Source organism: Ovis aries, chromosome 13 (genome assembly GCF_016772045.2).
Source record: "Ovis aries strain OAR_USU_Benz2616 breed Rambouillet chromosome 13, ARS-UI_Ramb_v3.0, whole genome shotgun sequence".
NCBI lineage: Eukaryota > Metazoa > Chordata > Mammalia > Artiodactyla > Bovidae > Ovis > Ovis aries.
The window spans coordinates 60,887,955-61,453,054 of record NC_056066.1 but is presented as its reverse complement, the minus strand read 5'-3'; the positions used below and the strand labels follow the sequence as shown (position 1 = coordinate 61,453,054).

The 565,100-nt window shown below is 46.8% G+C and overlaps 16 protein-coding genes and 3 long non-coding RNA genes across 102 annotated transcripts; 8 read left to right on the top strand and 11 right to left on the bottom strand.

Moving 5' to 3' along the window:
- Positions 1-2,998: 2,998 nt before the first annotated feature.
- KIF3B (kinesin family member 3B) lies at positions 2,999-61,776 on the bottom strand. 12 transcript variants are annotated; one of them, XR_009596097.1, is made up of 11 exons: positions 41,443-41,532; positions 40,102-40,225; positions 19,758-21,214; positions 15,448-15,549; positions 15,113-15,235; positions 14,889-15,007; positions 9,956-10,069; positions 9,195-9,300; positions 6,952-7,130; positions 6,062-6,387; positions 2,999-4,817 (listed from the first exon to the last, which is right to left on the bottom strand). XR_009596097.1 is itself a non-coding variant. In XM_042230016.1 (11 exons), exons 4-11 carry the CDS (start codon positions 21,147-21,149, stop codon positions 6,294-6,296), a joined length of 2,229 nt encoding a protein of 742 aa, XP_042085950.1. In that variant the 5' UTR covers positions 21,150-21,214; positions 38,580-38,641; positions 40,102-40,225; positions 41,443-41,532; the 3' UTR covers positions 2,999-6,293. The 12 variants fall into 12 exon arrangements, 7 of the variants coding, with proteins under 7 accessions (XP_042085950.1, XP_042085948.1, XP_012044421.1 ...); XR_009596098.1 differs by having other exon boundaries at positions 40,102-40,211; XM_042230016.1 differs by adding an exon at positions 38,580-38,641 and having other exon boundaries at positions 2,999-6,387.
- Positions 61,777-68,055: 6,279 nt separating this feature from the next.
- On the bottom strand, positions 68,056-92,449 carry POFUT1 (protein O-fucosyltransferase 1). 3 transcript variants are annotated; one of them, XM_004014475.5, is made up of 7 exons: positions 92,285-92,449; positions 90,369-90,490; positions 85,784-85,966; positions 84,526-84,638; positions 77,108-77,300; positions 75,464-75,706; positions 68,056-72,074 (listed from the first exon to the last, which is right to left on the bottom strand). In XM_004014475.5, exons 1-7 carry the CDS (start codon positions 92,415-92,417, stop codon positions 71,886-71,888), a joined length of 1,176 nt encoding a protein of 391 aa, XP_004014524.1. In that variant the 5' UTR covers positions 92,418-92,449; the 3' UTR covers positions 68,056-71,885. The 3 variants fall into 3 exon arrangements, with proteins under 3 accessions (XP_004014524.1, XP_060253671.1, XP_060253672.1); XM_060397688.1 differs by lacking the exon at positions 68,056-72,074 and adding an exon at positions 74,898-75,151; XM_060397689.1 differs by lacking the exons at positions 68,056-72,074; positions 75,464-75,706; positions 77,108-77,300 and adding an exon at positions 80,711-80,864.
- Positions 92,450-92,617: 168 nt separating this feature from the next.
- Positions 92,618-106,862, top strand: PLAGL2 (PLAG1 like zinc finger 2). Of its 4 annotated transcripts, XR_006055677.1 has the most exons (4): positions 92,618-92,718; positions 97,933-98,305; positions 101,650-103,799; positions 106,233-106,862. XR_006055677.1 is itself a non-coding variant. In XM_004014474.5 (3 exons), exons 2-3 carry the CDS (start codon positions 98,046-98,048, stop codon positions 102,878-102,880), a joined length of 1,491 nt encoding a protein of 496 aa, XP_004014523.1. In that variant the 5' UTR covers positions 92,618-92,718; positions 97,933-98,045; the 3' UTR covers positions 102,881-106,862. The 4 variants fall into 4 exon arrangements, 3 of the variants coding, with proteins under 3 accessions (XP_004014523.1, XP_042085936.1, XP_060253670.1); XM_004014474.5 differs by having other exon boundaries at positions 101,650-106,862; XM_060397687.1 differs by lacking the exon at positions 92,618-92,718 and adding an exon at positions 93,200-93,835 and having other exon boundaries at positions 101,650-106,862.
- Positions 106,863-111,447: 4,585 nt separating this feature from the next.
- TM9SF4 (transmembrane 9 superfamily member 4) lies at positions 111,448-164,485 on the bottom strand. Of its 5 annotated transcripts, none has more exons than XM_042230000.2 (18): positions 145,229-164,485; positions 144,126-144,239; positions 139,038-139,137; positions 133,993-134,161; positions 133,764-133,893; positions 132,432-132,555; positions 131,032-131,150; positions 130,817-130,928; positions 129,522-129,592; positions 124,726-124,858; positions 124,047-124,128; positions 123,880-123,955; positions 121,025-121,108; positions 119,050-119,225; positions 118,515-118,578; positions 117,206-117,325; positions 116,366-116,455; positions 111,448-113,404 (listed from the first exon to the last, which is right to left on the bottom strand). In XM_042230000.2, the coding sequence occupies exons 1-18, from the start codon at positions 145,232-145,234 to the stop codon at positions 113,255-113,257; spliced, it is 1,920 nt and encodes a 639-aa protein (XP_042085934.1). In that variant the 5' UTR covers positions 145,235-164,485; the 3' UTR covers positions 111,448-113,254. The 5 variants fall into 5 exon arrangements, with proteins under 5 accessions (XP_042085934.1, XP_042085932.1, XP_042085933.1 ...); XM_042229998.2 differs by having other exon boundaries at positions 162,528-164,485; XM_042229999.1 differs by having other exon boundaries at positions 162,715-164,485.
- A 13,531-nt stretch (positions 164,486-178,016) lies between these two features.
- On the bottom strand, positions 178,017-223,471 carry HCK (HCK proto-oncogene, Src family tyrosine kinase). Its single transcript, XM_012189025.3, has 13 exons — positions 223,223-223,471; positions 205,990-206,107; positions 202,996-203,038; positions 202,491-202,590; positions 201,635-201,733; positions 197,574-197,677; positions 193,914-194,063; positions 193,418-193,570; positions 191,721-191,900; positions 190,808-190,884; positions 185,361-185,514; positions 183,329-183,460; positions 178,017-180,032 (listed from the first exon to the last, which is right to left on the bottom strand). Exons 2-13 carry the CDS (start codon positions 206,104-206,106, stop codon positions 179,830-179,832), a joined length of 1,512 nt encoding a protein of 503 aa, XP_012044415.1. The 5' UTR covers position 206,107; positions 223,223-223,471; the 3' UTR covers positions 178,017-179,829.
- A 17,971-nt stretch (positions 223,472-241,442) lies between these two features.
- Positions 241,443-259,186, bottom strand: CCM2L (CCM2 like scaffold protein). Of its 2 annotated transcripts, none has more exons than XM_027977060.2 (10): positions 259,102-259,186; positions 256,541-256,708; positions 254,255-254,338; positions 253,979-254,162; positions 252,718-253,178; positions 250,152-250,287; positions 247,667-247,730; positions 245,159-245,288; positions 244,533-244,671; positions 241,443-243,425 (listed from the first exon to the last, which is right to left on the bottom strand). In XM_027977060.2, exons 1-10 carry the CDS (start codon positions 259,129-259,131, stop codon positions 243,115-243,117), a joined length of 1,707 nt encoding a protein of 568 aa, XP_027832861.2. In that variant the 5' UTR covers positions 259,132-259,186; the 3' UTR covers positions 241,443-243,114. The 2 variants fall into 2 exon arrangements, with proteins under 2 accessions (XP_027832861.2, XP_060253002.1); XM_060397019.1 differs by having other exon boundaries at positions 253,979-254,159.
- Positions 259,187-266,159: 6,973 nt separating this feature from the next.
- Positions 266,160-297,349, bottom strand: XKR7 (XK related 7). Its single transcript, XM_027976445.3, has 3 exons — positions 296,763-297,349; positions 274,700-274,902; positions 266,160-273,214 (listed from the first exon to the last, which is right to left on the bottom strand). Exons 1-3 carry the CDS (start codon positions 297,344-297,346, stop codon positions 272,259-272,261), a joined length of 1,743 nt encoding a protein of 580 aa, XP_027832246.1. The 5' UTR covers positions 297,347-297,349; the 3' UTR covers positions 266,160-272,258.
- A 15,828-nt stretch (positions 297,350-313,177) lies between these two features.
- PDRG1 (p53 and DNA damage regulated 1) lies at positions 313,178-320,532 on the top strand. Of its 2 annotated transcripts, XM_004014473.5 has the most exons (5): positions 313,178-313,360; positions 314,865-314,940; positions 316,000-316,074; positions 318,222-318,302; positions 318,892-320,532. In XM_004014473.5, exons 1-5 carry the CDS (start codon positions 313,274-313,276, stop codon positions 318,972-318,974), a joined length of 402 nt encoding a protein of 133 aa, XP_004014522.1. In that variant the 5' UTR covers positions 313,178-313,273; the 3' UTR covers positions 318,975-320,532. The 2 variants fall into 2 exon arrangements, with proteins under 2 accessions (XP_004014522.1, XP_060253001.1); XM_060397018.1 differs by having other exon boundaries at positions 318,222-320,532.
- TTLL9 (tubulin tyrosine ligase like 9) lies at positions 320,171-378,359 on the bottom strand. 2 transcript variants are annotated; one of them, XM_042229987.2, is made up of 15 exons: positions 377,981-378,359; positions 365,796-365,839; positions 356,846-356,938; positions 352,076-352,187; positions 351,207-351,392; positions 343,212-343,280; positions 342,481-342,555; positions 341,244-341,334; positions 340,157-340,197; positions 339,232-339,319; positions 330,483-330,541; positions 329,523-329,719; positions 327,510-327,623; positions 326,200-326,324; positions 320,171-321,873 (listed from the first exon to the last, which is right to left on the bottom strand). In XM_042229987.2, the coding sequence occupies exons 1-15, from the start codon at positions 378,173-378,175 to the stop codon at positions 321,797-321,799; spliced, it is 1,566 nt and encodes a 521-aa protein (XP_042085921.1). In that variant the 5' UTR covers positions 378,176-378,359; the 3' UTR covers positions 320,171-321,796. The 2 variants fall into 2 exon arrangements, with proteins under 2 accessions (XP_042085921.1, XP_004014521.1); XM_004014472.6 differs by lacking the exon at positions 377,981-378,359 and adding an exon at positions 369,705-369,784.
- LOC101103002 (large ribosomal subunit protein eL33-like) lies at positions 370,376-370,808 on the top strand. Its single transcript, XM_042229991.2, has one exon. The coding sequence runs from the start codon at positions 370,391-370,393 to the stop codon at positions 370,766-370,768; it is 378 nt and encodes a 125-aa protein (XP_042085925.1). The 5' UTR covers positions 370,376-370,390; the 3' UTR covers positions 370,769-370,808.
- Positions 377,692-386,483, top strand: DUSP15 (dual specificity phosphatase 15). 2 transcript variants are annotated; one of them, XM_027977058.2, is made up of 7 exons: positions 377,692-377,913; positions 378,602-378,635; positions 380,241-380,323; positions 382,456-382,505; positions 383,491-383,565; positions 384,651-384,822; positions 385,837-386,483. In XM_027977058.2, exons 1-7 carry the CDS (start codon positions 377,893-377,895, stop codon positions 386,107-386,109), a joined length of 708 nt encoding a protein of 235 aa, XP_027832859.1. In that variant the 5' UTR covers positions 377,692-377,892; the 3' UTR covers positions 386,110-386,483. The 2 variants fall into 2 exon arrangements, with proteins under 2 accessions (XP_027832859.1, XP_060253000.1); XM_060397017.1 differs by lacking the exon at positions 378,602-378,635 and having other exon boundaries at positions 377,766-377,913.
- A 1,523-nt stretch (positions 386,484-388,006) lies between these two features.
- LOC106991530 (uncharacterized) lies at positions 388,007-389,670 on the bottom strand. The gene is made up of 3 exons (XR_001435534.3): positions 389,605-389,670; positions 389,120-389,462; positions 388,007-388,264 (listed from the first exon to the last, which is right to left on the bottom strand). It is a non-coding gene; the product is annotated as an uncharacterized LOC106991530 (long non-coding RNA).
- A 70-nt stretch (positions 389,671-389,740) lies between these two features.
- On the top strand, positions 389,741-403,596 carry LOC106991529 (interferon regulatory factor 4-like). Of its 4 annotated transcripts, XM_027977055.2 has the most exons (8): positions 389,741-390,094; positions 395,733-395,922; positions 396,218-396,318; positions 397,151-397,247; positions 397,366-397,431; positions 398,329-398,700; positions 399,164-399,282; positions 399,516-403,596. In XM_027977055.2, the coding sequence occupies exons 1-8, from the start codon at positions 389,864-389,866 to the stop codon at positions 399,624-399,626; spliced, it is 1,287 nt and encodes a 428-aa protein (XP_027832856.1). In that variant the 5' UTR covers positions 389,741-389,863; the 3' UTR covers positions 399,627-403,596. The 4 variants fall into 4 exon arrangements, with proteins under 4 accessions (XP_027832856.1, XP_042085922.1, XP_042085924.1 ...); XM_042229988.1 differs by having other exon boundaries at positions 399,164-403,596; XM_060397016.1 differs by lacking the exon at positions 395,733-395,922 and having other exon boundaries at positions 389,955-390,094; positions 399,164-403,596.
- On the top strand, positions 402,282-403,596 carry FOXS1 (forkhead box S1). Its single transcript, XM_015099819.3, has one exon. The coding sequence runs from the start codon at positions 402,343-402,345 to the stop codon at positions 403,333-403,335; it is 993 nt and encodes a 330-aa protein (XP_014955305.3). The 5' UTR covers positions 402,282-402,342; the 3' UTR covers positions 403,336-403,596.
- A 2,074-nt stretch (positions 403,597-405,670) lies between these two features.
- On the top strand, positions 405,671-422,649 carry LOC121816196 (uncharacterized). Its single transcript, XR_006055675.2, has 2 exons — positions 405,671-406,036; positions 419,056-422,649. It is a non-coding gene; the product is annotated as an uncharacterized LOC121816196 (long non-coding RNA).
- Positions 412,532-440,266, bottom strand: MYLK2 (myosin light chain kinase 2). Of its 3 annotated transcripts, none has more exons than XM_042229986.2 (14): positions 433,310-440,266; positions 427,445-427,988; positions 426,662-426,761; positions 425,673-426,174; positions 424,126-424,424; positions 422,245-422,350; positions 421,583-421,676; positions 419,419-419,528; positions 419,181-419,322; positions 415,869-415,939; positions 415,638-415,766; positions 415,140-415,292; positions 414,861-414,993; positions 412,532-413,491 (listed from the first exon to the last, which is right to left on the bottom strand). In XM_042229986.2, the coding sequence occupies exons 3-14, from the start codon at positions 426,711-426,713 to the stop codon at positions 413,411-413,413; spliced, it is 1,872 nt and encodes a 623-aa protein (XP_042085920.1). In that variant the 5' UTR covers positions 426,714-426,761; positions 427,445-427,988; positions 433,310-440,266; the 3' UTR covers positions 412,532-413,410. The 3 variants fall into 3 exon arrangements, with proteins under 3 accessions (XP_042085920.1, XP_060253669.1, XP_027832855.2); XM_060397686.1 differs by having other exon boundaries at positions 439,234-440,266; XM_027977054.2 differs by lacking the exons at positions 427,445-427,988; positions 433,310-440,266 and adding an exon at positions 426,859-426,931.
- Positions 439,485-497,346, bottom strand: TPX2 (TPX2 microtubule nucleation factor). Of its 50 annotated transcripts, none has more exons than XM_060397671.1 (20): positions 497,050-497,346; positions 496,712-496,857; positions 494,149-494,262; positions 485,412-485,485; positions 484,327-484,504; positions 477,759-477,878; positions 470,052-470,178; positions 465,036-465,164; positions 463,899-464,027; positions 461,999-462,120; positions 460,855-461,006; positions 459,286-459,457; positions 457,045-457,183; positions 456,175-456,391; positions 450,023-450,118; positions 448,216-448,392; positions 447,463-447,609; positions 445,561-445,672; positions 444,498-444,664; positions 439,485-442,555 (listed from the first exon to the last, which is right to left on the bottom strand). In XM_060397671.1, exons 5-20 carry the CDS (start codon positions 484,430-484,432, stop codon positions 442,445-442,447), a joined length of 2,223 nt encoding a protein of 740 aa, XP_060253654.1. In that variant the 5' UTR covers positions 484,433-484,504; positions 485,412-485,485; positions 494,149-494,262; positions 496,712-496,857; positions 497,050-497,346; the 3' UTR covers positions 439,485-442,444. The 50 variants fall into 50 exon arrangements, with proteins under 50 accessions (XP_060253654.1, XP_060253635.1, XP_060253651.1 ...); XM_060397652.1 differs by lacking the exon at positions 485,412-485,485 and adding an exon at positions 485,068-485,209 and having other exon boundaries at positions 444,498-444,685; XM_060397668.1 differs by lacking the exon at positions 485,412-485,485 and adding an exon at positions 485,068-485,209.
- A 13,998-nt stretch (positions 497,347-511,344) lies between these two features.
- BCL2L1 (BCL2 like 1) lies at positions 511,345-564,174 on the top strand. Of its 6 annotated transcripts, none has more exons than XM_027976356.2 (3): positions 511,345-511,444; positions 512,978-513,653; positions 562,485-564,174. In XM_027976356.2, the coding sequence occupies exons 2-3, from the start codon at positions 513,090-513,092 to the stop codon at positions 562,620-562,622; spliced, it is 702 nt and encodes a 233-aa protein (XP_027832157.1). In that variant the 5' UTR covers positions 511,345-511,444; positions 512,978-513,089; the 3' UTR covers positions 562,623-564,174.
- LOC132657568 (uncharacterized) lies at positions 543,234-556,130 on the bottom strand. The gene is made up of 2 exons (XR_009595962.1): positions 556,019-556,130; positions 543,234-547,891 (listed from the first exon to the last, which is right to left on the bottom strand). It is a non-coding gene; the product is annotated as an uncharacterized LOC132657568 (long non-coding RNA).
- Positions 564,175-565,100: the final 926 nt, after the last annotated feature.

Sequence of the window (565,100 nt, the reverse complement as noted above, 5' to 3'; positions counted from 1 at the left end):
CATCCCCAGTCAGCTCGCCTAACTGAAGCACTGGGGGATGGTTAACCACAGACTGCTGACAGAAACAGAGGATGAAACAGGAGCAGCTGTGAGAGCTACGGTTACATCCTTGATAAACGCCATTGACAACCCTGTTGGCAGATGTGACCACCGCATGGTCCTCGGAGACCAGATTCTCAGGGTAAACTTCAGTCCGATGGCAACTCTAGTGCAAGAGGGCCTGCCAAAATCACGCGCCCTGAGACAGACTGTCAGCGTGAAGTTCAAAACAGTTTCCAAGGTCAACTGTTCTTAGTCACAGTACTTCTGACAATGAAATGCATGGGTTTTTTTCTTCCCTCCACCCAATAAGTATCTGATTCTCCAGACACCAAATGGGTGTCCTGCAAATCCATTTTCAATACTGTCACTAACTCCCAGTATCTAAGGACTTGGTCCCACAAGACTGCCCCCCCCCCAACCCCGTTTCAGAGGCTAGTCCAGTGTTCCAGGTTGCCACTTGGACCTCTGACCAACCAGCTGTAACTGCCCAGGGTTTCCACAATCCTTTCCTCAGGTTAAATAATTACTAGAATGAATGGCTCACAGAAACTCAGGAACGCACTTTATACTATTACCATTTTACTGATGCGACTCAGGAACATCCAAATGGAAGAATTGCATAGTGCCAGGTCAGGGGAGGGCCATGGAGCCTCCTGGCCCTCTTTAGGCACGCCGTCCTTCCAGCACTTTCGTGAGTTCACCAGCCTGGAAGTGCTCCAAACCCTCATCGTTCAGGTGCTTTTATGGATGGGTTCCATTAGGCCAGCAGGAATGACTGAATCATTGACTATCGGTGATTAACTCAATCTCCAGTTCCTCTCCCCTACCCGGAGGTCAGGAAGGGTGCTGAAAGTTCCAACGCTAATCACATGATCGGTTCCTCTGGCAACCAGCCTCCACCCCTAAGCTATCCATAGGTCACTTTGTTAGCCTAAGCTCTGGTGTGGCTAAAAGGGGCTTCTGAGAAACACCAGAAGTTACTCTTGTAATTACGGAAATTTCAGGGGTTGCAGAAGTTTTGGGGGGACAAAGACCAACTACATACTTCTCACTCTGTCACACGAGGTTTGAGTAGTTTCTTGATTTTTTTTTTTTCCTTAAAACAATCCAGAAGATGAGAAGACAACCTGGTGAGTCAGCAGGAATTTCCAAGTTGCCCAGCAACCCTGCCCTGGACCTCCCCTGATAGGTTAGCCCCTGACCACCCAGAGCTCTGTCACTTTCAAGAACACACTCATAATTCTTCAGATCACACTTTGAACCCTTGCTTTCCGGCTAATGAGTTTTGATTTTATTCTAAAATAGTTAACCATGTAGGCTAGGCTAACCTATGATTTTTAACTCTTTTGGGAAAGAAAGGGGACCATAGGGACGTTACATGTAGTTTGAGGGCATCTTCTGAAGAGTTAAGGATCATCTGCCCAATCACATAAGCCACTGTCCTCTCTGTTCTTTCCATTTCTCGCTGGTGTACCTATTTCTAAAGCCCTATACTATAATCTTTTTTACAGAAGCTCTGCATGCTTCCCCCTAGTGAGGGTAGAAAAGGACTGCAGATAGCTTCCCATGAAATCCTAGTTCTCTGTTACATGAGGCTTTCACAGGTGCTGTTCCCTCTCTGAACAAATTTCTTTCTTTATTCCTGTTCCGGTAACTCTTTGTCCTCTGGATCTCACTTTACGCCATTTCTTCAGAAAGCCCTTCCCTTCTTTACTCACCCAATCCAAATCAGGCTGCTATGACTCTCTTATAATAGCATGTCATGACATTTGTCATGACTGGGTATTACACATTCAGGTGCTTTTGGTTAGCATTTACATGCAAGCACAAGCTGTGTGTGGGCAGGGGCTATGTTGCTCACATCTCTGTATCCAGTTCCTGGAACAGCATGGCACAGAGGAGATACTCAACATGTGTTTGTTAAGTGATTAGCCGCTTTTCTATAGAGGCCTAGGGGTTTCTGAACATAATACACCCAGTACTAGCTTCTAGTTTCTTAGGATACAAATTGCTCATGGTGTCTTCTGAACCCAGGGCCAGTCATAGCAATAACCAAATAATTTTATTATTGAGTGGTGGCGGGGGTGGGGTGGGGGCTTTGGGGGTACGAGGGAGTCGCACCACACAGTTTGTATGATCTTACTTCCCCAACTAGGGATTGAACTCAGGCCCTCAGCAGTGAAAGTGCAGAGTCCTAACCACTGGACCACAGGGAACGCCCAATAACCACATTTGAAAATGTCTGCTTTCATCCATATACTTGTGTACTTGTTGCTTTAAATGCAATGCTAATCCCTACAGTGGCCCTTCCAGGTGTGACTAGGACCCTGTTTTACAGACAAGCCCCACCCCTCCACACACACACACACACCAAGGTTTAGAGAGAAAAACTAAAATCCTCATAGTTGCACAGCTAGTAAGCATAGGCACAAGCAGGATTCAAGCCGAGCTCAGAGTCCAGGGTCCGAGCTCCTTCTATTGAGTCTCCACTCCTCACACAAGGTACATGACCCTTCCTCCATCCTAGGGGCTGGGACACTCCAGCAGGCCTGAGCACATAAGAAACCATAAGACCAACAATGAGTCGCTCATTTCTGGTAATTTTTTCTTGATAGTAAATAACATGAAATATTTTTGTGTTAAAAAATGTATATTCTAAAGTATATAATAAATGTAAGGAAACATTAAAAAACAAAACACAAGAAATTAAAAGTAATTTCATGTCTGACTTAGGAACTTCCATGGAAAACCACAAAGAGCATTCGTTTGTCACTCTTTCATTTCATGTCCCTTCACCTTGCTGCTATATTTTTTAAATGCCAACATTCCAACTCAGTCTTCATGTTCCACTCCCACCCCCCTTCCACTGGAAAGATTCAAATGTTTAAAAGAAATTGGCAGTGTGTCAGCCACCAGCATGTCATTCTCAGAAGCATCAGTCATTTATGAGGACACCTTTTTGGAGGTACAATAAATCTGATTTTTATTACACATCTTAGTTTAGAGTCACTTTTACATTCCTAGACAAAGAGATGATACAAATAAATATTGACTATAAAACTCAGAGCCCCAAGTATTGGCATATTCTTTGTCTAAAGGTAGCCAAAGAGAAGGTCAAGATCAATAGTAACTCCAAGGAGCCATAAAGCCCACTGCCTCCTGCCTGCCCCAGGATCACTCCTTTCATAAATAACCTCAGAAGCATTTCATTCAAGAAGCGAGGGCAGGGAGGAGGGGGGTCAGATTTCCAAACAGTACAAGACACAGCCTTGCACGATAGACAATAGCCAGGCCTGCTGTTCTTACCCAGGTCCTTCTGAGCATTCTGATTATGGCTTTTAGAGTGTATTAACAGCCCCATTTTTGTCCACTGATGGTGCTGAGATGGCCCAAGGTGGTGTTCGCACCGAGCCTTGACCTCCAGTGGGAAAAGTGAGGCTGGACTGATATCCCACGTTGGCAGGGAATGGACACTTCTCACAAACTTGGCAATGATTCTACATTCAGCGAAGGGGCACTTACAAGAGTCACACAGGAGAAGTAGAGTGAGGCCCATGCCGGAGCTGAGCAACTCTCTTGACGCCCGTGGTCGTGGAGATGTGGGTGGTGCCATTCAAGCAGCATGCAGGCATTCAACGGGGAGCCATCCAGCGTTAGGGTGGAGTCTTAAGAAAGTGCTTCATGCCTATGATTTGTGGCCATGAGTTCTGAATCCAGGGGCCTGGGAGACATGGGATTTGAAATCTGAAACCAGATACATTCCTGCAGGCAGTTGCACGTTTGTCTCAAACTCCTTCTCTCAGATGAGCTTATTAGATCCTGGGACCTTGCTGCCAGATTTCATTAGGTGCTGCTGACATGAAGGTGCTCAGAGGGCTTGAAACATTCTAGCATGACAACAGACAATAAAAACCTGGTCCCTCAGAGCCCAAAGCAGCAGCTTCCTGGTGGCAGCAGGACACTCTACTCTATTCGAATATTCATCGGATCCATTTGAGAGAAGAAAAGCACCGGAGACTCAACCTCCAGCCAGGAGTTCTTCGACTTCATTTCACAGACCACCAGATGAACACAGCTGAGTACAAGGCAGGCCTGTTTTCATGACCCTGCCTGTCAACTTGGCTTCTTCTGCCTTCTTAGAAAAGTTCCATGGTCATTCAACCACCCATGGTCAGAATAGTCACCTTGAGACATCAGTATTCAGCTACAGGGTTATCTGCAATTTTTAATTCTCAGACTTCCTAGATGGAAATGTTCAGCCTACAGAATTCAGATCAGCTTCAAGGAAATGCAGTGCCAAAAGACAGGTGTAACCAGCAGGTCACCATCTTAGGCTACCCACCCCATCATTTGGTTCCTGTTCAAACAGGGACATTCTTAGTAAATAATAAAGAACAGAGTTTGATCCCGAGAAAGATGAGGGATGCTTCCATTATGCTCCACGAATTGCTGAAAAGGGCCCTGGGTTCAGAAAGAATGGTTACTAAACAGGAGATAAGCTGGTAGACGACAGATCTCCATTTGCAGGATGCTAAGACATTGCACTCGGTACCTCCTCTTTCCCATGGGTTCTGATCCAGAAATGTGCCCTGGGAACTGAGCAGCTGAGTTAAAACATAACTCAAGGCCCACTGAGTCGCCACCTTCCCGAGGCACGGTGCCAGCAAAGTGCGCCGGTGTGGCCGACTAGGGACACATATTGTCCCCTCAGGCTTGGCTCGTGGACTCAGACCCCCACGTGGGAGCTTCCAGCCTGGATTAGTCATTCAGCGGGCCTTTAATACAGACAAAGGCAACAACTGCACGTTAGTGTATTTCTAAAGTCGGGCAAGTTCTTGGTCTCTCTCTCTCTTACAGACACACACGACACATTCAAAGAACACAGGCACCACTGTGCTTGCACACCCACACACACTTATGAGCTTCTCATGGGGGGAAATGAGTAACATCCACCTAGTGACCAACATAAAGCCAAATTCTGAGTTTCAATAATACAGAGAACTAAAACTTACAAACCAAACCAGTACATGTAAACGGGAACTCCTAACTCCTCTGAACTATTCCATCGCACGGCCATGCCTTGCTACTGCCCCGGGCTCTGCCTGGGGGGAGCCCCAGTTCTAGGATTAGGTGAGTTTTCTGCTGGAGGCAGGCAGGATTCCTCTGCCGCACCAGCTGTGACGTCTTCCTTTGCCACTGCACCAAGCCTCACGACTCCATCTGGCACCCACCTCGTCACCCCAGAGCTCTCTATGCAAGGATGGAACAAAACAGGGGATGCAGAAGTGCTTCTCTGTGTCTCGTGCCCCCAGCTCTGGTCCCATCAGAGAAGGCAGAGACAGCCTCCCTTTTCCCAAAATACAGGCCCACTGTAGAGCATGCTCCGGAGGCAGAGGATGGCCCCAGGCAGGTTCGCTCAGGGAATGTGCATGGGAATAGATGGTGACCAATAAAGGACAAAGTGACACGGCGTATGGACATGGCATCAGCATACAGATTCGCGTCTTGGATAAGATGGTCATGGTTTTGAGGTTCTAAAGAAGCTGTTTCCCTAAACTCTCCAAGGAGGCAGAGGAAGTGTTATTTCTATTGCTTCTGACATAGAATCCTTCTGGAGCAGAAGTTGGCAGCTTCCTTAGAAAATATCTGCTCCTTCAGCAGATCCCCAAAGCAGATCCACTTCTTACTGAGGTGCATGGACCGTGCCCCTCAGAGGCTTAGCTCCAAATGAGATTTCTCATTTTCTACCTATAAGAACGAGCACCTGCTCAAGTTCTACGACTTTCGCTTTTCAGACCCTTTGCCACTTTATCCTGAGGCTCCAAAGAGCTGGTCTGCTGAGGTGACTCCTGATTTTGCCCTATTGTTCAACAAGAAGGGAGCCCAGTATAAAGAACAGGCTAGAAAAGTAGAGGGGAGAGGATGGGACAGCAAGAAAAAGGAGAGGAGGTGGCAAGGGAGAAGGGAAGCAAGGTCACCGGTCACTCTCTTGCTTTCCACTCTGGCTATCACACTTTACCTTATCCAGGCAGTTCTGAGATGCTAATTAAAGGACAAGTCCCAGAGGAGCTGAGTGCCGTCTTACGACCAGCCTGTTCAACCAGATTAAGTTGGTTCATCGGCAAAGAGGCCATTGCTTCTCCCCAGGGGAATGGTTCTGAGTTTGGGGTCAAGTCCTCTCTGCAGGTTTTTGCTTGTCTCTTCTCCCAGAAGGCAAGGCTGTTTGTAACCTGGGAGAGGGGGAAGTGGCTTTACTTTGGAACTAGCCCCCGAGGCTGTGGATAAAGCTGAGATGCGGGGGTTCCTGAGGAAGAGGAGGAGCCCGACTTCCTTCCACTTTTAGGCCTGCAAGAGTCAAGCACATACGTCCATTACACATCCCATTGCTCTCTCTGATGCAGATAAGCCTCCCTTCCCATCAGTGCCATTATGTCTCAGAGTGGCCTTGCCTCATGGACTTTCAATTGTAAAACCACCAGAGACTGGCACAGCGTGACCCTCTCGGATAGTCGACATGACCCGACAATGGACGGATGACACCTCAGGGAGGGACTCTTGATTCTCAGCAATTGTTCTTCCATTAAAATTATATCTTGACTGTCTTCTCCAAATTGGTAAGAAGGAAAAAAAAAAAAACTAAGTATGCAGGTAAAATTCCTACCATTTTTGGCTTTGTACTCAGTCATTTTCCTTAAACTTCTAATCCAGAATGTAATAAGACAGGATTTCTAATTGAGCACCAAATTAAGTGGCTGGTTATTTAAATTGAGGCTCAGAGCCTGGGCTGTGGATGCAGACAGACCGAGGTTAACTCGGGCTTTGCCACTTAGTTCTATGATAAACAAGCACATTTGCTACCCTCTCCCCTCATCTGTCCTTGTTCAAACATAGGTCCCCAAAGCCACTCACCTGGCCTTGGTTTTCTTATGTGCAGTGCTTTCAAAGGATGATGCATCCACCTGTATCTCATCTTCATCCTGTAGAGCTGCATCCAATGCGGCCTGGACCTTGGGGGCGATGGCGGGGCCCTCGTAGTCTCTGGTGGTCCGACTGGGCATGTCCAGCTCCAGCAGCATGATGTTTTCTGCCTACAGAAACAGAGCCAAGACAGCTAGGATGGCGTCCAATCAGACAAAAGGAGTTCTAACAATCTAAACCCAAGAACAGAACCTCAGATTGCTTGCTACTCAAAGCCTACCAACGGTCTGTCTAGAAAAAGTGATGTAGTTTTATAACTTTTTTCCTGGTGCCATTTCAGGTGACTTTTATTTACTTTCTATGCTTTTCTCTATTTTCCTTTAAAAAAAAAAAGTGTGTATTGTACCCTAAGGGGAATAATCAAGAGAAAATAATAAAGTACAACCCATTTACTGTAGACAGTATAAAAATATAAAAAAGATATGCAGAAGAAAATTGTAGTCATCAAAAATCTCCATACCTACAGCAGCTCTGATGAATTTTCTGGCTGTAGAGGGAAGGAGGCAGGTATGGTGCATATATGTGGAGTGTGTGCAGGGGGCAGTGTACGTGCTTATTATCAGATTTTGAAAATCAGAGCAGGCTCTGCCTCATAACTGGCCTTGTAGAGAGATTCCCTCATTCGATCTCTGTGGTGGGCCTCTTCCTAGCCCCCAAACACCAAGCCGAGGGTGATGAGGGAAGAACACCCATGGCTCCACATCTTCCCCTCTAGCTCCTCCCAGTCGGTGGAGTTCAAGCCCCAAGGCCCTGGCCGGGGCATGAGGGAAACCAGCTGGGAGGAGGTTACGGGAGAGAATGGAGTGGCTCCGCTGATCAATTTTATATATTGAGATACTGCAATACATGTCTCTCAATGGGGCAGGTCTGTTGCTAAAAATCATCTGAGCGCCACTGCTTGAAATTCTATCTCTGGATCAAGGTAAGCCCCCTGGAAACCCATGTATTTGATTTGTTGGCTTTAAAATCATGTTTTTAGGCTGAAGACATGAAATAAACTGACAAGATATGCATCCTCTGAAACTGCTAGAAAAATGCTTCTGAGAACTCTGACACATCCCTCATCTTCCACGACATAAAGCCACATCTGATAATCTCTTTTTTGCTTTTGTTTTCCTTATTCAGAATAACTCAGTGCCAGGAAGAATGGTGCTTGAAGAGTTAACTAGTCCTAATCTGCCTTGCTCTGGCCGCCAAGGGAGACTCAAAAACATCTTAAAATTTTAAGTGACAAGCTTTCATCTTAAAAGTAATTCAGAGAACTCCCTGGTAGTTCAGTGGTTAGGACTTGGTGCTTTCACTGCTGTGGTCCAGGTGCAAACCCTGGTTGGGAAAACTAAGATCCCATAAGCCATGCAGTGCAGTCTAAATAAATAAATATATTAGAGGTTCCCCATGGATAGTTATAAAAAAATACAGATAAGCAAAATGAAGAAAATTTTAAATGAATGTGCTTTCATTAACCAGCAATTACCAGTTCATATTTTGATCTACTTTGCACCCAACTTTTAAATTCATATATACGCTTTCAGGACCAATTGTTCTATAGCTGAATAATACCTGCATCTCCTGGCTCATCCACTTACCAGCTACCTGAACTTTTAAGCCACAGGACTGACCACACAGAGTGAGTGGGAGGGCTCAGTCACATAGAGCAGCAAAGCGCTGAGTACAGGGCCTGCTGCATGATTAGTGCTTATAAACAGAAGCCTGTATGGTGTTTCTACTGTAAAATATACTTGGGTCATTAACTAGTTATCAATTATGTCACTTCAATTAACTACATGGCTCACACATATTCTGTTAAATGGAAGGACCACAAGTTCTTTCACGAACCTCCATCTCCCGTCATTAGATGTCTTTCTTTCCCGTCACCCCACAAGGCCATTCTGAAACTCACTATTAATGTGTACTGGCCACATGGACTACAGTATGTTTGTACTCTTTCCTTCCCTAGCCCTAATTTGCTAAATCTCATTCTCTTTTACCTTGTTATTTATGATTCATTAATCATACGTATTATTTGTTATAACTGTTATTAATGTAGCTGTCCTCAGGTCCCTTTTAAAAGTGTCAGGATACAAATTATGACTGTGCAGACGGGTCAAAGGGTTTACATAAATTTAAACTCCTCCAGGACAGAGAGGAGAGAAACACGAGTACAATCTTCTCACCCTGTATCGAACGTCTGGACGAACCATCATGGACATTCTTGCGTGCTGGCTCAACGGTCTCCTGTATCCCACAGCTGAGACTGGCCTTTTCATCATCTGCTGGTTCCTGGAAATGGACTGTGCGCTCAAGACCCAGGCCAGAGTGTGTCCCACAGTCCCAGGATTGGGACTGTGGAACTAGCACTCAGAAAATTCTGAGCCTCCTTTAGGTAGAACCCGAAATGGGAAACTCCCTGGACTGAGGGCTGACATGTAAATGGGGCGGGAGCTGCTGATATTTTCTGCTTGAATTGCTTTCTGATTCACATGTGAGCATCATGCATCTTTCAAGCTGGAGGGGCTCTGAGTCATCATCCAGTTCTTAGATAGCAGGCGTGAAGCTGAGCAGCACCTCCCCGCTCCCACATCCTTGGCAGACTTCTCTCATCTTTCCAGCAGGACCCAGACAGAGACTGAGAATCCTCCACACAGTCAGACTGACAGATAAGATAACACCTGTGTACTGCCCCTCCCTTGGCCTGGCACACTTCACTGGACAGGGGAAGCTGAAGAGCAGGAACTTGGGAAAGGCCATTAGTTCACTATGATAATGTTTCCCAATTCGTTTACCTCATGAACTTACAGCAGCCACAAAGTCACAGCTGCAATTGGTTCCAAGTTCAAAGGAATCAGACTGCATTTTACCATTCTCCTCTGGGCAAGTCCAGCTTATCAACATTCTACCCCACCCCATTCCCACATTACAATCAACAGTGACTTACTCTAGTCTGGTTATAGGATGTAATTTCCAATGATCTTCCTCTTCATCAAAGAAGGATCTATTCATAATTTTACTTTTTTCTTCCAGGGGAATGAAGTTTTCTATAATAAGATGCCTGTAAGAGCACAAATACACAGGCGAATAGATGGACAAAGAACAAGAATGGGGTGCTGGCTATCTGGTCCCACATGAAGCAAGTAATAGGTAAGGGCCAAGTCACTCAACCAACATCTACTGAGCAGGTACAATGGGACTACCATCATACTAGGAGCTGGGGTACAGACAGGAACGACACTGGCCCCTGCCTGAGACAGAGGAATACTCGTAGGTATGCTGACAGGTCTATCGTAGGAATGGAGAAGACAACGGCACCCGACTCCAGTACTCTTGCCTGGAAAATCCCACGGAGGGAGGAGCCTGGTAGGCTACAGTCCATAGGGTTGCTAATAGTTGAACACGACTAAGCGGCTTCACTTTCACTTTTCACTTTCATGCATTGGAGAAGGACATGGCAACCCACTCCACTGTTCTTGCCTGGAGAATCCCAGGGATGGGGAAGCCTGGTGGGCTGCCATCTATGGGGTCGCACAGAGTCAAATAAGACTAAAGCAACTTAGCAGCAGCTACTGTAGGAATATGGAAAGGTCACTTATCCCCAAGCAGTAGCAGCTTGAGGAGGTGGAAGGATTAAAGAGGAAGGGAGGGACTTCCCTGGTGGTCCAATGGCTAAGACTCCACACTTCCAATGCGAGGGGCCTGGATTTGATGTCGGGGAACTAAGATCCCACAGTTTTTGAAGCAAATAAACAAATAATTTTTAAAAATAAAGAGGAAGGCAATGCCTGGGCTATGCTGCAGTGAACTTGTGCTAAGTACTTGAGGGAGGGCCACTGGTACTGCTAAACCTGCTCCTTAATTTCCAAAATGCAGAAAACAGATTACAATTTCAAATGCCTTCCTCCAGTCCTATGGACTGTTGCCCAAGGTGGAAAACTCCACATTCTAATCACCAGAACAAAGAGGAGAACAAGATGCATTTCAGTCCCTTAGATCCCTGCAAATGAAGACCATTCCTGAGAAGAGTCTCTGCCTCAGAAGCACCTAGGGAACGCGGCAGACAATGAAACTGGAACCCGCTGAGCTGTGTCTCTCCATGGTGATGACTATTTCCTGCCCCTCTCTGAGTACACTCCTTCCAGACCTCAGGACAGAACAATGCCAACAGGGTGTGAACGACAGAGACACACAAAACAAACACCACAGAGGTCGAGGGGACTATGAGAAACAGGCTGGCTTGCTGTTTATTCAGTAGATATGAAGAAGAGACAGAACAATGCAAATTACTTCCTTAAAAAAACAATTTGAAGAGATGACATTTTCTCTTTATTTGACTATTTAAGAAATGATTTTTCATATATTTGGGGTCCTTTTTTTGGTGATTTTAAAGATCTTATTTATACATTAGAAAATGTGAGACTTCCCTGGTGGTGAAGTGGTTAACGCTCTGACCTCCCAAGGCAGGAGGTACAGGTTCGATCACTGGTCAGGGAACTAAGAACCTACATTCTATGCAGGGTGAAAAAAACTTTTTTTTAAAGAAAAGAAAATGTGAGAAATACAATTTCAATACTCAGAAATAGATATTCTGACATATTTTGTTCTGACCTTTTTTCTAGGTGTACATGCCTAGCAAGAGGACTAACACATGTATTTAACTTTAAGGACTCCGTCCCAAATTTACAACTTAATCATTGAAAGAATCTCTTTGAAAGTTCTTTTTCAAAAAAAATGTATTTATTTTTGGCTGCACTGAGTCTCTGTTGCTGCAGTTGTGTTTAGTTGCGAAGTTGTATCTGACTCTTTGCGACCCCACAGACTGTAGCCCACCAGGCTCCTCTGTCCACAGGGTTTCCCAGGCAAGAATACTGGAGTGGACTGCCATTTCCTTCTCAAAGAAAAGTTCCTCTTTAAAGAAAACTTTGAGCAAATGAAGTGGAAGAACTGATATTAAAAAAATTTTTTTAATTTGCAAAACCCCTAATGAAATAATGGTTACACAAAGATCATTGTTGGCTGAAACCATTAGCTCAATGGTTCTCAAGCCAGGCTGCACGTCAATATCACTTACAATATCTTAGTCAGACCTCGTGAGAGATCAGTGATTCTCAAAGTGTGCTCAAAAACCAGCAGAAACAACAGCTGGTACTTGTGAATGCAAATGCTCAGGCCCCACCCCAGATGTGCTGAATCAGATTCTCTGGATGTGGGGCCCAGCAATCCACGTTTAACAAGCCCTTCAGGTGAACTGGTACCTGCTGAAAGTTTAAGGACCACTGCCTAGATGAGTGAAATCAGAACCTCTTGGGTAGGACCCAAGTGTCACTATTTTTAAAAACTCCTCCAATGATTTAGGTGTGTAATCAAGGTTGAGAACCAGTCCTTCAGAGTTCACCTTCAGTTAAAGGAAAGTAAAGAAGATAGAGACGCAAGCTAAATGACACCATGAAGAAGAAGCAGACTGACAAATCCAGAATGTGGTATATTTCTCTAGGCTAACTGCCCCAGCCTTTTCAACAATACAACTATGAAAAAAAGTTTCTAAAAAGGAAAGGGGTTGCTCCAGATTAAAATAAGCATAATAGACATAATAACTAAATGCAATATATAGTCCTTATGTAGATCTTAATACAAATAAACCAAGAAAGTCCAAATATGGGTAGGGTATGGGAGAATACTAAGAAACAATGTTAATTTTGTTAGGTGAAAATATATCATTACATCCACAAAAATCAATTTTAATTCTGACACAGTAGCTTCAGAATAAACATTCTGAAAATAAAATTAAGAAAACAATTCCTCATATGATAGCATCAAAAAAATAAAATACTTAGGTATAAATTTAACAAAAGAAGTGCAAAGACTATGCAATGAAAAATACAAACATTTATGACAGAAATTAAACAAGATTCAAATAAATGGAAAAACATCCCATGTTCATGGATCAGCATACTTAATACTGTTAAGATAACAATACTCTCCAAATTGATCTATACAGTCAACACAATTCCGATCAAAATCTCAACTGTTTTTCTTTTTCAGAAATTGAGAAGCTGATCTTAAAGTTTTTATATGGAAATGCACGAGACCCTGAATAGCCAAAAGAATCTTGAAAAAGAACAAAACATTGGAGCACTCACATTTTCTCATTTCAAAACTTACTACAAAGCTACAGTAAATAAGACGGTTGATACTGGCATAATGACAGACATATAGTTCAACAGAATAGTACCGAAGGTAGAGAAATAAACCTTACAATTACGGTCAACTGACTTTCAACAAGGATGCAAAGACAAAAAGGGAAGACACTTTCAACAAAAGGTGCTGGGGCAACTGAATATCCACATGCAAAAGAATGCATTTGGAACCATACTTCAGACCATGTAAGAAATTAAATGGATCATAGACTAAATGTAAGACCTAAATCTGTAAGACTCTTGGATAACCTAAGAGAACTAAAAATGTTAAGTCCACAATTAAACTTGGACACAAATGTTCATAGCAGCATTATTAACTATAGCTGAAAAGCAGAAACAACCCAAATGTCCATTAACTGATGAATGGATAAATAAAATGTGGAATATTCATATAATATGGGTCAGCTCTACAAAAAGAAGTGCTAACATCCTGCAACATGGATAACTCCTGAAGACATGTTAATCGAAAGAAACCAGTCACAAAGACCACATCCTATATAATTCCGTGTATACGAAAGGCCCAGAATAGGTTAATTTACAGAGTCAGAAAGTAGATCAGTTACTTATAAGGCTGGGGGAGGAGATAATAAGGAGTGACTGACAACCGGCACACGTTTTCTTTGGGTGAGGGCACCCACAAATGTTCTAAAATTAGACTGTAGTGTTGACTTTACAGCCAAGTAAACATATGCATATATATTTAAATGACTTGTGGGGGAGTTCCCTGGTCACCTAATGGTTAGGATTCCTGGCTTTCATTGCTGTGGCCCAGGTTCAATCCTTGGTGAGGGAACAGATTCCCCAAGCTGTGCAGCCACAGTAAAAAAACTGACTTGTATCTTGCATACTTTAAATAAGTGAATTGTACGGTATGTGAATTATATCTCAATAAAGATTTTCTAAAAAAAAAAAAACAACACTGTGGTACATATGTAAGTATGTAGGAATGAGGTAACATGATGTAAGATTTGCTTTCAAGTATTTTTATGAGGATAAAGATCTGTGCTTTCACTGAAGGGGGCATGGGTTCAATCCCTGGTGGGAGAGATAAGATTCTGCAGGCTACATGGTAGAGCCCACCCCCCTAAAAAACCAAAAGCAACCAAACTATGAAAGATGGAGGACAAAAGACTGTTCATCAGAGCATCTTGGGCTTTCCTGGTAGCTCAGCAGTAAAAAATCCACCTGCAATGCAGGAGACTTGGGTTCGATCCCTGGGTCAGGAAGATCCCCTGGAGAAAAAAATGGCAACCCACTCCAGTATTCCTGCCTTCCTGCCTGGGAAATCCCACGGACAGAGGAGCCTGGCAGGCTATAGTCCATGGGATCACAACAGTCAGACATGACTTAGCGATTAAACCACCATCACTGCTGGGCAATGGATATTTGGGTGTTCCTTATACCATTCAGAAAATTCTAATTAATAAAAGATTCCCTTTCATCAATAGATAATGGCTTCAGTAAGGCAGAATGAGAGGAACTTGGAGATCATACGGTGAAGATACTCAGTTAACAGATGGGATGCAGAGACAGAAAATAACTTTCTTAGGAATAAACAGAAGACAGACAAGGCGGCGAGAGATGGAGAGAAGTAAGCAGGGGCCCTGTCTTCTGAGGGGTTTGCTACTTAACAAACAACACAGCAAGCGGCTGGGGTGCCCCGGAAGGCCCAGGACTTACTTGAGTTTCAGCTCCCTGGTGAGCTCATTCTGGGTCTGCTCCAGCTCCTGCCGCTCCTTGATGTGCTCTTCTTGGAGGTCATGGATCTCTGCCTTGACTGCCTGAAGCTTAGAGAACAGCTGGAAACAACAGGAGAGGCGGCTGAGCCGGGCAGCCCTCTGGACAACAGAGTTCACTCTGCCCCACACCTCAAGGAGCCTCTGCCTGCCTCATTCCTTTCCTACCTTTTTGAGTTTCTTGGTCTTGATGTCCACCTCTTGCTGCAATGAGCTGTATGTCTCCTTCAGTTCCAAGGTCTCCTCGTCTCGGCTTTCCATCTGCTGCTGGATTTCTCTTTCTCGACGTTTCTGAGCAATGTCACAAAACTGATCAGTGTGCCTACAGACAACATCTATTCAAGAATATGGGGCTGGGTGCTCTAGATCAGTCTCCCACCAGGAAGGGGCTGACACATGTCCTTCTCATCACCTTTGAAGAGTCTAACAGAAAAGATATTGGCTCTGTAGCACTGACGCACCCCGCCCAACTCCATTCTCTCCCAAAGGGAGTGACAAGTTACCTGTTCTGCAATTTCCTGCCGTTTCTGCTCCAGGATTTTCTGCTGTTCATTTGTATGATCTACTATATTTTTTCCTCCAACAAGCAGCTTACTCTCCATAGCCTTTGTGAGAAAAGAGCAGAATCCAGGTCGTGAGTGGTCTCGCTCGGAACATAGCTCCTCACAGGGAAGCCTGTGAAAGACAAAGAGCTCCGGACCGAGCCAAAGCAGGTAAATTCTTAGGGAAAATATACTGTGCTCAGCTGGGCCTGTCTCATCACTGGGGTGGAGCTTTGGCGGCTTCACTAGGGCTTTATAATGGAAATACTGAAGACACAGCTTCCCTAGACATACATAAATTTCAGCTTTATATTTTAAAGAAAATTTTTGGTTTGTTTGTATGAAGTATTGACCTCAGTTAGAACCTATTAAGCACCTTCTACATGCTAGGTACTGAGGATGCCACTGTGAATATGAGTCAAAAGCTGAGAGTCCACAGAGGGCCACAAGCAGCAGGTTCTTATCAGATGGAACCAGATCTTATCATGAGGAAAGGACAGAGTAATACAGGCAGAGGCACACGGGAAGGAGGGAATTCAGGCTCTTCCCAAAGGCAGTCAGAGAAAAAGCTTCCTGTCTCAAGGGACAGCTACAAAAGTGCTAAAGTAAAAATAGGAAACAGCTAAGGAAAAAAAAAATTGTTTTCAGAGGGTAGGGTAGAGAGTGGTGATACATGAAGTTGGCAAAGCAATCGGGGGTAGTTCAAAAACCTCCAAGCCTTGTATGGGAGACTACGCTTGACCCTGAGAACTGCAGGAACCACTGACGTGTCCTTTGAGCACTAGGATACATAACCAGATCTGTGTTTTAGAAACAAAACTCCCCTGCACAGGAAGAAAAACTGGAAAAGGGCGGGCTGGGTGGAGTGAGAGCAGACAGGAGGCTGTTTTAAGGTTTCAGGCCTGAGCTGGGGCAGGAGAGGTTGGGAGAGCAAAGTGGATGGGTCCGAGAGAGGCAGGATTCAGAGACCGCGGGAGAGAGAGTGGCAGCTGGCAATGATAACTCCTAGGAAGGAGTCTGGCTAGACTGAGGAAAGGCAGGCCGAAGCAGGCTCTGCGTGGCCCTGGGCATCTCCGTGGAAATACCCAGCAGGCAGAGGCTATCAGCTGGGACGTTAGGAGACAGCTTTGGGCTAACCATGCAGACTGAAAACCTTCAGCATTTAGATGAGGGCTGAAGCCAGGGGAATGATTTGCACCTGAGAAGCACGGGCTCCAGAAACTCCACAACCTTGCTTTAAAGAAACTTCTACCCCTGCTGCCATGCTTCTGCCCCTGCGACTTTCCTCTTTTTTCAAAACGAAAAGGCTGGACTGATTAGTAATCACCACCCTCAACACACTCCCTTCCAGCTCTAAAATTCTTTCGTCTTATGACTGTGTATCATCCAGGGATTGAGAAAGACAGATGTCATGTCATTCTCCCACAGATGAAACATGTAAGAGGTCCAGGGACCTTGAGCTGATGCTGAGTCTGGCCATACTCAGCTTCTGAGAGTTGCCCGACTACCCCAGGTTGTTTAGAGTCTAGGTGCTCCCGGGCTTGAATAAAAGCCGTGATCTTTAAAAACACCACATGCAGATCAAACACAAGCATACCCAGTTACACAGTGCAGGAGTCAGGAAGGGTCAAGCGACATAACAGAACCCCAGAGTAAGCCCCTCCCCAGAACACAGTTACTTCCTAAGTGTGTTGTATGTGACTCCATTTTCACACCAGGTCTTGAGAGTCCTACAAAGGATCCCTACCTCTGAAGTCAAACAGGACCCAGCTCTGTGAAAGGGCTACAGATATGATGCCACAGATAAAGTACAGCTTCACGTGGGGGGGGAAGGGGAGGCAGGAAAGAGATCACTTTGGCATTTTTTTTTTAATTAATAAACATAGACACGTTTTAGAGTAGAAATCAAAGTCTGCATAAACACAAGACAGAACCCAATGCTTCAAAGGAATTCTGACGGGTTGTCAAGCAGTGGTCATCCTCCGTTTTCCACAGCCAGTGCTGTGTTCTCCTCTGCCAGGAAAGCCCTTTGGCGGCCCAGAGTCCAGGCACCCGAGGGAATTGGTGCCAGAAAGAACAGGCAACACACAGGCGCCTCCACACTCTAGAATTCTACTCAGCCACTGGTACACAGGGCCTGGCTGCAAGGGAGCACCCAGGGGGTGATCTTGCCTAATCAGGCACCCTGCACAGAAAAACCACAAGCAGACACCATTGTTTATCTACCAGACAGACAAAAATTCAAGCCTGCTAATCACAAGTGTTGGTAAGGATGGGGAACAACCAGGACTCACACCCCGCTGGTAGAAGCATCAACACACATGACCACGTGAGAAAGCTACATGTTGTTGTCTGGTGAAGTTGAAGCTATACACACCCGAAGACCTGATGGTGTCAAGCAAGAAACTCACCCACACAAGTTCTCCTCGAGTCAAGGACAGGAAATCAGGGCAAGAAAACTAAAACAACCCACTCTATCAGGAGAATGGAATGCCATGGAAATCTCAGAGCAGTATGAATGAATCCCAGTTCCAGGCATCAAAATGGGTAAATTTCATCAACATGACATTTAGCAAATAAAAGTAGATCACAGCAGTGGGATTCAATTGATACGAAAGTTAAAAATTATGTGAAACTAAAAAGATCTTTATGCAGAGTACATCATGAGAAACGCTGGGCTGGAAGAAGCACAAGCTGGAATCAAGATTGCTGGGAGAAATATCAATAACCTCAGATATGCAGATGACACCACCCTTATGGCAGAAAGTGAAGAGGAACTAAAAAGCCTCTTGATGAAAGTAAAAGAGGAGAGTGAAAAAGTTGGCTTAAAGCTCAACATTCAGAAAACGAAGATCATGGCATCTGGTCCCATCACTTTATGGCAAAGAGATGGGGAAACAGTGGAAACAGTGTCAGACTTTATTTTGGGGGGGGGCTCCAAAATCACTGCAGATGACTGCAGCCATGAAATTAAAAGACGCTTACTCCTTGGAAGGAAAGTTATGACCAACCTAGACAGCATATTCAAAAGCAGAAACATTACTTTCCCAACAAAGGTCTGTCTAGTCAAGGCTCTGGTTTTTCTAGTAGTCAAGTATAGATGTGAGAGTTGGACTGTGAAGAAAGCTGAGCGCTGAAGAATTGATGCTTCTGAACTGTGGTTCTGGAGAAGACTCTTGAGAGTCCCTTGGACTGCAAGGAGATCCAACCAGTCCATCCTAAAGGAGATCAGCCCTGGGATTTCTTTGGAAGGACTGATGCTGAAGCTGAAACTCCAATACTTTGGCCACCTCATGCAAAGAGTTGACTCACTGGAAAAGACTCTGATGCTGGGAAGGATTGGGGGCAGGAGGAGAAGGGGACGATAGAGGATGAGATGGCTGGATGGCATCACTGACTCAATGGACGTGAGTTTGAGTGAACTCCAGGAGTTGGTGATGGACAGGGAGGCCTGGCATGCTGCAATTCATGGGGTCACAAAGAGTCAGATACAACTGAGCGACTGAACTGAACTGAATTGAACAGGTGGCTTAGTGGGTAAAGAATCTGCCTGCAATTCAGGAGATGTGGGTTCAGTCTCTGGGTCAGGAAGATCCCCTGTAGGAAGGCACAGCAACCCACTCCAGTATTCTTGCCTGGAGAATCCCATGGACAGAGGAGCCGGGTGGGCTACAGTCCATAGGGTAACACAGAGTCGGACATGACTGAAGCGACTGAGCATGCACAAAATGATCCCTTATGTAGAGACATATATACACATTTGGGTAAACTATAAAGAAAAGCAAAGAAAGAATAAACACCAAATCCAAGGTAACGGTCACCTCTGGGGAGGTAGGGGCACAAAGAGCTTGTAAAGATACAGATGCTACTCTGTTTCTTATACTGGGGGAGGAAGAGGGATACATGGATATTACTGTTAAAGATTCTCCAGGCAAGAATACTGGAATGGGTTGCCATGCCCTCCTCCAGGGGATCTTCCCAACCCAGGGATTGAACCCAAGTCTCCTGCTTTGCAGGTGGATTCTTTACCGTCTGAGCCACCAGGTAAACCCATGAATACTAGAGTGGGTAGCCTATTCCTTCTCTAGGGGATCTACCTGACTCAGGAATCAAACGGGGGTCTCCTATATTGCAGGCGGATTCCTCACCAGCTGAGCTACTAGGGAAGCCCTTGGGCACTGAATATCAACATCATTCCTCATATCATTTTTTTTTGATAAAACAAAAAAATTAGAACAAAAACAGCACGGCCCTAAGGCAGGGAACAGTACCTTGATTTTGGCCCCGAGCACCTCAGCAGCATCCTTCTCCCGCCGCAGATCCTCCATCTTTTTCTCCTTCTCCTTCAGCAGCCTCTTCTTTTCCTCTGCAACCAAGCTGTGGTCCTCAACAATGGCCCGCTTCTCGATCTCCAGTTTCTCTTGCTGTTCCCGCCAATAATCATCCTTGTCATCCCCTTCCTCCTCCCCCTCTTCTCCCTCCTCCTCCTCCTCTTCCCCACCCCCAACCCCCCTCCGCTTCTCTCGCCTCTTCCTTCTGCCAATGGACCGTTTCTCTAACTGGGCCTTGAGCCGAGCGATCTCTTCCTGGAATTCTCGAAGAAGGGCGTCCTTGGGGTCCTCGTTGACCCTCGGCTTGTTCTTGATGTTTTTGGCTCGGTTGGCATACCTTAGAGTGGTTAGGGTCTCCTCTACGTTGTACGAGGCGGGCCCCACGTTGGCCACCATCACAGTTTTAGCATTGCCACCAAGAGAATCCTGCAGGAGCCTGGTAAGCTTGGAGTCCCGGTAGGGAATATGAGTGCTTTTCCCATCTACCAGGGCAGAAATGACATTACCCAAGGCCGAAAGGGACAGGTTGATCTTGGTTGCCTCCTTCAATCTTTCCCCTTGCGCACCAGTCTTGGCCTGCCGTTCACTGCCAGCAAGATCTACAAGGTTCAGTTTCCCTACCCGGATGTGGTTTTCACCGTCGAGGCCCACCTCACTGCATTCGATGGTGATGACGAAAATTGCATGTGAACGGGAACTGTGCTCATTCATGTTGGTGGCCCCAACAGAACGGTTCTGGTTCCCCACGTTCATCACATGCTCTATTTCCTTCACACTCTTGGTAACGAAGGAAGACAAGTCTTTCACGTACACCCCGGTGTCAGGCCTCTCTTTGAGCTCGAGCCTTTTGGTCTGATCCTTGGAGAGGAGGTCTCGGATCTCCTCCTGGTAGATCTCCAAGTAAGAAGCCCTGACCAAGTACTGTTGATTCTGGGATCGAGAGATATGGGTGAAGATGTGATCAAACGAGTTAGGGATGACCCCTCTTTTTTCAGGGTCGCCCCGGACACCTTCCATCGTGTAGGTTTTCCCAGTACCCGTCTGTCCATAGGCAAAAATTGTCCCATTGAAACCCTGAAGGACAGAGTCCACCAGCGGTCTGAAGGTCTCATCATAGAGTTCAAACTGTTTCGCATTCCAGTCGTAGACAGCATCAAAAGTGAAGGTCTTGGGCATTTCATGGGCCACTCCCTTGGGGTTCTTGACAGACACCTGCCCTAGCTTCACGTCCACATCCACCACCTTGTCATATGAAGCAGCCTTTTCCTTGCCATTCATGGGCCTACAGCGAACCACCACCCGGACTGATTCTGAGCTTTTCAGCTTTGACATGATGACCTCTGACCACGTCACTCTTAAGGGCTATGAATCCAAAAATATCTTAGGATGCTAGGGTCCTATGGGAGGGGAAAAAAAAAAAAAAAAGTAAGCACAGACAGTACAGTTGTCACTGGGGGCTGATTACACACCCAGGTCACCTCCATCTAGCCAACCTTCTGACAGCCATACTTAATAACTACTACAAATGGCTATTTCCTCATGGGATCTTAACCAGTTGCAGAGAGAAAAATAAAAACCCTACTCGACCAACTAGCTTGTCCACTCTTCAATGTATATTTTATCCTATACTACAGGTTGAGGTGGCTGGAAGCTTTATAAAAGCCCAAATAACCTTATATGCTATGGAACTACCACAACCTCTGCATAGAGCCATTTGGAGCTATCTATCTAAATTTAAAATGCAAAGCCCCTTTGATCTAGCAGTGGTATTTCGAAGAATTGATCCTACAGATAGAAGGATATCCGTTGTGGCATCATCTGTGGTAGCAATAGATTGCGGACAACCCCAATTCCCATCAAGAGGGGGCTGATGAAATAAATTTAATATATGCAGTGGAATCTTGTGCAGTTGCTAAAAAGAATGTGCTAATTTAAACATAATCCTAAACCAAGATATGCTGCTAAGTGAAAAACCCTGGACGAGGAACAGTGTCTATAGCACAGTTTACATATGCATGCTACAATATTAGAAGCATACACGTAAAAGCGGTAATGGTGGCAACCTTGGGAGGGGAACTATGGGCCAGAGGACACTCAGAGATCTAGAGAAAGAAAAAAGCACTTTCACTATACACTCATTAGTACTGTTTGAATTTCCCATCTTGTACTAATAACACTTTTCCATTCTAAAATCAACTATGGCTTGTGCAAAATGTGTTCTAATAAACAAGGATGTGGGGTAATGCATCACATAGAAAGCACTTATCCAGTCAATAAATCTAAATTTGAATACAAATAAGAAAATAGATGTTAAGAAATTTTTAAGTAAAAACAAAAAAGAACTTCATTTGGTGCTAAAAAACTCATGGAGCAGAAGAACGGATGATTAAATGGGTTCTTTGGGAAGGGGTAGGGAGCAAGCAAATTAGAGCAAAGAGATACATATGATGTTAAATTCCCCAAAACCTCAAACCAAGGGTTTTTAAAAAAACAGATAATTCTGACTTCCCTGGTGGCGCAATGGGTAAGAATCTGCCTGCCAATGCAGGGGACACGGGTTTGATCTCTGGTCTGGGAAGATTCCACATGCCACAGAGCAACAAAGCCCATATGCCCCAACTACTGAGCCCACACCCTAGGGCCCAAGAGCCGCAACTGCTGAGCCCTGCGCGCTGCAGCTACCGAAATCCCTGTGCCTAGAGCCTGTGCTCCCCAACAAGAGATGCCACCATCACGAGAAGCCTGCGCTCGCAGCAAGTGGAGAAGGCCCTCGCAGCAACAAAGACCCAGCACAGCCAAAAATAAGCAAACAAATAAAATAATTTTTAAAACAAAAATTATTTTTAAATATATATTTTTTAAATTAAAAACAAACAGGTAATTCACATGATTCTTGATTCAAAAGGTCCTTTGCTGACAGGTCCCTCTCCCTTACCTGTTCTCCAGCCAAGTATTATTAGATTTTTTTAATCTTCCTGAATAAGTTTATGCATAGCAAGCTCTATGTATTAATGCACACTACCCTCTCCTTTTTTACACAAGCATAGTATGTAATACACAATCCGCAGTGTCCTGCAGTTTGATTTTTTTTACTTAACAATCTATCTTGGAGTTTGTTCGCCTCAGTAAATGCAGAGCTGCCCTGTTCTTTACGACAGCAGTAAAACATCCCTCTGTATGAAGGCATCGTAATTTATTTAACCACTACCCTAGCACTTAAGCTGTTTCTGATATTTTACTATAAAAACCTAGGACCACATCCTTTCATGTATGGGAAAAAAAAATCTATCTGGATCACAGGATATATGCATTTATAATTTTGATAGATACGTAGAACACAAATTACAGTACTCATTGAGTTGTGAGACTGACCTATTCCTTGCCAACAAAAGGCAGAAAAATGTGAAGCCGTAATGAGTCACTCTAGGAATATATGCTGCCAATTAATAAATAGAGTTGTTATGTTCCTTCATTGATCTTTCATAAAAAATTGTTCTGTTGGTAAGTAAGCATGTGGAAACATGAGAAGTTACTTTTCATAATTCTTCTAATTGTTACATGTAATAAAATAATGTTCTCTAAGAATGAAGAACCACAAGACCTCTTAGCCTCCCTGCATCAGTGTTTTTGTAAGATCTGTAAAACACGGGTAATTCTCCTTCATTATGGATGATTGTCAGACAAACAGTTACTTATAAAGGTGGAAATACTTTCTGAACTAAAATAGTCAGATTAAAACTAACTAATACAGGGACTTCCCTGGCAGTCCCGAGCATAAGACTCAGCACTTCCATTGCAGGGAGTACAGGTTCAATCCTTGGTGGGGAACTTTTGCTCACATGCCACAGCATGGCCGAAAAAGAAAAAAAAAAAAAAAGCAACAACAGTTGCATCCAAAACCCTTGTCAGAGGGGCATTCTGAAGATTACTGGTGGTGACGGTGGTGGTTTAGTCATTAAGTCGTGTCTGACTCTGTGACCCCATGGACTGTGGCCCACCAGGCTCTTCTGTCCATGAGATTTTCCAGGCAAGAAAACTGCCATTTCCTTCTTCTGGGGATCCTCCCAACCCAGGGATTGAACCCATGTCTCCAGCATTGCAGGCAGTCTCCAACATTGCAGGTGGCTTCCTTATTGCTGAGCCACCAGGGAAGCCTAATTTTATGCATTAAATATCACTAGACTAATATTTTCTCCTGTTCAATTTGTAGTCATCATCCTTAAAAAAAAAAAAAATCAGTTCGAATTTAGATCCAAATACCTAATCAATGTTCAGCTGCAGTGGTTTGCAATAGTCGCTAAGTTGTGTCCGACTCTTGCGACCCCATAGACAGCAGCCTGCCGTGCTCTTCTGTCCATGGGATTCTCCAGGCAAGAATACTGCAGTGGGCTGCCATTTCCTTCTCCAGGGAATGTTCAGTTAAAAGTAAATATCAAGTCATTTAAAGAAAACTATGTAAAAGGCAGCCTTTCATTCATCACCTTCTAGAAGCTACTAGAATTTCACCGGATGCTTTGAATCAGATATCAGAATGGCCAGGTTGCTACGTCTCCTTTTCTTTTCCAGGGGAATGGCCCCCAAGCTACAGCCATGGCTGATCCCTTGACTGTCTCTCCCTCCACTTCAACAGAGGCCTAAAAGCTCTCTAGGTGCCAAGCCCAAACCCCAGGCCCCAGAGCCTCCTTTGGGGAGGCCTCTGCTGTAGCACATGGGATGGTTAGACAAGAGCTGAGACTCCAAGGAATAAGAAACAGAAGAGGGGGATGGGGAACAGGTCACTGGAGAAGACCGATTCTTCTGCATTTCATACCTGGGGAGAGGTTTTACCTATGAAAACGTGACCCCAAGCCTCTCTAATAAAACTAAAAAGCCTGCAGCAGGCTTTCATGCAGAGATGTTGATGTTCAGCTGCTTCTGTTACAGCCCTGCATATTTTTGAGTTCTCTAAAACAATAAAAACAAAGGAATGATAATGACCCACAGTAACCTTAAAAAGCTTTTAAAAAGAAGGAATTTCCAAAGTCTGAGTCCACTTAATTAAATCTCCCTGACTTGGAATACAGAACATCATTTCTTTTCTGAACTCACTGAGCTTGGCTGAACTAGTCATGTACTACTGACATATTACTTCAGGAAGATGGACTAATTTAATTTCCTGCCACCAGGGCTTAAAATCTTGCTGTGGGTCCTCCTCAAAGGAGAGGGTTTTCTTGGAAGGATGCCCTGATAGTCTTTATTACCTTCCTCCTCCTTCTTCTGGTCTGTCTAATTACAGTGATAAATCTTTAAAGGAACTCACAGCATTGCCAGGAAAGGAGAAACCACAGGTCAGCAGCTCAGCGTCTTCACCCCGAACACCTCCTCTGCTTGAACCTGTCATCCCATTGTTAACAGCCACCATCAGAATGGCTACTACACTCGAAAAACTGAGTCTTTGTCCAGCTTCATCTCTTTTGTCCACTGAGGAAATCAGTCGCACATTTCTCAGGGCAACCACTCTCTCCCAGAATCTTTCGTGTTTGGATTCACGCCCTCTCACCTGTGCTGTCAAGGAGTCCACAACAAATTCTAGAACTAGGGGTAGATTTGGATGATCATAACTATTGGCTTCCTATAGAGATTCTAGAACACAGGGCACAAACTGGTCACATTCTACCTGAAGCCATTTTTACTTGGCCCAACCATTGTTTAAAAAAAAAATAACAAAACCACCCCCCCCCCAGCAATTCTACCTCTATATCTGTATATGCCTTGGTGAAAAACCTTTGCACATACGCACAAGGAAACACAGAAAAGGATGCTTCCTGCAGCACTGCTACAATAGTAGAAAACTGGAAACAACCTAATCATCCATTTATAGAGGAACTGAAAAATAAAAGATCGTACATTCATGCTACAGATATTATACTATTCAGTATTTAAAAGGAATAAATTGGAGCAGGAGTCAGCAAACGACAGCCCACAGGCCAAATCCAGCCCACAGCCAGTTTTTGTAAATAAAGTTTTATTGGAACACAGCCATATCCCTTTGCTTACATACTATCTATGGCTGCATTAGCTACAAAATAGGAGAGCTGAGTAGCTGTAGCAGAGACAGTATGGCCCACAAAACCTAAAATCCTGATCTGTCATAGAAAAAGTCTGTCAATTCTGAATTAGTTACATATATCTACATTAATAAATAAACAGGTTGAGACTTTCCTCATGGTCCAGTAACTAAAACTCTGTGCTCCCAACACTGGGGACCCAGGTTTGACCCCTAGTCAGGAAACTAGATCCTACATGTTGTAACTATAAAGATTTCACATGCCAACTAAGACCTGGTGCAGCCAAATAAATATTTAAAAAAAAAAAAAGAAAGAAAGAAAACAAACAGGCTGAGTGAAAAAGCAAGCTGCAGAATGACAATTATGACTAAAAAATTAGAAAACAATAGGTTCATGGATTTGCATTTATATATATGTAAGTATCCCCAAAAATGGAATAGAAGGATATACAATAATTTATGACAGTGCCTGCTAAAACTGGACAGAGTGAAATGTAGAGAATGGAACAAAAAAATGTAAAGGATTTTTTAATTTATCTGTAATACTTTATCATTTCTCTTAAAAACAAATAGAAGCAGGTTATGAGGCTTGAAGCAAATAAGAGAAAACATTAACAATTGTCACTTCTGCTTCCTACATTATTCTCTGACGGTTTAAGATTTCTGAAAAAAAAAAAAAAAAAAAAACTAAAACAAACAAAAAACCAATAGCAACTTCACATTAAAATAGACAGGATTTCTGCTTCTCTGGAAGAATGGGAATATCCTGATGGCCCCTGGCCCAGGCCCCAAGCACCAGCAATAGGAGCTGAATGACAGCTCAGCCACCCAATGATGGGCCCAGCCACCCAATCCTCCCCAACCCACACTTCCTACTGTCTCACTCCCAGCATGCTTTGCTCATTTACACTTCCTGCCTGGCTCCTGTAGGCATCTCTGTCTATGACTAAATTTATGTATGCACGCTCAGTCATGTCCGACTCTTTGTGACCCAGTGGACTGTAGCCCACCAGGCTCCTCTGTCCATGGAATTTTCCAGGCAAGAATACTTGAGCAGGTTGCCATTTCCTACTTCAGGGCATCTTCCTGAACCAGGAATCAAACCCGTGTCCTTTGTATTTCCTGTGCCTCCTGCAGTGGTAGGTGGATTCTTTACCACTGTGACACCTGGGAAGCCCTTGTCATGCTGGTCCATCTTTTTAAATGACACTTACCAAGGCTCTGTAATGACATGGAATATGCTTAGCATAAATGAAAAAGCAGTTTACAAAATTACATACAAGCGATCACAATTGTGTAAAAATAAGACACACATCAAAACAGCAGTAGTGGTCCACCCTGTGAGATGGGACTGCATATAGGAGATTTTCCCTGCTCCCTCAACCGTTCTATATTTTCCAAATTTTCTCTAACAAGCATGTGGTATCTTTAAGTGGGAAAAAAATAAAGGTCTGGCAATTCACTGGGCAATTCACTGTTCCTTGCAGGAACAGCCCTGCAAGGAGGGGTACCCCGTGGGTACATAGTGCATACCAATACACCTTTAATGGATGCATTTCAACGCAGTGTTCTCTAAGCTCAGATCAGGTAAACACCTGCCAACTGCCTGGCCTGGAGTTCAAGGACTCAGAGTGCCTGAAAGGCAACCCAAGCCACAGATCACAGAGCCCAGCAGAAAAGCACCACAACACTCAGACAAGAAGATAAAAGTGACGCCCTATTAACCAGCCCAAACCAAGTCCATGTGCAGCTTTCTCTCAGGGGAAGCAGCTGTTTCTACTCTGTATCCACCTCATCACCATCAACACGACTCTTTCGCAACTGCTGTTAATTGTTCTGAAGGATCAGGACTCCTTGTTTGCCAATCCCTGAACCAACATCAAGAGAGCAAGCTCAACTCTGGGTCTCTGGTTCCCATGACAGCCAGTTAACAAAATGGGAATTACACAATTTTCAAAACAAGATTATTCATCTCCAATTGAAAAAATAACATCCCTGCCTGGAGAACTTTTAAAAGGACATGGAATCTGTTTTGAGAGAATAGTTCTATATCTGCTTCTATGTACATAAAATACATCTGGAGGAATATGCAAGAGCCAGATAACAACACTGGTTGCCTGTAAAGAGCTGGGTAGCTAAAAGCCAAGAGCCGAAGGGAGGCTTTACAGTGTATATCCTTTTATACCTCTTGAATCATGTAAATATATTACCCAGTCTTAAAATCAAATTAGGGGAGGAAAAAAGATTGAAAATTTTTGTGAAATTAACTAAACTATATCCAGATATTAAAACTCATTTTCCTTTCATCTATCCACTTTCACTGACCACCACGAATATAACGGAATAGAATGTTTTAACTAATGAACAAGGGCCCTACGACTAAAGCTACTTGTTCCCACTTCACGGGGAAGTGTCATAAAAGAGCTTCTATGAGGTCTACAGCCATGGAGTCTTTAACATTCTAATGTCAATGTTACGTGTCATGTAGCCTCAGCCATAAAAGGCATTCAGAACAAAGACATCAAAATAACAGACTAATAATATATATTCTGTTATTACAGGCACTGTTCATAAACATAAGGGAATCTTTTTTTGTAAGCCAGTTGAGTGCTCTGTCTAAACACTTTCAAACTATCTCTTATAGTAATATAAGAGGCACAGCATTTCAAACCAGCACAAATTATTTAAGGGCATTTGAGCAATCAATATCAAAAAACTGAAGGGATTTCCATGACAGTCCAATGGTTAAGATCCCACACATCCACTGCAGGGGGCATGGATTCAAACCCTGGTTGGGGAACTAAGATCCTGCATGTCACACATGCTAAAAAAAAAAAAATATATATATATATATATATATATATATAAACATTGAAATGCAATACTTGAAATGTAATACTCCCTTAAAACAGCAACTCCATTTCTTGCTACTATTTTAAGGCCATCAGTGAATAACTGAATAAATGTGCAAGATGTACATACACCTTTATGTTTATCTCAACTGCATCTCTGACCACTTAAACACTCATTGATAAGGAACTGGTTAGATTATGACATATCTCTACAATGGGAAATTATGCAATCATTAAGAATGGTAATAAACCTCTAGCTACTGACACAAGGGAAGATGTTCATGACATCTTGTTGGGAGGGAAAAAGCAGGCTACCCAACAGGACAGTTACTATGATGCAATTTATGTCTACATGTGTGTGCACAAGTGCAGAGACAGATGTGAAGGAAACTGCAAAGACAAGACATATCATTCAAGCATAAACTTGAACATTCAGGTCAGGATTTGAAATTCTGCTCTGCCACTCAGCTATAACATCTTGAGAAAGTTACACTGTCATAGTTTCTTCTATAAAATGGAATTAAGTAACAACACCTACCATAAAGAACTGTTATAAGGACTAAGTAAGCTAATAAATGTTAAATGCTCAGTCTAGTCCAAGATGCATAATAAACCCTCAAGAAAGGCAAATAATATTGATCTCTGGGAGTGAGCTTGCAAATTACTGTTTTTGCTTTCTTTGGCCTTTGTGATAAGTATGTATATTTTGTTTCTTACAATCAAGCAGGGAGATGGCAATAAAAATATTTTTTCTTTGGGGGAAAAAGGTCTAGTACCTTGGTTTCAGCTTATGTGTCTTAAGATGACAGACTACTTATCTGGAAAGAAACCTGGAAAGGTCACAGACAAGAAACATGATTACATAAATGCCTGCCCCGAATTCAAATTGCCGCCATGAGCTCCGTCATTTGATGACCCCAACAGGCAAACAAAGAAAGCACTTATCTAGCAGGGAAAAGAGGCAAAGAAACCGAAACATTCATAAAAAATATATTCAAGTCTAGGGGACACTAATTCAGAATCAATGTGGGTCTGGGGCTTCCTTGTATTCAATAGTTACGACTCATAAGCACTTAATGTATATACCTCTTCTAATCCTCAGAATCACCTTTTGAGGAATAGGTATTAGCCTTATTTTAAAAACAAGGATGGGAGGCTCAGAGAAATTTATTGGCTCAAGGTCACAGCAATTAAATGGTACAATCAGGATTTAAAACCAGGTTTGTCTTACTGAAAAACTCTAAACTTACTAAACATATACACATGCGTATACATGTGTATCAATATATGCAGAGATTAAAACAATTCAAGCTGTATATACAGTGAACAAATAAATCTTCCTCCTACCCTTGGGGAGATACTTGAAGCACATGCAAACATTAATATATGATATATTCATGCTTAATATATCTTAACTAATATAAATACTGCTTCCCCACTTTTAAAATTGAGGTGTAAGTAGGTATATATCATTCTTTATCTTATAGATCTTGGAGAAACCTCCCATTCTTCCAACCCTCACTCCTGTCCCTACCTTTTAAGTAGCTGCTTAGATACCACAGTACAGTTGCCTGATAATGTATTTGATCAGTTCCCCACTGAGGGAAACTCCAAGAGTTTTTGGTCTTTGCAAAAGGTTTTGGTTAGTGCAAACAATGCTGCAGTGAATGTCCTGAACACTGGGCTTCCCAGGTGGCTCAATGGTAAAGAATCTGCCTGCCAGTGAAGGAGATGCAAGAGATCTAAAAGATCCCCTGAAGGAGGAAAAGAATACTCCAGTATTCTTGCCTGGAAAATTCCATGGACAGAGGAGACCTGTGGGCTACATTCCATAGCGTTGCAGAGTCAGACATGACTAAGCATACAACGCGAATGAATATACCTTTAACTATATGTGGAGGTTCTTAGTAGAAGTTACTGCTAGAGGTTTAAAGGCTATGCATGTCCTTCTGACAGAGGGCACGGTCTTACCCACTCTCCTGGCTACACCATTTATCCTCTCACCCACAGGGCGCCCACCGTCCACACGACCCTGACATTCAGGGCTAATGCTCTGAACTACCACTAAGCTATGAAGCTGGAAGAGCCTGCCTGCCAGGAACTTCTTGTTCCAAGTACTGATCCAGCAAAGAAATGAAACAGTCTCTCTGCTTAAAATTTATACTGTGATGTCAGATACTTAATCAACCAAATACAACATTTGGTCCTTGAGTAGGACCCTTTTCTGGATCTTGATTTGAACAAGCTGATTATTAAAAATATATGAGACCATCAAGAAACTTCGAACCCTGATGTTAAGGAACTATCGTTACTTTTTAGGTATAAAAACGGTATTTTTTAAAGAAGGTTCTTACTCTTAAGAGATACACACAAAAGCATTTTCAGATAAAAGTGACATGCTATCTGGAATCAAAATAATCAGGGGTGAGGTCAGTGGGGTGGATAAAAGGTCACAGGTGAACCAGAACTACCATGTGCTGATAACTGCTGGAGCTGGGTAATGGGTTCATGGTTCATTCCACTATTCGATTTTTATGTATGCTTCAGAGTTTCCAAAATGGAAGAAAAAACAGATTGCCTTCTGACCAATGGCACTTTTTTTTTTAACTTTTAAGAAAATTTTAATTGTGGTTAAAAAAAAAAAACCCACCTTATTATAAAATGTACCCTCGCAACCAGTCTTAAGTGTACAGTTCAGTAATGACATTCACAGTGTTGTGTAACAGATCTCTAGAACTTTTTCATCCTGCCAAACTGAAACTCTATACTATCAAATAGCAACTCCCCACCTCCCTGTCTCCCAAGCCCCTGGAAACCACCATTCAGCCTCATGGTTCATCTGTATTGTAGCATGTGACAAGATCTCTGTCTTTTATAAGGCTAAATACATCCCATTGTAGCATATACCATATTTCCTTTATCCACTGATATGGCCATGGACATGCGGGCTACTTGCACCTCTTGGCTATTGTCAATAATGTTGTAGTGATGATAAGTGTACACAATGACTTGTCCTTTTAATCAGCCAGCCAGGCAGCTGGGCAAAGAGTCACAACAAATTCTGTATTTGAAGGAGGGAGGTGGCCTGGAATAACAAAAAAGAGGTTCAGACACACCAGGGATTGAAACCCAGTTCAACCATTCCCAGCTCTGGGACTCCATGCAAGTTCCCTCACCCCTCTGAGCCTATTTCCTCCTCTGCAAAATGGGACTATCATGAATGCCTGGCTACTTGGGGTTGTGTGAGGATCAGAGAAGGACAAGCATGACGATGCCTGGCCTACAGGAGGTGCCTCTGCCCTGACCCAATTTATGGGAGTGAAAAACCTTGGAGATTGGAGAGAGAAGCAACATGGCAGACTGAGATAAGCAGCAGCAAAGTAAGCAAAAACCAGGGCGACCTGGCTCCAAAGTTCATGGCCTTTTTTCCGCACCAGCATGTCCTAAATGTCAGTCATCTGACTTCACAGTTTTTGCCATATCCATACACTACCTGTACTATTACTGAGTTAAGGTTTTGCATTAAATCTACTTTTAACACACATTTCTTTTTATAAGAAACTTTCTATCACTACCATAAATGGAAAACCAGTATCACTTGTAAATGGAAGGTAACTGAAAATAAATATAAGGGCACACAATAGTGTTACTAAATTCAAACTAAATAACTATAGCTTATCTAAGGCCCCAGAACTGATCTCCCTTGGTTAGAAAGGGAACTCAGCACATGTTAAGGAAGACTGGAACCAAATACTCTTCTTGACATAGTCAGAAGAGCCAAAAGAGTTTCAGAAGGAATAACTCTCACAGTGTCAACTCAACAGAATTGAGGATGTTGTATCGGAGTGTCACCTAAAATCCTCCCCCATCCCACCTCGTTTAACTTCTAGAATCTAATGCCATCTAAATCCTCAAAATCAGAGTCCCATTACCAACATCTCTAGTGATTCTCGTGTGTACATTCATGTTAGAGAAGCTGCACACACACGCTACCTTTAGAGTAAACAGTTTCCAAAGCTGATCAAACAGAATATCCCATAAATCACAGGGTGTTTCAGTAATATAATGAATTGGCTACATTTTAAAAATTCCTCTCTGGAAGTCCATCACAAATATCATGGTTCACTGCCTGATTCCATAAAGACATGCTTGCTCTCACAGCTCATCCACTGCACAAAACTGGTAACGTACATACAGTATTTCTGGTTAATGTCACCAGCCAATAGTCTATTCAGAGAATGAAGGGTTTAAATGTTAAAGTCTCATGTTCTGAGTCCTATTCACAAGGAATACTGTACCAAAAAGAAAAACAGGGACTTCACTATAGTCCAGTGGCTAAGACTCCATGCTCTCAATGCAGGGGGCCCAGGTTCAATCTCTGGTCAGGAAACTAGATCCCACATGCCACAACTAAGAATTCCGCATCCTACAACGAAGATCGGAGATCTGTGAACTGCAACTAAGACCTGGTACAGTCAAATAATTAAATAAAAGAAGAAAGAAAAACAGATTAAGGAGACAGCAAAGAAGGCTGACAAAAGTTATTAAAAGATATCTTATGGTATGTGAATTATATCTCATGACGATTTTTTTTTAAAGATATTTTTAGAGGGTCCTAATAAAATTTTAAGAAGGAAAAGGTACAGTTTTCCTTTTGAACTACATAAAGTTCTAACTTTCCCTAAACTAATTTATTTAGAATTGTTCTCTTATGAGGCTGGCAGAGAAGCAAAGATGCTCACCACAGCACTATATGTGATTATTAAAAGCCAGAAACATCATCAGCGCCCACTGCTAGGGAAAGTTTACTAGTTCATAATTACTAAACATGAAAATACGGAAAAATGGTTACGAAATGTTAAATGAACATCTCCAAATGCAAAACTGGAAATACACTTTGAGAGCAACTATCTGAAAAGACATCTGCAAGTGGACCAGTAAGCTGAAACTGAATCAGAATACCTTTTTTAAAGGTAATCTCTCCCCACTAAACTATTAATGGCTGCCTTTTCAACTTTGTTTAGACACTATCTTGTTGAAAACATTATTTAGGAGGCTGCCTTTACATTTTTTTTTTTTTCAACAAGGAAAGGATCCAGTTTAAAGAAATCACGAGGGGACTTCCCTGGGGGTCCAGTGGTTAATTAAGACTTTGCCTTCCACTGCAGGGGGTACGGGTTCAATCCCTGGTCCGGGAAATAAGTTCCCATATGCCTCCAGGTCAAAGAACCAAAACATAAAATTCAGAAACAATACTGTAACAAGTTCAATAAAAACTTTAAAAAAAAATTATCCTCGTTAAAAAAAAAAAACAACTTGGCCTTCCCTGGTGGTACAGTGGATGAGAATTCGCCTGCCAATGCAGAGGACATGGGTTCGATCCCCGGTCCGGGAAGATTCCACGTGACATACAGCAACTATGAAAGCCCGCTGCCTAGAGCCTGTGCTCTGCAACAAGAGACGCCAGCACCGTGAGAAGCCTGAGCGCCGCAGCTAGAGAGGAGCCTCCGCTCTCAACGAGAGGAAGCTTGTGAGCAGCACAGAAAACCCGCCGCAACCAAAACATTGTTTTAGTTTTAAAAACATCATCAGAAACATAAATACAAGTTTATGCAAAGATAATCTTTAAGATGTCCACTGTAGCATTACTCATAGAATTAAGTACTGAAACCAGCCTAAATGACAATGATTAGGGAAATAGGTAAGAACTGCATATCCATGAGATAAAACACATTTAGGAATGCATTTTCCTTTGGACAGTAAGATGATTTAACAGTAGTCATTTCTGGGTGAATCTTAGTTAATCTTTTTAGGATTTTCCTCACTTTTCCTCAGTGGAAATTATTTTTATAGTCAGGGGGGAGAAATATTTTTTTTAAATGCTGACAAAATTGAAGAAATAAGGAGGGAAAAGCACCATGTATTTCTTGGGCTAGAATCTGTCCTGCTATTGCAGACCTTGCAAAACCAGTAACTATTTCCACCAAGAACTATCTTCTTGCGGTTATCTTAAGTAACTCAAGCTGACGTTTTATCTTATCTGCATGGAATCTTTTATGATTTACTAGCTAGACTTTTTTGCTTAGGTTATTGAAATGTGTTATAAAGTAATGCTTACTACAGTCCCCTATGCAGCTGGAGACAGTACTATGAGATTTAGCCTCTGTTTAATTTATATCACACACGAAAGCCTCAAAGCAAGTCCTTCCAGAAACCAGTGCTGAAGGGGATGTTAAGGACCCCACGGTGGGTAACAGCATGTCCAGTCTCAGCTCCGAAGAATCTATTACAATTTCTATTTCACTTGGACCCACTTCCATTTATATACTATGTTCAAATATGACAAAATGCAACTGCTGCAAATATCTTGCCAAAAATTATAAAAATAAAACCACACCCACCACAATTATCACTGATGCTCTCTAATGCAAACTATGACTTAAATAAACCAGCATGCTAAAGATAGATGTGCCTGTGTGTGAAGAGCTCTCCGTCTGCTATCAGTGCGACAAAGTGAGGAGACACAGTGTGCCACCAAGATTAACTGAGCCTTAACCAAGAACATCCCAAGCAGCAATGCAGATGTCTGTGCTGATAAGATGAGCTGATGGTAAGGATCTCTGACTGCCAAGACAGAGCTCTCAAAGCCCCACCCTGGAAGGCCTGGGAGAAAGCATTGCATCAAGTCACCAAGGAAAAGGAAAAGATTACCCAACTCAAAGCTGTCTTTCAGGCAGTGCTGGAAGAGCCTTGAAAGACGATCCCATGTCCATTTTGACTATACAGATCCTGAGGGCCAAAGACGCTGAGTTACTTGCCTTGGGTAACACAGCAAATGGCAGAATTGTGCTGATAATTCGTCTCCACCCAGATCCCACTGCCTTTTCACACCAGAATTTCCTGTGATGGTACAGGCTTTGATCAAGAACTCTTTCTAAGATTGCGGAGATAAGGGCATATTGGAAGGAAAATCCCACCCAGCAGACAGGGAGAGCTGAGGCTCAACAAAGGGAATCTTTTGCAATTAGTCCTCGCTGGTGGCACAGGACTTTAGCCAGCTTCTCCTCATTGGTACTGATGTTATCACCAGAATCAAGAAGCAGTTCAGGCCTGAATGACTCAAAATACAAGCTCACAGTGCCTACCCGCTTCATGTTTCAGGCCTGAGTTAGAGCTAAGAAGAGGGAGAGGTGGCCTATCTCACTAATCAGGTTATCTGTCTGATGCCTGTCAGTCAAGTAATTGACACTCAGAATTATATTCAAACACCAAGGGTTTTTCCCCTGATTTCTTCAGTCATTCTATGAAGTCACTTTTCCTTCATCAGCACTTGAAGTTAGTCACCCGGGTACAAAAGGGAAAGAAAGGCCTTTGACGAGACGTCAGGGAGGTGCTGCCCATCTGAAAAACAGATGAACAAGGAGGGGCTGGAAGGGCAGTGGACCTGGAGTCAGCAGGCCTGAGTAAGTTATCTGACTTTCTGTGCCTCTACTTTCCTCTTCTGGGAAATGGGATTCATCACAGTACTCAGTTACCAGGCTGCTGTGAGGACTAAACGAGACAAGGCGTGTAAAGAAAGGACAGCATTTGGATCAATAAATGTGAGCTATTCCTGTTACAGGCATACCTTGGAGATACTGCAGATTTGGCTCTGGACAACTATAATAAAGCAAATCTTGGAATAAAGCAGTTCACACAAAGTTTTTGGTACCCCAGAGTATATAAAAGTTATGTTTACACTATACTGTTGTCTATTAAGTGTGCAAGAGTATTATGTCTAACAAAACAATGTAATTGTTTAATTAAAATGCAACTGTTAATTTAAAAATACTTTATCGCCCCCAAAAATGTTAACTATCACCTGACAACGCAGGGTTGCCACAAACCTTCCAATTGTAAAAAATGCAGTATCTGTGAAGCACAATAAAACAAGGGAAGCCTGTACTTTTATCATCATTACGTTTGGTTAAGTCCTAGTTTTGTGACTTATTACTGAAGAGATGCATCACCAGCTTTAATGTACCCAGAAAACACCCTGGGGGCACATCTTGGTAAAATGCAGACAGGTTGACTATATCTAGACATAAACTCTACATTTCTAATAAGCTCTCAGGGCACATGGGTGCCTTGATCATACAGAACAGCCTTGGACCAACAAGGACCTACCTAGCCCTGCACCTATCAAGTATCTAATATTATTGACCAAAATGAATGCCCTCTCAATGCTTCGTCTGTAAACTAGGTAAAATACATGTGCCACACGGTCTCAACTAACTAAACATCAGTACACAAGAATGTGGAGGAAAGAGCATTCTAAACTGAAAACAAAGCTAGACAAGCGGAGGTGGTAAATTATTAGTCTTACTATTCACAGTGCTGAATCTACAACATTGTGAAGTCTAAATTTACCGAGGCAGTTATTAGCATAAATGAAAAGAAGGCTCAAATTCCCTTGCTCAGAAGAGATACTCCATTCAAGGATGCTCTAGGAATTCTAGCAGAACACAACAGCTTCTCAAGGGATTCCCAAATCAAAAGCTCTGAAACTTTAGAAATGTCATTCGATGGCCAAGAAAGAACCACTTTGGCAGGCAGACTGTGGCCATTTGAGGCACTGAACTTCACAAGTGATTCCATTCTGTCTCCCAGAGTTGGCCAGCCTTCCCCCAGGAACCTTCATCAGCAAAGATCTTGAGTTAGGACAGCAAAGCCAACAGCAATGAAACAGATGGGCACTGCTCTGGCACAGCCCGCACCTGCCACTCCACAAGCTGGCAAAGAGCCAGACTTCAAGAAAAGTAGGGCTTCTGATGTCCTGGAGGAGGCTTCAAACAGACACACCTGGCTGTCTATCCTGTAGGATCTCTTCCCCAGAGGCTCTAAGTGGGATGTTTATACCTTGTGCCTCTCCTCCAAGGGTTCACAGGAACCAGAGCTAATTCTTCCACACAGGGCACCTTACCAAAAAGCTGTCTTATCATTTTCAAGGCAGATGGCACCACCAACATCTACCTAATTGATCAGGCCAAAAACCCAGGAATCATCTATGATTCCTTGCCCTCAACCACCATCCCGCTGGTTTCACCTCCACGACACATCCCCAATCCATCCTCTTATACCATGTCTACTGCCAACACCCTAGAAAGCCACCATCACCTCTCACTTGGCCTCTGAACGACTGTGCAGGCTGCCATTCTTATACCTCTTAAAATTCACTGGCCACAGAGGCCAAAGTGAGTTTTAAAATACACAAAACAGATCATATCACTTCCTTCTTAAAGCCTTCAATGCTTTCCCATTGCTTCTGGAATAAAAGCCTACCTCCGTGCTCTGGGCTACAGGCCCTGCACGACCTGAAGCCTCACCCCCACCCATCCCCAACATGTCCACTTGCTCCGGCCACTCTGAGTCTTCTTTTGGTTCCCAGAATTTACCAACCTTATTCCCACCTCAGAGGCTTTACCCCTGCTCTTCTGCCATTTTCAAATGGCTGGCCACAAATCTCAGCAAAAATGTCATCATCTTAGAGTAACCTTCTTGGACCACCCAGTTTAAGTGGCAGCACCCCCATGGAGAAGTTACTCTCTACGACACACTGTTTTACTGTTTTCAGAGTACCTATTTCCATTCATTTACCGGTTTCTTCTGCTGCTGCTGCCATTAGAATGGAAGCTGCATGAGAGCAAGGACCTCACCTACCTCTCTACCGTAATCACAGCTCCAGGCTAGAACTGCACCGGACACACACCACGTGTCCAGCAAGTGAATGAAACTAAGCCAGTAGGGCGAGAGCACTGAACTTGGAGTCAGAAGGCCTGGAGGTCAACGTGAAATGGGCCACCTACTAGCAGCCTGGCTTCTTACCTCAAGTCCCTCGACTGTAAAATGGGAATCTCAATCTGCACCCTCCTGTCCTCACAGGGCTACTGAAAGACCAAATGAGTGGAGACACGTTTAGGCATTCTTATAAACCATTAGGCACCATAAAGAGGGCACTGTATTATAAACCAGCACAACAGAAGGTTCTTTCTCAGAGACCCATAAATCAGTGGATAAAGGGCGTAGAGGGCAAGCCAAGACTTCTAGCCCAGGCACCCAACAGAAACCTAAGGACACAAGAGATGTGAATCCACACCTTTACACCAAGGAGGGGAAGACACAAGACACGAACTCACTTAAAGACATCAAATTCAATTCAAATGCTAGCGATATGCAAATTAAGCTCCGAGGTCCTTGAAGAATGTGGAGTTGGGGCTGTTCTCCACATGCCCCACATGCTTGGCAAATAGGGATTTGGTAAACAGTTACTGAACTGGGAGTTGGATAACCAGACCTGGCATCTGACCATCAGCTTTCGTTTTTCTTTGCAATCCATTCTGACATGGGATTACAGGTTCCTGGGGTAACCCTGTAACAGTGACATTTATACCATACTATGACAGCTACTGTTTCATGAATTCAGTGACCTTGTGAAGTTGACAAGACCTAGTATCATCAGCATATGCTTTAATTTATTCATTCACTAACCATCATTAGAATATAAAGCATCAGTTCAGTTCAGTTTTAATTCAGGTTATTTAGGCAGCTGCTGCTGCTGCTGTTGCTAAGTCACTTCAGTCATGTCCGACTCTGTGCAACCCCATAGATGGCAGCCCACCAGGCTCCCCCGTCCCTGGGATTCTCCAGGCAAGAATACTGGAGTGGGTTGCCATTTCCTTCTCCAATGCATGAAAGTGAAAAGTGAAAGTGAAGTCACTCAGTCGTGTCTGACTCTTAGTGACCCCATGGACTGCAGCCTACCAGGCTCCTCCATCCATGGGATTTTCCAGGCAAGAGTACTGGAGTGGGGTGCCATTGCCTTCTCCTTAACATAGCCTAAATAACGATAGCTAATGTTTACCAAAATTGCCAGGCACTTCACATGCATTAGGCATAATAAATCTTCACAACAGCCATGGGTGGTAGATACTATTATTACCCTACTTTTCCAGATGCTGAAACTGTAGCACAAAGAGGTAAAGCAAATTACTCAGTGGTACACAACTTAGAAGCAGCAGAGCCAAGATTTGAAGCCAGGCAGCTTCATTCCATGCTTTTAAACCACTAGCATGCCATCAGAATTGCACAATAGCACTAAAAGGACCCATTAGCTTACTCCTCTCATTTTACAGAGGAGGGGTCAGGAGGACAGAGAAACCCCTTTAAACATTTCAACTCTGTTCTGAAGTTCACGCTTTGGATGGTATCTATTTAACTGAAGCTTTATGTAAGATCTTGTTTCCTTGTCAGTGGAAGAAAAGCCTCTAGCCACAGCAGTCAGAAGGAACAAAAGAACCACTGAAATATCAGAGATATCAGGGTACGGAGAAGAAAATACAGGATTTACCTGGAAGTGTGTCCAGCTCCATCACTTAATAGGTATAAAATTCTTAGGCAAGTCATTCACTTTTCTTAGCCTCAGTTTCCTCATCTTCGAAATGGAGATGACATCACCACCTACCTGGCAAAGTCTATGTGAAGATTAAATGAGATAATATACCTGAAAAGTGCTTCTTAATCATATATAGCTGACCCCAGTATTTGTGGGGAATTGGTTGCAGGAGCCCCGGTGGAAACCAAAATCCATGGATGCTCAAGTTCTTTATACATAAAGGTGAAGTACATAACTTTGTTTAAAAAAAAATCGCATCCACACAGTTCAAATCTGTGTTGTTTAAGGGTCAGTCACACTTGGAAATAGCTATTACTGTTTCAAGAACTTCTCAAAAGACAGAAACATAACTCTTTGTCTTCTGGAAGAGTCAACAAGACCTAAATAAAAAAATAAAACCATAACCTCAACTATCAACAAGGACTTGACCCTAGGGTTTCCCCCACCAGGACTATTTTGCAGAAATCCACACCACCTCCCTTGCTCTTAGCAGAATGAAGAAGTAAAACCGAGGAGGGATGTCAACAAGGGAGGAACATCACTGGTGCACTACACACCTAAACCCTACCTGTCTCAAAGTCAGCCCCTCCAGGAAGCCTTAGCCAAACCACCCCACATGCCTCCTAACAGCTTGCTGAGCACTTACTACGTGCCAAGCTACTTGACATACCCATCTTACTGGATTCTCACTGCAGTTCATTAATGCATTTTACAGATAAGAAAAGAAGGCTCAGAGATTAATTTGCCCAAACCAACACCATTACTAAGTGGAGATGCAGAGTCTCAAATCCAGACACTCGGACTTCAAGTTGGACTCTTGGCCCTTCTCCTCCCCACTGAGGGAACTTCCAGCATACACGGCTCAATATCTTAAACACTCCGAGCAGCAAGTGTTAGGACCCCACTGGGCAAACAGGTCAACTGAGACCAAGAGGGAAAGGGACTTGCCCAAGGTCACACAGTGAGCCAGGGGCAGCGCCAAGATTTGGACCCCAAGCTTTCGCTTCCCCACCTCCCTTACCGCTTCCCCTCTCCCTCCCGCTTCTCCCCAGAGCTCCGTCTCTGACTTCCACCCCTCGCGGCCGGGTCTGGGGTCGGGCCGCACTCCCGCTTGGGGGAGAAGGGGACGAGGCCGTCCGGACTGCCTGAAGATGCCCAGGAGGCAGGGCAGAAGATGCTCCCGCTGCCGGAGCTGCAAAGCCTGTCGGTGGTGCCGCCGCGGGCCTCCAGGGGAAGATACCATGCGGCGGAAAGACCGGCCCTGCCCAGCGGCCCTGCGGCTCCACCCCGACTCACCTGCAGCCCAAGCTGAAAGCGGGCGGCTGCGGGGGCGGCGGCGAGCCGTGGGCTTGGCCGTTGGCTCAGCCGTTCCCCGCTGCCCCGGATGGGGAGAGAACGAGGCCGCTCACTTCCTTAGCAACCGGCTCGGCGACCTACTTCCTTAACAACCAGTGTCAATTTCAATAACTTTATTGAGACACGAATGACGGTCATTGACAGTCAGGCACGGCAGGGAGAGGCCGGGCCCGGCCAGGTACTGGCCCTTAGTAGGTACCCAAGACCCTTCGGTCCTTTCACCCATCTAAGGGGGTGTGAGACGAGCGATACACGGTCTGACTCCGCCTGCTAGTATCTCGTGCCTCAGTTTCTCCATCTGTAAAATGTAACGCACTGGCTTTGTTGTGTCCTTTGGCTTTTTCTAAAGTGCTTTCATGTCTCAAACTCCCATTTAGAGTCCAACAGACCACTAAATCGAAAATTCAGCAATCATTGCTGTCCCTTCTTTCTCCTTCACATGCCCCTCCCACCCCATTAAGTCAGTCACCATGTCTCTTATTTAGAGTGTGTATGTGCGTGCGTTAGGCGCTCAGTCGTGTCCGACTCTGCGACCCCGTGGACTTGTAGCCAGCCAGGCTCCTCTGCCCGTTGAATTCTCCAGGCAGTTCTCCAGGCAAACTCTGGAGTGGGGTTGCCATTCCCTTCTCCAGGGGATCTTCCTGACCCAGGGATCAAATCTGGGTCTCCTGCATTGCATGCAGATTCTTTACCGTCTGAACCAGTACCTCTCAAATATTTCTCCTATCCATCACATCAGGCCAGGCGTTGTCCTCATCTCTAGCCTGCCTGACATAGTTAAGCTCTACTTCTACTCCTGTGTCCAGCCCTGACCTCCCAATCTATTTTCCACAAGGTGGCCAAAGTGATCATTTTAAAACATAAAGCAGATTGGGTCACATTATGCTCAATACCATTTAATGGACTTCCATTTCTTTCAAAATCAAGGCCAAAGCGTTTACTACTTTCTACAGAATCAGTAAAACTCCCTTCTAGCCACATTCACCTCTAAGGCCAGGTTCCATACCCCCTCCCCTAGGAACTCGACCTGCTGTTACCCACTGCCACATGCTGTTATATCTGCCATGCTTAGTAGGTGCTCAACAAGTATGTGAGGTCCATACATGCTTAGTCATGTCCAACTCTTTGCCACCCCATGGACTGTGGTCTTCCAGGCCCCTCTGCTCATGGAATTTTCCAGACAAGAATACTGGAGAAGGTTGCCATTGCCTACTCCAGGGTATCTTTCCTGACCCAGGGATCAAACCCTTGTCTCAAATGTCTCCTGCATTGGCAAACGGATTCTTTACCACTAGTGCCACTGGGAAGCTCTGAATACCTGGAATGTTCTTCCCCACCCTACAGCATACCTTTGTCTAACATGGCAAATATTGCTACTTGCTCCTCTCACATTATTTTCTGGCTCCTAAACACACAATTAGACAACATTTCCCAGCCTTCCCTGTGGTTCAGACCAAGTTCTGGCCAAATGAATATGATGTGTGCCATTCTCAGGCCTAACCCGTAAAAACCTCTCATATAATTGTTCATACTTCCTCAGCTTTAAGGTGAAGGGCTTTAAAGGACTTGAAAGTGAAGGACTTCAAGGCTCTAGGAAATGGCTGAGTTGCAGAATAGGAAGAATCTGGATCAATGAGACACTTCTTAGTAGACAGCTGTCCAAACTAGACAAAAAAATAAACTTATGCTAGATTCTGCTACTGAGGCAAGGGGAATTTTTGTTACAGCAGTTAGCTGGCCCCAACTAAGATACCTGACTCTGAATCATCCTTTGGGTCCTTACTTACTTCCCTTCACATGTTAACCTACTCTCCGTGCCTACCCAGCATTATTCAATATAGTTAAGTCCATGAATCATGTTTACCCTATAATAACTACAAACACTGTTTCTACTGAACCCAATAATGTGGGTTTATGTTTTATTTCTTCCACACTTTTTCATTTGTTTCCTTTGCAGCTATTGCTATTTTTTCTATATGTCTTAAACTTCTTTAGAAATTGTGTCTTGACCTTCTATTAGAAATTGTGTTTAATGGACTGAGCTAATTTTCTCATTGTTTTTCTCTTTCATTCCTCTTTTTCGGCTTTTTTTGTTCTACTCTCTGGGAGATTTCCTCAACTTTAGCATCCATTTCTTTTAAGAAAGGATTCTGGGCTCACCTTTCAGTTATCAATATTCCTCTCTGCAGACGTTAGATCGTAACTTCCTCCTCCTGTTTAAGTCAGTACTTCTCCTCTGTCTCTGTCTGCCGTAAGTCTGCCAAAATTTCTGGACCACTGTTGTCTGCCTCCTCTTCTATTCACATTGTGGGCTGATACATTTTTTATTTCTTACTGTCATATAAGCAGGAGTCAAGGAGAAAAAAAATCAATCAATACTAGATGTCTATATTTATAATTTTTAAAAAAACAGGTACATAAGGAGTATAAATAGCTAGTTCAGAGAAAGGGTATAGAAAACATGGCTTTCAAACCTAGAAAGATGCTCTGCTCACTCATATTAAAGGAAATGAAAATTAAAATAACATTGAGATTGTTTTTCACTTATCAGAAAGAAAAAAAACTTTGATAAGGGCCTGTTGATGACAGCCTGATCTTGCTTCTGTCCTTAGCAAGCTATATAAAACTGTGTAGAAAAACAGGATTAGTAATAATAGTACTAAAGTGTAGGGTGATCATCTCATCCTTGTTTACACAGAACTTTTCCTGTTTGCTATCAGTCACAAGTCCCATCTCCCAGGGAATTCCCTGGCAGTCCAATGGTTAGGATTCTGAGCTTTCGCTGCCAAGGAGGTTGGTTCAATCCCTGGTCAGTGAACTTAGATCCCATAAACCACACAGCATGGGGGGAAAAGTCCCATCTCCCAAGAAAGCTCTCAGTATGGTGGGGTACTATTTTGATATATTACTTATTATGTTTCCATTTGCTTTCACACTGTGACCCCCTTTCCACCCAACTTAGACTTTGAGACAATTATTGCTCAAAAAAGAGTTGCTTCAGGAGAAAAATAGGGAAAGGATGTTCTGAATTCTAAAGTCCTGGAGAGAGGACTCACGGCATGGAAGAAAGTCAGAGCAGGGCTCCCAAGCTTCCAGTTCTGGAGACTTGCTAAGTTTGAGGAAGAAAAAAAAGGGTGACAATGCAACAGCAAGAAAAGAGGCCAGTGGGGCCGGGATGAGTGGGTCCTGATATGGAGATATCATGTGGACCCAAGCAGAGAGCCCTCCGCTCCAGCCCCCCTGCAGAGCAAACTCCAGCCTAGAAATGATCTGGTCTAATTCCAGTGAACGCCACTGTGTCAGTTCATTTTAAGCAATAGTAATCAACTCTGGCTGATGATAAGCAGAAACACAATTCATTAAATAAGAAGTTCAAGGACTTCCCTCGTAGTCCAGTAGCCAACACCCTGCACTCCCCAAGCAGGAGGCACAGGTTCAATCCCTGGTCAGGGAACTAGATCCCACATGCCACAGCTATGAGTTCACATGTCACAGCTAAAACCCAGAACAAACAAATAAATAAAAATAATTAAAAAAAAAAAAAACAAGAGAAGTTCAAAACTCATCAGGAAACTTCTAGAAGTGAACAGGAATGACAAGACCAGGTCATGTGACACCTTATACTATGGAGTCGTCTGGTGAGGACATTGGGTACCAACTTTCACCACAGATATCTGGCCATGGGCACTACCTCAACATCATTCTCACCTACCCTCCACATGAGGTTTGCTGGCAGTCTCAGCTTCTTTGTAACCCAAGCTCTGATTGGTTGAGTCTGACTCACATGCCCATCTCATACTTGCAGTGGAAACTATAAAGGCAAATACCTGGCTTTTGGCTTCTATGGTGGGAGAAGACTGCCTTCATTTACAAAATGAGAATTCCTTGAATATAAGAAAGGGATTCTGTTGTTCAGTTTCTCAGTTGTGTCTGACTCTTTGCAACCCCGTGGACTGCCGCACACCAGGCTTCCCTGTCCTTCACCATCTCCCAGAGTTTGCTCAAACTCATGTCCATTGAGTCAGTGATGCCATCCAACCATCTCATCCTCTGTTGCCCCCTTCTCCTTCCGTTCTTAAGCAAGAAAAAATCCGATTATAATCAGACATCTTATCAAAGATCTCCATCAGTCCTCCTCCTCACTGTCACTCAGTGAAGACACCTCTCCCCAGCAGCCTCCATGCACCCAGTAGCCACCTAGCTGGAACGAAGCTCAGTGTGTCGTGAAACTGCTCAGTCCCCATCTGACTTGTCTTGTGAAGACATCTCATTTTAATGGCCAGGAGCATCATGAATCCCCTGTGCCAGAGGAGGGCACTGGGTAGCTAGGGGTTGGGGGTATGAGGACACAGATCCGTGGGCACCTGTCCAGGGTGGAAATGAGTGTAGTCAGATTGCAGTCTCTTCCCAAACCAGGAGAAAAACAAAACACAGCCCAGAAACCCATGGATAATTTTATTTTGCTCTCACCCAGGGAAGATAACTTCTGAAAGACTCCATACAGGGTTGACAAATGGCAGATGGCTGGCTCCCCTTGCAAGAGTAAAAATCACCAAAGTTCCTTTCTTTTCTTGACATTCTACAGCAGTGCTATCCAACAGACCTATATTTGATGGTGTCCAATACAGCCACCAGCCATGTATGGCTATTGAGTGAGATGTGGCCGGTACTACTGAGGAATTGAATTTTATTTATTCAACTTGAATTAAATTAAGTTTATATGGCCAGGAGTGGGTAGTGGCTACCGTATTGGATAGCACAACTCTGGGATATGGAAAATGACAAGCATGACTGTGGGGTCCAAATGGCCTTGGGTTTGAATCCCAGTTCTACCTCCACCAGATAGCCGAGTGTCCCAGTATGTCACATTATCTCTCTGGCACTCAGTTTCCTCATCTGAAAAATGGGGCTATTAATGCCACTGCTCAGGTTTATTGTGAGGATAATGGACATACAGAACGGAACAGTGCTCGACACTTAGTAGGTGCTCCAAAAAATGGTGACTCTCTTTCCCTCCTTTATTGAGTGAGGGTCATGGCTTCCTCCCGGAGAAGGCAATGGCACCCCACTCCAGTACTCTTGCCTGGAAATTCCCATGGACGGAGGAGCCTGGTAGGCTACAGTCCACGGGGTCGCTAAGAGTCAGACGCGACTGAGTGACTTCACTTTCACTTTTCACTTTCATGCACTGGAGAAAGAAATGGCAACCCACTCCAGTATTCTTGCCTGGAGAATCCCAGGGACGGGGGAGTCTGGCGGGCTGCCGTCTATGGGGTCGCACAGAGTCGGACACGACTGAAGTGACTTAGCAGCAGCAGCAGCAGCAGCAGCATGGCTTCCTCCAGGCAAACAATAGTTGCAGTGTAAGGAGTCCTACCAGTTACAGAGTTAAGTCTTCTTGGAAATTTCATACCAATTGGGGAAGAGGGTTAGAAAGGGATTGTGTAAAAAGAAGGAGAAGGTAAGTGAAATAAGTCAGGCAGAAAAAGATAAATACCATATAACCTTACTTCTGTGTGGATTCTACAACCAATAAGCAACAAAACAAAAACCAAGCTCATGGATATAGAAAACAGATTGGTGGTTGCCTGAGGCAGGGGGTGAGGGTTGGTGAAGTAGGGGAAGGGGGTTAAAAGGTCCAAATTTCCAATTATAAAGTGAATGCAATGATGATGTATAGCACGGTGGCTAGAGTTAGTAGTTCTGTATCGCACATTTGAAAGAAGCTAGGAGCCTGGATCAGAGAAGGCAATGGCAGCCCACTCCAGTACTCTTGCCTGGAAGATCCCATGGATGGAGGAGCCTGGTGGGCTGCAGTCCATGGGGTTGCTAAGAGTCGGACATGACTGAGCGACTTCACTTTCACTTTTCACTTTCATGCATTGGAGAAGGAAACGGCAACCCACTCCAGTGTTCTTGCCTGGAGAATCCCAGGGATGGGGGAGCCTGGTGGGCTGCTGTCTATGGGGTCGCAAAGAGTCGGGCACGACTGAAGTGACTTAGCAGTTAGCAGCAGCAGGAGACTGGATCTGGAAAGTTCTCATCACAAGAAAAAAATTGTTGTGACTGTGTGTGGTGACAGATGTTAACTGGGCTTACCGTGGTGATCATTTTGCAATACATATATATAAATATGGGATCGTCACACTGCACACTTGAAATTAACATAATGTTATGTCAATGGGAAAAAAAGAGTGCAAAGGGAATGGTCTATGAGAATGAGAAGAGATGGCATCCCAGCGCCCCTTTCAGGAAGAAACAAGATGCTGGGTTTGGACGGAGGCCAAGCGCCTGAGACATACTTGATGGTCCTCGTTTGGCTGAGCGCCCAGGCTCAGTATGGATGAGACGCTGGGATCTGAAAGAGGCTCTAAGGGCTGGGAATCAAGCTAATGTCTTCTAAATTCACATCTTGATGTTTTCTGAAGAAAGCCAGACAGAAGTTTGCCAGTAATGCTTCCTCCTCAGGCACTTAACTGGCTGTATGACCTTGGGCAAGTTTGTTCACCTTCTGGACCTTCTTTCTCTACACGCCTCCTGCAAGGTTGCTGTGAGAATTCACCCAGAGCATGGGAGGGAAACTGCTTTTCCAACTATCAGTCACCATAAACGGTAGAAGATGCAGAAAAACTGATGATGTTTAAAATCTCAGAGCCAGAAGGTCATTGTGGAAGCCTGATGACAGAATCAGAACTAGAATCGATGTCCCATGACAGGGTCTTGTCTTGTTTCTCATCCTCTGGCACAACACAGGCATTTAAAAGCAAATATTATCTCCACTCACCTTTAAATGAGCAGATTTTAACGCATAATACTTGGCGTTGGCAGGAATGAAGAGAACTTTCACCCCACTGCAGATGGGATGAAATTGGCACAAATTGTAAGGCAAATTAACAAGATGACTAAGAACCATTTGAGTCAGCCCATACCACTTCTAGGAATCAATTACAAGAAAATAATGGAAGATGCTCCTAAAGATTTAGACACCAGCATGTTAATCCCAGCTTCATTTACACTTATTATGTCCAATGTTCACTTCACTTCACTCACTTATTATGCCAACATCAGGGGAATGGATAGATAAACTAAGTTATTGATATGTCAGTAACAGGGAATGTAAAGTTGCCATTGAAAATATTTTTTGAAGAGCATCAAATGATACGTAGGAATGCTCCAGAAAATATAATGAGGGGGAGAGTAGGATATGTCTATCCATCAGGAAAGCTTTTAATGTCCCATGGTGGTCATCAAGAAACAGCCTCTTCGGCAATCAACAGAATGAAAAAGAAAACCTCCAGAAAATAGTTGCAAGTCATATGACTGATAAGGGGTTAATGTTCAGAACATGTAAAGAATCCCTACAACTCGACAATAAAAAACAAATGAGTCAATTAAAAACTAGGCAAAGGCTTGACATTTCCTCAAAAAAGGTATACAAATGATCACCAGACACGTGAAAAGATGCTCAAAAGATGCTTAAAATCAATCATTCAGTTCAGTTCAGTTCTGTTCAGTTCTGTTCAGTTCTGTTCAGTTCAGTTGCTCAGTCATGTCCGATTCTTTGCAACCCCATGAATCGCAGCACGCCAGGACTCCCTGTCCATCACCAACTCCTGGAGTTCACTCAGACTCACGTCCATCGAGTCAGTGATGCCATCCAGCCATCTCATCCTCTGTCGTCCCCTTCTCCTCCTGCCCCCAATCCCTCCCAGCATCAGGGTCTTTTCCAATGAGTCAGCTCTTTGCATGAGGTGGCCAAAGTATTAGAGTTTCAGCTTCAACATCAGTCCTTCCAAAGAAATCCCAGGACTGATCTCCTTTAGGATGGACTGGTTGGATCTCCTTGCAGTCCAAGGGACTCTCAAGAGTCTTCTCCAACACCACAGTTCAAAAGCATTAATTCTTCGGCGCTCAGCCTTCTTCACATCCATACATGACCACTGGAAAAACCATAGTCTTGACTAGACGGACCTTAGTCAGCAAAGTAATGTCTCTGCTTTTGAATATGCTATCTAGGTTGGTCATAACTTTTCTTCCAAGGAGTAAGCGTCTTTTAATTTCATGACTGCAATCACCATCTGCAGTGATTTTGGAGCCCCCCAAAATAAAGTCTGACACTGTTTCCACTGTTTCCCCACCTATTTCCCATGAAGTGATAGGGCCAGATGCCATGATCTTCGTTTTCTGAATGTTGAGCTTTAAGCCAACTTTTTCACTCTCCTCTTTCACTTTCATCAAGAGGCTTTTTAGATCCTCTTCACTTTCTGCCATAAGGGTGGTGTCATCTGCATATCTGAGGTTATTGATATTTCTCCCAGCAATCTTGATTCCAGCTTGTGCTTCTTCTAGTGAAATACAAATCAAATCGTAAATTAAGAGCTATAACAAGTGTCGGAGAAGACGTAGAGAAATTGGATCCTTATGCTGTGTTGGTGGAAATGTAAAATGGTGCAGCTGCTGTGGAACTCAGCATTGATTTCCTCAAAAAACTAAAAATAGAATTAACATACACTCCAGCAATTTCACTTCTAGATATTCACCCAAAAGAACTGAAAGCAGGATCCCAAAGAAGTATTTGTACACTCCATGTTCTTGGCAGCATTGTTCATGATAGCTAAAAGGTAGAAGCAACCCAGGTGTCTATGGATGGATGAATGGATAAATAAAATGGAGTATAAACGTACAATGGAATACTATTCAGAATTTAGGAAGAATTTAGGAAGGAAATTCTGATACGTGCTATAACATGGATGAAGCTTGAGGACATTATGCTAAGTGAAGTCAGTCACAAAAAGATAAGTACTATATGATTTCACTTACATGAGGTACATGCTGCTGCTGCTGCTGCTGCTAAGTCGCTTCAGTTGTGTCCGACTCTGTGGGACCCCATAGACAGCAGCCCACCAGGCTCCTCTCTCCCTGGGATTCTCCAGGCAAGGATACTGGAATGGGTTGCCATTTCGTTCTCCAATGCATGCACACATGCTAAGTCACCTCAGTCGTGTCCAACTCTGTGCGACCCCATGGACAGCAGCCCACCAGGATCCTCTGTCCATGGAATTCTCCAGGCAAGAATAGTGGAGTGGGTTGCCATTTCCTTCTCCCACATGAGGTACATAAAGTAGTCTAAAACCACAGAATGGTGGTTGTCAGGGGCTGGTGGGGGGATGGGGGTTGTTGTTTAATGGGCACAGAGTTTCATTTTCCAAAGATGAAGCATCCTGGAGACTGGCTGCGCAGTGACCAGAATGTACTTAACACTGAACTGGATACTTAAAATGGCTAAGACGGTACATGTGTGTGTTAATCGCTCAATCGTGTCGGACTTTGTGCTTGCCAGGCTTCTCCATCCATAGAATTCTCCAGGCAAGAGTACTGGAATGGATTGCCATTTCCTTCTCCAGGGGATCTTCCCAACCCAGGGATCGAACCCAGGTCTTCCACACTGCAGGCAGATTCTTTACTGTCTGAGCTAGCAGGAAATAATAATAAGAGGGCAAATATTATGTATATTTAAACCACAAGTTTTTTAAAAAAAGAAAAGTGGCTTTTAGCTCTTTTCATCCTATTCTACCTCCATACCACACAGGTTATTTTCTTGTCCTTGAACTTGTCACTTTGTGGCAAGGTGGCAGCTCCAGGCATCAGATGCTCACAGCAGCATCTTAGGTGGGAAGACGCAGGGACAGAGGCTTCATCCCAATGATGCTGTCTTTCCATCCATGCAAAGTGAGGCAGCAAACTCACCACTCATGTTTCCTGGCCAGAAGTGGGCCATATGCACACCTCTAGCGATGTTCGGTGTCCATGCTGTCCAATATTGAAGCCACAGTCATATATGTTAAATATTATTTCATTTTAATTAGTTGAATTTTAAAAGCCACATATGGGCAATGGTAACCAAATTGGACAGTGCAACAGTACAATCTATTAATAGAGAGAGGATAAGATGAACATGAGTGGCCTGCATCAGTCATGAGTCCTTTCCCTGGACAGGCTGAATTCTCTAAAATTAAGGCAACTCCATTACCACCTAAAAACAAAATTGAGGGACTTCCCTGGTTGTCCAGTGGCTTAGACTCTGCACTTGTAATGCAGGGTGTCCAGGTTCAATCCCTGGTCAGGGAACTAGATCCCTCATGCTGCAACTAAGATCTGGTGCAGTCAAAATAAAAATAAACAAATAAATATTAAAATTTCTGAAGTTCTGTGAACAAGAAAGAAGGGTGTGTGTGCTGAGTAGATTACCAACAATCTCTGCTACAGGTAAGCTACTGTATCTGACCACACATTTGGTTTAAGAAGAAAGATGTGCATGTCTGTGTGTGTGTGTGTGTGTGCGCACGTGCATGCGTGCAGAAAAAACTGGAGGTATATCCATCAAATATTTACAATGGTCATTACCTTTGGGTATTGGCATTATAGTTTATTCTTATTTTCTTCTTAACACTTTTTGTATTTTCTTAATTTTATGTAGTAAGCAGAACTATATTTATTGTGAATAATAAGTAGCTACCATTACACACTTAGAATGGCCAACATCCAGAAAAGTGACAACACCAAATGCTGGTGAAAACGTGAAGCAGTGGGAGCTTTCATTCACTGCTGGTGGGAAAGCAGAATGGGGCTTCCCGGGTGGTCAACGTTAAAGAATCTGCTTGCCAGTGCAGGAGAGGCAGGTTCAATCCCTGGATCAGGAAGGTCGCCTGGAGGAGGAATTGGCAACTCACTCCAGTATTCTTGCCTGGAAAATCTTAGGAGACTAGTGGGCAACAGTCCATAGGGTCGCAGAGAGTCTGACACGACTGAGTATGCACGCTTATGTTTACAGGAATGCAAAATGAATGGTACAGCCACTTTAGAAGACAGTTTGGCAGTTTTGGTTGTTTTTTTTACAAAACTAAACATACTTTTAACATACAATCCAGCAAGTATGCTCCTTGGTATTTATCCAAAGGAGGCAAAAAAACTGTCCACACAAAAACCCACATACAGATATTTATAGCATCTTTATTAATAATTACTAAACTCAGAAGCCACACTGAAGATGTCATTCAGTAGGTGAATGGATAAATAAACTGGAATATCCAGATAATAGAATATTATTATTCATTGCTAAAAGAAGTGAGCTATCAAGCCATGAAAAGCCATGAAAAAACTTAAATGTGTACTACTAGGGGAAAGAAGTCAATCTGAAAAGGCTACACAATGTATGATTGCAACTATGTGACATTCTGAAAAAGTGTTCAGTTCAGTTCAGTTCAGTCACTCAGTCGTGTCCGACTCTTTGCGACCCCATTAATCGCAGCACGCCAGGCCTCCCTGTCCATCACCAACTCCCGGAGTTCACTCAGACTCACGTCCATTGAGTCGGTAATGCCATCCAGCCATCTCATCCTCTGTCATCCTCTTCTCCTCCTGCCCTCAATCCTTTCCAGCATCAGAGTCTTTTCCAATGAGTCAACTCTTTGCATGAGGTGGCCAAAGTATTGCAGTTTCAGCTTTAGCACCATTCCTTCCAAAGAACACCCAGGGATGATCTCCTTTAGAATTGTCTGGTTGAAAAAGTGTGGAGACAGTTAAAAGATCAATGGCTGCCAGAGGTTAGCGGAGAGGGATGAAAATGTAGAGCATGGAGTATTTTTAAAGCAGTGAAAATAACTCTACATGATACTATAATGCTGGATATATGTCATTATGGAGTTGCCAGGTGGCACTAGTGGTAAAGAACCCACTTGTCAATGCAGAAGATGTAAGAGACTTGGGTCTGATCCCTGGGTCAGGAGGATCCCCTGGACAAGGGAAATCCCAAGGACAGAGGATCCTGGCTGGCTACCATCCATAGGCTCGCAAAGAGTTGGACACAACTGAAGTGATTTAGCATGCAAACACACATATGTCATTATAGATTGTTCAAAACCATAGAATGTACAAAAGCGAATACTACCATAAACTATGGACTTTCAGTGATAATGATGGGTCAAAGTAGGTTCATCAGTTGTAACAAAAGCACCACTCTGATGAAGGATGGTGATAATGGGGGCAGTTCAGTTATGCATGTGGGGGACAGGAGACAACTTTGCTGTGAACCTAGAATCCGGCTCTAAAAAAAACACTTAAAAAATGAACGAACTAAGTATCAGTTGCGGTTTTGATGAAGGATATCATTGGCAAACCACCATTCTGATTCTGGTGATTACAATTCCTGGGGTGACCACTACCTATAGGGTGATGAAGGTCCATCATTTCCCTTTCCTGTCCCTGAGCAGCAAGGACATCTCTGATGCCTTGGAAACAGCAAAACTCAGGCTCTGCACAAAGATAGCATCCAACATAGCAATGGCCAACCCATCAGAAAACACTTACTGAAGCGACCGTGGGCAGGGCATCACTTTAGGAACAACAGGACACCTAAGGATGACTAAGACATAGCATTTCACTAAGCTGGGACTGTAGAAGCATGGGGAATCTTGGCTCTACCAATTCTGTGTGACCTTGAATAAGTTGCTTTCCTTCTCTGAGCTTCAGTTTCTTCTCCTACAACCTGGGTGTGACTCCTGCTGGATGACCTCACATAATTCCTATGGGAGAGTTACTAATGAAATGCTATAGTATGGGACTTTCCTTGTGGTCCAGTGGCTAAGACTCTGACTCCCAATGCAGGGACCTGGGTTCAATCCCTGGTCAGGAAAGTAGATCCTGCATGCCACACCTAAAGATCCCGCATGCCACAACAAAGATCGCAGATCCTGCGTGCTGCAGCTAAGACCTGGTGCAGCCAAATAAATTAATTATTTTTATTTTAAAACAGAAACACTGAAGTGAGATGCTCCATTACTTAATGGCTTACAGGAGATGCAGGTAAGGGGGAGTCTCCAGGTTTGGAGGCAGACAGATCTGGGTTTGGGTCTCAGCCCTGCCACTGACGGCTGTGAGGCCTTGGACAAGATGCTTGATTGCTCAAAGCCACTGAGTGAGGAACACAGGCGCAAGGAGCATGGTGTGATATCAAAGCCCATGAACTGAGAATTCAGACCCGGATGCAAGACCCAACTCTGGCATTTATCAGCTACATGTGTTCTTCTGGCTATTTCCAAGGAGAATCAGAAGTAAAGAAATTCAAAGGCACACTCCTGACCAGTAGGAAAGTGGGATCGGGGGTAAAAAGATAGGAAGCACTTGGGTTAAGAACGGAGACAGATAATCCACAGGTACAAGGGTACAAGGCTGAGGGTAAGAAGACCAAGGGGAAGCCCACGGGAGAGCGGAAAGGATATTTATGGAGCATTTACAGTAAGTCAAGTATTCAATCCTTACAATCACCTATTCTGAAGGCACTTTTATCATCCTCACCTTATAGGTGGGAAAACTGGCCAAGGTTATGTTTTTGTCCCATGAACCCAGAGCCCACACTCTTTCCTCTCCCTACAGTCAGGTGGCCCTAGCTCATCATCCCTGTACTTCTCTCAAGTTTTCTGCAAATACTGGATGTGTCTCCAGACTAAAAAATAGCCTATTTTTCCCCTCCCCTGAGGCTTCCAGACTTGTGGAGAACAGACACAAACTCATAGTGATTTGAGATGAAGCCTGGGGAGGCCCACTCAGCCCATTACTGCCTGCAAAGTGATGAGGCTCGGTTACTCAGTCCCTACCCCTGCAGATCTGCCTGGCCTGTCTCTGACTCTCCAGAGGCTCCCCTTCTCTCAGGGACAGAGCTTGGGGGCTCTGACAATCTCACTGTTGGCCATATTTCCCACATTTCTCTGGCCTGTCCCCATGAGCCCACAGGCCTCTCTGTGCCTTTTTTGCAGAGGTCCTTCCCCCCTGGAATTCCCTCTCCCCTGGATCCCTCTTTCTTCGCATACATGACAGACCTCTCTTCATCACCCCTCACCCACCCCCATTCCACTCCAAAATAGGATCCTGCAAGCTTCCTCTTTCAGCTCAGTTTTGTCTCAGTCTTGCACAAAGGGAAACGTTATATGTGCTGGCACCTAAGAGGAGAATGTGAACTGTACTTCTAACAATTAAAACCAAGTAAGTAAGTAAGTGCTAGTCATTCAGTTGTGTCCAATTCTTTGAGACCCATGGACTGTAGCCCACCGGGCTCTTCTGTCCATTGACTTCTCTAGGCAAGAATACTGGAGTGGGTAGCCACTGTCTTCTGCAGGGGATCTTCCCAATCCAGGAATCGAACCTGGGTCTCCTGTATTGCAGGCAGATTCTTTACCATACGTGCTGACACTTAAGAAGAGGAAAAGGTGAACTGCACTTCTAACAATTAAAACCAAAGTCCCCCTTTAAAGGGCCTCCTAGGTGGCGCTAGTGGTAAAGAACCCGCCTACCAATGCAGGAGGCATAAGAGATAGCAGGTTTGATTCCTGGGTCAGGAAGATCCTCTGGAGGAGGGAATGGCAGCCAACTCCAATATTCCTGCCTGGAGGATCCCATGAAAGAGGAAACTGGTGGGCTACAGTCCACAGTGTAGCAAAGAGTCAGACACAACTGAAGCAACTTAGCATGCACACACACCTCCTTTAAAACCTTGGAACATACCTTAACCATCCTTATCAAAAATTACCTTCACAGGCAGAGCTAGGAACAGTTTATAGAAGCCCAAGAGAGGCCTTCATAACAATTTATTTATTTATTGCATTTATTTAGCTCTGCGTATTCATTTTAAAATATTTGTTTCTATTTTTTGTTTATCCCTAGGTTGGGAAGATCCCCTGGAGAGAAGGGAAAGGTTACCCACTCCAGTGTTCTGGCCTGGAGAATTCCATGGACTGTATAGTCCATGGGGTTGCAAAGAGTCGGACACCACTGAGTGACTTTCACTTACTTACTATAAATTATTTATTTATTTATTTGGTGTTTCCTTATGCCGGGCACTGTTGTAAATACTTTACAGCCTATCTTTTCCCATATCTACATCTTTAGGAGGTAGAAACTATTATGATCTCCATTTCACAGATGAGAACTAAGATTTCAAATCGTTACCCAGTAAGAGGCAGAGTCAGAGTGAGTCTGTTCTAATCCAGTTTCAAAGCCCATGACTTTGGTGTCTCTGGGCCCACAAACTGGTGGACTGGGGAAGCACCTGACTACAGTTGTGTTTTATCTGGTCTGCTACATATTTTAAAAACAGAGAGGGCTTCCCTGGTGGCTCAGTGGCAAAGAGTCCGCCTGGCAATACAGGCGACATGGATTGGATCCTTGATCTGGGAAGATCCCACGTGCTGTGGAGCCACTAAGGTCGTGCGCCTCAGTTACTGAACCTGTGCTCTAGAGCCGTGAAGCCACAGCTGCTGAGCCCATGTGCCGCCACTACTGAAGCCCACATGCCCTCTGCCCACATGCAGAGTCCATGCTCTGCAACAAGGGAGGCCACTGCAACGAGAAGCCCGCACACCACATCTAGGGAGTGGCCCTGCTTTCCGCAACTGCAAAGTCTTCACAGCAGTGAAGACTTTTATTTTATTTGTACAAATAAAAATTTAGAAAACTAGAGAATCAATTGCTAACATTTAAAAACTAGCAGATTTCTCCTATCAATTGGAATTTTCAGCTTCTCTTGAAATATCCAAGGAATTCCCTGGTGGTCCAGTGGTTAGGACTCTCTCTCACGGCCAAGGCCCTGGGTTCCATCCCTGGTCCGGGAACTAACATCCCACAAGTCATGAGGCTTGTGGCCAAAAAAAAAAAAAAAGATTCCTAAGACTCGGCCACACTGTCTGGGTTCCCACATGGCAATAATAGGCTGGGGGCAGTACCAACAGCCCCTGTTAAACAGAATGTGTGCATTCCACTTTGCCATTGGCTCCCTGGTCCCTTGCAGACCTACCTCATTTTTAGAAAACTTTCTTTGGCTGTGCCGCATGACACGTGGGATCTTAGTTCCCCGACCAGGGATCGAACCTGTACCCTCTGTACTGGAAGCACAGAGTCTTACCCACTGTATTGCCAGGGAAATCCCATTCATTTTCTTCGACTTCCTGGCCTTTGGAAGCATGTGAGTTTGTGGCTCCTGAGTCTACAGTTTCTGATAGTTGTAGTTTCCTTGCAATGTAGTGAGTTCCCCATCACTGGAGGCGTGCACACTAACGTTTAGTGCAGGTGCTGGAAAGAGATTGCAAGAGCTGACTGGGATCAGATAGCATATATAATCCTTTCCAGCCCTGCAATGCCAAATATTTACTTAAGACTACAGCATGTATTGTCAAGAACTAACTTCCCCTCTGATCTCAACTTACTGTTTCAACCTTTCCTTCCCTTTACCTTGGTTTCTTGATCTATTTATATATTTTAATCATATGATTATGTTGTATGAATTCTGGTAAGCTTCCTCAAATCCTTTTTGGAACAAGGCATGGGGAACAAATAAATCCAGACATAAATATTTGCATAAAGGGCTTGGTTCCAGATACTGAAAAGGAAAAAAAGAACTATAAGTTGTAACAGCCAAGGTATCTTAGTTTCCCTGAGATGCTTGGGCTCAAAAAGATATAGGACCTAAGAGTCTGGGATGTAGCAGCTGAATGAGCATGAGGCTAGGTGGTCTCAATTGATTGTCTCAGGAAATGAAGACTCAATGCTTTATACCCATTCTTTATTTAAAATAGATTTTAAAATTATAAAACTAATTATGGCAGTTTTTTAAAAAATCGCTTCAGATTCCTTAACATTTCTCCCATGGAGAGGGAGAATCTATGTTTTCTTTCCTTGAATCTGAGTGGGCTCGTGGCTGATTTAACAAATATGCTGTGCTTAGTCGCTCAGTCATGTCTGACTCTTTGCAATCCCATGGACTGTAGCCCACCAGGCCCCTCTGTCCATGGGATTATCCAGGAAAGAATACTGGACTGGGTTGCCATTCCCTTCTCCAGGGGATCTTCCCCACCCAGAGATCGAACCCAGGTTTCCCATGTTGCAGGCGGATTCTTCACCATCTGAGCTACCAGGGAAGAAAGATGGTACAGATGATCTTATTTGAAAAGCAGAAATAGAGACACAGACACAGAGAACAACAGTATGGACACCAAGAGGGGAAAGTGGGGAGGGATGTATTGGGAAATCGGGACTGACATATGTTCACTACCATGCATAAAATGGTAACTGACGAGAACCTACTGTACAGCTCAGGGAACTCTACTCAGTACTCTGTAGTGACTATACGGGAAGGGAATCTGAAAAAGAGGGGATATACGTATATGGATGGCTGATTCACTTTGCTGTATAGTAGAAACTAACGCAACATTGTAAAGCAACTATACTCCAATAGAAATTGATTAAAAAAAAAAAAAGTAGCCTCATGGAAATACCTACATGGGGAATAACTAAAGCCTCCTGCCACCAGTCAGTGAGGAACTGAGGCCTCCTTTCTGCAGCCATGTGAATGCCCCATCTTGGAAGGAGACTCTCCAGCCTTGATCAGGCCTTCAGACAACTACAGCTAAGGATGATTTCTTGACTATAACTTCATGAGCCAGAACCACTCAGTTAAGCTGATGCCAGATTCCTGTCTCTTAGAAATTGGGTGAGGTGATAAATGCTTATTGTTTTCACCTGCTGAGTTTCAGGGTTCATTCATTCACACAAACAGATAACTAGTACCCAAGGTTCAAAATTTTTAAACATACGAAAGAAGATATAGCAAAAGCTCTTTGTCACTCCTATCTCTAAACACCTGGTCCCCCATCCTCTCACACCTCCCCCAGCTAACTTACAGAAAGCCTTGGGAAATGTTAGGTTTATTATCTGGGATACAGAAGCAGATACCCTTGGCTCCTCTTATAGATTATCTGACTGAAGATAGACTGCAGCAATATGGCATTCCCCTTCCAAGCTATAAAGCCATGCCCTTCTTTCTGCACAGGAACTGAGCCTTTTCAGCCCTGATGCCACCTTTCCCTGCCATAGCCTCGATCTCCCACGAGCATCCCCACATCCTGTCCAAGTGTGAGGGTGGGGGATTCCCCTCCTTGCACACCAGTGGAAAACATTGGTATGAAAGACATACGTCTTTTTCTTTGACCCACAGAAATCAGAAATCAAACCACACACCTCCCAACACACAGTCCCAGCCTGGTCCCCAGCCTTCTCTCCAAGGTGTCCAATCTTTATCCTGCCCCAGCCTTATATCCTCACCCCAGACTTCCCAGTCTGCTCTTCTGACCTCCCAAGACACTGCTCGTGCCAATCCTTCTTCCCCAAATGCTCTGCTCCCAACCTACCCTTTTGAAAACAGCCACCTCTCTCTCTCTGTGAAGCTTCCCCAGATATCCTCACATGCCTCCTTGCTTCCAATCTGGCCCCCATCCGTCCATTGTCCATTTGACAGCCGGGAGACTGATGCAAAACCTGAAGTGGTCCTTCCACTTCTGGCAAGATGGAGAAACAGTCTCCACCCTGCCTCTGCTGCTGAATGCAGCTCCACACGTTGGACAGGGACAACAAGCAGCTCTTGAGAGTTTAGAGAAGTCAGCAGTAGAAGGCAGATCGCGGAAGAGAGCAATTCAAGGATCACCAATCCGGCAGTGAGTTTACATGTTTTTTTTCAACTGAAGTGTATGTACTTTTTTAAATTTTATTTTTATTTATTTGGCTGTGCCAGGTCTTAGTTATGACATGTAAGATCTAGTTCCCTGACCAGGGTTCGAACCCAGGTCCCCTGCATTAGGAGCTCCAAGAGTCAGCAACTGGACCACCAGGGAAGCCCCCACGTGTTTTGTTTTTTCCCTCTGGTATTCCTTGTGCTGTCTCAATGCACTCAGAAGGACCAGGATGAGGGCTCAGGGAGATCCTTATTTTTATCCTTTCCGCCGTTCTTGTGTGTCCTCCTCCCCAGGCCATCCGTGGTGGCACAGGTGGTGGCAGGTGCCTCCGGGAGCCTCAAACAATGAGGAAGGAAAACTTCCTCTCTAACTGGAGGAGCTGTGGTCCAGAGTGGGGTGAACCACTACTGATTTGTCCCCTACTTGAGCGCAGTCATGGGAAATGAGTGTCAGAGTCGGGTAAATAAAGCCCCAGGGAGCCAGAAAGTCCCAGGGGGAGAGCAGGGAGGTGGGAGTTTGGAATAGTGACCCCATAAAGTTAACTGTAAACTTCTGGTCTCACCCACTAGCTGTACATGAGTGGATCTCACTTAAACAGCTCCGCACAGACTTTGAGAACTGAATCACGAGCGAGGCTGCTTGAGACCCAAGTTCTGAAAGCCCATAAGTGGCCCACACATAGAGCAGATGCACACGGCACCAAAGAGAGTTTGAAAACAGGACTGACATCGGAACCAAAACCCACAGAAGGCAGGAGCTGAACCCACTTTGCCAGTTGCCTGCTAAGACATAACTATCGATATTCTCCATGCGATTTAAGTGAGATTAAAGGCTATTAACATAGGACAGGGAGGCCTGGTGTGCTGCGATTCATGAGGTCGCAAAGAGTCAGACATGACTGAGCAACTGAACTGAACTGAACATAATAATCAAAACGTCCAGGACAAACTACCTGCAATACAAAGAAGTAGAAAATGTCTACTAGCATGGGAAAGTCGATGAAAAGATGCCGACAGCAAGACGCTGGAATGATCTAAAGACCTTTAAGCAGCTGTTACAAAAATACCCCAAGGAGAAAATGGGGAGTTAATGTTTAATGGGTATGGAGTTTTAATTCAGAAAGAAGAAAAAGTTCTGGTGATGGGTGAGTGGTGACAGTTATACAACAATGCAAGTATACATAATGCCCTGAACTGTATAGTTAAACTTGGTTAAAGTGGTAAATCTAATGTATGCTATACCACAATTTAAAAAAATATTCCATGGAGTAAGGATAAAGATTTTAGCTTTCTTTAACTTTTCATAATAGAATATCTCAAATGGAAATTTTAGAAGTGGAACATACAATAACTGATATTAAAAACTCAATGGAGGGCTTACCTGGTGATCCAGTGGTTAAGAATCCACCTGCCAATGCAGGGAACATGGGTTTGATCCCTAGTCTGGGAGGATCCCACATGCTGCGGAGCAACTAAGTTCGTGAGCCACAGTTTTTGAGCCTGTGCTCTAAAGCTGCTGTTGCTGCTGCTAAGTTGCTTCAGTCATGTCCGACTCTGTGTGACCCCATAGATGGCAGCCCACCAGGCTCCCCCGTCCCTGGGATTCTCCAGGCAAGAACACTGGAGTGGGTTGCCATTTCCTTCTCCAATGCGTGAAAGTGAAAAGTGAAAGTAAAAGTGAATTCGCTCAGTCGTGTTCACCTCAGCGACCCCACGGCTCTAAAGCTAGGGAGCTGCAACTACTGAGCCCTTAAGCTGCAACTACTGAGGCCTGCCAGCCTAGTGCCTGAGCTCCACAGCAAGAGAAGTCAGAGTAGCCAACACTCTATGCAACTATAGAAAGCCCACATGCAGAAATAAAGACCAACCACAGCCAAAAATAAAATTAGTTAATTGAATCAATCTTTTTTTAAAAAAAGCTCAGTGGATAGGCTAAACAGTAGAATGGAGATAGCACAATCTGTGAACTTGAGGACAGATCAATAGAAATTACGTAATCTGAACAACAGAAAAAAATAAGCATGGTCCATGAGACCTGTGGTGCAGTATCAAAAGGTCAGCATAGCGGAAGGATGGGAGAAGGAGTACGGTGCAGGAATGTTTACAGCACTTCATTTATAATCCACTCCCCAACTGGAAATCACCCTTCCTCGGATAAATCAGTAAAGAAACTGTGGTATATCCTCACAAAGCTCAGCAATGCAAAGCAACGAGCTATTTGATGCAAATAGGCTTCCCGGCTGGTTCAGTGATAAAGAATCTGCCTGCTAACGCAGGAGACACAGGTTCAGTCCTTGGGATGGGAAGACCCCCAAGAGAAGGAAATGGCAACCCACTCCAATATTTTTGCCTGGGAAATTCCACAGACAGAGGACCCTAGCTGACCATGGTCTACAGGGTTGCAAGAGAGTTGGACATGGCTTATTAACTAAACAACAACCTGTAATCCTAGATGACTCTCAGGGACATTATTGTGGGCGAAAGAAGCCAGTTTCAGAGGTTGTACTGCATGACGGCATTTGTGACATTCTCAAAGTCAAAACAATGGCGATAGATCAGTGGTTACCGCAGGTTAAGAGTGGGGAGAGTATCTCACTACAAACGGAAACTGGAGGGCTTTTTGAGAGGTGATGGAACTGTTCTGTATCCTGTTTGTGGTGGTGGTTACGCAAATGTGCACGTGTTAAAATTCATAGAACTATAAACCAAAAAAAAAAAAATTTTTACCATATGTTAATTAAAACAAAACCAAAACCTTGTGGTAGTCAGTCTCAAGGTGGCCTACGGAGATCCTCACCTCCTTGTATTTATGGCCTGTGCAGTCTCATGGAATAGGGTTGGCCCATGGACCAATAAAAATGGTAGAGGGGACAGTGAATGAGTTCTGAAGCTAAGTCATAAAAGATGCTGCAGCTTCTGTCTAGGCCTCTTGAATCATTCTCTCTGAGGAAAGCAAGCCACAATGCTGTGAAGACAGCCAAGCCAGCCTGTGGAGAGGAGCTGAGCCACCAACAGCCAACCCCAACTTGCCAGTCATGGGAGTGGGTCATATAAGAGATGGACCCTCCGACCACAGGCAAGCCTTCAGGCGAATGCAGCCCTGACCAATATCTTCTTGCAACCTTACAAGAGATCAGAATTGAACTGCTCAGCCAAGTTGCTCCCAAATTGTTGACCCACAAAGAAACTGAGAGAGAATATATGATTACTGATGCTTGAAAAGACTATATTTTGGGTTACTTGTTACATTGTTGTTCAGTAGCTCAGTTGTGTCTGACTCTTTGCAATTCCATGGACTGTAGCACGCCAAGCTTCCCTGTTCTTTACCATCTCCTGGAGCTTGCTTAAACTCATGACCATTGAATTGGTGATGCCATCCAACCATCTCATCCTCTGGCGTCCCCTTCTCCTCCTGCCCTCAGTCTTTCCTAGCATCAGGGTCTTTTCCAGTGAGTCAGCTCTTCACATCAGGTGGCCAAACAATTCAAGTTTCAGCATCAGTCCTTCCAATGAATATTCAGGATTGATTTTGTAGGATTGACTGGTTTGATCTCCTTGTAGTACAAGGGACTCTCAAGAGTCTTCTCTAACACCACAGTTCAAATGCAGCAATTCTTTGATGCTGAGCCTTCTTTATGGTCCAACTCTCACATTCGTACACGACTCCTGGAAAAACCACAGCTTTGATGAGACAGACTTTTGCTGGCAAAGTGATGTCTCTGCTTTTTAATATGCTGTCTAGGTTTGTCATAGTTTTTCTTCCAAGGAGCACGCGTCTTTTAATTTCATGGCTGCAGTCACCATCCACAATAGGTAATGACAGTCCTGAGATATAGGTCAGATCATGTCTCTCCCCTGCTCAAGACCTCCCAGTGGCTTCTCACATCACTGACGTAAAAGCCAGAGATGAGGCCCACTCAGGTCTGGCCTGTGCCCTCCTCATACCTCACCTACTTCTCCTTCCTGTCCCTCAAACATGCCGGGCTAGCTTCCACTCCAGGACTTCTGTACTTGCTATTCTTTCTACCCGAAATGCCCTTCCCAAGTATGCATACACTCACTCACCCCCTGCAGGTCTCACTCAAATGTCACCTGGACACAAAGGTCTTCTCTGACCACCCCAGCCACCTTCCTTCCCTCTACCCTAGTTCATTCTCCTTCATGGTTTTCACGACCTCCTCACACTTTATGTATGCATTTTTTTTCTTATCTGTTTCTCCCCCATTACAAAGCAAGCTCCGTGAGAGGAAGGACTCAATTTATAATGGTTCAGTGGTTTAATTTGTATTCCCATTTTACAGATGAGAACACTGAGTCCCAGTGATTACACACTAGATTAATATTAAAGACAGTCTGTGCACCCAAGCCTTGGGACACCAAACCTAGTGCCTTTTCTAAAGAATCAACCAATCCAAAGTCCTCATTTTCTAGTTCAATAGGAGACAAGAGTTCAGAGAGGGCTGGGAGGACTTCCCTGGTAGTCCAGTGGCTAAGATTCCATGCTTCCAATGCAGGGGGCCTGAGTTCCTCATGCAAGGAACTAGATCCCACATGCTGCAACTAAGAGTTTACATGCTGCACCTCAAGATTCCATGTGCCTCAACTAAGACCTGGCATGGCCAAATATATATATATATACACACACATATATACATATATATATATATATATATATATTTTTTTTTTTTTAAGAGAGAGGGCCGGGGATTTTCCTGTCACTAAGAGACAGTTCACTGTACCCTCCCCTTGTATACCACTGACCTAATATGGGCAGGAGTGGGGTCTCTCCCATTGGCCCATCTCCCCAGTTGGCTGAGAGCTCAGCTCTTGTTCATTCACCAGCAATGGTTGGGAGAAGATGGTCTCCCAGTGAGCTAACACAGCACTGAAACACAAAGGACAGAAGTCAAGAAAGTTTCCAGCAGGGGGTGCCTGGTGAGGCTTCTGGAGCCCCAGTAAAGTTTAACCCCCATATCTGGAGCCCTTGCAATAGTTCCAAAACATATTCGTGCCCTTTAGCATCTCTCTGGCAGCCACATGTCAGCTGCTGGTTCAGAAACCAAGCCTTAGAAAGATAGTTTTGCAATCTTGTGAAATAATACCATTATCATCAAGCATCGACGATGTGCCAGGTTCTCTGGTAACAGCCGTTCTTTACATTCTCACAATGACCCTATAAATTAGGATGAAATTATATCGCGTATGGGCTCAACAAATTAGGGCAGAAATAATAAATTTTGCCTTTATACTTTGGGACTTGACTTTAAAGGAAGCTGAGACTCAACTGAAGACATTATTTCCATTTGACAGATGTAAACACTGAGTCTCAGTTAGGCCAATAACTTGAATGAGTCACACAGCAGTTAGTGGCTGAGTTGGGGTTCAAACCCAAATCTCCTGGACTGTGTAGAGTCATCGTAATATACCACCAGGACAGAAATCAAAGTGTCTGGACCCAAGATAAGTGGCTTCTCCCTAAGCCACATCAAAAACCAATGAAGCCAGACAGTGTAGGGAACAGGCACCATGCCAGGGAGGATGAATTGGCACAAGCTTTTTGGAGGGCAATGTGGTCATGCCAATCAAAATGACAAATGTGCACTCTCTTTTGACCTGTCAATGCCACTCTAGAAACACATGTGGGAAATGGCACCTGTTCCATGGTTTACATTGCGGCCTCGTTTGTGATGCCTCAAAAAGGTTAAATGCCTCTTCCCCTGAGAGCTCCATTGGTCCTATGCTGAGGGTCTTCAGGGCTTCGTATAAAGATAAGGCTGAGGGACTTCCCAGGTGGTCCAGTGGCTAAGACTCCTTGCTCCCAGCGCAGGGGGCCTGGGTTCAATCCCAGGTCAGGCAACCAGATTCCACATGCCACAACTAGGAGTCCACGTCACAGCTAAAGATCCTGAATGCCTCAGCTAAGACCCGACACAGCCAAATGAATAAAGAGAGAAAGAATTTTTTTTTTTTTAAATGAAGCTGGCTGTTCATGTACCATTAGCTACAATGGTGCTATTAGATTTTTTTTTTAAAGGTAAAGTGAGTGAGGGTTTCCTAACCTTGATCTTCATAATTCACAACACATCATTTACTTAATATTTTTCTCTAAATCAAATCATTTTTTGTAACCTAAGTAAGTTACTTATAAGGAAATGTTAAATCACATCTGTAATTGAAAACATACAAATGCAAAGTATCCCCAAAATAAATATACTCAAAGCAAAACAGGGTTACTAAATTCTGGCTAGCTAATGTCTGACTCCCAGTCTGCCCTGTTAGCAGGATGGATTAGCAGGTGGTAGAGTAGTTAACAACTGGCACTAAACTGAGACTTTCTCTTTGACATTGTTAACAGGACTGAGAAATTGCTGAAAAGAATCCTTTCCTTCTGCTAGTGCCCTGGACCTCCTAAACGATCTTATATTCTGTTAACAGAGGGGAAATAGCCCCACTCTGCAGAGGATGAATGTGCGACGTTTTTTTTTTAGAGGTGGATCTTCAAAGAGGGATGGGGTGTCCTCCTAGGCTTCCCTCTTCCCACTGGGGTGGGCTGAGTCACCGCGTGCAGGGAAGGAGGGAGTTTATAGGAAATGCCTTTTGTTCCTTCCCTTCCTGCTCTTTACCTGGTTGGGCTTGGCGTCCTGGGCTGATGATCCATAAAGGATTAGCTGTAAAAACAAAACAAACCTGCTTTTCCTTAAATAATGTTATTTCAAGGCAAAGGTCCCAACCTTGAAATAAATAGGGTTTCAAGTAAGAATCTGAATTAATTCTGACAACATAATCCAGAGAGCAAGATTTGCCTTCAGGTTTTTTTCTGTTAACCCCACGAAGGACAAAGAGAAAACTGAGGAAAAGGATCTTTACTTCCGAGCCAGGGAAGGATTATTGTTTATTATCATCATTAAGCTTCTTTGAAGTGAACAGAACATGGAAATGAAAGCTCAGCTTTCTTTTACCCTCTATCCCATTTCTCCTTCCTGTCCATTCTCCTCCATGCTTTTGGAGGGTCTGTGATGTATCAGGACAGCATTTCCCAGCTTCGGTTCCTTTGAACACAAGTTTCTCCATTTCTGCCTAGTCCACAACCCTCTCTACCGGTAGTTACTTTATTTTCAAAAAGTGTAACTCTCATTGTTTTGCTTACGTAAGTTTGGCTCCATCCTAAAACAATGAACCTAAAACAATGAACTCTGTTAAATCAAGGACTGTATATAATATTTCCCCCAGTGCAAAATAAAGAGAAAAAAGTCAATGTTACAACACAAACTGAGCATGACGGGGTCCTCTCAGAGCCACACCACTGACTATGCTTGGTGGAATTTTCAAGGCATGCCAAGCCTTAGGGAAGGGAGGGCCCTCCGTAAGTGCTTGCTGGCTGGCTGACCACAGTGCATCACCCCCACGACCTTCTGACCAGTGGTGTTCGTTTTAGCTCCTAGAGAGCTTGTTAAAAAATCCCTGGGCTGCATCTACAGAGATTCTGATTCAGCAGGTCCAGAGCGGGGCCTAGGCGTCTATAGTTCAAACAAGTTGCCCCAGGGGATGTCGACACCAGACGTCCAAGGAATACAATTTAAGTAAGTCTTGGGCTACTGGGCATCAAAATCACTTGAAGGTGCATCTTAAGATGCAGATTCCTGGGCACTACACACCAGACATTCTGATTCCTCAGGCCTAGGTGGGTCCCTGGAATCTGCCATATTAACCAGCTCTCTCCAAGGATCCTCCGGAGACCACCATTAGCATCTGGAACTCAGAGGTGAGTGACCCACATCAGGTCACTCTGCAAGTCAGGGAGAACTTCTTCTCCTTGTTGCTTGGGCCACAGACCTCAGAGCATTCTAGACTTCCTCTTCCCTCCTAATTCCACTGCAGTGTGTCAACAAACCCTGCTGGCTCTTCCTTCAAAACATATTTCAGATTTTCTTCAAAAGTCTCCAGTATGTGGACTTGGGAATGAGACAGTAAATGAAACAAAACTGGTGAAATGCTGAGGCTTGTTGAAACTGAAAGTTCACTTTATTACAATATTTATGTATATTTGAATTTTTTCCAAAAGGCAGCTTTATTTTCTTAATTTTATTTTTTGGCCACATCATGTAGCTTACAGGATTTTAGTTCCCCAATCAGAGATTGAACCCCAGGTCTTCATCAGTGAGACAGTAGAGTCTTAACTAATGGACTGCCAGGGAATTCCCAAAAAGTAGCTTTTAAGTCTTGATCTAACAAATCCACTTCTAGGAATTTATCTTAATAAAAACGTGAGATAACAGAAAAAAAAAAACAACTTACAAATAAAAATATTTTCCAAATAATAATAGTAAAAAACTGGTACTAAGTTCTCATAATAAAACAACAATAAACTATGAGACATAATAAACTATGGGACACCCAGTGGAATTTTCTATTGTTAAAAACACTTATTCAGACCATGTACCAATATGGAAAACATGATATACTATTAAGTAAAAAAAACCAAACAAGACATTAAATTGTATATACTGCATGATTAAAACTATGTTAAGATTTACATTTTTTAAAAAAACGTTGACACTTTAAAGTCATTTTATACATCCAGAGTCTGACCAGTTTCCACCACAATCAATGCCATGACCTCTGCCTGAGCCCAGTTGCTTCTCTTGCGGGCATCCCTGTGACACCTCTATCTCGGTCTCCCTGCTTCTACTCTTCCTCCTTCCCATCTCCTCTCCACATGGCAGCCTACGAAAAGGTAAATCAGACCATGACTCTCCTTAGTTCAGACCCCACAAGGCTTCCCACATGTGTCCAAATAAAAGCCAAGGCTTGATCTTAACTAGGCTGTAGGACGGGTCATGTCACCTGTTCTCATCTACTCTGTTCCCTGCCTCACGTCTGCCACTCCAGTCACATTGACCTTGCTAGTTTTCATTCCAGCTTCAGGACCTTTGCACTTGCTGTTGCGCTGCCTCCAAAACGCTGAACGAGCATGGCCCCCTCCACAGCAGCTCTTTAGAGAGGCGTTCCCCGAGCTCATCTAAACCAGCACTGCTCCCCCTCTGCACCCACCATGCCTTTTTAGTTTTCTTATAGCACTTCACACCTCCCACAATACTTCTGCTTATTATGCCTTCTATTTATTAGAATGCAAATTCCTTGAGAATAAAGAATTTATGTCTGATCCTCTGCTAAATCCCTAGTACCCAGCACAGAGCCTGGCAACTGGTCAATAAACACCTGTTGAATGAAAGCATGTTGAATTAAGTAACCACCCAAGAAAACTCTAAGTTTCATGCGGGCTTTCTCTTTCCTGGGGGATCCTCCCTCTCTGAAAGCTCCTGGCAGTGGCAGACGCATGGCTGGAGCCCACTGGGGACAAAAGGAGGCTGACCATTTCTCCATTCAAGGTCTCCACGGTGCACACACAGAGTAAATCAGGTCTTGTGAACTGGAGGAGCAGAGCAGGTTGGCTAACAGCATTGGCCTTTGGAGATAAAATCTGGGCTGACCACTACCGGTTGTGTGGCCCTGAGGAAACTGAGAATTTTCCAAGTGTTAATCCTGCCTTGTGCAGAGAGTAAGTTTCTACTTCCCAGGGCTAAGGTAGAGGTTAAACCAGGGAACATCCATAAAACACTTAGCAAGCAGTGGCCGGTAGAGAGGAGGCATGTGACCAGAGGCAGTCACACTAACCAACAGTCACGTATGGGCCTTTGTCTCCTTCAAGTTTACAATGGGCCCTTATACTCCCTTTATCTGACTGGGGCCATTCAACAACCCCATCGTCGGTTTTATCACCATTTTATAGGTGGGGAAACTGGGTCAAAGGAATAAAGTGCTTGCCTACAAAACACACCGAATCGGACTACAGCTCCAGCGCCCTCACCTCCAGAAACACGAGCTATTATGACTGCCGGTGCTCATCAAGAGGATTTGGGCAGCTTATTTGAACCCCAGACTCTCAAGTGTGTGCAGCAAATGACATCAGTCAGAGAGCCACACCTTACCAACCGCCCAATGGAGGCAGGGGCTCGCTCCCATGTCCCTCAGTGAGGCTCATGAACAAGTTTGAGCAGATAAACTATCTCTGAATCCACCCCAGGATTTAAAATATTTTCCCCAGAGGGGAAATACAAATGCCCTTTCTGTATTAAGAGTTTGATGGCAGCTCTAAGCAGCAAATGCCATCTTTGCTGTTTGAGATCCTTGTCGCCCTTCAGCCTCTGATCCAGTATGCCCTGAAAAAAAGGCGTCTCTTCCCAAAGGCTACCCACAGGACACAGCTGTGGAGTTCTGGGACTGGCTTTCATCAGAGTCTCCCCCACTTTCCCAGGATTGAAGGCCAAGGGAGGTCACATGGCGGGGAAGTAATCGGCAGGTAACAGACATGAATTTTAGAACCAGCCAAGAGAACTGTAAGCTTCAGGTGGGTTTTCTGTTTCTTGCGGGATTCTCCCTCCCTGAAGGGTCCTGGCAGTGGCAAACCCATGAGTAGAGCCCAGTGGGGACAAAAGGTGGCTGACCATTTCTCCATCTGAGGCCTCCATGGCACATACACAGAGTAAACCGGGTCTTGTGAACTGGAGGAGTAGAGCAGGCTGGCTATCAGCACTGGCCCTTTGGAGGTCAAATCTGGATTGACCACTGCTGGCTGTGTGACCCTGAGGAAACTGAGAATTTCCTCAAGACCAAAAAATCACAGAGTCTCGGGGGGTCATGGATTTTTACCACTACAGCATTTGAGAGACAAAGAAACTCACAACCGTAACACCTTAGGTCTCATGGGCTTGACTGAGACTTCATTGGATGGGATGGAGCAGACAACCCCAGGAATGCAATGCGATGGCTCCTGGGTACTGAGGATCTTCCATCTGGTCAGGGGCTTAGTGACCACTCCCCTGTGAGGATACAGTCAGAAGGCTCCTGCTACAGGAGGAAGACTGGGAGGACAGGCCTGGAACCACTTTAATGACAAAGTTCTACAACCAGGCCCTTTGGAACAGGAGATAATAGAGACCTCAAAAGGATCCTACCAGGCCAGCAAGCCCAGGCCCTGGTGATGTGTTATGAGACCCTGATGGTGCCATGTTTGGGGCAAGCCATCAACCGCCAAGAGACTCTGAGAGCAATACCACGACAGCCTGGCTTGATGGAGGGTGCTCCCTGCTGGGAACGAGCTGTGTGAGCAGCACTTGGCCGTCTGCAGCGAACTGACAGCACTGTGGTCGATAACTTCTTTGTGCATAGTGTTTATGACGGAGAAGACTGTGCCCCAAACCCTGGAAATGGCCTAGGAAGTGGGGGCTGACAGTGGCTCAGGCCAGGCAGTGGGGATAAGCCTGAGGGCCACTTTGGGCGGTCATGTGGAAAAGCAGTCAATACACCCACCCACCCCTAGCCTTATCCACATTCTGTTAAGGTCACTTTAGGTGCCTACGTTAATGAACTTCACTGATTTTTTTTTAAGATAAGGGATAATTCTAGGGGAGTCATGATCTTGTATCAAAAGTATAAAAATCTCTTTTTCTATATATAAAATCTCTCTGAAGAGAATTGAGCATCTCAGCCTCCTCAGAGCAGGGCAGACCAAAAGACAGAGCTTGGATTACTTTGCTGGTGTGAGAAATTCCCAGGAGAAGCAATAGGGAGCATATGAGAAAGGGAGATGTCTGGCCACTAGCAGCTTGGAAGTCCTGTGTCCTGGGAGATTGACTGTCTTCCTCTTCCAGGAAGTTCCTGGTACTTTTCTCTGGTCTCTGATCCTTGGGGAATCAACGGTGGGAGCACCTCTGGCTGCCAGGCCTGGCTGGAGGGAACAGCTCAGACTGGTGGTGTGCTCCAGCTAGGATCAGAACTCATCCCGCAGCTGAGGGGGCCTGTCCATGCCAAAGAAGGAGGATGGTCTCCCATGGAGGTCCCGCTCCCGCTTTACGAAGGCAGTGAATGAGGAGACACAGTTGCCAATAAAGTGGTCAGCTTGGCCGAGGATGTACAGGTCGATCTGGGCCACCTCAGGCTTCAGACTCACCACCTTCACCTGCAGGAGGAAGGGCAGGGCGTTTTAGCCAGGGTTCAGGACAAAGCGGCCGGATCCGCCAAGGCCTGCAGCCACCCCTCACCTTTCTCCGTGCTGAAGTCACAGACATAGAAGGAGGCACACAAAGCGTTAACACGCAGGGTTGGGGTGCCTGAGAGAAGTGCTGCCTAGCAGATGGTGACCCTAACCCTCAGCTCCACACACACACCACTCATTCACACTCTGTCTTTGCTCATTGGTGTCTTCTGCCAGGAATGCCTATCCCCATCCAGCGCAGTCCTGACCATACTCTCAAGGCTCAGTTCAAGGTCTGACTTTTGCATAAAGCCCTCGCCTCAGGGTCTTGGCTTCTCCAACCAAACCACAATCTGACCAAAGAACACCCCACCCAACTGGTTCTGCTGCCTGGATGCCTCTGAGACTGAAGTCCTGTCCAATCTATCCCTGAGATATTCCTCAAAGGTGAACCTTTCTCCTGATGGACTACCACTCCCCGGCTGGTCACCATAATCTTTCTTTCTACTGGTCTGCTTACCAAAGGAAAAGTGAAAGTGAAAGCTGCTCGGTCATGTCCAACTCTTCGGGATCTCATGAACTATACAGTCCACGGAATTCTCCAGGCCAGAAGACTAGAGTGGGTAGCCTTTCCCTTCTCTTGGGGATCTTCCCAACCCAGGAATCAAACCCAGGTCTCCTGCATTGCAGGCGGATTCTTTACCAGCTGAGCCACAAGGGAAGGCCCTGGAGTGGGTAGCCTATCCCTTCTCCAGCGAATCTTCCTGACACAGGAATCGAACCAGGGTCTCATGCATTGCAGGTAGATTCTTTACCAAGTGAGCTTTCAGGGAAGCCCAGATATCATAGGAAAGCAGCCAAAAAACACTTTCACAGATTTCCCTACTCCCTTATTCCTCCCTCCCTCTATCCCCAGCTGAGCACCCTTAACTCAGGACTGCGATGGATGGGGATAGGCATTCCTGGCAGAAGACACCAATGAGCAAAGACAGAGTGTGAATGAGTGGTGTGTGTGCGCCCTACTGCTCTGCAGATAAAGACTACAGATCTTGAATGTGGCCAAAGGCCTGCTCAGCTGCCTTTCCACCTTGAGCTCCAGCCACTTCACACCAGGCTCCCTTCTACCTCAGGATCTTTACACATGCTCCTCCCCCTGTTGGGGGTGCTTGTCTCTTTGTCTGGTTAACTCCTATTTAACTCTCATTCTGCAGCTCAAGTCTCATCTCCTTAGGGAAGCCCTCCTTGGCCCCCTCAGTCTAGTCCAGGCTCCTCTGCCCTGCACTTGCACAGAACCACGTTCCCTCACTTTGTGGCACACATCTCCTTCATGTGTAGCTTTCACTCAGCGATTCTCTGGTTAACGCCCATTTCCTGTACCTGGCTGGGGCTGTGTTGGTTTGCTGGTCACTTCTGACAGGGGTCTGTCTCAATATGCATCTGGGGACTGGACAAGTGAGTGAATGAGCCCCCATACCCAAGCCTGGCCCTCTCCTGTGGGATACCTTATAATTCTCTGCAAGTCTCTTTTCCTGAGTTTAGACTGTGAGCCCTGGAGGGCAGCACCACATCTTATTTATCAGTATCCTCGGCTCAGCACTGGCCCAGCTTAACGGATGAGCAAGGATTAGTTCAGGAGAGAGGGTAGGCCAAGTCCGTGAAAGGAGGTGAGGAGTGGAGAAGGGCAAGAACAGTGGCACAGGAACAGGAAATAGAAATGGCAAGAGGCTCAAGGTGTAGCAAGTATACCAACTCTAAAAACTCAGAAAAAACTCCCTGGGACTCTCCGAGTCCTTCCATTTAGTACAGAGGTAGGGGGTGTGGGCAGAGCTGGGGCTGAAAGTGCTTTGCTGTCACACAGAGATTTCTGATGTAACAAAAATCATCATCTTGCTATTCAGATGGTAGCAGAAAAATAATACCAGCTTAATCATGGCCAAAATCCCCTGAACAATTCCACCCACGCCCTGAAACTTAACCGCTCTGTGTCATGCCCACTAAAATTAGCCCTGAGACCTCCTGGGTAAATTCTATCCTTTTTTGGGACTTTGGTTTCCTCAGTTTTAAAATGCAGAGGTTGGGTCGGAGGTGCTCCAAGGTCTCCGGCTCTGATATTCTTCTATAAAGTGGGTGGGTGGGGACCAGAATGCTGTGACTTGGCACTTCCTCTACAAGGCACTTCCTCAACAAGCCAGTAAAAGAGGGAAAGGGAGCCCCTCGACATACAGCCAAGGGCGCCCGCTGTTAGAAAGCGGGTGTCTGTCTTTCAAGGTCTGCACAAGCATTCAGGGGCTTTATGCACTCCAAAGTCTTACTGAATGTTCACTATTAACTCCACCGTTTTACCAATACATAACTACTCATTACCTGTTCTTCACTTACACAGTACCAAGCGCATTCTACTATTTACTCATATGTCAAACCCCTACTATTCACCCCTTCCTTAAGCATTTATGAAACACAAAGAGCCTTTCCTGTATTCATCAACCACCTACTTCTACTATCGATGACAGCTAACTTTATCGACAACTTATTTTGTACCGGACCAGTTTTAGCTTCTTCTTATTTGATCTTCAAAATTACCCCACGGGATAGAACTACTCTCAGTCCCATTTTACTGATGAGGAAACAGAAGCACAGAGAGGTGAAGTAACTTGTGCAAGGCTGCACAGGGAGGAGAGCCCAAGACCCTACGCTCCACAGTCCATGCTCTTCATCCCTCTGTGGCATTGGACCGCCCCCACCCGCTCTGTCCCCCAGGGCCCACTCAATATCCTTAATCACCAAACATTTACCAAGAGCCTACCATGTGTCAGGCACTGTCCTAGCCACTGGTGAGGGCAAGGCGGGGTCTCAGCCCTGCTGCTACTGCTAAGTCGCTTCAGTCATGTCCAACTCTGTGCGACCCCATAGACGGCAGCCCACCAGGCTCCCCCATCCCTGGGATTCTCTAGGCAAGAATACTGGAGTGGGTTGCCGTTTCCTTCTCCTTCTCCTGGAGGAGGTCAAAGTATCAGGCTAGACCCCGAAGAACCCTGGATCCTGCCTTCAAGGAGCCACAGCTTCTGGGAAGAAAAAAGACATGTTTCTTCATGAGTCTCACAGCCTAGGTGTCTCGGGAGGAGATGTGATTAAGTGCTGTGAAAGCTCCCCATAGGGATCCAGCAGCATCAGGAGTGGAGGGAAGCCTGCAGAGCCCCGGCGGAGGCGTCTGAGCTGGGGTTTAAAGAAGGGCAGGAACTAGAGAACAGGATGTTCAAGCAAAAGCCTGGCGGTGGGAGAACATGAAGCGTGAGGTGGGAGTGGAGGGAGCACCTTGGCACTGCCTTTGATTCCCTTCCAGCTGCTCTCCCTCCAGGCCCACACCCCATGTGTACCTTCCCTTTGAAGAGCTGCTGGATCTCGGGCAGGTAACTCTCAGAGTCGGTGGCGATGTAGACCGATTGGGCGTTCAGCGCTGTCACCCAGAGCTTCAGAGCGCGCCTGATTTCCTTCAGGTCAGGGAGGCACATGGTCATGGTGAGCGGGGCGGCGGTGTGGCGGCTGTAGCCCACACATTGTGGGGAGGCCATGAAGTGGGCACCAGCAGTTCCATCTTTCAGCATGGCACACGCGTTTTTCTGTGGGGCAGGTGGGGACAGAGCTATAGACAGCCACTGCCCACAACCCCAGAAGAGCGAGCCCAGGAAAGGGAAAAAGGCAGGTGATACACGAGTGCAACTTTTTCTTTTTTCTAAACCACTGAGGAAAAGGGAAATGCATCAGCAGTTAACAGTGCTAAGGGGATATTGGCTTTTCACAATTTTTTTTTCTTGGTCTTACTGCATTATCTGGGACTTCCAGCAGAATTCTGAACTGTGCTGGTGATAATGGGCAACCTCATCTGATTTCTGACTTCAGTGGGAACACTTCTGATAACCCCAAGAAGTGCACGTTTGCTGTGGGTTTCGGAGAGATAGCCTTTATCAAGCTAAGGTGGGCCCCTTGTATTCCCTGTTGGTTAAGAGTTGTTTTTCTTCTTTTTTTAAAATCATAAATGAATGCTGACTTTTTATCAAGCACTTTCTTGGCATCCACTGAGATGACTATATGATTTTTCTTCTTTGGGCGTTAATATAATAAATTTCACTGCATCACTGGGATAAATTTTACTTGTTTCTGTTCTTGTTCTTTAATATGCTACCGGATTTTACTTGGTAATATTTCACTTAGGATCTGGGCATATACATTCACTAGTGAGAATGGACTCTATTTTCCTGAGTTGAGCTTTTAATGAGTTTGGTATTGGCATTATGCTAGATTGAAAAAAAAAAAAAAAAAAAGCAGCTTATATTTTCTTATGTCCTAGGGGAGTATAGGTCCTGGCTCCTTTACTTCGTGGAGGGGCAGGAAGAGGGTCGTGTGGATGTGACTGCTTCCTCAAATGACACTGAATGAATTTTGATCTAATTTCCACACTTTTGAGTATTTTTCAAGTTTCCGTTAATGAGTATTTCTCACACACAGATATATACATATCTTCTTACGTAAACTAAGGAGATCGTCTGTAGTGCTCCTGTTATTTTCACAGGGAGGATAACCTGATGAGGTTTCTGCACATTTAAGCAGCTGCTGAATTTGGAAGATGATATCTTCTTTTCTTGGGAGCCCCACCCAACCTCCAGAGCTTGTTTTTCAACAAGGAGTCTACTGGCTAACCACTGAGCTGGGGCAGAAGACTGTGGGCTCTCTCTGGCTTGCTGCCTGACTCAGAGTCTAGCTTGATACCTCAGTTTATCCATTTGTGAAATGAGGAAAAAACGGCAACTGTTAAAAATGAGAACTACCAAGCAAGCACTCTGAAGCCACATTTCGGACGTGTCCATGGTGGGACTGTGGGGCTCAGCCCCATCAGCTTGGCCGAGTGAGGTCTCTTTGCCCTGGCTGGGACTTGGTGCAATGAGTTTAGCGTTCAGTGTCACAGACATGGGTCCTGCTCATGGATACGTCCAACCCAGCCATGAAAGGAAGGGGGAAGTTACCCAGTCGGAGCCAATGCGCAGGTGAATGCCCACGTAGGGCCGGATGAGGTGGGCGCGGATCTGGGCCTCCCCTGTCCTCACCATCTCCTCTGACCACACCATGTACTTCTGGAGTGGCCTGTGCTCCTCCAGGACAGGGAACTGGGCAGGGGCACCAGGCAGGGCAAGCACTGGATGTTCCTCTGGAGAAAATCTAGGCAGGAGACAAAATGAGAAGTCAGACAGACGATGCACAGAGAGTCTGGCTGCCACCCCCACGGGAAAAAGGATGGCATTGCACCATGTCCCAGAGACCCTGCGGAGGGGCCCCTGTAACATGCAAGAAGCACGAGAGGTTGTGAAACACCAACGGGCTGATAAGAGACCTTGGCAGCGGCAACAGCCACAATATGCAATACTGTCCCGCCACGAGGAATTTACAACCTTCTTTGCTTGTTTAACAATTAAAAATTTACAGTAGAGCATTCCAGCCCTTTGTATGTCATGCTGGCTTCCAATCTGTGGTGCGGTAATTCACTCCAGGGTGGGGTGTCTAGACTGAGTCTCTGCCCTTTTACTCACATGGTGGGATTAGGAAGTGCAGCTGCTAACAGGTCACACTCCCAGGGAGCATGTACAGTGGATGAGATCATTCACTCAACACTTAACGCATATCTACTGATTGCCTACTACATGCTGAGGCCCAGAGGAGAGTAACACAGGCGTGATCCCTGCTTTCATGAGAGCACCAGAGGCATGAAGACGCCTCCATCATTCCCTGCCAAAGGCTCTCCTTTCCCCTTGTTCACAGTGTACCTTGTAATTATTTCACCCATCTTTTCTGCTGGACTCAGGCTTCTGAAGGCAGTATCTCTGTGTGCCCAGAACAGTGTCTAGATACACAGAAGAGCTCAGTAAAGATTTGTTGATTGAATGAGTGAAGAGCAAACCTGTGTTCTCTCATTAGCTAAGGCCAGACTATATTCCAGCAACACAAGATGCCCCACTGTTCCATAAACTTTCAAAGTACTTTCAAACTCCAGATCTCTGCAGACTTTTTCCCTTCCACCTGGTATGCCTTCCCTCTGCCAGTCAAAATCCTTTCCCTAAAATTATGAAATAGGTACAGGCACTCTGGAAAACAGTCTGGCAGTTTAAAAAAAAAAAAAAACAAACAAACTAGACAAGCAATTACCATATGACCTATGTTTGGGCATTTATCCCAGAGACATGGAAGCCTCTACTGACACATGAACTAGTTTGTGAATGTTCACAGCAGCTTTACTCATAATAGTCAAAAACTGGAGACAACTCAGACGTCGTCAACAAGTGACTTGCTGAACAAACTGCAGAACAAACCCACACCCCAGAACACACTGCTGCAATAAGAAGGAGCCAGCTACTGACAGAGGGGACAGCTTGGATGGGTCTCAAGGGAATCCCGAGTGGAAAAAAGTCAATCTTAAAAGGTCACACACTGAATCATTCTATTATATAATATCTGTGAAATGACAAAGTAGAGAAAAAAGAAATGGACATGGGATCAGTGGTCATCAGGGACTAGGCTGTTTGTGCATGTATGTGTGTGTGCGCGCGCACGTGTGTGTGTGTGTGTGTGTGTGTGTGTGTGTGTGTGTGTGTGTAGGTGGTTTATAAACTGGCCACACAAGGACCTCTGTGATGTTAGAACTGTTTGGTATCTTGACTGCGGTAATGGATATATGAACATACACACGTGATAAAATTGAATAAAACTAAATATACACACACAGAGAAGTGAGTTCAAGTAAAACTGGGGAAATCTGAATAAAATGGATGGATTGTACCAATGTCAACATCCTGGTTGTGATACTGTGCTACAGTTTCGCAAAATGTTACCACTGGGGAGAACCGGGTAAACAGCAATTGGGATTTCTCTGTATTATTAATATTTCTTACAAGTGCACGTGAACCTACAATTACCTGAGTAAAAATTTTAGTGAAAAACTACTAAATATTTCAGAGCATGCAGGAAAAGAGAAAATAATTTAACGGTCCACATACCTGTGACCCAAATTAGCAAATATTAATACTTCACTTTGTTTCAGATTTTTAAAAATACACACCTAAATAAAAGCTCTATCCTGTGGTCTCTTTCCCTCTTCCTCCTCTTTCCAGATACTGTGGCTTTATGAATGGTTGCACTTTCACTATTTGTATAAAAAGGTATCATCCTGTGTGCTCTTTACACAGTGCAACGGTGAAAGTGTGCACTATAGAGCCAGACGACCTTGTTCTAATGTTGGCTATGTCACTAACTTGGGCAGGTGACTAAAACCATTCTGTGCCTCAGTTTTCTTATCTGTATAACAGAGCTGATAACAGTTCCCACTTCAGAGGGCTGTTGAGAAGATCAAACGGATTAATACAAGCAAAGCGTTTAGAACAGTGCTTGGCATGTAGAAAGCTCTCACAAAATTCTGACTCTCACCATATCCATCACTGTCATCATACAGCATGTAATCTATTACAACTTTTAAAAAATTTAACTCTCTGTTTTAGAGATTTGGCCATGTTGATGGTGTGGATCATGGGATTACGTTAATGTCTCCTAAAGTTTTCCATCTGCATGAAGAAATCAGTTTATCTATCCAGTCCCCTCCTGCTGGTCAGTGAGGCCGTTTCCATCTTTCCCCATGCAAAAGAGCTGCGACGGACAGGCCGCTCTTTATTCACACCTGACCAAGCACCACAGATACCTCTAAACTTCTGAGACCAGCTGCCACACCCAGGCCTCAGCTCCTAGGAGTGGGCTCCAGCCCACTTCTCCTTTGCTGCTTCCTACACAATGATGTGCTCAGTAACCACATTCCCCGTCCCCTGACATGAGGCTAGACCCCGAGTACTTTTGTTCACGGTGAAGGCCACACACACGAGTGCAAGCCCTGTGCCAAGGAAGCAATGAGCAAGTGTTCATCAACAGCCTGGCTCTAACACTTGTCTTGTCAGAGTTTAATTTTATATGTACATACATGGGACAGGCAGTGTTCCAGGTACTTTGTGTACATTAACTCATTTGAGTCTCTTAAGAGCCCCCATGAGGCAAGTACTGCCATTATTCTCACTTCACAGATAAGGAAACTGAGACACAGAACGGTTAAGCAGCATGCCCATGGTCACACAGCTACGAAGTGGCAGAACAGGGATTTGAATCCAGGCAGAATCCTCCAGAACCTTTGTTTTTAACTATTGTACCTCACTCCCAGCTCCCCCATCCAGTCAATAAGTTCCTCAAAAGGTGAATCTGTGGCTTATTCTTCTGATTCCCAGTCTCAGTGTAGGCCTTAACACATAGTAGGTACAATGAATATACTTAGAATGAATTAATGAGCCAGGGATCTCACCAGATAGACCAGATCAGGTAGTCAGGGGTTAAAAGAAGTGAACAGTAACTGAGTACCTACTATGGGCCAGGCCCTTAAGTGACTTTCAGAAGCCACCTTAAAGGACTTCATATGAAAAAGTTGTGACTTCCTAGGGGGCTGGAACGTTAGGATAAAACCAGGACCTCTGCCCTCCTTGACCTCCTGGAAAGAATCTGCTGCTGACCCTTGGTGAATTCCAAGTCTGGAATATGTGCCCCCGTTACCTGGATCTGGATCAGCTCACACAGCCGTCCTGGTTGGATCTGGATGCGACATCCTTACTGATATGATAAGCACCGAGAAGCCAAACTGATGCACTCCTTTGCTCCCAATGAGGAGACTGGTGTTTGGAGTGAAAGTGGGGAGTGAGGGTCCTGTTTGGAAAGAAAGCTTGACTAGCTCCATCTGTTCACATCCCTGGCTGGTGACCCTAAGTCAGGCCCTGAGCCTGGTAGCTGTCCAGCTGAATAAGGCACACTTTCCTACTACGGGGAGCAGTGAGACTGTGGGGTGTTTTACCATTACACTGACTCTACTGAGACCCCCCCTACCAAGCTGGGGTTTCTCCATGCACAGCACCCACGTGTGTGCCCAACAGATACCAGTGAATGGACATTATGCAGGGTACAGAGGATGAGGGCACATGAACGAGGCAGAGTCTAGCTCTTGGTTGTGGCATGAAAAACTGCCTTTCTCTGCAGCTCTTCATGACTGGCTTCTCATCCTTAAGGCTTCAGCCCTGCCAACTGTATGTCACCTGTTTATATCCACTCAGGGAAGGCTGCTGCCAGGGAGAACGATAAGCCACATGCTCAAATACCTGTTGCCTTCATGCCAAGAGAATGGTTCAGCCTGATGAGTCACAGCCTTCCAACAATGAAAGTACAATAAATAAATGTCTGTTGAATTAAACCTCCATCAGGGTATTCATAGATTCAGAACCAGCAGAGATGGAAAGATCCTCAGTGGGGAAGAAATAACCCTTATTCTCTTCTTCTAGAACCCAACTTTCAAGCTGGACACACAGAAGCCCAAAATACATTTCTCAGTACTTCTTGGGGCTAGGTATGGGTTGCACATCTAAGTACTGGCCAATGAGCTGGTGTAAGCAAGCTGTAAGGAAGGCTCCTTAGAAAAGTAAGGAGGGGCCCTTCTTCTGCCCCTTTTGTACCTCCAGCTGCCTGGGGTTTCATCAGTTATCTTGACCCATGAGGTGACACTAAGGATAAAAGCTGGTAATGGGACAGCTAAGCAGAGATGGGAGCCTAATTTCTAGACCCAAGGGAGCCTCCATGCAGCCCTGGGCTGCAGTCCTTTTTTACATAAGAAAATAATAAACTTTTGTCTTGCTAGTCTGCTGTTATTTGGGGGTTTCTCTTACAGGTACCTAATTTAAACCTGGTACACCCAGACCCGTGACCACCAAAACTTTTAGCTGATATACAAGAGGGTTACTGATTGGTAGTGGGAGAGGGGAACTGAACAGCTCTAACTTGCCGCCCCCCCCCCCCCCGCCATGGCACTACAAGCACTTCTCCACAACTCTAAAATTCAAAGAACAGTTTGAAAACGACTCATCTTAGAACTTTTCTGGTGGTGGAGCGGCTAGGACTGTGCTTCCAATGCAAGGGGCCCAGGTTCAATCCCTGGCCAGGGAACTAGATCCCTCATGCTGCAACTAAAGATCCCACATATGCATGCACACATGCTCAGTCATGTCTGACTCTGTGTGACCCCACGGACTGCAGTCCACCAGGTTCCTCCATCCATGGGGATTCTCCAGGCAAGAATACTGGAGTGGGTGCCACTTTCTCCAGGGGATCTTCCCAACCCAGGGATCGAACCGGAGTCTCCTGCAGTACACGTGGATTCTTTACCACTGAGCCTCCAGGGAAGCCCATAAAGATCCTGCATGCTGCAACTAAAACCCAGTGCAGCCAAATACATGAATATATTTTAAAAAACTAAAAACAAACAAAAAAACAAATGTCATCTTATTGTTTTAAAAAGAAAGAAAATGATCCATCTTGCTCAATCCCTTCATTTTATAGATTGAGCACTGTGGCCTAAGAAGGGAAGCAACCTGCAGTTATCCAGTGAACAGGGAAGCATCTGACTTGCCAGTGCTGTTTCCCCGACACCCACACTCCTGCAATGAAAGGACAACTTCCGACAGCAAGAAAGTACACCTAAAAAGTTGGCTCAAAGGCAAAAGCTTACCCAAGCCCTTACATAATTCCTACAACTCAACGAACTCAAACAAGACCATGGGGCGGCCAGGAACAAGTCTTTCAGCAATTCTGTCCTACCGATGCATCCATGTAGCACTGTCCCTTCTCCAACCAGGATTGTGTGCTTTTTTTTGGCTTTTTGGAATTTGTTTTTAGAACTGGTGTCCTTTTCCCCCCTACCCCCCCACCCCCAGCATTTTAGAAGCAAATCTCCATCCTCTGAGGATAGTGCGCCTTCTGGCAATAGCTCTGAGTTCATTCAGAGCTGAATGGGGAGGATCAAGCAGGTAATTAAATGGAAACCAACAATTTCCTATGCAGGATCAACTATGAAGGGCCTAAGACTCTGCCATGATTGTCTCCTTAGTAGCTCATGAATTAGCTCTTAACACAAGTCCCGAATAGGAACTGGGAGCTGTTTAAGGCACAGCTCTTCTCTCCACAGTGATGAAGAATGTGTGCTCTGGAGTCAGGCGGCCTGGGTTCAAATCACAGCTCTGTCACTTCAAGCTCAGGCAAGTGATTTCACTTTTCTCTGCCTCAGTTTCCTTACCTGTGCAGCAGAGATGACAATAACACTGTGTCACAGACCTGTGAATGTATTAAATGAGCTATTATCTTGGAAGACTCAGGTAGAGAAGACTTAGTACAGCAACTGGCACACAGTAGGTACTAGATAAATATTAGTTTTTATTAACTATGAAAGCCTTACACATAGACCCCAGCTGCCCACTCAACAGCTGCATTACTTTGGGCAAGTTGTTTAAATAACCTCACCGATCTCAGTTTCCTCACCAGTCAAATGGAAATTGATCATAATACCCACTTCATGAAATTTCTCAAAGGCTTAATTAAAATAAAGCATGTGAATAACAGTAACAGGTAACACGGACTGGTCCTCTACTACGTGTCATGTGATTTATACACTAGGAGGCAGATACCATAGTACTCCTTCCATTAAACCAAGGAGGAAGCTCAGGTCAGACAGTCTGACCGGCTCACTCAGGGTTATCTGAGAAAGAAAAGGGCTGCCTGAGAGCTCAGGGCTGTCTAAGGGTAAATCAGTCTTCCTTTGCCTTGCTGGGACCACGCAAGAATTCATAAGCCCCTCATGGCTCCTAACCCAGGTCTGATGTCCAAGCCCCTGCTCTTTCTGGCCCTGCTACAGCATCAGCGGCAACAGCACTATGTCAGTGTCATCATTTTATCTAGACTGCAGGCAGCTGAAGGCTGAGACTGGGTCTTCCTCATTTTTATGTATCACCTCTGGCCTTTGAGCACTAAGTCTCATACGTGACAGACGCTCTATAAATATTTCACAGACTGTGCCTATGCCCTGCTAACCTATTTTTTTTTAAATAGGGTTTACTGGAATGCAATTAATAAAGCACATCCAATTATTATCAGGATGACATCATTTCTCAGTCTGCACCTGAAGCTGTTCTTCTCTAGAAGAGGCTTCTAATTTTCACCTTGTGAAGAGGAAGGTAACAGGGGAGTGATTCTCACGCCTCAAGGAGGAAATTGAGATGCATGTGACTGCACAATATTCTTTTTATGACATCCTTTATCGGCTGATAAACTCTTGCTCAACCTCGTGGCAGGTCAACGTCCCACCGTGTCAGGCGTTGAGATGGGAACAGATCACATAGGATCCCAAGTTCAAGAGACAGAACAGCCGCACCTTTGGTCTCATACATCAGGGTGCAGGGTGTGGCAGAGGGAAGAGGACCAGGAAAGTGCTGAATGCCCATGGGCCCCCCACTCCTCCCCTAACCCCAGCAACAATGCCCCCTCCATGTACCTCTGGATCCACTGGTCTTTGTAGGAGGCGCTGAAGGAAATGCCTGCAAAAAGCTCGGACTTGTTGAAACTCACATGAAACTGATCCCAAAATGGGCCAAAGGGGTTTCCTTCCTGGAGAAAGAGAGTGGCCAAACACTTACTAGGCAGGAAAGAAAGCCAGGTGGGACTGGGGCCAAGGAACTGTGGATGGGGAAACCCTGCACTATCTGACTCGGTCTGAAATACTCTCACAGGATGGGCAAGTAGGAATGTCACTTCATAATTCCTGGGCTGGGGGCTGAGGAGGGTGGCTTGGCCTCCAGGCTGGTTTTCAGCAGGAAATGTTCACCACAGTATCTGAAGGAGTCTTTCCTGCTCACATGCCATATCCTGCCAATCCTGCAGCACTGGTGGAGATCTGGGGAGGGAGCTACCTTGGATTTGGGACCACGGACTAAGAGCTCCAAGAGACTTTCAAGATCAGCTCTTATTTTCAAGATGGAAACCAGGGTCCAGACAAGGTAAGACACTGGCTCAAGCTCACAGAGCAAGTGAGGGCAATATTGGGACTGAAAGCAAGATATCCTTTCTCAAATTTCACGACTTCTTCACCTACCCTCCCCAGACTTTAGCACAAACACTGAAAGACATACTGGGGGTTGTCTTACTCCCAAAGTGCCAGAAATTTCAAACTTCTGATAAATATGACAGCCTCGCATTTACCTGCTGAGAGGCAAGAAAGTATACAAGTTAGGAGGGTGGAAAATGGAGTCATATTACCACAACTTATTTGCTATATGATTTGGGGCAAAATATTGAACCTCTCTTTGCTGTACTCAGTGTCCTCTCTATAAAATGAGGATAATAATAGTACTTTCCTCATGAAACAGTTGAAGGACTAAGTGGGATAATATGTGAAAAGCTCTTAACATGGTACCTAGCATGTTATAAGTGCTATGTGAGTACTAGTTATCATTACTGATGTGGTACTTTTCAGTTTACAAGCATTCTTACTCCTGGCCCTCATGATACTTTGTGAGCAAGACACAACAGGGACTGGCGTCTTTATTTTGTAGGTAGAAATAAAGGCTCAGAGGAAGCAAACTCCTCTGCCCAAAGTGACACTGTTGACAAATGCGAGAAATGGGGCTTAAATCTCCATCTTTCCACGCCAGGCTCCTCTGGTGCCTTCCCCCACATATTGCTATCTTGCAGTGTCTCAGGGCCTAGAGGACCTGGAACAGGCAGAAAGGGCCCCCCTGACCCACAGGACCCACCTTCATGGGGCATGTCTTCTTATCAGGACTTCGCTGGGCTGCCACCTCAAAGCAGTATGCCACCCGCTTCTCAGGGGGCCAGTGGGTGGGTGCCAGCTTCCCCATGAAGTCCTCCAGGCTGATGACGCGATGGTAGGCCTGGAGGGGTTCCAGCTTGAAGTACTTCTGGTAGGGCACATGGACCTACAGGAAAAGTGGGGGAAAGCAGGGGTTGGAGAGTCCTCCCTCAGTATCCTAGTGGCTGCTTCAGAGACATCCATTAAAACCATATACTCTAGGACTTCCCTGGTGGTGCAGTGGATAAGAACCCGCCTGCCAGTGCAGGGGATATGGGTTCAATCCCTGGTCCAGGAAGATTCCACAGGCCACAGAGCAACTAAGCCCTGTGTACCACTACTGAGCCCACACTCTAGAGCCCGTGAGCCTCAACTACTGAACCATGTGCACTGCAGGGCCCTAGAACCGCAACTACTGAGCTATGCGCCACAACTAATGAAGCCCTCACACCCTAGAGCTGCACACCACAGCTACTGAGCCTGTGTACTGCAATTATGGAGGCCTGTGCACCTAGAGGCCGTGCTCCGCATCAAGAGAAGCACCACAATGAGTAGCCCTGTGCACCGTAACTAAGAGTAGCCCATGCTCACCACAACTAGAGAAAGCCCACACACAGCGACAAAGACCCAGTGAACCAAAAAATGAATAAGAAAATGTTTAATTAAAAAAAAAAAAACAACAAATCCATGCACTCTATGACCCAGAGATCTTAGACTGCACGTCAGTGACAAACTTTTGACAAAAGACACCAAGCTTAGAACAGAAGCTGGGAGAAAACATCTGTAAATTAAAGGACAAATAGTAATGGACCTCATGTTCAAAAATGCCTGCTGATTTGTAAGAAAGAAGATAAATGACACAAAAGAAAACATGGGCAGGAAAGGATAGGAGTGAGCAGCTCACAGCAAAGAGAACCCAAATAGCCAATACACTCAAAAGATGTGCAGGCTCACCAGAATTAGGAAAAAGAAAATGACAACAAGACACCATTTCTTACCCAAGAGACCAACAAAAGTTTAAAAGCTTAACTCTGGGCTTCTCTGGTGGTCCAATGGTTAAGAGTCCACCTGTCAATGCAAGGGACATGGGTTTGATCCCTGTTCCAGGAAGATCCGACATGCTGCGAACCAACTAAGCCTGTGTGCCACAACTACTGAGCCGGTGCTCTAGAGCCTGGGAGCCACAGCTAATGGGCCCGCGTGGCGCAAATACTGAAGCTCTCACACCCTAGAGCCATGCTCTGCAACAAGAGAAGCCACTGCGATGAGATGCCTGCGCACCACATCCAAGAGTAGCCCCTACTCGCTGCACGCAGCAATGAAGACACAGCACAGCCAAAAATACATAAAATAAATATTTTTTAAAAGCTTAACTCTATTGGAAAATATATAGCTGACAGTAGAGGCATACATTTTATAGCCACTACTTTGGAGTATAACCTCTTATAGCATCTATTAAAAATAGAATTTTAAATGCACCCTCTATCTCTAGGTATTTGCCTTAGACAAATTCTTGCCCTTTGTAGCAGGAGAGGGATAAAGGATGCTCAGTTTCATAATGGAAGCAGTACTGGAAAGAACTTGGAAGTTCTACCAAAAGACACTAAGAAAAAAATAATAAGAAAAAGGAAAAAAAAGATACTTAAGTCCATGATAGTGGTTGCCTTGGAGCGTGGGGGAGGGACTAGGAGTAGCCTAGAACCAAGACAGACTTTATCTTTTAACAACTTTATCTGTAACCTTTTGTTTCTTTTCTTAACAACAAAAAAAGATGAAGCAAATACAAGAAAATGTTAATGATTATCACTGCTAATGGTGAGTACATGGCTGGTGATTATATTAATCTCTGCATTTTTCGAGACTTAAGAAAATTTCTTGGAACACTATGAAATACAATTTAGACTTTATCCCATAGGTCAGAGTTTCCAAGCATGTTCCACTAGTTCAGGTGGGTAAAGGGTTCTGCAATAAAAAGGCTCCAGAAATAAACAGGCCTGAGAAATGCTAGGTTAAGCAGGTTTCTTTATGACAGGACTTCTCAGGGCCTTTAATATGCTAACGTGCATTTTGAATCTCCAAATCTGGGGGGAATGAAGAACTGAGAACATAATTTCCCAAACTGACTTAACCACTGCACTGGTTCTACATAAGCCATTGGTGTCCCAATAAGCAGACTCTTGAGAACCTTACTTATTAGCAATGAGGTTGCGCAAAGGATTTTAAGCAGAAATAATATGAGATCTGCTTTCCTGAAAGATCTCTCTGGTGACAGAAGAGAGAATGTCCTGATGGTAAGATTAGAGGAGGGACGGAAAGATTAGGAGGCTACTGCAATGGTCCTTTTATTTGTTCAAGTATTCATTCAACATGAGTTGGAGAAGGGGGCAACAGAGGATGAGATGGTCGGATAGCATCACTGACTCAATGGGCATGAGTTTGAGCAAACTCTGGGAGATAGTGAAGGACAGGGAAGCTTGGTGTGCTGCAGTCCAGGGGGTCGCAAAGAGTCGCACACAACTTGGCGACAAAACAATAACAACAACAATTCATTCAACATGTATTTTTGTTGTTTTGTTTCAACATATATGCCTGAGCATCTCTCGTAACTCTGAGAGATGGGGAAGCATGGACAGGTCAGAAAACGTAAAGAAAGGTGAAGTGCACAGTAAAGGGAAGCATTTAGGATGATGTCTAGGTTCCTGGCTTGGTATCCAGGTGAGTGGAGGTGACATAAACTAAGGCTGGAAATACAGGCAGGAACACAGGTTTGAGGGGAAGGTGCTGGCTCTGTGGGTCATCCAAGCAGACTCAAGGGCTGAGGAGTTTGAAACACTGGGTCTGTGGTCAGAGAGTCAGGGCCACAGATAAATTTGGAAGGAACATGGAGAATAATGAAAGCTGCAAGAGTCAACAGAATCTTAGAACAAAGCAAATAATGGTAATAAAAGCAACTAATATTTATTGAGTGCTGGATTAGCGCCAGGTGCTATACTCATCATGTTTCATGGACTTGACCACCTAACTGTGAATGGTAGGAATACAGCCATCCCTAGTTTACTTATGAAGAAACCCAGGCGGACAGAATCTAGATAACTCATCTGAGGTCACACAGCTAACAAGCAAACAGAAACAGGAGACACACCAACATTTAAACAGTGGGTGGGGAAAAAGGAGCCCTTGCTGGAGCACAAAGAGGAAAATGCAGACAGGTCGGGCTAGAGCAGGAACAGGCTGTGTCTTGGAAGCCAGGGGAGTAAGGAAGTTCAAGGAGACAGGCTCATGGGGCCAGGTGCCACCGGAAGGTCAGATGAGATAGAGATCGAGAAATGACCCTGGGTTTGGCAATTCTGAGGTCTCTAGTGACCTTCTGTGAGAACAGTCCCATTGGGGAAGGAAAGTCTAACTAGAGTAGGTTGAGTAACCTGCAGAAAGCAAGAAGAGACTCTGAAAGACTCCTAGCTGAGAAGAGAAGGCAAGTGAACCAGAAGGAGATGAATGGGCCATGTCTGAACTGTAACAGTAAGTGCAAAAAGTCAGAGCATCAACTGTGCCCAGTTACTGAGGACTCTCTATGTCATAAGCACTTTACATTGATCGGCTCAGCTGATTCTAAGAGGGACGGATACCACCATCACTAACTCACTGAGGGAAGGAGCAAGAATCATTTCCAGCCTATTTTAAAGATGAGAAAACTGAGGCACAAGGAAGTCAAGTACCCTGACCAGGCACACAGCTAGTACATGGCCAACTCAGGCTGTGACCTCATTACTCTGGCTTTTATCCTCTTTTAAAAATCTCTCTAAAAATGGCATGCACAATAAAAAATAAAAACTATGCAGAGAAAAGGCTGTAAGAAAGAAATATGGGTGTTTTGCATATAACCTTTTGAAGTTTATTAAGAACTTTCAAAGTCAATTCACTAAATATTAACTCAGTTCTCACTACCAGACCCCTGGAGTTAAAATGTGAACAAAAACAGACATCAGGCCAGTGGAAGTCATAAAGAATATGCAAGAAATTAAGACAATGCTGGACTTCTCATTCTAAGGGACCCGGTGATGAGGTGGGAGCCAGACTCCTCTAGTTTGTGACCTTGGACATGTTATTAACTAACTTGTGCCTCGTTTCTCCCTCATAACTGATAATAGCACCCATCACCTGTGACCAATGGGTGGGACCAGACAAGGCTGGAAATGGAGTCTGGAGCGTCTAGTCACAGGCTCTGGAGTCACACAGACATGGGCTTGAATTCCAGTTCTTGTGTGGATGTGGTAAGATACCTAGCCTCTCTAAACCTGTTTCTTAATCGAAATGTGATGAGAGGAAAAGAACTAATCCTCATGCAGTGCTCGGAAAGCAGGTGCTGAACAAATATTAGTGAGTTAGCCAGGGAGGACAGTTGTGGATGGTGGATAGGGCAAACTCAGGGGGATGGGAGATAAACCCTATAGAAGGACTTGGGGTCAAGCAGAAGTGAGCATGACTAGGGAAAGGTAGACATGGGCAAACAGCAGGCAGGAGGTACTCACATTGGTGAAAGGAGGCTTGTGATGCTGGTACTCAATCCAAGGAGGTACTGCCAGGGTGCGGTTCAACAGCTTTGCAAATGCCAGGGAGCCCAAGAAATGATCAGCCTGGTTCCCAAAGCGCCCTGGATGGTATATTGCAGGTGAAGTGAGGACTGGGACGTTGAGGGCTTAGGGTATGCAAGATTCAGAAAGGGAGCCAGGGATGGGGAGGACCAGGATACCAAGGAGAGCCAGGGGAGCTAGCAGCATGGGACCAACTCTAGACTCCTGGGTCTGATGGTCAAGGCCCTTCAGGCCCTGCCTCTTCTGCCTCAGTCATTCCAGGTTGGTGCTGTTTCCCAAACATGCTCTGCACTTCCCATCCCCACCCCCGCATCTTCGCTCTTGCTGTTCCATCAGCCAGGGGTGCCCTTCTATTTCCTCCCCTCTGTACACAAAGCGGTAACTCCAATGCCTCACTCACTGGGATCCTTTCACGACCCCTCTGCCATATTAAGTCCCCATCCTCCGTCTTCCACCTTGGATAAGCTACTTGTGGTTCTTCGACTCTTCCTAGAATGTCCTTTCCCATTTCCTGGCCTTTGGCCCTTTCCTCAGCCTGTAAGTGCCTCAGGGACAAGGGCCCTATCTGATTGTTTCTGTCTTCCCCAGCATGGCATCCATTCATTCATTCCACAAAGAATGTTGAGAGGTCACAGTGTGTCAGTATCTCTGCTAGGTGCTGAGACACAGGAGTGAGCAAGAAGGTCAAGGTCTCTGCCTTCAAGGCATTCACAGTCTAGGTAGGGTGACAGTGAAGTGAAGTTGCTCAGTCGTGTCTGACTCTTTGGGACCCCATGGACTGCAGCCTACCAGGCTCCTCCGTCCGTGGAATTTTCCAGGCAAGAGTACTGGAGTGGGTTGCCATTTCCTTCTCCAGGGGATCTTCCGGACCCAGGGAACGAACCTGGGTCTTCCGCATTGAGGGCAGACGCTTTACCGTCTGAGCCGCCAGGGAAGGCAGGGTGACAGTAAAGATAAATATGTGTGGTGATGGAGGAAATGATGAGATTATTTGGGTTGAGGTCACTGAAGTCCTTTCTGGCGACACTTACAAGCTGTGGCCTGAGGATGGGAAGATGTTGATCTGGCACAGAGGCAAGAGGAGGGTGATCCCAGCTAGGGAATTGTGCAGGCTGCAGGATTGAGCTTGTGTAAGGAACAGAAAGGGATAACTGTGCCTGCAACTGGAACGTCTCCGGAGAAGGGTGTGGTGGAGATGATGCACAGAGGGACAGACCATCATGGTTAGGAGACTGGAGGGTTTTAGGAATGAGTGACTTTAAAATGACACTCCACTACCCCCATTTAAACTGCACCCCTCTGACAGATTTTAGATTCTCTCTTACTCTGCTCTATTTTAATTTTCCCATAGCACTTACTCTCCTTTAAGATATGCGATTACTTACTCTTTATGCCTATCTTTTATGGTCTGTTTTTCTCAACTAAATAAAGGCTCTACAAGAGCATAGAGCTTTCCGACTTATCACCGTATCCCTAGAGCAGAGAACAGGGCTGGGCACCCAGTAGGTGCCTTATAAACATGTGGTGAATGAATCGCCCAGAGCCAGCATTGGGTCAGTGACATCAAGTCCTACCCCACTAACTCCATTTACTGGACTCGGAGCTGGCTCAGGCTTTGTGCATGACACGTCGTAACCTCTCCCGGCCTCGGTTTTCTCATCTGCCAAAGGGAAGGCTGGTCAGAGAAGCCCCTGTGTCTTTGCCACAGGGGCAGAAAGTCGAGGAGCAGGCCCTGTCCGGCGCTGGAGTCCATTCCCGGGCCTGTCAAGGCGTCTCTGGGAGCCTCAGAGGAGTGGCTTCTCCTTTCCGGGCCTCGGTTTCCCCACTTGGACAGAAGGCTCGGGAGGCCTTACCCATGCATGGGCAGTAGAGCAGGTAACCGGCCGGATCCCAGGAGCCCACGGGCAGCCCCAGGAGCGGCAGAAGCAGCAGCAGGAGAGACACACGCGGCGGCAAGAGCGACCGTGCCCACGCGGCGGCGCCCATAGCGGCTCCAGAGCCAGAGCGCGCCGCGGCGCGGAGGCTGGGAGAGAAGGAAGAGCGCGAGCGTCCGCCCCGCTCCCGGCGATCCCCGCGTGCCGCCCGCGCGCCGCCCCGGCCGCTCTAGCCTGCGGGCGGGAGAGACCATAGAGATTCCGCGGCACCGCCCCCTCCACGGCCCCAGCACCCGCTCGCGCGGCTCCCACAATGCACCGCACAATGGCCCGACCGCCGCCACTACCGGGGCCTGAGCGGGCCTGGCGGAGCCCGAGCGCGGCCCGGCCCGCAGCGCGGGGCTCGGAGCGCGGTGAGTCCCGGCGATGACCCCGGGGGACAGCGGGGAGCGGGGCGGGAGGCCGTCTCGCTACGCCCGCGCGCCGGGCACCCGGAGCGGCAGCGCCCCTCATCGTGGGCCCGTCAGCGCGGTCGCCCACACCCCCGACCCGAGGCCCCCTCTACGCCAGCCCGGCCCAGATAGGCCCCGGGGTGACCAGAACTCTCCTCGGACCCGTTACCTGGGTCTTGGGGACTCGAAGAAACCCTCTGGCCCAATCCCTACCGAGACCGGAGACTCAGCCCTGGAGGTCCCGTACTCCCGACCCCCGCCCCACCCCCCTCCCGCCCAGGCTCCCTGGAGACCCAGATAACGCGCAGCTGACCTTACCAGGGACCCGGGTCTGGGGGACGCAGATAAGCTGCACCTGCTCCCTCCCCTCAGACACGCCTACCCGGACCCACATAACCCCCTTTACTGCTCCATATAGTCCGCTCTTCCCCCTCTATTTCCCAGAACCACATAACCCCTTTTGAGGCTTCCCTCAAATATTTGGTTCTGGGGAACCCGATGAGCTCTACCCATAGTTTCCTCCTCGGCGATCCTATTCCCAACCTCCAGACAGCTTCCACTCGGTACCATTTTGAGACTCTTGAAATTCAGGGAATTCGCCTTTTATCTTAGCCCCTTTAACCCTCCAGCCGCTGTACACCATCCCTAGCCCGTCTCTCTTTCTTTGCGGTGGGTGTGGTGGGGGTCTCTTTGGGATTCAGATAAGTCGCCCCTCCCTCCCTCCCATTCCTGAGACCTCCTCCAGTCTTCTCCCTGAATTTCTGTCCCTTGTCTGGCAGCCGTCCACCCGCAGCCCTTCCAGCCCCTGGGCGTTTCACACCCCCTCCTCCCCGCCACGAAGTATGGTGGTCTAGAAACTGCTCAGGAGCCAAGCTGTCCCCTGCAAATCCTGTCCCAGGCTATGGCCCCGTCTCGGTGGGGAAAATGGACCTGCAAGGTGCAAGATAAGGGGATATTGGATGTGGGGAGTTGGTACTTTAACCTATAAGTTCCTATCTCCTGGCTTGTGTGTTTTCCCACCTGTCTGCCTGGGACTCGGAAAGAGCCTAGCCTGGGGTTTCTAACCCAGCCCCCCAAGGTAAGGATTGGGGTGGGGTTTCCTCTTGGTGAAAACAGGGCTGTTGTGAGTTGCAGCCATTTGCTCAAGACCTCCTTAGGAGTGAGAGTCATGGGGAATCAGACGGAATCGGGAATCAAAAGGACTCCAAAGAGGGTCCATGTACACTGATAGAACTAGCAGCCCGGGAGTAAATCCAACCCCTGTTAATCCTGTTTGATGTCTCTTGGAATGATGCAAGCCATTGAGACTCTCCAGCCTCCCTGTAATTTAATTCTCTCACCACTGGGGAGTGTGTGTGTGTGTGTGTGTGTGTGTGTGTGTGTGTGTGTGTGTGTGTGTGGCGGGGAGGGGGGGTTGCGAGGCAGCTATACCCATTCCCCCCTTTCCTTCTCACCCTTCTCCAGCCAGTCAGTATATCTTTCCTTGCCCAGGTCAAGACTTTTTTTTTTTTTTTTTAATCTCTATTTATAATTTCCCAGTTGCTATTTTGGGTTCTGCTTAGGGGAAGATTCTGTCCACCCCAAGGAAAGTTCCTGGGTGTGTTTCCTCCTCGGCAGGTGTTGAATTGAGTTCTTCAGATCCCCAAGTAGCTCTTGGGCAGGAGGGATAAAAGCTATTTTAGGGTAGTCACTGAAGTGGAGCTGTTAATCCTCTGCGGGTCTCTAGTTAAGAACACTTAGAGATTAACCCTTTCCTTGCTGCAGGGGGGCTATTTCTTAACAGTTTGGGGGAAGATTTGGGAGATTTCAACTCTGGTGAAGGTGGGAACAGGCAACTCAATACAAAAGCAAAGATAATCTCTGCCTTTTGTTGAGTACTTAGTGGAAGCCAAGCCGAATGCTGAGCCCTTTGCATACCTGACTAAAATAATCCTTAAAACAAGCCTGTGAGGTAAGTATTTTTAGTTTTATAGATGAGGAAACAGGCTAATAATGGAGAAAGAACGCAGTTTCTATAGAGATGATGTAACACCATAAAAACTATAGTTTCATCAGAAGGGCAGCAGACATCATGGCACACAGCAGAGGACAGATAGATGAGGGAGTAATCTGCCTCCTTTAAAGGCTTCCAAGAGGGCCATAGAGAATTTTTAACTACAGAGCCTTAATAATAGAGATTCCTAAACTGAAGGAACTCAGGCCCAGGATATGGTGCTGGAGAAAGATTGGAGGGGATTGGCTCCGGGGGATGTGCTGAGAGTCAATTGTAGGGGAAAAGAGGAAGGCTGCATTCTGAGGAGGTGTTGGGAAGGGAAGGAAACTCGCTCTGAGGCCTGAGAAGTCACATTAAGGGAGGAAAAGAACGTACTACTCAGGCCCTGTGCCGAAAAGGAGACACAATTTAGATCTCAGAGACTGCATTGTTTGTATTCACACGTATTATGTCAAATGTTTCAAGAGTGTTGTTTCACTGAATCTTCCATGAGAATATTGGTAGGTAAGGAGAACTAATCTCTCTTTCAGAAATTGAGGAAACTGAGGTTCAGAGAAACTAACCTACCCGTGGTTTCACAGTCAGTAAGTGGCAGCTCTTCTGATAGTAAGTCCAAGGTTCTTTCCACAATACCTCCCTCTTGATATCAGGCGCCAGAGGAATCTTAGGATGAAAATATACCGAGTTATACCAGTAACTGGGAGGGATTGATTGTGTTTGTTTTATGGGAACAGGTTCTGTCAGCTTCTACAGTTGTTAAGGTTAGAGTGTGAGACCAGAAGAACAGCTTTGAAAGAGAAGCGGGATTTTTTTTTCCCACAGTTTTGTGGAGAAGAAATCCGAAGAAATAGGCCTTCAAATAATGTGGGAGAGGCCCAGGAATCTTCCTGGATGAGAGGAGTTTGCAGACAAAGGACAGAGGGAGAAAAACTAGATTTCCTAAAGGATTCCTAAGGTAACACTAAAGCCAAAGCCCCAGTACGTGCAGATCAGGGCAAGCACATGGCTGCTGCCTGCCGCCTTTGCTTCTATCAATGCAACCTCGTGAGCTCTTCTTAGCCACCACCAGCCTCTTTCCTAGAAGCCCATTACTCACTCTTTCAGTAGCAGCATACTACACTGCTGTGTCTTGTTTGTGCTTGTTCAGGAGAACAGATGAGGTGGATGTGTGGGAGGTGGGGGACGTACTGTTCTCTTTCTGAGTTTGTGCGGAATTTCCAGGGCTAGGCTTCCCTCTCACGTCAGCCAAGTGATGCGACTTGCTTCCTTCCCTCTGGCTGCCATTCCCAGCTTTCCAGAGGCGGAGGTGCGTGATTTCACGTGGGGGGGTGGGGGCCAGAATTTGACTTTGAAGATGGGGGAAGTTCCTTCCAAACTAGATATTCAAATTCATGCTCGCTCTCTACCCAATTCCAAGCTGCCTAGTAATCACTGGTATTATAAACAGGTAATTCCACCCTTTGGAAGAAGGGAGGACTTAAACAATAAAAGCCAGACGTCAGAGGCCTTTGAGGTTTATCGTGAAGTAGGCAAATATGCCATGATTCGAAGGCTCAAGTGGGACTAGTTCTTAGTGTTAGCATGTGAGTCATGCAAAATGCAGCCACCTTTGTGCAGATCTTTCTAGCACATCTCCACTCGTGATGGGGAAATTGTTTATCATATTACATTGCAGTGTTTCTTCAATAAGAGGAATGGTTCCTGAACAGGACATAGCTCATGTTAATGATGAGCAAAGCTCTCTCGGGCATGAACCCGCTGATCCCATCATCTCGTTCACGGCCAGCCTGTTGGTTGAATGGTCACTGTAAGCAGCAGGTGCTAATGAGCTGAGCAAGCATTCTTTGGCCCACAGCTAGTTTGTGCAGTTGGAGCCCTCCCCAGATTCTCGTGGACAATCCCCACATACCCGCTTTGCTCCCTTTACATGGAAAAGCCTCATGACCAAATTTTGGCATGAGCTCTTCAAAGGAAATTCCCCTGTTGTAGCAAGTTACATTGAGGTTGGTAACCTGTTTGTGTGATGAGCTTGTGAGTGTGAATGTGGGTCTGCTGTGCCCCCTTTGAGAATTAATGCCCTTTCTCTCTTCCTCTGAGTTGATGTCAGTAAAGAACTTGTGTCACCTTACCTATGCTCACCTGCTCCCCCACAACCCAGTAGAAAGACTTCAAGATATTGGCTCCCCCTTTGGAACTCAGTTTAAACCAGAACTGCCTGAGCATGTTAGCCTGTAAGAATCCACTTGCATTCAGTGACTTATGTACTCATCTAAAAGAAAGTTAAAAGTCCTTTTCTAGATGCTAGGTTTATGGAGATGAAAAAGATGATCTGAGCTCTCAAAGTATCTGAGTTTGGTGGTGGAGTCTGAGTTCTAATGCAAGTATGTTACCTGTTCACAATGGAGACATGCATGTGTTCTGTGAGGGTCTGTAGGAGGGGCAGCTCAGCACCTTGATTATTGGATGGGCTTTGCTAAAGAAGTGTGGTTTGGGCGCTGAGGCCAAGAGACCCAGAGTAGTGGTTGGGATGGGAGGATGGCAGGATGGGACCAGCACTGGTTTAGTGGAAATGCTGAGTCTGCTGTTGCCTCTTCAGATGAACCTCTTGATGTTGATGCACTGCTGAGAAACACATCTGGCACAGAGGCTGACTCTCCAGGGTGTAAATTTCCTAAGTAAAGGCTTCTTTCTTTTCTGATGCCTTTTGGGCATTTTATTGCTCCTTAGCACCTCCACGAGGAGGAGAATTATAGAAAGTGAGGAGGAGGCAGGGTGAGGAGGAGGAGGAGGCGCTGCTGTCTAAATTTAGTGGAAAGGATGTAAAAGCGAAGTGGGAAGGGAAAGCGAGTTTAGGGCTTTTACTTCCTCTGATTATCCTGTTTTCTATTAGCCTAGGTGGTACTAGTAATAATAGTTACCATGTAGCACTTACTAGGTGCCCAGCCTTCTGCTGAATGCTTTATATTTATTATCTCATTTAACCCTCAAAAGGTCCTTATGATGTGGGAGATTAGTAAGCCCATGTTGTAAATGAGGAAACAGCTCAGAAAAGTAAGTCATTGGCTGAAAGTCACATGGCTTCAAAGTGGAAGGGCTGGGATGGAACTGGGGCTCTGCCTGCCTCCAGAGCCCGTGTTTTCATGGTATCGGGCTCCCTAACACCAGGTGTTCTGATGTTTCAGGTGAAGAGATTGTTTTCTGAAGGCTGCGTTGGAGGCTGTGACAGAGCACAGAGCCCTGTGGAGCTGATGGGGAGGCTTTCTCAATAACATGGCCCTTCGCCATTAGCCTTGCCATGACCACATTTTTCACCAGCGTCCCCCCCTGGATTCAAGATGCAAAGCAGGAGGAGGAAGTGGGCTGGAAACTAGTGCCCAGGCCTCGGGGCCGGGAGGCGGAGAATCAAGTGAAGTGCCAATGTGAAATCTCGGGGACACCCTTCTCAAATGGGGAGAAGCTGAGGCCTCACAGCCTCCCCCATCCAGAGCAGAGACCGTATAGCTGCCCTCAGCTGCACTGTGGCAAGGCTTTTGCCTCCAAGTACAAGCTGTATAGGTAGGTGACACTCCCATACTTCTTCCTGCCCTGAGGTTCCCAGGGAGAAAGCCAGAGAGACTCCACTGAGTGTGGGACTTTATCTGTGGCAGAAGAGTAGAGGTTAATTTGTCCCATAAGTGTATCCTATATGTCAACCATTTGAGGTCACTCACTGAAAAATAATGGTGGTATTTTTTATTCAGACACTAGACTCTGATGGGTACAATATCAGATAGCGATGAACAGACTAGATTGAGTTTTGTTTTGTTTTTTTCTTTCAATACAGGTTTACCTCATTTTATTGCACTTCACAGATACTGCTTTTTTTTTTTTTTTTTTTTTTTACAAATTGAAGTTTTGTGGCAACTTTCAGTCAAGAAAGTTGGCCCAGTTTTCCAACTTTCCAAAAGCATTTGCTCACTTCATGTCTCTGTGAAGAATTTTGATAATTCTCACAGTATTTCAAATCTTCCACCATCAAAAAGATTACAGCTTGCTGAAGGCTCAGGTGATGACTAGCACTTTTTAGCAATAAGGTATTTTTTTTCTTTTTTTTTTTTAATAATTGTTTTAAAAGGTGATATGGACTGTTGTTTTAAAGTCTTTATTGAATTTATTACAACATTGCCTCTGCTCTTTTATGGTTTGGTTTTTTGGCTGAGAGGCTCACGGATTCCTAGCTCAATCAAGTCTGCACCCTCTGCATTCGAAGGTGAAGCCCTAACCACTGGACCACCAGGGAAGTCCCCAGAAAAGTATTTTTAATTAAATATATACATTTTTTTTTTAGACATGATGCTATTGCACACTTAATAGGCCACAGTATAGCATAAACATAACTTTTATATGCACTAGGAAACCAAAAAATTCATGTGACTCCTATTACTGTGACTTTTGCTTTATTGCAATGGGCTGGCACCAAACCTGCGATATCTCCAAGGTGTGCCTGTGCTTCTTTCCCTACCTGTGTCAGGTAGTGGTGAGAATATTAGCCCTAAATTAGGCATCAGCCTTAGAAGTTTAGAGAGAAAAGGAGACCCTCTGGTCCAATCTGTAAATTGTAAAGTGCAGGCTCAGAGTGGAGAAGGTAACTTACCCAAGGTCGTATTGCTCACATGATCACTTATGACTCTGTAGAGTCCTCTGGGTTAGAAGATTTCCTGAAACTTGTAAGCACAAGAACCCCTATCTAAAGTGAAATGGAATGTGAAAGCCCTGGTGTAAAGCAGATATGACAGAGCAGCTTTGAGGGGAGCAGGGCCTACTCAGAAGTAGTTTTGATTTTATCCTTGCATTTCCATCAGAGGACCGTGAGCGTGCCCTTTGCCAGTGATGCAGACTGCCTGCTGCACAGCCATTCATCCCTCGACCATGAGCTCTTGTCACATACCAGGCACAGTGTTCAGTGACAGGGACAGACACTTCCTATCAGTGAGCCAGACAGATATAGGGGGAGGGGTTGCTGACCCTCCTCGAGTTTACTGTCTTAATAGCAGGGACAGACAGCACGCGAGTAAATACGTGAACGAGATGACCACAGAACGCCTCTAGTTCCTTGTCTGGAAAACAGTTGATAGGAAGGAACTAAAACAGGTAACAGGGTTGTGTGTGACCAGGATTGCCCTCATGACAGTTCTGTGGTCCTCAGCTGTGTGCTCCTGTGTCTTAGGTGGATATCAGTTGGGGGTATCCTTGTAGACTTTCCTAGTGGCGGTCTGAGTGTCAGTGGGAGGCTCTAGGAAAGGTCCTGGGCCAGGAGACAGGAGCCTTGACTCCACCCGGAGTCGTCATACAATTTTAGGCAAATTACTAAACCTCATTGGGCCTTTGTTTTCTCACCTTCAAAATGAGGGAAATAGACTGTGGATCACTCACCATCTTCCTCTCATGTTACCATGCCACTTATGTCACAGGAGATTAATAGTAACCTTTATAGGTGTCAGCACTCAAAACAACATGAGGATAATGGGTATGACTGATACCTTCCAGGTAGAAAGAATCACTGGGCGCTGTGCTAGAGACAGCAGTGGCATATCTAAGTGAATCCAGGTCTCGAGAAGGTCTGGGTTTAAGTGCATTTTAAACCCAGAAAATTGTCTGCCACTTACTGACTGGTGGGTGGGGCTGTCCTGTGCATCAGCTTCTTATGTAGAACACAGGGTTAATGACACAGCTCACATGGGGCTTGTAAAACGATGGGACCTCAAAGTCTTGCTGAGCTGATTCCAAATACCATGGAGCTCTGGATTGTAGTTCCTGGATCAGCTCTGGTTTCCAGCCAGATAGGAGCAGAAGCAGGTAAACCAAGGGGCACTGAGGTCCCATATCACAAACACATCTTCTGAAACATTTAAATGCTTTATGTGGCAAACAATTTAAATGGTACAAATGGACATGCAGTGAAAAGTAAATTGTCACACTTGAAGCCACTGTTCTCCTCAGAGGCAACCATTGGGTCAGTTCTTTGTGTATCCCTCTTGAGACATTCAAACATGTATTCCCTTCCTTTTTTATTTTCACAGGGGATTGTGTTAGGTACACCATACTGAACTTCCTTTTTTGACTTGGCTCGCTGTTTCTTGGGAGATTGTTCCAGATCAGGAAGTTTAGATATATTTCATTTTCCCTTTATTGTGTCATTTAAATTTTTATAAATACACTTTTTGTTGCAAAGGAAATACATTCACATAATTCAAAATTCAAAAGGTATACAATGAAAATTCTTCATCACACCCAGAAAAGCTGCCCTTTCTTCTCCCCATGGGTAGCCAATGTTAGTTTCTTGTGTATCCTTTCAGAAATATTTTAAGCTCATATGAGCAAACGTGCATAAATTTTCTCTCTTTTCCAATGCATGGTACCATTCCATAGGCACTGTTCTGTCTCATAGCTTTTTCCCACTTTATCTAGGAGCTTGTTACCTGTTGTATATATAAAGCCGTCATTATATTTAAAAGTTAAGGTGGGAATTCGCTGTTGTTCCAGTGGTTAGGACTTCACGCTTTCACTGCTGTGGGGCTGGGTTCCATCCCTGGTCAGGGAACTAAGATCCCACAAGCTGCACAGCCAAAAAAAAGTTGAGTCATTTTTATGGACTTGATTACTTATTTAGCCAGTTCCCTACTGATGGACATTTAGATTGTTCCTGATATTTTTGCTACTGAATTCAGTGCTGCAGAGAATAGCAGCACATGTGGTTTTGCAGGTGGTAGAGGATAGAAGCTAGTTGGCATGGCATCCATTCCATCGCATGCGTCTACCACAGTTTTTGTGTCTAGTTGCCTGTTAGTGCACAACTCCGTTGTCTAGCCAGCCATTATGATCTCCTTTCTTTCTCCTCTGTCTTTCATCCCTGTCTGCAGGCACATGGCCACCCACTCAGCCCAGAAACCCCACCAGTGCATGTATTGCGATAAGATGTTTCACCGCAAGGATCATCTGCGGAACCACCTGCAGACCCATGACCCCAACAAGGAGGCCCTCCACTGTTCTGAGTGTGGTAAGAATTACAATACGAAGCTGGGCTACCGGCGCCACCTGGCCATGCATGCCGCCAGCAGTGGTGACCTTAGCTGCAAGGTGTGCCTGCAGACCTTCGAGAGTACCCAGGCCCTGCTGGAGCACCTGAAGGCCCACTCACGCCGGGTAGCAGGTGGTGCCAAGGAAAAGAAGCACCCCTGTGACCACTGTGACCGGCGGTTCTATACTCGTAAGGATGTGCGGCGGCACCTGGTGGTCCACACAGGCCGGAAGGACTTCCTGTGCCAGTACTGTGCCCAGCGATTCGGCCGCAAAGACCACCTGACACGTCATGTCAAGAAGAGCCACTCACAAGAGCTGCTCAAGATCAAGACAGAGCCAGTGGATGTGTTAGGCCTAATCAGCTGCAGCTCCACAGTCAATGTGAAGGAAGAGCTGAGTCCTGTGCTGTGCATGGCCTCTCGGGACGTGATGGGGGCCAAGGCCTTCCCTGGCATGTTGCCCATGGGCATGTATGGTGCCCACATCCCTACCATGCCCAGTGCGGGCATGCCACACTCCCTGGTGCACAACACGCTGCCCATGGGCATGAGCTACCCTCTGGAATCCTCACCTATCTCTTCCCCAGCTCAGCTTCCTCCAAAATACCAGCTTGGATCTACCTCATACTTGCCCGACAAATTGCCCAAAGTGGAGGTGGATAGTTTTCTGGGGGAGGTTCCTGGAAGCCTGTCTCTCTCATCCGCTGAACCCCAGCCCACCTCACCTCAGCCGGCAGCAGCTGCGGCCCTCCTAGATGAAGCACTGCTCACCAAGAGCCCCGCCAACCTCTCTGAGGCTCTCTGCGCTGCTAATGTGGACTTCTCCCACTTACTGGGCTTTCTTCCTCTCAACCTGCCCCCATGTAACCCACCTGGGGCCACAGGAGGCCTGGTCATGGGCTACTCCCAGGCTGAGGCTCAGCCCTTGCTCACCACTTTGCAAGCTCAGCCTCAAGATTCCCCAGGAGCTGGGGGACCGCTGAACTTTGGGCCACTGCACTCTTTGCCACCTGTCTTCACCTCTGGCCTGAGCACCACAACCCTGCCTCGTTTCCACCAGGCATTCCAGTAGCCACAAGGAGGCCCTCAGCTCAGTCCTGGCTCTGTCAGGGAGCCTCAGTACCTATCCCATCTGCATCCCCCATGAAGGCAGCTGAGCTTTCAGAGCTGGGTTCAAAAAAACAATTCCAGTATCTGTATGGAGCACTTGGTTTGGGGGCTTAAGCTCCAGGATTAGTTCCAGGAGGAATCTTGAGCCCCAACCCCATGAAAAGATATCATACAATAGGACTTCAGGTATTTTTACTTTTTTTTTTTTTTTTTTAATCTGAATCGGGAGCCACACCTAGCCTTCTCCCTCTCCAAAGCATCGGAACCTCTTTCTCTCTGAAGAAGGGAGAGGTCTCTTGAAGACACAGAGGGTTTTACTTCGGATGACCTCGAGAGAAGTAGTCCAAGAAGCCCGTCTTCTGGTCCCAGCCTGCAGACCCCACAGCAGTTGGTCAGGCACTCCTGCAGAGGGTCCATTGCCTGCTTCCAGTCAATAGGCAGGAGGGAAGGCCTCTGCCTGTTGTTCCCCATTACCTCCATCCCTCCTGTCCTAACACCTCCATTTTCAGTCAGTGTTTTCCAGGAACGGTACCGTTTACACAGTCGCTTCAGACACACCATTTCACCTCCCTTGCTGAGCTGTTAGCCTTAGAATGATTGCAGTGAACATTGTTTACACACCGTGAATCCATTCCCACCAGTCCATTCCAGTTGGCACCAGCCAGAACCACTTGGTACCTGGTGTTAACTGGAGCCCTGTTTACAAGGCGGAGTCGGGTCCCGACTTCTCTTCATTTGAGGTCACATTTTTCCCCTGTGGGGAAATAAACTGACTTTGGACTGCTTCAGTCTCTGCCACCTTCCATGACTGTGTCTGTTCTTGCCTTCCTTGGGAGAGTCCACAGGAGACAGGCAAGAAGATTGGAGCAGCTTTCTCACAGGTCTGCAATTCTGTTTTTCTTCAAGTACATCGTGACCCCCTCATCCTCCTTTTGAACTGGAGAGAGGGGAAGAAATGAAAGGCATGCCCACTTCCACTCCCCCTGCCCCCACCCCATTCCTTAATCCCTACCCTGAATATCATGAGTTACTGGTCTTGGAAGGAGGGATTCGGGTTCTAGGCTGGTGTGGATAGCAAAGGAGAGGGTGTGAGCCCCTCATATGTCTCTCCTACCTGTCCCGTTTTCAGGAAGTTGTGGAATTGTTGGAAGAAGAGTTTTCAGAAAGTTGGCAGACAATTAAGTCCTAATCATCATCGTATCATGTATGGGGGTATACACCACGTATGGGACGTATCATGGGAGGTATACATCATTGCCTCCCATACCAAACTTTTTTCTTCTCCACAGTGTTCCTCCTCTCTCTTCCACTTTGCAGGCCCTCTGGACTCAAGGCCACTGTGCATAGGCTTCTCTGCTCTCCATCAAAGAACTTCCACCTTCCTCTTGTGGCCCCTCACTTTTGCCCTCAGTACTCAGCAAGTTTTCTTGCAATAAATGATTAATTCTCTTGACTTGTGGGGCTCCCTTGTTGCAGACAGCACAGCTCTTGCCCAACTGAACCTCACCCCTGCTTCATCTCAGTTCTGCATGGGCTTTGCTCTTCCCGCTCGTGGAAGGGAGGCCTCTCAGGGACCACCAGTATGGGGCCCTCTTGAGACACTTCCACTCTGATTCAGAAACACACTTCTACCTCTTTACTGTTAACTCCTACAGATGGCAGCCAGCAGTTTCTGGGCACTTCTCTCAGCAGGTGCCTCATACTGGCTTCTGGCTTCTTCACTAGGGTTTCAGGACAGACTACCAAGGAACTGCCTCAGCCTCTTCCCAGTTCTCCCTGTCCCCATTCTGTCTAGAAATCACTTTGGTTTATGAGCAGGTAGGTCCAAGACCCACGCTTCTGCTTCAGTGCAGGCCAGTACTCTTTCTTTGAGGTGAAAGCCTTAAAATGTAGCTTCCTGGCCCTTGATTGGAAGCAATGTGGAATGAATAAACATGTTTTCATTTAGGCAGGCTAGCTTGGGATACCTTTTTTTTAAAAAAAGACAAAACCAGATATAAAGATGTCTGGCAAGATTAGAATCAGACTAGGTGATTTACTTCTAAAAATTAGCTTCAGTGAGTCCCAGGGACTAATTAATTAAGGTTTACTTTTAAAAGCGTCCACCTTGGTACGCAGCCCCCTTCTGCATGCTATGCATGTTATTGGGACTCGTATATAGGAAATGGTAAGTGAGGACCCAGTTGGGACTCAGTGCCACCATTGTCCTTGTCGTCTCTGACCTTCATCGCTAGACCCAGCGACCCTTGCCCCTCCTTGCCACCTTTTCTGCATCTTTTGTTTACAGAGGTAAAGGGGCCTCTGGCTATGGAATATGAAGTCTCGGACTGTTAGAGGAGTCCCTTCTCTTTGCCTGCTCTTTCCTGTCCCTTCCTTGAATTCTCTCCCCCAATAGTGATGCTGGGAAACTCATAGGACAGGCAAAGCAACTTTAAAACCTTGTAACTTGGGGCCTTGCCCCTCCTCCCCTCCTCTTTCTTCCAGTCCTGTTCCTCTCGTTCTTCCTTCAATGCCCTTCCCACCCACAAATAATTTTCCTATCACTGTGAACTTTGCTGGTGCAGAGGAACATCTGCCTTCACTTTTTTTTTTTTGGACTGTAGATAGCCAGCAATTTCTTAAACCTCCCTTTCCAAAAGAAAAAGAAAAAAAAAAGTCCTTGACCTGTTGTGCAAAGGATAAGAACAGCTTTATCCTGCTCAGTACCAAACCCACTTCAGTACCCTTACTGAGGCCATGAGAGCCTAGGGGTTTCTGTCCAGGACAGGAGCCATGGCATGTTGGCAGAGACCAAACAGGGACCAGGAAAAGGGGTGATGTCCCCTTCCCCACCGCCTCCAACCTCTGTCAGCGATGAGCTGCCCTGAATAGTGGCAGGCACCTCCCCCTCTGCACGGAAGCTAGTCAGGGTTGAGTGCAGTCTTGGGGAGCCAGGGGGTAGTAGCATGCCAGCTGGGTCAGCTCAGAGGATCTGCACATCTTGGGAGAGGGGAGAGGAACAATGAGTTTTTTTTCCCATAACCTTTTACAAATGGCATTTTGTGCATGGAAATCCGGGAAGCAGGTGTGATTCCTTTTTTGCTCGTAGATATTGTCTTAAGTTGAACTTCTACTGCCCTAAACTTTTCCCCTAGTAGCCCTTTAAGCCCCTATGCCCCCTTCTTTTTGGTAGCTGTTTTCTCCAGCCCCCCTCCATCTCCCCTCTTTTCTAGGAGCTATTTTTAAGCACGACTTTTTTAACAGTTTATATTGTACAGGATCAATATTTTGCTTTTTAACAAGGATATTTATGTAATAAGAAACTTTTGCCTTAGGCAGGTGTTGGCCAGAAAAGTCCAGATTCCTCTGGGACCCCACCCTGGCCTCTCCTGGAGCTCTGAACCTGCTGTGGAAGGAACTGGCTGTGACCTCACCACTGGAAAGCAGGGTCTGTGGCAAGGGAAACGGGTGTACTGGTTCTGACAGGAGGAGGATCCACCATGGTAATCAAGTGCCTCTGTGGAGGGGATTGAAAAGAAATGTTCTAGTTCAGTTTCTTCAGATGTTCGCCTACTTCCTTAGTGGGTTCTCCCCATATTGCGCCTCTCCAGCTCCCACCGTTTGGCACTGGACTCCTGAAACGCCGCTTCTCATACACCCTCCTCCCTCTCTCCCAGTGGTCAAGGCTTTGGAGCCACTCTTTCGTAATACCAGATTATTTAAAGAGAGAAAAATACAAGACAGAACCTTTTAGCACTTTGTAAACACAGTGAATAACCTCTTGGAGTATTTTTGGCTTTATATAAAACAAGGTTTTTAATTGTAAAATATAAGTGCCATTAGAAAATGCACAGGGCCTATCTTTGTTAAAGTAGATTTTTCAATGTTTTACAGAATTACATTTTCAAAAAAAAGTTTTTATAATGAAGTTGTTTATTAAAAACTTCTGAATGATGTGTTTGGAAGTTGTGAGCCTGTCTCATTGGGAAGGGGCTGGAGAGAACCTGAGGAAGAACGAGTCTAGACGTTGTGAGCATCCAAGGGGATGGTGGGTACGATGGAACACATAGTGAGAACCCTTCACGTTAGCACCCACAAGCCCTGTACTCTGAAATGAAAGGTCTTTGAGGTAAGTGGCATCATGCTACTTAATAGTCTTGGATGCAGGAATCAGAAAAAATCAAATGGACTCAATGAAATTTCATATCACTGCAAATGCCAGATGGAACGCAGTCTTGAGGTTAGTATTGGTTCAGCATCTCAGACATGGTAGGCTTTAGCATTCCTGTTTCTACCATATCTTGTGCAATTGTGACCATCCTCAGGCCCTTCCATGTGGCTTGTCCCTTTATCAAAGCATGCTGCCACGATTCCAGTCATCCTCACACAGTGCTGACCAGAAATGGAAAGGGACCCTTTCCAGGCCCCCTGAGTAGAGAGGAGTCCTTTTATTCACAGGAGCCCTGTAAGCATCTTCTGTCTCATTGGCCTTGATGGTGTTCTGTGCCATCCCCAAGCCAGTCACTGTAGACCAGTGGTGACAAGACTGAGCCAAGGGGAGGAGTGTGTTCTCAAAGGAACTCTGGCGTACTGTTAGAATGAGGAATGGATGCTGGTTGTCCAAGAAAAAAATGTCATCCATGGCTCAAGGTGCACAGCTGGTCGGTGACAGAGCTAGGACTTGACCTTGCCCACACTTGTGTGTAGGCACCCATCTGGTTCAGACAGATTCTTGAAAGGAGGCATGGCTTCACCTGATGTTGCTTGGCCAGTCCAGCGAAGGCGGTCATCACTGTTCTGAGCCCCATCCCTTGTACTGAGTGAGATCCTCTCATCCGAGGTTCAGACTGAGCTTGCTTTTCTGTGGTCTGGAGCCACTGTCCATAGCGAAGCAGTGCAAATCACTGAGTCCAGCCCAAGACTTTATGGGACATCCCATGTTAATGTGTGTTAAGAGGTGTTTTGTGTTCAAAGGCAGTGGGCTGGCCCTTCATCGCTTTGGCTTGTTGACTTGCGTAACTCCACCCCAATGGGTCAGACCTCTGCTAGGGCCCCAAGGACATCCACTTTGCCCTCCAGGAGCTGCATTCCTGGGAGTGGGTCTGGCGGCTCAAAGCAGTCTTTTCCATTGGATAGGAAGAAGATGAAGGCTTTCCGGAGGAGGTGGCAAAGACTTCCAGGTGAGGAGGTGGAGTGTCAGGCGTACTGACCACCATGGGCCACAGGTTGGGGAGCTGAGATAACAGGACTGCAGGCATGTGCAGGATTAGGGTTGCAGGGGTTGGTCCACCCAGGCTCTTACTCTCCAGGCATAGGCCCTACACTTCAGACTACAGTTCATGTTTGTAAAATGGAACAGAACAAGGGGTAGCCCCGAGGCCCAGGAGGAGTAAAGCAATGTTCAGCCCACCAGGCCATGAGGATCCAGCTCTTGGAGGGAAACCGGGCAGAGACCCACTTGCTCCCTGGTTGGCTGCATCTGAGAATTTCCCTTGTCCCTGATTCTTCCACTTCAACCTCTTTTCTTCCTTTTACCACAAATATTTTGAGCACCTCTGTGTGCCCAGCGACTACTATACAAGTTTCAGTCTGGTCAGAGACCAAAGGATACCTCTTGAGTCCTTTGCATTTGCCTGAGTAATTTATCCTCTGCAAAACTACCCCAAGGCCACAGTAGAGTGGGCACCGAGCAACTCCCACCTGTCCACCGCAGGTGGGAAAATTACTGTTTGACATGGTGGCTCTGATGGGAGGTTCTATCTGTCTGTGATCTGGGTCCCTGTTCAGAGCTGTTCCTTGCTTGCTACACTCCTGCACATCACTCCCTTTCCACCCCCGACTCCTAGTTCTGTCTGGGTGCCTGCAGTCACAGCCCCTTGCCCCTCCATCGGGTACCGCGCTCCTTATTAGCTAGGGAGCCCTGGTGAATCACACCCGAAAAGGTGTGGGGACGAAAGGGGGCGGGGCGAGCCCCGTAGGAGAAGACCGCGCTTCTCGGCCTCCTGCAGGCGGTCCGCTGGGTCGCTGCCAGCGTTGCCATTCCCTCTCGCGGAATCCGCAGCGTCGCCCCAAGCCCCAAGCCCCCCTCCAGGCTCGGGGCTCCAGCAGGTTATGGCGGACGAGGGTTCGGGTCGGGGCGGGGGGGGGGGGGGGGGGAGGCGCCTGGAAACCGCTGCGCGCCCGGTGCCTGCGTCTGGGGCCCGAGAGGCTGGGGGACGAGGGTACCCAAGACCCCACAGCTCGCCCTGCAGCTGCCCCGCCTCTCCGGGAGCGCCAGGAGGAGGCCTCTGCGGCCACTGACCTGAGCCCGGAAAACCGGCCTTGTCGGGGACGGCGCCCCAGCAACCTGTCGCACAGAAGTGTGGGGGGCTCGAGCTGGAGCCGGTGGGAAGGTCGAGGAAATGACGACTGAGAAGGGCGCCATCTTCATGGAGGAGGCGGAGGTGGGGGGCGTGGGGAAGCAGCCGGTGGGAGATGGGGTGAAGCTGGTGGGGGAGGAGAAGCTAGAGGTGGGAGCGGAGGCGCACGAAGGCCTGGGGCCCCTGAACTTGGTGGCCCAGGTGTGGACCCGCTGGAAGCCGTCAAGTGGGGAGGAGGCCGTGAGTGCCCAGGCAGACAGGGCCTACCTACGCCGGGAGCGCAGCTCTGGGCGCACGCGCCAGCTGTACCTGGTCCCAAGGAGCTACATCATCCAGAATATTTCTGGTTTCTGGGTCACTGCCTTCCTGAGAGGCTAGAGGCCACTATTACAAAGGACATAAGGAAACTGTTGACTGTCTTGATTGTAATAATGGTTTCATGGCGTGTGTATATATGTCAAAACATGGGACTTCCCTGGTGACCCAGTGGTTAAGACTCTGTGCTTCCACTGCAAGGGGCTGTAAGTTTGATCCCTAGTTGGGGAACTACAATCTCATATGCCACACAGCATGACCAAATATATATGTATTTCAACAACATATCAAGTTGTGTAGTTTGCCAATTATAATTTAAAATATAAACAAAGTCTTTTAAAAAGGCAGCTATAGTAATGGTTAGAAGAACGGGTTTTGGAAGCTGGCTTCTTCAGTTGAGTACTACAGCTCTCACCTGCCATGGAATGGCTCAGCAGCCTACCTGTACCACTGGGGCTTGTAACCTCCTCTGTTCAGTTGCTCAGTCATGTCCGACTCTTTGCGACCCCATGAATCATAGCACGCCAGGCCTCCCTGTCCATCACCAACTCCCAGAGTTCACTCAAACTCATGTCCATCGAGTCAGTGATGCCATCCAGCCATCTCATCCTCTGTTGTCCCCTTCTCCTCCTGCCCCCAATCCCTCCCAGCATCAGAGTCAAGGAGACTAATAACAAAACATGCCTCAGAGGATCATATTCAAGATTAAGTGAGCTAACACATGAAAAGTATCCACAGTGTCTAGAACACAGGAAGTATCCCATGAATGGCAACTGCATCTAAAAACTGGTCCAGCATTAAGACTGGGTGGACCTAACAGACAACTACCGTTTTTGTTGCTGTGCATCCCTTACTATGGTGAATCGTTGTTTCCTAATCACCCATTCCACGTGACTTTGGTGGGCAGAAATTCACAATATCCAACATCCTTGGAGTATGCAGCCTGTTAATAGTGCTCAGTCCCCCTAGATGTAGTGATTGGTCCAAGATGTACAAACAGTAATCCCAGCTGGGCCCCTTAGAGACCTTTCCTGGGATTTATCTATGTTGAATATACTAACATAAAGGGAAGTCTTTTTCTTCTGGGCTTTCTTAACTGGCTGATGTAGGCCTTGGACTTCCCTGGTGGCTCAGATGGTAAAGAATCTGCCTGCAATGCAGGAGACCTGGGTTTGATCCCTGGGTTGGGAAGATCCCCTGGAGGAGCACATGGCAACCCACTCCAGTATTCCTGCCTGGAGAATCCCCATGGACAGAGGAGCCTGGTGGGCTATGATCCATGGGGTCACAAAGAGTCAGACACGACTGAGTGAGCACAGCACAATGTAGGCCTAGACTGATCTATGCCATGCTCTGCTGGCCTCCCACAGAGGAAGACTGTTGACAATGGGATAAAATGGTACAGAGAAAAGCAGAGTGACGACAGGGAGAATCTTAAGGCTATCCTTTGTGCCCCTGCATCTATCCAGACCTGAAGCCAAACCACTCTTGTCCTTGATGACTTATGAGCTAATCAGTCCTTGGGGCTTTGAGCAGTGTGACCTGTCCCTACTGCCTGACACTGAAGGAGTCTTACATGACAGGTGACGTGAGTGAGCAGCAAACCATTACAGCTGGGAGTCCTTTAAAAACCAGGCTCACTGCTGCCAACGCTCACACTCACTTGCCATTTCCTACCTGGGGGCCAGAGAGGCGTGCTGAGTGACTCAGTATGGAGGGGCTGGGCAGGTGGGAGAGGCTCTGAACATGCACCAGGCAGAGCGGCAGAAAGCCTGATGGGAGACTGAGCTTTAGGGGAAACCACTCAGCTCAACCCCCTGGGGGAAATCTATGTCACCTCAGACCTGTAACCCTTGCGAGAGTCAAGAGACATGACAACAGGACAATGACATATTTATTTACAATTGGACCAAAAAAAGGCATACAGGCATCTTTTAATTAAAAAAAAATGACGATGATTAAAAAAGTCAGAAAAATTGATGTCTGAACCATTTATGAGGAGTCTGTTTACCCACTCCCCCCACAAAGAGAATCTCTTAGGGAAAAAAATTCAAGATGTGAATGAACAAGACTCCATTATCATACTCTACTGCTTGGGTTCCCTTTCCTCCAACCTGATGCTTGGTGGACGCCGCTTGGTACTGCGGAGTCACTGTGAGGCAAGGTTGAGAAGATCACTGGTTTGACTGGTTGGAGCTGGTGAGGGCTGCCGGGAGAATCTGGGGGTGGGCGTGAGGTGGGTATGTTCCTAGCTTAGCCAGCATCCTGAGCTTTGTCTTGTGGTGGGGGTCCTAATGGGGCTGGAGCAAGGGTGAGTGGCTGTTACTTAAACCCTGACCCCAGGGTGTGTTTGGTCTCTTGCAACTTGAGAGCAAAGGTCTGTGACAGGCAGGGGGGAGGGCAGAGGTTAGGAAGAGGGGGCGCTGATGAAGAAGCCAGGCATCCGTGTCAGCTCCTCTTTCTAACTTAGGCTCCTTGCTTCTTCCTGGGACTCGGGGAAGGAATGACACAACTTACTTTCCACTTTCCTTCTTGCAGGTAGTGTTCTGGGTGTTCCCCAAAGGAGGCAAGAGCTCAGACAGGAAGTGGAAGGGCAGGGTCTGGCTGAAAGAGCTGTGTGGGCACAGGCTGGGGGATGTCAGGGAGAGAATGCCTCTTCTCAGCCACCTGAAGAGGAGACCTGAGGTCTCCAGGCCTTGTCCTGCCCTGGAAGCGGGGGAGGAGAGGGTGTCCCACCAGCACACACCGCAAAGAGCAGCACCCCCCGCCCCCCAACCCAGGAAGGGGCTGAGGAGCAATCTGAGGGGTGAAGACTCTCATCCGGACAGATGCGTGAATGCTTGGTTTGGCTCTTGAAATACTTGGCCCCAGATCCAGGGTTTCTTGGCACGAAAGACAGTTCATTGCAAGTCTCTCCTCTGGTCCAGCAAACTCCGGCTGCTCTGAGCAGGGGCGATTCCTGCTGTCCTGGGGCACTTGGCGCCCAGTACTTCTGGGGGATTTCCTTGGCTCAACCAAGATCTGGGCTTGCTCCCAGTGACAAGATGACCAGAGGCCTGGTGGGGAGCCCTGCTTTGAGTAGCCCTGGGAGGAGGCTAGGGAGGAAGGAATAGGGAGGGGAAGGGGCTGGAAGAGGCTGGTTGGCACTGAGGATGCGAGTCCGGGCTGAGCTGTGCTTTGTCGCGGCATCAATGGCGAGGACGGGCAATGAGAGGCTCAGAAACCTCCCTGAGGCCCCGGTGTTTCCTCTTCCAGTTAGTCGTGGGGTAGCCAACAGCCCTGAGGAACTGAGGTGGAGACAGTGACCAGAACCCAGTGTCTCGGTGGATTTATCCATCCTGGATCCATTTGTTAAAAAAAACTAAGGGAGAAAAACCCCAAACCAAAAATACACCTGAATAAACAGGTCCGAGAGTTCCTGCTGGAGGGAACTTCCCTAGCACTGAAGAAAAACAACCCACAAAAAACTCATCCCCCATAGAACTGCAATAAGATGATGAAGAAAAATGCAAGATTTATCTACAGGCCTTCCCGCCCCCCACGCAGCCCCGGGATCCAGAACACTGTGCCAGGAGTTACATTCCAAACGAGCAGGAGTTGTTTTATTCTACGTGCCTGCAGTTCCCTGTGCGGGGCGGCTTCCTGTCCGTGGATGGAGTGGGCCAGACCATGGTCCACCCCCATCAGTCTATCTTCACAGCAGCGTAGATCTTGCGGACAAACATGTAGGCTGCATAGAAGCCGATGGTGCCCGTGAGGAGCCAGAAGGACAGGACCATGAGGGCCGTGTAGCCAAAGTAGAGGAGAGAGGGAATGAACTCGACGATGTCCAGCTGGGGCGCGAGTGGGGAGAGAAGGGGAACACTCAGTGCCAGCCTGCTGTGGCCACCCAGGTGCCCCCCGACCTTCGCCCAGACCTCGTGGGCAGGCAGTGAGGGGCAAGTGGGGCACACGGCCAGGGTGAACCTTCGTCAGCACCAGGGCCTGTGCTCCGCCCTGCGTGCTCACGACTACTGTGGTGGGTTAGTAACCCATTTTACAGAGGAGCAGGGATTTGAACCTGGAGTCAGAGGCCCAAATCCACTGACTAGGCCATTCCATGTTGGAGTAGGAGTATTCCTGGGGAAGGGCCTGGGAGCTCACTGGGAGATGGGGCTGACCTCAGGGCCCACTGCCAGAATGACGAAGGCAGGAAAGGCCACAGATGTTGCTTCCCCACCCTCCACAGTCCCCAGAACAGTGCAGTGAGACTCGCGGATGGCTGGAACACAGAAGTCGGGGGAGGAGAGAGGCGTTCTCTGACTTTAGGACCAGAGAGTCACCATGAACCTGTCTCAGCCTACGATGCTCTCCGCCTGAAGGCACTCTGTCACTTTTTTTACCATCTCACGGGGAGTCACGGGGAGTTGATCCTGGAGCATCTCAACTCCTTAGCTAAGTTCTCAGACCTGGGCAGCGATGCCAGGGAACCTGTCATGTGGTGGGCTTTACTGTGCCAAGTGGAGCTAATCTGGGACCCTGGTATCAGGACCTGCCTGCCCACCAGGGCCCGAGTGGGGCCTGTTCCAGGGCTCTTGGGCAGACCCATGGTCACAAAATGCCAGGAGTCCACAAGAAAACAATAAGGGTCACTGTTTGAGACCATCTCCCTGAAGTCAAATAGCCACAAATTGGGGGATGAAGGCCATGTCTTCTAGCTCAACCACTCATCTCTCTTTTTATGGGCTTTCTTATGGCTGAAGGTGGGGTGAAGGTGATGGGGGGGACAGAGTAGTGCTAAATCCAGTGGTAAAGCCAGAAAAGGAGTGAGGCAAAAAGGCAGTGCTGGAAAGTTCCTTAGAGTTCAGACAGGCCAAGGCCATCATGTTTCAGACAAGGCTCTCGGGCTGGCTTTAGAGCAGAGAAGAAAGCCTCGGACAGAGGCAGGAAGGGCAGGATGCTGAGCTGTGACCTTTGTGTAGGCGGCTATGGAAGCAGGCTTCACCTGCCCAACACTGGCTTTTATCTCCCTTTTTTCCGGGGTCTTGGATACCCACTCCCTACTCTGTGGTCCTGTTGGGGCTGTCAGTCCAGTACAAAGCCTAAGCTAGTCAATCAGAGTACACCATCCTACTGGACATGAAGAACAGTGAAGGGTGACGTATAACCTGGGCCAATGAGCATCTTCCCTGGGACTGATAACATGAGGACAGAGGAAACACTTTCTTTTATTGGTAGGGCTGCAAAGCTAAAAAGAGACTCTACGGCGGCTACTGGCCATCCTTCTACTTTGTGAAAAGATCTACCTGCAGACTGAAGCCAAGAAAACACACACAGAGCTGAGGTATAAACACAGAGCTCTGATACCATTTAAACTGCTGGATCTAACCAAGCCTGAAGCTGTATTTCAACTTCTTATTAAACTCACATAAGCCAAAACATTCTCTTTTTTTGCTTAAGCCAGCTGGAATTGGGTTTTGGTCACTTTCCATTCAGAAGTTTCTGATAAATAGGGGCTGCAGAGAAGGGAAATTAGATTTGTTTTGCAGGATTCCAGCAATAAGATTGATCTGCAGGTGGAGTTCACAGCGAGGCAGATTTCAGTGTGAATCAAGGAAGACCTTAATAATGATAGGAGCTATCTGAAGAGAATGGGAGCATCAGGAGGGAATGCCCTCAGTCACTGATGTGCTAGAGCAGGGGTCAGCAAGCTTCTTCTTAAAGGGACAGGTTATATTGGGTTGGCCAAAAAGTTCATTCAGATTTTTCTGGAAGACAGTATGGAAAAACCCGATCGAACTTTTTGCCCAAGCCAACAGCTGAGGCCAGTGGTCTCTTGTCAAAACTACAATACTCTGCCGCTGCAGTGTAAAAACAGCCTGGACAACACTGAATGAACAGCCGCCAATAAAACTGTTTACCGCAACAGGGCTGCTGGCCCACAGGCCACCACTGACTGACTCCTTAGCGAGGTGATCCTTTGTTGGGATCGTTGGAGAAGGAGCCAGTCAGGGGATCGGAAGCAGGGATGAAACGCTACACTCACATATCTGGACAGTCCTTTCCAACCTGATGTTTTTGGGAAAGGGAATTCCAAGCTTCACTTGCTTAGCCTATGGCTCTACTTTGGTTTCAGAATACAGCTTCGTTATAAGCAGAGGACTTCTTGCTTTGGAAACCCAAAATACAGTGGCTAAGTCCTAGAGGTGACACAGGGTCCAACCAAAGCGACTCCCAGACTCCCCTCAGCAGCCCATCTGATTTCTGTGTTATGCGCACATCCACCAAACCTGTTGTGGGGATCTATTTGGACTCTTAAGCCACCCTCTGGGGACAGTGAGCTCTGTGAGTACAGCTGAGCTCCTCAATCTGAGTGCTAAAGGCTACTTTAGCAGTTTCTGTTCTCATCTCTTTAACTCTTCTCATTTGCATTTATTCTTTCATGTTATCGTTCTTTTTTCCCGTCTTCGTTTCTTTTTCCTCCCTGTCTTCTTGAGCTGAACACTGTGTCACCTTACGCCCTCTTAAAAGCACTGTGAGGTGATACACTTCCTTTTAGCTCCGCTTTGGTTGTTGTCTCACAGGTTCTCCATACAACATTCTCATTGTCGTCTATCCTGAAGGCTTCTGTCACCCAACATATTCTCTTTCCAAAAAGATTCTGTTCTATGAGCAGGAACAGTTCTAGAATGACCTTGGTCCTCCCCAATCTTGGTAGAAAAGTAAGATTTAGACACTAGAGGTTTTTCCCCAGCACCCCCTCCCTACAGTCCTGCCCTGAAAGGGCAAAGGGGCTCCCTCATGCAGGGTGGTACCTTGTTAACAAAGTAAAAGATGGCATAGACCAGGACATAGAATGCAGATCCCCCGGAGACTAGGAAATTCCTCCACCACCAGCGGTAATCCTGAGAAGGAAACAGAAGGGTCACTGCTGTCTCCAGGCCGAATCTCTTCCCCAAGTTTCACAGCTGCCTGAGGAGCTTAAAGACCCTGTCTAAGGATGGTAATATCTGGGGTCATGTGAAGGTTTTATGCCTTGACTGTGATGGTGGTTACACAACCACATGCATTTCTAAAAACTTACACAACTACAGACTAAACAGGGTGAACATTACTGTCAATAAATTACATCTCAATTTAAAAAATCAACAACAAAAGAACAGTATTAACATTAGCATTTCGTGAGCAAACGTTCACCACATGCCACGTCCTGTTCTAGGTGCTTATTGTGAATCAGCTCAGAGTTCATGAAGCAGCCCTCTGAGTTAGGTCTGGAAGGCACACAGAGGTTAAATGATTGCCAAGAGCTATGGGAGGAGCCAGGGTTTCAGCTCAGGCTGTCCCAGAGACCTGGCTTTGCTCACTCTGCCAAGAGCTAGTCCCCAGATGGAGGGCAGGTTACCCAAACGGCGCTAGCTGTTGAAGAAATCCCTACTGGAGTGGACTCAGTACTCACAAGTACTGTCATGAGGTCGTGGTGACCTCCACCCACAACGAGTCTACAGCTGAACAAGTGGAAGCTTGGCAAGGGGAAGTGACGCACTTGCCCATGGCCTCAGAAGACATGGAACCACGTGGGAAACCCAGTTTCCCTGACCCATTTGATGCTGGCCCCAGCTCCCCCGACCCCCAAGTGCTGGCCACATTCCCCTCACCTCTGCACACAGCTGGAAGTACACCATGACAATGCTGATCTGTGAACAGGACACCACCAGGATGATGAAGACAAGGAACAGGAAGCCAAAAAGGTAATAGAACTGATTCTCCCAGATTGCCTGCGGATACATCAGAGCCGGCCTTCAGTGAGCCCGCCCCCTGCCCCGCAGCCCTTGCCTGTGCTCGGGAACTCCATCCCTCGGTCGGGACTGGCAGGAATGGAGAACCATCATGACACCACTGGGGCCTGTGGTCCTGGCTTGTGCCTGGCCTGGTCTCTCCTCTCTGGAGCAAAGGGTGAGCCAGGCTGTCCCTAGGGAGGGGCTGGGGCATGGCTGATCCTACCATGGGTGGGCCCTAGCCTGAACTCAGCAGCTTGTGGAAAATAACAAATCCCACCCCAATCAAAATTACACAGCAGCCACCACTACCTGGGGTGGCTCACCACGTGCCAGGCACAATGCTGCATGCTTTATGCACAACTCCGCATGTCAGCCTGTGAAAGGGTGGCCTTTTGCAGTGAAGGAGTCAAGGTTCAGAGAGGTCAGTGACTGGCCTGGGGTCACACAAACAGAATAGAGGTGGCCCCCTTGGGCAGGCAGCCAACCCATCCCAGGCAGGGCTGGGTGGGCGAGGGCGTATCAGCTGGGCAAGCTGGGCCACTCCAGAGGTGTGGTTGCTTGTCCAGCATTGACTTAGGGCAAAGTCCTCTCTCTGTGCTGGACACCGAGCTGGGTCAGCTGGCCTTAGATGGCTCTGAAGAACCCTTCTGCCAGCTTTCATCTGGGCAGGCCTGAGAGAGGAGCAGTAATCATTAAAATAGCAGCTCTGAGTTAAGAAGCATTTCCTGAATGTCAAGCACTGTGCCTTCTGCAGACATTATCATGTTCCAGCCTCATGATGATCCTGAGAATTAAGCATCGTTTCCCACATTTTCCTAGCAGTTCTGAGTAACTGAGACAGGTAAAGACACGTGCAGACCCAGAAATCACAACAGATGCAACAATGCTATTAATAAAGGTGGTGACTAATGGCAATATTGCTAACACAGCCAAAGCAGCTTCTAGAAATTTCACTGAGCCCCTCCCACATCAGACCCCGTACACATGGCACATCTCACTTAACCTTCCAAGCCGTCATGAGAGGCAGGACCGTTACTGTATTTTAGGGTGAAGAATGGGGGCTAAGAGAAGTTAAAATTTCTGTCTGAAATTTCACAGGCAGTAGGTGGCAGAGCACCGAGCAGAGGGGTGGGGACAAGGCTGGTGCGGGTGAAGGTGAGGGGTGGGAGCAGGCAGCAGTACTCACACTGAAGATGAAGAAAAGCTCGATGAACATGGCACCAAAGGGCAGGATCCCAGCCATTAGAATACTGCAGAGAACGGGAGGGTTAACACTGCTGGGAGACCTGGGCCACTGGAAGCTCCGGGCTCCCTCCTGAGCCAGTGAGAACAAGAGTGCTGACACTCGGGGTAGGTCTAGTGCTTCCAGCTGCTTTTGTGTCACTACAGTCACTCAAGAGGCGTGCCTCGTTCTCCCCGTTTAGAGATGGGGAGCTGCAGTGCAGAAGGGGCGTGGCCTGCCCGAGGTCCCAGGCAGTCGCAACCTGTCACCCTGCACCTTTCCACCCCACCCCTCACCCCTGGCCAACACCTAGTCTGGCTACAACTTGGTCCTCTCTATCTTGGAGTGAAGCTGAGCTCTTACGCAGTCTAGAGCCAGCCACAGTGCAGCCCCTGCCGGGAAGGATGCCCTCGTCCACGTCTTCCCGAGGAGACGGCTCTGGGAAGTGTCAGCCTTGTGGACCCCAGAAGCCCCCACCTGGCCCCTGCTGGAGACTCACCCCACGAATCGGTTCATGTACCACCGCTGCTCGGGGATCTGCCGGGGAATCTGGTTGGTGCGCACGGGGTTGTCATATGGCTGCTTACGGAAGCCGAAGTAGTAACCCAGGTAGACGAGAGGCAGGGAGATCCCAAACCACATACAGAGCAGGGCCACCATGGTGGGAAAGGGCACCTGTGGGCACAGCGCTGTGAGGCTCCACGAGCCCTGACGCCCAGGCCAGGGCCGTGCAGTGGGGATGGGGACCGTTTGGGTCCCAGGGCAGGAAGGGCTCAGCAGGACACCACGAGGGGGAAGCTTCTACAGACACACCCCACACAGGGCTCCTGGCCAGACCACCCTGGGGTGGACCCCAGCCCTGGGAAAACTGGAGGGCAGACGGAGGGCCAGCTGAGCCACGAAGTAAAGAAGGAACCACGGAATCCCAGAGGAGCTTGTCACCAGGGAGGATGTGGGGAGAGAACAAGGGAGGGCCTGAGAACCGGAAGGGGAGATGAAGGGCCAGAATAAAGGGAAATTACATGTGCTACGTTGAGTGGAAAAAAAACCAGAAGTACACAAATAGTGTGTTTCCAATTTTGTTCAATGAAAACACCACACTATACCACTAAGTGAAAAGCTGGATCTCAAACTATATGTACAGGACTCCATTTTAATGAAAATACCCCAATAATTAAATATGCATATACGCCCAGAGACGCCTATGACAAAAAGTTAACAGCACTTCCTCAGATGGGGTAGGGGGCATTGCAATTGATTTTTCATTTTCTTCTTGAATCCCCATTTGCAGTCTTACATTTTTCATGCAAAATGAAAGAAATAAATTAATATCTGAAAAGTATTTAGAACAAAACTTATTCCAAAATAAGCACTATATGTTTGTTATTATTTTATAATTTTACAATTACATTATTCCATTTTAAATACATCTAAAAAGAGGTTGAGATGAGACAGAGGATGAGATGGTTGGATGGCATCACTGACTCAATGGACATGAGTTTGAGCAAACTCTGGGAGATAGTGGAAAACAGGGAAGCCTGGCATGCTGCAGTTTACGGGGTCGCAAAGAGTCGGATGTGACTTAGTGACTGAACAACAAAAAGAGGTTAGAAGACTGCAAAAATAGGAAATTCCCTGGCTAGGACTCTGCGCTTCCACTGCAGAGGGCATAGGTTTGATCCCTGGTTAGAGAACTAAGATCCTGCAAGCCACACAGTGCAATCAAAGAAAAAGAAAAAAAAAGACTGAAAAAGCATATTAAAGATCTACATTAACTTTTCTGTACTTTCCAAAATTTCTACAATGAGGGTTTATGGCGAGCAGCTGGTAATTGGGAGGAAAATGTTAAGAGAGAGAAGGGAGACAGGTATAAAAAAGAGGAAGTGAGAGGAAGAGCAGGACCCGGTCTTTCCTGAGGGCAGCTCCCTGGACCGCTGGGAAGAACCCAATACTCCACAGCCTGGACTGTGGGCCCCACCCAAGGCCCTTCAATGGGTACCTCAGTGAGAGGGAAGGAGTTCCCTCCACTGAGGCTGGGATGGCAAATGCCTACCCCACCTCTCCTGCAGCTCATCAATTAATAAGACCATCTCCCCATCTCCAACTGAGTCTGCAGTCCTCATATGGGGGCTGGCAGGGACATGATGAGGAGAGCCTTGTTTTGGGATCCTGACCTCACCAAGTCACACCAGGCAGCTTTCCCTTGGTTGAGACAAGGGAAATTCCCCAGTTGGCCCCTGGACTGTGGAAAGCTCCTTTTAGAGAAGTGAGCTTTAGGCAGCTGTCTGAAAAGAGTCCATGGGAGGGTCAGGGCAGATGGATGCACAGGGCTGGGGAAACCCTGGCCAGCCCTCAGCCCCCAGGGCTGGGAACAGACCTCTGGGGACTCAGAAAAGGGAAGGAAATAGCAGGAAGTCACCTGCGGGTATGGGTCTGAGCACAGCTGGCCCTCCCTGGCTGGGGAGGGCACTTACCGCTCCTGACGAGTGCTTTCCCCAGATGAAGCAATTCAATACGAAGCAGATGCCAAAAACCACGCCAGGATACAGTGTTGCTGTCTGGAAGGGAGAGACACCAGGCTGGGGAGCTGCGTCTAGGGGGGCTCTCAACTGCTCCCTAGTTGGGGCACCCAGACTAGAGGTTCCCAAGCCCTCCTGTCCTGGAGGACTCAGCACCAAGATAATCCCTTCCAGAAAGCACTCCCTGACCTCTAGTCTACGCGGGCCTCCCACTCTGTCCTTTTAGATCCCTGGACTGCTCCTCCCTTGCCCTCATTCAAGTTTGTGGTCTCATGCTGTTGTGACCCTCACAGACGTGAGGTCTTGGGAGGACCGTGTCCTGTTCAGTGATGTGCTCCCAGCACTCAGAGCACAGTGTGCTCAGTAAGCATTTGTTGAATAGGAATGACCAGATAAAGCTTTCACTAAACACGGTGGTCTGTACCTCAACCCAAACCGTCTAGAGTGGTGGGGAAGCTTTAATTGTCTTAAGGGTGGCAGGTGCTGGCCTCCAAGTGCATGATCTCACCTAACCCTCACTACAGGCCTAGATGGGAAGTACCACCACTATCTCTTTTTAAGAAGAGGACACTGAGGCCCAGCGATGTTAGATAACCTCCATGCCGACTTCACACAGTCAGCTAAGGGTGCAACAGAGGTTCAGACTGTCGGCTGTCTGACTGCAGAGGTCCCACTTCTGACACCCTGTGGGGCAGTCTATCCCGTCGGGATCTCCGGGGCTGGGGCTCAGGCCCAGTGGACCAAAGCTCTAGACTCACAGTGGAGCCTCCTTCACTACTGTGGCTGTCCGAGCACCCAAGAGAGGCGCCCGCCACGATGCCTGAGGCACCCTGCAATCTGGTGCTCAGCCTCATGGCCAGTTTTATCTGTCTCTGGCCCGTAGCCTCCCACACTCACTGACGGGCCCCTGCCCCTCCACGTCTCTGACTCTGGCCCTTTATCAAAGGCACAGTTAATAGCATCTCAGGTGTCCGCTTCCTGAACGTCAGTGCTGCACTGGTGACCTGCCATGTGCGTCTCCTTGCATCCACACAACAACCTGGAGACACCAGCCCCCCGTGGACAGATGAGGAAACCAAGGCTCAGAGAGCTGGCCAAGGTTACCAACCAAGGAGACAACTGGGCCAGGACTGGGATCCAGGAGATTCCAGAACTTGAGGCTGCCCTGCTGGCTGCTTCCATCCAGTGGAAACTCTCCTCTCCAAGGCCCAGCTCAAATGTCACTTCCTCCTTCCTGTCTGTCCTGGTTTATTCTGCTGTGTAGCAAGGAATTCCTTGTCTGTCCTCCTGGCTGAAATTTATGGACTGGCCACTGTGCTAGATATGAGGAAGAACAGGGAAGAAGTTCAGATCCACAAATGGAGAACACCACATGTGGCACTCATAGGCACAAGGCTTTGCCCCGGCCCCTCTGGGGTGCCAAGGAGGACACTGAGGTCAGAATCGGGGGAGGAGGAGGGAGCTAAGACTTAACCACCCACACAGGTGCCAGAGGAGAGGTATGGTCGTACACCTGCATGACTGCAGCAGAGGCCCGCCTGGGAAGGGAGGCAGCGCTCCACACCAGAGACGGGTCACAAGCTTGCAGAGAAACTGGGGAGGTCTAGCATAGCCAAGGTCCGTGATAAAGGCAAAGACACCTGAATGTGGCCAAGAGTCCTGGGGATGGAGGTGGGAAGGAATTCATGCACTAGTTGGCAGGAGAACCATCCACACTTGGTGGATGAGGGGAGGCGGGGGGTCATAGGATAGGAGGAGGAAAGGGAGCCACCCCGGTGTCTGCCTTGGGGCCTGGGTGGATGCTAGCAGACAGGGTTTGTGCTGGGACCCACCCAGGGAGACTTGGAGGCTATCTGGTGGGAGACTTCATCAGGGAAGTCTCACCAGGGGAGAAGAGGGCTGGGTTTTACAGTTCTAAAGACCCCTGACTCTCAGTACACAGCGGCCCAAGGAAGACATCTGATGCATCGAGCATTCATAGTAGCCCGAGAAAAACACACGATGCATGACGAACTCAGGAAACTTTTTTGATCTTTCCAGAACAACTGAAGGCTCTTCCATACTGAGGGCTTACCAAGTGCCAGGGTATTAGCCAGAGTTGGGCTAGCCTGAGTTCCCCTGAGTTTTTGAAAGTTGTGAGAATGGTTTCAGAAGGCTGGGTCTAGAGGCTTTTCCCAGTTTGGCACCAGGGGTTTCCCTGGTCCTCTAAGGGCTCACTTGCTCTAGGAGAAGGGGCTTAGGACTCCTAGGTGTCCTCCTATCTCCCAGGTGTTCTCCTCTTTTCTGCTGCCAAGAATTCTCCTCACCACCAGGACAGCGATCGTCAGGAGCTGACCTTACTCCAGAGGAACGGCGGCACCAAGTCTGGCAAGCAGGCTGACGGTGACGTGGGGCCCGGCCTCTCCCGCCTGTGGCAGGTAATTCTCTCTTTACTCTGCTGGGCAAGGTGTTCTCCCAGCAGCCCTGCTGATCAGGTTTTGACCTTAAACTTTTGACACCTGGGCTTGGTGCCTAACTCCTATTATTCTGAATCCCCTATTCCTATTTGTTCTTGAGCCATGGGACAACGCAGGCTAAAAGTCACCTTATTTCAATTCCCTCTTTTCATCGATGTGGCAACTAAGGCCTTCAGAGGTAAGCACCCATGGGTGAAGTGAGAGCCCAGGGCTCCTCCTTGGGTGCACCCCTCCCATCCCTCATGCTGCTGCCCAGCCTCTGGCCTTGAACACCCCCCAGGACTGCTCCCAAGGAGCCCAGGAGGAAGCGCCTCAGCTCCCCACCAGCACAGGGAGGTGGTTTGGGACACTTACACAGAAGGCCCCTTTCTTCCACCGATGGCCCTTCAGAGTGCGGTACAGACGGCCGGCTGAAAATCCACCAAACACCCTGTGGGAAATGGCAGGGGTCCACAGCAAGGAGACCTGTTAGCTGAAGCGGAGGCCACCCGAGTCAGCCCCGAGCCCCCCAGCACACCTACCCCATGAACATGAAGAGGAAGCAGGCGGTGGTCATGAGTGCTCCCCGGCTGGAGGGTGACAGCATCCCCAGCATGGCCACAACTGAGGAGGGGGCGGGAGAGGGAGCGTCAGGGCCTCCGGCCCGAGCACCGCGTCCCGCTGGCTGACAGGGCCCCGGCGCAGGGGAGGCGGGACGAGGCTCCCTTCTCCCTCCGCCCTCCTCTCTACAGGAGAAGACTGGGTCTGAGCTGGGGTTCAGCGGGGTGCAGCAGTTATCATACATCAGCAAAAAAAGAAAAGTAGGCAGACTGACTTCAGCACTGCCTATAGCCACTATATAATCATTTTGGGGGGTGTTTTCTGAGAAAAGAGACCTGATTCCAGTCTAATCCTGGCGTGGAAAGATGTAGGTCATATAATGCCTAGCTGCAAAAGGAGGCCAACCTCCCCGTGCTGATCTGTGGCTTCACTGGCAGTGTGGCTGTGCGGGGGCCTATGGATGGTGCTGGCAAGATCTGAGGAGCAAAGCACTGGGGCCTGTGGCTGAGAGGAGCAGCCCTTCTGCTGGGACAGATGCTTCTGTCTTGCCCAGAGATGCTGACAAGTCCCTCTGCCCCAGGAAGGGAAGCCCACTCCTCTCTCGGACTCAGGCCTGTGCTGTTCCCCCCACCCGACCCCAGCCCGGCAAGGCCCACTCACAGATGACGATGAGGATCATACAGAAGAGCTGAATGCCCGAGCCCAGCAGGGAGCTGAGGATCATGGGGTACTGGGGGGGCCTGAAGACGTCACCGTGCACCAGCTTCCAGCCAGACTCTTCCATGGTGTCTTCCTGCAGCAAAGCGCCAGAGAGTAAGGTTCTTCCTGGGCTCCAAGGAGGCAGCTCCTGCAGGGACCACCCCTAGGACCCACATCCTCTGATCGGGGTTGAGGGTGCCTCAGATGTGTCAACCAGCTCCACTCTTACACAGGAGTGTGAGTGAGAAAGTACTTCTCAGAGAACTGTCACATGGGGAAAGGAGGCCACTAACGTGAGCAGACAGCCATATGAAAGGAAAATTTCCTCCCCACATGCCACAAACCTACTGCATGAAAAAATAATGTAAACCAACACACTAAAACACTGTGATAGTTTTGAGTGGTATATTTACAAGTTTTTTTTTTTTTTTTACTGATTATAAAAATGATATAAACACATCTTATTTTACTGTGCTTCATTTTACAGCACTTCACAGATACTGTAATTTTTACAAATCGAAGGTCTGTAGCAACTTGCATCAAGCCAAGTCTACCGGCACTATTTTTCCAAAAGCATTTCCTCCCTTCATGTCTCTGCATCACACTTTAGTAACTCTTGCAATATTTCAAAACTTTTCATTATTATTATATTTGCTATAGTGATCTATTCTCAATAATCTTTTTTTTTTTCTAATTATTAGTTAGCAGCACCAAGTCTTAGCTGTGGCACACAGGTTGCAGCACACAGGATCTTTAGTTGTAGCATGTGGGATCTAGTTCCCTGACCAGGGATGGAACCTGGGCTCCCTGCATTGGGAGCATGGAGTCCCAGCCACTAGACCACTGAGGATCAGTGATCTTTGATATTACTACTGCAATGGTTTGAGGCTGCCATAAACTGTACCCATAAAGATGGCAAACAAACAATAAACGTATGGTCTGAATGCTCCATCTCTCTCCCTCTTCTTCAGCTTCCCTATTCCCCAAGGCATAATATTGACATTAGGCCAATTAATAACCCTACAATGGCCTCTAAATGTGTAAGTAAGAGGAAGCGTTACATGTCTCTCACTTTAAATCAAAAGCTAGAAATGATTAAGCTTAGAGAGGAAAGTCTGTCAAAGGCTCAGACAGGCCAAAAACTAGACCACTTGCACAAAATATTCAGCCAAGTTGTGAAAGCAAAAGAAAAGTTCTTCAAGGAAATTAAAAGTGCAACTCTGGCAAATATAGGAATAAGAAAGCAAAGCAGTCTTATAGCTATTATGGAGAAAGTCTGAGTGGTCTGGAGAGATCAACCCAGCCATAAGATCCCATTAAGCCAAAGCCTCATCCAGAGCAAGGCCCAACCCTCTTTAATTGTGTGAAGGGTGAGACAGGTGACGAAGCTGCAGAAGAAAAGTCTGAAGTTAGCAGAGGTTCGTTCATGAGGTTTAAGGAGAGAAGCCCATCTCTATAACACAGAAGTGCAAAGTGAAGCAGCAAGTGATGATGGAGAAGCTGCAGCGAGTTATCCAGAAGATCTAGCTACATTAACAGTGGCTGCACTGAACAGACTTTCAATATAGACAAAACAGCCTCTGACTGGAAGAAGATGCCACCTCTGACTTTCATAGCTAGAGAGAAGTCAAGCCTGGCTTCAAAGGACAGCCTGACTCTCTGTTACAGGTTCATGTAGCTGGTGACTTTAAGTTGAAGCCAGTGCTCATTTACCAATCCGAAAATCCAGAGGCCTTGAAGAAGTACGTTAAATCCACTCTGTCTAGATGACAGCACGTCTATTTACAACGTGGTTTACTGAATACTTTAAGCCCACTGTAGAGACCTACTGCTCAGAAAAAAAAAAAAAAAAAGACTCCTTTCAAAGTATTACTGCTCATCGACAAAGTACTTGATCACCCAGGAGCTCTGCTGGAGATGTACAATGAGATTAATGTTATCTTCATGCCCGCTAACACCCATTCTGCAGCCCATGGGTGAAGGCATTGTTTTGACTTTGCAGTCTTATTTAAGAAACATATTTCATTACGCTGCTATAAGACAGTGTGATTCCTCTGATGGATCTGGGCAAAGTAAATTGAAAACCTTCTGGAAAGGATTCACCATTCTAATGCTGTTGGTTTTTTGTTTTTGTTTTGCTAAACTGCACCGTGTGGAATCTTAGTTCCCCAACAAGAGATTGAACCTGCGCACCCTGCACTGGAAGCACGGAGTCTTAACCCCTGGACCACCAGGGAAGTCCCAGGATTCATCATTCTAGATGCCATTAAGTGATTCACAGGAAGAGGTCAAAATATGAACATTAACAGAAGTATTGATGAAGTTGATTCCAAGCTTCGTGGATGAAATTGTGAGGTTCAAGGTTTCAGAAGTGACTGCAGATGCAGTGAAAGCAGCAAGAGAACTAGAATTACGAGTGGAGCCTAAAGACTGGACTGAACTGCTGCCATCTCATGGTAAAATCCTAACAGGTAAGGGGCTCTTTCTTATGGAGGAGCAAAGAAAATGATTTCTTTTTTTTTTTTTTTTTTTTAATGATTTCTTGAGGTGGAATCTACTCCTGGTGAAGAGGCTGTGAGAATTTAGCAAATTTCACTGCTGTCTTATTTTAAGAAACTGCCACAACCACCCCAAGCTTCAGCAGCCAACACTCTGATCAGTCAGTAGCCATTAACATTGAGGCCAGATAAAGATAATGATTAGATAAAGGCTCAGATGTTGGTTAGCATTTTTTAGCCCTTAAGTATTTTTAAATTAAGGTACTTCTTTAGACATACTGCTACTGCACACTTAATAGACAACAGTATAGTATAAACATAACTTTCATATGCACTGGGAAACCAAAAATTTGTCTCACTTGCTTTATTGTAATAATCACTTTATTGTGATGGCCTAGGACTGAGTCCACAATCTCTCTGTGTATGTCTGTATGTACTCTTACATGCGTAATAAAGTTAAAAAAAATTCTTTAGTATGATACTCGAATGAACAAAAAGTAGTAAATGTGTATCACAGACAATTTTTAAAAAATCCAGAAAGATTGAACAAAAAATATAAAACTCGTAAACGCTTAAGGATTAAAAACTAAAACCAGAAAAATACAAAAATGATTTATATACTTAATAATACTGTGTTTTGATCTATTTCCTTAGCCCTTTAGATATATACATGTGTGTATGTGTATATAGCTTTTAACAGTAAAACTGGGATCATACTGTATTTACTTGGTTACTTTCAGCTGAGGGATGGTCGTGAGCATTACCTCATGTCAGTACACACTCTCTACAATTACTATTTAATAGCTGTACAATTTTTCACTGTACAGCTATATTATACTATAACCAAGTTATTATTATGGGATATCAGTCTATATTCAGTTTATTTAAATTATGAACAAGTCTGCTATAAATATTTCTAGATCAAATTTTTGTGGTTTTGATGCTCAGGGAACTAAGATCCTACATGCCGTATGGTGATGCCAAAAAAAAAAAAAAAAAGTTAACTTTTTGACAGTTTATGAAACTTACTGTCAATTGACTACTTTTCAGAAAATTACCAGTTTACACTTGTATAGGTGGCATGAAAGGTGCTTATTTCACATTAACCTTGCCAACAATTAACACTATATATACAGAGCTGTGCTGATTTGAAGGTCCAGAACTGTCTTCTGATGACTGAACCTGCATGTGGGGGGCCTGATGTTGTGGTTTAGTTGCTAAGTTGTGTCCAACTCTTTTGAAACCCCATGGACTGTAGCCTGCCAGGTTCCTCTAGCCATGGGATTTCCCAGGCAAGAATACTGGAATGCATTGCCATTTCCTTCTACAGGGGCTCCTCCCGACCCAGGGATTGATCCTGCGTCTCCTGCACTGGGAGGTGGATTCTTTACCACTGAGCCACCAGAGAAGCCCATGTTGGGGACTTATGCCTAAGATAAAAACACTTTTTCACATGTTTCTTAGCCATGTATCCTTGTCTGTATTTTTTTGTTCATCAGCACCTTAGAGAATTTTAGTGTTTTTTAATACCAGTTCTTTTAACCATCATCTTCCTTTTTAAAAACATTTATTTTTAATTGGAGGATAATTACTGCACAATATTGTATAACTATCATCTTCTAAAATATTTGTTGCATATATTATTTGCCATTTTACTTTTCTGTTTTATTTTGACATAAAGGATTATGTATGTCAAATCAATATCAATCAAATATCATATAGTATTTGTATGTCATCAAATCAATCCAGTTTTCTTCCATTATGAAAGCTTGGAAATTAGAAAGCTGGGCTTCCCTGGTGGTCCAGTGGGTAAGAATTTGCCTGCCAATGCAGGAAACAAAGGTTCAATCCCTGGCCTGGGAACATGCCACATGCTGCAGGGCAACTAAGCCCGTGTGCCCTAGAGTCTGTGCTCTGCAAAAAGAGAAGCCACCACAATGAGAAGCCCTCACGCTGCAATGGAGAGCGGCCCTCGATCGCCACAACTAGTCAAAGTCTGTGTGGAGCAATGAAGACCCAGCACAGACAAACACAAACATAAAATAAAATAAAAAAGCAAAATAAAATGAGAAAATCTATCCCAGTCACTTTGAGTCATTAAACGTTTTGTTTTCCTTTTCAATACTTTCAAGGTTTGTGCTATGAATGATCACACAGCCCTCCCCCCCCACGCCCAGTCCTGGTCTGGGGGGCCTGGAGCTCTGCTGCTAGGCCACCCTCCCTCTGCAAGTCCATCCCTCCCCAGCCAAGACCTCGTACAATGTCATCCTCCTTATTATAGTTGGCGATGTCCTTCCGCAGGGTCCGAATGATAATCATGCTCAGGATGCCTGAAACAAATGGGGGGCGGGGAGGAAGAGAAGCCGTCAGCACTGCCAGCTGAGTCTTCTGCGCTGCTGGTCCCCCCCGCATGTGTGGCTTTCTTCAGTGGGAACTGGCTATGCAGTGGCCTCAGGTCCTCTCCTGGGCAGGGCTCCAGCTCAGCGACCAGGGGCGGAGCAAACAGAGGGTCACCCCTCAAGTGTGGGGGGAGGAATGAGCTGCTGGGATTGGTGGAGGCTGTCACAGGACACTGCTTCCACTCTAGGGAGAACAGCATCCCTATTCCTCCAGTGGTTGGTCCTTCTAACTTCCCCAGGCTCACCTCTCTGGTCATTTATTGCTGTTGGTTATCAGGTCATGGCCCATCTCCCTCTCACCTGTGTGCCTATAACCCAGGCTACTCCTTTTGCCTTAACTCCTACTCATACTTCAAGACATCTCCTCTTGACACACCCCAAACAGTTCAGAGGCCCCCATCGGCACTGGCACGGGCTGTTTCTCTCTAGGCAGCGGTATAGCGGCTAAGACAACAGATTATCGGACCCTGAGCTAACTTACTGCTTTTAGGCTTGGCTGGAAGGAGGGGGGAGGCTTATGAAGTGTTTATTTGCACCACAGCTGGTCCCAGGGTAAATGTTTAATGAAGACAACATTATCTTTACTTCCTCTCTGATACTGAATAGATCAGTTATATCCACTGCCCTCCCGCCCTCATGTCATCTGGCTTCTCACCAAGTTTGTCCCACAGCAGGGCTGTGTGACCCTGGCTAGAAGAGTCCTTCCCTGGGTCTCTGAATGCGGCTCCTTGTTCGGGGAGGTCTTCTCTAAGGCAGCCTTCACCCTCTCCTCACTTAGCACTACCTGGAACTCCATCACTCTGGGGCTTTTCTGTCTCTCTCCTACCACCTGAGCATAGACTGAGGGGAGAGGCTGGGTTAGTTTTGCTCAACACCATATCCAGCATGTGGCTGGGGCCCCAAAAGGGTGAGCAATGACGAACCCTCGTTGAATGAACCAGCGGAGGTGTGTGTGAGGAGAGGCGCGGTCTTCCCCAAGGAGCCCTCCAGAGTAGAGGCTGAGTCTTGTTCACCTCTGTGTACCTGACGCCCCCACAGAGCCCTGATGTCCGTTTCTGACCCACACTGGGCTCCAAGAACACCCTAGAAGTCCCCCGTGAGCAATGCGACACCTCAGCCCCTTGTTCTCTCCACCCTCCAGCCCACAGCTCTCACCTGACAGGAAGAAGACCACCACGACGGAGTTAATGATAGAAAACCAGTGGATCTGCACATCACTCATGGTGAGGTAAGTGTCCCAGCGAGAGGCCCACTTGATGTCACTTTCCTGGCGGTGGGGAGGAAGTGCTTGAGAGCCAAGCCTCCTGCTTGACCTCTCCCGCTCAGCCAAGCCCTCCTCCCCTACAGCTGTGGCTGCAGCCCCTTCTCACCTCCCAGTGCACAGAGTACGTGAAGTACAGCTGATTCTCCTTGGTGGGGTCAATTTCTTGGGGCGAGGAGTTGGTACCCTCAGGCAGGGTGCATGAGCTCTTCTCGTCTGCTTTGAGGTCTGCGAGAGACAGAGACTCAGTCTGTTCCTGGGAGGGCAGGTGCCACTACCCAGGGACTGTTCTGGGGGCGTACACGGGGGTGGCGTGCTGCTGAGAAGAGGCTGGGAGAAGAGCTGGCAACGACAGCTTTAAAACTGTGCTCCCTGGAGCCCTGACTTTTCAAAGAGCCTCAGGGGTTGCAGAGAGGTGCGTGCAGGGAGTGGGTGTGAGTCCCTGTTTCGTCAAACAGATTCTTCCTTCACTCGTAGCAAATATCCACCTGCTTGTTCAGTTGGTCCCATTCAACACGCAGACCCCGCCAGCCCACTGTCTCACATGCTTCCTCGCTCATTCAGTCCCCAGAGTCCCGGCGCTCCAGCAATCAGTCCTCAGTCACTTTCTCCCTCCACTTACTCATCCATTCATCCTGCCATCGTCCATTCATTCAGTAACAAACATACAATAAGCAGGCGCCTACTGCCTGCCTGGTACTGGGCTAAAAACAGTGAGAAAACAAGACAGGGTCTCTAACCTCGAAGAACCACGGGGGCAGCAGCTGCTGTCAAACACTCACACAGTAAACGTCAGGCTGCGCCCACAACACTGACGGGAGGAGAGGCAGTCTGCGCCCCGAAAGCACAGGGTCTACATTTTACAAGAGACTTCTGAGTATTATTTTGTTTGTCTGAATACCAGGTTCCACACCTTAAAAAAAAAGTCCCGAAACCCACCACCACGGTGGACAGAAGACCAGGCCTACTAAGTGGAAGTGCGCTCTGTGGTGAGCCAGGGCTGCCAGGCGAGGTGAAGCCGGACTAGGTTCAGTCAGGCCCAGAGGGCTGGGCCTGGGCTCTCAAATTCCCACAGGACAGCTGACCCTGGGCCAACTTTAGTCTACGCCACTCACTCACCCGCAGAAGCACAAACACTGAGACTGGCTGCCCAACAGCTCTGTCTGTACCTCTGGCCCTTGTTCTTGAGCTGGCTGGTTCTTATGATGGGCCCAGCCAAGCCCAATTGCTGTTTGGTCGTGGCCAAGTCGCCGAGCTCTCTGAGCCTCTGGTTCCCATCATAATCAGAACACACCTCCCCGGTGGCCGGGAGGGGGTCAACCGGCAGGTGCCAGGCCAGGGCTCAGCGTGTCAGCTCTCCCCTTGTCCCTGCTTTCTCTAACGGGAATGCAGCGACCCTAGCTTGGCTGGGCCCCTATCAGCCACGTCAGGAGTCAAGGGCGCAGAGGCCCCGGGCATGGAAGCCCAGGCCCGCCCAGCCCTGCCCCCTGGCCACACCTACCCACTCACCCTCCAGCCTGATGCTCTGGGGAATCACCTCGAAGCGGACGACGCGGTACGTGTGCTCCCGGTCCTCTTCCAGGTCCTCCCGGTGGTAGTAGAGGATGAACGAGAGGTGGTTGTGCAGGTAGATCTGAGCAGGGCAACACAGGCGACGAAGGAGCTGGAGCCAGGGAACCACCAGCAAACCCACACAGGCAGGCCGGCCAGGTATTCGGTCCCTTCCCGCATTTAACAGACCCAGCCGCACCAACCTTCCAAATACACTGCTCTCACAGCAGTCCGTTACTCGTGAACCCTCCAGGGCTCAATGGGGCTTACTAAAGTCCAGACCCACAGGCTGGGATTCAAGGCCCTCTGTCCTGTAACCCTGACATACATTCTCAGACAGGTTAGTTCAACTGTTCCCCTGGATCTCTCCCTGCCTCGTGAACGGTCCCCACCCTGAGCTCCGTTCACAGCGTTCACTTCAACTAGAATGCCATCCCGACTTCATGCAGCTCAAGCCTCTCTAGTTTTCAAGGCCCACCTCCTCCGTGACAACCTGAATGCACGGACCCTCCCTCTGAACTCCTCTGGCACTGCCCGTGGGACTGGAATTGGGACTTAAGCTCCAGGGCCTCTCACTGTCAGTTCTCGCCCCAGTTATGACAGAAGCCCTTGGAGGACAGTGACTGTGCCTCGAAAGAAATGTGCTTGTTCTTTATTCCCTAAGTAATGTGTGTTCAGTTTAGAAAATGACAAATATAAGAGAATCCCCATTACAATCAGCACCACTAGCGTATTTCTCAGTGGCTGTGCTGCAGAGCGCTTACACAGATTGTCTGATATACTCTGCACGACCCCCCAAAGGGCAGGTATGGCTATCACATACATTTTATAGAAAAGGAACACAAAGCTTAGAGAGGTGAAAGAAGTAGGATTAGGGTCACTCATCAACTAGTAAGGCAGGATTCAAAACCCAGAGAACCTGCATGCTCTTGACCACCACTTAGCTCACTCTCTAACACACTGACGAAATTCCAGATTTTTTTTGGAGGTGGGGGTGGGGTGGGCAGAGTTACTCTTATAATCCATATGATCATGTAGTTATACAGAATCTGAGGTTTCAGGCACTGCACTTTCCACTTCCTCTGTAGCATCTGCTAGCGCCCTGCCCACCAGCACCCAAACTTCCGACAGACCACACCTTGGGGGCACCAGCAGGAACTTGCCATGGCCATCCCTGTATTTTCTGTTCTGAGCCTAGAGCTGTAGGTTTCCCCCTGCTCTGTGGCCCCAAGTGCTCATGACTGGGGCGTGGCTCCCCAGCCCTCTCAGCACACTAGGGCATTCCAATACCTTGTTGACGTCTGTGAAGCCGAGCCGGTAGCCATGTTCAAACTGCACATCTTTCTCCTTCTTCTTGTCGTCGCCATCGCGGTTGGAGTAGAGCTCCAGCCGGGTGGCCACGGGCAGGTTGTCCGCAATGCTGGAAACCCAAGGCCCCGCTCAGTCCCTCAGACTGCCACTCCCTCAGGGCCCTTCCCTCCGGGAACCCAAGGCTGGCGGGGAGCAGAGGACAACTCACAGGTGGACGTAGTAGTCCTCTGAGATCCGCTCAGCCACGAGCCGGCTCTGCTCCACGGTCAGGGTCACTGGCTTGTTGGACTGGCCGCACAGAACCTCACACTTCTTCTCACTGTTCATGAGAACCTGGAAAGGGGTGTTGACAATCCGGTCCCCTCTCAGCACCTCTCCTGCCATAAGAGAGACAGATGGAGCTCAGAGCTTCAGCCCCGAGGTTGCTGAGGTCAGCAGACCCACGGAGACACAGGGCCCACCTGGAAGGCTTCCAGCAGTCCTGCAACCTGGCACACTCAATGTGATACCCCGCCTGTTCAGGCCAAGCTTGCCCACCTGACCCCACCTGTTGCCCCCGCCTCCCTTTTGTGCTCTAGCACCTCTAGACTCTTCAGGGCACATCAAACATGCCCCGTCACCCCATGCCTCTGAGCCGCATTATCATTTCCTTTGCCAATCCCTGCCCCACATTCCTGGGAAACTTTCTCAACCTGCAGGCTCAGCTTTTATTCCACTCTCTGGAAGCCCTTCCTGACCTCCTTGAGGCTCAGCTCGTCTCTCTCCTTGGACTGCCCTCAGCACAGAGGGAGCATCGTATGATGGTAAAGCGAGGATTACTGAACCGTGGCTCTGCAGCTTACTAGCTCAGCAGTCCTGGAAAGTAATTTAACCTCAACGAGGCTCAATTTCCTCATCTGCAAAATGGGAATAACAGTACCCATCTCACAGGACTACAGTGAGAAACACAGAGTAGGAAGGCAACAAATACTACTTCTGTCACCAGCATCACCTCTGCACCTTTTCATACGTCAGTGCTGTGATTCTGCACAATGTACTGATGGTCCAAGTTTCTGCCCTGCTACCTGATTATGAGCTCTTCAAGGGCACATGATTTATTTCCGTGTCTTCAGATCCTGGTTTAGGCAGGGAGGGAGGCAGCGTAAAATCCAGCACTGGAGATTTTTAGCCAAAACATCTTACTTAAGGAACTGGCACACCCTTGCACACCTATGACCTCAGAAAAATCTGTTGCCAGGTGTCCTGTGAGCAGGCACCAAGCAGTCAGGGACTAAACCCAACAGCGCTTTCATGTGGAGCCATTCTGACAATTCTACTGGGATGAGGAGGAACTGGGGTGAGCTGAAGGAGACGAACCAAAGCCCATAGGCTTTGCACTAACGCCTGAACCCATACCTGGTCTAACGGCCTGTCAGAGTGGACCTGCCTGATGTGGGACTCCTGGCCTAGTCATTTGTTTGTTTGCTCATTTGTTCCTTCTAAACTGGGTACTGGTTATATGCTGGGCTCTGAAGACACACTGTTGTACAGACATATTCATGGAGCTTACGGTCTAGTAGGAACACACTGACTAAGCAATCAGGACAGTGAGAAGACATGGTGCAATAAGAGGAACTGGCTCGAGACGTGGGAAGCAGGTCTAGGACAGCTTCTTGGAAGCAGTGATGCTTGAAGTGAGCTCTAAAGGAAGAGGATTAAAGAGACAGAAAGACAGGGAAAGGCTAGTCTAGACAGAAGGAACAGTATGTGCAAAGGGTCCTTTCTCGGGGGAAGAGTTGGGGGAAGAGGAGACGACAGGGTAAACTTGAGAGGCCTGTATGGCTGCAGTGCAGACAGCAAGGGTGACCTGAGGTGAGTCAGAGAGACTGGCCAGAGCTGGACCTTAGGGGGCCTGTGGGCCACACAGAAGTTTGATCTTCATCCAGAGAGCAACAAAAATCAATAAAGGGTTTCTAATGGGGCAGCAGAAGCCATTATCTGATTCTGGTAACAGATCAGTCTGGCTATTTTGTCAAGAAAACATCAGAGATGCAAGGAACTGTCTGGGGTGATGGCAGGCACTGTGCAAGCGAACAGTGATGGTGGCTGCATTCCAGGGTGTGGGGAGGGTGGAAACAAGTACACGATCAGGAGCTACCAAGAGGTGAAATCTAGGGGGCTTGGTACTGATTGATACAAAGGATGAGTGAGGAGGACAGGTGCATATCAGAAAGACTCTGAGGCTTCTACAACCAAGTTCTAGCTCAAGTCCCCAGGCTCCTTCCTCTACCACATGCCCTACCGCCCACTTGTCTTCAGTGAGGTCAACAGGGGACTCACTTGAGGAAAGGAAGAACATACAGAGAGAGGAACAGGGCTGCAGATCTAGTAAGACAGGTATCACTTCTCAATATTTAGAAATTAGATTTAAACCAAGAAGGAGGACACAGTGGTCTACAACAGCTCATTTCTAATAGAGAAGTATTCCTTTTAACTTTTAAAGCTGGGAGCAGTCAGCAAGCCACACTAAACGAATAGCAGGCTAAGTGGCCACTCGAAGAGAGAATGACACTGTCCTCTAGCACATCCGCTGCAGATGTCCCCTCACAAGCCCCCCACCATATGAATCTTTATCGGTAAACTAATCTGAGAATCAGAAGCACAGCCCTCAGACAGCCCAAATGAACCTTTCTGGAAAAGGCAGTCTGGACAACAGAAAAGTGAAAGTCCAAGTGTTACTTGCTCAGTCTTGTCCAACTCTTTGTGACTCCATGCACTGTAGCCCACAAGTCTCCTCTGCCCCTGGAATTCTCCAAGCAAGAATACTGGAGTGGGTTGCCATGCCCTCCTCCAGGGGATCTTCCCAACCCAGGGATAGGACCCAGGTCTCCTACACTGCAGGCGGATTCTTTACCAGGTGAGCCGCCAACAGAAAGAACTGTTTTAGAGTTAAAAAACTTGGGTTAAGGGAACTTCCTGGTGGTCCAGTGGCTAAGACTCTGTGTTCCCCATGCAGGGGGCCCAGGCTCTATCCCTGCTCAGGGAACTAGATCCCAGATGCTGCAATTCAAGATCCTGCACGCTGCAAGTAAGACCTGGCGCAGCCAAATCAGTAAGTAAAAATAAATAGTAAAAAGAGAAACAAAACAAACCTGGGTTAAAATCACCACCCCCTGACCATGAGCAACTTTTTCAAACCTCTGAAGCTGCTGTGCCCTCTACTCTGGCATGGAGGCCAGCGTACCTGGCTGTGCAGTCACAGTGGGAACCGAGAGACGGTACACAGACTGTGCTGCTTGAGGCTCTGGACCCTGAAGCCACAGTTCTTGGGCTCTGCCACCAACTCGGTGAGTAACCTGAGGCAAGTGACTTCACCTCCTGTGGCTCACTTCCCTTGTCCATGACAAGTGGATTTTAAGAGTAGCTACCTCAGAGGGCTGTTGTGAAAATTAACTAAGTTAAAGCACAGACAGGCTCAGAACCCTGGCTCATTGTGAGAGCCATGTAAGGACTAACGGTGATGATAATGATGACGAAGAGAACAAGGCTTGCAACCCAACAGGCATTCGCTCAAGGCTGTTTCTGCTCCACTCAGGGAGGACAGTTAACTTTAACTGAATGATGACGATGTGTGAGAGGCTGGGTCAGAAGTGGCAGAGAAAGACAGAGAAATGTAGGACATGATCCCATTGCTCAAAGAGCCTCTGGGCCACAGAGGGAGGCACTACACAAAGATGGAATAAGATACAGTGTGGCAGGATAACTTCTGTACACTCCAGTTTCCATTTCCATGAGGCAGGAACATTCCCTAGCTTCACGGAGGTTCAGGTCACCTAGTATCACACTGAGGTGTGCCCAACTGTTGAGTTTTGGGCTGTGGACAAATCCACACCAGCTCACGGGAAGGGAGGAGCTGCTGTGAGGGGTCTGGAGGACAAAGCAGGTCAGGATACCTGGTAGCAGCAGGGTGCTGGGAACATGGCGTGATGTAGAGAGAAAAAAGGTTAAGCGGGACTTGCTTAGTGGTCCAATGGTTAAGAATCCACCTGCCAACGCAGAGAACATGGGTTTGAGCTCTGGTCTGGGAAGATTCCATGTGCTGCAGTGCAACTAAGCCCATGCACAACTACTGAGCCCACACTGTAGCGTCCACGAGCTGCATGCAACTGCTGAGCCCGGGCGCTGCAACCAGACAGCCGTCCCCACTTGCCGCAACTAGAGGAAGCCTGCGTACAGCAACAGAGACCCAGCACGGCCAAAAGTGAATAACAAGGGAATGATTCTAAAAAACAGGAAAAGAAGGGTATGCAGCAGGTGAGCAGGAACAGCCTGGGCCCTAAGATCAACCTCCGTTCAACAGCATCAGGGGAGACTTGGGGACTGGTGGTGTTGCCTGCTTTAGGTCAAAGTCTGCCCCAGCTGGCCTGGGATGCCCGATACCCAACAGGAGGTACAGACACTGGCTAGAGGTTCTGGAAACATCAGAACCATGTTCAGCCCCGACAGAGAAGGCGGCCCTTTTAGGGGCTTGCTCAATAACCAGTTCTCTCCTTCCCCCTCCCTAAGCTGTAAGAGAAGAAGAAAGTCTCTTCATTTTCTCAAAGTCGGTGGGGTGGAGGGACATCCTTCCAATTTTTTATCTCCAGGACTTAAAGTGAGACAGGCACAAAGTACTAATAATCATGTCCTCAACAGAGTCCTCCAAACATTTTTTCTTTTAAGCCTGAAATTCTACCAAATGAAGAATTATTTGAATTAAAGTAAAACGGCTGCTATTTATGAACACATATGCCAGACACTCTGGTGGCTGCTTCACACATTATTTGAGGCGAGGCCTGAACAGCTTAGCAAGAACTATAGTGATGTCTGCTTCCATCAAGGCCAGAGATAATCATTCACTCTTAATTAAAAGGAGAGCACGTTACAGAAGCCATGAGAGACAGAAGGGGATATCTGGAAATCAAGAAGAGCCAGTCTGAACAGTAGCCAAGGGCTCCAACTCTGAAGCCTGACTACACAGATTCCAAGTCCAGCTTAGCTATTAATTTACAGTATAACCAGTGACAAGTTACTTAATCTGTAAAAACAGGAATAAATACAACTACCTCCTTCAGGATGTTGTGAAGATTAAACGAGCTAATATATAAACAAACTATGTAGAATGGCGTCCAGCACACAGTATGTGCTATCTAATGGTTAACTGCTATTATCATTATGAAAAGATCTGAGTTCCTCTTTGCGACAGGGTAACAGCAGTGCCAGAGAAGAACTTACCCAGATTCTCTGCCTTGTAGGTTATTTTGTTGGGCTGGCAGAAGGGCAGCGAGTAGTATTCATAAGGTAGCTGGGTGCGAGAGCTGGTGAGCTTCACAGCCTGGTGGGAGAAGAGAGGCCATTATTCCTCAACCCAGAAAACAAGGGGACCTTCTACAATCCTCCCTGGTACCCACTCATCTTCAGTATACTCAGTATATCTAAAAAGTATTATCTAAAAAGCAAACTAACTGCAGCAGACACAACTTTGGTATACTATAAATATACTCTACAATTCTGAATTATTTCACAGCTCACTAGTTTCAGACTGCATTATAGATTTTGTTTAAAATTGCAACCAAATCCAATATATACTCAGAGTCCTTAACATGTTGATATTCTTTGACCCTATAATTTCACTTCTGGGTATCTTTCCTAAGGAAGTAACTCCAAATGAGGGAAAACACGTCAGGAACAAAGAGCTCACTCCTCATTCCTAACCACAGTGGTCTTCTGCCTCTATTTCCTTGAGCCTGACCCGTCCCCTCCGCCTCCAGCTTGGAACCCTGCTCCTCTTGGCTTGATTCTGGCTCCTCCTCACATTTGCACGCTCAGTCTCTTCAGTCGTGTCCGACTCTTTGCAACCCCATGGACTGTATGTAGCCCACCAGGCTCCTCTGTCCATGGGATTCTGCAGACAAGAGTATTGGTGTGGGTTGCCATTCCCTTCTCCGGGGGATTTTCCTGACCCAGGGATCGAACCCCTGTCTCCTCCTGCACTGTAGGCAGATTCTTTACTGCTGAGCCACTGGGGTTTCAGCTGAAATTCTTCACCTTTGAGTCCTTTCCTAATCATCTTACCAAAGGAATTCCCTCACTTCCTCTACTTCAACACTCCTAGTTATCTTTGTAGCATGTCTGGTAAAATATAATTATTTGATTTTTTTTTTCCCCAAAAGAAATCAGCCTCCCCTACTGGAATTTAAGATTTAAGGTTCATGAGGGTAAGGACCATATGTATCTTGCTCACCTATGTAGCCACTGTGCCTACAGACCTAGGCATATAGGAGGTGCTCACCAAATGTCTGCACAATGGAAAACGAGAGGAAAAAAGCGGAAAAACAGCTAAAAGCTCCATTATGGGAAACTGGCCAATAAATCATAAACTAGTCATTCAATTAAATATTATGCAACCATTAAAGATGAAGTTTAAGAAGACCATGAAGGAGAACATTTAGGAACTGATGCAAGAATGTAGCTCTGGAAACAGTGACAGCCACAGACTACTCCCCAAATCACGGATAAAATAGAACCAATCAAAATGCTGCAAAAAATAAATTTTAAATGCAACTAAAATTATCTTTGCTGTTTAGACTCTATTGACCATTCCTTATACACCATCTGAAAGTATAAATAATTTTAAAAATCCAGGTCCAATCCTTACTTAAAACTCTTGTTTTGGAATTAGGAATTTTTCTAATTTTGAGAGAGCAATGTGGTTTTATAACACCTCCCAGCTGGATATGGAGTAGTACCCCACATTCAATGACTGTTTGTACAAAGAAATGTAAAAATAATTATACTAAATGGGACAGATAAAGTCAATAAAAAAATTAAGGGCAGGTCTTGCCTACAATGAATTTAGAAAAACCCTGGTTTCAGAGCTTTTTTAGATGTTGGATTGAGAACTGGGGGCCTCTATGAAGCATTTCATAAATTGCTTGAAGCAAAATAATCAAAAAGTTATTATCTGTTGTAACTGCCTATTATTTTGTGTCTCGTAATATTCTCTCCTCCTGGACAATCAAAAAGAATCCACATTACAAAGAGACAGTCTCACCTTTATGTCCCCTCCCGCCCTCTCTTCCCACCCACAAGTATGTTCTCACACACCCAGCTTGGCAGGACTGAAGCCAGAACCACCCAGCCTTCCCCACACCACAAGCTTTGCTCTGGAGGGGGCTTCTGGCTGAGGCACTGGGAGGAAGGTCCTGCAGTGGTGAAGAGCTAGGCTCTGAAACTAACCCTATGTCTCTATCACAATGTGTCCTTGGGCAAGATGGTTCACTTCCTTGGGCCTGTTTTCATAACTGTAAAATGTTCAGTAAATCTCTAAAATATACAGTAATCTGCCTCAGAGGGCTCTTGACAGGGGCATCTTGAGCTAAGCCACGCATAATGCCTGGCATGTTACTTTGATTATTGCTCCCCAAAATTACAAACGGACTTGCAAGGAAGAGGGATGCTCACAGCAATGCAACACATGGAATGGAGCCTTTGCTTGTTACACTACATAGCTCCAAATGCACTTTCTAACAGTAATTCATCATGTGTATTTACCCACCCTGCCAGGCTACGTACTAGGAGCTGGTGACACAGCAGTAACCAAAAAAGATAAAATTCCAGCCCTTCTAGAACTTGATTTGTGATAGTTTTCGATTTTCCACAAATGCATCATATTTTTAACCTCTAAATCAGTTAACTCCCCCTAGATAATGCAAAGTTGCTTGAATCTAATGCCCCAAGTAAGCATGACATGTAGCAATTTATAATTTTGCAAATACCCAAAATGTGGCGGCAAACAAAGGCATGTGTAGTACACGACAGCGCGTCCCAGCCCTTCAGGACCCTCTGGTCTTCTGCTCTCCCTTTTGAACACCGGATGCTTAGGATGAAAACTGTATTTTCTTACAAGCTCTCTGCTTTGCTTTTGCACAGATCAGTAGAGATGTGGTTTCCCAAGAACACAATAATGAAGTAAGAAATGTACATTTTAGGAGCAGAATTTATTTTCATAACTTTATAAATTTTGCTAGCCCTTTTTACAGAATTGCTAAGGATTTGAAGGACTACTAAAAATTTCAACTATTTTGCCTATGGGGGACTGATATAGTCAAGAAGCTGGGGGTTTATGGAAGTGCGAGAATGCCAAGTATACTAGGCTGTAAACACTGCACAGAGAAAAAGACTAAGAAAAATATCCAGAAGCATTAGGAGCAGTTGTATTTGGGTGATGGCTTACTCCTTGGAAGGAAAGTTATGACCAACCTAGACAGCATATTAAAAAGCAGCGACATTACTTTGCCAACAATGGTCCGTCTAGTCAAGGCTATGGTTTTTCCAGTGGTCAAGTATGGATGTGAGAGTTGGACTATAAAGAAAGCTGAGTGCCGAAGAATTGATGCTTTTGAATTGTGGTGTCAGAGAAGACTCTTGAGAGTCCCTTGGACTGCAAGGAAATCCAACCAGTTCATCCTAAAGGAGATCAGTCCTGAGTGTTCATTGGAAGGACTGATGTTGAGGCTGAAACTCCAATACTTTGGCCATCTGATGCAAAGAACTGACTCATTTGAAAAGACCCTGATGCTGAGAAAGACCGAGGGCAGGAGAAGGGGATGACAGAGGATGAGATGGTTGGATGGCATCATCGACTCAATGGACATGGGTTTGGGTAGACTCCAGGAGCTGGTGATGGACAGGGAGGCCTGGCGTGCTGTGGTTCAGGGGTCGCAAAGAGTCAGACATGATTGAGCGACTGAACTGAGAGAGGAGTTCCTTTAGCTGGGAGCTCTGGTACAAGGCGGCAGCCCTCCCTGGTGGCTGGTCCTCGCGCCTTAATATAAGACAGCTTTGCAGGGCCAGCCACTGCAGTGCCAGAGTTTTCCAAGGGACTCTGCTGTATCATAGTTCAAGGTCTCCCTCTGCTCAGTCCTGCTTCGCTCATTCCCTCTCAAGTGCCGACCCTGAGTGCCTAGACAATAAATCTCATGTAGCAAAGCTCCACCTCAGAGTTTGATTCTGGGGAAAACTAAATACGAAAAGGTCCACCATCAACCCCCTGCCCTATTTGGGGCTTTGAGAATGCCACTCAGAGTCTGTTGTTATAGGAGACATTACCCAAGGTGTCAGACTGTCCACTGCCCCTGATCAATCATATTTTAAAATGACTCTCCCATAATCCCTGTCACAAGTGACTGACACGGAAGTGGGCACCTAAGCTGAAGAAGTGAGGTGGCCTGGACTCTGATTTAGGACAATGCTTTCCAAACCCTAATCATTCATGTACTGACTTGCCCTATCTACCTAACATTTATTCTACTATTTGCTTGGGTATGATTCATTTTTAGATGAATACACTCATTTAAGAAACAAACATTTTATCTCGATTAAAAATGGAAAACCAACGATAGTCATGAAATCATGAGCTGAAGTAATCACTATATTTTATAGTATAATTAAAAGAAAACAGTTATTAAAATATATTTGTTAGCAACTTAAAATTATCTCATATACCACCACTCAGATATGCAGTGCATAGTTAAGAAATACTAAACCACAGAATCCTGGCAGAAGCTAAAACTGAAAAAACAGAATCCATAATAGGCTGCGTACACACGTCTGATATGAATTATGCAGAGAAAGCTGGCGACAGAGAGGAGGATGTGCGTGCGCGTGTGCACAGTCGCATCTGACTCCTCGTGGCCGCAGGGACCGTAGCCTGCCAGGCTCCTCTGTCCATGGGATTTCCCAGGCAAGAATACTGGAGTGGGTGGCCACTGCCTTCTCCAGGGGATCTTCCTGACCCAAGGATTGAACTCGAGTCTCCTGCTTGGCCGGCAGATTCTTTACCACTGCACCACCTGGGAAGCCCAGAGGAGGATGGAACAGCCCCAAAAGGGAGGCAGAAACATCACTGAGGAGGAGGCAGGTAGAGAGACAGAGACAGAGAAAGAGAGACAGAAAGACACAGAAGTAAGTATAGGAGAAAGACATGGAGACACCTGTAAAAGTCAAAGTAGAGAAACAAAGACACCGAAAGAACCAGAAATAGAGCCAGAGCCAGAAAGAGAAAGAGAGAGAGGAACACAGAGAGAACGCACAGAATCCCAGAGGGAGACGGAGAGCAGGAGATCCTGGAACTACGGGGCCCTGGGGGTGGGCGGGGGAGGGGGCGGACTCCTTCCAGCTCTGAGCCGGGGACCCTCTTGCTCTCAGGCTGACTGGTCTGTGATCTCTGCAACCACAGGAGGGACGTGACCGCTCACTGTGCTCCTGTAGCCAGGTCCCTGGCCCAGCACAGAGGCTTCCATAGACCCGGAACACACTTACCTTGATCTCAACAGGATCGTTCTGGTGGAAGTTGATTGGTGCGACCCCAGGAACGTAGAAGGCCCCTGTGCCACACGTGAGCGAGAAAAGCAGTAGGGACCACGGCAACCAATCCTGCTTGGAAGAAGAGAGGCAGCAGTCAGACCAGAGGAAAGAAGTGAACAACCCTCTGCGGCACCCTCATGTCTGCTGCAAGTGACCCCATCTTACCTCCACTCTGAGAAGCCTGAGCACCTCCCTAAGAACTGCCATCCAAATGCCCCCCAAAGTGATACAAGGCAGATTCTGCACTTCCAGAAATGAGCCACAGACTGAGCACGGTAATTAACATCAGGGCAAACTAACACAGGAGCCAGGGCTCCCCACTCCTGTAGCCATGTTCCTGTCACTGTTCCACGTGTTATCACTGTCCCACAGGCCAGTGGGAGACAAAGCTCACAGCGCCCTGTTAATTCTGCTTCTCTACACAGCAATGGGCTCCCGGTGTCAGGAAGCTTGTATTTACCAATGTATTTTTCTACAAGCCATCTCCTGATCCCACCACCTCCCATATTCCATCTCGACTCCAGCTACACTGGCCTTCTTACTGTTTCTTAAGGGTGAGCCCTTCTGCACCCTCTGGGCCATCACCTTCACCGTTCCCTCCTCCAGAATGTCCTTCCCACAGATGCCTGCCTGGCTCATGTCCAGTCCCTTATTTCATTCAGGCCCCTCTCAAGTCCTCAGAGAAGCCCCCACTGACTAGCTGTCTAAATGGCCTCCTCACTCAGTCTCCTCTAACGTTAACACATTGCATAACCATGGGTAAGAGTTTTTAAAAAAATAACTAGATTTTAATACATTTTGAAAAAGTAAAACATACACAGTAAATGACTCAAACAGCAAAAATGGGTACAACAATGAAAAACAAATCTTCCTCCTTCTTCAGCTCCCCATAGACAACTGCTAGCACCAGTTCCTTGAAAATCCCTCTGGAGATATTCTATGCACGTACAAAGGGAAGCATTCAGAAGTATGGGCCTGCCTTGATACAACAACAACAACAAACAGACTTTTATTCTTTCTTTCTGTGACAGAAAGCCTACTGACTGTGGGCTACTTACCAGCATCCAACCTCCTCTCCATCAAGTGGAGGACTTCCTCCACTTGAACAGTCATCAGAAGATTCCGGCTCTCTCTCTTTGCTAGGCCTTATGGGGCAGTCCTTAGATTGTGTGTGCTTTTGTGCGAGAGAAATAAATCCTGTCCTTTCTTTTCCTCTAATTCCTCTCTGAACCTGAATTCCAGGTAATAAAATGCAAGAAAGACAAATCCTGTACTACTGGCATATAAACTGTCATCCAAAAGTCAATTAAAAATAATAAGCTAACTCTAAATTTTTGAAAATGATGCAGAAAACAGGTAATCCAGATACCATCAACAAACCACAGAACAATTTATCTTAGAGGAAGAATCAACAGATGAAACATGGCAAAGGATGATTTCCGTAATATGCCAGATTCTTAATATTTTTGCAACCAAAAGCAATTCAGAAATTTGGTTTAGAATTAATGACCATACCAAGATGATACTGTTAGTTTTAGCTATTAAAATGCCACTGCTTTGATATTCTCATATGGCTGGAGGGATTATAAACTGAAACATTTTTGGGGGGGCAGTCTGATACTCTGTAACAAAAGCCCCCCAGAACTGGACACTCTTTGACCCTGCTAGGACAGGAAACGCGAATTAACTTCTTGGACAACCCAATACTAGATATGTTCAGAAAAATATACCAAAAATGCCAAGATGTACATAAAAGAATGTTCACCCCAGGATTATTTAAAATAGTGAAATAGTTCATAACTTACAACAGTAAAATATCCAATATTAGTGGAATGGGTCAAATTATGGGGTATCCTTTTATGTAGTTATTAAATAGGATGATGTATTTTTTCAGTAGGAATATCTGAGCTTTAGATTTAAGCAGAAAAATTAGGGAATAGAACCTTGCTCAGCAAGATCTGCTCCGCTTTTTAAAGTTATGTTTGAGAAAATGAGGCAATGTCTTCCTTTTCTGTATATCTGTAATTGGGCTTCCCTGATGGCTCAGATGGTAAAGAGTCTGCCTGCCATGTGGAAGACCTAAGTTTGATCCCTAGGTTGGGAAGATGCCCTGCAGGAGGGCATGGCAACCCATTCCAGTATTTTTGACAGGAGAATCCCCATGGACAGAGGAGCCTGGCAAGCCACAGTCCATGGGGTAGCAAATAGTTGGACATGACTGAGCGACTAAGCACAACAGATCTGTATTTTCCAGTTCTTCTTAGGGGATTATACAAATTTATACCAACTAAGAAAAATAATGAAATAAATCAGGCAAAAGAAAACATCACTGTTCCAAATGCCTAGGTTAGGGCCAATTCTAGCTTGGTATGGAAGGAACTCCACCTGCTGGCTCCAAGATGTTTTTCCATCAGCAGCTCCCACTGTTTCTTTCTAAGCCTTCAGGAAGGCCCTAAGGTTGTCCCTGTCTTTGGTGAGCAGACTTGCCCAAGTGAGGCTGCCTTCAAGGGCTTTGCTCAGGGTGTTTCCGACACTTGCTCTCACCTTGTTCAGGTCCTACCTACACTCGGAGGTCCCGTGTAGGTAATGTTTCTTCCTTCAAGAACTCCTCAGATCTCCACAGGAGGAATTATTCTCTTTTTTCGTTATTTTTTAAGGCTCTTTATGAATATTTCTACCACAACACTAAAGGCAAGAAATCGGAAACTACCCAATACCCAAATGAACTTTCACATCTATATATGTTCAAAGACGGCTACTTAAGTTACTTGACAAATATTTAAATCTGTACTTGTTTAACACACCACTATTAGCACTTCTCATGCTGTATTATGGTTTAAGTATCTGCTCTCTCTCCACCTACATGAATCACTTGTCTGGCTTTCTTGGTAGGACTACTCGATAAACTCTTATCAAACAAGCTAATAATAAGCATCAAGCAACCTCTGATCTATAAAAACATAAAATCGTTCATTCACATAGAGGTTGAATACTATGGTTCTTAACTTAGCTATACCCCCTTGGTAACTGATTTTCAAATCTTCAAATTTAAGGAGTTTGTGGTACCTCCCACCCATCCAAGGACCTACACTAGAGACTCTTTGAGACATCTATTATGTCCATAGCCTATCTGTATATCTAAGATAGTGGTTCTCAACCATGATGCACATTAGACTAACCTGGAGAGTAAATGGATTAAATTCGGAATCAAAAGGCACAGAGTGGCTGAATGGATTAAAAAACAAACCAGCTTTACACCTCAAGGAACCAGGAAAAGAACAAACTAAGCCCAAGCTAGAAGAAGTAAGGAAACAAGATTAGAGTAGAAATAAATTAAAAAGAGACTTTTAAAAATAGAGAAAAAATAACAGAACTGTGTTGGTTTTTTGAAAAAGCTAATACTGACAAACCCTAGCAACACTGAGGAGAAAAAAACTCAAAATCAGAAATGAAAGAAGAGACATTACAACAGAAGCCTAAGAAATAACAAGGATAAGGTTCTACGGGGAACGTTTATAGGTCAACAAATTGAATGAAACAGAGACTGAATCAGTAATCAAAAATCTCCCAGCAAAGAAAAGTACAGGACTAGATGGCTTCAAAGGTAAAGTCTAACAAACATTGAAAGAAGAGTTAATACTAATCCTTAAACTCTTCCAAAAATACAAGAGGGAACACTTCCAAACTCATAAGATGAGTAGCTCCCTCATACCCAAAGCAGACACAGACACCACAAGAAAACCAGCTATAGGCTATAGGTTAGTACCCTGGATGAACACGGATGCAAAAATCCTCAACCACATGCCAGCAAATTGGACCTCACACCTCACTAAAAGTAGCGGACACCAAGATCGAGTGGGACTTAATCCCACCATATAAGGATGGTTCAACAAATGTAAGTCAATCAATGTGATAAACTACATTAACAAAATGAGAGGGAAAAAAACAAACTTTTCAACAGACTCAGAAAAAGCATTTAATAAATTTCAACATCCATTCATGCAACCACATGGAACATAGATTCTCCAGGCAGGAATACTGGAGTGGGTTGCCATGCCCTCCTCCAGAGGATCTTCCCAACCCAAGGATCCAACCCAGGTCTCCCACAGTGCAAGCGGATTCTTTACTGTCTGAACCACCACGGAAGCCCATAAAAGGAATTTACCTCAATACAATAAAGGCCACATATGAAAAGCCCACAGTTAGCATCGTTACTTCTTGCTAATCAAAAATATATGTGTTCTACCTCCTACAGTGCTGGTGGCGGTGGGAATGAAAACTGGTGCACTCACTATAGGAAACAGCATGAAGGTTTCTCAAAAAACTAAAAATCGTTTCCTTATGATCCAGCGATCCCACTCCTAGATACATATCCAGAAAAAGACTATAATTCAAAAAGATCCATTCACCCCTATATTGACAGCAGCACCATTTACAATGGTCAAGACATGGAGGACACCTAGGTGTCTACTGACAGATGAATGGATAAAGAAGATGTGGTGTATGCACACGCACACGCACACACACGCATGCGTGCGCGCACACACACACAGACAATGGAATACTACTCAGCCATAAAAAGGATGGAATAATGCCATTTGCAGCAACATGGATGGGCCTAGAGATTATCACACTAAGTCAGAAAGAGAAAGACAAATACCATAAGATATCACTCACAAGTGGAATCTAAAATATGACACAAGCGAACATATCTACAAAACAGAAACAGACTCGCAGATACCGAGAATAGACTTGCAGCTGCCAATGGGGAAGAGGGAAGAAAGGATTGGGAGTTTCCCACTGTACCACACAGGAAACTATATTCAATAACCTGTGATAAACCATAATGAAAAGGAATATATATGTATAACTGAATCACCCTGCTGTATAGCAGAAATTAATACAACACTGTAAATCAACTATACTTCAATAAAATTTAAATATATATATATTGGAGAAGACTCTTGACAGTCCCTTGGACTGCAAGGAGATCCAACCAGTCCATTCTAGAGGAGGTCAGTCCTGGGTGTTCTTTGGAACGAATGATGCTAAAACTGAAATTCCAGTACTTCGGCCACCTCATGTGAAGAGTTTACTCACTGGGAAAGACTCTGATGCTGGGAGGGATTGGGGGCAGGAGGAGAAGGGGACGATAGAGGATGAGATGGCTGGATGGCATCACCGACTCAATGGACGTGAGTTTGAGTGAACTCCGGGAGTTGGTGATGGACAGGGAGGCCTGGCGTGCTGCAACTCATGGGGGTGCAAAGAGTTGGACGCGACTGAACTGAACTGAACTCAAGTGTGTGTGTGTGCGTGTGCGTGCGTGCATGCGTGTCTGTGTGTGTTCTAAATTTCCCTTCCTAGGAAGCTCAACACCAGACTTGCCTTATCTGATAACTGTCAATTGAGGCCAGGGCAGATGATTATAATCTCTTATGGCTATCAAGCCAATTAAATCTAAGAAGTTACTCCAGTTCTTTTGTAACAGAGTCCTCTAATCTTAGCAGAGAGACACTGCCCATAGGAACTGAAGGGCTCCATGAGACCTCAGGTTGCAGAAGAATGAAAAGCAAATCCCGAAAGACTTCAATATACTTTTATTCCAAAGTCTCAAACGAATGGAGCAAGTACACACAAAAAAACCAAACAAACAAAAAGATGAAAAATACTCACCTTGGCGAAAAACAACATTAAAAAGTAACAGGAAGTCACAGAGTCACTAAGCAGCTAAAAGTAAGTACAAGGCACTGTGGTACAGCCTCTTCCACGTGCCAAGTCCCCACTTTGTGCTCAGCACTTTACAAACACTGACTCACACCATTCTCACAACTACCACTACCTGGGGATTTCTATCACCATTTCCCAGATGACTGCCGGTTAACCTGAGACCCAGAGATTATATAACTTGTTCAAGATCAGAATGTAGAGAAACAGTATGCTCTTTTCAGGAAGGTGAGCTGCATTATACGATGATGCACATGTAATGATGACAGTGATAACAATGTCAGCTAACATTTGCTGGACACTGACCATGTGCCAAGCACAGTTCTAGGTTCTTTTCAAGCAGCAACACAATTAATCTTTACAACCACCGTATGAGGCAGAGACTCTTATTGTTCTCATTTCAGAGATGAAAGCAGTCTCTCTCCAAGGTCCATGCTCTAACCAGAACAGAAAGGAGTTCGCTACACAGAGCACCTACTATTTGTCAGGCACTGTGCCAGCCTCACAGAATGCACCCCCACGAGCCAGTTGTGGGACAGATAAGTCATCAGCCAATTGCAATGCTAGGTCCCAGTTGCTATGGAGGGCCTAGTCTTTTAATCCTAGCAGCCAAGAGGCTACGGAGTACACAAGAGCAGCAACAAGCCCGCCCAGTCTTGGAGGGGTGTGGTGTCAATCTAAGCATTCAAGTCTCCTCCAAAGGAAAGGAGAGAGAAGGAGGGAGTGCTGCATAAAGAGTGAAACGCAGGGACAAAGGCCTGGGGGCAACCATAAGGAGTTTTTGGCAGATGAGGTGTAGGTTGGTGCTACTGGAACTCTGATGTACATATAGATCACCTGGAGGCGTTGTTAAAAGGCAGAGTCTGATTCCGCAGGCCTAGAGGTAGGGGTGGAGAGTGTATTTCTTACAAGCTCACAGGTGATGACAACACTTGTAGTTCATGGATCATTCTGTGAGTCGAAAGCATGAATAGGTCTGTGCAGACAGGAGGCTGGAAGGTACGTAAGGGATACATCACACAAAGCCACACTGAGGAGTCTGGGCTTTGTCCTTTGTGCACTGGAGAGACTCTGAAGAACTTTAAGGAGGAAAGGAGTATCTGCAGTTGTAAAGATTACTCTGGTAACTGAGTACGTGTATGTGTTTGGGGGAAGGGTGTATATGTGTCCAGCACACTTCTGCTCCAGAGACACTGTAATGTTCAGCCCTAGATTTGACAACTAACAAGGATAAGTGAAGTCACCTATAAATTCTTGGTCAAATGTGAACAGAAGCAGCAGCCAGGTTGGGGAATAGAAATGGTAGGCAGTGGTTCTGAAACTTAAGCAGGCAAGGAAATCACCAGGAGGGATTATTAAAGCTGATTCCTGGGCCTAACCTCCCAGAATGTCTTCTTTGGTAGTTCTGGAGCAGGGCCTGAGAATCTACTCTTCTAGTAAGTTCCCAAGAGATGCTGGAACTTGTCTTGGGATCACACGTTGAGAACCATGGGTGCAGTGGAAAAAGCACAGGCTCTGGGGGTCATACAGATATGAATTCAAGCCCTGACCCATCACCTCCTAGCTGTGTGCCTTTGGGCAAGCTTTTTAAACTCTGAGTCTCAGGTTTCTGATTTGTGAGAAGAAACTAGGAAACTAATACTCAACTCGTGGCAGGGTGCTACACTGACGACGGCAGTAAGGACTAAGGATGGTACACATTCAGTGTGCTTGATAAGGCAGAGTGGCTTTGCTCTGGGTTGCACTGGAAGGCAGGACCAATGAGGACACTGCAAGGAGGAAGATGTAGGCTCATTCTAAGGAAACTTCCAATAAGAGAGTTACCTAGCTAAGGAAAAGGCCACTGTGACTGTGAAGTGATTGTGAAGTCACTCAGTCGTGTCCAACTCTTTGTGACCCCATGGACCGTAGCCTACCAGGCTCCTCCGTCCATGGGATTTTCCAGGCAATAGTACTGGAGTGGGTTGCCATTTCCTTCTCCAGGGGATCTTCCCAACCCAGGGATCGAACCTGGGTCTCCCGCATTGCAGACAGATGCTTTACCCTGAGCCATCAGGGAAGTAAGGAAAAGTCCATAAGCAGAGCTAAACAGAGAGAAGCAGGTGACAAGGAAGGAAGAGGACGGTGATATTCCTACCCTAGTGAGGAAAGTGAATCAGAAGCCTCATGACCTCCCAGGAAACTCAAGAAATTCATGATTCCTTTGAAACTACGGGATGTTCCACCAAGCCAAGCAGCCTAAAGGTAGAACAAAACAAGGCAAAGTTCCAACCCGAGTTGGGTTCCTTAAAGATATCTCTTGAAGAACCTGAAAGTGAAAGTGTAGTCGTGTCCAACTGTTTGTGACCCCATGGACTGCAGCCCGCCAGGCTCCTCTGTCCATGGAATTCTCTAGGCGAATACTGGAGTGGGTGGCCATTTCCTTCTCCAAGGGGTCTTCCCAACCTAGGGATCAAATCTGGGTCTCCTGCATTGTGGGCAGACTCTTTACCATCTGAGCCCCAAGGGAAGCCGTAGGGGGTCACATAATCCATGAGGCCAGAGAGGGAAAGTGACATGGTCACACAGCAAGTTGTCTGCAGAGTAAAGAAGGTCCAGCTCTACCAAACCTGGCAGAGCTGGGTGATCAGAAGTGTGTCCCCACTGTGGGAGCCATGCTCAGAGATAATTTTAGGTCATGATTAGAGGTGTCCAAAGAAGAACTTGATGCCACAGATTAATTGCTTTTTATCTCCCTTTACCCTCCTCTAATTCTTTTCTTCTCCAATACTACGCCTTCCTTGTCCCTCCCCCAATTCAATGGTTTTCTACTAATAACCAAAGCACTGTAGTCAGTTTCACAATTATCTTTTACTTTAGGATTATTTTGGAAAAAGAAAAAAAATGAAGGCAGACTAATTTTACTAAATATTAAATATAGAGCTACACAACCTGTTTGGCACTGAAGAAGACAGGAAAGAAATGTACAAATTGAAACAGGAGAAATATTAGAAGAAAATATACTTTAACACAATCTTGATATGAAAAGTTTTCTAAGAAGAAAACAAAATCCAGAAGCTACTGAGAAAGAGAATATACAGAAAGGAAGAAAATGAAAAAAAAAAATTCATTGTAAAAAAAGACAATTTGAATGAAAATATTTCGCACACACCTGACAAAGGGCTAATTTCTTCAATACACCGAGAACTCTTACAAACCAATAAAGGACAAACAACCCCAAAGAATAAGAACGGGCAGTTAAAGAAAAAAAGGTTCATATGGTCAGACACAAGAAGATGCTCAACATCATTCAGAATCTAAAAACTGCAAATGAAAATAATGACATCTTTTTTACCTATCAGAGTCAAAAAGTTAAAAAAAAATCTGAATACACTAGATATAGATAAATTTGGGGAGAGCAATTTAGCACAATATACACTTAAGTGGGAGGCAGGGTTATTACTGAAAGACTGCCAACATAAATTATTAAGTAGAAAATAAAGATGCACATCAATGTATACTATAATCTCATTTGTCTAAATAAATTTTTAAAAAGAATGTACCAAAGCCAAAGATATCACAAGAAAAGGAAACTACAGACAGATATTCCTCAGGAACACAAATGGAAAAATCCTTAACAAAACATTAGCAAACTGAGTCTAGCAACACAGAAAAAGGTTTACATATCATGGCCAAGCGGGTTCTAGCCCAGGAATGCAATGTTGGCTTCATATCTGAAAATCAAATAACGCAATACATCGTACAAATAAAAAACAAAAACTATACAATCATCACAATTAATGCAGAAAATGCACTTGATGAAGTCAAACACATATTCATGATAAAAACTCTAAACAAACAGGAATAAAAAAGAACTTCCTCAATCAGATAAATGGTAGCTTTGAAAAACCCACAGCCAACATCATACTTGATGATGAAAGACTGAACGCTTCCTCCCACGATGAGGAACAAGGCACGGATGTCCACTTGTGTCATTTCTAGTCAGCACTGCTCTATAAATGCAAATAATACACTCGATGCTAAAGATAAAGTCATCCAGATTAAAAAGAAAAAAGTCCTTTTATTCGCAGATCACATATCTTGTATCAAGAAAATCCTAAGGAATCCACAAAACTACAACTAATAAACAAGTTAGATGAGGTCACAGACTACAATATCAATTAAAAACTACTTGTATTTTACATACTAGCAACAAACAACCCAGAAATAAAATTAAGAAAACAGTTTCATCTACAGTAGCTTCAAAAAGAATAAAGTATTTAGGAATACGCTTTTAAAAAGGACTTGTATCCTGACAACTATAAAACATTGCTAAGAAAAGTGAAAAATATCTAAATAATTGGAGAGACATTCCATACTGAAATGGAAGACTCAGTACTGTTAGGATAGCAATTCTGCCCAAACTAACCTATGGATTCAGTGCAATCCCTATCAAAATCCCAGCAGGCTTTTTCATTGAAACTGACAAGCTGATCCTTAAATTTACCTGGAAACACAAAAGACCCAAAATATCCAAAATAACTTTAAAAAAGAACAAAACTAAAGGATTTATTCTACCAATTTCTAAGCAATTATAAAGCTACAGTAATGAAGACACTGTGATAAGGATAAGCACAAGAGGCCAATGGAACAAAATTAAAAGTCTGGAGATAAATCTTTGTATTAACAGTAAACTGACTTTTAACAAAGTTGCCAAGGCAATTCAATAGGGAAAGGGCAGTCTTTTCAACAAATGGCGCTTGCACAATTTGGCAGCCATGTCCAAAAGGAACCTGACATCATGTACAAAAATTCACAAAATGGATCATAGACGTAGACAGAAAAGCTAGCAAAAAAACATTTTTATGTCCATAAAACATCTACTTTTAAAAAAGCAGATTATTTTTTTAAGTAGATTTTTTTAAAAGTAGACGTTTTATGGACATAAAAATGTTCTGGAGAAATATTAAAAAAAATCAGTACACCTGATGAATGGATAGGGGATAGCTGAGTGACTTTCTTTTCATTTGTAACATTTATGCTTTTTTCCATGTACATGGATAACCTATATTCAAAATAAATACACTGACATTTTAGGAAGGGGAAGGTTTCCTCTGAAAGCATTTGGGCAAGTTCCCCTGAAGATGGGCAGAAGATGGCAGCTATAAGGTAAGAATGATGCCGTGGAGATTCTGGAGCCAGGTGTGTGATCTGAACCAGACCAGATCAGTCATTCTTAAACTTGGGAAAGTGTTGCAAATCCCTCTGAGAATCTTAAAAAAGTTAACAGAAGCTGCTCCCAGGAAAAAACACTCCAAAATGCAGAATATGACGTATGAGTCCAAGGAGATCAAAGACCTAGAAGTTGACAGGCCCTTGATTAAAGAACTCTGTACTGGATCCCATTTCAACTTTTTGTGATTATTTGACTTAATTCCCTTTGTAGCCCTTGACCGCCTGATAGAGGATGTTTGACGTGTATTTCATTTCTGTAAGGAAATTAGGAAGAATCAAAGTACCTGCTTCTTGCGAAATCCCTTTATATCTTCCTTTAATTTTTAACTGATCCCCAGAAACTCTCACATGAGACTGTCTGAAAAGTCAGTTAAGTATTTAGCAAACATCTGTTGCATGTTCAGACCCATCAACAGAGTGGGAGTCACAGGAGAGGTGAACCAGTCCATTCAATGCTATTTGCTTTACTTGGTTTCCAAGTCACAAAACTGCAGAGGTAGGATGTCAAGGAACAAGGTGATGGTAATCTAGAAGCCCTCGTACTGTAATCTAACTCTCCATCTCAGGCAAAGATATGGGTGACTAGGAAAGTTATAAAGCTCAGGAGACCTAAGAATCAAGGTCTTGCCCTCTCTATTTTATTCTTGGGGGTTGGGCACACAGAAAAACTTCTCCCAAACAATAGCCAAATGAAGAACTATTAGGACCCAAAAGTACCCTTCACCCCTCCCAGCCAACTCTGCACCACCCAGTTTGAAAGGTATGAACAATTAACTTCTTCCAAAGAAAATAGGAAGTTTCCCCTGAGAATTGAAAATTTTTCATTTACTCATATTCTCTGTGGCCAGAAGTTAACCTTTTGTTTTCTGGAGCTCTCTGCCTTGCTGTCTTCTTTCCCATAAACAGCATCTGCGTATAGAGCGTGGCCAATCTGAACAGCCTTCCAGATTCCTATTCCATGCCCTTCCTGCTGCAAAAGCTGCACTTCCCTTAAGAGTAAGCTAGATTCTTCTTTTTCCTTTTCAAAGATACAATCATTATTTCAAGATCATTCAGTAACTGCTCCCCAGATTTGCAGGGGTGGGGGAGAAGAAAGAAAAAGACTTTGGGGCAGTTTGCCAACAGCTGACTGAAATCAATTACCTAATCAGTGAAGCTCCCTAAGAATTCAACCATACTTGAACGAAAGCTAATGACAGCCAAAGACCACTTACCAAGCAGCATCCATGGAGCTAAAGACCTCAGGAAGAAAAACAAACAAACCCAGAACCAAAATTAGCCACAGGAGACTGAAAATGTAGCCTTTATTTCAGAGCCCATAGACACTGAGTGACTACTGGGGTGCTGCTGCTGCTAAGTCCCTTCAGTGCAACCCCACAGACGGCAGCCCACCAGGCTCCCCCATCCCTGGGATTCTCAGGGCAAGAACGCTGGAGTGGGTTGCCATTTCCTTCTCCAATGCATGAAAGTGAAAAGTGAAAGTGAAGTCGCTCAGTTGTGTCCAACTCTCTGCGACCCCATGGACTGTAGCCTACCAGGCTCCTCCATCCATGGGATTTTCCAGGCAAGAGTACTGGAGTGGGGTGCCATTGCCTTCTCCTTCTTCAGGAATAAAATGGAGCTAATTCTGAGAGAGATGGGAATACCAGACCACCTAACCTGCCTCTTGAGAAATCTGTATGCAGGTCAGGAAGCAACAGTTAGAACTGGACATGGAACAATAGACTGGTTCCAAATAGGAAAAGGAGTACGTCAAGGCTGTATATTGTCACCCTGCTTATTTAACTTACATCATGAGAAACGCTGGGCTGGAAGAAATACAAGCTGGAATTAAGATTGCCGGAAGAAATATCAATAACCTCAGATATCCAGATGACACCACCCTTATGGCAGAAAGTGAAGAGGAACTAAAAAACCTCTTGATGAAAGTGAAAGAAGAGAGTGAAAAAGCTGGCTTAAAGCTCAACATTCAGAAAACGAAGATCATAGCATCTGGTCCCATCACTTCATGGGAAATAGGTGGGGAAACAGTGGAAACAGTGTCAGACTATTTTTTTGGGCTCCAAAATCACTGCAGATGGTGATTGCAGCCATGAAATTAAAAGACGTTTAGTCCTTGGAAGAAAAGTTATGACCAACCTAGATAGTATATTCAAAAGCAGAGACATTACTTTGCCGACTAAGGTCCATCTAGTCAAGGCTATGGTTTTTCCTGTGGTCATGTATGGATGTGAGAGTTGGACTGTGAAGAAGGCTGAGCGCCGAAGAATTGATGCTTTTGAACTGTGGTGTTGGAGAAGACTCTTGAGAATCCCTTGGACTGCAAGGAGATCCAAGCAGTCCATTCTGAAGGAGATCAGCCCTGGGACTTCTCTGGAAGGAATGATGCTAAAGCTGAAACTCCAGGACTTTGGCCACCTCATGCAAAGAGTTGATTCATTGGAAAAGACTTTGATGCTGGGAAGGATTGGGGGCAGGAGGAGAAGGGGACGACAGAGGATGAGATGGCTGGATGGCATCACGGACTTGATGGATGTGAGTCTGAGTGAACGCCGGGAGTTGGTGATGGACAGGGAGGCCTGGCGTGCTGTGATTCATGGGGTTGCAGAGTCGAACAGGACTGAGCGACTGGACTGAACTGAATACTAGTAGCTGATACATTGTTACAAGAGTGGAGAAACATGGCGACCCAGTGGTTAAACTTGGCACTTTCAGGGCAGGGGTCCCGTTCAGACTGTGGTCAGGGAACTAAGATCCAGCGTAGCCAAAAAAGTTAACATAATTTATTGGGCAGAGACACACACAAAGACTCAAAAGTGTTCTCTGGGGGTAGGGAACAACCAACTGTGTGAAAGTCCAGGTGAAACTAATAACTACCCTCACCAAGCAGAAGACATCCAGACCCAGACCTTGAGGCCAGAAAGTACAGAAATAAAACATTAAAAATGCACGGAACTTCCCTCCCCGCTTGGGTATTTATTAAATACTCTGTTAGCCCAAGCAATAGGCTTAGATAGTTCATCTCCTAAAGATTTCAAACCCTGGAGTAGGAAAGTTACGGCATGTTCATCTTTCATTTCATTTAATCATCACAATTCTTGCAGAGTCTCATCCTCATTTTAAAAATAAGAAAACTGATCCAGACAAAAAAGTTCTGGAGATGGATGGTGGTGATGGTTGCACAATAATGTGAATGTATTTAATGCCACTGTACACACAATGTCTCTGTACATGCAATGCCAGTGTACACGCAATGCCACTGTACATGCAAAGCCAGTGTACACATAAAATAGTTTAAATGATACATTTTATGTCTATTTTACCACAGTAAAAAAAATTTTTGTTTTAAGTAACAGGTTTAAAGAACCAAATGGTTGGCCGGAAGTCATAAAACCAATCAGTGTCAGATTCTAGTCCATGAGCTTAGACCCAGCCTTAGTTTCTTCATTTGTAAAATGGGTTTTTGTAAAGATTAGATGGAACAGTGGATGGACATATGGTTTATCAACTGACATGTATCTTGTGAACAGAAAATTTCCCCTCAAAATTAGGTTACCTAGGGGATTACCACAAACTTTAAATATTGCTTTTGAATCCGCATGTCAAAATAGGAAGATTTTTATAGAGAGACCACCTCATTCAGGAGTTGCTAATTCAAGCCCCTAGAAAGGCCATGCAAATTACCTACTGGGTGACGCTGCTAAGGAATAAGCCAAACGGTATGGAAGACTGGGTCCTGCACGGGGAATGTTCTTTATGGGAAATTTGGGCCCAAATTTTCAAGAGAAAAATGAAAACTCAGAACTTTTGTAATGTGGAATCTCCCAATTATTAAATATTGGCAACTAACTGGAAAAAAATGTAAAGTCCTGTGCCTGCCAACCTCTCTTCCTTGCCCCCCAACCCCAATCAAAGCCACGTGAAGATGTGCTCCATAACCGTCACTTCATAGCATGAGATCTGCTTCGCTAGAAACTGAGGCCCAAAGATACTAAGTGACTGGCCAGGGCACCCAGACTCCCTTCTAAACTGGCTTATGAATTCAGCTCCAATTTGTGATTTGATTTTGTTTTTTAAGAACTGCCAGTACCATTTAGTATACCCTCTGAACACAAAACCTTGAGATTTCAAACCCTGGGAGATCTGTCAGTTTTAATGCTTGGGGATAGGTGAGAAGTCATGGTACAGAGCAGAGAAGGAAGCAATGAAGAGGAATGGGACAGAACCGAGAAAGAAGTCCCAGCGTCCGAAACCATGTTCCACTTGGGAACTATCAGTGTCAGCAAATGGTTCAAGGATCAAAGCAGGTCTGGGGCGGTAGGTGGCTCCTACCATTCGCCTATGGCCAGATGGCCCTGTTCATCCTGAGTCCTTCCCACCTTCCTGCCAGTGCCCAGAGATCAAAACTCAACCTTCAACATTCTGTGACCTGCTTCTTTTTCACTGAGATCAAAGGGAAACTTTTGTCCAAGTTGTAAAAGAGAAACCAAGAGGCAACTTAATGCCACCTCTGCCTTCCTTGGACTTCCTGGGGGGATTAAGGGCACTCCTTTAAAGGGATTTCTCAGAGAAACACATCTGTGCCAAGGACTGGTGTTGGTGCCTCGGCTTCTAAGGACACAGCGGCTCCCGCAGAATACATGTGCCAGGTGGAGCAAGCGGAGAGAACAGACAATACAACCAACAGAGAGCAGCCCAGAAAGGCCACAGGGACTAAGATCACGGGAAAAAAATATGATTTTATAGGCATATCAGCAAAAATCACCTTGAATGCAAGTATTCTAAGCCACAAAATTTTCAACCTCAAGTTGAAATTTTCAGTATCATTGAAGATTTTACAAATTTCATTGAAGAATTTAGAAATCCTCAAGTCTAAATCTTCATTTCACATATGACCTGTGCTGAAACAGACGAACAACACCAAAGTTATTTGCTCCAGGCCACCTGATAGATCAGTGGCAGTGCTGGGACTAAGCCCCAGCTGCCTCTTCCTCAATGAGCCGCTGGCCATTCCCAGGTGAGGCCCCGGGGAGACAGCAAGTTGCCACACACAGGACTGCTGGCAGAGTCCAGGCCTCCTGCCTTCTGTCCCAGGCCTCTATCAGCCAGACTTCATCACAAAACACGATTCCTGTGCTTCTGACTGGCCCGGAAACAGGGGGACAGGGGCCGAGGGGGATACGGGGAGGAAGGAACGGCTAGCACTGCTTTCATTTGATCAAAGGAACCTAGAGTCATTCAGACCATTCCCCTGCCTCTGGACTGGATCAAACTCAACCTCAGAACAGTGAGAACTGACCCAGCAATTCTACTCCTAGGTATACACCCAAGAAAACAGAACCAATGTTTACCCAAGAGCTTGCACACAAAATGTTCACAGCAACATTATTCATAACATCTCGAAAGTAGAAACAATCCCCAAATCCATGAATAGATGAAAAGGTAAACCAAATGAGGTCTATCCACACAATGGATCATTATTTGATCATAAAAAGGAATGAAATATTGACACATGCTGCTGCTGCTGCTGCTAAGTCGCTTCAGTCGTGTCTGACTCTGTGCGACCCCACAGATGGCAGCCCACCAGGCTCCCCCGTCCCTGGGATTCTCCAGGCAAGAACACTGGAGTGGGTTGCCATTTCCTTCTCCAATGCAGGAAAGTGAAAAGTGAAAGGGAAGTCGCTTGGTCATGTCTGACCCTCAGCGACCCCATGGACTGCAGCCTACCAGGCTCCTCCGTCCACGGGATTTTCCAGGCAAGAGGACTGGAGTGGGGTGCCACTGCCTTCTCCATGACACATGCTATGGCATGGATGAACTCTGAAAACATTATGCCTTGTTTAAAAAAAAAAAAAAGTCAGATAACAAAACACCACATATTGTTTGATCCCATTTATATGAAATGTCCCGAACAGAAGAATCTACACAGACAGAAAGTATATTAGTGGTTGCCAGGGACTGGAGGGAAGAGGGAGTGGGGAGTGGCTGCTAGTGGATTTTTTTAATGGGGTGATGAAAATATTCTGGAGGTGCGCAGTGGTGAAGGTCGCACAACTGTGACTATACTGAAAAGCACGGGACTGTGAACTTTCAAAGGGCGGATTTTATGTTATATGAATTACGATCCAATAAAACGGAAAAAAACATGACACCCCAAACAGCATGAACAATGTGTGAGAGAAATACACAGTTTTATTTTCCAAACAGAGGTTTCTAGACTCCTGAGATGTCTACAAACGTCAATGGACACTTCCCAAGTTCCACCAAAACAATATTCCTCAGAGCATACTCCATATGCTCAACAGTTCTATAAAGGATGCGATATGGGCCTGCTCCTCATCTCAGACCCAGCTAGAGCAACTAGGTATCGCATAACTTTATAGTCATCTAAAGCCAGGCAGGAGGAACGCAGGAAAACTACAGAGAACTTCTGTTTACATCAGCCATCTACTCCTAGCTGGGGAAGTTCAGGAAACACCCACTGTGCTAACACAGATCTGGGAGGTGGCAGCCGACCCCTGGGGAAGAAGAACCAATCACTAAGGAAAGGGAGGGAGGTAAAAACCCATAAATATCACTTGAAACTTGCACCCACAACCCTAACTTTCAAAATAAAAGAAAAAACCAAAAGCCAGCAAGTTCCCACGGTCACTGAATCTATTAGTTCGGTTCCTCTTTGGTTGTATGACTTGCCTCAGAAACCCAGACACCCCAAAGCAGAGCCACACACTTCCATCCCCAGCAGTTGTGAAACAACCTATTGTACGAGGGTGCGGGGACTGTTCTGACTTCCGTATAATAAAGGGCTTCACACAGACCAAGCTCAAGTTTATCTGCCCACCCAGCCCGTCACACGTAGTATGACAGACACGTAGTATTCCCTGGTAATAAATGTGCTTCTGTGACTTTTCACTATTGCATCGAACATGAAGCTGCTCATGTGCCCTCTTTAAAGCAGCCTCTGTGGGTCCCTGTACACACTACACTCTTAATTTCTGGAAATCAGTTTATAGTATTCATTATGAAAGCAGAGGATGATACTCCCAGGTGACACAACAAACATAAAATCACTTTGCTGTCCACTGTGCTTAGAATAAAATCCAAATGCCTTTCCATGGTTTCTCTGCAGGCTGAGAGCAAGTCAGCTCCCTTAATGTAACATTCTGAAAAGTGTGGGAAGGGTAAGCACTGTAACAGAACAGTCTTTCAAAATGCAATCCACAGATTACAAACTGTAGACTACAACCCACAATTACAGGCATGCTTCTAGAAACACAGCTCTTTCTGCCTCTCTTTGATTCCATCTTGTATTATTCTTTGCTCTCCCCTACCCCCGACTCCTCACCGTGTTTCAGCCCCTCCAGCCTTCTGTGTTCCTCAGACATACTCTTTCCCATCTTGGTCCTTTATACTTGCCATCTCCTTTGCCTGGAACACCCTCTGCATTGCTGGTTCCTTCTCGTCAATCAGGTCTCAACTCACGTCACTTTCTCTGAGAAGACTTCTCTGACCACGTAATCCAAAGCAGTTGCACCAGCCTGTCACCCCCCAATTACTACCACGTCATCTTGCCCTCTTCACACTTACCACTATCTGACATTACCTTGTTCATGTATTTTCCTACTGACTGTCTTCTCAGGCTAGAAAAACTCTACAAGCACAGGGACCTTGACCCTCTAACTTACCAGTACTTCCCTAACTCTTGGCACAGAGCAGGCACTCAAATATTTGTTGATTAAATAAATGTGTACCAGAAATATGTTAACTTATTACCTCTTAAAACCTCAGAACAGAGCAAGAATTTCCCAGTGCAATGCTATAAATGCAACTTTACTGAACTCCTTCCCTATGGCAAAAGAGGGTGTGACTTTTCCTGTTCATGTTAAGTTCTTATGCCATTCTTGTTCTGAAAGTGGTCCGAAAAAAAAAAAAAAAATTGGTTTCAACATACCACGTTTGGGATTTTTTTCTGTGGTCTAAGACCACAGATATCAAGCAAGGCTGTGAAGTCTTTTACCTGACCTCTGAGGTTCTAAATAAGAATCCCTTATTAAATAAAAAGGATAATTTATCAGTTGGTTAATAGGAGGAGGGGAATTTGTTATCAGCCAGTAACCTATCCTTGCTTGGCAAAAATCAATACCAAAGAATTTAAACAAGAATCTTCCTTTACTAAAGTCAAATATCTTTTGTGTCCCATCCTGTGTCCCAGGATGAAATTATCTGCTGAGGAAGCAACATATAGGAACAGTACAAAATCACTCTGGCCTAAGTGACTTCAATTTTGGTTCTGGTCTCTTGACAAGCAGAATGTGAGCCGACCTTCTGGAAGAAGAAAGGGCCAGTTTTTCACACATCTACTTCCAGCATTCTATACCAGAAGCCAGCCAGTTCTGACCCACTTTCCGGGTACAGCTTATCCACATACCCTTATCCACACAAACGCTTCATCCTAAAGAGCTGTGTGGCCTTGTAGGGGCACGTGAAGGGGAGGGGGCCAGGTGGCGCTGGCATAGTGCTTTTCACAACTGACTACCTCCATCATAATCACTAGAGTGCTTATAAAAGTGTAGATTCCTAGGCATCTCCTAGGCCAACAGAATTAGAATCTTTGGAAACTGCATTTTTAACAAGCTTCCCCCCACACACCACAACTCTTATGCACAGGAAAGTCTGACAACCAGCGGGATAAAAGATCCCTAGGAGAGAGGCAGGAAATTGGAATTGAGAGAAGACGAGATGTGATTAGAGAAGGATCTGGGGATTGACAATGGGGGCTGGGGGGGTAGGGGTAAAGGCATGCTTCCGGGTATCGGCAGTCAAGACCGGCAGTGGGGACAACTGAGGGTAGAGGTGAGGACAGGGCTCTAGAAAGGATATGACACAGGGTTCGGGGTGGGAGAGGTGAGCACGCATCCGCGGACTGGTCAAGATAGTGGGGAGGCGGGGAGGCGGAGAAAGCAGGGTACAGACGTGAGAGGGAGGAGCAAAACTGGGAGTAACGGGGGCTCTTTGAAGGGGTGAGGACTGCAAAGTGAAAATTGGGAAATGGGGGTCACAGGAGGCAAAGACCAAGACTGGAATAGGAACCGCCTAGGGTGGTAGCTGAGACCCTTCCTCTGACCCAGAACCTCCCCCAAAACTTCGGGCCTTGACAAGCCTGAGTGCGGGGCAAAGGCCGGAGACGGGGAGTTTGGGGGAGACAAGCCCAATCAGGGATGTCTCTCAGGCCTGAGCTAGGGGTCTCTGAAGTGGATCGGGCCAAGCATGGGACGCCAGGAAGTCCTAGGATCCCCCAAAGCGGCCCGCTCCATCTCCGGCTCCCGGAGTCTCCTTCACTCACCATCGCCGCCGCCATCTTGGATCCACGTGTCGCCGTAATGACGTCAGCGGAAGTGGGGTTTCCTTGGTTACGGAGTTTACCTCCGCGAGGTGCTGCCCTGTTTCAGTCGCTCTTGTGGTCGCGGTGAGTGGAGGCGCAAAGAAGACTTAGCTCCTGATCGCTAGCCTGGTCTGGGCAGTTAGGTCGCTGATTAAGTAAAAAGACAGGGTGGTGTAACTACGGAAGCCATGTTAACTCCTGGCAGACCCACGCTCTTTCCCCGGCTGACACTGCATTGTGGGTAATAGCGGAGTGCGTAAAGGTGCTTGTTCTGTGGGTTCCATCTTTACTATTGGCAGGAAGGTTCGTTGCCAGGGTTACCTGAGCCCCTTGATTTGGTTGAGTGGGATCCGTACCAGGGCTCCATTAGCAGAATGATTTGTAATTAATGTATTTAATTATTTGCTTGGCTATCCAGTATTCTCTCCAATAGACTCTAATCCCTATGTGGGTAAGATCCTTTTTTTTAACCTTGTTTTGCCTCACTCTCATCTGTGAAATGGGGAGGAGACTATTTTAACACCTTCATTATAGGTTTATGATGAGAATCCAATTAACTAATGTTGAATAATATTATTAAATAAATGTCATTATACTCTTATGTCTACTCCTTCAGTCGTGTGGTAGGTGCCCAATACACTACTTACTAAATGGAAGAAGAAAACGCAGCGTCTTTAGTTGGGGGGGTGGGGCGGGGGAGACAGCTTTGGATGTGGACTTCACCTTGTTACCTAAGAGTGTAACTCGAGGCAAGTCACTCCACCTTCCTAAACCTTAGTTTCCAGTAGCTAGAAAAGGGGACTCAAGAAGCTGTGGTGTTAAAATTGGCAGGAATCTGAAAGTTCAGTTGGTCCATGTATCACTGTAAAGTTGGTACAGTACCAGTGCTATCTGCAACTGTTAGGGAAAGTTGTGAAAGATTAATAATGGTCAATATCACGTACTGAACATTTGTGTACTGCAGCATTTAACATCACGCTAAAACTACTCATAAGGCTCTCTTGTCTAGTCCTCTAGTCCCCCTCTTGGCAGGGGGTGGTTGAACTCTGATCCCCACCTAGGAGCAGGGCTATGGTTGATTGCCAGGCAAAGAAGGCTGCCAACAGATCTTTCCATCAACATACTATTTCTCCCACCAAGAGGTTGACTCTATTTCTCCTCCTTTTGAATCTGGCTGGTCACATCACTTGCTTTAACCAACAGAATATGATACAAATGACTCTGCCGGTTCTGGGTCTAAGCCTCAAGAGACTTGGCAGTTTCTGCTTCCATCATTTTGGCTCTGAAGACATCTGGCGACCAAGCTTGATAGCCACATGGAGAGGGAGGGAGGCCCGGCCAACATCTCCAGGTACTCTAGAAATTCCAGCTGACTCCCAGGCATGTGGATGGAGTCATCATGGACATGCTAACCCAAGCTGAACTGCCAACTGAATACAGCTACATGCATAACCTTATCTGACACCATACGGAATAACAACAAAAAAACTGCCCAGCTGAGCCCAGTTGTGTTAGGTTTTGGAGTGGTTTCTCATGAAGCAATAGGCAATTAAAACACAGACCTATTAACTCTTGTGATTCATACAACCGTCCTGAAGAGGAGCACAACAGATAAATCCCCAAGGGAGAAGAAACTTGAGCGAGCAAGAGGAGCATTTCCCTGGAGTTTCATAGCTAGTAAGCCACAGGTTCTAAACTTGCAACCAGTTCTGGAGCTTGAATCTTGGCTGTTTCCTATTATTTCTTGAGCCAAAAGAGGGTTGAATGATAAGGAACGAAGCTCCATGAATGGTATATTGTTCCTTGGTTATTTCCATTTTCCCCTTCATATCTTCTGTTTTTCCCAAAAGGCTTTCATGACCCAGTCTCCTTTAATAACATACATACATCAGAATCTTTGGGCAAGACTGCCTGGGTTTAGATTGCATTTCCATCACCCACTGGCTCCATGATAGAGGCAAATTTCTTTTTTCCCTTAACAATTTTTTAAAATTGTGGTAAAATACACATTGCTTCCCTGGTGTCTTGGTGGTAAAGAATCTGCCTAGCAGTGCAGGAGATATGGGTTCTATCCCTGGGTCAGGAAGATCCCCTGGGGAAGGAAATGGCCACCCACTCCAGTTTTCTTGCCTGGGGAATCCCATAGACAGAGGAGCCTGGCGGGTTACAGTCTATGGAGTTGGAAAGAGTCAGACGTGACTTAGCAACTAAACAATAGCAACACAATGTATATCGCATAAAGTTTACCATTTTAATCACCTGTAAGTGCAATTCATTGGTGTCAAATGCATTCACCATCTGTGCAGTCACCACCACCTCTGGGAACTTTTTATCACCCTAGACTGAACCCTGTGCCCATTAAAGTGAAAGTCACTCACTTGTGTCTGACTCTGCGACCCCATGGACTATACAGTCCATGGAATTCTCCAGGCCAGAATGCTGGTGTGGGTAACCATTTGCTTCTCCAGAGGATCTTCCCAACCCAGGGATCGGCCTGGGGTCTCCTGCATTGCAGGTGGCTTCTTTACCAGCTGAGCCACCAGGGAAGCCTAAACAAAGATATAACCAGTTGCAAAGTGAAAGTCACTCAGTCCTGTCCAACTCTTTGTGACCCCATCGACTATACAGTCCATGGAATTCTCCAGGCCAGAATATTGGAGTGGGTCAATTCAGTTCAGTTCAGTCACTCAGTCGTGTCCGACTCTTTGCAGCCCCATGGACTGCAGCATGCCAGGCTTCCCTGTCCATCACCAGCTCCCAGAGCTTGCTTGAACTCATGTCCATGGAGTCAGTGATGCCATCTAGCTATCTCATCCTCTGTTGTCCCCTTCCCCTCATGCCTTCAATCTTTCCCAGCATCAGGGTCTTTTCCAGTGAGTCAGTTCTTCACATCAGGTGGCCAAAATATTGAAGTTTCAGTGTCAGCATCAGTCCTTCCAATGAATATTCAGGACTGATTTCCTTTAGGATTGACTGGTTTGATCTCTCTGCAGTCCAAGGGACTCTCAAGAGTCTTCTCCAATACCACAGTTCAAAAGCATCAATTCTTCAGTGCTCAGCTTTTTTATAGTCCAACTCTCAAATCTGTACATGACTACTGGAAAAACCATCTCTTTGACTATATGGACCTTTGTTGACAAAGTAATGTCTCTGTTTTTTTAATATGCTGTCTAGGTTGGTTATAGCTTTTCTTTCAAGGACCAAGTGTCTTTTAATTTCATGGCTGCAGTTACCATCTGCAGTGATTTTGGAGCCCCCAAAATAAAGTCTCTCACTGTTTCCATAGTTTCCGCATCTATTTGCCATGAAGTGATGGGACCAAATGCCATGATCTTAGTTTTCTGAATGTTGAGTTTTAAGCCAACCTTTTCACTCTCCTCTTTCACTTTCATCAAGAGGCTCTTTAGTTCTTCTTCGCTTTCTGCCATAAGGGCAGTGTCATCTGCATATCTGAAGTTATTGATATTTCTCCTGGCAGTCTTGATTCCAGCTTGTGCTTCATCCAGCCCGTCATTTCACATGATGTGAGACATTCAGAAAATTAACACTAGGAAGCATTAGTACAAACAATGTTAGTGGAGGTGATGGGATTCCAGCTGAGCTATTTCAAATCCTAAAAGATGATGCTGTTAGTGTGCTGCACTCAATATGCCAGCAAATTTGGAAAACTCAGCAGTGGCCTCAGGACTGGAAAAAGTCAGTTTTCATCCCAATCCCAAAGAAAGAATATTCAAAGTACCGCAAAATTGTACTCATTTCACATGCTAGCAAAGTAATGCTTAGAATCCTTCAAGCTAGGCTTCAACAGTATGTGAACGAAGAACTTACAGATGTACAATCTGGATTTAGAAAAGGCAGAGAAACCAGAAATCAAATTACCAACATTAGTTGGATCATAGAAAAAACAAAGAAATTCCAAAAAATAAAAAATCCATCTACTTCTACTTCATTGACTACATGAAAGCGTTTGACTGTGTGGATCACAACAAACTGGAAATTTCTTAAAGAGATAGGAATACCAGACCATCTTGCCTGTCTCCTAAGAAACCTGTATGTAGGACAAGAAGCAACAGTTAGAACCAGACTTGGAAAAATGGACTGGTTCAAAATTGGGAAGGCTGTATATTGTCACCTTGCTTATTCAACTTATGTGCAGAGTACATCATGCAAAATGCCCACTGGATGAGTCACAGGCTGGAGTCAAGATTGCCAGAAGAAATATCAACAACCTCAGATATGCAGATATGACTGTAATGGCAGAAAGTAAAGAGGAACTAAAGAGCCTCTTGATGAGGGTGAAAGAGGAGAGTGGAAAAGCTAGCTTAAAACTCAACATTTAGAAAACTAAGATCATGGCATCCGGTCTCATCACTTCATGGCAAATAGATGTGGAAAAAGTAGAAACTGACAGATTTTATTTCCTTGGCTCCAGAATCACTGCAGATAAGTGACTGTAGCCATGAAATTAAAAGATGCTTGCTCCTTGGAAGAAAAGCTGTGACAAACCCAGACAGCCTATTAAAAAGCAGAGATATCACTTTGCCAACAAGTCCATATAGTCAAAGCTATGGTTTCCCCAGTAGTCACACACGGATGTGTGAGTTGGACCATAAAGAAGGCTGAGCACCAAAAAGCTGATGCTTTCAAATTGTAGTGCTAGAGACGACTCTTGAGAGTCCCTTGGACAGCAAGGAAATCAAACCAGTCAATCTATTGGTAAAATGAGTTACGAGGTCAATCCAGAGTCAGAGTGGGAGAGAACCACACAAAGGCATGAATTCAAGGAGGCATGATTCACTGGCGGTCATTTTGTCACAATCCGTGACACCATCATTGCCTAGGCCACCTTCCCCTCTCTCACCTGGGCCTCCAGAATGGCCTCCTACCTGGTGTTCCTACAGACTTTTTTGTCACCTCTCGTCTCTCTTCTCCGTTTAACCATCAAAGTCATCTTTTAAAAAACAAGAATCAACTGTGTTTCTCCCCTGTTTAAAACTTTACCCAGTTAAAATCTCAAGCCCTCACCATGACCTGCAAGGGCCTGAATAGTCAGGCCTTGACTCCCACAATGTCTCCTTCATTCAGAAGCCTCCAGCCACACAGACCTCCCAGGAAACTTGCCAAGCTCATGGCTAACGGCAGGGCCTTTGTACTTGCAGGCCTTTCTCTCTGGAATACTCTTCACATTTTGTGTGATCAGCTGCTTCTCATGATTAGGTCTCAGCTCAACTGGCAACTCAGAGAGTTGTTACCTGCCACACTCACACATATACACACAGGGTTGGGTTGGCGGTGGGGAGAGATACTATGGTTACTTCTTATTGTTTTTCTTCCAATAAGAAAGCCTACAGTGGGTCTGTGGTGTACCCAACTGTGTCTGTATTAAGTATGTGCCAAAAACATATTGGTTGAATGCTTGCATTACGATTTCATCTCAGGCCTCTATCAGTTGGGAACAGCTGTGGCTGTAAGGAAGGACCCCACCCCAAGCAACAGTGGCTTAACAAAATAAATGCTTACTCTTCTGTCTTAGTTTGGTTTCTTCCAGAAGCTGACTCTGACACAAGGATTCAAGCAAGAGTAACTTTTAAAAATGTATTTATTTTAATTGGAGGCTAGTTACTTTACGATGTTGTGGTGGTTTTGCCATACATTGACATGAATCAGCCACGAGTGTACATGTCCCCCTGTCCCTAAGACCTCTCCCACCTCCCTCCCCATCCCATCCCTCCGGGTTGTCCCAGTGCACCAGCTTTGAGTGCCCTGTTTCATGCATAGAACTTGGACTGGTCATCTATTTCACATATGGTAATAGACATGTTTGAATACTATTCTCTCAAATCATCCCATCCTCACCTTCTCCCTCAGAGTCCAAAAGTCTGTTCTTTATATCTGTGTCTCTTTTGCTGTCTAAGCAAGAGTAGTTTATTTTTAATTTTTAAAAAATGATTTATTTTAATTGGAGGCTAATTACAATATTGTATTGGTTTTGCCATACATTGACGTGAATCCACCACGGGTGTACATGTGTTCCCCATCCTGAACCCCACATCCCTCTGGGTCATCTCAGTGCACCAGCCCTAAGCACCCTGTCTCATGCATTGAACCTGGACTGGCGATCTGTTTCACATATGATAATAGACATGTTTCAATGCTATTCTCTCAAATCATCCCACCCTTGCCTTCTCCTACAGAGTCCAAAAGACTGTTCTATACATCTGTGTCTCTTTTGCTATCTCACATATAGGGTTATCTTTACCATCTTTCTAAATTCCATATATATGCATTAGTATACTGTATTGGTGTTTTTCTTTCTGACTTACTTCACTCTGTACAATAGGCTCCAGTTTCATCCACCTCATTAGAACTGATTCAAATGTATTCTTTTTAATGGCCAAGTAATACTCCATTACGTATATGTATCACAGCTTTCGTATCCATTCATCTGCTGATGGACATCTAGGTTGATTCCATGTCCTGGCTATTATAAACAGTGCTGTGATGAACATTGGGATACACGTGTCTCTTTCAATTCTGGTTTCCTCAGTGTGTACGCCCAGCAGTGGGATTGCTGGGTCATATGACAGTTCTATCTCCAGTTTTTAAGGAATCTCCACACTGTTCTCCAGAGTGGCTGTACTAGTTTGCATTCCCACCAACAGTGTAAGAGGGTTCCCTTTTCTCCACACCCTCTCCAGCGTTTATTGCTTGTAGACTTTTGGATTGCAGCCATTCTGACTGGCGTGAGATGGTACCTCATTGTGGTTTTGATTTGCATTTCTCTGATAATGAGTGATGTTGAGCATCTTTTCATGTGTTTGTTAGCCATCTGTATGTCTTCTTTGGAGAAATGTCTGTTTAGTTCTTTGGCCCATTTTTTGATTGAGTCGTTTATTTTTCTGTAATTGAGATGCAGGAGTTTAAGCAAAAGTAGTTTAAAGGGAGCAATTTAAAATAATTAAAAGGAAGGAAAGGGATACCAGAGGGCAGTCATATGGAGGAGCCAGCTCCTGTTTGCAAGAGCTGATGGTTAAATTCTTAGGAATTTTGTGAACCAGTTGTTGAACATGGGCATTTTTGAAAATGAAATTAATTTAAAATTAAATAAATGGTATTAAAAACAAAAGTATGAATCATTCAAAGGGCTTCCCAGATAGTGCAGTGGTAAAGAATCCTCCTGGAGACACGAGAGATGTGAGTTTGATCTCTGGGTTGGGCAGATCCTCTGGAGTAGGAAATGTCAGTCCACTCCAGTAGTCTTGCCTGGAGAATCCAATGGACAGAAGAGCCTTATGGACTACAGTCCATGGAGTCACAAAGAGTCGGACACAACTGAGCAACTGAGTACACACACACACATTAAACATTCAAAACTCATCATTTCCTAATAATTTTGCTATTCCCTAAGCTCCTGATTCTATTTACACCGGTTTTGTTTACAACAGAATACTTCTAATTCCTGCTACTACACATCTCCTCCCAACTCTGTGCTCAGTGGCTTTGGATTGTAGCAGAGCCAGTTTATGCATTAACACAGTAGGTACAGTGCCCAAGGCCCCCCAGACTTTTAGGGGCCATGAAAATGTTTAAAAGAAATAATATCTTTTAAAATCAGGAGGTAAAAGTAAACATTGGGGTTGAAGTGAAAGCTTTCGTATATAATATTAGCACTCCATTGTTTTAAAACCAGAGCTTATTTATTTATTTATTGGCCATGCTGCACAGCTCATGGGATCTGAGTTCCCTGACCAGAGATTGGACACAGGCCCCAGCAGTGAGAGCACTGAGTTCTAACCACTGGACCGCCAGGAAATTCCGAGTATATTCATTTTTATATCAATGCAGCTGTTGACTGCAATTTGTATTTATAAATGAAAGTATTTACATCGATATTTATAAAATGTATGTTTTATGGAGGAAGAGTCCTACAAAGACAAGGTCGCTTAAAGTCCATGAAAGTGACAGTGCAGCTCTGGGTGGTAGCCTGAAATTGGCCATGGTGGGGATATTTACACCACAGATATGAGCAAAGGCTACAAATCAGGGCTTGAATTTTTGCTTTGTTAACAAACATTTTCTGTAAAGGGCTAGATGACAAATATTTAAGGCTTTACAGACCGTGTGACTGTGTTACAACTACTCAGCTGGGCCTTGTAGCACAAAAGCTGCTACAGATGATAAATAGTGAGCTGTGTTCCAATAAAATCTAGTTTGCCAAACCCCAGCTTAGACTTAAAGTGACGAAGTGTCAATGATGCAGATTAAACTTTAACAGCTACGTGTTTGTAGCTGTGAAACGTTGTAGTCAGCACAAAAATGTGACACGTTTTATTCAGCAGAGAAGTTGCTCATCCACGTCTCTGCAAATGGCGCATTTCATTGCTTTTTATGGCTGAGTAATATCCCGTTGTATGTACGTGCCACATCTTTACCCATGCCTCTGTTGATGGACATTTACATTGCTTCCATGTCCTATCTATTAGAAATAGCGCTGCTGTGAAGATCGGGGTACCTGTATCCTAGAATAACAGTTTTCTAACTACTCGATCCTCTGTGGTGACCTAAATGGACAGAAAATTAAAAAAAAAAAAAGAGGTAATATGTGTGAATGCATGTCTGATTCACTTTGCTATACAGTAAAATAAAAACAACATTGTAAAGCAACTGTACTCCAACAAAAAAGAAAAAGAAGTTGCTTGTATCATTGACTAACAAGTGAAATTCTGACACATGAATGCCTTCATTATTCCAGATTCATCTGATTCATGAATATACATGACATTTGTCAACCCACATTCATTGCAATGAATACTTGGAACTGTACTTAAAGAGCATATGTTGTCAAGCAGGTTACCATCGTGGTTAACAAGCTTAACCTTGTGGGGAAACTCTGGATAACCATGCAAAACACACACCTTAGAGTTATCCTACCCAGAGGGCAAGGGAACAGTTCCGACTGATCCCACAGGGTGTCAATTCTTTGGTACTTTTGGCCTTCTGGGAACACTGGAAGCTGAGGCTTTTTGCAGTTTTAGGAAAAGAGTTCTCAGGCACAGTGATGCAGATAACTACAGCTAGACGTTCAGTCCACTGTAAGGATACAAACAATGCATGTCACACCCTCCAAGGTGAAAAGTCTAGGGAAGACTGTCTTAGCTGATATGGTGGCTGTGCCTAAAATATCTTCAGGGATTCAGGCTTCACCCAGCTTTGCCATCGCTAGAATTAATTCATTTTCATCAGAGTCCATGGTGGCAGCTAGAGCTCCAGCCTTCACATGTACATTCTAGGCAGAAAGAGGAAGAGATGAAAAATAAGAGGTGAAGAGCCCATGTTAGTTGTCCTCTAAGAAAGGATTTTGGAAGATGCTACACCATGCTTCCACTTACAACCCATTGATCATAACTTAATCACACTACCATACTTTGTTGCACAAGTAGGAAATGTAATCTTCATTCCAGGGAATTGTGTCCCTGATAAAATTCTATTTCTCTAGCAGTAGGGGGAACATGGATCAGATATGGGGACAACCAGCAGTCATTGCCAACCTCAGAAAGGGAAAGGATGCAAACAGTATGAAAACTGATAGAGCCTTATAGTAGAGCCTATTGTGATGAGGACAGATCCATGACAAAATTGAGGGCCCAGGTAAGGGAATGAGGAGATGGAGTTTTACAAATCACAAGGGGAAACAAGTGCTTTTTCTGTATTTAACCTCAAAGCTACAACTAGAGAAAATATAACCAAGTTAATAATGTCTTAGAAAGAGCATCTTACCTATGCCTTCTTTGACATCTTCCAGGGAGGAGTCCATGCAGTTTTCCCATAAAATTGATGTCCCCAAATCTATCCCCATATTTATTTAATTAAAAGAATTTCGTTTTAGAGCAGTTTTATGTTTACAGAAAATTGAGTATAGAGTTCATGTATACTCCCTCATCCAGCCCTCACCCCACCCACCCATTTCATCCCTGTTACTAACATGTTGCCTCAGTGGGGTACATGTTACCCTTGATGACCCAATAGTGATACATTATTATTAAACAAAGTCAATAGTTCACATGAGGTTTCACTCTTTGTGTTGTACTTTCTATGAGTTTTGAAATGTTTATCAGTTCAGTTCAGTTCAGTTGCTCAGTTATGTCTGACTCCTTGTGACCCCATGAACCAGAGCACGCCAGGCCTCCCTGTCCATGACCATCTCCCAGAGTTTACCCAAACTCATGTCCATTGAGTCGGTGATACCATCCAACCGTCTCATCCTCTGTCATCCCCTTCTCCTGCCCTCAGTCTTTCCCAGCATCAGGGTCTTTTAAATGAGTCAGCCCTTTGCATCAGGTGGCCAAAGTATTGGAGTTTCAGCTTCAACATCAGCCCTTCCAATGAACACTCAGGACTGACCTCCTTTAGGATGGACTGGTTGGATCTCCTTGCAGTCCAAGGGACTCTCAAGAGTCTTCTCCAACACCACAGTTCAAAAGCGTCAATTCTTCAGTATGTAGCTTTCTTTATAGTCCAACTCTCACATCCATACATGACCACAGGAAAAACCATAGCCTTGACTAGATGGACCTTTGTTGGCAAAGTAATGTCTCTGCTTTTTAATATGCTGTCTAGGTTGGTCATAACTTTCCTTCCACGGAGTAAATGTCTTTTAATTTCATGGCTGCAGTCACCGTCTGCAGTGATTTTGGAGCCCCCCAAAATAAAGTCAGCACTGTTTCCACTGTTTCCCCATCTATTTCCCATGAAATTATGGGACTGGATGCCATGATCTTAGCTTTCTGAATGTTGAGTTTAAGCCAACCTTTTCACTCTCCTCTTTCACTTTCATCAAGAGTTTATAGTGGTATGTATTCACCATTAACAGTATCATACAGAATAGTTTCTTTCACTGCCCTAAATCCCACTATGCTCCACCTCTTCATCCCTCCCTCGTTTCCCACCAAACCCCTGACCTCTTTACTGTCTCTATAGTTTTACCATTTCTACAATGTCACATAGTTGGGATACAGTATGTAGCCTTTTTAGATCAACTTCTTTAATTTAGCAGTATGCGTTTAAGTTTCTACCATGTCTTGATAGCTCATTTCTTTTTATCACTGAACAATATTCCATTATACGGATGGGAGGATGGGACCTGTCGAAGGATGTCTTGGTGGCTGCCAAATTTTGGCAATTATAAATAAAGCGGCTACAGACCTCTGTGCAGATTTTTGTTTGGACATAAGTTTGCAACTCATTTGAGTAAGTACCAAGGATTGCAGTTGCCGGATGGTATGGTAAGATTATGCTTGTTTTGTAAGAAACAGACAAGTGTCATCTAAAGTGGCTGTACTATTTTGCATTCCCACCAGCAATGAGTCAGAGTTCCTGTGCTCCGCAGCCTTGCCAGCATTTGGTGGTGTCAGTGTTCTGGATTTTAACCATTCTGATAGGAGTGTAGTAGTTCTGCACTCAGTTATTTTCATTTGCATTTCTCTAATGACATCTATTTCTGCTTTAGTGACTATGCCAAAGCCTTTGACTGTGTGGATCACAATAAACTGTGGAAAATTCTGAAAGAGATGGGAATACCAGACCACCTGACCTGCCTCTTGAGAAATCTGTATGCAGGTCAGGAAGCAACAGTTAGAACTGGACATGGAACAACAGACTGGTTCCAAACAGGAAAAGGAGTACGTCAAGGCTGTATATTGTCACCCTGCTTATTTAACTTCTATGCAGAGTACATCATGAGAAACGCTGGACTGGAAGAAACACAAGCTGGAATCAAGATTGCTGGGAGAAATATCAATAACCTCAGATATGCAGATGACACCACCCTTATGGCAGAAGAGGAAGAGGAACTAAAAAGCCTCTTGATGAAAGTGAAAGTGGAGAGTGAAAAAGTTGGCTTAAATCTCAACATTCAGAAAACGAAGATCATAGCATCTGGTCCCATCACTTCATGGGAAGTAGATGGGGAAACAGTGGAAAGAGCGTCAAACTTTATTTTTTTGGTTTCCAAAATCACTGCAGATGGTGACTGCAGCCATGAAATTAAAAGACACTTACTACTTGGAAGAAAAGTTATGAGCAACCTAGATAGTATATTCAAAAGCAGAGACCTTACTTTGCTGACTAAGGTCCATCTAGTCAAGGCTATGCTTTTTCCTGTGGTCATGTATGGATGTGAGAGTTGGACTGTGAAGAAGGCTGAGCGCAGAAGAATTGATGCTTTTGAACTGTGGTGTTGGAGAAGACTCTTGAGAGTCTCTTGGACTGCAAGGAGATTCAAGCAGTCCATTCTAAAGGAGATCAGCCCTGGGATTTCTTTGGAAGGAATGATGCTAAAGCTGAAGTTCCAGTACTTTGGCCACCTCATGCGAAGAGTTGACTCGTTGGAAAAGACCCTGATGCTGGGAGGGATTGGGGGCAGGAGGAGAAGGGGATGACAGAGGATGAGATGGCTGGATGGCATCACTGACTCGATGGACGTGAGTCTGAGTGAAGTTGGTGATGGACAGGGAGGCCTGGCGTGCTGCGATTCATGGGGTCGCAAAGAGTCGGACACGACTGAGCGACTGAACTGAACTGAACTGAATGACATATGATGTTGAGCATCTTTCATATGCTTATTTTCCATCTGTTTATCTTCTTCTTGAGGTGCCTGTTTAGGTCTTTTGCCCACTTTTTAAATTGGGTTGTTTGTTTCCTTATTGTTGAATTTTTAAAGAATTCTCTATATATTTTGGCTATCAGTCCTTTATCAAATACGTGTTTTGCAAATATTTTCTCCCAGACTGGAGCCTTTCATTTACTTTAAATATTTTAGAGCAGAGTTTTAATTTTAATAAATTCCAGTTTATCAGTTTTTTTCTTTCATGGAGAATACTTTTGGTGCTGTGCCTATTCCTATGTTTTCATCAGGCTTTCCCGTGACCAAAGGGATAAATCAGAGTGTAGGCTAGTGGGGTTCAGAGGGCAGTGTAAACAGAAAGAGCAGGTGGGCAGGAATTGATCCCTTGATCTTGTCCATTTAGATTTTGCCTTTTGAGATCATGTCTCAATCATATATTTCTATAATAAGGCCATATAACAAAACAACCCCAGAACTCAAAGGCTTATAGTAATAAGCATTTCCTTCTCTTTCACATGTCCCTAGGACAGCTGGGTTTCAGTTGATCAAGGCTGTTCTCACCTGGGTTTAAATCCAAGCTGCAGGTTGGGTCCAGATCTTTTCCACATGTAGCTCATCTTCACGGGACTTTGTTTCAGGTCAAAATGCTGGAGGGCAAGCTTACCCACACAAGCACATTTCTAGCCTTTGCTTAATCATATCTGCTAACATCCCATTGGCTAAAACAAGTCCATGGCCAAACTCAACATCAGTGGGGTAGAGAGGGATGTAAGCTCCTCTTATGGATTACCGAATAGCATATTTGCAAATTCCTATCACAGGACCCTGGGCTTTGCTTTCAGAGACCCAAAGACACATTCCCAAACTAGGAAGCAAGAGAGAAATTCAGTTATGAACTACGTAAGTTAAAACATTTTATTTTCCACTGTTCTCACACCCAGTGCCTAAGGTTAGACTCTGAGCTACTCAGGGGTACAGAATCGAGTCGGTATAGGGTTCCATGGGACTCTGGTGGGTGCATCACAAAAGGATATGGATCCTTCAGGAGATACAAGAATGCAGATGGGTGTCACTTGCTCCCCACCCCATGGTCTAACTCTTCCTATCACTCCCTCTAAAGGCTGACCCCTGGGGACTTTCAGCTAAGACGACATGCAGGAAGGCCCCACTGCCTCCTTGTCTTCTCTGCCTCCTTCGTGCCTCTCCCCCCACCCCTCCCCTCCTCTGAGAGCTTCCCACTCAGGGTAGCTGATACGTCTCAGCAGCCACGTTTCCACTGTAGGAACGTAGGATTCCATCACAACCGTGATGGCTGTTGGGCCATGGGAAATGCAGGGGCTATAGGCAGCCCCCAGCCCTGGGGGAGATCCAGACCAACCAACTTGTATAAAAACATGGCTTAGCAGGAGAGCCATTGTCCCAGATCATGAAAAGTCATTCCTGTCATCCTGGCACATGCAGCTCCTTGGAGACAAAAACCCATCCAGTGTGACAGGTGAATAATAGTCTGTCCCCCTCCAAAAGAAAAAAAAAAAAGACGTCCACCTCCTAATTCCTGGAACTTGTGAAGATGTTATCTGGTGTGGCAAAAGGGACTTCACAAATGTGATTAAGAAACTGAAAATGGGAAGATTAGTCTGGATTATCCAGGTGAAAGTGAAAGTTGCTCAGTCGTGTCGGACTCTTTGTGACCCCATGGACTATACAGTCCATGGAATTCTCCAGGCCAGAATACTGGAATGGGTAGCCATTCCCTTCTCCAGGGATCAAACCCAGGTCTCCCGAATTGCAGGCGGATTCTTTACCAGCTGAGCCACCAGGGAAGCCCAAGAATACTGGTGTGGTTAGCCTATCCTTTCTCCAGCGGATCTTCCCAACCCAGGAATCGAACTGGGGCCTCCTTCACACTGCAAGCAGATTTTTTTACCAACTGAGCTATCAGCGAAGCTTATCCAGGTGAGTCTAGTGTAATTACAGGGGTTCTGACAAGTAACAGAGGGAGGCCTCAGAGTCAGAGAAGGAGATGTGATGACAGAAACAGAATTTGGAATGATGAGCAGAGGAAATCAGGAACGTGGGCAGCTTCTGGAAGCTGGAAAAGGCAAGGGAATGATTCACCCCTGGAGCCTCTGGAAAGCACGCAGCCCTGCCAACCTATCTCAGACTCTGACCTCTGAAACTGTAAGATAATACATTTGTTTTGTTTCAAGCCACCAAGTTTGTGCTAATTTGTTACAGAAGCCATAGGAAACTAATACAGCCAGCAAGTATTCAGGGGGCAGTTAGGAAACTGGGAGCATTGGACCCCACTTCTCTTTGCCAGTCCATCCCCCTTTGACTTGTCATTCACCAAAAGGCAAATGTTCCCAAACCGGCAAGACAAGAAAAGCTAACCTATTAGTAAAACCTTTAGCTGTCAGATCTTTTCTTTAAATATTTATTTCATCAGTTTAAAAGTTTTCTATCCAAACCGCAGCGGTAACTAGAATCCAGCTGTCCCAGGCAATAGAAATGTCAACTGGAAGTGTCCTGAGAATCTCAGACTGTGGATCGCCAGAGTCAAAAAGAGAGTGTCCAGTCCGTCCCACCCACTTGGCAGATGAGGAATTGTGGCTGGAGGGAGGGTGGGTGTCTGAGAATAGGAAGGGTGAGCCGGGTGCCGGGAGCCACCGCGCAGGCATGGCCTCAGTGCCTGGCCCCACCTGGCCGCCCCATCACGGCTGCTGTTGGTACTGGCTCTCGGTGGCCGTGTAGAAGTCATCCAGCACACTCTGGATGTATTCAAAGGTGGGCCGTTCCTCAGGTCGGTTCTTCCAGCAGCGAGTCATGATGTTGTAGAGCTCTTCGGGGCAGTTGTCTGGTCGAGGCATCCGGTACCCACGCTCCAGTGCACGGATCACCTCGGGGTTTGACATCCCTGAGAAGGAGCCACGAAATTATAAAGGGAGGGATTGGGGTCGGCGGGGCAGACAGTCACTGCCTCCCCAACAACCATCCCTCCCCACCTCCTCATGGGAGCCGAGCTCCTCCCACGATGCAAGCTAGGCATCCCTTCCCCCATTTCCCCTGCAGTAAGGGCAGGGGCCGGGTGCCCAGTTTTGGCCACACCCTTCCTCCTTTCTTTGGACACTGTGACACAGTGGTCTGTGGAGCTGCAGCAGCCATCTGACCACATGGGGAAGACAATCACAGAGGAACCAACCCAGAGACCTGAGAGTCATTGAGCAGCTGAACTGACCTGTCTCCAGGGTCAGACTCCTTAGTCTGCGTTGAAACAATTTACCTATTGTTTCCGCCACTCAGTCTGTTAATTTGTTACTTGCCGCCTGCAGGGCTCCATAACCCCCTGCCTGGTTTTTATTGGTGAAGCCTCAAGATAAAACAAGTCAGGGAGCCAACTCAGTTGTCACCCTCTGAGTAGGAACATTTCTTTGTTCAATTAAAAAGTTTATGTTAGTTATCCTCAAGAACAACCATTTAAACATCTATGATCCCCAACTTTATATTACTAGAAGGCAATAGCACCCCACTCCAGTACTCTTGCCTGGAAAATCCCATAGACGGAGGAGCCTGGAAGGCTGCAGTCCATGGGGTCACTGAGGGTCGGACACGACTGAGTGACTTCACTTTCGCTTTTCACTTTCATGCATTGGAGAAGGAAATGGCAACCCACTCCAGTGTTCTTGCCTGGAGAATCCCAGGGACAGGGGAGCCTGGCGGGCTTCCGTCTATGGGGTCGCACAGAGTTGGACATGACTGAAGCGACTTAGCAGCAGCAGCAGCAGTTTTTCTTAAAAAAATACTTGGCCATGCTGTATGGCATGGAACCTTAGTTCTCTAGCCAGGGATTGAATCCTTGTCCCCTGTATTGGAAGTGGTATTCTTAATCACTGGACCACCAGGGAAGTCCTATATTACCAGTCTTGAACTCCAAACATATTCATATATTCAAGTGCTTCCTTGAACATCTTGGATAAGCCACCTCAAATTTAACAGGGCTAAAACAGAACTCTTAAATTTTTATCCCTAGACCATCAGGCATCCAGTTGCTCAATCAAAACCAGGAGACTCATCCTTCATTCTTCTCTCTCCCTCGCTTTCCACATCAGCAAGTCACAGCCTTTCTTCTTTTAAAACACAGCACCAGCTCATCAGCTTATCAGTTACCATCACCGCTGTCTGTGCAACAGCTGCAGCTGCCACCGTCTCCCCAGCCCTGATCCACTCTCCACGCTAAACCAAAGCATCACTTGCACGTGGAAATCAGACGATGCCACTTCCCTGCCCATAATGCTCCAGTAGCTTCTTTACACTTAGACTAACACCCACAGTCTTCACCATGACCAGGGATCCCGCCTGACTGGGCCCCTGCCAAGCCCTGCTTCACGTACCATCTGCTCTCATTTCTTGTCTCCATCTACCTTGCTTGTTTGATATTCTTCAGATACAACTCAGGCCCTGAGAGCTGGCAGTGCCTTCTATCTGGAATCCTTTCCCTAATCCTCACTCTGCTCACTTTCAGCTCAGATATGACCTGCTCTGACAGTGCTCCATGCCCACAGGAGCCCTAGGTTACTCTCCTACGCCCCTGCTTCATTTTCTGTTCCAAGTGATCTCCACTGAGAAGTGCATCTATTTACTGTCTGTTCCTTCAGGCAATAATGTGAGCTCCTGCCAAGCAAGGGCTTTGTCTCCTACTGTATACTCCATGCCTAACACACAGTAGGAATTTGATACATACTGATGAGTGAACCAAGTGTCTGCACCTTTTATTTCTAATTTTCAGAACCACTTCTGCAAGGTGGTTGACTTCATTACCTATATTTTTCACAGATGAAGAACTGGGGTAGAAGTCAAGTGAATTTCTCAAAGTGTTGATGGGAACAGGATTAAAGTTCACGACTATTTACTTATAAAGTCAGAATTCTCTTTATATCCACCTTGCCTCCTGCCCCAGGGTTCTGGCTACAGATACCCTAGGAAGCATCCCAACTGAAAAGGAACAGAGGAAAACTTTATCTGCTGAGTCCCAGGCACTCTACATGCCAGATATATCTTTGTAAACCCCATGGTCTACTCAGTGTAGAGTGACGCCCACAGGCATGGAGATAAATTCATCCATTTGACAAATAGTTACTAGGCACCCACTACAGGCCAAGCAGAAAGGTAACGGTCCAGATGCACCAGTAAGGAATACAGACATGATTTCTGGCCTCACAGACCTCAGAGTGTGATGGAGAAAATATCAAATAAATATAGTTATCAATGGTGATAAATGCTGTGAATGAAATGGCATAGGGTATTGCAAACGAGAAGCACAGGGACGTGCATAGTACTTTAGATGACTGGGTGGTGAGGTATAGCATGACATGAAGGGAGAGGGAAGAAGCAGGCAGGGGCTGGATCATGCCGGACCTGCAGCCCACAATTAGGAGTTTGTGATTTTGTCCCAATTATGCTGGGAGGCCTTTAAAAAGTTAGAGGTGGAGAAGGGAAAAGTTCTGACCCACAATTTTAGAAAAATCCCTCTGGCCCAGGGAGAGATGGCCTTTAGGAGAGAGGGCAGACTGCTTAGGAGGCCACTCTACCATTGAGATGACGGAGGACGTTGGTCTGGTGTGGGTGGAGGCTGTGGAGTTAGAAGTGGACGGACTTGGGATGCTTTGGAGTCCAATGGCTGGAACCCTGTGACTCCTTGAATGTGGAAAGGGATGAGAGAAGAGGAAGGGCCAAGCAAGCTTCCAGATTTCAGGCTTAAGAAATTGGACAGATAATAGTGTTATTAACTGAGAGGCTGGGGGTGAGGGTCAAGAACTCAGTGAGGGTCAACCAACTCAGGCTGGTGGTTGCCAAGGGGAAGGCAGTAGGGGGAGGGATGGAGTGGAGCAGACATAAACTTTCATGTAGAGAATGGATAAACAATAAGGTCCTACTTTATGGTACAGAGAGCTATCTTCAATATCCTATGATAAACTGTAATGGAAAAGAACTTATATTAATATGTATATATATATATGTATATATAACTGAATCACTTTGCCATACAGCAGAAATTGACACAACATTGTAAATCAATGGTACTTCATTAAAAATATTGATAAAAAACAAACACAATAACAAACAAACAAAAACTCAGTCTGAATGGACACAATGACTAGAGAAGGGAGCCAGGCTGCCCTGGAAGCAGCCCCAGGCTGATGCCCTCTCTCCTACCTGGGTAAGGGATCCGGCCATAGGTGACGATCTCCATCAGCAGGATACCGAAGGACCAGACATCTGACTTGATGGTGAAGGAGCCGAAGTTGATGGCTTCAGGAGCTGTCCACTTGATGGGGAACTTAGCCCCTGTGGTTTGAACAGAGCAGAGTCAAGGAGAGTCTGGAGAGCAATCAGAGCTAGGTCTCTGCTAGGGGGAGGGAACAAGACAGCAGTACAGCTGCCAACATCTGCCCCCTGCAGGACTGCGACTTCCCTCAATCTGGCCCCCGTGGAAGCAAGGAGCATCCATTCTGAGGACCAGTGGCTGAAGTAGGGAGGAGTGAGCCAAGGTACCTGGGGTGTGGCAGGGGACTTGCCCTCTTGGGGCCACCTCATTGATTCAGCTGATGTCCTGATGAACTACAACTCCTGAAGAGTAGAGTCCTAGGACCTTTGGGGACAGCAGAAATTCAAGGGACTTTGAGTCCAGGTCATACCTGCTACCTCGACCTCCTAACCACTGTCGGCAAAGGGAAGATTTTGGTTTCCCCCAGTCACTGGGTGTCTCTCCTTCTAGTCCTCCTCTCCTTCCATCTGGTCTGGGATAGGTTGACTTAACCTTTAGTGAGTAATTTTTATTGCAATTCCACTGTAGTTGGGAATGCAGTGTAAAAGATACCTGTTTTTTGGAATTTGTTGAGACCTGCGTTATCATCTAGTACATAGTCAAGTTTTGAAAATTCTCTATGTGTTTCCTGCTCCCCCCATCCCTTCCTCCCTTGGGACTGAGAGAGTTTTCTTTATTCCTGCTTATCCTCTCCTGGTTTAGAAGTTATACATTCTATTCTTATTCTTTTAGTGGTTGTACTTTTACTGTGTCATACAAACAGGAAATAAAATATACAAATCTTTCCTATACAACTAGATGCCTTTTATATATGTATCCCCCACTTGTAATCACTGTTCAGATTAAGATATAGAAAATTTCAGCATCTCAGAAGGCTCCCTCCTGCCTCATCTCAGTCAATACCCCTGCAATCCAGGTTAAGTATTATTCTGACCTTTAGCACAATAAATGAGTTTTGTCTGTTTTTTTTTTAAAGTTTTATTGAGATGCATGCATAGACCATATAATTCAGCCACTCAAAGTATTCAGTTCAATGGTTTTCTTAATATATTCACAAAGCTGTGAATTTTAAAATATTTTCACCCCACCCTTCCCTAGACCGTAACAGTCACCACCCATTTCTTTCTAGCTCCCCACTCCAGCCTTGGCTGGAGTTAATCTACTCTCTGTCTCTATAGATTTGCCTAGAATTTCATATAAATAGAATCATACAATACATGGCCTTTGTGTCTGGCTTCTTTCACTGAACATGATGTTTGCAAAGTTTGTCCATGTTTAGGGTATATTAGTACTTCATCCCTTTTTATGGTCAAATAACATCCCACCACATGCCTAAATTTCATTTTGTGTATTTGTTTATCAGTTGATGGACTTTTGGGTTACTTCCACTTTTTGGCTGTTAAGAATAATGCTGCTGTCAACCTTCGCATACATGTTTGCCTGTTTCTGAATTTTATATAAGTGAAACTATCCAGCATCTACTTTTTCGGTCTGAGTTCCCTTATTTTGATATTATGCCTGTGAAAATCATCCATTTTCTTTTGCCTTTGCGTGAGTCATTGGTTTATAACTTCTCATTGCTACATAATAATATTCTGTGAAAAAACCACAATTTAAATATCATTGTACCCTTTATGGACATTTAGATACTTCCCTGTTTTTGTCTATCACACCTAAAGTCACTCTTGCCCTTACTCTTAATTTTAACATGACTTGACTGACCCAGTCTACAATTGATCCCACTTACTGGGGGAGACTGGAGGCCAGAACTCAAGATGGAGCCCCTCCAGCTTAATAACACACAGCTGATACTGGGACAAACCTTTGCATTTTGATTAATACCACTTTCACAGGTCCTAACGCTCAGCACACACGACCCTCTCCAGTGGGCCCCACGGGGCCCTCGACACCATCCCCTACCTTCCCGCGCTGTGTACTCGTTGTCCTCGATGACCCGTGCCAAACCAAAGTCGGCGATCTTGCACACCAGGGATGCAGACACCAAGATGTTGGCAGCTCGAAGGTCTCGGTGAATGTAGTTCCTCCGCTCGATGAAGGCCATGCCTTCTGCAATCTCCACCCAAAACAGAGACACCTTTACCCTCAGATTTGGCCCAGCCCAAGGTGGGTCTCACCCAAAAGCAGAAGATGACTGTCCAAGTGTGAGAAACTGGAAAATATATGTGCTGGCCTGGGGCCTGGTCTCAGATTGGCATTTCTCTGTCTACCTAATCAGGTTGGGGGGATTCTCATAGCCTGGGCCAGTCTGGAGCTTCTCTAGGGTTCCAAGACTTCCAGAAAACACTTTAAGGAAAAAGCATTATTTCTCCAAGGAGAAATACACACACACACCCCAGGATACTTTGAAGGGTTTTCATCTCCTTTCCCCTTACTGGGAACAACCTAGGCTCACATCACATTTTGTTGTATCTATTATGCCTGCTTCACTCCCAAGCCGGGGTAGGGAAAATTCCTTTACTCACTCAATAAACATCTACTGAATATCTTGTGGGCCCCAGACATGTTACTTGGACAGGTCGGGAGCCAGGCAAAGCCCCCACAGATGGTGATAAGCACCATAAAGAAAGGGGAAAGCAGGTGCTAGGACATGAAGTGTAGAGGGCTGTTTTGGATTGGATGGTCAGGAGGTGAAACTTCAGCAAATGCTCTCTCAGAGAAGAGCATTCCTGGCAGAGAAGATCATGTGCAAAGGCCCAGAGGTAGGAAGCAGCTTGGCTATTCATGGAACAGGAGGCTGAGCAGAAGTTGCCCAAGGGAAAGTGGGGAGGAGAGAGGAGGTTGTGGGAAAGGCTGCTGATGGGGAAGAAACTTGTAGGTTAGGAGAGGGGGTTGGGTTATATTCTGAGCACGAAGGGAAGTGGGAAGTCTTAGAGTAGGAGGGTGACATGGTCTGATGTACATTTTAATGTCATCAGGGCTTCTGAGTGCATAGTGGACTGTGTGAAGAGTTCTTATTCACAGTGGTACCTGGGAAGCCCGACAGAAAGATGGGGGATTTTTCTGTGAAGACGTTTTCCTCTTTCAATAGTTTGTTTATTACCTCTCATAAAGAGGTTTATGATTAACCCTCAGAAACTCAGAAAATAGCATTTATAGTTCATAAACTGGTCTTTGACGTCCTTGAGCCAGGTGTTAGCACCGTCTCTGTTGTACAGAGACCTTTGTCAGATCACACCCCCAGGATTTGAATATCCACCCCCAGGGCCTCCATGCTGCCTTTAAGCACCCAGAACTCCAACACTGCAGGTGGCTGCAATCTGGTGAGATTATTTGGGGAGGTAGGGTTTCTGCCCAGACTAAACCAAGGTCTGTTGAAGGTCTGAGGCAAGTGGATGGTACGCTTGCGGAAAGTGGCCAGCAGGGGGCACCCATGGCAGTTGGAACTGAGATCTGAGTCTCCAGCCTTTTCTAACAAAACCAGGAGACTTTCTGATTTTGCTTGTCATCGCCCGCCAGGAGTGGGTGAGGCAGTCTTGGCCTCATGGGTGTGGAAAATTTATAAGGAGTTCAGACGAACAGTTAACAACAGCCATAACATTAACTGTGGATGTTGTAGCTTATTCTTTAATCATAATATGATATTTAATACTTAAATAGCATTTGCTCTCTGCTTTGGGGTAGGTACTATTGCTTCAGCACTATTATTTCACAGGTGATAAAACTGAATCCCAGAGAAGTAACCACCTGGTCCAGGTGGAGACCAGGACTGGAAATCTGACAGCCCTGCTTAGGGTCTGTGTCCATTACCCTACCTGAATTTTCAGCACAGAGCAGGCACTAACGCTGGTAGTCAGCATTTTTCAGTACTCAGGCGCAGATACTCATGTTATGGATTTGCACAGGAGCACATGAGCTCAAGGGGGCAAGTGGGACTAACCCCACTTAGAAGACAGCAGATGAAAAAGCCTAGGTTATTCCCGGGTTGGGCCAGCTCAACCTGAGCCCTACATCTCTGTGATCTCCAAGCAAACTACTTTACCCACTGCACCTCACTTTTCTTCTCTGTAGAATGGGACAAGAGAATCTTCTTCCGAGGGTTTATATGTGGATTAATACTCTAAATCCACATCAAGTGTTTAGAACAGAGTCTGGCATATAAGTATTCACTTCAACAGTCCCTGTTGAGGAAAGCAGCCCTCAGAAAGGTTAAGCTATTTGCTCAAGACTACACAGGCAGTCCCGGTGGCTCAGAGGTTAAAGCCTCTGCCTGCAATGCGGGAGACCTGGGTTCAATCCCTGGGTCAGGAAGATCCCCTGGAGAAGGAAATGGCAACCCACTCCAGTGTTCTTGCCTGGAGAATCCCATGGACGGAGGAGCCTGGTGGGCTATAGTCCCCTGGGTTGCAAAGAGTCAGACACGACTGAGCGACTTCACTCTCACTCACACAAGCAGCCCTGGGCTCAACAGCAAAACTCATATGATTCCTAAGTCCATGTGTATACAGTGTTGCTTCTCAAGAGTTTGTCAACTGAATGAATAGTGGGTAGGTTGGCTGGGTTCAGGATTGGTCTATAAATTGGGAGTTGATGAGGTGGTGAGATTTCATGAGCACCAGATGGTCTGCCGTGATGTCAGTCATTGGCACATGGGTTTGCTTCTGAGAGAGTACCAGGGAATCACAGAATCAGCTGGAAGGGCCTGTAGGGATATTCCAGCTCAGGGCTCTTCACATTGAATCTAATTGAGGGACAAAAGAAAGGTCACCCCTTCAATCAGAGCAGCTCTGTTTTAATCTATTTTAAAATCATCAGCTGCTCCGTAAGACTCATTTGACCAACATAGTTGTAGCTAAAAAAAAAAAAGAAAGAAAAAAGGCTTTCAAACTTGAAAAGTACAAAGATGGCCCAGTTTCTTCATTTGACAAATGGAGGGACCGAGAGACCCAGAGTGGATCTGATGTTACACAGCCAGGTGGTGACAGTGCAGTCTCTGCTGCGCCCACCTACCTCTCTAGGACCGGAGGTGAAGACCAGGCCCCAGGGTGACTCCTTTCTGTCCCTGGGCTCTGAGTCCACCTCTGCTCCTGGATGCACAAGGGCCTGGCACCTCTTTCCCTCCTGTGGTTTCTGTCTTTACCGTTTGTACCACGGGGAGAATTGTTCTTGCCCTGGTCTATGACCCTCCTCCCAGCAAGGTTTCTGCCAGTGCGATGGTTACAATTTAGCAACAGGCCAGACTCCTGTTTCCCCAGGAGGTAGGGCTCATTGAAGAGAAAATGCCTCTTCTGGATTTCCATATGCCTCTGGTATTGGAAGACTCTGAAAGGCAAAGCCTTTTATTATACTCTTCCCTTATTATACCCTTCCCAGGATTTGCATAGTCAAATGAACTCTGCCTTAGGCACCTCCTGAAGGCCCTGCCCTGGGCCCAGGTGCCCCTCTCTCTTAACACCTTCCAGGCTGCAAGCCACATCCCCTTCATTTTTGCCAGGCTCAGGCTCCAACAGACCAGGTTGAGCTCTGGTTTTGCCCTTTGGACTTTGGCATAGACTGTTTCTTCTGCCTGGAATACCCTTCCCTCTCATCTTCACCTGCCCAACTTCTATTCAGGCCTCAGCCTAGTGACCGCTTCCTCTGGGAAGCCTTCTCTGATTGCTCTTGGACTGGGAGAAGTGCTCTAGCCGTGGGTTCCCACCAGTACCCGTTTCCTCCCCTGTTTTCCCACAGACAGGAGAGAATGAATGAGAGAGGACAGAAGTGAAAAGCACTCAGGCTGGGGGTGAAAAGAGCTCCATAAAGTGAAGGGAAGATGAGAAAGAAAATGGAGTTTTAAGAAGCGTTGTGATTTCTGGACATTATTAATTTTGCTGGATACTGCATTCTTTTGACACTGAGCCAGGACTACTTGGGTCGTAGCTCTCTAAGATATTTAGTTGTTTAATAAGTGTAAGCCCTAGGGGGATAGCAGTACTTTCCATTTTGTTCACTGCCATATCCCCCCAAAGTAACACAGTCACGTAGGCAAGCTACTTCACCTCCCTGGGCCTCAGTTGCCTCATCTCCTCTTTACTTCCTCTATAAGCCTTAACTTCCTGTTCTGTAAAACGGGATGACAATTACCCATCTGTGGCCAGACTGTCACATCATGGTTCCCTGTGAACCACACCTCCTGGGACTCACGCCTTTTTGCGGTCCCTCGTACACTGGCTCTGGGCTAGGTCATGTGACTTGCTTTGACCAACAGGACATTAGCCTGCATGATGCGAAAAGGAGCTTGCTCAAGATCGCTTAGTCCCTTGCAAGACTCCCTCTGCCTTTCTGCCATGATGTGAAGGAGCTCAGGTTAGGCTACTGAAGGAGTGATGTGGAGTCACTGGAGACAGACCCAGAGGATGAGCCACCATCCCAGATATTCTAGCCCCCGGGAAGCTCTCAGCAGAATGCATCCTCAAGAGGGGGCTGGGTTTCACCGTGTGGAGCAGAAAAATCACCCAACCAACCCCAGTCCACCCCACAGAATCATGGGAAATGATACATTGTTGTTTCAAGCGACTAAACTTTGGAGCAATTGGTTACAAAGGAACAGATAACAAAAATCTCACCCTAGGAGGCTGATGTGAATGAAGACTATATGAGTTGGGACTTGTGTGCATGCTTAGTCGTTCAGTGCTGTTTTGCAGCCCCAGGGACTGCAGCCCCCCAGGCTCTTCGGACCATGGGGATTCTCCAGGCAAGAATACTGGAGTGGGTTGCCATGCCCTCCTCAAGGAGATATTCCCAACTCAGGGATTGAACCCAGGTCTACCCACTTTGCTGGTGGATTCTTTACCTTCTGAGCCACCAAGGAAGCCCAAGAATACTGGAGTAGGTAGCCTATCCCTTCTCCAGGGGATCTTCCCAACCCAGGAATTGAACTGGCGTCTCCTGCATTGCTGCTGCTGCTGCTAAGTCACTTCAGTCGTGTCCGGCTCTGTGTGACCCCATAGATGGCAGCCCACCAGGCTCCCCTATCCCTGAGATTTTTCCAGGCAAGAACACTGGAGTGGGTTGCCATTTCCTTCTCCAATGCATGAAAGTGAAAAGTGAAAGGGAAGTCACCCAGTCATGTCTGACTCTTCACGACCCCATGGACCGCAGCCTACCAGGCTCCTCTGTCCATGGGATTTTCCAGGCAAGAGTACTGGAGTGGGGTGCCATCACCTTCTCTGCAGGTGGATTCTTTACCAGCTGAGCTATCAGGAAAGCCCCAAGTTAGATCATAGAAGGCACAGTTAAAAAGAATACTTTTATCCTGAGCACTCAATACGTGTTAGCTATTATTGTTATTATGATAGCACGCAATCAATAAACACGTGTTGAATAAATAATTGACTTCCCCTTCCCCGACTTCCCCATTAGACTCTCACCTGGGCTGAGAAGTCGATGAGTTTGGGCAGTGGCTGCCTGCTGCCTTCTTCACTTTTCAGGAAGTCCAGCAGGCTGCCTGTGTGGGGGAAGGGGGAACAGCATTTACTACTCTCATGACTTTAACAAGTGGTTAACATGGTTCATCATAATGAATTTAAATAAAAGTATTTATTTACTGTTCCTAGCATATGAGAAATAGAATCTGAGCATTTGAGAATGACTTTGTGCTTGCCAGGCTTGTTGTTTGATTGAGACAGCTTTCTGAGCCTGGGGGACTGGGGCCATGGTTTAATAAGGCTGGCATAATTGTGTGTTTAGAAAATGATGAAAGCTTTGAGACGTCAAATCCTTCTAAATGGATGTCACGTGGGACATTTCTATATGTTGAGAAATGGGCAGGAATTGAACATTATTGAGAAATGATGGCCTAAAAAAATATCCCTGAGACATTCTGGACTGTGTGCAGGCAGGATGGGAACATTCTGGAAAATATGCTTAGCCAATGCATAAGGAATGCTTTGCTGAGTCTCCTGGAGCATTGGTCCACCCAGGGAAGATGGCTGGTGGTCAGGGGGTCAGGGGTGGTTGAGGGAGTCTCCCCAGCCTCAAGGGCTCATGGTGAACCCATAGAAGGCTCTTCTCCTATCCCCGAGAGGGGTTCTGGCCCCACCCCCTCTCCCAGAGGTCCATGTGCTCCCCTTTCCCTGGCATCCCCCTAACATGATTTCACTCCCCTTAATCAAGAGAGTGGGGCAGTCAGATACGAAGGTGCTCAGTGAGTTTTTGTCAAAAGAGTTCCTGGCCAGACTGGGGGCATCTTGAAGGCCAAAGAACCACGTCAGAGTCACCTCTGACTCTGCAGGTGACCAGGAGGAGGCATAGTTGGTACCCCCAGCTCCCAGCGCGCGGCACCTTTGGCCATGAACTCCGTGATGATGTAGATGGGTTCTGTTGTGACCACAGCGTGCAGCTTCACCAGCTTGTCATGCTGCAGAGTCTTCATCAGGTTGGCCTCTGCCAGGAAGGCCTCCACAGACATGCTCCCGGGCTTCATCGTCTTCACGGCCACCTTGGTGTGCTTGTTGTAGGTGGCTGCAGCAGGACAGGAAGCAGAAAAGGTGGTCAGGGCCCACTGCTCTTCCTCACAGGCCCCAAAGACCTGGCTGCCGACCTGCCTCCTCCAGCGAGCCTTTCCTGCCCATCTCAGCCCTTAGAGAAGGAAGGGGAGACATGTGCTTTGCCCTCAGGTAGATGTGGGTTGGAAGGCTGGTCCACCACTTCCTAGCTGTGTGCCCTTGGGCAGGTCACTTAACCTCTCTGAACTATGGTTTCCTCTTATGCAAAGGTTCATGCAGGGGTTAAGGGGTTAAAACATCACTCTGATTGTGCCACTCACTCACACACCTACCTTTGTTCTGTCACACGTTCACATACACACCATCTTTGCTTTAAATGTTTATTTAATCTTAACACTGCTCTCTAAATAAATATGCCTCATCATGGTCCACAAGGCCCTGCATATGCTGGCCTTGCTCACTTAGCCTTGTCATCCACCAACACCTCTACCCCTTGCCTTTTGTGCACCAACCTGCCTGCATATCATTCAGTCCCTCGAGCAGCCGTCTCCCCCTCCCACCACAGGGACTTTGCTCATGCTGTTCTCTCACTTCACCCCACCCCTTCCCTGCTTCATCTTGTTGATCTTGTAAATCTCAGTGTTGCTTGTGTTTCCATTTTGCCTTAGCTGCCAGGAAGCTCTAATGCAGAGTTGAGGTCTTCCCACAGTAAGAGCCTAAGGCCTTATATAATGTGTGTGTGTGTGTGTGTGTGTGTGTGTGTGTGTGTGTTTTCTAACCCCGTCAGTCTGATTTGTCTTGCCTTCCTCACCATGCTTTCTCTGCCTTTTCTTCTTCAGTGCCTGACATATAGCAGGCTCTCAATACATATTGTTGAAGTGAGTGGATTTTAAACTTGTTTTTTTCTGGCTGAATTGTTGGCATCTCTGTAAGCTGTCTTCACTCCCATTTGGAACGTGGTGGAGTATAAACACGGTGTTGGGGGGGGCCCAGGCACTGGGGCGCGTCTACCCCCACAGCTCTGCAGGGCAGGCTTTGCTATTCTTAAGTCATTAGAGGCAGCCCAGCAGGGGTGGAATATGTCTTTTTGAAGCCCTACAATGCCCTAGCGTGACACTGGGCACACGGCAGGGGCTTAGAACAGCGTGTTCATCAGCTGCCAACATTGAACTCACCTGGAAATCTACAAGCTACACTTTCCCATTCTTAATTCTCATCATTCTAGGAGATGCTCTGGTTCTCTCAATCCCAGACTGTCCCAGCTCCATGTGAGGAAGCAGATTCCTCATCGAGGACTTCCGCTTCTTAGAAGAAAGTTTTTGACCCCAACAGGCCTGACCTCAAAGATTTGCATGGCAGTGTTTGCATGGCAGGACTATTTGCTTTGCTATCAGAGGAATCACTCCTTTACAGTTATTATTCAAATCTCCCCTCTGCCCTGGGTGGCATTCCCACTTGGCCTCGGGCTGTTCTTGGAAGCAAGGACCTCCCTCTCCCCTCTCTCCCCTCCTGGCTTTGGCGCTGGGTCCTTACCCATCCAGACTTCCCCAAACTGCCCAGCTCCAAGTTTCTTCTCCATCTTGAGGGACTCCCTGGGGATCTCCCAGGCGTCTTTCTCCCAAGGTTTCTGGGGCTTGGAGGACATGCAGGGCACTGTCAGCTTCTGGCAGAGTCCATCGCTCCCCTCTGGAACAGAGCCCCCTGGTCAGCCAAGGGCAGGCAGCCCCAAGCCAGCCTCAGGCTTTCCCTCCAGGCCTCCCTTCCTGGTCCACTGTGTCTGGCCCCTGTTCCAAAGGGCCACTCCATCGAAGACATTCCCAAGAGAACAGAGCATGGTGAGATGGCATCTCTGCCCTCCCGTTCAACAGACCAAAGACTTCAGGAGAATCCAAAGCAACTGTTTGTCTGGGGGGAGGGTCAGGAAAACCTTAGCAGGCCTCAAAGGCAGCAGTGCCCATTGACTAGGATTCCCAGGAGAGAGGCCCACCCAGCTGGGCCCCCAGAAGGGAGGCAGCCCTGCAGGACTCACTCGAATAGTGGGCCACCAGTTCCTGCAGGCTGCTGAAGGTGCTCCGGGGCGAGATGTAGAAACCCCCATTGTCCAGCGTGCGGATCTTGTAATGTTTCACCGTGTCCCTGTGCTGGGGGTCGTAGTCTCGCACGGACAACGAGTAGCTCCCTGTGCAGGCCAGAGAGAAACCACCCAGCGTGAACACCCTGACAGCCTCTAAGGCCACTGCTGGTACCGTCTTGACATCCGCGCAGTGGAGCAGAGAGTAGGAGTGGGCTGTGGAGTCCGGCTGCCGGGTGCTTGTCAGGCTGTTCCATGTTCCCCTGTGAGACCTTGGACATGTGACCAAATCACCTCTCTCTGCCTCAGTCCCCTTATCTGTAGAATGGGACTGGTCATCATATCTCCTCCCCTCAGCACACTGCCTGGTGGCAAAAGAAGTAATGCTTGCACGCAGGATGTAAAAGCTCAGTAATATTGGCTATCATTGAGTTCATTATTATTTCTTTTTCTTCCTATTATCTATCTATTTTTCACAAAAACCAAGATACCACACCCAGTTTGGTAAAAAGCAAGGCTGTTTAGTACTATTTACAATAGATAGGACATGGAAGCAACCTAGATGTCCATCAGCAGATGAATGGACAAGGAAGTTGTGGTACCTATATGCAATAGAATATTACTCAGCTATAAAAAGGAACGCATTTGCGTCAGTTCTAATGAGGTGGATCTGGAGCCTATTACACAGACTGAAGTAAGTCAGAAAGAGAAAGACGAATACTGTATATTAACACATATATATGGAATTTAGAGAAACGGTCTGATGATGCTAGATGCGGGGCAGCAAAGGAGACACAGATGTAAAGAACAGACTTTAGGACTCAGTGGGAGAAGGTGAGGGTGGGGTGATTTGAGAGAATAGCACTGAAACATGTACATTACCATATGTAAAAGAGAGGACCGGTGCAAGTTCAATGCATGAAGCAGGGCACTCAAATCCAGCGCTTTGGGACAACTCAGAGGAATAGGGTGGGGAGAAAGGTGGGAGGGGGGTTCAGGATTGGGGGGACACATGTATACCTGTGACCAATTCATGTTGATGTATGGCAAAAAACCATCACAATATTGTAAAGTAATTATCCTCCAATCAAAATAAATTAGTTCATTTAAAAAATAAAAATAGATGATTTTATAGTGAAAGCAGTATGGGTATATCCATAGGTTATTTAAATACGAATAAACATTAATTCTGAAAATAAAAGTTTAGGCTGTTTAGAAGCAAACAAGCAAAAAGATTAAACAAACAAACCAATCCAGTTCAACTATTACAATATAAACATTGAAATGTAAGTGTCCATATTAAATGTCGTGGCAGGCTGAGTCACGGCCCCCCACAATGCCACGTCCTAATCCCTGACACCTGTGTGTGCATCACCTCATATGGTAAAGGGATTCTGCACATGTGATTCAGTTAAGGAGCTGGCGATGGGGAACTATCCTGGATTCACATAGACCAGGAACACACATGTCTTTCAGTCCCTGGCCACGGTTCTGGTTTGTAAGCTGTGTGTCCTTGGGCAAGTTATTAGCTTCTCTCTCTCTCAGCTTTCTCTACCACAATAGCACCATGTCATAGGATATGGGGGAGGTTTAAATTGTTGCATGAATTACAGTTGACCATACATGCTGGGGCTTCCCTGGTGCCTCAGATGGTAAAGAATCTGCCTGCAATGGAGGAGACCCAAGTTTGATCCCTGGGTTGGGAAGATCTCCTGGAGAAGGGAATAGCTACCCACTCCCTTATTCCTGCCTGGAGAATTCCATGGACAGAGGAGCCTGGAGGGGTACAGTCCATGGGTCAGAAAGAGTTGGAAACAACTGATCGATTTTCATGCATGCTAGGCTGCTGTGCTTAGTCGCTCAGTCATGTCTGACTCTGTGAACCCATGGGACTGTAGCCCTCCAGGCTCCTCTGTCTATGGGATTCTTCAGGCAAGAATACTGGAGTGGGTGCCATGCCCTCCTCCAGGGGACCTTCCCGACCCAGAGATCGAATCCAGGTCTCCGGCACTGCAGGCGGATTCTTTAATGCCTGTTATTTGGTTGCTCAGTCATGTCCATCTCTTTGTAACCCCATGGACTGCAGCCTGCCAGGCTTCCCTGTCCTTCACTATCTCCTGGAGTTTGCTCAAACTCATGTCCATTGAGTTGATGATGCCAACCAACTATCTCATCCTCTGTCACCCCCTTCACCTCCTGCCCTCAATCTTTCCCAGCATCAGGATCTTTTCAAATGAGTCAGCTCTTGACAATGAATGAATAGGAATAATAAATAATAACAATGAATGGATAGGAATAATATTCATTATAATGGACTATAGTTATATGCATTATAATAAGCTATATTGTTCATTACAGTGAATGATTAACCCCACAGGTAGAGGTTTTATATCACCACAATGTTGTACGTAAGGAGACTGAGGTCCAGGGAGATGAAGTACCTAACCTGAAGTCACACAGCCTGTAAGTAGCAGAGCTGGGCTTCAAACCCAGGTAGCTGGGACCACACTGTTAATCACTCTGCCCAGTCAAGGGGAGGCTGACTTGGCTGATGCTGAATGGGGAAGGGCAGAACCCAGGAAGCAGCAGGATGGGACTCAGGGCACTTGTACTACAAGTTTATTAACTCCATGAACCCACCTATGCCCACTCTGAGGGCTGTGGGAGTGGCCAGGCTCACCTTCCTGCCCTTGTGTGCAGGATGGCCCAGAGGGAGAAGAGAAGCCGAGGGCTGTGTACGGCTCTATCTTTTTGTACCATTTCTTTTCCTCTGGGGGCTGGTAGGGAGTTTGTTGGGTGGGAGGAAATAAAGCCAAAACATTCCCTGACCCGAAACACAGATTGTGAGTGCTGCTTTTAGCCGCATTCAGGCTTCCCCAGGTCAGAAATCAGGGGGCAAGTAGAAGGCCCCTGAACTGATTGTCCAGGGTACTGTGAGATCATACCTTATACAATTTACTGATTTCTCTGAACCAAGGAGTTTTGAATCTAAACACAGCAGTAAAGGCACACACTGTGTGTGAAATCTGAAATCAAAGGACTCCTACTTACAATCATCCCTTTGGCAAAACTGGCCTTAGTTGATGCCAGTTTGAGTTATTTGTTGTTTTGGGGCACTACTCTTGCCTCCTACGCAATGACCAGGCACAAAGCCACCCTCACAGCACAGAAGTTTCAGGAAGCAGGTCACCAACATCAAAATATCCAAATACCTCAAAGGGGTTATTTGAAACAGGTCCCAGACAAGATTGCTTGAGGTCTCTTCCTACAGCCTGAGCCCATCTCATTTCCTTATGGAAGGAGAGAGGAGTCAGGCTTGTGGACAAGATATATTTTGATGGGTATATAAAAGAATCCAAGCTAATGAAGATCAAGTTCAGCAGGTTGTTGTTCTTCAGGGCAGTAACCACTGCATCTTACTTTCACTGACCTAAGTTGGCAGGTCTGGGGGCTGAGAAGGTTTGAACAAAGAGCAGAAGGAAGCCTGGCAAGCCGGGGACGGGGGCTGGGTGAGTTGCTAAGACAATGGCATACTCCAGGGAAGGATGGTGTCCAGTCATGTCTGGGGCTCCCCTGTGTGGTGGGGTGGAAACACAGGGCTAGGAGGACTGGCCTCACCTTTGGTGGTCTCGCTGTCCCGGATCATGAAGGAGCCCAGCACGTTGCCAGGGGCCAGGAGTTGGCGCTCTGCATCTTTTCGGCTGATGCCCTTGAAGAACCACCTGGAGGGAAGGGAGGGGGCAGTAAGCCCGCAGTGGGCAGTCCTGTCTGACTATCAGCATTCTCGCCTGGCATCAGGATTCCAAGGGCCTGGATTCCTCTGGTGTCAGTTTTACTCAAAGATTCTTTGGGGGGAAAGCAGTCATTCCTTTGATATTGACATTTTACCACAAGTGAATCCAGTTCGCTGGGGCTGAAACTTGCAATTTGGGGAGATTTCTTTAAGAAAAATAATACAGCATTATAAATACTAATACAAAATGTTGCTGGTTATTCCAGTACCACCCAACATGAGGGATAAGGTGATGAGCAAAAAGACTGGGTGGGAAAATACAGCAGTCTTAACCAACTGTGGTCAAAAATCTTCCTTTTGCAGACTTCTCTAGTTTGATCAACCTCTCAGGATCTTAGAGGCCCATGTGAGTGAGGGCTGAGCTTTGTTACCATCACAGTTCATCTTCCTCTGTAGATACAGAGTTGAATATGACATCAGCATGAATTTCTAAGCTCAAATGTGAGATTTCAAATAACTTTATACTTGGCACCACATCCCTGGACCTTTCTTCATCCTCCTTGACTATTTGGGATCTTTAGATCCCCCTCAAAAATCTAAGGATAACTTTAAGCAGCAAAAACCAAACTTATTCCCTGAGGAGTAGTTCATGCACTGTGATGGAAAAAGCCCCAGGCCAGAGGTCAACTGGCCTTGACCCTGCCGCAAATCTATGTGTGACTTAGAGCACATTGCTTTCCCTCTCTGGACTTCTGTTTCCTCTGCTATCAACTGGGGAAACAGGCAGTTACCATTTATCAAGCTCTTATTATCCACCCAACACCTCTATGGAATCATTGCCTTTATTATCCCCATTTTACAGATGAGGAAATCAAGAAACAGAAAGAGCAAGTAACTTGCCTGGCATCACACAGCTAGTAAGTGGTGTAGGCAGGATTCAAAGTCAGGCAGTCTAACTCCAGAGCCAAAGGTCCTAATCACCCTGCCACACCCCTGCCTTCCTTGCTTTCATTTGGTAAAGTGAGTCAAGCCATGGTAAAATGTTCAAGCAATGTTAAGGGTACACAGTAAGAGCTGTCCTCCTGGCAATCCCACCCCCAGGAAGTTATCCCATGGATTCTGCACAGGAAGAAATGGCATATACCCAAGGAGACTCAAGGCAGCATGAGACTGGGGACAGCTTAAGTGACCACTGACGAGGGATGGTGGGGCGCCTACATGGCAGACACTGCAGCTGTGAAACGGAGGCACTGTGGCACTGCACGGAAGATCTGAACAAGAGAGGTGGGAGAGGATAGTGTAGAATAAAACGGAGAGAGACAATGTTCTTTGCAGCATTGTTCGCAATAGCCAAGACACAGAAACAACCTCAATGTCCATCAAGAGATGAATGGATCAAGAAGTTGCAGGACTTACATACAATGAAATATTGTTGTTGCTGTTTAGTCATTAAGTCGTGTCTGACTCTTTTGCGACCCCATGGACTGTAGCCCACCAGGCTCCTCTGCCCATCGGATTTCTCAGGCACGAATACTGGAGTGGGAAGTTATTTCCTTCTCCAGGGGATTTTCCCAACCCAGGGATCAAACCTGTGTCTCCTGCATTACAGGTGGATCCTTTACCGCTGAGCCACCACAGACATGATAGTGGAATATTAGCCATGAAGTAGAATAAAACAATGCCATTTGCAGCAACATGGATGAACCCAGAGATTATCATACTGAGTGAAGAGAGTCAGGAAGGGAAAGACAAGTACCAAATGATATCGCTTACATGTGGAATCTACAAAAATGGTCAAGTGAGCTTACAAAACAGATAGTGTCACAGATGTAGAAAACAAACTTACGGTTACCAGTGGGGAAAGGGAAGAAGAGGGATAAACTGGGAGACTGAGATTGACATATACATACTACTTATACATAAAATAGATAACTAATAGGGACCTATGGCACAAGGAACTATATTTAATATTTATAATGGCCTCTATGGGAAAAGAATCTAAAAAAGAGTGGATATATCTATATGTATAACAGATTCACTTTGCTGTACAGTTGAAACTAACACAACATTCTAAATCAGCTATACTCCAATTTTTCAACAAATTGGAGGAAGATATATGTAGTTTCTTAATCAAGTACAAAGCATTTGGGAGGACTTACAAGAAACTGGTTGCTTCTGGAAGGGAAGTAGCTGGCTGGGGATAGGGTGGGGGGAAGACTTTTCACTCTTTAGTATATGTCCTTCGGCACCATTTGCATTTTGAAACATTTGAAAATGCTGCTTATTTCAAGGCAAATGAGGAAGTAAGATTCCATCCCACGCTGATTTCCAGGCCCCAGCTGCTCTCTTTAGAGGCAGTCTTTGCGAGCAGTCTCTTGATGTGGACACAAGAGCCTGGGAGTGCAAGACTCTTAGGCGTATTCAGGTCAGTGGTTCTCAAGGTGGGTCCCTGGATCAGCAGCATCCACCTCACCTGAGAACTTGTTAGAAATGCCAATTATGAATTGGACAGTTGAGGAGTGGGGCTCAGAAACCAGCATTTTAACTAACCCTCTAGGTGATGCTGATGCACTCAAGATCGAGAACCAGCCATTAAGTTATCACCCAAATGATAACCCACCACATCTGTCCTCTGCACCTTGCCTTTTCCACTCAGCAGTTATATTGCTTTAAGGAGTAATACCAGCCATGCCTTCTTCAAGGCTGCTGCAGGGTGAGGTATGGTGTAGGAATTCTCTAAGTGTTCAGAGCCTGGAGCAGGGGAGCAGAGCACAGATGCCCCAGGAGGAAGCCTGGAAGGACAGAGAAGCAGCCAACGCCCCCCGCCCCCCCCCCCTGCCTCCCACCGCTGCAGCATGTACGGCATGTGCTGAGGGCATTCCAGGACAGACGGGTCAGGGCTGGGAGTGAGGACTTCCTCACGGCCACAGAGGGGAAACTTCACAGGGCAAAGAGGTTTTCTGTGTGCTAAGAAAGGGGTGACTTTAAAATAGGAAAAGCCCGTTTTAACAAGTAAGTATCCCAAACCCTCAACACCATCTAGCCAGAGGGAGGAGGCAAAGGAGATAAAACTGTGGTGACCGTCAGGTTTCAGCTTTTTGACTGGCTGATTCTGAATTGAATCTATTGCCACCCTATAGTGTGGCCACCTTCTCACTTGTCAGTGTCACCCCCCATACTGTGAACATCTCCAGGGAGGAAGCCTGCCTGAGTCATCTAGTATTCCTGGAAGAAGGACTGGGAGTTCAGTGGATGCTCAAGGGTCTGTGGAATGATTGAGCGGATGGATGGATGGATAAAGTACAACTGTCTGTTTTCTGAGTCAAGGTAGACACAAAGAGCCCGCAGTAAAGAATGAGGGGTTACAGTGATCTCCTTGAGGGTGGGGGATGTCTCATTGGCTCTGTGGCCCCTAGTTGGCACAGGGCTCAGGGAGGCACAGGCACAGGCAGGCTGAATGAGTCATGTGAGGAGTGACCAGCCAGGCATGGGCTGGCTTTCCTCTCAGAGGACCCTCCTTGGCACAACTGTTATACTTCATCCAACAAATATGCATTGAGCACCTACTGCATGCCAGCCTGTGTGGAGGGTGCAGGATACAGCAGAGGACAGACCGTGTCCCTACCCTCATGTGCTCCCATTCTAGTGGGGGAAGGCAGACAGCGAACTGGGGACAACCAAAGCAACAAGATTGTTTTTGCTAGTGAGAAGTGTTCAGAAGAAGTAAAGCAGGGAGTCACACAGAGTCACAGTGGGGACCTGCTTGAGACTAGTGGCCAGGGAAGGCCTCTCTGAGACCCAAAGGATGAAAAGGAACCAGCCAGGCAAACAGCTCTAGGAAGAGTGTGCCAGGCAGGGGAGACAGTGAGCACAAAGGCCCTGAGGCAAAAGCAAGGCTGGCTCAGCTCATCCTTGCTTCTGGAGGGCAGGGAGATGGAATACTCACTCCTCCGTCTCCAGAGAGTTGACGCGGGCAACGTAGTTGCTTGGGATGTAGCCCTCTTTCCGGGTGGCCAGAGATCGAGCTCTCCACCACTCCCCAGACCTGGGGGACAGAAGGGGGCAAAGGGGTCAACCCTGCAGCCGTGGCCTAGAATACCCCCAACAGCAGGAAGCTGGTAGGGTGAAGGGCAGGGCCACTACCGTCCCAGCCCCTAGCCTGCACTCCATGATGAAGGTTAATATCTTTACAACAACCCCGGGGCTAGAATCAAGCTCTGTCCCTACATTCACAGTCCACAGTCCTAGGTCTTTGGCCTCACTCTCATTCCCTGGACTTGTGGCCTTGACCTTACCAACCATATATAAGGCAGGGCCCTGTGCCCATGGCAGGCTCACAGTGGCTTGCTGGCCAGAGGGACTGGGCTCAGGAGTCTGACCAAGCATAAGCAGTCCCAGTACATATTAGATACTCCATCTAGTGTTGGTGAGGATTAGAGGAGATTGGAGGTAGCAAACTCAGAGATCCACTGATCTAAGTGCAAAGTCACCTCAACAGGGTCTGTTCCATAGGTAAGCCTGCCACTTAATCATAGGAGTCCAAGGAAGGCTTTCCTAGGAAAGCACTGTCAGCTGTCTATCCTTGCCTGGATGTGCACCATTAGCCAGCACACAAGGCCCTTTACTATGGCTAAAACCCAGGTTAACAGCAAACCCTTCTTCCTCTATTATGATCACATTCTCATCAGTCATTTACACTCTAGTATAATCTAGCCTATCAGGTTCTTTATTGAAACACAAAAGAGAGCAAAATTGAGTATTAGAGATAGCTATGTCTTAGGGGAAGTGGGATGGGGACTCACTCCTCCAGGACCACCATCTGGTCCCCCTTTTGGAAACTGAGGTCTTCATGGTGAATGGCATCATAATCATATAGGGCAACCACAATGATATCCTCAGAACCTGTTGGGAAGGGAGACACATGGGATGGTGAGGCTTTATCTGAGCACACCCACAGCCCTGGGTGTTTCTCACCCCAAAACCTGGCACCCAGCCCTGGACCCCTTGATGTGTGTGTTCATGCTATACAAGCAAGCATCTTGCCAAAGGTCATTCTTGAGTTCAAAGCTAATGGAGTTATGTTCATGCTGTGAAATAGTGCTATAGAAACACAATGGCCTATACTAAGTACTTTGGGGGCAAATTAGGGGATTTTCAAGGGCGGTTTTGACTGTTTTGGATTTTTGCCTCAAGCTCTCACCAAGCACCTAACCTAATCCTCTACAATCACCAGACTCCACTGCACGTGCCTTCCAGATACTCACCCCAATCACCAGACTCCACTGCACGTGCCTGCCAGTTACTTACCCTCTGTGGACCCTGGTGGGTTGCCGTTGCTACTGTCAGGCCACTGTGGGGAAGAAACGGGAGAAGAGAATGAATCCAACAGTGTGTGTGGAGCCATGGAAGGTTTGTGTCAAAAAAGGATATCCCAACCCCATGTGTCATGGGGGGAGGCCCAGAGGGGGCTGGGGAAGTGCCCAAGGCAACACAGCACCTTAGGGGCACAGCTAGTACAAGGATGCAGACCTCTAGGGTTATGGGCTCTGCCTTAGACATACTGGGGGACACTGACTTGTCTCTTCCCCTCAACATACAGTGAGGGGAGTTGGTCCAGATCAGTGTTTTCCAAGCTATGTTTGAAGAGATCCTAGGTCTACCAGCAAGCCCATGAACAAAGGCTCCATTACATAAAACAACCTAAGTGTCCATCCAAAGGGGAATCGGCACCAAATTAAGGGAGCTGCTCCAAGCAGCTCTAATAGGAAGGAGGCCACTTCATTCCTGACACAGCAAGACCTCAAAGGGACGTTGTCGAGTAAACAAAGCTAGTTCTTCAGAATGGTAAAAATGATACGCTGGTATAAAACACATACTCACACATCCTAAACAATTTCTTTGGACACATACTGTACAGGTGTGAGTAAATTCATGGAAAGAGGTTTGCAAGGTTCCCTGCTAAACTGACAACAGCTGTTATCTCTGGGTTAGGGTGTGGTATTTCTAGGGAGGAGGGCATTGGTCAGCAGACACTACAGTTTTAAATGTAATTTGTGATTTTTATTTTAAAAGAGAATGAATTTGTGTGTCACACACATAAGTAAATGCTAATTTAAATAAATAGCTTTGGAAAATACCAAGTATATCCTTTTTGGGGAGACACATAAAGCCCATTACAAAGATTCATAAAGGCTCTGGGAAGTCCTATGGAAAGGAGTGTGTGGCCCGGTGCTTTGCAAGCTGATTTGACCTGGGAATCCTTTCTCAGTTACTACATTACTGCTAAATCAAAGTTCTGCATGAGCAGAGCAATGAATGGCTGATAATAATGTCCCTTAAACTTGATGTTCAGAGAGAACAGGCAAAAACTGATGGGAGAAAACCTCTACTTCCCCCTAGGAACAAGTCAGGGGGCCTCAGAGAACCTGAGACTTGGGAACCCTAGCCACAGAAAGGGCCCCGGGCCAAGCAAGTTAGGAGAGAAGCTGACCTGGGGGTGACTTAGGGTTTAGGATGTCACCTCAGGACATCACCAGTATGGGAAGTAAAACTCAGGCTGTATTAATGGAGGTCAAGTGTCAGAAGACGGGAGGTGCCTATTCCACTCTTCTCCTGTTTCTAGAACTAGTCCTGTTCTAGGCATCATGCCTGGAGAAGGGCAAGCAGGTAAAGAGAGGCCAGGAACCCATGTTGTGTGAAAGATGATGTGGAAGGAAAGGGTGGGTTGGGATAAGATCTTTGCCTTCCATTTCTACAAGCTCTCACAGGGCAAAGGTAGTAGATGTGTTTGGGGCGGGACTGAAGGGGGAGGTATAGGATCCAGGAGTAAGGGTTATGGGGTAATAGGCCTCCCTTCAACATGAGGAAGAACTTTCTAAGGAGCACCAGGAAGAAGTGCACCCCTGCCTCCGGAGGCTGTGCTTGCTGGGATAGCTTCAGATAAGGGGATGGACGAAAGGACCCCAGAGGAGAGAGAACCCCAGCGTTGAGTTTAGAATGACCCAGCTCTGCTGCCTCCCAGCACTACGAGCCCAGGGAGGCTTTTAACTTTGAGCCTCTGTCACCCTGGCTATAAGAAGCATTAACTCCAGCCTCATGGCTTTTGGTGAGAATTAATGGCCACCTCATACGAAGAGTTGACTCATTGGAAAAGACTCTGATGCTGGGAGGGATTGGGGGCAGGAAGAGAAGGGGACGACAGAGGATGAGATGGCTGGATGGCATCACTGACTCGATGGACATGAGTCTGAGTGAACTCCAGGAGTTGGTGATAGACAGGGAGGCCTGGCGTGCTGTGATTCATGGGGTCGCAAAGAGTCAGACACAACTGAGCGACTGAATTGAACTGAACTGAATGGTATAGAAACAGCTCAGTCCAGTGCCCAGATCATAGAAGATTTCCAAAGAACAGTAATGCTTATTACAACTGCTGCTACTGCTCTTAACAGCAGCAACAGCACTGTCAGCCCTGTTACTAGGACTATTACTGTAACCACCACTATTACTATTGTTATTGCTCTTCGAACCATTGCAACTACCATGACTAGTCGGGGGACTTCTGTGGCAACTGCTGCCCCCAGGCCACACGAATGCCACCATGACACGGCTCCCGTCACTAGCGGCTGGCTCTGCCTCTTTTTGTTCCTGCCACTGGGACACTGGAACATGCACTGAGTTTGAATCCCTACTAGCCCTGCAGGTGCAGCAAGTCATTTAGCGTCTGCGTCTCATCTCTGAAACGGGTATAAAACAACTTGTGGCCCACAAGAGCACTATTGTGAGGATTAAAGGTGTTAATATCCATCATGCCCTCAGGACGGTGCTTGGTTCATCGTAAGCTCTGTGTCAGTGTAACAGAAGTGAGCAGATACCTCTGCGAGTATTACCACTCCTCTCATAGACTCTGTGCTGTGGTTCCTACCTCCATTGCTATTATATTCCCACGAGGATTGTTGTTACTATTATTACTACCATTGTTACTACAGCTGTCGCCATGATACCGATGCTGTCATCATTACTGTCATTTCTTCAACTGCTGTTGTGACTTAGCTGCTCATTCATTATCCTCAGCACTGATTATGGTGCTGGCCGGGTGGGACGGCCAGCTATGCCCCTGGGACCTGGTCACCCAGGCTGAGGGGCTAAGGCGTGTATCCTGGGGAGTCAGGGCACTGCTGGTGACTGGTCAGCTGCATTTCACCCCAGACTCACGCTGCTCACTCTTGGGATAACAGAGAACGGTGAGAGCAGTTTGGGGCAGCCCCGGACAGCGGCCAGCATCCCGTTTCTTCCCCCACTCACCCGCTTGCCCGAGGACGTGGGATCCGGCACATACACGGGGCTGTGTGGGTTGGTGTTGGGCTCGGTTTTTGAGACCTTGCCTCCATTCCGGAGGAACTTGGACTTCACGCATCCCATCCTGCGGTAGAGAGAAGGGAGATGAGCCCAGCTTGCTCTGATCCCCGCAAGGGGGAGTCTTTGGTGCTGGGCTTGAGACCCCCTGTTACGAGGCTGGCTCCCCTCCCCGTGTCAGCCCCGCTACCTCACCCTCACCTTACAGAGCTCACTCTGCCCTTGTCATCTCTGGGCTTCCCCATATCCACATCTGCCACGCACCCACACAGAGCTGACAAGTTGTCAAAGTCACGCTACCAAGGACTCTGGCGATGGGAAGTTTATTGAGAGAATAAATCGTGATGATTATTGAAATTCAACACACTCTGGGATCAGAAAGCCTGAGCTGATACTTGATCCTTCCCCCCTGTCCCCACACTAACTGCTCACTTATCACTGCCCCTGCTCCCTAGTCTCGGTTCCTCATCAGCGAAATGGGGATACTAATACAGCCTACTCTCAGGGTGTTGGGAGGATGAGAAAGTACGTGGGTGGGGAAATGGTCTAGAGTCAGGCTATGAGCCAACAGTAAGACTATACTTTTGTTATATAATAAGTTAATATTTTATATTAAATAATGGAGATCAGGTCACATAATGTGGCTCAAACAGTCAAGCCACCAGACCCCTCATATCACTTTATAATTGCCTTCTAACAGCATCCTTCCTTCTTCCCTCCCTCCCTCTTTTTCTTCCTTCCCTTCTTTCCCTCGTGGACTTATTTGGTCATTCATTCGTTCATTCATTTATTGGGCAAACATTTACTGAGCACTTTTCTTCCTTTACATTTCTTCCTTTAAATTTTCAGTTATGTATTTATTTTGGCCGCACCACATGGCATGGGGGATCTTAGTTTCCCAGTCTGGGATTGACCCCATACCCCTTGCAGTGGAGGCATGGGATCAAACCACCAGGGAATTCCCTACTGAGCACTTTGCTAAATCATGACTAAGACAACCAAGTTCACGCCCCTGTTGGAGCTCACCCTGGAGGTGGATGGGAGACACAGGTAAGGATCAGGTAACAAATAATTAACGGGATAAATTTAGTTAGTGAAATGCGTGAGGATGCTCAAAGAGGATGTTGATAGGGAACAACAGTGCGGGGCCTCTGTAGTCAGGGTGGCTGGGGAAGGCCTCTCTCAGGAGGTGATGCTGGACCTGGGGCCCAGCTGACACAAAGGAGTCGGTTGTGTAACACTCTGAGGGAACAGTGCTCCCAGCGAGTGAATACAAAGGTGAGTGTAAACAGTGAGTGCACAGGCCCTGAGGCTGGAATGTGCTTGAAGAGAATCAGGTGCTGAAAGGAGGCCAGTGTGACTGGAGGTCACAGGCAGGTGGGAGCAGATATATGACGAGGCTGCCCCATCTTTACCGTGGTGAGGAATTTGGATTGCATTCTAAGGCTGATGGGAAACCAGGGCAAGTTTCCCAAGGATGACAGGATTCAATCTGCACTTTAAATAACCCTGTTAGCTGTTCAGCTGCTCGATGGAACATGGCCTTTAGAGAATAGGTCAGGCTCGAGATGCTTGATGGTGGCCTGGCCTGGGGTGGTGGTTACTGAGGGGGTAAGCAGCAGAAAGGGTCAGGGGACATTTTGGTATCCCTTGCATTATCAGCTTACATATTTTGGAGGTAGAGCTGACAGACTTTGCTGATGGATTAATAAAATTTAAAGAAAACACATTGATCCATCAGAGTCAAAACTTCGTTAAAGTGGTAGAAGCGTTTTATTCTTTTCTCAAAATGTGCACATTTTTGCTGGGAAGTCACATAAGGAAGTAATTGTTTTCCTCAGCTCTGCACAATTGCAATTTTCTTCTAAAGCAGTTATACTTATCTTGTTAAAATGAACATGTGTTTGTGGCTTAAGGAAAAAAACCCAAACTCCTAGGTTTATGGGAGTTATTTACTTACTTTTTAAAAAAGATTCTTTCCATTTACAAGGATGTTTTTGTCTGTCCTGGTGGGAATTGGGAACAGTTTACCACCTTAAGATAAGTGGTTTCTGCTTCATTCTCCTTTTGCAAATAAAGTAAGGAACTGATCCAGACTCCTGGAGCGCTGGATCATTAATTTGAAAAATTATTGCAATTAATCACTGTTTTATAATGTACTCATATGAACTGAAAATGAAAACCAACACCTTTCTGGCTTGTGATAAATATGTATTACAGTTGTGGGAAATAAAACAGGTTATTGTGAGGTTCTATATGACAGAAAATCATATTCCGATGTATTTTGATTAAGTTAAGGGTGATCTGGGAAGAGGATGGCTGTGGGAGGTGGGGCAGCTCCCTCCACCTCTCTGAGCATGTATTTGGTATTCATCATCAACTGACATATTCAACGTGGCCACAGGGTCTTGAGGGGTAGGTCTCCTAACACATAAATACATGATTCAGGGTGGTAGTGAGCACAGGGTGAGTTGAGAAGTCTGAAGGCATCCGCCACACAGTTAAGTTCTACAGAAGAGCTAATCATATCATTGCCATTTACTGGCAGATAGCCCTGCCCTGGAGGAACACTGTTTGCCAGTCCTTTGGGCCTCAAGTTTAGAGATATCATAATACTTGAGAAGTTAACTTCTTAAAATAGGGAATTCCTGTTAGTTCCGTTTTTGCACAATGAAGTATTTTTTTTAAGTGGTAAATGGGCAAGAGTCAAATTTGCATACAACATGATTTCCCCCTAAACCAAGAGAACCACACCACTGCTTGGCCTAGAGTGGCCTCTGAAATGCTCATTTTCATGACCACTAGACACAGCAATGTAATGTGAGCCACGTATATAATTTAAAATTTTCCATAGCCGTGTTTTCTCAAGGTAAAAAGAAACAAGGGAATCAATTTTCAGATGTATTTACTTTTCCCAATATGTCAAAATTATTATTAATGTGATCAACATAAAATGATCAATGAGATGCTTTATATTCTTTTTTTTTTAATGTTGAGTCTTTATATCTCAGTGTGTGTTTTACATGTACAGTACATCTCAGCTAGGACTTGCCATGTTTCATGTGCTCAAGAGCTGTCTGTGAGGACTTCCCTTGTGGTCCAGGTCCACAGTGGCTAAGACACTGTGCTCCCAATGCACGGGGCCCTGGGTTGGAATCCTGGCCAGGGAACTAGATCCCACATGCCACAATTGAAGATCCCCACATGCTACCACTAAGATCCTGCATGCTGCAACTAAGGCCTGACCAAAGAAATAAATAAATATTAAAAAGAGAGAGAAAGAGCTGTCTGTGGCTGAAGCTACTCTACTCAGCAGTGCAGATACAGAATATTGCCATCACAGCAGCACCCCAGAGACTGGTCCTGCTCATTTCTGTGTTCCTTGGTGGTCAGCTCAGCACCTTGCCGGCACACAGGAGGAGTGTAACACATGGTCAGTGAGTAAATGTGTGCCCAAAGCCCATGCTTTCTGTAGTCAGTCCAAGGTAAAGGCATCTGGACCTGGCTCCTGCTCCAGCTGGGATGCAAAGACTGGACACACAGAATTACATTCCCAAGGAGCTGTTAGGTATTGGCAAAGACAGTCAGAGCCATGCAAAGACTTCTAAAATGCTTGTTGAGTAAGAAAAACAACATGTAAGACACATATAATATCAAGCCATTTTGTGAATAATATCTATCCAGGTTCTTCCACTAACATATATATGTTACTTTATTCATAGTAAAAACAACCTGTGTATAATAATTGAGCAGCAGGATAATAAATTGAATTTTGAAGAGGAGAGATTTCAATAAAGATTTGGGGAAATTCAGGAATATTTCATAGAAGCACTATCTTTCAAAGAGAATTTGAGGGAGTTTATGATAGTAAACCATATACAGAGCACTTCAAGACTCAAAAAGGATTCTGTTGTACCATTTGAAAGGAAGGATGATCAAATCAGAAGCCTGGGTCCCCTGCATAGGAGGCAGATTCTTTACCACCTGAACCACAAGGGAAACCCCTATATGTTGACAAGTGGTTCCCAAATGGGCTTCCCAAATGGGCTCCCCTGATAGCTCAGTTAGTAAAGAATCTGCCTGCAATGCAGGAGTCCCCAGTTCAATTCCTGGGTCAGGAGGATCTGCTGGAGAAGGGATAGGCTACCCACTCCAGTATTCTTGGGCTTCCTTGGTGGCTCAGCTGGTGAAGAATCTGCCTGGGATGACAGACCTGGGTTTGACCCCTGGTCTGGTCTATGGGGTCTCACAGAGTCAGACACCACTGAAGTGACTTAGCAGCAGTATAGTCCATGGGGCCACAAAGAGTCGGACAGGACTGAGCGACTTTCACTTTTTCCCAAATAGATGATGCTGGTGTTTGGCTGGGTTTCGGAACCATGGGATGGGGTAGGGAGAGGGCAAGAGAAGAAGTTTGTGTAACCCAGGGCCTCTCTGCAGGGTGGGGACCACAGAGCGGCTGGAAGTGAGTTAGAAATGTGACAGGGTGCCTGGCTGCTTGGAGCACGGCCAGCATGGAAACCAGCAGCATCATCGTATTTGAGCTGTTAGAAATGAGGACCCTCAGGCCCCACCTCCCAAATCAGAATGTACGTTTTTACAAGGCCCAGGTGATTCATGTGATCATTCTAGTTGAGAACTGGGCATGGTGAATATTTTTTGCTCTTGCTTCTTCAGCTGCTGCTGCTCCTGCCAAGTCGCTTCAGTCGTGTCCGACTCTGTGCGACCCCATAGATGGCAGATCACCAGGCTTCCCCGTCCCTGGGATTCTCCAGGCAAGAACACTGGAGTGGATCGCCATTTCCTTCTCCAATGCATGAAAGTGAAAAGTGAAAGTGAAGCCACTCAGTCATGTCCAACTCTTAGCGACCCCATGGACCACAGCCTACGAGGCTCCTCCATCCATGGGATTTTCCAGGCAAGAGTACTGGAGTGGGGTGCCATTGCCTTCTCCATGCTTCATCAGCATCCATCCCTTTTCTGATAACCATTCCTGGATATTCCTTAGGAACCCAGCCTTCAGTGGGGCTTCTGGGGGGCTAAGCCCTCCCTTGTCTTCAGGGACTGACAACTTGATACAGGACCAGCCCACTAGAGAATTCCATGTCTTCCTGACAACCAACGGTGGTTGGTTCAGTCATAGGTATGTATGTGATTCTATCTGAGGCAGTCTGCCTCGGGGTTTTGCTGGGAAAATTAGGGGAAAAGTACTCTCTTTCTATAAGCATTGTTGTAGATGTGGGTGTGAATGTGGATGTAGCTGTGGATGTGGACACAGGTATAGATGTAGGTATAGATGTGGATGTATGCAGCCGTGGATATGGAAATGGATGTAGGTGTAGGTATAGATTTGAGTATAGATGTAGGTGTGAATGTAGAAAACTGGAGCTCTTGGGAGCCATTCTGACATCATGAAGGGAGGGACTGCTTTAGAGGGAAGCCATCAGAGGCCAACAGAGCTGAGCAATGGGGACAAAGTGATTCCTGAAGACATGTTTGAACACCTGGATCCAGCTATGCCTAAAACTTTTCAACCTCAGAATTCTTCTAATTCACGAGCAAATAAATTCTCAATTTTGCCTAAGCCAGTTTGAATTGGATTTCTGCCACTTGTACCCAAAGAGTCCTCACTGACTCTCAACTATTCCAGGCAACACTCTGAATTGAAAGAACTAGGGTTTCTGGGGATGAAGGCAGAGAATCTGCATTTCAAACAATTCTTTAGGAGGGTCTTAGCGCACTGAAATTTGAGACCCACCAATGTAGTGGAAGGAAGGCCAAGCCTGGGGTCTGAATACTTGGCTTTGGATCCCAGTTCTTCTACTGACTGCTGTGTGACCTTGAGTAAGGCTCTTGCCCTCTCTGAGCCTCATTCTGCCCCCTCCCCGCCCCTTTATAATAGGAGGCACTTGCTTCTCAGGCTTGGCCTGAGGTCCTGTGGGATAGGGATTTGAAAGGCTCTTTGAAATTTCTGAAAACACATGTTTCTTGTCTAACCTGACTCAAAACCAGGCTCTGAGAGCAGAAGTGGCTTGCCTGGCCCCACATTAACTTAGAACAGCTGATCCCCAGCAAAGACACTTCCTCAACTCACTACTGAAACCCCTGGAACCTGAAACCGGCTCCCTGTCCCCTCGGTTTCTGCAGGCCCTATGTGGAAGGGAAGCAAGAAAGTTCAGCTTGCTTGGCTTGACTGCTTCCCATGGTCACCGTGCTGGCCACAGAGGCCTCAGAGACTCCTCCTCAGAGCCCTGCCTGAACAGCCTGTGGAGTGGGCGGCTGGTGGTTTCCTAGGAGCTTTTAGGCTCAAGCAGTGGCTTTTGAGGGCTGGGAGCAAGGAGCCCTGGAGTTTAGTCTCAGCTCTGCCGCAAACTCACTGTGTGACCTTAGGCAAGTCCCAGCCTTTCTCTGGGCCTCAGTTTCCCCAAACATGAGATGAGATGTCGGGTGATTAGTTCTCCGAAGGGCACAGCTATAGCTCTTTCTTGTGTAGCAGCTACTCCTCCTCCTTCTGACAATAGCTCCTCAATTTTCTTTGGGAACCACCCCTCTCCCATTATCAGTTCCTGGACTATGTATGGCAGAGCTGATGGGTCTGTGATGAAGTCTGGCCAATCAGACTTGCAGTAATAGGAGCAGAGATGGGCATGTGACTCAGTTCTGGCCAATGAGAATCACCCATTTGCCTGGAAAATGGGTGTTGCAAAGCAGAGCCTAGTAATGAAGAAATACAGATTCTTCAACTCTGCATAAAGCAGATATGCTCATGGACTTTCCAGTATCCTTCTTTTTCTGCTTGAGCCAGTTTGAATTGGATTTCTGTGCCTTTGAACCTCAAAGAGACCTGCTGAGTGCAAAGGAAATTCTTACAAAGGTTTGCAATTCATACTCAGGTGTAAATGGCTTACGGCAAAGATTGCTGTAACTTCCTATTAAAGGAAGTTTTGATAGAAGAAAGTAAAGAGGGTACTAGACCCATTAGAGTGGGTGAGGGGTGTGTGGAGTATGAAGCTGGTGGCACTGAAGCCATGCCTAGAAAGGGCCTGACATGGATTAGGCTGGCCATATACATGAACCCATCTGTCAGATGGGGAAATGGAGGCCCACAGAAGAGAGGATTCCTAGGTAGTCAGTGGCAGGTAGAGCAAGAACCCAGCTCTCCTCCTCCCATTCTCCCCAGGGCTCAAGACTGTCCATTTAGAGGAACTTTTCCTTCTCAGAATAGCTCAGCCATGGGGGCAGGGGAACAAACCTTCTGCTGTCGGGGACCAAGTCCCTGAAGAGTTTTCAGGAACACATAGCTCCCTCTCCTCGGGTTCCTTGACTCTTCTGAATGAACCAGGCAAACCTCCAAGTGACTGCTCTCCATGATGGACATTTGGGGTCACCTCTGACTCTCCATCTCTTCCCTTTTCCAACTGTCAGCTTCTTTCTGATCAAGAGCTCAAAACTTTGATTTTGCAAATACCCAGAGAGGGTGGGTGTCATGCCTTGGTTTACACAACAGCAAGTGACCGAGCAACATAGGAAAGAGGAAGTCGGGTCTTTGGTCATTTGCCTGACTCAGTCAGAAGGTTGACTCTGAGATGTATATGTTCCAACCACTTGCTCCAAACAAGTTAGTAAATTTTTGTCGTGTTCCATGTTACCTCTGGGTCACCTGATCAACTCCAGAACTCAAGGGCACTTGTAAGCCTCCTTAGAATATTTCTATCTTTAAGGTAGGCAGAGGGCAGGGAAGTTTGGAAAAATATAGGGTCCAGAGGATCCTCTGGAGAAGAGCATGGAAACCCACTCTAGTACTTTTGCCTGGAGAATTCCATGGACAGAGGAGCCTGGTGGGCTACAGTTTGTGGGATCACAAAGAGTTGGACATGAATGAGCAACGAACACTTGAAGCCAGAAAGAGCTGGGTTTGAATGCCTTTTCTGCTTCTTACAGATAAGTGAGCTTTTTAAAATATAAGTCAGATCACGTCCCTCCTTTGCTCAAAATATCCCGGGGCTGCCATCTCACTTGGAGTAAGAGTCCAAGTCCCCTCTGGTCAGGCTGGCAAGGCTCCATGGCCTGGGGTCCCCTCAACCTCACAGTCCTGTCTCCTCCAGCCCCCCCTTGATTTTTTCATTTCAGCCACACTAGCCTCTTGCTATTCCTCAACTCACCAACCATGTTTCTACCTCAGGGCCATCGCACAGGCTGCTTTCTGGAACATTCATCACCCAGAAAGCCTCTTTCTCTTCACCCAGCTCTTCTTGCAGATCTCACTTTCTCAGCAGGGTCTTTTCTTATCATCCTGGCTAAGATAGGAGCACTGTCCCCAACTCCTATCACTTTCTGGCCCCTTCCCAGCTACATTCTTCATGGCTTTAGCCACCATCTAATATGGCAGCCACAAGGATGAGCCTCTCAGATCTCCAAATGCAGAGAGCAGAACTGACCAGTGGCCCAGCTGTCATGCTGTGAAGAACATCACTGTTGCCTTGGGCTGCTCTCACCCAGTGGCTGAGAGTGCCAGGGGTACCAAGGCAGGACCACGCCAGGGGGACCTCTGATGGAACCTCCTTGACAGCCTTGCCAATGTTCCTTAGAACTGCCCTGTAGTTTAAGACATTTCTACCTTCCTTTCCTTGCTTCTTCCCTTCCTTCCTCTCTCCTTCTTTCATTTGGAGTCAGACATGCCTTGCTAGTATTCATGTATGGGTGTGAGAGCTGGACCATAAAGAAGGCAAGCCCAGAAGAATTTATGCTTTTGAACTGTGGTGTTGGAGAAGACTCTTGAGAATCCCTTGGACAGCAAGGAGATCAAACCAGTCAATGCTAAAGAAGATCAACACTGAATATTCATTGGAAAGACTGATGCTGAAGCTGAAGCTCCAATACTTTGGCCACCTGATGAGAAGGACTGACTCATTGGAAAAGACCCTGATGCTGGGAAAGATTGAAGGCAAAAGGAGAAGGGGACAACAGAGGATGAGATGATTGGATGGCATCACCAATTCAATGGACATGAGTTTGAGCAAACTCCAGGTGATAGTGAAGGACAGGGAAGCCTGGTGTGCTACAGTCCATGGGGTCACAAAGAGTCAGACACGACCGAGTGAATGAACAACAGTGCCTTGCTGTCTTATCTGATGCCTCTCCTAACCTCTCCTAGCTCCTTCTACAGGCATTCCCTCTAATCAGTTCTGAGAGTCACCTTCTCCAAGGACCTGACTAACTGAATGAAATGCCCTTAGCTGCCAGGGTGCCCTAGATTTCTCCTTTTAAACAATAGTCACAAACGTGTGTTTAAACTGAGAAGGACTGTTCATGTGTGTTTATCTTTGCTTGGAGAGGAACAAAGTCTTTCCTTGATTGGAGCTGAGTGAAGGTGACCCCCTTCCAAAAGGAAGTGGTGGCCAGTTCGCCCAAGGGACAATTTTTCACTTCAACCTCCCACCGTGCTCCAAGGTCTGCTGCCCCCAAATCTGACCCCCTCAAATAGAAACTTCAAAGTTTTCATCGCGTGCTCTGACCCTTTTACACTTTCTTTTTTATTGTTGACAGAGCCAGTTCTTTTCTGTTTTGGAGGGTATGCATTTTTGTTTTTAAAATTACCTTTCATCACCTAGGAAAACACTACATTGTCCTTGTTAAAAATGAAAACAATAAAGCTAAATCTAAGGCACCTTTGGAATAAGGCCTGTAAGTTACCCTTTCCAGGCCCTCCACGGCCACCCCTCCATTCACCACCCCCTCCCAGGTAGCCTCTTCTTGTACATTTGCATATTATACTAAAGCAGATATATCAGTGCCCCGCCTCCTTGCTCAGCTGTTCACCCTCCTGAACACTCGCTGGACGTCCAACTGCCAGGACCTGCGTCTCTTCGTCTAGATTTCTCTGTGGTCTTTGGCGCCGGCTCTGCCCATGAGCCTGGTAAGTGGAAGTGCTAGAGGATTGTCAGCCCGCGGGAGCCGATCTCATCCCCATCAGCTGTGACTGACAGGATCAGGCAGATAAGCATCCAGTTCCTCGGGCTCAGTGGCTTCCAGCACTCCCAGTAGAACTGAGCTCTAGGTGCCAACGATGGGACTGACTTGATCACATCTTTATTGTCTGCTGACCTGGGTTCGATCCCTGGGTTGGGAAGATCCCCTGGAGAAGGGAAAGGCTACCCACTCCAGTATTCTGGCCTGGAGAATTCCATGAACTGTGTAGTCCATGGGGTTGCAAAGAGTCGGACAGGACTGAGCAACTTTCACTTCTCTTCTCTGTCTTGCTTCCCACTCTCCTATAGGGTTTTCTGGGATCAAATCCCAAATAAACTAAACAGTGAATGCATTTGACATGTCTTCTAGGGTCTGCTTCTGGGGAAACTCAGGCTGACACATATACACTCATAGAAAATATGGAGTATCGCTTTTTATGTGTGTGTTAACATAAAAGGAATACCGTTTTGCATGAATGGTGAGGCAGTAGTCATCTTATCCTCATTTTTCAGATGAGGAAATTGAGACTCAGGGAGTGAAAGAATTTGGCTGGTGCCACACACAACTTGTGTGACGCACTGTTGCCACTCAAACTCAGGCCTCCTGCGCTCTGTCTGCACACATGCATGCTAAGTAGCTTCGGTCATGACCAACTCCCTGCAACGCTATAGGCCTGTAGCCCACCAGGCTCCTCTGTCTATAGGCTTCTCCAGGCAAGAATACTGGAGTGGATGGCCACTTCCTTCTCCAGCGCTCTATGGTTCTTCATTTCTCTGGCAGAGTTGAGGGAGAGTCTTCTATTCTCTTGGCTGCACCTAAGTCTCCTGGACCAAAGGATTTCATGGTGATGGTGGGAGCTCAGGTAGGTGTCGTAGGTCAGGATGAGGACTGTCACAAGGCCCAGTGCAGGGCAGGGCCACCCAGACGGTGCAGCCTGTGTGGCCACAGCCACTGGCCAAGAACAGGACACATTTTACATTCAAGCAAGGATTTCCTCTCTGTCGTTACCCATGCCTCTGGAATTATATACTAAAACTCCCAGTCCTGGGGTGGAGGAAACTGGAGAAATGGCATGGGGTATCAAAGCACTGTGGGGGCAGGGGTGGCTTAGAAAGGCAGGCTAAGAGATTGTACCATTAACTTACTCTGTAACTTTGGGAAAGTTACTTACCCTCTCTGGGCCTGACATTTCTTTTCTATAAAAAGGGAGGCCTTGTCATGATTTTACGACTGGCTTTGAAAACTCAACTGAGCTATAGGGGCCCACAGGGCTTTCCACATGGGGCAGGTAGTCCAGACAAGGGTGCTGCAAACTGGATGTTTCAGGGGCAGTCTACAGGGCAGCCCCACTCAGCAGCACCCACGCTACGATAAGTGAGTAGCAGCAGAGTACAGGAGACCAAGGCTCTAGTCCCAGCTCTTTCAGTTGTTCAAGATAAGACAGAAGCTCAGATTTCCATGAGCTCTCTTGACTTTAAATATTAGTGCATGTTTAAGAAGAATCATTGTGTGAGGCCAGAGAAGGCAATGGCACCCCACTCCAGTACTCTTGCCTGGAAAATCCCATGGACGAAGGAGCCTGGTAGGCTGCAGTCCATGGGGTTGTTACAAGTCACACACGTCTGAGCGACTTCACTTTCACTTTTCACTTTCATGCATTGGAGGAGGAAATGGCAACCCACTCCAGTGTTCTTGCCTGGAGAATCCCAGGGACGGGGGAGCCTGGTGGGCTGCCGTCTATGGGGTCGCACAGAGTCGGACACGACTGAAGCAACTTGGCAGCAGCAGCAGCATTGTGTGAGGCCAACTAAAACACACACATTTGCTGAAATATCTCAGGCAAAGGAGGGGAGGGAGTGTTCAACACCCCTCAATTCTGTATTTTTGAGGCCCTACTATCTCTCATTCCTACTGGAATGCAAAAGTAGGAAGTCAAGAAACACCTGGAGTAACAGGCAAATTTGGCTTTGGAATACGGAATGAAGCAGGGCAAAGGCTAATAGAGTTTTGCAAAGAGAACGCACTGGTCATAGCAAACACCCTCTTCCAACAACACAAGAGAAGACTCTACACGTGGACATTACAAGATGGTCAACACTGAAATCAGATTGATTATATTCTTTGCAGCCAAAGATGGAGAAGCTCTATACAGTCAGCAAAAACAAGATCGGGAGCTGACTGTGGCTCAGATCAGGAACTCCTTATTTCCAAATTCAAACTTAAATTGAAGAAAGTAGGGAAAAACCACTAGACCATTCAGGTATGACCTAAATCAAATCCCTTATGATTATACAGTGGAAGTGAGAAATAGATTTAAGGGACTAGATCTGATAGACAGAGTACCTGATGAACTATGGACAGAGGTTCATAACATTGTACAGGAGACAGGCATCAGGACCATCCCCATGGAAAAGAAATGCAAAAAAGAAAAATGGCTGTCTGAGGAGGCCTTACAAATAGCTGTGAAAAGAAGGGAAGTGAAAAACAAAGGAGAAAAGGAAACATATTCCCATTTGAATGCAGAGTTCCAAAGAATGGCAAGGAGAGATAAGAAAGCCTTCCTCAGTGATCAATGAAAGAAATAGAGGAAAAGAACAGAATGGGAAAGACTACAGATCTCTTCAAGGAAATTAGAGATACCAAGGGAACATTTCATGCAAAGATGGGCTCAATAAAGGACAGAAATGGTATGGACCTAACAGAAGCAGAAGATATTAAGAAGAGATGGCAAGAATACACAGAAGAACTGAACAAAAGAGATCTTCACGACCCAGATAATCACAATGGTGTGGTCACTCACCTAGAGCCAGACATCCTGGAATGTGAAGTCAAGTGGGCCTTAGAAAGCATCACTACAAACAAGGCTAGTGGAGGAGAGACCACCTGACCTGCCTCTTGAGAGATCTATATGCAGGTCAGGAAGCAACAGTTAGACCTGGACATGGAACAATGGACTTTTTGGGGGCAGGAGGAGGAGGGGACAATAGGATGAGATGGCTGGTTGGCATCACCGCCTCGATGGACATGAGTCTGGGTGAACTCCGGGAGTTGGTGATGGACAGGGAGGCCTGGTGTACTGCGATTCATGAGGTTGCAAAGAGTCGGACACGACTGAGCGACTGAACTAAACTGAACTATGTCTTAGGTGCCAGGGGTTAGAGATACAGTAGTTTTGGAGACAGACATGTCTGTGCCCTCATGGGACTTACTTTCTAAAAGAGTTTGAAGTCTAAGCCCTGAGCAGTCCTCTGAACTCAGACAACTCTCTCCTCACCCTCTGGGGTAAGAGGCCCCCAGAGAGCAGCCTGGTAGAGGTGAGATTGAGACTCATGCTTAATGAATGATGGTTTTAATAATAATTTTTGAAAAGGAAAATACCAACTGTTGACCACAGGGTGGAGAAACTGGAACTCTCGTACGTTGCTGGTGGGAATGTAAAGTAGTGGAATATAATTTGGTGATTCTTCAAAGGTTAAACATGGAGTTACTATATAACCCAGAAATTCTACTCCTAAGTATATACCCGAGGGACCTGAAAGCAGGTGCTCAAATACATGCACATGCATGCTCATAGCATCACCATTCACAGTAGTCAAAGGTGGAAACAACCTGAATTTCCATCTACAGATGAGTGGATAAACAAATCATAGAATATACATACAATGAAACACTATTCAGCCATAAAAGGAATTACACGTGTCAGTATTTAATGTGGATGCACCTTGAAAGAATCCAGTCACAAAAGGTCACATATTATGTAATTCCATTTACATGAAACATCTAGAATAAATCAATCCATTGATACAAAATGCAGGTTGGTGGCTGCCAAGGGCTGAGGGGTGGGAGGAAGGGGAATAACTGACTATGGCGTTTCCTTCTGAGATGATAAAAATGTTTTAGAACTACACAGAGGTGCTGATCACACAACCCTGAATGCCCCACTGCATTGCTCACTTAAAATGGTTCATTTTATAATGTTATATGAATTTCACCTTAAAAAGTTTTAAAAATTGAAGACTATGGACTTCCTCGGCAGCCCAGTGGTTAAAACTTCACTTTCCAATGCAGGGGGTGTGGGTTTGGGAAACTAAGATCCGCATGCCTCGCTGCCAAAACACCAAAACACAAAACAGAAGCAATGGTGTAATGTTTAATAAAGACTTTAAAAATGGCCCACATCCAAATATTTTTTAAAAATTGCAAGCTAGCTAAAAGTGCTTTGCTAGGATGGTTAAAACAAATTATAGTCCCTCCAAACAGTGGACTATTACTCAGTCATTAAAAATTTGAGGATGTTTTAATGACATGGAAAAATGCTTGCAATGTAATACTAAGCAAATAAGTGGGATAAAAATTGTATATGCAGCATTTTACTAATTATGTTAAATAAAACGTGCACAAAAAAGAAGGCTATAAAAATAAACTAAAACATTTGCTACCCAAACATTTTTTTTAAAAGATTCATGCTTCTGGGAATTTTGTGGCTATCCGTTGGTTAGGACTCCGTGCTTTCACTGTTGAGGGCCCAGGTTCAATACCTGGGTTGGGGGACCAAGATTTCTCAAGCTGTGAGGGGAGGCAAAAAGAAAACCAAAAAAACTGAAAAGCAAAACAAAAAAAGATGCATGCTCCTATTGCAGGAGCATATACTAAGTGTCAGGCATAGTGAAGAGGGCGGAGGAGAGAATCTTTGCCCTCCTGCAGCTGAGAACAGGTGTCTGTGGCCCTGGATCTAGAGGGAGCTGGAAGGTCAGCAGAGCCAATCCTTTCTTCTCTCTTCTCTGCCCCAGACCCCCTGGGTGACATTTCCACGCCTCGGTCCTCCTCATACACAAAAGCTGCCCCTTGGGAGAGCCACTCAGCCTCTCGGTGTTTCCCCCTAGAAACACCTGTATGTGAGCCCAAGACCACACATCCAGGCTGGCCCCAGCAGTGTTGTTTGTTGTCCTGAAGCCCTGGATCAACCTGACTGTTCAACATCGGGGGGAATGAGAAGTAGGGCAGGATGGTACCCTCCTGGAATCCTCCACTTAGAAGGAATAAACTAGAGCTCTGTATCTTATTCTGGCTAGATTCTGACAACTTAATGATAACAAGGCAGGGAAAATGAAACTGCCGCAGAATCTCACAGTTAGACAGCATTTATGTAGATCTTTAAAACACGAAAGACAATTTTATGTATTGTTTATGCACCCACATATATATGTAACACATTTTTAAAGGCACAGACAGGAAGAGCTATAATTCATGACAGAGATTGTCTCTGGGGAGGGAGAGAAACAGAACTAAGATGGATACCGGGTGGGGAGGCTTCAATGTTATCTGTTACTTTTAGTAATTTTATTTTTCAAAAAAACTGAAACAAACGTGACAAAATGCGAACATTTGTTAATTCTGGGTGGTGGATTCCTGGGATATTTAGTATATTGCTCTCTTCACTTTTCTGTATTTAACACCCCCCCCCCCAAAAAAAAAAAGGATAGTGCAGAGAAAGCAGTGATGAGAACTGATATCTTTTGAGGCCTTTCTCTGTGCTGGCCAAAGTGGTTCTCAAAGTGTGGGCCTTGAACCAGCATCATCCGGGAATAAAAATACTTTAGGTCCTGTGCCAGACCTATTGAATCACAAACTCTGGGGTCAAGACCCCAAAAATCTGTGTTTCAACAAGCTTTCCAGGTGATTCTTATGTCCTGTTTAAGTTTGAGAACCACCAGGCTAGACTGTAATAGCTATAGTGAAAGTGAAGTCACTCAGTCGTGTCTGACCCTCAGCGACCCCATGGACTGCAGACTTCCAGGCTCCTCCATCCATGGCATTTTCCAGGCAAAAGTACTGGAGTGGGGTGCCATTGCCTTCTCCGTGTAATAGCTATGACTGTTGTTAATGGATATTAAGCAGTTAGACCTGTTAGGCAATAAGCAGTTAGACCTGTCAGTAACTCAATCTAATCTTCAAAACAACCCTATGGGGACTTCCCTGGTGGTCCAATGGCTAAGACTCTGAGCTCCCGATGCACGGGGCATGGGTTTGATCCTTGGTCAGGGAACTAGATCCCACATGCTGCAACTAAGACCCAGTGCGGTCAAATAAATAAATAAATGCATTTTTAAAAAGATCCTCTGAGGTAGCCATTATTTCAAATATCCCCATTCTACAGCTGTGGAAACGGAGGCACAGAATGGCCATATCCTCTGCTCAAGGTCCAACAGGCAGGTTGCCCACCCAAAACCCCTTGCTTAGCCACTGCACTAAACTGTCACTTGAGTGCACTCTCAGTTGCTTCAGTCGTGTCCGGCTCTGTGCGACCCAGTGGACTGCAGCCTGCCAGGCTCCTCTGTCCATGTGATTCTCCAGGCAGAAATACTGGAGTAGGTTGCCATGCCCTCCTCCACCCTCCTCCAGGGATCTTCCTGATCCAGGGAGCAAACCCAGGTCTCATGTCTCCTGCAGTGGCAGGCAGTTCTTTACCACTAGCGCCACCTGGGAGGCCCAAACTCACTTACATGACCTCTAATATACTCTATCTCATCGCAGTCTTGGAAGACAGACCTAATAGCCCTCTTTGACAGATGAGGAAATTGGAATTTAAAGAGGGAGAGTGAGTGACTTGTCCAAAGTCTCACAGGAGGAAAATGAGGGGCCAGGCATCCTCCTGTGGTCTGTCCAGGAAGTTTCAGGGTCCGACCTAGACCGCCTGGGGATCAGCGCGCAGCTGGGAGGAGGAGGGAGCTCAGCTAGCGAACCGACCCAGCTGCAGCCCTGCCTGGGTGTGGCTCGCGCTGTCACGTCGACGGCCAGCTGTCCCCTTCCCCACCATGGCTGCCAAGCCGCCGTGACCGTGACCGTGACCGTCACCCAGCCCCAGCAGGAACAGTAAGGGCTTTTCCCCTCACAGGCTCCTTGAAGCCCTTTTTTTTGTCTCTTGCTGAAGAGGAACCTGGACGGCCTAGGGAAGTGGCGGCTCAGGCAGAAAGTCACCCTCCTGCGTTCCCAGGTTTGCAGCCGGGCCATTCGGCTGTTCATTTGGACATCCTCCCCCGCGGGTCGGTCCCCGCATCCCGCCGCCTGTCCGCCGCTCCGCCGACGGTTCCTTTCCGCTGCGCCCCAGCCTACGCAACTCACCACCCTGGGTGCCCTCAGCAGCCCGAAGACCCGACCGTCAGGCCAAGTTCGTGGGCCGGTGTCCCCTGACCCCCGAGTCCGAGGCACTCACCTGGGCGCCCGCTCCTCCTCCGGCGGGCAGCCCGGATCCTCGCAGCTCGAGCGCCCCCCCAGCTCGGCAGTCCCCGGGGTCCCGGGGCGCTTGAGAGCTAGGGGAAGATGAATTGACTTTCAAGAAGAGGCTGGGGCTCTTCTGTGCCGTGCGTCTTTGGGGGAGGGGCCCTCTGGCGCTGAACTGTCCCCTTCCACTCGCCCCTACGCCTCGGCGGTGCGTCCCGGCCGGAACCAGGGACTCGGTGGCGCCCCACAGACCATCTGGGCGCCTTAGCCGCGCCCGGGGCGATGCTAACCCCGCCCCCAAGTGTCCTAAACCCGCCCCGAAGATTCTGACCCCACCCCAGGGACTCCAATCTCTGTCCCCACCTCTCAAGATCCTAATCCCGCTGCCTTAAGGATTTTTTTAAACACCGCCCATCCAAGGCTTCTAACCCTGCCTCCAAGAATCCTTACCTCATCCCCGAAGGGCAATAACCCCGCCCTCAAGAATTTTAACCGGTGCTTCCAAGGTCCTAATCCCCAAATAAACTAACACCTCCTCCAATGTATTCTAATCCTGCCTTCCAGTGCCCTAACCCTGTCCCAAATGATTCTAAACCCCACCCTCTCGAGAACCCCAGCACCCCATCTTCTCCTCCTGAGATCTTAATTCTGCCGCAAAGGATTTTGAATCTCACCTATGAAGGAATTTTAACCTCGTCTACCAGAGGTTTCTAATTCTGCCCCAAGGATTTTAATCCGGCAAGTGAAGGATCCTAGTCTCTTTCATAAAAAGATTCTAACCCAGCCCTCAAGATTTGTTACCCTAATCCTAGGGATTCTATTCTAATCTCGCTCCTGGGTAATCCCAACCTGTTCACATAGGATTTTAATCCTCCTCTCCCCTCAGGATTCTAATCCAGCCCATTCCAAGATTCAACCCCTGCTTTCCAGGTTTCTGATCCCACATATCAAAGGATTCTAAACCGGTTTGGGAGGATCCTAACCCTACCTTCCTCATTCTCACAGGACTGTACCCCCCCCTCCCCCAAGCATTCCAATTCATTTCCCCACCATTCCAATCGCCTCCTTCTAGCCCAGTCCCCTCCCCAATGCTGTGTCCCAAGCCTTCCCAGCTCTTCTGTGGTCTGCGGTTTCCATTCCTCAGGCCCTGGCCATTCAAACTCCATGCAAAGTTTTTGCCCGCAGGAACCAGCCTGACTCACTCCTGGCCAGTTTCCCGATAGCTCAGAGGAGCTTGAAAATTGAGGGGGCAGTAAGTGGTGCTGGAGGGTACAGTTTGAGGCTGCAGATGAACGAGAGGTGCGCAAGGCCAGACAAGGGCAGAGCCCATCTCCTCCTGGAAGTGGACTGTCACCCTAAATCCTGCTGAACACACCTCCAAAAATGTATAGAAACACTACAGCGTCTCTGTAGTCCCACCCACGACCAGTCAGTTCAGGCCCCCACCGTCTCTCATTCACTCGTTCATTCACTATGCTGGGGCTGAGCTACATAGGACTTTTCAACCTCAGCACTACACTATTGATTGACATTTGCGTGCCTGCTCAGTTGCTCATTCTTGTTCGACTCTTTGTGATCCCATAGACTGTAAGCCTGCCAGACTCCTCTGTCCATGGGATTATCCAGGCAAGAATCCTGGGGTGGGTTGCCATTTCCTCCTCCAGGAGATCTTCCCCACCCAGGGGTGGAACCTGCAGATGGATTTTTTTTACCATGGAGCCACTTGGGCAGCCCCACTATTGACATTTAGGTCCTGAAATTCTTTGTTGTGGGGAGCTGTTCTGTGCATAGCAGGAGGTTGAACAGAATTCCCAGATGTCATCCACTCGACGCCAGTAGCAGCCCCATTCCTCAGTTGTGATAGCCAAAAATGTTTCCGGACATGACCAAAGGTCCCCTGTGGTGGGGGGTGGGGGGGATGGCAGATGGTGATGGAGGGGGACAGAACCATGAATAAGAAAGATAATGACCCTGCTCTTATGTGTTTGGTTTATGTACTTAAATACATGTATGGCCTTTTAAAAGGCAGATATTGTTTTAATTGTGTGTTTAATTTTCTTGGATAGTACCTAAATTTTTAACTCTTTTTTCCCCACTCCATCACTAGATACTATTCATATCTAGCCATGTTACTGAAGGTCATTGTCTATATTCCCCATAGTCTATTTATCCTTTCCTCTAGTCACAGACACCCAGATGGCACACGGCTTCACCCTACCATAAACAGTGCCACTGTAAACATCCTGATATGAGTCCCCTTATGAACCTATGTGAGCATTTTATTAAGACTTGGCTTTGCCAAGAATGACAGAAACTTACCAAATGACTGCTGCTTGGATTCTTCTCCACCATTTCCCCATATCTTGACTGTACCTTAGGTATTGTCTGCTGGTCTTGATTTGAGTCCCACAGGAGTAGACCCTAGACACAGATTAAAGTGAAAGTTGGTTACTTAGAAGATGCAGAAAACACAGGTGAAGGAGTGGGTGAATGAGAAGGGAAGAAAGCCACTCAAGAAAGCAGTACCAAGCAAGCTCCAACTGGGGGCTCCTGGAGCTCAATCATTCCTGGGGAGTGAACCCACAGAGTTATCCCACCTGAGACATGAGGTAGTCTGGGCATTTATACACCAGCTCCTGTCAGACATTGGATGAGGGCTGCTCCTGCTCTATTTAGTCACTATATAGTGTCTGACACTTTGCAACCCCATGGCTGCTCCGGGTGGGGCTGGACATTAATGCTCCAACATTTCTGGCCTGCCCCATGCATGCTCTAGTCACCAGAGAGAGCCTCTAAGAAGACAGATGCAGGTTCTGGGGATGTTAGAGTGTCGTTGCCAGCATCAGCTACATCTTCTGAGTTTGCCATTCTGATGGCAAAGGACCAATGATAGCAGAAACATTCTCCTTTTAATAGCCAATTTCTCCAATTTCTTTTTTTGCTATTAAAGTAATGCTGCAATGAAAATCGTGTATGTGTTCCCAAAGCCCCTATCAACTTTACTGCAGCATAATATAAATAAAATGCGCCATTTAAAATACTCAGCTTGATGAGTTTTGGCAACTGTAGACATCCATGTAACTACCACACTAATCAAGATAGAAAGTTTTTTTTTATCACTCCAAGAAGTTCCTTTATACCCTGATACATTCAACTTCCCCACTCATTTCCAAAGGTAAAAATTGTTTGGCTTGTTGTCACTATAGACTAACTTTGTCTTTTCTAGAATTTCACATAAATGCAATCATACAATATGTTTCTTTTTGTGAGTAAAATGGGCCTTCATTTTACTCACATATTGCTTTTAAGAGTTTCCACGTTTTTTCATATTCGAGTATGTTTTCCTTTTACTGTGCTGAGTAGTATTCCATAGTACAAAGTATCACTATTTGTTCATTCATTTACTTGCTGGTGAATATTTGGGTTGTTTTTGTTACATGAATAAAGCTGCTGTGAACATTCATGTACAAGTCTTGGCATGGATACATATTCATGTCTCTTGGTTAAATGGTTTGGACTGGAATTGCTGGATCATATAGTAAGTACATGTTTAACTAAGCTTCCCACTAGGTGGCTCAGACAGTAAAGAATCCACCTGGAATGCAGGAGCCCGGGATTTGATCCCTGGGTCGGTAACTTTATAATATAAACCTAAAGTGGTTTTCAAGGTAATTATACCACCTTGCATTCCCACCAGTGATGGGAATCACCATGGTTTCCAGTTTTACCATGTCCTTGTCAATTTTGTATTGTTGTTCTTTGTGATTAAAAAAATATTTCCCCTCTAAGTCATATTAGCATGAAAGAACATTGATACAATTACAAATTTTACCCCCAAACACTGCCTTACTAGTATTTGGGATAGCAAACATTTTGTCTACTCAGGCATTCATTCATTCATTGTCATAGGGAATATAGCTGACCACACGAAATGGTGCTAAATACTGCATCTTTGGAGTCAGACTAGAGTTCAAACCCCGACACTGCCATTTATCAGCTCAGTGATCTTGCACATACTGAGTTACCTCTTGGAGCCCATCTCCTCATCTGTCAAGTGGGAATAATAATAGTATTTACATCAGTGAATCATTGTGAGAGTCAACTGATATCTTATGTCTGAGGATGGTAAGGATTATAAGAAAAATAAAGCAAAGCAAGCGGCAAGGTGGCAGGGGTGGGGAAGGAGTGATGGTGTGACCTAAGACGGAGTGGCAGGGAAGCCCTCTCTGAAGAGGGAGCATGTATGCAGATACCTGCTGAATTGGGGGAGTGAGTAACGGAATAGTCTGGGGAAATGTGTTCCAGGCAGAAGGAATGGTAACAGCTAACGTCCTGAGGTGTGACTTCACTTGATGTGTTTAAGGAACACAAGGAAGTCAGTGTAGCTGGAATAGAATGGCCACAGAAGAGAATGATGGAGAGGATGTTGGAGAGGGTGTGAGGTCAGACTGTAAGGCCATGAATATCCTGATATTAAACTTTAATTGACACAGGTTGGGAGCAATTGGAGGGTTCTGACTTCATGGGAAATAGATGGGGAAACAGTGGAAACAGTGTCAGACTTTATTTTTTGGGGCTCCAAAATCACTGCAGATGGTGACTGCAGCCATTAAATTAAAAGACGCTTACTCCTTGGAAGAAAAGTTATGACCAACCTAGATAGCATATTCAAAAGCAGAGACATTACTTTGCCAACTAAGGTCCGTCTAGTCAAGGCTATGGCTTTTCCTGTGGTCATGTATGGATGTGAGAGTTGGACTGTGAAGAAGGCTGAGTGCCAAAGGATTGATGCTTTTGAACTGTGGTGTTGGAGAAGACTCTTGAGAGTCCCTTGGACTGCAAGGAGATCCAACCAGTCCATTCTGAAGGAGATCAGCCCTGGGATTTCTTTGGAGGGAATGATGCTAAAGCTGAAACTCCAGTACTTTGGCCACCTCATGTGAAGAGTTGACTCATTGGAAAAGACTCTGATGCTGGGAGGGATTGGGGGCAGGAGGAGAAAGGGGTCGACAGCGGATGAGATGGCTGGATGGCATCACTGACTCGATGGATGTGAGTTTGAGTGAACTCTGGGAGTTGGTGATGGACAGGGAGGCCTGGCGTGCTGCGATTCGTGGGGTCGCAAAGAGTTGGACACGACTGAGCGACTGAACTGAACTGAACTGAGCAGAGGAATAAGCCACAACTGGCTTGTATTTTAATGGGATCTCTCTGGCTGCTTGGAGGAGAATGAATTAGAGGGACCAAGGGGAAGCAGGGAAGCCAATCAGCAGGCTGAGGCTATGCTCCAAAGGCGAGATGATGGTGGCACGGGCCAGGGTAGTGGCAATCAACAGTTGTAGGTCTTTTCTCAATCATTTTCAGATGCCTTAAACTTCATGGATATGCACAGGAAAAGTCATTGCAGCACCACTTTTTACCAGGAAAGAATTGGAAATAAGCTAAATGCCTGTCATTTGAGGATTGGGAAAAAATAATACAATAATGGAGTGCCCAGCAGTTGTCAAAGGAATAATGATGTTTAAAAACTAATTGTCTTTCTACACACTCGCAATCAACAAACTGAAAATAAAGCTAAGAAAACAATTTCACTTACAATATTAATGAAAAGAATAAAATACTTGGGAATCAATTTAACAAAAGAAGTGCAAGATACTTGGAAAACCAAGAAACATTTTTGAAAGAAGCTTAAGAAGACCTAAATAAAGTCATCTCATGGGATGGAAAAGACATCCCCTTTGCGGACTAGAAGACTTAATATTAAGATGATGACACTCCCCAAAATGGTCAACCAAATCCCTATCAAAACCCCAGGTATCTTTTTTAAACAATAAAAATAGACAAGTTCACCCTAAAATTTGCATAGAAATGCAAGGAACCCAGAACAGCCAAAACAATCTTGAAAAAGTAAACACTGAAGGACTCACTCTTTTTAATTGAAAACTTAACTACAGTAATCAAGATAGTGTGGTTACTGGCATAAATGTAGAACTATAGATCAATGGAACAGAATTAAGAGTCCAAAAGTAAATCCTCACATTGACTGCCAATTGATTTTCAACGAGGGTGCTGAGACAATTCAATGGGAAGAAAGAATAGTCTTTTCAACAAACGGTTTTGGAACAATTGGATATCCCCATGCAAAATAAGTTGAACCCCTATCTCACACCACCCACAAAATTTAGTTCAAAATGGATCATAGAACTAAGTGTATGACCCAAAACTATAAAACTCTTAGAATTAAATCTTCACAACCTTAGGTTAGGCAAAGCAATCTTAGATGTGGCATAAGAGATAAAAGAAAAAATAGATAAATTGGACTTCATCAAAAGTAAAAACTTGTATTGCAAATGATACAATCAAGAAGATGAAAAGACAGCACACAGAAAGGGAGAAAATATTTGCAAGTCATACATCTGATAAGGTACTGGTAGCCTAAATATTTAAGCAACATAATTCAATAATAAAAAGACAACATACTTGAAAAGTGGGCAAAAGATCTAAATAGGTATTTCTCCAAAGAAGCTATACAAGTAGCTAATAAGCACATAAAAACACTTAGCCATTAGGGAACTACAAATTAAACCACAATGAGATGCCATTTCACATCCATTAGAATGGCTAATAAGAATAAACACATAATAGCAACAGTTGATAAGACCACGAAGAAATTAGAACCTTCACATATCATGGTGGAAATGTAAAACCGTGCAGCCCCTTTGGAAAGTGGTGTGGCAGATCCTTAAAAAGTTAACATGGATTTACCATGGAACCCACTTCCAGGTGATCCCACTTCCAGGGTGTCTACCAAACAGTATTGAAATGTATCTACATCAAAATTTGTAAATGAAATTTTCATAGCAGCATTATTCATAATAGCCCCAAAGTGGAAACAACTCTGATGTCCATCAGTGGATAAATAAAATGTGCTATATCCATTCAATGGACTATTATTTGAAAACAAAATGGTATGAAGCATCGATATATGTACCACATGAACTTTGAATATTTGTTACATGAAAGAAGTTGGTCACAAAATATCACACATTGTATAATTCCATTTCTATGAAATATCCAAAATAGGCAAATTTACAGAAATAGAAAGTAGGTTAGTGATTGTCTAGGGTGGGAGTGGAAAGAAGCAAGGACTGACTGCTAATGGGTACAGGGCTTTTTGTGGGGGGGAGTGGGTAACGAAAATGTCTTAATGGCTGCACAACTCTGATAACATATGAAATATTACTCGACTGTACATTTAAATGGATGACTATGTGGATTATAATTCAATAATACTTTTTTAAAATGAAGAAAGTTCTATGTACTAATAGGGAACAAGTGTGTAAGTGGAGGGGAGCGAGGTGCATAACAGCTTCAATTATGTTTTTCTATGTGTGTAGAACAAGAAAACAAAGATATGGGAATGTACCAGCACATGCCTGGACTGAGTCAGGAAGGGCACACATAAGAAACAGCTCCTGTGGTTTCTTCCAGGGAAGGGAACTATGTAGCTGGATGAGAGAGGAGAGACGGAGGCTTATTGGTCCTAGTATACCCTTGGTACTCTCGAATTTTGAACCACCTGAATATGTTAATTATTCAAAAAATAATATTAATTATTCAAAAGTAAAGTCATTTAAAATATCAGAGATTTCATGGACAAGATAGAGTTGAGCTAGGTAGGATTTTTAGGGGATGAAGAGTCCCAAAAGGTTCTGTCTGTGCACTTGACACTGGGGCCAGCAGGGCAAGAATGATGGAAGCAAAGGCACTGAGGCTGGACTGACTGCTTCTCACTAGCTGTGACGTTGGTCAAGTTACTCTACTCCTCTCTGTCCATGCTTCTTCATCTGTGAAGTGGAATGGTAAGAGCGCTGACCTCACCAGGTCACTGAATCATTGCATGTCAAGTTCATTACTGTGCCCTCACTTACATCATCTCATTTAATCTCCTTGAAACAGGGATGATTATAAGAGGATGGCTCAGAGGAGTAAAGACACTTGTCCAAGGTCACACAGCCAAGAACAAATTCAAACCCAGGTCTCTGAGCCTCCAGTGTGCCTCCAAAAGCTTGTAACAACTACACAAACTTGGTGAGTGTGCCCTGGAGACTGAAGAGCAGGGAGAGAGAGATGCTGATGGTGGGACATGACACAGGGCTCAGTCTTGGAGAACAACGCAGCCTTCACTTTACAGAGGAACAGAGGGCTGCTCTTTCAGAAACATATTTTCCTATTTCCAGGAATATTTGCATTTTATTTATTTCAAATGCTTTGGGAACTGCTGATTGTTCTACATTCAAAGCAGGATAGGGGATGGGGAAGAGAGCCACAATGATTATTTCAGGGCCCAGATATTTCCCCTTTTAGCTGCCAAGTAGCCAGTGTTCGTTTCACAGCTACACTCTCCCAGGCAGGAGGTCACTGTTGCCCTCATTTTCCAAGAGAGGCAAATGAAAAACTGAGAAGGTTAGCCCATGAGAACTTCACAGTAGCCCCTAGAAGGTCCTTCTTAAAAAACTCCTCCAGTCTCCATCTTCTCTAGCTGCCCCCGCCAAGCCCACCTCCGCCCCTGCCCTGGCTTATTTTTCTCCAGGGAACTTGTCACCACCAGGCACTCTAATACATATCTATGTTAACCTGTTTGTTGTCTATCTTTTCTACATTTTTTTGGCATGTTCCATGCAGATACTATTCATGTACACTGTTTTATAGATGGAGAAACTGAATGAAGGAAACAAATAGAATGACGAAATGAATGGCAGTGCCTAGGATCCAAACCCATTCATTAATTCTATTAATACTTATTAAGGGCTTACTTTGTGTAGCTTCCAGGCTTTTCTTTACATATTTACATACAAATATAGGTAGGTGGCACAGTGGTAAAGAATCCGCCTGCCTATGCCGAAGCTGCAGGTGATGTGGATTCGATCCCTGGGTGGGAAATATTCCCTGGAGGAGGAAAAGGCAACGCACTCCAGTATTCTTGCCTGGAGAATTCCATGGACAGAGGATCCTGGCAGGCTACAGTCCACAGGGTCATAAAGAGTTACCCACCACTGAGTGACTGAGCATGCACGCACACATAGGTAAAAAAAATAACCATGTTATATTTTTAAAAAATGAATATACTCTCTGTACTCTTCTACAAGCTTGTTTTACAGCTCTCTCTGTTAATTCACCTGAGCAAGGTTAGGGCCCATGTCCTTTAATCTCTCCGAAAGCAGTCAGGAGCTGCCAGGACAAAAATTTACAAGATAGTTTTGGCCCTCAAGCAATTCAGCTAGGGAGACAGAAACTTAGACCAACAACTTAGACACAGAAGTAGAAAATTCTGTGGTAGAGAGGCACATGACATTGTAGAACCAAGTAGGAGGGACACTGGCTCTGCCTGCGGTGCATCACGGAGAACTTCTTGGAGAAGGTGATCCTTTGAGGTTTAAGGTCACGGCAAAGGGTCCTCCAGACAGAAACTACAGCCTTTCAAAGACTGAAGACTGGCCTGTTTGAGGAAACACAAACCTTCTTTTTGTTGGTGTCTGAATGGAACTCCAATACTTTGGCCACTTCATGAGAAAAGTTGACTCATTGGAAAAGACTCTGATGCTGATAGGGATTGGGGGCAGGAGGAGAAGGGGTCGACAGAGGATGAGATGGCTGGATGGCATCACGGACTCGATGGACGTGAGTCTGAGTGAACTCCGGGAGTTGGTGATGGACAGGGAGGCCTGGCGTGCTGCGATTCATGGGGTCGCAAAGAGTAGGACACGACTGAGCGACGGAACTGAACTGAACTGAAGCCCTAGGCAAGAGAAGGCACATCTGGAGGCTGGAGATGGCAGCAGCAGTACCGGATAAGGAGCTGGGACTTTTCCATGAGGGTGACCAGGGAGATTGCCCTATGGGTGTCTTGGAAGCCCACCTACCCCAGGTATACCCTAGCGGCAGCCGACCTCCTGCTCAGGGGTGTGGCGGAGCGGAACGGGGACGGGGGTGGAGGGGGTGTCCACGGAGTTGTTTTTCTGCCCCCAGCTGCGTGGCCACCTCCAGCTGATGGATCTCCCCCGGGGAGGAGGGGTAGGGGACAGTTCGGTTTCACAACCCTACTCCCTTCCCCCAGTGTCTCCGGAGGCCGACAAAAGAGGAAGCGCTACGCGGACTTCCTCCTGGGTCCGGGTGCACCAGAGCCCAGGGGAGTCCTTCGAAAGGGCGGAGGGATGGGCGGGAAGATGGGCGGGGCAGAGCAGGACCTGCCCGCCAACCCGCGCTCAGCCTGGTCTTCACACGGTGGCCGAGCTCCGGCTAGGTGAGTCCAGGCCTGGAGCCCGGGGAGGAGGCTCGCCTCCTGGCAGTCCTAACTCATTATTCCTAAAAAAGACCTCCTTTCTGAGACTCACATCTTGAATGAGAGGGCACATCCTACCCAGCAATTTAAAACTGAGGCGTTGTGTATGAATTATCATGGAGAGAGCCCAATATATGCTTTCAGAATAGTATAGAGAGCATTATTCATTTAAAAAAAACAAAAACAAACGGGAAACACATTGTTTTGTGTCTACCTATATACACAGCCGACAAGAACAGAGATAGTCACTGAAGAAGAGTGTAACATGGGACCAGAGAGAAAGAGGTGGTGACCTTTCCTCTGCTTTTAAAACTAGACTGTATTTGTTTTTATTTGTGTAATTAAAATAATAATAAATGAGAGGATTGGTATGTATGGTTATGGAGGGTCCTTTCAGTAAAGTTTCTTATTGCAAAACTTCCCCCAAATACATCAAAACTCAAAGACTTTTACAACAAAACCCCTATACTCACCACCTGCATCTACCATGAACATTCTACTTGCTTTATCACGTCTATTCATCTAGCTGTGCATCAGTTTCTCTTTAAAAGTATTTCAGAGTGAATTAGTTCAATGTTTGTTTACAAATTTTTGATGTGAAATATATGTACAACAAACTGCATAAGATTAAGTGTTCATTTGCTGAATTTTTGCAAATGGATTGTACATTTATATAAATTCAACCCCATTAAAATAGACATTGCCATCAATCCTGAAAGTTCCCCTTTGTCCTGTTTTAATTGCCAGCATTCTATGAATCAGCATCTCACACAGGGCCAGGTATATAGTAAGTGCTCAATAAATGTTTGTTGAAGGATGAATGTGGACATGGCCTTCTCCCCTGAGGGCAGGATCATGTCTTTTTTTCTTGTACTCCCCCACAGAATGGATACACAGTATAGCTCAGATGGTAAAGAATCTGCCTGCAATGCAGGAGACCTGGGTTAGATCCCTGGCTGGGAAGATGCCCTGAAGAAGGGAATGCTATCCACTCCAGTATTCTTGCCTGGAGAACTTCATGGACAGAGGAGCCTGGCAGGTTACAGTCCAAGGGGTCGCAGAGAGTCAGATACAACTGACATACTTACTTACCTTCAGTTCAGTTCAGTCACTCAGTCATGTCCGACTCTTTGCGACCCCATGAATCGCAGCACGCCAGGCCTCCCTGTCCATCACCAACTTCACTCAGACTCACGTCCATCGAGTCAGTGATGCCATCCAGCCATCTCATCCTCTGTCGACCCCTTCTCTTCCTGCCCCCAATCCCTCCTAGCATCAGAGTCTTTTCCAATGAGTCAACTCTTCACATGAGGTGGCCAAAGTACTGGAGTTTCAGCTTTAGCATCATTCCCTCCAAAGAAATCCCAGGGCTGATCTCCTTCAGAATGGACTGGTTGGATCTCCTTGCAGTCCAAGGGACTCTCAAGAGTCTTCTCCAACACCACAGTTCAAAAGCATCAATCCTTTGGCACTCAGCTTTCTTCACAGTCCAACTCTCACATCCATACATGACCACAGGAAAAACCATAGCCTTGACTAGACAGACCTTAGTTGGCAAAGTAATGTCTCTGCTTTTGAATATGCTGTCTAGGTTGGTCATAACTTTTCTTCCAAGGAGTAAGCGTCTTTTACTTACCTTACTAGATGCTTAATAAAGACTATTGACTGTACTATTTACACATTGCTGTGTAACAAATTGCCCCTAAATTTAATAGCTTAAAACATTATAAACAGTTATCTCACACAGTTTCTGTGGTCAGGAATCTGGAAGCAGCTTAGCTTAGTGGCTCTGGCTTGGGGTCTCTCTGAAACAGGCAAGGTAAACCTGGTTTACAGTCAAATGAAGGATTGACTGGGGCTGAAGAGCCATTTCCAGGATGATTCACTCATACAACTGTTGGCAGGAGGCCCAGAAGCTCACTACGTGGACCCCCCCATAAGGTTGGTTGCCTGAGTGTGCGGATGACATGGCGGCTGGCTTCCCCTAGAGCGAGTAATTGGAGAGAGGAGGTGATGCATCACGCTGGTCACACAGGTCATCTCCATTCCATGTGGGAGTGGCCCACACAAGAGCAGGAATGCCAGGAGGTGAGACTACGTGGGGGCTTCTTGGAGAAGGAAGTCATTGTGAATATGGATTCAGATTCTCTGAGCACTTGCTTTGTGTTGGATGCTGTGTTGGGCTCCAGGAGGGAGCATAAGTCACAACCAGTTCTTCCCATCCCCCTTACAAGATCAAGATCTGTGTGTGTGTGTGCATGTGTTGGAGATGGAGATGGGGAGGTCAGGTAGACACGGAAACACATGGGGTTGTAGAGTATGATAAATACTGCAGTAACACATTTTTAATTGTTTTTCTGTGATTCATACTCATGGCACAATATTTAAGATACATCACGAAAAGAGAGTTTCTTTTCCTCCATATTTTACAACTGTACATTCCTCCAGCTCAGAGACAACAACTATCACCTGTTTTGTATATCCTTCCAGAACTATGTATTCCATGCGGAGACACAGACATTCTCTGCCCTCTTTAAAGAGAAGGATAGCACCATCCAAAGTGCATTATTCTGCATCTTGCTTTTCTTTTTTCCAATTACTTTATCCTGGAAACAATTCCACATCAGTACACAGAGAGCTGGGCTTCCCTGGTAGCTCAGTGGTAAAGAATCTGCCTGCCAATGCAGGAGATGCAAGTTTGATCCCTGGGCTGGGAAGGAAATGGGAGGAAATGGCAACCCACTCCAGTATTCTTGCCTGGGAAAGCCCATGGACAGAGGAGCCTGGCAGGGAGTCCAGGAGGTCGAAAAGAGTCAGACATGACAGCAACTAAAGGACAGCCATACAGAGAGCTACTCCCTTCTTATTTATGGCTGCACGGTATTCTGTTGTCTGCACGAGCCCCAGTTTATTTAATCAGTTCTCTATCACTGAACACTCGATTTATTTCCAATCTCTTGTCCTTAGAAGCAAAGCTGCAGTGATTTTCCTTGTATATTCATCATTTCCATGTTGTGGGTATGAATGCAGGAGACACTCCTGGCAGTGAAACTGTTGCATCAAAGGGTGTGTGCATTTAAAATATTGATAGATATTGTTAAGTAGGGTTTATACCAACTCGCCCTCCCACCCAAAACGTGTGAGTGCCTGCCTGTTTCCTCACACCTACCCACACTGTAAGTTGTCAAACTTTCCAAACTCTGCCAATCTAGTAACTGAAAAAAAACAAAAAGACTTCTCAATGCAGTTTTAATTTGCATTTTTCTTATTAGAGTGAAGTTGAACATTGTGTCACAAGTTTCAGAACCAATTATCTTTTCTGTGAACTGAAAAAAATAATTTGCCTATTTTTCTGTTGGGCTATGGGTCCTTATTATTTATTTGAATGTTCTCTTTATACATCAAAGGCACTGTCTGCGTGATAAGCTTGAAAAATAATGTTTTGGAACAATTTGCTTTGAGACAGAAATGAGAAGTTTCTACCCCATGAGCTGCCAGGCTCTTCTGTCCATGGGATTTCCCAGGCAAGAATACTGAATGGGTTGCCGTTTCCTTCTCCAGGAGAGCTTCCTGACCCACGGATCAAACCTGGGTCTCCTGCATTGCAGGCAGATTCTTTACTGTCTGAGCCACCAGGAAAGTCTGAAGTTTCTACAGGTCACATCATTTTCTGTGCATCACTGCAGGGCCACCTAAGGGTTAAGGGAGCGGCCATGCCATGTATTGTTCTAGAAGGTGATGCTAAGACCTGGTGGTGGGGTTGCGGGGAGAGGGGTGGGCTAGGAGGCAGTTGTGAGCCTTGTTCTAGAAGGAAAGAACTGTCTCAGAAGACAGCAAGCTCTCCAGTGCAAGAAGTAGACAAAACAGGCTGGCTTGGCTCTAAAACATTTTGTCCTTCATCTGGAATGTCTGTGAATAGACAAGTCAGAAATGGGAGGACACAACAGTGCGTGTGTATGTGGTAAGCCACTTCAGTCATGTCCAACTCTTTGTGACCCCATGGACTGTAGCCCACCAGGCTCCTCTGTCCATGGGATTCTCCAGGCAAGAATATTGGAGTGGTTTGCCATGCCCTTTCCAGGACACAGCAGTGCGGCTGTCAATTTCTGATCATTTGCTGGTTACTGCATCTGGAACATTAACAGCAATATAAACTCCTTAGAGAGGAAGCCCCATGAGGCCAGTGTTCAAGTGCTAAATAAACAGTTGTGAAGAATGAATGAAAGAGGGAATGAGTGTTCTAATCAAAGGATATTAGATATTACTGTCTCTCAGCTGATAGGAAGCCCTCTTCCCCTCCCTCCTTCTTTGAACCTGCCCTCCCTTCTTCCCTGACTTCCCTGGTGGCTCAGATGGTAAAGGATCTGCCTACAATGTGGGAGACCCGAGTTCGATCCCTGGGTTGGGAAGATCCCCTGGAGAAGGAAATGGCAACCCACTCCATTATTCTCGCCTGGAAAATCCCATGGACGGAGGAGCCTGGTTGTCTACTGTCCATGGGGTCGCAGAGTCGGACACGACTGAGTGACTTCACTTCCCTTCCCTTCTTCCTTCCTCTTACAGCATCTGAGCCAGTTCTTAGCATCTCTCCTCTGGTCCTTGTCCCAGCCCTCTCCCTAGGGCCCCAGGGCCCAGGTTTTTCTCCCCTCCAAACAGCTAGATTCATTTTGAGAAAATGCAAGCCCATTAGCTCACTCCGCACTGCCTGTACTTCCCAGCCTGCCCTTCTAGGGGCATCTCAGCCTGTCCACTTCTCTGATTTCCTCCCCTACAAGCCCTACCCCTCACCGCACATACTCCATGTACCTCCCAAATAAGTCATGGTCACATTGATTAAGCACTTACTAGATTACTAGATGCTTTTGGGGTTTTCCTGATAGCTCAACTGGTAAAGAATCTGCCTGCAATGTAGGAGACCCCAGTTTGATTCCTGGGTTGGAAAGATCCCCTGGAGGAGGGCAAGACAAACCACTCCAGTATTCTTGCCTGGAGAATTCCATGGACAGCGGAGCCTGGCTGGCTATAGTCTAGGGGGTCACAAAGAGTCAGACACGACTGAGCTGAGCGACCAAGCAGCAGCAGCAGGTGCACTTTTACACGGATTATCTTGTTCACGCCTCACAGCAATCTACAAGACCTCTGAGGCCAATGCTATTATTGCCCCACGTTATAGATGAGGAAAACAAGACCTTTAGGGGCTTACCCCAGCTGCAGATGACAGAGTTGGGACTCAAAACCACAAGTCTGACCCTGGAGCCAGAGTGTTTAAGTGTCTCAGAGGGTGCCATGTTCCCCTGCCTACACTCATGCTGGGCCCACCTGAAGGGCTCTCCCTGCTCTTGTCAACCTGCCAAAACCCTACTTGTCCTTCAAGGTCTCACTCGTAGGTCACCTCCTCCAAGAAGCTTTTTCCAGCTACCCCCGAAAGAGCTGGTTTTTCACTCTTTGATTTTACAGCTGAGAATTTTGTGTAGTGATAATTTGGGGACCATCAGGCTAGGAGCCCCCAGCAGGCAAAGATTATTCTGTATCTCCCTCTAGTGTCTAGCACAATGCCTGGCACAGAGTGGGTGCTCCCTAAATGACAGTGACTGGATGGCAGTGGTGCCAGAACCCATCCCCAACATGCAGGTGCAAAGGATTGCTGGGAGTCTCCAGGGCCCCCAGGTGGGAGGGACTTCAGGGGCAGTGGCAGCTGGAGACATTTTCACTGCCCAGCACTCGTCCACGGGGCAGGAGTGTCCTCAGGGGATCCAGCTGGTCGGGGAGTTCCATCTTTACACCACCCCTACAGATCTTTGGGAATCAGCTGTCCCTGCCCAGGGGGGTTTCCTGTTTTGCAGTGCCAGGAACTGAACCATGATGGGAAGTGACCCTGGCAGGGTTTCTGAAGGCTACAGGAGGAAGTGTGGCCAGAGTCCCCGTTCTCAGAGCCTGGGTCACCCCAGCCCTCAGAAACCAAAGGGTTGCATGGCTTTAGTAAGAGGATAGTTCCGGGGTGGCTAGGGACTTCCTCAGGGTATGAGGGGAAGTTGCTCCATCCTCAGAGCTGTGGGGTAAGAGCTATCTCAGCGCCCCTCAGCAGTCCTGACTTTGTGCCAGGCTAGGATTGTGGCCAATTTCCAAGCCTGATCCTCTTGCAAAGCCCTCAGGCCTTTAAGAGGGACCCCCACCTCTTTGGTCTCTGCCCCTTGTCAATGGACTCCCCCCTCATGGCTGCCTCATTCAGGAACTTACCAGGATACCCCATGGCCTCAGGTCTAAATACCTCAGCCTCTGATCAATGTATCCCAAAAGTAGGTAGACAGGATAGCAGAGCCAGTAGGAGCCTGGGCTCTGGGGTGAGCCAGATATGGGTCCAAATCCCAGCTCGCTGTGGATCTTGGGGGTCATTCACTTCACCACTTTGAGCTCTGGTTCCCTCATCCACAAAATGAAGACAAATAAGTTTGAAAATATCAAAATTAAAAATTTGTTCAATAGAAATTTGCTCAGAGGAAGGTACCACAGACCAGTGGTTCTCAGTGTGGTCCCTGAACCACTAGTGTCATTGGAGTACTTGTCAAAAACATAAGTTCTTGAAGTTCCCTGGTGGTACAGTGGGTAAGAATCCGCCTGCCAATGCAGGAGACATGGGTTTGGTTCCTGGTCTGAGAAGATTCCACATTCTGTAGAACAACTAAGCCCTTGCACCCTGACTACCGAGCCCAAGCTCTGGAGCCCATGAGCCACAACTCTGAGCCTGTGTACTGCAACTACTGAAGCCTGCGAGGCCTGGTGCCTGTGTTCCACAACAAGAGAAGGCACGGCAATGAGAAGTCTGTGCACAGCAGCGAAGAGTAGCCCCCATTTGCCGCAACTAGAGTAAGCCCACGCCCACCAGCGAAGACCCAGTGCAGCCAATAATAAATAAATAAACAAATAAATATTTTTTAAAACCACACGTTCTTAGTGCTTCCCCGGTGATCCAGTGGTTAAAACTTTGCCTTCCAGTACACAGGGCATGAGCTCAATCCCTGGTTGAGAGCTAAGATCTCACAGGCCTCTTGGCCAAAAACCCAAAATGTAAAACAGGAACAATATTGTAAAAAAAATTCAATAGAGATTTAAACAAACATTACAGAATTAAATGCTAAAAACAAACACACACAAGTACTTGGGCCCCATCTCTGTTCTACTGAGCCAGAAACTCTGGGGTGGGAATCAGCAATCTGTGTTTTACAGAGCCTTCCAGGAGATGCTGATGCATGCTAAAGTTTGGGAACCACTGCCATAAATAAACTTAATAGATGGGCAAGGGACTAGGAGAAGATGTTTATAACAATATCCAACAAGGGATTAAAATCTAAAAGGTATAAACTGCTCCTGCACATCAACAAGGAACAGACAGGAAACCCGAATGATAATGGGAAAAAGACATGAACAAACACTACTGAAGGGGAAGCCTAAATGCCTTACAAGTATAAGAGGAGGTTCTGAATCTCAGGGTTAACAGAGAAATGCAACTTAGAGCAACCGGATGCCACCTTACACCCAAATAGGCAAAAGGTTAGAAAGTTAGATGATGGTAAAGTCGCTGAAAACGTGGGGAGACAGTATCCTTCACACACTACTGGTGTAGCCATTCTAGTGACTTTTAGCGAAAATGAAAACATATATACCCTATGATCTACTCCTGGGTATAGAGCCCAGAGAAATTTTCACACAGCCTCACAAGGGTCATGCACAATTTTCATCACAGTGTGGTTTATGGTAAGAGGAGATTGGAAGCAACCTGAGTGTCCATCAGTGGATGCTCAGCTTGGAATATTTTGCAGTGGTTGGATGTAATAAGTTAGGTTTTTACAGAGGAAGGAAACAACAGAATGAGTTTGTTACATAATACCATTTATGTAAGGTAAACACACACATAAGACATTATATATTCTATGTCCAGGGATATATATCAACACATAGAGATGGGTACCCATGGTGGGGAGGAGAAGGATTGTGGGGATGTATGGATGAAGTCTGGGGAATATAAAACGAAGTAAGATTCAGTCAGTCATGTCCGACTCTTTGTGATCCCATGGACTGCAGCACGCCAGGCTTCCCTGTCCATCACCAACTCCCAGAGCTTGCTCAAACTCATGTCCGTCAAGTCAGTGATCAGAAGGGCCTTTTGTGGGTCAGTTATGATGGGATTGTCATTTGCCATGAACTGACTATGAATCAGGGAACTTGCTGAATCCAAGCCCTGGTAATAATAATGATATTACTTTAACAATGGCGATAATAGTACCTACCTCATGGTAAGCACCTTGTGTTTGGCCATGTAAAGTTCTACAGATAAAATTTAGGTCTTCTAGGTAATTCTCTCGCCTCTTCTGAGGGCTTCTTTCAGCCTCTGAGCCTTTCCTGGGGCTGTGCAAGTCCTGTCTTTATGCTGACTTTTCTCCCCCTCCAATTCTGTCTTTGGGTTTCTTTGACTACCTGAGATGCCACAGCCGGCCTGCAGAATCTTTTCATTTGGACTTTGAGCATGGAGTCAGGCTGGAAGAGAGCTGTGAGGGGCAAGTCCTATTTTCTCCTCCCAAACTGTGAGTTCCCTGAGGATCTTCCTACATCTCACCCTCACCTCAGTTCATGTCCCGTTGCACACAGCTAAAGACAGGTAAACTGAGTCAGAAAGTGTTCGATGTGGAAGGGGACAGCATTTATTGAACACTTATCATGTGTTAGACCTAGCACTAAGGTCTTGACCTTCAGTAACCCCTATGACCCCCTTGTGAGGTGTGTGGGGTCAGAAGAGAAAATGGGAGAGGCAGAGAGGCTAGGACACCTACCAGACAGGGAGCCTAGCCTGTCCTGCTCCAGTCGCCAGATCTGAACAAGCGACTTGTTCAGAGCCTTAGAGTGGGGGCTGGGACCCAGATCATGCTCCTCTGGGTCGACTCTTGGTAGAAAGAAACCTCTATTCCACACTAAAGATCTAAGTCCATCTGCAAAGGAGAGACCCTGCCTCTTAGAGCTTCAGAAAGACCCTCTGCATGATTTAGTATGTCCAGCGTGAGGTAATATCTAAGGGGAATCAGGAGACTCCCTCCAGTTTCTTCTCTGGAACCTCAGTTTCTCAAACTGTAAAATAGGAAAAGAGGTCTTCAGGCTCGGGGAATTCTTTTCTCAACCGGCCAGCAGGTGGAGCACACTCTCCATCACTCGCTCGGCCTCCAGAAAGTTGCAGTCTCGAGTGTCTGTCCAGAGGCCGAACGTCCAGGCTATCGGGACAGAGAAGTTCGCCGCCCTCCCCGACCGGCAGAGGGAGCTGCTGAGCCCAGCTTTGGGTCCCGCCCCTTGCAGGACATTCTCAGTACTGTAGGGACCGGGGCAGGGGACCGGTAGGGACAGACTCCCACCTCCGGAGCACGGAGCCCCTGGTTGGGGTCTGGGGAGGGGATCCTGGGGATGGATCACACACACGCACAGACAAGGGCGCATGAGACTCAGGGGCGGGAGTGCGGGGCCACCCCCTTGCCCGCCCTCTGCATGGACGGCGGCACAGGCTACAGGTAGTTGTCCTCGGCCGCGTCGCCCCCGCCCGGGGAGTCCCGGGCCTCTTCGTCCGTGCTTTCGTCATCGTCGGGGGCCAGCGCCTCGATGTCGTGCGTTATGTCTGTCAGCAGCCGGTGGAAGGCCTGCGCCTCCGGCCGCTGGGCGCCGTCGTAGCTGCGCACCGCCGACGCCGACGTAGAGCTCATGCTGCGCTTGATGCGGCCGAAGCTGTCGGTGAGGATGCCGCCCTCGCGGATGCCCACGCCCTCCAGGAAGCCTTCGAAGTAGCCGATGTCCTGGTCCGGAATGAAGGGCCTCATCCCTGCGGGTCGAGAGCCACGGTGATTCCCCGGGGTCAACCCTTCCCCTCGCACCGAGGGATCACTCTCCCTGGAGGGCGGAGTTCAGATCCCCCGCCCTGCCACTCGCTGGCTGTGTGGCTTGCACAACTCCTTGACTCTCTGAGCTGGAGAATAATGGTACAGTGCCCAGTACACATTTAAATGCTCACTGCATGTTAGCTTATTCTTGTTATCATTATTATTTCGATGGTTATATTCCTATTTATTCGTTATGTGCTGTGCTTAGTCGCTCAGTTGTGTCCCACTCTTTGCGACCCCATGGACTCAATAAGTAGCCTCAGTAAGTATTCTGAGCCTTACAGTCCTCACCTGTAAAACGGAGGTAATTGCACCTGTTCTCCCGGGCTGTAAGGATTAAATAAGGTTCTTAGCACACACTGAGCAGCCCATTTGACTTCTGTTTTACTTCTGTCAGTACTTACTAGCTTTATGACTTATGTACTTCGTTTCTCTAAGCCTGTTTTCTCATCTGCAAGACGGAGGCAAGTCATTGTTTCAGCTTTCAGAACTGAGGGCCTTCAACCAGATGATCCTTTGGCACACGGTTAACTGCCAAATACATGTTAGCTTATTAAGAATGATCATTCCTGGGACTTCCCTGGTGGTCCAGTGGTTAAGGCTTGGCCTTCCAATCGAAGGGGTGCACATTCAATTCCTGGTCTGGGAGCTAATATCCCATATGTCTCAGGGCCAACAAAACCAAAACATAAAGGAGAAGCAATATTGTAACAAATTGAATAAAAACTTTTAAAAAAAGGATTATCATTCCTCTTTCTGTTATCATTAGCCCTCTTTACTAGCTCCATGACCTTGGACGAGTTCCTTAGCCTCTCTGAATTTCGGATGCCTCGTGGGGTAAAATGGGAAGTGTCATGCCCTCTTGCAGCTTTGCTGTGAAGGTGAAATCGTTACACCTGTGCTCTCTTTCCCGGCTCTGTGACTGCAGACAAGTCCCTTCCCCTCTCCACACTTTGGTTTCCTCGTTTGTCTCATGGATCTCATGATGTGGCTTTACGGGAGGCCAAAGGGTAAAGAGTGAACAATCCCAGCCTGGGCAGGGGGCTCACCGAGCAGGAGGAACTTGCGCCGGTCTCCGTAGAGCTTCAGCAGGCCTGCACAGTAGTCCTGGATGGGCAGTCCCAGCCGGTACTCCCGAAGCAGCAGCGCAAACTGCTGGATCTCTGGGGGCCCCAGCTTAGTCCTCAACTGTGGGTGCACCATTTGAAATTAGTCCCCTGCCTAAAAGACCCAGGGCTGGGTGTATCCTCCTCAGAAGAGCTGGCCTCCTGGGGGACATCCAGGCCCTTTGGGTTGCATCTAAGCGTGGGATGTGGACTCAAGCTGTCTAATTTAAAATCCTGGCCCCTTTACTGACCAGCTCTGTGATCATGAGCAGACGATAACTTCCTTAACCCTTGCTTTCCTCATCCACAAAGTGAGAATAATGTTGGCACTTCCTCTTGAGTTTTGTTGAAAGATGAAAGGCGATGATACGTTATGGGTGCTCAGAACAGTGCCCGGTATAAAGCCAGCACTCACTGCTAGCTGACTTCCTTAAGGTCTTTCATGGCTGACTCCGTTTACTCTCCGAATGTCATGCCCTGCCCTGACCTCTGCAGTCTTACACTTCAGTTATGCCCAGGGTTGTTCATGATTCCTGAAACACCTGGCCACCCTGCCCGCCCCAGCTCACCGTGACCATGTAGTCCTGTAGCTGCTCGAGGCCCAGGCCGCTGTGGTCACTGCTGCTGCAGTGGGAGCCAGGGAAAGAGGGTGTGGACGTGCCGCTGTAACAGGCTTCAAATGTGTCCTGGGAGCTGTTGCTGCAGGAACAGAGGGAAGGGGCCTCACTCCCTCTCTCCAGCTCCTCTCCATGTGGTAGGCTGAAGGTGGGAGGGGACAGTCACCCATGCCCTGGGACTGAGCCCTCCTCCTGGACCCCATTTTGGCCCTTGAGGTCTCCTGTGATCTGGCCCTGCACCACCTCTCAAGCCTCGCCTCACCCTTGCTGCTTAGGTTCAGGCCACCTGTCTTCTTGCTTTTCCTCTAATACTCCAAGTACCTCCTCACCTCTGGACCTTTGCCCATGCTATTACCTCGGCCTGGAATGCCTCTCTTTCCCTGTTGTGTGCTCAGCTAACTCTTCCTCATCATTGGATTTTAAAAGTCATCTCCTTGGGAGAGTTCTCCCTGACCCCTCCCGACCGGGTTAGACCCTCTGTTCAATATGATCACAAAGTCTGTAAGTCTACCCACGACATGGAGGCCTTTCCAATGCCCCCGCCAAATGTCCTTTCTAGCCACTCTGTCCCTCACATCCTCTGTCACAGCCTCAGTGGCCTCCTGGCTGCTCCTCAGCCTCGCCAAGCATATCCTGCCTCCGCCTCCTTGCACTTGCTGTTCCCTCTACCTGGAGTGCTCTTCCCCCTTTTATCCATCAGGTCTCAGTTCAAGTGTCGTCACCTTGGAGAGGCCCTCCTGACTCCCCAGATGAGGCAGGGTTTTTGCAGCCACTGTCTGAGCTTCGCGGTAGTGTTTCTTACTGTTGATGCTTATTGCTACTAAATAATGATTCCACTGTCCCTTTGCCACACTTGCAAAGCATGCATGAGCAGGGACCTTGGTTTTCTGTTTGCTGAGTACCTACTATGTGGCGAGCACAGGTCTCATTCTTGCCTTGCTCCTCCTGTATCCCTAGCACACAGCACAGCACACAGGGATGCTGAGGCAGGATCCGCGTGGTGAGTCTGAGGAGCAGCCAGGAGGCCACTGTGGCTGAGACAGAGGGTGTGAGGGACAGAGTGGTTAGAGAGGACATTTGGTGGGGGCATCAGAAAAGCCTCTGTGTCATGGGTAGGTACAGAGTAGGTACTCAATAAATAGTGCTTAAATAAAAGTTAGCCTTGGGCTCTGCCTCCCAATCTCTATGTTGTTCCAGAACCATCGTCAATGATTAGCTCTATAGAAGCAGTGTGGACTCTAAACCTACTTGGGTTCAAACCCCGGCCAACAACTTACTAGCTTCTTGACCTTGTGTCAAGTTACTTCTCTATTTTTCAATTTCTCTAGCTATAAAATGGGATGGTAAAAATTGGTGTCATTGTGAGAAATAGAGGCGTTAGAGTTATGGACTAAGCAATAAATAAACAGTAATTACTGTAATGTTGCTATGTTGATTTTTTAAATGAAGTGCATTATAAAATAGCCCTTGGCACATACCAAGTTCAAAAGATATTCATTGTCACGATTGTTGCCTCTCTAGCATACAGCAGATTGTTTAAGGACTGGCCTAAGGGTACACAGTATTAGGCAAATATATTGCTGCTAAAAAGAGGGTGGGGGAGTAAGGCATATATCACTGGCAGAGACTTGCCCTTGTCCAGTCAAAGGCCTTAGCAACAGAATTATGGTGACCAATGTGTCTCACTTTTCCTGAGACTTTCTTAGTTTTAGTACTGAAAATTCCATGTCCTGGGGAACATCTAAATCCTGAGCAAACTGGGGTGAATGGTCACCCAAAATGGAACCCTGGACAATGTTCCCCACTGAGACGTTTTTAAAAACTCTGTTTTCCAGTCCTGCTTATAGCTAGCTGTGCCTGTGAGACCACGTTCTGGCCGACAAGATGTAAGCAGAAGCCATCAGGTGGAAATTTTAGCAAGGAATTAAAGACCTGCTGTGATGGTCGGAGCTATTACCACTATTTTGGCCCATGAGGTGATTTGGGGGATGAAAGCAAGTGTTAGGGAGGCTGGAAAGATACATCTGGGCCCTTGATGACCACAAGGCCATGAACTCCTGGTCTACTTTATGTAAGAGAGAGGGGGAGGGGGAGGAAACTCTTATTTAAGCGGCTCTTTTTAGAGTTTTCTATTCCATGAAGCCAAAATGATTTTTTGGCATTAGTTGTGATTTTGGCCTCTGCAAGCCATTGAGTGTCTTGATGACTGGGGAAGAGCGGCAGGGTCATGTGGACCTAGTTCTGGCCTCTGGCTGCCTTGTCTCTCTCTCAGGGGTTCAGATTCTAACAGCTCACCAGAGCCTCAGGCTCAGAGCCCAGTATCTCAGCACAAATCAAAGTGGAGTCACTTTCCCCCATCCTCTCTTGCCCACAGCGTCTCAAGAGTGCCCAGAGGAGCATTCCTGTTTGTGCAGGGACAGAAGGGACCAGAGTGGGGTCCCTGGCCAGGGCAGTACCCACAAGGAGCTGCAGCAGCTGAAGTCGGCGTCGTAGGCATAGGTCCCGTCAGTGCGGCAGCTCTCACCTGGGGGCAGCAGAGAGAGGGCAGTGAGTGGTGGCAAAGCGGGGACCAATATCCCCGGCTCCCCAAGGCCCCAAGCTCAGCCCCACCCTGGAGTAAAGATGGCGGCTGGAGCAAGGATGGCCTTGTAAGCAATCATACAGGAGTTAGCTTACACACTGAGTGAAATGGGCAGCCACTGGAAGATTCTGACCAGGATTCCTGACCCCACCACCAACACAGAGACAACCTTGGGTAACCCACCTCTTCCTCCTGGCCCTCACCTTCCCCAACGTTGTGACAACACTACCTTCCTGCCTACTCATGGGGACCTTGGGGAGAGCAAGCCAGGGAACAGTTGCCGTAGGGTTTGTAAGCTATATATGTTTAAGAGAGAGAGAGAAAAGACCTTTGAAGGGAAGGAGGTCAAAATCATGAGGAGAAAGGAGCACCAGGTACAGAGAATTTGCTCTGTACCTGACCCTGTCACCCCAGTGAACCCAGGTACTGGCCTCCTCCTTGGCTCACTTAGTGGCACTTCCTCAGGACCCTCCCCTGATTTTCTAGGTCAGGCTGGTTTCTCATTATACATTTTCATACTAGAGTGTATGGTTGCATTTTATTTGTGTAACTATTTCTTTTAAAGCAGGTTCTTTTCCTTAAAAAAAACAAAAACAGGATTTCCCTGGTAGTCCAGTGGTTGGAAATCCACCTGCCGATACAGGGGACATTGGTTTGACCCCTGGTCCAGCAAGATTCCACATGCTGCAGGGCCACTAAGGCCATGCACCTTGACGCCTGTGCTCTGCAACAAGAGATGCCGTCACATCGAGAAGCATGTGCACCACGGCTAGAGAGGAGCCCCCCTTTCTGCAACTAGAGAAGGCCCACAAGCAGCAGTAAAGACCGGTGTGGCCAAAATAATTATTTTTATTTATTTATTTGAGTACATCCGGTCTTCCTTGTGGCACACAAGATCTTTCGTTAAAGCATGTGAAATTTTGGTCGCAACATGTGGGATCTAGTTCTCTGGCCAGGGATTGACTGAACCAGAACCCCTGGATTGGGAGCATAAAGTCCTAGCCATTGAATCACCAGGGAAGTCCCTGTGTAACTATTTAATTATTGTCAGCTGATTAAGGGGACGACCGAGGATGAGATGGCTGGATGGTATCACGGACTCGATGGACATGAGTCTGAGTGAACTCCGGGAGTTGGTGATGGACAGGGAGGCCTGGCGTGCTGCGATTCATGGGGTCGCAAAGAGTCGGACACAACGGAGCGACTGAACTGAACTGATTTCAGCAACGCAAGCCTCTGAGGGAGGACCATGTCTGATTTTAGTCACCAGTGCATCCTGGAGATTAGCAGGATCCGACACTCAGGTGTTCAAGAAATATTTGTTGAATTATCTTATTTATTTGTCCATCATCCCTGGGAGAGTCAATGAACTTCCCCAGATTCTCAATAACCACAGTTTCCACAGATGGGAGTGCCTCCAGGAGGAAAGAGCCCGCTCCCTGTTGCTGCTGCTGCTGCTGCTAAGTTGTGTCAGTTGTGTCCGACTCTGTGCGACCCCATAGATGGCAGCCCACCAGGCTCCGCCGTCCCTGGGATTCTCCAGGCAAGAACACGGAGTGGGTTGCCATTTCCTTCTCCAGTGGAGCTATGCAAACAGGGACCACCCTGAGGGGGCTGTGGCTGAGGAAGTTCACTTTGGGGCCTTGAAGGCAGCATGGAGAGTGAAGCTTTTGCAGATGGAAGCTTTAGAATCAGGTGCACTTGGGTTTGAATCCTGACTCTGTCATTTGCCAGCTGTGTGACCTTGAGACATTTATTGACCTCTCTGAGCCTTAATAGCCTCATCTGTTAAAACTGGATTCATAAGGCCTCAGACAGTTCTTTCATCTATTCAGAAAATACACCTTGAGCATCTGCCCCTGGTCCTCCTCTAGGCACAGGTGACACAGTGGCAAACAGGACAGATGAGGTTGTTATGAGGATTACAAAACATGTGGCACATTGGGTCTGTGCTTGGCACATAGCTGGTGCTCAACAAATCTCTGTTGATTTCATTTTCATTACAGCCCTTGACAGCACTCAAGGACCAGTCTTGAAATCTTGGTTTTGACCTAGAGTCCTAGTAGGGCTAGATGGCTCAGTAAATAGACAATCCCCCTGGGATGCCAAAATACAAAAGGGAGAGAGAGTTCACCTCTAAAGGGCTTATTATAAAGCTAGGCTTGAGGTCATTATGAAATTGGACATTTTATTTTAGCTACATATTGGGGGTACACTGTAATTTCTGTAAAAGTCAGGACCCCTAAAGGCTTTTGTTGGCCCCAGTCTTGGGACATATCACCCTCTACCCCACCCCTGACCCCCACCTCCTCTGGCCTTTCGGGATGATTCACAGGAAGGTGGGCCAGGAACTGGAATACTCACTGCGGCTACAGAGCCACGGTCGTTCAGGTGTGGATGTGTAGTGGTAACCAGCCCGGTCCACACACTCGATGCTCTGGTCTCCGTAGATGATCTGGAAGACCTGACAGATAAGGGCACAGGACTCCTCGGCAGCATCCTTGTCCAGAGAGGAGGACAGAGCTCAGTCTCTCTTCCATGATCAAGATGCCCCTGCTTCCTGAAAACGCAGTGTGAGCGGGCACACAGGGGCACACATGCAACTGTGGGCGACTTCAGACACTCTAAGGTCATTTTCCATCAAAATTATATAGCCATGTTCTGGGTGGCTTTTATAGAAATAGCCACTTACTGGTCTTTATAGAATCCTGTGACAACTGTAACTCTTGTGCTCTGAAAAGTACAAACATGTACCCCCGGTTTATGGGAGAATTATGGGCCTTCTGAAGTTTATGCTAAATTAAATTAAGTTTACATGTAGGAAGCTGAAACCCAGAGACATAAAGTGATTAGCCAGGACTAGAACCCTAGTCTCCTAATACCTAGTAAGAGGAGGAAGAAATACATGTATGAAAATGTTAGGCTCATCATAGTTATTGTGCCATATTTGGATGTGAGCTTCCTGGCACCCAGGGCAAAAATGGAAGCAGGATGAATATATAAACTTCAGTCCCTGATAGAAGGAAGGCATTTAGGTTCTTGGGTAAGACTTTTTTGAGATGGCAAATTTGAAGAGGAATTTGCCTCTTTGGTTTACCTTTTTGAGTAAGAGATATAGAAAGACAACTAATGAAGAGTCCATCTTCATGAAGTCATTTCTTATTTTGTGCTTCTCAAAAAGTCAGCCCAGGGTGTAAATTAAAATGTAACCTCAGGACAGGCATTTTGGGATGAGGGAGTGAAATTATCATTAAACCAGGATTGATCCTTATAATAACCCTATCAAGTGGACAGAGAAGAGGGGATCCTTATTTTATGAGAGTGGATAAGTGACTCATATAGCAGGCTCATGGCTTTGGTTAATGTTGGCACCCAGGTTTTTTGACTCTAACTCCTATACCCTTCTTGGGACCACGATGCCTCAGATTGCAGGCCAGAGGCTCAGATACTCCCGGGAAAAAAAAAAGCCTTATTTATTTACTCATTCTACAAATTATTACTTATTTCCACTGTGTGGCAGGCACCGGGCTGGGTTCTGGAGTCTCAGAGGTGAATTAGGTAAGGCCTAAAGCCCTCCCAGCCTAGTGGAATAAACAGGGCACACTGGTACCTATGTCTGGAATTGACTTTCTTGGCTCTTTGCCCTGCTGCTTCCTTCTCTCTTCCACATTTCAGTTTAAAAGGCACAAACTCACTTTCCTCTGAAAAATGGATCTCCTTCCTCCTTATCATTTCAAGTTGCCTGTTTTTTTGTTGGTCCCCATCACAACATATTGTAATATATTACGAACTAATCCATCTACTCAATATATTTATTGAGCAGCTAGGAAATGGCAACTCATTCCAGTATTCTTGCCTGGAGAATCCTGTGGGCAGAGGAGCCTGGTGGGCTACAGTCTGTGGGGTTGCAAAGAGTCGAACATGACTGAAGTGACTTAGCATGAACGCACACATATGCCAGGCACTTTTCTAGGTGCCAAGGATAAATGGGAAAGTGTTTCAAGTCCACTCCATAGCCTGAGTTTACTGGTTACTATCCACCTTTCTTTCTAAAGAGGCATCATGTCCATTTTGTTCACCACATGGGATTTATATATAGGGGGAGTTCAAGGCCCTGGGTCAGAGAAAAAGCTTACAAGTCTCAGGGTTTGAAGGTGTCTGCTAGACAGTGAGCTCCCTAAGGGAGGACACTAATTATGTCTTGTTCATTTCTGTATCCATGTCACCTAGACCAACGCCTAGCAGAAGCTGGTACTCAATAAACATGGTCAAATAAATAAAAGCAAGGGTGAATGTGGAGGATAGAGGGTGGGGCAAGAACTGCGGGAAATCTTATGCTTTGGGTGATGACCATTGTTACCAAGAGTACGGGCTCTGAACTTTCGGGTCCTAGTGTTGAAATCACCGCCTGCTTCCTGTGCGACCTTGCACAAGTTGCTTAGCCTCTGTCTGTTTCCTTCTCTGTAGAATAGGAATGATGGTAATATTTGCCTCTAGGGGTTAACCTGAGAACAAAATGATTAATGCTGGTTTCCTGTCTGGCACAGGTCGGGCACTCAGTTCGTGCTGGTGATCACTGTCCTCATGATTCTTACTGTGGTAGTGCGGAGACTGACGATTTTGGGGAAAGAGGAGGGCTGGAGGAGGGATTAGATCTAAGTCTGGGCCATTTTGAACTTTCATCCCTCCGGGACAAGTAAGGGGGAGGTGTCCGGGAGCTGGAGGGTAGAAGCCTTTTGCCGTTATGGGCGCACAGTGCCTGAAATCCTGGGGAGTAGGGCCAAAGGAGGGAGATGAAAACGGACGGGGGGACGCGGGAGTGGGGGCGGAGGGTTGCGGGGGTAGGGGCAGAGGGATGGGGGCCGGGGCGCGGGGGTGAAGACGTGCCCTGGAGGCAGGGTGCAGGAGCGCAGGGTGCCCTCGGGCTCACCCTGTTGGCCACAGCCAGAATGACCAGGTTGCAGTAGGCGTCGGGGCTGGGGTCCTGCGGGTCTAGAGGGTTGGGGCCCGGGTGGCGCCGCTCCCAGCTGCCACCGCCGCCGCCCGCCTGCCTCCGCTCCCAGCTGCCGCCTGGCTTTCCCGCGCCGCCGCCGCCGCCGGCGTGCCGCCGCTCCCAGCTGCCGCTGAACGTCTGCCGCCGCTCCCAGCTGCCCGACGCCCGCGCCCCGGCGCGCTGGCGCTCCAGGCTGCCGCCGCCGCCGCCCCCGGCCCGGGCCTCTGCGCCTGCGCCGCCGCCCCACGCCATCCGCCAGTCCAGGCTGCAGATGGTGTGGCGCCGCTCGGTGGTGCCCACCCGCCGCTTTTCGGGCGCCAAGCCCGGTGGGCCCGGGTCGCGCCCCGCCCCGCCGGGGCTGGCGTCTACGCCGGCTGGCACCGGGTCCACGCCCAGACCTAGGAGAGGTCGGGTGGCCGTCAGAGCAGGAGATCCAGGCTAAGCGCCCCCTCTCCCGACGCCAGCTGGGGGTCCTGACCCGCCGCTGCGGGATGGGGGTTTGGGAGTGAGTCCCCTGGCCCTTGTGCTCAGGCCACACCCCTAGCTTCAAAGTCAGGAGGCCCGACCCCGCCCCACCCTCAGGCTCCACCCCTGGATCTGGCCTTTCCCACCCATCCCACTCCATCCAGACGCCCCTTGCCTCGGACCCTGCCGTCTGATCTGAGTAGTGGTCAGGCTATCGCCTCCCTCTTTACTGTTAACTCTGACCCTGTTCTTGGTTTCGGGAACCTCTCCTTGGATCCAAGCTTCCCTTCAGCCCCGCCCCTGGTCTCAGGCCCCCGCCCCTAGCTTGGCAGGGTCTCACACCTCCCACCAGGTAGCTCAGCCGCGAGTCCCGCCCCCCAGTGTACGGCTCCGCCCCTAAGTGAGACGCCGCTTCTTGCCCCAGGTACCCTCCTAGCCTCAGAGCTTTGCTACCCATGAATCACGAGTTCAGGCCTCAGGATTCTGGCTTCTCCATCATTTCTGAGATGGTGGGTCAGGCCGCCCTCCTTCAACCCTCAACACTAGGCTCCCACTTCTTGCAAACAGCCATGCCCTATCCCTAGTCTGGGGGTAGTTTGGTCAGGCCTTCCATTACCCCATCCTCCAGCCTCAGGCCCCGCCCCCGCCCCAGGCTGCGCCCATTTCTATGTGCCGGGCCGTTCTCTACCCTTTCCCCTCCCCGCCCTGCCCCGCCCTGCCCCGCCGACCGTACCGGTCTTCAGCACCAGCAGGTGCAGAGCGTCGTCCTGCAGGTAGGAGGCGGCGGCAATCTCGTGCGTGGGTATACGCAAGATAAGCTCCTCGTTGTCGCGCCAGGTGAGCAGCAGGCAGCGGGCCGACAGGCTCAGGATGCTGTCTTGCTCCGCCGTGGTCTTCAGCGGCAGCTCCTTCAGCTGCTGCGGGGTGGGTCGGATCTCCTGAGTCCCGGTGGCTACGGGTGGGAAACGTAGGGAACCAGACCCTGTCCTCCCCTCTCCCGGCGCCTCACCCTGGCCGTGTCCAGCAGCTGCAGGAGCTCGTCCCGGCTGGAGGGGTTCAGCGAGGAGGTGACCCAGGTGAGGTGACCCAGGAACTGTATAGAAATGGGACGGGGGTGGGGGTGGTGGGAGAAGGGCAGAGAGGTTACCTTGAAGCCGCGGAGGACCCTGACCTCACTGACACCGTAAGGGTAGACTGAGATAGAAATATCTGAATTAATAATAATGGCTTGGTAATAACTGTTATTAAAGCAATCCTAGGACCCATAGTCCTGCGAGTTTTATGTACTCATTCATCCTTACTTTGAGGATGAGAAAACTAAAGCACAGTCAAAATAAATAACCTGCCCAGTATTATCTATAATAGAAAGGGTGGAGCTGGACTCCACACACCAGAACCCACACTCTCACAGCTAGCTTATTTTTGCTAATATAAGCTTACTTTATGAACATACAGTTATTTGACTATGGCAGAAGCAAAGGTCACTGTAATAGCTTGAAAGAACAGGCCACTTGTGATTTCCCACTTGGCCTGAGTGGCTCCTGTTCATCCCAAGCACCCGTGTCAACAGGTCACTGGCCTTCTTTATGACCTTGTTGCAGAAATTAAGTGGGAAGGAAAGAATATTGTATCAAGTTAGTGTATAATTTTGTCAGAAAAATAAGTAAATAAATCATTCATTCTTACTTATAGCTTAATGTTACTTATAGCTAAATGTCATTAAGTGTAAGAATTAACATTTTTCATTATTTTTATTTTTATTCTTACAGGTGAATTCTACCAATCATATCATTTCTCTTCTTTTTATTCTCTATAAAGTTTTAGTCCCCAGTTTTTTAAGTGGATTTGTTAGCTTTTCACTTTATAGGGTTGCCAGATAAAATACAAGATGCCAATTAAATTTGGTTTTCATGTAAACAACTAATTTTTTAGTTTGTTTTTAAAGTAATTTTAGTCTCATGTAACACTGGGTATATATTAATACTAAAAAATATCATTGCCTACCTGAAATTCAAATTTTTAATAAAAACTTTATTGAAGTATAATTGATTTACAATGCTTCAGGTATACAGTCAAGTGATTCAGCTGTATACATATATAATATATATATTCTTTTTCATATTCTTTTCCATCATAGATTATTACAAAATATCAACTATATTTCCCTGTGTTATACAATAGGTCCTTGTTGTTTATCTAGTTTATATATAACAGTGTGTGTTAATCCCAAACTCCTAATTTATCCCTCCCCCTACCAAAATTTAAATTTAACTGGGTTCCTGTTTTTGCTAAATCTGACACTCCTACCCCCATATCAATCTTTGTTGGGTAAAGAGGATTCTCCACTGCTCCTTCATGGTGCGCATGAAATAGAAGTAAAGCCCTTGAATTGGCCCAAGTCCCTGTGACTTGCAGAACTGGCTTCCTTTAATCTGGACACCATCCAAGTAGCAGTAATGTCACTGCAGTAAAATCTCACAAGATGGAGACTGGCTTTTCAGTGCACAGGGCAACTTCCTATCTGCTCTGCCCTTGGGGTAGACTTTGAGCCCTGTGTTGAGATGGGAACACTGAGGCTGAGCGGATGGAGGTCACTTGCTGAGGGTTCCCAGCATAATGCACGTGCAAGGCTGGGTTGACTCCAGGCCTCTTTCCCCTGAGCCTCCCCTGTGTCAGACAAGGCTGGTCATAGGTTGGTGTGCAGGAGAGGTAAAGTCTTTCCTGATGGGGTCCAGAACACGCCACCCTAAAATATGGCACCTCAGCACATTGACTATTTTAAACTGAAGGAGTCAGAGGAAACGACAGCAGCAGGAAGGTCATTCAGAATTCCCCTGCATCATCCTTCTTCCCTGAAAGCAGGAGATAAATCTCCTTGGTAAAAGGTACCAGGAGATTTCAGAGTACCAGCAGGAAGGGAGACCGCCTTATCACCAGAGACAGGGAACTGAGGGCCGAGAAGTCTGTTTAAACAATCCTTGTTCCTCCTTTACCGTGTACTACCCCTACTCCGAACACCTCTGCCTTGTCAGTTCTTCGCAGATTTATTGTTTCTTTGTCCAAAATGTATAAAAGTTTCTGGCTCTAGTCACTTCTCAGGGTCTTCCATTCTCTCCCTGGACGTTCTCATGTACAGGTGAAAATTTAATAAAATGTGTGTGTTTTTCTCCGGTTAATCTTTGTTCAGTTTAAATTTCAGATCCAGCCAGGGACCCTAGGAGGGTTGAGGGAAACTTTCCCCCTAATCCATTGTCCCCAGATCCTTTGCACCCCTCCCCCCTCATCCCACGCATACCTTGACCTCTTTCTCCAGATAGTCACAGAGCAGAATCTGAGGGTCGATGAGGTAGTCGGGGGGATAGAGAGGCATTGAGTGCAGGGGGCGGCGGCTCACACTGCTCCGACAGGCTGCCCGGCGTGCAGCCTTGGGGAACACCAGCCTCCGGATGGGGGACACAAAGCCCTGGGGGAGCAAGGGCGTGAGGGTAACAGCAATAATAATAGCCACTGACTTGGTCTTCTCCAGCACCAGCACTTATACGAAGCATTATATTATCTAATTGCATTCTAACAAAAACACTGCAGGGAGGGGCAGGTTACCTCTGTGATTTCCATTTTACAGATGGAGAAACTGAGCCTCAGAGAGAGCTAGTAATGTTACCAGCTAGTGGCTGTAGAACCAATAGTTCACCCTGGGCAGTCTGGCTCCAAACCTTCATTCTAAATACCCAGGTTAGAGGTGAGTTTGGGGGAGAATGGATACATGTCTATGTATGGCTGAGTCCCTTTGCTGTTCGCCTGAAACTATCACAACATTGTTAATTGGCTAACCCCAATACAAAATAAAAAGTTAAAAAAAAAAATAAACACCCAGGTGACAGTAGGAACCTACCTAGGCTAGGCTGGGGCAAGTACAGAAGAATATTAACATCCAATCTGGCTGAATGGTAGGTGCATAGGTATTTATTAAGCTATTTTCTGTGCTTTCCTCAATATTAGAAATGATTGATTTCTAACTAATGATACTGTAGTATAATCCAGTGAGCACCTGCATAAAAATGGCCTGGGTCTAGATTGAAGGAGCAAATTCTAGGGCCTCAACTCAGCCCAACAGAATTTAAACACTCAGGAAAGTGTGAGCACTGATTTAGAGTAGTGGTTCTCAGTGTGTGGTTCCTGGGTCTCCACCACCAGCAGTAGCAGCATCACCTGGGAATTTAAGAGAAATTTACATCCTTGTGCTCCATCCCAGACCTATTGGATCAGAAACTGGGATGAGACCCCCATGATCTGTGTTTTAACAAGCACCCCAGGTGATTCTAATGCCCAGTTCAAGTTTTACAATCAGTATCATGGATCCTGGATTAAGTACAGGGAAGCTCTGGGCAATGAGATCAAGCAATCTGGGAACAAACATTCCAAGAAGAGGGCACAGCATGTGCAATACCCTGGGGGCCGCAAGGGCTGGATGAGCACAAGCCTGGAGAAGAAGTATTATAGCCACTTCACTGCAGTCAAATGATGAGATGAACAAGTCATAGAGGGCTTGAGTGTTGGCTATGGAGCCAGGACTTTATCCCATGTATGGGAGTATGTGTGTGTGCCTGAGTGGACCGGGAAAGTGGTTGTTTTGTCTGTGGCCCTGAATGCTCCAGCCTTGCCCACTTCTCCAACTTCACCTCACTGCCCCTCACTCCTGTCCTGTGGTTCTAGGGCCATCTTTCAGTTCTTCCTACTTGTTGTATTCCTTCCTCCTGTGGAGGGGCTTTGCACACACTGTTTCCCTGCCTGAAACACTCTTTCCTACCCGCTTTCCTTCCACCTATCAGCTCAGGCTGATCAGTCTAAGGTTTAACATTCTCCCAGCACTGCATATGGAGGCTTTTGTACACTTTCACATTAATTGCTTAAAAAAAAATTGAAAGCTGTCTCCCCCACTAAACTGTAAGCTCCAGGGAGGGAGGAGGGACCTTGTCTAACTTTGCTCACAGTACACCGTCACGAGCACCAGGCATGGTGCCTGGCCCATAATAGATACTGAATAAATATCTGTAGAAGGAAGGAACCAAGAAGCAACAAGCACCTATGTCTTGGCTCCCTTCAGAGCCCTCATAATTCACATGGGAGCCTTTTCAAACAGTTGGATCTTGGTTTCCTGGGGGAAGAGGGCTCGGTGGGGATGGGGGTGGGAGTTGGAAGCCCAGAGGCTTCCTGGACCGCAAAGACAAACAGGTGAGATGCCCAGAGAACCAGACTAGAAAATTTCTGAGAGTCAGGAAGAAGTAAAGATCTAGGGGGTTGGGGAGTGACCCTCAGGCTGAGGCCTTTGGAGCAGAACTGGTCCCTGTATAAAGATGGGGAGAGGGCAGGCTCAGCTAGAACCTGGCAGGAGGAGGAGGTAGATGTCCCAAGCCCAGATAGGCAGCCTTGTAGCATACACTTGCCCTGCCTGAGGCCCTTCTCCCTGATGAGGCAAGGAGCAAGAGAATGGGTTTGCTTGATGTCTGTTTTCTTGTCTGTCCTTCAGTCTGAGAAACTGCAGGGAAGAACCCCCAGGAACACCAGGGAAGCAGGTTGGGAGTGTCTCCAGACTAATCTGGCTGGCTGGATTTTCCTGGAAGGTACCTGTCCGTCTGTTCTTTTCTGGGATGGCAGAGGTCACTAAGAGCAGGGAGACTGGTTAGAGAGTTTGAGCCAAATGTCTGGCTGCCCAAGGGTGGAGAGGAAGGTCTTTCCAAATAAGAAGAAAGGTGCTCCTGACGCCACTCACTGCCCATCACCCCACCCCTAGGCTTCTCATTTCTCCAACTCCGGGTACACTTCTCTACCCCGAACCCTTTCCAAACCCCCACCTACCTTTTTCCCTTTCTTGACTTCATATTCCATGGTGAAGCGTCCCCTCCGCTCCTGCCACCCTCCTAGCCACCCCTCCACCTTCTCCCCCCACGCAGTTCCTTTGTTCTTTTTCCTGCCTGGTCGGAAACTCCACCAGCCCTGGAGTTCCTGCCCCTCCCATCTGATAGTGAGCGCTGGGTGAGGGGTGGATGAAGGATGCAGCCTTGGGACCCTCCAGCTGAACAGTGGAAGCCCAGTCAGAGCACCAGACCAGGGAGAAAACCCCAAGATCTCCAGCCCGCAGGCTTTCTACCGAGGGGGCTTGGGAACTGATTAAGGCTGGGAAGTGTCCTCTGAATTTAGAGACATTTAGAAAATCCCAGATCCACCCCCACTTCTGCCACTGACCTTGCTGTGTGACCTTGGCAAGGCAGGTGGGTTCCCCTTTTCACAGCCTGTTTCCCCCTTCCTTTTATAAATTAGGAGTAAACATTGCCTTCCTCTCTAGGCTGCTGTGGTGAGGAAAAAATGAAAGAGTGGGTGGGCAAATGCTTCATAAACTAGGGACTATTGTGTGAAAGCAAGTTATGATTTTAAGAATTAATCATTACCAATATTAAGGGAGGCAGTATGCCTGGGCTTCAGAGATAGGCCTCTGGAGTTTGAATCCTGGCTTTGCCATTTACTAAGGTTATGACCTAGGGTCTGTAACCTCCTGTGCCTCCATTTCCCCATTTGTAAAATGGGTACAATATCAGCCTGACCCTCAGAGTGAACTTGTAAGAATTAAACTCACTTAGAAAAACTCCTGGAACATGTGAAGTACTCAGTCAACATTAACTCTTCACCTATCTGTGTGTCTGCATGTTCTGGGCTGTTTCACTGTCTCTTGAGAGAATACTACTAGGGAAGCAGGGCTCACTTTGTGGTTCTCCACTGAGCCCTTTATGTGTTTCATCTCACTTATTCTTCACAATATTGGTGTACCATTGTTATATGTGTTGTGTTTGTGTATTAGTTGCTCAGTCGTGTCCAACTCTTTGTGACCCCATAGACTGTAGCCAGCCAGGTTTCTCTGTTCATATAATTTTCCAGGCAAGAATACTGGAGTGGGTCACCATTCCCTTCTCCAGGGGCTCTTTTCGACCCAGGGATCGAACCCAGGTCTCCAGCATTTCAAGTGAATTCTTCACTGTCTGAGCCGCCAAGGAAGCTTCATATGTGGTATTCAGATTTTTAAAACAGACTCAAGTGCGGAGGTGAACCCAGGGAGGGCACACAGTAAATGGGATGAGAGCCTGGAATTTCTGCCTGGTCTGGCTCCGATCTGAAGCCTGGTTACTTACCTCTCGGGCCTATGCCCTCTGCGTGGCCCACCCAGAGCAACGGGAAAGGTTCTGAGTGATCCCTCCTCACCTTGCCCCGACCACTCGGTTCTGGAGACCTAAGCCCTGGAACTGATTTGCTGTATGATGCAAGCAGGCTGCTTATTGTAACCTCTCTGGGTCTCAGCTTCCTCATTTTTCCACTGGGAACAATAAGCCCCCAAACTCTGTCCTGGAGTCAGAGGTATGAGAGGAGAGATATCAGGCCACGGATAAAAAGCAGTTGGAAACTGTGAAGTGCAGGGGCCCATGCATAGGATTGTTTGGGAAGATTTTTTTCATACCCCAGTATGCCAGGCCAGTGCCCGTGGGAGCAAAGCTCATAGCTCCCTGCTGCCTCTGGGTGTGAGAGCTGCAGAAGACTCTCAGACACCAGCCTGCCCTCTGTCTCTTCCTCCCTCATTCGGAGGTGGGGAAATGGCCCAGACTGCTCAGTGATAGCTCACAGAGCCACCCTCCCTGCTCCCTGACATCCTGCCTGTCCTGTCCCTACAGCAGGAAGTGAAAGCCTCTGCCTGCGGGCTAACAGGAAGAGGCCAGGATATACTAGCCAATCCCTGACCGCCCTGGACGTCACCACCCACCCTCCCTGTGCAGGTCCCGAATTCCCACCCTCAGATGGCAGCTGGGAATGAGACGTGGTCTCTTGCTCTAGAACCTCCATGATGGCTTTTGCAAGCCTTTTCTTCTCTCTGAGCCTCAGTTTCCCTTTGTCTGGATGTCTCTTATTCCTGGATTAACTCCAAACATCCGTGAACTCCTATGGAGCTCAAATATGACCAGTGTTCTGAATGCCACTCAAAATAGCAAACCATCTCTGTGTTCTCTGCAGTCCCAGCCCAGGATCATGAACAGATCAGGTGCTTAGTACAAGTCAGTGGAAAGTGAAAGTGTTAGTTGTTCAGCTGTATCTAACTCTTAGCAACCCCATGGACTGTAGCCCACCAGGCTCCTCTGTCCATGGAATTCTCCAGGCAATAATACTGGAGTGGGTAGCCATTCCCTTCTCCAGGGGATCTTCCCAACCGAGGGATGGAACCCCCATCTCCTAGGTGGTCTCCTACATTGGCAGGTAGATTCTTTACCATCTGAGCCACCAGGGAAGCCCAGGAGACAGGTGGACCTAGGTTCAAACGTGTATGACCTTGAACAGATAGTTTCTCTCTTGGAGTCCCAGAATCTCATGCCTCAAAAGCAGAATAATGATGGTGTTTACCTCAGGAGGCTGCTGCAGGGATTAAATGGGATCAGAAGTATACAATGGTGACACTTAATAATAAAGCTGCTTGTGAATCAAAGAAGAGGTGAGTAAAACAAAGTCTGTGCCCTGAAGACTCGACAGTCATGGCAAATAGAATTCACCTCTTTTGAGGCACCTCCAATTGATTGGCAGGGGCTGCCCTGGAGTGCTGATTATAAAAACCAGATTTCCCAGTGGAAAGGGGATTGCCATGGGATGGTGAGTGGGTGGGTGGAGGATGCGGCAGCCAGTGCGTATGCTGACCCTTGATCTAATGAGAAAGGAAGACAGACAGGCAAAGAACTCTGACACGAGGCAAGCGGCTTGTTTGGGGAAAGCAGAACTGGGAGCCGTTCACCAAGCCTGTGGCAAACGAACCAGGGTTTGAAGAGAAGCAGGATTTGAAGGGCATGTGTATAGGAAGGTCACTCCAGGCAGAAGGAATGGTGTGAACAAACACTCAGTGCCTGAGATGTGATGCTTTGAGCTGCTAAGAATAGACTATCCGATCAAAGGTGGCTTATACATAAGGAACATTTATCATCTCCCAAGACAAAGCCCAGTGATAAGTGATTTCAGGGCTGGTTAATTGAGCAGCTCAAGAATGATGTCAAGTGGGAGGGGAGTTTAGGGGAGAATGGATATACATATACGCATGGCTGAGTCCCTTCACTCTTCACCTGAAACTATCACATTGTTTGTTAATCAGCTATACCCCAATGCAAAATTTAAAAAAAATTTTTTTAAAGAAAAAAAAATCAGGCTTAAGAGAGGAAAAAGTAAAATCCCATTAACACCAAACCATTGAGAGAGAAACTCTACCAGGAAAATACACAGCCTCAGAGCTCACTTTGAAAAGGCAGCACACATTATTTCTAAATGGGTTTTTAAATCCCTTCTCCGGTTTAGTGTTTGTATTACTACATATAATTAAAAGATTTCCTCATGCCAAAAAAAAAAAAAAAAAGAATGGCATCAAGTTTCTTACATCTTCTGCTTTGTTGGTGTTACAGGCTGAATTCTGTCCCTCCCAAATTTGTATGTTGAAGCCGTAACACCCGGTACCCCAAGGGTGGCTGTTTGGGGAGATAAGGCTTTTAAAGAGGTGATTAAGTTGAAATGAGGCCACAGTGTGGGTTCTAATCTAATCTGACTGGTGTCCTTATAAGAAGAGGAAATTTGAAGACACAGATACCAGGGGCGCATATACACAGAGGAAAGACCACGTGAGGGCTCAGTGAGAATGCTGCCATCTGCAAGCCAAGGAGAGAGCTTCAGAAGAAATCAATCCTGCTGACAACTTGATGTTGGACTTCTAGCCTCCAGAACTGTGAAAAAAATAAGTTTCTGTTAAATTGCCCAGTCTGTCATGTTTTGTTACGGGAGCCCTAGCAAACTAGCACAGCTGGAGAGAGGGTAGCAATACAGACATCATACTCTTCATCATTATTCTGGTTTTGATGCTATCAATGATTGAGGAGGCCAAGGATTTCCCTTTCTTGTATGTCTTTCTGTTGAGAAGGAAACCTTTCCCAGAGATTCTTCAAAAGACTTCCCTTAGAAGTCCAGGGGTCAGATGTATTAGCCAGGATATATTTCAGCTGTCATGAAGACCCCCAAACAGTGGCTTAAAGGTGGTAGAAGTTGATCCCTTCCATCACATAAGCAGTCCAGGTCAGGTATGGCAGTTCCATGTGTCCAGGACCCATGGGCTTCCTGTCTCGCTGCTCCACCATTCTAGGAATTTGCTCTCAACTTCATGCTGCCAGTGGGAAGAGTAAACTGAGCTAGAGGAGAGCACAGCTCCTCCCTTAGGGGGATGACCTGGAAGTAGCACAAAGTTCTACTGCTCATAACCCATTGGCTGGAACTTGTTTCCATGGCAACAACTAATTGCAAAGGAAGCTGGGAAATACAGTCCTCTGCTCTACAGTGGCCCTGTGCTTAGCTAAAAAGCCCTTTATAGAGAAAAGGGGTGCATGGATACTGGGGACATACAGCAGTCTCTGCCTCACTGAATTGGTCACATGCCCCTGCCCCCACCAATCCTCAATCAGGGGAATTATCTTGGACCAATGGTTCTCAAACTTGGGTGTGCATCAGAATCACCTGGAAGGCTTATAAAAAAATGCTGCTCCTCATCCCCACACTGACTGATTCAGCAGGTCTGGGGTGGGCTCTGAGAATCAGCATTTCTAACAAATATCCTGGTGATGCTGGTCTGGGGACCACACTTTGAGATTTCTGTCATAGGCCAATTCAATCGTGACTTGCATCCTGAGGCCAGGAAGAGGCTCTACACACTGAGCACTTGGGCTGGGGGCTCCTAGGAAATGGGGCTGTACCTGAGACCATGGTGAGAAAAGCCATTGAGTGGCACCCAAGAGAGGCTCATAGAAACAGGAAGATGGAGATTTGGAGAAGCTATAAGACTGTGAAGATATGAGGGCCAGGTACGATAATGTTGGATGTGAGGATCAAGAGATATTTTGGGTCTCATTATGAAAAGTCAGCATCAGGCAAGGGGTTTGATCTTATCTACTAAAGAAAGTCACCAGCTATCTGGCGGTACAAGAACTGAGTCACTAGCCACTGCAGTCACTGACCTTTAATACACCCTGAAACAAGGTTAGGAATGAGGTACTCTATGCTCTGGGAAAACAGGCAAAGCAGACTTTAAGATAGTTAGTTATTTTCAGGCGAAATTTTTATGAATTTGGATTCTTGCATCTTCTCATACTTAGAAAAGCACTAAGACCAGTAGCTAAGATATCTGATCCTTCAGTCTAGCAGCAACATTCTACAGAACTGTGTACTTGGCTGCACATATCCTCCCTATGCCCGAATCACATATATACTAACCCCCAAGCCCACTTCTTCGGACAGTTTCTCAGAGCTAGCTAAGGGGCTGTCTCCCGGGCCATAGTCCTCAAAAAGATGCTGAGTAAACTTGACTCACAGCTTTTGCCTTGTGCATTTTTTCAAAGTTGGCAGTCTTTATCCTGAAGGCCCTGGGGAGCCACAGGAGATTAAAAAGTTAGGAAATGTCATGATCAGATTGGAGGGAGAAGACATGAAAGCAGTGTCCTCAAAGAGAGGTTCTCAGACCCCCTTGCACCAGATCTGCTGGAGAGCCTTTAAAATTCATATTCCCAGGCATGCTGTATCCACCCTCCAATCATGGAGGTGGAACTCTGCATTTTATTTTTTTTAATAATAATTTTAATTGCAAACTCCCCCCCACATTCATTTTTTATTTGTTTATTTTTGGCTGCACTGGGATGTCATTGCTGGGCCTGGGCTTTCACTGAGGCGGCTTCTCTTGTTGTGAGCACTGGCTCCAGAGCTTGAATTCAGTAGCTGTGGTGTACCGGGTTAGTTGCCCCGCAGCATGTGGGATCTTTCTGGACCAGGGATCAAACCTGTGTCCTGGAGCACCAGAGAAGTCCAGAAATCTGCATTTTAAATAATCCCCCTCTACCCCAAGCATTTTAAGGTTCGAGAACCACTGGATTAGAGGGTGGAAACACTGGAGGTAAGCAGATCGTTTAAGGGCAATACCTTCTAGAATGTAAGCTCCATGAGGGGAGCGATCATGACTGTTTCATATCTTTCTTATTCACTGTGTCTAGAAGAGTGCCTGGCACATAGTAGGTACACAATAAACATTTATTTTAGTGGCATCAGGAACTTCAGTCTAGGTCCTGACTTTGTCCATGGACTCATCCTGTTGCCTCTAGCAAGTCTGTTCCCAATCTCTTTTTCCCCTTATCTGTAAAATGAGGAGTTTGGAGAAAATCCCTAAATTTTTGGTCCCACCCACCATTCTGGAAGTATGGATGTGAGAGTTGCACTATAAAGAGAGCTGAGAGCCAAAGAATTGATGCTTTTTAACTGTGGTGATGGAGAAGACTCTTGAGAGTCCCTTGGACTGCAAGGAGATCCAACCAGTCCATCCTAAAGGAAATCAGTCCTGAATATTCATTGGAAGGACTGATGTTGAAGCTGAAACTGCAATACTTTGGCCACCTGATGCAAAGAACTGACTCATTGAAAAGACTCTGCTGTTGGGAAAGATTGAAGGCAGGAGGAGAAGGGGACGACAGAGGATGAGATGGTTGGGTGGTATCACCGACTCAACGGACATGAGTTTGAGTAAACTCCGGGAGTTGGCGATGGACAGGGAAGCCTGGTATCCTGCAGTCCATGGGGTCACAAAGAGTTAGACTCGACTGAGCGACTGAACTGAACTGAACTGAACTGAGCCATTCTGGTTGAGTGATTGAGGCTTTGTCCAATCAACAGGGAGCTTTGTGGACTGCCACCAAGTGCCTCTGTTTCTTAACAGAGCCCCAGGAGCCACAGGGGATGTGGCAGAGGGTATCTTTCCTCCCCGCACCCTCCTTCCTCATCTGTCTCTGGCCCAGAATAGCCAAAACAATAGGACACAAACAGCACGTACTGAAATGACTTTTAATATCTCATGTTGCAGCAAAATTAAAAATATACAAAAAGTTTGTGGTGTACAAAAGAGTCTCAGTACAGAAGTCCCAGCTTGGGGTCCCCTCCCCCTCCTGGGGGAAGGGCAGAAGGGTGAGTAGGGTCCAGGACTGAGGATGGCACAGATGTAGTAAATACCAGGAGGTGGGACTGGAATGGGAAGCACAAGTGGGCAAGGGCTGGGGGCTGATTAGGAGGGGCAGAAAGAACTCGGAGGGGAGAATCACCCAGAATTGTGCTGAAGGAGGGAACTCAGCCCCTCAGGCATGGCTAGTGGTTCCTGGAGTTGGCAAAGAAATGGGAGGGGAGGCATCAGGACTGGGGTGTTCGGATGGGACCTCGAAGAACCTGGGCTCTGGTCCTACCCTGCTACAAACTCACCGTCTGACTTTTCCTCTGGCCGTGTCTTCCGGGCCTTCTCCTTTGGTAAAACAGATGCTGGATGAACAAGCCACTAATTCCTAACTTGGGATCCCAGAGGCAGAAATGAGGGCCCACAAATGCTCTTGAGAATTATATATTAAACATGCCAACAGAAGGCAGATATGCCTCCCACCTTTAAGCCCTAAAAGCTAACTCAAGGCTGTGGAAGCATTTATCTGCATTCAGAAGCTCAGCTTGAGTTCATTTAATGTGGGAAAATCATTCTTCAAGAAGTGAGGCTTGTTTGTGGGGAGATCTCCCGAACTATAGGCTCCTCAGGGGTGAAAATAATAAAGAGGGCTCTGGGAATCATTCGAGTCCCTTCCAGCTAGTTTATGACTGGTTTAAAAAAAAACAGTGGATTTGGGGGGCTGTTCAGATAGGGTCCCTCCAAGTTTGATTGTTTAGCCCAGTGGAGACAGGCCTGTTTTGGATTCTGGGATTGGGGGGGAAGGGAGATGGAAGAACATCCTTTTTCTACCTGGTGCCATTCTCACTCACTTTGTCTCAAGCTACCCTCCACTCTGGAATTATTGCAGGTGCTCCAGGGCCCTCATCCCTTCAGCCTGGCCTGGGGGTGCCCTTACAATGATTGTGCATAGAATAAAGGCCAGGATTGCTGGGAAGAAGGCAGCCCCCTTCTTGCTGGGAGAAGGGAAGGGTAAAGGAGGCAGGGCACAACAGGACTCTGCCCCTCTCCTCTGCACTCCCTGTTGCGGGGCAGCGGGGTGGGGGATGAGGGGGGAAGGTTTCTACTTCCAGGAACCAGGCCATCCCTAGATCAGGACTTCCATTCCCACTTCCACAACTTCCTGTCTTCTTCCCCTCCCCTCTACCTGTAGCAACTAAGAACTGGGAATGTCCTAGCCCCTCCCCAACCAGAAGGGCACATTAGCCCAGCCCCAGGGTCTCAGAAGCCCCTCTGGCTGGGAAGTGGCATCATCGGCCCCATCTCCACTGCTGCCCATGTGGCTTGGCACTCACTTATAATCTTTCATTGAGACATCACAAAGCACAGAAGTACAGAAACTGATAGCTCCTCCACCTGCAGGCCTTACCTGGGAGGGGGCCATCCTCAGGGTGCCTGTTGAAGAATGGTATGGCCCAGCCCAGGATGGGGGCAGTTGGCTCCTGGCCTTCAGTCCTCTCTGCCTGTACCCAAACTCTCGCTCAACCCAGAACAGTTTCTCCCTAACTGGGGGCCCCAAACTGGAGAAGACCCTGGGTTTTACACTGCCCCTCTCAGGCTCTGGAGGGGCCTGTAGCCCTTATTGGTGGATAGTTCCCAAACCAGGGACCTCACAGATGCCCAGACTTCCCTGGCCTTTTCAGCTGAGAGGGCATGGGGCCTGCTCTCATGTGGCTAAGCTGTAGGGGTTTAGGGTTGGACTAGAAAAGTCTCAAAGGAGTTTCCAGACTCTTCAGGGCTTCCCAGAACCATATCAACATTTTGAACCAGGTTTCAAACTGCTCGTCCATGGGTCAAATACAAGTGTTTAGATTGGCCAGGACTGGGTTTTTCAAAATTCTGAGTTTTAGTTGCTATAGACAGGGCCTGCACTCTTTGGTTTCCCAGAGTCCTAGGCATGCTTCACTGTCCAGCATCTCTACATCTCTTCATTTCATTAACGGGAGGGATTCGAATTTGCATCCCATGCACTCCTGCCCCAGAAATCTCCCCACTGCCTGAGGTTTCTATGAATTCTCAGCCCAGGTGATCTCCAGGGAAGGGACTTGTGGGACTTTAGCCCTTAGGAGGGCACTGGGGCTGCCAGGCAAGACCTTCCCTGGACACTCCTAGTCCTGCTGGCCCTGATCCTGAGACCTGGACCAGGGCTTGCTCTCCCTGCCCTCTGCTTTCTTTAATTTTCATGGGTGACATGTCTCTGCAGGACACAGGTATAGCAGGGAGCTAGCTGGGGGTAAAGGAGATTTGGGGGAGATAGGAGGATGAGACAGATGAAAGGAGACCAAGAAAGACTTCCTTGGTGGGGAGTCCCCTGCAGGGGATGGATGGAGGTCTCTGTGTGTCCAACCGGGGTGAGAGTCACAAGGCACGTGGTACATTAGTGCGTGGGGGTGTGTGCTGCCTGGAGAGGTATGGGGAGCACAGTCAGCAGCCTGGGGCATCAGTTCCAAACACCTGGGAGCTAGAAGTCTGCCCTGGGAATGGGGCCATGGTCTCCTAGGGGTTGAGATACTGAGGGCAAGGCAGGGCCCGGCATATTTGATACCTGGAGCATCCTGTTCTCTTCTATCCCTGACAAAATTAAGATGGACCCAACCTGGTTGAATAGCATCACCGACTCAATGGACATGAATTTTAGCAAACTCTGGGAGACAGTGAAGGACAGGGAAGCCTGGGGTGCTGCAGTCCATGGGGTCGCAAAGAGTCACACATGATGTAGCAACTGAATGACCACCTCTCATCCCCAGGAAAACACTACCTCTACCATGGACTTCCTCTGTGGTCTTGGGCAAGTCCCTGGGGCTTTCTGAGCTTCCGTTTCTTCTTTCTAGTAGATGTGGAGGATAGTGGCTTAGGGGACCCTAAAGTCCCCTCTGGGCTGTGGTTCTCACTGCAAGCACCCTCTAGAGGTTCTGGGAAGGACTGAGTCAGGCTAGGGTGGAGGACAGGGAGTGAGGAGCGGGAGGTAAGGACCCAGGGTGTCCAATTCTGGCAAGGAAGAGAGACTGGCTGAGGTAGACTGTGTCACAGAAAGGAAAATAAAACAGCTTGAATGGGATGGTGCCCCTTCTGCACCGACTCCTCCAACCCAATGAAACCAGCAGACGCAGGGATGAGATGAAGTAGGCGACAGGTCAGCAGAGAGAGGGACCCCAGGCCTGGGAGGGATGGGGTGCTGAGCTTCTAGGTATGGAGGGAGGGGGGAGTCCAAAAGAGGCCTTTCCAAGGATGAGAAGCAAAAGGTGCCTGCAACCCCCTCCTTTGGGCCCTTTGACTATGACGGCTCTGATGCTCAGACATCCTTGCAAGCAAATGCCTTTAAGGGAAGGTTTTGTAGGATTGAGACGATGTGGGGGTAGGGGTAGAGTAAAATCCAAAAATGAGAGCCTGCAGCCACGAGTCAGCACTGCCTGCTTGTCTCTACTCTGGTTCTCTGGGCAGCTCCTGGAGCTGTCAGCTCCCAGGGAGGGTCGTTTAAACTTTTCTTTCTAGGATGCTAGGGAATGGGGCAGCCAGATGGACCATTCTAGGACATCAGGGAGTAAGGTAACTTGCCAAGGCTCACCCTCATGTCCCCTCTCTGAGCGCACTTGTTTCTTCCTCTGTAAGATGGATCGATAACACCTCTGTTGTCAGGATGTTGCCAGCAGGCGGGAGTCAAAGTGAAACAGTCCAGAGTGAAAACTCCTGGCACAGACAACCCAGGAGAAGCAATCAATCACATCTGGGTCCACACCCTCAATGCGCCCACCTCACAGAGGGCCATGGAATTTGATCTCTGAAAACAGCTGGACAGAGGACAAGGAGGATGACGGAACCCACCAGAAAGAGTCTGAGTCAACCTTGGGCTTCCCCCAACTCCCATCACCTTGAGGCCTGGCTCCTGAGGCATCTCAGGGATCAAGGAAGTAGAAGTGAGAGAGAAGGGAAAGCACTCTTTGTATGTAGATGGGGAGGAGGTATACACCATCCTGGGCTGGAGGGGGGCTGCGGGGCGGAGCTGAGGTGATGCTTTACGGGGGTGCCGTGTGCTTGTGTGTGTGTGTACGTGTGTGTGCAGTCCTGCCTTCTCTGTCTTTGGAGCTACCCTGCACACCCTGAGTGTGGCCCTCTTCCAGCACCTTCAGCAAGTTCACTGTCAACCCGTCACTATCTGATGGGACACAGGAATCTAGGACCTTGTGAGACTAGCTGCCACTCTGGGCCTCGCTTCCCATCTTTAACCCAAGGGAGGCTGAACTATGAAGGGCTAATTTGCCCCTCTAATTTGCATAGTCTAGGATTCTTACATCCACCTCGTCCCAGCCCAGGTCTGCATGTGTCCTTAGTATTGCCTGTTGAGCCCTTGCAGTGAACGTGCGTTAGTAGGCGTGAGCGAGGAGGTTTTGAAGGGAGGGGTTCCAAGCTTCAGCTAGAGGCTCTGGCCCCTCACCCCACAAAACTGCCTTCATCTTGGCTCCCATACCCCCCACACTATCCAGGATTGGCTGTCCCAGGTGGAGAGAAAGGACGCTAGATTAGTGGTCACAAGGATGCCCTGGGGTGTTTGGGCCATGGGAATGAACCATAGGTCCTGGAGGGTTGTCAGATCTGAGGCAAAACAAGTCAGTTTTACAGCTGCTGCTCCAGGGAGCTTCATCTGCAAGGTGGCTAAAAGCCAAGATTCATGTCATGTCCTCATAGCTAATTTTTCCCAGCTGGAAACCAGCTGGCAAATTGAAATGTCTCAGAGGTTCTGAGGACAGTTTCTTCTTGGGGAGATGGCTATGGACCAAGGTTCATAGGGGCATAGAACTTATATAAACCCTAGAAGTCTAGAACTGGGGTACCCATTCCTAGAATATTCCACTCACACAGGGGTCTGGAGCCCCCACTCCCCTAGAGTCCCTGCCGCTGAGCGGGGGACGGGTACCAGTGTCTCCACCCTTTATAACAGAATACCGGTCAGAGTGACTCCCTAGGATATTTTATCAGCTATGTGTCCTAGAACTGAGTCCAGAACTAAGAATGTCTCTCTAGAAGTTCCTCTGTTGAACATGCCAGCACCTCATCTACAATTGAACCTGAACAGAGTATCTTCCCAGGCAGTTTATCTGTTGTGTTCAAAACCTTTATCTAGACGAAATGTTCCAGAGGTTCACCTAGAATAAAGAATGGCACCTTGAAACATTTCACCTGAGGTATCTGGAGCCTCATCTGTAACAGCGCCCACAACAAAGAGGGTCTCCTGAGGAACATTCTCTACATTCCAGGTCAAGTTCCTCTCTCCCACATCTGCTACCCCTTCATGCTTCTGCCAGTCTGGACCCCTCAGATGTCTCAGGGTTCTTCCTCCTGTCCACCTCCAGCACTGTCAGCCCAGCCCACCCCAACTTCCCACCCCACCCCAACTCCCTCCTTTAATTCCCCTTTTGCCCAGGCTCCAGGCTGACCCCCAAGGGCTGTACCAACCTCGTTCACCAGACGCTCCCATCTCACCCCACATCTTCAGTGGCCTCTTCTATCCTTCTCAGAGGCAGCCCACCCCCACACCCCCTGAAGAGCACAGGGCCTAGGTCGTGAACTCCCTCCTCTGCCAGACCTGCCAGGGCTGCCAGCTGGGCAACTCCAGGCAGGGAGAGGGTGTGGGGCCCCTGGCACCAGCCGTGATACAGAGGCCTCCATGAAAGTGGGGCAGCTCACGAGGAGCGTAGCACCAGTTGGTTCCCTGGGCCTTGGTTCCAAAGAGTTTAGGAAATGGGCCGCAGGGTTGAAAACAGGACCGAGGGCTGGGGCTCCACAAGGCTGTCCCCTCCCAAGAAAGAACCCAGTGATGGGGGCCACTCTACCCTTGGACCAACAGATCCACTCGCCCTCAGCTGGCGGCCCTCAATTCTGGGCTCAACACTGTGGTCGATGCGGGATCAGCCAAAGCTCATCCCTTTTCATGGGAAACTCTGGCCTACACCGTGCTCTCGTACTCCAGCAGCTCCCGGGAGGCCCCGACGCTCCGGTACTGCAGGCGGGGTGTCGTGGGTGAGGAGTACTCCAGCGCCAGGATGGTCTTCCGGAGCCGACGGTCAATGAAATGAGCATCCCAGGCAGGGTACTTCTTCCGGGGCAGGTCAATCCGAATGACAGGCCCCTCTGTCCGCAAGGTGCGGGGCACAGGTGTGGGAGGCAAGCCAGGCCGCACCTGGAAGACAGGTGGCGTGGGGGTCCCCGCACGCTCGCCTCCCACAGAGGCCCCATCCCGCTCAGGGCCTGTAGTCCTGGGCAGGGACCTTGGGGGACTTGTGACAGCGTCGGCTGGTGGGCCACAGGGCCCTGGGGCCTTACGGAAGATGCAGCCGGGGGCCTGGGGGCTCAGCATGGGCCCGTTGGGGTGCAGGAGGCAATAGTAGACACACATGAAGAATACGCCCAGCGCGAAGCTGGAGGCCACCACACAGACCAGAATGAGCGAGTGGAAGTCGGTGGAGAAGTTGCGGCTGGAGTACCAGAAGCCGGTGAGAGCGGCGTTCTCCAGCAGAACTATGCAGTAGTAGAGGGTCACGCGGTGGCGGCTGCGGCCCTCCTTGACGTTGAACCAGCAGAAGATGTAGATGATGCCCACCACCATGTTGTAGATGATCTCTTCCCACTTGGACATGCAGAAGTCCGTCTCACCCTGGATGACCCAGAAGGTCATGACGCACCAGTGGGCCACGATGAAAATGCCAAAGTAGAGCTTGTAGACACTGGCGAAAAGCGCGAAGGCCAGACTGCGGGCCGCGATGGCGAACAGGTGCCAGAGCACCTGGGCCACGGCGCCCTTGTAGGACAGCGGCTGCTTGTCGTCCCGTGAGTCTCGCAGCACCTTCTGGTAGGAGGCCAGTGTCCAGGCCAGGGACACGAGCGAGGCGGAGATGGAGAGGGCTGTAGAGAGAGGGTGGGGGGGGGGCTGGGTTAGGGCTGGGTTAGGGCTGGGTCTGGGGAAAGGGGGAGGGGTCTGGGTCAGGAGCAGGGTTCTGAGGAGGTGTCGGGGGCAGGGGCTCTAAATCAAGAGGGGTGTGGGGAGGGTCTGGGTAGGTGGTCTTCCAGAACATGGATGTAGGGCTGAGAGTGGTGGGGGTAGGAGCTTCCACAGGGGTGGGGACACCAAGGGAGAGGGGAGGTGGGTGATTTTGATCTCTATAAGGGCCAGGTGTGGGTCTGTAGTAGGGAGCTGTTAGGGTGCAGGGGTCTTGGTGGGGGGTGGGAAAATAGGGTCCAGGACTCTGGGAGTGAAAAGGAGGTGAAGAGGCAGGGTCATGATTAGGGAATGGAGAGCCAGAGGGGACTGTTAGAAGCTATAGGCCACCAGGATGAGGCTGGGGCGTGGAAAGGAATATCCAAGCTAAGCACAGCTGAGGGCATGGGAAGAAAATGCCAAGTGGGAAGTTTCCATGGGGGCCCGGGACCCTGGGCAAGGGATGGCCCGGGACCCTGAGAGATGGTGATAGTCTTTTGAAACACTGAGGGTGTGTCAGACAAAGTCTGGGTGGGAGCCCCAGGGAGACAGGGAATGTGGTTTTTTCCTCTGACACAGGTGACACAGTGGTAATGAATCCGCCTGCCAACTCAGGAGACTTGGGAGATGCCAGTTCAATCCCTGGGTTGGGAAGATCTCCTGGAGAAGGAAATGGTAGCCCATTCCGGTATTCTCGCCTGAAAATTCCATGGACAGAGGAGCCTGACGGGCTACAGTCCATGAAGTCTCACAGGGTCAGACACGACTGAGTGAGCACAGCACAGCAAGGTGGCTGTGTGGGGTGACTACCTGGGGACCAGGACAAAACCTGGGAGGAGTCTCCAAGGGGGCTGAAGAGCAGCCAGGGATGGGATGGAAGGGCTCTCTGGAAACGGGTGGTGACTGAGAGGGTCTAAAGTAGAGCGGTCCCCAGGAGATGCAGGCTGGGATGGGGACAGTCTAGGGAAAGAAATGGACAGGGAACTTCCCTGAGAGCCTGCAGTGTGGTGATGGGGTCAAGGGCCTCTCTGGATTTGGCAGAAGTGGAGTCTCTGCCCTGGCAATGGGGAAGGGAGGGCGAGAGGGGGCCTGAGAGGAGGCAAGGAGGTGAAGTGGGGGGGGCGTAGGTGTCGCCTAACATTGAGAGTAAGTGGGCCATTGGCGGGGACGTGGGGGGTCTCTAGAGGCCTGGAAGATGGGGAGAGGAGAAGGGGCAGGGCCTCTAAAACCCGGACAGTGAGTGGGCCAAGGGTGCGGGAGTGGACAGGGCCTCCCCAAGGGGCCTTAAGCCCGGGAGAGGACCAGTGACGCCGTCCTCTGAATCCTGGAGACAGGTGAGCCCCCGGGGGCGGGGCTTTGGGGGCGTTCGGGGGCGGGGCTTTGGGGGCGCACAGGCGCGGGGCGGGGCTCACCGGGCAGCAGTTTGGGCGCGCCGCCTTCGTGCACCACGAGGCTGAGCTGCAGCACGAGCTGCGGCGCGCTGCGCAGGAAGGTCTCCAGCAGGCGCAGCATGCTCACGTCGGCGCTCTCGAACAGCATCCGCCAGTAGAAGTGGCGCCGCAGCCGCTCCCCGCGCCAGCGGCTCTGCAGCCCCAGGTACATAGTGCGCAGGTACCTGCGGGAGGACGAGGGGCTTAGGCCCTTGGGCTCGCGCACGCTCGGCCCCCTCGCCCTCTCCCAACCAGCCCCTCGCCCCCGTCAGCAAGTGCAAAGGGCCGGGGCGTAGTGTAGCCCTGGGCAAGTCACTTACTGTTCTCAGCTTGCTTCCTAGGCTGTGAAACGGACATAGCAAAAGGATCACCAAACAGAGCTGTTCCCAATGGGTTCACTATCTTGAAGCACTGGCACACAGCAAGCCTTTCATACAGCATTATCAACATCACAATATTGCTGTGACGAGTTAGGTCCTGCTTTCTCTGCAGGATTCCTGACACTGTACCCTGAGTTTACACTAGCTCTATTATTGTCCCCATTTTATAGATGAGGAAACTGAGGTCCTGAGAGTTATGTCCCTTGTCCAAGGTCACACAACTAGGAAGTAGTGGAACCAGGATTCAAATCTAACCATTAGACAACACTGCCTCTCACTGTAAGCCCTAAAGAGTTGCCCACATACAGGTTCAGGCACGGTTCGGGTACCAGCCTTCAGTTCTGTTGCCAGCTTCCTGGCCTTTCCCCCAACCTCACCTCTGAGTACCCAGTTCTCCCCGTAGGGAAGCTGCTCAGAGATCCCCTGGCATTGGAAACTTGGCTGCTTCCTCTGGTGCCAACTGCTCACAACAAACTTGACAGCTCCACCTGCTTTGCACTCATCACAGATGCTCATGATGCTCACGTTCATCTTCATGGAACACCTTGCCTTGCCCTTCAATCCCCATCCTAGCCCTAAACCTAGACAAGTCTTGCTTTTCATCCAAGGCTAAGCTATTAGACATGACTTCTTTCAGGCAGCCTCTGCTGACCACCCTGCTCTGAGGTGAGGGGCTTTCTCTAGCATCCCTCCAAGCACTGCACTTGTCACGGGGAGTTATAACTGCCTGGTTATGCATCCATCTGCCCCAGACTGAACTCCATAAGGATGACCGGTTGGCTTGCTGACTGCTACACCCTCAGTTCTCTGCACATGGTAGGTGCTAATCCATGTTGGCTGCAGGATTGCAAATTTGTTTAACTGAGTGGAACTCTGGTGACCCTGTAGAAGGTATGGAAGGGAGCCTGAAGACTTGACTTCAATTCCTGACTTTGTTTCTAATTTGCTGGGTGATTTTGAAGAAGACCTTCTCTGAATCCTAGCTGATCCCACCTAAAGTGGCTGTGACGATTAAATGGACGAGAGACTTTGCAACTATAAAGTGCAGTGCCCATTAGGGTGGCAAAGGACCTGTCCACCAGATCCCGGCCCTGGTTCCTTGCCCAGCAGCTTCACTCCTGGCAAACTCAACTCCCAAATTCTGAAGCACAGGACAGGTGTGCCCTCTGTTGAAACCAGAGATGGCTCCCCTAGGAGTCATATTCCCCCAGATCAGGGGAGAAAGTCCCACCAGATTCGATGGCCATATCACCTGAATCTAGAATCAGGGAGCCAGGGATCTGGAGGTCTATTCCCACATGTGAAGTGCTGGCATTTCCAGGATATTCTGTAGTCAACTATGTGTCACCAGCCCAAGGGAGGAAGCACAGTGCTCCCTGGAATTTGTGCTCAGCTAAAACCCAGAGTTTCCCCAAATGAGTATCCTGGTCTGAGCAATGGTGTGGCCCTCTCTGGGGCTCAGCATTGCCATCTGCCAACAAGAGGGATGGCGTTGATGACGCTGAAGGTCCTTTCAGAGCTAATGTTCTGGGACCCAAAGTGTTCCCCCAAGACATGGCCAGAAACACCCATATACGGCTCTCCTTCTGATCCCTTGGTCTTCCCAGGACCAATGGGTGGGGTAGACGTGCCTGCAGTGTGACACGCTATGGGATGGCAGTGAGGAGAGGGAAGAGGCTGTTCCCTCAGAATCTGACTCAAGAATTGCAAAGGCCCGGCAGTCTAACTCTCCCGTCCAGCACTGGAGTACCTCTGGCATTTCCCAGCCTATGCATTTACCCCTTTGCTCACATACTTCTCAGAACAGGGATACTCTACCTCCTGAGGCAGAGCTTTCAGTTCTGAGCAGCTCAAGAGCCAAACTGGGTTTCTTCTGATTGAGCAGAAATTTGCCTCCCTCTGATTACTATTCTTTGGACCCCTGCCTACCACCACCCGCCCCCTGCAAGGATCTCTGCAACTAGAATATTCACTTACATAGCAAGGGTATCTTGACCTCTTGCTGTGTGCTAGGCCCTGTGCCCTCAAGTATCTCATAGTCACGAGAGAGAGAGATAAGCTAAGAGCTGAAATAGAGGCTCTAAGATGCGGTGGAACTCAGAGAGGAGATGGATAACTTTAGCTGGGGAAGGGGGTCAGGAAAGATGTCTTGGAGGAAGAAACATTTGATCTGTTTTAAAGCAAGCATGGGAAGGTATACAGGAAGCACAGAAGAGCATTCCATGTGGAAGATCCAACTGAAGTGAAGGTATAGAGGGACAAGAGAACATGGCTTTTTAGGGGAATGGCCAGTGTTTTGCCAGGCCTGGAAGTAAGGGTTTTCCTGGGCCTTTGGAAGACTAGAATTATGAAGGGCATCGAATTTTTGGAATGAAGAGTTCATATTTCATTCTAAATCTGAATTTGGTCCCAGAATCAAGGGTGATATGATCAGCTTGGTGGCTTAGAAAGCTCACTCTGGAAGGTTGGCTTGGAGGAATGCCAAGTGAGGCTGGGGTTTGGTCCAGGCATGAGATGACAGGGCTGAGTTAAGGCAGGGCACAGACAAAGGGGCTGAGCACAGAGCTGGAGATGCCAGAAGTGGGGGCAACTAAGAGAGAGACCAAGATGACCCCCAGAGCTTCTGAGGCCTCCCCAATGCACACCAGGTGTCCCAGCCTCTGTCTCCCTGCTCCCCGTTCCCTCTCCCAGTCCTGTGGTTCTGGCTTTGGACAGGAAGGAGAGACCAGCTGGTCCAATGTGAAGGGGCCTGGGGAGTTGGGGGAGGGCAACACCCTGGAAGTTTCCCTCAGGCTGGAAGACCATCTGTTTCCTGGCCTAGGTCAGCATGAGGGAGGCCCCGGCCCGGCCAGCATCCATCACCAACTGACAGGCTGCCTGCCCAATTCCCCGCCCACTCCTGCCCCCTCCCATGCCAGCTCCCAACACCTATGCCCCAGCGAACAGCAGACAAAGGGCTCACCCAGCCCAGGGCCGCTGTGGGCTGGAGCAAGGAAGCAGGAGGGGAAGAGAAAGACTTCTGAGATCCAAGAACATTGGGTCAGCGGGGAGCATGGAAAGATCATGCAACAGCCGGGGGATAAAAGGGTCTCCGTTTAGCCTCATTCTGCCCCTTTTGGCAACAGGGCCAAAAACCGTGGCTGTCCCTTCCAGTCTGCACTAAACACATTGCCAAAGGCCTGCAAGGTTTTCATGGGCCTGGGAAAACGTCTGAAGCCAGGGGGAGAAATTGGCTCTAAAACACAGGGAAAAACTGTAGAATCAAAATTAATAAATGTTTAATTAAATGTCTGCAAAACAGAACATCATATCAGCCAGTCAACTGCAATTTGGCTTTCATCTGATTATATATAATTTACACTTGATGTTTGATATGGCTGCATTTTAATATGCTTGATAGATTGATGTAGGGACCATAAAGGTCTTAAAACAGCCCAGCCCAGGACATGTAACCTAATTTCCCTGGGCCTCACTTTTACCTTCTCTAGAAAGGGGCCAGCACTTGCCCTCCTGTCTACATCATAGCCACTGGGGCGAGGATCAGGAGGCAAGGTGGATATGCTGGGTTTGGGGGTTTGCCCTTGCCCTGAGTGCTGTGTGGCCTTGGATATTCTATCTCTCTAAGCCTCATTTCACCCCTTGTTGTGAACATTTGTAAACTGTAGGGGAATGTGCACATAGAGAGGGGGAGCATATACTAGGTGGAGGCCTCTGGATCCTCCTGATCACCAAGCAGCCTCTCTTTTCATTGAAATGTGGTTGACGTACTAGCAGCCTCCCTTAAAACCTCCTCCAGGAAGCCCACCCAATTCCATTCTATGTGGAAGAAGTTCACCACAAATGGGACTGATGCCATCCATGCAGGACATCCTGTCTCGGGGAAAGGAATCCAGCCTTGGGGCAGTGCCTCTGCTCTCCTTCAAAACATATCCTCAGTCTGTCCATTCGCTGCCACCACCTGGTCCAGGCCATCATTATCCTCTGCTTTCTCAGACCTATATTCACTCCTGCCCCCTACCCCCGCCTCCTGCCCCAACCCTGTTGCCGTAATCCATTATCCACATGGCAACCAGTGGAATATTTTAAAAACTAATCATGTCAGATCATGTTATTCCCCATCTCAAACTCTTCCAAAGGCCTCCCTCCCACTTGGAGTAAAATCCAAGCATCTCCCCTTGGCTTGCAGGCCCGAAACCATCTGGTCCTGCCTGTTTCTCTTACCCCATCTCAAACCACTGTTTCATTCATGCCTAGAGATTCCTGGAACCCAGCCCAATTTGTTCCTGACTTCCGACCTTTGCACTTGCTGCCTGCTCTGCCTGGAGCCCCCTTTCCCCAGATCCTCCTGTGACTCCCAGGTCTCTTCCTCAGCTCCCAGGTCACCTTCTCAGAGAGGCGCCCCCGGCCACCCATCCCATGTCAGCCCCTCCACTCTTGCTGAATCCCTCTCATCTCTCATGTCACTCTGTCGTTTTCTTCTTAACACACCTTATGAAACAATCTTATTTATTAATTTACTGTGGTTCACTGAGGGTTGGGACCTCATCCGTCTTGGTCCCCACTGTATCCTCAGCATCGGTACGTGTAGTAGGCACTCGATAAATATTTGTTGAATGAATACATGTGCATGAGTGTTTGCAAGCATCTCCCTCCTGACATTGGCAGCCCTGGGGCTTCTTTGCCTGAGTCTGCATAGAGCTGGAATATCTGTCTTTCCTCTTCCGGGAAGCCTTCCCTGATGTTCCTCGCTAACTCTGACATCCCTCCTTCCCCACAGCCTTAAACTGCCTGAGGCTGGTGTGCGCAGAACCTAACAGACAGTTTCTACCACCCCCATTTTACCGGTGAGGAAACAGGTGCTCAGAAGTCTTATTTTAGATCTAATTTGCTGACTCCCAGTCTTGGGCTCAGAGAAGAAGACTGTCTGGGAGGAAATTGGAACAGTAAGTGTTTATAGTTAAGACTGGGGTTGGGAGCAAAACAAGCAAGCCTGGAGAAAAGAGAAATCAGCAGTGGAAGTGTGACGTCCCTCCACTCAAGGATCCAAAAGACTGTCCCCCACCACAAGCAGGCAGCTGGGCAGGAGATGGACAGAGCTCATTCCCTTCTCCCCAGGCCCAGCATCCCGCAGCACTGAGGGCTCCTCTCTAAGAGGCAGAAGGGAGGAGGATGAGGGATCCCACATCCTGGAGTAGCCCGGAAGCTTCTGGGCCCGGTGTCAGGGTCACCCTGTCTGTCTCCTGCGCTCCTGGGTTACCCCGAGTCTCTGGCACTAGTCAGGGTTGCTGGCATTGGCCTCAGTCTCCGTGCAGATGGTCAGCCTGGACCCGTCTCTCTGTGGTCCTCAGTCCCACTTCTTTGTGGGTCATTGTCTCCATCTCTGGCTCAGATCAGCCTGTTGTGTCTGTCCTGTGAATGCAGGGTCAACCTGTTTATGTGTCTGTTCTTGCATTACTGTCAATCCATCTACTTGTCTGTCAGCCAGAGTCACCTGTCCTTGGACTGTAGGTCACGTAGTCTTTCAGATGCCATGTCCATCTACTAGCCAGCTTGACCCTGGGGTCCTCAGTCAGCCTGTCTGTCTCTCTGTCCCTTGGATGTCAGGATAGACTGTCTGTCCCCTGGATACCAGGTCTGCTCTTTGTCTGTCCTTCTGGCTGTTTTGGGGCTACTGCCTGTTGGTCCGTCTGTCTTTCGGTCTCTCCGTGGCTTGGTCCATCTGCTGGTCTGTTGCTCAGCTCGTGGCTCCCGTGACTGCCAGTTTTCCGGCCGCCCTCCCCTGCCTGCTCCCCCTCTCCCGACTCCAGGGCTCTCTCTGTCTGTCTGCGTCTCTCACATCCTCGGCGCCTCCATCTGTCGATCTCGGCGTTTCCGAGTGTGTGTTCTCGTCCCTCTCCACGCCCCCTCACAGCTCTGGGCCAAAAAACACAGCAGCTTCCAGCGGCTCCCCCGCTCCTGCTCCATCCAGGAACAGCCCTGCAGCACAGCCGGCTCTCTGGTCTTCAGTGTGGGTCCGGCTTGCAGGCTCTGGAGGGCGACCAGGCAAGGCTGATGGGAAGGAACAGGAGCATTGGACCAACTGAGCCCACTGCCGCTCTGGCAGTCTGTGGGGATAGTGTGCAGGCATTAATAACAATAATAGCTCACACTTATTGAGCACCAACTGTATGACAGGCTGTGCTTTTTATACAGTATCCATTCCTCACAGCAAATCTTTGGAGTGGACGCTATTACTATCCTTATTTGATAGTATCCCTATTACTATCCTTATGAAAAAGCTGAGACCCAGAAAGGGATGGCGACTTGTATAAAATCACACAGCAAGTTCGCGCCAGACCTAGGGCTCAGACTTGGCTCTCCATGGGCCCCTACTCCAGGGAAGATGCTTTGGTTGCCTGGAGGGTGTGCAGAGTGCTGTCCGGGAGGACCCATGTCGGACGGGGCTGGACCTAAAAGCTTTGTCTGGAATTAGGTGGGTTTAGAGAAACCTGAGGGGGAAGAAACAATTTTGGTTGGAGAGTCAGGAGACCCAGGCTCAAGGCTGGATCTTTCTGGGAAAGTCCAGCCCCTCTGTGGGCTTTCGTCTTCCTATAAAATAGGTCCCAGTAACCTGATTCTTGTTTGCCCCAGGGAGTTTTCATTAGGCCCATCTCCCCACCAATCTAGTTCTGACAACATTAAGACCCTACTGTTGTGTCCTGAACCCAGGCATTTCTCTCCATTTCTGTGTTATTTCTCTGGTCCAAGCCACCCAACGCCAAGCAGCGGTAGCCTCTGTCCACCTTGATCTCCTTCCCTCCATCCGTGCCCTCTTAGACCATATACTTCACAAAGCAGCCTGAGGGGTTCTGTAAAATCCTCCATCAGGTCATGTCCCTCCCTACTCCCCTTAGAATAAAATCCTCACCATAAACTTTGGGGCCCAGTGTGATCCAGCCCCTGCCCGCCTCTAGGACCTCATCTCCCTCTACCCTCCCCATCTCCCCCGTCACCAGCTACACTGGTCTTGCTTCTTCGTGAACACCCCAAGCTCTTTCCAGCCTCAGGGCCTCTGCTTAAAAAGGGCTTTAACAACACCTGGCAAATTCTCATTCTTTCCATCTCAGCTCAGTGTCACCTCCTCAGAGCCCTTCCCAGATCCTCCCTGCCCCGCCTTCCAAAGCACTTCTGCCCCTCTGGCCACTTTCTGATCAAGTTACCCTATTTTCTTAATAATATACATCACAACTGGAGATGATCTAATTTACTTGCTTACACATTTCTTGTCTGTCTCTCCATGAGTGTGGGGACCGTGCTCCTCTTCTCTGCTATGCCACTAGTGCCTGGCACATTGTTAATGTTCAGTATATATTTGTTGAATTCTTGAATGGGTGAATAAGGAGTATGAATGTATTTTATAAGCCCCCAATTGAAGGCTGTCAAGCACAGAGGGAAAGAGTCAATCTTGAGAGTCAGGGAGCCCTAGGTTCAGATCCTGATGCCGTCATTTCTTGTCTGTGTAGTTTTGGGCAAGTTGTGTCCCTCTCTGAAGCCCTCCACTCAATGCTCACCTTTTCTGGGTAGCTATGAAATCAGAAAGTGCTGAGACTTCCCTGGTGGCACAGAGGACATGGGTTCGATCCCTGGTCTGGGAAGATTCCATATGCCTTGGCGAAATTAAGCGCATGTGCCACAACTCTTAAAGCCTGCGTGCCTAAAGCCTATGCTCTGCAACAAGAGAAGTCGCCACAATGAGAAGCCCGCACATCACAACCAAGGAGTAGCCCCTGCTTGCCGCAACTAGAGAAAGCCTGCACAAAGCAATGAAGACTCAGGGCAACCAGAAATAAAATAAATAAATAAACATTAAAAAAAGGAAAGAAAATGGTGATTTGTATAAAATGCCCAGCCCAGTGCGGAGCACTCAACCAATAAGAAGTCTTAAGAAGCTGACACTCAGAGGCTCCAGCAAGAAGAGGAGGTCTTGTAGTTTCTGGTGGAGCTGAAACCTATTCCTTGCTGACTTTCCCTGGTGCTGACTGAATCTGTCCTCAGAACAGAGGGCCAGGGAATTTCCTTCAGGACAAGGTATTCTCTGGGGCATTTGCCCTCCTCCAGAAAATAACAACCACTCACCGAAGACCTTCTGTAGGTACTTTGCTAACATCCTCAGTGCAGCTTATGACATTTTGTGGGCATGATCCCCATTTTCCAGATGAGGAAACTGAGTCTCAGAAAATAGGAGGTTCACTGACATTTATTCACCCAGCACTTTTGAGTACCTACTGTATGCTAGGAGCTGTACTAAGCACTCTCAGAAGCGAGACAGACCTGATCCATTGGGTGCTGTCTAGTGGGGGACCTGGACGTTAATGAAATTGTCATGTAAACCTGAAACAACAGACATTCTGTGGCTTCTGCACATGCTCCAGCCAGCTTCTGTGCTCCAGCGCTGAGGAAGGCAGTGCTATTAGAGAAGGGCCCAGCTGGGGAAGAGTGAGGCAGTCAGGGAAGGCTTTCTGAAGGAGGTGGCTACTGAGCCATGATCTGAAGCAGGCACAGGAGTTAACCAGGTAAAGGGAAGAAAGGGGGTTTCTGGCAGAAGAACAACATGGGCAGAGGTCTTGAGTTGGGAGGGAGAAGTAAGTAGTCAGAACGGCTATAGCTCCCGAAAAGGAAATGAGGAAGCAAGGGATGAGGGGTCCATGGTGAAGCATTTAGTTTTTATCTGAAGCCAAAGAGAAGTTTTAAACAAGAGGATGAAGATCACGTGAGAAAGCATGTCTGCATTTTAGAGGGAGCACCTTGGCTGTAGGGAACAGATTGGAGGGAGGCAAAGGTGGAGGGTGGGAGGCCAGGTACCAGGTGAGAGATGAGGATGGCCCAGACAGAAGGGATGAACCTCAGAGATGTTTAGCAGGCACTTAGAGAAGTGATTTGCCCAGGGTCAATAGCCAGAAGCATCAGAATTGCACCTCAGGTTAGGGATGGACAACTCCCCTATTTCACTGCAGGACACGGATCAAGCTGAGGACCTAGATATGATCTGTATGTTCCCTGGGAAACATTGGGCCTCCAATTATATAGCTACCTCACCTGCACTGTGGCCAAGTACGCTCTTGGGGGCAATGGCCTTGCAGCTCCCGCCCCATCTGTCCACCCGTCAATGCTGTGTGCTCCTGCAAGGATGCAAAATGGGACCTTCCTGGAGTTGGCAGCCAAATGAGTCATAAATGTCAGTAAAGGATGCGATCTTACACGTTTGGCTCCCGTTTCGTATGGTGCTGGGAGCTAGGCTGTCTCCTTCCTCCTTAGCAGCCCCCTACAGAGACACAGCACTTTTTTTTTTTTTTTTTTTTTTGCTGGGATAAGGCCAAACATCTCCCTGCCACTAATTTTAGGCTCCCGGCTGAAAAGCTGAGACCCTCTCTCAACCCACCCACTGAAGTCAGCTCCCAACCAGTGCTTCTCTCGTTGCCTTGCAGAGAAGCAGGTAGCTCTTCTTTAGCAAAGTGTTTGGGACCAGGTTCCTGCCTCATGTCCTTCACTGTTTGAGCACAGCCAGATCTCCTTCCTTCTTGAGGCCTCACTTTCCCCATCTGTGAAATGGGTGCACAGCAGAGACTAAAACCCAGGACTCCATACTCTAACTCAAGGCTTGTTGTTCCCCCTTTTCCTGAAATCCTTGTGCAACATTGGGATGATGTGAGCCTGTGAGGGAGAGGGAGTTAGATCCTGGTCTCCAGGTGACATTTGAAGGTGCTTGAAGATCAAGGCAGGGAAAAAAGCACCATTTTGTTTGTCTGTTCTGAGGGATCCTAGATGGTAGAGGGGCCGAGCTGATATTATTAAGGACTCTGGGGAATAATAGAGCGGTGTCCTGTCTAAAGAGGCTGCTGTCCCTCAGCTCCAGTTGATTGCTGCCATGGGAAGGGAGAATGTGAGGCCAGTATGGCTGGAATTTCAGTTTTTCAAGAAAAGCTAGGAATTAGGATACTTATGCAAAAAAAAAAACCAAAAAACGAAACAAAACTCAATTTGGAAATGTTGGCAACTAATTTTAAAGCTACCATATGAATTTTAAAGAAATTATTATCTCTTTTTTAGGTATGGTGACAGTATTACATACTTTAGTTAAATTTTAAAAGTCTATTTTTTAGATGTACTGAAATATTTATGGATGCAATGATACCACACACACACACACACGAAATTTCCATCACTGTAGAAAGTTCTTTTAGATGGTGCTGGCCAGGAGTTGATCATTCTTGGAACAGGCTGGTGGTACATGGAGGAATCATTATCCTGTTCCCTCTGCTTTTATATACTTAAATTATCTCCATAATAAAGCTTCATTAAACAGGAAGGGAAAAAAATACCATGTGGGCCAAATGAACAGTCTTAGGCTGGACTTGCTGTTGGGCCACTGATTTGCAACCTGTGGTCTGGCAGATAAGTGTCACAAAGCCCTCAAGTCAGATCCACAGACTCAGAACTGTGAGGGGCTGTAGAGATGACTGGTTTATCCTCCAAACTGAAGACAGGAGGCCCTGCTTAGCTCCCCTGCCAAAGTCAGCCACTTTTGTCTGCATCCATGTCTGGTGACGTGGAGTTCACTCCCTTGGGGCAACCCGCTTTCTTAGGGGCAGTTTGATTGTCAAGGTGATCTTCCTTCTTGTGAAACAGCTTCTGCCTCCCTTTAACCTATTGTCACCTATCCTCTGAGTCGCAGATAAGTCTCCTTCCTTGAAAGAGAGGTCCGGTGGTGAGAGGTAGTGAGCCTCAGGTCCCTTGATGCCCTTCTCCCAACCCCTGTCTTGTTACTAAGAGTGTAGGATGGGCTGCTACTTAGGCCAATAATAATTGGTGGTAAATATTTTCTGAGAATATAGTATGTTAAGGCCCATGCATTTATATTATTTCAAGATATCTTTTTTTTTAAAATAAGTGAATGTGGTCATTTAAGGTAATGATGGTTCCTTAAAAAAAAAAAAAAAAAACAACTTTATTTATTTATTTATTTGGATGCACAGCATGTGGGATCTTAGTTCCCTGACCAGGCATCAAACCTGTGTCCTCTGCTTTGGAAGTGTGGAGTCTTAACCACTGGACCACCAGGGAACTCCCTCAAAACATCTTCACAAGAACCTTAAGGGGTGGGTTTTATCATCCCATTTCACAATGCAACTAGAGCTCCAGCTGGTGGGGAAACTTGCCCAAGGTCACCTAGTGAGGAAGCCATGGTGCCATGGGCTGTACCACTGCTCCAATCTCTTAGCTACTTTGTTTTCTTGTCTGAGTCCTGGGGAAACTCATCCAGGATTCCCAAGGCCCCAGCTGAACTTTACAGATGGGGTAGCTAAATCCCAGGCAGTGAAATGTCTTGCTCAAGATTCTGATTTTAGAAACAGACTCACAGAGTTAGAGAATGAACTTTTGGTTACCAGGGGGTAAAGATGAGGGGCGGGATAGATTGGGAGTGTGAAATTAACAGGTACACACTGCTATGTTTAAACGAGATCATCAACAAGGACCTACTGTATAAGTCAGGGATCTCTCCTCAATATTCTGTAATACCCTAAATGGGAAAAGAACTTGAAAAAGAATAGATACATATATATGTATAACTGAATCACTGTGCTATACTCCTGAAACTAACACAACATTGTTAATCAGCTATATTCCAATGGAAAATACATTTTTTAAAAAGTCACATTACTAATAGTAACTTTTAGTCAGAGAGGAAGAACCCAGAATATTAAGTGGGGGAAAAGTTCTGATTTTCAAGATTCTATTCAGTTCATGTGAAAATTTATTGAGCACTTACTGCATACAAGGAACTTTACTTCCTCTGTCTCTTAAGTCAGCCGCTCGTGCATCCTCCTGGGAACTCAGCCCCAGGGTTGCTCCTACTGTATCTTGTACTAATACATATGTATTGCCCTGAGCCTGCACTTCTTCAGACAGTTTGGAGGCTGCAGCTGCAGATGAAGGCCTAAGCAGACCCCAGCGTCATGTCTATACAGGGAAGTGCTCCCACATTGCCTTAGCGCTCCCCACTTCAGCCACAGATGCAAACCCTGCTTCAACAGACTTCATTTTCTGAGAATCTCCAGTGCAGGCTCAGTTGTTTCAGTTGTGTCTGACTCTCTGTGGCCCCATGGGCCATAGCTCCTGCCAGGCTCCTCTGTCCATGGGATTTTCCCAGTAAGAATACTGGAGTGGGATGCCATGCCCTCTTCCACGGGATCTTCCTGACCCAGGGATTGAACTCGCTTCTCTTGCATTGCAGGAGGATTCTGTACCACTGAGCCACCAGGGAAGCCACAAGAATCTCCTATGGACCTCATCAAAGCTGGCAGGGTACAAGGCCACCAACAGTAACAGAGGGTCTGCTTGGAGTCACTCACCATGGGGGACAGAGAGAAGAATGAACGAGGCTTCAACTCCCCAGGGGCTTGTAATCTGGTAAGAAAACCAACCAGGTGGGCAAGGATTACAACAAAATCTGATCAGGACAGTGGGGCTAAGAGGAATGAGTAATTGTGCCTGGGGGGAAAGTCTAAGAGGAAGAACCCAGAATGTGTTAACAGTAGGTATTTTATATTAAAATAAAATTTAAAAAATACTTTTCTGACTTTTTCTCTTTCCAAAGCAATAAATGATTATTTGTTTTCTACGAATACACTTAACTAGTCGGAGGCAGTATATTTTGGTAGTTACACATGTGGGCTTGGGAGCCCGACTGGGTGGCTTCCCATGCACTGGCTTTGCTCCTTATGTATTGAGAGGCTGTTACCTCTCTGTGTCTCAGCTTCCACATCTGTAGCAATAAGCCAATAGCTCTAGCTAACACTAATCGAGAACGTATAATGTTTTGAGTACTGTGCAAAGCAAATTCCATATATTAATTCAATAGCCCTCACAAGGGCCATTTGTGGAGGCATGTTATTATTCCACTTCACAGATAAGGAAACAGGCCCAGAGAGGTTAAGTGACTTGCTCAAGGTCACACAGCTCATAAGTGGCAGAGTCAGAGTTTGGGCTCAACAGTCCTTATTCTACATTATCACACTCCCAACCTGACAGGATTGAAGAGGAATGGTCTAATCTAAGTCTCTAAAATTATAGTTATAATTTTTAATAACATCTGATTTTTTGCAAACTTTTTTTTTACAAATATGTTTTTTAAATGTGTATGGGTAAAATGTATACATGTATTTCTTGGTTAATTAAAAACCAGAGTAAAATCTTCAAGTGATATAAGAAATACCTAGTTAATAAGGGAAAAGTCTCTCCTAACCCCACCTCTCAGCCCCCAGAGATCATGAGCAAGGACAGTCTTCTTTGGACCTCTCATGTGCTGCCTGAAGTTTCAACGAGTGCATACAGCTCCTTTTTAAACAGACAAAATAAGCAAGCAATTGCCATTTTAGATGAAAGAACAAACAACAGTCTGTCTGATTGAGGGGGTGGGAGTTGGGGTCTGAGGGGTAGAAAGTGGCACATGTTGGGTTTGTTCAGGGAAAGCTATTCCGAAGAGGTGGCTTTTTTTTTTTTTTCCAGTTGCACTTGCAGAATGCAGAATCTTCATTCCCCAAATAGGGATGGAAACTGTGCCCTCTTCAGTAGAAGTGTAGGGCCCTAACCACTGGACTGTCAGGGAATTTCCCAGAGGTAGCATTTGAGCTTAGCCTTGAAGGGAGTGCAGAGTTTCACTGGGTGGAAGATGCAGGGCGAGGGAGGTGTTGCTGAAGGAAGGAGAGCAGGCAGCTGCTCAAGGCACGAAGGAAAAGAGCGTGTGGCTTATCGGGGGGTGGGCATCGGGATGGGCAGAGCGCTGAGGAGATGAAAGGGCAGGAGGTAAGGGGCTTGACATCAGGCTACTAAGACTCGCTCCACGGACAGAGGGGAGCCAGGGCTGGCCCTCTGGCTACAGAATGGCAGGATCAGCTCTGAGCTTTAGAACTATCATTCTGGCTGCAGGTGGAGGCAGGATGGGGAGGGGTAGGTTGGGGAGAGGAGGGACTGGAGGCTGATAGGATTTCCCAAGGGAAGAATTCCGAGGCCCTTACAAAGGCTGAGTGGTGAATGGAGAGGCCAGAGTAATCCCAACCCATCTTCCTTCCTCTCCCTAGGGACCTTTGCCCCAGCTGCCGGGGTTCAAAGCCATTTCCTGGCAGCCCTCCCTCCTCCCCCAGGGCTTCTCCTGTGTGGTCTTTATAGATCAAACAGGGGACACTGGGCCCAACTGCCGCCGCTGTGTCTGTCAGGGGCTGCTCTAATGGCCTGTTGCTGCCAGCTGGGCAGAGAGGGGAGGACGGTGGGGTGGAGAGCATCCTGGAGAGGGGTCTCCCAGGAGGTGGGTGGTGAGGCTGGACTGCAACAACTCTGCAAGGTCAGAGCAGGGAGGGACCTTGAGGATAGTCACAGAGTTCAAGGGGTTGTAAAACATGTTTCAGCTGTAGGGCTGTCAAAACAAAATCTTAGAAATGCAGTCATCATATCAAGAAAAGAGAAACGAGATGCTCAGACTGAAATGATGGTAAGAGGTGAAACACAGTTTGAAAACCACTGTGGAATCCAACTCCTGACCTGTTTTATAAGTAATAATACAAATAGTAATGGTTACTGAGAATTGAGCATTTCCTGGGTTCCAGGTCCTGTGCTACACGTACATTCTTCAGTTCACTCTCCTCCAGATCACACGTGATAGATATTGTTAGGAAGACTGTCCAGTTTGCAGATGAGAAAGTTAAGGCACAAGTTATACCATTTGCTCCAAATCACAGAAAGTTGCAGACACAGGTAATAAGGCTGATTCCAGAGTATGAGTCCTTAAATGTTAACTGGCCCCAATGGGGTAACTGACCAAAGAAGAAAAGCTGTCCTGTCTGCTATGCTTGAAACAGGTCCCTCCCTGCTTTGCTACCACCCCGGTCCAGCTCCCATCTTCTCTCACCTGAATCATTAAGCAGCTTCTTTGTGGGTCTCTGGACTTACCTTGGCCTCCCTCCAGTCCATTTTGCATCCAGCCGCCAGAGTGATCGTTGTAAAACCTAAGTCCAGATCCTGTTCTTCCTCTGCTCAAATCCTCCTGGGCTCCCCACTTTGTGCAGAGTGAAAACCCCAAACCTCCCCTTGGCCCTGCGTTGTCCAACCCCAGCCAATCTGTCCACAATCATTTCTTACACTCTCCCCTCAGCTCTCTCCTCCACCCCAGAGACTTCTTCTTGCTCTGCTCCTTTCCTATGCCTGGAACACCGACCCCAAGATGTCCACACAACTCCCCCTCACTCTGTTCAGCCCTCTGCCCACGTGCCCACCCCTCACAGAGACTGCCCTGACCGCCTTATCTTGAAGGACTACACTCTCACCCATTTCACTTTTTCCCTAGGGCTTACCACTATCTTGACCCATTATATTTTATACTCTGTTATATTTTTATTAAATATTATGTTTATATTAGGTAATTGACTGGAAAACCTCAGTTTTCATTCCAATCCCAAAGAAAGGCAATGCCAAAGAATGCTCAAACTACTGCAGAATTGCACTCATCTCACATGCTAGTAAAGTAATGCTCAAAATTCTCCAAGCCAGGCTTCAGCAATACGTGAACTGCGAACTTCCAGATGTTCAAGCTGGTTTTAGAAAAGGCAGAGGAACCAGAGATCAAATTGCCAACATCCTCTGGATCATCGAAAAAGCAAGAGAGTTCCAGAAAAATATCTATTTCTGCTTTATTGACTATGCCAAAGCCTTTGACTGTGTGGATCACAATAAACTGTGGAAAATTCTGAAAGGGATGGGAATACCAGACCACCTGACCTGCCTCTTGAGAAACCTATATGCAGGTCAGAAAGCAACAGTTAGAACTGGACATGGAACAACAGACTGGTTCCAAATAGGAAAAAGAGTACATCAAGGCTTTATATTGTCACCCTGCTTATTCAACTTATATGCAGAGTACATCATGAGAAACGCTGGACTGGAAGAAACACAAGCTGGAATCAAGATTGCTGGGAGAAATATCAATAACCTCAGATATGCAGATGACACCACCTTTATGGCAGAAAGTGAAGAAGAATTAAATAGCCTCTTGATGAAAGTGAAAGAGGAGAGTGAAAAAGTTGGCTTAAAGCTCAACATTCAGAAAATGAAGATCATGGCATCTGGTCCCGTCACTTCACGGCAAATAGATGGGGAAACAGTGTCAGACTTTATTTTTCTGGGCTCCAAGATCACTGCAGGTGGTGATTGCAGCCATGAAATTAAAAGACACTTAGTCCTTGGAAGAAAAGTTATGACCAACCTAGATGGCATATTCAAAAGCAGAGATATTACTTTGCCAACAAAGGTCAGTCTAGTCAAGGCTATGGTTTTTTCAGTAGTCATGTATGGATGTGAGAGTTGGACTGTGAAGAAAGCTAAGTGCCAAAGAATTGATGCTTTTGAACTGTGGTGTTGGAGAAGACTTAAGAGTTCCTTGGACTGCAAGGAGATCCAACCAGTCCATTCTGAAGGAGATCAACCCTGGGATTTCTTTAGAAGGAATGATGCTAAAGCTGAAACTCCAGTACTTTGGCCACCTCATGTGAAGAGTTGACTCATTGGAAAAGACTCTGATGCTGGGAGGGATTGGGGGCAGGAGGAGAAGGGGACGACAGAGGATGAGATGGCTGGATGGCATCACTGACTTGATGGACGTGAGTCTGAGTGAACTCCGGGAGATGGTGATGGACAGGGAGGCCTGGCATGCTGCGATTCATGGGGCCACAAAGAGTCGGACACGACTGAGTGACTGAACTGAACTGAACTGAGTAAGTAATTTATATTATATTATGTTTGTTTATTGGTTTCTCCTACTAGAGTTTTGAGCTCCAAGAAGGCCAAGACTTTGTCTTGTTCATCACTCTATTTCCAGCACTTAGAGCAGTGCCTGGTAGATAGCTGGTACTCCATGTATTTGTGGAATGAATGATTACAGGTTAAATGCACAGCTGCCATGTCCCTGTGGCTTCAGGGGCCTTCTAGGCCCTCTTACCTTCCTGCCCACTCCCAGAGCACTTACTCACTGAACAAACCTCTTTCCACAGGGAATAAAGCTCAGGCTGATGGCATGAACCACTGCCAGCGGTTCTGAATACTTAATGATGGGCCGGTTCTTTGCTAAACCCTTGGTGTATTATCTTGTGAGACCTCAAAACAACCCAAGAGGTGACACAATTATGGTCTCGTTTATAAAGGATGAAACTCAGGCACAGAGAGATTGTGTCTTGTCAGGATCACATATATAATGTGGTACAGTCATGATTTGAATTGAGCACATTTGAATCCAAAGTTCATGCTCTTAACCATTATGTGAAGAATAGAGTTTCCCACAGGGGAAACGCAGAGCCTCGTTTTCACACCAGGGAGGTCACTAATTCATTTCCAAACTTTTCTTGAGTGCAGAGCTTGTGAGGAGGCAGAGGGAGAAATACTGGGGCCTAAACATAGAGGAGGTGTTAGAGGGAGGGCCTTCAATGTCCAGTTTGCCTCCTTCCTTCTTCTCCCTCCTGTTTGGGGTCCCCAGATCCTGACAGCCTGAGAGGAATCCCATGCCAGATCATCTCCCACTAATTGGCTTAACAAACCATGCTTATCTGGGCAAAGCTGGGGCCCAGTGAGTTTAAGATTAGGGAAAGCAGGATTCATGGCTTACTGCTCTGCTGCCCACGGGGTCAGAGTGGACAGGGTTAGGACTTTAATTGGCTTAACAGTGCTGAGTGGCTTAACAGCTCAGATGGTTGTGCGGGGTGGGGAGGAATGCTGGGCAGAGAGGGATGAATACACAGGTTGGTGTCCAACCCACAGCCAGCTTCGTGTCCAACCAGAGGATCTGTGTGTTCTCTCAGGGATCAATCTGTTTCTGTGCTGGGCCATTGCTCTGGAATCTTCTAATGCAGCCAGTGTGATGGTACCGGGGATAGAGCTTGGGCTTGGGAACTGGACAAAGGTAGGTGGACATCTCACCTCTCCCCTACTACTTCGATGGGTAACCTTGGGCAAATTACTTGACTTCTCCAAGTCTCACTTTCTTGTCTTATAAATGGGTAAATCAACTGCCACCAGAGGGAAGGTCTCAGGGCAAAAAAAGGATCACATTCCTTGAGCACCTCACATGGGGCCTGCTGAGGCATGGAGGGTAAACTGTGTCTGTGAATTCCTTCCTTTCCGCTCCCACCTCAGAGCCCCATTTTGCATTTAAAATAATAATACCCATTGTTTGAGAACAGAAAAACAAAGGACTTCAATCAACTGCGAGGAGCTGGCCAGAAGTTACAAGCAGGATGGGGCCCACATTTATTTCATGTAGTTGATATTATTTTTTAAAACCTTAATTAGTAGTTAAATACTGGCAGAATTCAGCTCCCCCCCAAAAAAAACACCCCGATTTCTGATTCCTCAAGAGAAATCAAGACAACACCTGGTCCATGATTTCACATGGGACCATCAGCTGGAGCTGGGCAGTAGCTTCATCTTTTCTAGGCTTGCCTCATACAGTCCCCTTGACTGAAACCCATGTACTGACACAGGTCTATGTTATCTAGCTCCTTAAAGTATTCAAATTTTGATTGAGCATTGTGTCATACAAGCATGAGGAGTTGAAAATTATCTTTAGGTTTCAAAGTAATTTATTTGGATTAATTTATTCAAAATTTCAGGAAGTAAATGACTGACCAATCCCCCAGCTTTGATTCTGCAGGTCACACACACGTCTCCTTCCTCATTACCCCAGGTTCCACCCGTGAGACCATCTGCACCAAGTCCCGCTGAACAGTGAAGCTGTTCTTTGCGGGAACCTTTCACATGGTAAGCAAACACATTGTGCCCACATTGCTTAGTTTCTAGGAATACCAACCCTGGTGGCTTCTCGTCTGGATTTGCCTCCATTTAGCCATATCCTCAGTCATTTTAGAATCCAAAGCTTTGGGGACAGGGGCCCAGAGGCTTCAGCCCTGATAACTAGACCCAGAGTCAGAATTCCAGAAAAGGGAAGGCTCTTAAGGTCATCAAATCTATTATTCTCATTTTACATACTGGGAAACTGAGGCCCAGAGGTGGGAAGAGCCCTCACCCAAGGTCACCTAGCAAGCTAGTTACAAACCCGCATAAAGTCTCCTGATCCCCACACTACCCCCAATCCAGCACTTTACTGACAATATGCACTGTCTCCCCATCCTTATCCACATAGTTCAACTCCCTCCCCCTCCTTTCCCATTCTTATCTCAGTCTAGCAGAAGCCCTGACTTTCTATCATCCTGGAATCTTGGGATCTCAGACTCATAATTCTTTGAGCTTGGGGGACACTTTAGTGGCAGAATTGCAGGGTAAATAAATTGAACTTGGGTTTTGAAGGCAGAGAGTCTTGAGTCCCAACGCTTTTACTCTCTAGTTGTGTGACCTTGGGCAAGGATGTCCCCTTTCTGAGCCTCCATTCCCTCATCTGTTAAGTAGGAATGATAATACAACCATGTTACAGGATTCCTAGGAGGGATACAGGAGATGAAGCAGGTAAAAAGGCAACCAATAAGCTGGTGCAAAGTGAGTGCTTAATAAAACAATTGTTACCGAGCTGTAAATTAGGGGCCTCATGTCCAGATGTGATCAAAGAGAATGGAACTGGACAAACTGAAGCACAAATATCCTGTCTAAATTGTTCCAGGCCTGGAACTGCTCGATGCTTTTTTTTTCCACGGGAGAGTGAGGACTCTAAATTTTTGAAATACTATACAAGCTAGAAAAAACACTACTGTAGCCCAGGTTCAATGCAAGAGCTATTAGTTTGTCATCCCTGCAAAATCACCTCATCCCAACCCCCTCACTTTACAAATAGGGTTGAGTAGAAATTGCTAGCCCTTTTATCTAAGAAACCATGGAGTTCAATGGACTCTCAGCCATCTGCGGCCACTCTCCTGAGACCCCACCCCCACCCCGTTGTCATTTTTTGCTCTGTTTGAGGGAAATTCAGTTTTATGTTCAAGAAAAAAAAGTATTCATTCCTTGTAAGTAGATTCTGAGCATAGGCAGAAGGAGGTTTTGAGGTAGCCAGTGAGTCAAGGGGCAGTTGGCCCACTTTAGGCTGAAGGGAAAGGGGGATGAAGCTTTGGCTACCAAGAATAGGAAGTTACCATTTCAGAATCTAAAAATATCTTTCACCATCTGTCCACTCGGGCACAGAATGATAAATGCAGATTAGTTCCTGGATGTAGACATGAATATTTTTATGTGTCAAGCTAATAATAATAACACCACCTTGTGTGGATAGTGTTCCACCCACCTCTTCCCCCAGGGCAAACTAAATGGAATACACAGAACACCTAGGCAAAGCATAGATGGGGAAACCAAGGCAGAGAGAGATTTGGCAACATAATAAGGGTGACACAGCAAGTGAGCAGCTGGGACAAACCCTGGGAGTCCTGTTTCCAACCCTCAGCCCAGAACTGAATCTACTGAGTTAAGCAGAATATGTTAACAAGTAGCAGAATAAACTTAACAACAGCAATAATCACCCTTTACTCCCAGTAGCATTGACTTTTTCCATGTTTTCCCCACATCTGTGATAATCATGATAATCTATTGTATTCCTAAAACATGTTACAGTCTGCAGGGCTTTTACAAAGACCTTTCCTCACCTGACCAACCCAAAGAGGTAACAAAGTGTGATGGTAAGTCAATGAGATGAGAAAAAGAGGGAATCTCCCTCATTTCACAGGTAAGGAAACAGGCTTGGAGGGAGGATGGGTTTGCCTAGGTTCAAATAGTAGGCAAGTTCATTCTGTCAGTACACAGTAGAGCCCAACTTACTAGAGAAATACAGACTCAAGGGAAACCCTAGGTTCAGAATTCCCCCTGTCTCCAATTAATTCAGCTCAGCTCAGCAGGCACCCTCAGTCCTGGCAAAGGAAGAAGCCTAGAATTAGGCTGCTGTACAAAGCCTCAGTTTTGTCTTACTGTCCTGAGATGAAAGAACAGCTAGTGGCTATCTAACCTCAGATTTAAGATCCCATATCCCCATGGCCCTGTTTCTTTTGAGGGTAAGGGTAGAGACACTGAAGAAATCTTAGGAAACAGAAAGAGCTAGACACATTCTCAGCTGGGTCCAGCACACCCTTTCCCCAAAGTCCAAAAAGTTTGGGGAGGATATTCATTTAGTTGCCTCAAATTCTGTTTCTCATGGGAGGTTGGGAATGGACTGCAATTCCAAACTGAGAATCTTTGAGAGCAGGGAAGGACTTCTGAGATCTTTCCTAAGCCCAGGCTCAGACTCAGCACTCAGGTACACTGGAGAAGGACAGGGCTGGATGGAACCCTGGGGCCCTGTTCCAAGCTTCATATTCATCTCCGTTGGCCCTGGGCCCTCCTCATTCACACACCCCTGATGATCTCTTTCTCTTTCTTCTTGCCCCATTCCCTATCTTTAGTAGCCAGATCAGAGAGGATGGAACTGAAGCTGGTCAGAGTTAGAGGGCAGAGGTCAGTGAAGAGCCGGCAGAGAAGGAATCAGAACTGTAATAGGGTGGGGCGGGGCGGAGGTCAAGACATAAGGGGGCGTGGAGGGTCATACAAGGACTGGGGCGGCGGTCAGCCCCTTACCACCCCCACTCCTCCAACTCGGTTCTCTCCACCTGAGCTTCTCCTACCTCCAGACCTGGCCGAGCTGCAGGAGGTGGACGAGGGTCTGCAGCAGCCAGACGCAGAGGCGGCAGCAACGGCGGCGGTAGGTGCTGGCCGAGGAGGGCGCGGGTCGGGAGCCCAGCTCAGGGCTGCCTTCTTTGGTCCGGAAGGCGACGGCGCTGTCCTTGGTGCTGATGACCGGCCCGCCGGCACCGCTGTCCTTGGTGCTGACGGCGGGTCCCGGGGCCCCCGCGGGATCCGTATAGTCGTAGACGAACCAGCGAAAGCTGAGCAGTTGCACGACAAGCGAGGGCAGGAGCACAAACAGCAACGTGAGGCCGAAGTAGGTGTGCTGACCCTCCAGGTAATAGGAGGCCGCCAGCCACAGGTCCGTGGCGCCGTCGGAGAAGAACACGAGCAGCGCGCACAGCACCCAGCAGCAGTCCCGCAGCTCGTAGCGCGGCCCCGGGCCCCCCGCCCCCGTCACCCCGGGCCCCTCGGCTACCTCTGCCGCCTCCCCGCGCCCTCCTGCACTGCCCCGGGCTCCTCCGGCCGCCTCCTCCGGCCCCGGGCCGGCCGCGGCCACCGCTCCATCCGACTTCGCGGCCATGTTGGCGGAGCAGGAGGCGGGGAGCGACTTCCGGGCGGCGGAGGGGGTGGGGTGCGGATTGGGGAGGACCCTGTGCAGGCGGCTCCCGCCTCCTCTTCTTCTTCCTCTTCTTCTTCCTCCTCCCTAATACTTCAATTATTCATTCCCCTCGGCGCCGCCCCTGCTTTCCCCAACCCCGCCTGGGCTGTAGCTGGATGGGGGCAAACCTCCGGGGAATGAAGAGGGGGAAGGGTGGGGAGAGCATCCCAGGTCACCCTCTCCTTCCTTCCTCAGAGGCGTGAGGCTCCAGCCACATGCTTTCTGCCTCTCAGCCCCCCTCCCCACTCCACTTCCTTCTTTCCTCTTTTCTTCACCGATCCTTTCTCCATCCTTTCCTCTTCATCTCCTCTGTTTACCTTTGGTGGTCAGGGTCTGAAGAGGGTAGGGGACCAGGGACTTTGAAAACAAGGGGCTTTTTAGGCGGGGACCCTGATAACCCACTAGTAATCACTCCGTGCTCACACACCACTTCCTAGTTTCCAAAGTGTTCACATATTGTTCCATCCCTTTCTTTGATCCTGAGAGGTCTCTTTTCTTATTGTCTTTTTCTTATGGCTTTGAAGCTGAGTAAACTGCAGCTCTGAGAGTTGCTGTCTCTTCCCACTCTCCCCTGTCCCTCCCTCAGGGACTGCCTTCATCTGGCCACAGCCTTAGCTGAATAGAGGCTGGGAAGGGGGCAAAATCAGAGGGAAATGGATGGGAGGAAACGCCAGGTGGAGGAAAGAGCAAATGCAAAGGCCTAGAGGCATGAGACTGGAGGGCATGTTTTCAAGGAAGTCTGGATCACAGATCCAAGGAGGTGGAAAGCTAAGAAAGATGGGACTAGAGAGTTCCAAGGGATGCAATCCTAAAAGGCCAGAAGCAATGGGCAACCATTGCAGAATTTGAGCAGGGAAGTAATATGATCAAATCAGTATTTGGAAAAAAACATTTTGCACCCAGAGGAGAGAATTGCTTAGAGGGAAGCAGCCTGGGGATGGAGAGACCAGAGACAGAGAGAGAGAGGTAACAGTAATCCAGGAGAGAAGTAGGGTCCCTCATATGTCCTGGGTATCCCTAGCTCACCACCCCATCTCACCCTGCTTTGCTCAGATTGGATGTACCAAGGTATCTATGATACAAAGACTCATGTAGCAGTTTCTCTTTGCTCAGGACCATTCCAAACACTGTACATTTACTAATTCTTTAACCTTACAATTTGTGAGGCAGTGTTTGTTTTCCTCCCATTTTACAGGTGAAGAAACTGACTCACAGAGAAGGTTGTTTGTGTGTGTGGAATCACACAAAGTGCTTACAGTTACACCAAGTCAAATTCAAAGCCATCATCCAGTGCCAGAATAAGAACCTTTCTACCTTCCAAGGGGAGGATAAGAATTAGGTGAGAAGGGGAGAAGAGAGGAGGCGAGGAAAGGAGGTTTGAGGATCACCCTGCTTCAGAGTGGCAAGAAAGGGAAGATGAAGGGAAGACAGCTGCCTTGGGCTGGGAAGCCCCAGCCATCTGCAGCCCTTCAGCCCAGCATCCCTTTCACGTCCAGGGACTGTTTAGGTCCCAGCGATGTTCAGGAGGTTGGAGTGGCAGCTGTTGTCCAAGGCTGAATGTGTAGGAGGAAGAGTTAGGGATTAAGGGAGTTTTCCAAGCTGGATACAAAGCTGACAATCTCCCCATGGGCCTGTGTAGACTGGTGGGAGTTTTGATAGGTTGGGCTGGAGGGGAGTCAGAATCCCAATGTGATTAAACAAGAGCAGTGTCTCTTCCTTCCTTTCTCCTCTACGACCCTAGGTAGGGAGATTCATGGGGCGCACAGAACCAAGAGCAGAGGGAAGATCTGACCCCAGACCCACCTGTGGCCCTGGGCCAGTTCTACATGTGTCTGATAGGGCCTGACAGAGTCAGGTTCTTGGCCCCACCCAATGAAGACAGCCCCTCTACCTCCCATGCTTCTCCACATCCCAGGATCAGCCTGTTAAAACAGGCAGTAGAAGACACACTTTTGCATCTGAGACTCTAGAGTCAGGAAACCTTGGCTCCAAACCTTCTCACTCCTTCCTGGTTCTGTGACCTTGGGAAAGTCACTCAATTTCTCTTAGCTTCAGAAAAGAAAGTAACATGATAGGCATGGGGGATAACCAATGCCTTCCTCCTAGGGCTGTGGTGAAGATAATTAATGCTAATCATTAGTTGGGGTGTTGCCTCCCTCTGGAAGCCCTCCTGGATCTCCCACCCACCCCGGTCCCTATCCCTCAGAGAAATATCCCTGACCCTCCCTTGTTATGAGCTTCCACGACACTTTAGTCTTTTCCTTCTTAACATCAGTACACTGGAAATTTATCTTTTTATGTCTGCCTGTTTGGAATTGCCTGGGAGTCCCACCAGAGTTGGAATAATTCATCTATTTTCTTCACTAACAAATCACTGTTCCTGGCATTCAACAGATATTCTGTAAAAATCACTGAATGAAAGAATGAACGATCAGCCCTATGAAATAGGTTCTGCTAGTCTCTCTATTTTATAAACAAAGTAACTGATTCAGAAAAGGGCAGTGGCCTGTGTGACTATAAACCCTTCTGCATGTCAGAAGCTGGGTTAAGAAATCTACCGAAATTACCACATGTTATCTTCAGACCATCCATTTTGGAGGGGGTGAGGAAACTGGGAGTCAGGGAGGTCCTGTCATTTACCCAAGACCATTAATTAGGAAGTAGCAGAGTTGGATTCAAGAACTCTAGTTCAGGTACCTGGAGTGGCATAGGGAAAGGAACAGGTGGGGAGCCTAGAGTGTGGGTCAGATGGGAGAGACTCACCTGTCCGTGGCGCTATAGAGAGGACTCTGCCCTGAATGAGTTTGGACCTGTGTGGTCTGAGTGGCCTGAGATCAGAGATCAGGAATTCAACTGAGACCAATAAGGAACTACAGGGGTGGTGTTCCACTGGGGACTGAGGCAGAACAGCTTAGGCAAAGGCTCTGCAATGGGACTGAGCCAGGCTCATTCATGGGCTACAATGAGGCTGGGCCTGGCTGATGTGGAGGCAGAAGGTAGACCAGAGCTGCTCAGAAGTGGGTAGGTCCTTTGACTTCTCATCCAGTTTCCTAAGTTCTTTCATTTTACAGGGACACTGTAAACACAGAGAGAAGTACATATAACAAGTGGCAGAAGCAAATTTGAGAACTTTTCCTTTGTGCCCAAGGACATAGACTCTGGGTTTTGTTGGGAATCACTCTTGGGAACAGCTTTTATCACATTTCCTCAATTAGCCAAGAGCTCAGTTCGTGCCAACCACACCCTCTGCTTGGACCAGTTTCTAATACCATCCCTTAGTTCCTGTGCAAATTATGCATGATATAATTGACACAGCATTGTTTATAACAAGAAAAATTGGGAATGACCCACTTGCCTATCAGTAGGTGACTGACTAAATAAATTGTGGACTTCCTGACAACGGAATGGCATATGGCAGCAAAGGGGCTTTTTTAAGCACGCTGTCTCCTAATATAGAGAGGTGTTCACAAGGAAAAGCAATGGACAGAACAGGTGAAAAGTGGGACTAATAATTTATATTTGTAATTGTTTGCATATGCATAAGGAAACTTTGGAAGTCTACGTAAGGAAATGAGATCACTGGGGAGGGAAACAAGGATGGGAGGGAGACTTTATTATATAACTATTTATAATTTCTTGAATCGTGTGAGTGTATTTACCTATTAATACAATGAAATAATAATGGGGACAGCTGCTAGTCGGCTACTGCTGAGTGCTGTCATATGGGAACAGGGGCCCAGTATGGCCACAGTTTCCAATTACTCAAGAGAAGCCAGAAATCCAGATTTTATTGTGAAATCTCTTGATTTTTAAACCTTGGCTCCATTTTTTTCTCAAACACTTTTCAGGCCAAATAAATAGGTCAGTGGGTCAGACACTGCCTGAAAGCCACCAGTTTTCAGCCTCAGCTCTAATGGCTTCCGGCTCCCAGAGCTGGGAGTTCTCAGCACCCGAGGTCCCTGCCCCCACATGGGTAACTAAAGACAGAAACAGGAAAGCGTCTTGTCCTTCCCCTTTTCTGGCACCCTCCAACCTTTGTCCCTTGGGGCTGTGACATTTGGGGCTTTTAACTCAAGATCTGGAAGGCAGAGAGGGGTTATGAATGCTCAGATAAATCCCTCCCCTGGGGCCCTGCAGGCCTCGAGGCCCAGCTGCCTCCTGCTGCCCACCCATCTGTCCCTGGGAGGTGGGGATAAGAGTGGGACTGGCAGTGATGGGGGCAGGCAGGAGTCTTTGCTCTGAGCCTCAGATCACCGGGCTCTGTCTAGACTCAGCATCCAAGAGATTGCAAGAAAAGAAAAACAGGGGCTTCCCTGCACCTAGTCAGTGTATGCTGAGGTAATTCGACCAAATTACAAAATGTCAGCACTGGAAAGGCTCTAAGGAGACCATCTCATCCAACCCGCTCGTGCAGCTGCAAAGACTGCCTTCTGCTCCCCAACACCCCAGCCCAGACTTCTTAGCCTTGTCACCTCTCTCCTGGACACCTGGACCACACCAGCCTTCGCTGGGTACCCCACAGCCCTTCTTCCTCCACCTATTGATCAATTTTAACCATTAGCCAGAGGGGCCTTTTTGTTTTATTTTTTAACAGATGTATACATGTCATTGGAGAAGGAAATGGAAACCCACTCCAGTGTTCTTGCCTGGAGAATCCCAGGGACAGGGGAGCCTGGTGGGCTGCCGTCTATGGGGTCGCACAGAGTCGGACACGACTGAAGCGACTTAGCAGCAGCAGCATACATGTGTGTGTGTATATATATATTTATTTATTTGACTGTGCCGGGTCTTAGTTGTGACAAGCAGGATCTAGTTCCCTGACCAGGGATCAAACTCTAGTCCCTTGCATCGAGAGGGTGGAATCCTAACAACCTGACCATCAGGAAAGTCTCTGGTGGGGGGTGGGGGGAAGGGGGCTTTAGAAAAGGGAAATTTCATCAGACCCCATTCTGCTTAGAACTTTCTGACTACTTCCTACCTCGCTTTGAGTCTGAGTCCTCAGCTCTGCCTACAGCCCTTCTTAGGCTCGCCTCCCCGACCTCATCTCTTTCCGAGTTTCCCTCTCACATTCAGTTCCAGCCACACTCTTTGCTATTCCTTTAACATCCACCCTCTCATTCCCACCCAGCTTTTGTTCCTGCTGTACCCCTAGGTGTTCACAAGTCTCTATGTCTCTCTTTCCTAAAATGCTGCCTCTTCAGAGGGGTTTTCCTCATCATTTCCCCCAACACTCTGTCCCCTCACCTGCCTTATTTTTCATTCACAGCATTTATCACTACACAACATGTATTTGCTTCTTGTCTAGAGTATAAGACCTGTGGAGGCAGCAGTCACACCCACATTGTTCACCTCTATATCCTCAGCACTTAGCAGAGTTTGGCACATAAATGCTTAGTGATCCTGAACCAGCTGTGACATGAAAGGGCACAGTCTAACAATTCAGGTGACAGCCCATCCTGGTTCTGCCATTACCTGCTTCGTGACCTTAAGCAACTCATCGTGCTTCTCTGGGCCTCAGTTTCCTCATTCAGTCACTAAAAGACACCGTCCATTCAACAGTCTGTCCCAACATCACTTTCTCCTCCAAAGGAATCTGGAAGTCCTTTAAACAAATGTAATTGTGTTTATCTATTTATCAAATAGTTAATACATTCACATGACTCAACATCCAAAGGTACAAAGGAATACATGTCTCTTACCTTGTGCTCCAAGGCTCTTCCTGGAGGCACACAAGTTTCCCCTTCTTTCCTTAGTCCACCCGCACCCTCCCACACACACCTTTGTTTATCTTTATATTGTCCTTCACCATTTTGAAGCAAATCATAGCTTAATTATACACAGTTCTGTATTACGCCTTTTTTTTTTTTCACAAGACAGTAATTTTGGAGGCTGGTTTATTTCAGTGCATAGAGAGCACTCCTGTTATTGGCATCCCAGTGTTCCATTGCTTTGATGTACCATAATCCACTTCACCAATCCCCTACGTGGTGGGCAATTAGGTTATCACCAGCTTGTAGCCATACGTCAGTGAATGACTTTGTGGACACACCATTTTGGATATCTGTAGAATAAATGGCCTTGCTGATTGAGTGGTAGGTGTGTTTGTAATTTTGATAGATGCCCCCTGTAGGGACTATACCAATTTATCCCACACACATCAGCATTGAGTAAAAGTGCTCATAAAAGGCCTTTTAAAATGGGCTTCAATAAGTCCTCAAGACTCCTTGTAGATGGATAAATTGTTTAGACTTGCTAAGCCTGTTTCCTCATCAATAAAATGTGGTGGTGAAGATCAACGAGGTAGTGCAGGGAAAGTCCTTAGCACAGCTCTTAGCACATAGTAGGGCCTCTCTGAAAGTTAGCATTCCTCCTCTGCTGGATGCTATCTGCCCCTAGTCTGTGAGCTCTGTGGGAACAAGGGCCTTGTTGGTTTTGTTTGCTGTTATAGCACATCCCTGGCAAATGGAAGCTGTCCAGATAATTATTAATTAAGTGACGAAGTCCATTTTCCAACTTTGCTTTGCCCACTAGGCCCTGTATTATGATCTAGCTCCTGCCTAGCTATTCAGACTCATTCCCTATCCCTTTCTCCCCTTACCCCTGGGCTCCATCCACATTGCCTCCTCTAGGTTCCCTCCTGCCACAGTGCCTTTGCACTTGCTGTTTCCTCTGCTTCAATTTATCTATCCTGCCCCCCGCCCCACCACAATCTCTCCATTTGCTTAGTTTATTTCTACTCATCCTTAGGCCCAGGTCAAATGTCACTTTTTCAAGAAAGCTTCCTCTACCTCTATTCCTTGATTTAGGTTGAGAGACTCTCTATACAATCTCACTGAGCTTTTCATTTGAGTCTCATCACAATTAAGAATGGTACCTGAATGAATGTCAATCTTATCTTTGTGACTGAAAGTCCATGAGACCCAGGAGTAGGCCTGTCCTCTTAAGAGTTGGATCCATAGGGCCTTGCACAGTGTAGGCACTCAAAAACCATGAACTTGAGGGAAACAGTGAGTGCCAACACCCATTTTACAGAGGGGTTGAGCCACGCATCCCCATGCAAGACAGGGGAAGTCTGGATTCCAAGTTCCACTCTCTTTCCAGTGGAAAGAGCAACTTTCGTAAGGTTCTGGTTGGTAAAGAAGAGGGAGATTAGACCCTTAATTACCCCCAAAGCATGATTAAATCATGATCTCATTCAGCAGACCTCTCCTGAGGCATCCTCTGAGGATCCTGGGCAGGCGAAGCCCAGAGAGCCCCTAACCTCAGTAAGAAGAGGAGGACCAGAGTCCTTCTAGAAGACCTGAGAGAGAGCCACCCTCCTGCGGCATCAGGTCAGGGATGGGATGGGGTCTTCTAGGAAGAAGGGCCTGAAGAGAAGAGTAAGCCTCAACAAGTGGAGAAAGAAAGCAGAGGATATTCCAGGCAGAAAGCACAGCCTGAGCAAAGGCTGTGGGCAAGTCAGGAAGTATTTGGAAACTTGGGTTCAAGGAGAGTAGAGGAAGATGAGACAGAAATTGAACTCACAGACAAGTTTACCAGATGTGTCTCTGAAGGGTCATTGCAGCTCTTCTTTTTTTATTTGAAAATGTCTTTAGTTTTTATGTTTTTTTCTAGTTTCCTTTTTCTTTCAATTGAAGGTTAATTGCTTTACAGTATTGTGTTGGCTTCTGCCATACAACAACATGAATCAACCTTAAGTATACATATGTCCCCTCCCTCTTGAACCTCCCTCCCACCTCCAACCCCATCCCACCCCTTTAGGTTGTCACAGAGGACCATGTTCAGCTTCCTGTGTTATACCGCAACTTCCCATTTTACATATGGTAATACACACATTTCAACGCTACTCTCTCAATTTGGCCCACCCTCTCCTGCACCCACTGTGTCCAAATTCTGTTCTCTGTGTCTGTGTCTCTATTACTGCCCTGCAAATAGATTCATCAGTACCATTTTTCCAGATTCCATATATTTGTGTTAATATATGGTGTTTTGCTTTTCTCTTTCTGACTTACTTTGCTCTGTATAATAAGCTCTAGGTTCATCCATCTCACTAGAAGTGACTCAAATGTGTTCTTTTTTATGGCTAATATTCTATTGTATATATGTACCACACTTCTTTATCCATTCATTTGTTGATGAATGGTTCCATATCTTAGCTATTGTAAAATAGTGCTGTAGTGAATATTGGGGTGCATGCATGTGCTAAGTCGCTTCAGTCGTGTTCGACTCTTTGTGACCCCAGGGACTATAGCCCACCAGATTCTTCTGTCCACGAGATTCTCCAGGCAAGAATACTGGAGTGGGTTGCCATGCCCTCCTCCAGGGCATCTTCTCAACTGAAGGATCGAACCAGTGTCTCCTTCCTCTCCTGCATTGCAGGCAGAGTCTTTACTGCTGAGCCACCAGGGAAGCCTGAATAGTGGGGTACATGTGTCTTTGCTAGTTATGGCTTCCTCAGGGTATATGCCCAGTAGCAGGATTGCTGGGTCATGTGGTAGTTTTATTCCTAGTTTTTTTTAAGGAATCTCCATACTGTTCTCCACAGTGGCTGTATCAATTTACATTCCCAGCAACAGTGCATCACTTCTTCTAAACCCCAAAGATGGCAAGCAACTAAGTGTTGATCCAAAAAAGAAAGGGTCAATAAACGTGATACTTACAGCCGCCACACTAGCAAGCCTTAAGAAGTTATTTAGTCCCTAATGTTGGGAAGGGTGTGCATCACTGGTAAGAGGGTAAATGGGCACAGCTATTCTGGAAGAGAATGTGGCATTGTTTAGGAAAAAGAAGTGTGTGCATGCTCTCCGTCAAGGCAACAGCACACGAGGGTGTTTGTTGTGGGACTGTGTGGCTGGTGCAGAGAAAAAGGGAACTCAAGCACCCACAGCCAAGGGAGAAGACATATGAAATGTCATGGAAGAAGTCTGGGGTTCTCAGGAACGAGAGATACACAGAGGATGTGGACAGATGGACGGAACATTGAGATGAGAAAAAAAAGGTGGAAAACTAACACAACAGCACAATGATATTATATGGATTATCTGTGTCTACTATCTATTGAAACTAAACATACCCAGCAGCCCAATCCTCGGTATTCATGCCACAGGAATGAAACATACGTGCATGTACCCAAAGGCACACACAGGACTGTTCATACCTACACTCTTTGTAACAGCCCCACGCTGCAAACCACTGCAGGTCAGAAAGCAGAATGGTTTAATTGCTATGTACTAATTAAATTAATTAATTAATGTATACCATACACAACTACACTCAACGACAGAGATAAATCCATGAACAAAATGGTGAGTGAAAGAAGTCAGGCACAAAAGAGCACATCCAGTGTGATACCATTTGTATAAAGTCCAAATCCCAGCAAAACCGATGTGCAGTGTTAGAAGTCAAGGTGGCAGTGTTACCTTTGGTGGTGGATGGGAGGGCTTGGAGGATCTCCCTGGGAGGAGGCGGGGTGGGGAGGTAAAAGAGAAAATTATATAAACAAGACAGGGTCTTTGAAGACTAACTCAGGACCATGTGCTAAGAGCTGAGCGGTGAGATTAAGTCAACCATCTGCGCTTTAGTGTGTGAAAAGTAAATGTAAAATTTAATTTAGAAAACCAGATAAACAAACGAACTCTGGTGCTTATACGCTGTAAAATACTCTGCAGCTGTCAGGGAATAGGAGAGATCTAAATATACCCATCAAAGATGTCCAAGAGCACACGGGCTGCAGAGTGATCATTTGTGTGTGACGCCCTCCTTCCCACCTTCCTACCCTGCCACGCATGTGATAGTTTTACATATGCTCTCTGGGTTCCTCACTATGTCTTTAAATGAACATCATCACACACCCAAGCTGGGACTCCAGAGGGAACTGAGGTGGCGGGGCCGGGGGATGTCAAAACCAAACTTTGGTCTTCTTTGTCATGTTTTCCTTTTCAATAAAAAGAATCTATTCATGGAATTTTAAATGAATGGATTTCGTATTAAAGGTAGTAGGAAAGACCAGCTCAGGGAGGCCTGGAATGTTCTGGGCTTGTATTCTCTTTGAGGTCATTTAAGATTTTTCAAGTCAAGCCTTGGGACCATCTGTTGCCTGATGAAATCAGGGCGTGTGGATTTAGGACGCAGGTCCCCACCTGGCGTCCCCATCTGGCTGCATGACCTTGGGAGGGTCCCATGCCCTTTTCAGGCCTCAGTGTCCTCAACTGCCCAATGGGAGTCAGATTTCTTCATTCCCTGGGGACATGGGAGGATGGAGTGAGGGCAGGAGGAGAATCACATGAATATAAGGGATTATTCTCTGGGTCAGAGGAGAGGGAGTGGCGGCCTCCCCTCCACCTGCCAAGCCCACAAGGCACAAAGGAAGTGGAGGGAGGAGCTGGGGACCACCCCGAAGAGCAAACAACACTTCTGTGGGACAGGGGCACATTGTCAGCAGCTGGGAGGCTGGGCCTGGACCACTCACAGACCAGAGCTTGTGGCCAACCACCCAGGCTGCCTGAAAAATTGGGATATTGAGCCAGCTTCCTGCTGCTCCTAACACCAGTACAGTCACAGCCCAGTCACCTCTCCAAGCCCCATCATTATCCTCCCATGCCCAACACACACACACACACACACACACACACACACACACACAGAGGACCACACCATACTCACCATTTTAATCCCATCCTATCGCTACAGCCAGAGAGGTTTCACAAAGGAAACCCAATCATGTCCCATGCTTGCTCAAAACCCTCCAGTAGCTTCATACTGATCTGAGAACAAAAGCCGATCCCCTTGCCTTAGTGACAGGCCTGGTGTGACCTGCCGCTCCCATTCCACCACCTCCAGCATAAGGGTTAAGGGCCTGGCCTCAGTGAGAATCTGCCTTGCTTAGAATTCTGGCTCTTTTCCTCATTCATTCATTCAGAAATGTTTATTGAGCACCTACTGTGGGCCAGGTAATGTTCCAGATATTGGGGATCCATCAGTAGCAAATGAGACAAAGATTCCTGCCCTCACAGAACTTCCTTTCTAACAGAGAGAGATTAACAATAAACATAAGTACATTCAGTAGCATGCTGGAAAGTGACAGATGCTGTGGGGAAAAGAAACAGAGCAGGGGAAGCTGATCGAGAGTACTGGGGGAGGAGGCATTTTCAGATAGAATGTTCAGGATAGGCCTTGTTGAGAAGGTGAAATTTAAGCATAGACTTACAGGAGCTGAGGGAGGGAGATAAGAGGACTCAGAGGGAAAATGCAGAGGGAGCAGCCAATTCAAAGGCCCTGAGGTGGGACCGCACATGGCTGGTTTCAGGAGCAGCAAGGTGGGGAGCGAGACGGGAGATGCTCAGAGGGGTAAGGTGGGTCAGGGAGGGCCTGGTGGGCCTCAGGGAGAAGTTGAGCTTTTACTGGTGAGATGGCAGTGCTGAAGGGTTCTGACCATAAAGGAGTGGGGGCAGGGGAAGCAGGACAGAGAAGAAGAGGAAGCCTGGGAGGGCTTGTGGACATCCTGTGGGCGGCTGCTTCAGCCTGATCCTAAGGGAGAACTCCGGAGCGTTAAGCTATACCTCAGAGTTATCCATCCCCACTCCTGTCGGCATTCCATGCGAGGAAGGTGGGTATCCATATTCCTGAAATGATGAGCCACAGCTTAAAGGGAAGGTAAGACCCTCCCAGGAGGCCCCAGCAGCCTGAGAGTGGTCCTCCCTCAGGACAGAAGTGGGTACTGGTCACTGAACCCTTAGCCAAGACGAGCACACAGAAACAGTAAAAGGTCTCCAAGGGGAAGGAGTGTAGCGTCGTTCTTATTGCCTCCAAACACCAAAGCCCCAGTTGTTACAGTCTTTTTGGCCTGGAAGGAAGGGCTTGCTAAAGATGAGGCACACCCCAGTGTGACCAGGTAGACTTTTCTGGTTAAGAAAGACTTAGGGATCACTCCTTACATGAATTGCAGAGGGATTCATGGTCTGTAATATCCTGACCATACGGCAGCCCAGCCTGATACAACTTTTGGCATGGGAAGCTAGTTACAATTGGGTTAGTTGTGTTCACCTTTGGATACTTGGGTTTTAGAAAGTTCTGCCTCATGTTGAGTCCATGACTGAGTGCATTCTGTATGCCAGGCAATATCCTGGGTTCTGGAACCCAGCAGTAAACAAAAGAGACAAGATCCCTGCCACAAGGAGCTCTTAGCTGGGGAGGGAGAAAATTACAGAAAAAGATGGTGTTGTTAATAGAGAGAGGGGTATCCCAGGAAGCTCTGGGGGCTCAGGGAGAACTCTTGATCTTTAGGAGAAGTTGCCAAGCTGATAAGTGGGGGTTGTGTAGTAGTTATACACTTAGAGGTGTGGGAGAAAATGAACCCAGGTTGATGGAAAAGGAAAGTGAAGTCGCTCAGTTGTGTCCGACTCTTTGTGACCCCATGGACTGTAGCCTACCAGGCGCCTCTGTCCATGGGATTTTCCAGGCAATAGTACTGGAGTGGATTGCCATTTCCTTCTCCAGGGGAATCTTCCCGATCCAGGGATCGAACCCAGGTCTCCCTCACTGTGGACAGACGCTTTACCACCTGAGCCACCAGGGAAGTCAGGGTGTGTGCAAAGGCCGTGAGGATCCTACGAGTGCTATCACTGTGGCTGCCCTCTGTCCAGCAACTATCCTCTCCTATGTGGATGACTGTAATGGCCTCTTCATGGGTCTCCCACAGAAGGACAGAGAAGCTGGGGTACGCAGCCACTAGCTCTTTTCTCTTCTTGGCTGAGGGCCACTCCTATCTGCACTAACTCACCCACATTCCACGCTCAATCTGAACCCATGAGCAGAGAGAAGCTGGAAGCCACAGGCCCCTGCTGCAGTATCTGCCAGCCACCTCAAGGGAGGGCCTTGCCGTGTGAGCAGGGCACCTATAGCCCCTCCTATGAGAGTGAAAAATTGGTTTAAAGCTCAACATTCAGAAAACGAAGACCATGGCATCTGGTCCCATCACTTCATGGGAAATAGATGGGAAAACAGTGGAAACAGTGTCAGACTTTATTTTGGGGGGCTCCAAAATCACTGCAGATGGTGATTGCAGCCATGAAATTAAGACGCTTACTCCTTGGAAGAAAAGTTATGACCAACCTAGATAGCATATTCAAAAGCAGAGACACAGACATTACTTTGCCAACAAAGGTCCATCTAGTCAAGGCTATGGTTTTTCTGGTGGTCATGTATAGATGTGAGAGTTGGACTGTGAAGAAAGCTGAGTGCCGAAGAATTGATGCTTTTGAACTGTGGTGTTGGAGAAGACTCTTGAGAGTCCCTTGGACTGCAAGGAGATCCAACCAGTCCATTCTGAAGGAGATCAACCCTGGGATTTCTTTGGAAGGAATGATGCTAAAGCTGAAACTCCAGTACTTTGGCCACCTCATGTGAAGAGTTGACTCATTGGAAAAGACTCTGATGCTGGGAGGGATTTGGGGCAGGAGAAGAAGGGGACGACAGAGGATGAGATGGCTGGATGGCATCACTGACTCGATGGACGTGAGTCTGAGTGAACTCTGGGAATTGGTGATGGACAGGGAGGCCTGGTGTGCTGCGTTTCATGGGGTTGCAAAGAGTCGGACATGACTGAGCAACTGAACTGAACTGAACTGAACTGATAGCTCCATAGTTTCAACGCCTCCTTCCCCTTATCGTCCTCACTTCCTGTTTTTCCCTCCTTGCTCATTCTGTTCCACCTACACTGGCCTTGCAACTCGCCAAAATGAAGGCTCATCTCTGGGCCTTTGTTCCCCCTGGGTAGAATGCTTGTCCCCTAGATATCCATATGGCTCAGCCTCTCATCTCCTCCACATCTCTGCATAAATGCCACCTTTTCAGAGAAGCCATCCTCTGCCCCTGACCACCTTATCTCAAATCACCCTCCATTCATTTCTCTCTACCTTGACATGGACATGAGTAAGAGCAAATTCCAGGAGTTAGTGAAGGACAGGAAAGTCTGATGTACTGCAGCCCATGGGGTTGCAAAGAGTCAGACACAATTTAGCAACTATAAAACAACTTTGCCCTGTTCTTTTCTCCATAGTGCTTACCACCCATCACCTGACATAAGATGTATTTTATTGTTCATGCATTTATTATGTGTCTATCCCACTAGACTGAAAGCTTTGGGCAAGGACCAAATCTGGTTTTGCTCATGGTGAATTCTTATAACAGGGCCAAGGCAGTCAATAAATATTTGTGAAATTGATGGTTCTGAAACATAAGTGGTTCTAAAATTGGAGTCTTTCCAGGTATGACTGTCTCAAAGGCTTATGTCCCTCCCTTACAATGCCAGTGGCCAAGGGTGCCCTCTGAGGGCCAGTCACAGCCAATAAGCTGCCAATTTGGGAGTCTCCTTCAACCCTTTCCCATCCAGGCCCATCTGGCAGGGGTCAGGGTTCAGCCTGGCCTAGGCCCCTTTAAGCCCCAAGGTGGAGGGGAGATAATCCTAGGGTCCAGGCCTCAAGGATGCCTGGTGAGCCCTGTTTCTCCTTTGGCAAATGTTCCTCCTTCCTTCACAAGGCCTGTGTCTGCGTTTCTGAACCAGAAGGTATTTACACAAAACATCCTGGGTTTGGCGACAAATTCACCCTTAATGAGGAATCCTTAATGAATCTCCTTCTTTCCCCATGCCAGGTGGCTGCAGGGAAAACTAACTGCCTCATCAGTTCAAGGAAGCCAAAGGCCAGGCAAAGACAGGGTGCTTCGAGGACTTTTGGGGCCACAACTTGGTGGAGGGCCTTTCTTCTTTCAGGATCCAGAAACAGCTGTGGTCTAGAAGCTTGAGCACTCCTGGACCATGTTTGCTCCTGACTTGCCGTGGGACAAGGAACAAGCCTCAGCATGCAGCTGCGAGATGTGTAATAACCCACCCATACAAAGATGGTTGTGAAATTCAAGGAAGGCAAGGGGTGTGAAAGGGCTTGGTTACAGTGGCCAAAAGGAGAGCAATACAAGCTGGAGTCAGGGAGACAAGAGGTCAGAGCTCTAGTACTGGGTCTGCTGTTGACTTTTTAAAACCCTCACCACCCTCTGAACCTTGGCTTTTCCAGCTGTACAGTGAGGGGTTTGGGTGTGAAGATCTCTAGGGAATCTTCTGATTCGGAAGGGCAGCCACTTTCCACCTGCCTACTTCTTCTTGGAAATCTTCCCAGCTCCTACAGCCCACAATGATTCACTTTCCAGCATTTCCAACTCTTCTGAGCTGGCACTTCATCACTCACCGCCCTTCCTAGGGTCTAGGTCAGCTATTCTTGACACTGGGTCCAACACAGGGGCTCAATGAAAGTAGAGGTCAAACTGAATTTTAAGACTCCTGCCTCCTTCCAATCCTGCGGAAACACAATGAGAAGGATTTTTATTCACTCTCATTTTATAAATCAGAAACTGCTACACTTGCTTCCTTGGTGCTCCTCAGGCAGGGGAAGAATGGCTTGATTTCTCCAAAGCCCTATCACTGCCTCCCATAGTATATAATTATTTGTTTTGTGATCAATTGTTTATGTTACCCACTAGATGAAGTTGCGCGAGGGGCAGGGACTTCGTTTTGTTCACTTCCGTATCCTCAGCGCCTAAGAACTATCCTAAGGGAGGGCGAGGTTAAGAGGTTTGGACCTGCAGGGGGCGCTCCAGCCCCGCCCCCAAGCTAGGCCCCGCCTCTCGCGTCCGCTTTCGTGCGAGCTTTGGAGCCTGCGCGCCTCCGTTCTTCTTTCAACTGCGCATGCGTGCCGGAAGCCCTGTGAGAACGGCGCGTGCGCGGACGGAGCTGCAGTGCGGCAGAGCCGGAGGTGAGCGCGATAGGATAGCGGCGTAGTGGAGTCGTGACTGGTAGGCATCATGTTGTCGCCCGAGGCGGAGCGGGTGCTGCGGTACCTGGTGGAGGTGGAGGAGCTCGCCGAGGAGGTGCTGGCGGACAAACGGCAGGTAGGAGGCCTGTCCGCGGGGCTGGGGCCCGGGTTTTGCAGTTGGGCCTGCGAGCTCCTAGGGCAGCGCGCGGGGTCCGGAATCCGGCTCCAGCTTGGGCTAGCTGTGAATTGACCTACTCTTGTGGGCCAAGGGCTGTGACGACAGACCGGGCGGTTGTGAGATCATGTGGGCCAAATGTCGAGTGCGTGGCACAGCGCCGCGCTTGACTCCTGTATTTGGCACATATTAAGCCCGTCTGTGCCAGGCCTTTCCTCTCTCGCCATCCTTCCTCTGCCCTTTGCCCAGCTTTCCGGATCCCGACCCATTACCTCTTGGGGCCTTTGGTTTACCTGAACCGCTTTTTCAAAATGCAGTTTCTGGGCCCCAACACTGACCTGGGCTGCACCGCTCCAGTCCAGGCCAGAAGAGGAACAGGAAAGAAGTCTGAGTGGTCTAGTAATCGCGCAGGAGTCGGGACGTGGGAGAAGTGTGGGGCCCAGGCCACCGGAGGGCCGTGGAGACCTGCACAGGGAGTTTAAGGCAGCTTGTGGTGGGCAGAGAGAATGATATAATGGATTGAGGCTTTGAAAGATCCCTCTGGCTGCTCTGTAGAGCACAGACTATAAGAGGGGAAGGGGTGAATGAGGGGCCAGGTAGGGGATGGGTTTGGGCCTAGGTGGTGGTGATGGGTCATCTCCCTTTGGAGATGGCCTCCATGATGCTGAGGTATAGGGGTGAGGGAGTAGGAGGGATCAAGAATGATTCAGACTCCTCATCTCCAGTTAGAATGATTGGGTACTTGGTCAGTTGGGTATTAAGGGAGAGCCTAGTAAACACTGCATCAAGGTGTGCTGGCTGACAAATAGCAGTTAAAGTTGATTGAGTACTTACTGTGTATCAAGTACTGTGCTGACTTAGTTCCTAGGTTAATAACCTAGGTGGTGGGTCCTCTTCCTGTCCCTGTTTTTCAGAGAGGTGAAGTCACACCGCTCATAGCAAGCTGCAGGATTCAAACCTGGGTGTTCTGCCCCAGAGCCTCCACTGCCAGGCAGTAGTACTGCACTGCCTCCTCACTTTCTTAGTAGCCATTTTGCTGTGACCACTGTCTCAGTGCCTTTCTGATGTAATATTGTTGTTTTTCTCAGGATACTCGGTCAGAATCAGCTGGAGGAGCTTGTTCAGGAAGTGGTTTCCACTCCCCTGGTGATTCTGAAATGCCTTGAAGCTTGAGAACTAGTGCTCCCGTGGATGATAATAAAAAATTACCCATTTAGTCACTAGACATTTCCCCAGCTCCTCCTCTGGGGGGAAAGACACCTGGATGAAGCATCGTCTTTAAGGAGCTGGAAGCTGAGTGGGGGAGGGAGTACCTTCACACCTCTGTCCGCTTTAGGCAGGACATTAGAATTAACCGAGGAATGATGCCTTGTCGTCTTCGTCAGGTTTTAACAGCCCTGGTCTGTTGAGGGTACAGACCCAGGTAGGAGGTAACTGAGTTCCCTCCTGCCCCTGTGCTTTTCAGATTGTGGACCTGGATACCAAAAGGAATCGGAACCGGGAGGGCCTGAGGGCCCTGCAGAAGGATCTCAGCCTCACTGGTAAGCCTAGCTTCGTTGTTGCAGCCCAGGAGGCCTGTTCAGTTTACCTTCTACTGCCTTTGACTTATTCCTGTTAGAGACCAGGCAGGAGGCCACAGGTGTGTGGCACAGCCCGTGGAGATGGGAGAGATGGCATTGCAGGTCTGACCTAGACTGTGGCTCAGGATTTCAGTTTCTTACCTCAACCAGCAGGTTGTTAGCTGCTAGCTTATCAATTGATGACACTGGGAAAGTGCTGGGGGTATAAAAACAGTGCAGTTCCTGCCCTTGTGCTCTACAGGTGAGTCAACAGCATAAATACAGAACTGAAAATTGTAAGAAAGCTGCAGAAGGAAGTGAACACAGGGTTGGTCTTGGATAATGGGATGGTGGCTCTTTAGATGAGGCTAAGTGGTGGTGATGGAGGAAGCAATAGGGGAGGGGCAAGTGATCATGCTAGAGAGATGGGCAGAGGCCAGGCCATGATGAAGGGCCTCAGGAACCAAGCACTTAAAGTGCACTGGAAAGCCTGAACCCTTCCAGTGTCTTGTCTCCCCAGAGTAAAATCCAGAGTCCTGCAGGGCTCCGTGTAATTTCGCTGAACTCTCCCACCTTGTCTCCTCTGCTCTCACGCTCGCTTATCAGCTGCACCCTCACCGTTCTCCTTGCTGTTCCTGACACACCGGCACGTTACTGATCCTTGCTGTTCCTGGTTCCTCTGCCTGGCTTGCTCTTTCCCTAGATGGGTGTCTGCAGGGCTTGCACACTCCTCACTTTTGTCAGGTCTCTGCCAGCATGGCACATAATCTGTAAGACCTTCCAAGACTGCCTGGTATAAATGACAAGCTCCTCTTTTTGGCATTCCCCATCTCTCTTTCCCTGCTTTAGTTTTCTCTAAGATACCTTTCAGGGTCTGATGAATCATATCTTTATTATCTTGACGTTGTTGTATATTCTCTCTCCTCCACTCTAACAAGCTAGGAAGGCAGGAATTTCGTCCTGTTTTGCTGTGTTTTCAACATCTAAAGCAATGCCTGGCATCAAACTATTTGTTGAAGGAATGACTGTTTGCCATTTCAGAAGACGTGATGGTTTGCTTTGGGAACATGTTTATCAGGATGCCTCACCCTGAGACAAAGGAAATGATTGAGAAAGGTAAGCCTCCTGGGCAGGGGTCAGGGACAGCACACCGCCCCCATGCCACAGCCTCCCCTGCCCCACCCTGGCTTCTGGCAGCTTGATGAGAGGCGGCTGGTGGCTGTGTGCATTTTAATCTTTGCTGTGCCACTGAGTTGTTTCTTAATCTCTGAAAGGGGATATGTCTACATAGCACAGTTGTTGTAAAGTTCAGATAAAATAATATTTACCTAGCATAGTGCTTGTTTGTCATTGAGGAATGAGTTGGATTGCAAATAACAGAAATCTAGCAGTTAGGACTTAAGGAAATACAGTTCTGTTCATCCCATGTAAGAAGTTTTCCAGAGATGGGCAGTCCAGGACTGGCACAGCTGCTTAGCAGAGTCAGTGTATTCTCTTGGTTGTTGTGTCATGATTGCAGGCCTTGTGTCTGAGAGCCAGGCTAGAGGAAAGGTAGGAGGGCTTTCTCCATATATGGCCTTGCCTTCTGGTTTGGAAATAAGACCGTACTCCTTAGGGACTTCTGCTGATACCTCATTGGTCTAAGGCACGTGCTCATATTTTCACATCCCCTGTAGTAGCATCAGGGTTGAAGATAGAGGTTTAAGGAGGGTGAAGCTCTCGAGTTTGCCACACTAAGTAAGGTACACAACGGATCTCACAACCATGATCCTAGAGGCTCTTTGGAGAAAAGTCATGAAAGCAAACGGTCAGGCTGCAGATGGGTCCTTGGCTGGGATAAGGGCAGGTTACGCATGTTTTCTCTTCCTCACCCCTGAAAACGTGGGCCAAGAGAACCAGCAGCACGGTTGCCTCTGCCGCTGAAAACAGGGTAACTCTATCCCTGTTGAAACTGAAATTCTATCAAAGGAAAGTAAGTCAGCTTTGAGGATAAACTTCTGTGGAAAAACATCCACTAGAGACTTCCTTGTGGTCCAGTGGTTGAGGGTCTACATTCCAGTGCAGGGGACTCGGGTTTGGTCCCTGGTGGGGACCTAGGGTCCCACATGCCAAAGGACAGCTAAACTTACGCATTGCAGCTAAGACCTGACGCAGTTAAATAAATAAACATTTTAAAAAAAAAAAGAAAAGAAAGTGGAACATACACTATCATCATGGTTATAGAATTGAATTGTCACTGCACTTGCAGAGGGGCTGGAGGCTGCTCAGAGTAAGCTTCCAGAGGGCCTCGCCTGCCTGGGCTGAGGGTCAGGGCCCCGGCTCTCTTGGCCCACGAGTGTGGTCTTGTCACTGACCTAGAGGGGTTCCAGTGCAGCATGTCTGTTTCCCAGGGATGGATACAGGCTAAACAAAGGTCATGCGAGATGGTGGTTACTCATTTACAATGAGAACCAGAGCGACTGCCCAGGCCAGAATGCTTAGCTGGTCCTGGGTTACCACCATCAAAAAGAATGAAGGTCTGTAGGAAAGGCAAAAATGTCACTCACGAGTGGGTGAAAACAGCAGATGGAATTGGTTGGGTGTCGTCAGTTGGGTGCACTTCTCACGCTGCATCTGCCTTTGGGCACAGTCCATTCTGTAAGACAGCCTTCTCTCCCCTGCCATCAATTGGTTGGGTGTCATCAGTTGGGTGCACTTCTCATGCTGCATCTGCCTTTGGGCACAGTCCATTCTGTAAGACAGCCTTCTCTCTGCTGCCATGACCTTGGTTAAGAGTGAGCATGAGACAGAATGCTGACTGTTCAGCTCACAGTTCCCACAGTCCTGCTGTTGCAAAAACTCCTCACCTGGATGGATGTGGGTTTGTAAACTTCATCAACCACCTATTTTCCATCCATCTTCGAAGAGCCTGGGTCTGTTTATTCTTAAATCTGAATTTTCCATAATTTCATTGTGAAAGGGTGACTTAAAATCCTGGTATTGCCTTCCGCATCCACTGCCCAGGGTACTTTGCATAATGGAAACAGGTTGATAAACTGCAAGTTGGGAAAAAGTGTGCTCAACCCTGTTCTGGGCTCACTCAGTGGTCGGGGTAGGCCATGTCCCTTCTTTAGCCTTTAGTTTCTTCGTCAGCTGGTCTCCCAAGTCCCATTTTCATCCCCACATGCTCCGACCCCTGCCTTCAGTGGGGCTGGGCAGAGGCTGGTATCCTTGGGTCTGTCTGTAGTGTAACCTCGTCTTGTTTGCCTGTCTCTTTTTTTCAGATCAGGAACATCTGGATAAAGAAATAGAAAGACTCCGGAAACAACTTAAAGTGAAGGTCAATCGCCTCTTTGAGGCCCAAGGTATTGGCCTGGGGACTAAGCTTGGGGCCGGAAACAAGGGGGGGAGACAGTATGAGCACAGACTTTGCAGGCTGGGGTGGGCAGCTGGTAAGTGGCACTAAAGCTGTGGGAAGTGGGCAGGGTTGTCCTGAGCCGACCAGAGATGGAACGGACAGGAAGTTTGTGGGATCTTATTCCCGTTACAAGTTTTTTTCAGGCATAAGAATGGCATGGAGTGTCTCACATTTTATGCCAACGTGTGACTGTGGGGGCCAAGATACCTCTGACTAAGGGTCAGAAGGCCTCAGTCAGGTGGTCCAGGTTAGAGCTGAATTTCTAGGTAAACCTAACCACTCCAGATTGGCCAGTCTGGCACAAATTAGGAGGGTTCTGCACAGCAGTCATGACTCCGCAGGTTCTTGGTAACTCAGGAGCAGGTGTTGATGTTCCTCGTTCTGTGCTTTGCAGAATTTGAGGCCCTTCTCTGTCAGACTTGAGGGCCAAGTTTTTGGCATCATGAATGCAGTGTGAGTCCCTTTGCCAGGCTAGACTCCAGGGCCAGTAGGTTGCACAGCAGGAGCCCTGACTCACTGATGAATTCTTCCCCTAGGCAAACCGGAGCTGAAGGGCTTTAACCTGACCCCCCTCAACCAGGATGAGCTTAAAGCTCTCAAGGTCATCTTGAAAGGATGAAACCTAAGAACCCAGGTGGGGGACCTAAGACCAGCATCCTCCCCTGGGGTCATGGAGGACCCAGAACTCTCCAGCCTTGAAACCTGCAAGGAGACAGGTGTGAGAAATGCAGCAATAGCCATGTACGAAGCTTCTTTGTCTCTAGCACTTGGCTACTTTTTGACAGCAGGAGGGAACCCTCAGCCTACACCAGTATCTGCCGGCCTGACCACTGGGGCTGGATGGACACAAGGCCCATTGACAGGCCCTGGCAGCCACCAGGAGGTGGGTGGGGGCAGCGCCAGTGGGGGTGTGAGAAGGACTGCAGCAGGCACTTCTCAACAATGGCCTGCTGTTGAAATGGGCCCTGGAGGGAGAAGAGTAGGAGCTTCATTCCAGCATTCCTCTCAGAAAGAGAGAGACGTATTTTCAAGCAGCGTGTGTAACGGAATTGGAATAAGGCAGGAGGCTTACAGGAGGCTCCTGTGCTGGAGGAAGGACAGAATGTTAGTGCTTTGTGGTTCAGCACAGGCAGACACATAGTCCCCCCGCACTGCCGCTGGGGCCCGTTTTCCTGCTCACCTCCGGGATGGAGTCCGGAGTGGGGGCTGCTTATCATCCTGCCTCGGCTGCTCTGGAGTCAGGAAGGCCTTGCAGAGTCCTGCACCAGCGATGGATGAGGGCCTGCGTCCTGCTGTGTTGTGCAGGATGCGACGCCCTGGGCTCTGAAAGCAGAACCCGGGGAGCGCTGCTTAGAGTTCCTGTCCGCCTTCAGGGTCTGCGACCCTAATGTGAACCCTAATGTGAACGTGCTGTGAGGGATTTCCTCGGTGTGCCTCAAGGGCTCAATACATGTTACCTAAATGAATGGATAGTAGCTTCTAGTCTTTACCTCATTTGGTCCTTAATGGAAGGTATGCTACTCCCTTTGGAGTCCCGTCTGTGAAGGGGCAGTGGTTCCTCCTTGAAATGACGCCAGGGCAGGGTGGAGAGGGCACTCCGTTTGGTTCTGGCCGATAGTTAAATGCGGGGACACAGGCTGCCATGGCCAGACCTTGTGTTTTCTTCAAAAACCTAGAAATTCAGATTTTTTAAGTTGAATCCTCTGCTTTTTAAATACTGCTGATTAATTCAGAAAATTTAAAAAAGCTTGAATGTTGGCCAAACAAAACACTTTATATAAGCCACATTTGGCCCAAACCTCTGGTTTTGCATCCTTTTGAGTTTTTTTTTTTTTTTTTTTTTTTAAGTAGGAATTGCTGGGGTTTCTCCAAGATGGCCCTAGGAAATAGGGAGGTGGAATTGGAAACTAAATGTCCAGAGTAGATGAAAGGATTTGATAAATCTAAATAGTGGAATATTATACAGCTATAATCAAGAATAAAGAAGCTGAACACTGATTTGGAACAAGCTTCAAGATACATTAAAGTGAGAAGCAAAGACAGGTGTCTAATAAGCTCATAATTTGTGTGCAAACAGTTACATGGTTCCGTCAGAATAGAAACTGTATGGTTAGGGTGCAAGGGAAGGACATGTTGCTGTTGTACTTTTTAAAATAAAAATGTAAGAAAATGGGGAATTGTGGCATTCACTGGTAGTTTACTGTCTGGATGACTCCTTGGCTCAAAGTTGTTCTCTCTGAATGTTGACCCTGCCTGTCTGGCCAGATGGATGCTAGACCAAAGAAGAACCAATCAGATTCTTTCTCCTGGAGATGTGGACCCTATTCCTAGGGTTGTCTGGGCTTTACCCAGTCACAGGGATGAGGGAAGCCCCCACATTCTGGAGCAGGAGCCCCAGAATGGCCTGGCTTCTGGCCTTCCCGAGGCTGGCTGATCTACTTAGATTTGTCAGTATTTTTCTTTGAAAAGCCCTTCCCTTCCCCCCGCAGTCAGATTCTGCTGTTGGCAGTTAAAAGAACTGTCCTGAAGCAGGCGGAGTGATAGAGGAGCTGCCTGGGGTCCCTTGAAAGGTTGTCCTGAAGCAGTTAGCCACTAGCCCACTCTTGGTTCAACTCCTCTTCAACCAGGAGGCGTTGGAATGTGGAAAATGCAGACATTCTTACTTGTGCCCAACTCCCCAAGCCATCTCTGCCTGACAGCCCAGGGCTTTCTAATCTAAAAAGCTCAGCTCCCAGCCTCAAATAGGAAGACCCAGAGAGGCACCTAGGTCACCTAGCTGACTTAATAAGTGCACCTTCGTGGAGACTCTCACTAAGCAGCTCTGCCTTCCTGATCCTTGCCTCCTCTACTTGAGAAATGGGGATGCTCTGGCCCACTGGTTTTCAAATGGTCAGGGAGCTCCATTGGTCCCCTGACGTGCAGTCAGGGTATTGTAAGGAGGGCAAGATGTATTTAAGGCTCAGCCCTTGCTCAGACCCCCAATAAACACACAATCTTAACAAATGATTGCTTTGCAAACATAACTGAACCCTTGCTCTTGGAGGAGCCTATCAACACATCCCCTGAGAGACATCAAAGGGTCAAACCCAGAAGATGTGGTTGTGGCAACAGTATTCCCTGAGCCACGCCTGGAGCCCAAAGACTCTCCAAATAAGGGCCGTAATCCTTTATTAGATGTGATCTCTCTCGGGTATAACTTGCTGCATTTCTCCTCTTCACCAAGCTAGCCAATTCACCAAGGTTAAAATCTATCCAGTCCCAGAGATTGGCTCTCTTCTGGTGCAGAGATGTCCAGGGTAGGGTGGGGTACTGTGTCAGCAAAGCAGCCGCCAGGCCGGAAAGAGGGAGGGAGGGTGACTGAGTGCTCTGAGTGCTGCTGTGCTGAAAAACGGGGAGCAGAGAGAGGACCGGTGTGGTACCAGTGGTTCTCCATGCTGGGGATTAGTTGGGAGTTTTCTTCTGTCCTTGAAGGGAGCGGAACAGCTGCCTCAGCTGTTTCTTCCGATCATTGACGCAGCCTGGAAGGGAAGTGGAGAGTTGACTGGGATGGCCTGTCCTTGGTAGAGGGGTCTTAGGGGAGTAGAAGGGGCCAATGCTCCTACTACCTGCAGAAGGAGGGGCCAGCAGAAGCCATGCAACCACAAATGGTTTCCCAGGTGGCACTAGTGGTAAGAACCCACCTGCCAATGCAGGAGATGTAAGAGATATGGGTTTGATCCCTGGGTCAGGAAGATTCCCTGGAGGAGGGCAAGGCAACCCACTCCAGTACTCAAGCCTGAAGAATCCCTTGGACAGAGGAGCCTGGTGTGTTATAGTCCATAAGGGTTGCAGAGTTGGGCATGACTGATGCAACCTAGCACGCATCCCCTCCCAATTGCCATGACTATTAGGTCACTTAACTCTTTGAGCATCAGTTTTCTTGTCTGTACATCAGGATATCTGCTTTATGGGGTAAATGCAAGGATCAGGTAATATTCCCTGGGGGCTTACCCCAAATCGGGGGCTACTTCAGGTGAGGATGTAGATTTGACTTGAGCTTTCACAGGAATAATGTGTGCAAGAGAAGAGGAGGCTCGGAGAGGTTGAATAGTTTGCTCCAAATCGCACAGTTAGTAGCAGGACTGAGGCTTGAACCCAGGCTGCCTAGCTCCAGAGGCCAAGCTTTTAACCACTTCCCCATACTGCCCTGCCTTCTGGCTTTGCTCCGGGAAAATGCACTTAAAGCTGGCACAGTGCCTGGTACCTAAATCTCGTGTGTCAGGCACATTCAGCCAAGAGGTGGATCTCCCGCACAGGTGGCTCCTACTCTTGTGGGAGAGTGTCCCAGGCAGTTCAGGCTGACTTCACATCCTCTCAGTGCATTCAGTGTCTGTCTTTTGTGCTCAGAGCTAATCCTTGAGGCAACTCCATGGTCATTTAATCTTGTGCCAGGCGCACTGATGGCATCTCATAAACAGTGGTTGAATGACTGAATCCCCATGGGCACAGCTACTGACCTGGAGGTGTCTGCCATGTTTCTCAGCTCCCCAGAGCTCCACCCCTGCCTCCTAGGCACTCACAGCAATCAACGCTTCCCTGAGCTGAAAGTCCACTAAATGCCAATCCCCAGGGTTTTCCGAAGTGAGTTCTGTGGAACTGGCCTTAACTAAGGTTCATAATTCATTCATAGTTCACAAACCTTCGTGTCCAATGCAAATCTCTTGGAGTTCTAGGCTCATCTCTGAGTTCTCTGTTGATCTCACCAGATCACCAACACATCCCTAATTCATTTCATCAATACTCTTTTCACCCCCAGCCAGCTCCTCTTATCTTCAAAACCACCCACCCACTTACTCAACTGGAGAACCACTGTTCTGAGTCTTTGCTGCTTAAATATGGTGAAGGAACCATTGGCACTGATATCTGAGGTGGATTGTTAGCAAAGGTGGCTGCAACAATCCTCTTGGTCCTCTGTGGACCTCTCTGCAAAGTAACTGTGCCGCTCCTCCCATCGAGAGGTGGTGTCTATTTCCTTGCCCCCTGAATCTGGGCTGGACAGGCTTTGGCTAACAGACTGTGGCAGAATGACACATGGGATTTCTAAGCCTAGGCCTCAAGAGGCTTCACTGCCTTCTCTCGCCTTCTTGGAACCCTGAGACTACTCTCTGAACGAGTGGCCGCCTGGGAAAAAAGGCAGCTGACAGCCTGTCTCAACCACCGCACATGTGAATGAAGCTATCCTAGGCCACCATGTCTCAGCAAATCTGCTAGGTGCCTGCACCCCTGTGAGAGACCCCCAAGCCATACCTAAAGAATCATAAGCAAATAAGATAGTTGTTTCAAGCTGCAAAGCTTCAAGAGAATTTGTTACACAATAGTTAACTATTCGGGGGCTTTTAGGTGTGCAGACTCTTAGCCCTCTTCTTCCAGACCTACTGAATCAGAACAGCATTTTAACAAGATTCCCAGGTGATTGTACAGCTTGAAAGCTTTGTATAGTCATCCTCCAACAACGCCATGTGGCAGGCACTAGGGGTCTGCCATGGGAGAACCATCACAAACCGCCTCTCCTTTGCCTTCCTCAAAGCAAACTACTTAGTACTTGACTTCCCTGGCTTCCTTGCAGCTGAGGTGCCATGTGACCCAGCTCTAGTGGGTGAGATGTCAGCAGAGTTACCTGCTTTCCTTTTGGAATAGCCAAAGCTTGAAGGAAAGGCTTTGGCCCTTGGGCCTGCCTGGGATGAGGACACAGTGTCTGGAGTTGGAACAGCCATGAGGCAACAAGCCTCAGCATCAGGGCTAACAGGCTGAGTGTGGTAAAGAAAGGAAAGATCTGGGTCCTTGGTGGCACCGTGCAGCTGTCACTATGGCCTGCCCCATGACTTCTGGTGACTCAAGACAAATCAGTTCCTCTCTGGATAACTATTAGTTTGTTAGTTGTTTGCAGCCCAACCCAATCCTAAATCATACCAAACCCTAAAAGATACTCAAAACTTTTCATCAAAAAAGAAGGAAGAAAAATGCCACAAACAAAAAGGAAAATGACAAACTCATTTTGTTTGAATGGAAATATTCAAGCAAAAGGAAAATATTTATAGTAAGTTTGACAGAGGGAATATATCCTTAATATATTAATATCTAAGGCCTTTACAAATTTAGACAAATAGAAGCCCACTGAGGGGGAAAAATAAGTACGGACAGCTTACAAAAGAACAACTGCAAATTTTAAATCTAAAGCCTCATACATAATCAATGGAATGCACAGAAAACAAGTAAATATTTTTACCTATGAAGTTGCAAGGGTTTTTTTTGTTGTTGCTGCTGCTGTCATTTTAAATTCAGAGCTTGCAAATTTGTGTAATCTTTCTAAGAAAGCAATTTGACTATAATAAGTCCATCTTTTTAACCCAGTAGTTCTATTCCTAACAATCTGTCCTAAAAAAAATAGCCAGTTTCAGTTGAACTTTCTTTGAGAGGATGTCCTCACAGCATTATTTATAAAAGTGAAAAACTGGAGTCATGCCAAATGCTCAATTATGTGAGATTGGTTTCATAAATTTGGGGATGTTTTGCAGCTGTATGGTAATTTTGTTTCTAATTTTGCCAAGGGACAAGTGCTAGCAGCCTAGCTTTCGGGTTTTGAAGTTGGACAGATTGGGTTCAAGGCCTCTCTCACCACTTATGACCGAGACCGTTGGCGCGTGATCTAACATCTGGAGACTCTTTCCACATCTGTAAAATAATCAAGGCTGCCTGAAAGCGAAATGAGATAATGTATGTAAAGTAGTCTGGACCTGGCCATAGTGTGTTTCCAAAAGAGAGTGAGTGAAGGTTGCTGTCATGTCTGACTTTAGTCCATGGGGCCTTCAGGCCAGAATACTGGAGTGGGTAGCCTTTCCCTTCTCCAGGGGATCTTTCCAACCGAGGGATCGAACCCAGGTCTCCCGCATTGCAGGTGGATTCTTTACCAGCTGAGCCACCAGAGAAGCCCCAAAGAGAGGCTCTTACTAATGTTACTGAATGAGCTGGAAAATGCTATGTGGAAAAATTAGACTCAAAGCTTCAGCCCAATGCCAATTTTGTAAGAAAAAAAAAAATGAATATATGCATTTTTGTAAAATTGGAAGGAAATACACCAGATTGTTAAAGATGGTTATGTTTGGATGATTTTTTTCATTTCTTTCTTTAGTTTTCAAATATTCTACAATGAGTGTGAATAATTTTTATAGTCAGGGAAATTTTTCACTTTTTAAAAGCCAAGTTTAAGGTCAAGCCCTGAAGTCCTTAATTTCTCTTAGCAACATATCGTGTTTTTTGTTTATGTGCCACCTAAGCTTTTTGAAATCTGCCTCATAACAGATTAATAATATCTTTCACCACATGCCGTGCAGTATTCTAGGCATACACTGAGATGGAAACTATCGAATCTGTTTTACAGATGAGGAACAGGTTAAGTCCCTTGCTCAAAGTCACACAGCTGGTAAATTTTAGACCAAATTAAAACATTCTGGGCTTCCCTGGTGGCTCAGATGGTAAAGAATCCACCTGCAATGTGGGAAATCTGGGTTCAATCCCTGGGTTGGGACGATCCCCTGGAGGAGGGCATGGCAAGCCACTCCAGTATTCTTGCCTGGAGAATCCCCATGGACAGAGGAGCCTGGCAGGCTACAGTTCATGGGGTCGCAAAGAGTTGGACATGACTGAGCGACTAAGCACAGCACAGCACATTAAATCAATAAAAGTGTACACAGAGAAAAAATACAAAACAATAGAAATCTAGTAAAACATTCTAATCTCCATGACAAGTTGCCTCTCAGACTACTTGCTACCTCCCATGTAGCCACTCCCCACCTAGCCCCACATACCGAGATGTGTGTTGGTCACAAAGTTCCCCATCCCCGATAGGTCAGGACCCCCCTCTTCTCTGCTGACAGGGCCATCGTTCCACATGAGGTCAAAGCCTCCCACTCGCTTCTCCCTTCCTGTGAGCCTGGACAAGCAGGAGACACAAAGGGTTAATGAAGGTTCACCTGGTGGGGCCCTCAAGCCAGGGCCCTGAACCCTCCCAGCACTCTACTGGTGCCCACCCTGTCAGAGTACCTTCTTTTGTCCATTCAAAGTGGGGGATGACCTCAGGGTCATCCCCCATTTGTCCCCAGGCTTTCATACTTGGCCCCAATAACGTGCTTTCTGGTTTAAAGTCTGCTGTCCTTCCCAGACTAGACTCCATGAAGGCGGGGATTAGACCTGTCATGTCCTTTATTTACTGTGTTCCCAGTGTTTAGCACAAGGGCTGGCACATAGGAGGGCCTCAAGTGTGTGATGAAGGAATAAGTGATGGTGGATAAGGGTGGTGGACACCTGAGGTTCTGCCTGCTCAGCATCCATTTCACTTTTTTTAGCCTTTGGATACCTGAGTTTTCCTTTTTGAAAACCAGGCCTCACTCTCTCACTCTCATGGTTCAAGTGGGGTTGACCCCAACCCCTGGGAGTGGGCACAAGACCTAGGCTTGGTCAATCAGAGTCCCAGTGATTGATTCAGGGATGGGCATGTGACTCAATCCCACCAGGGAGCAATGAGAGTCAGCCCTCAAACTTTTGCTGGAATAACTGGGGAGAAACTAACACAGAGAAAAGAGATGAGAGAGGAAAGTGAGAACAGACAAACCAACCAACACCGTCTGAACCATTCCTGAAGTCAAACCCTGGATCTTTCTATTATATGTACATCATTGTATCAATAAATAGCCTCTTACTATGAGCACTTACTGTGAGTTAGACATGTTAAAATAAATTACCATTGTAAATTAACAACCCTGAGAGTTAGATATGAAATCTCCCACTTTACAGATGAGGACACTGAGGTTCAGAGAGGAGAAGTGACTGGGTCAGGGTCCCATAGTCAGGAAAGGTTGAGGAAATCCTGCGGGACTGAATCTCAGAAAGCTGTAGTTGGCCCTGCTCTGCTGGGTCAGGGGTGGGTCCTTGGGCCAGGACCTCATCCTGTGTGAACATCTCAGTTTCCCCACCTGTGGAATGGTGGGGCAGGGGAGGGTGGAGGGGCCAGAGACATCTCTGAGGTCCTCTCAAGTTCCAGGGTTCCAAGTTCTCTCTCCTCGGTGGGAGCCCTGATGCTGAGGTACAGGGGTGTATGAGTGAGGCCGCCCTCTCTCACCTGGCCTCCATGTCCACAATGTGCAAGGTGTCTTCCAGGAGGCAGGTCTTGAGCTCATAGTCCTCCTGGCTGCTGGCTGTCAGTGATGGGGACGCATTGACCTCCAGGAGCCACCTGGGGAGCGAAGGGAATGGAAAATCTTAAGGCTGCCTGGTCCTTGGAATTTCACAAGAGACTAGATGAGGTGTCTGAGCCCCACCCTCAATTCAACCAGCGCTGCTGTCTCTACGTTTCGATCTGAAGAAAGGTTTCAGGGACTAAAACTTTTGAAAACTGTCACACACTTGAAACCCCCACAGGGTCCAGGGGGTAACTTAAATGAAGCAAGCTGGTGGGGGTAAGAACAATTTTATGACCTCGTGACTATTACTCCTTTGGCTTCTTTCGAAAGAGCTGGAGTATGAGAGAAACTTTCCTAGTGAACATTTGTCTATAAATGGTAACCAGGGGACTTCCCTCGTGGTCCAGTGGTTAAGAATCCACCTTCTAATGCAAGGGACATGGGTTCAGTCCCTAGTGAGGGAATTAAAATCCCACATGCATTCTTAATACCTTTTTTCAAACACTGATATTTGGACTTTTCAAATTTGGGAATTTTTTTTGTCTAGTACTAAAAGTTTAAAAATGTGTATTATCTGTAAAAACTTGATGTTGAAAAATATGTTAAAATGTTACTGGCCAATTAAAAAAAACAAGATCCCACATGCATGGGGGCAACTAGCCCGTATGCTGCAATGAAGCGCAGATGCAGCCAAATAAATCAATAAAAGTAGTAAATAAAAGATGGTTTTTAAAAGATGGTAACCAGCCTGCCAAGTCAGGAGGGTCGGGAGTGGCAGGGAGGGGTAGGCCTGTGGTGGCCTGGGAAGAGCATTCCACCTCTGAAGGGGTGGCTCTGGCAGCTCAAGCAGAGTGTTGCCCTGTGCGCATATGAACCCAGAATTCTAAGACCCTCTGACTCTTCCAAAACATCCCTATGTTTGTGCAAACATCTTCCAGTTATGGGAGATGGTCGATGAAAATCAACCCAATGAAAAAAACATTCTGAAGGTCAAACTCAAAGTGTCTGTAGGCCAAAAGCAGCCCAAGGGGTTCCAGCCTGTGACCTCTGGTTTTCTGCAGCCCTGTTAGTTGACAGACAGGAATCTGGGGCACAGAGGGAGGAGGGCTCACCCAGCAGGTCAGTGAGAGACTGGGGGCCCCTTTTCCTATCTACTGCCTCCTCCTAAGCTCATTTCCCCCATCGGTGTCCACGTTAATGCCTGTAGCACAGCTTGTATCCCAGAAGGCAAAGGAGAGAGACCCACTGGTGCCTGGCCCTGGTTTCTCTTGAACTTGGGCCTGACTTAGGTCTTGCTCTAGGGCTTCTACTCCTGGCTCAGAAAGGCCCCCAAGAGGGATACAGTGACCCTGGGGAGAGGGCTGGGTCCAGGAGCCATAGTGCTGGTGGAAGCTGCTCAGTCCAGGAACATGGACTCTGGGCCCAGCTCAGCCCTGGACTTACTGCATGACCTCAAGCTGCCTGGACAACCCCACTGGGCTTCTGTGCCCTGTTGTATCACCCAAAGGCCATCAGTGTGTTCCCTGACAGCTCAGGTGTGTTCAACTTCCTCGTGAGCACTGTAGGAAGGCACAAAATTCTGGGAATTGACATGGTAACAATTCTGGGAATTGACATGGTAACTCCCTTGCCCAGCCCTTTGCATCCTCAAAGCGCCAGGATTCACAGAGGGGAAGTTTCTTGCCTGATGGGAGGGGAGGATCGCTGACTCAGCAGATGCTTGGGAAAGGCCACAGTGTCGAGCATGGGGCTCATTTCTTCCTCATAACATTCCTCTCTGCACAGTGACCATTTTACAGACAGGCAAGCCAAGGCTCAGAGAAGGGAAGCATGCCCAGCTAGGAAGTTGCAGAGCTGAGCTTAAAGCCAGGCAGTCTAGGTGCAGAGTGTGTAAAACATCCCCCCTCCCCCACAACCCCCACGCTCTCCCGGCCACCAGCCCATCCACTTACGGCTTGAGGTCCTGATCTATGAGGATGTCATAGCCGTACAGCTCAAAGCAGTGCTTGTCGCTGATGATCACCTTCTGCACGCTCTGCAGGCTTCTGATGAAGATGTTGTCCATGTCGCTGAAAAGCGTCTCTACTGCCTCGGGCCCGTGCTTGGACGCCAGGTACTGCCGGAAGCGTTGCAGCATCCACTTGCAGCCCTGGGCCCCACCACCAGGTTGAGAGAGGAAACTTTAATCAGCCCAGACCTGGCCAGCCCGGACGGCCAGTCACCATTAGCACAGACCTTAGTCTTGGACAAGGGGAGCCAGCCCTGAGTCCTGTGATGAGCAGAACCCTTACAGGGCAGAGAATCTGGACTCCCAAGGAGGTGTGGCCCACCCAGAGCCTGGGCCTCTCTTTCTAGAGCACCGCCTGCTATCTGCCACCCCAGAAGTCTCTGCCCAAATGCCCTGCGCTGGCCTCTTCCCTGGGCCTGCCCTTTGAGGACAGATTGCACTGACCACATGGGTACCCCAAGACCCGGGGAGTCACCCACAGCTTGCTGTTTTGGGTGTGTGCATGTTTGCAGGAGGCCCCCACAGGGTGATGGAGAGCTGGGGACCGGCTCTTCCTGTATTCGTCTGTTCTGGCTCTTAACTCTGAGAAGTCTGAGTATGCTAAATATGAACCTGGTCTTCTGGCAGGTTATTAGGTAGGTAGTAGATAGATAGATGATATATCTGTCGAGGTAGGATGACACAACACAAATCGTTAAAGGGTGTACTGGTTTGATGTGTAACTCTTAAACATTTAAACATGGGACCTGTGGGCCTCCATGTATACGCTTACCCTGGGCCCTGAAAACAGGCAGTGACCTGACCTCTCTGGAGAGCTCTCCTGGGCTCTCCCTCCTCACCACCCCACCCCACCCCACCCCAGTCCCAGAGGCCACATCTGAGGGCAGAAGCCCAGCTGTCTCACCTTCTTCGGGTGGTAGTCGGGAGACGTCTTCTGCACAGCGACATTGGTGAGGTGAACGTCTGGCAGAGGTCAGTGGTCAAGGGCCAGTGTGGATAAGAAGGGCAGCCCCCAGGGACAAACTGAGACCCTTGCTTGGGAATCTCTGAGGGAAGGCTACCAAACAGCCCAGAGCTCAGGTGTGTGGGTTTTGAAGTCAGATGGACTCAGGTCCAAATCATGCCTGCATCTCTCTTTACTGGTTGTGGGCTCCTGAGCAAGCCACTTAACCTCTCTGAGCCTGTTTCCCCCCTTATTAAATGTCGTTGCCTGGCAGTATGTTGACCTCCCAGGGTTATCTGAAGGATCAGATGAGATGCTGTGTACAGTGCTGGCATGGCTGATATTATTAGATTAGTTAGGATTGTCCCACTCTAGAGGAGAGAACCCTTCCTAACAAGTAGAGACACCAAATACAGAACAGCCTTCTCAGGACGTTCTGAGCTCTCTGTTACTAGAGAGGCTCAGACTGGGTGGCTGCTTTGTGGGAATATTGGAGAAATGACCCAGCTTTGGGATGGGGTCAAGATGGCTGCCTTTGAAGTCCCAAACCTGAGAGTCTGCCTTTTGGTGTCGTCACCGTCACCAGTATCATCACCACCGGTAACGTCAGCAACATTTCAAAGCTAATAGAGCATATTCACACACATCATCTCTTTTCCCCAAATCACTCCCATCTCACAGAAAGGCTCAGAGAGACAGCCATTCAGCACACCCCATCCTCCCCCACATAACTAAGTAGGATGGAACCCAAAACCTCACGAAGAGGCAAAACATAACTTTCTCCTGGACTTGGTAAAACAGGCGGGGTCCTAGGACCAGGACCCTTTGCTGCAGTGCTTGCACCTGGACAAACATCTCCTCCTCAAGCGAAAATACAGAGAAACTATAAGGGACTAAAAAGAACTGCGTGCATGTGCAGCTGGGGAGAATTATGGACAACAAGATACAAAGAGACCAAAGAGCCCTACTTCCACTTCTGAAGGGTGGGGAGCAAAAGCAGGAAGTCAGGAGCAAAAGCAGAGTACTGCACACAGCACCACCCAAAGGGTGGGCAAACCACCTACGCCAAGCTTCCAGCTTGACCCCTGGACACACCCCTACCCTCACCCCATAGCAATAACCAACTCCTCACACCTCTGTGAGCCCAGCTAGCAAGGGAACCTGTTATTTGTTCTTGTTCCCCTCTGCTGCAGCAGGGACCCCAATAAAACCTTCCTGTATTTCTTGCCTCTGATCAATTTCTATTGATTGAGGTGGCCGACAACCTTGGTCGGTAACATTGGACCATTCACAGATGGGGAGGTAGAGCCTCCAGGTCACTGATCCAAGTCTGACTCCCCTAACACGTATGTTTCTCCACGTTTGTGGCACATCCGGCAGGATTGTAGCCTCTCCAGAGGAGGTGGGTATCCTCTCTAGCACCTTCTTTATAACTCTTCAGAGACTTTTTGGTCACACTTGTCTGAGAGTTTTTTTGCCTTAATTTCAGAAGAATAAGCACATAACAAACCACTAAATAAGAAGAGAACCCTTACATTTTTGGTCAATTGATTTTTGAAAAGGGCGCCAAGGCAGTTAAGTGAGGGCAAGCATCATCTTGGGCTTCCCTAGTAGCTCAGTTGGTAAAGAATCCGCCTGCATTGCAGGAGACTCCGGTTTGATTCCTGGGTTGGGAAGATCCCCTGGAGAAGGGATAGGCTACCCACTCCAGTATTCTTGGGCTTCCCTTGTGGCTCAGCTGGTAAAGAATCTGCCTGCAATGTGGGAGACCTGGGTTCGGTCCCTGGGTTGGGACAATCCCCTGGAGAAGGAAAAGGCTACCCACTTCAGTATTCTGGCCTGGAAGATTCCATAGACTGTATAGTCCATGGGGTTGCAAAGAGTCAGACATGACTGAGCAACTTTCACTTCACTTCACTTCAACCATCATCTTTCCAACAAATGGGGTGAAGATGCCTGGATATCAGTGTGTGAAAGAATGAAGTTACCATACCACAGGCAAAAATTAACTCCAAACAGACCACAGACCTAAATATAAGAGCCAAAATTATAAAACTCTTAGAATAAAATTTAAGAATAAGTCACTGTGACTTGGGGTTAGGCAGAGCTTCTTAGATGGGACAGCAAAAACACAGATGACAAAAAGTAGATAAATTGGACTTGATCAAAATTAGAAAATGTTATGTTTCAAAGGACGCTATAAAGAAAATGAAAAGGAAGTGCACAGAGGATTTTTAGGGCAGTGAAAATACTCTGTATGATACAGTAATGATGGACACACACCATTATACATTTGTCCAAACCCAAAGAATGTACAACTTTAATATAAACTACGGATATGGGGTCATTGTGACGTGTCAACCCAGGGTCATCAACTGTAGCAAATGTAGCACTCTGGTGAGTGGTGTTGATAATGGGGGAGGCCGTGCACAGGGTGGGGCAGGCGGTCTATGGGGAATCCCTACCTTCCTCTCAATTTTGCTGTGAACCTAAAACTGCTCTAAAAAAGAGTCCTTAAAAGGAAAATGACAACCCACAGAATGGGGGAAAATATTTGTAAATCATGTATCTGATAAGGGAGCAGTATTGAAAATACATCTAGAAACTTACACCTCAACAATAACAGAGACAATCCAATGAGAAACTGCGCAAAGACTCTGAGTAGAAATTTCTGCAAAGATTTGCAAATGGCCCAGAAGCTCATGAATAACAATTATGAGTCATCAAAGAAATGCACATCAAAACCACTTCACATCCACTAGGGTGGTTGTAATTTAAAAGGACAGATAATAACAAGTGTTGGCGAGGATGTGGATCAATTGGAACTCTCCTACCATGTTGGTGGGGATGTAAAATTGTGCAATGCTTTGGAAAATAGTCTAATAGTTGGTCAAAAGGTTAAATACAGAATTACCATGTGACTAGCAACTCAACACCTAGTATATACCCAAGAGAAATAAAAACATATGTCCAAACAAAAACTTGTGCAGAAATGTTCACAGAAGTATTAATAATAGCCAAAATGTGGAGACAAAAAAGATGAAAAAAACTACTGATACATGGTACAACATGATGAACATTGAAAACATTAAGCTTAATACAAGAAGTTAAGAGGACTTCCGTTGAGGTCCAGCAGTTAGGACTCCGTGCTTCCACTGCCTGGGGCTCAGTTTGATCCCTGGTCAGGGAAGTAGGATCTCACAAGTCATGCAACACAGCCAAAAAAAAAGTAAGATACAAAAGGCCACGTATTTTATGAATCTGTTTACATGAAAGGTCTGAAAAAGACAAATGCATAGAGATGAACGTGGTTGCATAGGGCTGGGAAGAGGGGTTGTAGGGAAGTGGGAAATGACAGATAATGAGTACTGGGTTTCTTTTGGAGTGAGTGAAAGTCACTCAGTCGTGTCCAACTCTTTGGGATCCATGGCCTGTATAGGACAGAATAATGGAGTGGGTAGCCTTTTCTTTCTCCAGGGGTTCTTCCCAACCCAGGAATCGAACCCAGGCCTCCCACATTGCAGGCAGATTCTTTACCAGCTAAGCCACAAGGGAAGCCCAAGAATACTGCACTGGGTAGCCTATCCCTTCTCTAGGGGATCTTCCCAACCCAGGAATCAAACCAGGGTCTCCTTCATTGCAGGCAGATTCTTTACCAGCTGAGCTATCAGGGAAGCCCTAGAAAAGCTGATTTGGGGGATGGTGAAACTGTTCTAAAATCGACAGTGGTGATGCTTGTGTGAAGATGCTAAGAAGTACTGAGTTGTATGATTTAACTGGGTGACCTGTGTGGTATGTGAACATACTACAATAAAATTATTATTTAAAAAGTGGAAAAAGAGGATGTTCAGGCAAGGTGAGTTACTGGTTTTAAGGGGGGGGGGCGCGGAATTGCTCTCTTTTGTTGGAAGAAGCGCTCACATTTCTCGGCACACTGCTCCTACCCTCAGGAAGGAGAAACCAGGGACTTTCCTAGTTTCCCAGAGCAGAGGCTACAGGAGGAGTATGGGTCAGCTGATTTCCCAGCCTCCTCTCTCCACGATGCACCTGAAACCAGGTTCTAATGAACCAATGAACTAAATGGTGAAGAGCAAGCAAACAACTGAAGCAATCCATAAAGAAACAGAGCTGAGTGAGTAGCTGTGAAATCTTTCAAGGGGGAAATCTTTTCTTAGCTTAGCAACAATAGAAATCACAGAGGAAATCAGTGAATATAGTCAACTATGTGAAAAGGAAATCAATCAGACTGAAAAGGCAAAAATCACAGGCAAGCACGGCTAGAGAAAAGATTTGTAACAAAGATGACAGGCTAATGTTTTTCTGTGTGAAAATCACACATAAATTGTTAACAATAAAATTTTATGACCCTCATAGATAAACAGATAAAGGATATTAAAACAAACAAACAAACAAAAAACTGGTAAAGGGCCATCTGGGAAAGTGCCCAAAGTTTCTAGTAGTAAACGATACACAATTTTAAAGGAATGTAAATGGGGGGAAATGCAAATTGGAAGAGATGCAAATTCTAACGCAAAAATCTGCTTCCCCAGCAAATCAGTTATATTTTTTTAAAAACCTTTTTATTTGGAAAGAAAAACTCAAAACCTACAGAATACTCGCAAGAATGGTATAATAAATGCCCATATATGCTTCACTTAGATGTGACAATTGTTTAGGAAATGTGTTTTGTAATCAGTTTAATTGTCCCCAGTGCTGGGGAGCTGGGGCTAAATGGCCCCTCCTGTCAATGGGAGTATAAAAATATGAGGAAATCTGGAAAACAATCTGGCTGATTCCCTTGACCCAGTAGTTACACCTCTGTGAGGCCATATAAAGGAAAAAATTTTAATATAGTAAAAGATTTATGAAAAAAAATGTTTCTTTACAGCATTGTCTGTCATTATAGGAAAAAGCTGCTGCTGCTGCTGCTGCTAAGTTGCTTCAGTCGTGTCTGACTCTGTGTGACCCCATAGATGGCAGCCCACCAGGCTCCCCCGTCCCTGGGACTCTCCAGGCAAGAACACTAGAGTGGGTTGCCATTCCTTCTCCAATGCATGAAAGTGAAAAGTGAAAGTGAAGTCACTCAGTCGTGTCCAACTTAGCGACCCCATGGACTGCAGCCCACCAGGCTCCTCCGTCCATGGGATTTTCCAGGCAAGAGTACTGGAGTGGGTTGCCATTGCCTTCTCCGGTAAGAAACTGACTAGACTACTTCCCAAATGTCTGCAGCAAGTACAATAGGATTAGTAAACCAGTGAGTCTACTCAGTGGAATACTTTGTAACTAATAAAAAATGTCTATAAGGAAAATACTTACATAATGTTCAATGAAAAAAAGGTTATACTTATCTAGTGGGATTGTTGTAGGAAGGAGGACCCTTTCCAGGGCCCAACACTGAGCTCTTGTCCAACACTTGGAAATGAATCGTCCGAGGAGACACGTGCTGACAAGGCAAGAGATTTTATTGGGAAAGGGCACCGGGGCAGAGAGCAGTAGGGTAAGGGAACCCAGGAGAACTGCTCTGCCACGTGGCTTGGGTTTTATGGTGATGGGTTGTCTTTAGCCAATCATTCTGACTCAGAGTCCTTCCTGGTGGTGAACACCTTGTTCAGCTAAGATGGGTGCCAGTGAGGATTCGGGGAGGTGGTTGGACATGTGGGGTCTCCTTTTGACCTTTCCTGAACTCTTCCAGTTGGGTGTGGCTTATAAGTTCTGTGTTCCTCACCAGGACCTCCTGTCGTAAAATGCAAATAGTTACTATAGCGCCTAGCCAGGGTAGGCGGTTTCAGTCAGTGCGCTTCCCCTAACAGGATCAGTCATATATAAAAGGGTAAGCAACAACAAAAATTTCAGAGGAGATACACCAAAAAGGTTATTTCTAGTGTGACTAGAAAAGGTTTCTATTCCTCCCTCCTCCTTTTTGTACATTTCTCCTGGATTTTCTGATTTGTCTTCAAAGAGCTATACTTTTATTATGAAGACTATATCCTTTAAATATTTTATTATCTTTATTATTAAACTAATGCATATCAGTTGCAAGAATAGTTCATAATATAAAGAAATGTTAAAGTTAAAAATACATGTTTCTTGACCTGAATCCCAGGGATGGGGGAGCCTGGTGGGCTGCCGTCTATGGGGTCACACAGAGTCGGACATGACTGAAGTGACTTAGCAGCAGCAGCAGCATCAGACCTGATTTTAATCTTCTAAATTTTTTAAAGTTAATAGATTTGTGAACCTCCTTTCATATATTCTTCTAAAAGGAAAAGTAAAAGCAAAAAATGGGATTGTAAACAGAGCCCAGTTCTACATGCACATGTTGTTTCCACCTCACATTCTATCATAGACACCTTTTTTTTTTCACCTGGCCGCACTGCATGGCTTGTGGGATGCTTGTGGGATATTAGTTCCCCTACCAGGGATCGAACTCCGGTCATCAGCAGTAAAAGCACTGAGTCTTAAACACTGGACCACTAGGGAATTCCTGTAGTTACCTTTCCATAACATTTCAGTCACCTCACTGTTCAGCAGCTACACAGGATCACAGAAATGCTTTATCATTCATTTCACCATCCCTCTATGGTGGATTAAGCAGTTTCTGCTTGTTTACTATTAGTGTTGAAGTGAATATTTTTTCATTTTGAGTATGTGTATCTGATTTATGTATTTGAATAATTGTGTGTAAGTTATATATATAAAATATATTTATTTACAGTCAGCTAAATAATTTTATATATTAATATTATTATTTTGCAATCCATAGTTGCTTTATTATTTTAAAAGTTGGTGTGTAATATCTGAAGCAAATAAGGTAAAATATTAATAACTGCTAAATCTGGATGGTAGATGCATAGATTTCTGTTACAGCCTTTCCTGCAGTTTTCTATATAATTTAAATATTTCAATATTTAAAAATTAAAAACAATTAAACGAAGGGATGAAAATTATGTGTATTCACTCACTGTGAAAACAGCAAAGGCTTGTTTAACAGAAACTAGCCGTGGGAGAGTCCTCAATTTAATAAGGCTCTATGGTGCCTAGAGATAAACATTTTAAAATGAGGGCAGGAGGACCAACAATGTGTACTGAGTAGTCACTCTGGGTTAGGCACTGTCTAAATGCTTTACATGTATCGTTTAACTTTATTCATTTTTAGGTTATTTTTCCTTGACCACATGGCATGTGCGATCTTAGTTCCCTGGAATCAAACCTGCGCCCTCCACAGTGGAAACATGGAGTCTTAACCACTGGATGACCCAGGGAAGTCCCTCATCTAACCTTAATAAGAAATGAGGTGGCAAAAAAAGAAACTAAAATAAATGCAATGAGTTGCATATGACAAATTCTTGTTAGAATCACAAAATAAGACATACTGGAAATGCTGAAGTTGGCTAAACAGAAAGAAACAAATTGTAGATAATACTCAGGAAGGCCTAAGCCCTTCTGACATTCAGGGAATGCAAATGTATTACCTTGGACAGACACTTAATTGAATGATGAGATTAAGGCAGAGCAATGTGAACTGGCTAAAAGCATTAGCTGGATTGCCCAAGCCAGAAGCTTGGCAGCATCACTTGCTACTTCCACCTCTCCCACATGAAGGTAATCTAGTTCTGCTGGTTTATCTCCTAAATATTTATTTCTAGATCATTTACCCCTTTTCCTCTGATGCTCATGTCTAAAAACAATGTTTGCTCTTTTTATTTTGACCAGATAATACACTCACATAGTTCAAAAGTCAAAACTATAGTATATAAGGAATATCTCCTTCCCCTAACCCCAGACCTGTCCCCTCCCATTCATTTCTCCTCCAAGTCAAATTCTGTTTCTAGTTTCTTGTCTATCCTTCCAGAGATGTCTATGCACAGATAAATATATATACAGAGATATACGTTTTAACATGAATGGGAGCATCCTTTCCACAGAGTTCTGCACTTAGTTTTTTTCCAATGAACAATACATCTTGGAGATTATTTCATCAGTACATAAGGCACCTCCCCCGGTTCCTTTTTACCAGCTGGACAGTATTCCGTTGTGTAAATGAGCCATTCATTCAGTTATTTCCTATTATTATTTTTTGCTCTCACAACAAGGCTATGCCGTGGAAAATGTTTAAAGCTCTCTTTTCCTGTCCTATATTGTGAGTGTACCTGGAGGATAAACTCCCAGAAGGGAATTGCTGGGTCTGTGCATTTGTTTTTAATCGAGATTTGCCAGATTGCAGCCTAAGCAGTTGTACAGTTGACACTCTACCAGCAATGCATATACTCCCCTAGCCTCGCCAATACAGCGTGTTATCAAAATGTTCGTATCTGCCAATTTGGTGGAAAATGCACTGTATTCAAGTGAATGAGTGAGTTAGTGACTAGGCACATAAAGGGATGTGAACATTTTCCAAAGGGGCTCAACAAGTCCAATCCTATGAATCAAATCAATGTGAAATGACGATCAAGCAAGGATGCTTGGGGTGAGTTGCTATGAGCATAGCAGGACTGTTTCCCTCAGGTCACTGGGGGATCCCCCACCCCCTCAAGACTGTAAGTTCCCTGAGGGAAGGGACCAGGGCTGTTTTGTTCACTGCTGTGAACAAAATGCCCTGATTGGAGTTTGACATCTATGGAATGAAGGAGTTATCTCAGGACCAGCCAGAGGACGGGAAGGGCAGGGTGCCTGGAGGATGCTGGGGGCAGGTCGGGGAATCCTAGGATACACTGGTCATCAATGCTGTTCAGTGTGAAGCGGGTGTTGGAGAATCGGGCGAAGCCATCCCGGTACAGCCAGGCCCGCAGTGGGATGTACTATGGGGGAGGTGGGAATGGAGAGAGAGAAAAGGGAAGGAGGATCAGTTCCAGCACTTTCACACCTCCTGGCTTTTCCATCTGCTGTTTCCTCCACCTGAAATGCTCTGCCCATCCTGCAAGAATCTGCTCAAACATCAGCCTTCTCTGATTCGATCCCTGCCTTCCTGGGGGTAAGAGTGGGTATGGAGAGATGCAGAAGGGAACAAAATTAATGGGCCTTTCCTCTGCTCCACCACCACATGTGACACCCACCAGATGGTGAGCTCCAGGAGGGCAGGTCCAGGCCGAGCCTGTCTTAGACACTCCGATATCCTGTGCCCAGCATATTGTACCATGAAGGTTTAAGTGTTTGTTGAGTGCATGGCTGGAGGGAGTACAGCAGCTGTTTGGTTAAGAGAGTCGGTTGTCAGGATCCGAATCCCTCCCTGCTCTGCCACTCACAGCTGTGTGACCTTGAGCAAGTTGCTCAACCTGTCTGATCTATCTCCTTATCTGTAAAATGAAGCAAACAAAAGAACCTACCTCCCTGGTTAATTAGAAGGACTGAAAGAAAGAAAATCTGCTAAATACTGGGCCTGGTACTTAGCAGGTGCTCAATAAATGTTGGCTGTGGTTACCATGGATGACCGAATGAACAGAGAAGGAAGGCAGAGATGATCCAGATCCTGGGGCCTCAGAGATGGCGAAGCTTGGATCCGTTGACCAGCCCCTGGGGTCTCCCAGGCAGGTAAAACCAGACAGCTCACATGGATGCCCCCAGAATGGCTGCCCTGTCCCCTGGGCCAGCTGCCCCGCCCCCACCCCTGGAGGAGAGCACCTGTCTTAGTCACTCACCGACATCACCAGCACGTAGACACGCAGGTCAAACTTGCGGCCTGTCAAGCAAGGGGAGAATGAATTGGCATAACAAATACCAATGGTGTATCCAGCACTGAGCTAGGTTTGGGGGAGATGACAGTGGACAGGCCGATGTGAATCCCCATAAAACCACAGGAGGTGCCACGTGCCTGCCTAGCCCAGAGTGGGCGGGGCCTTCAGGCAGGAGGCGCTGCCTGAACAGAGTTTCAGAGGGGACAAAGGGGGCTTGGTCCAAGGGCAGAGTGCCATGAGATGAGGTCAGTGAGGTCAGCAGGGGCCAGGTCGTGTGCAGTTTTGGGGTCTTGTTCCAGCAACCATGGGAAGCCACTGAGGGGTGTCTGACCCCTCTGGTGACTGTGTTTGGAACAGAGCAAAGGGGACCAGAGCCGTGGGCATCAGTGAGGAAGGAGAGGTCAGCGGCCAGAACTGGGTTTGGACTTGGCCAGCCAGGTTCAAGAGCTGCGTGGAGGCTTGATGAAGAACCAGATGTGGGAGGAGAAGAGAGGGACGTTTCCAGAATAGTCTCCACCTTCTGGCTTGGTTGGGGGAGGACAGTTCTGTCCCCAGGTAGGGAGGCTGAGGGGTGAGCCAGATGGTAAGGGGAGGACAAGGCTGGATTTTAGTCTTGTTGGGTTCGAGCTGCAGAGAGATGCTTGCAAGGGGATGTCACAGACTGTGGGACATCAGGGTCTGTGGTGTGGGGCAAGGTCTTAGCCGGAGACAGAAATCTGGGAGTCACAGGATCTGGGTGGTGATTAAAGTCATGAAGAGGATGGGGGTCACTGGGGGAGGGAGGGGCGGAGGAGAGACCCACAGAAGTCCCCAAGGAAGGACAATGCCTGAGGAAGTGAGAGGAGGCAAGTGATATTAATGCTATTCCATGGGGCCCCTTCAGAGCACTGGCCCCTCTTGGTCAAGACCCTGCAGGATGGGGCTCCATCTTTGCATCCCATCATGCCTGGCGGCAGGCTGAGCCCATGACTGGCTGCTGATCCAGGCTTGTTGACTGACTAATCAACCAACCATCCTGTAGAAGGGCAGGGAGCAGAGACGGCCATCTCACCTCCTATCAAGTAGGGATTTTCGATGTAACGCTGAGCTACATAATTCTCCACAGGAATTTCATCTTTCTGGTCTTCAGAACTTCTTGTGTCCTAGTTGTAACAATAATTGTTATTAACATTTTTTGGGGGGAGCATTTCCTGTGTAAGAGGCATTGTGTTAGGCACTTTACTTTGGGTATATGGTCTGATACTTAAATCAACCCTGTCAGGAAAGTACTAATGTTATCACCATTTTACAGATGAGAAACTGAAGCACAGAGGGGGGAGTGACTTGCCCAAGGTCACACAGCTGATGGGTGGTACAGCTGGGAAGTGGTCTCACACAGGCTGGGCCCAGAGCCTGGGCATTTAACATCCAAATCTGTGCTGTCCAATAAGGCAGCTACCAGTCACATGTGGCTATGTACATTTATATTTAAATTGATTAAAAGGAAATGATATTACATGTGACAGTATGGATGAAACTTGGAGGCATCATGCTAAGTGAAATAAGCCAGACCTAAAAGGACAAATCTTGTCTGATTCCACTTATACGAGGTGAGAGTAATGAAATTCTTAGAGATAGAAAGTAAGAAGGTGGCTCTCAGGGGTTGGGGGCGGCGGGGCAGAAGGGAGTTAGTGTTTAATGGGTACAAGTTTCAGCTGGGGGAAGATGAAAAAGTTCCAGAAATGGAACACAGTTTGCACAAACCTATGAATGAACTTAATGCCATTGAATTGCACACTTAAATAAGGTTAAACTGAAAACTTTTATGTGTATTTTACCATAGTCAAAGAGGAAACAAGTTAAAAGTCCAGCCTTTCAAGTTGCCCTAGCCTCATTTCCATTGTCTGGATATTAACATGTCACTAGTGGTCAGGACATCAGAGAGCACAAGTATGTACCATTACCCGCCCTGGAGAAAGTCCCATTGATGGTGCTGCTGGAGTACCACCCGGGCCTCCAAGGACATTCCTGTCCCTTCTCTTCCTGCTGATTCTTTGCAGCCAACCCAATTCAGGCCTTTTTACCTCACCATCTACAAAGCCCTTTCCCATCCATTGTCTCCCCATCACTGTAACCTTGTGAAAAAACCGAGGCCCCAGGGCAAATGTCACATGCTTGGTGAGGTCATCTGGGCCCAAGGGCAGAATTGTCTACACCTACCATCACCCCCACCCTGAAGATTTGCTTCTCCATCAAAGCAGCCAGTTCTTCTCTTTCTGGGGTCCTGGGCCACCCCCACCTATACTCACATGGCTGCCAGAGGGGTTGACAGTGTTTCGGGCCGGCTGGGCCTCCAGGCTGGTGAGCTTCTTCCCAGCGGTGCCCTGACAGTTTCATGAGAGGAACAGGGACACACAGTGAGGAGAGGCAATTCATTTATTGCGCCCCTGCTGTGAGCCTGCCGGCATAGTAGATGCGGGTTGTGACCTCCTGCTCCTGTCACCCAGCCTGCACCATTACCATCTTTCAGGTTCAGAGGGGTTCAGCACTTTCCCCAAGACCACAGAGCTGCTGAATGCTGGAGACAGGGTTGGGGCCAGCATTTCTATTATACAGATTCCTGCACCAAGACAGGCTTGGGTTGGGGGGCAGGGAGAGGGCTGCTTCAGGTTTAGTCCAGGAGCCGGAGGAAGAATTAGCCAAGCTCCCCCAGCCAGAGGAGTCAGAGGCCCAGGAAAAGAGCATACTGTTCTCTTAGACACACTAACTCATCGTATCTTCAGCAGGTACTATTACTATCCTGATTTATTGGGGGCACCAAGAAGTGAAATAACTTGTCCAAGCTCACACAGCTAGGAAGTGGTAAGGTCAGGATTTGAACCCAGGCAATTTGGCTCCAGAGACCCTGCACCTATGGGCAGGCCTGTGGGCAGAGCTCCTTTGCCAGCCTTCTGAGCATTGAGGGTGAGGAGGAGGGGCCCCTGATCCCTGCAGGGGGGGAAAGGAGGGTGTGGGGAGGAAGGGGGAGAGGCAAGCTCACCTTCTTCCAGTCCATGATGTCCTTCAGCCTCCGGAAGAGGAAGATGCCCTTCCCCTGTGACCGGGCTACCTGAGGTGGGGGGTGAGGGCAGAAAGATTGGCTCTTCGCTCCATGTGGTTCCCTGTGGGCCCCTGGACCTGGGGCCCTTCCCCAGCACTTCTCTGTCTTCAACTCCCTTGTGGGCCTCCCAGCTGTCCCCAAAGATGAGCCCAGCGCAGCCTTGAAGGGGTTGGGACAGAGAAGGTGTTAAGCCTGGCGGGAGGGAGGGAAGGAAGTAGGGAGGAAAGTGAGAGGCTTGGTTCACAAAGGCACACACTTGCATGAATAATACAAAGGAGCAGACAATTAAAAAGCCATTTCTAACAGTCCTGGGAACATATCATCCAATTCTTTTTTTGGAAATCAATTTGCCTTCCTAATTAGATTTTGCTTCAGCTAATACTGAAGTCAGTCTGCCTTTACTGAATCCCAGCATAGATAATTCAAAGCTTCAGAGTCTCAGGGTTGGGAGGATCTTTAATATCATGCAGAGCAGGAGGCACCAAAGACATTGCCCTCTCTGTGACATCCCTCCACAGGTCACCTGCCTGACCTTGCACATTCACAAGGCCAGGGAGCTCACTACCCTCCCCCACCCCTAGATAGCCCATTCCATGGCAGGATAGCTCTATTAAGCAGTCATCCAAAAGGTACGGACAGGGTGTGCTTGGCTTTATGCTATAGCCATAACCTAGACCTCATGGACTTTCACAGCTTAATTTGTGTTGGGCTAAAATCTGTCTGCCTGGTACTGGCCTCAAGGGCCTCCTAGAACAAATCTGACTCCTAGACCCCAGAACAGCCCTTTTTAATTATTTGCAGCCACTGAGCAGGTGACCCAGAGTCATTTTTCTCCAGCATAAATGCACCCGGCCTGTGCAAATTCTCATTTCGCTCTCATCTTCTTGGAGCATGGCCCAGCTGGTTGAAGAGAAGCTCTTTATACAATGTGAGATGGACAGAGCTGTCACTGACATGCCTGTTCCAGAAGATGTCCTCCTAAGGGAAGAATCCTAAAGAGTGGAGAATAAACTTCCTGCATGGTGATTTATCAGGGTGGTTGAGACTGGAAATCATCTAATATCTAGCCTGCTGGACTGTCATTTTCAAAAGCAATCATGATATTCCCAGTCCCATATGTCTTCCACAACCTTATTACCCTCCACCTTCCGTCAAGAGCAGAAATAGCTGTCCCTTCTCCTTGAATCTCTGTGAGCCTATAGGACTGTTTCAGCTATTTTTGTGTACAGCAGAAGCAGTCCTGTGTGAGTTCCAATACTGGGTCATAAAACGCAGCACAGCTTCCACACACTTTCTCTTGGAGGATGGTCACCCTGGGAACCCAGCCACCATGCTGTGAGGAAGCTCAGGGCACATGGAGAGGCCCATGTGAAGGGCAACTGAGTCTTCCAGCCCTCAGCCCTGGCTGAGCTCCCGGCCAGCAGCCAGTACCAACTTGCCAGCCGAGCTAGTGAGCCAGCTTGGCAGTAAATTCTCCAGCCCTCGGTAAAGCTGCCTTGATAAATGCTGGAGCAGCCACAAGCCCAGCTTGGAGACTCGTGAGCTACATCAGAGATGACTGTTGTTTCAAGCCTCTGAGTTTTGGAATGAAGCAACGGAAACCGAAATTTAGGGGAACAGTTCCTAACAGTGATAATGTTAGCAGCTAATATTTCTCAGCGATGAACCAGGCACACAGATTTCACACTCATGTCCTCATTAAAGGGTTTCAAAAAACTTGTATGTAGGCAATATCCCCATTTTGCAGCCAAGGAAACCAAGGAACAGAGAGGCCAATCCTTCTGCTCAAAGTTGCCTAGCTTGTAGGTGACAAATCCAGGCTGGTTAAATCTGTGTTTCACAAGCCTAGGGCTCACTCAGCTCCTGCAAAATGTGAGGGAGTATGCAGAATTCTAGTCAAGGCTATGATTTTCCCTGTGGTCATGTATGGATGTGAGAGTTGGACTGTGAAGAAGGCTGAGCGCCGAAGAATTGATGCTTTTGAACTGTGGTGTTGGAGAAGACTTGAGAGTCACTTGGACTGCGGGGAGATCTAACCAGTCCGTTCTGAAGGAGATCAACCCTGGGATTTCTTTGGAGGGAATGATGCTAAAGCTGAAGCTCCAGTATTTTGGCCACCTCATGCGAAGAGTTGACTCATTGGAAAAGACTCTGATGCTGGGAGGGATTAGGGGCAGGAGGAAAAGGGGACGACAGAGGATGAAATGGCTGGATAGCATCACGGACTCAATGGACGTGAGTCTGGATGAACTCCGGGAGATGGTGATGGACAGGGAGACCTGGCATGCTGCGATTCATGGGGCCGCAAAGAGTCGGACACGACTGAGCGACTGAACTGAACTGAACTGATGCAGAATTAGGCGATAAACACGGTGTCACTTCTGGGAGCATCAGTGTTACCTGATGAATCGGGAAGAAAATATTTTTATAGTATTTTTATTTAAAGATATGTTATTGATTGGGCTTCCCTTGTGGCTCAGTTGGTAAAAAATCCACCTGCAATGTGGGAGACCTGGGTTCAACCCCTAGGTTGGGAAGATCCCCTGGAGAAGGGAAAGGCTACCCACTCCAGTGTTCTGGCCTGGAGAATCCCATGAACTCTACAGTCCATGGGGTCACAAAGAGTCAGGCATGACTGAATGCCTTTCACTTTCACTTTCATGATATTGACTGGAAAACAGTACAAGTGGAATACTAAAATGAACGCAGTTTGATTTTGTATCACCTGCAGCTACTCATAGCCCCTTCACCCCCTCCCTCCCCCTGCCATGCCCCTGGGGGCCATTCATCAGGGGTCATATTCAGTGGATGTTGCAAATGTGGTTGGTGGTCTCCCCAGCAACCATTCTCTTTCCTTGCCAATGGAACCCCATTTGGGTCTCCTCTTCCCTGTGGCCCCGCCCTCTGGGGAGGTTTGAGCTCTCAGAGTGGTTCTACACCCCTGCCATGTGATTGGTTCCGGTGTGAGCTGGCAGGATGCCAGGGGAAGTCTGCTGCGGTGACTTCTGGGAATTTGCGTCTTCCTCTAAAGGCCACAAAACCAGGGTATTCCCTTACTCCCATGGCAGGTGGAGATGTGAGGGGGTGAGTTAGGGCTGCAGCAGCCTTGTTGTGACTGAGAGGAGCGGTCAGCCCACTGAACTGGGAGTAGATGATAACATAGAACAGCCTAATGAACCACCCCTGGATTCGACCTTCCATCATCAAAGGAAATTCCCTGGGGTCTGTAAATTTGAATGAGGAAAAGGTTTCATCTTTATTTTCATTAACCCATGACCGGATTTTCATGTTTCCTTCTGTTATAAATGCAGGCATGAAATCCTAACGGTGTTAGCCAGGCCTGTGACTTGGGTCTCAAAAGAAATCACAGTTATTTTCATATCGCATTACAACTGTCTCCAAATACTGTTTATACTTGTCACAACCCTGAAATTACGGTAACGATTGGGCCTGCTGCTAGACTCTCTTTAATTGTTAATGGACAGCACATAAACTCCTGCAGCATGAGGAATGTGTTAATAGTTTGTGGCTGCCTGGTGAGAAGTGCCCACAGGACTCTGACTGCAATGCTGCGGTGAAGCCCAGCCCTGCTGGCCAGGCCAGCGATGAGGATGCAGGGACACGAAGGCTGGCCCACTCCTGGGACACAGGGGACTTCTGACAACAAATTGGGTTTGAGGCCTCGCTGAGCTCCCCTCAGGCCACCCTTCCTTCACTCTCTCCCTCACTGGGGTCAGACATGGTGGTGTATCAGCACCCCTAGCCTCTCCTGGCTCCCTCCGCCTTGTCCCACAGGCCGCACTCTGGCCTGTTGAATCTTGTCTTGGCGTCTATTTCTCAGAGGACCCAGACTAACACAGTTGGTAGCTGTTTTACAACATAGCTGCTTTCTTTTACAGTCAGACACACTTTATGCCAGGCTTCTAAAAACCCTGTTCTGTGATGGGGTCCACACATTTCACCAGATGCCGAAGAGACACAAGGCGTGAGAACAGTTCAGAACCCTTGCCTCCTTGTCTGAGCTTCTGTGAGTTGGTGTTTTCTGTTACCTGCCATCCCAAACAACCCAACTCTTCGGAGAGTTCAGTGAAAAAGTGTGAGAAGCGCTGGCTGGGGTAAACCCACAAAAGAAAATGTTAAAACTTGATTTTTACCATCCTGCAGTTTGGACAGAGGCCCCCAAAGCCCAGAATAGCTCAGTGGTCGCCCCAGATGCTCACAGCCCTTAGTGAAGAGTCAGACCACTAAGTCTCTCTGTGGACACACTGACAGACAGGGCCCTGAGTGCTAGCATCTGCCCTCCCAGCCACACAAGGGAGGCTGAAGGAGCAAGCATGGTTCCCATGAGCTGGGTCCTGTTCATTTCCTTGTTAATCCAGAGGGCCTGGGCTGGTGGGAGAGAGAGAACGCCTAGGTGGAAAAAAGTTTGGATTGAGGTGATTTATACACTAGACTGATGGGATGGGAAGACAGATCCCTGTATGTGTGCACTGAGTCATGTCCAATTCTTTGCAACTCCATGAACTGTAGCCCACCAGCCTCCTCTGTCCATGGGATTCTCCAGGTAAGAATACTGGAGTGGATCTCCTCCAGGGGATCTCCCCAACCCAGGGATGGAACCCACATCTCTTGTGTCTCCTGCACTGGCAGGTGGATGTAGTAGGGTGACATGAAGGGGATGACACTGTCTTCTCCCTTTTGACTCAGTTCAACCTTCTCCTTCCAAGCCTGTACTGCCCCCACTGAGGAGGAAGATGAAGGCTCGCAGGCCCCAGGGAACCATGCACAGGAGACACTGGAGGGAAAGGCAGGCTGGTCGCTGCCCCAACTGGCCTGGCCACAGCAACGATGTGAAAAATCTGGTATATGAGTGGATGACAACTGGCTGGGTCACAAAGGCAGGCCTTGTGAGAATAGAGGGATTCAAGGGGCTTTCTCCCTCTAATTTCCAAATTTAGGGCAGTGTCCTATTTTTTAACATTTCTCCACAACAAAGGGATCCAAACAACAGGATCCCAGAACTAATGATCCGGCCCACTGGTTCTCAGACTGTGGCACTCAGACCAGTAGCACCCTTGTAACCCAGTGTGATGGTTAATTTCATGTGTCAACTTGGCTGGGCAATGCTGCCCAGTTGTTCAGTCAAACGTTTGTCTAGATGCTGCTAAGAAGACATTTTTTAGATGTGATTAATATCTACAATCAGTAGACTTTAAGTACAGAATATCATTCTGGATTATGTGGGTGAGCTTCACTCATTCAGATGAGAACTTAAGAGCAAAACCCAAGGGTTCTGGAAAAAGAACAATTTTGCTGCAAGACTGTAACAGAGAAATCCTGCCTGAGCTTTCTGTCGCCACAGTTTAGACTTACCAGCCCCCACAATATCGCATGAACTAATTCCTTATACACACACACACACACACACACACACACCCTAATAGTTCTATTTCCTTGGCAAGTCCTAACTGCCCCATTTGGGAATTTGTTAGGAATGCAGATTCTCAGGCCCCACACCAGGCCTAACTGAATCCAGTAGAGTGGGTGCTTCAATCAACTCTCCAGAGGATCCTCACGTGTGAGAATTACTTCTCTATAGTCTCATTACTCAAAGTGTTGTCTGTGAACCAGCCCCAGTGGCATCACCATGAGTGGTTAACAATGCAGATTCTGAAGTCTTATCCAGACCTGCTGAGAGGGGCTCTGCACTTTAACCATTTCCCCAAGGATTTGTGAGCACATCCAAATTTGGGAAGCATGGACCCAATGCTCCCCAGGGGCAGGAGGAAGAAATGATGTTGCCTGGACCTGTGAAATAGCAATAAAAATGGTCAATCATTGGGCACCTAAGTGCGAAGCACTTTATACAGCTTATACAATTCATGTTTACAACCCATGTAACTTCAATGAATTATTTCATAACCCTGTAAGGCAGGTGTGTCCGTTAGGGCCATTTTACAGATGAGGAAATGGACTGAGAGGGGTTGGGTCACCTGCTCAGGGTCACACAGCTCATAAGTGGTGGCTCAGAATTAGAACCCAGGCTTCTGACTAGAAGCACCCACTCTCCACGCCCCACACCCTAGACAGGGAGCCTCAGCGATTCAGGAGAGAGGACACACACACACACACACACACATGCACGCACACACAAACATAAGCCAAGATTCCTCCTCTTAATTACAGCTGCTGTTGTGTCTGCTGCTAACAAAGGCCGGGGGGCTGGGAAAGGAATCAACTTAATGTGCAGTCGCTTGTTCCCAATTAGCACAAATTACCATGTGTCTGAGAAGATAATACTGGGAACTGGGATCCGCCCCAGTGGGTTGCAGTGTTCCTCTGCTTAACACCCTTCCAAGCCCTTCTCGCTGGCCTTCCCTTCTCCCAGGGAGGGGGATGAGCCTTCCAGCCACATATCAAGAGGCCTGAGTAAATCCTGGTTCAGTTCCCTTTGGGAGCATCCATTGTTTTTTGTCAGTTTCCCCCTCCATTCACGTGTGTGTACCTGTGTCGCTTCAGTCATATCTGGCTCTTTGTGACCCCATGGGCTGTAGCCCTCCAGGCTCCTCTGTCCATGGGATTCTCCAGGCAAGAGTACTGGAGTGAGTTGCCATGCCCTCCTCCAGGGGACCCTCCCAACCCAGGAATGGAACCTGTGTCTCCTGCACTGGCATGCGGGTTCTTTACCACTAGTGCTGTGTACCTGTGATATTAGCTAAATCTGTATCAGCCAACACTAGCCTGTCCTCAGCCACAAGAAGGACTGCCCCCTCCCTGCCCTACCCCCAGCTCCTTTCCTGGGGCCCAGCATGTTCCCAAATCCAGAAAATATTGAGGGGCTCTGATAATGCCATTCAAGGCTATGGTGGCATCGTTTTGAGAGCCCAGCCCTGGCACGACGAAGGGCTGAAGGGTTGACGGCGCTCTGACGCACTTGCCCTCCTCTCAATCGCTTGATTCCCCCAAGGACTCCCTCCAGATGCAGGGCCTTTGTGCTTGCAGTTCCCTCCTCTTGCACTGCTCCTGCCGCTGCCCTTCTCCAGGCTGACTCCTCTGTATGCTTCAGTTCAAAGCTCAGTTCTTTTCCTTTAAATTTGTTTCCTTTTGTTTTTGAATACTAATTCTTACAACAACAACTATCATTCAGTGAGGACCTAAGATATGCTGTAGTTTTGTTAACCCATTTAGTCACACAACAACGTTATGCAATCGATAGGTGCTATAGTGATTCTCACTTTCCAGATGGGGAAACCAGGACACGGAGGAGTTAAGTAATCTGCCTGAGGTCACATAGCTAGCAGGTGGCACAGCTAATATTTGAACTAAAGGGTTTGGCCTCAGAGCCCAATCTTTCACTTCTTCAGAGAAGCCTGCTGAAGGGCTGGAGGCTGGCTCCATTCTCCTGATCAACACTTGCCACAGCTGTAACCACACGTGTCCTCTACCTGAGAGCTATCTCCCCACCACCCAGTTCTGTGCCTGGCACATGGCAGGTGCTCAAAGAGCATGTGTGGGATGCCTGAATAAACAGGTCTCAGGCTCCTCATCTTTAAAACAGGGCAGATAATACCTCCTCCAAAGGGCCATTATGAGAACCCCAGACAACGCAAGCAAAGCCCTTCTCATGGCCTGGCCATTGTTTTCATTCAAATCAGAATGCGATTTCTCTGGGTTCCCTGCCTTGGGGTCCTAAGGCTCACCTGTTTATGTAGTGAACATTTGTTGAGCATCTAGTATACATTCACTGTGTACCAGCAGTCACAGGTGCTGAGTCCACAGACTGCAGAGAGGAGATGTAGTCAGCCCTCAGCACTCAGATGGTGCATCTAAGGCTGAATTCCCAGGCAGAGTCCTGTCCAGACTTGTGCCAATGAAGGAGCCCTGCTCGAGTGCCTAGGATGCCCCGACCCCCAGGCCTCAGCACTGGGCACTCACAGGCTTCATGATCCAGGTGATGCCTGGGTTTTTGCGAAACTCCTCCACAAACAGGTGATACTCGCAGGGCATCTCAAAGGTTTTGGGGAAGAAGTCGCACTTGGCTGCCTCCAGCTTTCCTGCCTCACGCTCCAGTTGTTTCCGGAACCGCTTCAGGTTCTTCACCATGTAGTTCTTGCGGGTGAGCTGGGCAGCAAGATTGGCAAGCAGGTCACTGGCGCTCGTGCTCACTGCCTTGTCCACCTCCCAACCCCAGCATCCCACCAACTGCGGCCCTCAGCAGACCCATTCTCTGCAAGGCAAGGAGAACAATAAGAGCGACTTTGACTGAGAGTCTGCCAGTCTATAATGATCCTGACTAAGCAGTCAGGGAAACTGAGGCTCAGAACGGCTGGATAGCTCAGAGCTATCCAGATAACAGGCAGCACAGGCAGGGTTTGACCTGCGCCTGATTCCAAAGTTCTTGTTCTAACTGCTAAGCTAAACTAACCTTTTCAAATCTCCCACCTTTGTTCCCCCACTCCTGCCCGTCCTATCTTTGTGGTCTTGTTCCTCCCATTTCTTCCTTCCCATCTCTAGACTCCAAACAGCTCAACTTGCCTCATCCTGAAATCACACAATCCCTCAAGCATCCTGCTTGCTCCTCCTTTGCACCAGAGGCCAGCTAGCCCATGATCCCAAGCCCCTCCCCAAGGCAGTCTGTTCCTCAGGTCTGAGATCCCTGCTGCCTCACACTAGCTCATCATGGATCACATTCCCCACACCTGGCATGTAGCCCCAATTCCCTTATACTTCTCCATGCTCGTCCCTGTGTCCCCAGCCAGCCGCTGCTCACTGCCATGCCCAGCCTCCAAGCCCACTCGGCTCACCTCGTAGTGGTTCCGGAAGTGACTGATCCGCACGTGCTCGCCCATGTAGGTATGGTCAAAGTTCTCCCGAAGCCAGCTGACATCACACCAGTAGAAATCCCACTCCCCTTCGCTGGAGGCGGGGGTGGGACAGAAGTTAGGACTGAGGACCTCAGCACTGCAGGGGGTCTGGGGCGGGATCTGGGGCCCAGGGAGGCGCAGCTGAGGAGTGAGCAGCTGTGTGCCCTTCGGGAGTCTCAAGGAGGTGGCTTTGGGCCGCCGCTGCCCACCGTGTACTTGGTGAGGCCTGTGAAAACTACAGGCCTGTGAGAGTGAAAAGTACAGAAATGTTCCTACAAAAATCCAGGCTGCTGGCTTCCTTTGAACAATCAGCAGATTTCAGATCTGGCCATACTGAGCCCAGATGCCTCTCTCCCCCAGCACTCATCACCATAGAGAGGGCACACCCTCTCCAGATCACAGTCCCCACTATGCTACATGGTCCACGACAATCTGCCAACCTCACCTGCTCGTGTTAACGGCTGGGGTCCTAGAAGCATCCACATAGCCACCTCTGAATCCACATTACCAAGCAGTGGAATTAGATCACATTTGTAAGCCCTTCCCAGTTCAAAAAGCTTTCCTCTCACTGACTCCTCAAAGCAGCCCCCAGAGTGCTGTGATTATGCCCGGAGCCCTAAGATGGGGACAGCCTTGCTCACTGAGGAAACGGCAGCCTCAGGATTCACACCCAAGCCTGCCTGCCTCCAAATTCTGACCCATTCCTCACCACCATGCCAGAGAGGGGGACAGGAAACTAGACGGAGCTACCGAATTCACGTAGCAGAGCGGGGTACACAGAGGAGATGCCTGAAAAAGGCATGAGTGACGAAATAAAACACCACGGTCACTTTCAACTTTTTTAGTGAAAAATTAGATATAACCAGAGGCCCATGTATATCCCTGCTTGATTGTACCTCTTATTCTCTTGTCTCAAAGGAAGCCATTAGCCTGAACTTGGAATCATAGCTATGAGTGTCTTTATAGTTTTACTATGGATATATGTGTGTATTCATACATGGCACGTGGCATTGTTGGCACATGCCATGTATGAATACACGAATATATACACAGTAAATGTATATGTACATATTAGGTTCTGTTATTATGTCCATTTTAAAGATGAAGAAACTGAGGCACAGAGAGGTTAAGAAACTAAGCTATTAAGTGGCAGAGCAGGATTGGAACTCAGGGCATCACGCTCCAGAGTCCAAACTCTGGATAGAACCACTCTTGTGTATTTCCTTTGACAATGTGCTTCCCTTTGTTTCTTACCAATCTTTTGTTTTGGGTGAATGAATCGTGGATGAATGAATAAATAATGCATTATTCATTCATTCATCTAACAGACAAGTGTTGAGGTTGTCTTGGTGTCCGAGACGATGTTGGGTGCAAGGATATAGGGGGAACAAAAACACCTGGCCAGGTGGTGCATACAGTCCTGTGGGGAAGATAAATAAACAAGGAGACAAACACACAACTCTATGAGACATTTCACGAGTAATCCAGTTGGAGGCCATGAGGCAGGGCAGTTGAGGAGCCTATGTTAGGTGGAGGCCACCCTGTGGAGCTGATATGTCAACTTATATCTGAAGAGTAAGGAGGGACAGCCAGATCAAGGGCAGTGGGGAGAGGGTTCCAGGATACAGAAGAGCAGGAACTGAGGTCCTGATGTTGGAAAAGGCTCATTCAAGGATATGAAGAAAAGCCAGAGTGGAGGGACAGAGGTCAGGGATGACACTATAAGTGGAATAGGGCCTAACAAGCAGGGCCTTGTATACCTTGGTGTGGATTTTAGATCCTTTTCTAATCCTAAAAGTTTGTTCATTTGTATACCATCTTCATGTTTATCATAGTCAAGTTGTTCTTCCATTCCCTGGGAAGTCATTAAACTGCTCAACAAGGCCAACAGGGACTGGGGTTCCTTCTACCTCCCCATTCTACCATCCTCAGCATGTCTTCATGCCCATCATCTCAGGGTCACAGGATGGTTGCTTCTGTTCCCGGCATCCTGGCCACTTTCTCTGTGGGAAGCAAGGGAAGGGACAGCTCTGGCCACATTTGTTCCAAACTCTGACCTAACAGGCTTGTGGTCTGAACTGGGGCCTCATTCTGTCCGGAAATACCAGACTCCAGCTTAGGTCCTAAGGACAAGGCCTCACATTCACTGAGCCATGTCTGGTGTAAACACCCTGGCCTCTGGCCCTTGATTTGAGGACTCTTGAGGCTATCTGGGATCAGCCAGGAAACAACCTGTTTCATGGGTTCACACAGCATCAGCACCAGACAAACCCTCAGACCTTGTCCCACTTGACCATGGAACAAGGCTGAGGAGGAACAGGGGGCAGCCTGAGGCACACGGAAGGTCAGGACAGTGCCTTTTCCTATACACTTCCCTTGCCTCATTCTCCACTACATCCAGTCCTTCAGGATCCAGGGAAGGAAAGTTCATTCCAAGATAAGTGTGTTACATGAGAGAACCAAGAAGGAAAATCCACAGCTGGAAAATCCCTGTAGCTGCCATCATCACCACCATCACTATCATCACCATCATCACCACCATCACCATCATCACCACCATCACTATCATCACCATCATCACCACCATCACTATCATGACACCATCATCACCACCATCACCATCATCACCACCATCACTATCATCACCATCATCACCACCATCACTATCATGACACCACCATCACCACCATCACTATCATGACACCGTCACCACCACCATCACTATTATCACTACCATTATCACCATCACTATCATGACACCATCACCACCACCACCACCATCACCACCACCATCACCACCATCACCATCATCACCACCATCACCACCATCACCATCATCCCCACCATCATCCCCACCATCACCACCATCACCATTATCACCACCATTACCACCATCACTATCATCACCATCACCACCACCATCACCACCATCACTATCATGACACCATCATCACCACCATCATCACCACTGTAATATTCACCCAAAGCACCAAAGAGAGGACTCTGCCATCTTGGATTACCCACACCACAGCTTGCCATCAACAGCCAATTTCTAAATTTTTTGTGGGGTGATTTAGTCAAAATCTGTCTCCCCTACTAGACTCCAGCACCAGGAAGTAGGAACCATGCTGCTACTGCTGCTGCTGCTAAGTCGCTTCAGTAGTGTCCGACTCTGTGCGACCCCATAGACGGCAGCCCATCAGGCTCCCCCGTCCCTGGGATTCTCCAGGCAAGAATACTGGAATGGATTGCCATTTCCTTCTCCAATGCATGAAAGTGAAAAGTGAAAGTGAAAAGTGAAAGTGAAGTCGCTCAGTCGTGTCCGACTCTTAGCAACCCCATGGACTATAGCCCACCAGGCTCCTCTGTCCATGGGATTTTCCAGGCAAGAGTACTGGAGTGGGGTGCCATTGCCTTCTCCAAGTAGGAACCATAGATTCACCTATTCACTCATTTGTTTCTTCATTTACCGAGAGGCTGCTAGAACAGGAAGGATGAGCTTGGGATTCTACAGACAGTTAGACTAGATGCAAACCTTAGTTAAAGCCCTTACAAGATGAATGACCTCATGTTTTTTTTTCTTAACTCTTTTTGTCCAATTTTTCTCCTCAAGAAAATGGGGATAATAATAGCACCTACTGGAAGATTTGCTGGGATTATTCAAAGAGGTTGTGCATGTTAAGTGCTGAAGAGTGTCCAGCAGGCTTAGCTACTGTTATACAACAAATATTTATTGAGGACCCTGGCAAGGCAGCTGATTGTCCTCAGCCCTCATAGGTATTCTCTCCTTTTCCTACAGTCATAGGATTCTCAACATTTACCTGGGAAAATGTAAGCTTGCACCTTCCAGATTCCCTTGTAGCTAGTTGTGGCCACATGACTAAGTTCTGGCCAGTGAAATGTGAGAGGCTTCTGAGTTGCATCCTTCCAGAGTAGGACATGACTTTTCTTGTCTCCTTACCTCCTGCTGATTGGAATGTGCAGGAGCCTCACCTCAGACCATGAGGCTGAAGGCCTCATTCAAAGAATAGCAGAGTGGAAAGATGGAAGCAGATGGGTCCCACATTTCCATACCATCTCTGAACCTCCGACATCTGGACTTCAGTGGGAAGGGTAAATAAATTATAGTCAGTCAAAGCCTCTTTTACTTTGTGTGTCTCCTATATGCATCCAAACTTAACCCTCACTAACATTAGCACCTACTAGGTGCCAGGGGTTGTATGCTTATTCATCTCAGTATCCAGAGGGCTCCATATAGAAGAAATGTAGGTTTAGGGGTCAAAACACTTGTTCAGGGTCACAGAATTAGTAAGAGGCCAGGACCTGCTATCACGGGAGAATTCTCCTTGTGGGTCTGTGATGGACGCATAGAGATCAATAGGACACTGGCTGTGGAACAGTCAAATTGCACTGGGCTTGAACCCCACACTGGCACTTATTTTCTGTGTGACCTTAATCAACTAGCTTAATATCTCTGAACATAATCACCTCTTTCTGGATGGTTATGAGGCTTAAATAAGACAGAGATGGCATCAGTAATGCCCTTGACACACTGCGAATGCTAAATAAATATTGGCCTCTGTCATAGCCAAATTGGAACAAATCCCAGAGGCCACCCAGGGGAACTGGGAGAAAAACAAAGGGAGATAAGGACCTGAGAGACAAAAGGGAAGGAGAGATGAGGCTGGTGGAGGGGGGGCGGAATCTTACTCCTTTACTTCCACCCATCCTGGCCTGTGGCGAAGGACGTCCATGAGAGTATTCATAAGAGTGGTCTTGAACCGGATTGAGGCTCTCTGTTCTCTGCAAGAAAAGGCAACAGAACATTTGCTCAGAATCAACTATTTCCCTAGGATGGGCCAGGGATAGGAAAAAAGGAAAAGGAAGAACTGTTAGTTCCATACCTAGAAATGCCAAAACAGAATTACCAAATTCCAGAATTTAGCATCATAGCATGAAACACTTTAAAAAATCAAATTGAGAATTACAGAATCTTTGAATCATTGAAAAATAATAGCAGTCACTTGCTTCAGTGCTTTCTATGGTTTGGTGGCTTTACACACGCCACTGCTAATTCTTATATTGAATGATGTGTGCTGTGTGCATGCTCAGTCGCTCAGTCATGTCCGACTCTTTGAGACCCATTGACTGTAGTCTGCCAGGCTCCTCTGTCCATGGAATTCTCCAGGCAAGAATACTGGAGTGGGTGGCCATTTCCTTCTCCAAAGGATCTTCCCAGCTCAGGGACTAAACCAGGCCTCCTATGTCTTTTGCATTGGCAGGCGAGTTCTTTGCCACAGTGGCAAAGAACTGGGAAGCATATTAAGTGATAAGTATTTGCAAATCCCCCTTTCTGTTACTCATCTGAGAAGATGGAATGGGTATACTTTTCCCTCTTCCTCCTACCAGGAAAACTACAACCCCAGCACATTAGATATAAATCAAACATAAGATGACACTGAAAGGGGCACAGAAGGCAGACTGACTGGCTGAGGATCTCAGGACCCAGAGAATTGCATGTGGTAAACTCCCCAGGCTATCTTTTTGCCTCATAGGTCCCCGATGTGGAGAGGAAGAAGCTGGCAAGTCTGAAACACCAATGGGCACAGACAAAAAAGCTCCAATAAAAGCCCCTCTCTCCAACCAGGAAAGGAAGACTTAGACAATAACTTCTGTACTCTGGCCAACTCTGTGGCTTAGCAAAGGCTGAATGGGGAATCTAGACTTCCCACCAGGTTGTAACAAGGCATCCAACATCCCCCAAGACACCTGGGTAGGTTGGTGTCAGAGGTCAAAGATGGAGCCGGGACTTTCATCACTAGCAGGTGGTAGTAAGATGCCCACACCTGCTGTGACAGTGGAGACCATGTGCCTGGACTTCCAGCCCCACCTGGCAGTAAGGAGGCACCCCGCTGCCTTGGGCTGACTGTCAACAGAGGCCTGGTAAAGAATCAGGACTTTCACTACCACCCGGGGGTAATGAGGCTGCACCTCCTGCGGTGTTCGAGTAGGTCAGGTGGGGAGCAGGAACAAGGTGCTCCCAGCCAGGGTGAAATCAGCAGAGGCCTAGTGGAGCCAGAACTCCCACTGCACCCAGCAGTAAGAAGGAGCCCCCTCCACCCTCAAATGTCAGTGGAGGCCAAGTGGGGAAACTAGACCACCCTATATGACAATAATGAGGTGGTACCATACCCCCTTCCCTGGCCAGAGCAGGGTCAGAAAATGTCACCTAAGACAGGTTTAAACAAGATCCAGAGTTCTACAGCATAATACCCCAAATGTTCAAGATTCAATTGGAACTCACTCGTCACGCCAAGAATCAGGAAAATCTCAATGCGGCTAATACCCATGCCAAAGTGGCAGATGTGTTAGAATTATGTGACAAATTTTCTAAAGCAACCATCATAAAAATGTTTCAGTGAGTGACTAAGGACACATTTGAAGAACATATGAGGAACCCAGGAAAAAAATAAAAGATGTGTACTTTCACTAATCTTATTCAACATAGCTCCAGAAATTCTAGACAGTTCAAGAAGGCAAGAAAAGTGATGTAGATCAGGAAGGAAGAAAGAAAATTGTCCCTTTTTGCAGATGACTATGTAAAACTTCCCAAGGAATCTAAGAAACAATTCATGAACTAATAGGTGAGATCAGTGAGATCATAGGATATAAAATGAATATTCAAAAATCAGTTATATTTCTATATATTATCAATGAACACATGAACACTGAAATTAAAAATATAATTTACAAGTTCTTTTTAAAAAGGCATATTTAGGTGCAAATCTAACAAAACATGTGTAGAACTTATGTACTGAAAACTACAAAAGCAAAAATTCAAAGATCTAAATAAACAGAGAACTGTGCAATGTACATGGATTGGAAGACTCAGTAGAGGTGTCAATTCTTCCCAAATTGGTGTGCAGATTTAATATGATTCCTGGGATCAAAATTCTAGCGAGATTTTTTTGCAGGATAATTCTAAAATATATGTGGAAAGGCAAAGATATTAGAAGGGCTTCCCTGGTGGTTCAATGGTAAGGAATTCGCCTGCCAATGCAGGAGACACAAGAGATGCAGGTTTGATCCCTAGGTCAGGAAGACCCTTGGAGAAAGAAATGGCAACCTACTCCAGTATTCCTGTCTGAAAAATTCCATGGACAGAGGGACCTGGCAGGCTACAGTCCGTGGGGTTGCAGAGAGTCAGACATGACTAAGCAACTGAGCACACACAAACACACAAAGATATTAGAACTAGAATATCTAAAACAAATTTGAAAAGAAGAATAAAGTGGGGTCGTTTCAGTTCAGTTCAGTCACTCAGTCGTGTCCAACTCTTTGCGACCCCATGGACTGCAGCACGCCAGGCCTCCCTGTCCATCACCAAGTCCTGGAGCTTGCTCAAACTCATGTCCATCAAGTTGGTTATGCCTTCCAACCATCTCATCCTCTGTCGTCCCCTTCTCCTCATGCTTTCAATCTTTCCAGAATCAGGGTCTTTTCCAGTGAGTCAGTTCTTCTCATCAGGTGGCCAAAGTATTGGAGCTTCAGCTCCAGCATCAGTCCTTCCAGTGAATATTCAGGACTGATTTCCTTTAGGATGGACTGGTTTGATCTCCTTGTAGTCCAAGGGACTCTCAAGAGTCTTCACCAACATCATAGTTCAAAAGCATCAATTCTTTGGCACTCAGCTTTCTTTATAGTCCAACTCTCTCATCCATACATGATTACTGGAAAAACCATAGCCTTGACTAGATGGACCTTTGTCAGCGAAGTAATGTCTCTGCTTTTTAATATGCTGTCTAGGTTGGTCATAGCTTTTCTTCCAAGGAGCAAGCATCTTTTAATTTCATGGCTGCAGTCATCACCTACCGTGGTGATTTTGGAACCCAAGAAAATAAAGTCTGTCACTCTTTCCATTGTTTCCCCATCTATTTGCCATGAAGTGATGGGACCAGATGCCATGATCTTAGTTTTTTGAATGTTGAACTTTAAGCCAGCTTTTTCACTCTGCTCTTTCACTTTCATCAAGAGGTTTTTTAGCTCTAATTCACTTTCCCCCATAAGGGTGGTGTCATCTGAGTATCTGAGGTTATTGATATTTCTCCCAGCAATCTTGATTCCAGCTTGTGCTTCATCCAGCCCAGCATTTCGCATGATGTATTCTGCATAGAAATTAAACAAGCAGGGTGATAATACACAGCCTTGACGAACTCCTTTCCCGATTTGGACCCAGTCTGTTATTCCATGTCTGGTTCTAACTGTTGCTTCCTGACCTGCGTACAGGTTTCTCAGGAGGCAGGTCAGGTGGTCTGGTACTCCCATCTCTTTCAGAATTTCTCATAGTTTGTTGTGATCCACACAGTCAAAGACTCTGGCGTAGTCAATAAAGCAGAAGTAGATGTTTTTCTGGAACTCTCTTGCTTTTTCTATGATCCAATGGATGTTGGCAATTTGATTGTAGGTTCCTCTGCCTTTTCTAAATCCAGCTTGAACATCCGGAAGTTCTCACTGCACATACTATTGAAGCCCCACTTGGAGAATTTTGAGCATTGTTTTGCTAGCCTGTGAAATGAGTGCAATTGTGCAGGAGTTAGAACATTCTTTGGCATTGCCTTTCTTTGGGACAGGAATGAAAACTGACATTTTCTAGTCCTGTGGCCACTGCTGAGATTTCCAAATTTGCTGGTATATTGAGTGCAGCACTCTAACAACATCATATTTTTAGGATTTGAAATAGCTCAGCTGGAATTCCATCACCTCCTCTAGCTTTGTTTGTAGTGATGAAAGGCAACCATTTTGCCTTTTTGCAATTCTTTTTCTTGGTCACGGTCTTGATCACTGCCTCCTGAACAATGTCACAAACCTCCATCCATAGTTCTTCAGGCACTCTATCAAATCTAATCCCTTGAATCTATTTGTCACTTCCATTGTATAATCATAAGGGATTTGATTTAGGTCATACCTGAATGATCTAGTGGTTTCCCTACTTTCTTCAATTTAAGTCTGAATTTTGCAATAAGGAGTTCATAATCTGAGCCACAGTCAGCGCCTGGTCTTGTTTTTGCTGACTGTATAGAGCTTCTCCATCTTCGGCTGCAAAGAATATAATCAATCTGTGGGGTAAATCATTACGTAGCTACAATAATCACAGAAATGTGATTCATTTCTGTGGTATTCACAGAATACTGTGTGATATTCACAGAAAAAGAGATACAGAGACCTAGAGAAGCGAAAAAAGAACAAGGAAATAGACCCACACAAATATGCCCAAATAAATTTTGACAAATGAAAAAATCAGTTTGATGGAGGAAGAATAGCCTTTTCTATAAATGGTGCTGGAGCAATTTGATATGCATATGCAAAATATGAACCTAGACTTAAACCTCATACTTTATTGTGTGAACTAATTTTAAAAGTTAATTTTATTTAATTAATTAATTTTTGGCTGTGCTGGGTCTTTGTTGCTGTGTGCAGGCTACTCTTCATTGTGGAGTACAGGTTTCTCCTTGCAGAGGCTTCTTTTGTTGTAGAGCTTTGACTTAGTTGCTCCTTGACATACAGGATATTTCTAGACCAGGGATCGAACCTGTGTCCTCTGCATTGGCAGGCAAATTCTTAGCCACTGGATCACCAGAGAAGTCCCTTAGACCTCAGAGTTTATATAAAACTTAAGTGTAGCCCCCCTAGGCTCCTCTGTCCATGGGATTTCCCAGGCAAAAATACAGAAGTGGGTTGCCATTTCCTTCTCCAAAGGATTTTCCTGACCCAGAGATAGCACCTGCATCTCCTGCATTGCAGATGGATTGTCTACTGCTGAGCCACCAGGGAAGCCCAAATTAATAGCACAGGAAACTTAAATGACCAACAAGGCATGCTAAAATATACTCAACCTTATCAATAACCAAGAAATGCAAATTATGATAAAAGGACTTCTGCCTTTAATTAGGATATAAAAGGATGTGAAAGAGTTTCAATACTATAGTAACAATGAGAAAACAATGCATAGGATAAATGTCCCTGTTCGTGGTGGAGAGCAACAGGCAAAGGAAAACTTGACAAACGAATTCCAGAGAGAAACAAGGCCTTCATGGAGGAGCAGAGAAGATGCAGCATTTTCCAGGTCTGGGTCTGGGTTGGACAAGTGAGGGAGCAATGGCAGCGGTGGAAGATAGACTTTGCGATGCCAGGAGAAATTAGCTGAGTTTAGACATGTGGGCTTCCCTGGTAGCTCAGCTGGTAAAGAATCTGCCAGCAATGCAGGAGACCCCAGTTCGATCCCTGGGTTGAGAAAAGCCCCTGGAGAAGAGATAGGCTACCCACCCCAGTATTCTTGGGTTTCCCTGGTGGCTCAGACAGTAAAGAATCCACATGCAATGCAGGAGACCTGGGTTCTATCCCTGGGTCAGGAAGATCCCCTGGAGGAGGGTATGGCAACGCACTCCAGTATTCTTACCTCGAGAATCCCCGTGGACAGAGGAGACTGGCAGGCTACAGTCCATGGGGGTCGCGTAGAGTCAGCCTGAGTGACTAAGCACAGCACAGCACAGACAACACGTAGGGTGGATAAAAATCTGGAAGAGTCCTTTCCAAAACCAGATGAAATAAAACTGGATTCTGGCAAATTTGCTTAAGAAAGGAGCACTAACTATAGAAAACAGTAAAGCTGAGAGAAAACCCAGACTTCTGCACATGGTGCTTGCATTCCAGCAGCCCTGCCAGAGTTGAATCCCAAAGTGAACAAAAACAATCAATCCAACAAACAAACAAACAACTGCAGTCCAATCTCCTCCCAGGTCAGATACTGCTGCTGCTGCTTCTAAGTCGCTTCAGTCGTGTCTGACTCTGTGCAACCCCATAGATGGCAGCCCACCAGGCTTCCCCGTCCCTGGGATTCTCTAGGCAAGAATACTGGAGTGGGTTGCCATTTCCTTTTCCAATGCATGAAAGTGAAAAGTCAAAGTGAAGTCGCTCAGTCGTGTCCGACTCTTCGCGACCCCATGGACTGCAGCCTACCAGGCTCATCCATCCATGGGATTTTCCAGGCAAAAGTACTGGAGTGGGGTGCCATTGCCTTCTCCAATATCAGATACTAACAAGCTCAAAATGGCAGGCTCGAGATGAAGTCAGTGTATTAAAGCTTTGATCCAACCCATGCTCCCAGCGCATATAACAAGTTATGTTTACACTGTAGTCTGCTAAGTGTGCAATAGCATTGTGTCTTTTTAAAAATGGACATAACTTAATTTAAAAACATTTTATTGCTGGGACTTCCCTGGTGGTCCAGTGGTTAAGAATCTGCCTACCAGTGCAGGGTACACGATTTCAACCCCTGGTCTCAGAAGATGCCACATGCCTTGGAGCAACTAAGCCCTTGATTCACAACTACTGAGGCCCACGTGCCTAGAGCCTGTGCTCAGCAGCAAGAGAAGGCTGAGCACCACCACGAAGAGTGGTCCCCACTGGCCACAACTAGAGAAAGCCCATGTGCAGCAACAAAGACCTAGCACAACAAACAATAAAATGGATAAATATGTAAATTTAAAAATTTAAAAATACTTAATTAAAAAAAAATGCTGTCCTTTGAGTCTTCAGTGTGGTGTAGTAGTAACATCAAAGATCACTGATCATAGATTCTCATAATAAATATAATAATAATGAAAACTTTGAAATGTTGAAAATTACAAAAGTGTGACACAGACAGGCAGAAAATTCTGCTGGAAAACGGCACAAATAGACTTGGACAATGCAGGGTTGCCACAAACCTTCAATTTGTGAAAAAAAAACAACAACACATAGTATCTGTAAAGTGCAACAAACCAAAGTATAATAAAAGGATGTATGCTTGCACACGAACACATGTACACAAATATATGAGGGTGTGGAAGTGGGTGTACGTAATTTTTTTGGTCTTCACTATTTTTTATACACAATGTGCAGAATGGAATATAAAATATATAAGACATGCAACAATAAAGCAGAAAAATGTAATGCATAATCAAGAGGAAAAACAGCCAATTGAGATAAACTCATAAATGACCCAATTATTGGAGTTATAAGATTAAGACTTTACACAGATACTATAAATATGTTAAAGAATTTATATGAAAAGATGGATATAATAAGTAAATATATGAGTTACTGCAGAAAAGATATTGAAAGTCTAAAAAGGAACCAAGATGGAAAAATCTAAAACTGAAAATTACAGATATCTGAAATTAAAAATTCACAGGATAAATTTAATAGGCGATTGGACATTATCGAAGAAAGGACAGTAATGTTAGTCAAAGGGTACAAATTTCCAGTTATAAGAGAAATGAGTTCTGAGGATCTAGTGTATAGCATGGTAACTATACTGTATGATATGCTTGAAAGTTGTTAAGAGTGGATCTTAAGTGTTCTCACCATAACAACAACAACAAAATGGTAATTATGTGAGGTGAAGGATGTGTTGACTAACCTTATTGTGGTAAACATTTTACAATATATATGTGTATCAAATCATCACATTATACACTTTAAATTTACACAATACTATATGCCAATTACATCTCAGTAAAGCTAGAAAACAATTGAAAGATAGTAAATTTGAAGACAGGACAATAGAAATTATTCAATCTGAATTAGAGAAAGAAAAAATTTAGAAAAAGAGATCTCAGGGCCTTACAGGACAATATCAAACAATATAACATACATGAAATCCATGGCAACATACATCACCAATGGGAGTTGGTGATAGACAGGGAAGCCTGGCATGCTGCAGCCCATGGGTCAGAAAGAGTCAGACACGACTGAGTGACTGAACTGAATAAAACAGATGGATGGGTTCTGTTATCAGAAGTGCTCTTTGTTTTGTTGAGGTGGGAGCAGACGTGTAAATTTGGGGCCAGGATCTGGAACGTAGTGGAATCGCTCTGTGTGCAAGAGTGAAAGGTTTAAAATTGGTGGAAAGGAGTCAGTACATATAGACAGAAAGCAAAGAAGGTGGGTGCTGCATGAGAGAAAGGTCAGAGACCATGCATGCCCTCCCCAGTAACGGTGTAGTCAGGAAGGACTTTAGAAAAAATAGAAACATCTAAATGAAATAAGAAAATTCTAAAAGAACTGCCATGGTGTGTGCAATGTAACTACCTCCTTAACTCCCCACAAAAATCTTCAGTAAAGTCTGCATTGCTCACTTCTGCTTTGTGCATGTGGATTCTGTTTAAGAAATCCAAAAAGGTGCTGAGTTCTGCACCCAGGTTACTGTTGCAGAGTGGTGCAGAAGTTTAGAGTGGATTTGTCATTTGAGTTATCAAGTCCACTTCACATGGCTGTTGAATGATGCAGATACAACATGGTCTGTGGAGTCCAACAAGCTCTGTCACTAACAGACCCTTCAGTCTTGACCAAGTAACAGCTTCTCTGAGTTTGTCTCCCCCTCTGTAAAATGGACAGAACAGTAGTATCTACTGCAAAGAATTGTGGTCAGGATTCATTGAGATAAGCAAGTGAAGCAACACGCCCAGGGCCTGGCAAGTGCTTGCTAACTGTTTATTATCATTATCCTTATCATTATCAAAGTAAAGAAGGGGGAAGGGAGAGACGGACAAAGGGAAGGAAGGAAGGAAGGAAGGCAGCAATTAGTTCTGGGTTTATTGGACTGGGTGGGACCACTCACCGTTCTTTTCCTTTTGGCAATCCATGGCCCTTGTAATTTTGATTCTGCAATGAGAAAATGAAAGTGATATAATTTTATGCATTTGCATTCTGTTTTTCCAGCTCAACTTCCTGCAGATATTAAAATGTTCAAACTATCAGACTCAGCACTGCACAGATGCTATGACAAGAAGGTTTAGCCTGCCAAAGTTCTCACTGGTTAGCATGTACTCAGAAACTTGGTCCTTGGAATGAACCCCCAAGGATCCAAGGGTCCACGTCACTCTAGGCTTACTCCAGATATGACCGTATAGTGAATACCCAGTTTTAAGTGTTTCAAATGTCCAACCATGATCCCCAGTATGAGGGCTGAACTCAGTAGGATCTGGACCTTCTATAACATTGAATGTTTGATTAGACCCATGATTCAGGAGGAGCTGGGTTAATGACTCAGAGCAATGTTAATTGCTTTGACTCAAAATGGACTTTCCAAATCCTCAAAGGGTATTTGGGGTATTATTCTCCTACAACTATGTCCAAAACAGTTTGATCCTCAGTCCTGGTATGACTGATCCCTAAGGCAGGTGTGAAAGGAGAATCAGAAATTGGTTTTATGCAAGATGACCTATGCACCTTGGACAGATGTGCCATCTGTATTAGTCTTCTATTGCTGTATAACAAATTACCACAAACATAGTAGCTTAACGGAGAAGGCAATGGCAACCCACTCCAGTACTCTTGCCTGGAAAATCCCATGGACGGAGAAGCCTGGTAGGCTGCAGTCCATGGGGTCGCTAAGGGTCGGGCACGACTGAGTGACTTCACTTTCACTTTTCACTTTCATGCATTGGAGAAGGAAATGGCAACCCACTCCAGTATTCTTGCCTGGAGAATCCCAGGGACAGAAGAGCCTGATAGGCTGCTGTCCATGGGGTCGCACAGAGTCGGACACGACTGAAGCAACTTAGCAGTAGCAGCTAGTAGCTTAAAGCAGTGCAGATCTATGTCCCACAGCTTCCTTGGACCAGGAGTCAGTCTGGGCACATCTTAGCTGGATCTTCTTTTCAGGTCTTGCAAGGCTACCATCAAGGTGATGGCTGTGGTTATGTTTCTCCTCTAGGGCTTGGGGTCCTCTTCCAAGATCATCCAGATTGTTGGCAGAATTGTTATTTGGGGTTGTACAACTGAGGTCCCTGTTTATTTGCTAGTCATTGGTTGGGACTGCTCTCAGCTCCTAGAGGCTGCTTGCAGTTCCTTTTGAAGTGTCCCCCTTAAGCAGTTCAAAACACAGATGCTTACTTTCTTCCAGGCCAACAAAAGCATATCCCTCTGATCCCAACCCTTCTCCCACTCCAAGTTGGCTATGATGGAGGCTCATATAACATGGTAATAACTATCCCATCAAAGCCACAGGCTCCATCAACACTCAAGGGGAGGGCATTATACAAAGTGTGTACACCCAAGCTGGGAATCTTGGGGGCCATCTTAGAATTCTGCCTACCACACAATGCTGTGCTGTGCTTAGTTGCTCAGTCGTGTCCAACTCTTTGTGACCCCATGGCCTGTAGCCCACCAGGCTCCTCTGTCCATGGAGATTCTTCAGGAAAGAATACTGGAGTGAGTTGGCATGCCCTCCTCCAGGGGATCTTTCCAACTCAGGGATTGAACCCAGGTCTTCTGCACTGCAGGCAGATTGTTTACCATATGAGCCACCAGAGAAACCCAAGAATACTGGAGTGGGTAGCTTATCCCCTCTCCAGGGCATCTTCCTGACCCAGGAATTGAACTGGGTCTCTTCCATTGAAGGTGAATTCTTTACCAGCTAAGCTATCAGGGAAGCCCATACTACACAATGCTGCTGCTGCTGCTAAGTCGCTTCAGTCGTGTCCGACTCTATGCGACCCCATAGATGGCAGCCCATCAGGCTTCCCCGGCCCTGAGATTCTCCAGGCAAGAACACTGGAGTGGGTTGCCATTTTCTTCTCCAAAGCATGAAAGTGAAAAGTGAAAGTGAAGTCGCTCAGTCGTGTCCGACTCTTAGCGACCCCATGGACTGCAGCCTACCAGGCTTCTCCTCCATGGGATTTTCCAGGCAGGAGTACTGGAGTGAGGTGCCATCGCCTTCTCCAACTACACAATGCTACCCCTCAAAAAGACAGTAGAAAGGGCTAGAGGTTACTGTTTTACAAAACCTGCAGAAGTAAGCCTCCCACAAAAGCAAGGGTAATTTTATCCTGTTTCAATCAAGCCCCTCTAATTCCCCTAGTCAAGTGTTCTAATCTTTTTTCATAACATCTTTTATATCCTCACATGTTTATGTATGTTTACACAGTTGCTCCAGAGTCTTTGCTTGAAAAAAAATTTCCCATTTCTCACTGAATTGTCTTGCCTCTTTTGTCAAAATTCAACTGGCTATGTATATGTGGGTCTAACTCTAGACTCTATTTTGTTCTATTGACTTATTTGTCAACTCTTATGTCCCTACCACACTGCCTTAATTACCATAGTTTTCTAGTAAATCTTGAAATCAAGTAGAGTAAGTCAAATTTTTTCAAGATTGTCTTTACAAGTTGAGGTCCTCTGGACTTCAATATTAATTTTAGGATCTGCTTGCTAACTTCTATCAAAAGAGTATATTGGAATTTTTTATTGGGATTATAACGAAAAGTACAGATCATTTTGGGAAGAAGTGACATCATAAACGATTGAGTGCCTTATTCCATGAATATGATCTATCTCTATTAATCTAAGTTTTCAATTTCTTTCCACTGTTTTCTAGTTTTCAGTATAGAAGTCTTGAACATGTTTAATTACATGTATTTTTAGACATTTGATTTTGTGATGCATTGTAAACTTTCACTTTCCAATTATTTGATGGTAAACAGAATAAAGCTCCCTCAAAATGTGTCCATGTCCTAATCCCCGGAACCTGTAAATATGTTGGGTGCCTGTGTGTTCAGTGATGACCAATTCTTTGGGACCGCAGGGACTGTAGCCAACCAGGCTCCTCTGTCTACCGAGCTTAGGGAATCTTCCTGACCCAACGATGGAACCCATATCACCAACGTCTCCTGCATTGGCAGGTGAGATTCTTTACCACTGTGCCACTCGGGATTGCATGGCAAAGGGAAATTAAGGTTGAAGGTTTGGAATCAACTGACTTGAAAATAGAGACATTATCCTGGATTATTTGGGTGGGCCCAAGATAATCACTTATTTTTTTGCTCTGACAGTGAAAGTCGCTCAGTCATGTCCAACTCTTACAGTCCATGGAATTCTCCAGTCCGTGGGTAGCCATTCCCTTCTCCAGGGCATCTTCCCAACCCAGGGATCGAAACAGAGAAATAGAAGTGCCATTCTTCGGAGGTGGAACACGGGGTAAAAAGCAGGCCGGGGTGGGACAGCTGGATTCTAGAGTAATTCATTCTTTTCCCTGGGTATAATCTTTCCCAGATTAGAAATCTCTACCACTTTTGAAATGGGGGCGTTGGTCTGTGTACACCTAGAGGGCAGGGGCTTGTCCTGCCCTCTAGTATTGGGCTGGCCTCGGAAAAAACACTAATGAGCGTTTGGGGGATGGATGGATGAGAAAGTTGCAAGCGGCCGACAGGGTAAATAGATCTCTAAAGAGCTTTTCCAGATCAGAAAATCTGTAATTCTGAGCTTTCCACGGAGTCATAAAAACCGCTGACTATAGTTTAGAATTCTAGAGTTTCATAAATTTCTGGCTGCCAAACCAGGTTTCTTAAACTCGCGCTGAAACGCCGGCGTTGCGCAGGATGCCGGGACTTGTAGTTTTTCCCCTGAACGCGACATTTTCTTCCTTCCTAACGGGAATCCCTCCACGAGGACTCCTCAACTTCTGAACCCCTCTGCGATTTCTCTCCCTCTCTAGGGACGATGAACCATTTGGATCGAAGGGCATGCCTACCTTCGGTCGTGACATGATAGGATTCCCCAGGGCGCGATCCAAACCGCCGCTTTGTCTGGCTACAGCCTTAGCGTCCCGTTGCCAAGGCGACGGAGGGAGGGCTCTGCCGTTCTGATTGGATGAGGTTAGGAAATTCCTTTCCGCGCAACTCACAAACCCCAGCTCAGAAGCCGTTGCGTGCCAAGGCGGCCCAGACTCCTCTAATCCCTAAAACTTTCTCCCTCAGCCCTAAGCCACCGCAACCTAGCCGGAGACTGGCTGCCAACCGAGGGCACTCACTCCTCGTGTCTCCTCCGGCTGCACTTCGGTTGACCTAATAGACCTGCATCTTGAAAAGTTGTCAGCTTTTGGTCAATGCAGTGGTTCTAGGTTTCCTTACTCGGTCGCTCACAGTCACCTGGTCAGTTGCTCACGTGGCCAATCAGTGGCCAGATCACTCTTGATCTCTCTCAGTCACTCTAATTCTTAGGCACCAACTCAGTGCCAGGACTCACCTCAACGTCTGCAGTAGCCTCCTGACGCTCTAGGAGTGCCCACTTTGCCCTGTCTATTCCAGTTCATTCTTTGCACTGTTGGCAAAGAGCTCTTTAAAACACAACCCTGTTTGGGGGCAAATAAGTGGGCAACAGGGAGGACAGGATGGAGGAGATAAGGGACTGATGGTGCTGGTTCCCTGACCTCCGAGAATGGGTGCTCCGGCCTGCTGGGAACGGACTTCTAAAACGACAAACATGTCTGGAAGGCTGTGGTCCAAGGCAATTTTTGCTGGCTATAAACGGGGTCTACCGAACCAAAGGGAACACACTGCTCTCCTGAAAATTGAAGGTGTATATGCTCGAGATGAAACTGAATTCTATTTAGGCAAGAGATGTGCTTATGTGTACAAAGCAAAGAACAACACAGTAACTCCTGGTGGAAAACCTAACAAAACCAGAGTAATCTGGGGAAAGATCACTCGAGCTCATGGAAACAATGGCATGGTTCGGGACAAATTCCGAAGGAACCTTCCTGCTAAGGCCATTGGACACAGAATTCGTGTGATGCTGTACCCTTCGAGAATTTAAACTTCTTGAAAATAAATAAAAGTATGGATTTGTAAAAAAAAAAAAAACAAAAAAAAAAACCACAACACAACCCTGATCTTGTCTCTCCCCTGCCTATAACCGGGCCATTTATTCCTCACTGCGCCCTGTACTGGCTCCATGTCCTTCCCTGCCTTACTTCCCACTGCCCCAGGATCTATATAGAAAACAAAATGAAGTCGCTCAGTCGTGTCCAACTCTTTGCGACCCCATGGACACCAGGCTCCTCCATCCATGGGATTTTCTAGGCAAGAATACTGGAGTGGGTTGCCATTTCCCTCCTGGGTGGATTGAACCCAGGTCTCCCACATTGTAGACAGACACTTTACTATCTGAGCCACCAGGGACGTCTATATCTATATCGCCGATTAGAAACTATTTAAAAATTTTTGTTGTTGTTATTTTATAGCAATAAAAATATGTAGGAATATATCTAACAAAATATATGAAAGACATTTCATCAAACAACAAATTTTTATTAAACATCTACTGTTATGTCCTGGCTCATTCTTGACTCTGAGGATACAACAGTGAACAAAACTAATAAAGACTGTGGAGTTAATATTCTCATAGAGAAAATTACAAAACGTTATTGAAGGACATTAAAGAAGGCCTGAATATGTGGAGGGATATACCATGTTCATGGATGGGAAGACTCAATATCATAAAGACATATATTTTCCCAAATCTAATCAGAATTTTTGAGAGCAATTTTCAAACCCAAACAACAAAGTTTATGTGTTGGGGAAGGGAGATATTTCTCTGCTTATCAAGTCACATATGGTGCAAAGAGGCAAATATTAATGGAATACAATAGGGATCCTAGAAACAGACACAGGTTTTTCTGTACTGATGTACGATAGAGGTAGAATCATAAATCTGTAGGGAAATGGTGGAGAACTCAATAAATGGCACTGAGAAACTGGCTTTCCATAGGAGTAAAAAATTGATGCCTGATTCAAGTAGATTAAAGAATAAATATGGCAAGCAAGTATTTCAGACAACAACTGACCCTTGAATGATGCAGGAGTTAGGGGCACCAACCCCTAAGCAGTTGAAAAACCACCTATAACATGACACTTGGCCCTTCTTGCAGACGGTTCCACAACCTTGGATTCAACCAATCTCTGATTGTATAGTACTGTATTATGCTTTTATTGAAAAATAAGTGGACATGCCCAGTTCAAATTCATGTTATTCAAAGATCAACTGTGGAGTATGATTTTTTTAATAAACCACAACTTATAAGGGAAAAACTGATCTGTGACTTTCTCAAAATTTAAACTGCCATTTAACACTGCTGTTGCTGCGAAGTCACTTCAGTCGTGTCTGACTCTGTGCAACTCCATAGATGGGAGCCCACCAGGCTCCCCCGTCCCTGGGACTCTCCAGGCAAGAACACTGGAGTGGGCTGCCATTTCCTTCTCCAATGCAGGAAAGTGAAAAGTGAAAGTGAAGTCGCTCAGTCATATCTGTCTCTTAGCGACCCCATGGACTGCAGCCTACCAGGCTCCTCCGACCATGGGATTTTTTCAGGCAAGAGTACTGGAGTACTGGAGTATTGCTTTCTCTGCCATATAACATAAGACATTATAAACCAGACTAAAAGACAAGCTACAGATTAGGAGTAAAAATCTTCAACCTGTATAACAAAGGGATAGTATTCAAAGAACTCTTGCAAACTATTAAGAAAAAGACTCTCTCCCACAACCTGCAAAAGAAAAGTGGATAAAATACACAACTGGGGACTTTCAGTAGAAGAAACTGAAATCACTAATAAGTAATTGAGATATATACATAAAATAATTATAAGGTATGGTTTTAACTACATCAACCAGAAAAATATTAAAACATTTATCAATGCCAAGTGTTTGTGAGCATGTTGGGAAACAGGAATCTTTATATGCTGCTGGTACGTTCACACTTTGGAAGGCAACTTGGCAATATCTTATAAATTGAATGGGCGCACACCTCACAACCCATCAATTCAACTACTGAACATACGCTCTTTGAATACAGCTGCAAGACCTATGAACTACCTTTCATTTTGCAGCTAATGTGCAAGGTGACAACCTTCCCTAAAGAAGCTGTTACACTTGTGCAAGGATTGTATGTATAAAGATGTTCTTTGCATATAATATAAAACATTCTTTGTATTAGCAGAAAATATTAGAAATGATTTAAATGTCCACTAGTATGGTGATGGATGAATAAAATGTGATATAGTTTAATAATAAGATACTATATAGTGATAAAAATTAATGACCCAGCTCTCTATCAACATAAAAATATCCTCCAAATCTATTTTTGGGTCAATAAAAGAAAGTTGTAGGAGGATAAATATTTTCAAAGGCTATGATTTGTGTTAAATATAAACACATACAAAAGTATATTCTATATACTACAGGTATATAGGTATTACAAATTTAAAACCACAGACTGGAAAGATGTACACCCAATTCATGACAGTATTGCCTGTGGGGAAAGAATTAAAGATGAGGAAAGAGAAGAAGAAATTTCAACTATGTCAAGTTTATTTGGAATTTTTAAAATAATCCAGCTGAAGCAAATATGTCAAAATATTCTTATCTGAATTAGTTTTTCAGTTTTTTTTTTTTTAATGAAAAACAAGCCATAGCAATAACAGAAAATCAGTACTATGAGAGATGACATTTAGGATACTTTGGGAATGCACAATGGTGGGGTCTAACCAACTCTAACTGGAGTCAGTAGAGACTTTCAGGAGGAAATGGGAGTTCATCTGGTAAAGGAAACGGGAAGGGCATTCCAGGAAGAGGGACCAGCATGTACAAAACCAGAAGACAGTGAAACACGTTTGAGGAAGTGAATGCAGATCAGTGACCAGGAAAGAGCGAAGAGAGGAATGATGAGACGGCCAAACCTGTATGTTTTTGTTTGTTTCCTTTTTCACAGATGTGGAAACAGAGCCCTAGAGAGGGCAGTAGAACCCAGGCCTCCTAACACTTGTTCCATGATAATAATAATAATAACAACAAGGATGATAATGTGATAATGTGCTGTGTGCAGTCTCTCTAGTAGATACTTCCAATACGTCCTTGGTTTTAATCTTGCTACAGACCTAGAGGGGCTTTTTCCCTCCTCATTTTATAGACAGTAAATCTGAGGCCTGTAGAAGTTAAGAAATTTGCTCCAAGTCACAGTGGCAGAAGCCTGATCCCACAAGGCTTGGTGTGCCCTGCTAAGCAGGTTGGACTTTTCCCCAAGGACATTGAGTGTATTAGGTTCCTACTGCTGCTGTAATTACCGTAAACTGAGTGACTTAAAACAATACAAATGTATTAGCATATAGTTCTTGAGGTCAGAAGTCTGAAATGGGTCTCACTAAGGTAAAATGAAGGAGTTGGCAGGCTTGAGCTCCTTCTGGAAGCTCTGGGAGAGAGGCTTTTTCTTTCTTTGTCTTCCTTGGCTCATGGCCCCCTGAAGCCAGAAATCACACCACTGTGACCTCTGCTACTGTCATCACATCCCCTCTGGCTCTTATACTCCTGCCTCCCTCTTTCACTTACAAGGATTCACTTACGTGAATCCAAGGTGGCTCCATTGGACCCACCCAAACAATCCAGGCTAATCTCCCCATCTCACAGTCGGCTGATAGCAAGTTCAGTTCCATCTGTGGCCTTAATTCCCTCATAACATAACACATTCCCAATTTTCAGGAATTAGAGGATGGACACTTTTGTCCATTAATTTGCCTACCCTGGTGAACCACTGAATGGTTCTAAGCAAGGAAAGACAAGGTGAGAACTGCATTTCAGCATTTTCACATTATTGGTTTTAGAAAACTGTCACTTCGTGACTCATTTAAGGCAAATTAGGCTTTGTAACAACTAACACTTTCAAAGGCTGAACAGTACATAGATATTAAATGTGTTAACTCTAATAACTACATTTTCCCAGGGTTTTTTAATGTGATAGAGTTCTTTCCTACATGTGCTTTGAAAAAGTCAAGTAGAGGAACAGAGGGCTATGTGGTAATTGATCCCATTTAAATAAGAAAACAGACCCTGGGGCATTTGGTCACCTGCCCAGGTTCACACAGCTATTAAGGCCAGGGACATGAAGAGGAACTGGACTTCAGGCCCTCTTTTAGGCATTTTTTTAAGCTATCTGTGGGGTGGGACATTCTGGGAAACTCAAATCATACATCTTTGGCACAATACTTCATGTGTAACCTAGGGCCCAATAAATAATATTTGTTGAATGGATAAATAGCCATGCTTTTACTTCTGAGGCACAGATAGTGATTTTCAAGGCAGGAAAACTGGGGGTCATCCTAGAATTCCTTCCTGTTCCCCATATCTAGTCTATGTGCAAGTTAGCTAAGCTGCCAAAATACTAATACGTGCTGCATCTGTCCCCTTCTTTCTATTGAGTCTTGCTCCAAGGCCACAGAAACAGAGCCCAGAACCAAGATCACCTCGGAAGCTGACTGAGCCCCTTTGTAACCTTGCCCAAAGCCCCCTGATAGTCACTAACAAGCTTCCTGACTCCCAATTAAGCAAAGATGCCCACTCAGTAAACACCCTATTGCACTTCAACCAATCACCTAACACCAACCATCCAGCAGAATTTTCTTTGTCTTGAGACTATAAGAATTGGCTATTAACCCGTGAAAACTGTCGACTTTCCCTGGTCTGTCAGGTCGCCCCACTGAGCTCACAGTGCCCACTTTATTTCTGCTGTTTGTTCTTAATAAACTCACTCCATTCTGAAATGCCCTGTGTCTGATAATTCTTTTCCAAATTGCGCTTTAACTGCCTCAACACTTTCCAGCTTCTCAGCTCCCGCTTCTCCCAGGGTACTGTATCTCTCCTGAAAACCTCCCTTCTCTGCCTCTCTAATCTACACTCCAGTTAGGGGCCAGGATGATCCCTGTAAATCAGATGACATGGGCTCTCAGGTTCAAATGTTACTGTCAGGCTTTCTATCATGCTGAGAAGGAAACTATAAACACCCAATCATGGCCACACATGTTCTTTCACTCTGTCCTCCTTAGCCTCATACTTACCACCTCCCTCTGGCCTCCTCCCCTCCAGTCCTCCTGACTCTTCCCAAAGGCCAAGCTTTCCCACCAAAGAGCCTTTGCTTGTGCTGTTCCTCCTGCTGGAAACCACTCTTTCAACACCCATGTCCTTCTTACACGTCAGGTCTTATCTCAAACGTCACCTGTTTAGAGTTCTTCCTGTCCCCCATTTTGTTTCTTCTACAGCAAATTCCCATTGTTTGCAAATGTTTTGTCTATTTGCTTATTTTGTTTGCCTTCCTTCTTAGCCCTGATGTCCAATATGGAGCTACCAACCACATATGGCATTAAGCACTTGACATGTGGCTAATCTGAACTGAGATGTGCTCCAAGTGTAAAATACACACTGGATTTTGAAGACTGAATACAATTAAAAGAATGGAAAACATATCATTAATAATGTTTAACTATTGACTACACATTGAAATGATTATATTTTTGCTATCCTGGGTCAAATAAAACCATTAGTAACAACCTGCTTCTTTCTACATTTTTAATGTGGCTACTAGAGAATTTATGATAACCCATGTGGCTTGCATTGTATTCATACTGGGCAATGCGGGTCTAGGCTATTAGCCAAAAAGGTAGGAACCACCACCACCTTACCTACCTCCGTGTCACTACCATATAGAGGGTACTAAGTATCTGTTGGATAGTTTAGTTTTTATGAGAACCCTGGACTCACTATGTACACTGCAAATTTGAGGAAGAAAGAAATACCAAGGAAACACTTTTATTTTCCTCCAGTCACTGTACTTCAAACAGGTTCTGTGGACTTGGCCCCCACCTTCCTGCTGCAGTCACCTACTGCTGTAGATGGAGAGGGGCAGGTGACTGCTGGGGGAGCAGAGCTGCTTTAGCGGCTACTATTTCAGTCCCCTAGGAGGTGTGTGCTCTCAATTATTTCACGTTCTCCAGCTTTGGTCCTAGTACTAACACACTGAGACATACAGTCAGTAGCTGGGAGCCCAGGGGGATTTGCCCAGGGTCACTGCACAGGTCATAGGTGAATGAATAGGGCCTGGAACCTTGGTCTCCATACCCACCTTTCCAGACTCCTGCCTCTAACTACACCCTGTTGCAGTCTCCCTTACCTCAAAGGACCCAGGTGACCATAATGCTCACTCATCTCCCTCTCCTCACATGTACCTCTGATTTATGGGAGCTCCGAAGTAGAGTTATGCCTGGTCCCAGGAAAGCTGACCCAGATGGTACCCTCCTCAGAGGCCAAACTGTATGAGAGGAAGAGAAGAGGATGACTGGATGAATGGACAGACGACCAGTGAATGGATGGAGTGGAGGATGGGAGGACAGACCAGCTGCAGAGACCGGGAGGAGGATGACGGCGGGTAGGACGCCTGCATGGGGGCGGGGCAGGAGGGTGTACAAAAGGAAGGAATTACCAACTTTTCTCGCCTCGCACAGAATCTGAAGATCAGAGGACCCCTAGCAATCCAAATCCAGCTCCCGTCGCGTTTCTACCAGAAAACCTACGAGGCCAAAGAAGCCCGGCGTTCTGCCCCAGGGCCCCACAGGGAGGGCCGGGCCGAGCCGGAACTGGGATCGGAGTCTCTGGGCCCCGCGGCTGGGGGGCTCTCTCCGCCCCCATCCGCAGCCGTCCCCTCCCCGAGCCTGACGGTGCCAGGGTTGGGGGAGCGCCCCCACCCCCCACCTCCGGAGGTGGAGGCCCCACGCGGCCCCAACAAGCTGTCGTTGTCCCGCGGGCCCCGGGCCCGGCACACTGGGGCTTTGTCCAGCCCCCCGCCGCGACCCACGGGTGTGGGGGGGCGGCCCACGTGACCGAGGGGTAGGAGGAGCCTGTGGCGGCGGCGGCGGCTCCAGCATTTCCCTCCCTGGCCGGGGGGGGCGGCGGGCGGCGGCGGCGGCGGCGGCTGGGCAGAGCTGGGCCGAGCTGCGGACGCCGGGCCCCCCGATCCCCGCCAGGCTGCAGGCGCCGGGCCCGGGCCGTCAGGGCAGCTGTTACCGTTGCCTTCAGCGGGTGGCGAGCTGGGGGTGCTCCCGGAACCCCGTGCCCAGGATCATGGGGAATGGTATGACCAAGGTAGGGGCCGAGATGGCGCAGCCCGCCCCTGGCCGCCCCCAGCCCCGGCCGCGCGCCGGCCTCTGACCTTCTGGCTCTGGCTGGCTGTGCGTGTGTGTTTCTCCGTCTCGCTGGGACTCTGAGAGCAGACTTCAATGTCTGTCTCTCTGGGGCTGTATCTCTCTCTCTGTCTCTCCGTGTCTCTGTGACTCTGTATTTCTTGCTGTGGCTCTCTGTCAATCCCAGGCTCTATCTCTCCCTGAGTCCTTTTCTCTATCTCCATGTGTCTCTGTCGGCCTTGTCTCTGTCCCCCTGGACTCTCTAGAGCTGTTTCTCCATCCTTCCAGACCCCGACTCCCACACCCCCATGCCGCTGCCCGACCCTGCACCTGTCCCTACTTCCCACCGCCGCCCTGTCAGAATTCTCCACCGTCTACCTGCTACCAGCCAAGTCCACCTCTCCATTCGCCCCTCCCCTGTGCTCCTCCCACTCTTTCCCTAGGTCTTTGTGCCCCCCTCCTTCTTCCTCTCCCCCCACCCAAGCTGGCCTGCCTCTGCTGCCCTCCCCAGACCGCTCTCACAGAGAGTCCAGGCCCACAAGAGAGAGGACTCTGCTCCTTGAGTCCTGAGGGTCAGACACTCTTCACGAGTCTAAGGGGAGCTGTCATGCACCCCTACCCGGTTGACCCCCTGCCTGTCTCTCCTGTAGGTACTTCCTGGACTCTACCTCGGAAACTTCATTGGTGAGCACTGCCCACTCTGTCCCAAGGCCCTGGCATGCTCCCTGTCCCAGGCCTGTGTCCACCATTCATGCTCTGGCCCACACACCCTGGACGTGTTCAGGGATGGGGCTGGGGGCAGGGAAGTGATGCCAGGCTAGGAGCCGGGAAGAACTCATGAGGTCTAAGGGGGATGAGGGTGGAGGAGCAGCCCCAGTGCAAAGGGCTCAGAACCCTGGCCGCGGGGCAAGTCTGCACCTGCTGGGAGCCTCAGCGTCTGCCTCAGCACAAGGCCTACCCCCACCTCTAAGGATGTTTTCTGTCTTGAGGTTCTGGGCTGAGGTCTGTTTGGAGGTGTTGCTTCTAGCTGGGAAGCTGGGAACACTTCCCTGCACAACCTCCTCCTCGGAGGAGAGGTCTCTAAAGGCTGGACTCTACCTCAGAAACTTCACTGGTGAGCACTGCCTGCTCTGTCCCAAGGCCACGGCACTCTGCCTGTCCGAGATCTGTGCTAAGACACAGGCTGGTCTGGAGCTCGTGAAACCCGAGGCAGGAGAAGTCACTTCTATCAGTGGAGTCAGAGAAAGCTTTGGGGAGGGAGGGACATCTGCCTGGGGCAGAGCTTTCTCCACCCTCTCCTGTCCTCCCTGGGCTTAGGGGCTCCCTCTCTCCTAAACCCTAGTCCCTTCCTCCCTGGGAGCTTCCTCAGCAGTTCACACCACATCAACTTCTGAATATTTGGTAAGTAAGGTCTGAATCCTCTTTAAGTATGTAGGCCCATGAGGGCAGGGGTCATGAACTTGACCCCACAGTGCCATGCTCGGCTAAGGGTGCACATAGTAAACAGTCCATGTGGTGGATGATGAAGTGGGCATGGAGCGGAGATAGAGTGTTATTTACTTTGATGATAAAAGATCTTCATACACTGGGAATCCAGCCCCTAGTGATGGTCACTGAGAACTGGGGGTGGGGGGGGTGGGCATCTCCCTGGGTCGTGTTTCATTTAACTTTATAGATACAGATACACTATTTAAAACAAACAATGGAAGTCTATTCTGCACGCTATTTTGTAGCCTGTGTTTTGCATTTAGTAATATATTGTGGACTTCCTTGCACATCAGCACGTAGAGATCCTTTTAGTAGCTGCAGAGTATTTAAGTATGAATATACCATTATTTATCCAGTCCCTTTTGGGGTTGTTCCCATTTTTAACTATTTCTGATGTGTTCACGGTCATAAGGAGAGAACATGGTCTTCTCCCACACAGTTTTCCGTGTGACTTCGTTCTTCTGTAGTCAAGATTCCTAAAAGTAGAATTGCCTGGTCAAGAATATGCCAGGAAAGGGTGTTTGCGATGGGAAGAACGGGGGGGCCAAGGCTGAGGAGGTTCTGGGCTGTTACCTGTGGGTACCCCAGTGGTAAGACTGAAGCCTAAGGGTATGACAGGGGTATCCCCTGTCACGCTGGGGGCAAGAGGTGGCGAAGGAGCAGGGCACTGGCGGAGGGTGGGCAAAGGTGGAGAGGGAGGGACCAGGAGGAGAGCAGGGTGGTGAGCTCCTGCCTCACTTGACCATCGGGAACATACAAATCACACCTGCCAGGTTGGCTCAGACATCCTGTTTCTTTCAGATGCCAAAGACACAGATCAGCTAGGCCGGAATAAGATCACACACATCATCTCCATCCACGAGTCACCCCAGCCTCTGTTGCAGGTATGCCTTACCCCCACCCTAGGGCTGTGCATAGCGGGGGAGGGGTGCTTTACACCCCCACAGCACCCGTTTATCAAGTACCAACTACGTGCCAGGTCCTATTCTGGCACATGGGCCTTCCTGAGCCATGCTAACTCATTTGGTTAAAAACTGATCTGTTTTCCATTAGCATCCCTACTTGCTCCCTCTTTGGCAACTGAGGACCAGAGAGGTAAAGTAACCTGCCAAAGGCCACACATCCAGGAAGCTTAGCTCCTTGGCTAAGGAGCTAAGTCCTCACAGGGGCTTCCCACTGTCCAACTGAATAGATGATTCTGGGCTCTGCATCTCACTTGTGACCTGGGGCTATGATTTTACCCATCTGGGCCTCTGATCCCTCAGCCCTGTCTGTCCCCAGGGAGCTGTGAGATGGTGAAGATGTTTTGCACACTGGCCTCCACTGAGAGGGTTGGTGCTGGTATTATCAAGTCCTGGAAAAAACGGAATGAGGGTTATGACCTAGAGTCGGAAAGGCGGAAATCCAGGCCACATGTGCTAGAGCCCAGAGGTCTGAATTCATATCTTTACCACATTCTCTCTGGATGGAACCTTGGGCCCAGGACTTCACCTCTCCAGACCTCAGTTGTCTGAAAAAGGGGGATTTTACAACAGTTCCTACCCCACTGGGTTGTTGAGAGCCACATAATAAGTACTCAATAAATTTTAGCTGATATAATAACAAAGTTAATCATATCCTCAACCTATAAACAGAGCCCCTACCTTCTTATCTGTTAGGGTCTGGGTCACCCACTGAAGGGAAGGAACATTGGGTGGAAAGGGGCCCTGGAGATCTGAGATCCAGACCAGCTTCTGTCACAGATTTGCTCTGTGACCTTGGGCAGGGTCCTCCCCCTCTCTGGGCCTTAGTTTCCCCTTGTGTCAGATTTGATGGTCTCTAAGAGCAACCTCTGATAATCTTTGGTTCTCAGTCATTTGAAGAAGAAATTTCCAGGTCAGTGGAGTCTGCTTTTGCTTTATAGGAAAGGCTTATTTTGGAGTATTTGGGGAATGCAGTCACTAGAGTGCCTGGGGAAGCTGTCTAGGCATGACTATATTTACTAATGAAATGATAGCTGGCAAAATGAGTCCTTGCTCCCACAGCCCTCCCCTCTCCTCACCAGCATCTCCCTCTCCATCCATCACAGAATTTACCAGTCAGGGTTTGATAATGCCCAGGAAGTTCAAGGCCGGTTGTGTTGCAAACTGAAATTGCAAACCTTGCAAAAGATGCAGGCTCTAGTGACCTTGGGGAAGATGAGTTCTAGAGAAGGGCTGGAATTTCACACAAGCCACTAACAGATGAGGAACCTGGCCAGGGGGTCCCTTAGTCACTGGCTGGAGGTGGGCCAGGCCCTTGAAAAGAGCCGTTTGAATATTAAAGGACAAAGAGAGGTCCTTGAGAAAAATGCCTCTTGGAATGTGGGCAGAACTCATCTTTAAGATCTTGTGTGAAGGTTGAGTATGATATCAGAGCACGTTTGTTGGAGAAATTACTGACACTTCATACCTTGATTATTTTAATAATTAGTACAGAATTGGGAAGATGCCCTGGAGGAAGGCATGGCAAACCACCCCAAGATTCTTGCCTGGAGAATCCCATGGACAGAGGAGCCTGGTGGGCTACAGTCTATGGGGTCACAAAGAGTCGGACACGACTAAAGCGACTTAGCATGCAGAGAGTTTATACCTACAGTATGAACTAAAAGTTTATCTTCATAGTTTTTGTTTCTTTTCAAGATAATAAAATCTACTTTGCCCTTCTTAACTGTGTAATTTTGTAATCTTCACATGGAGGGGAGTCACTTTAAGTGACCCTTTCCCAACTGTTAAATAAAAGGTCCCTGGGCCCATTTTTGGCAGATGCCCAAGCCACCCATGGGGTTAGGATACTATCTTCTCAGAAGGTTCTGGAACCATAGATGGTCAGACCTGAGAGGCTCTCAGAGAAGGTGTCTATCCTCTGGGCAGAGACAACGTGGCCCAGAGAGGGGCAGGAACTGGCCTAGGGTCGCGAGGTGCTTGGGAGGCCCAGGCTGGGGTCAGGGGGTGCAGGCAAGGGCTGCCCACTGCCCATGTGTGTTTTGTACTTGCAGGACATAACCTACCTTCGCATCTCAGTGGCCGACGCCCCTGAGGTACCCATGTAAGTTCCTCTGGACGGGCTGACAAGCAGGACAGCTGCCTCCTGTGGTGGGAGGAGGGAGGGCGGGAGGTGGCCTGAGAGAAGACAGAGAAGAATTCAGGCCCCAGAACTGTCCTGGGGACTCCAGCACAGGTGGTCTCCCAGACTGCTTTGACTCTCAGCCACGTCCTTGCCTATGCCGCTGGCCAAGCCTTAACCTCCCAGAAGAGCTCAATGTCCTCAGCTATGAATGGAGAAAGCACCCTGTCCCTCAGGCTCAGGTGCCCTCATGGGTTTGAAAGGGTCAGGCTCAGCCTGTTCCTGGCCTCGGGGTTAGGAATCTGGGTTCAGGCCAGGCTTTGCCATTTACTTGCTGTGTGACCTTGGACGGATCACTTCCCCTCTCTGAGAGAAGAACAATGGGTGTGTGGGGTGTGGGGGTCTGTCATCATCAAGGAGACTTTTAAGGATCAGATGGTACAGGTTGAGGCTGTAGGACAGGGCCTGCTGTCTAACGGGGGCTCAAAAAGCAAAGATTGTTTGTGTTATTAGTAGTAGGGGCCCCCAGCCTGCGGGGGACACAGACAGACACTCTTGCCCGTTGGGACTCTTGCTCCCAACCCCACTGCTGACTGTTACTGTCCCCAGGTGCTCTGATTATAGACCCCAGAGGGGTGGGACTCCTCCCACCCATTTCCTTGAAAGATCAAGATGAATCCTCCATAAAAACAGGACCCCCAGGACCCGTTGAGGAGGTGCTCCTGCCTCTGTGGTGGGATTTCATCCAAGGCCTCTCTCACCGCCTGAAATGCCACCATTATTGCACACACACTGCTCCACCTGTATTGCAGCATCGCCCCCTAGTCACCTCACATGCCAGCTGACCTGAGGACCCAGGGCTCTTTGTCTGTCTCTTGCCATCTCAGAAATGGGGGGGTGGGGACAGTTTCTTGGAGACCTGTGCCCCCCACCCCAGCACTCAGTACCTTCTTGCTTTCTTCTCTAGCAAAAAGCACTTCAAGGAGTGTATCAACTTCATCCACTGTTGCCGCCTCAATGGGGGAAACTGCCTTGTACACTGGTGAGTTAGGGGAGGCGTGGGGGGAGGGGAAGTGAGTGAGTGTCCTCCATCCTGAACACCCTCATCCTGGGGGGAGTGCAGCCTGTCACCATGCCTGACAGTCCACCATTCGTCTGACAGCCTGATGGATGACGCTCTCCCCAGCTGTGGCCAGATAGCTGTTTCTCCCTGAGACTCAATTTTCTCATCTGTGAAACGGGGGACAGACTGTTGACCTGATGGGCTATTTGGAGGAATAGGTGAAGTCATGCGGGTAGTTCAGCATCCTCTAGTAGTTCCGGCTCCTTCTCCTCCCCTCCAGCCTTAGAGGCTATAGTATAGGGCAGTGAGGAGCCCCGGGCTGGGAGATGGAACCTTTGAGTTTTCCCAGGACCCCCTGGCCCTGTAGATGTCATTCATCCCATGACTTCTCACCACGCTTGCTTCAGGGAAGCTTTGCCTGAGCCTTAGGGACACCTCCTCTAGCCTGTCTCTCCCCCTCTCTCCTTTCCTTGCTTCAGCTTCACTGGTCATCTCCATTCTTCAAGTCCATCTGGATCCCACTCACATGGTCTTTGTACACTGCCGGAATATTCTTAACAATCCTTACCCATCTTTCAGAATTCAGCTTGTTGTCACTTCTTTGGGAACCCCTTCCCTAATCCTCCACATCCCTTCCACTAGATGAATACCTCTTCCTACACCATCTCCTAGCCCCTGGACTCATCTTCCAAGCAGTTATCACCACCTGAAATTGTCTCCGTGGTTAGTATCTGTCTCTCCCATCTTATAAAGCCCCAGGCTGGCAGAGACCACGTCTGTTTTATTCCCAGCTATATCCCCAGTACCTGAAAAATCACCGATGATCAGGAAATAAGTGTTGAATGATTGAGTGAAGTGATGTTTCACTCAGGCCTTTGTTGTGGGTGAATGCCAGGGAGAGGGTACAGCAAGGCCAAGGCTTGGATGTGAGGAGACAGGTTTTGGCAGGTTCCTTGTAGTTGGAGCTCAGGAGGCAAAGGTGGGAGAGCTGAATGTGGATTCAGTCCCTGGGGACACAGAGGAGACTGGGCCTAACCTGAAGTCTTGGGGGTATGGTGTCCCAGCTTTGCAGGCATCTCCCGAAGCACCACCATCGTGACGGCGTATGTGATGACTGTGACGGGGCTAAGCTGGAGGGACGTGCTTGAAGCCATCAAGGCCACCCGGCCCATTGCCAACCCCAACCCAGGCTTTAGGCAGCAGCTTGAGGAGTTTGGCTGGGGCAGTTCCCGGAAGGTAGGGGCTGCGGCTCAGTGGTAAAGAATCCGCCAATGCAGGGGATGCAGATTCAATCCCTGGGCTGGGAATAGACCCTGGAGGAGGATATGGCAACCCACTCCAGTATTCTTGCCTGGGAAACCCCATGGACAGAGGAGCCTGGCGGGCCACACATGGCGTTGCAAAGAGTTGACACAACTGAGCAACTAAGCAACAGGGGCAGGGGCTGGGGCAGGGGTGCGAGACTTCTTACTTGAGCTGAGCACTGTTTGGAAAGAATTTTGCCTGTGCTTCAGACCTGGCAGAAGATTTTTCTGAGGTCTTGAACTTGCGGCTCTTGAGATAACTTAGCGCCTAGGTGTATTTTGGACAGCCAGAGGTTTTCTTCTCCTTTTTAACTTAGGATGTGTATACCCGCGGGCCAGATTATGGACCCTTCAATTTGGCCAGGTGCCAGCAATGCCCACTCTGCCTGCCTGGAACCTGAAGGCATTTGAGCCGCTGGCTCCTTTGGAGAGACCTGTCCAGTCCCTACTCCACCCCTGGGCCCTTAAGGAGGCCAAAGCAATTCCTTCTCCTGTGCCCACTGGGCAGATGGCACGTGGAGATGTCAGGGACTGAACCAACCCTCCCCCCTCCCCGGAATAAGAGATGAGAAACAGAGAAGCAGCCAGTGTAGGAAGCCGGGCTGGTTCCGAGTCTTGTCTGCAAGGCTGTATTAGGAAAGAGACAGGCGAGTTTTGCAGGCTGGGGAGGGCTTAGTGTGGTCCCCCCTGTGCAGGTGGAGGGGTCACTTCAGTAGGTCTGGAAGTTGGAGTGTCAAAGGGGAAGGAAAGGACTCAGGGAGAGGGGAGGGACTCGGAGGGAGAGGAGGCTCACTGAGGGGGATGGAGACCCCACGGGAAGCTAAGAGGACGTTCAGGAAGGGGAGGGGCCTAGCGAGGTGTGGGGCGCTAGTAAAAGAGCGGAAGCTCTGAGGATGGAGAGGGGACCCGGGGCCAGGCACCGACCCCGCCCCTCTTCCCGCCCCAGCTTCGCCGGCAGCTGGAGGAGCGCTTCGGCGAGAGCCCTTTCCGCGACGAGGAGGAGGTGCGCGCGCTGCTGCCGCTGTGCAAGCGTTGCCGGCAGGGCTCAGCGAGCGCGGCCGCTTCCCCGGCGCCCAACTCCACGGCCTCGGAGGGGACCCTGCAGCGCCTGGTGCCGCGCTCGCCTCGGGAGGCCCACCGGCCGCTGCCGCTGTTGGCGCGCGTCAAGCAGACTTTCTCCTGCCTCCCGCGGTGTCTGTCCCGCAAAGGCAGCAAGTGAGGATCCCGTCCCCGCCGTGGCGCCCCTCGTCCTCCCGACTGGTCCCCCTTCTGGGATCGTCTGGGCTTCTCACGGCCTTCAGGAGGGGCCCAGCGCCCGTGGGAGCCGCGCGGCGGCCTGATCCCTGCCCCTGCCCCTCTGCCCGCCTGGCTTGTCTGCGTCCGCAGTCCGTGTGTCCTCCATCTGTGTGTGTGGCTCTGTGTCTGGGCCGGCTTGCTGCAGCCACCTGGTGCCTTAGTCCTTGGGCTGCGGGAGGGTGCACCCGCGCCTCCCCCCAGCCCCGCCGCATTGAAGGCGGCGGGAGTGGGAGTGGGGGAGGGGAGGGTTGGATGGGCCTGGAGGATATTAAAGAGACACAGAAGCTGCCGGTCTGATCTCGTCTCCCAGTCATTCAGTCATTGAGCTAAGTGGGGGCGCTGTTCCTGACGCCTGCAGGAAATGGGAGAAGTTTGCATCCCCTTAGGCCTGAGGAGCCTGCCAGCTTCCCAGCCCTGCAGTGTGCTGGGCTGAATTCCACTTTCTTTATCCTCACAGCTATCTCTCCCTGGAGCCCTGGTCTCCAGAAAAGGCCCCCAATTCCTCTTTCTCTTTGAACCCCCTGCCCCCTGGCTGAGCCCCTGCCCTCCCTGAACCCCACCTTTTCCTCCCCATCTCCCTTCCTTTCCCTATCCACAAATCCTAGCTAGTAAAGGTATAGAAGTAGTTACCTCCCTCATGCCAGATTTTTTACTTGAATGAGCTCACTTAATCCTCGGGGAGGAAACAAGTTCAGAGAAGTCAGGCAGCTTGTCCAAGGACACACAGCCAGAGTAGGGGGAGCTGGATGTGACTCTGGACAGTCTGTGTCCAGCTCCTTCTGGTCTTGAAGATTACTGGCCAGGAGGACCCACCCCCGGCTGGTGGGAATGACCCTTCCCACTTAGAGTTTAAAGGCCAGGGGAGCACTGAGAAGGGAGGGCCTCAGGGCAGCCCAAGAAAGCAGCAGACTGACTGAGGATGAACAATGGTCACCTGAGCTTATGTTTCCTAAACTAAAATTAAACTTAAGAGGGATCTGAAATTTCTGTAATCAAATAATCACCTGTACCGAGGTTCTTATGATGCACCAAGACCTGGGGGTGATGGGGGAGGCCCAGATTCCAGGATTTGGGGTGGGAGATGGATGAAATAACCTTCACTTGCTGCCCAACCTCCTTGGCATTCATGCAACAAAAGTTCATTGAGTACCTACTGTGTGCCAGGCCATGAGCCGGGCACTGAAGACACAGCAGTGAGCAAGCTTCTGCACTCATGTTGCTGATATTCTGATGGGAAAGACCCTGGATAAACAGATAAACCAAAGAAAAACTACTTTTGGTAGTGAGGGAGGGAGCTGCTTTGCTGTGTGGGTGGAAGCGTTTCAGGCAGAGGGTACAGTACCTGAAGAGGTCTGAGGTAGGAGGGTGTATGGAGAGCGGGGTGGTAGGACTCACCAGAGTGCAGGAGCCTGTGGTCCTCCTGGCTGGTTAGTGGTGCCACCACCCGCCGGGTTTAAAACATCTTTGCGTTTCTGTTGGTGTCGCTCCCTATTTAAAAGCCCCCATCGCCCTCTGGGCTTCCCTGGTGGCTCAGAGGTGGAGATACAGGTTGGACCTCTGGGTTGGGAACATCCCCTGGAGGACGGCATGACAACCCACTCCAATATTCTTGCTAGCAAATTCTTGCTAGGAAGAACCTGGTGGGCTGCAGTCCTTGGGGTCACAAAGAGTCGGACACAACTGAAACAACTGAGCACACACAGTTATCTCTGTCATCTCTAGAGACACCAAAACCCCTTGATGGGATATTCCAGGTCCTTCCTGATGCTCCCCACCTCCCTCTTCATTACCTTCACCACACTCTGGCTCAACAACCTCAATAATATTATCACTCATTTATTGAGCACTCTCTGTGGGTCAGGCAATGTGCTGGATACTGGAACTGCATCTCATGGAATCTCCAAGTGGCCCTATGAAGCAGGCTTTGCTATTTGATAGATGAAGAAACTGACTATCTTGGTGCTGGAGATAGTCAGCTAGCAAGTTGGGCAGGGGGGTGTGGGCGTTGCTGGGATTGGAATCCAGGCAGTCAGGCTGTGGACCCCATCCTCCTCGTTACTGTGACTCTGCCCCCTGCACTGAAAAAAATGAAGAGATTGCCGACACAATCAAGACTCCTGTTTAGATGCATGTATTACTCTTGTATTTAACCATCTGAAATTCTCTGTGCTCCTTTGGAGCCCTGCAGTTCCAAGTTTGAATCCTGGCTGTGACTGTAGAAGGGTCAGAACTGGGTGGCAGCTGCCATATGAAGAGAGAGAGTGGGGAGCATGAAGAAAGCTCCCTGGTAGGTACACACGAGGGACAGTGCCCAGCCTCTGGTCAGTGCTGGCCCCCATCTTGCTCAGTGCTGGCTGCAGGGAGGGCTGGTTTCTCCCTGTCAGAGCCTCAGTTTACCCAGGTACACAGCCAGCATGGAGCAGTCTGAGCTCCTTGACCTTTTTCATATCACAGTCCCCCTTTGACAGTTTAATGAAAGATACGTGCGAGCTAAGTCACTTCAGTCATGTCTGACTCTGCGACCCTGTGGGCTGTAGCCTGCCAAGCTGCTCTGTCCATGGGATTTTACAAGCAAGAATACTGGAGTGGGTTGCTGTGCCCTCCTCCAGGGGATCTTCCCGACCCAGGGATTGAACCCTTGTCTCTTACGACTCCTGCATTGGCAGGTGAATTCTTTACCACTAGTGCCACCCAGAAAAAATACGTAGAGATGAAAAAATTGCATATACTTCTGGTGGGGGAGTCGGGGGCGGGGGTATCACAGTCCCCACCAGGAATCTATAAACTCTAGGTGCAGCTGTTGGGAGGCAGTGTGGGACACCGTTTAGGCTCTTGGACTCTGGGGGCAGAGTCCCGGATTCAGATACTGGCTCCCCCAGGCACTAACTGGGTGACCTCAGTCTTCTAATGACAAAATCAGTAATTTTACTCACCTCACATGCTGTTGAGATGTGAGCAATTGAGACACTGCAGGAAAGCCAGATCAAGCATCTCGGGGAGTGGTCAGAAGGGGACTCCCAGTATTTAAGGAAATATTTCTCCAAGGGTGGCTCATGGATTACCTGGATCAGAATCCCATGGGGGACTTGTTTAAAATTCATGTTCCCTGACTTCTTGCCCAGGAAATCTGATTCTGCAGGTCTAGGTTGGAGGCTGGAAGTGTGCATTTTAAACCAGTCTCTGCCTCCCAGTTCTGCCAGGAGTTAGTTTGGTAGGTTCTATGTTTTTCCCACCTCTTCAGTCCTGGTCCTGGAAAGAGACCAAGTTTCCCGGAGGCTGGGAAGAAAGGAAAACAGGTGCAGGGATGGAGCAAGGGACACCCTGGGTGCCCGCCACCACCACCACCACCCCCCCCCCCCCCCCCCGCCCCCGGTCCCGCTCTAGGGACGGATAGAACCCAGGGCTACTCCACCCTTACCCTCCAGTGGGTCTTGGCCTCCCAGGGTACTTCAGGCTGCCCGCTGTGTGAGGACTGATGCCCTTCAGGCCAGGCGACACAGGGTGGGGCGAAAAGGCCTCCAGGGAGCAGAAAGGAAAGCGAAACTTCCTACCCAGACTTTCGCTTTCGCCGCCTCCGCGCTGTCCAGGTGGCCCCGGAGCGCGATCCCCTGTCGCCCTGGGGTTCGGTCACCCGCGCGCCCCAGACCTGGTTCCCGGAGCACTGCGTTCGTTCCCCTATGGCCGGCGACCCCTGGCGGAGGGACGAAGGGAAGGTCTCCGACAGCAGGCGACCCATGGCGGGGGCCGGGGGTCCCCTGCGCCTCCGAGAATGGCTGGTGGCGCAGATCGAGAGCGGGCGCTATGCGGGGCTGCGCTGGGAGGACGCAGGCAAGACCCTCTTCCGCATCCCCTGGAAGCACGCAGCCAAGCAGGGTTACCAGGTGCGGCAGGACGCTGCGCTCTTCAGGGTAAGGGAGTGGGGGCGGGGGTCCCAAGTTTGGTTCCCGGAGGGCTCTGTATGCACGCGGTCCCAGCGCCTGGGGCGACCTGATGCGCTGTTATCTCGGGCCACTCGCTCAGCCCTTAACCTCAGCTGTCTCTAGGTTGATGATAATGTTTTCTACGTATGGGAGACCCTCCCGTGGGTGCCTGCTATGTCGCTTCAGTTGTGTCCAACTCTTCCTCACGCCATGGACAGTAGCCCACCAGGCTCCTCTGTCCATGGGATTCTCCAGGCAAGAATACTGGAGTGGGTTGTCATGTCCTCCTCCAGGGGATCTTCCCAGACCCAGGGATCAATGCAGGAGTCTCTTATGTCTCCTGCATTGACAGGAGGGTTCTTTACCACTAGCACCACCTGGGAAGCCCACCCTCTTAAAAGCGAATTAGCCAAGGGCTGCATGACTTGCACCGTCCTCACCCACTAGGGTACTTCACCCTCTTGGGGAAATTAGATACCACTGCCACAGATGGAAATTCCCTCCACTTCCCACCCCTAAACGCTTAACCCCAGCAACTTCGGGACATTTTCTGTGCTTCCCAACACCAGCCCTTCTCAGGGACCTCCTCCAGGAATGCCTTGTCTTTCTTCAGTCACCATTAACTTCCTCTCAAACTGTCTCTTTCCCATCAAGGTTTTAACTCGGATCTCTTCCATGAGCAATAAGCAACCAGCCACATCCCAGACCGCTGCCACCATCCCAAACACCACAGCTGCCTCCAGCTCCTGCTTCTCTGGTAGCTCCCCTCTACTTTCACAGGGTATAAGGCATCTAGAAAGGGCCTTCTGGTCATCAACTCCCTCACTCATAGCCCCTCAGCTCCTCCTCTCCCCAGTCTGGCTTCTCTTTCTCCTGCTGATGTCGCTAATTGTCTCTCAGAATGCCATTGCTATCATCTTCTTAGACACCCCCTCCCCCGCCTCAGTTGGTCTACATCTAGTGGTCCCCTCCTCCTCCTTGAAACAGTCTCACTTGGTTCCCAGGATCTCTGTGTGCCCACTCCACTCCCACCCTGACCTGTTCTCCTCCTGCCTTCCGGGCCCCTGCTTCTCAGCCTCCATCCCCTCTCCTCCTCTTTCCATGTTCGCAGCACTCCCTCCTGGGCCTCCCTCCCGGTGTCCCACTCTCCTTACACAGCCTCAGCGTGGAGCCCAGTGTTTCCCGGCCTCCCCTCCAAGCCCCAAGCCTGCTAGTCCAGCACTCCCAGACCTCTCAAACTCAGCACCTCCTCAGGACCACACTTGTCAGCTCCCCACTGCAAAATTGTTTTTCAAAATGGGAGATGGCATCACCCACCACCCAGACTGCAGAACCAGGCACCTGAACCTTGGCTGCTCCCCTCTCTTCCAATCTCATTCTAACCCATTACCAAGGTGTTTGGCTCTTTCTGCAGAACTGCTCTTTCAGCCATCTACTTGGATCCATTCCATCATCTCTCACCAGGACAACTGAGTGCCCTGCTTTCCCGTCCCTTGGCTCTCCCCTTTGTCCTCCAGAGGGATCACTCTAAATGTAAATCTTGCCTCTGCACTCCCCTCCTCAGATTCCTTCCATGGCTTCCTGTTGCTCCTGTAATTAAGTCCCAACTCCTTACCAGGACCTCAGAGCCCTGCACAAACTGCTCCTCTCTGGCCTCTGTCCACCTCTCCCCACTCCCTCCCCAACTTCAGACCCAGCCAGATACTTCTTTCACTTTCCAAATGGTTCCTGTGTCTCTCACTGGGAGACCTTTGTACATTCCGTTCCCCCTGCCTGGAACACCCTCTCCTCCTTTACCGGCCAAATCCCATCATGCTCAGCATAAACATCCCCTACTGAAGACAAGCCTCCCCTGATGTATTCATTTGTTTAAAGCATTGAGGAAGCTCTCAGTGCTTCTCCAAGTCAGCCCTGATCCCTTCTGCTTCCTCCATTGAACAACTTTCCCTATGAATTATAAGTGCCTTGTATGACTCTGCCTCCTCCAGCTGCCTGCGGGTGGTGACCCGGAGCACAATGCCTGGCCCGCGGAAGGAACTCATTAAGTGTCGAACAGGTGGTTACCTGGCCTGTACCTTAAGGCTATGTGCTGTTCAGAAGTGGGAGATTCTGTGGACTGGCCCTCCCTATCCCTCTTTGGGGGTGCTTTGACCCATCCTTCAACCCACTAGTGACACACACATGTGGCCCCCTGGCTTCATGCCCTCCTGGTACCTCAGAGCCCACAGGATAATGCTTGGCCTTCATAATCCAACTTCAGTCTGTCTTCTTCCTTAATTCCTCTTTTCCTTTCCCCCAACACATGCAGTAGATCCTCATTCTTCACAGATTGCATGTTGACAAATTCTCTTGCTTGCTGAAATTATGTATAATCCCCCAATTGATATTCAAGGCACTTCTGCAGTCATTCACAGAATGGAAAAAAAAAAAAAAAAAAACTGGGTCACCAATATGCATACTTCCAGCAGAGGCTGAACAAGGTGACAACCCCAGTTTCAGCTCTTCTACTGTCCTTTCACAGGTATCCTTTCAGAGACAATCTTTAGTGCCACATTTTTGATACTTTTTGTGCTTTCTGTTGGTGATTTCACTGTCTAAAATGACCCCCAAGCCCACACAGTGCTGAAGCTTTGTTAGGACTCCTGACACAGGAAGGGTGTGATGTGCCTTTTGGAGAAAATACCCGTATAAGGTAAGTTCCTTTCAGATGTGAGTTATAGTGTTGTTGGCCATCAGTTCACTGTAAATTAATCAACAGTTTATATTCAATAAGGTGTCCTTCAACAGAAACACACATAAAACAAGGTTATGTATTGACTAGTTGATAAACAGGATGTATTGACCAGTTGATGTACCAGAGGCGGACAAGGACTTAGCCTTGTATTTCCTTTAGGAGCGATAGTTCAGTGTCCCCGTACTCAGTGTATCTGTAAATTCTATGAAACACAGCTACCATGAGTAATGAGAATCAACTATATACCCTCACATACGTATATCAGCTCGCCATGCCAGGCTGCTCACTGTCCCCTGCGTGCCTCATGCCACACTTCAGCTCAAGCTGTTATCCCGCCAAGAATATCACTTCACCTGGCAATTTCCTACTCATCCTTTAAGGCCAAACTCAGTCCATCCCACAAATATTTACTGAGCATCTCTTGGGTGCCAAGCGCCACTCTATGTGCTTGGGGGGCACAGCAATGTTCCCAAAGATCTCTCTCTCAGCTTGGTGATAGCAACCTGAGCCTTCAGCCCAGGGTACCTTTGAGTTAGAGCATCATGAATAGAATGAACAAGTTCTGCAGTAAACAAGCACGGACTGTGTGCCGGGTGCTGTGCTAAGCATCTTACACAGACTACTCATCTTACACCTGCCACAACCACGTGAGGTTAGGTATTATTAGCACTGTTTACAGACAGCAAAATCAAGCCTTAAAGGTCTCACCCCTGGCAAGAGACACCAACACGGGAAATGTGGCTTTCGTCTGGTGTCCCAGTAAGCCTGGGATCTCCAAGAGCAATAACTGAGTGCGATTTATCAGTTAAATCACCACCCCACCCCCCCCCGCCCCGCCCAATCCACCACTGATTCCTGAATGTGATCAATTCAAGCAAGACATCTCTTGTCTTCCCCTTTGACTACTCTGCTCCACACTGGCCTTCCTTGAAATCTAGCTCACCCCCATGGCCTTGGCCCTTGCTGTTCTGGGAAGAACAGCCTTCCCCCAGTTCTTCATCAGACTCCTTCCTTCTTTTCCATCAGGCTTCAGCCCAAATGCCACTTCCTCCAAGAAGCCTTTTCTGATAACCCTCTCTAAAGCAGTCCCTCCCATTTTTTATTTATTTAGTCCCTCTACCATAACAGTTGGGCTTCCCAAGTGCCAAGTAGGAGGCAGAGGTTCAGTCCCTGAGTCAGGAAGATCCTCTGGAGAAGGAAATGGCAACCCACTCCAGTATTCTTGCCTGGGGAGTCTCGTAGACAGAGGAGCCTGGCGGGCTACAGTGCACGGGGTCGCAAGAGTCAGACACGACTGAGCCTCTGAACAGCAAACGACAACCGTAGCAGTCACTCTAATGTGTTTGATGAGTATCTTTGGTTTATACGTGTTCTTGCAAACCAGGCATTGCCGTTTCGTGTATGTTCTTATCTTAGGGACATCGTCTTGTGTTGTAGGTCTCATTCTGTATCTTACTTTGATTTCACTCAGGGTCAGCTCTGAAGATCTATTCTTGTTCTCTGTCCATCTAATTTGTTTCTAGATGCTGTACAGACTCTATAGTGGGTATCTATTACACACACACACACACACACACACACACACACACACACACACACACACACACACACCTACTTTCCCAGGGATGGACACAAATTTTCTTTCCGGACCACAAATAACTGCAGTGAATCTGGTCCCTTCATGAGCTTCTGTGAGAATGCCTTGGGAACTGAAATTTCTGGTCACAGGCTATGCTTATACTTAACTGGACTAGGCATGCCTAAGTACCCTCCAGAAACTCTGCCCCCATTCCACTAACAGTGTCCACATCCCAGCCAGCTGGCTTAGCCAACTGGCTAAATTTTGTAAGCTTACAGGTGATATCTCATACTTTTATCTGCACTTCTGTGGCACTAATGAGTCACAACGTCTTCTCCTATGCTCGTGGGCTACTGGTTGCCTCTTCTGTAAACAACCCATTGGTGTCCTTTGATAAGATTTTTTTTTCTTTTGGGGTTGTTCTCTGTTTCTTCTTGATTTGCAGGAGTTCCCATATGTTCTAGATCTTAGCCCCTTGCTGATTTCAGACTTTGCAAATTTTTTGCCTATGGTTCATGCCCTCAAAATTTTGTTTAAGAAACATTATCTGCCCCCTAGAAGATTTCTTCCTACATAATCTCCTATTAGGTTTATGGTTTCACCTTACTTTTGTTTTTTTGGTCACCCGGAGTCCACTTTGTATGGTGCAGTAGATGTGGATTTCATTTACGGCTCTCCAGGTAGCAGGTCCAGAGAAGGCAATGGCACCCCACTCCAGCACTCTTGCCTGGAAAATCCCATGGGCGGAGAGGCCTGGTGGGCTGCAGTCCATGGGGTCGCTAAGTTGGACATGACTGAGTGACTTCACTTTCACGTTTCACTTTCATGCATTGGAGAAGGAAATGGAAACCCACTCCAGTGTTCTTGCCTGGAGAATCCCAGGGACGGGGGAGCCTGGTGGGCTGCCGTCTATGGGGTCGCACAGAGTCGGACACAACTGAAGTGATTTAGCAGCAGCTAGCAGGTCACTGCCATCATTTTCTGTCCCATTGTATTATTTATTTATTTCTCACAATCCATAATTTGGAATATAATTATTTCTTTTCAGCCGTTGGCGGCTGCCTTCTCCCATTAGACTTGCATTCCTTGAGAACAGGGATGTCTATCTTGCTCCCCCTTCAGTCTATAACTTGAGCTTGCTCAAGGAGCAGGAGCTCAAGAGATAAGCGTTGGATGGAGGGAGGGAGGAACAGAGGAGCCTAGGGGCAGAGAAAGAGAGAAAAGGGTGGGAGCCAAGGCAGTCCTCATCCCTTTCCCTGGCACCAGCCCTGTCTCCCAGGTCGTTCCTCCCCAATTCCCCTGCTTATCCCCAGGCCTGGGCCATATACAAGGGCAAGCACCTAGAGGGCATTGACAAGGAGGATCCCTCTACCTGGAAGACACGGCTCCGCTGTGCCCTCAACAAGAGTGCTGACTTCTGTGAAGTACCTGAGCGCAGCCAGCTGGACATCTCCAACCCCTATAAGGTCTACAGGCTCCTGTCTGATGGTGCCCACGACCCAGGTACCATACTGCCCCCTGGAGGTAGAAGCTTAGAATGGCTCTCTAGGCAATAAGGACTCCACCTTGCCCATCTGTAAAATGGGAAAGAGTGAACTTACTGAGCTTAAAATCATGGGCTGGTAAACATAGAAGGCTGCTTAAAGTTTATCTCCCCATTCCGAAAAGAGGAAACTGAGGCCCAGAGAGAGGTGAGCCTTGCCTGAGATCATGCAGTGAGCTGGAATCATCTCAGACAAAGTTGAAGGGATTCACCTTGGGGCCCATGAAACCACGGACTGTTTCTTGCTCCATCCAGTTACCAGGGCTTGTGCTCCCAGTAAAGAGGAGGGCATTCTTCAGAGCCAGCAGAAGCCCCCTGGAGGAGTGACAGAGCCAGGCTGCAGGACAGAAGAGCAGGTCAGCATGTCCTTCTCGCCCCTGCAGCCTTGCCAACCCAGTCACCTCGCACGCATGCCAGCCCCTCTACAATCTCCAGTGCATCACCGCATCCTCTCCACCAGGTCTTGGCCATCATTGTCCCCATCCCGCGATCAGCTCTGCTTCCTACCTCTTCTCCATCTCTGCGATCACTTTCAGCTCCTTCATTCTATTCTCCTTAACTCCACCATCTCTGTCCCATTGTCTCCATCACCTTCACCTCCATCCCTCCTGTGCATCAATCCTATTTTCTCCCATTTCACCCCTCTCCCCTGTTATCACTGGGTCTATCAGTGTGTCCCCACTCATGCCACCAAATCCAGTTCCACCATTGTATTCCCTTCACCTTCATCACCTCTAGCTCTCTATCATCTCCCGTCGTCTCTGTCTCCATCATTGTCTGCATCGCTCTTACTCCACCCTGACATGTCTCCTCCTTCATCTACAGTCCATTGCTCCATCCCCATCACCCTATTAGCCTGGTTCATTCCACTGTCCCCCGGGCGCCATTCCATCCATCGCTCTGTCCCCCCATCTCTGTCACTCCATCTCCTAATTCACTCCTAGCACTTCTCTCCCTACCACAATGAATTTCATCTCTGACCCCATCATCTCCAAAAACCCCATCAACTCTCTCTTTACATCTGTGGGGAAAAAGAATCTTCAGCTCTGAAACCTCAAAGTGCCTATTAACCCCAGCTGCCCTCCATTCTGCCCAGACCTCCATCTGCCCCAGTGCAGACTGTCTGGGAACTCCTGTGGCCCACAGGTCTCATCTCCTACCCTTATCACCCTTCCTCCCAATGCTCAGGATGTATCCAGCTTAGTCACAGAGGATAAGGACAAGGAGCAGCCCTCCAGGCTAGCCCAGCAGGACTTCCTGCTCCCAAGCCCTTTGGCTGACCACAGTAAGGACTGGGTCTCCTCACCCAACCCTGCCCCCTCCCTGGCCTCTTCTGTGACCTTGTTGTAAGGGTAAAGGCACCCAGGGTGAGACAATGCCTTATTGCTTTTTTCCTTCCCCAGGCTACCAGGCACAGAATCCCGTTCACCCCTGGAGCCCTTTGCCCTCTGAGGATTTCAGCAACCCTGGTAAAGAACTGGAAGGCCCTCTCCTGACCACTGTGCAGAACTGGGAAGGCCCAGGATTGAGGCCAAGTAGCCTCTGTCTCCCACCCAAAGCACCCATGCAGACTCCAGATAACAAGAGCGAACATTTGTTGAGGGCTATGGCAACCCACTCCAGTGTTCTTGCCTGGAGAATCCCAGGGACGGTGGAGCCTGGTGGGCTGCCGTCTATGGGGTCGCACAGAGTCGGACACGACTGAAGCGACTTAGCAGCAGCAGCAGCAGCAGTAGCTTATGCCAGGCATCCTTCTAAGTCTCCCCACAGCCCTGTGAGATAGATATTGCCATTCCTGTCATTTTACAGATGCAGAAGCCAGACACAGAGATTAAGAACCCTGCCCAAAGCCACACAGTAACCTTGCGAAAGTTACTAAGAGGCCACAGTTCCTAAGTGGCAGTGAGAGATTAGAATCCAAGGGCCTGGCTACAGAGCCCACAGCCCTAACCACTGAGCATACTGCTAACTGGAGGCTGCTGTTTTATTGTTGTTGCTATTATTATTATTTCTTCCAGCACTAAAATCCTTGCTGGGAAGACGCTCCTAGAATTCCAGAAACTGGGGCTAGGAGGGCAGCAGTATCACGCCCTCATTGTACTGATGGCTCCAAACTCTGATTTTGAAGCTCAACTACCAGTTCCATCCTGGTAGTTAGATGTATCCGTTGAAAGTAGTTACACTGGAAGCTGCAATTACATACTACCACCACCACTACTGCTAGAATTATTATCACTTAACGGGAGAGAATGTCAGAAATTCCTGAGGTGGGGGCCGGGAGGACCGCTGGGTCCTCTGCCCGGTCGTGTGGATGGAGGGGAAGCCGGCGCCGCCAACGCCGGGCGCGCCCGCTCCCTTTCCCGCAGATTGCTGGCTGCACGTGCGGCTCTTCTACCGCGCGGAGCTGGTGCGCGAAGCCACAGCGCTGGCGGCCGAGGGCTGCAGCCTGAGCCCGCGCGCGGCCACCGCGGCCGCCGAGCGACTGCTGGGGCCGCCGCCGAGGGTCGCGCAGGTTCGCTTCCCGGAGCCGCCGGCCAGCGCCCACGTGCTGCGGCGCCTGCTGCCCCACCTGGAGCGCGGCGTGCTGCTGTGGGTGGCGCCCGAGGGCGTCTTCGCCAAGCGCCTCTGCCAGGGCCGCGTGTACTGGCGCGGCCCGCTTGCCCCGCACCGCGCGCAGCCCAACAAACTGGAGCGCGAGCGCACCTGCCAGCTGCTCGACACGCGCCGCTTCCTCGCGGGTAAGAGCGCGACAGCCGGGCCACGGGTTTGAGAATTCTGGGCCTGGGATGGACCTGGAAACAAAGGACATGACACGGAAACACCGAGAGTGGGAACGAATACGGACATGGGCCTGCAGCAGGTGGAGGTGTAGGCTTGTGGCAGGCTTGGGGCGCTGGGTGTGGGACAGAAGCCTAGGACCTGGGCACGTGTTGTCTTAGGGCATTAAGCACAAGGTGGGCATTGGGGCACTGGGCACAAGATAGGCATAGATGAGTGGCAGTGGGCATGGTAGTGAGCCTAGGGCACGAGGCACAGGGCCTGAGAATTAGAAGCGAGACATGAGACAGGCATAGGGATGTGGAAGTGGGCCTGGGCACATGGGGGATGTGGATTTACAGGACATGGTCAGGAGATATGAGCACAAGGTGGGCATCAGATGGGATCCCCCCACCCCAGACCCCACCATCTCGGTGCCCGTAGAACTGCGAGCCCACCTACAGGATGGTCGCCCGGAGCCCGAATACCAGATCCGGCTGTGCTTTGGTGAGGAGTACCCGGGGCCCCCGGACCAGCCCGAGGATCGGCTCATTATGGCCCATGTGAGTCACTTTCCACACCAGCGGAGAACCACCCCCCACCCAGCCCCTCTAAATAGCCTCTCACTGCTCCCTCCAGTCCCAGCTCTGCCCCTGACCTGCCATATGACCTCTGATCTGGAAGACCTCCTGTGTGAAAATGCATGTGGAGATGGGTTGTCACTCCCCACCCCTCAACAAAGTGGGTGGGTTAGGAGAAGTTTGGCTCATTCCTCCACCTCACTCTCACCCCACAGGTGGAGCCAGTCTTCGCCAGGGAACTCCTCCTGCACTCGAAGATTCACGGCCAGGTGCCCGGGTGGCAGGTTCCCAGCCTAGCATCCCCGACAGCATCAATCACCCTCTGATGCAGCTGAGTCAGCCCTAAGCGGCTTCTTCTTCATACCATACCCACTAAAAAACTCCCCACAGGGTATAGATCCCACCCTAGTCCTGCCCCAACTGAGCCAGGGGATTTAAGGTAGGTTGGGACAGTGGAAGCCAGTCACAGCCTTCAACCACTCAGCCACCAAGCTGGAGCCTGGGAACCAGGCGCAGAGATAGACAGCTGGACCTGAGGCATCAGGCTTGGAAATCAAACTCAACCTTGAGGCTCCAGAAATAACAATTAGGACAGAAACAAGGCTTGATCTTTTTGTTGAGAGTCGGACATGTCTACACTGGTTTACCTAAAGCAGACTCTTAACTGCAGTTGATCCGTTATAAAGTTTGCTTAAAGCTGAGTTTACTGGGAGTTCCCTGGCACTCCAGTGGTTAGGACCCTGCACTTCCACTGCTGGGGGCCCAGGTTGGAGGGATCCCTTGTCAGGGAACTAAGATCCTTCAAGCCCCACAGTCTGGCCAAAAAAAAAAAAAGGGGGGGGGGGTGGGGAGGGGTGGCTGAGTTTACTAATAATTAAACCCTTGGTATGGTTTAGACTGAAGCCCAACCAGTAACAGAACTGTCACACTTCTGAGGGGTTCTGAGTTTCCAGACCCTCATTCCACCTGCCACAAGTCTCTCTTCTTTGGAGGGGGTAAGCGGTAGTGGGGGTCGGGGCTCCCAAAACAGAGGACTTGACCTGAACTTGGGGCTTTGAATGCTAACTACTAAACCACCACCTGTAGATACTGACTTTGGAGAACCTGAGGCAGGCCTAGGATAGGAATCTAAGTGGGAGCCAGGAGTCCATCCCATCCCCAAGCCCCACCAATTTTTGCAAAATGTGAGTTGTAGGGAGTCTGTGAGGATTGGGAGGGAACCCCCTCCACCATGAAGGCAGTGACCCTGCCTTGTCAGTAAAGTCACTGTTTTCTACCCCAAATATCAGACCTTTTACCTTTTCTGATTTCTGACTTTATTTATGGGAGTTCTCTTACAGATGGCAATGTAATAAATTTTTCAGTGGTACATAAATAAGCCACTTTTACAGAGGAGAAACTGTGTGACTCCACAAAGGAGAGAAGTCAGTCAAATCACTATTTTTAAAATTCACTCTACAAATGTTTATTGAGCACCTACTCTGTTTCAGGCAAATGCTGCACACCAGGGATAGAGCAGACCATGGTCCCTATTCTCTTGGGGGTCACAAACCTGTTTTGCAGCAGTGGCCCGGTAACTGTCCTCTACCCCTGCCCCTCACAGAAGGAGTAGCATTAAGGAGGTCCAGACTTCGGAGTTGAAATCACAGCTTTGGTCTCTCATGAGCTGTGCCACCTCAGGCAAGGCACTTAACTTCTCTAAGCCTCAGATTCCTCATCTACTCTGAGGGCCTCTGGAGCAGAGTCAGTCTGAGAAGCAACTGTCGAGAGGGGAGGGGAGCTGGCCTAGCATGTCAGTGGCACGCAGGAGGTGCCGGCTGACTTGGTTTGCTTGGGGCTGGGAGAGCACGGTGGAGGTTGCTTCATCCTTCAGAAGCCTTGACTGTCCTGGGCTTCGCTGTACCCCCAGCCTAAGGCTGCAGCTATCGGAGAAACTCAAGGTGACAGTCCTCGTCATGCCCAAACCCTTACTCGGTGCCAGAACTCTAAAAGGGCACTGGATTCCGTGTAAGCTTTACCACAGCCTGGACAACTGCAGAGTCATCAGCTCCATTTTAGAGATGGGAAACTGAGGCTCAGCCAGAGAATTGGTTGAGAGCCTCTGGGAAGGGGGATGTCTCTGGCCTGAGGTCTGTCCTCCCCATACTAGTCACTAGAGGGCGCCAGCGCCCAGCAAGCCAGGTTTGGGCTGGCTCTCATAACCACCCTAGATGCCCCACCTCTTGCAGACCCCAGTGCTAGAAGGGCAGGAACAGTGTGACCCCGAGTGCTCTGCACTGCGGGGAGGAGAAAGAGAATCACGGGCCTGGGAGGACGAGGAAAGGAGAAAGAGGAAACCAGAGGTGGGGATTCAAGAGGCCCCTGAGGCTCTTCTCACAAAGCTCCCTGTGCTTGAGCCACAGATCCTACCTCTGCTCTCTCCTGAGAGTGTCTGCGTGTGTGTGTGTCTCCCTCGTCCTGTCTTGGTGGATTTCTCTCTCTTGTTCAGTTATTCTTTTTCTGTGCTCTGCGCACGTGCGCCTGTGCACGGGGCTGGCTCTCAGTGTCTCCCCTTTCGCGTCCACTTGCTGTCTCTTGTCTCCGCCTGTCTCCTCTGTGTGTTCCTGTCTCCCTCTTATTATGTCCCCGCCTCTCTTCCTCTCTGTCCTGCCTTTCTTCATTCTCTCTCTCTCTGCCTGGATCTCTTTTGGTTTCTGTCTCTGTCTCGCCCAGGTGCACATCCTGTCCGTCCTCCACCACCACCACCAGCCAGCACACGTGGGCTGAGGGTCTCAGTCCCTTCCCTCACGTGCCTCCTCACCCTGGGCAGCTGCTCACAGCTTCCCAATCCTGGCCTCTGCTGCCCGCCCCTCTTGAGCCTGGGGGGAGGGGAGCGAGGGAGGAAGGGAGGGCAGCCTGGCGGGCCCACCCCTTTTTGCCTTTCCAGGCTGGGAGGCTGGGCCAGTGGGCCTTTTAACCAGCCTGGGCAGGCTGTGCCGGACACCAGCCCTGGACATCGTGCCTGGCCTCTGCGGTTCCGGCAGCCCGGCCAGCCCGGCCAGCATGCAGCAGCCGCCCCCACCCGGGCCCCTGGCCCCTGCGGCCGAGCCAACCAAGCCTCCTTACAGCTACATCGCCCTGATCGCCATGGCCATCCAGAACTCTCCAGGGCAGCGGGCCACACTCAGCGGCATCTACCGCTATATCATGGGCCGCTTCGCCTTCTACCGCCACAACCGGCCGGGATGGCAGAACAGTATCCGCCACAACCTGTCACTCAACGAGTGCTTTGTCAAGGTGCCCCGCGATGACCGCAAGCCGGGCAAGGGCAGCTACTGGACGCTGGACCCCGACTGCCATGACATGTTCGAGCATGGCAGCTTTCTGCGCCGCCGCCGGCGCTTCACCCGACGGGCAGGTGCCCAGGGCGCCAAGGGCCCCACCAAAGCACGCCGTGGACCCCTCCGAGCCACCAGCCAGGACCCAGGAGCCCCCGACATCGCAGCTAGCAGACAGTGCCCATTCCCACCGGAGCCACTGGAACCCAAGGGCCTAAGCTATGGGGGTCTGATGGGGGCCTTGCCAGCCAGCATGTGCCCGGCTACCACTGATGCCAGACCTCAGACACCCTCAGAGGCCAAGGAGATCCCCACGCCCAAGGCTGCAGGCCCAGGGGAGCTCCCTGGGGCCACCTCGTCTTCCTCGTGCCCTGCTTTTGGCTTTCCCACCAGCTTCTCTGAGGCTGAGGGGTTTAGCAAGGCCCCTGCACCCCTCTTGACCCCCGAGGCCACCATCGGGAGCAGCTACCAGTGCCGGCTGCAGGCGCTGAATTTCTGCATGGGGACTGACCCAGGACTCGAGCACCTCTTGGCCTCAGCAGCCCCCTCCCCTGTACCATCCACCCCTCCAGCCTCCCTCCGGGCCCCGCTGCCCCTGCCAGCTGACCCCAAGGAACCCTGGGTTGCAGGCAGCTTCCCTGTCCAGGGAAGCTCCAGCTACCCATTGGGGCTGACCCCCTGCCTGTACCGGACGCCAGGAATGTTCTTCTTTGAATGAAGGCCAGCCGGCCTCAGGCCGTCCCTGCATAGCCCCTGCCAACTACGCCCTCCAGGTTGAGCCTGACTCTGGGATCTGGGGAGCTCTCAAAGGACACGGGCCTGGCAAGCCCACGACATCTGGGACAGAAAGCCAAGATTGCAGCGGTGAACACTCAGCCAGCCCTAGGGCCTCTGGACAGACTTGGGGGTGAGGGGAAGCAGGGCCCCCTGGGGATTTACTCTGTGGCTCTCAGGGCCAATAAAGCCAGTGTGATGATGAGGGTCAGTCTGCTGGATGGTTGGCAGCTGAATACCAGGACGCCTGGTTCCATGTGGAGTGGGAGTGGTTGTGGGGTTGAATGGCAGGGGCAGGGGACCCCAGATAGATATGTCTCACATGAGGCTCTCTACTGCTGGGGACTTTCTCAGGAGGTTTCCCAGGAAGGCAGAGGAAGGGGGAGCAAGGAGTGGGAGAGAGAGAGAGGAGGGATCCAATCAGGAGAGATGCCCAGCAGGGTTGGGGCTGGGCGGCACTGAGGGGCTGACCCTCCAGCCCCAAAATCTGTGACTCGGCTCCCTCATGATGAGCAGCCACAATACCTGTGACCATTTGTGGTATTTATCTTGTCCTGGGCTCATATATATCTTCTCATATATATATGTGTGGGACAGAATGTTATCCCCATTTTACAGTGGTAGAAACTGAGGCTCAAAGAATTTGGGGCTCACTAGCTCTGGCTCCAAATGGCAAATGAGTGGCAGAGAAGAAATCCAAACCAGGTCTGTGTGGCTCTACCCACCCCCACCCCTACCCCCCAACAACCAATCCTAACTTGCAGTTTGAGTGAGGCTGCAGGGTGGCACATAGGGTCACCCCCTCAGAGGGAGGGGGCATTTTTTGAAGCCTGGCGTGCCAGGGCTAAAAAGCCACCCCTCACCCCTAACACAGACAGGGAGCCCAAGGCTCAAAAGGCAGGCACACTTCCCTTGTCTGGATTTCCCATGTGACTGGGAGACCTCCCTGAGCCAACAGCTCTCTGAAGTCTCCTGGTGTCTCTTTAAGAAAACATTTCCCTTAAAGTGGGAGGGGGTGGCTATCCAGGGTACAGCTCAGAAGAGGCTGAGCCCTGACCTTTGGCCTTCTTCAGCTGCCCCCTTGGGTGGAAGCAGGAGAAGTGGGTATATTCATGTCCCCCATCAGAGGAACAGACTTAGGGACCTGAAACCTCACTGTTCCCACACCTTCCAACACCAGGCTTGCTGAAGCCGATGGCTTGCTTCTGGGACCTCAGTCCCCCGTCTGGATCATGGGTGTAGGGAGAGAAGACAGGAGCCAAGAATTCTTTGCTGGAGGCTCTTGGGTCCCACGAGATGATACCCAGGAGGCTAGAGACCCCTTCATCAGTCAGGCAGCCCAGTTCCCTCCAGAAACCCCCCTCTCGGGCAGGCAGCCACGCTGGCTTCAGTCTCTGCGGCTCCCTCCTCCCTCAGCCAGTCCCCTGAGGCCTGGGAGGAAGCGAGCCCGGCTGGACGGCCCCAGCTGTCTGGTTCCCACAGACTCCAGAGCTGGGGTGGAGGGGGGACCTGCAGGGTGGGAGGCTCAGTGCGGCCAGAAGGGGGTGGGGAAATGCCTGGCCAGTTTGGGGACCCTCCCCACCATGTGTGCTGGGCCACAGCCTGGAACCCATGGAGCAGCGGGGGGACGTCGTGTCCCATTTGGGCGGCCTTGTGGCCAGAAGGGGACAGGATGGAGCCCCATGAGTGCAGGGCAGGGCGAGGAGAGGCTCACACTACAGGGTGTGCCTGTGTGGGTCAGTACGACTCAGGGTGTGTGTGTGAGAGAGAAGAGACAGAGAGATGCTCGGAGACAGAGACAGGGACAGATTCAGGGGGCGGGGGTCCTATCTCAGCTGGATCAGAGAAAGAGGCCGCTGCCGGCGCCGTTCCCTGTGGTGCATTCCTGTGGAGGCCCGGTGACCCCAGTCCCTTCCCAGCCTGTGTCCTGGAGCCAGTAAGAGGATGGGGAGGCCGGCCCAACAGGAGGAGAGCCGAAGCCTCGGCATCCTGCTCCACCCACCCCTGGAGGAGGTTTAGTATCTGACTGGGGCGGGGGCTTGTGGAGAAGAAACTGCACCCCCTGCCCCCGATTGTGGTAGGGGACAGGCAAAGGGGTCAGCCACACCCAGAGCTGGGCAAGCCCCCTCCATGTCCCTCTCAGGTCCCCTCAAAGAGTCCAGAAGCGAAGATGGGCCCCTCAGCCCCAGTGCCTAAGCAGGACCCTGGGCTCAGAGCCTGCCTTGGACTTGCCATGTGAGCCTGGACCGGCGCCCATCTCTCTAGGCCCTGATTTCATTCCTTTTGCCCGATGAGGGGGTTGCAGTCAGGAAGGCACAGCCTGACTCTTTGAACCCAAATCCCAGGGTGGGGCTGAGCTGGGGGACAAACTGGAAGGGATCCCCTCCCAGAGGCGCTAGACCAGGAAGACCAGACACCATGGTCTCACGTTACCCTCTGCCTGCCTGCTGCCCAGCCCCGGGGACCCCACCCACTGGGCCTCCTGCCCTCACATACTTTCCGTGACCAACAGACACCCTCCGGCTCCTGCCTAGCCACCCCCACCTGACGGGAAGGACCGTGCTCAGCAGAGACTTGGAATCCCTAAGCTGGGCTGACCCAGAGAAAGCACCTCAGCACAGATGGAGAGACCAAGGCCAGAGAAGGTAAGTGATGTGCCCAAGGCCACACAGCAGGGCAGGAGTACCCCTCTGCTGCCTTAACTGTATAGCTCTTTGGGGATCAGGAGCCTCTCCTGATTCTCCACACTGGAGGCTGGCCTGTCTCCAGGAGGGGCTCCCAACCTCCACTCCTTCTCAGCAGGTCAGAGTGCCAAAGGGTGCTGAGTGGCCTGAGTCAGGCTAAATCAAATCTAAAACAGTAAAACCAGTGGTACTTCAGAATATTCCAGAGTCTTTCATCACAGCGACTCAGATTCTTGGACTATCAGAGCTGAAAGGGCGTCTCCCGCCCCATTTCTGAATCCCCTCCACACCAGGCAGTGCGTATCACGTGGGGTGCCTTCAGAGCTGGCCTCTTCCCACCCAAGTTTGGCAGCTCTGAAGGGCTGTCAGGAAGTTCTTCACCTGCTGGTCCTTTGGTCTCTGCTCTCTCTGCCTCCAGGGAGGCTGCCCCCACCCACAGGGCTGGGCCTTCCTCAGCTGCTTCTCCACCCTCCACATCTTATCTCCCCCTCGCCTCTCCGCCCACCCGCTTCCTTCCCTGGTTTACAGCATTCCACTGCCCAGAGTTCCAGGCTCCTTCCCACACCCCAGACAGAGCCTGGGCCAGGGTGGGGAGACCCTCTCCCTTAGAGCGTGGGCCCTCTGGGGCCACCACAGTGATGAGGAGGACGGGAGAGGCTATGTCAGCTAGCCTGGCATGTCTACCTACTGGGAATGTACAAACCAGGAATCTAATCCTCGGCCAAAACATCCCCTCCCATCACTCCTAAGAGGGCAGGCTGCCAGAGGCAGTAGGTACGGCAGCTAAGAGCAAGGGCTCTGGACCCTAGCTGTCTGGCTTCAGGTCCCAGTTGTCCCTTCCCAGCTGTGTGATCTTGAGCAAGTTGCTTCCCCTCTCTGGGTTTCCCTCATCTGAAATTTGTGGATTTACTAACAGTGCCTAGCTCCATGGGATTGTTGCTAGGATTACATGAATTAATATTTGCAAAGTGCTTTGAACAGGGTCTGGCCCATGCAAACAGCAATGTGTGTGTTTAAGCAAAATAAATACGTGAGTTCTGGGGGCTTGTCTTCTTAACCTGGTTTACCCCCCAGGGGAGGCTGTAGCTACTGTGGAGGTTGGGGGTGTGTGTGTAGGGAGAGGAGAGATTGTTCTGAGATGAAGCTTTGGATTCAATTCCTGGCATCTTTACTTCCTTGCTGTGTGACCTTTAACAAGTAGATTCACCTCTCAGAGTGCTAGTTTCTTCATCTGTAAAATGGAGCAAGATTTCAGTTCTCAAGGACTGGCATATGGGAAAATCTCATCTTGCACAATATGTGTACAATTTAGTCAACATGAATGAAATTGGATGCCTGAAACTAACACTACATGGTACGTCAACTCCCGAAACACGAAAGAGCCCCGATGGAGGGCCTTGTACCCTCAGCCCAGTCCTCTCTGCCCCTTTCATTGGCAAAACTGTCCCTGAGGGTCCAGACCCCGAGGTGCCTAATCCCGCCCTGCTGGTAACTGGGTGGTGACTCAGGGACGTAGCTGGTGGGGCTAAAGGAAGTGGTTCTGGGCTAAAAACAGACCAGAGGCTCATTTAGTCCCACAGTCAGCCAGAACCCTGCCTTTGACCCCCGGAAAGGCTGCCTCCTCCAGACCGCAGTCCTCAGGGTGCCCTGATCTCTCTGGGAGACCAAGAGGAGGCTGACTCTCCCTAGTGAGTTAAGGCAGCTGAGTCCTCTAAGCCTTTGCACTCGCTGTTTCCTCCGCCTGAAAAGCTCACTCCCCGTGGCTGACTTCTTAGCATCCAGAGGCCAAGTTGAATATCACTTCCTGGGAGAAGCCTCCCCTCACCCTTTGATTTGAATGGATGTCTCTAGATTTTTTCCCCATCTCTGCATCCCATGTGTTTCCTCCACCTGGAGCCTACTGTAATGTGGAAATATGCATCTCTGTGTGTATTCACTTTTTCTTATATCTCTGCCTTAGTGTCATAAGCCTCTGGGGCCAGGGGTTCGGTCTGCCTTATCTACTTTAACCACTTCTCCAACCCACTGACTGGCACGTAACAGGCCCTCAATAAAGGTGTGCTGGGGGATAAAAGGATAAATCCATTTGCCATGGATTAAATCTCAGAGAATCCTCCAGGGGCTCCTGGTCAGAGCCAGAGGCCAAGCTCTCAAAGGCCTGTATGATCTGGCTTTGGTTCCTCTTGCACTCTCTCCCACCCTCACTCCAAACAGGCTTTGCACTTGCTCATCCTTCTGCCTGGACCAGTCTTCCACGAACACCCACAGGACTCACTCCCTGACCACCACGTCCCCCACCCACCCCACCAACTCATTCTAAGTTCGTTATTGCCGCCCAGTGTCTGTCTCCCAGGAAGGAAGTTCCATGAAGCCAGGAGTTTTTGTCTATTGGTTGCTTGTCGTCTACACCTGGAATAGTGTCTGGAACAGAGTAGGGACTGGAGAGAGTTGTGGAACACACGTGAACTCAGCAGCCTGGCCAGGTGCTTGATCTCTACATCTCAGGTCACTTTTGCTTTGACCCCAGGAGGCAGGTACTATCATCCCATTTTACAGACAGGAAACTGAGGCTCAGAGAGGGTGCACCGGTCCACGTGAACCCCATTCTGCCTGTCTGCAGCCCCCTCTTCCTGTCCCCACAGTCCTTACAGCCCCCTCAAGCAGTCATGCCCCAATCTCCCCCTGGCCTCTCCCTGCCTCCAGTCTCTCTCTCCCATCAGTGATGTCCCAGACTGCAGCGATCCTTATAAATCACAGATCTGATCATGTCCCTCTTTCATTTGAAACCCTTCCATGGTTCCCTATGGCTGGGGTTCAGCCTGGCATTTGAGGCTCCTGCCATCTTCCCCAGACTTATTTCTTGCTTCCTTGTCTGCAAAAGCCCCCTGGGATGCTTCAAGACTAGCTTGTTCTCAGTTCCAAGTCTTTGGAGCTGCCCAGAACAACCCGCCTCACTCTATCTGGAAAAGGCCTGCTCCTTGTTTGCTCTCAGCTTGGCTGTCACTCCCACTGGAAAGGAGAGAATAGGAGCAAGTGTCGTCTTCTACGCCCTTCTAGCTTCACTACAATCCCCAACCTCCCACCCCAGGGGTTCCAGAGACTGTGAACTCCCCGAAGACCAAGGCCATGACTAATTCATCTCCAGGCTCTGGCTTAAGACTAGGCCCAGAAAAGGATCTCAAGAAATAGCAGTGAAGTGATAGGATGTGTCTGAAGTCAGGCCACCTGCTTTGCATCCTCACCCTACTACGTACTGGCTGGGAACCCATGCACTTGTCCGTCAGCTCCTTGTGCCTCAGTTTCCTCATCCCTGAACTGCTGAAATACACACTCACCGGGTGGGATGAAGTGAGTGCACACATGGGAATCACTTGGTACGGTGCCTGGTGCTCAGTAAATAACACCCATTAGAGTGAAGGAAGGAACAGGTGTGGGGCAGCTGTAGGAACGGATGCTTGGTCCAGGTGGGCACAGCCCTTAGCACAGCCCTGGCCGCTCCACACCCTCGGGGCGGCGCTGTCACTGGCTGAATCTTTTCCCACAGCTGCCCTGCTGGGTCCAAGGTGGCTGGTGGAATTCAAGGCCACTGGATGCCGACAGGAAAAGGCAGCGTCACCAGCCCTGGAGTAATCCAAACCAGATGTGGCCTCAGACCCATGGGGGTGGTCACTGTGGGCCTGGCCAAGGCCCAGAGGCAGGAAATAGTCTTGGAGAACGCTGCTCTCCGCTCCACTCTCTGGGACCAGAGGAGCTGTCCTGCTGAGGGTGTTAACCCTTCAGAGCCCAAGGTAGGGGGAGGGGTTTGCCTGCGATGGTGCGCAGGAGCAGCTGGTGGCCCTGACCCCGTGGGGCAACAGAGCTCCTTGCAGAGAAGATTATAGCATCAGCATCGTGATGGGCACTGTACAGGGGAGCCCACAAGACAGGCACGGGGGGTGGGCAGGGCACGCCAAGCAAGGGGCAGGGTCTGCTGCCCGGGACTTGCAGAACCTCAGCCCCAGCCCCGAGCTTTGGGCCTGGCTCTGGCTCCACTCCCTCCATCAGGGCAGCTCCGAGGCTGCTGGGGATGGGAGCGCTAGTGAAGGTCATGGGGCTGGATCCCAGCCTCAGACGGGCAGAGATTCAGTCCCACACCAAGGACTGCCACCCCAGCCTTCTCTTGGGTGTGCTCTGTGGCCCTAAGGGAGCAAAATCTCTCTGAACCTCCCCACCCTCATTGTTCCCATATTGTCCAGTCCATATCCTTTACCTCCAGGGAGCAGGGAAAACCCAAAGGAGGCACCTGATGAATCAAAAAGAGCTTTGTAAGGTGTGCTCCCTGGAGGGAATAGAGACAGGAGAGGCAGTGATCAGCCCTGTTCCACGGCTCTGGGTGGGCTTCCTTCCCAGGACAGGTTCATTCGCTGTGTGGCCTCGGGCAGATCAGTTTCCCTCTCAGAACCTGTTTCCTCACCTGTGAAATATGGTGACTGAGCCCCCCTGTCCTCTCTCTCGATTGTCACCATGGCCCTTGGGGTGGCAGAGGACAGTGGTGCTGAGGCTGTCCTCTGAAACTCTGTCCTTTGTCGTTTGTTTCATAGAGGGGGAAATGAGGCCCGTGCTGGTAGCTGGGATCCTGGGTTCTAGTCCCAGTTTCTCCTGTCCCTGCTGAGCAGCCTGCTCATTTTGGCCTTGGTTTCCCCAGCTGGATCCTGGCCCTGGATCTGGGTGCTGGCTGGACCTCATTTCCTCACCCCTCCACTATGGCGGTGACTCATTCCTCATCATCAAGCTGTGTGGCCAAGGCTCAGCCTGGGTGGGGGCCAGCACGGCTGAGAGAATGCGGAGGAAACCACAGGCCTGGCCCAGCTAGCAGGTGGCGGGCAGACAGGCAGGCAAGGGATCCACGGCCCTAGGGTCCCTGCCCATAACACATCTCCCACCAAGAGCCTAAACCAGGCTCCCCCAGGCGCCCCACCCCCCTGAGTCCTGAGTGCAAGCCCAGCAGGCTGAGAGCCCAGAGGCCCCTGATCCTGTCCCATGTGGCACCTGCGGCAGGGAAACTCCGCACCCATCTGCTGGAACAGGGCAGGGTCGGGTGAGGACCTGGCCTTGCCCTCCTGGCCAGCGTTCATGGAAGGCTGAGCGGTCAAGGTCTCCATCCAAGATTTCGCAGAGGCAGATAGTGCAGTGGTTCAGAGTGGGGGCTCTGGTCCCAGACTGTCTGGGTACAAACCCTGGCTCTGCCATGGGCTAGCCGTGTGACCCTGAGCAAGTGGCATCGCCTCCCTGAGGCTTGGCTGCTCCGTCAAGAGAAATGGACGTAATACAGCTGCCCACCATGCGGGGTCGCTGGGACCAGTCACTTGAACACACAGAGCTGGGTCTGGGCCATGCCCCCTTGGAGCTCAGTGCATAGGAGCTGCTGTTACTGCCATTCCTGCTGAAGCCCCGCTTAGGCCTCAATTGACTCAATTGTCCTCACAGCCAGAAAGGCTGTCCTATTAGCATTAAGCTCTCTTGCCGTCTAGGCTGCTCCCTCCAGCAGAGGCTTGGGATGAGGAGGACTGAGGCCTGTGGGTGAGACTGGAGAACAGCTCGCTCCCTAGGCCTCCCAGGGGACCCCCATCGCTGCAGGCCAGAACTCCTGGCTCCCCTTGGAGACTCTGCTATCTGCTTTCACCTTGTTCTGGTGAGAAGCAGGGAGGACTTGTGGGCAGAGACTTGCTGTGGGGGTGGAATAGTCCATTTCAAGCCCCAGCTTCTGACTTGTTGAAAAGCCTTCAAGTTCTTCTTCTCTCTAAGCCTCAGTATCCCCCCTGTTTATAATATGAATAATATATACCTCGTAACCTCATAAATGAGTAAACAGACATACAAGCCCTTAAATAGAGCCAGAAACACAGTGCTGTGCTATGCTTAGTCATGTCTGGCTCTTTGTGACCCCACGGACTGTAGCCCAGCAGGCTCCTCTGTCCATGGGGCTTCTCCAGGCAAGAATATTGGAGTGGGTTGCCATGCCCTCCTCCAGGGGATCTTCCTGACTCAGGGATCGAACCCAGGTCTCCCACATTACACGCCGATTCTTTGCTGTCTGAGCCACCAGGAAAGCCCAAGAATATTGGAGTGGGTAGCCTATCCCTTCTCCAGGGGATCTTCCCGACACAGGAATCGAACTGGGGTCTCCTGCATTGCAGGTGGATTCTTTACCAGCTGAGCTACCTGGGAAGCCCAGACACACAGTAGTCTCGTATAAGTGTTGGCTGGTGCTGTGGCCTCTCACAGATGAGCACACTAAGGTACCAAGCGGGCAACCACTTGCCCAGATCAAGCACTGGGTAATCTGGCTCCTGAGGCTGCAACAGTAAGCACCACACCATACTCGAAGCACTGCTGAAGTGACTGGCCCATGGCAGTGCTCCGTCAATGCTGGCCAGCTGTGACCTCACCCAGGTGCACACACATAGAGGGAGGGGGCCACTTCCAACCTGTACATTTATTTACATGGCACAAGCTGAGAGCAGGTTGGGGGCTGCCCGACAGCCTTCCCACTCCTCTGGGCCTGCCGACACCATCCTCTGAGGCCGTGGGTGACCCCTGGAATGGGGGCCGGAGTGGCTGGGTTAGGCTGGCTTGGCCTTCACGCAAGCTCGGGGGTGGTCTCCCCTGTCCCCCAGGCCTCTCCCCTCCCCCTCCACCCAGGCCTGGGCTGGGCGTCTTCTCTCTCACACAGAGTTCCTGTATGTTGGTGGTCGCAAGGAAGGTGGGCGGGGGCCGGGCCCTGCACCAGATGGTGTGTGCTAAGCCTTATCTGTTGGGAGTGGGGAGACGGGCGGGTGGGGACACGGAGGCCCTCCTTCACAAAGCCTGCTCTGTCTCCCTGGGCAGCTGCGCCTTAGAAACCGGCAGTCTGCCGTCCTGCCCCGCCGAGGCCTCCCACCCACAACTGCAGAAGCCCCACATGCCAGGACCCCCAGCCCTCCCACTCTAGCTAGGAGCAAGCCCAGGCCAGGGATGCCCCAGGTGAGGCCAAGCAGGGGTCACCAGAGCAGCAGTTCCAAGAAGGGGAGCCAGGCAGGAACAACAGGGCTCGTGGCATCCGGGCTGTGCTGGGGGCCAGAGCCCTGTCTGAAGAGGTGCTAGCAGGATGGAGTCAGGCCACATCTGAGGCGGCTCACGTCGGGGAAGCAGTCACTGCGCGGGGGCGTGGGAGCCCCGAGCCTCCCAGCCTGGCGCAGCCTCGTCCTGGCCAGCCTTGCCCGGCGATCTGGCCCGTCTGCTCCGGCCTTCTGGGCTGTGTGGCCTCAGCCCTGGCCACTGCGCAGCTGCGTCCAGGCCTCAGCTGCTCCCCGGGGCTCAGACCCCCAGAGCCATGAGTGCCCCCGAGCTGCTGATCTTCTTGAAGCGGTTGGCAGCGCTGACAGCAATGAAGTTTTTCTGAGGGATGAGGGAGAGGGGTCCCGGTCAGCAGCGGGGCAGGGGGAAAGCTGTAGGACAGACTGTGTGTCTCCCAAGGTCCCCTTCATTCCAGGAGGGCCCTTGGCCAGGGAGGCTGCAGTGCCCAAAATGGCCACAGGAGGCGCCGTGACACCACAGCCTCCACGACGCCCTGCCTCACTCAACAGACCCGTCAGCAAACCTGAGTACCGCTCCCCTCATGGCGGTCTGTGTGTGCACGCTAAGTCGCTCAGTCGTGTCCGACTTTGTTTGACTCCAGGGGCTGTAGCCCACCGGGCTTCTCTGTCCGTGGAATTCTCCAAGCAAGAATACCGGAGTGGGTTTCCATGCCCTCCTCTAGGGGATCTTCCCAACCCAGGGATCGAACCCGCATCTCTTACGTCTCCTGCGTTGGCTGGCAGGTTCTTTCCCACTAGCGCTACCCACCTGGGAAGCAGTCCACTGGTTCCTATTTCATTCCAAGAAAAAGCCCCTCAGCGTGGCTCTCTCCACGCCCTGCCTCCCCATCCTCTCGGACACCTCTCCTGCCGCTTGCTTATTCCACTCAGAGGAACTGGCCTCCTACCCGTTCCTCACACTCCACAACCATGCTCCTGCCTCAGTGCCTTTGTGCCCGCTGTTCCCACTGCCTAGGGCCACTCCCCCTCCATACCAGCCTGACTCAGCCCTCATCTCAGTCAGGTTTTTGTTCACAGGTTCCTTCTCAGTGTGCTCTCCCTAGATACCCTATTTAGAAGAACAGCCTCTCCCCAGCACTCCTGACCATTCTTATTTTTTTCTAGTAAGTGTAAGTGACAGTTGCTCAGTCGTGTCCGACTCTTTGTGACCCCAAGGACTGTAGCCCACCCAGCTCCTCTGTCCATGGAAGACTACTGGAGTGGATTGCCATTCCCTTCTCCAGGGGACCTTCAGGGATCGAACCTGGGTCTTCTGCATTGCAGGCAGATTCTTCGTCTGAGCCAACAGAGCCCTTCCTTAATTCCTTTTAATAACACCCCACCCTCTAACAAAAGTAAGTTCACGAAGACTGAAATCCTACTCTCTTTGTCCATTGCTGTGTCCCCAGTGCCCAGAGGTGGTAGATAGTTAAGAAATATTTGTGAAATGAAGGGAAGAAGCCTGAGATGGGGTCAGAGACCTATTCCTAAGCCCAAGCCATAAAAGGATGCCCCTCCCCAGGGTGGAGGGGGTGAGCAGAGGGCCACCACCCAGGGCAGGAGCCAGCCCAGGACAAAGAGAGAAAAGCCAGTTCTGTTTTCCAGACAGAACCGGCCAAGACAGGGCTAGTGGGGCCAGCGCCTTTCCCACCCCATATCCCTCTCTCCTCCCTGCCTCAGTCCAGCGGTACCTTCCAGCGCCTCTTCATGAGGTATTTCTTAAGCAAGATCTGGGACTTGAGGCGGCGGTTACAGCGCTTGGCCTTCTCTGCCAGGTTGTTGAGCCAGGGGTGGGCGAGGCACTGGGCAGCACTCATCCGGGCCCTGTGGAGAGTGGGTGGCGTGGTGAGAGGAGGTGGCAGGCCTGGGAGGCACCACTCCTGCCGGCCTCCCAGCCCAGTTCCCACTCGGCACACACACACACTGGACTTTGCACACATGGGGTTCATGTCCTGGGGGGTGAGCCTCACCGCTGGTCCTTGACGATGAGGTTGGAGACGAAGTCTTTGGCCTCGTCTGACACGGCCTCAAAGGTTTCCTCGTCAAAGTACCAGTTGCTTGATAGGACGTTGTTCAGGGTCTCTGTGTCATCGTCTCCCAGGAAGGGGGAGAGACCACTCAGCCTGGAAGGAGGCGATGGCAGGAGGCAGGGAGGTAAGATTGGGTCGGGGATGACAGATCCTGAGAAGCAGCACCAGGAGCTGGAAAGACCCCCAGCCTCTCAGGTGGGACAGACCTGGGTTAAAATCTGGCTGGGTGACCTCGGGCAAGTCACTTCCCCTCTCTGAGCCTCACTCTTCTCATCTGTAAAATGGCCATAATCATCCCAGCTTCCCAGGGTTAGCGTGAAGAAGAGGAATGATGAGTGCACCCCCATGCCCAGTAAACCCTGACTGAGGGAGTGGGGAGGTGGAACTGATCTTGGCCTCAGCTGCCCACCCATGTGCCCCAACCCCATCAACACTCACAGCATATAGGTGATGACCCCCAGGCTCCACATGTCTGTCTTATCGGAGATTTGGTCGTAATTCACCACCTCAGGGGATAGGAACTCTGGGGTCCCAAAATTCACCTTCAGCTTCTCGTTGGGGTTATACCTGGAGGTCAGGCCAAGGGCTCAGAGCACAACTCCCAGCCCATTCCCAGACACCTTCCCACCTTCCCCTAGCCCCACCCACCCCGCCCACCCAAGGTGATACCTCCGTGCCAGGCCGAAGTCGATGATCTTCACCAAATGGCCCGTGGTGTTGACGCACAGGATGTTCTCTGGCTGAGGAAAAGGGGGTGGCCTGGACTGACCTCTGACCCAGCTCACCCTCCCTCCCCATCCCAGTCCATCCAAGTCTCAGGCTCCCTGGACCAGAGGCCCAGACTGCCAGAGTGGATAGCCCCCCATCAGAAACCCTCAGATCTGCCTGTTCCAGACACAGAGGGGGATCTGGAGGCCTGAAAGGGGCTCTTCTCCAGGCATCCCTGCTCCCCACCCTCAGCGTCTAACAAAGTGCCCAGTAGGTGCTCAGCCAAGACTCCTGGAATCCGGCACCCCAAGCATGGGTGAGCATGCTGAAGGTCTAACTGAAGGGCTAACGCCTCCCGCGCTGGGCCTCCATCTCCTTCTCATGTAACACAAGGACACAGGACTCATCTGAGGTTGTGGGGCAGAAACGTTGTAAGTCATTAATGATGGCTAAAAGGCAGATTTTGCACAAGAACCCTGATTTTCAGCACCATCTGAAACACTGGAAGCCCTGGCCATATGGCCACACATGGCTTGGAGGGACTTGGTGCTGACCGCTGAGATGGGCAGGAGTCTTCCAGTTCCCCCAGGGCCTCCACCTCCTGACCCAGCTGGGTTCTGAAGAACAAGGTTCTGTTCTTCATCTGGGCTTTGTGGTATCTGATCTGAGGCCCCAAACAGGAGGCTTTCTGAAGGTCCTTTCACACTGCTGCACTCAGAGCAGGATGCTAGTGACTTCAACAGCCCAACAGTGCTCTACTGAAACACGGGAAGGATGCAAAGGCCCTGAGGAGGGCTTCCCTGGTGGTCCAGTGGACCTCTAGTCCTGGAAGATCCCACGCGCCTCGGAGCAACTGAGCCCATGTGTCTCAATTAATGCGCCCAGGCTCTGGAGCCCATGAGCCGCAACTACTAAAACCCATGTACCTAGAGCCTGTGTTCCACAACAAGAGAAGCCACCGCAATGAGAAGCCCTCACACCATAACTAGATAGTGACCCCTGATCACTGCAACTAGAGGAAGCCCAAACACAGCATTGAAGACCCAGTATAGCCAAAAACAAATTTTTAAAAAGAGAAAAAATATTAAAAAAAAAAAAAAAGGCTCCAAGGACACAATTGGCAGGGGAAACCAGACAGATCCATATCTCCTTTTGGAGGACGAGGACAGGAGACTTCCTGAAAAGCCCTGCAGCTGGAACCTTGGGAAGGGGCTTCAGGCTGCGGTTCACCTAGCCTACTCGGCCATGAAACCCTTTATTGATGAAAAACTTATTGCTACCCTGAAAAAAATCACATTTAGGACACACAGACTTCAGGTGAACTTGTTCCCAGGACACTGCATTTTTATCAGAGACCCTGCTCTACCCCTGCTTTTAGTGGAGAAGGCAGCCTCCAATGCCATCATGCAGGCTTGAGTTCTGCCCAGAAACTCGGGAGGCACCTGCACTCTTTCCATTCCTTCTGCCCTCCCACATCCAAACCATCAGAAATCCGACTGACTCTATTTTCAGAATGTGTCCATCATGTGACCACTTCCCGTTCCTCCCCCACTGCCATGGGTTCCATCCCCATCATCTCTCCTGGCTTATTATGACCACCTCCTAAATTCCCTGCTGTCAGAATGGCCCCTTGAAACCCATTCCCTTACTCTCCTTGCTCCCTCACTTGTCAGTGGCAATGATAACAGCACACGTGACCCAAAGGACTGTCACACACTCTAAACACACCTTGAGTGCCTCTGACCCCTAGTAAGCACAGAGGAGGGGTTAGTCCACAATAGCACCAGTAGCATCTCCTGTATCGGACCTTGAATGCTCCGGCCTTTACCTCCTTCTTCAGTTCCACCTTGTATGTCTCCCTGTTACGCTCATGCACTTTTCCATAACACTTGGTGGTTTAAATTGATCTAAGGGACTTCCCTGGCAGTCCTATGGTTAAGACTTGGCGCTTCCACTGCAGGGGGCGTGGGCTCGATCCCTGGTGGGGGATCCAAGACCCTGCAGGTTGAGTGACACAGTCAAAAATAAAAATTAAGAAAAATTTTAAGAAAAAATAAAACGATCTATTCATCGAGTTATTACGTCTGATTCTACCATGACCCCACAGGCTCCAGGGGATAGGGTCATGTCCTCACCATCCAGAGGGCAACAACCACGCCCAGCACTGTGTACAGCGCACAGAGGCACAGAAGCAGGTGCTCAGTATGTATTTACCAAATGAATGAACGAAAGCACTGTCCACTTTGCCGACGGGCATTCCCCTACCTCAGTGTTCAGATTTCATCTTCCCCACTAGCCTTCCCATTGACTCCACAAACATTGACGCCTGCCATAAGGATGGGGCTACCAGGCACTCATGGGGCCCCTGCCCACTCCACACCACGGCCACAGCCAGCTGATCAGACTTGGAGGGATTCATAAAATCTTAGGGAAAAACCCAAACAAACTTTTTTGCCAACCCAGTATTTGCTCTCCCTCACCTGCTATGTGCAAGATATCGAGCAAGAAGAACACAAACGTTCCCTCAGCACACACTTCCGTTAGTGCCTGCCCTGTGCATGCTGCTGCACCAACACTGCACTTTGCTCTGGTTCTAGTCGCTAAGTCGTGTCGCACTCTTTGGCGACCCCAGGACCTGTAACCGGCCAGGCTCCTCTGTCCATGGGATTCTCCAGGCAAGAATACTGGAGTGGGTTGCCATTCCCTTCTCCAGGGGATCTTCCCAACCCAGGGATCGAACCCGAGTCTCCTGCTTGGCAGGCAGATTCTTTACCGCTGAGCCACCAGGGAAGCCCAACACTATACTTACTGACGTGTCTTCCTGATTCCCCTTCTAGAACGTAAGCTCCATGAGGGCAGGCATTTTTATCTATTTTGTTCACCAGTGGGTCTCCATCACCAACACTGCCTGGCACCTAGTGGGCCCTCAACACATGTTTGTGGAATAAGTAAATAAACATTAGCAGTGCCCATCAGGGGCCTACACAGAAGCAGATGCTCCTGCAACACTGATCAGCTAGTGTTATATGTGCGGCTCACAGGACTGCAAGAGACCCTTTCAACAAGTGCTACAACAACTCCAGACTCGAGAGGGCTGGGACCAAGTCTTTCTTGCTCTCTGATATGTCCCCTGTTTTGACTCTTACAGCTGGAAGGACTGGATGGAGGAGGAGAAGGAGTCACGGGGGATGGAGGGATGGCTGGCTGCAGCGGTGATCTCAGGTGGTCTGATGCCACCCCGACCTCTCCCAGGAAGCTGCCCACCCTGAGTACCTTGAGGTCCAGATGCAGAACTCTCATCTTGTGCATGAAGAGGATGCCATCGCAGATCTGCCTGACAAACACCATGGTGTCCACCTCAGTCAGCTGGTAGTCCTCGTCCACAATCCTCTCGAAGAGCTCGCCACCCTCGATGCTGTGTGCACAGACCCCTCTACAGGCTTGCCTCTGGGCCTGCTGCCTTCTGCTCCCCCCCCCCACCCCAGGCCCCCACCCTGCCGCCAACACTCACTACTCCATGAAGAGGACTATCTCATGTGGGGTCTCGATGGCCGCATAGAGCTGGATCAGGTTGCGGTGGTTCAGCTGGTTCATAACTTCAATCTCCAGCAACACCATTTCCTGGGGACAAGGAGCATCAGGGGTACCATCTGAGCATCATGACTCCCTGCCCTCCACCCTCTTCGGGGTGGACCTAACCTGAACTGCTGCCCTCCCGCTCCTCACTGGTCTCCTCGCCTCCTATCTCCCTACCCTCCAGCCTGTGTCCTTACCACACAGTCATTTCTGCTGGGACATCTTTCCTTTGCTTTGCTGGTTCTTTGCCTCCTGCTGGCTGAATCCTGGGCCCCATCCTTCCCGCTCAGCCCTCCCTGCTCTACACTCTCCCAGGGCATTCTCAAGTCCCATGACTGGAAATTCCATCCAGATGTGACTGATTCCCAAATACATATCTCCACCCGCAAGTACTCCTTTGAACTCCAGACACCAGTCCCTCCCCCTTGGATGCCTAATAGGCATGTCAAATCTCTCATGTCCAAAATTAAACCCTTGATACCACCCTTTCCCCACAGTTGAGTTGCCCGCAGCATGTCCATCAGCAAAAGGCCGTCATTTTTAACCCCAGTGTGCAGGATAGAAAGTTAGGAGCTTTCCAGGGTTTCTCTCTTATTTTTGCTTCCTCACAAGAGGAAGCAACCCGTCAGTAAATCCTTTGACTCCACATCCCAAGTAGATTACAAATCCAATCATTTCTTAGCTCCCCCACCACTGCCTTCCTAGTTTTGGCTGCCATTATTTGTCACTTTCAGAAAGTCTGCCAGCCAGTGGTCATATCCGTAGCTTGAAATCAACCACAGTAGGAATATTTACACCAAGGAAATTGGCAGATGTTATAGATCAGGTCTCTCCCTAGACCTGCTCCCCCAGAGCACTGGATCACTGCCTGGACTGTTCCATTTTCCATTATTCCATTCCTTAGAATATCTCACCTTCCACGCCACTTCCTCAGAGAAGCCTAATGCCACCTAACCCTATCTGAGCGGCTCCACACACCCTGTTCCTTCCTGGCTTTACTTTTCTTAACACTGTCTCGGCTCCGGACACCACACTTTTTATGTTTTGGATTGGTTTTAGTTGTCTGTTCCCCTTCTCTAGCATGTTAGGACTTGTTCGATGCCATTTCCCTAGCACCTGGCACAGTACACAGCACTGTGAAAAAGTACCCAATAATTAGTCAATCAATAGCTGACTCCAATTAATTTACACATCACATTTGAGCATCTCCGCTGAGCCAGGTCCATGATAGAGGCCTGGGACCTGAGCCCCGTTAAGTGGAAGCAACAGAGAAAGAGTCACAAAGAAGATCTTCCCCGACCTCCCAGCACTCCTCCGGAGCTGCTTCTCCTGCTCCTTCTGGGCTCCAGGCCTCTGCATGTGCTGTCTCTGCTCCCCTGGTCTTGATCTCGACTCAAGGGTTCCCACCTGCCATTTCTGATCCTCAGGCCTTTCTATCCACAGTCTCCTCTGTCTGAAAATCTCTCCCCTGCCTTTCCCACTGGAAAACAGCTCCTCCTTCTTCAAAGCCTTCATTCAGGAGACTCTTTGCTGACCTGCGGGTGAGTCAGGAGACTCCACTGTGACAACTCCTCTCCCCACCCTCCCGCCCTAGCTTTCCTGAGTTATGTAGCTCTCCCCATGCCAGGCTGCTAGGTTGCCATCACCTCCTCACACACCCGACTCCCTCACTCCACATGAGTCTATCATTTACTCCTTGAACGCACACTGCTCTGAACCAGGCCCCGGGCTGGTGTTGAGGCCTGTTTCTCTTGCTGTTCTCAGAGGGCAGGGACCACCTGGCTTCCCTCAGGGACCTCCAGTGCACAGCATAGCATCTGGCCCAGAGCCTGTGCTCATCAGCCCTTACTGACTTGAACCAGAGGGCTTGAAGGGAAAGTCCCCAAGATAAATTCACCAACTGTGGGGTGAAGTTTATGGTCAGGGGCATCAGGCCCCTATGGCAGGACTGTCCGCCTGTCTATCTGTTGATCTGTGTGATATCTTTGGAGCATCAAGCTTCACACCCCCAGCCCCTGGTGCATACGTGTGGGTGGCAGGAGGAGAGAGGCACCCACTCCAAGGTTCCCCTCCTCCTCCCCACAGCCAGACTGCACTACCTTGTCTTTGGGTGTCTGTTTCTTGATGACCTTGGCTGCCAACTTGAGGCCTGTGGCCTTCTCTGTGCAGGTACAGACCGCTCCAAACTTGCCGCTGGAGAGAGAAGAGGCTGAGAGTAAGGGAGTTCCAAAGGCCAAGTTGGGAGGGGTGTGGGGGGTGCTGTGCTCTGTTCCCTGTGAGATGGGGAAATCCCAGCCAGCTCCAGTACCCTCCCAAAACGTGAGCTCTACTGCAGAGACCACGGCTGACCCACACAAATCACAGGCTCAGGCAGGATAGGCTCATCAAAGGACAGCCCCTGATGGGCACCTCACAGGCAGGCAAGGGCTCCAGGCCCCGGGGGAGGGAACTTCAGGACTTCTAACAAAACAGGGGATCACCCTCAAGGGGTCAGTGTGGTACTCCAAACTGAGACACACAGGACAGTATTACGTGCTTCCTACGGGACACACCTAATGACCAATGGTGTGTTTGTGTGAGTGACTGACACACCAGCCATTTAACAGCCTGCACACAGACAAGTGAGACCACATGGAAGAAGTTGTGACCGTGTGGCTCACGTCTGATTGGAATGTCTGGGCCTTCCATGGGGCAGATGTAAGGCCTGGGGACTTCATGCTCTCCTGCCCATGGGCCAGGGGCTCGGGGCCCCAGCTCTCACCCGCCCAGTGCCTCCTTGGAGTTCAGGCTGAATTGATTGTTGATGTTCCCGGGCCTCAGTTCCACAATGCGGTGGGGGAAGGGGGCTGGGGGCGGTGGGCAGTCATCTGTGGAGCAGAGCAGAGCCATTTCGGTCAGTGCTGGGGCTGCTAAGGACTCACCCTGGCACCATGCCCTCCTGCCTGGCCTAGGCCCCGTCCAGGGGTGCTCACCAAGTGATACCTGGGAGACAGTTGGCTCCAGGACAGGGGCTAGGGGCCCAGTTTCCAAAGTCAGCTCTGCCACCAACACTCGCCCTCCTTGGGAGGCCTTTGTCAGAGGGGGGCTCAGCTTCTCCCGGCACAACAGTGGGTACGGCTGATTGGACTCCTCAGACCCTCCCACATTATAAAGTATGAAGACTCCATCCCAAAGTTTTGCATTTCCATTTTTAAAAAGGGCGGAGCGGGGCGGGGTGGGGGTGGGGAGTTCGCAACCGAGAGCTCCCTGGTGGCTCAGAGAATCTGTGTGCAATGCAGGAGACCAGGGTTCAATCTCTGGGTCGGAAAGATCCCTTGGAGAAAGGAATGGCAACGCACTCCAGTATTCTGGCCTGGAGAATTCCATAGACAGAGGAGCCTGATGGGCTACGGCCCACGGAGTTGAAAAGAGTTGGGCAGGACTGAGCTACTAACTTTCACTTTCAACTATAATGGTGGAGCGCCATGCCAGATAGGCGTTACTGTGTCTGAAGGAGTCGAGGATGGGACCTGCCTACCACCCCCTCTAATAACACCACAAGCTCTCACCACCTGTGGAATGGGTATCCCCTGGCCCTGGCCCAGGGGCAGGGGTGAGCGGGGAGGAGCCGGGAAAGGAGCTGTTTGGTAGGGACTTGCTGCCACCTAGTGACAATACGGGGAACAGCAGGCCCTGCACGCCGACAGGCTGAGTCACCGGGAATGGAAACCTCTTTATAAATAGCCAAGAGGCCGCAGGGGAAGCCGGCTGGTGATAAATCAGACGGCCCTTGGAGGTTGTTCAGGTCCGTCCCTCGAGGATGTGATTGCTGGGCCGAGTGGGCCCTGGAGGTCTGTGCCGCTGCTCAGGGGAGGAGGCAGGGCTCCTGGCTGCCGCCCAGCCGCCAGGCCCTCCCACCCTGTCTGGGTGGCACCATGCCGCTCACCAGGCAGACTGGCAGGTCTCCCGGGGCACCTCGGCCTGGAGGAGGGGGGTTGTCAGGACACTCTGGGCTCTCCTGACCCCATCTCACCCCACCCCCCAGGCCTGCTGCACCCTTTCCCGAGCCCTTTCCCTATTCACCTACTGGCCAAGCTTGCTCACGCTCAGTGGCTCCCTTCTGCTCGCTGAATAAACCATCAGCACTTGAGGCCGCTCCGGCCCTGCCCATCTCGCGTGCCCAGCTTCCTTGGGCACCGCCTCCCTCCCGCCTCCACACACACACCTGTGCTCCTCAGTTCACAGCCCTCTGTGGCTCCCATGACCCTCCCTACTCGTCCAGGATGCAGTTTAAAAGGGCATTTGAGCCCTTTTACAGGGTAACTTCAAACCCCACCGTCCAGAGTACTGGTGGTGCTCCAACATGTATGATTTTTTTTTTAACTCCATTTTAGCCAGTGTAGAAGAAAGTAAACAAGAGAGCTCTGGAGTCAGGTTCATATCCTGTTCTAGCTGTGGGTTTGGGGTGCTCCCTTTTCTGAGTCCTCATTTCCCCGTCTCTTGAAGGGGACTAGGAACTCAGACTTCCTGGGGTTGGATGACACTTTTATGAATCACCCTGGGTGAGGTGGCTCAGAAGAGTTTAGTGCTCTAAGCGAGGAGAAGGGGGAGACACGGGGAGCCCCTTCCCTCCTCCCTGGGCTCCAGGGCAGCCCCAGCCTACCCAAAATCTGGAAGCAGTCCTCCTCCCTGGCTGTGGGACTGAGGGCCTGCCCCACCTCCGCTCTCTCCGAGGGAACGGCCTGGAATTCGATTCCTCTCGAGGTGTCCCCTTGCACCCCAGCCTGGCCAGCCTGGCCTGCAGCCTTCTCTTCTTCCTTCTGGCTGCCTCCCGGGAGGTTCTTCTCTCCTTCTGCTACTGTGGCTGGCTCCCTTTCCGTGGGGCCAGGGGTCACAGGCACCCCTTCAAAGATGAGGTCTGATGTCTCATCTAGGGGCTTCTCGGCCAGTGGCTTCTCAAGGCTGAAATGTGAGAACACAGAAGGGTGATACCCTTAGCAGCCACAGCCCCCGCCCCCCGGCAGGCCTCCCAAAACCTTGTCTGCAATCTAGAGCTGATACAGCCTTGCCCCCACCCAAACACGTGGGATGGTGAATCCAAATTCACTTCATATAAAATCCGGGGATGTTAATAATACATAAATGTCTGTGGTGGTAGTGGTTGTTTCTTCCCAGCTATGCCATGCGACGTACAGGATCTTAGTTCCCCGACCAACGACCAACCCACGCCCCGTGCAGTGGAAGTGCAGAGCCCTAACCCCTGGACCACCAGAGAATTCCCATGTCTGTGTTGCTATTTTGAGTATCAATGCACTAAGAGATCATTAACAACTGTTAACAGGATTGCTGATTTGGTTAATCATTAGGTAGCAACAATTAGGGAGGTTATGTAGCTCTTGATTCATAAAATTATGGTGATACAATTGATAACATATTAATGATACTAATTTATATTACCACATAGTTCAAACTGGTATGGTAAGTGTTATTATTGTGGTTTACAATAAATATATCATTAATAACCTCACTTATATCATTGGCATTCAGGTAAAGCTAACGGATTGCACCTTGAGACTGGTGGTGTATTATAGCTCTAAGAATATAGTGGGCTTCCCTGATAGCTCAGTTGGTAAAGAATCTGCCTGCAACGTAGGAGACCAGGGTTCAACCCCTGGGTTGGAAAGATCCCATGGAGAAGGGAAAGGCTACCCACTCCAGTGTTCTGGCCTGGAGAATTCCATGGGTTGTATAGTCCATGGGGCTGCAGAGTCAGATACAACTGAGTGACTTTCACTTTCACTTCACTTTTCACTTCAAGAGTATTAGTAATGATCTATCAGCCTGATTATTAGTCATATTTTCAGATTATACCAATAACTGTATTAAGAAGATGAGTTATCTCTTCCTCTGGACATCTCAGTCCTGGCCTTGGTGAGACCCAAGTCCATGGGGTAAGGGGCACTCTGGACTCCAGATGCCTGGAGAAGGGGTCTTTGAGGTCCTCTGCTGCCTGACACAGCAGAGGCTGTGTCACAGCTCACAGTTCACAGGCTTCTGTGAACTATCACATAGTTCTGATCTCTGCAGGAAGACCAGGTGGTCAGGCCAATGCCTAGGACAGAGAGAGCTGAACATCGGAACTACCCAAGCCAGCACTGAATGTGGTGATGGTGCCCGATCCCTCCCCGCCCCCAGGCAGGGGCCGTTCACCTCGAGATGGCGGCGGGGCAGCTGGGGCTGTGCAGAAAGGCTGGTGTGCCCTTCTTGCTTGCTGCTTGGCCCTCTGCTACCTTCTTGTGCAAATTGCCTTCTCCAGGGTCCTGGCTGCCCGGGGTCTCCTGCTCAGCCTCGGGCTTTTTGACGTCGGCCTTGGCTGTTGCTGTCTCCTGGGGCAGGGCTGCCAGCTGCCCAGCAGAGCCCTCCGCAGGCTCTCCCTGCAGGCCTCCTTCTCCCTCAGGGCCCTGGCTGGTGGTTGAGGGTTGGGCCGAGGCCCCATCCCCTTTCTCTGGGGCCGGGGCTTCAGTATCTTTCGTCGAGTTGAGGGGATCAGGTTCTTTCTTTGGGTCTGGGGGCCCAAGTTCTTTCTCTGGGTTTGGGGGACCAGCATCCTTCTCTGGATCTGGGGGCCCAGGATCCTTCTGTGGATCTGGGGGCCCAGGGTCTTTCTCTGCAGCTGGGGGTCCTTCGCCTGCTGCACCCTTTGGTGCTGCGTCTGCAAAGGAGGTGAAACACCAGTCAGGATCCACCCTCCTACCCCTCCCGCCCCAGCCAGGCTGGCCAGGGACAGGTTCTGGGCCCAGGTCCCCACCCAGGCCACAGTTTACAAGCACTTGTCCCACTGAACTTCTGGGGCCATTCCATGGGCTCCCAATATGAGCTGTCTGGGCCTCTGAGGCCCTGGGTGCAGGGCTCTGGGCCCTGGTGGGCCTTGAGCCCACCCCTCAACCCTCACTCTGAGTGTTCAGGCCTCATCCACGGGGACTTCACATTTTCCCAGTCTCTCTGGGGAAGGCTTCCTGTGGGCCCTTGACCCAGTCCTACCCTATCCAGAGATAATTCTGATATTTGGGTCCTCCATGTGCCACACAAAGAAGCCTTGGGCACAGAACTCCCACTTCGAATCCAGAGCACCGGCCCAGCTCTGGATTCAAACACCCCTTCCCAAGCTCCTCCCTCCACCTCCGGCCCCCGCTTGGCACCTGTTGATGAGCTTGGGATTTCTAGCTCCACTGCTCCGTTTTCTGTCGCCATGAGGTAGGGAGGCGTGTGCTTCTGCTTGTCTAACTCGAGTCTTTCCAGCTGCAGAAAGAAGAGAAAGGTGTGTCGGGCTGCTGAATGCCTCCTCCTGTCTGGCTGAGAGGAGGCAGGGGCCAGCCGGTGGAGGGGACAGAGGCACCTGGAGTGGAGAGGGGCGACCTGGTGTCTGTCTGTCTCGCAGCGGCTGCCCGGGAGCCGTCCTGGGCAGTTGTAAGGCCGGGGCCCAGTGGGCAGAGGCGGAGGCAGGGGTGCAGGCAGAGGAGGCGGGGACGGGGGAGAGGATCTCTTACACCAGGGGCCATGCAACTCGGACTGCCACCACCTGTCACTCTTGGCCCCCATTCAGAGGACACGGCATTCTTCCCGTGGACCGACCCGGGGGAGAGTGGTGTTGGAACAAGCAGGAAGAGAAAGCAGGAGGGGGCACCTGGGGCCCCGGGGGAGCAGCCTTCTCCCAGACCTTGCCTGGTATCTCTGATTTGGGACAAGATAGATGAGGGAGCTCTCAGACAGGGCTGAAGGGCAAGACTATGCTCAGGCCAGGCTCTGGCTCTGCCAACATCTCCTGGGGTTCCCCGGAGTCTGGTTGGAACCACACAGGCCCAGGTGTAGTCACCCTGACCCCAGCACCCCGCTCTGCGTCCACAAGCCTTGTGCCTGGCCTCCAGACCAGCGTGGAGCATCTTTGAGTAAGAAAACGTCTCAGGAGCACTTGCTCAACTTGCCTGTGGGCCTGAAAGCCATTTCTTTTGAAAATGTCTTTTTCCTGGGCTCCTGGGGAGATGGATGCTGTCCCAAACAGCTGTGAGAGATGGTCAGTGTTTTTGCTCCTCTGAGCTGATGCAGGTCTTTCCAATGGCCCACTGGAAACTGGGGGTGCTGGCTGGTGGAGAGTCTTTTCCAAGGATCCTCCTCCACAGCGGTGACCCAGTGGTGACCCACTCCAGCCCAAGGTGTTCAAGCAGAGATGGGATGGGGAGAGGTATGATCCAAAGGGCCTTCCATCACCCAGGGATTGTGCCCAGAGCTTCTCTGCAGGCCACCTTGAGTACCAGCCCCAAGCTGAGTACGTTGGAAATAGTTCTGGAGTGGATTCAGGATTGGGTCCAGGTCCTGACTGTGGTGACCCATCCAGTCACTCCAACCCCACTCCAGGGCCCAGCTCCTCCAATGATCAAATAGAGGAAGCAAGTCTTGCCCTCCATTGAGACAGGGAAGGGGACAATGGCTTGAGGATACAGCACATCTGAACAGTAGGAAATTGTGTAGCTGTAAAAAAGATGGAAAAAGCTGTGAGTGAACTGACAAGAAGCAACCTACAAAATGGGGGGACAAAAAGCAACGTGCAGAACAGCATGTAGAGGGTGCTATCATTTGCACAAAAGGTGGTGAAATTTATAATAGTGAACATAACATACAATATATACAATTTCCCTTTACAGGCACGAAGTTTTCTTTGACAGGCTAAGAAACTGGGAGCCAGAGGTGGGAGAAAGATGTTGCTGCACACTCTTCTACTTTTTTATTTGAACCTAAAATTATGTGAACAGATTAATATTCAAAATGAATGATGCTTTCTTAGGTGAGAAAATGTTGGGGTTGTCAGTCCAAGGCTAGCAAATGCCAGAGTTGGAGCCCCTTCCCCAACTTGCTGCCTTTTATTCAGCCTGTCCTCCTCTTCTGACCTGGCCTCCCCTATTCCATTTCTCTCCTTCCTAGCTGACAGCCTGCCTTTTCTAGGAAGCAAAAATACTAGCAGCTATATAGTACTTGCCACGTGTGTTGGCCCCTGTTCCAAGTGCTCCTGTGTAGGTTCACTCATGTGATCTTTGGAACACCCCAGTGAGGTAGGTACCATTACAGATGGCAGAATTGAAGCACAGAGAAGTTAAGCAGCTGACCCAGAGCCATTGGGCTTGGAAGGGGCTGAGCTGGGATCTGGACCCAGGCTCCCTAAAAAGACGGGAGCTCCCATTTTTTGATTGCCTATTAGCTTTATCCATATTGTTTTAAAACATCACCTTGATAATAACTCTGTGAAGGATCTCAACCTGTCTTCTCGGTGAAGACGGCAGAATCCAGAGTAACTTGCCAAAAGTCACTCTTCAAGGAAGGGAGCTGGGCCAGAAATGTGCTTCTTTATGGCTCAGAGTTCTCTTTCTTGCCTAAAATTTCCCAGACTGTGTCTCACCCTGGCTCCCTGCCGGGTACCAGTTTTATGGGCCTCCTAACATTCTGAAGGTTGAAATCTTCTTGTCTGTGCCTATAATATGGACCCCTGGCCCTCTATTTGGTTGTCCCCACAGCATGTTCTGGTTTAGCTTGAAATGTTGGACTCCCTCCTCTGGTTCCTTCAGTTCCGGGCTGATCCCACCAGTGACACTGTCCGAGAGCCCCTCGAGGGCAGGGGCTCTATGATGCTCATACGTGTCCCCGGCACAAAGTGCACTTGCCAACCAGTGCCTGATGAATAACTGAGTCCAAGGCTCTGGACCACATTCGTAGGATTACTCTATCATGATGGCCTTTGCTGATGTCTTCTCATTATGATTGTGGTTATCAGTACTGATCATTTATTGAGTGAGTGCCCATGAAGGGCCACTAAGGGCTCTGCCAGGGGCTTTGCTCAGTTTGTTGGATCTTCACGAGGGACTCTAGGGGTCAAGTGCTAGACTCTCTTAACGATGCGGAAACTGATGCTGAGAGAGGGTGAGGTTTGTCCCTAGAGTCACACAGCTATTGAAGAACTTCGAATCACCCAGATTCACATCTACAGCCACCTTTTGAGACCAAAATCCAAGCTGGGACAATATAGGGGCTTTCATGGCTACATTTGTTACTGTTATGATTCCCAAATAATAACTCTTACCAAGTGGGCCAGGCCCCATCCTCATTCTATCCTTACCACAGTCCTGCTGAGCAGTGGCTGAAGAGGTTGGGCAGTGACGCTCTGATTAGTGACCGTAAATCTTAGGCAAATGCCTTCTCTTGTCTTTCATTTATAGGACGAGCCCCTTCATCACAGGGGAAGTATGTACATAAAGCATTAGAACAGCGCGTGGGTACTTAAGTGCTATATAAACATCAGCTGTTTCATCCCCATTTCACAGATATGACAGGAAAACTGAGTCACAGGGCAAAGTCACAGAGTTGGGTTTGAACCCCCTGACACAATGCCCAGCTCATAACTACTCTGTCCCATTGCTTCTCTCCCAGGGATGGCTGGGAGCATTTAGCAAGCACGTGGATGTAGAGTGGTTGGCCCAGTGCCTGCTGCACTGTGGGGTCTCCATCACGTGGACACCCCAGGTGGAGGCTCATCTGTCCCTGCAGATTTCTCCATACATGTTCCTACTGAGACGAGAGCCTGGCCTGCTTCTGAATCCACAGGGTTGCCTGCAGCTTGCTCGCCCATCCACCCACCAGGGCTGAGCTCAGCTTGGCCAGCTGCTCCCTGGGAGGCACAGGGGTGGGGCATGGGGAAACCTCCTCCACCTGCCTGGGGGCTGCCAGAGCCCCTGCCCACCCTTAAGAAGGGGCTTTCCCATCCTGCACCAGCTGTGCAGCCATGCACCCCCCCACCCCCGCCTCTACAGTGGCAGGACAGGAAGTGGGGCAATGCCAGCGCCAATTAAACCCGCCAGGGGAATTAAGGTCAGGAGGATGCAATTATGCCTGTTGGATTTAACAAGGCCAGAGAGAAGGTTTCTCCAGCCAGAGTTCACGGCTCCTTAGGCCTCTTGCCCTGGAAGGCTCTGCATTCCAGAAGCCTGGGCTCCCAGGCTCAACCACCCCTGCGAGAATTCCTTGGGCGTGGAGGGGTTAACTCTACTCGGGCACTGCTTCCCTGGCTCCTGGAGGAAACAGATTTAGCCAAGAGGCTTTAAAAGGACCGGCTCAGAGGAGACATTTCCCGGCCTGACCCTCTGCCTGCTCGGCTGTGATGGAAAATCCAGGGAGTTGAGCAACGACCTTTCTGACTCCAAAGAGCGCAGCCAACTCTCCTCACGACTTTCCCTCCAGTCCTGATATGGGAGCAACTAAGGGCTGTTTCCTTCTGCCCTCTCCCATCTTGGGTCCCTGAGCCTGGGGCTTTGGCAGTACCTCTCGGCCCCAGGGACAGTTCTGGAAAGGCTGCTGTCCTTACCGCAGACCCAGTCCTTTCCTCCAGGGAGGGTAAGCAGAGATCTATGGACATTCTGTGTGACCAACTAGATGCAGATTTCTCTGGAAGTTTAAATGACACTCATTGTTCAACCCAGAACTGTAGAATTTTATTGCCAAGATTATTACTAAGTGCTCTGCTCTGAGTCACTCAGTCCTGTCGGACTCTTTGAGACCCCATGGACCTTAGCCCCCCAGGCTCCTCTGTCCTAGGATACTCCAGGGCAAGAATACTGGAGTGGGTTGTCATGCCCTCCTCCAGGGGATCTTCCTGACCCAGGAATGGAATCCAGGTCTCCTGCATCGTAGGCAGATTCTTTACCATCTGAGCTACCAGGGAAGCCCTACTCTGTGGCAAGAACTAAATTGGTCACTTTGGGGACACAGAGATGAAGGTGAGGAAAAGCTCTAGAATCACCATATAGTACATTTTTGGGGGAAAAAAAAAAAAGACTGCAAAATTCTTCATGAAGTGGGTTCTTTTTGTTGCTAACAATATTTGTAGAGAAAATATCTGGGGGGATATGTATGCATATACACGTATATACATGCAGGTGTGGGAGGAGAGATTATTTTTATGCTTTGTCTGGATTTTGAGACATTTCTGAAATGACTATTTGTAACTCTTAGGCGACAAATAATTCAAGATACCAATATACAGATTTCTACAACTCAAGACAGAAAATGGTTAGAGCTACACATGAGATATGAAACACCGTGGGGTCTCAGAGGTACAGTTTTGGGGACTGACGACCGCAAGTGATTTCTCAGCTGAAGATATGGCTGCGGCAGGCTTTCTCAGTGCCTAGGCCCTAGAGTTTGTTTAAAATGAAGCCTCCTTCTATTGGGGCCCCAGGAATCTGTCTTTATAACCAGCATTTCAGGGGGCGTTCATGCACTCCTGAAATTTGAGAACCCACGAGTCAGAGGGCCACCTTTGAGGCAGTCCTGAGGTAGTCGGCAGGGTACTCCCAGGACACACAACCTTCTAGCCTGGGCTGTATTCTCAACCCTGATGTGCATGGGAAAGTCTGGAGAACTTTCATGATTTCTAAAGTCTGAGCCCCTCTTGAGCTCAAACCATTGAAGCAGCACATGTGGAGGTGGGGCTCAGGGTGTTATTTTTCAAACCTGCCTGGAAGATTCTGACGTGCTGTCAGAGTTAAAAACACTGCTCTGAGGCTCTCCCAGGGCAAGAACTTCACCTGTTTCCCTGGAATGCTCCCACAAGCTAGGGTCTCGCAGTGCACACGGCAGGTATTCCCTTCTGACTTGTATTGGCTGCGTGCCCTGCCCCAGTACCTGGGGCTCTAGGGACTAGGTGCCAGCTCAGAACAGATCAGGACCATGTCGGTCAACCTTATATCCCAAGGACTCAGTACAAAGAGTGGCACTTCTGTTAATAATAATAGCCCCTAATATTTACTGTACATTTACCCTGTGCCAGATGCAGATGTGAACTCCTTTAATCTTCATGGTAACGTTATGAGGTAGATACTATTATCAGTCCTGTTTCCAAGTGGAAACTGAGTCAGAGAGAGGAGTAACTTGCCCAGGGTTTCAGATGTGGGATTCCACTGGGACTAGAATTCAAACCCAAGCCATCAGGCTCAGAGCCCTCACTCATCATCACTGTTCCACACCACCAAGTGGTGAACAGTGAATTTGTGGGCGAGTGAAGAATACTTAGATTATGTCACAACTTGGTAGCTGCGGGGCCTGACATGCAGTAGGTGCTCTGTGAATGTTGAAGTATAAACGCTCCCACTTTGGTAGGGCCCTGGGACGATGAGAAACCGAGACTGACCCCTCCTTCATGCTTTCTCCCTCTCGCCCATCCCAGCCCAACTTCTCTACAGCACAAACAGCAAAGCCAAAAATAGCCATCTAATGACGTCAGAGGAACAAGGTCATCTGAAAACTGCCCATGGCCACTGGATACCTCCCTATAGGATCATGTAGCAGGAGGGTACCCCAGGCTGGTGCAGCTGTTCCAAGAACAGGAAATGTCCCAGAAGCAGACTTGGAAGCACCGCCCTCCAAAGGCAGGGCCCATGGGGGCGGGAGGACAAACACAAACAGAAAGAAGCAAGACTCAAGGGCAGAGTGCACACCCTGGAGAGGAGAGGAATTGGGAGTTTATCTGCAGTAAGAGTCACTGCCGGCACACGATCCCAGGAAATGGCTCCAAAAGCGGGGAATGCATGTTCTGTCCTGGTGCACCGGTTGGCTTCCTGGCCTACCCCTGAGCTATTTATAACTCTCCAGGCCCGTCTGCTGAACTGGGTTACCACATGAGCCAGGGGGTGCGTGATGAGCTCTTGAGAGACTGCTGGGAGAAGAGGGTCCCATCTGGGATGGTAATGGGGGTTTCAAATAAAGGATGAGGAGTGGGCTGGGGCAAAGCACCTTCTGGCTGCACTCACTTGGCACTTCGACCATGCTGGCTATCATTCAGGTCTGCTGAGGCTTGTGACTTAATTGACCGGCTGCCGCATCCCGGACAGGAACGCAAGCATCCGGCTTGGTCTGAGGAGACGCCTGCTGGGTGAAACTGAGGAGAGAACCCCGCCTGCTCCCAGCTTCTGGGAAGTATAGCAGGAAGTTCCCACAAGCAACATCAAGAGTTCAGTGAGGGCTCCAGCCCACAAGCTTGCTCCAAAGTCCTCAGTTGCTGGCCATGGTGGGTGACAGAAACAATCTCTTCTTCACCCATGGGGCTCTTTGATCCAGTGTCACTTGGCTCCCAAAAGAGCTAGGCCCTGTCCTCCAGGAGCTCCTGAAAATGTCCATCCATCCTCTCATGGGATGTTAACTGGTGTGGTGCAAAAGGCACTTGAGGGCACAGACCTGGGTCAAATTCTGACTCTGCCACTTACCAGCAGTGTGACTTTGGGATAGTAACTTAAACTCAGAGCCTCAGTTTTCCTCATCTGTCTTATGACTTGTTGGAAGGACATATGGAAAAGCATTCTTCCTTCCATCTTTATTCTGGTAACGGAGCCTTGGCTAAGGAGATAAACACTCAAACTCAGCAGCTCTCCTAGGTAACATGAACAGGCTGCACAAATGTGACTCTCCAGGGAGCTTAGAGGGGAGGCATGTTCCTGCTGTCCACATGGGCTCTAGGTTTGGCCTGGATACTGAGGGTCACAGGAGAGAATGGCTGCAGATTTCCTGATTCATAGGGAACGCTGAGTTGGGAGTTCTGTTGTCCACTAGGACAACATCTGCTGACACAGTGGTCCTCACCCTTGGGGGTACCTCACAGCTCTCTGCTGCTACTTGCTAAATCGCTTCAGTTATGTCCTACTCCGTTCGACCCCAGAGACGGCAGCCCACCAGGCTCCCCCATCCCTGGGATTCTCCAGGCAAGAATACTGGAGTGGGTTGCCATTTCCTTCTCCAATGCATGAAAGTGAAAAGTGGAAGTGAAGTCGCTCAGTCATGTCCCAACTCCTAGCGACCCCATGGACTGCAGCCTACCAGGCTCCTTCGTCTGTGGGATTTGCCAGGCAAGAGTACTGAAGTGGGTTGCCATTGCCTTCTCCACAGCTCTCTGCAGGGCTTGTTAAAACACAGTGCTGGGCTTCATGTCCACAGTGTCTAATTCAGGGGGCTGAAGAATTTGCATTTCTAGTACCAGTGATGCTGATCTGCTGGTCTCCAGGCCAGCCTGAGGACCACCACCCTAGAGAAAAGTTCCCCAACTCTAGTGGCTGAGCTTTCAAGCCTGTCAATTCCTACCCATTTTCCTGGGGCCACCGAGTAGGAGTGTTTCGGTATGTGTGAGGAAAACACAAAGACCCTGTGGTCAGTATAGCTAGGGAGATGAACAAAAGTTGTTTAGTGAAGGTGGGAAGATACTGACAACCCCTCCCAACTCCTACCTGCTATGTTGCTTCACGTATTCATTTTCTATAATTGCAGTAACCAATTACAAGGGAGAAAATGGCTAATGTGCAAATAAGAGTCACGGAGGCTACAGTGTAGACATCAACCTCCAGACCAGTGAGAGTGGGATTCTACAAGCTCGACTAAACTTCCTTGCCTCTCTTGCTTATGGCTGACTAGTAGCTGCTGGCCCTGTCCTGTCAGGATGCTAGCTTTGGGTAAACTGCAGGGGCCTCTGGTGACACATACGGACAATTCATATTGAATATACAACTCAAGCAGGGTCACACTGAATCACGCTGGCCAACACAGGGATGAATGAGTGCCCAATGTGCCAGTCACCATGACGGCCCAGGGTGCTTTCTGGTCATTTTCAAGCGAGGAGCAAATTCTCATTCATGGAGCCAGAGAAAAGGTCCTTTCTGGAAACGTTGTTTTAAACTTCTAAGATGGAGAATTGAGACCCACAAAATGCAAATGACACGCTCAAGACCACAAAATCAGAAGCTGCTCTCCCAACCCCCAATTTAGGATTCACTCCACTAAACAACTTTGTACTCCTCCAGAATTCTGTGACAATTATCTCAAATCCATCCAAGTTCCCTTTGATCACAAACATTATGCAGAGAGAAATAGAAGAGCAGCAAGGCAGGGTGATATCCTTAAACTGCCGCTAACAATTAGCGAAGCTTACATCTTGGAAAAGCCAAGGGTGGGAGGGACTTCCTTGTTGTAGTCTGTTAGAATTCATTGAGCATTCTGTGCTGTCTCTAACCAGTTCCAAGGTCAAGAGAAACATCAGAAAATATGTGTGTGTGTCAGAGGACATTATTCAGAGATTAGTCCCCTGGTGTGATCTGGGCTAGATTTCCGCTTCCAGAACAACCCTTGGAAAGTCCTCAACGAGTTAGAGCACTGGTCTCCAACATACTTCACTGAAGTCCAAATGGAAATCTAGGGGCAGGAAGCTTGCTAGAAGAGCCCTCTTGCAGTGACTGAGCAGCTGACTATAGAAAAATATAAATGTGAAAGCAGGGCCAATGTGATTAAAACAAACTGCCTAGGAAAAAAATCTGAAAATATTCAAGCTGGAAAGAACCTTATTTTTCTTTCTAATTCAATCTCCTCTTTGACGATATGGAAACTGAAGTGATGTGGAAACTGAGGTCCAGAAAAGCAGAGTGCCTTTTTAAAGGTCACCCAGTGTGCCTGTGCCAGAAGAGAGATTATATTCCCTGCCTCTACTCTTCCTAAAAGACACCATCATAGCCCAGCTAGTTAAGAAAGACAAAGGCGGTCCTAAAACAAATCTCAACAGCTTTGAGACAATCTACTGGGTAAACCTGTCTTAAGACACAGAGTTTCAAAACTTTAAAATAGCATAACTAGAATTCTCTTGAGAAAGGCTTTGCTAAGGGCCAATAAACTTTTTCACTGGGCACCAGTGCCAGTAACATTGACATGTCAGCCAAAAGGAGCTTTCCAATTTGCAAACGTGTATGCCAGAATGATGTCATTAACTATGCTTTTGGGAGGGACTTACATTTCCTTTGAACATTTTAATTACAAAGATTGACTAAGTAGTTTGAAACAGCCATTTAAATTTTAGAGATAGATATAATACATTAGGGGGACAAAGAAATCTGTCTTATAAATAGCCTAGAAAAATCTTTTGCAAAACAAACATTTTCAATGGGGAGAAGTAAACTCAAGACAATGGAACAGCATGCTGCTATTACAATTGGTATTTATAGAGTATGCAATTAATACGGGAAAAATATTTGAGTTACTACTCTGAAAAAAAAATCAGAATACAAAAAATACATATAAACAGAAAACCACTACAGTGTAGAAAAAAATTTTTATAAGAGAAGATTATACATAGAAACAGCAGTGTTCAACATGGGTGATGGGACCATGGGTTTTTTCTCCTGCCATTACCAGGTATTTTCTGAATTGTATATAATAAACAATAAATCCCAATTTTAAAAAGAAAAACACTGCAAAATCCAGTTGAGATTTTTGTATAGAGACAATTCAAAGAGTATGTAAGAAAGTATGCTGGGACACTGAGTGGAGTATGCCAGTGCCAGGTCAGACTCAGGCTTTTCACCGCTCCTTACCAGCAAACTTGATAATGCTGCCCCAAAATGCTTCTCAAATAACAATTTATAACCACTGACTATATATTTGACCCACTGAAAAACACCCACCTTGGCTCCCAAAAGAAGCCCTGAGAATATTGTGTGTGTGTGCTTAGTCACTTAGCCGTGTCCGACTCTTGCGACCCTGTAGACTATAGCCTGCCAGGCTCCTCTGTCCACAAATTCTCCAGGCAAAAATACTGGAGTGGGGTGCCATTTCCTTCTCCAGAATACTACCAGTGCTGAAACAAGCTGATGAACAATTCTTAACCTGGTCACACACCTGCCTGTGAGGTTCTGGGATACTAGTCCCATAACTACTTGGGTTTTGGCAGATCAGACAGGTCAGTTTTTATTTCCCATTTAATAAAATTTTAAGAAAAAGAAAGAAGGTAATTGATGCCCTCAGGCTAGGCTTAATCTGGCAAAATAATTCCTGATAAAACCTAGGATTTTCCTAAGCCCCTCCAACCATGGTTTCTTGGAGTATGTTAGCATTTGCCAAGCCCTTTCAAGAAGCCGATACCTTCAGCACATAAGAGCGGTGTTTTGACCAGAGCCCTGCCTCTTATTCTCTTGCAAGAAAGAGAATAGCAAACAGCATCAGACATTGTTTTTGATGTCACCAATCTTCACCACAGCACTAGAGAATAGAATGGGTATGCAGGAAGACAAAAACAAGGAAAAGATATGTCCCCAGGCTTCCCCGGTGGCTCAGACGGTAAAGCATCTGCCTACAATGTGGGAGACCTGGGTTCGATTCCTGAGTCAGGAAGATCATCTAGAGAAGGAAATGGCAACCCACTCCAGTACTCTTGCCTGGAAAATCCCATGGATGGAAGAGCCTGGTAGGCTACAGTCCATGGGGTCGCAAAGAGTCGGACACGACTGAGTGACTTCACTTTACACTGGCTTTGGTCGAATAACAAATTGTCCTGGAATTCTTGGCATTGAAGCAAACACGTCAGCTCCCTGGTTACTGCTCAAAGTAACCAAAGCCTTCGTCACTGCTCAAAGTACCACACACTTTAACCTTCCTGCTCTTTCCATAGGCCTGGGTTTGTCCTGTATCCAGGAAACTTTATATGTTGTCTAAACTGAGCATCCCAGCAGGCTACAAGGCAGAATCAGAATGCTGGCCAGTTTCTACCTGGATCCACACCACCAAGTTGTTACTCAGCCTGCCTGTGCAGAAACAGGAGCCCAGCCACGTGGCTGACAGCTTTTTTAACTGCTACTCTCAGCAATGAGGAACTTCCCCAGCAGGCAAGATTCAGAAGGGAACTGAAAAGGAAGCGTAACAAGATTTACCGGAGAGGATACACAGGTTTAACCAGATACTCAGGCCAATAAGCTGTCAAGGTTTCAGTGAAGCCATGAAGAGCTAAAAGGCCAGGTGTTGCTGACCTGACCTCAAGCCCTTGGGACATCAGGTCACTTGGCCAGGATGTCACACAGAACTAGACCCCACTCCAGGTGTGCCTCCTCATCACACTAGATTCTCCTAAGAAGGTTCATACCTTCTTAGTCACATCACCCAACGCAAAATACATTATAAAAAGAGCAAGGTGCAGAGTGTAAATTATGATACTATGTGTGGAAAAATGAGAGAGCAGATAGGAATACATCCATGCTGAAGCCATCTCTGCAAGGACACAAACCTGGAGTACCATCTATACCTGGAGTGGGGAACTAAATACCTTTGCAGCTTTTGAATTTTGAATAATGTGACATATAACCTTCAAAGAATAAATTAAAGGCAAATGCATACGGCTATCATCTTATTATTAAAAAGATGCTCTGTGACTGTGTGTATATAAAAAACATTCTGGAAGAATACACAACTGTTAATAATGGGTAACTCTCAGGGGATGGGAGGAGGGACAGTAAGGGAGACTTTAATGTTTTATACAGTTTGTACTATTTTGTTTCCAAAAGGCAGTACAGTCAGCCCTCTGAAACTACAGGTTCCATATCTGCAGATTCAACCAATCACAGATCAAAAATTAAAAAAAAAAAAAAAAAAATTTTCCAGAAGTTCCAGAAAACAAAATTTGAATTTGCTGTATAGGGACAACTTTTTACATACCATTTACATTGTATTTACAACCATTTACATTGTATTAGGTACTGTAAGTAACCTAGAGATGATTTCAAGTACATGGGAGGATATACATAGGTTACACCCACTTCATATGAGACTTTGGAATCCACAGGTCCTGGAACCAATCCTTGTGGATACTGAGGGATGACTGTACTACTTTCATAATTTTTACTTAAAAGAGAGACATCTTTAGGAATGGCAATCTCACCTCAGACAAGAATTTCTAAATTCCTGCAGCATTTTTTCTGTCTCCTGTTACTCAGTCACATCCCATCTTGTAAGACAACTATGTGTGTACAAGACTTATCTCCATTAAATGTTGGAGCAAATGCCACTGCAGCCTGTCTACCACTTAAGCTCCACTTTCCAAGGACAAAATTCTGTGGAAAAGAAATGGTAAGGAATAAAACAGTAGTCAAAATGGCAATAAAGCAATCACACAAGAACAAAACGATCAAATTAAGAGTGAACAATAATTTTGTATTAATTAGTGTAAAACTATTAGCAATGGGAAACCATGACCAAGTCAAAACAACACTGAAAACAAGAGTCCTTCCCAGAAAGTGTGAGAATTCCAATAATCTGCATGTACACATGTGCTAGGAGTTTTACAAAATTGCCAAGCCAAGTATGGCCACAAGACTTCTCAGTTAGAATTCAGTAAATTCCTATTAGAGGTCCAGTTCTTTGTTTAGGAAAATTCCAGGGTAGCTTGAGTATTAAAAGCGAAGCTCCCTCTTAGACAAGTCCTGAAGGATAAAATAGAACCTAAATTTCCCTGTAAAATAAAAGTAGTTTGATTTTCAGGGAAAATGGGAGGCTTTACTAGAAAAATGAAGGTCACGTGAGGTGGTCCAAAAGAAAGGATTCAATACTAGATGGACGGTGATGAGAAGAGACAGACAGCCAGCCGGAAATTCTGGGAAGCAAGGGCATCCTAATTTGAAAAGCTATTTGCTCTGAAGTAATATAATCCCTCCTTGTTGTCTCTAAGAGACTGTCACACATTACCACCCTGATGTGGGTATGTCTACAGAGGGTAATCCAGGCTGGAGCAAACGGGGTGAAAAATCCCATAAGTCCACCACAATTCTTGATAACACTCTAAAATTCTCAATTTGAGCGCCAGATTTATTCTTCTATCTGAAACTGAAACAATAAATGGACAACATATATGAAAAAATGGTTTTAGATGGTACTATATAAACGATAGTAAACTGTTAAGAGAACTGCTGATACACGGGAAGGAGAAAAGTCGAAAAGGACAAACACAGAGAGGGGACCAACATATGAATAGAGGTAGAAAAACCTGAGAGGTGACAAGAAACAAACAGAAGTCCTCCTCACCCCCTGAGAATCCACAAGAGATACAAGGACTGCGGTAGAACTGGATTTTTCACAGCACAAGGCCTGGAGAACTCTATCTCTGTTTGAGGTTGATACCTGAACGCCCTTCTCTACCCTCTCTCCCTTTCCATGTCCAATCAGTCAGCAAGTCTTATCAGTTACAGCTTCAAAATCCATTCAGAATCCCACCGTTTCTCATCACCTCCACTGCTACCACTCTAGCCCAAGCCACTACCAGTTCTCACCTGGACAACAGCAAGAACCTCCTCTCCTTCCTGTTCCCAATCTCACATTCCCCCCCAAATCCCCATCTCAGTCTATTTTCCACACAGCAGTCAGAGAAACATTTATCACCTGACAGAAGAGGACAGTTACTTGTTTATTGTCTGTCTCCCTTCTAAAAGGTAACCTCCAAAAAGTCAAGGTCTTCTATTTCTGTTCATTGCTTATATGCCCAGAGACTAGAACAATGCCAACATATATATAACTAGCACCAAATCAATCTTTCAAAAATGAACTACCCAAGTTGTTATGGAACCACACACCACAGATCTTTAGGAAACGAGCAAAAGAACTGCACTGTGTTATCAGTCTGTGAGCCTTCAGGAGACACAGGGATCTGCAAATCACAGCTCGCTTTGTTGCCCATCACTAAATCTGCAATGGACTGTAGATAATGCTCACCGAATGAATAAACAAAAGGAATATAAAATAGGTCCAATATACTGCCTAGGACTGACTGGCCTCGGCAGAATATGGATACAGCCTTTAACTCATGGCACAGAACTAAGACTGGTACAGAGTAAGAGTTCATAAATGATATCAAGTCTAAAAGAAAATAAACTATTTCACATGAACCTAGCAAACTCTGTGCCAACAGAATACAAGGACCATGGATATGATTACCCTAATTTTTATCTTCAAGGAATAACAATTTTAGTTATCTACATCTCTACTAGTTTATAAACAAGTCCAAGAAACTCCTTGGTTTACCTGTTCTACTAGAGATATATACATTAAAAAACATCTGGGAGGCACAAAGAAGGAAGTTATCATCCTTACTGGATGAGACCACATGGTCAAGGAAAGATTTATGAGAAAGATTTCATAAGGAAGAGTTTACCAGATGAGAAAAAACACATTTGGAGAAGGAGGCACAGTCCGTTTTGAAGGTATAATGGGTTTCCAGAATCATTCCTAGGAGGGAGTTAACAAACAATGGAAGGATTCTGACACAGGACAGAAAAGAGCACTTTCCTTTAAGGACAGAGCCTATGCTTTTAAAAGCTCCTGGACTCTCCTCTCAAAGTAGCCACTTCCCCAGTAAGATGTGACCTCTAAAGGGGCTCAACAGATGTAGAAACACCAAATAACAAAAAATCGGGGCTGGGGGAAGACAGGGGAAAAACAAATTTTATTCCAGTCCAGGTCACTGGAAGACTTAACACACGTACTGCTCAGCGTTCCTTTATCACAGGCACCAACAAGGGAAGAATCTGCCTGAACAGTAGATCTGCCTGAAGCCGGCTGATGGCCGTTGTGAGGTTCTGGTCAGTCAAGTCTCTTCCTTGTCAGGTGGTTCATGAGGCTTCCCCACTCATAGTGATGGGCCCCTTAACTATAAATTCTTTTTGCAGAGAAGAGGAAATAATCTGATGGTTCCATTTAATCCATAACTTAAATCTCTCAGTATTTAACTATGTTTATTTTATGATTAAAATAGAAAAAGAGAGGTGGGATAAGGGCAATAGAAATTACACTGCGCTGATACAGAGGCTTAAATTCTAGTCAGAATTAAGGTCCATACTGAAGGTCAACCACCATACTGATGGTTCCAAAGAGTCTGGTCGAGACATACATGAGTTGAGTCTCATTATTAGCCACAATAATATAGGAAAACAACTCTCAATGAAGTTGGGAGTCCACACTTGTCAGGCATGCTCTGTAAGGCATGGGTAGGAAAAAGCCTGGAGAAATGGATTCTCTCTATGCCCCCATGACAAAGGTGGTTCCTAGTTTGGTGGAAAAAGCAGCTCAGGTTCCCAGATGGTGTCTGCAGCTCAAAGACAAGTTTAGCAGTGGAATCGGGTAGAGAACTTGGGTGAGACAGGCACAGTCAGGGGCTGGTCACTGGACTTGACTTCCACACCCTGGTATCTTCGTATTGGATTTGCTTTGTGTACCTGCAGAAAAAAATGTAATTACCATTGATAAGGATGTTAGAGAACTACACTTACGGGTGTTTTTATTTTTCTTGAGAACATTTTTGTATAGTATTGCACATCCCAGTCACTAATTAAGAGAAGGGGGGAAAAAGGCAACACAGTCTAGCAGCAAAGCATTAAGAGCTCTGGAGCCCAAGTAGATTTCATTTCTATTATCCTTTGAAGTTTTTTTTGTTTTTTTTTTTTAATGTGGACCATTTTAAAACTATTGAATTTGTTACAATATTGCTTCTGTTTTTCATATTCTGGTTTTTTGGCCATGAGGCATGCGGGATCTTAGCTTCCCAACCAGGAACTGAACCCTCACCCCCTGCACTGGAGGGCACTGGACTACCAGGGATGTTCCCCAGGTAGATTTCTCTTCTGATCTTGGTGGATTCCTCAGACTGCATGTATCACCAGTCTGACTATTCAGTACTGGAGTATAATGGGGGTGTACTCAATTGCATCAGAGGGGAGTTACACCTTAAGAATCTGTCAGAGTACAATCTTAAGCTTACTGAGTCTCAATATTCACCAAAAGTATGGACTTTAAAGCAAACAAACAAGCAAATAAAAAACCAGGAAGCGTTGCTGGGAGAAGGCATGGTCCCATCCATTCTTAACCCTGAATCAAACCAGATTACTAAAGAGCGCTACAATATGGATAAACACAAGAGGCAGGACTCAAGCAGTGAAGAAAAGGCAAAACACTTGAGACTGGCTTTCTGAGTGTATCTGGACTGAGGATTATATATATGTATTTTTTCATCTAATCAGCAAACGGTAACTTGGTTTTGTCAAGAAGCTACCCCTTTAATAGTTTGTCCTTAGAGTCTTCCTTGGCATTGTCACCTCTACTAACAGCTGTATCAACTGCTGGCTTAGCTATTTTAGACAGAATCTCAATAACATATATTTCCATAGTCATCCTTTTATTACACTAAGCATTTGAAGTTCCATCTAAAACGTTCCTCATTAATGCAATTCATGTGGCTTACTACAGTCTTAGTGAAAGGGTCCTTAAAGTGAATTAAGCTTTCTTTTTGGGTAACTAATATTTAAATCGTTATCTAGTGATAGCATGGAACGTCACCTGGACTGATATACACTATAACTCCAAGGGATCTGAATCAAGTATTATGAGGAAAATGAAAATACAGTTGTCACACAATTCCCATGCCCTTCCTTACCTATATATTTATTCTAACTGTAAAACACATTGGTTTCCTTATTATTCCTTAAGCCTGAAGGCAATAATAAAAATAAGTTAAATAAAGAGTCCTGGGACTTCCTTGGTGGTACAGTGGATAGAAGTCCCCCTGCCAATGCAAGGGACGTGGGTTTGATCCCTGGTCTGGGAAGACTCCACACGCCATGGAGCACAACTACTGAGCCCCAAGTGCTGCAACTACTGAAGCCCATGGGCCGAGAGCCCATGCTCTGCCACACGAGAAGCCACCATAACGAGAAGCCTGCACACAGCAATGAAGACCCAGCACAACCAAAAATAATTTTTTTAAAAGTCCTACAAATGTGTTATTGTGCACTGGCATAGCATGCGATGTTCTCTTTAGGAAGAAATTCTGACTGAATCTAGGATCAAAGATAAATGTATTTTTTTAAATAACTAGTTTGTTTCTATCTCTCGATGGTAAGTTTTGCAACTGACAGGTTGGTTCCCATAAAGGGCCAAAATTATAGTATAAACTTAGGAGATCCATGGATCACAATATAAACATCTTTAGCCTCGTTCACTTGTCAACTTTGTCACCACCCTTGGTTTGCGTGACTTCTCAGTTTCACTCATCTCTGATGCATCCTTGGAGGCCACCTTAGATCCCTTCTGGAACAAGGCAAGGTACAGATGAACAAAACAGATACAATCATGGGTTAGTCAGCACCTAGGCTGCCCAGTTACCAGTTCTTTCCGTAGTCTGGCCAACTCCTCCTTCTGCTGCTCTTCCTCCTGCTGCCTGGCTTCCTCTAGCTGCTGGGCTTTCAGGGCCTCCACCTCAGCCATTCTTTTCTCCAGCTCCTGCCGCTCCTTGGCTCTCTTCTCTGTCGCCAGCTGAAAAGGTTCCTGAACTAGAGAACCAGAAAGGCCCTCTGAGTACAGAAACAGAGAGAATATTGGTGCACAAGCATGACTTGCGGAACCCTAGCCCCATAGACCCAGCAAGTGTACAGAGATGCATGGCAACAGAAAGGCGGAGCTCAAAGGAAGCCCAAGGGGGAGAAAGGTGAAGTATACCACATACAAAAAGTCCTCAGATTTTCAGGGTTGCAATAGTACCCCACTCCAGCACTCTTGTCTGGAAAATCCCATGGACGGAGGAGCCTGGTGGGCCACAGTCCATGGGGTCGCTAAGAGTCAGACACAACTGAGCGACTTCACTTTCACTTTTCACTTTCATGCATTGGAGAAGGAAATGGCAACCCACTCCAGTGTTCTTGCCTGGAGAATCCCAGGGACGGGGGAGCCTGCTGGGCTGCCATCTATAGGGTCACACAGAGTTGGACACGACTGAAGCGACTTAGCAGCAGCAGCAGCAGCAGCAGCAAGGACCCCTATAAATCATCTAATTAGGAGAAAAGCAAGACCCATATAGATAGTGGCTTGCTCAAAACTACATAGTGACTGTGAGACAGATTTAGGAGAAGAATCCCACTTTTCTAGAAACGCAGCTCAGTTCTTAAAGGAATCAAATGTCTTCTAAGACTAGCTTTAGGGTGAAGTCTAGAAAGAAGTCCTAGCTCTTCCCTCCTTACTTGCTACTCTCTGAGCTGGGAAGTAAAACTGTTGAAATGCCAGCTGCTTCCTCCCAGACACTATTCTGCTACATTCCACAAAGATCTAAGGAAGAAATGCTAGATCTCTACACGCAAATGCTTCTGGTTGACACAGCATTGTACTGACACAACTCAGTTCTAGGAAGTCTCACAATTCTTCCCCAATCCCTCAAGAATACATAAAATACTACCGATAATGGATTTTTTCTCTCTCTTAGGAACAAACGGCTCCTGGGAGATGACAGTGTTTGGACGAGCCTTGAAGCAAGCTGCTTCTTTCTGCTGCTTTAGTTCTTCGTCCAGCTGTAAGAAAGAAAATCTGTCAGCTAAGCAACCACCAACTTTCCATAACTACCACCTCAATTATTCAAGTTCGAACGTTTCTGAATTGTTTCATCTATAAAGACAGCAAGTAATTACTAATCAATACCATGGGAACACAATGACCAAAATCCAGACTGTAAAACCTAGATAGGACAAACAATCCCTTTTATTCAACGTACAAAATGCACATAGAGCAGCCTATAGATGAAAAGTGATTTAGAGATTTATCAAACAAATATAAAATATGGACCTTTTCTTGATCCTCATTTGAACAATTCAACTGTTTTAAAAATGAGAGATAGGGGATATATGAATGCTATTTGTCACTATTAAGAAATTACTGTTAATCTTTTTAAGTGTGATAATAGCACTGGAGTTGTGAAAACTTTTTAATCCTTGCATTTTAAAGTTACACACTAAAGTATTTTTGGATAAAATGAGATGGCACCTAGGATTTGCTTCAAAATAATCTTGTGTAGGAAGAAATATCCAGTATAGAGATGAGTAGGTAGAAAGTTAGAAGAAGTAAGATTTTCCATGTTTTGAGCACTAGAAAACACGGTGACAGATTCATGGAAGTTCATTATACTATTCTTTCTTTTATATATGTCTGAAAAACTTAAAAAATCTTTTTATTATGGAAAATACCCCCCATATTCTATGTCATGATTGCTTTCAAAGCAACAGCCCTAAGTTCTCCTAGAGAACAGTGCCAACAAGGGGCCTAGACTTAGTAACTTAATCAATAGTATCTCTTGGGCTGCAACAGGGGTGACTTTCTACAAAGATCAAGCCAGAGCCCCTTTTGGACAGATTCCAAAATAAGAGATAATATTAATACTGACAAACTTAGAGATTCAGAGGAGATTTTTTTCCAGACAAGGCAGAATTAGATCCCAACTAAACCAGCCAACAACCTATTAACTGTTTTAAATCACCGATCATCTATAAAGAGCAAATAGCACACTATGTTGAGAAAACATACTCTATTGAGAATCTATTTTTATCATATAGTTTCTTATCAAAGCACCAACAGAAAAAAGTGAATATTTAATGAGCAAGTCTAGTAGACGAAATAGATGAGGTCTTTAAGAATCTCCTGTCACAAAAAGTCTATCAGCTCTCACATTCTCCAGATGATCACTTACAAACTTAAGCTTACAGACCAAATCCAGCTTGCAATGTCTTTTGTACAGCCCTTAGGATAAAGATGGTCTTTATATTTTTAAAGGGTTGAAACACACAACATGTGACAGAGACCATATGTAACCTATACAATCTATAATACTTAATATATGATATTTTATAGAAAAAGTTTTCTGACCCCTGACTACAGTCAGTCCAGTTCAGTTCAGTCGCTCAGTCGTGTCCAACTCTTTGTGACCCCATAAATCGTAGCACGCCAGGCCTCCCTGTCCATCACCAACTCCTGGAGTTCACTCAGATTCACGTCCATAGAGTCAGTGATGCCATCCAGCCATCTCATCCTGTCATCCCCTTCTCCTCCTGCCCCCAATCCCTCCCAACATCAAAGTCTTTTCCAATGAGTCAACTCTTCGCATGAGGTGGCCAAAGTACTGGAGTTTCAGCTTTAGCATCATTCCTTCCAAAGAAATCCCAGAGCTGATCTCCCTCAGAGATCTACAGTAAGAGTCCCTAAAACAATCCAGTATGTCAGTTCCCAGATGAAGGCTGGTGTAGCGGGTCTACCTACTGTAACAAACCAACAGTCAAGCAATTCACATTTTAACTGCTCTCCCCATCCCCACCTGGTGCTTCCAAGTCTGTGCCTTCAGGGCACCTCTTCTGTCAGTCTCCAAGCAGAATGGCTCAACCTGGGTGGTATTCTTCACCTTCTTTTCTGGCAGGTTAATGGTGTCAAAGTGAGGCAAAGGATGTGCCTTGAACTTGGGCACCTAATAGAAAAGAAAATGTAAGATTTAAGATAAGGCCTTTCTAGTCAGAAAGCCACAGCTGCTCCAGAATATTTGGATGAATCTGAAAAATATGAAAGGCAAGTTTTTCAAACCAGCACAGTACAGAAAACTAATAAGCTCAAAAGGAAATCAAGGCTTTCCTCCCAATTTTGCCAATAACTACCAGCATGATTCTGGGGGCAAGTCACTTAACTTCCTTGTGCTTAACTTTCAGAATGGTTATTTAAATTACTTGCCCTATTTATACTTCATAAGGTTCTTAGAGGGATCAAAGGAAGTTAGTGACTATACAGTTAAAAGTACAACATAAGGAACTTCCCTGGTGGTCCAGTGGTTAAGAACTGCCTTCCAATGCAGGAAACACAGAACTAACATGTCAGGGGGCAACTAGAGAGCCCACATGCTCTGGGGCCCATGAAGCACAACTAGAGAGTCCATATGCTGTGATGAAGATCCTGCAAGGCGCAACTAAGACCCGATGCAGCCAAATAAATAAACTTTTTAAAAAGTGTAAGATAAAGATTACCTTTGAGGGATTAAAGACTAGTATTAATATTATGCTACTTATAGAAATGGAACACCTACCTCTCCTTTCTGGAGTTCTTTTATTTTCTTCTCTTTCTGTAACTGACGTTCTTTGTCCCGGGAATCAAAAGAAAAAGGGCATATTTCCACAGTTCTCCCCACTGGGATCTGGGGCTTAAAAGGCATTCCAAAATATGGCACAGGTTGAGCTCTTATCACTACTGGCTCCTCCTCTTCCTAAGGGGAAAAAGTTGCCAGTTTTAGAGACAAGATTTCTCACTCTCTCACCTCCTCTGAATGTGAAGTCAGAAGACAATATATGAAAGAAGTCATTAAGGCAAGTCACTCAACCTCTCAGGTGTCTTAGCTTCCTTTTCTATCAAAGAGGGATACCTACCAACTCACCAACCTACTAAGTCATTTATTAACTCACAGGTGTGAGATCAAGGTGAAAGCATTTGATAAACTAACACAATTACCTTTAAAGCATCTAAAATTTTTCACAGGAAGGTTGGAAAAACTAAATGAGCTCAAACTGTGAGTAAAATGAAGAACAGAAGAAAAGTACTAACCAAGCATATACCTTGGCCTCTTTTTTGACCCAGCCTCCAGACTCTGCTAAAACATGTGACTGGGAGTATTTCCAGTTGCTAAACCCAGAATAGGACCAAGTAAGTTGACTGGGTTCAAGCTGGTAATATAAGATTACTGTGTATTCTAGTTTCAAATGAATCTATAAAAAGGTTTATGCTTGAGATATGCTATAAAATTACCCTAACTCTGGATATTTATAGATAAAAAGGGAGATGTAACAAGAAACTAGCCTGATCAATGGCAGTTTATGTATTCCAACTTCATGAACCATCACCACATAGTCACCTCTTTAACCCTTGGGTCAATGGAGATAGGACAGGGCAGATGTAACTACTTAGTGTAAATTTTACAAATCTTTCACTGAATGATGACAATAGCTCAGGCAAAATAGAGTATAGGTCTTAAAAAAAGACTGATTTTTCAAATCAATGGAAACAAACATAACTCGTTACAACCAGTTACCACTGAAAGCCAAAATGACTCATCATTGTCATTCAGTTGCTAAGTCATGTCCAACTCTTTGAGACCCCATGGACTGCAGCACATCAGGCTTCCCTGTCCTTCACTGTGCCCCAGAGTTTGCTAAGATTCATGTCCATAGAGTTGGTGATGCTGTCCAACCATATCATTCTCTGTTGCCCCCTTCTCCTCCTGCCCTCAATCTCCCAGCATCAGGGTCTTGTCCAATGTTATCAAATCTTTGTATCAGATGGCCAAAGTATCAGAGTTTCCACTTCAGCATCAGTCCTTCCAATGAACATTCAGGGTTGATTTCTTTTAGGACTGACTGGCTTGAACTCCTTGCTGTGTAAGGGACTTTTAAGAGTCTTCTCCAGCACCATAATTCTAAAGCATCAATTCTTCGGCACTCAGCTTTCTTTATGGTCCAACTCTCACATCTGTATATGACTACTGGAAAAACCATAGCTTTGACTAGACGGACCTTTGTTGGCAAAGAGCCTCATACACTTACTACTTTGTTCTTGGAAGAGCAAAAATAGATGATCAATCATTCATACCCATTGTTAAGACAACTTCAGCAAGAATGACTGCCTTTGAATTCCTCTATGTTTAAGAAAGAGTAACATTTAGATTTGGAGAAGGGCATGGCAACTCTCTCCAGTATTCTTGCCTGGAGACCCATGAACAGAGGAGCCTAGTGGGCTACAGTCCATAGGATCGCAGAGTCGGACACAACTGAAGTGACTTAGCATGCACACAATGCTTAAATTGATTATGCAGAAGGAACAGAGATCCCATCCTAGGGAATCACCTCATCTTCTTTGGTGGGCATTCTGATTCTGTTCTTCAGAGCAAAGGCTGGTGACTTTGGAACAGTGATTGGAAGCTCTTTCTTTTCAGGAACACCCTGAAGAGAGTAAACAACCCAATTAGATATCCCAGAACAATCTCAACTAGGTTATGTGATGAAATTAATACCCCTCTTAGAAGTTCATGTATCAGAAATCAAAAACGGCTAGTTGTTATTTATCCACCTAACACTGGTATGTATTAGTACTCCAAAGGTGGATTAACATGACAGAAGATCTGCAAAAAACATAGTTTGAGTTGTATATTCAATAAAAAATAAAACTAATCAAAATATTTTTTGGTATTTTTGAAAAACACCAAATAAACTAATGTCAATATTTTATTGCTTCTCTCCCTTTTATACCCCAATCCCTTAAAAACAAAATCAAAAAGGATTTCCAAATGTTAACTAGGGACAGAATATGGTCCATTCTCCTATACCTATTTCATATACAGCTCTACAATAAGAACTTATATTTTAAAATGTTACCCTCAAAAGGTGAATGGAAAAAAGCACTGGGCAAGGTCTAGCTTAATTTCCTTTTGCCAAATAACTGGACAAAGAGCAAGAAGTTAACAAAGATACACAAAGGCTTAATCTCAAGAATTTTAGAAACTATAATCAGGCATTTTTCATCTAAAAGACTGAGTAATACACTTTAAAGACTAATTAATATCAGTGTTGGTTGGCATGTGATGAGAAGTGGGCAGTCACATACTGTTGGGTGAGGTATAGGACACAAGCTGGTACAATCTTTAGGAATTAGCTATTAAACCTTTAAATGGTCATACTCTTTCACCCAATACTACACCCTAATATTTGATCTCTAGTTTAGTTTTTAGGTATATTTCAATATAATATTTTTAAAAACAATAAAAACAACTGGTTAAATCCTTTCTTAAACTATGGTGCATATCCACACAATAGAATATTATACAGTCATCAAAAAGAATAAAATAAAACTTTATTACTGACATAGAACAGTATTCATAATATTGACAGAGGAGGGACAAGTGGCTGAAACAAAAAATATTTTGTGTTTTTAAAATGTACATGTAGAAAGACAAATATATGGTATCACTTAAACGTGGAATCAAAATTTTTTAAATAATATAAGTGAACTTATTCACAAACAGAAACAGACTCACCGATCTCAAAAATAAACTTATGGTTACCAAAGGGGAAATAGGGGCAAGGGGATGGGGGGTGAGCAGGGATAAATTAGGAGCTTGGGACTAACACACACACTACTATATACAAAACAGAAAATCAACAAGGACCTACTATATAGCACAGAGAACTCTATTCAATATTCTAAAATAACCTATATGGGAAAAGAATCTGAAAAAAAATGACTACATGTGTATGTATATAACAGAATCACTTTGTTGTACATCTGAAACTAACACACTGTAAATCAACTATACTCCAAAAAAATTTTAATAAGTCAAATCAAAAGATACCTACATATACACTAAAAATAAAACAATTTATATACATAATTAATCTAAGCATAGAAAACAAAATTCAAAAAGAACACCAAACTATCAACTTTCACATCTCTTTGGGAGCAGATTAAAAGAGGCATTTAATCTCTATATTCCTTAATTCTTATGCATTCAGCTCCTTTGAAGATTTTTCTGCTTTGTGATTCCAAAACACTGCCAACATTTCAAATCTTTTCGATTGAATTATGCGTATCATACTATGCACGTGATTCCAAACTAACATAGTTTAGAAAGCTGTTCCACAAGTATTTTCTAACTCTGCTAGAGTTTACCCTCTATCATGAATCTGGCAATCTCTAGGGCTGTTGTTCTTCATAAAGTGTATGACCAGATCAATTTTTTAAATACCTTAAAGACATCCTCAGTAACTCCTTATTTGTTACACCCACATCCATATGCTTCCCCCATCAGCTCTCTATTCCACTTCTCTAACTCTTCATTGTTATGCCATAGGCCACACTATCTATTGCCTGTACCGTTCCACTAGCCCACTAACAACTTTCAGCTTCTCATCTCATTCTGAGTCCATCTTCTTATACAGTCAAAAGATCTGATCATGTTACTTCCTGATTTAAAATTCTTTAATGGCTCCTAATGTCTACTTAGAACAGTATAACATATTCCTTAGCATGAAGGACAAGGTGCTTCATAACTTGGTACCCTGCCTGACTCTCCAGGCATGTCTCCTGTCCCTCTCTAGACATCACCTTCCAGCCACAATGAACTACTGGCAACTGCCAAAATTTAACACTGGTTCTCATCTCAGTACCTTTGCCTATGCTCTCTCTGAAATGCTCCAGCTGCTGGGAAGTATCTAATCTTTCTTTTCAAGCCTCCACTAAAGCATCTCCTCTTTTATAAAACCCGTCAGTAGATCACTCCCTGAACCTACTGATCCCACTCTCCCTTGTACACAGTTTATTATGGTACATACAAAAAGTTCATTGCAGGACTTCCCTGGTCATTCAGTGGTTGAAAATCCACCTGCCAATGCAGGGGACACAGGTTTGATCCCTGGTCTGGGATGATCCCACATGCCACTGAGCCTATAGGCCACAACTAGTGATGAACCGGAGCTCCCCAGAGCCCATGCACCGCTAGAGAAGAGTCCTCATTCACATCAACTAGAGAAAGCCTGTGCACAGCAAAATTTATTTAAAAAAAAACCTTCATTGCCCTTGTTGATTTAAGATACTCATCTCCTCCTGCTATGAGTGCTTTGAGAGTAGGGACTGTTATTCCATCAATCCCTAATACCTAACACCGATCTTGGCAAGTATAAGGCATTCAGTAAATGTTTGTTGAATGAATACTGTAAGCATGAATAACAGAATTTATACCTTGAAGACTCTTGGACTCTAATTTATACCTTGGGAGACTTCTTAATCCCAACAATGCTGCAACTGCTCCAAACATGTTTGGAATGTCTTTCTTGGAGTGGCCTTCAAAGCCAGTTTTAGGGCCATGCAAGGCAGTTGCTCACTCTTTAGTTTTAATTAAGCAATACTGTTTCCAGTTTCATTACTCTGGACTACTCTGAAGTTTTAGTTCTGAATGACTTGAGACCAACTTCTAAAAGCTAATTAATCTTTTAAGTAACAAGACCTGGTATTGTTGAAGAGATCCAAAAAACTGCCACAACATCTAAGACAAGTGGCTTTTCCAAAATGTTTTGTACACTATCAATCTTTGGAAAGAATACATACTCTCTCAAGCTGACTACTGTAAAGGGGAGCTTCAATCTGCTGTGAAAAGTTGTCACACACTTTCCAAAGAAAATCAGAATCACTAATACAGTAAAATTTAATATAGAACTTATAACCAGACTGACAAAAGTTTATGAAATGGGTTTTCATCTAATGCTTACCAGAAAACAACAAAAATCTCTTGTTCTACATCCTGGACAGGTGGACACCAGCCTGGAGCTTGAACACAGCCAGGACAGGTGGAAATGGAAAGAACACTGCACAAGAAGTCAGAGGTCTTTTCTAGCCCAGCTTTCATTCCAATCTGTATAATGTGTCCTTGTTTTTTTTTCTTTTCATAAAAATAATTGAAATAAATATCTGAGAACTCATTTAGCTCTAAAATAATTCCTCATTTCCTACTTTTCCCCTCTGTCTGCATCCTCCCAGCAGAGACATATGCATTTTGAAAGAAATCTCTAACAAGTAAGCCAGGAAAGAGATACTTCTATGAGTGGGATCAATCCTCATATTACTTGGGGGAGAAGGAAAGGTGATTTATGAAAATCAATCCATACCCCATCTCCACTGCAATCAAAGCCATTAGGGGGCTCATTCAGAAATAGAAATAAAGAAACTAGGTTTCTAGAAACAGAGAAAGCTTTTTGTTTTACTGTTTTAAATTGTTTTTAGTTATAAGCTCCTTGAGGGTAGAGATACTGCCATTTGCATTCCTCTAGAGCACCTACAAGAAGTAGTAATTGTTCAGGGAACATATGTTGATTAGTATTACTGTCCTTATTTGTCTACATGCCAATCTGCTCTTCTAGACTGTGAAAGCTTTGAGGATGAAGGCTATGTCTGATTTCATTTGAATTCCCAGTGTCTAACACAGGCTGATGGATTTCAGCTTTTATCATCTCTCACACAGCTGTTCAATACCCCAGTGCCTATGCTATGCTTAGATGTTGGGGAAGCAGGAGTGAACAAAACAGACTGACATGGTCCTTGCTATCTGGGAGCTCACGTTCTAGCGGACGAAAGAAAAGACAATGAAAGAGTAACAAACCAAGCATTTTTTGATTTTCACAAGTGCTCTGAAGAAACCCAACAGAATATGTAGCTGAAGGAATAGGGAAGCTCTGAAAGGAAGCTGAGGGAGGGTATTTCTAAAGAGCTGACAAATCGGTATAAGTGGGCAACGTGGATGGATAAAAGACACATTTAGGAAAAGCAGGCCTCTCCCAGAGCAATTAGGAATTACCATGAAGCAATGTTATCTCAGGGACTATGAAAAAAAAATTTTTTAAGCCTGCTGGTGTCCCCAAGTCCCTAAAATATCACTGCTAAAATTACTCACTGGCCTCACTGATATCATATCCACCTCTGTGGAGCCCCAACTCCCCACTAGATGTCGGCACCAAGTTCACATTTCACACCCTGGAGCTCAAGGCTTTCATCACTCCACCTCGGCCCGAAGGGCCCTTTTCTCATCCCTGCCTCAAGGCCCACTGCTGCCCAAGCCCATCTCTCATCAGCCCCGTTGTCTCCTTGCCACCTATCAACAAGTGGGAGAGCACAAGAAACGCTGTAAGGACACAGGAAAAAGAGCTTCAGCATCGAGGGGACACAGATGGAGACAACAGTCGCAGACAGACAGCTGCACTCAGGCTCTGAAGGCATGTTCTTTTGCTTTAAGAGTAAAGCACTAAAAGTTAAGACACCTAACTTCAGTTCTGCCATCAACTTTTAAAAATCTTCCTATGGGCAAGCCATGTTCTTCCTTCAAAGAAAGCCCCCCTTTTCTAAAAAATGAAGAGAATAGAAGGAATAAATATATCTATGACTCCTTCTATGCTTTGTTTTCTCTAGAATCCAAAAGTTGAAGTCCCTGGAAATTTCAGTATGGAAAGAGCCGAAAACAAACTCAAAACTGCACTTGTCAGAATAAATAATGATAAAAGCATTGTGAGGTAGAGAAACGCAGTGTTTAAGGAGATGACAGGTTCAAATCCTGGTTCTGCATACTAGACACCTCTTAGCATCTCTCTGCTAATCTGAAAAGTAGGGATAAAAATAGAACCTATTTCTTAAGAGTTGTTATGAGAAATCAATAAGATAATCTATGTAAAATGCTGCACAATGTAAGCATGCAATAGTTATTACTATTAACAGCACAACAGCTTACTCTGTGTCAGACACTAAGGTCTTCATCGGGGCTCTCTAATCTATGCTGCACCTGACAATCAAAACTCCAGGGGTGGGACCCAGGAATCTGTTTATGTAACAAAATCCCAGAGGACTCTTGAGACGCAGGTGATTTGGCAGTGACTACCCTACAGCATACCATATCAGTTCAGTAGGTTCTTACCTAGTGTTGTGCTGATCCGTTTATCCAGAACTCTCAACAACACATTACCCAGTACAACACTACTCTATGATCTCATTTAACTAACTCCTCATGAACTCTAGTCACCCGTCCCCACTTACCACTTCACCACCACATTTCCAAAGTACAACAAACTGCCAAACCAATTTCCTCCATCAGTGTTTCTAAAAATGGAGTTCAGGTAATACTGGTGATATTTAGGTAGGATGTAGACAGCTTTTTAAAAAATAATCACACATTTTCCTAAGAACCTTTCATCATTTTAAAAGGTACTTCCTATTTTAATACAAGAGCATGGACCTTTGAACCACATTACCTAAATTCATATCCCAGCTCTGCCACTGGCTACTTTATGATCCCATACTGGACTTTAAGGTTCCTAAGAGCAAAATCCACCTCTGCCATGTCTCTTTTTCACCCAGAGCACCTAATACAATGTCCTGATCACAGTATCCAAACATGTGTGACTGGGTGGATATGTGGTTGTGAGCATGACACTTCTACCAGCTCACAGGGCTTCCCCACTCTTACCACAACATCTTCCAAGATCTTAGTAGGGCAGGGCCTGGAATGAAATTCATAGTGTTCCTCTTCCAATTTCTTCTTTGACTCCCGCTCCTGGATCCTTTTCTCAATTTCTAAATCAAAGCCAACAGGCTGAGTAGGTGGCTTCACAGGCGGTTTCTTAGGCAAGATGGGCCCACCCTCAAGAATTCTGGGATCAAGTTCCTGTGCTTTGAATTTGTATCTGTAAGGCGAGAGGTTAAGCGATAACCACAAAAAAAGATATTTTTAATAAAATGAAAACTAAACAAAGTAGGCCAAAACCAGAAAAGAAAAAAAGTAATCATTAAGATTATCCATCACGTGCAACAAAAATTCAACTCTCTATAGCCATTATCCCTGCCTCGAGAGCAAAGAAAAAACAAGACAGTCTAACATCTCCACCACTCTAAAGACTGGGGTTTCTCTTGTACTTTTGAGAAAAGAAACTCCCCCTTCCCAAAAGAAGTACAAGAAGGGAGAAAGAAGGCCACAGGAGAACAACCCCCAGATTTAACTCACATTAAATCCCAGTTCTCTCCACTGGTAACAGTTGTAACAATCCCTTGGGTAGCCATAAAAGGGTGAGATTTACCTAAACCTCAAAGGCCACTCTTTATTGGAATCATAAATTCTCCCACCCCAACCTCTGATTATTATTTTTTTTACCAGTTTACACTCCAGGAAAGCTCCCTACTCCCACTTTCAATCCTTTCATCACAGAGGCAAGGCGGAGACTGTAGCTCAAATACCATAATTTCCAAGGCAAGAAAAATAGTAACTGTCCCTCTTACAGAAGTGAAACGCAAGCAGGCAGGTTTTGGGAACTCTTCCTCAAATACTGCCAGTGGAACTTACTGTTGCTGCTTCTCAAGCTCCTCGGCCTCCAGATCCGCTGCACTCTTGCAGGTCACAGGCCGTGTACGATGTTTGGTTTGCAGCACAGGAGTCTGTGGGTCTCTGCATATTCTGACCACAGATTTGGAGGGTAATGGCACTGTAAACCAAGATCACAGACATTCACCTAGCTAAGACCCCGTTTACCTGTAGGTGCTGACACAGCTAGGCAGCCCAGAGATGCTAAGTTACAGAGTGGCTGGCCCCTCACAATCAGCTCAGCTCAGCTCAGCTCACATCACTCAGTCTGACAAACGTTCAGTCCCTTCTCCCCTATCACTCTCTATTGAGAGGTGATGATAAAGGTAGCCTGTGGGTAAACTCTGCTATAATCTTCTGAATCTAAAATCCATTTGTGTCTGATGGATTTCTTATCACTGCAGAGGCCTGCACTGCCTTTCTACTGACAGTGCCAACTATTTTGCATGTTATTGACAAATAAGATTTAAAATAAGGCATTTTTAAAGACCAAGTAACAATTTCCAGTATTATGAACTCCTTAAAAGCATCTATATCAAAACATCAAGACTATCTCCCACAGAAAGTCAAATGAAAAAAGTAAAAAAAAAAAAAAAAAGCTATGTCAAAGCATCAATATTAAGATCACCATCATCATTCACAGAAAATACTATTTACCTGGCCAGAAGCAACCTTGTCAATTTTCATAATTACCCAGAATGAATTTTCTTACCACCTTACCACCTAACAATTGGAGATAAAAACAAATCTACTTATTTTAGAAATAAGCCAGGCTTCAAGTATACATATAACTATTATTGAGCTATAATAGTCCAAAATTTTAAATAAAAATTGCAGAAAATAATTTTTCTTTCTATTTGCTAGGTCCAAGATTCTAAGAGAAGAATACCAGACTCTAAGAGTCACATATATTTGGAAAGTCATGGCTAATACTTACATTTCTATTAGAATAAAAAAGATTATTTTCGTGATATAAAATTTGACAAATGGCTACTAGAACACGATTACATTAGGAAATGCTGTCCTTAAAGGAACTAACTCATCTGGCTACCTAAAATAGCACTAAACAGTGCCTAGGCAAAGGCAGGAAAAATTCAGAAACCTTCAAAGTCAAACAACCAGATTTTGCTTTATCTAGAATACTACCCTGCACAGTTGACAACTAGTTTACACCACACCTCCAATCCTCAAACTTCTTTTAGGAGGTATTTTATAAAGATAGACACTGTTAGATTAGCTTCTCATCTGTTCACCACCAAATCTACAAACTAACCAACATTTGCACTTGTTGCTCTCTTCTGCTCCCCTTTCAAAGAACAATCACCCCACCTGTGCTAAGTACCCCTCTCCTACCTGCACAGGGTATACCATTGGGTATCTCTTTTCTCTCCTGTATTTCCCTGCCTGGACTTCTGAGCACACAGATCTGCCCTCCCTGTCTCGCACTTCCTTTGATTCTTACATTTCACTACACATTCACAGCACTCACAATGATCTGTGATGACCTATTTATCTCTCTCACTGAATTACAAACTTGATGTTGAAAAGCACCAAGTCTGTTTTGCTCACTTCTATACTGCCTATCTCATGCGAAGAGTTGACTCATTGGAAAAGATTCTGATGCTGGGATTGGGGGCAGGGGAAGAAGGGGATGACAGAGGATGAGATGGCTGGATGGCATCACTGACTTGATGGACGTGAGTCTGAGTGAACTCTGGGAGTTGGTGATGGACAGGGAGGCCTGGCGTGCTGCGATTCATGGGGTCGCAAAGAGTCGGACACGACTAAGCGACTAAACTGACTGACTGACTGATACTGCCTACATCACACAGAGTGTCTGCTTTGTAGCAGTCAACATTTATTGAAGCAATGAACAAAAAGCACACAACATTAAATAGAAAGCTTTCATTTTCTGTAGATAAGTGTGCACCTTGACACAAGGCAAAGATAACCTTGATGTGTCATGACATTTCATGTTACCTTAATTCCCCTCAGCCAATTACTGACCAGGAGGATCAAGGTGGTTGATGGGTGTGAGTGGACAGATAGCTAGGTGGTTTGAGAAATGTTCAACTATGGGTACATTTGTTGTCTGCATACAACATATGCCATGCTTTAGTTCAAAAACAAGGTTTCAACTAAAGACAAATTTGTACCTAAGATGCAGGCAAAGGGAATTCTAGGGGAGGCTCCAGCCAGGTATGATACTAGAAAGAAACTTACTAATATCATCCTTCCTGTTCCTCAGGTGGTATCTGGTAGGGGTTCGTTTATGGAATGCTTCGACCTGCTGTGCAAGGGGAACGTAGGTAGAAGCCGTCTCATCAAATGTTCTTTTCTTTCCTTGTGATAGGTTGAAAGGCATAACAATGGTGCACCCCTTAGTCACTCGGGCCTGAAAAGAAAGAATTCATTCCCTAAATGAAATGTTATGGAAGAGCTCAGATCCACCTCAAGATTCAAACTCAGCACAGAGGATCAAAAAGAAAAGAATCCATGGAAAGCCAAGATTATTCTTCTTAAGTTGTTGGTCCTTGAGCATGGGTTATAATCTGTATACTTCCATCTTTTAAAAAGGGGGAGATAGCATCCAGCACTTAACAAATTATCTATTCTGTATATAAGGTGATTTTTCCAAGTATGTTCATGTTTTGAAGCAATCAAGAGCAAGTTTTCTTAGAATTAGAAGGCGTAAAAAGCTGTACAGGTATCCCACCCCGAGTCATTTAAAAATTTTAACTGGGCTTCTGGATCAGCTCAGGCAGCTACTTGAATCAAATTCTCTTCTCATATCCTACCCCAAAACTGACTAATGAAGAAGCCTACTCCTTGGGTCATTAATTTTGATAAAATTAGTTTCTGACTGGAAGTAAAACTCAAAGACCTACATCTCAAAGGAAGAAGCACAACTCCAGGATTTAAGTCTGCAAAGGACTGAATTAAACAAGTAATGATGGTGGACTTCCCTGGTGGTACAGTGGATAAGAGTCTTCCTGCCAATGCAGGGAACCTGGGTTTGATCCCTGGTCTGGGAAGATTTCACACGTTGCAGAGCAACCACAACTACTGAAACCTGTGCACACTAGGGCCCAAGAGCCCCAGCTACTGAGCTCATGTACTACTGAAGCCCGTATGCCTAGAGACTGTGCTCTGCAACAAGAGAAGCCACTGCAATGAGCAGCTCATGCACCACAATGAAGAGTAACCCCTGCTCGCCGTAACTAGATAAAGCCCACACACAATGATAAAGACCCAGTGCAACCAAAAATTAATTAATTTTTAAGAAAGAGATTAACCTACTTAAAAAAAAATGATAGTGACTGCAAATCCAAGTAGAAATTCTTAGTGCTAGATTTTTTATTTAGGATTATTATTGCTTTTGTTAGCACTCTGGTAACAAAACTACATAGGATTTGAGTGGTCTGCCCCAACTTGACTTTCCCCATAAACCCATTATATTTTGCACAAAACTTAGCAGACACAAGATTTTTTTAAACAAATGTTTAATAGCACAAGCTATAACAAGCCTGTACCTACAATCTGCCACATGTAATTCTATGTGTTTTATGTACATTCTCAAGTCAGTTTTCACAGCAATTTGATAAGATGCTGCCCAGAGACAATGATTTATTCAAGATCACACAGCTAACAGGGGGCAAAGTGAGGATTTAGATATATCATAACTGAAAAACACATGCTTCTCTCAATTACATTACTATAAAAAGCGACCATAAATACTACACCAGAATCTTCACTGAATAACTAACAAGAATATTAACTTAGTCAACTTACAGGAGATGGAGGATGCTTTCGCAGTTCCGATGTAAAGTTCACTTCCTTATACTCCTCCTGGTTTTTAGGATGCTGTTTGATCCGCTCATCTGTGCGGAAGTGGAAGTCAACTGATTTGGTTACCTGGCTCACTGATTTCTTCACAGGTTGTCCTGAGTAAAAAGTACAGTAAAACATACAGGTAACACTAATAATAGAGAACATATATACAGTAAGTCCCTTTTTATTCAGTCCTTTTGGTATTTCTATTACCATGGATCTAACTTTATTTACTCTCTGCATATAACCCAACTTGAAACAGTCCTCAAGGACACCAATATACGTGCCTTATTCATTTAGTACTATTGAGTTTGAGGGCCTTCAGTCAGATGCAAATTGTAATAAGGTAGCACAGGGGAGAAGAATCCCATCTCCCAGGTGTGTTCATAGCTCTGGAGACAGAGAGAAACTGGAATACTTTCAACAAGAAAAGCTATGAAATGACTTTAGAAACACACTTAACTAAGCATCTCTAAAAGGGAGACCCCATAGCTCCAAGGACGCTTTTCAACCCAGTAAGCAGAGCTTTACAGCTTTGACTTCACCAATATAATTATGCTAAAGCAAAAAAGAACTCTGATCCTTTCAGCTCCCCCAGTCATACTTTCCTCCCCAGCTACAAGTGGATTCACTCAACTTTCTTCTCCTCTGCCTAGGATAAATAGAAAAAAAAAAAAAAATTGGTCTGCCCAACTGCTCTATCTTCTGTCTTAATCCTAGTTCCTTCTTTTTCTAATACAAAGAAAAAGAATTAGGAAAAAAGAGGAAGAGATTAATTCTACTTGGGAAAACGAGGTAAGGACTCATGGAAAAGACCTCAAAAGATGGGTGTCAAAAAAAAAAAAAAAAAGATGGTGTGACTTCTACAGCTAAGAGATGGAGAGGAACAACAACATGCTCTAAGAAAGGACCAACGTACATAAAACATTCTAGGGAATGATCACTGGGATATGAATGGCACCCATGTCCAGGCTCCTAAATAAACACATCTTTTTACGCTGACTACTGACCAAGAAAGATATTTTTGCTTTCTAAACTTTTAAAAACTACCAAGGTTATGAGAAGCACGACCTCATAAATCAGACTCAATCAGAACCAAACTGACCTGCTCCTGCAAGAGCAAACTTTTTGAATTCTTCATTCCTTTTCCGCATCTCTACCACTTCCTGCTGCATTTTCACTCTCTTCTCCAACTCTTGCTCCTCAGTACTTTTTAGAATCTTCTGCCTAAAGGGCAAATAAGTAAGGAGATGAGAGAGGAGAGGAGAGGAGAAAGAGATTCAATGGTAAAAAGAAATCTAAAGGCATTATATAGATTAGATTTTTAACCTGGGATTAAATAACCATCAAAACCAAAAAGTATTATCCAAGAAATCAATAGTAACTTAGATAACACTATGAAAAAAAAAGATGCAAAATTTATTATAAAATATTGAAAAAAGTTAAAACAGACTACAGAGAATTTTACAAAATATCCACAAATTTGACTGTATAATGATTAACTTTCATGCCACAAGAAAAACTAAAAAACCAGTAGTATTATTTTCAATAAACACAGCAAAAGGTTAACATACATAAAATATATACTATGATAAAGAGAAAAGACTTAGGAGCAGAGCCAACCAGAGTTCAAATCATAACCCTGTTGTTTCATTTCCTTCCTATGTGATCTTGAGAAAACTATTTAATCTCTATGAACCTCAGTGATCCCCAGTGTAAATGGGTAATACAAATACTTGTTTTCACAGAATACTTGTGACTATTAAAAACCAGACAGTTTCTGAAATAACTGACATAGCCTAAGTTCAATTTAAAGTAGCCATTCTTGAGAAAAAACAATAATAAAGTAGTTATTCTTAGTAATGAAACATCACTAAGACCACTTACAGATAAACAAAAAGGAAACAACTCTGGAAAAGATGTTTACAGCAACAGTAATACAATCCTGTTAGCAAACAAACAAAAATTAAAATAATTTGATGCCATCAACATTAAATTTGAAACAATTTTAAAGTAAAAAATTCAATACAGGTGAGACTACAAGGAAATAAAAATATTCAAAGTTGATGGCACTAAAAATTCACACATTTATTTCAGAAATAGAACTGACAATATAAATAGCCATAAAAAGGATCATACTCATAGACCAAGTAATTTCTCTTTCCTTATCTTGAGGAGACTACTCAAAGAAAAGAATCTCTCTATAAAGATGTTCACTGATTCCTTATAACAGTGAAAAATTTGAAACAGCATTTTTAACAGGAAATAATTAATATAAAGAATGTTAACCATCAACCAAAAAGAAGGATAAATGTGAAGATTTTGTAGCAGTCCAGAAAATAAGAGTTTCATAGTGAGTGAATAAAGCAGAATCCAAAGACTGCTTAAATACTGACTGTAAAAATTGGTATTTTACTTGAGTGAAGTCCAGAATGGAGCTTGACAAAGTAAATACTGTTCAATTTAGGTAACTGGCCACGTGATGTGAAGAGAGGACTCAGAGGAAAGACCCTGACACTGGGAAAGAAGGCAGATCTACTACACATGGCTTAAGTTTTCTCACTCTTTAGGACAACAGCCATACTTCAACAGCCAAGGTTCTTCCAACAGTATCATCTGAAGGCAGGAGGAGGACACAACAGAGGATGAAATGGCTGGATGGAATCAATGATTCAACAGACATGAGTTTGGGCGAGCTCCAGGAGACTGTGAAGGACAGGGAAGCCTGGCAGCTGCAGTTCACAGGGTCGCAAAGAGTCAGACACGACTGAGCGACTGAACAAGAACTTTTACTAACTTTTTTCTTTTATATTTCTTTTACATTTAATAGTTTATTTTTTTTCAATGTATAAGACTCAAGCACCCACTAGGACATGAACAATGTACCTTACCATGGTGACAGCCTTTAGAGTTTCCCAGGCTCCATGTGCTTCAAACAGACTGTAGTTGTACACATTTGTAATTTTACTCTGACTCTAAAGCTGAAATTCAGGAAAGTATCATACCTTACAGGTGGGATACAAGGTGCAGTATGTCTACCCTTGGCTTTTCCTGGGGAAGATTCATTCTTTTCAGAAATATCTTGACAAGCATTGCCTTCTTCCTCTTCTTCTAACTTCTTTTTATTGTGAGAACTTGAGTTGAAAAGGACAAAAAATATCTCAATTCCCTACAGCATACACACATCTCAATCTCCTCCCCAGATCTACTACACATGGCTTAAGTTTTCTCATTCTTTAGGACAACAGCCATACTTCAATAGCCAAAGTTCTTCCAACAGTTATCATCAGTTTACATATACCAGTCAATAGCTACAACAAGCAAACTTTGAGAACACCAACAGAAGTCAGGTAAGAGTGTCTGGTGATGGTTCAGGAAGGTGGGAAGAGATTCCAACAGCTCATTATCAAATGAACAAATGCAAGACAGTTTCCGTTCCAAAATTTATGTTGCTTTAAATGGCAACCCACTCCAGTATTCTTGCTTGGAAAATCCCATGGACAGAGAAGCCTGGCAGGCTACAGTCCATGGGGTCGCAAAGAGTCAGACACAACTGAGCGACTTCACTTTCACTTATTAACAGAACTCTAATTTTGTTTGGGGCAGCCAACATATGAAGGTAAAAGTACTGTACTTGCTTCAACAATCTCTATTGCAACTAGAGGGGATCTAATTGACAGTTTAGTCAACTACTGTATAAACATAAGCATTACTGGAAAATATTTTACTTTCCTATTATGGATGCTACCCCTTTCTTCGCCAGACCCTTCTCTTGAACATGGATACGATACCTAGAGATAGAGAAGCTATCTTGTGATAATGAGGCAACAAGCACAAGGAAGAAGCTAAGAAACACAGAGCAGCCATCTTGAGCAGCAAGTATTGGGGGGGAAAAAAACCCACTAAGTTTCAGAAATGTCATCGAACCAAAGCTAGCAGCAAACTACTTTCAGAATTCTATGAAGCAAATAAATCACTGTTCTTTAAACTTCTCTAATTAAATTGGCTACCATATTACCTTCAACAAAACGCACTCCTAACTGACAAAAATAAGAACAAGCACCATGTATTCTGCTTGCTATTACCATAGAAGCAAACAGGGGTAAAATCTATGCCAACTGACAGAAGCCGTGGCTACTTACACTTTCATTTTTTTGGAGGGTGGAAATTCATTGATGATTACAGGAGTACCACATCTCTTGGCTTTCATTTTTACATGCTGCTTTTCTTTCTGTTCCAAATTCTTCTTAGCAGAGAGTCTGAGAGATCTTCTATGGTAGAAGAATTGACAAAACTTATCTGTAATGAATACATCTACTAGATATGTTGCAGAAATGTGAAAATATGTCAAACTACAAAGGCTATTTGTACAAACTACAGAAATGGTATTATTTCCACTCTAAAACTCTAATGTCTTATTGATAGCTTTTGAAAATTCACCATAAAATGTTGGTACTTTAAGTGCACTGGTATTTGTAAATCAAACCTCAATAAAGTTGATTTAATTTTGTAAAAAGGCACTGGTACAACTCCTTCCTTTTGAAGGTATGAGTAAAAGTAAAAAAAAAAAAAAAAAAAGATGAGGTGACTTGACCCTGTTACACAGCTAACCAGTCAGACTTGAAGTTAGAAGATCTCCTGGAAATTTACTGAAGTGCTTATTTTCTCCTCTTTTAGTCATGACCCCCAAGTTTTCTTAAAATATGTAACACATAACAAAAAGTACACAAAATCCAAGTTAATTAATGATTACAAAGTGAAGACTCATGAAATCACCACCTAGACCAAGAAACAAACACTGGAAGCAGGTGCTACCTTGACTTTTACAGCAATGACTACTTTGGCTTGATCGTTTTTACCAAATAAACATGCATTCCATAAACATAGTATGTTGGTTTGAAAAGAAAACAAAAACTTTATACATTTTTTCTGTCTTGCTTTCTGTCTCAATATTATGTTTGTGAGATTCAACCACATTTATTCATGGAGTTCTAATACATGAATTTCCGATGCTCTATAACATTCATTACATGAACATACTACTATTTATCCAATCAACTGTTGATTCTCGCATGTGTCCTGATCTACACATTGTTGTTGTAAGATTGCTAAGTCACAGGACATTGGTTTATTAACTAAAGTTATTTTCCAAGGTGCTTTTACCAATTTATGCTTACACTGGCAAATTTATAAGAGTCTGTAATGCTCTACATTCTCCTAAACACTTAGTATTGTCGGATGACTTAATTTCAGTCATACAAATTGGTATATACTAATCATAGAGCCTCACTGTGGTTTTAGTTTGCTTTTCCCAGGGAGATTGAGCACCTTTTCACATGTTTATTGGCCATTTGGTTATCATCTTTCATTAAGTACTAGTTAAGTCTCTTGGTTGTTTTCTATTGCACTGTGAATCATTTTCTGATTAGTAGGAATTCTTTTTATACTGTGAATATGAGCCCGTTGTAGGTTTTAAGTGTTACAAATATCTCCTGCCAATCTAGGGGTTGGCTTCTCACTCCTTTTTTGGGGGATGTGGCTTCTCACTCTTTATGGTATCATTTGATTAGACAGTAAGTTCAAAAAGCACTTCTTCCCAAAAAACATGTCAATGCTTTTCTGTGTGGATTCTATTTAAGAAATCTGTCCCTATTCCAAGGTCATGAAGATATTCTCCTGTATTTCCTTACTTGAGCTGCGTTTTCACATTTAGATCTACAATTCACCTAGTACTGACTGTTTTGTATGGAGTGAGATAGGTGACAACTCTCATTTTGTTCTATTTGGCTACCTATTGTCCAGTCATTGTTTACTTAAGAGGGAAAAATAAAAACATCCTCTCCTCATAGGCATGCAGTACCACTTTTGTATATATTGTGTCCATATATGTCCATATATGACAGAGTAAGCTTCTATATGATTCCACTGGTCTCATCATTGGGCAATACCCAAATTAATATAAAGCATTAGTTATTGTAGCTTTATAATATGACTTACTATCTACAAAATACTTTAAAAGTATTTTGACTACTCTTGGACCTTTGCATTTCTGTATAACTTTTAACATCAACTTATCAATGTCCAAAATGAAAACCTTTCGGACTTTTGTAGAGATAGCATTGAATCTATAGGTTGGGTAAGGGACTCTCAAGAGTTTTCTCCAGCACCACAGTTCAAAAGCATCAATTCTTTGGCGCTCAGCTTTCTTCACAGTCCAACTCTCACATCCATACATGATCACAGGAAAAACCATAGCCTTGACTAGACGGACATTTGTTGGCAAAGTAATGTCTCTGCTTTTCAATATGCTATTGAGGTTGGTTATAACTTTTCTTCCAAGGAGTAAGCGTCTTTTAATTTCATGACTGCAGTGATTTTGGAGCTCAGAAAAATAAAGTCTGACACTGTTTCCACTGTTTCCCCATCTATTTCCCATGAAGTGATGGGACCGGATGCCATGATCTTCATTTTCTGAATGTCGAGCTTCAAGCCAACTTTTTCACTCTCCTCTTTCACTTTCATCAAGAGGCTTTTAGTTCCTCTTCACTTTCTGCCATAAGGGTGGTGTCATCTGCATATCTGAGGTTATTGATATTTCTCCCAGCAATCTTGATTCCATCTTGTGCTTCTTCCAGCCCAGCGTTTCTCATCAGGTACTCTGCATATGAGTTAAATAAGCAGGGTGACAATATATGATGCTTTTGAACTGTGGTGTTGGAGAAGACTCTTGAGAGTCTCTTGGACTGTAAGGAGATCCAACCGGTCCATTCTGAAGGAGATCAGCCCTGAGATTTCTTTGGAAGGAATGATGCTAAATAAAGCTGAAACTCCAGTACTTTGGCCACCTCATGTGAAGACTTGATTCACTGGAAAAGACTCTGATGCTAGGAGAGATTGGAGGCAGGAGGAGAAGGGGATGACAGAGGATGAGATGGCTGGATGGCATCACTGACTCAATGGACATGAGTCTGAGTGAACTCCAGGGTTTGGTGATGGATAGGGAGGCCTGTGTGCTGCGACTCATGGGGTCGCAAAGAGTCGGACATGACTGAGTGAATGAACTGAACTGAACTGAAGGAGACTTGATAATTATAGTACTGAGTCTCCCAAAGCATCAACAAGGGGGCTTTTCTGGTGTCTCAGTGGTAAAGAATCCTCTTGTCAATGCAGCAGACAAGGATTCAATCCCTGACTTGGAAAGATTCCACATGCTGCAGGGCAATAGGCTCATGAGCCACAACAATTGAGCCTGCGCTCTAGAGCCCAGGAACCACAACTATTGAGTCCACGTGCTGCAAACTACCGAAGCCCACGTGCCTAGAGCCCAGGGTTTATTCTCTGCAACAAGAGAAGCCTGCACCACAACTAGAGCAGCCTGTACTTTTGCTGCAAGCAGAGAAAAGCCTGCACAGCAAAGAAGACTCAGCATAGCCAGAATAAATAAAACATGAATGTAGTATGTCCTGTCATTTATTTAGATGTTGTTTAATTTTTCTCAACACTCTCTTAAGATTTATTAGTATATATTCAAATTTTTATGAGTGCATAGAGTACCTAATTTAAAAATCTTTATCACAGAGAATTTAAAACATATTAAAAATGGAGAATAACATAAAGAACCAATAGGTACTCATCATTCAACTTTAAAATTTATCAACTTATATAAAAAAAAAATTACCAACTTATAGCCAATCACATTGTCAACTTTCTTTTCATCTACCCATCTTAGATTTTGAAGTAAATCCCAAATTTCATATCTTTCATCTGCAAGTATTTTCATATTAATCTCTAAAGGGACTCATAAAAACAAAAATATGGAGTAATGTACATTTATCATGCAAATCTTCTTGCATATTATTACAAAATGTACACAATATACAAAAATATGACTATTTGAGTGCACTGGAAAGTGACCAAAGCAGGCAGAAAACAGGAATATTTATCCATGAATAGTAACTACAAAGGTTAAGAGTTATGAGTTTTTTGCCTGTGGGCATGCCCCAAATGTGGCAGCTCCAGCAGCAGAAAACTCTACTATCACTGGCTTTAGATAACAGAAGATAGAATTCAGGCCAGTACAGGAGCTAGAAACTTAGGAGGAAAGTCCTAGAAGAAAAAGAGCTACAAAAAAGGTGTCACTCAAAATCTGAGCCAAAACTCTGCACAAATTTCCTGTTACTATATATGCTAACTATGTGTATTTAGGGGAGACCAAACATGCCCAGTGAAGAAAGCAGAAACTGCTGAGGTGTCCATCCTTATAAGACAAGTGAACTAGGTAAGACTGGTGAGTTTGCTGGATTTTTTTTTTGATTCAGTGCATTACCCAGTGTGCAGATAGTAGAACAGCTCATGACTCAAGTCTTACTAGCTTGAGGTGTCTGAAGCAAAGCAGCTGGAAATTTAGAGGCAATACTCCAGAAGAGAACCACACAGAGGATGAAAACTTAAGTCTGAGTATAAACTCTACTTGGTTGGCTGACCACTAAGATCTTCAGCATAGGGGAGACTCCAAGAAGGCAGATTTGAAAAGCAATTATCAGTTCACTCACTCAGTCGTGTCTGACTCTTTGCGACCCCATGAACCGCAACACCCAGGCCTCTCTGTCCATCACTAACTCCCGGAGTCCACCCAAACCCATGTGCATTGAGTCGGTGATATCATCCAACCATCTCATCCTCTGTCGTCCCCTCCTGCCCTCAATCAGGGTCTTTAGCAATTATATATGTAGACATATGAATGGCTAGAAATCACATGAAAATGTGATCAACATCATTAGTCATCAAGAAAATGCAAATTATAAACACAATGAAGTATCAGTAAAAAGACTGATAATACCAATTGTTGGCCAAGATATGGAGCAACTGATACTCTCATACTATCCTGCTTATGGAAATGTAAAATGGCACAGTCATTTTGGAAAAATTCAAACTGTTTCTTATAAACAGTTTGAATCCTGTCTCTGAAATAAATCTGCCCTGTACAAGCAACTTTAGCACCTCTATCCTCTTATCTATATAAAATAAAGTATATTACCTACAACTCATTAATGTTATGAAGATTAAATAAGGTAACATGAAAAGTCTAATGTACTATGGGACACATAACCCTTCTCTGAACATTATTAATATAACCACCACTTTTGAACACCTCTTACCTCTGAGGCTGAGCTTGATTATTTCTTGATGTGGTTTCTTTGACTTTCATAGAAGGACATTCATTTGATGGAATGGACTCTTCCACCAAATTTTCTTTTTCTGCTTGTATGTTGTAAGTATTATCAACTGCAAGAGAACAAAAACTAGTCTATACTCAAATCCCCAGGAAATACATATCTATATATACATATGACTTAATATAGAATTCTAGATTGAAATATGTGTGTGTATCCTTCTAAGCAGTGGAAACTTTTGCTCCAGTGAAATCTTATGCAGATCAATTTATAAAAGCTACTTTAGTTGAAGCAGAAATGAAATATCCAGGGCCCTGCCTATTTACTGGTCTAAGGCACCTCAGAAAAAAGTGTCCCAAACCCCTCATGACACTTTGTTTTATTATTGATTTATCTGGCTGCACTGAGTCTTAGTTGCAACATGTGGAATTGCTGACCTTTGTCATGGAATGTGGGATCTTTAGTTGTGGCATATGAACTCTTAGTTGCAACATGTGGAATCTGGTTCCCTGACCAGAGATCAAACCCGGGCATCCTGCACTGAGACCACAGTCTTAGCCATCAGACCACCAAGAAAGTCGCTCTCACGACATTTCAAAAAGATAGAAATTCTGAAAGCTTCTGTGAAAAAATGAAATCACCTAAGTAAGGAAAACAAGGTAAGCTAAATTCCTCATCAGCAACAAAGGAAGATAAAAGATAATGGAACAAAAAAAAAAAAAGATAATGGAACAATGCCTTCAGAGAAATCAAGAAAAAAATATTTTAAACTGCAATTCTATATTAAGTCCAACTTTCAATCATAAACGAAGGTGGAACAATGACATTTTCAAACATATGAGAACTCCAAGTTCTCTTCCTGCACCTTATCTTAGGAAGCTCCCCAGGGACGTATCCCTGGCTAATGAAGTACGAACGAAAGAATACAAGAAAGAGGACATAAGACCCAGGAAACGAGACACTAAGAAGAAACTAAGAAAAATAATGCCGCCCTCAAATAAAGCAGTGTAACTTCCAAGGATCATTGTTCAATATGTAGCAAGCTCAAATGTAACAAAATTTTAAGTAATTGATGAAGTTTAAAGAATCTACCTGACCCTGATATCAAGATGATCTTTATGTTGTCAAGGGATTGTGACAAATAACACTAAGAAAGAACCAAGAAGAAATGTAGCTACATCACAGTAACTGACCTGGCATTGAGTAATATTTACATAAACAAAATAATGTAAATATTTCTGTAGTAATCATATGACCAGACATTATAAATACAACCCCCAATTAAATTTAAAACAATAAGAATTTTAAAATGTAGCATCTAAGAAAAGGGACTGTGTATGTAGTGTTGGAGAAGGAGATATCTTATCAAAGTATTCTGATGTTACTATGGACATCATAAAACAGAAGCAGAGAAAAAGTGCTGAGAATAATGAGAAAGAAACAATCAAGTAAAGGCTTCATGGAAAAAATAGCATTTGATAGTACAGCTTATGAATTGAGCCTTGATTAAAGAACACTTCAACCAGATGACAGGGAAGAAAAGTCAGGCCAAGAAAACAATTTCACACAATATTTATTCCAGAGAACAATTATTTAGCTCATTTCCTAAAGAACTTTTTTTCTCGAGGGAAGAAAAAGACATAGGAAAAAAAAATAGTATGCCATGTCAAAGCTTCAATAGAGTATCTTAGCCAATTAAAAGACACAGATGATTAAATTTTAAAAAAGACCTAACTATATATATATAACCTCAGATATGCATATGACACCACCCTTATGGCAGAAAGTGAAGAGGAACTAAAAGCCTCTTGATGAAAGTGAAAGTGGAGAGTGAAAAAGTTGGCTTAAAGCTCAACATTCAGAAAACGAAGATCATGGCTTCCGGTCCCATCACTTCATGGGAAATAGATGGGGAAACAGTGGAAACTGTGTCAGACTTTATTTTTCTGAGCTCCAAAATCACTGCAGATGGTGACTGCAACCATGAAATTAAAAGACGCTTACTCCCTGGAGGAAAAGTTATGACCAACCTAGATAGCATATTCAAAAGCAGAGACATTACTTTGCCGACTAAGGTCCATCTAGTCAACGCTATGGTTTTTCCTGTGGTCATGTATGGATGTGAGAATTGGACTGTGAAGAAGGCTGAGCGCTGAAGAATTGATGCTTTTGAACTGTAGTGTTGGAGAAGACTCTTGAGAGTCCCTTGGACTGCAAGGAGATCCAACCAGTCCACATTCTGAAGGAGATCAGCCCTGGGATTTCTTTGGAAGGAATGTTGCTAAGGCTGAAACTCTAGTACTTTGGCCACCTCATGCGAAGAGGTGACTCATTGGAAAAGACTCTGATGCTGGGAGGGATTGGGGGCAGGAGGAAAAGGGGACGACAGAGGACGAGATGGCTGGATGGCATCACTGATTCAATGGATGCGAGTCTGAGTGAACTCCGGGAGTTGGTGATGGACAGGGAGTCCTGGCGTGCTGCGATTCATGGGGTCGCAAAGAGTCGGAAACGACTGAGCATCTGAACTGAACTGAACTGAACTATATACTGCCTGTAAAAAATGCATTTATAATAATCATGAAAGTGAAAGTGTGAGTAGCTCAGTTTGTCCAGCTCTTTGCAACCCCATGGACTGTAGCCCGCCAGGTTTCTCTGTCCACGGAATTCTCTAGGCAAGAATACTAGAGACGGTAACCATTCCCTTTTCCAGGGGATCTTCTTAACCCAGGGATTGAACCCAGGTCTCCTGCATTGCAGGAGGATTCTTTACCATCTGAGCCACCAGAGAAACCCAAGAATACTGGAGTGGGTGGCCTACCCCTTCTCCAGGAGATGTTCCCAACCCAGGAATCAAAGCAGGGTCTCCTGCATTGAGAGACTCCTTACTCAGTAAGGAAACACTGGCCTTAAAGGACACAGTAGACCAGATATATATAGAGAGAACGTGTGGATTCTTTACTAGCTGAGCTACCAGGGAAGCCTGCCCATAGGCTATCCACTGACTTTTCAGTAAGCATACATTAAAGACAGTAATCATAAGCGGAGGAGAGTACAAATTCAGGGCTGTTAAGATTCACTTGAAATTATGAGATCAGCAACATAAAATAATCATGGAGATATAGATACATATATATAAACCTCATGGTAATCACAAACCAAAAAAAATCTATAATAGATATACAGACACATAAAAAAGAGAAAGGAATACAAATATGACACTACAGATAGCCATCAGACCATAAGGGAAGAGAACAAAGGAACAAAAACAGATATATAAAAACAACACCCAAACAATTAAAATGGCAATAAGTAGATATATATCAGTAATTAGTCTAAATGCAAATGGATTAAATGCTTCAATCAAAAGACACCAAGTAGCTAAATGGATACAAAACAAGACCCATATATATGCTGCCTACAAGAGACTGACTTCAGATCTAAAGACACACACAAAGAGAAGTGAGAGGATGGTAAAAGGCATTCTATGCAAATACAAATCAAAGGAAAGGAGGGGCAGCAATAATTATATCAGACAAAATGGACTTCAAAACAAAGACTGTTACAAAGACAAAGGATATTATATATGATCAAGGAACCGATTCACAAAGAAGATATAGCAATTGTAAATATATATATGCACCCAACACAGGACCACCTAAACATACAAAACAAATATTAACAATCATAAAGGGAGAAACTGACAGTAACACAACAACAGAGAACTTTAACACCCCACTTATCTCAATGGACAGATTCTCCAGATAGAAAACTCAGTAAGGAAACACTGGCCTTAAAGGACACAGTAGACCAGATATATATAGAGAGAACATTTCATCCAAAAGCAGCAAAATACATATTTTCAACTGCACAGGGAACACTCTCCGGGACAGATCACATTCTACGCCACAATACAAACTTCTGTAAATTTTAGAAAACTGAAACCATATTAAGCATCTTTTCTAACCACAACGCTATGACACTAGCAGCCAACCACAAGAAAGAAACTGCAAAAACACAAAAACACATGGAGGTTAACCGATATGCTACTAAACAACCAACGGATCGCTGAAGAAATCAAAGAAATCAAAAAAATACCTGGAGACAAATGAAAAAACACAACAGTCCAAAACCTATGGGATGTAGCAAAAGTGGTTCTAAGACAGAAGTTTACAGCAATACAAGCTTACCTTAGGGAACAAGGAAAATCTCAAACAATCAACCTAAACTTACACCTAAATCAACCAGAGAAAGAACAAACAAAACCCAATTAGTAGAATGAAAAAAAAAAATCATAAAGATCAGAACAGAAAGAAGTAAATAAATGGAAATAAATGGAATATGACTAAAAGAAAAATAGAAAAGACCAATGAAACTAAGGGCTGGTCCTTTGAAAAGATAAAATTGATAAACATTTTAGCTAGACTCATTAAAAAGAGAGAAAGGCCAAATCAATAAAGTCAGAAATGAAAAAGGAGAAGCTGCCAGCACCACCACAGAAATACAAAAGATCACAGGAGATTATTACAAACATCTATATGCCAATAAAATGGACAACCTAGAAGAAATGGAAAAATTCCTAGAAATGTACAATCTCCTAAGACTGAATCAGGAAGTAATAGAAAAGATTAAGAAACCAATTACTAGTAATGAATTTGAATCATTAATTTTAAAAAACTCCCAACAAACAAAAGTCCAGAAACAGATGACTTCACAGGTAAATTCTACCAAACATGTAGAAGAGTTAACACCTATCCTTCTCAAGCTATTTCAAAAAACTGCAGAGAAAGGAACTCTTCCAAACTCATTCCATGAGGCCAGCATCACCCTGTTATCAAAACCAGACAAAGATATTACAGAGAAAGGTCAATGTCACTGATGAACACAGATGCAAAAATTCTCAACAAAAAAGTATCATACACCATAATCAATACCATCTGTATTCATACCAGATACTTAAGGAGAAATAAACAATCCACAATCATAGTCTGAAATTTCAAAACCTCTCCCTAACTGATGGAACAAGTTGACAGAAAAATCAGCAAGACTATAATAGCCACACACATGTGTATGTGCTAAGTCATTTCAGTCGTGTCCAACTCTTTGGGACCCTGTGGACTGTAGGCTCCTCAGGCTCCTCTGTCCATTGGGATTCTCCAGGCAAGAATACTGGAGAGTTGGTAACTCTGATAAGCTGGTTCTTTGAGAAGATTAATAACAGTGCTAAATCTTTAGCCACACTGATTAGAAAAACAGAGAGAGATGACATAAATTGCTAATATCGGGAATGAGAGAGGCGATATCACTACAGAATTTATAAGTATCAAAAGGATAATAAGGAAACATTATGACAACTTTTTGCCTATAAATTAAACAATTTAGATGACATTGATAAATCACTTGAAAGACAAACTACCAACGCTCATTCAAGAAGAAACAGATAATCTATATCTGCTAAATAAATTGAATTTTTAGTTAAAAACCTCTCTGCAAAGAAAACTGCAGAGCCAGATAGCTTCAATGGTAAATTCTATAATATTAACTTTACACAAATTCTTCCAGAGATATGAAAAGGGAATATTTATATAGTAAGGCCAACATTTACTCTATCAAAATCAAACAAATGCATCACAAGAAAGGAAAACTACAGACTATTCCCCATGAACACAGATGAAGAAAATTTTAAACAAAATAATGTAACAAACTAAACCTAAAATATATGTATAAAGAAAAATACCATCCTGACCAATTGGGGTTCATTCCAGAAAAGAAAGATTGGCTTAAAATTGGAAAAGCAGCGTAATTAAGCAATTTAAAAACTAAAAATTTTAGAAAGGGAAAAAAATCATATAAACATCCTAATATATGCAGACAAAGCATCTAAGAAAATTTAGCATATATTACTATAAACATTATCAGCAAAATAGGAATAGAAGAGAAATTCCTCAGCCTGATAAAGGACATCTATGAAAAAACTACATCAGGATTGAAATCAAAATAAGAAATGAGGCCTTCAAAAAAAAAAAAAAAAAAGGACTATAGTTAACATTATACTTAATGGTGAAAGCCTGCATGCTTTCCCCTAAAATCAGGAATAAAACAAGCATGTCTACTTCTCCTCTCCTATTCAACGTCACATTAAAGGCTCTAGGCACTGCAATGTGCAAGAAAAACAAAAGGCTTATTTGCAGATGACATAATCACTAAGGTAGAAACCTGATGAAATCCACAAAAAAGGTACTAAAGCTAGTAAGTGACTTTAGAAGGTTGTAGGATAAAAGATCAATATGGAAAAATTTATCATAATTATTTGTACTAGCAACACAATAAAAGCTGAAATTAAAATAGAGGTCTGGGGACTTTCCTGATAGTCCAATAGTGAAGACCATGCTCCCACTGCAAGGGGGAGTGGCTGTGATCCCTGGTTGGAGAACTAAGATCCCACATGCTGTGAGGCCAAAAAAAACCCCAAAAAACCAGCGCTCTGAAAAGTGCTCTGTGAACACAAATAAGGGGAATCAATTAGAGAAAAAACGATATTTAAGTTGGAAACTGAATGATGAATAAGAATTTTTCAGTTAGACTAAGGGTAGAATAGCACTAATGAGACAGGTGAGAATGTGTACTAGGAAAGAACAAAAACCCTGTGGCTGAGGGGTATGCTGAGTGGAAGCAGTGTATGTGGTTTTTGATACATGATGGGCCAAGCAGAGGTGTCCTACTCTGGGGCTCACTGCTGACAAATAATTTTAAACTGAAAGTGATCCAGACAAACTAGGTACCATCACATCCTCTTTCAATTCAAGAAGAGCACAAAGACCATCAAAGCAACAGAAAAATCTTCCACACTTCTTAGCACCTCAAGTGAAATATGTATACATGGTTATAACCTCTTACGCAAGAAAGATGGATACTTGTCCAGACCCCAAATTCAGTAAGATATCACCTGTGTTTGAAAGTCAGCCTAGCAACTGAGACCCTGAACTAAACAAGTTCACTGAAAATACAGCGACTTTCTAATATGGCCCTCTAGTTAGTGCTGCAATTGGGGCGAGTTTCAGATTAACCCATAAGATTAATTCTCAAATGTTCTAAATTGATTATGGTGATTGCACAACTATTCCATGAGCATATGAAAAAAAGACTGAAAGGTACACTTTAAGCAGGTGAACTGTATGACATGTGAATTACATCTAAATATAGCTACTGTTTCAAAACAATCATTTTTGAGGATTTATGACCTCTTAAAAGAATACTTTTTGTTCTAATCAAACAGACAGTATTTTGTATATTTAGTAACTATTAGTTAAATGTCAATCATCTTTTAAAATCAGATACAAGACTCAAAGAATTCTTGCATAATTATCAAGCAGTACATTCTTCTCTCCTGCTGCTTTGTTTCCCAGCCAGACTCGCGTTACGTTACATTAAATCTAGCCAAAAAAGAAAATAGTTATATATCTGGCAATAAAATTCTATGTTAGCTTAATTTCTCAAAGTTTGAAAACTGAAAAGAACATAGCACATCATTAGTTTTCAAATCACCATGAAATGAATAAATGAATTAGCCCATTTCACCAATTAAAAACAAAGGGATACATCATTTAGGTAATTTCCCCAGGTCCCTCAGGTTCCTAATATACTGCTCCACCATTCTGCCAAGGAGGTTTTTTCTAAGATGTTCTTTCTTACCTGGCCTCAAGGGTGTGACATCTTGATGAAGATTAGCCTTCCTCAGAGGTGTTTTGCCCTGAAAAAGCCCTCCTGTACCATCCTTCCCAGGAAACTTATTCTCCAAATTAGCCTTCTCATCTGTGAAAAGGTAAAATCATGATCATCTAAACAACCAGCAAGGAAGCAAACAAAAGAGTATCATACACTTAAAATGAGGCCTGAAGCCTCCTACTGGTACACTTTGAACTCATTTGGCAAGTACCAGCAAAGCTTCAGTGATTAAAAAAAAAATAAGTACAGGTTATATAACAGAGACAGCAACTGCAAAAACTAACACTAAAACACTGGTAACACTGAACAAAGTATTACAGAAAAGGAGAAGTGCAGACTCTGCATTGTGAATAGCTCTTTATCTTTGCTTGATACAAATTTAGGACCATATAATCATAAACTGGCCTTATCTACTACCTAAATACATCATGTTCCTTTGAAAGAAAACTGTAATCAGTGAGATTGGTAAGGCTTACAAGGGACATCTTGTAGTCTAACTGAGTTGAGGTTCTTCCTCAATTAAGACAGTGTGGGGTGCAAGAGGATGGAATAGAGCTAGGTTCTCTCACGGAATTAGATCTTAGGTTTTGCCATGACCAAAGCCAGTACAAGCAGTGAAAAGTGTATTCTATCAACAGCCTACTGATACAAGTTTTAGGAATGTGCTGAGTCCCACTGTGAATGTATACTCTGACTGCAACTGTGTAAAAAGATGTGATTATCTGGAAGAAAATTATAAAGGAATACATTAGAACTTGTGTGGACCACAACAAACTCTGGAAAATTCGGAAAGAGCTAGGAATACCAGACCACCTGACCTGCCTCCTGAGAAATCTATATGCAGGTCAGGAAGCAACAGTTAGAACTGGACATGGAACAGACTGGTTCCAAAGAGGGAAAGGAGTACATCAAGGCTATATATTGTCACCCTGCTTATTTAACTTATACACAGAGTGCATCATGAGAAACACTGGGCTGGATGAAGCACAAGCTGGAATCAAGACTGCTGGGAGAAATATCAATAACCCCAGATATGCAGATGACACCATCCTTATGGCAGAAAGCGAAGAACTAAAAAGCCTCTTGATGAAAGTGAAAGAGGAGAGTGAAAAAGTTGGCTTAAAGCTCAACATTCAGAAAACTAAGATCATGGCATCTGGTTTCATCGCTTCATGGCAAATAGGTGGGGAAACAGCGGAAACAATGACAGACTTTATTTTCTTGGGGTCCAAAATCACTGCAGATGGTGACTGCAGCCATGAAATTAAGATGCTTGCTCCTTGGAAGAAAAGTTATGACCAACCTAAACAGCATATTAAAAAGCAGAGACATTACTTGGCCAAGAAAGGTCCATCTAGACAAAGCTATGGTTTTTCCAGTATTCATGTATAGATTTTAGAGTTGGACTATAAAGAAAGCTGAGTGCCAAAGAACTGATGCTTTTGAACTGTGGTACTGGAGAAGACTCTTGAGAATCCCTTGGACTGCACGGAGATCCAACCAGTCCATCTTAAAGGAAATCAGTCCTGAATATTCATTGGAAGGACTGATGCTAAAGCTGAAACTCCAATACTTTGGCTACCTGATGCAAAGAACTGACTCATTTGAAAAGACCCTGATGCTGGGAAAGACTGAAGGCGGGAGGAGAAGGGGACGACAGAGGATGAGGTGGTTGGATGGCATCACTTGACTCAGTGGACATGAGTTTGAGTAAACTCCGGGAGTTGGCGATGGACAGGGAGGCCTGGCGAGCTGCAGTCCATGGGGTCGCAAAGAGTCAGACACAACTGAGCAACTGAATTGAACATTAGAACTAAGATGATTTTGAAAAAACAGTAGGATCCATTTTTTCTTTCAAAGTATATTTAAAAGTATTGTTATACTAATATTTCCTTTCCTGTTTTCAAGAAAAAACCTTGGAAAAAGAGAGACAGCCCAGGTATTTCCTCAGGGTTTCCGTGGACCAAGGGCATGGAGAAGACCTTCTGTATGGCAGCAGGCTTTCTTATCCACCCTTCCTCCTATACACACCCAACAGACCCACTGGATTTCATCAGAGTCCTTTTCCAAGAGAACGGTATATGCTATCACATTTGGACACTGCACTAAAAGTGTGAAGTACAGCTGCAATGGACTCATTTTTACCCCCATCACATACTGATTTCTCTTAATGAGAAAGAAAAAAATGAAGAAGACCCAGCAATAACTAGCATGACATATCACTGGTCTCACATACTATCCCAAAGTAATAAAAAAACAGAGAACAGACTTATGGACATGGGGAAAGAGGAGGAGAGGGTGAGATGTATGGAAAGAGTAACATGGAAACTTACATTACAATATGTAAAATAGATAGCCAAAGGGAATTTGCTGTATGGCTCAGGAAACTCAAACAGAGGCTCTGTATCAACCTAGAGTGGTAGGATGGGGAAGGAAATGGGAGGGAGGTTCAAAAGGGAGAAGATATATGTATACCTATGACTGAATCACAGCGAAGTTCGACAGAAAAAAACAAATTTCTGTAAAGCAATTATCCTTCAATAAAAAAATAGATTTAAAAAAACCCCTCACATCCTTATTTGTCGATGTCAAAGTTTGTGTCATATCACCTGACCCAGTATCAGGGAATCCTATCTCTATTTGGAGACTGGGTTCTGAGTAGCATAATCCCTCCATTTAAAAATGGCAATCCACTCCAGTATTTCTGCCTAGAGAATTCCATGAACAGAGGATCCCAAGGGGCTACAGTTCATGGGGTCCCAAAGAGTCAGACAAGACGGAGTGACTAACACTTTCACTGTGACTTTGGACTAGTTCCATAAATCCTAGAAGCCTGAATTTTAATAACCAAAGCAGTCTTGAGAAAGAAGAATGGAGTTGGAGGAATCAACCTTCCTTACTTCAGATTATACTACAAAGCTATAGTCATCAAGATAGTATGGTACAAAAAGAAACACAGACTAGTGAAACAAGATAGAAAGCCTAGAAATAAACCCATGCATTTATGGGTACCTTATACCTTATTTTTGACAAAGGAGGCAAGAATATTCAATGGGGCAAAGACAGCCTCTTCAATAAATGGTGCTGGGAAAATTGGACAGCTACATGTAAAAGAATGAAATTAGAACACTTCCTAACACCATCAGTTCAGTTCAGTTCAGTTCAGTCACTCAGTCATTTCTGACTCTTTGTGACCCCATGAATCGCAGCACACCAGGCCTCCCTGTCCATCACCAACTCCTGGAGTTCACTCAGACTCACGTCCATCGAGTCAATGATGCCATTCAGCCATCTCATCCTCTGTCATCTCCTTCTCCTCCTGCCCCCAATCCCTCCCAGCATCAGTCTTTTCCAACAAGTCAACTCTTCGCATGAGGTGGCCAAAGTATTGGAGTTTCAGCTTCAGCATCATTCCTTCCAAAGAAATCCCAGGGCTGATCTCCTTCAGAATGGACTGGTTGGATCTCCTTGCAGTCCAAGGGACTCTCAAGAGTCTTCTCCAACACCACAGTTCAAAAGCATCAATTCTTTGGCACTCAGCTTTCTTTACAGTCCAATTCTCACATCCATACATGACCACAGGAAAAACCATACCCTTGACTAGACGGACCTTAGTCAGCAAAGTAATGTCTCTGCTTTTGAATATGCTGTCTAGGTTGGTCATAACTTTTCTTCCAAGGAGTAAGTGTCTTTTACTTTCATGGCTGCAGTCACCATCTGCAGTGATTTTGGAGCCCAAAAAAATAAAGTCTGACACTGTTTCCACTGTTTCCCCATCTATTTCCCATGAAGTGAGGCGGCCTTACAAATAGCTGTGAAAACAAGAGAAGCGAAAAGCAAAGGAGAAAAAGAAAGATATAAGCATCTGAATGCAGAGTTCCAAAGAATAGCAAGAAGAGATAAGAAAGCCTTCCTCAGCAATCAATGCAAAGAAATAGAGGAAAACAACAGAATGGCAAAGACTAGAGATCTCTTCAAGAAAATTAGAGATACCAAGGGAACATTTCATGCAAAGGTGGGCTCAATAAAGGACAGAAATGGTATGGACCTAACAGAAGCAGAAGATATTAAGAAGAGGTGGCAAGAATATACAGAAGAACTGTACAAAAAAGATCTTCAAGACCAAGATAATTGCGATGGTGTGATCACTCACCTAGAGCCAGACATCCTGGAATGTGAAGTCAAGCGGGCCTTAGCAAACATCACTACAAACAAAACTAGTGGAGGTGATGGAATTCCAGTGGAGCTATTTCAAATCCTGAAAGATGATGCTGTGAAAGAGCTGCACTCAATATGCCAGCAAATTTGGAAAACTCAGCAGTGGCCACAGGACTGGAAAAGGTCAGTTTTCATTCCAGTCCCAAAGAATGCTCAAACTACTGCAAAATTGCACTCATCTCACATGCTAGTAAAGTAATGCTCAAAATTCTCCAAGCCAGGCTTCAGCAATAAGTGAACAGCGAACTTCCAGATATTCAAGCTGGTTTTAGAAAAGGCAGAGGAACCAAAGATCAAATTGCCAACATCCGCTGGATCATCAAAAAAGCAAGAGAGTTCCAGAAAAACATCTATTTCTGCTTTATTGACTATGCCAAAGCCTTTGACTGTGTGGATCACAATAAACTGTGGAAAATTCTGAAAGAGATGGGAATATCAGAGCACCTAACACCATACACAAAGATAAACTCAAAATGGATTAAAGACCTAAATGTAAGACCAGAAACTATAAAACTCTGAGAGGAAAACATAGGCAAAACACTTGATGACATAAAACAAAGCAAGATCCTCTATGACCCACTTCCTAGGGTAATGGAAATAAAAACAAAAGTAAACAAGAGGGACCTGATTAAACTTAAAATCTTTTGCACAGCAAAGGAAACTATAAGCAAGGTGAAATGGAAGAAAATAATAGCAAATGAAACAATTGACAAAGGATTAACTTCCAAAATATCAAGCAGTTCATATAACTCAATAACAGAAAAGCAAACCACCCAATCAAAAAGTGCAGAAAAGATCTAAACAGACATTTCTCCAAAGAAGATATACAAATGGCTAACAAACACATGAAAAGATGCCCATCTTCGTTCATTATTTGAGAAATGCAAATCAAAACTACAATGAGATATCGCCTCACACCAGTCAGAATGGCCCTCATCCAAAAGTCCTCAAACAATAAATGCTGGAGAGGGTGTGGAGAAAAGGGAACACTCTTGCACTGTTGGTGGGAATGTAAATTGATACAGCCACTATGGAAGACAGTATGGAGATTTCTTAAAAAAACTAGAAATAAAACCACCATATAACCCAGCTATCCCAATCCTAGGCATATACCCTGAGGAAATCAAAACTGAAAGAGACGCATGTATCCCTTTGTTCACTGCAGCACTATTTACAATAGCTAGAACGTGGAATCAACGTAGATGTCCATTGACAGATGAATGGATAAAGAAGCTGTGGAACATATACACAAAGGAATAATACTCAGCCGTAAAAACGAACACATTTGAGTCAATTCTAATGAGGTGGATGAACTTAGAATCTATTATACAGAGTGAAATGAGTCAGAAAGATAAATACCATATTCTAAAACATATATACGGAATCTAGAAAAATGGTAATGAAGAATTTATTTACAGGGCAACAACGGAGAAACAAACATAGAGAACAGACTTATGGACATGGGGAGAGAGGAGAAGAGGGTGAGATGTATGGAAAGAGTAACATGGAAACTTATATTACCATATGTAAAATAGATAGCCAATGGGAATTTGTTGTATGGCTCAGGAAACTCAAACAGGGGCTCTGTATCAACCTAGAGGGGTGGGATGGGGAGGGAGATAGGAGGGAGTTTCAGAAGGGAGGGGATATACGTATACCTATGGCTGATTCATGTTGAGATTTGACAGAAAACAGGAGAATTCTGCGAAACAATTATCCTTCAATAAAAAATAAATTAAAAAAAAAAAAAGACCTGGGGAGAGGTAGCAAGAGGGAGGTGAGTATAGTTCTAAAAGAGGAACACAAGGATCCTCATGATGTTAGAACAGTTTGATATCTTGACTTTGGTAGTAAATCAGTGAATCTACGCAGGTGATAAAATCACATAGAACTTAATACACATGAAAATAAGTACAAGTGATACTGGGGAAATCTGAGTAAGACTGGTGGAGTGTATCACTGTCAACATTCCAGCTGTAATATTATACTCTATGCTCAGTGACAACAAAGCAAGTTTTTATGTGACTGCCCTCACTATAGACATGTAATTGAATTTCACTCAATTTTTTTCAACCGAATTTTACCATATGTTCATAAAGCTTAAATATTCATCATTTTTAACTGCAAAACTTTGATTTCTACTGATAGTCCATTTCCAAAATAGTGGACATTTCAACTACTTCTATCATATGGTGACAAAGTCTCTGAGTGCAGAAAGGAATTTATGTTTTAGTTATCTACAATCCATTCTTTTGAAAGGTGCTCAGCACAAAACAAGTCACTATCCCTTAAAACAACTGGAAAAGCAGACACTTACCAAACCAGGAATCTATGTGTTGCGTATCTTCCTCATCAGTCAAGGATGAAAAATTGATGAAGTCCGTTGGAGCATCATAGGAATAAGAGGTTGTGACTTGTGACATTGTGTCCCACCCTTGGTGCAAAACAGCAGGTTATTTCTAACGTTTGTGTCACTTTTCTCAACAGGTCACTTCCTAAGGAGATAAATGGTTCAGAGACTTGATTGCACATTTATCTAAGGTACTGGTACCCTATTCTGCTTTTACAATCACATATGCATTCTGAAAATAACCTGGGCAATATGCCTTACTTTTCAAATCACACTAAAAGTAAAGTTTACTTTTTCAGTAACTTGACACTCCTTGAGGTAAATACATTGGAATTAGAAAGAGGCCAAATTTAATGAATACCTACGATATGTCATGTACTGTGCTAAGCCTTTTACATTCATTATCTTATTTCCCTCAATCTATCGTTTTCTCATTTCCAGTCTCATCCACATCCAATGCATTTTCTCTTTGCCCTGAATAACCCAATTTCTGAAACACATCATAGCTACCAACCAAAATCTTACTCATCATTGAAAGTCCAATTCAATCATCTCTAAAATCTTTCCCAATTTGCACCTACCATTCATTACTGTTGCCCCTCCAAAGCCATTGTGCTTTTATACCATCTAATTTTATATTAGCTAACTATGCAGATCTCTCTCCTAGTAAATCCTAAGTTCCTTTAGACAAGGATGAACTCTACTCACTTGTGTACAGCTCATCCATTAAGGTGCTTAGAACAGTATCTCATACATAGTAAAAAATCTCAATAGTGTTTTGCCAAGTACAGGTTTCTTCTTTAAAAATACTTTTGTAAAAAATACTACTCCTGGGCATAGAGACAAATACCTTTAAAAATACATAAAAGGGACAATATGCAGATTAGGTAAAAAAAAAAAAATGTGGGCCATCCTTACTTCTGCATACTTTGTACAGAAGAGCTGTCATGCGTCCTGTGCCCTCTGTCCTGTGGAAGGAGGGTCAGCCCCCGACTCCAACCCAATGTGGTTAAAAAAATAGCTAAAAGTAAGAGCCTAAAGGCTATACTCACTTGGCAAATAATTTCCCTACAAAACCCAATGAATCATTTGTCTTCATTATGGAATGACATGGACTTAAAGTATTCTGTATCATGGAAGAGAAGTAGACATCAGTTAATGACTTACATACACATTTGCTAATTTAAGTACTTTCTTTAAGCCTTGATAAATACATGCTCATTTTTAAAATGAGATCACAAAAAAATGATTTCATAAAAATCCACAATGCCATACTACTTCACACACCCACACAATTTCTCTCAATCTCTCTCTACACACACAACACATACACACACTTAACTTTTACTTTTTTTTTCAAATGAGATCATTGACATTTTGAATTTGCTTCACATATCGCAAGCATCTTCCATGTCAATATAGATATATCAGCAACTAATAACTAATTTACTTATCCCCTATATTAAGACTGTCCCAATACTTTCGCTTTAAAGATACAACTAGAAGAATATCCATGAAGCTAAGTTTCTGTATATATACTTAATTCTTCCCTGAAGACAAATTCTTAAAAGACAGAATCACTGGCTATTGACACATAATGTGAAAACGTTCCTCAGGAGAGTTAATATCCCTTTGCATTACAGAGAGGTGTGCCAGTTCTCTTCCAGGTACTAATAGCCCTCAGTACTCATTTTCTTTATATTATACCACTATACTTATGCTCTGAGATAAATGATGAGATTAGGTCCACTCAACCTCATTGTTGATCGGTGGTTTGGCCAGTGGACTTGGGTAATATCTCTCAGTGGACTTGGGTAATTCAGAAGGAATTTGTTCTATTTGGTTTACATAGTGAAATCAATCTACGCACCCCCATGGTCTCCCCTATGAACTCACTGAAGCTATACCTCCACAGCTATCTTTATAACAATGCTCCAATTGAAGTACTTAGTGTAGAAATATGACATTTTGGAGTTGGGAGGAGTTTTAAATAACACCTATATTTTCCAGTTTATAGATAAATAAAGCAAAATGAGGTCCTCTTTCACTTTTCACTTTCATGCATTGGAGAAGGAAATGGCAACCCAATCCAGTGTTCTTGCCTGGAGAATCCCAGGGACAGGGGAGCCTGGTGGGCTGCCGTCTATGGGGTTGCACAGAGTCGGACATGACTGCAGCGACTTAGCAGCAGGATCATACAACACGACTACTAATGATCATGGTAAAAACAAGGTACCAAAGGTGCTTACACATGCCAAGCACCATGAAATAACAATACTAAAGACATACAATTTTAATCCCCTCAACAATCCTCTAAAGCATCAATTATTCCCATCCTAGAAGAGAAAGCTGAAAGTAAGGGAAATTGAAAACAACTTGCCCAATATCATAGTTATATAAAGGAAGAATCTGATCTAGAACTGAGGCACCTGACTTTAGTATAATATGTTTTCTACATCATCTGCCCTTACCCTATGAGTTAGAGAAGCATGTTAATGTAGTTATGGTCTATATTTGCATAGGAAACAGTACTGTATCTCTTTCCAAGTATAGAGACAGTCTTCGTAGTCTTTTACCCTGAATAGAGGATTCTTTACTATCCTCAATTCTTACGTTTTCACACTTCCCCATTTCTACTTTCATTATTCAATTTAACTCAGTAAGCTATGTGTTAGCAGTTCACTCACAGTTGCTAGAGGCCATAAATCTGGGCTTGATAATATTGGAGCTCCTTTCTCACTAATATTCAAGAAGGAGACACTGTCTCATACAAAAAGTAGATTTAGTCTCAGACACAAAGGAATTCAAAATCTAGACAGGAGGCCTATCAGACTTAAAAGATGTGCTGTGCTTAGTCACTCAGTTGTGCCAGACTCTACAACTCCATGGACTGTAGCCTGTCAGGCTCCTCTGTCCATGAGATTCTCCAGGAATCAAACCTTCCCAACCCAGGAATCAAACCCAGGTCTCCTGCATTGCAGGTGGATTCTTCACCGTTTGAGCCATCAGGGACACCTAGACTTATTTTAAGACTATTAATCAGACTTAAGAGATAAGATGGTATAATATTTAAATCATATAGTATGAACTATAAGCATAAAGAAAATTAGACGTTAACATGGCTTAAGCCAAGGTATGACTAAATATTTTTCATTGAACACCATCAAAACAGTAAAAAGTGCTCTAAGACAGAAATCACCCCCTTGATCACCAAATTTCCAAGCCTGGAGTAGTAGCCAGGGGACAGCTTGGACAATAAGAACAAAGTAGGAATCTGCTGAGGGATTCCTAAGAAAACTCATTCTTTCCTAATATAGATATACTACAGCCCTTGCTCCTCCCCTTTTCCTTCACCTTGCTTCTTGCCTTGAATGCAGATGTAATGGCTAGAGCTACAGCAGTCATCATATACACAGGGGTAAATGGCCTAGAGTAACAGATATCACTGAGCTACTGATCAGTGATGATCAAATATCAGCAAACACCTACCTCCAGACAATAAAATTCTTTTCGTATAGGTCCTTACTAAGCAACCCCAACATGGAAATACAGAATTCTAGGCCTCTCCCTGGCATTACTTGATGTATATGACAATGGGGAAGTTACTCTACCTTTCTGCCTACCTACTTCCCATAAACAAGAAAGAAGGTATTTTGAGTGCTATGATATTACCACTGCCTTTTGACCTACTGATACCTTTCCTCTCCTTGACCAAATTTCTACTCAAAGGACCCTATTGGAAGATTCTCCAGCAACTGACAGTGGCTAAAATTCCTCTGTTGTAAGAAGGAAGTTCTCCTATTCTTTGAACAAACATCCTAGAAGACATGGGAAAATCTTGGATTCCCATGATCTTAATGCCTAACCCAGGTCACTGGGAAGACTTCCCAGGCAGGAATGTTACAAAGACAAGTAAAGCTAGGGGGAGGGAAGAGAAAGGAATGTAATATGCAGCAATCCCACTTAGTCTTCTAAAAATCATGATTCCACCAAAGCATGCTGCTGAAAACAACCTGGAAAGAATTCAAATTTAACCCCTCACAGCCTTTTTTCTTTTTAAATAATGAAGCTACACTGCTAGGCTCTTTGGAAAATAATTTGCATTTTTCTTTGATAGATCTTGCCAAAAGTAGAAACTTATCTTATAAACATGTATCTAGGCATATATAAGAATATTCACAAAGCATTGTTCATAAAAGCCAAAAAAACTGAATATGCAAATTTGACCAATAGATTAGTTGAATAAATTATGGCACAACCACATGTTGAGATATTAAGTAACTTTAATATTAAATAATGTTACATATGTGATTTCTACAGAATGAGCTTCAAGAGCTATTAAATAAGAAAAGCAAAATGCACAAGTGTGTGCTCTCATTCAAGTTAAAGAGGAAAGAGGTAATGTATACTCATGAATACCTTTATACATACATAGACTATTGCAGAAGACACAGAAGTGTTAATAGCATTTGGGACTGGGAAGAAAGCTGAGAGGTCTGGGTCAGGGGAACACTTTTCACTATATTAACTTTCTTATTCTATTATTTCAATGCGTACCTTTTCAGTTTAAAGAGCTAGTTAAGCTGTATTATTATCCCCCGAAATCCATGGTGACAGTCCAGAAGTCATTAGGTTTTCTGGGATTTGTATTATTCTTATAATCCAGCAATAACTGTTAAATCTTTTTATTTTTGGAAATAATGCTTCCCATTTACATGGTCTATAAACCAGATACTAACTTCACATACCCAAATGATAAATATTTTCTTTGTTAATGTTTCTGCATAAAATCCTGTGTATTGACCTAATAAAAACTTTGAAAGCAAAGTTAAAAATAGTAATAACTATTAATTACGGAATACTTATGACAAGCAGACACTGTGTAATGTTTTCATGTATTAACTCCACTAAATTCTCACAGTAATTCTATAAAGTGGGTACTATTCACAGATGAGGAAACTGAGGCACGGAGAGATTTACTATTTGTTCATGGTCATACACATAAGTAGCAGAGCCAGGATCTGAACTCAGACAAGCCCTAAAGGGAGTGTCCTTATCCACCACACTATCCACTGCCTCTCCTATTTGCTTAAAAATAGATATTTATGTAGATTAATATCAAATGTCAAGGAGCGAGAGACAATACTATTTAGATAACTTCCAAATACTGATTGTGTACTACAGGCCAAGCACAAGCACTTTACTAGGCACTTCATATAAATTATCTCATTTAAACTGTATTAACAAAACAGAAAGTAAATATCATCATCACTGTTTTACAAATAAGGAACTGACTCAGCTACTCCCTGGTGGCTCAGACAGTAAAGAGCCCACCTGTAATGTGGGAGACCCAGGTTCGATCTCTGGGTCAGGAAAATCCCCTGGAGAAGGAAATGACAACCCACTTCAGTATTCTTGCCTGGAAAATCCCACGGATGGAGGAGCCTGGCAGGCTACAGTCCACGGGGTCACAAAAAAGTCGGACATGACTGAGCGACTTCACTCAGTTCCTCCAGGATCAAGCTACTCCAGGATCACAAACTGGCAGGTAGCAGTATTGAGTTATAAGACTTGGTCTATAGGATTACAAAATCTGAGGTCACCATAATATACAGGGTTTTCCTATCAATATTCCTTCAAAACTGAGAAGCCTGTTAGACAAATACAAAAATAAACTATTCTCTACAGAAAAATTAAGCCTTTTTAACAAGTTTTGCAAAAAGAACACCCCGGTAAATTAAAAATCCTATTCTAAGTATACCAAGAAAGCTCGGAGCTGAATCTTCTCATCAACTAAAACATCACCCCTTAATTTCTCTTTTCCTAAGTTTGTATTCTTGCATGTAAATTTTTGCTGTAAACAAGACGGAGGTTTGTCTGAATCTCTCAGTGGATAGTTCAGAGTAAAAGGGACTACTCAAGCATCAGAAGGAGGGATGTGCTCTGAAGTCTAGAACTGCATTTGATCAGTAGGGGTTAAAAGGCAAAGGGGGCTCAAACCTAAATATGCCTAATTTTTTTGTAGGCTAAAAATTTTAAACGAAAATACTAATTTTTAAAATGATCTCTTTTTCAAAAAATCTTCTTTTGAGTCATCTTTTAGTCTAGTACACCCCTCTACCCCACTACCAAAGAAAAGGAACAAATAAATATATATCCATTGAGAAGTCTGACTCTCCTTAATAAACAGTGACTGCACAAGTACATGAACAAAACCAAAAGTAACTACTGGCAACTGCTAGTTTCATTACAGCGCCTCTCCCACAAATATTAGGATGTAAAACCTTCAAAAACTAAAAGCCTTGTGGGAAATGAAGCAGGCCAAAGCCAACTGTTTAAATGAGAGCCCCAAGCAGGGTGGAACTGGATGCCTTCCTGCACCCCTTAATCAAGATTGAATTTCTGTCAACAGGTTTCACTGAAGAAAAAAAAAAAAAAGGCACATGCGTCAACCACATTCCCCAACACAAATCAAGCTGCCGCAAGAGAATCGGCTTCACATTTCAAAATTACCTGAATCCACCACAGCTTCAGACTCCTGCAAAACTAAATATTCTGTGTGAATAGCTCTTCCCGACCAATAATCCTATGACAGACCTGAGGGAAAGGCTTCTCCTACATTATGAACTAGTTAGGTTCCTTTTAAAACCGCCTATTGAGTGCCATCCATCATATCACATAGCTTATTCTTGTTTCCAAAAAACAAAGTCTGAAAAGATACATATAATCCTTCCCCATAAGGAACTCACAGTTAATTGTGATACAGGGTGATCTTTGCAGTAATGAGGGATAAACAAAGAGCACTGTGGAAGTGCAGAAAAGGAGGCTACATTTTATAGATGGAGGGTCAGAGAAGATTTGCTGGTGGAAGTGATACATAAAAGATACAGACACACATGCAGAGTTCTGCAGGCTAAAGATGAATACTAAAAGGGAACCCTCTTACACTGTGGGTGGGAATGCAAACTAGTACAGCCACTATGGAGAACAGTGTGGAGATTCCTTAAGAAACTAGAAATAAAACTGCTGTACAACCCAGCAATCCTACTGCTGGGCATAAACACCAAGCAAACCAGAATTGAAAGAGACACATGTACCCCAATGTTCATTGCAGCACTGTTTATAATAGCCAGGACATGGAAGCAACCTAGATGTCCATCAGCAGATGAATGGATAAGAAAGCTGTGGTACATATAAAAAGCCATTAAAAAGAATACATTTGAATCAGTTTTATTGAGGTGGATGAAACTGGAGCCTATTATGCAGAGTGAAGTAAGCCAGAAAGAAAAACACCAATACGGTATAATAACGCTCATATATGAAATTTAGAAAGATGGTAATGATAACCCTGTAGGCGAGACTGCAAAAGAGACACAGATGTATAGAACAGTCTTTTGACACTGGGAGAGGGCGAGTGTGGGATGATTTGGGAGAATGGCACTGAAACATGTATATTATTATACATGAAACGAATCACCAGTCCAGGTTTGATGCATGATACAGGGTGCTCGGGGCTGGTGCACTGGGATGACCCAGAGGGATGACATGGGGAGGGAGGTGGGAAGGGGTTCAGGGTGGGGAACACATGTACACCCGTGGCGAATTCATGTCAATGTATGGCAAAATCAATACAATATTGTAAAGTAATTTAGCCTCCAATTAAAATAAATAAATTTATATTTTTAAAAAAATAATAAAAATAGAATACTAAAAAAAAAAAAAAAGAATAGGTTAGAATCACCAGAGAGAAATGTGAGGGTAGCTTAACAAAACCTTATTTTCAGACTTGAAGTGAATCAATAAAGACAGTTAAGTAAAGATGTTCTATCAAAACTTTTACTCTATTGATCTAGTAAGAAATGTTCACTGAATAAATTCTTACAGGATTTAAAAAAATAAATAAAGATGAATACTGACTTTTTCTAGCAGAAGAAATAAATGGAAAAGGAAAACACATACTGGGAAGCATGCAATTGAGAAAGATTGTAAAAGAAGCAATGTAACATATTTCCACATTCAACTGAAATTAACCTCCATGGCTCTCTGTCTCTCTTCACTCTCCAACCAAAAATAACCAGCCATGACAAGCTCTATAAATCAATAGGTGCAGGTTCAGAGCAGGGTGGAGGAAAGCTGGAAAAGGGTGCATTCTAAGCAAGGCTGAAATAGCAGCGCAGCAGCTCCTGAGCAAAACAAAGACTTTGGTGTGATAGACGATCTCAAGTACCTCACAGTTCACTTGTGAAGTGTCTTGCCCCGCTCTATTAGAGGAAAATCATGAGTTAAATAAATGGTAATACAATAGAATAAACAGAGTAAGTCAAGACTTCATTAGAAGTGTAGTTAAGTTAAAATGGTCCCATCCCAGGCAGTGCCATTTCCCCAGGGACACCCTCTCCTATTTCCACAAGGGATAAGAGATCTTGTTACACTACCACAAGTTAGAGTTGAGTTATTTTCATCTTACCCAGGGAGAAAATACCTCCATTCTTTTTTTTCTTTTTTTCCTATACATAGGATTAGCAAGAGACAGCAAATGGCAACATAGTCCAGACTACAATTTTAATTGTTAATCAAAGTCACAAACCAAGTCTGAAGGAAGTTAATGGACTTTGTGTTTCCACATTTGTTTGCTAACTTCTGTGTTGAAATCAGATCTGTTTACAGAAACAGATCTATGAAGCTTCCAAAATTGGGTCAATTTAAAATCCAATGACAATCTCTCACTGTCCAAGCACTTAGAAGCCAGCACAGGACACAAGGACATTTGTTCTAATTCATCACTGTCCAAAAATCTCAAGCAAACACACTTTTCTATCACTTTCCTTCCAAACTTTCATATTTCATTTTTGAATGATTACAAATTCAGTACACATTTTTTATTCATCCACAGAACTCTATAAACCATAATTCACTCTTACATAACTAATAGAACCTGGATAGAAATCAAAGATGCCATTTACCTCTAGGCCAAATAACAACTCTTACCTTTACCAAAGTGCTCTGATGTTCTAAAAGTAAGTAGCTAAGAGACTTTGTAAGGGCTGACAGTGGGGCTATAGGAGGTTACAATCCTAGTCAAATCTCACTCAGTCTTATAGAGAATGATATCCCTCAAAAGGTGTCTGGTTTGGAAAGCAGACACCCCAAAAAGTGATTACCAATGAAGTGGCAAGGGGTGAGATGGACAGTGACAGGGCTGGAAGATTTTGAATGCTAAATTTTTTTATATTACTTTGACTTTTGCACACTCGTGAATCTAAATATTAAATATTTTAGAAATATAAAATTGTGCCTGTGTGATGTATACTGTCAGTGGATAGGTAAATCAGCACAATTTTCCTATGAGGCAATTTGGTATTTTGTAAAAAAGTCTTAAAAATATGCATTCTTTTTGACCAGTGATTCCACGGGGTAGACTACTACAGCAGAACCATATAATGGAATAATATATTAGCCATTAAAATTATGTTACAGAAAATTTTAATGAATGATAAAATTTTCATAGCCTAATTACAAAGTGGAAAAAAATGATAAGTTATTAGTGCATGATTTCTTAAAACCAAACATACGTTACCAACACCCCCCCAAAATTGGAAGGAAATCTACCAAAATGCTAGCCATAATTTATCTGAGAAGCAGGATAGTGGGTGACATTATTTTCTTTTCCATATTAAATAAATTCTCTTCCAAAATGTTATTATAAAGATGAATGAAAATTATCTAAATAATTTTTAAGCTTTAGCAGTCCCCTTATTTTTCAATGTAACACTGTGAACACAGCCTCACCTGTGGTTTAATCCAGTCAGTACCCTTGACTACAGACTTTATTCAAAGTTGCAATATACTCTTTCACCTCTCTCCTGAAATTCTGAAGTCCAGAAAATACTTCTTTTCCAGAATCTGAAAGAAGATGAAACAAGTTCAAGCTCTTTGTAGCAAAAAAGGTTAGCAGAGAACAGAAGGGGTGGTATAAAACACCAAGGATAACCATGCTTAAAACCAGGGTACTTCTGAGAGCTAAGGTCTAAATAGCATGATGCCCCCTAAATGTCAAACTTAACAGATTATTGTTTCGTTAGTGTAAAAGTGTTCCTAAATCTTTTAGGGTATATGTGCTATGTCCCTGTGTTTTTGCTTGTTACATACTTCCACTTCAAAGCAACCTCTCCACAGCTTGCAACTGAGGAACACTAACATCAAGGGGTCAATAGTGTGTGTTCTATTCAAACATCAGGACAAAGAGTAGGCACACTGTATATGAAAAAAAAAAAAAAATTCTACCTTTTTAAATTTAAAAAAGTAGAAACAGCATTTTATAAAAAACATTTCTAAAGTTTGCTCCTACATACAATTTTATACCTTTCTCACTAACCTTTAATTTCCCCCAATCAAGTTTCTTTATGCAAACAAACAAAAACAGAACCTCTTCCAGTTACCTATACTTTTTTCCACAAAGTACCTTGACAGGTGAACTTTCTCAAACACAGATCTATTCACAGAATTGATTGGGTTGTTCAATGTCCCTGGAGTAAATTCTGCTTCCTACCTTTACCCATGGCAAAGAAAATTCGTTTGCCAAAGGACATTTAAACCTCTCCTCCTGAGGACTTCCCTGGTGGTCCAGAGGTTGGGAATCTGTCTGTCAATGCAGGGGACATGGGTTTAATCCCTGGTCCGGGACCTAGGATGCCGAATGCCATGCAGCAACTAAGCCTACAAGCCACAACTACTGAAGCTTGCATGTCTTAAGGTCCTCAAGAGAAGACACCCGCACACCACAACTAGAGAAAGCCTGAGCACAGCAAAACGAAGGGCACATGTGCCGCAATGAAGATGCAATTCAGCCATAAACTAAAGACTTAAAATAAAAAATTTCTGAAAAGAAAAAACCCCCACAAAACTCTCCTCCTTCTTTCCTTCCCAACAATTCCAAAAGAATTAGGGAAAGGCTTAAAAAAAAAAACACACACACACACACACACACATAGGAAATATGGGAGAACTCTGACTCTCTCCTGGTACCTATATAAGAAATAAAGGACCATCTCGTCACCTATTGAAGCTTAATTGCAGCTACAGGATAAGGTAACTTTATTAAGGTCAGAATGCACAGACTAAGCATAAGGCTGGCCAAAATAACTATTTTATTTAAATGACTTGAAGGTTTAAACAAATTTATCAACCTAATTCAATATACTCAGTTTTTCATACCTGAAATTTTGTAGTCAATTTAAGATAACACCTTCTTGCCTTTCCAGTTCAACAGATACTGAATGGGTGGTTTCCATGCACCAAGACTGCCCTGGTTCCTAACTGAACTCTATCAAGAGCAGTTTGTGTCCCCCCTGCTCCCCAAAGCTACCTTGGCCTGTTTTAAGCCTCAACAATCTCCCTTACCTCTAAACTGCCATGTGCTTACTATATAAAAACTAGAATATGCAGATGCTATCTTGTCTTGTTCTAATTGTCACTTGTCAATCTGAATCAGACTTTTGTCCTCAAGCATACCAGAAACCCTTTGACTGTACACACACAGTATCTTACACCAATCTGAGCACAGAGTATAACCTCAAAGATCAATTAGCTAAGTGAGCTGGGAGTCACAGTAATTTTTATCCCAAGAGTGACAACCTAATACTGAATTGACACACCCACAGTACAAAACCAAAACAATCAACCAAAGAGACTCAAGTTTGAATTAGGGGTTGCTTGACAGGCAGTGTGATACACTGAGGCCGCAACACAAAAATATCCTTAGCTTTGCAGCAAATAGTTCGAATTTTGACATCTCATGAGACAATTTCAAAGATAGGCCATAGATTATCAAGACAAGGTAAGGCTGAATCAGGGCAAGCTCCAAGTGATGGTCTTAAAGCAAAATCTGTAGAGCACTCAGATGCTATCTTGTCCTAAGCAAGACTGATTGGAATTTCTTGGTACCTAAGTACTAGAAAATTGTGAGAAAAAGAAACCACTAATGAAAAAAAGAGGAGAAGGAAATGGCAATCCACTCCAGTATTGTTGCCTGGAGAATCCCGTGGACAGAGGAGCCTGGTGGGCTGCCGTCTATGGGGTCGCACAGAGCCGGACACGACTGAAGCGACTTAGCAGCAGCAGCAATGAAGAAAGCAGGGAGAAAAACAACCCTACAATATTATAATCTGGCTCACTTTTTCTTTCCACTCCAATCTGTTACGTGTCTTAGGACAGGAAATTAGAAAGGCAATAATACCCAGTGATGCACACAAAGGGGGAGAGCTGATAAAACGGAATGAATTTTAAATCCCCCAACAGAAAGTCAACTCCAAGTCGCATTACACGCCTTCAATTATATTCTCACTTCCTTTACCTTTCTATTTTACAAAATAGTTATGAGGTGCAGTTGTTTCGTGGCCACACCTGTTTTCCTCCACCAAACGCCAGACGTCCTGAGGGCGGGCTACTGTATCATCCATTTCTAGAAATTTATCTAGATTACGGGCCTCATTTCCCCTCCTATAAAAGAGAGCCAAGACTAGCACCGACTTCACTGGCTTGGGAAGAAAATCAAATGAGAAAACACACAGTGCTGAGTCCAGTAAACGCTTATTGTCTGTGTGCTGGGTAATAATATAATTGTCATTACCCTTAGCCCACAGCTTCGCCCTAATTCCTCCTTCTGTTTCCCACGCTGGCCTCCGCCTCTACCTGCAAACACAGCCTGCTAGACCCGGTCCACCGCACTTCACGGGGAAATCCTGTCGCGAAGGGAAGGGAGGCCGGAAGCTCTGCTCCTGCTCCGCGGGTCAGGGCGGCACCCTCGCAGTACACGTCCCAGGAGCTGCGCCCTCCACGCGGAGACTCCAGTCGCTTGAAATTAGGGTGAAGACCGCCAGGCGCCCCAATTGCTCCTCTTCCCTCCTCACTGCTCACCTCAACCCAGCGCTGTCAACCGACCGCCGCGAAGACCCGCCGCGGGACTCATTCAGTACCGTTGAAAAATTTGAACGCAGACTCTGCACAAACGCACCAATCGGTGTGCCGGGAGCCGGCAATCCCAGCCTTCCGATTGGCCCCTTAGATCCTGGCGACGCCGGAAGTCAGGGTGGGGGACAAGCAAACAACCGGCCCCGAAGGCTTCTGGTAAATGTAGTGTAACTGCGAGAGCCGGTTGCAACAACTCGACGAACGAAGTTACTACAAAGCCCAGAATGCTCCGCTACAAACTATTTGAGATAGGTGGTTAAAAATCCGCTTGCCAATGCAGGAGACAGAAGAGACTCGGGTTCGATCTCTGGGTTGGAAAGATCCTCTTGAAGAGGGCTTGGCAACCCACTCCAGTAGTCTTGCTGGAGAATCCCATGGACAGAAGAGCCTGGCGGGCTAACGTCCATAGGTCGCAAAGAGTGGGACACAACTGAAGCGACTTAGCACGCACCCAGCAATGCAACAGAGGCTGGCCCTTAGATTCTTTGCCAACTGTGGAGTCTCTCAAACTTTTCATCCAACTCCACGCCCGGATGTTAGTGCCTGAAGCCAAGGTTTTTAGAGGATTGTTCTTTTCTCCTTTAATTCCACCAACATCCTTGGTTGTATTACCCTCATATTGTAGAAGAGAAAACAAAGGCTTAAAGAAGTTGAGTAAACTTGTTTAAAATCACATTTTTTTTTTTTTCGGAGTGGAGAAGATGGGATTTGCATTAAGAACATCTAGTCCTATTTATCATCAATAATCACTTAGGAGGTAATAGCAGCAACAAGAACAAAAAGATCAGCCTTCCTCCCACACACATGCCCCTCGGGATTTTGTTTTAATTAGTCTGTGGCACTTTCAAGTGCCCAGGCAATTCTCATATGCAGCCGGGATTGAGAAGCATTACTCCAAACCAGTAGTTCTCAAAGAACTAGATGATCGGTATAGTTGGAAACTTGATAGAAATGTAAATTTTAGGTCCCATGTGAGACTTATTGAATCAGAAAGTCAGAATGGGCGCAGCAATCTGTGTTTTCTATCAGCCCCTCAGGTGATACTGATGCCCACTGAGGTTTGAGACCCCCTGCTCTAAACCAAGTGACACTGACAAAATCTCAGGCCTCGGGACGTATTTGTTTTGACAAGAAGGGTTTGAGCCGGATGGTCTTGGCTCTGGATTCTCCCAGTTCAGTTCAGTTCAGTTCAGTCGCTCAGTCGTGTCCGACTCTTTGCAACACCACGAATCCCAGCACGCCAGGCCTTCCTGTCCATCACCAACTCCCGGAGTTCACTCAAACTCACCTCCATCGAGTTAATGATGCCATCCAGCCATCTCATCCTCTGTCGTCCCCTTCTCAGACCCCTGTTATTCCACCCAGCATTCTGTGAGGCTGAGATGCCTGCTGCAGATTCTGGCGCCACGTTACCCGAGTGGCCCAGGAATCCTAGAAGCCGAGGGGTGGTCCACTCTGTTGCAGCGTGTTACTTCTCCTTAAAGTCGTCTGCCTTCTCCGTCTGCAACAAGAGCCCGGTGCGTTTTCCAGGAGCGCCTCCTGCACCTAGAACAACCACACACCAAAGGACAATGTCACTGCAACGCCTTCCCACTTCACACTGTGCCTCACACTGAGCACAGAGGCTCTGGGGCGCCAAGAGCACCTTTCTCATGGCATATATTATTAGAATTCAGATGTCTCTCTCTAAGAAAAGAGGGAGGAGATGGTCACTAAAGCATAAAGTCTGGATATATTTTAATGGCTTTTAGGGTTGGATTTTTGGAGAAGGCGATGGCACCCCACTCCAGTACTCTTGCCTGGAAAATCCCATGGGCAGAGAAACCTGGTGGGCTGCAGTCCATGGGGTCACGACGAGTCAGACACGACTGAGCAACTTCCCTTTCACTTTTCACTTTCATGCGTTGGAGAAGGAAATGGCAACCCACTCCAGTGTTCTTGCCTGGAGAATCCCAGGGACCGGGGAGCCTGGTGGGCTGCTGTCTATGGGGTCACACAGAGTCGGACACGACTGAAGTGACTTAGCAGCAGTAGCAGCAGCAGGGTTGGATTCTTGGAGCAAAAAGGTTACTCGTGGCAGACCATAGACTCTGTCACAACAATGAGCTTTGGGCTCTCCAAAGAAATTTCTGGCTCCGTAAAGAAAAGTTTCACTGACTTGACCTAGTGTCTCTACATTTTCTGGTGATGGATGCTTTTGAGAAGCTAATAAACTCTCTGGATCAATGCTGCCCCATAGAACTTTCTGTGGTAATGGAACTCTTCTAGCCTGTGTGGTCCAACACAGTGACACCACATGGCTACTGAACATTCAAAATGTGGAAAAGGCAACTGCAGAAGGGAACATTTAATTTTATTTAAGCTTAGCTAATTTGCATTTAAATATCGTATTGGACAGCTTGGGTCTAGAATTCCATGCACCCTCAAAATACGCATGTGAATATAAACACATATTTTTAAAAATATGTTTTGAGGGGGTTGTGGAAAAGAATGGATTGTCAAACTTGGCCTCCAACACCCCTCAGGGTTCCATACAAGTAGGGAAGGGGGCTGGTGGGGGGGGGCATCCTCTTCTCAACCTGAGAAATTTCTTTTTTTTAAATATGTTTTTTTAATATATTGGATTTTGTATAATCTTCAGTTTGGAATGGGGATAAACTAACTTTTTCTTTAAAAGGACATAAATCTGAGGAACTTTCTGGAGTGATATAGATGTTCCATATCTGGATCTGATGATTACACTGATGTATAATAAGTAAAATTTGTTAAGTTGTACCTTTAAGATTTGTGTATTTTACTATATGTAAATTATGCTTAATAAAAATACATAAAATTTTTTAAAAAGATAAGTGTTCATAATAAAAAAAGCTACAAAAGTTTTAACAAATAAGCCTAAAACTTTTACAGGAAATTTTAAACTGAAACTTTGTTGAATGCTAAGTCATTTCAGTCGTGTCCGACTCTGTGCGACCCCAGAGACGGCAGCCCACCAGGCTCCCCTGTCCCTGGGATTCTCCAGGCAAGAACACTGGAGTGGGTTGCCATTTCCTTCTCCAATGCATGAAAGTGAAAAGTGAAAGTGAAGTCATTCAGTCATGTCCGACCCTCAGCGATCCCATGGACTGCAGCCTTCCAGGCTCCTCCGTCCATGGGATTTTCCAGGCAAGAGTACTGGAGTGGGGTGCCATTGCCTTCTCCGGCAATGAATAACTATAAAAATAATTAAATAAGGTTTGGGTGTCCCTGGTGACTCAGGCTGTAAAGAATCTGCCTGCATTACAGGAGACCTGGGTTCAATCACTGAGTTGGAAAGATCCCCTGGAAAATGGAATGTCTGCATACTCCAGTACTCTTGCCTGGAGAATTCCATGGACAGAGGAGCCTGGTGGGCTACAGTCCATGGGGTGGCAAAGAGTCAGATACGACTGGGTGACTCACACTTTCATATACCTTATTAATGAATGGTGAGATCTAATACTGTAAATTCCCCATATTAAAAGTTAAATGCAATTCTAATGAAAATCCAATACATGTTTGTCATGGAATTTGCCAAATTGACTTTAAAATTCACATGGAAGAAAAAAATAGAAGAATTGGCATCTTAATTTTGAAAAATAATAGGGGAAATTGCCATACCAGATCTCATAAATATCAACATATTATAAAATTATAATTTTTAAAGTATCATAATTGATTCCATGAGGATACAATCAGCAAAATCCGGTTGGGACAACTGGACAACAAAAAGACAAACGATCTAGTTTTTTCAAAAAATAAACAGAAAAAAAAAAACACAAGCAAAATACAGCGAGAGTAGAGTTTTTTGGTTTGTTTTTGTTTTTCAATATTGCTTATTTCTAGAGATACGTATAGAAATGGTGAGGATGAAATAACTCTAGAATTTGCTTCAAAATAATCTGGAGTATGCCAAGAAGAGAAGATGGGAGTATAGCTGAAACAAGGTTAGCCACAAATTGATAACTGTTAAAACTGAGTAACAGGAGGTTTTCCCTAGCGGTCCAGTGGCTGAGGACTCCATGCTCCCAGTGCAGGGACCCTGGTTCAATCCCTGGTAAGGGAACTAGATCACACATGCCACAACTAAAGATGCTGCATGCAGCAGTGAAGATCAAAGATCCCATTTGCCCCAACTAAGACCTAGTCCAGCCAAATAAATAAGTAAAACATTTTTTAAAAACCTGACTGACAGGTTCATGATACATATATACATGCGTGCATGCATGCTAAGTCACTTCGTGCCTGATTCTTTGTGACCCAATGAACTATATAGCCCACCAGGCCCCTCTATCCATGGGAATTTCCAAGTTAAGAACGCTGGAGTGGGTTGCCATGCCTTCTTCCAGGGGATCTTCCTGACCCAGGGGTCAAAGTTGCATCTCTTATGTCTCCTGCATTGGTGGGAGAGTTCTTTACCACTAGTACCACCTGGGAAGCCCATATATATACATATTCAAACATATATGCATTTGAAATTTTCCACAATTTTTAAAAGTAGGATACTGGCATAGAAATTTTTTTAACAACAACAAAAGATCAGTAGAAGAATTTAAGAGTGCAGACACAGACCCATGGATATCAGAATTTAGTAAATGCTGAGTAGAATTTCAAATCAGATGGAACAAATAATGGATTTGGGATATTTGCTTTTCATTTGGGGAAAATATTATGTTAGATTTTTATCCAATACTATTTATAAAAACAAATTTCAGATGAACTAAAACCCTAAAGATATAAAATAATTAAAATTTTTACAGCTAAAAAAAATTGACATCATATAGGAAATTTTAAAGTAAAAGAAAAAAAACTAAGACATAAAGGAAAAGACTGACCAAATCAAAACTTTAAAATTCTGTTTGACAAAAGAAAAACAAACAGGGACTTCCCTCCTTGTCCAGTGGTTAAGAATCCACCTGCCAGTGTATGGGACACAGGTTCAATTCCTGGTCCAGGAACTAAGATCCCACATGCCTCAAGTCAACTAAACCCCACTGAGCTCATGAGCTCTAAAGCCCCTGTTTAGCAACCAGAGAAGCCACCACAGCGAGAAGTCCTTGCACCACAACCAGAGAGTAGCAATGAAGACCCAACACAGCCATAAATAATAAAATTATTTAAAAAAAACAACAACAAAATCAAATATTTCCGAGACATCTAACAAAATGCAAACAACAGAAAAACCCCCTCCTAAGAATCAGTGATAAGAGGACAAAAGCTCAGTGGGGGTGGGAGTGGGAGGGAAGGTATTTCATTTTGTAGAAGTAACAAAACTGGCCATTAAGACATGAAAAGATGCTTGGTCTCAGCAGTAATGCTGAAATTTAATTTTAAGTCTAATGAAACAAAGAAGTATTGTCTTTCACCCATCATACTGACCAAAATTAAAAGTGTGATGGTATCAATAATTTACAAGGTAACTCAGAAGATGGGCGAATGGATGGGTTCAGCTATTTTAAAGGGCAACTTGGCAACATCTATTTAAAATGTCAAACATGTGTGCCCTGCAACCTAGAACTTCTATTTCTAGATTTAGTTCCAAGAGACACACTTATCAGCTTTCACATGAAGACACGGTCACTGCAACATTTACTGAGCGCCTACTATGTGTTAGTCACTGTGCTAAGTGAGGGGATGTAGTAGTGAAAAGACAGACAAAAATCTCTGTCTTCAGGGAGCCGACATACTAGTGGAGAAGACAGACACTAAACAAGGTAAATAAATAAATAAATGATATCTCATAATAGGTGATAAATGCAAAGCTATCTGCTCACCAGGCCCCTAAGGGTGGATGAAAAGAAGAGGAGAAACAGAGGGCTGGACAGAGACAAAGGGAGGACAGGGCCTGCCTAGGCTTTGACTGTTCACTGACCTCCAGGTACATGCAGGGCCATGGGCAGGGAAGGTAAATGTGCTTGTTTTATATTAGAAGAGAAGGGGTATCAAAGCTGTGCTGTGTTCAGGGCCTACTAGGCAGAAAGTTCTCAGTGAATGAATGAACCAATGCCAGAAGGCTGGGTGCAAGAACTTTCCAAGTCCTCCCAAATTAACAAGAGGTAAGCCTGGCCCCAGAGAGTCCTTCTGCATCCACTAATATGGTATGATGGGTCTCAAGTTCCCAATATTTATGAATAGGAGACATCAAGGTCTGAAATCACCGAAGTAGAATTTTAGACCTGAAAGAAACACAGATACATCTGGTTGGCTCGATTTCAGTCATGACTCTTTGGGCCTTATTCATGTAAAAGAGAAATATAAATGGGGTAGTTCAGGGACATTTGGATGAAGACCTGAAGAAGGAGTAAGTTGTGCAGATATCTTAAGGAAGAGTGTTCTAGGCAGAAGGAATAGCCAGTGCAAAGGCAGGAGCAGAAAGGAATGTTTTAGAAATAGCTAGGAAGTCAGAGTGGTTGGTGGCGAAGGAAATGGCAATCCACTCCAGTATTCTTGCCTGGAGAATTCCATGGACAGAGGAGCCTGGCAGGCTACAGTCCATGGGTCGAAAAGAGTCGGACAGGATTAAGGGACTAACACACACACAGGGTGGCTGGATCAAACAGAAAGGAGGAGAGTTTCAGGAAATGAGGCCAGAGATATTCCCAGGCAGGATGCAGATCAAGTGGGCCTTAGTAAGGAAATTCACTTTTACTCTGAATAAGGTGGGAGTCCTGGGAGGGTTTTGAGCATTGATTTACTCTCTACTTCTAATGGGATAACTTTGGCTGCTATGCTGAAAACAAGGGGATAGGGAACGAGAGTCGAAATAGGCATATCAATTAGTAGGCTGTTGCATTGTAGTTGTGAGAAATTGGAAAACCCCTAACTGTCCATTAGTAGGGGGGCTATTTCAGTAAACTGTCTATAGGATGGAACACTAAGCATCAGTTCGAAAAGAGTTCAATAGATCTGGACTGATAGGGAGGTATCTTTGAAGCACATTATTGAGTTAAAACACAAAGTGCTGAACATGGGTTTGTTTTTTTCATTATGAAACCATTATGTTTTTTTAATCTGGACCTTAAGTATTTTTTTTAATTGAAGTGTAATTGATCATTACATATATTTTTTAATATGCAAAACAGTGCAACACTTTTCCTACAGGTGTGAAGAAGTAATAACAGCTACCGCTTACCTGGCACTTACCAGGCACTCTTTGAAGTACTTTGCACATAACTCATTTATTTCATCCTAACACTAACCCTGTAATGTAAGTAATGTTGTATTTCCATTTTATAGATTGAGGAAATTGAGACTCAGAGAATGGGAACTTCAGAGGGAAGGAACTAAACAGGACACATGGATAAAAACAATAACTGGAGATTTATCTTTAATTTTTTAAAAAGAATATATCCATGTATTATTATTTGTGTGCTTTGAGTTTATTATTTCTTATAATGGAAGAGGAAAGATGTCTTCAAAGGAGAAGTGTAGGAAGCCAAGCTCGGTATTTAAAAAGTGAGAAGGAAAGACCCAACTTTTTACTCGTACCCCTTCCAAATCTTCTTCATTCCATGTCTGTCACTCCCTCCACCATCCCAGCCGGTGGTCACCATGCCAGAAATCTGGACCTGCCTTTCAGCTCAGTGGAGACCGCCTGCCTCATGGAGAATAGACAACAGCTGGTCATTGGCTCTAGGTGGCGGCATAACCCTCAGACACCTCAAGGCGAGGTGGTTGTGATCACCCAGTGACTCCCCCTGGAGAAGTTTGCAAGTATGCGCCATTGGTGACAGTCATCAGAAGGATCTGTCTTCTACAGTTCCCATTCAGCCAAACACAGGGAGCGCTGTGGGTGTCCTGGTCTCTTCCTGGCTGATGTGGAATCCATTCTGGAGGAAGAATTACAGACACCTCGTTGTTATTGTTCAGCTGCTAAGTGGTGTCTGACTGTTTTCAACCCCATGGACTGTGGTCCACCAGGCTCCTCTATCCTCCACTATCTCCCGGAGTTTGCTCAAATTCATGTCTATTGAGTCAGCCCATCTTGGGTGGCCTTGCACACCATGGAATATAACTTCGAGTTACAAGGCTGTGATCCATGAAGACACTTTGTGGGTTAGTCACTGACTCTTCGAGATCCCATAGACTGTAGCCCATCAGGCTCCTCTGTCCACGGAATTTTCCAGTCAAGAATACTGGAGTGGGTAGCCATTCCCTTCTTCAGGGGATCTTTCCTACACAGGGATCGAACCTGGATCTCCCAAGTTGCATGGGGATTTACCATCTGAACCATAAGGGATGACACCTTGGCACACAGCAATTAAATTAGCACACAGTAATTAAAAGCAATGAACTATAGGAAACAACCAAGCATCCGTCAACTGATGAATGGATAAATAAAATGTGGTAAATCCATACAGTGGCATAGTATTCTTTAATAAAAGGAATAAAATACTGATATATACAACAAAATAGATGAACCAGACACATTATACTAAATAAAAGAAGCCAGACTCAAAAGGACAAATACTGTATTAATTCCATCCATATGAAATTTCCAGACTAGGCAAATTCAGAGACAGAGGAAAATGAGTGGTGCCTTTGTATTCCTCACTTCCCTTGTGGCTCAGCTGGTAATGAATCTGCCTGTGATGTGGGAGACCTGGGTTTGATCCCTGGGTTGAGAAGATCCCCTGAAGTACGGAAAGGCTACCCACTCCAGTATTCTGGCCTGGATAGTCCATGAGGTCTCAAAGAGTTGGACAAAACTGAGCAACTTTCACTTTTGTATTCTTCTCGAAGTTGGAAAAGGGAAATCACTTGAAATTCCATCCTGTGCATTTGCAGTGGACCTTGGCCTAGGTCAAGGTACTTTAATATTGGAGACTTTTTCTATTTTAAAAAAACCTTTCTAAATTACAAAAATTATATATGCTTATGCATCTCTTCAGAGAAGGCAATGGCATCCCACTCCAGTACTCTTGCCTGGAAAATCCCATGGATGGAGGAGCCTGGTGGGCTGCAGTCCATGGCGTTGCTAAGAGTCAGACACGACTGAGCAACTTCACTTTTACTTTTCATTTTCATGCATTGGAGGAGGAAATGGCAACCCACTCCAGTGTTCTTGCCTGGAGAATCCCAGGGACAGGGGAGCCTGGTGGGCTGCCGTCTATGGGGTCGCACAGAGTGGGACACGACTGAAGCAACTTAGCAGCAGCAGCAGCAGCATGCATCCCTTATGTCTCCTGCACTGGCAGCCGGGTTCTTTACCACTAGCGCCACCTGGGAAGCCCATAAACATACTACTATTTGGTTAATTGTCGGCTATAATGAACAACTGGATAGTTTCCATATTTTTGCTATAACAAGTAGTACTGCTAGAAACATCCTTATACCTGCATGTCACACGTGTGTTGAGTTATTTTAGAACATATATAAAAAAATAGAATTGCTGGGTCATAGGTTGTGGGCCTCTTCAATTCTACTCTGTAATAATAATTTTTTTTCCAAAGTTATTCTGTATTCTTTTTTTTTAGATTACTTTTTTAAATTTATTTTTGACTGTGCTGGGTCTTTGTTGCTGTACAGCCTTTCTCTAGTTGCAGTGAGCAGGGGCTAGTCTCTAGTAGAGGTGCATGGGCTTCTCATTGTGGTGGCTTCTCTTGTTGCAGAATACAGGTTCTAGGCGCACTGGCTTCATTAGTTGTGGCACACAGGCATAGCTGCCCCATGGCATGTGGAATCTTCCCAGACCAGGGATCGAACCAATGTCCCCTGCATTGGCAAGTGGATTCTTTACCACTGGACCACCAGGGAAGTCCCAATTCCATATTCTTGAAACATACTTGATTTTATCCAATTTTCCTCTGCCAAGGTGAGGGAGATGCTGGCAAGCAGGCAGCACCATTCCCTCCAGTTCCTGCACTGGATTGATGGTTTGCTCTCTGAGAGTCGATTGAAAGGAGCTCTAGAAGTCAGTCAAAGGCAAGATATTTACCAAAGTTTAGGACATCATTAAAATAATCTGGAGGGAGGAACCAAGACGGCGGAGCAGAAGGACTTGAGCTCATTGACTGTCATGAAAACACCAAAAACTAACTGCTGAACAATCATCGACCAAAAAAAGGACAGCTTTTCTCATTTGCCAATCTGATGGAATTTCGGATTTGCCAGTCTGATGAATGTGAAGTGGAATCTCACTGAGGTTTTCATCTGCATTTTCCCTGATAACTAGCGGGGCTGAGCATCTACCTCAGTCCTCTGTGGTTTATCGGCCACTCATTTCTGTTCCTCTTTAGCATCTGCACAAGGGCTTTCTCCATTTTTCTTTTGTCTTTATCATATTGACTTCCCAGCCTTTTTTCTTATGCATGGTATTTAGAGTTGAGATGTCACAAATCTAATTTTGTGTATCTTTATCTTCATTTAACATTATACCATAAGCATCTCATCATCTAAATCTCAGCAAACATGTTTTTATAAACAGTATTTCCTAACATTACAAAATATAGTCATGTTTAGATAATACAAGAAGTATAAAAAAGAAAATCAAATCATCCATAATTTGACTATGTAGCAATAACCACCCTTTTGCATCCTGGTATAATCTTTTCTACTATATAGTTGCGTGTAATGTACATTTTTAAATAAATTAATATTCAGAATAGCTTTGTAACCTTTTTTCAAACTTCTATGGTTTGAATATTTTTCCACATCATTAAGTATGGTGTGAACTTAATCTATTTAAAGCATCACTCTTTTTACTGAACTTCTCAGCTTTTTCAATCCTGTGTTATAAATAACCTTGCATAAACATTTCCGTGGATAAACTTTGGTTGCACTTCATGTTTGTTCTTAAATTCAGTTCCAATCAAAAATTATTTTTCAATGGCCTTTCCAGTCATTTTTCTTTGACCATGTCATGCAGCATGTGGGATCTTAGTTCCTTGTTCCCTGACCAAGTGTTGAACCCTCGCCCCCTACCTTGGAAGTGTAGAGTCTTAACTACTGGACCACCAGCGAAGTCCCTCCAGAACCATTTTTAAGGATCTTAATAAATCTTGCAAAGTTCCCTTCCCCAAATGCTCTATCTTCCCCAAATATAAATCTCTTCAAGTCCTTTCTGCTCAAAAAGGATGGCTGGCTCCCCCAGTGCTTATTTAGTGTCCAGCACCCTCGGAAACACATTTGCATTGTTTCCTTTGCCACTACTTCCTCTCAGCCATCTCAGTTTATTTCTAAGACACATCTGCACCCTCTTGTTAACACTCCACACCTCTGCTCAGGCAGTGCCTTCCACCTCAAATGCCCCTCAGCTACTCTGCCCTCTGCTGGGCTCCCAAAGCCCGTCGTAGACCTTCAGAATAAAAGTTTCCACGTTGAAATGATTGTGACATCACAAGTTTTAATAAAGGAAATCAGATCATGTCCCGTGCCAGTTTAAAACCTTTCCCTGGAACATAATGAAAAGTTCAGAAATTGACACAAATACACTTGGGAATATAGACGATGGTAATGAGATATTTCAGGTGAGTTAGGAAAAGATAATGATACTGGGGTAACTGGGTAGTTATTTGGAAAAAAATTTATGGATTCCTGCCTCACATCTTACACTGAAGGGAATTTATGATGGAACAAAGATTGAAATGTAAAATATGAAACCAAGTAGAAGAAAACAGAGAATTATTTTTATAGTATCAAGCTGGGAAAAGTCTTCATAAGAATGACATAGAACCTGGAAACCACAAAGGAAAAGACTCATACATTTAATTATATAGAAAGCAAAGTTTTCCCATGGTAATAAATACATTGGGAAACTATTGATAACTTATATGTAGGGGAGAAAAAAAAGGATAAATATTCTACAAATCAGTGAGAAAAAAGTTCATCAGAAAGACCAACTGAAAAAAAGGGTGAACAAAATGAACAGAATTCATCAGAACAAAACCTCACCCCCCAAAAAGACTCATATAAATATGAAAAACTGCTCAACTTCACTCTGAATAAAAATAAATGAAAAATAAAAGTGCCTCTCAGTTTCTACCTATCAGACTGGCGAAGATAAAAAAGTTTGATAACACACTGTGTAGCTCAGGATGTGAGGCAATGATCAGTCTCATCTTTAATGGTGGGGACAAACTGGTGCAGCTGCTATGTAGAGCATGTTGCCAATATCCATAAAAACAAAACAAAAACAAATTCATATACTCAGCTACCGGCAATTCCACTTCCAGGAATTTACTTAACAGATAAACTCCCACATATGCAAAATAACCAATGAACAAGTTATAGCTTTATTTATAATAAGATAAGACTGGAAACTACCTAACTGTCCCTAAATAGGGGTTTGGGCAAGTAAATTACGGCATATCTTTATAAAGTGTTAGTCACTCAGTCGTGTCCGACTCTTCATGACCTCATGCTCACTGTCCATGGACTTCTCCAGGCAAGAATATTGGAGTCGGTAGCCATTCCCTTCCCCAGGGAATCTTCCCTACCCAGCGATCGAACCTGGATCTTCTGCATTGCAGGTGGATTCTTTACCATCTGAGTCACCAGGGAAGCCCATATTTTTATGAAGTTGTGTGTTAATTTAAAAAATTAAGGGAGAGTTATATGGGAAAAGAATCCAAAAAAGAATGGATATATGTATAACTGACTTTTTTTTTGCTGTACATCTGAAATTAACACAACATAGTAAATAAATTAAATATTTTAAAAATAAAACAAAAAATCAGGGTAGACTGAAAACATAGAGCTCAGCAAAAAAAAGCAAGATGTAGAAGTGTTTATAGCAAGTTACCAGCTGTGTAAAACATTTTTACATATACATTTCCTTGTGAATACAGTGACCATCTCTGAAAGACTACAGAAGAAAGGCTTAAGAGTGATGATCTCTGAGACTTGCCTGATGGTCCAGTGGTTGACTCTATGCTCCCATTGCACGGAGCATGGGTTCAACCCCTGGTTGGGGAATTAAGATCCCACATGTCACACAGCAGAAAAATTAATTAATTAATTGTGATGATCTCTGTGAGGGGAACCAGGGATTAGAAAGCAGGAGTGGGAAGAGGACTTTCTATGCTTTTTGGTATCTTTTTAATATTCTATTTTTAATCAACTAAATTACCACAAAATAAAACTTTTCAATGTTTAGAATGAATTCCAACTCATTCCCATGGTCAACTTCTCAACATCCTCTCTCACCGCATTTGCCCTCCCTCGGCCACAGTGCTTCTCCTTCAGTTTCTGGGACATGCCAGAAGCTTCCTGCCTCAGGACACGTTGTACAAGCCATTTCCTCTGCTAAGGTTGATGTTCTCTACACACTTTCAATAGGTTGGCATATTCTTACACTTCTGGTCTTAGACTCTGTGTCATTTCTTCAGAGGCCATCTCTGGCACTCTATACAAACAATTGAAAAAACAGTTTAAAAAAATGTCTGTTTCCCTCACTGGGCAGAGAGGGCACCCATTTTAATGGACCACCTATTCCTTCACCCTCTTTATGACAATATCCTGATTTGTTTTCTTCAGAGCCATAGTCACTATTTGAAATTACCTTGTTTTCTGTTATTTACTGTCTCTCTCCATCTCAAGGGTTTTAGTCTCTATGAAAACATGAGTCATGTCTTGTCTTGTTCCTAACTCTATTTTCAGCAACCCAAACAATAAATATTTGCTGAATGTATTTATGCAACAAAGACTATGGACTTCACAGATAACTCTAAAATCACCACAATAACTCAAGGAGGGAGGCTGGTTTTTACTCTTTTTTAGAGTTAAGGGTAACTGATGCGCGCAGCAGTTGAGTAACTTGCCAAATCGGCAAGACTAGAATCCCAAACACTAGGTTCTTAGCCACAAGGCAACGCTTTTTCGATATACAAACTGATCGGTGGATTAAACTGACCAAAGGAATGAATGGAAATGTGAATGTAAACGATTTTTCCCTTGTGTGTCCGGAATCTTCAGATCTACCGCCAGGGGGTGCTCTCGCCCAGTTCTTTACGCCAGTCCTCCAGGCGCGCACTCCCTCTGCGTCTCGGGCTCGCGCGCGCTGCCGCGGCACCGGAAGTGACTGAGCTTGCAAGTTCCCCCGGTCTCTTCAGGGAAACTGAGGCCGGCTCGTTCGGAAGATAGAGCGCGAGCCGTCAGCCAGGTAGGCCGGCCCCGGTCCGCGGCGCGGAACTTAGCCGCGAAGAGCTCTCGCGCCCGGAAACGACCTGGCCGATGAAGGGGGTATGTGGCCCCCCACGGCTCCCGGGGCTCGCAGGTGAGAGCGCCGCCTCCCCTGTGCGTGGCAGGCGCTGCGCCCAATGGGAGCCCTCGCCGTTCTGCTTCCGTGCTACCTGAGCTCATTGATTGGCTACGCCGGGGCGGGCCGCCGGGGGCGAGACCCCACCTCCCAGAAAGGTCTAGGGGGCGCCCCTGAGGGAGAGCGGTTGCCTAGCAACGGGGCGGTGGCCAGGCGGGTACCCGGCCTAGCGCGCGGAGGAAGCCGCGAGGCCGCAGCCCACCCACCCCGGCCTCTAGAGAGGTGCAACCCCGGGCCCCTAAGCTCCCGGGGGTGCCAAGAAGCCAGCCTGGGCCTGTCCCCAGGAAAACGTAGTCTCAGCTGTGGGGGGTCTCGAGCAGGCCTCGACCCTTGTCTCTGACCGGTGGAGAGGCTCGGCGCCTCACCCTCGCCCGGTCTTTGTGCAGGGCGCCGGCGGCCATTGTGTCCGTGCGGGGAATGGAGGACCCGGCAATCCCCCACTGCCACCGCCACTACCAGGGCCTTTGGGGAATTCAAAGAAAGCCAGCGGCGTTTCTGGGGGGTCTCCGGCTTTCAGCCTCCCAGAAAGGCCCGGGGATGGCCTTTCCAAACTCAGACCGCAGATCCAAGGCAGTGTTCCCCTCCCTCTGTTTCTCATCGAAACCTTGAGCCCCATCGAGAAGTCCCTTCAAGGTTTCTTCGGAAGCCTCACCCAGGGCTGATACTGAAATAGAAAAAAAAAAAAAAAAAAACTAAAGCTCACACCAGCCACCTCCGAGAGAGTTCTCCTAGCTCCCAGTAGGAGGCGGAGAGCCAAGGGGCGTGCAAGAGCGAGGGGGCTGGGCTCCCGGGTGGCAGGAGGCCGCGGCAGCGGCCGCCCTCGATCGGGGCGATGGAGGAGGAAGCAAGCGAGGGGGCCGGTTCTTGAGCTTCGTAATTCCTGTGTCGCCTCCTGAGCTCTCAGTTCGCCGGGTCGCATGATCCCTCCAGCCGGAGCTGCTTTTTTTGCCAGCCGCCGCCGCGAGGCCGGTTGACTTACCGGCATCCCCGCTGCCACCTCCTCTCCCACCTATGATACAAAAGATCTTCCGGGGGCTGCACCTGCCTGCCGTCGCCTGAGACGGATTTGAATGTAGGTGGTGAGGGTTTATGGGGGTGGGGGGCAGACTGCCCATGGGGGTGACTTTTCGAGGAAGACATTTCAGAGAAAAGGGGGTGGCTGGGATAAAAGGGGAGGAAAAAAAGGCCGGTGTGATGATTCAGAGCCCACTGGTGCTTTCAAATTGACTTCATCGAAGTACCTGGGAAGCTAGACCCATATCTTCATAAGAGCGGCAGAGAACCCAGTTCAAGTACCTGGAGTGGGGAATGGGATATTGTAGGTAAATGGCTTGCATATTCATTTTTTCCCCCCTGAAGCTCTTTCTTTCCCTTCAGAACCTTGTCTTGCCTTTGGATCTTCGAAGAGAACCACTAAGCAGAGACCAGACCCAGTGAGTGAGCAGGTGTTTTGGACAATGGACTGGTGGAGCCCATCCTTATTATAAAAATGTCTCAGAGCAACCGGGAGCTGGTGGTTGACTTTCTCTCTTACAAGCTTTCCCAGAAAGGATACAGCTGGAGTCAGTTTAGTGATGTGGAAGAGAACAGAACTGAGGCCCCAGAAGGGACAGAATCAGATATGGAAACCCCCAGTGCCATCAATGGCAACCCATCTTGGCACCTGGCGGATAGCCCTGCGGTGAATGGAGCCACCGGCCACAGCAGAAGCTTGGATGCCCGGGAAGTGATCCCCATGGCAGCGGTGAAGCAAGCCCTGAGGGAGGCAGGCGATGAGTTTGAACTGAGGTACCGACGGGCATTCAGCGACCTGACGTCCCAGCTCCACATCACCCCAGGGACAGCATATCAGAGCTTTGAACAGGTAGTGAATGAACTCTTCCGGGACGGGGTGAACTGGGGTCGCATTGTGGCCTTTTTCTCCTTCGGTGGGGCACTGTGCGTGGAAAGCGTAGACAAGGAGATGCAGGTATTGGTGAGTCGGATCGCAACTTGGATGGCTACTTACCTGAATGACCACCTAGAGCCTTGGATCCAGGAGAACGGCGGCTGGGTAAGAACCACGCCCCTTATGTATTCCTTTTCCTTGGCTTCTGGTCAAATCCCCAACAACCTTTCCCCTGTGTCTGTTGTGCTGGGTGATTATTATTGTTTGTTAAGGAGACATAACTGGCCTCTTTGTATCACAGAGGTTAACTTCTGAAATACAGATGACCTAGTTCTGTGAGGACCAGACATCTTCATTCTGGTCTTCCTCGTGACCCTACTCTGTCATACTTGTGTTCCAGTTTCTCTGCAGAAGATAACATAGCCTGTGTGTTCATTTGGCCCCAAACCTTTGAGAATGCAAAGGTAACAGGTTACCCCTCACCCTGACATAATGGCTCACAACGTTAAGGGGTGATGAGTGGAATGCCTGGAGAAGATAGTGAATATCAGTGACCCACCAGCCCCTTCAGTCTTACTCCCTTGAGCTGTCAATCCTGTCCTGGGCTTCCCTCCTCCAAATCAGGTTCCCCTTATTTCAGAGTTTGCATGGCCTGGCTTTGCATCCCTCTGGATGGCTGAGGATTGTCTGATTTTAGGTTGTAAGCTGCGCCAATGGGCCAGTTGTGTTTGTGCTGTGCCCCATATTTATTGGCTCTAAAGTATGCGACTTTTCTGTGTGGTTGGCCAGTTTGCGGAGCGCTTGCTGTCAGCCCAGGGACTTTGCACCTCACTGCCTGGGTTGGTTGGGGAGCTCCAGCTGTTATGCTTGTCACTTTTCTGCCATGGCCCTGGGGCCTCTTCACTGAGCACTGTTTGCTGGCAATGCAAGAACCTGATCTTTGGGGCTCCTTGGGACATTGAGATTCAGTGACAGACTTCAGAAACAAACTGACACAGATGTGAGTCCCAGCCCTGTCACTTAACTAGGTGTGTGACCTTGGACAGGCCAGTTTACCTTGAGCCTCAGGTTCTTCCACTAAAAAAATGTGGCCAACCCTCTTGCCTTGCAGTCCTTGTAAATCTTGGAGCTGATGTGAGCATAGTGACAGGAAGTTTGCTCTAGTAGTTACTGTCAGATCCAGGTACACCTTCTGAAACTGAGTCGTGCCTCATTCCTTTGCCAGGGAAGAGAATTCCCTTGCCCTGATATCACCAAGTCAGGATGAGCTGGTGTGGAGGGATTCTTTACCTGTGGTCACTGTCAGCAGCTTTTGCTCTCTTGCAGTGAACTCAGTCATATCTCCTCGCTTATCTCCCTGCCTCAGGGAGGTGTAGGGCTTAAGAGAGGTATTCATTCTGTCCTTCAGAAAATTGAGCAGGCTGTGGAAAATAAGTCATCTATTGAAGGAGCTGAGGTGGAAAGGGCCACGCACCATGGACTCAGGAATGTTAAGAATGCAATTATCCAGAGGCTGGGCCTAGGGTGTGGCAGCCACTTCAGTTTACCACTGAGCAAGGGACCTCCAGGTACACCACCCCCTGTCTTATTTCCCATTTCTTTGCAACTTCATCAACTCTTCCCACTGCCAGTTCTTATAAAGAGCAGAGTAGAGGTCAGATGACCGGGGTGGGGCTGGGAAGGTAAAGGTGGAGGGCTTTCTTTGGCTCAGACTGACCCAACTTGAAAGCCTTTCAGTAAATGAACTCCCTGGGGGAATAAATGATTAAATAGTTCCTGTTGGTTTGTGTGATGACCTCTCTTTTTCCCTCCTGCTTTGATTTTCTTTAGGGGCAAATATTTGTTTAACTTACTACAGGAGGGACAGGATTCCAGCGTTTCTGACACACCCTCTGAGGCCTAAGTAGAGACTTGGGCCATTTGCCCCTCACTGTTATCTCTGGCTGGTGGTCCTAATTCCATGTGGGTTGTGGCCAACTGTTAACAAAAGGCAACATGGGAGAGGTTCCTGGCCTGCCAGCCAGTTGTCTAAGAGGGCCACCTGGACCAGAGAGTTGTTAGTCACCCAGTGTTGCGTGTGGAAAGAGGTCTTTGACACAGCAACACTGGGCAAGATCATTAGATCACCACTGGATTGACATTCCATCTTCTGCTGTCTCTTTGCCCAACAGCATACCATGTGTTACTTCCTCTTGGTGGACAGAGGGGATGTGTGCAGAAGAGCCAGTTATATCAGAACCGTTTCTGGGCACGTGTTCTTCCCGAGGCCAGGAGATAGAGAACATGTGACACTGGGATCCTTTGGGTAGAAGGTGCCGCCCACTTCCTCTCGGGGACCATTCTGTTTGAGCTGCACACTGGCTGCTGCAGTGGCATCTCATAACCTTCCTGGAGGCTGTGCCTGGGGGATCCATGAATGTAAGAATTACGGACCATTCCACTCGGATATGCTCTAAATTTAGCATCCTGGCAGGAAAGGAAAAGGAAATGTGCTTTTACGGAGTATATCTTATGCGTGAGGCATTGTAGTAGGTCTTTTACTTATGCAGCCAAAATTCACTGAGCATCTTCTGTGAAGCAGGCATGTGCTGGGTATTGGCTATAAGCCAGATATGGTACTTTATCTCATGGCAATGACATGCTATTTCAAATACTCCACACAATAACTTTCTAAGATAGGTTTATTCTCAGTTTATATGTGAAGCTCCTGGTAGCTTAAATGATTGGCCCCAAGTATTCCTCAGCCAGTTAAGTGACTGAGTGAGAATTTACCCCAGGTGGGCCTGATTCCAAAGCCTATAATCTCTTCCCCTCCACATCACATTGTCTTAGGAGTAATAATGTGAGCCAGAGACGCTGTTGGGCCAAGCAAAACATGCCTGTGGAGGTGCACTTGAGTCTGTGATGCTGGCCTTGTTCAGGAACTGCAGGAAGAACAGCACCAGTGTTGGCAGTAGCAGGCTGCCAGAGGCATGTATGTAGCTTCTAGATTCTGTCACTGGTAAAACTCAAGTCAGTATCAGGATTTTCCCCAGTGAGAGTGGGCTTCTTGTTAATTTTTTGTTAAAACCTTCTCTGGCTCTCCCGGCAGGTAAGAATTGTGTGCATAAAGGGAGAAGATGGCCTGCTCCAGGTGTGTCTACTTGATTGTGGGGGATGCCCCAAGGACTGGCGTTCCTCATCTATACAGCCACACCACTGCCTGCCTAGAGTCCCCTGGCAGGATGCTGAACCTGTTTGTCTCTCTTGTCCATTCATCCCTCCCACCTGTAAAATGAACTAATGATAGCCACCTGCCATAGCTTGACTCTAGTAAATGATGTAGAACAAAGGCTCTCCTGGGCCTTAATTGTGTGGTGGAGGCACTTCTTTTAATGAGTGGGCTACCTGCCTCCAAAAACTGAACTTTGCCCCCAGAGTTTCTTGAGACACAAAGCCAGCCCTTGAGAGATACTCCACCAGAATAGTAGAGGCTGAATGTTTCGGGGGCTTTCCAGTGGGAATGTGGACAGTTAGGTGGGAGGACCCAGGTGGGCCAGGCCATTTTGGGATCACTATCCCTGGGAAACCCCTTAGCTTGATGGAAACACCGTTGTTGAACAATTTTGGGGGGGTGGGGGGAAGAGAACATCATTTGGCCTTTCCCCAGGCTGCATGGCTCTATGGTCTTCTAGTTTCTGTAGGTTTCTTCTTGACTGTTCTGTCTTCATTGGCACTGATGTATGCTTTGCTGAAGCACCTCAGCGACCTTTGCAGATCTCAGCAGCTGTTGGCAATTTTGCGGTTTTCTTGGGGAAACCCCATTAGAAACCCCAAACGTGGAAATTTTTAGTAATCTCATTCAGGTCCCAAAGTGAGGTAGAAGTGTCTCAGGGGCTCCCCATCAAAACACCCGGTTCTTCTGGAGGTACATTTGAAGTTGCCGTTAAAACTCCATCACCATCATAGGGTTTTCCAGGCTTCCTAGGATTGATTTCCGCAGTAGCCCCACAGAGCCCTTCAGCTTCTGGTAGAAAATCACCCCAGGTTTTTTTCAGGGGCCTTCAATGGAACCTGCAGGGTTTTCTTGGTTTTTGTGTGGGCTACTGGAAGGCGCAGTTATTAGTTGTCCCTTCCCCAGCAGGTATCTGTCCTGAGGCTACAGGCTTGAGCATCCTTCCTGGTTTTTTCTGGTGCCCTCAGCCTTCCATCACAGGGCTTGCTTTCAGTAGCCATGATTTTGTCTGGGTTTACCATGGATAGATTTAGGGGTAATTCCCAGTGAGCTGTTCTTCTACGGAAACATAATCTCCTACTGCCTTAATTAGCAGGGCTCTGTCCCCACCCCCAATCTCCAGCCTGATTCCGTGGAGTCCTCCCCAAGGACTCCCTCTTTTCTTTGAAGGAGGCAGTCTGCTCCTGGATCTGCTTCTCTTCTGTCTCCCTGGCCGACAGTCTGTTCCCAGTTGGCAGATCTGAGTCAGACAGTCCCAGTGGGTTTTTTTGTTTAGCCTGGGGACAAGAAGACCCAGGAGACCATGATCACTGATTTCAAATATCTGGAGGAAGAGGGGCTAAGCTGTTTTTATTAGTATATTATAGGAGAACTTGGATGGGTTAATCACATTGATAGAGTTTAAATTAGTATAAAGACATTTCTAACACTACCATGCCTCTATTAGGTTTAGGAGTTTCCTGAGAGTAGAGTTCCACGTCTTGTCAATACTTGTTTAATTGGCATGGAGCAGAGGCCTTAGGCATAGCAGGTATGTAATGAAAGAGAAGCCCACTACATTTCTGAAACAGACACTTATCAAACCAGAATAATAGTGATAGGAATTGCCCTTTATCTAATTATTCATGCATTGATTCAGATAGCATTAATCGAGCTCCTATTGTGTGTCAGGCTGCCCTAGGCACTCATGGTACAGCATTAAATAAAATTACGTTTCTATGTCGGGAGCTCATATTCTAATGGGGAGAAACAGACAACATGTAATTGTTATTGTTTAGTCTCTAAGCTGTGTCCAACTCTTTGCGACTCCGTGGACTGTAACCCTCCAGGCTCCCCTGTCCATGGGATTTCCCAGGCAAGAATACTGGAGTGGGTTGCCATTTCCTTCTCCAGGGTGTCTTCCTAACCCAGGGATCCAACCCAGATCCCCTGCATTGGCAGGCAGATTCTTTACTTCTCAGCTACCTGGGAAGCCGCAATTATATACATAGGTAACATATATCAGTTGAGACTAAGTGCTATGAAGAAAATAAAGTACATTGAGGTACAAGGCATGCCTAGCAAAGGAGATAAGGCTGCAGTTTTAAAAGAGTGCCTAGGGAAGGCATCACTGAAAGGTAATATTTGAACCAAGACTTGAAGAAGGTAAGTTGGTGGTTGATGTGGGTACCTTTAGAGAATGTGTTATAAGCAGAGGGAGTGTGCTGGCCAGGCTCAGGGATGAAAGAGAAGGCCAGTGCAGCTGGAGAGGATATAGCAAGAGGGCGAGTGGTCAGAGGTGAGGGGAGAGTGGGTGGAATTGAGGGGGCAGAGTAGCCAGGGCCCAATCTCATAGCGTATTACAGGCTGTGATGAGAGCTCGACTTTCGTTGACTGAGAGGCTAGGAAAAGATAGGAGCAGAGATGAGTTCCACAAGTTCTGAATTCCACAGGGGAGCCCAGCGAAGAGGCTGGCGCAGCAAAGTGAGAAAGAAGAGTGGCTTGAATCAGGAGATAGAGGTGGAAATGGTGAAAAGGGTCTACGGAACAGGACCAGACTCACATGGCGCACTGATGGTTCCGACCACCTTGAAAGCCACATTTTTCAGCCACTTAGCTTAGCAATCAGAGAATCAGGTTTAAGTATGCTAGATATTCTTTGGGATAGTCTCTTCAAATATGGTATCCTGAATGGTCCTTCCCTCTAGCACTCTTGCTTCTGAATAATTGCATCGTGTCTGGATTGAGGTCCCAAATCACCTGTGTCTAGCTCTGTGACCTTGGGCAAGCTTCTTGAACTCTCTGGGCCTTAGGGCAGGTATTACCTGCTTCACAAAGACCTAACGAGATCTGCCTGAGATGCATAGAGTCTGGCAGTAGTTGGTATCGTAATTCTGACCATCTTTGCACAGAGCTCATGTCAGAGACCTGTTCACAGAATCTACAGTAGCTGTTCTCCCTTGTTTGGACTCCACAGTGACCTTCTGGCACACACTTAGGGCAGGCAGGCAGGCCTGGCAGTGTTCCTGTCCTGCCAGGAGCTCTGTAGTGCTCCTTTGCCATGTTAGTCAAATGCTGGCCTTTGTTAGGATCCCAGTTCTGGTCTCAAATCTGCCTCAGCTCACTGTTTCACCTCGGCCACATCACTTCTAGGCACCCCCGTCTATAAGATGGAGGTTTGAAGTTGAGTCTAGGAATCCCGCTTCTCAGTGGCCCTAGGCCTTGTGGTGAGTTCCACCATTGTGGCATATTTCATGATAGTTACGCTGTAGGATGGCTCTTTCCAGGGATCGAACCCATGGCCCCTGCAGTGGAAGCTCGGCGTCCTAACCACTGGACTGCCAGTAATTCCCCCCACCTTGCTTTTTTGATGCTTATAACCAACAACCCGGGAGGTGAGCAGAGGGAAATCAGGCTAAGAAAGATGAAGTGACCTGCCCATCTGGAGGAAAATGCAGGGTTTGGGCTTTCAGATCTAGATTTGACCACTTGTGTGCTGCGTGACGTAGGGCAAGTCTTTTACCTTGTAAATGGCTGTAATAATGGTGCCTTGTTCTGAAGAGTCAATGAGTTAATTCCTGTCGTGTGGCTCTGCTTAGTGACGGTTAGTATCAGCAGTCACATCCTAGGGTTCCTTCAGTCACATCACCTGGCTTCCCATTTATTACATATTGATTTTTGTAAATAAGGAAGAAACTGCCTTTGGGACCTTCTGCTACATGGTTTCACCCCTGATGAGACTCAGGCCAAGCCAGAGCTTTGAGACTGGCTCTACGCTACAGGACTTTTTGGTCAGACTCCAGAGCTCCCCTCGGAACTAGAGGTTTTTTTCTCCCTCTTCAGGAAATGCCATTGCAGTGACTTCCATGGACTGCTTCCTGTCCCAGCCCTGCAGCCGGATTCTTGCTGGCTTGAGTGTGGAAATTGGAAAGTAATATTCCTAGGCTCTCCCCATGCACAGACTCCTTTTTTGCCCATGTCTCTCCCTTTCCTCTTGTCAGTTAGTTTCTTTGTTCCCTCCCCTTTGACCCTTCACCTGTCTTCTCTCTCCAGCTCATGGTCATCCCTTTTGGATTTAGAAAATGCATTTCCACTGAGTTCTGTCACACCTTTCCACCCACCCTACAAGGGAGGTTGTCCAAACTCCTGGATTCTCTCCTGGCTCCACACTAACTAGCAGTTTTAGTCTTGGACTTCCCCTAGAAGGACATGAAACCTGTCGCTTGCGGTGCCCTATGTCATCCATTAACCCTCAGGGGTCCCCACCCCACCCCCTGCACAGGCCTGGGACTCCTCAGAGTTTTGGCACGTAGAAATCCTACCTCTTAGAGACGATTGATAGAGGGTCGAGTGGAGCCTGCCACCCCCTCCCCGTGGTCACCTTTCAGGAGGAAGCTAAAAGATTGAAAACCTTGTTGGACAATCATCTGAGGAATGGGAGCTAGCCTGGGAGGGAATTGGAACGCACTCAACTATGCCTCAGATCCTTTGTTCCGCTCTTGAAAGGGAAACATTCCCCTCCCTCCTCCCTGGCCACACACACGTGCCTTTGTTCCCCCGAGTCAGGCGGGGCCGGGAACACTGTGTCCTTCCAAGGAGCCTGACTGGCCTCCCCAGAGGCTGGCCTCTTGGTCAGCAGGACTGAAGTTTTTGCTCAGGAACCCTCAGCCTCATGTCCTTTCTATAGAAGAGTCTTTCTGCCAGAGGCTGAGAACTTGCCTACAAACAGCTGCCCAGGGACTTCCCTGGAACTCTTCCACAGGATGCCCGTGTCCCAGGATTATACAGTCCCTCCCTCTTATTCCACTTGGTGATTAATATTATTGTTAATGTTACTATTAATAGCACCTAACATTTATCAAGTGCTTATTGTATGCCAGGCATTGTTCACAGTGCTTTACACGTATTAATTTATTCTATTCGTAGACAATATTCTGAAGTTGTTGCTATTATTATCCCTGTTTTTCAAACCAGGCAACTGAGGTACAAAGATGTTAAGCAGCTTATGTGGGTAGCATGGTTAGTAAGTGGCAGAGCCTGTGAGGGTAACTTCCAAGCTCCCCCTTTTAAACACTACACTGCACCCCCTTCCCCAAGTGCGTCTGAATGGTTGTTGGCATTAATCCAGCGCTTACTATGTGGCAGGGCTTTCCCCAGCTTCATTTTTGTGTTACTGTCCAACAACCTCAGCATTACTGGACAATGAGATTTGGGGGGACTCAGCTAGTAAGAAGCAGAGTTAAGATTTGAAACCACGTCTGTCTTACTCCAAGCCTGCGTTCTTTATCTCTGCTGCTGCTGCTGCTAAGTCACTTCAGTCGTGTCTGACTCTGTGTGACCCCATAGACGGAAGCCCACCAGAATCCCCCGTCCCTGGGATTCTCCAGGCAAGAACACTGGAGTGGGTTGCCATTTCCTTCTCCAATGCATGAAAGTGAAAAGTGAAAGTGAAGTCGCTCAGTCGTGTCCGACTCTTCGCGACCCCATGAACTGCAGCCTACCAGGCTCCTCCGCCCATGGGATTTTCCAGGCAAGAGTACTGGAGTGGGGTGCCATTGCCTTCTCCGGTTCTTTACCTCTAAACCGTCTTAAAAACCCTTCAAGGTAGGTGGTGTCATCTTCATGGTAGAGTTGAGAAGACTGAGTCTCAGAGAAAAGTGGCATGCTTGGAGCCTCACAGACTAGTACCAGGACGACCCGGGATTCAAACCTGAGGTGCTTGTCTTCATGACACTGTACTGCCTTAGTGGTCTGTAGCATGATGATAACTGTTTTTATGTGCATGATAACACTTTATAATTTACATCTTTATACACATCATTTCATAATGAAGTGAGTGATGTGGGTGTGTTCAGTCCCATTTCAGGGAGGAAACTACGGCAGGGGTCTTATCCCACAGTAAATGGCTTAGAATTCTTTTAACTCACTCTTAGCGATGTTGCTTTTAGAAAGTCTGGATTCATTGCTCAGAGCTGTCCTGAGTTTTGTTTCATTTGTTAAATCAGCAAATACTGGTGCCTGCTTTATTTGTGCTGAGTGCTGGGGATGCTGTGGGTACTGCAGTGAGGGGGCCTGGGTGCCCTTCCTCAATGATCTGTTTCCATGCCCCACACCTTGGGCCATGCTGGTGTTCTTCTGCCATCTGAGTCAGGCTGTGTGCAGCGCCCAGCCATTCCCTTAGCTCCCAGACACACCAGGCAAGGCTCGTTACAGGATGTATTAATCACTTTCTACAAAACCTTAGATAAAACTCTGCACTCAGATTTGAAGCGTAGCTTAATTTCTCACTGGTGATGCTGCTGCACTACGCGAATCAGCTTTCAGCCTCATCCACATGTCTGAGAGAATAGTACCAGCCCCGCAGAGTAAGCAAAGCTCGAGTGAGAAAGTGAAACGCAAGTGTTCCTTAGTAATAACGACAGATGCTGTGTGTTGAGTGCTTGCTCTGTGCCAGGTGCTATGTTTATGTCCCTGACATAATCATCCTCTTTGGTCCTCACAAGTGGTTTGGCGTGAAGATGGAGAATTCAGAGCTTCAAGAGGCTCTATAACATGTCCAAAGTGACACACCTTGTAAGAGGCAGAGCTGGGTCTTGCACTCAGCTGTATCTGATACCAAAGCCTACCCTCAAACCACAGCGTCATTGTTTCTTTGCAGGCCCAGACTGGCTTATTTCACCCCGAGTACCTGGCACAGGGCCTAGGGTTGGGCACAGGCTCGGCCAGGATTTGCTCAATGAACATGAAGGGTTGTTATTATTAGATGCAGGTTAGGCTACGAACGGAGAAGGCAGTGGCAACCCACTCCAGTACTCTTGCCTGGAAAATCCCATGGACGAAGGAGCCTGGTAGGCTGCAGTCCATGGGGTCGCTAGGAGTCAGACACGACTGAGCAGCTTCACTTTCCCTTTTCATTTTCATGCATTGGAGAAGGAAATGGCAACCCACTCCAGTGTTCTTGCCTGGAGAATCCCAGGGACGGGGGAGCCTGGTGGGCTTCTGTCTGTGGGGTTGCACAGAGTCAGACACGACTGAAGCGACTTAGCAGCAGCAGCAACAGTCATCCCTTAATGAAGATAGCATTGGTGATCTTTTTTGTTTAGGCTTGTGTGGATCACTGTTTCCCTAGATCTGATCAGGGCTGTCTTAGCATTTAGGTCTCAACTCAAATATCACCTCTCCAGAGGCCACCTGTGTTTACCTCCTTACTGTCTCTCCTTTTGTAAAACCTAAGCTATCAGAGTGCAGAGTTTTGTCTCATGTTTCCTTCATCCCCAGCATCTCTCGTAATGCTTGGCACAAGGGATCCACTCAGCAAATTCTTACTGAAGGAGTGAGTGACTCTAGCTCACCTAGCACGGTGCCCGAATGCAGTATGCTCAGTTAGGCGTCATTACTACCTCCGAGGAAGATGTGAAGGAGCATGAAGGCTTACAGTAGGTGAAAAGAATGTGGCAAGGGCAGCTTTGGTAGGTAAGAGCAGTCCAGACAGAGCTGGAGGCTGACATGTGTAGGAAGCATTTGGGCCACAGTGAGGGGGCAGACCGGCAGAAGAGGGTCTGGGTTGTCCTAAAGCTGGTCAGGGAGAAGGGAATGGTGACTGATGGTGGGGGCCTGTGGACAGAGGGACGGGATAGTTGGCAGTAGAGGTGGGCCAGCTGGGGAGAGGCCCAGCACCAGAGTGATGCAGCCAGGTCCCTAGTCATCACTGGAACAGGATCCCTTGCCATCCAGGGCTCAGCAGACAGAGCTGCAGGGAGAGAAAAAGCCAGAGGCACCTGCGACCTGTGGATCAGGTAGGCAGTGCTGGTTGTTATTTTGGGGCTCTGGGCCAGGTGCAGATTCAAAGGCTTGATTGAAGCTTTTTGGCAACTCTGGTCTTAGGTAAACATCACCTGTCTTCTGCCACCTGTGGCAGCAATGCCAGGAACCCTGGGCAGGCCCAAAGGGGCCCAGCTTTCTTACTGCCCTTGTGGCATAAGCAATCCCCCCCAGGAGAGGCCACTCCTTCCCTGCCCCATAGCTTCCTTTCCGAAGGGCTCAGGTAGCAATAAGGTACCTCCTGTCCAAGAGGCCCCTGTGGTTCCGGCCCCTGGAAGGCAGGGGTGGGGCATTGGGAGCCGTTGACAGCTGGGCCCAGCTGGGGGGAGGGGTCAGTTTGGGAGCAGGTGCAGATTTCAGGGAGGGCGGGGCCTGAAGGGAAGTAGGGATCTTGGTAGGCTGCAAAATTTCCCTCCCATCCCCCACCTCCCAGTCACAGCTGGCTTCTCCAGGAACCTGATGACCTAGTTACAATGCTTAGAAATTGTTAGCTTAGCTTGCAGTTCAGAGCTGTGCCAGTCTCTCCTCTCTGAGGCTTCTTGGGTCCAAAAGGTACCCTGGCATTTCCCCTGAGGGGTGTCCATGTGCAAGACATGCACCATATCTTGTGTGCAGACTTCTTGTCCAAGAGAGGAAAGAACCAGTCAGGCCTCTTCCCAGGTGGGCCTCACCCCGCCCCAAGCCAGGGGAAAGACTCCCCTGCCCCTTCCTCCCCACCACCTCTGCTTCTGTCTCTCTCTGAGGGGTTAGTGGGTGGCAAATGAAGGTCACAGACTTCTTCCCTGGAGGTTCAACAGAGACTCTTGTTGCCCTAGGGATAGCTTGGGCATACCTAACTGTTGCCTCCTTACCTTTCCTCCTCGTGCTGATGTTCAGACCTGATAAAAGAGGGTGAGAAAGAATCTGTTGGGGGTTCTTGAGGCCCCAGCCCTTCTAGAAGCAGCTCCTCTTGGTATTCTTGACGTTTGCCTTTCCAGTGCTTCCCTAGGAGAAATTCTATCCCTGTTAAGAGCCAGATACAACATTTGACAAACCAGTGCTGCATCCTACTTGCTCTGTAGTTAGTTACCCTTGGACAAATTACTTAATCTCTCTCAGCCTTAGTTTTTTCAGCTAAAATAATGCAGTACTTTTCTTGAAAGACTCTTTTGATCATGAAAGTATGTGATAAGATACATGGAGCACTTAGCATGGAGCCTAGCAAGCGTAGTTAACTCAGTATGACAGCTACTATTACAGCTGTTACTAGCAGATTGCCATCACAGGTGATCAAAAAGTTGTGATTACAATTGGAGTTACTCTTCAAAAGCAAACTTTTAGGCTAACAGAGTGTGTGGATACGCTTTGAACCAAGAGCTTGGAGATTTTAAGGTTCCTGAAGCTGGGGACTGCAGCTCCTAACCTTATCCCTCATATCCTCCACAAGGGCCCCTAGTCATGCTGTGTGTGCACTCTGGGGGTTTGGCCAGTGTTGCTGACTGGGCATTTGGTAATGGGGCTTATTTTCTTCGATCTTTGCCAAGTATCTCCAGGAAGGCAGGGATCGCCTCCTCTGCTTTATCTGCTGCTCTGTCCCTAGATCCTGCCACAGAACCTGAAACATAGGAGACAGGCATCTGTTGACTGAGGCAAGACTTAATGAGTTGAATATTTAAAGAGCATAGGAGCATGCCTAGCACACAGTAGGTGCCTGACTTGCATCTGAATGATTAAACAGTGTTGTGGGGACTCTGGCATTTTCCAGAGTGGCCTCACTCCTTGTTTGCTGTGTGGTTGTAAGCCTGTTGCCTCATCTGCTAGAGAAAGATAACAGCCACCCTGCCTCACTCTCATGCTAGCTGAGAGGCCCAAGGAGATGATAGATGAAAAAGCACTTTGAGAACTATAAATGTTTGGTCTTGTTGCTGCTCCTTCCTTGACTGAGGTCAAACCATGACTGTCATTCATTCATTCACTCAACCACCAAGCACTTTTTGGATGGAAGCAATATCCTAGCTGTTTGGCTTATCTAGCTTCATGAATTTGGACAAGTTACTTTACTTCTTTAAGCTTGGACATCTATAAAGTAGAATTAATAATCATTTCACAGGATTGTTGGGAGAAAGATTAAGCCAGGTACTCTGAGCTGACTGAGGGTGGAAACCACATCCCATTCACCGCCATCAGCTACTGCCAGGCTGAGTGTTTAGTGTCCAAGTCGATGAACATTCCCAATGATAAATGGTGTATGTAGAGTGCCCTGGCACAGAGCCTGGTGTGGAGTAAAAGCTCCCCAAATACAGGCTCTTTCCTTTTCCTCTCACTGTGAGGTTTGGTCATCCATTGAGTCAGCCATTGGTTGCCTTCTGCAGTCTACCTACCCAGCAAGGCCAGACCTCTGAGTAATACTCAAATGGGAATGACTACTAACTCCTCACCCCTGGATGTCCTCACCCACCTTGGCCAGACTGCTGAGTGGGAACTCTGACTGGCCAGGATCAGTACTGCTTAAATATAAAACTGGGAGGCACCAGTGGGCCTCACCCCACGCTCACCTCTGATTCAAAACAAGAACAACCACCTCTTGTTCTACCCACTCCCTGTCTGCTACTCAGTGAGAAAAAATTTCCCTTTACTCACAACACCCACACTCATATGGAACCCTAGGGATTACCATATCAAGGAAGTCCCCAGGGAGTCACTGAGAAATGGCCCTTCGGGGCAGGGTCCCCTGGGACTGAGTCCAGCAGCAGGTGCAGGCAGGAGGCCCCAGGCTGGTGGCTAAGTGATGAAACTGAGACAAGTAGGGCCAGACAAGAAGTCAGCCCAGAGGAAACTGCCTGCCTGTCCATGCAGGTGTCCAGGCACCTGGGAGCAGTTTCTGGGTGTGATTTAGTGGTGGAAGATAAGGTTCCAAATTAGTACCCCAAGCTTCAGTATGGAGAACCCATACAACTCCAGAGCAAAGTCTACACTTGGCCCCCAGGTCAGTGTCCTTTGAGCCCTTCTCAAACCCCTTCAAGGTGAAAGAAGTGCTTCTGCTGGGCATCACAGCACCTCCTGCTGGAAGATCTTCAGGAACGATGGAATGGTAACCAGAGACCTCTGCTATGTTTGGGGCACGGTACTGTGCTGGGGGCTTTTGAAGAGAGTGAGATCATTTCATTCTCGGAAGTATGGGCTCTAGAGTGGGACAGAGGCTGAGTTTGAATCTGGCTTCTTCAGATAACCAGCTGTTTGATTTTGGACTCATTCTTCTTTCTGAGCCTCAGTTCCCCTGTCTCAACAATGGAGACGATAATACCTGACTTGTAGGGTTTTTGTAGGATGAAATGAGATCCTACATGTTGAGCTGGGCACAGATGTTATAGTAATTTTAATAATGAAAAAGTGAAAGTCGCTCAGTAGTGTCTGACTCTCTGGGACCCCGTGGACTGTAGCCCTCCAGGCGCCTCTGGCTATGGAATTCTCTAGGCAAGAATACTGGAGTGAATAGCCATTCTCTTCTCCAGGGCATCTTCCCAACCCAATGATCAAACCCAGGTCTCCTGCATTGCAGGCAGTTTCTTTACCATCTGAGCCACCAGGGAAGCCCAATTTTAATAATAGCTAACATTTACAGAGCACTTATCCTTAAGTGTTTCATATGTATTCATTGAATTCTCAAACAATACCATTGAAGTAGGCATTCTTACTATAATTCTCATTTTACAGAAGAGAAGAGTGAGACATGGGGAAGTTGAGGGGTTTGTAGAAAGATGCTAGGTTGGTAAGTGGTGATTGGAACTTCCGTCTGGCTCCAGAGCCCAGTGTTTTACTTCTGGATAAAGAGGGCCTCATCAGTGTTGCTGCTGTTAATGTTGTATCCAGCATTGTAGCTGTCTGTGGTTTTTGGTCCATCTGCTGAATTCTGAACTCAGTGAAGGCAAGAAACTCATCTTAATCACCTTGTATCCCCAGAGACCCAACATAGTACTCATAATACTCATTAATATTTGCCTAATGGCTGGGAATATTCTCTTTCATCATTAATCAATCAGTAGCTCTTTATCGACCATTTCCTGTAGGCTAGATTTGAGCTAAATCCTGGGAGGAATGCAAAGTACAATTCTGGCCTCTGTAAACGGAAGATTGGGTGTAGGGGGGTGGAGAGAGCATTCCACAGTACTGTGTCATTGGGCAGAAACTTCCACACAGGAGGCAGAAACAATACAGGTGGCTAGTCGATGCTGTTTTCCAAGCTGGGATTCCCACCCCTCCCGATTGGGCCACTCCCTCCATCTTCGGAACAAGGTGACACATATTCTTTGCTTCTGCCCCAGGGCTGAAACTGCTCCTTCTTTGTTGAGGAGAATCAGGCAACCAATTCAAGGGAGCCTAGAATGACAGGGGAATCAGATATTAGAGCTAAAAGAGTACCTTAAAAAAAGCATTTCTTCCCAAACACTGCAGGCAGAATGGTCTTTTGGAAACCAAATTCAGATCTTGTCACATTCTTGCTTACAACCCTCCACCCACTTGGAATAAAACCAGAGTCCTTACTGAGGCCTTCCCAAGGCCTGCACGGTCTGATACTGGCTGCCTCTCCATCCTCTGCCAGGTCTTTTCCCTCTCTGCACTCCTCGCTTAAGGGCTCCTGCTGTTCCAGGCTTACCTGTCCCTGCTGGAGGGTCTTTGTAGTTGCGAGTGCCTTGCCCTTGGTGTTTGCCTTGCTAGTTCTTTCAGTTGACTCAGCTCACAGGTCACCTCCTCCCAGCGGTTCTCTTTGACCTTTGATCTAAAGCAGCCAAGCTATTGTACTACTTAGTTACTCTCTAGTCGCTTACCTTCTTGTATTTCTATCACAACACCAACCTCTATCTGAAATTTTCTTTTTGTTTACTTGATTTTTTGTCACCCTTCTACTAGACTGTAAGCCCCATGAACACAAGGACTTTAGTTTGGTCATCATTTTATCTCTAGTACCTAGAACTGTTCCTTATAGGTAGTAAGCATTCAGCGAATGATTTTGGAAAAAGTGATTGAACAAATGAACAAACCTAAGACATTGTTTTTATTTTACACATGAGAAAACTGAGTCAGCCCAGAGAAAAGAAGCTAGTAAGAATTGTGAGGTTCTTTCAGCCTAACCTTTTGAATGCTCGCTAAGTGCCAAGCCCTCTACTTGGTAATTCATACATTACTTTTGTCACTGATCTGTGTCACAGTGGCATGTTGGGGATGTTGTTTTTGTGTACCATTGTAGCATTTAAAAGAGAAATGGACCAAGTCATATTTTATTAGAGCCTTACTCTGTTTTACAAAAAGTTGGAAACTTAGTTGGCAACTTAGGAAAATTCATATGATCAAAAGGATAAAATAGTGAGTGGAGTCAGGGGAAAGGAAAGTATGGGTAAGGTAAGGGCCAGGACTAAGCTTAGTTCACAGAAGCAGAGACCACTAAGTCCTTGGAACTGAGCAGAGTTTTTCTATCATTCTTTATGATTGGTAAGTAAAATTTGCCCAGACTTGTGAAAACGATGGTATATTTAAAAAAATCCTGTCATGTGCATGACCTTGGGATCATCCCAGACTCCACCTGATTGTCCGGGGTGTATTGGCTCCCTCAGTCCTGGGCTGAGGTGACATGATGGTCTCTTCCACTTCCTTCACCAGAGGGCCCGGCCAGCAGGGAGGAGCCTGGCCCACTCCCCAGGCCTTGCTGGACCCAGCCAGCTTTGTTTCAGAAAGAGGCTTTTCACCAGATTTATTAATTTAGATATCACCATTTGAAGAGCCAGTTCTGCCCTTGAAGTACTTCCAGTTGAATTAGAAAAGATGTTATGAACATGACAAAGAGATCTTGAGAAAACCAATAATAAATGCTAAACGCCAACTAAGAGCAATACTTCACAGAAGAGGTGAGTTTTGTGCAGGGACTTACTGCAGAGACAGGGGAAAAAGGGGCTGGTGCTCCATATGACCTCAGTTGTGCAAATTGGGATGGACTCTCAAGGAGGGAGAGACCCATACGGGTGGCAGTCTGTTTTGGAGTGTGTCTGGAAGGGTCGCTTATTAGGTAATAAGGACTGAAAGATCAACTGAAGCCAGACTTGCAGGAGAGTCTGAGGCCCTCCCCAGCAGTCCTGGTATCCCAATATATGAGTTATTGCCAGGTATGGATGCCCATCCTGGCCACCTGTTGGTCCACTCACTGATTCCCAGGTAGCAACGCCAGCATCTGGAATGAGAGCCAGGGCCTGACAGCAGAGGAGCAAGTGTGGGGTCCTTGTCAGTTTAGCCCTTGGCCATTGCAGGTGCATTCATTCATTTGTTGATTCAGCAGATCTTTATTGAGCACCAGTACATGCCAGACCTGTGCTAAGGGCCAAGGATGCTGTGATGAACAGGACAGTCAAGGACACTGCTTTCACAGAACTACTATATTAGCTGGGAAGCCAGCTACCCCAAGAAACAAATAAGATGATTTCAGGTGAAAATGAGACTGAGGAATGCAGTCTCAGGGAATCTAGGGAAGCAACATTAGATGAGGAGGTCAAGAAGGCCTCTCTGAGAAGGTAACTTTTGACCGGAGTGTAGATGAAGGAGAAAGCCAGCCTGAGAAGATCTGAAGCAAAGATGTTTGCAAACAGAAAAGCAAGGCAGGTTAAACTTGGCTTATCCAGGCTTTGGGCCCATGCCTATATTTGGCTCTCACACTAGTGGGCCCAGTTTGGGCATTGGTTTCCCTTTGTGGTATTGGTATTTCACTCCGACCCAAAGGGAGTAATGGCGACCACCACTTACTGAGCACCTTTCCCCAATCAGACACTGATGAAGTTCCATGCCCAGGGTCCTGCAGCTTGGACATGGTGGAACCTGGGTTCAGCTCCAGCATGGTCTGGCTCCAAATCCAGACTTCTTTCCAGGGCTCCACCCTCGAATAAGTGAAGCATTGTTAGTTCGGGATGTGCAGAAAGCTGCTGAGCAAAAGGAGAGTTAAGGCAGTATCCTGGCATGACGGTCTTGAAGGACACCTACTATCCTGTCATCTGTGAGGACTCTTTTTGCTCAACTGCAGGAGGATGCCTCCAGAGCCTGGGGTTACTGTTGGCCTTTGCCAGAGGCATGTTCGGGCTTAGCCAGCTGAGTAGCCTCCAGTTTCCTGCTTTTACCATCTCAGCTGCTGGTCAGGAGGTTTGGGAAGGTGACATCATCTAGCTGAATCAGCTGCTGCTTCTAGACACATTAAAGGGAACTGAAAGTCATTGCCCCTTCCTTCCCACTCCGCAAGTCTCTTCAGAACAAGACTGGGGTACGGACATTCCACCTGTCTGCAGGGTGTTAGCTGAAACAGTGCTCCCCATAAAGAGTTGGAAGGTGCATTTTTCCGGACAAAAGTGTCCTCAAGGCTCCTCAAGCTAAAGGAGCTGTGCCATCGAGGTGTAGGATTCATAGGAGGGCCCCTCTCCTCCATCTTCATTTAGCCCTGTGACTTTGACAAGAACTCCTGATCCTTCTCCTCTCCTTTGCCCAAGTCCAAGGCTCAGGTCCAGTGCTGTAGGATGGGCAAATAAATGTTATTTGTGGACTTTGACCTTAAGGCATTTAACATCAGGTCAAGGGGACAAAAGACAGCTGATGCTTTAGAGCAGAGGATCCACCATACTATGATCTGTTGGGTATCTTCCATTGACCCAGTGACTGAAAAGGAAGAAAATAGAGAAAAAGAAAAATAACAAAAAGATGGCTCAGTGGCAGGTGAGTAGGACAGTAAGCTTACTTGTTCTGTGACTTTTGCCTTTCTCAGCTTCGCTGTCCTCATGTGTAAAGTGGAAGCTACCAGGGTATGTGACTCCTTTGATCATTGGAATATTACATAAAACCGGTACAGCGTTCAGCAGTGCATTTAGCGCCCAGTGAATGGTAGCCCTGTAGACGAGTCCTCAAAAGAAGGCCATTGAGCAAGTTTGGGAACTGGGCTTTGGAGTCTGGCTAGGCTATGGATGGATGCTAGCTGGAAGCAGACTGCTGTAAAATCTTGACAGGTGACTTCACCTCTTCGTGCCTTTGTTTTCTTCTCTGTAAAACTTGGGTATTTCTAGAACCTGCTTTACTAGGACTGTTGGGGGGTTAATGAGGTGCTTTATGCATAAGGTAAATTGCCGAGGAAGTCCCCAGTGTGTGCGGTCACTGTTTCTCATTTGGCAGGAGAACTTAGCCTGGTTAAAGGCTGGCAGTGGGAGGTGAGAGGGCAGAGCTATTGCTCATTCCCTCTCCCACCTGGACAGCTCTACAGCCGCCTCCCTGCTTCTGCCCTGTGTTTCCCCCACCCCCTCAACCATCTATTATCCAAATAGCAGCCATGATCCTTCTAAAGTAGAGATCAGATCCTGTCATTCTTCAGTTCAGAATCCTCCATTCTGAACTGATGAGTGACTCTTCATTCATGAGAATAAAAACCACCGTGTATATAGTGCAGGGACAGTCCCCTAGACGCATTCCTAATCAGAAGTAGCTCTTTTCCAGCTCTGTGTCCCAGTGTGTATGTGCATGTGTGCAGGCGCAAGTAGATGACACAGCGGTGATGCTCTGCACCCAGGACATTTCCTAATAGGGAAGGACATTGACCACTACCTCGGGGTACCAAAGGTCATCTTGGCTGAGAAAACCAAGGACACTCAGGCCTTCCTCCCTTCTGAATCTGAGTCATTTCCTGAGAGATGTTGCTCATTCACTCATTTGTTCATTAATAAATATTTTTGAGTGGCTGCCATGTGTTAGGCATAGAGTAACAGGTTGGGCATACGGCATTAAACAAACCGAAGTCCCTGTGTTCACTATATGAGCAAGAGTGGGAGCGTGAGACCAGTGAAAAGCTGGGCAGGTGATGAGGGTGGTTTGTACAAGTGTAGAGATGTGGTCAAAGTGTGAGCTGTGGTCAGTGTGTCAGTATAGTTGGAAAGTCAGGTCCACTGGATCTGCTAATGATTGGATAAGGGGGGTGTGAGAGAGAGAAGAGTCTGGGTTTTCGGCCTGAGCAACGGGAAGAAGCTTGCTGCCGTCCATTGAGAAGGCGAAGATGTCGTTATGGCCAGTAGTTTCTTGTGAGGGCTGCCTGCATGCAAGGCCTCATTTGTTTACTGTTTGACTTTGGCATATAGTAGGGCCTCAGTAAGAGCTCTGATCATTATTATTGTGGAAGACAGGGAATCCCATGACCAAGCAGGCATCAGCTCCCACCCCACCTCCACCACCCTCTCAAGGAGCCCACCCTCCAAAAGACAGCTCAGACACCATCTGTCCAGCAGAGAAAAGCCACAGGGAGACAGCTTTTTTTTGGGGGGGAGGGGGGTGGGCATTAGAGAGATGAGCCCGTCCCAAGAAACCTAATCTCATTCTCAGCAGGTGCTAATCCCGCAGCCTCCAGTGATATCTGAACCCAGCCCACCCAGTTCCTTGCCCACCCCCACCCTGAATCCCAGACCCTCGTCCCGTCCTCACCAGCATCTTTCTGAACTGCCACCAGCATACTTTCTTACCAGATGCAGGGGCTCCTAAAGGAGGAGGAGGCTACCGTCCCTCTAACTGGGCCCAGGACAGGTCATCAAGGGCTTCAGGTGCCACCTGTCCGGAGGCAGCCCCCACCCCCACCCCCACCACACACACACACAGGTGCCAGTTCCTGGGCGTGATGCTTGATCCAAGCAGATCTAGGCTGGAGCCAGCTGGAGCCAGGGACTCCCACTGTGCCCCAGCTGCTGCCTGCCCTCCCACTGGCAGGCCAGAAACAGGCTTAACTCTTTGGACACCACACATGTAGCCAGAGCGAATGGTTGCGGTTCTGACTCCAAATACTGCACTGTTTGGACATACCATTTTTCTTTTTTAAAATAGAAATTTATCATAATACAACAGAGAATATCTTATGCATATGTAAAGTTTCAGTAGGAAAATGATCACCTGTAAACTTGTAACTGAGTTTAAGAAATCAAACTTTTATGAGTACCTCAAAAGCTCCCTCCCATTCTCCTGAGATTTGTGTTTACCATTCCCTTGCCTTTTTTTAAAGTTTTAATGTGTATGTGTGTGTGTGTATGCTTCTGAATGCTTTTAAATTTCATTTAAATGTCATACTGTGTGTATTCATCTGCAGTTTACTCTTTTCATTCAATATTGTGAGATCTGTCAATGTTATGTGTATAGCTGTAGTTCATTTATTATCATGTCCCTTTGTATGATTATGTCTCAGATTATCCATTCTATTGTCAGTGGTTATTTGGGTTGTTCCCTTGTTTTTGCGATTTCAAACAGTGTGATTTTGAACAACATCTGTGTGTGTCTCCCCCTCACATGCACGTGTTCAAGCATCTCTCTTGGGCAGTGGTTCCTACCCCTTCAGTTCAGTTGAGTTCAGTCGCGGAGATCTAACCAGTCCGTTCTAAAGGAGATCAGCCCTGGGATTTCTTTGGGAGGAATGATGCTAAAGCTGAAACTCCAGTACTTTGGCCACCTCATGCGAAGAGTTGACTCATTGGAAAAGACTCTGATGCTGGGGGGGATTGGGGGCAGGAGGAGAAGGGGACGACAGAGGATGAGATGGCTGGATGGCATCACTGACCCGATAGACATGAGTCTGAGTGAACTCCAGAGTTGGTGATGGACAGGGAGGCCTGGCGTGCTGCGATTCATGGGGTCGCAAAGAGTTGGACACGACTGAGCCTTAGCTGCTCATCAGAGTCAACTGGAGGGCTTGTTAAACCACAGATTGCTGAACTCCACCCCTACAGTGTTTGTTTCTGTCTGGACTGGGGGCCTGAGAATTTGCATTTCTAACAAGTTCCCAAGCCATACTGCTGCTGTGGGTCTTGGGACCACACTGGGAAACATTGCTGTGAGGAATGGAATTGCTTGATGGAAGGTAATGCCCAAATGTTTCCCTATGTGTTTGCAAGAATTTATGCTGCAAGCAGAAGCATATGAGTTTCCGTTGCTTTACATCTTAATAATACTTGGTACGGTCAGACTTTAAAATTTTTATATAGCTGGTGGGTGTGAGATGGTATCTTGGGGTTTTAATTTGCATTTCTCAGATTACAGGTGGAGTGGAGAATCTTTCCTTACATCTATTGACCTTTCATGTTTCCTCTTTTGTAAAATATACAGTTCTTTGCTCTGTTTTCTGTTGATATGCCTTTTTCTTACGGATTTGTAGGCATTCTCTACGTATTCGGAACATTAATCTTTTGTCTGCATGTGTTGTGAATGTAGGCTCTTGGTTTTGCATTTTGCCTTTTCACCTTATATGTGGTATCTTTTAATGACTGAAATTTCTTTTTTTTTTTTTTTTAAGTCTATTGTATTTGTGACAACACTGCTTCTGTTTTGTGTTTTGTGTTGTTTTTTTGGCCCCGAGGCATGTGGGGTCTTAGCTGCCTGACCAGGGATCGAACCTGTACCCTCTAGACTGGAAGGTGAAATCTAACCACCATCAGGGAGGCCCCCTAAAATGTCTTAATTTTAGTGTAGTTGAATCTCTTCTTCCACGATTTACACATTTTGTGTTATGTTGAAGAAATCCTTCCTTAATCTGTAGTCCTAAAGACAGTTGTATTTTCTCCTTAAAGTTTTAAAGTTTTGCCTTTCACATTTAAGTCTTTAATAGATCTAGAATTGACTTTCATGTCATCTTAGTATTTTTGTTGGTGGAATACCTTTTTTTCAATAAGCTTTAAACATCTATAAATCTGAATTATTTATAACTTGAGTTGTACCTAGAGCTTATTATATACACTGCATTAATGTTTCATGTTGAACAAAGATGCCCTCTTTGGGAGTTTTGATCACATTTAAAACCCTTCCATGACTTTTGTTGGATTTCTTCAAATTTTAGATATAATAATGGTATTGCAATTATGGAATTTTTTTCCCTCTTTTTAGAAGCACATATTAAACTATGTCTAGAATTTGCTTCAGAATAATACAGGGGTAAGGGAGAGTAGGTTTTCCAAGTGGCGCTGGTGGTAAAGAACCTACCTATAAACTTAGGAGACACGGACAGGTTTGATCCCTGAGCTGGGAAAATCCTCTGGAGGAGGGCATGGCAGCCCACTCCAGTATTTCTTGCCTGGAGAATCCCATGGACTGAGGAGCCTGGCGGGCTACAGTCCATAGAGTCACAGAGTTGGGCACAATTGAAACAAATAACTTAGCATGCATGCATGCAAGGGAGGGTGGAAACACATGAAATCAGATTGGTATGAAGCTGGTAATTGTTGAAGCTGAGTGGTGGTGGTTCATTTTATTATTCTGTCTACTTTTGTACACGTTTAGATATTCTCATAATCAAAAGTTAAAAATATCCAAGGACTGTTTTCAGGGTTATTTATGAAGCAAAGCATCTTTTCTTACATTTTATTAGCCATGTATATTTCTTCCAGAGTCAGTTGGGTCTCCATTTACTTCTCGGAGTCCCTGATAGAGTGTTTTTTAGCATGCAGGCAGATTGTTAAGGAAAACAGGAGGAGAAGGAGTGGTTGGGGGCTTAGGGGCAGAAAGGTGGGAGGAGGAGGGGGTTTTCAGGCCTGCTTGCCAGCCCTTCCCCTAGAGCCTGACTGCCCATGTTCCTCCAGAACTAGGTCCCCGCTTTTTCCTTTTTTCTCCTGAGACTATCAGGGATAATTTTTACTTTAACTAGAACCTTCTTTCCCTGTTATTCTACCTGGACAAACTTAACTTAGAGGTGGAGAAACATCATGGCTCCTGGTCCTTTCCTGGGACCAAAGGGTCAGCGATGGGGGCAGCCCCAGTGTAGCTGGTCATACAGTAGTGGTGCTATTTTGGTGTCACAGGACGCAAATACCAGAATTGTCTTTTTTTCCTGATAATGTGATAACTAGCCACAGGGTCTGTCTGGGCACTCTCAACTGCTTCTTATGGAAGAATTCATTTCTCTTTCTTTTTCTCTTCTGTCCTCTCTCAACTCACCCCGCCCTTAACTTTTTATTAGTTTTCTTGGAATAGATAATATATTCATGGAGTTCAAATTTTGGAAGGAACAAATGTCTCCTTCCCACTTTTTTCTCTTAGATACCCAGTTCCCTTCCTGGGAGAGTGGACTCTGTAGACATAAGCAATCACATATATTTCCCCTGATATACAAACAGTTATGTGCTATAAATACTGTTTGGTACCTTGATTTTTTCACTTAACATTATCTCTCAAAGATCATTCCATATCAGTCCATCAAGAACTCTCTCATTCTTAATAGCTGCAGTATATTCCATACACAGTACGGTCCTTTATTGAACCAGTTCCTAGTAGTAGACATTTGGGAGGCAGTTTTTTAGCCCCATTAGGGCTGCTCACTGAGCAGCCCTATATTTGTCACTTGGCCCATGTGTGTGACTACAGGGTGTCTGTGGAGGATTAATCCCTTAAAGTGCAGTTGCAGGGTCAAAGGGTGTGTGCTCTTGTGATTTGATAGACATCACCAACATGGGCCAGTAGCAGCAGTGCCAGCTCACAGGAGCATCTTCCTCCCTGCACCCTCCCACCGGGGCAGTCAGGGCCTGAATTCAGCATACTTACTGAGTGCTTTTCCATGCCAGGCTCTAGATACAAAGATCACACTTTCATGTATCAAGTGAAATTGTTACCAAGTGCCAGACCCAGTAATACAGCCAGCCAACAAGGAGCATTTTTAGATGAGAAAGTTAAAGCTCAGGAAGGTTTAACAGTGTACTATGGTCAGTGACCAAGCTATTAGGTTGGTGCAAATGTAATTGTGGTTTTGGACCATGAATTTTAAATCATTATAACTAGGCTCAAACATGTCCTTATTAGTCAAAATAGGAACCATTACCATCAACACATTTTTGCCAGTGAGAAATAACTTTGTTTATTACTGTAGCATACAGATCCATGCTTTGGAATTGGATGAACTCTTAGAAAGTGTTTTCTGCCTCCTGCTGGTTGCGGAAGCGTTTTCCCTGCAAAAAGTTGTCAAGATGCTTGAAGAAGTGGTAGTCGGTTGGTGAGAGGTCAAGTGATTATGGCAGATGAGGCAAAACGTCAGAGCCCAGTTCGTTCAACCTTGGAAGCACTGGTTGTGCAGCATGTGATTGGGAGTTGTGGAGAAGAATTGGGCTCTTTCTGTTGACCAGTGCTGGCTGCAGTTGCAATTTTTGGTGCATCTCACCGATTTTCTGAGCATACTTCTCAGATGTAATGGTTTCACTGGGATTCAGAAAGCTGTAGTGGATCAGACCGGCAGCAGAGCATCAGTGACCGTGACCTTTTTTGGTGCAAGTTTGGCTTTGGAAAGTGCTTTGAAGCTTTTTCTCAGTCCAGTCACTGAGCTGGTCATTGTCAGTTGTACAAAATCCACTTTTCGTCACACACCACAATCTGATTAAGAAATGGTTAATTGTTGTCGTGTAGCATAAGAGAAGACAACACTTAGCTGATGAGGAACCTGCTTATTGAGCTTTTTCACCTTTTCAGTTTGCTTCAAATGTCAAACGACTGTAGAATGGTCAACACTTGAGTTCTTTGGCAACTTCTTATGTGTTATAAGACGATCAGCCTCAGCGATGCTCTCAGTTATCATTGTCAGCTTCCGATGGTTGGCCACTGTGCTCATCGTCAAGGCTCTCATCTCCTTTGCAAAACTTCTTGAACCACTACTGCACTGTGCATTCGTTAGCAGTTTCTGGATCAAATGTGGTATTGATGTTTCGAGTTGTCTTCACTGCTTTACAACCCAATTTGAACTCAAATAAGGAAATCGCTCAAATTGGCTTTTTGTCTAATATCATTTCCATAGTCTAAAATAAATATAAAATAAATAGCAAGTGATAAATAAGTCTTTAGTGGTCATGGTGGTGGTTTAGTTGCTAAGTCATGTCCCACTCTTGCAACCTCATGGACTAGCCCACCAGGCTCCTCTGTCCTTGGTATTCTCCAGGCAAGAATACTGGAGTGGGTCGCCATATCCTTCTCCAATAAGTCGTTAGCAAAAAAATAAATAAAGATGTATAACATAACCACATTTATTTAGAATGTATTCCACTATTAAAAGGTATATTTCCATAATGCAAAAGCCATAGTTACTTTTGCACCAACCTAATAGTAAGTTGCAGAGCTGGGATTCAAACACAGGTTTAAATTCTCTAACACTTGTGCTCTTATATAACACCCTGACTGCCCCTCAGGAGGAATAACACATGGTCTCAGAGTCTAATACAGATGAAGAATCAGACTCAGAGTAACTGGCCTGAAGAACACACAGCCAGGAAGCTGTGGCGTCCCCAGGGGGGACTCACATATGTCTGAGCTGAGGTCTCTGGTCTGTTTTGAGCTGAGAGTTCTATAGAGTTTCCAGATCTAATCAGGATTCTGTCGAGAGAATTTTCTCCATCCAGAGCTCCAGTTGCTGTAGAGAGCCGTAAGTCTTATTGGTTCTTGGTGTGCAGTCCCTTGGCTGGCAGAGGGGCCCATTGACATAACCCATCTATGATGAATATGCTAATGAAACATAGTTGCTGACGTTTATTGAGTGCCTGTCATGTGCAGGGTGCTTGAAGGTGCACTGGGTTGTATTTTTAAATTCTCACAGTAATCCTGCTTGGGAAACAGACTGTCCCTGTTGTCCAGATTAGTGAACTGAGAGTAAGACAGGTCAGATGCTGATAAGGATGGAATCCAAATACAATCTAGTAGACTCGGATACCCTCACTCACTCTAGAGTCCGTGGATATCCCTTGGCTCTCTGCCTCTTCCACTTTTCTGTATTGTTTGATGCCCTCTCAGATGGAGAATCTGGCTTCTCCACCCCACAGTGACTGCTTTAGAGGAGAGGGTCTCCAGCTCCCCTTTACCTCATACTCCCCACCCCTGTCCCCACCATTCAGGACAGGGTGGCAAAGAGTGGGCTGTGGTGTGATGCCCAAGGATTGGTGAGTGGTCGTTGGCGATGGTCTCCCACTGATGTTGCGTCAGAAAGGACCCTTCTCCCAGTCATATAACAGGTGCTCTTTGCACACCTGTGATGTGCTCACTGCTCCCATGGGAGAGAAGAGATGTATAAAGTATAGGCGTACCTCTCAACAACTTAGGTCATGAGACTGTAGGTACCTATAAGTAAGGACCCCGAGACTTATTTAAGTGACCAGCCCAGAGTGCACAGCAAGTTAGTGTCAGATTCAGGACTCTGAGCCCTTCCACAGCCTCTCAGGGAGAGCACTGTGGGCTCTGTGCTGGGTGGCCTGGAGACTCCAGGTGAAGGGAGTCGGGAAGGATGGACAGACACGGCTAAGAAGAGAGAGGCCAGGGTGTTCAGGACAGAAGACTGAAAAGTGGAGCTGTTGCACCCCTAAGATATTACAGCTGTGCTTTCTGCTCTCCTTCATCCTGTGGGGAATCCCAGGCTTGGGTCACAGCGTAATAGCACAGGGTCATTGACTGAATTTTGTCCAGTGCTGCTTTGCATCCATATATTATCTCACAGGGGCTTCCAGATGGCTCAGCGGTAAAGAATCCACCTGCCAGTGCAAGAGATGCAGGTTTGATCCCTGAGCCAGGACAATCCCCAGGAGGAGGATATGGCAACCTACTTCAGTATCCTTGCCTGGAAAATTCCACAGACAGAGGAGCCTGGCGGGCTGTAGTGCAAAGGGTCACAATGAGTCAGACACGACTGAGCAACTGAGCACACTTGCGTTATCTCACTGAGCCTCTGATTGTGCCGGAAGGTATAGAGGAGGTCTTCCTCTCAACCATGAAGGGAACTGAGGTCTCTGACTCCAAATCCCAAGTCCTTTCCACTATCCATGCCACCTCCACATTTCTGTCGTTGGAGAACACAAGCTCTGCAATCAGATAGAAGGAGGTTAGAGGGGGGTTCTCACACCCTCCCTCTGTTTTGTCTCTACGGTCTTTTGATTTGCAGGCTGAGGCAATTACAGGTGAAGAACATGCCCTTTAGGGGGCAGGTGTATGCTAAGGGGTCAATGACATAAGGGAGGCACAGTAACACCGGAGTTCCTCTAGTGCTTTTTTCAACCCACTTTCAAGTCTTTGATTTACATGTGAAAAAAGTGGTGTGCCCCCAGAGTTACAGTGACTTGCCCAAGACTACACATTGAGTTAATAAATTGCAACACTGGGTTAGAACTCTGGTCTCTTGTTGCCAAAGAGAGCTTACCTTTTTCTTACACAATTTTGCTCTCCTACCGTAATGGGGCTGGGGTGCAATCCTGCCAGAGGAAGGCCTTGGGGATTGGATCAAAGCACCTTGGAGCTGCAGAGAGAGCCTTAGAGATCCTCTGGTCCCTCCTCCACACTTGACAGATGAGAAGAGCGATGCCAGGGTGCTTAACTGACTTGTCCACAGCCAGATAGGTCTCTGCTCTCCACAGAGCAGTAATAAACCCAGCATCCTGACACTGAGGTCCCAGGTTGTTTTCACACTACTTTGCAAAACTGGATTCCAAATTGCCTTTTTTCTATGCAAACCTAAAGCCTCCATCCAAATCCCAACAGTTTACAGTTAGAACAAATGTTTAGTTTGGACAGTTTTTTCCCAAATAGAATTTCATTCTCATTTTCTCTTTCTCTCTCAATTCTTACTAAGGGTGATATACTAGAAGTGGGGGCAGGGAGAGCTTCAGTAGATGACCTTGGTAGAAAAAAGGTAAAAATTTGATAGATTCTCTTAAAGCTAAGGAGGTCCTCAAAGCCAGGAAATAATTCGGAGGCCAGCCCCTAGCCTGTCCCAGCCAGCTTACTACTTGTCCCACCCCGCTCACAACAGGCCTTCAAAAGGCCCAGCCTTCCCTTGGCAGCTGCATTGGGTGAACACCAACGGAAATCCCTGGTATTTTTCTTTGCATGACCAACCATGGAGATGTAGGTCAGGCGTTGCTGACCTGGCAGTTATAACAGCTCTCGATCTACCCCCTGCACCTGCAGCCACATGTGCTCAGGCCCATGGGGATGGGAAAAGAACGTTCCCCTCCAAACAGGGGTCCAGTCCTCAAGGGCCCAGGTAGATGGAGCTGGCTAGGACTTAGGAGGGTGCTGGGAGAGACCATCTGGATGTAGGGACTAGGAGGGTGTCCTTGTCTCTTTCCCCGCTAGTGTCTAATGCCTGCTGTGGTTAGTAGTAGCAGGGTTGGCAGTGCTCTGCTCAGGGCAGCTTGGCATCATCATCGCTGTTGGAGGAGACTGGGAAGGTCTTGTCTTCCCCCTGGGCTCAGTTGGGCCCCTAGGCCTGCACCCGAACCCCGACGCCTGTCTGGTGTTTACGGGATTGAAGCTACCACCCTTTGGGATTTAGCCTGTTTTCCTTTCTGCTCTCAGCTGTCTGGTCTCCATAGACCTTGCCTACAGGTTTATGCATGCCCGTCCCCCACAGTGCAGCCCCACGAGCCTCCTCTAGCTTGGCCTTTGTTCTCTTCAGCAGAGCTGCCGGTTCTGTGCCTGTCCAAGGGGTGAGCTTTCCTGGCCCCTCAGATAGGCTCCATTGGTCCAGCCTAGCTGTGCCCATCCCGAGATTCAGTCTCTTCGCCTGCACTCTGGAGGGCAGGGCTATGGTTCCAAGCCAGGGAAAGGGCACCTGTGTGGCTGTTCTGAACTGGCCTCTAATTGACTGGCTGATTTCTTCCCGAGCTCTCCGCTGGAGACCTCATATATCTCCTTTATAAAGATGTGGGACCAGGATCGGTACCAATTATCTTCAAGATAACTTACAGATGATATGCAAATAAACATTAAAAAATTTTAATAGTGTTTTTATTTTATGTTGGTTTTCATTTGTGGCAAATGATATTAGTTTTCTGTTTATATCAATAATAATATGTTGCCTTTTCATTCCAGTTTTTCATTTAGCAAATACGTACTGAGTGTCTGCCTATGCCAGCACCGTTCTAACTACTGGGAGATCTGCCTGCATGGAGTTTTTGCATTCAGAAGAGACAGGGAATGGTGGTTGGGATGGAAAGTGGCTAGGTAACACTTGGTATTTGTTTGTTTTAATAAAGAGTGATTGGGAAAGGCTTCTCTGAGAAAGAGCCATGCGAGCAGAGATCTGCGTGACCCGAGGGAGTAAACCATGTGACAGTCTGTGGTAAGAACATTCTAGACGGAGGGAACAGGTGCAGAAGCCCTAAGGTAAGAAGGGTGTGCTTGGCATGTTTGCGGAAGACCAGAGATGAGTGTGGCTAGAACAGAGTGCACAAAGGAGGGTGGTAGAAGACAGAGGTTTGTGTAAGCCGTGGTGAGACACCGTGGCTCTTCCTCTGAGTGAGATGGGAAGGATAGGCAGCGGAGTGTTTTAAGCAGACAGGTTTGGATCCTACTGCTTTTAGAGGACTCTTTTGCTGGCCCCGGTGTGAAGGACCAGAGAGGGAAGAAACGGAGAAATCAGGAAGGATGTGGTTATAACAACACAGGCAGAAAATGATGTTGGCTCAGACGGTGGGGGTGGTAAGAAATGGTGAAATTCTGGATAAGTTTTAAATATATATTCAGAGGAATTTGCTGACAGATCAGAGCTAGAGAGGACTTAAGGATGACTGCAAGGTGTTCCAGGCTTCCATACCTGGACAGATGAAACCACTGTCATTCAGTAAAAAGAGGAAAGATGCAGAAAGAACAAGCTGCTGCTGCTGCTGCTAAGTGACTTCAGTCGTGTCCGACTCTGTGTGACCCCATAGACGGCAGCCCACCAGGCTCCCCCGTCCGTCCCTGGGATTCTCCAGGCAAGAACACTGGAGTGGGTTGCCATTTCCTCCTCCAATGCATGAAAGTGAAAAGTGAAAGTGAAGTCGCTCAGTCGTGTCCAACTCTTAGCGACCCCACGGACTGCAGCCCACCAGGCTCCTCCGTCCATGGGATTTTCCAGGCAAGAGTACTGGAGTGGGGGGCCATTGCCTTCTCCAAAGAACAAGCTGGGGAGTAGGTTAAGACTTTTCTGTACATCTAAGTGTTTAAAAAGTGAGTCAAACTTGTGGACACAGCGGGGGAAGGAGAGGGTGGAACGAATGGAGAGAGCAGCATGGAAACAAATACACTACCATATGTAAATAGATAAGCAGTGGCAATTTGCTGTATGACTCAGGGAGCGCACACCGGTGCTATGCGACCACTTAAAGGGGTGGGAGGGAGGTTCAAGACGGAGGGGACATATGTATAGACCTATGGCCGATTCATGTTGATATATGGCAGAAACCAACACAATATTGTGAAGCAGTTATCTCCATTTAAAAAATTTTTTATAAGAGTGAACTCTAATGAAAATAAAAATAAGAAGTAAGTCAATTAATTAATAGGAAAATGTTCATAATAATTATGACACATAAATAAAACTCAAACTGTGATGGCTGAAATTGTGTTTAGAGGGGGCCAGACATGTCTCTGCTTCCTTCCAGCCCTGAAATTCTACTTTGGTGATTTCAGGTATCTAAGTCTCCCATTCATGAAGAACGGGAACTTGAGACTCAGCCCATGTAATGGATACAAAAGGAAAGCCAGGAGAGGAATCCCTTGGGCCAGGCTTCTTTTGTTAATTTGGAATGACCTGGAAGGTTCTTGTACACATCCTGGCCTCCCGGCGTTGCCTCATTCACTCACACTGAGCACTTTCTGCCTAGCAGGCCCTAGATATACATAGCACAGCTCTGATGCCCCTCCCCTCCCCTTATCAAAAAGCTGTGCCCACCCCTACCTGGGTCTGGCTACTCCATGATCCTGCATGTGCCTGAAGGTCAGGTGAGCAAATGGCTTTGACAGCAGAAGTGGTTTTATCTCATTTTTCCTCCCACAGGGTTCCCATAGTTATCAAGCTGGGAAAAAAATCCTCAAAGGCCTTTTACCCTGCCTTTTGTAGATGAGAAACAGGGCCAGAGAAGCAAGCAACTCGCGTGGTCCATATCCAGTCCCTTAGGAAATCCGTTCAGCTTTACTGTTAAGAAATAAATTCTGAATCTGACTGCTTCTCTCCAGCTTCCCTGGCACCATCCTGATTAAGCCACCCTCATGTTCTTCCCGGATGGCTGCATCAGGTCATCACCAATCCCTTACCCTGCAGATCTCTACCCAGCAACCAGAGGGCCTTTGTTAAAATCAAAATCAGATCATGTCTCTCCCCTGCTCAAAACCCTGCAGTGTTCACGCAGAGGACAGGCTCAAGTCTTTAAATGGCCGTGAAGGCCCTGCACATTCTGACCCTTGGCCACTACCAGACCCCACGCTGTCATTCTCCCCTCATTCACTCAGCTTCAGCCACACTGACGTCTTCCTTGTTCTTGGAGTGCCCCGAGTGTGTTCCTGCCTCGGGGCCTGGCCCTCGCTCTTCCCCTGCCTTTCCTCAGATCCTTGCAGTGCCTGTTTCCTCACTTCATTTAGGACTCTGATCAGATGTCACCTCGTAAGGAAGGTTTCCCTGACCAGGGTTTTAGTTCTGCCCTCTTCAATGTTTCTTTTTAACCCCTTCTCTCATTTAGTTTTCTTTTCAGCACTTAACCACCATCTGACATTTGTTTATTTCCTGTCTCGTCCCATTAAATTATAAACTTATGTAGGTAGGAATTTTCTTCTAATTTAGTCGCTGTTTTATCTCTAGCATTTAACATGGTGCCTGGCATTTAGTGGGCTCTTAATAAAGATTTGTGAAACGAATGAGTGTCCAGAGCTAAGCAGGTAATCCTCCTACAGCCCCACACGTCAACCCACAAAGGGGTCATGGTCTGTCTTGGACCTCAGCTAACAGCTCTACCAAGGCTACTAGGCATGACTTTTGTTTCCAAGATAATGACCAGATGGAGGGAGGAGGTCTCTTCAAGGACTGGCCTTGCAGGGCCTGGGTTAGGAGACAATAGGGAAGCAGAGCAGCCATCTGCATACTTCTCTTCTTGCCACCAAGAAACCCAGGGGGAGTACCAAGGACATGCCTCTGCCCTGACCTCAGAATGGTCTCTGATCCAAGGCTCAGTATCCTCAGCAAGTAGTGGGCATCGGGTGGGTGAGCAGGGAAGGAAGGAAGAGCTTAGTCACATCCTTCTGCATCTGTCCTACTGCGCTGGCAGACAACGTGCCCTGGAGTCAGACACCCTCACTGGGTAACCAGATCTCAGACAAAGTTTCCTCACCTCTCTGAGTCTTAGTTTCCTTTTTGGTAAAATGGGGACAGCACCTACTTAGAAGATTTTGAGAATTCAAGTAGGGGCTAAGTCAGTATGAGCTGTGGGGGTTTTTTGTTGTTGTTATTTGTTTGTAGCTATACGTAATGAGACTACAATATAAGAAGCACAAATGGGGCCATTCATTTTTAGCTATAAAAAAACAGCTAACAATTATTGAGCACTTTCCATGGACCTTTTAATCCTTGCCACTAAGGCTGTGATGGCAGTATTCTCACTTTGTAGACAGTACCCTGGGCTTGGAGAGATAAAGGATCTTGCCCCAGGTCCGGCAGTCACAGAGCTGGGGTTAGAACCCACACTGTTGGACTCTAGGAGTCAAGAGGCCTTGAGATGGGGGTGGGGGTCCCTTTGCCTCCTCAGGTCTCATTTTCCCATCTACTTAGAGTAGAGGTTGAACCTGCTGGTGGTGGTGGTCTTCTGCAGTTTGTTGGTGCTGTGCGCATTGACTATGAGCAGGAAACCTCCAGGTGGCCCCTCCCTCAGTATCATGGCTGCAGAATCCTCCAGCTTTCCTGACACCCGTCTCAAGCGTCTTGCTATCGTGTGCCTTGAGGGGGCTGGTGGACTGCAATGAAGATGAAGTGGGGAGGCTGCAGCCTGAGGGACCTTCAACACTGAGGTTTTGGTTACAAGGCTGTACGTGAGGGGCTTCCCTGGTGGTTCAGACAGTAAAGAATCTGCCTGCAGTGTGGGAGACCTGGATTTGATCCCTGGCTTGGGAAGATCCCCTGGAGAAGGGAATGGCTATCCACTCCAGTATTCTTGCCTGGAGAATCCCATGGGCAGAGGAGTCACAGGGTTGCAAAGTGTCGGACACAACTGAGCAACTTTCACACGCTGTATGTGAGAGCATTCTTATGTGTTGGGGGGTAGGGAGGGGTTGCAGGGATTTGCTCTCGTCCCCAAATCCTCCAGAGCTGTTGCCTTCTGCTGTGGAATGCCAAACATTTCCGATCAGATAAAGGTGGCTGAAAATACCCGGACTTGTCTGGACTAGTTGGAGGCGGTGCTGGGGTGAGGAGGTTGAGGCCACTGGGGCAGAGCCTGGCAAGGTCTGGCCTTCTGAGGAGCTGGCCCTGGTCATAGATATGCCCACTGCCCTTGGCCCTGGAATCTGCAGGTTGGACAGCAAGGCTCAGCAGGCTTTGAAGTGGAGGCGACAAGTCCTTCTGCTCCAGAATGTTGCCTCACCTTCCACACTAAATGACCGGATCTTTCGAATACCCCTGAGAGAGAACACAGGTAGTCAGTTATTTGCCCATGTGTGAGTTATTTTCATCTTCCTCACGCTGCAGCACTAATGAGAGTCCTTTGAGATGATCGCCTTCATTGTACAGACGAGGAAAGTCCCAGACTTTCCCAGCATCCCAGACAGCGGAATGGACTCACCCCCAAGCAAGCCAGTGACAGCACTGGGACACAAAACCCACACCTGCTGACACTCAGCCCATTGCGCTTCACAGCCTGCAGCATTGATCAGTGTCAGAGTAGGGCAGCCCTGGGCAGAAAGGAGGAGGGAGTGGCTGCTTTGGACCGTGGAGTACTTAGAGGCACAGACCCCAGAAGGCAGCAGAGAATTAGGAAGGGGGTTGGCCCCAGAGATCAAACCTCTGTTCCTTATAGATTGCTACCCTAGTCCCTCCTGCCTGTTGTGTCAACACAATGCAGAAGATGTCTTTTCCAGAACTTTCTCCTGACCTGGGGAGAACTTGGTTTCTGGGGAGCCCCAGGTACCTTGCCCAGTCAGTCACCTGGTATCTTGGGGCCTCCTAGTTTTTGCACACAATGAAGGTGGGGCTTAAGAGAGAGGGAACTGGCCTTCTTTCCTTCCCACCTGTCAGCCTACTTAGCAGTGCCTTCTCTGGGCCCAGCACTGGGCTCTCAGCCTAGGAGACAGAGCTCATGGTCAGAAATGAGCAGCTCAGCAAATGGGTGAGAGAGCCCAAGGAGACTTGGAGCAGGAGAGCAGAAGGCCTCCTTAAGGCCTGCACGTTGAGACCTAAGAGATAAGCAGGAGAGAGCTCAGCATAGGGACCAATGTGAGCAAAGATCCTGAGGCTGAACAGATAATGGTGTGTGAGGAGTAAGCAGCCTGGCCCCAGACAAAGCTGAAGAAACCCTGCAGACCATGGAGAAAGACCTAAGACTCAAGCTGAGCCTTGGTCTAATAATACGAACAGTAATAATTACTTAAATTATTGCAAATCTACTAGGTGTCACATATAGTTCTAAGTCCTTTACATGAATTACTGTTGAATTTTCACAATGTTCTTGTGAAATGAGTACATCTTTAATTCTTATATTATTAATGAGGTCCAAAGCTAAACATCTTAGTCTAATTGCAAGACTTATTGGGTCCCTGCGTGCTCTTTGCTGTAGGAGCCCACTTTGGTGGAGAAAAAGAAGATAACTAGTCACCATCCTTGGCCTCATCTAGATAGCACTGCTATTTTATAAATGAGGAAGCTGATACTCAGAGAGCAGCAGGACCTGGCTCAGGGCCTTAACCTTTTTCTGCTAGCCCGTGTTACCTTCTTGGTTAGCCCTTGGGAGAGTTGGAAGAGAGCAGCAGAGGAGAGAGAACCAGAACTCAGGCCAGCTAGGACAGGCAGTAGAGGGAAAGAGGCAAAAAGTTTTCCATTAGAGCCGATCAAAGGGAAATGTTTTCCAAAAGAGCTGCTCAAAAATGAAATGATCCACACAGGACGAAGGGAGCCCCTTCTCACAAGTGTGTATGTGGTGGTGGTGTTTAGTCACTAAGTCTCATCCGACTCCTGCGACCCCATGGACTGTAGCCCGCCAGGCTCAGAGGAGTCCATGGGGTTTCCCAGGCAAGAATGCTGGAGTCGGTTGCCATTCCCTTCTCCAGGGCATCATCCTGACCCAGGGATGGAACCCGCATCTCCTGCAGTGGCAGGCGGATTCTTTACTGCAAGTGTGTAAGCAGACGATGCCCTGTAGATAACTCCATGGTTCTGGACCATCTGGAGTTAAACAGACCTACTGTGTAATCAGGACGCTCCAGCTTTCCTTTTGTTTGTTTTTTTCCTTTCAGTTTTATTGAAATGTATTTGACATACAGCACTGTAAAAGTTTAAGGTTTATAGCATAAAGATTTGATTTCCATACATCATGAAGTGATGACCACAGTAAGTTTAGGGAGCATCTATCATCTCATAGAGGTACAAAATCAAGTAGAAAAAATTTTTTTTTCTTATGAGAACTCTTAGGATTTATTCTTTTAAAACCTTTTATATATAACATACAGCAGTGTTAATTATACTTATTTTGTACATTACATCCCTAGTATCAATTTATAACTGGAAGTTTCTACCTTTTAGCTACCTTCTTCCTTCCCGCTCCCCCCATCCCCTCCAATCCCTGCCTCTGGTAACCACAAATCTGATCTCTTTTTCAAAAAATATTTATTTGGCTGCACTGGGGTACGCAGGATCTTTAGTTGTGGCATGTGGGATCTAATTCCCTGACTAGGGATTGAACCCCAGCCCCACCGTCCTCTACATTAAGAGCGTGAAGTCTTGGCCACTGGGCCACCAAGGAAGTCCCTGTTTGATTTCTTAAATATAATTGACCTACAGCATTATGTTAGTTCCTGTTATACAGCATAGTGATTCCATAATTCTATACAATGCAAACTGATCACCACAATACGTGTAGTTAAGGTAAGTCACCATACAAAGATGTTACATAATTATTGACTATATTCCCCACACTGTACATTTCATTCTCATGAAGACTTATATATTTTGCAACTGAAAGTTTATGTCTCTTCATCTCTCACACCTATTTCTTTTCTGTCCCTACCCCCTCCCTCTGTTAAACACCTGTTTGTTCTCTGTATCTATATTTCTGTTTTTGTTTGTTTGTTTGTTTGTTTTGGATTAGAGTCCACACATATAAGTGAAACCATACTGTATTTGTCTTTCTCTGTCTGACTTATTTCACTAAGCATAATACTCTCTAGGTCCCTCCGTGTTGGCACAAATGGCAAGACTTCATCCTTTTTGAATGGCTAGTATTTAGTGTTGTGTATTTGTATCATATTTTCTTTATCCATTATGTGTTGATGGGCACTTAGGTTGCTTCCGTATCTTTGCTGTTGCAAATAATGCTTCAGTGAACATAGAGGTGCCTTTATCTTTTCTAATTAGCGTGTTTGTTTTCTTCACATAAATATACAGAGAGTGATATTGCTAGATTCTGTGGTGTGTGTGTGCACGCGCACATGCTCAGTCATGTCCAACTCTTGTGACCCCATGGAATGTAGCCCACCAGGCTCCTCTGTCCATGGGATTTTACAGGTGGGAATACTGGAGTGGGTTGCCAAGATCCCTTCTCTCGGGAATCTTCCTGACCCAGAGATCGAACTTACATCCCCTGCATTAGCAGGCAGGCTGGATCATATAATAGTTCTATTTTTAATTTTCTAAGGAATCTCCATGCTGTTTCCATAATGGTTGCACCAACTCACATTCCCACCAATAGTACATGAGGATTCCCTTTTTTCCACATCCCCATCAATGGTTGTTATTTGTTGTCTTTGATAACAGCCATTCTGACAGGTGTGAGATGTTAGCTGATTGTGGTTTTGATTTGTCTTTTCCTAATGGCTCAGATCATGAACTCCTCATTACCAAATTCAGACTTAAATTGAAGAAAGTAGGGAAAACCACTAGACCATTCAGGTATGACCTAAATCAAATCCCTTATGATTATACAGTGGAAGTGAGAAACAGATTTAAGGGCCCAGATCTGATAGATAGAGTGCCTGATGAACTGTGAATGGAGGTTCATGACATTGTACAGGAGACAGGGATCAAGACCATCCCCATGGAAAAGAAATGCAAAAAAGCAAAATGGCTGTCTGAGGAGGGCTTACAGATAGCTGTGAAAAGAAGAGAAGTGAAAAGCAAAGGAGAAAAGGAAAGATATAAGCATCTGAATGCAGAGTTCCAAAGAATAGCAAGAAGAGATAAGAAGGCCTTCTTCAGTGATCAATGCAAAGAAATAGAGGAAAAGAACAGAATGGGAAAGACTAGAGATCTCTTCAAGAAAATTAGAGATACCAAGGGAACATTTCATGCAAAGATGGGCTCAATAAAGGACACAAATGGTATGGACCTAACAGAAGCAGAAGATATTAAGAAGAGGTGGCAAGAATACACAGAAGAACTGTACAAAAAAGATCTTCACGACCCGGATAATCACGATGGTGTGATCACTCATCTAGAACCAGACATCCTGGAATGTGAAGTCAAGTGGGCCTTAGGAAGCATCACTACGAACAAAGCTAGTGGAGGTGATGGAATTCCAGTTGAGCTGTTTCAAATCCTGAAAGATGATGCTGTGAAAGTGCTGCACTCAATATGCCAGCAAATTTGGAAAACTCAGCAGTGGCCACAGGACTGGAAAAGGTCAGTTTTCATTCCAATCCCAAAGAAAGGCAATGCCAAAGAATGCTCAAACTACCGCACAATTGCACTCATCTCACATGCTAGTAAAGTAATGCTCAAAATTCCCCAAGCCAGGCTTCAGCAATACGTGAACCGTGAACTCCCTGATGTTCAAGCTGGTTTTAGAAAAGGCAGACGAACCAGAGATCAAATTGCCAACATCCGCTGGATCATGGAAAAAGCGAGAGAGTTCTAGAAAAACATCTATTTCTGCTTTATTGACTATGCCAAAGCCTTTGACTGTGTGGATCACAATAAACTGTGGAAAATTCTGAAAGGGATGGGAATACCAGACCACCTGACCTGCCTCTTGAGAAACCTATATGCAGGTCAGGAAGCAACAGTTAGAACTGGACATGGAACAACTGACTGGTTCCAAATAGGAAAAGGAGTACGTCAAGTCTGTATATTGTCACCCTGCTTATTTAACTTATATGCAGAGTACATCATGAGAAACGCTGGACTGGAAGAAACGCAAGCTGGAATCAAGATTGCCGGGAGAAATATCAATAACCTCAGATATGCAGATGACACCACCCTTATGGCAGAAAGTGAAGAGGAACTCAAAAGCCTCTTGATGAAAGTGCAAGAGGAGAGTGAAAAAGTTGGCTTAAAGCTCAACATTCAGAAAACGAAGATCATGGCATCCGGTCCCATCACTTAGTGGGAAATAGATGGGGAAACAGTGGAAACAGTGTCAGACTTTATTTTGGGGGGCTCCAAAATCACTGCAGATGGTGACTGCAGCCATGAAATTAAAAGACGCTTACTCCTTGGAAGAAAACTTATGACCAACCTAGATAGCATATTCAAAAGCAGATATGTTACTTTGCTGACTAAGGTCCGTCTAGTCCAGGCTATGGTTTTTCCTGGGGTCCTGTATGGATGTGAGAGTTCGACTGAGTGAAGGCTGAGTGCCGAAGAATTGATGCTTTTGAACTGTGGTGTTGGAGAAGACTCTTGAGAGTCCCTTGGACAGCAAGGAGATCCAACCAGTCCATTCTGAAGGAGATCAGCCCGTGGGATTTCTTTGGAAGGAATGATGCTAAGGCTGAAACTCCAGTACTTTGGCCACCTCATGCAAAGAGTTGACTCATTGGAAAAGACTTTGATGCTGGGAGGGATCGGGGGCAGGAGGAGAAGGGGACGACAGAGGATGAGATGGCTGGATGGCATCACGGACAAGATGGACGTGAATCTGAGTGAACTCCTGGAGTTGGTGCTGGACAGGGAGGCCTGGCATGCCGCGATTCATGGGGTTGCAAAGAGTCGGACACGACTGAGTGACTGAACTGAACTGAATTGAATGTTTCTTGATGTTGAGCATCTTTTCATGTACCTGTTGGCTCTCCGTATGTTTTCTTTGGAAATATGTCTGTTCAGATCCTCTGCCCACTTTGTAATCTGGTTATTTGTTTTTTTGATGTTGCATTGTATGAATTCTTTGTATATGTTGGATATTAACCCATTATCGGCTATATCATTTGCAGATATCTTCTGCCTTTTAGCTTCTAAAAGGCACCTTCTGCCTTTTAGTAGGTCGCCTTTTAGCTTTGTTGATAGTTTCCTTCTCCATGCAAAAGCTTTTCAGTCTAATGTTGTCCCATTTGTTTATTTTTGCTTTTGTTTCTTTTGCCTCTGGAGATGTATCCAAAAAATATCGTATTACAAATCAAAGAACATACTGCCTGGGTTTTCTTCTAGGAATTTTATGGGTTTGGGTATTACATTTAAGCCTTTAATTCATTTAAAATTTATCTTTGTGCATGGTGTGAGAGGATCATCCAGTTTGATTCTTTTGCGTGTAGTTGTCCATGTAAGTGTGGGTTCATTTCTGGTCTCTCTGTTCCATTGATCTATGTGTCTGTTTTTTCTGCTGGTACCAAACTATTTTGATTACTGTAGCTTTGTAGTATAGTTTCAAATCAGAGAGCATGATACTTCCAGCTTTCGTTTTTTCTCAAGATTATTTTGGCTATTGGAGGTCTTTTGTATTTCCATACAAGTTTCACAATTATTTATTCTAATTCTGTGGAAAATGCCATTAATATTTTGATAGGGATTGTACTGTATCTATAGATTTGTACTCCATCTTTCTGAACCTCAACTGGGAAGTGAGGATGTTAGGGGTGAGCTTGAGCATCACATGGAAGGTTGGATGGGCATCTTTTTAGGTCACTCTTGAGTCTCTGATTCTGTTTCAAGGCTGAGCCTTGGTCCTTCTCACCCTGGACACTGGGAGAAGAATGAAAGGCTGTGGCCATCTACTCATGAAAGATACGGCGTTCATACTGAAGCCTGCATCCCTGGAGCCCATGAGCCACAACTGCTGAGCTTGTGTGCCACAACCTGGAGCCTGTGCTTTGCAGCAAGAGAAGCCACTGCAGTAAGTCCTGTGCACCGCAGCTAGAGAAAGCCTGCACACAGCAGTGAAGACCCGGAGCAACCAGAAATAAAATAACTAAGTAATGAATAAAAATACCTAGAAAAGAGTAGATAGGGAGTTAGTTACCAAGGATGAGATAAGGTTGAGATGAGGGGAGTTTTCAGATTTCCAGGGAATGAATGCATATGAGCAGGTAGCATCTGCCCAGGAGCCATTAAGCCTTTGGGCTCTGGAGCCAGACTGCCTGGATTCAGATCCCTGCTCTGTCATTTATGAACTGGATGGCCTTGGGAGGTCACTTAACCTCTCCGTGCCTGTTTCCTCATCTGTAACATGGTGAGTAATGATAGCACTTACTTCATGGGGTTCTTAGGAGGATTCAGTGAATTTACATACACAACAAAGCTCTTGGCACCACGCCTGGTGCTTGGTAAGTGCTCAGTAAATCTCAGCCATCACTCCCTGGGAAGGAGATCGAGAGCCCCTAAATGAGCGTCTGTGCCCCCGGTAAAGACTTTTCTGAATTACCTTTATCTGCCTCCAAGACTGGTACCCAGCTTCTGAGCTGAGGCGGTGGAGAGCTTGCGCTGCACTGCTGGGCCTGATAGCTTTCTCAATTCCCTAACGGAGGTGTTATCTCCTCCCGGCACAACCACTTCCTTTTCTGAGAAATGAGCACATCTGTCAGGCTTAGCTTCTTAGAACTAATGGAGGGGGCCAGGCAGAGGAGGAGAGGCTGGCAGCTGACAAGGGCAGACTTTAAGAAAGATTACCAAGAAGTTTGCTGTAAGGATGCCTCCAAATAGCCCCGACAGCCCAAATGGCTTGGGCTCCTCATTCCACCCTCTTCTACCATAACACCAAGGTCGCTTTGCTTTACCAAGTGCTTTCATCCCCTTTTCTCACCATCCTGCCTGTGAGGTCAAAGCAAGAGAAACTGAGGTTCAGAAGTAGAGAGGCCTGCTGTGCCACCCACCAACTGGGCTGACTCAGCTGAGGTGTCAGCCCAGCTCTCTAGCCACCCATCTCTTAGTCCCTGCCCCATGGAGCCACCTCTCTGAGTTGCCTACGTCCAGGCCTGTGGTCCCCAGGGTGGAGGAGAGAGGCTGTGTTCCTCTCATTTTGCTGAAGCCCACACACAACCCACCCCCTTTCCTCCCACCCCCCTGGGAAACCCAAGGGAAGTGGATTCCAACCACAAACCTCACTTCTTCCGAGTCTCCGCCTGCAGCTCCCTGCTGAGAGAGTGATAAGGCCTCCTCCTTTGCCCCACTGCCCACTTGCCTGCCATCTCTGTGAGATCTCCTAGCAAAGCCTCATTTGCCTATTCAGTTGGCATTTGTCAGCCTCTCCCTCAGGGAAACTGAGTCCAAGAGCAGAAAGTGACTCATGGCCTGCCTGTGCAGGGCTTTGATGAGGCCGGGTAAGGTACATTCTTGATGTTCTGGCACTTTCCCTGGGCTGCTAGGAGCCCCTTCCTCTTCTCCACCTACCTCTTTCCAGAAATAACCAAGCAGGAAGGAAGCAGTGGGCCTGGGCCCTCCAGAGTCACACTAGAGGAAGGAAGGGCCCGTCTGGCAGCGGTGCTTGTTCTCCGCTAAAGCCAGGACGGAAGGGTTTCACTTTCTCTCCTGGCCTTCGTCACATCCTTTTCCTGTGGCACCCAGTTCCCCTCAGCTGGCTTGGGGCCAGAACTCATTGATTCAGCTGGTGCTTCAGGCCACCTTCCTCCTCCTAGAGCGACCCAGGGCTATAGGCCTTGCCCCAGAATATGAACTGGTTCTTCAGTTACCCACTTGAGACAGGTCTCTCAGTATCTCTGAGCCTCGGCCTACCTGAGCTTAAGAGTGAGGACCTCCTTCAGCAATAGTGCATGCACCTGGCCTATGACGGGACCTTGAGAACAGTTGTCCTTTCGTAAGTGAGCAGAGCACTGGGTAGAGGCTAGGAGCAAAGGTACTGGAGCCAGATTTTGGTGCAGGCAACCCAGTCATGTCACCAGACCATTGTGTGACCTTGGGCAAGTCACACATTATCTGTGGGCCTCAGGTCTATCAGCTCTTTGGTGGGTTAACAGTAGAACCTACTGGCCCACAGAGCGTAGAGACGGTTTAATGAACCAATCCACAGAAAGGACCAAGGAGAGGGTCTTGCAAGGTAAGTGCTCTGGAAATGTCAGCTGCTGCTGCCGCCACTGAGGAGCCTAGTTCTCTGTGGGTGGAGACAGCAGGGACCCAAGATGGCAAGATTGGACCTCAGAATGAGTAAGAGGCCAGAACTCAGACAAATCCCAGTCCTGCCACTTGCTGGACAGAGATTATGGAAGCCACCATCTTGACATCTGTAGAATGAGGCTCCAATAAAAATGTTCTGAGGGCTGACTGAATGGAGTCATTCATTTGTTCATTTGTTCATCTCAAATGGATTCATTTAGAACGGCACCTGCTGTGTTCTAGGTGCAGCACCAGCTTCTTCAGGTACAAGTGACAAAAACCACACACGGTCTAGTTGGGGAGACAGGACCAGAGACACTCAGGCGAACGTGACTGTGCATGCGCCAGGGAATACGGCCTCCTTGGAGTGAAGTGCTTCAGTTCAGTGCCTGGAGCAGGCAAAACATTCACGTGTGTGGTATAAAGGTCAGCTGCCATCATAGCAGATAGTGTGTGTGTGTGTGTTTTTTTTTTCTCTTTGGCTGCACTGGGTCTTCGTTGCTTTTTTTAGACTTTATCCGTTTGTGGTGATCTGGGGCTGCTCTCTAGTTGCAATGTGCGGGCTTCTCATTGTGGTGGCTTCCCTTGTTGCGGAGCACGGACTCCTGGGTCGCGAGCTTCAGTGGTTGCGGCCCCCAGGCTCTAGAGCACAGGCTCAGTAGTTGCGGCACACGGGCTTAGTTGCTCCGCGCCATGTGGGATCTTCCCGGACCAGAGAGCGAACCCATGTCCCCTGCACCACCAGGGATGTCCCAGATATTATACTGTTATTCAAAAAGTGAGGACACTATGGGCTCAAGAAGCAAAGTAACCTGCTCAAAGCCACGCCACTCGGGAGAAGCGTGGAGATGTGGGAGGTGAGAGGGAAGGGTGAGTAGTGGAGAACTGACTGGGTTCAAGCAGGAAGTGTGTTCTAGCCCCTGGCAGGGCAGGTGGTCCACTGGCACTTGGACTGCTGCTCAAGGACAATGCTGTGCCAGCCTTTCTCCCGACTTCTGCAGGATTGCAGGTGGCTGCAAGGTAACCTTCATCATGCAGTTGACTTTGTCTGGGCAGAGATCTAGCTGAAGCCAGTCTGTGCCTGTCTGGATGAGCCCCTGGCTTCAGACATGTCAGTCTTGATCCCTGCCTATACCGAGTCCCCGGACTGACAGGCGAGACCACCATACAGAGGGCCTCAACCTGGGGACGCTGCTGCCTCTCCTTCTCACCTCAGGGTCTTGGCACTTGGTACTTCTGCTGGAACATGCTCTTTTTCACCCAAGAGGTTTTTTTTTCCTTTTCATTTGGCTTCACTGGGTCTTAGTTGTGGCACGTGGGATCTAGTTCCCCAAACAGGGGTCAAACCTGGGCCCCCTGTGTCGGGACTGCAGACTTAGCCACTGGCCCACCGGGGAAGTCTCATCACCCAAGATTTTTGATCCTCCCTTGGCCACTGCCACCTAGTCATTCAGGACTCAGTTTAGACTCCCCACCCTCCCCCAGAGAGACCTCCTCTGACCACTCCACCTGCATCAGTCCACTGGTATTCTTCACCACCTGCCTAAGACTTACTCTCTTCAAAACCCCATCATATCTGAAATTGTCTTGCTGCTTATTCTCTTTGCTTCTCTCTAGGACTGTGTTTCTCAACCTTACTTTCTCCTCACCACTCCCTGCTAAGGAGTCTTTTTAGTTTTTAGACATGTTTATCTTAATTGCCCTGGCATAAGTTTGAATAACACAGCTGTGCTGTGTATCTCTTTCTGTGCTATGTCCTCACCCCACCCCCATGGAGAATGCATGGACTAGAACGTAAGCTCTGTGAGAGGAGGGACCTTATTTGTCCTGTTCAGTGCTGGGCCCAAGGCACGGTAGACAGCGAGTAGTTACGGTATGAACGAAGGTCCACAATCTCTGGGAGTACAAAGAAGATGTTCCTGCTGGAGTTGAAGGAAGGATAAGTAGGGAAGTCTTGGAAGACAGGACTCCAAAGTGGTCACATAAGCTGGGTAGGGTTGGCTGACTAAGGCGGAGATGGGGAGGGTTACCAGTTAGAGGGCTCAGAGCTGGCCAAGGCTCAGGGGCCTGAAGCACTCTGGGCTGTGGGGCTGTGGCCATCCCCCGCAGGTGGCGGGGACTGTTGGAGGCAGGACCTTGAAAGTGGTCCCAGCCTTACTTGTCCTGGGGACCCTGATTCTTATCTAACCACTCTGAAGGGCCCCAGTGCTAGATGGTAGAGGCCAAGCTCTCCCACAAACTGGCTCTTTGAAACTGTAGAGTGGATGAGTAGGTGGGCCTTGTTGACTGCGAGTCTCTAGCCTAGGAATCCATGGTTCTCCACCTGTCCCCAGTGGTCCTGAAAACCCCTACATGGATCCCATGGTAGCGCTCACAGCTACAAAGAGAAGCTTACCCCATTTTGCCCTGCCCCACACTGAGAATGCACATAGTCCCTTAGGCTGGGTCTCCTGAAAGCCTGTGGGACCTCCCTGCCGCCCACCTTATATCTGACCCCCTGTCTACCACAGCAGCTCTGGCTCAAACCAGTGGGAGCCACTGAGCAGCAGTGGGGGCTTATCTCTGCTTTTCCAGACCAGGGCAGCTCTGCAATCCTGTTTGTTTATCCAGAGCAGCCGCCTGCAGAGAAAATGGCTGTGTTTGTTTCCAAGTGTGTCGTGTGAACCATGGGCTAAATATACCCACGCCACTGCCTCCCCGGCACCCGCCCTGGAACAGCACGCCCCGCTTTGCTCCTGCTCTCTCTGTGAAAGCAATCCCCAGGATCCTCTCCCCCTCCCTAGGAGGAGCTTCTGAAATGGAGATGAAGATTGTCCAAGCGCGGGAATGCACTGGTGGGGGCTGGGCTGATCAGAGACTTGTCTCCGTGGCACCGACAGGAGAATGTTCCCTCCACCCTGGAATGACTGTTCCTGGACAGTGAGTGCTTTGTGCCCTTGCAGGGACGGGGCCTGTTTATTCCAGCTCAGCCCAGAGCCGAAAATTTCCTGTGGCTGCCAGCCCTCTACTTCAGGAAAGTTCCCATCGAGGGAGCCAGGCCTCTCCCACTTTGGCTGCAGCCCAGTGTCCCTGGTTTCTTGTGGGACATTTGGCCCCTTGGGATAATTTCTGGCCATGGCTCCCTCTCCCATGCTCCTCACAGCCCAGGACTCCCTCATCACAGATCAGTCTTTTTCGTGACTGCACCTGAGGCCTCCTTCACTTAGGACCAGAAAAATTTCAATTCCTGTAAGAATTTTCTGGTCCAACAAGAAGCCTAGGGAGGCTAAGCAGGATGAAGGCCAAAGTGTAAGGACTCTGGCTGCTGCCACTGCCCTTCTCTTCCCAGGCCCGAGGCCCCCTCCACCCCAGCCCCCACGTAGGGAATATTCCTGCTGCAGCAGCACCCCTTGTGGCTCAGCTGGTAAAGAATTCCCCTGCAATGCGGGAGACCTGGGTTGGGCAGATCCCCTGGAGAAGGGAAAGGCTACCCACTCCAGTATTCTGGCCTGCATAGTTCATGGGGTTACAGAGAGCGACTTTCACATTCACAGCAGCACCCAGGTTGGGACCAGGCAGTCCTGGGCTTTGATCCTGGCTCTGCCCCCTGTTAACTGAATGACCCCAGGCAAGGTCTTTCTGACTCTGTACCTCCATTGTTTCGTCTGTGATATGGGGCTCAGATCGCTACATCTGAGGATTCTGATGAAGGTGACGGGGATGACAGTATCTGGAACTTAGGAGGCATGTAAAACCTTTGTTCTCCTCATGTATTTAGTGATCACTGACTCTGTGCCAGACTCTGTTTTGGGTTCTGGGTATGTAGAAACAAGACAGCCTCTGTGCCTCATCAGGACATGACTACTGCAGGAGATCAGTCAAAACAAAGACCCAAAAGGGCAGGCTCTGCTTCCAGAAAGTGCTAAGAAGAAAAATAGACCAAGGTGAGGGAATAGGTAGCGAGAGATCAGGGTAGGGGGTACTATATTAGACAAGGTGGCCAGGGAAGGCATCCCTGAGGAGATGGCATTTGAATAGAGTTAGGAGTGAAATGAGGGAGCCTGGGGTCGAGTGCTCCAAGCCACAAGGGCAGCAGGTCCTGAGCTCAACAGATGTTGCAGCAACAGCCCAGGCAACTAGAGTAGAATGTGCAGTGCGGAGGGGCTGGGGCCTACTGGACCTCATTGGCCTTGGTGAAGACTCGATTCCGTCTGTGATGGGGAGCCTTGGAGAGCTTGAGAGCACGGAGTGACGGGCTCAGTGGTGGGGTTTTCCCCACCTGCCCGCCTTCCCTTCCCAGTGCCTTTTCCCCTTTCTAGAAGGACTCTGCTCTGGCCCACACATCACTGCTGCCTCCCTAATGGCTTAGTAAATATAGAGGATTCTTTGAGTCAAGTTGTCAGTTCAATGTGTATGACCCTCTGCTAGGTACCAGGGACATGAACGGACATGACTGTCATTCTAAGTGCAAGGAAAAGCTGTTGGTGTGCCACACCCTGACCTATGTTTTAAAAAATCTTGGCATGGAGTGAGGGGGTGTCATCAAGACTAGAAGTAGGGCCCGGCAGATATCATAGTGAGCAAACTATCTGGGTGGGACGTGGAAGCCAACCAGAAATGGCAGGCATGGTCTGAGGGGGCCACCCCATGGCTCAGCCACTCTGGCCCAGGTAGAGTGTGGGCCCACAGTGTGAGTTCATGGTGGAGAAGCAAGACCACAGGCTCTGGAACCAGCCAGTGGTCTGTTCCCTCCCTGGGCAGTCGAAGCACGCTGATCCTAGATGTCAGATGTTTAGATTCCGGTTCCTCCACAAAGCTGGGTGACCTGATCAAGTTCCTCTGCACTCAGAGGCCGGGCTTCCTGGTCTGCCAGTGGGGAGAGACAGCCCGCACTGCAGCATTGTTGAGAGGATTAAAGGACAAACGGGGTGCAAGGTGCCCTCATTAAAGGGTGCTCCAAGCTCCCCTCCGCCTCCCGCACAGATTGGTTCTGCCCTAGGCTGGGTCATTCAGCCCGCAGCCCCTCCTTTGTGGTATCATGTGCTTCCCTCCTGACTAGCTTCAGGGCAGAGGACTGTTGCTCACCTCCCCCTGGGCCCCGGGTCCTGCCCCCCTGGGGTGGGGGACAGGGCCTCATGGACCCCGTCCCAGTCCTGCACTGCTGTTGCCCTCTCTATTCCGCCCTGCTCTGCCCACCCATCAGCCTGCCCTGGTCAGAGGTTTCCTCCAGACCTGCCCTGCCCCAGAATCACTCTGAGAATTTCCCCTGTCTCTTTTCACCCCCTTCCTCCCTCTCTCCCTCCTTTAGAGCAGTGGAAAGGCTGAGGCCTGGTAGTTCTGCACTGCCCTCAGGCTCAACTCCCGCTTCCTCCAGGCTTCCAGACCACAGGTGTTCCAGCTCTCACTCACCCCTTCAGGCTCATCTCTCTTCTCCTCCTCTCCTGCTCCAGCCCCTTGGCCTCCCTCAGTTCCCTGCCCATCTTTTTCCCAGCTCAGGTTCTGAGGGACCACTTCCTAGCTGGCTGACTTTGGACAGAACTCTTCTCCCACTTTGCACCTGTTTTCTCAGCAGTAAAATGGGTTGGTTATCCCCGGCTGAGGGTCAGGAGGAAGAGCCGCCCTTAACCCTTTATCTGGCCCAAAGTGGGCATGGACAGCAGCAGTTTTTCGGCTCAGCAAGGTCATCACACGCCAACCACCCGCTTTGTCCCATCCAGATTCCTGTTTGAGAACTCACACAGTTCCCTTCTCTTCTGTCCCCCGGCAGGACACGTTTGTGGAACTCTACGGGAACAACGCAGCAGCCGAGAGCCGGAAGGGCCAGGAGCGCTTCAACCGCTGGTTCCTGACGGGCATGACTGTGGCTGGTGTGGTTCTGCTGGGCTCGCTCTTCAGTCGGAAATGACCAGACACTGACCACCAACTCACTGACACACCCCTGTCCTGCCCCTACCACATCTCTCCGTCCAGCCACCATTGCCACCAGGAGAACCACTCCATGGAGCCCACAGCCACCCACACATCACAGGGTTGGGCCTAGACCTGGTCCCCCGCAATTAGTTTTCTAGAATTTACATGCTTCTGTGAGAGCTGCCTTCCTCAATTCTCGTGGCATCAAAACCCACAAAATTCCCTAGAACCTGCCCCGGTGGAAGCTAACAGGTGTTGAGGGTTGTGACTGGGGGCTGGAATGCCCCACCCGATTGGTGGGTCCCCTTCCGCATTTAGGGTCCCTGAGCATGCTTTCTTGCCAGGGAGCTGGAAAGTTTTCTGACCCTTTTCCCCAGAAAGAGAGACAATAGATTGCCTTCATTTTGATGTCTGTGGCCTCAGAATTGATCATTTCCTGTCTCCCTCCTCCTCCCTGCCCTGGGCGGCGCCCCCCCCCCACCCCCCCGGTCCATTCATCCCCACCCTCCAAGAGCCACTTAGGGCCCACTTCTGACTAATTAGGGATTCAGGATGCTTGGGATAAAGAAATAAGGACCAGGACCCCCTCCCCCCGTCTGACCCAGCCAAAGTCCCTCCCCCCAATCCCAGTGTCCTCTGGAGGTCTCTGGCTGGAGGCCGGCCTCACCCGAGATGGAGGGACTATAGCTGTAGGAAGCACCCCATGCCAGCGCTGGGGTGGTCTTGCAGTTTAGCACCACCCCAGTTCTTCCCCTTCCCTGGCTCCATGACCGTGACTGAGGGACCAACTGGGCCTGAGATAGGTGCCGCAGAGCTGTTTATGGCCTCAGCTGCCTCACTTCCTGCAAGAAGATAAGCCTGTGGCGTCTTTGCCTTGGGCTGCTGCCCGTGGGTTTCAGGGGCCATGGTCCAGAGGTGAGGGGGAGCTGCAGGGAGCAGCTGTGGGAGCCCTAGGGTCTTCCTACCTCAGGCAGGAAGGGCAGGAAGGAGAGCCTTGTGCGTGGGGTGGAGCTGGGACTGGCCAGAGGGGCCAGCCCTGCCTGGCCTGAACAGTTTGTATCCCACCCCCATTCAGCCTGAGCAGCCGGGCTGCCGAGGTCAGGATGGCCTGGCCAGGAGCTCTTCTGACCTCCCTCTCTCCTCTGCTCCACACATGGCCTGTCTCATCCCTGGGGGTCCAGGCCTAGCCCCGGCCACCCCGGGCTCTCTGCTGTACATATTTGAAACTAGTTTTTATTCCTTGTGAAGATGATATACTATTTTTGTTAAGCGTGTCTGTATTTATGTGTGAGGAGGTGCTGGCTTGCAGTGCGTGTGCACGTGGAGAGCTGGTGCCCGGAGATCGAACAGCCTGGTGCTCCCTGCACCCCCACCCCCCCCCACCCCACCCCCCGCCCTGGTCTGGGGAAGCCAGCCGGGGGTCCTGGCTCCTGAGAGGCACCTGTCCCTCCCCCAACCCCCACCCCACACTTTTTCCAGCTCTTTGAAATAGTCTGTGTGAAAGTGAAGGTGCAGTTCAGTAATAAAATGTGTTGTTTGTGAGCAAAGGGCCTGCGCTCCTGTGTGCTCCGGGAGGGGACGCTGGGCTGGCAGAAGAGGCACAGGAGAGTCGGGTACCTGTGCTGACTCTGCTGCCCTAACCTTGGACAAGTCCCTTCTTCCTCACTCTGGTCCTAAATTTCTCCACCTGACCCTGGGTCTGCTTTGAGCCTCTGCTATGTGCTGGGCACTGACTGTGTGTGAACACGACAGACAGTCCCTGCCCTCAGAAGTTGGTATTCTAGTGGGAGGCACAGTCAAGTGCCCACTTGGCTCTGTGTAGGCACAGTCCTGAACGAAAGTGAAAGTGTTACTCAAACTTCATGGACTGTAACCCGCCAGGCTCCTTGTCCATGGAATTCTCCAGGCAAGAATACTGGAGTGGGTTGCCATTCTCTTCTCCAGAGGATCTTCCTGACCCAGGGATTGAACCCAGGTCTCCTGCATTGTAGGCAGATTCTCTACTGTCTCAGGCACCAGGCAATCCCAGCCCTAGGCACTGGGAATTCTGCAGAGAAGCCCTTTCCTTTATGGAGCTTCCATTCTGGTCAGGGAGACAGGGAGATGAATATAAGGACAGCTCTGTTGCAGGGCAAAGGTGGAAACAGAATGACTCTGAGGAAGCATGGCAAGACATGAAAGCCCTAGTGGAGAAGGAGATAAGAAGGAGTCAGATAACATTTTAAAGATAATCCCACAAGATCAGCTGATGGATTGGAGAGAGCTCTAGAGAGAAAGAGGAACCATGGGTGATTCAAGGTTTTGAAATAATGATACTATTATAATCCCAAAGTGAAGCACCCATCTGAGGCCAAGAAGTTCATAGTGAGTGCTCTAACAGCATTTAATATGGAACCTTAGCTTGTCTGGGAGTCAGGGAGGGCTCCCTGGAGGAAATGATATCAGAACCAGAGCCTGAAGAGTCTGTAAGAGT

Coding starts and splice junctions, on each gene's coding strand:
- KIF3B (XM_060397693.1), bottom strand. CDS start 21,149: ATGTCAAAGCTGAAAAGCTCAGAATCAGTCCGGGTGGTGGTTCGCTGT. Junction 10,070..14,888: donor ACCAGGGAGCTGAAACTCAA/GTAAGTCCTGGG, acceptor GTGCTCTTACAG/GCATCTTATTATAGAAAACT. Junction 9,301..9,955: donor CATCCTATAACCAGACTAGA/GTAAGTCACTGT, acceptor GTCCATTTCCAG/GAACCAGCAGATGATGAAAA.
- POFUT1 (XM_004014475.5), bottom strand. CDS start 92,417: ATGGGCGCCGCCGCGTGGGCACGGTCGCTCTTGCCGCCGCGTGTGTCT. Junction 75,707..77,107: donor TGCGCATTGGCTCCGACTGG/GTAACTTCCCCC, acceptor CCTGCCCCACAG/AAAAACGCGTGTGCCATGCT. Junction 72,075..75,463: donor AGCAGCTCTTCAAAGGGAAG/GTACACATGGGG, acceptor TTCCTCCTGCAG/GTGAAGGTGGTGAGTCTGAA.
- PLAGL2 (XM_004014474.5), top strand. CDS start 98,046: ATGACCACATTTTTCACCAGCGTCCCCCCCTGGATTCAAGATGCAAAG. Junction 98,306..101,649: donor TCCAAGTACAAGCTGTATAG/GTAGGTGACACT, acceptor CCCTGTCTGCAG/GCACATGGCCACCCACTCAG.
- TM9SF4 (XM_042229998.2), bottom strand. CDS start 162,557: ATGCAGAGGGTGTTCCAGGCAAAGGAGATG. Junction 117,326..118,514: donor AGCTTTTCTTCATCTTCAGT/GTGAGTACTGCT, acceptor ATGTATCCGCAG/GCAATCTGGGAGAATCAGTT. Junction 116,456..117,205: donor ACTTCCAGCTGTGTGCAGAG/GTGAGGGGAATG, acceptor TTTCCTTCTCAG/GATTACCGCTGGTGGTGGAG.
- HCK (XM_012189025.3), bottom strand. CDS start 206,106: ATGGGATGCGTGAAGTCCAAGTTCCTCCGGAATGGAGGCAAGGTCTCA. Junction 197,678..201,634: donor AACTCTCTGGAGACGGAGGA/GTGAGTATTCCA, acceptor CCTTCCCTCCAG/GTGGTTCTTCAAGGGCATCA. Junction 183,461..185,360: donor CGAGTACACAGCGCGGGAAG/GTAGGGGATGGT, acceptor TTCAAACCACAG/GGGCTAAGTTCCCCATCAAG.
- CCM2L (XM_027977060.2), bottom strand. CDS start 259,131: ATGGAATATGAAGTCAAGAAAGGGAAAAAG. Junction 250,288..252,717: donor TTCTGGCTGTGGCCAACAGG/GTGAGCCCGAGG, acceptor TCTCTGGACAAG/GATGCTGCCGAGGAGTCCTG. Junction 244,672..245,158: donor TACAGGACTACATGGTCACG/GTGAGCTGGGGC, acceptor GTGCACCCACAG/TTGAGGACTAAGCTGGGGCC.
- XKR7 (XM_027976445.3), bottom strand. CDS start 297,346: ATGGCCGCGAAGTCGGATGGAGCGGTGGCCGCGGCCGGCCCGGGGCCG. Junction 274,903..296,762: donor CAGCTCGGCCAGGTCTGGAG/GTAGGAGAAGCT, acceptor GTCCTCCCGCAG/GTACCTGCGCACTATGTACC. Junction 273,215..274,699: donor CGCGCCCAAACTGCTGCCCG/GTGAGCCCCGCC, acceptor CTCTCTCTACAG/CCCTCTCCATCTCCGCCTCG.
- PDRG1 (XM_060397018.1), top strand. CDS start 313,274: ATGTTGTCGCCCGAGGCGGAGCGGGTGCTGCGGTACCTGGTGGAGGTG. Junction 314,941..315,999: donor GAAGGATCTCAGCCTCACTG/GTAAGCCTAGCT, acceptor TTGCCATTTCAG/AAGACGTGATGGTTTGCTTT. Junction 316,075..318,221: donor AAAGGAAATGATTGAGAAAG/GTAAGCCTCCTG, acceptor TCTTTTTTTCAG/ATCAGGAACATCTGGATAAA.
- LOC101103002 (XM_042229991.2), top strand. CDS start 370,391: ATGGGTGCTCCGGCCTGCTGGGAACGGACTTCTAAAACGACAAACATG.
- DUSP15 (XM_027977058.2), top strand. CDS start 377,893: ATGGGGAATGGTATGACCAAG. Junction 378,636..380,240: donor CTACCTCGGAAACTTCATTG/GTGAGCACTGCC, acceptor TGTTTCTTTCAG/ATGCCAAAGACACAGATCAG. Junction 383,566..384,650: donor GGAAACTGCCTTGTACACTG/GTGAGTTAGGGG, acceptor ATGGTGTCCCAG/CTTTGCAGGCATCTCCCGAA.
- TTLL9 (XM_042229987.2), bottom strand. CDS start 378,175: ATGGAGATAGAGAAAAGGACTCAGGGAGAGATAGAGCCTGGGATTGAC. Junction 352,188..356,845: donor GGATGGGTGGAAGTAAAGGA/GTAAGATTCCGC, acceptor CCCCGCCTCCAG/CGAAGGGGAGTGGGATTTCT. Junction 327,624..329,522: donor ATAGATCAGGACCTCAAGCC/GTAAGTGGATGG, acceptor TTCGCTCCCCAG/GTGGCTCCTGGAGGTCAATG.
- LOC106991529 (XM_042229988.1), top strand. CDS start 389,864: ATGGCCGGCGACCCCTGGCGGAGGGACGAAGGGAAGGTCTCCGACAGC. Junction 397,248..397,365: donor AAGCCCTTTGGCTGACCACA/GTAAGGACTGGG, acceptor TTCCTTCCCCAG/GCTACCAGGCACAGAATCCC. Junction 397,432..398,328: donor TGAGGATTTCAGCAACCCTG/GTAAAGAACTGG, acceptor CCTTTCCCGCAG/ATTGCTGGCTGCACGTGCGG.
- FOXS1 (XM_015099819.3), top strand. CDS start 402,343: ATGCAGCAGCCGCCCCCACCCGGGCCCCTGGCCCCTGCGGCCGAGCCA.
- MYLK2 (XM_042229986.2), bottom strand. CDS start 426,713: ATGGCGACAGAAAACGGAGCAGTGGAGCTAGAAATCCCAAGCTCATCA. Junction 421,677..422,244: donor TCCAAGGAGGCACTGGGCGG/GTGAGAGCTGGG, acceptor TTCTCTCTCCAG/CGGCAAGTTTGGAGCGGTCT. Junction 415,293..415,637: donor GGGGTCATCACCTATATGCT/GTGAGTGTTGAT, acceptor GCCTCCTTCCAG/GCTGAGTGGTCTCTCCCCCT.
- TPX2 (XM_060397649.1), bottom strand. CDS start 484,432: ATGTCACAAGTCACAACCTCTTATTCCTATGATGCTCCAACGGACTTC. Junction 477,879..484,326: donor ACACATAGATTCCTGGTTTG/GTAAGTGTCTGC, acceptor ACCTTTTCACAG/ATGAGAAGGCTAATTTGGAG. Junction 450,119..456,174: donor AGATCTTGGAAGATGTTGTG/GTAAGAGTGGGG, acceptor TACTCTCTTCAG/GGTGTTCCTGAAAAGAAAGA.
- BCL2L1 (XM_027976356.2), top strand. CDS start 513,090: ATGTCTCAGAGCAACCGGGAGCTGGTGGTTGACTTTCTCTCTTACAAG. Junction 513,654..562,484: donor TCCAGGAGAACGGCGGCTGG/GTAAGAACCACG, acceptor GTCCCCCGGCAG/GACACGTTTGTGGAACTCTA.